Below are 576716 nucleotides of genomic sequence, written 5' to 3'. Positions count from 1 at the left end.
ATAACATAGTGCAGGGATATGGCAGCTTTCATTCACAACGCACACGTTAATGTGCACTGTGTGATGTGATTGAGCCCCAAAACACACAAATATATCTGTAGTTACTGATTATTAGTAAATGTTATAGTGGGGTATTGAGGTCGTTCTATGCTCTTATAAGAGTGTTTTGCCTTGCCAAGCTTAACAAAACCAGCTCAGCAGTAAAGTGTACTTTGATATGAATTTAAAATGTTGGCAGTGAGCAGATGAGGTGTCCCAGAAAAAGACTTTGCTGGAATCCTAAGTAGACAGAGGCATCACTTACAAGGAAATATGTGTATATAAAAGGATAATGCCGCTTTCACGAAGGAAGGCAAGCTTGTAAAAAAAAAAAAAAATGCCATGTGTTTTTTATTTGCTGGGGAGCGTTACATTATCACCCTACTTGCACCTGAAGTGACTCTGTCATTAACCACTTCTGGACCAGGCCTTTTTCTGACACTTGTTGTTTACAAGTTCAAATCGGTTTCTTTGCTAGAAAATTACTTAGAACCCCCAAACATATATTTTTTTTTTAGCAGAGACCCTAGAGAATAAAATGGAGATCGTTGCAATATTTTTATCACACCATATTTGCGCAGTGGTCTTACAAACGCAATTTTTTGGGAAAAAAATACACTTTTTTTAAATTAAAAAATAGGAAAACAGTAGTTAGCCCAATTCTTTTCTATAATGTGTGAAAGGTAATATTACGCTGAGTAAATAGATACCCAACACATCATGCTTCAAAATTGCGCACGCTCGTGGAATGGCGACAAACATTGTTACTTAAAAATTCCCATAAGAGACACTTTAAAATGTTTTATGGTTACCAGTTTAGAGTTACAGTGGAGTTCTAGGGCTCCAATGATTGCATTCGTTCTAACGATCGCAGCGATACCTCACACCTGTGGTTTGAACACCGTTTACATATGGGGGTGCGACTTGCGTATGCATTCGCTTCTGCGTGCGAGCTAACAGAAAAGGGGCGCTTTCATTTTTTCTATTTATTTTATCTTTTATTTTTTATTTTTACACAGTTTTTTTTTATTTTTTTTATTACTTTTATTCCTATTACAAGGAATGTAAACATCCCTTGTAATATAAATAAGCATCACAGGACCTCTTTAATGTGAGATCTGCGGTCAAAAAGACCTCAGATCTCGCACCTACACAAAAAAAAAAAGAAAAGTCCTTTTTTTATGATGAAAACAAATGGGCTCTTTAAATCTGTTGCTAGGAAGTGACGTATGATGTAGCTCCGGTCCTCCAAGGCCATAGAGTCGAGTGAGGGCCATCTTGCCCTCAATCAGCTTCCTGCCTGAGGGGACAGCAGACCAAATCGTTTTCCCATGGGTTTGGTAAGCAGGGAAAAATGAGCGGGAAGTTGCGGGAGGGGAGGGGCACCTCTCCCGCCGCCCATAAAGGTGATCCCGCAGCGAATCCACCGCTGGGCCACCCTTATGTTAAAGCGGACCGCCCACTGTTTGCAAAAAATAACTGGGTTATGGCAGCTATCTGCTGCCATAACCCCGGTATTTAATGTCAAAGTACCGATGTAAATACAAGGTGGGCGGTCCGTAAGTGGTTAAAAATAAAAACCTATAAAAAGGTATAAAGTCAAGGAATCTAAAGGTACATATCATCAGCAGTGTGCAAGTCCCCACCATTATACCACAATGACTCACTGATCTCATGTCCAAAACATGTCTGTGAAGGTTCAGGTTGCCATTTATCCAGGTCTTGGTGTAGCTAGTAGTATTAAGTCACATTCAAGTGAACTAGTTGTGTAATGGAGAAGACATTTCGTAGCTTATCCAAGCCACATATTGAGTTCTAATTTAGACTTGGAGAAACATCTTCAATATTACAGAACAAGTCCAATTGAATGTCACCAGGGCTTTTTTTCAGCGGTAATGCGGGGGAACGCGGTTTCCGGCATCTCCAGCACTGAATTTATGTAATAGGAAGGGGTTCTGGGGTGTGCTGCAGGGTCTATTGATTGAGGGATCTATTCTAGCTGGAGGGGATCTAGTTTTGCAGGGGGGGTCTATTGTTGCTGGTAGGGGACCTACTGTTGCTGGGGGTCAGTTGTTGCTGGGAGAGTTCTACTGTTGAGGGAGGGGTCTATTGTTGGCTGACAGAGAATCTATTGATGCTGGCTGTGGGGGGATCTGTTGTTGCTGCCGGGAGTCTATTGTTTCTAGGGGAGAAATTTTGCTGCGGGTGGTCCATTGTTGTTAGGGGGATCTGTTGTTGCAAGCGGGGGGGGGGGGGTATTATTACTGGCTGCAGGGGATCTATTTTAATCTTTTTCTTGTTATCAATACCCAATTCCATACAAATTACTCAGCATCACAAAATGATGTGTGGTTCTGTATTCTCCTCTAAAAGGGCAGTACTGGGAGGTGGGTAGGGGGTGGAACCAAGGAATGGTGCTCGGAGGAGGATGGGGGCGGTAAAAGGGGTGACCCGGAAAGGGGGAGTTCCTGCACCCATTTTCTGAGAAAAAAAGTCCTGAATGTCACGAACTACTTCCAACTTCACTTTCTGATAGTGCTTCCTGTTCCCTATGGCCTTACTATTTACTATTGTCCCAATCATGTGATGGGCTTCCTCACTGGGCCATTCCGATCACTTCCTGCTAATGTTGAAGCTTGTCATTTCACCATACACACTTTACTTTTGGCTCCTTAGAGTGATGTAATGAGGAATCATAAAGCGTGGAGATAAAAGCACTAGGGCTGTTTGGTTCATATTTCAACCACGGCACTACCTGCTTGGAGTTTGCATGTTTTCTCTCTGTCTGCGTGGGTTTCATCTGAGTCCTCTGGTTTCCTCCAACACTCCAAAGACACAGTGGTAGGTTCATTGGCTCCTGTCGAATTTGGCCCTAGTATGGGTATGTATGAATTTGAGACTTTAGATTGTAAGCTCCTTGGGGGCAGAGACTGATACAATGTACAATATATTCAGTCTATTATGAATGCTGCTGCTAGATTAATACACCTTCCTAACCAATCGGTGACTACTGGTCCTCTTTGCCAATCCCTTCACTGGCTACCCCACTGTAAAAAAAAAAAAATTCAAAATACTAACCACAACATGAAAGGCCATCCATAACATCGTCCCCAGCTACATCAAGAACTTCATCTGCAGATATTGCCCCAAATCTTCCTCTCCGCTCCTCCCAAGACCTCCTGCTCTCTAGCTCCCTTGTTACCTCCTCCGACACTCGCCTCCAGGACTTCTCCAGAGCCTCTCCCATCCTCTAAATCTCCCTGCCTGAGTATGTCCGGTCAGCCCTACCCTGTCCACTTTTAGGTGATCCCGGAAAACTCACTGATTCAAGGAAGCCTATCCCACCTCCACCCAAGAACTGTACCCGAGTCACCTCCATCAGATCATCCCTACAGCTATTACCTTTTGTACCAACTCCCTCTCTCTTTAGATTGTAAGCTCCATGAGCAGGGACCTCTTATTCCTACTGTATTGAACCGTATTGTAATTGTATTGTCCCCCCTCTACATTGAAAACGCTGCGCAAACTGTTGGCGATATATAAATCCTGTATAATAATAATTATATATATCTAAAGCACTGCGTAAATTGATGGTGCTATATAAGTATATGTAATCTATAAATAATAATGGCCAGGTAACAGCACATACATTTGCTGCTATAGGCAGCATATGAAGCACACCTCCATTTTTTTTTGTCACAGGAAAGTGTCCTTCCAATTTTTGGGGGGATTTGTATCCATCCTAAGGAAAGAGGTTGGGGGAATAGCCCCTCTACTGTTTGGGCTGCATGGCCTGAATACTGTATAAAAATAGGTGTACACAACTCTTAGGGTCCATTCACACTAGCGCGACTTGTCAGGGGACTTGGTCGCCTGACAAGTCGCGGTGGGTTGCTCGCCATTGAATAGTACAGGACTCGTTCTAATAGGAGCGACACAAGTCGCTCCGACTTAGAAAAAGGGTCCTGTACTACTTTGGGGCGACTTGGAGGCGACTTGCAAGTCGCGCCGAGGTCGCGGTGCACCGCGACTTCACAGGTCGCCCCACCAAGTTGTGTCGCCGCAGTCTGAACGGGGTCTAAGACGACCTTCTTAAACGAGCATTGGTTTTGCATTTTTTAGTTTCTGTCTGTGCTAGTAACAATGATATTGAGAAGATGATTGGTTAATATGCGTAGCACTGGCAGTTCTTTTTCAGGCACTTTCAGTCCCCACACTACTTGACTTGTATAAATTGGCTTTTAACGTGTCTTTTTCCATGTCTCCCTGGCTTTGGCCTTTGTCTGGTGACCTGGAATCATGCCCTGTCTCTCCTGTGACTTTATGGTGTGGAAGAAGTCCTCCTCTGCTACTCTCTGTGTATAGGGATTACAAGGAATCTGGCCAGGTCTGGAATGTGTCGGAGGGTAAGGGGCACTGGGAGAGAGGTCTGGCTGCTCTTCGTTGTTGAAATAACCCATTTTGTGTCATTCCTCCCCAACCCCTGGCTTCCTCTTTAATCTCCAGCCAGGGGGAGGAGGATGTTGGGAGTCTGCATTCTGTCACTGGGGAAGGGGAGGGGGGGGGGTACATTCTTAACCCATTAACCCCCATCACATCCTTATGTATACATTTCTTCCTATATATTCATTCCAAAGTCCATGAATATCTCCAAGATAACATTTTAACTTAAAAAGACACTTTTTGGTCATTGTGTACTCTACAATTACACATTTTAGAACTAATTTAAAAAGGTGTTCTGAGATTCCGCGATAAAACATAATTTGCGGCAATTGATTGTGTGCATTTACTTTTATGGATTGTTAGATGTGTAGTCACAATTGTCTGCAGTAAAACCCATACAACATACAAGTTTAGTCAGATTTGTCCAAAGATTGGCAGTAATCAATCAGTGGAGATTTTGGTGTTACATTAGTCCAGACTATTGGTAATTGCTTGCGTAGTTTGGCCAAAGGCAACAGGGTAACCCCTGTTAATGGTTGTTTATATATGTTTGATGGACGAGGAGCTCATATGCATATTTAAAAACTTGTGCTTCACTTCTTGTTTGCATACATTTTTCTTCCTTTTTGCACAGATGTTTTGGTTTTATTCTGGTTTGGTGGGTGTTAAGGGTTCTGAGTAGACTTCCTGTGGTTTACTGCCAATGACCATTCAGTCCAGGCCCCCAGTTACAGTCAGCCACAGTACCTCAAATCTCTTTGGTCAACAATCACAGCCAGCCACAGCCTTCTGAGTGATTCCCTTTTCCAATCGTATCTGACCACAGTGTCCAAGATCCCCCTCAGTCTCTGTCAGGAGCGTCTAGTGCTCCTTCTCCATCACAGATGCCTGGCCACCTGCAAGGTGATTGATGTGGCCAGTCCCTGGGTGGAGACCAAACCTGATTTAAGCCAGCCAAGCCTGCAGTCCCATGCTTGTGATATTATGTTTGTTAAATGTGCTCCAAGCTCCTTGCTTGCCTTCCCTGCTTTGCTAGATTAGATTCCCTCGTTGACAACCTTAGATCAGATAAAGACTACTCTCTGAACTCTGCCTACCTTTTGACTACGGACTTGACCCTGACTACTCTAAACCTTGCCTGCCTTGTACCTGGACTGTCATTGAACTAACCTCCCTGTTTGCCAACCGCAAGGACCTGTTTGCTGTGCTCAGTTCGCCTCAACCCTGACGTGGTGCCCAGGCACTATAGCTGGCTTCTGTGTTCTTCACCTATAGCAGCCCCCTTTCCTATAAGGCAAGCAGGCCTACCAGTACTCGGTTGAACCCAAGACTTATGCACAATGCTATAGATCCTGGCCACCATGCCGGCCAGACGTGAACAGAGCACAGCAAACAGATACTTACAGTTGGCAGACAGGCAGAGTTGTTCAATAGCAGTCCAGGTACAAGGCAGGCAAGGTTCAGAGTAGTCAGGGTCAAATCAGAATTTAAAAAGCAGGCAGAGTTTAGAGGGTAGTCAATATCTGATCGAAGGTCGTCAACGAAGGAAATAATCTAGCAGAGCAGGGAAGACAAACAGGGAGTTTGGAGCATATGTAACAAACGCAATATCACAAACATGGGAATGCAGGCTTGGCTGGCCTAAATCTGGTTTGGTCTCCTCCCAGAGGCTGGCCACATCAATTACCATGCAGGTGGACAGACAGACAGGGAGAATGTAACAGAACCAAAACCAGGATGCTGGAATGAGACCGGTATTTGTGATGGCCTCCAATCAATGTCTGTCACAGTTCCCGGATCACCTCAGACTCTAATCGTAGCTGACCACAGTGTCCAAGATCTCCTCAGTCTCCATTAACAGCCTGCCACAATACCCCGGATCTCCTTGCGTTTCCAGTTACAGTCAGAAACAGTGCCCCTAATCTTCTCAGTCTTCAATCAAAGCCTGTCACAGTGTCCCTAATCTCCTCGGTCTCCAGTCACAACCAGCCACAGTGCCCAAGATCTCCTCAGTCTCCAGTAACAGCCTGCCACTAAACCCCGGATCTCCTCTAGTCTCCAATAACAGTCAGAAACATTGCCCCAATTCTTCTTGGTCTCTAGTCATAGCCTGCCATAATATCTCTTTTGTATTTAATCACAGACAGCCACAGTGCCCCCAAATCTCTTCAGTCTCCAATCTTTAGCCAGAAAAAGTGCCCCCGATCTCTTTGGTCCTAAATTATTTCCATTCATAATGCCCTTGATCTCTTTGTTCTTGAATCACAGCCAACTACAGTGCCCCCAATGTCTTCTGTCTTTAAACAAAGCAAGCCATAGTACCCAAATCTCGTTACTCTCCAATCATACACAACCACAGTGTTTCGAAATTCTCTGGTCTCTAATCAAAACTGGCCAAAGTGTCCTCAATCTCTTAAATCTCATATTGAAGCAGCCATATCGCCACCAATCTCTTCGACCTCCAACTAAAGCCATATTGCTCCCAAGCTCTTTGATCTCCATTCATAGCTGGCATTACAGTAAAACAAACACCCAGAAAAAATGGACCGCAGGGAGGCTGAGTTTATTAAAAGATGAAGCTAACGAAGAGGGCTAGACTGAATTGAAGAAGAAGCTTTAATACATCCCTTTTCCAAGATACATTTGAATAGCAGTAAACTGCCAATGCTGCTACTGACGAGGAAATGCTATAAGATCCCATTGGTTTATATTTATGCCACAATGTAAAGTCTTCTAATCACCTATGTTATGTTATGTTACTATCCCTTGCTGTCCTACCATGTAATAAGTCTCTGGGTTGTCTTTGGAGCACTGACCAAGATGCCGGATATCTGCCTTCTGTGAACGGGCACATAATGTTAAGGCAAAGGTTTTACTTGGCTGCCTGAGCCCCGCCTGCAGCCACCGGTGTGCTCTAGTGCTGGAAAGCATACAAAAATAAGTACAAACTGTCAGCACTTGAGTGATATGAGGATACAATCCTGCTGTAGAGGACACCTATTTAAATCTATTCAAATCTCTCTTTATAGTCAGCCCTGATATCCACGGCTTTGCAGCTCTCTCTGGACTGGGAAACTTTTCACTTTTCTAAGGAAAAAATAGAACATGCTCCAGCATCATGTTGTATCGTCAATGCAACTTTATTAAATAGCAATCTATGAGGGTTGTATTGAAAGTAATGCAAAAGCAGGAATAACTTTTTCATTAACTTACATTGGTTGTTCAAATTTCACGTTGCTAGAGTCATTCTTCCTCTATGGTAACTCTTCTTCTTCTGCAGATAAATAATGGATCCCGGGCAGAAGCAACATGCCGTCATTGAGTTTTTGATGAAGGAGGAGAGTGCGCAGGTTGTCTGACATCCACAGAACGCTACACAATGTTTACAGAGATTACACCATTTACAAGAGTCACCAATACCATTGCTCTTGTCAATAGTGTCATTTCCAAAAACATTTTGTAGTCTTCTCTGGATGTCGGATAGCCTGCACCCCTCCTTCGATAAGAACTCAATGATGGCACGTTGCTTCTGCTCAGAATGCATTATTTAGCTACAATGAAAAAGAAGAAGAGTTAGTATAAAGAAAGAGTTACTCTACCAACCTTTACTTTTGAAAGTTTTTTTTAAGAAAAAAGGTATGCTCACTTTTGCATTACTTTTAGCTCAACCCTCGTATTATACTCAAGGAAGCTTCACAAATCAGTATATCACATAAATCAGTCCAAGGTGAGTTCTGCTCAGCCAACTAGATACAGGAGATCTTTAACCATTCATTTCATTAGGCAGCATGTAATCACTGCTTGGAATGTGCATCCTAGCTGACACGTTTCAAGGGCAAACTGTCTTCCTCAGGGCTCTCTACCTCTGAGGAAGACAGTTCACCCTTGAAACATGTCAAGTAAGGACACACACTTCAAGCAGTGACTATATGCTGCTTAATGGAATCAACGGTTGATGTTCTTCTGTATCCAGTTGGTTGGGCATGACTCACCTTGGTCGGAATTATGCAATATGCTGATTTGTGAAGTTCCAATATTACTTTTATTATTTTATATTATATATATATATATAAAAAATTGATTGAAGATATCACATGATGCTGGTGCACTTTATGTTTCTTCCTTAGTGTTCCAGTGCTGGAGTTTAAAGTGGAGAGGGATCAGATTATCTGTCAGGTTTGTATTGCTATACAAAAAAGAGGGGATTTCTGCGCTAAAAATAATATTATACGTGAAAATTGTTAAAGAATAAAGCTGCTGACACTGATCTATAGACAATGATCCAATACCTATATAAACAAAATGTGCAGCGCTAAAACAACAAGTGACATAAATTGCAAAGGTGACAGCAATACAAATGTGATAATAATGTGATGACAATGTGATGAAAATATAATCAAAAAAATTCAGGTTTATAAAATAGAAGTCCATACAGGAAGAAAAAAATGAACTGATATTAGAGTGCTGAACCCAGGAGAGCACCACAAGTCCCAGCAAGTATAGGATGTTCCAAAGATTCCTTCTCTCATGAAAGCAGCAGGAAACAAGAGGGGACACCCATGTGCAAAGGGGTAAGAAGGCTGCTTACCAGAAATCCATGGCCATTCAAACTAATGAAGTGGCCCCAAGAACACAAAGCATATCACTTAGACCAGGGTCTCGGGTTAGCGTGGATCACCTCCCAGATAAATAATCCTTCAGGCAGGTGGATCTATCCTGACTGGCCCAGTGGCGGCAGGGTTGATACGTCGGGAAGCGGCACTGTGGTAGAAGAACCTCACCCGTACGCCGCCGCAGAGCGAGTGAACGAGCGCGTCACCTGATCCTCCAGTTACAGCCCGACCTTTTGTTGCTGCCTGTGCCCCCGTTATAGGGGGATTCACCTTCTCTATGGGGTTGATTTGCTAAAACTGGAGAGTACAAATTTGGTGTAGCTGTGCATGATAGCCAATCAGCTTCTAACTTCAGGTTGTTTAATTAAGCTTTGAGAAAAAAACATAAAAGCTTATTGATTTCTATGCAGAGCTGCACTAGATTTTGCAATCTTCAGTTTTAGTAAATCTCCCCCTATTTGTCCTACCAATGTCACAATAAAAGTGAAATAAAATCCCAAATTTTGGGTTGTCCCCAGAAATCTTCCAATGGGGATACTAGTTCTGGTAACAAAAAGGGATTACCGCAGTTTGGAGGGATTTCCTATCACTTCCTATTTTGTCTACGGGACAGGAAATGAAGGAAAATATCCCCAATGGGGCACAGATGGCAAAAATATGCCAATTGCAATTGCACCATATGGGGTGATGGTGCAGGACCTGATTGACTGGACGTACATTTCTTGTTTATGGCAAAAATATGACTGACAGGGGTTACAACTCTGCCCTAATCTATCCAAAATGAAAAAAAAAAAATGTTTTGCCTTTAGTGATAATTAATGATTGTGAAGCAGAGAGGTTGTAAAATAGCTTTTAGGTTTTCTAGAAGCATTAACTTCACTTTCAATACTGTCTTAAATGACGGCATAACACCTGATATATGATTTTCAAATTGACGTTGATTGAAAATGTGACTTGTTCAAAATCTAATCTAGTTTCTCATCAAGTTTCTATTTAACTAAACATTTCATGAGCTTTATTGCCCAGCAACATCTTCTTAAAAATCCTAAACTTTGTCAGCTTTAATAAGACAACAAAGACACCATTGACTTCCAAAATCGTATTCGTTACAGTCCAAATTTTTCTCTTGTGATTACAAGTAAAGCCTTGAATATTTTGTTGTTGAGGAGAATGTCAGCCATCCAGGAGATGTCCATGGTCCCTCCTGACCTTGGTTCCTCCCTCGGGGCTGGAAGGAGGGGAACCGCTCTTCTGGAAGGAGGTGCAGCGCTAACCAGAGTGGGTTACAAATGTTTATTTATAGAGAAAATGAATTCCATATATGGGGAAGGGATGTACAGGAGAGGGGTGTAGAGGGAGAAGATGACAGCGAGACTTGGAAAGAGTGAGTCAAGTGTCACTCGTACAGGAGGAAATGTGGATTTTGGAATAAGTGCGTAGAGTTGGAGTAAACTGTAATCATGCTGCAATGGACAACATGTATTTCTTAGCATAACACATGTTCTGACCATAAAACTTAAAGTGGACCTTTCATTTTAAAAATCCGGACATGTAACAATATGCAGCAACAGAATCATTTGTTTGGAAAAGCTGTTTTTATCATTAATACCTACGTTTTATTTTTTAAATGAGCACAAGGGATGGTACGTAACTACATTCAATGTGAAGTGTCCCTTGTGCTGCTCAGTGGTTTCCTGAAATCTGAAGTCCTTTGCTCCTCTTCCAGAAGCTGCGGGGATTAATACAGCCGCTGGACCTGGACCTGTCTTAGGCCGACTATGCTTGCCCTTTCCGCCCCCTCCTCTATTCATATATAGCGCTACCCCTGAAGGAGCGGCTTGGTAATTTTGGGTTCTCTGTTCTGCTACTCAACTCAATAATGTAAACAAACGTTGAATGCCATATGAGTAATACTACTACTACTTTGGTTCAGAGTGCTCTGAGGGATTAACTGGGGTATGGGTAACTCCTAACTAAGCAAAGTGGGGGGAAGGTCTCTGGGTATCTAACATTAAGGGGCAGTCTTTAGTCCTGACTTTTCAGAAGTTGGGGCCCAATTACAGCTGGCGTGCTTAAGTGTAGTCAACAAGGCCTGCAGGCAGTAATATGGTTATAGGGATGTTGGCTGTGTAGTTCCTAAAGGCTCAGTCTCATGGGGAGGTATCAAGCAATGGCTGCAAGGCTTTCTCACCGAACCCAGCAACACGGCAGCAGTGATCCTTCTGACTAGACATCCACTTGTAAAGCAGTTGGGGCCCAATTACAGCTGGCATGCTTAAGTGTAGTCAACAAGGCCTGCAGGCAGTAATATGGTTATAGGGATGTTGGCTGTGTAGTTCCTAAAGGCTCAGTCTCTAGGGGAGGTATCAAGGAGTGGCTGCAATGCTTTCTCACCCAGTGCCATCTTAAGAGCCCTTATAGGCCCCTGGGCAATTCAGTGCACTGGGGCCCCCTGCCTACACAATCAGCCACAATATTTTTATTGGTACCTCAAACAAAATCAGTGTTTAGATATACCTTACTATATACATATTACAGGGACTAATATATACTACAAGAGAGTACAACTACCTGGAGTATATACCTTACTATATACATATTACAGGGACCAATATATACTACAAGAGAGTACAACTACCTGGAGTATATACCTTACTATATACATATTACAGGGACCAATATATACTACATGAGAGTACAACTACCTGGAGTATATACCTTACTATATACATATTACAGGGACCAATATATACTACAAGAGAGTACAACTACCTGGAGTATATACCTTACTATATACATACAGGGACCAATATATACTATAGGGCAGGAAAAGGATGGCACAGTCTGACAGTCGATGATCGACTGTCAGACTGTGCCATCCTTTTCCTGCCCTATAGTATATATTGGTCTCTGTAGTATGTATATAGTAAGGTATATACTCCAGGTAGTTGTACTCTCTTGTAGTATATAGTGTTCCCTATAATATGTATATAGTAAGGTATATCCTCCAGGTAGTTGTACTCTCTTGTAGTATATAGTGGTCCCTGACCCTTTAATATGTATATAGTAAGGTATATACTCCAGGTGTTGTACTCTCTTGTAGTATATATTGGTCCCTGTAATATGTATATAGTAAGGTATATCCAACCTCACGGTAGTTGTACTCTCTTGTGTCGATGGAGAGAGAGTGAAAAAAAAAAAAAAGAAAATCAAGCAGCCTGGCAGCTGGGCTGGCTGCCTTACCTTTCACAACGGATCCTCCTCCGCTGTGCATGATGGGTCTGCTCTCCAACGTCACTGGTTGCTAGATGCCAATCGGCTGGCCTTCCTAGCAGTGGCGACACTAGGGGGGGACCAGAGGGGGCCATGGCCCCTCCAAAATTGGTCTGTGCCCCCCATGGGCCCCCCCCATTAATTATGTGCACACATTTAACATTAGAATGGATTCATGATCATCTTCTGAAACCGAGAGACGCCTCGCGCTGTGCATTGGGCATGCCCAATGGAAAAGACGGCACTGTTCTCACCAGACCCAGCAACACGGCAGCAGTGATCCTTCTGACTAGACATCCACTTGTTCTGGGTTACTTATTGCCTGGTAGGCAGCACATGAATAGTGATCTATAAATGGAGAAGGATGACCTTTCATTCATCTGCCCATCCTCCATTCATAGAAACTATACTATACCTTCCATCAATGAAAGATGCTCTATTAATAGAGGAAGGGCAGATTAATGAAAGTTTTATCTCTTCCATTCATAGATTATTTTTGATCGATGGAAGCTATAGTACAGCTGCTATTAATGGAGGGGGAATGGAAAAGACGGGCCTAGTCAGCACTCTTGGTGAGTGGTTATGAAAGGTCCAGCCGCAGCACCAGAAGCTTACTGCTGCAGGGGTATGGGGGATGGGGGGCAGCAGAGGACTTTGCATTTCCGCTAAGAATGCAGCCAGCAGCACAAGGGACACTTCTCATTGATTGTAATTTTCGTCCTTTGTAAGAGCTCATTTTTACAAAAAATCTATTTTTTCAGCATGATTTCTTAAAGCGGTAGTAAGGCCCACTTTGTTATTTTTACCTACAGGTAAGCCCATAATAAAGCTATAAACGTGCACCATTTAGGAGATATTCCCCCTTAATGCAGCCACTGACATCAGCAGTGTATGCCCTCTGAAGGTCTGGCATACCGTACTGGATCTTCAGAGTTTCTTGCCGGAACCGAGGGCTCCCACGTCACGAACCTGAAAAAAAGGCCGGGGGAAGATGTCAGCACTTTCAGCAGTGACCGGGCGCCGCTAGGAGGGCTTCACTCTAAGGTAAGTATTTAATATTGTACTAGTATGCGATGCATACTAGCACATTATGCCATTGTCTTGCAGGTTTTTTTTCCCACCGCTTTAAAAAAGAAGTATGGACTTTTTGCACATTTATACTTCCCTAGGTGGATGCAGTATCGGTCCCATGCTGCATCTGTCCCCCCGCCGGCTCTAAGACTGCTGATCACTCGGTTCTCAGAGCTCCCTGAGCTGAGAGCTGCTGACTGTCAGTTAGGAGCTCTCTGCTCTGCTTACTCCTCGCTCACTGGAGCGCTGGGCTGTGGAGGGGACGTGAGCGGCCAGCTCAGGCTCTCAGCGGCTCACTGAGAGGCTGAGCCAGGCGCCACGTCAGACATGTGGACAGATCCCGACTTCATTGTCGCGATTTTGCCTGAGCCTGGACCAGCTCTGTGACGTCAGCCGACAGCAGTCTTCAGCCCGGCGTCTGCTGAAAATGGGTCACAGGTGTACAGAACCGTCTGCACTCCTGTGATCCACAGGAGAAGTACAACCAAATGAGCTTTGGCTGTACTTCTCCTTTAATCTTGTTCCAACTGGAAGCTTGCCAGGGGTGTCTCCTTTCCCCACTTAGTTTTTCTAAAAACTATCCCCTCTTTCCAATCTCATAATGTAGAGTGGGCATAATGTGTCAGCTGGCTAACCATAACACTTCGATGACCCAGAAGAAGTTGCAGATAGGTTCTGGCATTCCTCTGACTTTAGTTGTTGCATTTTTCTTCCAGTTCAGTAACTCAGAAAGTCAGTAAAGTCAGCCAGGCAATTAGCATTTTCAGAAGGAGCTGAGCAATAGCAGCCTAAAACATAACATTTTTCTGCAAATATGGGAACCCTGCATTGTTCTGTGGACAGGTCACATGACATGGGCCTTGGCAATGGGAATTAGGAGAATGTTCAGCTAGAGCGGCTCATAGGACAGTTCTGCCTTTACAGTCTCATGACATCATTTCCCCTGGACCCAGGACTGGCTACCTGACAACTGTGATCTAGCAAAAGATTGCTAAGGGGAAGCAAGCTGATTGGTGGGCCATCAAGGTTTTCCCAAGAAGGGACCCAATAAATAAGTACAAATAGTCTGCAGGCGCCATCTGGTGTACCAACCATGGTAATGCGCCCTTTATTAAAACGACTTCACATATTGAACTGTCTGCTTGGAGTTCAGCATTACCAGCACAATTCATCCAGCTTGTATATAGCTCTGTGTATAAGGCTGTGTCTGTGCCATAAACCAGCCATTCCCTCTTATCTAATGAGACATAATGGAAAGATTTGCGTGGAACCAACATTTTCCCTAAATGAATAAGTCCCTTGATTTTTGGATTTGTGTTGGAAGTGACAAAATATAAATTCTATCTGTTTAACCACTTCTGGACCGGAAGGATTTGCCCCCTTAACTCCTTTACGACCGCCTGCTGCATATATACTGCGGCAGGCAGTTGCTCCTGGGCGATTTGCCGTACATGTACGGCGCTCGCTCTCGGAAGTTCTAGGGGGCGAGCGCACGCTGCTGGTGGCGTGTGCCCACCCCTCAGCGGGAAAGCCAATGCCTGTGTCAGGCGGCTCCGATTGCCGTCTGACACCCACGATCGTTCCCCCGCTGAGAGAGAAGGATGGTCAGCTGTTGTAAACACAGCCGACCGTTCTTCTCCCTGAAATGATCACAGAGCTCATGTGATCCTTCTATATAGGCTCACAGGTCTCTATGGTCATTTCATAAGCTCAACCCCCATACAGTTAGAATCACTCCCCTAGGGTCACATATAACCCCTTGATCACCTATACTGTTAACCCCTTCCCTGCCAGTGTCATTACTACAGTAACCAGTGCATATTTTTAGCACTGATTACTGTAGTAATGTCACTGGTCCCCCCAAAAGTGTCAAAAATGTCAGTTAGGGGTCTGATCTGTCCACCGCAATATCGCAGTCCCGCTAAAAATCGCAGATCGCCGCCATTACTAGTAAAAAAAAAAAAAACAATAAAAATAACATAAATCTTTCCCGTAGTTAGTAGACGCGATAACTTTTGCGCAAACCAATCAAAATACGCTTATTGCGATTTTTTTTTTACCAAAAATATGTAGCAGAAAACAAATTGGCCTAAAATGTTAAAAAACTTTGATTTTTAAATTTTATTTTTGGGTATAAAAAGAAGGACGTAAATTTTGTTTGGGTACAGCGTTGCACGACCGTGCAATTGTCCGTTAAAGTAACACAGTGCCGAATCTCAAAATAGGGCCTCGTCAGGAAGGGGGTAAAATCTTCCGGGGCTGAAGTGGTTAATGACCAGGTAATTTTTTTGTGATTCAGCACTGAGTTACTTTAACGGAAGATTGCGCAGTCGTGCGACACTGTACCGAAATAAAATTGATGTCCTTTTTTTCCCACAAATAGAGCTTTCTTTTGGTGGTATTTGATCACCTCTGCGATTTTTTGCGCTATAAACAAAAAAAGAGCGACAATTCTGAAAAAAAAAACAACAACAATATTTTTCACATTCTGCTATATAACATTCCCCCCCCAAAAAAAAAAAAATTTAAAAATCTAAATTTTTCATCCTATCATATCATATTGGTCACTGGAAGAACAACATGGCACCTCATGGCAAAGAACTCTCTGAGGATCTGAAAAAAAAGAATTGTTGCTCTACTTTACATTGTAGCAAAGTGTCATTTCTTCAGTGTTGTCACATGAAAAGATATAATAAAATAATTACAAAAATGTGAGGGGTGTACTCACTTTTGTGAGATACTGTGTATATATTAGGGATCGACCAATTATTGGCAATGCCAATATATCAGGGGCTGATATGCACTTTCCCCGATATATCGGAATCGGCCCCAGACGTTACCAATATTGCCGATATTTTGGGAAAGTGCTGTACTGGAGTGATACCTGCAGCTAGAGGCATCACCCGGTACCGGCATCCATAGCCGATGGTCGGCTGTCTTGTAATGACAACCAATGTGGCTGAGAAGCCGCTCGGCTGTCATTACAAGGAGCGGGAGGGGACGTCCCCCCCCCCTCCCACCGCCTTCCGCGGCTCGCCCAGGTCTCCTGTCCCACCGGGAGACCCGGAAACCAGCCTGCATGGCCGCCGAAGAGAAGACCCAATCAAAGTCGCATTCGGCTCTGATTGGGTCTCCATGTAAAAAACCTGGAAGTGATGTCATGACATCACTTCCGGGTACTCTGTGCCAAATTAAAAAAAATGTGAGCATTCAAAACAGCCAAACTTGGCGTTTTGAATGCTTTTAAGTGCAGAGGAGGGGTTTGGGGTCTTTTAGACCCCCAGATCCCTCCACAACAGTGCCTGTGAAAAATAAAAAAATAAAACATTTTTTTTAAATGTCCGAAAATATCAGCCAATATTGGCTGATACCGATATCCGATCACCATAATACGGTATCGGCACTAAAAAAACAATATTGGTCGATCACTAATATATATATATATATATATATATATATATATATACTTTTAAATATCATCCGCTATGCAGCACCCCCTATATTCAGACACAACTGAATTTGCACATCACTGTGTCCATTATGATTCCAATATATGAAATGAGTGACATGATTTTATTCCTCCCCGCTGACACATTGGAATGTGTAAATAAAGGGGGATTTACAGTGTGGTCTTCTCTTTGTATATATGACACGGTGGTTACAGAGATAAGGAGAGTATATGGTGCCTAATAATAGCATTGCATTCTGTATATGGTGCCTAATAATAGCATTGCATTCTGTATATGGTGCCTAATAATAGCATTGCATTCTGTATATGGTGCCTAATAATAGCATTGCATTCTGTATATGGTGCCTAATAATAGCATTGCATTCTGTATATGGTGCCTAATAATAGCATTGCATTCTGTATATGGTGCCTAATAATAGCATTGCATTCTGTATATGGTGCCTAATAATAGCATTGCGTTCTGTATATGGTGCCTAATAATAGCATTGCATTCTGTATATGTTGCCTAATAATAGCATTGCATTCTGTATATGGTGCCTAATAATAGCATTGCATTCTGTATATGGTGCCTAATAATAGCATTGCGTTCTGTATATGGTGCCTAATAATAGCATTGCGTTCTGTATATGGTGCCTAATAATAGCATTGCATTCTGTATATGGTGCCTAATAATAGCATTGCGTTCTATACACTGTGCAGACAACAGAAGAGACTGTTTGCAGAAGATATAGAGTATAATTCAGAATAAAAATGATAAATGATGACATATAGAATATATGCAAGCCACAGAATTCTCCTCTTTATGTTCACGTATGTTCAATATGGAGAAAGGCACCCATAAAGGCGCTGTCCTCATCTGCCATACCCAACTCAAGAGAACAAATAAACCACAATGGTGCCGCGCTGCTAATACAAAGAAACACACTTACCGGCCACTTTATTAGGTACACCACCTGTTCAATTGCTTGGTAACATAAATTGCTAATCAGCCAATCACATGGCAGCAACTCAATACATTTAGGCACCCAGACGTGGTGAAGATGACTTGCTGAAGTTCAAACTGAGCATCAGAATGGGGAACAAAGGGGATTTATGTAAGTGACATTGAATGGTTGTCGGTGCCGGAAGTGCTGGTCTGATCTACTGGGATTTTCACGCACAACCATCTCTCGGGTTTACAAAGAATGATCAGAAAAAGAGAAAATATCCAATGAGCGGCGGTTGTGTGAACGAAAATGCCTTGTTGGTGTCAGAGGAGAATGGGCAGACGATGATAGAAAGGCAACAGTAACTCAAACAAACACTCATTACAACCAAGGTATGCAGAATACCACCTCTGAACGCACAACACATCGAACCTTGAAGCAGATGGGCTAGAGCAGCAGAAGATCACACCGGGTGCCACTCCTGTCAGCTAAGGACAGGAAACTGAGACTACAATTGGCACAGGCTCATCAACATTGGACAATAGAAGATTCAAAAAATGTTTCCTGGTCTGATAAGTTTCGATTTCAGCTGAAACATTCAGATGGTAGGGTTAGAACTTGCCGTAAACAACATGAAAGCATGGATCCATCCTGCCTTGTATCCAAGGTTCAGGCTGGTGGTGGTGAATTGGTGTGGTGGATATTTTCTTGGCATACTTTGGGTCCCTTAATACCAATTAAGCATTGTTTAAATGCCACGGCCTACCTGAGTATCGTTGCTGACTATGTCCATCCCTTTATGACTACAGTGTACCCATCTTCTGATGGCTCCTTCCAGCAGGATAATGTACCATGTCACAAAGCTCCAATCATCTCACCACTGGTTTCTTCACCATGACAATGAGGTCACTGTACTCCAATGGCCTCCACACTCACCACATCTCATCCAATAGAGCACCTTTGGGATGTGGTGGAATGGGAGAATCGCTTCATGGATGTGCAGCCGACAAATCTGCAGCAACTGCGTGATGCTATCATGTCACTATGGACCACAATCTCTGAGGAATGTTTCCAACACCTTGTTGAATCTATGCCACAAAGAATGAAAGCAGTTCTGAAGGCAAAAGGGGGTCCAACCCGAGGTGTACCTAATAAAGTGGCCGGTGAGGATATATCTCAACCTTCATTGTATTAAAACATATTATAATATAACTAATATCACACAGATAAATAATATCCTTATGTGAAAGTAGCCCCTCAATTACAGTGCTACAGCAATCAGCAATCACTAAACATAAATGGTGAACCCTCCCCTCCAGTGCTCAAATAGAGTCCAAAAATTGTGATTATAATCTTGGATTATTCCCTTCTTTGTCAGCTGTGTAACCACAACTCCAGTGCTGCACTCCAATCAGGGCCATCTTACCCAATGGGCACGCTGGGCAGTTACCTGGGGGCCCCACTTGCCCGGGGGGGTGGGGGGGCCACACCTGCTCAGCGACCCAGCCAAGCATTAGTCCCCGATTCCTGTGTTCATCCCGCCCCCGAACACTAACTATTGCGCAGTCATGCGACGCTGTAGCCAAATACAATTGAAGTCCTTTTTTCCCCACAAATAGCGCTTTCTTTTGGTGGTATTTGATCACCTGTGCGATTTTTAGATTTTGCGCTATCAACAAAAAAAAGAGCAACAATTTTGAAAAAAAACTATATTTTTTACTTTCTGCTATAAAACATTCCCAATTAAACTTTTTAAAAAAAATCAATTTTTTTTATCAGTTTAGGCCAATTTGTATTCTGCTACATGTTTTTGGTTAAAAAAATCCCAAAAAGCGTATAATAATTGGTTTGCGCAAACGTTATAGCGTTTGCAAACTACGGGATACATTTGTGGGCTTTTTACTTTTTTTGTTGTTTTTATTAGTATTGGCAGCGATCAGCGATTTTTAGTGGGACTGCGACATTGCGGCGGACAAATCTGACACTCAGTGACACTTTTTGGGGACCAGTGACACCAATACAGTAATCGGTGTTAAATAATATGCACTGTTACTGTATAAATGACACTGGCAAGGAAGGGGTTAATTCTGGGGGTGATCAAGGGTTTAAGTGTGAGCCTATTTGTGCTTACTAACTGTGGGGGGGGAGGGCTCTGTGACAGGCACACAGAGATCGGTGTTTCAGCTTAGCTGAGACACACGATCTCAGTGTGCCTGTGTGACAGGAGAGCCGTCTGCTTTGTTTACACAGGCAGGCGGCTCTCCTGTCAGTTTCCCTGAAGATTGCGGAAGGCCGGCGCCCGCTCCTCCCACGGTCTGGCTCCCGCTGTATCTAATCACAGTGGTGGCTCTGGCGGCGCGTGCCGCTGAGACCACGTGCACATAGATCTACTTGATTATGCGCAGCCGAGCCGCCCTGCCGCAGTAAATCTGCGTGGGGGGGGGGGGGGGGGTCGGCATGTGGTTAGAAAAACTTTCACACTCCAGTTATAGTTTTGAGTGTAAATTTGATAGCAGTGTTTGACCACCCTGCCCAGTACGCTCTCTAATCTAACAGACCTGGTCAGACACACGCCCCCTTCTTTTCCTCAACACTACAAGTCTGCGGCAGGCATGTACTAAGGCAGGGGTGTCAAATACTATTTCATTGTGGGCCGAATCAGCATTATGGTCGCCCTCAAAGGGACGCTTGTATCTGTAAGACTACATGTCCAGAGCAGGGCCGGGACAAGGGGCGCAATGGTTTATTGCAAGGATGGGGGGGGGAGCATTGACCCTAACCCTAAGGGAAGGGGGGGAGCAGTTTGACATCCTTACCCTGGGCGCTGGATGACCTTGTCCTGGCACTGGTCCAGAGCACCCCCCTTTACATCAGATGTCAAATGCCCCCTCACCCTTCCTTACATCACAGTGCGCCCCCTTACCTTGTCCTGCCTCTGGGAAGAAGATGGGGGCGGAGCTGGGAAGCAGAAAGTGCAGGGTCTGGAGGAGAAGTTCTGACCTCCCCATGGGCCCTGACACATTTGTACTAAGGGGTGTGACTGTTACTCAGCTATACCAGCATAGAGCACTGGAGTGTGTAGGCAGGAATCACATTTATATTATAAGAAAAAGCTATTTTCAGGGATTTCCAAACAAAATGAGTTCTTTACTTTAAAGTAGTAGAGTACAATGAAGACTAAAATCATATGGAAAACATCAATTGAGTGTTAACTTATTTTTTTCTTCTTCTTTGAGTTTGGCGTTTACTACTTGTAGGTTCTGCCAGTGGGTCAGATATTTTTCCACTCCTAGTAACAGATTAAGCTGCCCAGCAAAAGTGGCAATTAGAGGCTTAGGAAAAACTATAAAATGCTGCTTACAATGGTCAGCTTTTATTCATATGGCTTAAATGTTTTTTTTTCCCGAAAGAAAATAAAAAAATGTTGCTGTAATTGCTTAAAAAGTGTTAGCTGGAGTTGAGCTTTAATTTGTTTGTCTTTTAATTAAAGTGTATGTTTAGCTTTACAATAAGGCACACTATGCTACCCCATATGTGTATATCAGTATAGTGTGCTAAACCTACCTACAAGCCAGGGCTCCCTTCCTTTAAAATGTAGTCCACAACCCTAGAAGCTTCTTCAAATGAAACCTGTAATGGCACCATTTCGAGGTATTGTAGGGATAGAGCAGCTGTTTAGGCTAGTGCCCCCTAGTGCCATAGGAGGGAGTGGCATCCTGTTCTTTTGGGCCACACATGTGTAATGTGTACACTCTCCTGTCGCCTATGATGTGCTCAGTGGCTGCATCAGGAGAGAGTACGCACTGCGCATGTGTGGCCTGACAGAACAGGATGGCACTCCCTCCTGTGGTTTTTAATTTTTGTGGGTTAGGGGTGAAGTGTAACTTAATGTTTAGGGTTTACACTGGAAGTTAAGTTGTGGTATAGGATCATATGTTAGGAAAAATACTTTTTAGGGGTATGAATATTGCTGCAGCCAAAAGCATCAATGCAAGTTACACAATATTACCAAAAGTATTGGGACGCCTGCCTTTACACGCACATGAACTTCAATGGCATCTCAGTCTCAGTCCGTAGGGTTTAATATTGAGTTGGCCCACCATTTGCAGCTATAACAGCTTCAGCTCTTCTGGGAAGGCTGTCCACAAGGTTTAGTAGTGAGTCTATGGGAATGTTTGACCATTCTTCCAGAAGCGCATTTGTGAGGTCAGGCACTGATGTTGGATGAGAGGACCTGGCTCGCAGTCTCCGCTTGAATTCATCCCAAAGGTGTTCTATTGGGTTGAGGTCAGGACTCTGTGCAGTGCAGTCAAGTTCCCCCCCCCCCCAAACTCGCTCATTCATGTCTTTATGGACCTTGCTTTGTGCACTGGTGCGCAGTCATGTTGGAACAGGAAGGGAGTCATCCCCTAACTGTTCCCACAAAGTTGGGAACATGAAATTGTCCAAAACATCTTAGTATGCTGACGCCTTCAGAGTTCCCTTCACTGGAACTAAGGGGCCAACCCCAACCCCTGAAAAACAACCCCACACCATAATCCCCCCTCCACCAAATGATTTGGACTAGTGCACAAAGCAAGGTCCATAAAGACACGGATGAGAGAGTTCAACTCAATCTTTAACCCTACGGACTAATGCCTCGTTTCCACTGAGTGGTACGGTACGGTTCGGTTCAGTACGGTACGGTTCGGAACGGTACACATTGCGTTTCCACTGCCAATAGTACCCTTTTATGATAGGCGTGGTGTAGCAGGAAAGCTGTGATAGACGATTCTCTGTCAACCAATCAAAGTTCTGCAGAGTGTAGCTCCACTCTGTTGGTACGGTACTAATGTGCTTGGTACCCCAACAAAAGGGTACCAAAAAGTGGTACGGTACGGTTCGGAATTAGGGTACCATTCATAATGGAAACGGCATAAATAGCGTACCGTACCGAACCGAACCGTACCAGAAAGCTCAGTGGAAACGAGCCATAAAACTGGAATGTCATTGAAGTTCATGTGCGTGTAAAGGCAGGTGTCCCGAAACCTTTGACAATATAGTGAAGATATTAGCAACAAATACTTATTGGTGTGCAGTTTATTGGTCCCATCATTTGTGACAAATTTTGAAGCCAATAATCAACCTTTGACCCACCAGATGTATACGGGGGTGCCACATTGGTGCCAGGCAGTGATAATGAAAGTAGATCCACTGCTGATCTCTGGAGTCTCTCAAAAGTAGAACTAGACCTCAACAGAGAAACAGGCAAATCCCCAATGGGATCACAGATGGGGTTTTAACAGTAAATTACACTATCCAAAAAAATAAATAAAAGTTAGGATATACCGTAATACAAATCTGCAAAGTCACAGTGCCATCATTTAGCTCTGTAATGGTTATGGTGGTGCTAGTGGAAAACTGGGAGCTAGTGAGAGAAATGTATTTGACTTGCCGGTAACCATCCAAAACCTAAACTCCAGGAAAATAGCTGAATATACATTTGGACAAAGTGGAGTTAGTATAGCTTTCAAATGATGTTTAATTCTGCCCACCCAGCCCTGAGATTTGTAAATACCTGTCTGACAACACAGCAAAGCTGGTGACCTGACTTTTCTATGCTGCAATTAGGCAATTTAGTCTGGTCACCTCCCTACCGCCACCTTGTGACTAGAAAGTGAAAGAGCAGCGGAATACTGATGAGCCTTCCCTCTGCTCTCTCCTTCTGTGGGCTTTTTTTTTGTCTGCAAATATGTCTCTTTTACGTCTGATTGGCTCAAAGCGCTGCCCTTCCCTCCCCCCAGTCTGAGTGCAGCTGTACCAAGATAAATACCAGCGCTAATAAGGACAAATGCTAACTTACACTTGCTGCATTTAAATATGCATTTTGTTTAAAAAAATACATTACAGCACTGGATGGTGTTTCTTTATGTCTGCCTATATCTGTCTGGAAGAATCAGTTGTAACTTTTTGATTTCTGTGGCACCGATGCTGACCGGCACAATAATGTTGAAGTACTTTGTGAGAATTAGCACACGTAGTTCATGGAGTAACTGTGAGGGGTCACAAAGTGTTCTGTACATGGTGGTGGGGGGATTGCTAATTCTTCTTCACAACTGACTGATTGTATAATATGGAGCAAAAAACTTTTTTAAAAGCACATTTTCTTATAATATTTCCGATGTATGCAGAAATAAATGTGGAAATTATGGTAAGTGTGCCATGCCCTAGAAATCTGCAGAGGAGATAATGAAGACTGGGAGAGGGGAAAGAAGGCGACGGTCTGTGCGGGAGATGTTCCAGTTTGCAGCAGTTCAGGCAGAAAAATTCCATCCATTTTGTTTGTGAAATAACCGGAGATGAGAAAGAGCAGTCAGGCAGAGTGTGTGAGAAAAGGGCACTTTCTATAAATAAATTCCTCATTCTATCTCAGATGAGCTGTGCTGCAAGATACTCCATCGTGGAATAGCAAGGCGGTGTAGAGGATGGAGGACAGATACATAGTAATGTCTGTGGAGGTATTGCAGGAGTAGTAGTGGGGTGCAGAGTGTGGAGGATAGAGGACAGATACATAGTAATGTCTGTGGAGGTATTGCAGGAGTAGTAGAGGGGTGCAGAGTGTAGAGGATGGAGGACAGATACATAGTAATGTCTGTGGAGGTATTGCAGGAGTAGTAGAGGGGTGCAGAGTGTAGAGGATGGAGGACAGCCATATAGTAATGAATTATGGAGATATTACTGGAATAGTAGAGGAGAAGAGGATGGAGGACAGTCATATAGTAATGAATATGGAGATATTACTGGAATAGTAGAGGATGGAGGATGGAGGATGGTTATATAGTAGTGAATATAATAGAGATATTACTGGAATAGTAGAGGGGTGCATAGTGTAGAAAATGGAGGACAGCCATATAGTAATGAATATGGAGATATTACTGGAATAGTAGAGGAGTAGAGGATGGAGGATGGTTATATAGTAGTGAATATAATAGAGATATTACTGGAATAGTAGAGGAGTAGAGGATGGAGGATGGTCATATAGTAGGGAATATAATAGAGATATTACTGGAATAGTAGAGGGGTGCATAGTGTAGAAAATGGAGGACAGCAATATAGTAATGAATATGGAGATATTACTGGGATAGTAGAGGAGTAGAGGATGGAGGATGGTCATATAGTAGTGAATATAATAGAGATATTACTGGAATAGTAGAGGAGTAGAGGATGGAGGATGGTCATATAGTAGTGAATATAATAGAGATATTACTGGAATAGTAGAGTGGTGCATAGTGTAGAGAATGGAGGACAGCCATATAGTAATGAATATGGCGACATTACTGGAACTCTAGAGGAGTAGAGGATGGAGGACGTTCATAAAGTAGTGAATATGGAGTTATTACTGGAATAGTAGAGGGGTACAGAGTGTAGAGGATGGAGGACAGTTATATAGTATTAAATATAAAGATATTACTGGAATAGTGGAGGGGTGCAGAGTGTAAAGGGTGGAGGACAGCCATGTAGTAGTATTTATGGAGGTATTATGAGAAATGTAGAGGGGTGTAGAGTGTAGAGGATGGAGGACAGTCATTTGGTAGTGCATACGGAGATATTACTGTAATAGTAGAGGGGTGCAGAGTGTAGAGGATGGAGGACAATCATATAGTAGTGAATATAATAGAGATATTACTGTAATAGTAGAGGGGTGCATAGTGTAGAGAATGGAGGACAGCCATATAGTAATGAATATGGCGATATTACTGGAATTCTAGAGGAGTAGAGGATGGAGGACATTCATATAGTAGTGAATATAAAGATATTACTGGAATAGTGGAGGGGTGCAGAGTGTAGAGGATGGAGGACAGCCATGTAGTAGTATTTATGGGTGTATTATGGGAAATGTAGAGGGGTGCAGAGTGTAGAGGATGGATGACAGACATATAGTATTATTTATGGAGGTATTATGGGAAATGTAGAGGGGTGCAGGGTTGAGAGAATGGAGGACAGCCATATAGTAGTGAATTTAATAGAGATATTACAGGAATAGTAGAGTGGTGCATAGTGTAGAGCAGGGATCCTTAAACTATGGCCCTCCAGCTGTTGTGAAACTACACATACCATGAGGCATTGTAAAACTCTTGACATTCACAGACATAACTATGCATGGTGGGAATTGTAGTTCTTGAACAACTGGAGGGCCATAGTTTGAAGACCTCTGGTGCAGAGAATGGAGGACAGTTAAATAGTAGTGAATATAAAGATATTATGGGAATAGTGGAGAGGTGCACTATGTAGAGGATGGAAGACAGTCATATGGTAGTATTTACAGGGGTAATATGGGAATAGTAGAGGAGTGCAAATTGTAGAGAAGGTAGAACAGACATACAGTAATGTATATGGATGCTTTATATTAGTATGTAGAGGATAGAGGAAAGATATAAAGTAATCAGCCATAACTTTATGATCACCCACCTAATATTGGGTAGGTCCCCTTTTTGCCACCAAACCAGCTCTGACCTGTTGGCTAGCTGAAGATGCTTTCACATGTTTACTACTGGCTTTGCTATGAGTGCAGTGTCTGGTACCTTTCTGTATGCATATCCCACAGATTTGATGAAAATCTGGAGAATTTGGAGGCCAAACACCTCAAACTCATTGTTGTGTTCCTCAAACCATCCTTGAACCATTTTTGCAGTGTGGCAGGGTGCATTATCCTACTGAAAGGGGCCACTGCCATCAGGGAATACCGTACATAGTGACCAACACTGTTTAGGTAGGTGGTACCTGCCAAAGTAACATCTGCATTAATGGCAGGTCCCAAGGTTTCCCAGCAGAACATTACCCAAAGCATCTTAATGCCACTGCCAGGAGGAAAGTAAAATGGTATTATATATGTAGATAGTAGTGGAATAGTAGAGGTGTGCAGAGTGAAGAGGATGGAGGGCAGTCATATAATAGTTTAAATAGAAATACAGTGCATCCGGAAAGTATTCACAGCGCTTCACTTTTTCCACATTTTGTTATGTTACAGCCTTATTCTAAAATGGATTAAATTCATTATTTTCCTCAAAATTCTACAAACAATACCCCATAATGACAACGTAAAAGAAGTTCGTTCTGAAATATTTGCAAATTTATTAAAAATAAAAAACAAAAACAATACTATGTACACAAGTATTCACAGCCTTTGCTCAATACTTTTAAGTATGAGGCTACAAGCTTGGCACACCTATTTTTGGGCAGTTTCCCCCATTTTCCTTTGCAGGACCTCTCAAGCTCCATCAGGGTGGATGGGGGAGCATCAATGCACAGCAATTTTCAGATAATCTGGTTCAAGTCTGGGCTTTGGCTGGGCCACTCATGGACATTCACAGAGTTGTCCCGTAACCCTTCCTTTGATATCTTCGCTGTGTGCTTAGGGTCATTGATCTATTGAAAGATGAACCTTTGCCCCAGTCTGAGCTCCAGAGTGCTCTGGAGCAGGTTTTCATCAAGGATGTCTCTGTACATTGCTGCATTTATCTTTCACTCGATCCTGACTAGTCTCCCATCAATTCCTGATGGTATTGGCCAGGTGATGAGCGGTGCCTGGTTTCCTTCAGACATAACGCTTGCCATTCAGGCCAATAATGTCAATCTTTGTTTTATCAGACCAGAGAATTTTGTTTCTCATGGTCTGAGAGTCCTTCAGGTGTCTTTTGGCAAACTCCAGGTGGGCTGTCATGTGCCTTTTACTAAGTAGTGGCTTCCGTCTGGCCACTCTACCATACAGGCCTGATTGGTGGATTGCTGCAGAGATGGTTGTTCTTCTGGAAGGTTCTCCTCTCTCCACAGAGAAATGCTGGAGCTCTGTCAGAGTGGCAATCGGGTTCTTGGTCACCTGCCTGACTAAGGCCCTTCTCTCCCGATCACTCAGTGTGGCTGGGCAGCCTGCTCCTAGGAAGAGTCCCGGTGGTTCCAAACTTCTTCTATTATGGATGACGGAGGCCATTGTGCTCATTGGGACCTTCAATGCTACAGAATTGTTTCTGTACCCTTCCCCGGATTTGTGCCTCGATACAATCCAGTCTCGGAGGTCTACAGACAATTCCTTGGACTTCATGGCTTGGTTTGTGCTCTGACATGCACTATTAACTGTGGGAGCTTATATAGAGAGTTGTGTGCTTTTCCAGATCATGTCCAATCAATTGATTTTAATACAGGTGGACTCCAGTTGTAGAAACATCTCAAGGATGATCAGTGGTAACAGGATGCACCTGAACTCAATTTTGAGTGTCATGGCAAAGGCTGTGAATACCTTTGTACACATGATTTTTTTCGTTTTTAATAAATTTGCAAAGATTTCAAACAAACTTCTTTCACGTTGTCATAATGGGGTATTGTTTGTAGAATTTTAAAGAAAATAATGAATTTATTCCATTTTGGAATAAGGCTGTAACATAGCAAAATGTGAAAAAAGTGAAGTGCTGTGAATACTTTCCGGATGCACTGTATTATGGAAATAGTAGAGGGGTGCAAAGTGAGGCCCTACAGAATGGAGGACAATCATAAAAAAGTGCAACCACTTCACGTAAAATCACGTACCTGTATGTCATTTTGTTGAAGTGGTTTTACCGGAGTGATGTCTGCAGCTAGAGGCATCACCCCAGTACCGATTTTTAGAGTCAGCGGACGGCTTTTATCTTATAACAACCAATGCAGCTAAATATCCGCTCGGCCGTTATCACAAGCAGCAGGAGGGTACGTTCCCCCCTCCCGCTGCCCTCCGCCGCTCCATTCGTGTCTCCCGTCCCACCGGGAGACCCGAGCAACCAGCCGGCATGTCCGCCGGTTGGTCGGAGACCCAAACAAAGCTGGAATCAGCTTTGATCGGGTCTCTGATGTAGTAACGCTAAAGCTACGTCATTTCCGGTTTACTTAGCAGCCAAAGCCGCCAATTTTAAAAAATCCTCAGTATTCAAAAATGCAGATTTTGTCATTTTGAATACTTTGTAGTGCATTGGAGGGGGTTGAGGTCTTTTAGACCCCAGATTCCTCCATATAAAGTACCTGTCACTGCCTATTATTGTTACAAGGGATGTTTACATTCCTTGTGACAGCAATAAAAGTGATCAGAATTTTTTTTTTTTAAAGGAACAGTGTAAAAAAAAAAAAGTAAAACAATAAAATAAATAAGGAAAAAAAATGTTTTTAAAGCAACCCCCATCCCCACGCGCTCGTGCACCAAAGAAAATGCATACGTAAGTTGCGGTTGCAAATGTAAACAGTGTTCAAATCACACATGTGAGGTATCGCCTTGATTGTTAGAGCAAGAGAAAAAATTCTAGCAAAAGACATTCTCTGTAACTCTAAACTGGTAACAATGAAAATTTTTTAAAACGTCGCCTATGGAGATTTTTAAGTACCGTAGTTTGTCGCCATTCCCTGAGTGCGTGCAATTTTAAAGCGTAACATGTTAGGTATCTTTTTACTCGGCATAACATTCTCTTTAACAATATACAAAAAATTGGGGTAACTTTATTGGTTAGCTTTTTAATTCAGTGAAGTGTATTTTGTCCAAAAAAATTGTGTTTGAAAAACTGCTGCGCAATAACCGTGTAAAATAAAATATTGCAACGACCCGCATTTTATTCTCTAGGGTCTTTGCTAAAAAATTATAAATAATGTTTAGGGGTTCTAGGTATTTTTCTAGCAAAAAAATACTGATTTTAACTTGATAAAAACAAGTGTCAGAAATAGGCTTTGCCTTGAAGTGGGTATATGGAGATATTACTAGAATAGCAGAGGATGGAGGACAGATATCTATGGAGGAATTATGGGAAAAGAAAAAGGAAGCAAAATGTGTAGAGGATGGAAAACAGTCATTTCATAGTGTATATGGAAACAGTAGAGGGGGTAGAGTGTGGGCTCTAGAGAATGGAGGACAATCACATAGCACTGCATATGGAGATATTACTAGAATAGCAGAGGATGGAGGACAGATATATAGTAGTATCTATGGAAGTATTATGGGAATAGTACAGGGGTGAGGAGTGTAGAGGATGGAGGAAAGTCATATAGTATTGAAAATGTAGATATAAGTGGAACAGTAGAGGTGTTAAGAGGACGGAGGACAGACATATAGTAGCATAAATGGAAATATTATGGAAATAGTAGAGGGGTGCAAAGTGTTGGCCCTAGAGAATGGAGAACAGTCAATTACATAGCAGTGTATATGGAAATATTACTAGAAAAACAGAGGATGGAGGACACATATGTAGTAATATCTATGGAGGTATTAGGGTAATAGTACAGGGATGAGGAGGGTAAAGAATGGAGGACAGATACAGTATGTAGTAGTGTCTATGGGGGTATTATGGAGCAGTCATTTAATAGTGTATATGGACACATTATGGGAATAGTAGAGGGGTGTAGGGTGTGGGCTCTAGAGAATGGAGGACGATCGCATAGAAGTGTATATGAAGATATTACTAGAATAGCAGAGGATGGAGTACAGATATATAGTAGTATCTATGGAAGTATAATGGGAATAGCACAGGGGTGAGGAGTGTAGACGATGGAGGACAGGTCTATAGTATTATCTATGGAGGTATTATGGGAATAGTAGAAGGGAGCAGGGTGTGTAGAGGAAAGAGAACTGTCATTTAGTAATGTATATGGACACATTATGAGAATAGTAGAGGGGTGCAGAGTGTAAACTCTAGAGCGAGGATTCCCAAACTACGGCCCTGCAGTTGTTCAGGAACTACAATTCCCATCATGCCTAGTCATGTCTGTTAATGTCAGAGTTTTACAATGCCTCATGGGATGTGTAGTTCTGCAACAGCTGGAGGGCCGTAGTTTGGGAATCCCTGCTCTAGAGGATGGAGGACAATAATACAGTAGTGTACAGGGGGATATTCCTGGAAAGGTAGGGGATGAAGGACCAATGAATAGTAGTATCTACAGAGGTATTGTGGGAATAATGGAGAGGTGAAAAATGTAGAGAACGGAGGACAGTCATATAGAAGTGTAAAGTATTTCTAGAATTGAAGAGGGATGTAGAGCATAGGGATGCACCGACCCGGCTTTTTTGGAGCCGATACCGATATCTGGCGAGGTGAAATCGCCGATACCGATACGGAACCGATCCGGAGCTACACACAAAGCAAGCGGCTGCAAAGCCGCTGCTTCATGTGTGTGGCTCCTCCATTCACAGGGGGAGTGCATCTGATATCACTCCGCCTGTGAGCCGGACCTATACAGGAAGTAGCGGCTCCCATCCCATACTACTACTGCACCTAGTAAGGGATGGCTGAGCCATTACTCAGCAAAAACCGGATCGGCCCGTGGGGCGGCTGAACTTTACTGATCTCCGATCCAGCTGTTTTGTCCGGATCGGGGCCGATTTCCGATCCGAATATCGGTGCATCCCTAGTAGAGCATGAAGGAGAGATATACAATAGTGTATATGGAGATATTATGGGAAGTGTATAGGGTTGTACAATGCAAAAGGTGGAGGACAGCCATGCAGTAGTGTTTGTGTATTCATGATTTAACTACAATTGCATTATCAGTAGATGATGTGTAGAATGGGTGAGCAAAGAGCATTATAATATTAGAAAATGCTATTCATATAATTTACAAGTCAGAGCTTGTTGTGTTCTCACTTATAGTCTCACCACGGTTATATTTAGGAGCCGAGTCTGAAGATGCATTCGAAAATAAGCTCCAGCACACTTTCATCCATATTATGCATATAATTAAGTTCTAAGTGATAATCTGCATATCTTCTACAGCATTGAAACTCTAAATATATATTTTTTGGGTTTTCTGGTTTTATGAGCATTGATTATATTGCAGTTTGTCTGAATATGACAATGGTGTGATGTTAGGGTGCTATTTTCTCTATAAATGGCGTCTTGTAAAGTTATTGTTTTTTAGACAACAATAATGTGCATTATACAGTTACAAAGAGCAGGAAAATTCCATCTTTAGTCTCAGAGTAGTTTTGAATAACACTGAATGTTGTTTTCTAACAGCTTGTATTAGGTTTCTTGGATCTGCATACGGATCTGTTGCTTTATTAAATAGGGGTCATGAAGGAAGTCATACAGCGGTCCCAGAGAACCTACCCCGGTCTGTTTCGAGGGTGGTAGGGGGGCCCTTGGTTCCAGCTGTACATGGAGGGGAATGTTGTGGCTCGGAGCTAGTAAACAGAGAGCCTGCTGTCATTGCGATCTGGAAAACCTCTGTGACAGGGACAGGCAAGACACAATAAGTGTGTGTCTCAGGGAGCAGAACAGCATGAAGAACGCCTGGGGGTGAACGAGGGATAGGGGGGAGAGAGGAGGACAGCAAAGAAATAAAAATGAAGGATAAAAGAGAAAGAAGGAAGAATAGCAAAAAACAGTAGAGAATAAGACATGGGAGCTGCAGAGAGGAACGAGAAAGAAGGAAAGAGAATAGAGGAACATGGAACAATAAATATAAAAAAAAAAGGATGAAGTGAAAAGAGACAAGATGAGAAAAGTATGTAATGATATAAAACAGGAGTGGAAGAGGTTCAAGAGAAAGCTAAATAGTGACCAAGGGGGGCCAGGACAAAAAAGATTAATGGGAATAGAGAGAGCTAGGGATAGGAGAAGGACTGGAGGACACAGGAGGACAGCAAAGCAAAAAGAGAGGAAGAGACATGAGTATAGAGAGTGAAGGGTGCAGGCAGAAGAGAGAAAGAGGGTGCCAGGAATCAACAGCAAGGATGGCCAGATCTGCGTGGCTACACTTAGAAACTGAGACCAGACTATCTATAGTAAATTTATTAATAGTAAAACAAAATACATCCACACACCAGCATCAGGAAACAAGAAAACATGAAGACACAAGTGAACAACAACCAAATAACCAAAATACCTAACTAAGTAACTGGAAGCCTAACTATAATACGATATGTACATATATAGAAAATGATCCAACATCCACTAGTGAAAAACAAATCCAACGCTTATAAATAAAGCAATATTGTGACAAATATCTTATAAACTATCATACATAAAATAATAAAGCAATGCCCATGACTTCTTCAGGGATTCTTCTTGGGTTACCCTGAAGAAGTCACATGACGTAACGTGTGGGGCATCCTGCAACACGGCACAGACCGGGAGTCATGTGAGAGGTCTTTTTTTACTGTGTTTCCTGACAGTATTTTGGTGAGTTTTAAAATATTTGATGTACGCACAATTTTAATATGAATAAAGAAGGTATTTCTGTATAATACACCATGAGAGGCACTTTATATGTTACTTTTTATCAACAGCAAGGATAGCCAGATCTGTGTGGCTACACTTATAGTAAATTTATTAATAGTGAAACAAAATACATCCACACACCAGCATCAGGAAACAAGAAAACATGAAGACACAAGTGAACATCAACCATATAACCAAAATACCTAACTAAGTAACTGGAAGCCTAACTATAATACGATATGTACATACTGTATATAGAAAATGATGTTGCACATCCACTAGTGAAAAACAAATCCAACGCTTATAAATAAACCAATATTGTGACAAATATCTTATAAACTATCATACATAAAATAATAAAGCAGTGCCCATGACTTCTTCAGGGGATCTTCTTGGGTTTCCCTGAAGAAGTCACATGACGTAACGTGTGGGGCATCCTGCAACACGGCACAGACCGGAAGTCATGTGAGAGGTCTTTTTTTACTGTGTTTCCTGACAGTATTTTGGTGAGTTTTAAAATATTTGATGTACGCACAATTTTAATATGAATAAAGAAGGTATTTCTGTATAATACACCATGAGAGGCACTTTATATGTTACTTTTTATCATGTCTCATGAAATACTTTAATCACCTTAAGGGACCAGTACCCTATTTTTGTAATAACATCTGTGATGACATCTAGCAGAGTTGGAAGGAAATAGGAGACCTGGATATCTGCTTTGACTGCTAATAATGTGCATATAGATATAGCAAGGTGAGAATTCTGGGAGCACAGTGGTGTCACATGGAGGTTGGATTCACAGCACTGTTTGATATGCCGTGAGGTGTGGGATTTTGAAGATTATTTGGAAGCACTTCAGATCACTTATTGTGAACTATTTGTTTTATATATTGCACATTTACAGGACACTGCTTTGTTATTTTATGTGTGTTATTTTATAAGATATTTGTCACAATATTGGTTTCTTTATAAGCGTTGGGTTTGTTTTTCACTAGTGGATATGCAACACCATTTTCTATATATATTCATTTTGCACGGTGGGAACACTGTTAGGTGTTGCAGCAACCACACAATTGCACAGATTTAAGTATTTACAGTATCATTTATTGACTAGCAACACACAGTATATATAGAGTGTATTACACAGGTAACGCAGGGGTTTCTATTCACATTATCATCCAGTTTACAATACGTATAGTATAAACAAGATGAAGAACACAGGTCACAAGAAATATTCGACATGAAAGGAAGGGGGGAACCAAGACTGGGATCTGGAACAAGGGGAGCAGATATAAGGCAGCAGGTGCAGGTTACATGATGCAGGGAAAGGTCAAGAGCAAGAGCTTGATAGCTGGCAGCAGTATCTGACTTAGCACAGCAACGCAAAACACTGACGCAAGGTTCATCAGCAGAAGAGGGACATAAGTAACCTCCCAGCAGCCAGCATCAGGTGGAAACTGATTACTAGCTGGGAGACACCCGCTGGTGGACACTGGAACTACAATTTTCCACTATGGGAAGCACAGTGCCACCAGCAGATGAACCAGGTCCTGACAGAGGGACAGGAGTATAGATAGAGGAAGACAGTTATGGAGACCGAGGAAAGCAAGAATATGAAGAGAGATAGAGGCAGGAGCACAAGAAGGGAAAGGGAGGAAGCAGTAAAGGTAAAGGGAAGAAAGGAATAAATAGAAAGATAGAGGCAGAAGTAGTGAGAGGAGGTGTAAGCAGGAGTAGAGAGAAAGGAGGCAGTAGTACTGAGAGAAAGGGAGGCGGCAGTAGAAGCAGAGGAAGGCATGAGTATTTTTACAGAGGTAAACAATGAGCACCTTAGTATTTATTGAAAACTGTTTCCCTAATGCCCATCTCCAGGACATTTTAATAATAATCTATTAGATTGTAAGCTCTAACGAGCAGGGCCCACTAGTTCCTCTTGTATTAAATTGTATTGGAACTGTACTGTCTGCCCTTGTAAAGGGCTGCACAAACTGTTGGTGCTATAAAAATCCTGTATAATAATTATAATAATAATATTTGCAGTGGGGCTGTGTACTGCAAGGATTAACTGTTTGTTTAGATTAGGGAAAAAGAGAAGCACTTATACTTACCTGGTTCTCCCCTGGCAGATGGCGCCCCCCCCCCCCCCACGCTTCGGCATCATCATCCATTCTAGGGCTATGGAACCCACATTGGTCATGATGACGTCAGTAAGTTAGACCAGTGGTCCTCAACTCCAGTCCTCAGGGCCCACTAATAGGCCAGATTTTAAGTATCACCTTGAGGAGATGCAGACTAGAGTACTGCAATCACTGAGCAGCAAATGATATCACCTGGGATGTATTTCAGTTATCTTGCAAATCTGGCCTGTTAGTGGGCCCTGTAGGCCAGGGTTGAGGACCACTGCGTTAGACCACTCGGCATGGGGTGGGGACGCTGCGGGGACTGGTCTAGCAGCATGGAAGATTGGGTAAGTAAATCTTCTGTTAGATTTTCCTTAGACCTAAACGATTAATTAACCATGGAACTGCAGATCAAGCCGCACTGCAGTGGATAAATTAAACATTTCCTGGAGCTGGACTTCAAATATAAAAATAGGGTTTTTATTGAAATTATGTTTTTGTGTTTATTTACAGGGAAATTGTAGACATGATGATGTAGATGACATATAGACAACCCCAACAATGTTGCAGCTACCTCAGATACCTCTGTATCTATAAATGTATTATGGCAATATTTACATAATCACCATGAAAAAAGTGTCTGATTTCTAATATATCTCTTTACTTTCTTTTCAGACCTATTAATACAGTAAACATTTCCTGTTTGGATTTGGCCCAGATAGTTGGAGACATGATGGCACAGGTCCTTCATATGGAATCACATTTTCCAGGTATAGTGAGAGTACGATAATATGCATTATGGAGAAGCTATAAATAGTGCTGGCAATGGTATATTTACTGTCCCTATACACGGTAATGAAGCTCTGTGCTTAGAATTGTCATTATATAGAATAGCTGTAATACATGACCACTTTTAGTTGAAATATTGTTCCTTTGTGTGGCTACTTCAGGACATAGCTGAATTGGCCTTAGCTAGACAAATGGCGCTTTTCCACTGCATGGAACCGAACGGTTCGGCTCGCTTTTGTGCTTTTCCACTGCTGGTACCGCATGGTATGGTGTAGGAACGGTTCGGTACGGAACGGCGGCGCTTTTCCACTGCATGGAACCGAATGGTACGGCTCTCAAAAACAGTACCACCTCGATTGTGGTTCCAAGAGGTACCATACCCGGTAACATATCCCACAATCCTTTGCATGCAGTCACTTCTAGCCACTGATTGGTCAGAGAATCCCACCCACCACGTTGTTATCCCACCCACTTAACTTTAGTACTACTTTAGTGGAAAAGCAAACCATACCGTACCGTTCCGAACCGTTCCAACACCGTACCATGCGGTACCAGCAGTGGAAAAGCAAACCGGGCCAAGCAGGGCCAAGCAGGGCCGAGTAGAGCCGAGCCAGTACTTGCAGTGGAAAAGTGCCAAAAGAAAGGTCATCTTTCATGGATTGATTCACCCTCCATGCTAATAAAGCGGATGTGGTGGAGAGATCTCCACTGCCGGCTATTGTATTCAAGCAGCTGCAGCACCAACTGAACAGTCACTGCAGCTGATTGGATGCAGTCACTGTTCAGGTGATAACACTGTTCAGGTGATAACAACAAACAAAATAAAAAAATGAATCTTGCACGGACCCAGAAGATAGACAACTGGTTCTTTTCATGCTTACCAACAAAGGTCACCTTACTTTTATAAATAGATTTTCGTTTTTTTTTTTCAATAATACCGAGCCTATTAATGGTTGTCTTTATTTTCTGGTGCTGACTATTTCAATGAGACAGAATTCATATTTGCTTGCCATTTGTCTGTCCAGGAAAATCCATCCCGCCTTCTTTATCTGCTATAAAAGACCCTGATGCGTCCTATTCTGTGGAGACACCTTATGGTTATCGGCTGGATTTGGACTTCCTGAAATACGTTGATGATATAGAGAAAGGACATACCATTAAACGAGTGCCTGTCAGCCGCAGGCCTCGATTTGGATCATTACCCCGAGGCCCTGGATACACTGGATCTTGGTGGACATCTACAGAGTCTCTCTGCTCCAATGCAAGCAATGACAGGTAATGATAATGAGCACAATGAGCAAGCGTCTGCAATCACTTGATTTATTCTCCCTGGAGAAGAGACGCCTGAGGGGGGACATGATAGCAATTTTTAAATATCTCAATGGGGAATTCAGCTTAGAAAAAAAGCTGTTCAGTCGAAGGGATTGCATGAGGACTCGAGGGCATACAATGCGATTAGAGGAGAAGCGTTTTAACCTCAGGCAACGTGGGGGGTTCTTTACTGTTAGGGCTACAAGATTGTGGAATTCTCTACCACAAGAGGTGGTTTCTGCGGGTAGTATGTTTGGCTTTCAAAAGACTCTTAGACGTACATCTCAAGGATCAGAACATTCAGGGCTATGTGAGATGATTACAGCCACACACACCTACACAGGTTGAACTGGATGGACTATAGTCTTTATTCAACCTCACCTACTATGTAACTATGTAACATAAAGCCTTAATGGTAAATATCAATGAACTCAAACCTTTGATGTGCAACTACTACATATCCATAAAAGTTGTAAATATAATGGAAAATCATATCTCAGCAATGCATAACATTTCTTCTATTTAATATTGCATGGTAAAGCCATTATAGTATACCTATATAGAGTCATTAGAAAATAGCTAGTAACTATCCACACTAATTATTAAACCAATAAATGGACTTCCAATAAATATATGGATACATTTAGAATTATAGAAGGGAAAACAGAAAAGAGATTATCATTTTGGTTCCTCTTGTTTGGTCCCTGTTGCCCTACTCCTTTATCCATGAGTGATATGTCCCAAAAGTCTAACTTACTTTCTTTTATTTCAGTCGCCATTCATCCTACTCATATTGTGGAAGAGGCTTTTACCCAGCGTATGAGGTCAGGAGTGGTTCTCAAGCCTCGAACAGCTTCAATCCCAGGGTGGAGAGAACACTGCTGGATGCCAGCAAGAAGCTGGAGGCTGGACAGTCTCGCCCACTTAGCCTGGGATGCAGGTCCACCACCTCTATCTCTACACCATCCCTATCTCGTCTTCCATCCTCATCTTCATGTCAACAACTCTCTTCTTTCACTCCGCTAAGTTCTGGGATGTCCACTCCAGTATCTCCGACCCCAGTCCATCTTCAGCATGTAAGGGAGCAGATGGCTGTGGCACTAAAGAGGTTACGCCAACTGGAAGAGCAAGTGAAAATGATCCCTGTTCTTCAGGTAAAGATTTCGGTGCTCCAAGAAGAAAAACGTCAACTTAGCGTCCAGCTTAAGAGCCAAAAATATTTAGGACACCCTGGGGTCAACACAAAAAGCAAGACTAGAGGAGAACTTTACATAGAAATTCCAGAAGAAGAGATAAAAGATGGTAGAGTAGGAGGAAAACATGCATTTGATGGAATGGAAGTAGAAGAAAGGAAAGAAAAAGAAGACGCCAGAGAAGATGTCAAGAAAGGAAGTTTGTTGTCTATTGAAAAACCGGCTAAAAAGTTATGCAGTGTTGGTGTTTGGGTGAGAGAAGTGGACTTCCTTCCGGTTCCAGGCAAACAGCTAGAGGCCGACAAACAGAAGTTTCTGATTCAGGCACTCTCCGCCAAAATAGCAGTACTGGAGAGGCAGCTTGCCCGAGCCTTAACCGAGGTACAGAATGCTAACCTAAAACTAGAGGAAGCTGAGAAAATGGCAAGAGGAGAGGATACATTGAAGAAGGAAAAGAAGGAGGAACTGAGAGCAGATGCAGTGAAGGTTGCTAGGGTGGAGAGAGGAAGTGAAGTGGTCTCCAGCACTGAAGTAGGGCCTACGCTTCAGCCACAAAGGGCACGGAACTTGGAAACTAGAGGCGGAGGAACAGTTAAAGTAAGAGATGGAGATGCAGATAGAGTCTTCAAAAGCAGAGAAGTGATGGAGAAACCACTCCTTACTACACCTGGGCCTGCTGTCCATGTACATTTGGTCAAGAAAATCAGCATTACTGGACAAAGCACCAAGGACACAGAAAGCAAAGGTAAAATATGAGAAACCACAATTCCAGTTATATGAAAACATTAATAATGTTAAAAACTGAGCAGGATGAAAGATAGGCTGTCTTCTTATATCTCTTGGGGACTCCATTGGCAAGAGATCCCACCAGAATTCCAATGTCAGACTAACCTCCATGACTATTACTAAGCCAAATGATGTTGCCATGTTCTTTTGATGGCTTCTCCAAAATCTAAAATAAATTACTAATTGGAAATATCCAGCTTAAAAAGTTACACCTTTATTACACCACTGGAGACTTGGAGAGATATGAAAAGTCGACCAATGGTTCAACCCACTTTTTGTTGATCACTACAATGAGCAATCTATTGCTTTCTATTTTATATTACTATGTGCTACTACTAATCTGTATTGTACTGCTGTGTGCTAATACTTCTCTATGTGTTATACTACTGTGTGCTGCTCCTTATCTATTGCTGTTTGTTTTATACCACTATGAATTGCCACTGCTCTCTGTGTTGTACAATTATATGCAACTATACAATTATATGCAACTACAGTTTTCTCTGTTGTACTATTGTGTGCTACTGCTGTTTTTTGTTTTGTACTACTGTTTACCTCTACCACCCTCTATGTTGCTCTACTATGGGCTACTACTGTTCAGTGTTGTTCTTCTATGTGCTACTACTGCTCTGTGAGGGACTACTGTATGCCATTACTAGTCTCTGTGTTGTGCTGCTATGCATTATCACTGCTCTTTGTGTTGTACTATTATGCTTTACCACTGCTCTCTGTGTTGTACTGCTATGCATTACCACTGCTCTCTGCGTTGTACTACTATGCATTACCACTGCTCTCTGTGTTGTACTACTATGCATTACCACTGCTCTCTGTGTTGTACTACTATGTATTACCACTGCTCTCTGTGTTGTACTACTATGCATTACCACTGCTCTCTGTGTTGTACTATTACGCATTACCACTGCTCTATGTGTTGTACTACTATGCATTACCACTGCTCTCTGCGTTGTACTACTATGCATTACCACTGCTCTATGTGTTGTACTATTATGCATTACCACTGCTCTATGTGTTGTACTATTATTCATTACCACTGTTCTCTGTGTTGTACTATTATTCATTACCACTGTTCTCTGTGTTGTACTACTATGCATTACCACTGCTCTCTGTGTTGTACTTCTATGTGTTACTACTGTTCTTTCCGTTGTACTACTGTGTGCTACTATTGTTTTTGTAGTACTTTGTGCTTCTACTGTTAAATTATATATATGCCATTTTTGCTACAAGAAGAATGGACGCTTTTAGGCTGCAACAATAGATTATAAGTAATGGTTTATTTTTTATCTCTAGGGCCTGATACCAACAGTAAAACTGATGAGCAGCCACAAAACATTCCAAGGGAAGAAACCAACATGGAACATGGCAGTGCAAGGAGAGAAGAAGACGACACAGGTAAGAACTGCATGGTAAGGAAGCACTGTCGATCTGTGGACAGCATTCAAGCCAATGCATATATTGTTAGCACACCATGGATCGTCAAGACAATGTCCAAAGATTTATTATTGATACATGGGAAACACGACCTCCATTAAATGGCACTATTTAGGCAAATTTAACTGTATAAAAAGTTACAAAATATTCTTTATTGTAATTATATCATAGAGGTAATAAAATTGTTAAAAAATATAAATTTTAATATACCAATACAAAATGTTACAATAGTGACTACAGTACAAATTTGTTGTAATACAATAACAGTTAATTTGCAGAGGCTCTGTATGAGTAAAATACATGTTTCAGAGACAGTGGCTCCTTCCTCAAGGGTAACTCTGCAGGCAATACAATATAATCTGTAGTGAGATTGAAAATAAATATTTTAGAACATACAAAGCATAGCATATATGTAAAGATATTGGAAGTTTAAGGTCATGTGGTACTCACACAACAGACAAATAACAGGAGTTGGACTATGCTCGAAATCCATAACTACGGTGCCACCATATCTGTGTGACCCTCCAACATAGAGGGAATAAGGGACAAACAAATGGCCACTGCCCCCAACTTTAACTGGCCTTCATGGCAAGGAGCACATGGAAGGGCAACGCATGCAAAGCAAAACCAAAGAAAATTCCCAGCTCAACCAACTGAATTGTCCTGTCTAACAGTTAGCATTAAAAAAGGGGTTTAGTTTGCACACATTTGCAAATAAATGCGTAAGCTGCAGAGGCCACAACAAGGCACCCCATTATTATCCACAGTCCTAACTCTATACATTTTGGAGAGCCTCCGTAGTAGAAGCAATAAGAGGGAATAGAGGGGACACAGGGTCTCCACAATCCACAACAGGCAGACACTGGGACAGCCTAACGCCAACAGAAAAAGAGGGGGAGAGTGATGTATGCATATCACAGTCAGTGAATGTGTATGATAAACACCACATTAATATCTATATTAAGGCAAGAAAAATGAGCCACCTAAAAACGAGGTAGAGGAATAACTTGTTTTCCAAAACTACAGCAACCCTCATAAAGCATCAGTTATTCATATATTCCAGAAATAGGGAAAACTGTAATAAATAAAAAAAAGTAGCAGTTTTTAACCATTTATTATTGTGTCCTTGGTGGTGGGACCATGTATAATATTCCATCGCACAAGTTCCTGGAAAGAAGTAAGCAGGTGCTGCGGCAACTACCAGCTTGGGAGTGGTAACATCATAAGCCAAAGCATTTATCGGCAGCACATCACCAATCTTCCAGATAACCTCCAAACATTTATTAAACACTTGCCAACCACGTAACGTATATTTAATGCGCCTGGTCGGCTCTATTGCGGGAAATCCTGTACCTGTACGTCATTTTGTGCAAAAGGCTCTAGGTGGCATGTGCGCGCCGCCGGAGACCCGATTGTGTGCTGATTGGAGAGAGGGGGAGTCAATTAGCAGGTCCAGTGGACCCAATGTCCGCCTCCCACCCGCCATCATTCCCAAGAGAGGCAGAACGCCGTTCTGCCAGGGGAGGAGATGGGGATTTTGTGTTTCTGCTAAGCAGGAACACGGATCTCTGTCTTCCCCCAGTCAGAGCAACCCTACCATAGTTGGCAAGCACCCCTTAGGGGCACATTTAACCCTTTGATCGCCCCCTAATGTTAACCCTTTCCCTGCCAGTGTCATTAGTACAGTAACAGTGCATATTTATAGCACTGATTACTGTATTGGTGTCACTGGTCCCCAAAAAGTGTCAGTTAGGTGTCTGATTTGTCCACTGCAATGTCGCAGTCCCGCTAGAAGTCGCTGATCGCCACCATTACTAGTAAAAAAATAAATAAAAATTCCACAAAAATATCCCATCGTTTGTAGATGCTATAAATTTTGTGCAAACCAATCAATATACACTTATTGGGATTTTTTTTTTACCAAAAATATGTAGCAGAATACATATTAGCTTAAATTGATGAGGAAATTAGATTTTTTTTTACATTTTTTATATTGAATGTGTTTTATAGCAGAAAGCAAAATATATTGGTTTTTTTTTTCAAAATTGTTGCTTTTTTTTTGTTTATAGCGCAAAAATAAAAACCGCAGAGGTGATGAAATACCATTAAAAGAAAGCTCTATTTGTGAGAAAAAAAAGAACATCAATTTTATTTGGGCGCAATTGTCAGTTAAAGTAACGCAGTGCCGTATCGTAAAAATTAGCCTGGTCATTAAGGGAGGTAAAACCTTTCCGGGGTTGAAGTGGTAAAAGTGAACGCATCAAAGCAGTAAAGGTGCAACATTTCAGGGCCACACATGACCCCTTCATCAGGTATGTGATGTCATCACAAACGCCTGCACATTATCCTGAAGATCCCTGGTGTTCTGCTAATATATATTCCTTGGCTTATGATGTTACCGGTCTTCAGCTTGATAGTTGCTGCAGCAACTGCTTTCTTCTTTCCAGAAACATGTGCAATGGAAATACTGTATGTGGTCAACACTCAGGTCCCACCACAAGGGAAGCAAAACTTGCGTGGTGTTTGCTGCTCTGTTGGTTGGAGCTTCCCACCGTTGAACTGTTTTCCACCCATAATCCCAAACCTGACTTGTAGGGTAATTGGCTTCCACCAAGCTGGCAATAGAGTTTATCTGAGTGTGGCTGTATCAGGTACATTAGCAGTGGCGGCTGGTGCTCCATGGGCCGAGGGGCAGTGGTGTATTTAGGTTTTGTGCTGCCCTAGGCCTGACAAAACTTGTGCACCCCCTAATTTAAATATGACCCACCCCTTCCTGTAAAGGTCACACCCCTTCCTGTTTAGGACCCACCTTGTCATCTGTAAACCACAGACCACAACCACAGTCTATCAGTGCCCATCAGCATAGCTTCATCAGTTCCCATACGTTCAGCCTCATCAGTGCCACCTCTTTACTGCCCGTCAGTGCAGCATATCAGTGTGGCCTCATCAGTGTGGCCTCATCAGCCTTATGTCACGGGTTTAGTAAGATTACTCTTTTAAAATATTTGACTTGTGTTTGCTGCCACTAATTGTAATTATAGGATTATTTCACTTATTTGTATAATAAATAGGAAGTCCATAGTCATTATACAAATAATGAAATATTTTTTTGCTGCCCCCCTGCAAAGTGCCGCCCTAGGCCTGGGCCTTGTTGGCCTAGGCCAGGATACAGCACTGCCGAGGGGGTGGCAGACGGATCACACCATACCCTCCCCGAAACCACACCAGCTTCAGCCCGCACACCTAAACCCCCCCCCGGGACGCCGGCTCATTCAGGGCAGGCTGCGGCTTCCCCCTCAGTCTCCTCCGTGGGCTTCCCCTGCGTTTCCTCCCTCCTCCTCCTCAGCCAATAGCATGGCCTCTCCTTTCGGCCAATCGGGAAAGGGGTCTCCCTCTTCCTGATTGGCCAGGAAGTGAATCAGTGTGGCAATAGCAAATATTCATTCGCTATTGTCACAAAACTGGGTGGGCTCAGGGTGCAGTGCTCTGCGCCCCAAGCCCACCCTTTCTTTGAAGCCTATTAGAGCCTCTGGTTCTAATCGCGTGCATCAAAAAAAAAAACAAAAAAAAACATTGGAATCCATGCGTCCGGCGCCCTGCATGTAGATTAGGGGGCCGGATGCATGGATATGGGGGCGGCTCCCCTGCGCCCCCAATGGACGGGCCGCCACTGGACATTAGATAGTTAGAGTCTGATAGAAACGGTTCTCTGTGATCTGTAAAGTTATGATGTTGCTATGTAAACACAGGAAACAATAGATGAGTAAAAATAGGAAAGTACAAGAATTTCACTTTTTCATGACATTTTTAGGCTCATCTACTGGAATGCCAGAGAGATTATTAAAGTGTTGCTATTTTTAGGCTAGTACATTTGTTTTTGTCATTTAAAACCCGGCTTGACAAAAAAGCTTTTTATTTCATGCACCCAATACTTGCACCCAATGCATTAAAGCTGTACTCCATCCTTGCTTTCAGTCTTGCACAGCTGTAGTGAAATTGCTTATTCTGATTTCCCTGCACACTGCAAGCTTATCACAGTGTGCATTAGAAGCTACAGAAAGTCAGAAAGAGCCTGCTCCAGCACAGTCGGCATCATCTAACTCTTTCCTCCCTAGCTAAAATGTCCCTGGCTTTCCTCTTTAATTCATTAGATTTCTATTCTGTCAATCATTGAGGCACAACATCATGAGGGTGTTCCCTAAAGCAGTCTGCCTAGAAATGCCCACTCCTCCAGACCAACATCCACTCATCAACGCATTTTTATATTTGCATAAATCCTCCCAAAAAACAGCCCATTGCTTGCATCAGAGCAGAGGACTCTTGAGAACAGGACTGAGGCAAGGTGTTGTGATGGTTTCAGCACCCTGCTGCCCTTCCACCAGCCATGATCTGCCTGCATTGCATAGAAAAGCTCAGAAACCCATTAATGACATTCCTGGGACTAAAAATAGGGAAGGAAATTGAAACAGGTTTTATTTAAAAATGTAATTTGCATATTCATGGGAGGGACCAAGCAGGTTAAAGTGTAACTAAACCCTCCTATTGTTTTCAACCAAGGAAGCTGCCATCTTGGCCTCTGTTTGACACCAGCCATTGGATGGTTTGGCAGTTTGGTTGAGAGCACAACCAATGTGACAGTTACATTTCCAGCACATCCCAGAAATGTAACTGTCTTTCTAAACTGTTAAATCAGTGGGTTTACTTCTGCTTTAAATGTCAATCTTAAAGAGGTTGTAAACCGATAATTTTTTTTTTTATTTTCTTTACATCCTGAAAGATAAAGACATAATGAGCTAGTATGCATCGCATACTAGCTCATTATCAAATGCTTACCTTAGAACGAGCCCTCGCCGCGCCGCGTCTTACCTCTATGACGGGCGACATGTACATGTCGCCCGTCTTCCGGGATCGCGGCATCCGGCCATCTGATTGGCTGGAGCCGCGGTGACGTCACTCCCGCGCACGCGCGCGGGAGCCGACGGTCACGGCACAGGGCTCTGAAGGAACGGCACGATCTGCCGTTCCTTCAGAGCGCATGCGCCAGTGACGTCACTGGCTGCATCAAATGTAAATATCTCCTAAACGGTACATGTTTAGGAGATATTTACAGTACCTATAGGTAAGCCTTAACATAGGCTTACCTATAGGTACAACTTCCTGAGGAGGGTTTACTTCCTCTTTAAAGCGGAGTTCCACCCAAAAGTGGAAATTCCACTCCTGACATGCCACATTTTGAATGTCATTTTTTTTTGGGGGGGGGGAGCGGGTACCTAGTTTTGACAGGTACCCGCTCCCACTTCCACTCGGAGTGCGGCGGCACCCTGAGCGGAAGTTCTCCTCTCCCCCACCCTCCCTGCAATCTTCTGGGACATGTCAGAGGTCCCAGAAGATTGCCTGCCAATCAAGACACGCAGCGTAACTCGCGCATGCGCAGTGCGTACCCAGCTGTGAAGCCGCAAGTTGTCACACCCGGGTGCCCACACCAGTGATGCCGGCGCCGCCGAGACCCGAGGGAGAGGATGGAGGCTTCGGACGGCCGCATCGCTGGACCGTGGGACAGGGACAGAGCGCCTGTGATCCTTCTATATAGGATCACATGTCTCTGTGATCATTTCACAAGTCCCTCCCCCCACAGTTAGAATCACTCCCCTAGGCTCACACTTAACCCTTTGATCACCCCCTAGGTTAACCCCTTCCCTGCCAGTGTCATTATTACAGTAACAGTGCATATTTTTAGCACTGATTACTGTAAAAATGTCACTGGTCCCCCAAAAAGTTTAAGCTAGGGGTCCGATCTGTCTGCCACAATGTTGCAGTCCTGCTAAGAGCCGGTTCACACTGGGGCGACTTGTCAGGTGACCTGGTCGCCTGACAGGTCGCCTGCCATAGATTAGCACAGGACTCGTTCTAATAGGAGCGACACAAGTCGCTCCGACTTAGAAAAAGGGTCCTGTACTACTTTGGGGCGACCTGCATTGACTTCAATGATATGAAGTCCGTGCATGTCGCTCCGAAGTCGCGGTGCGCGCTGTGCACCGCGACTTCACAGGTCGCCCCGGCAAGTTGGGTCGCCCCTATGTGAACCGGCTCTAAAAATCACGGATTGCCGCCATTGCTAGTACAAAAATAAATAAATAAATAGAAATGACATAAATCTTTCCTGTAGTTAGTAGACGCGATAACTTTTGCGCAAACCAATCAAAATACGCTTATTGCGATTTTTTTTTTTACCAGAAAATATGTAGCAGAAAACAAATTGGCCTAAAAGGAAGAAAAATTTTGATTTTTACATTTTTTTTTAATTTTTTGGGAATGTTATATAGTAGAATGTGAAAAATATTTTTCAGAATTGTCGCTCTTTCTTTGTTTATAGTGCAAAAAAGTAAAAGCGCAGAGGTGATCAAATACCAACAAAAGAAAGCTCTGTTTGTGGGAAAAAAAGGACATCGATTTTATTTATGTACATTGTCGCACGACCGTGCAATTGTCCATTAAATTAAGGCAGTGCCAAATCGCAAAAAATGGCCTGGTCATTAAGGGGGCAAATCCTTCCGGTCCAAAACTGGTTAAAGTCCAACTTCAGTGGAGCGGTGGCTGCCTTAGTTTTTATTTTTAGGTTCAAAACCCCAAATACAGAAAATACTTTTTAAGGCAGAACTCCATTTTTTATAGTTGTAATCCATAGTTGCAATCCTACCTTCTGTATTAAATTTTTTTTTTTGGCAAGTTCTACTAACCCTCATCATGCTCCAGTGATGACTCTGGTTTTCTGCCTCATCCAGCACTGCTGGTCCTCCTTGGGCACAGTGACACCCATGTCTTTCTGCCCACTTCTTTTGACCCCAGCCTTTCATTTATACACGCCCTGGGGAAGGTGGGGAGGGGCGGGGAGTCCTCATCAAGTAGGTTTAGCTAACAGTACTCAAGGACATTTTGATAGATCAACTTCTGATGAGCAGGGTCGACCACACACGGATCAAAACTCGTCTGGTCTCTGCCAAATTAATCTATGGCAAGCTTAAATTGGAACTTCACTCTCCCGATCAGCATTGATTATTTGTAATCCTCATTCTGCTAGCATTGGTAAATTGATAGGAAAGTATATCATATTTATTTATTTAAAACTTTTTTTTTTACATTTCTTCGGCTACTTCCTGGTTTCTTGCCTAGGCAAATGATGTAATACATCCCAGGAGTCTTCAGGAGGAGAGGAGGAGGGGTTTTCTCAGCTAAGCACACCTTCCTGCATGCATGCCTGAGCTGAGGGCAGGTGGATTCCAGGAATTATATGCTACATGAATCATCTGCCCTTACTCAGGATGGCCAGAAATGCTAGGGGGTTGTTTTCAAAGTGATTTCTTAACCAAATAAAGCATGGAGACAAGAATGGAAGGGGGAGTTTGCTTTGAATATTAAAATGCATGAAATAGTGTTTTTGGTATGTTGGCCTGAGATGCAGTGAAGATCCGCTTTAGGCAATGCTATTGCTTACATGTCATTATGAGAGTGCTGTGCAGTCCACGAGGAATACCATTTATGAAAGATAGCTGTGCTTCCCCCAGTGGTCCTAAGTGGTACTGCAGCGTTTATCCTTTTTTGCTGCTTTTGGATTTTTTGTGCTTTAGGAACATTTGACTCATGAGTACTTTGCGATTTTGCTATCCGTACTAATTTTCTGGTTTGCGTTGCTTTTACAGACTTGGCCAGGCATCTCAGTCATAGGCTGACACAGGATGAACAAGAAGCTAAATCATCACCGTTTTCTGGCGTAAATGGAGAGTGAGTTTCTCTTCAATGAATGCACATTTTTTGTGTTTCCATTTATACACCAGTTACCTTATTTCTGACATGACTGTCTACTATAACATGGCTACCTTTCTTTACTGTGTAGAATGGACGCTGGCTCTTCAGAGGATTCCGGGACTATGGAGAACCCTTCAGATAGCGAGAGCACTGAGAGTGAATACCATGAGGCCAGCGAGGGCCTGGCAATCAGCCCAACGGATCCCAAGCCTGGAAGTAGCAGCCAACCGAGGGAGGCAGAGAGACAAAAAACTCCAGAGGCCGCTACTGTCAGCTCACCCCCTACCAGCCCGACCCCCAGGTATGACCCACTGCCTACCTAAGACCCAAAACGTAGGGTATATCATTCATATATATATATATAAACTGGGAATAACTTGGTCGTCAAGACAAAAAAAAAAATCAAAATCCCTCCACAACCCCACCATACAGTATATTGGCCTGTTATCCTTTCCTACCATACCTTCCTAATTTCTGACCTACCTGCTGTTGCAAGGTGTTTTTTATTTAGACACCATGATTAGTAAGGTTCTAAAAACATTAACACACGCCGATAACATTACTTACACTAGTTCGACCCCAATGCTGCGGCCATCTAGGTGAACATGTATGTTTTTTTTATTTACTTTTTTATTCACGCACTCTTTTAAGTTCCACTTTAGGTACTGACAAAGTTAGGGTCCAAAAAACAGGCCCATGGTGGAAATTGCTCTGGTCCAAAAGCTGTATACAAGTATGAGAACTGATGTGGTTAAAGACTGATGTTGTGTCACTGACTAGTCTCATTTGATCCACACGTGGTGATTGCTTTAGGTGGTCAGATATGGGGGTATAGATTGTGATATAGAGGTTAAGGCCTCATAATTCAATCCCTGAAGAACACAATGACCATGCAGTTGAACAGCAAACCCCCTTGTCAGTATCAGTGAGTGAGTCAGTGAGTGTCTCTGTATGGTAGCCACAAGCAAGAAAAGGACCCATGCTGCTATTAGGTGTAACATTTTTGTAGTCCGACACTGCTGCTCTTTATATATATATATATATATATATATATATATATACATACATACATATACATATACACACACACACACACACACACAATATTTTACCAAAATGATTGGGACCCCTGCCTTTACACGCTCATGAACTTTAATGGCATCCCAGTCTTAGTCCATAGGGTTCAATATTAAGTTGGCCCACTCTTTGCATCTATAACAGCTTCAACTCTTCTGGGAAGGCTGTCCACAAGGTTTAGGAGTGTCTATGGGAATGTTTCACCATTCTTCTAGAAGCGCATTTGTGAGGTCAGACACTAATATGGACAAGAAGGCCTGGCTCGCAGTCTCTGCTCTAATTCCTATCGGGTTGAGGTCAGGACTCTGTGCAGGCCAGTCAAGTTCCTCCAGCCCAAATGCGCCCATCCATGTCTTTATAGACCTTGCTTTGTGCACATCATTTGGTGGAGGGGGGTTATGGTGTGGGGTTGTTTTTCAGGGTTTGGGCTTAGCCTCTTAGTTCCAGTGAAGGGAACTCTTAAGGCGTCAGCATACCAAGATATTTTGGACAATTTTATGCTCCCAACTTTGGGGGAACAGTTTGGGGATGGCCTCTTCCCATTCCAATATGACTGCACACCAGTGCACAAAGCAAGGTCCATAAAGACATGGATGAGCGAGTTTGGGGTGGAGGAACTTGACTGGCCTGCACAGAGTCCTGACCTCAACCCGATAGAACACCTTAGGGATGATTTCGAGCAGAGACTGCAAGCCAGGCCTTTTCATCCACATCAGTGCCTGGCATCACAAATGTGCTTCTGGAATAATTGTCATACATTCCCATAGACACTCCTAAACCTTGTGGACAGCCTTCCCAGAATAATTGAAGGCGTTATAGCTACAAAGGGTGGGCCTACTCAATATTGAACCCTATGGACTAAGATTGGAATGTCATTAAGGTTCATGTGCGTGTAAAGAGACTTTACAATACTTTTGGTAATATAGTGTATATATATATATAAAATATGATGATGATTCTGTACTCTGATAGGTACTGTTCTTGTTCTATGTTTACAGGGTTGAGCTCAGTAACATTCTGATCTCTGGCTGCGTGGCTCTGCAGAAGTCCCTTGATGACCCCACTGCTCTCAATGAGGCGGAGAAGGTAAGGGGAGCTTTTCAAGTAAAAGGCCAATTTACCTGTGACTGTGAAGCTGCTGGAGGACCACAAGCCCCAGCATTCAATTCCATCTGGACATGCCCATAGCTAATCAAACTCATCACAATATTGATTTAGTGTTCAAAATGGCTGCCTGTCTTGTTTGAGGGCAACAGATTCCCAGTGCTTTCTGTAAGGGCTCGTTCATATGTGCTTTGGTCTCTGAAGAGCGTTCAGATCGCATTTTTTTTTCTGTTTGGATAAAGTGGGGAAGGTTTAGGCCCCTCATTGCAGTCTGTGTTCCCACTGGGAAAATTCAACCCTCACTCTGTCCTAGTGATCATTGTCACCAAAAAAATAAATGGAGAGAAAAATCCAAAATTTTAGGACTGTCCCTAAAACAAGAGATAAGAGAAAATCTTTCAGTGGGGTCACCTGGGGACAGCTGTCTAAAAGGGGGATTCCTCTATCTGTGTGTGGGATTTCCTCTGACTTCCTGTTTTGTCTCTGGGACAGGAAGTGAAGAGAATTTTCCCTAATGGTACACAGACAGCAAAAAAAAAAACAACAAAAAAGAAAACTGACAGGGGTTTACTCTTCCCTACTTCCTCCAGAACTACAAGAAAATGTTTGGCTGTACATATACTTTAAGGCCCCGTGCACACTGGGTGTTTAGCCCCAATGCATGGGGCTCCGGTGTTTAGCTGTGGCCGAAAGGGCATGAATTCACTGTCCAGCTCCACTGCCAGCAGCCTGTAAAACTGTATGAGAGTCTGTCAGCTGCTGCAGGAGGGGTGGGCAAGAGGGACGGCTGCCCTGGGTGCAATGAGTTATTGCAGGGATGGGGACGCCCTAACTCTAAGGTAAGGAGGGGGGGTTGCAATTTGGCATATTTGCCCTGGGCTCTGGATGACCTTGTCCCGGCACTGCCTAGCAGTATGAACATATAGGGCAGTATGCGCCCTGGGATGGCCAGAACAGAAGAACTCTTAGGCCTAGTTCACACCTATGCATTTTTTTGTGCATTTTCAGTTTTGCAGTAGCACATTACAGTCTGTTTAGCATGGTTTCATATTGGCCACGTTGATATTTCTGCATTTTATGGAAAGAGCCAGTGACATTTTTCTGGTTTTTGGTTCCATAGACTTCAATGGATCAAAAACGAGTATTGAAAAACCCAAAATGCACCCAGAATTTGCAACCTGCATAGGTATGAACCAGGCCTTATAGAGTTGACAGGCTGCCCGCAGAAGGGATGTACAGTACACTTGCCTGCACTTTTGTGACATTTGTATCCATTTAGTCTTTTTCCCCCATCACAAAGTACGAAGCTGAACGGACCCATGTTAGGTTTTTGGGGAGACAGATGTACACAGACATTCAACTGTTTACCTCCTTTTTTCCTCTAAGCCATCAGATTTAGGGCCACAAATAAGTGGAAAAGGATGCAAACTTTTTCCATTTTTTTTTTTGTTTGGACCTAGATGAACTCGGTGGTAATCGGATGTAAACAGACACTGCCTTTTACATCCGCCTGCCCATAGAATAACATTAAAGTCATTTTAATTTTTTTTTTTTTTCAATAAAAATAACAAATATGGTAAACTTGCCTCCTCTGTGCAGTTGGTTTTGCACAGGGCAGCCTGGATCCTCCTCTTCTCGGGTCCCTCTTCGGCTCTCCTGGCCCCTCCCTCTCTTTGAGTGCCCCCACAGCAAGCAGCTTGCTATGGGGGCACCCGAGCTGAGTCACAGCTCCGTGTATCCATTCAGACACGGAGCTGCTGTTCGGCCCCGCCCTCTCTCTTTCCTCATTGGCTGACTGATTTTGATTGACAGCAGAAGGAGCCAATGGCACCACTGCTGTGTCTTAGCCAATGAGGAGGGGAGTCCAAGATGGCCGAGACAGTCGCGGACATCACTGGATCTAGAGGGGGTTCAGGTAAGTATTAGGATGTGCTAGGGAGGCTGCTGCACACAGAAGGATTTTTTTTATCTTAATGCATAGAATGCATTAAGCTAAAAAAAACCTTCTGACTTTACAACCGCTTTAAGCTTCCACTCAGACCCGCCTGGCAGATCTGATCAGAATGACCATGTGAAAGGGACCTTAACATCATTGAAACGCAGAGACATTTACCTATGGTGACAGGCATGTTGTATTTAGGCAGCAGCACACACGGCGGTTATGCAGGAATGGATGAAGATCCTGCGGCAGAAGGAGGTGGATCCAGCCATCATTCGTCATCATCTAAACGTTTTCCGCGCAATGTCACTGCGGCTACTTGAAGTCATCGTCAACATGGCCGACCCCAAGGGAAACACAGCTGTGCACTACGCAGTGTCCCAGTCCAATTTTACTGTGGTCAGGCAGCTCCTGGAGACTGGTAAGATGGAAATAATAATATATATAAATTTATAATAATATATTTAAAATACATTTATATATATATATACACACACACACAAACATTTACTGTACACACACATACAGGTGCATCTCATAAAATTAGAATATCATCAAAAAGTTAATTTATTTCAGTAATTCAATGCAAAAAGTGAAACTCATATTTTATATAGATCCATTGCAGAGTGACACATTTCAAGCATTTCTTTTTTTTTTAAATTTTGATGATTATGGCTTACAGCTAGTGAAAACCCCAAATTTCAGTATTTCTGAAAATTAGAATATTACATAAGACCAATAAAAAAAAAAAAAAAAAGGTTTTTAATACAGAAATGTTGGCTAACTGCAAAGTATGTCCATGTACAGTATAGTATGCACTCAGTACTTGGTCAGGGCTCTTTTTGCATGAATTACTGTAACAATGCTGCGTGGCATGGAGGCACCAAGCTCTGCTGGAAAAGGAAATCAGCATCTCCATCTCTGACTGGGGAAAAATTTTGCATTTCATTTGGAAATCAAGGTTCCAGAGTCTGGAGGAAGAGTGGAGGGGCACAGAATCCAAGTTGTATGAGGTCCAGTGTGAAGTTTCCACAGTCAGTGATGATTTGGGGAGCCGTGTCATCTGCTGGTATTGGTCCACTGTGTTTTATCAAATCCAAAGTCAGCACAGCCCTCTACCAGGAAATTCTAGAGCACTTCATGCTTTCCTCTGCTGACCAACTTTATGGAGATGCTGATTTCATTTTCCAGCAGGACTTGGCACCCCCACACTGCCAAACGTACCAATACCTGGTTTAATGATCATGGTATCACTGTGCTTGTTTGGCCAGCAAACTTGCCTGACCTAAACCCAATAGAAAATCTGTGGGGTATTGTCAAGAGGAAGATGAGAGACACCAGACCGAACTATGCAGATGAACTGAAGGCCGCTATCAAAGCAACCTGGGCTTCCATAACACCTCAGCAGTGCCACAGGCTGATCACCTCCATGCCACACCGCATTGATGCCGTAATTCATGCAAAAGGACCCCCGACCAAGAATTGAGTGCATTCTATACTGTACATGGACATACTTTTCAGTAAGCCAACATTTCTGTATTTAAAATCCTTTTTTTTATTGGTCTTATGTGATATTCTAATTTTCTTAGATACTGAATTTTGAGTTTTCACTAGCTGTAAGCCATAATCATTAAAATTAAAAGAAAGAAATACTTGAAATATATCACTCTGTGTGTAACGCATCTATATAAAATATGAGTTTCACTTTTTGAATTGAATTACTGAAATACATTTACTTTTTGATGATATTCTAATTTTTTTAGATGTACCTGTATACACACTTCTTGTCTCCACCCCTACTCACCTCCAAGCATCATCCATTGGTTACTTCCCCAACCCACCTCCCAGCACCTCCTCATTTAGAGAATACAGAACCAAGTATAATTTTGTAGTGCTAAGAAATTTGTGTAGAAATGTGTTAATGATAGCAAGAAAAACAGTAATATAGATCTCCCCGCAGCCAGCAACAATATGCCCCTCCCCAGCAACAATAGATTCCCCAGCAACAATTGACCATTGCAACAAAATATTGACCCAGAAACAATAGACCCTGTGCAGCAACAACAGATCTCCCAGCAGCCAACATCAATATACTATCCAGCAGCCAGGAACAACAGACCCCACCCTCAAAAGTAGATCCCTTATAGCAACAATTGACCTCCCCAACAACACAAGGCACCCCTAGTAACAATATATCCTCCACCAGTAACAATAGACCTCCCCAGCAACAATAGACCGCCGTGAAAAAAATAGGTTTTTCTCCAGCAACAATAGATCCCCCAATAGCCAGCATCATTAGACCCTCCAGGAGACCCCAGCATTCCTTGCCATTACATACATTTAGTGCTGGAGGTGCAGGAACTGCGTTCCCCCATGTTCTTGCTATATATATTAGTAAAGTGGGGACCCAGGGGGTAGGGTGTTAGTTCATCTTTTAATTGTTTGTAAAAATGTGAACTTAAACTTTATGGAAGGCCTTAGCTCTACGTATTGTTTCCAGTCACAGAGAGGAGTTTTAAGTAATTCCTAAACATAATCTTTTTTACTCACTAGGGAATCGACCGATTATTGGCAATGCCGATATATTGGAGGCCGATATGCACTTTCCCCGATATATCGGAATCGGCCCCTGAGGTTACTGATATTACTGATATTTCAGGAAAGTGCTGTACTGGAGTGATGCTTGCAGGTAGAGGCATCACCCGGTATCGGCGTCCATAGCCAACGGTCAGCTGTCTTGTAAAGATAATCGATGTGGCTGAGAAGCCGCTCGGCTGTCATTACAAGGAGCGGGAGGGGACGTCTCCCCCCTCCCGCCACCTTCTGCGGCTCGCCTGGGTCTCCTGTCCCACCGGGAGACCCGGGCATCCTACCTGCACGGCCGCCGAAGAGAAGACACGATCAAAGCCTCATTCGGCTCTGATCGGGTCTCCATGTAAAAAACCCGGAAGTGGTGCCATGACATCACTTCCGGATACTCGGCAGCAAATTCAAAAAAATGCGAGCATTCAAAACAGCCAAACTTGCCATTTTGAATGCTTTTAAGTGCAGAGGAGGGGTTTGGGGTATTTTAGACCCCCAGATCCCTCCTCCAGAGTACCTGTGAAATTTTTTTTTTTTTTAAATGTCCGAAAATATCAGCCGATACCGATATCCGATAACCAAAATATCGGTATCAGTATCGGCACTAAAAAAATGATATCGGTCGATAACTACTACTCACCTAGAAAAATGTTGTCTCCACCCCACTTTGAAACCAGGAGGAGTCAACAGGGGTCATGCTGCCCCTATGTCTGCCCCCTACTGTAAACAGCTCCTCGGGGGAGTGGCCACATACAGCTCCTAATTTTTTTGTATTCTTCCTCATCATGCCTGACTGTTAAAGCCATTAAACAGTGTTAGGTTTTTTTTTGTACTGTAATTATTTTTTTTTACAGAAAGTTAAAGTTTGTTTCTGAATATAAACTGGAATTATGTTACATGTTTAGCTGTAAATATTTCTTTACAGTTTTTGTCATTGAAATGATTCAGCGCACAGGAATCTTCCTCTGGTTTATTAGCGGGGCCAGACCCAAAAACTATTTTCCAAAACAGCAGAAAATACAGATGTTATTTTATTCCGCTGCCTGGAAAATGTGATGACATTAGTCACTACACAGGGCCCTCTGGTGTTGTCTTTTACATACGCTGGTATATAACATTTTAAACGGAGCCGGATTAAGGCCAATTGGGGCCTGCGGCAGAATGAAATTGTTTAAGTTCCCTCCATCATCTCCATTTATCGTCATTAAAGTTCATCTGTGGTCTCCACATCTCATCTACTATTTTAGCCATCTCGGCCCTCTCCAGGTAATCCACTTTTTTAAAATGCCATAAAAATCTGTTATTTACCTATTTGACTTTTTTTCGTGGTGAGAACGGTGGATTGGCCTTAAAACTCCGGGCTGCCACATATTTGCATCCATTGGGCTTGGCTGTTCTGTGCTGAGAACGCACTCACTGCACGCTCCCAGCACACTGATCAAACTGTCACCAGCAGCTCCCGCTCACCATGGACTCTCAATCACGTGACTGCTTTGACAGCCAATCTCTGTGATCACATGATCAGTGACACTGCCTCCCAACATTAGGATCCATTTAAAGGGCCAGGAACAAGGGGTTAAAGTGATTGTAAAGTCTTTTTTTTTTTTTTTTTTAAATAAACATGTTATACACACCTGCTCTGTGTAATGTTTTTTCACAGAGTGACCCGGATCCTCCTCTTCTTAGGTCCCCCTTTGGTGCTCCTTGCCCGTCCCTCCTTTTGAGTGCCCCCCACAGCAAGTAGTTTGCTATGGGGGCACCTGAGCCAAGTCACAGCTCCCTGTCTCCATTCAGACATGGGGCCACGACCTGGCCCCGCCCCTCTCTCTCCTGATTGGCTGACTGACTTTGATTGACAGCAGCAAGAGCCAATCGCGCCACACTGCTGTCTCAGCTAATGAGTCCCGGGCAGCTGAGACACTCCTACAACATCGCTGGATCAAGATGGGCTCAAGTAAGTATGAGGGGGGCTACTGTACACAGAAGGTTTTTTTTTTATCTTAATGCAAAGAATGCATTTGGATAAAAAAAACTTCTGCCTTTACAACCCCTTTAACCATTTGCCGACCGCTCACAGTAATACTACTGCGGCAGATCGGCTCCCCTGGGTCCAGCGACGTAGACCTACGTCGCTGGACTCCTAGTGATCTCGGCGGCGCGCGCACGCCGCCGGAGGCTTGCTCCCACTGTGTTTAGACACAGCGGGAGTCGGGCCGGAAGAGGAGAGGCGGCGAATGTGAGAAGATCCGCCCACTTGTGTAAACAAAGCAGGCGGATCTTCTCTGTGACAGACAGGGAGAGATCACAGGATTCAGCTTAGCTGAACCTGCGATCTGTGTCTGTGTCACACAACCCCCCCTCCCCCCATACACATCAGTAAGCATGAGGCATACATTTAACCCCTTGATCACCTACAATGTTAATCCCTTCCCTGCCAGTGTCATTATTACAGTAACAGTGCATATTTATAGCACTGATTACTGTAGTAATGTCACTGGTCCCCCCAAAAGTGTCAAAAATGTCAGTTAGGGGTCCGATCTGTCCGCCGCAATGTCGCAGTTCTGCAAAAAATCGCAAATCGCCGCCATTACTAGTAAAAAAAAAAACCAAACAATAAAAATGACATAAATCTTTCCCGTAGTTAGTAGACGCGATAACTTTTGCGCAAACCAATCAAAATACACTTATTGCGATTTTTTTTACCAAAAATATGTAGCAGAAAACAAATTGGCCTAAAATGTTAAAAAATGTTAAAAAAATTTGATTTTTAAATTTTTTTGGGAATGTTATATAGCAGAATGTAAAAAATATTGTTTTTTTTTTTTTTTTTTTTCAAAATTGTCGCTATTTTTTTGTTTATAGCGCAAAAAGTAAAAATCGCACAGGTGATCAAATAACACCAAAAGAAAGCTCTATTTGTGGGGAAAAAAGGACATCAATTTCATTTGGGTACAGCGTCGCAGGACCGCACAATTGTCAGTTAACATAACACAGTGCCGAACCGCAAAATAGGGCCTGCTCATTAAGGGGGAAAATCTTCCGCTCCAGAAGTGGTTAAAGTGTTACTAAACCCAGGAGCCTGCATGCACTATATCTGGTCTCCCACAGTACACAGAACATGGAAATGTTTTAGTAAATGTAAACTGCTAAATACCTTTTCTCATCAGCAGTATCAGTGCCTGGTTAAAGCTTGTAGGAGGAGTTTTCGTTCTCCTCTGACTGTCCCATGAGGCTGCATGATCCCTGACCCTCTGTCTGGACAGTGCTGATTGGCCCTGTGCTGATCACACGCACCCTCCCAAAAAAAAAAAAAACTCTCTAGCAATACACTCCAAACTGAGCATGTCTCCACGTCTCTGAGCATGTCCCCACGTCTCTGTACTATCAGGAGGTGGTTTGGGGACTGTGAAAAAAGGGGAGGAGGGGACTCCTAGAGCTCTGTTCTAGCAGGAGATGGATTGGGGACAGTGTACGAAAGCGAGGATCAGAGAAGAAAGGTTAAAGCAGCCTTTTTACACAATGCAGAGGATTGATCTCTTAGGTTCCACAGTGAGTATAACAAGCATGTGCTCCTGCATATACAGACTGATTTTACTGTTGTAAAATTAGTCTGTATATCTTCTTCCTCTTCCTGGAAGGTTGGCTGTATTGCTAAGCCTGGGGAATCCGCTGAGCTGGAGCCACCCCTGAAGTGCCTGATACCTCTCTGGCTAGAGAGGGTTGAATAGTTAGGCTTAGAGCTGGTGCAGGGCCCTCATTCTGTACATCCGCCTCTGTCCCTGGTTGTCCGAGACGACCAGAAAATTCCACCAGGGAGTCGTGAACTATTTTTTTGAGCAGGGTTGACACCTGCTGACTCTCATACTCCTGGTCTCTGGCAAGCTGCCTGAAGCAGTGGCTGCAAACTAGCTTTCCTGGCATTGGGTCATCTCCACATGACCAACCAGTGGTGTATTTAGGTTTTGTGCTGCCCTAGGCCTGACTAAACTTGTGCACCCCCTAATTTAAACACGACCCACCCCTTCCTGTAAAGGCCACACCCCTTCCTGTTTATGACAAGTCCTGTCATCTGTAAACCACAGACCATAACCACAGTCTATCAGAGCCCACCGGGCCAGCCTCATCAGTTCCCATAAGTTCAGGCTCATTAGTGCCCATCAGTGCAGCATATCAGTGCTGCCTTATCAGTGCAGCCTCATTAGTGCCCATCAGTGCAGTTTATCAGTACCCACCATTGCTGCCTCATCAGTGGCCATCAGAGCAGCATATTAGCGCCCATTAGTGCAGCCTATTAGCGCCCATCACTGCAGCATATCAGTGCCCATCAGTGCAGCCTATTAGCACCCATCAGTGCAGCATATCAGTGCAGCCTTATGTCACTGGATTAGTAAGATTACTCCTTTCTTTCAAGATATTTGGACTTGTGTTTGCTGTCACTGATTGTAATCATAGGATTATTTTACGTATTTGTATAATGAATAGGAAGTCCAGAGTCATTATACAAATAAGTGAAATAATCAGTGGTAGCAAACACAAATCCAAATATCTTATAAGATTGGAGTAATCCTACTAATCCAGTGACATATTATGATAGCACGTATGAGGTGAACAAGTCCAAAATATTATTGAAATTGTATACAATTAAAAGTGTTCATTGTATATGATGCAATTCAGTATGCTCGTTCAAGGACAAGGATGTTTAAAGAAATGAAATTATATTTTCTCTTACGTCCTCTGACAGATGCAGCTCTGGAAGGTTTCTTCACTAATGGGTTATGTGCGCCCTCTTCAGGAGTAGCTGGGCAGTGAAAGCTTTCACTAGGCACGCCTTTAGGGGCCATCCTATCCACATGACCCCAGACACACCTGCTCATAGAATCAGTTTCTTGCTGCCTAGCTTAGGAGTAGGACCTAGAAATGAAATTATTGACATGATGCCTGCCATACCTGGGGGCGGTGGAGGGTAGGTGGAGCATTAGGATGCAGTGTCACACTTATTAGCATTGGCGGCCGTCGGGCCAGTTGTATTAAGTGTGGTCGGCGGCCTGGGGTCTGCCTGAATGTCCTCACCGGACGGTAATATCATACTGACAGGTAGCAGTGTGACCGCTTTATGGGGATGCCAGACTAATTTGCCTCCTGGACCCTGCCCTCCAGCCCAATTCGCCCCATAAGTCTGGCACTATACTAAAAGTGTAGCGCAAGCCGGCGGGGACCCTTTTCGTGAGGGAGGCGGGAGGAGGCTGTTTTTTTTTTCCTGCCCCCCCCTGCAAAGTGCTGCCCTAGGCCTGGGCCTTGTTGGCCTAGGCCAAGATACAGCATTGTCTCCAGGTAGCCATATTGTATTGCAATTTCAGGAAATTACAGCAGCTGCAGATTGAAAAGGAAAGGTCATTTTTAATAACACTCAATTACAATATGACTTGTGTCGCAATTGTATAATATATATTATTTTTGCTTTTTTTTTTTCTCCACAAAAGTGGAATTATCCTATAATAAATTTAATAATTTGAGTGTTGATGAAGCGGGGAAGAGGAAAAACCAGGGAAGCTAAAACATAAGCGGATTAAACTTTCGCATAATTTTTGCCCTCTATACCGATTCTGAAGCATTTTGCTAAAATGGCAAAACTTCTGTAAAATTTCCTGATTTTCACCTACACCTCATCCCTACAATTCCCATATTGCACAATCGGGATAAACAGGTAAAAGGTATTTGTCATCAGGTTTAGTATTTCCTTATATAAGACATCTGTCTCTGTATTTGTGTGTGTGTGTATATATTGTATATATATATATATATACTGTATATATATGGTATACAGTATACTGTATATTGTCCTGTGTTCCTTCTGCTTATATTTCTTTTTGATTTTCTGTTCCTGACTTGTGCGGTGCATCTTCTATATATAACATGCTGGTATTTTAGGTTCTTCTTTCAGGCTCCATCTGTGTTCACTTTCCTTTATTCCTGAAGACAAGCCCCATCGGCCCCCCTCTTCTCCTCTGCACACCCTCCTGACTGACCAGCTCCTCTTCTTCTCCCCCCCCAGGCCTGTGTGATGTGAACAGACAGAATAAGGCCGGATTTACTCCGCTCATGCTCACGGCACTCGCAGCCTTCCGCTCCCACGAAGACATCGAAACTGTCACACAGATGCTGCGCCTAGGAGACGTCAACTGCCGGGCCAGCCAGGTGCTCAGCTCCCTTCTGTAACTTTATACGCAGGGGTTAAAGTACATTATGAACCCTAACATAATCATCCATGTGCATAAAAGTCCATTGCATTTAAAAAAAAAAAAAAAATAATATTTTTTGTTTTTGTTGTATCTTAGTGATGCTGATCGCCTGCAAGCTCCTTGCAGCCACTTCTGCCTACAGGCACCCAAAGAATGGCTGCATGGCATTTCTTCTAACTGGTGCAACAGTGCATCACCATGGCCATATCTAGTCTTCATTAGGAGAGCATGTGATAGGGTGACAATGCAGCTTTATAATTGGGAGATTGGGGAAAAGTGTTGTCACCCTATAACAGGAAGTGCCTAAGTAAGGGCATTCATTGCAGGATCGCCAGGGATTCATTTTAAATAAAAGCTGCAGAGTTAAAAAAATTAAATTTAAAATTAATTGAATGAGTTAAAGCGGACTTTGCCAGCAAATATAAGGTCTGTTTATCATGTCCTCCTTCTGTAAAAAATATAAGGTTATAATATGTTCAAAAATGTACCTGTAAAAAAAAAAAAACATGTTTAAAAGAGTGATCTCCTGCTCTATCCGGGCAGTCCAAATCTTGCATCTTCTGATGAGATTTTGTCTGCTCTGCATTCCTGGGAATCTCACCAGAAAATGGCGATGTAATACCCAGCGACATGGAAGCCAGGATCCTAAACATTATTTATTAATATTTTGTTGTTGTTTAAATTAGTATTTATTTTCATTATTTTTTTTAAATAATAATTATTATTACTGTCATAATTATTATTTTTATTCAATAATATTAACAACAACAATAATTATTATTATTATTTTTAAATAAGTATTGATTATCACTATTTTTTGATGAGGATTATTATTATTTTAAAACAGTTTTGCAGTTTAGCATCCATGATGATGAAAAATATTATCATCATTATTTTATTCTATTATAATCTAATAATTTATTTATTATTATTTATTTTATGATTTGTATTATGTATTATTTGTAAAGCAATTATTGTTTATTATTATTAGTATTATTATTATCGTTATTATTAATATTGTACTGCTTTTTCTACTTTAAAGCTGAGCTCTGGGAATTACACAAAAAACATCCTTGCAGTGGGCTCACCAGCACTGCAAAGGTTAAACGCTAGTTACATCTAGGAGTATAAGGTTTAATACACGTTAGTGACAAAAAACCCCCTTTAGGAATGGTTGGGACTTTAAAGGTAACTATATTTGACTCTCATGACAGAAATTATGAATAAAACGTGTCTTTTATTTAGAGGAAGTGAAATATTTGAAAAACCATCAAAACAAAAAGAACATATGTTGGACAGTATGAATGGACATTCTTATACAATACAGTCACAGGTTACAGCAGAATCCAACGCGTTTCAAAATGTAGTATAATACATGAATCTTCCTCAGGGAATCTGCATATATTCCTGAAAAAGTAACCACATACAAAATAAGTCCCAAAAGAGGGGCATAATTCAATATATACAGTTCACAAATATATGAATAATCTTGCAGTTGCGACCATGTATTCTCAAGATAACCACAAAAAAAAAAAAAAAAGGGGGGGGGGAGAAGAAGAACTTCCAGTTGGAATACCACTGATTAGGAGGTCACGTACCTGCAAAAAATGGGAGCCCAGCAACCCTGTCCCAATAGGGATATGTTCAATTACCACAAGGTGAGAGCTAGAGTCAGGTGTGTGTATTGTTGGCCTTAACCTAGAAACAATGGTAAATGATCAGAAAACCATAAATGTAGAGTGCAAAAACTGCCCTATACAAAAAAGTATTCCAAACAATTCACCTGGTTCGATGATTTATCACAAGTGAATGTATGAAGATGTGAAAAAAGGGGTAAAAAGTTTTTCCATGAGATAAAAAGGGATAATGTTCCTGGAAAGTTCCAATTGGTTATCCTATAATATAAGTATCTCCAGAATTTGATAGATCCTATATTAGGAAAAGAAAAAGGAAGACTGAGCCATACATAGATATTAATGACCGTCATATAAGACATGGCGGACATATTTCATTTGGGGTACCTTACCTCAGTGGCGGTGAATCATTTATGGTGTCTCCAGCAGTTCAATACATATACAGTCCCTCGGGATATATATAAAAATATATTCCAAAATCCTTGGTGAGAAATGCACCATTACTTGCCTAAGATGAATGTAAAGAAAATACATACATCTATAACAATGTATATAGAGATATAAACTGGAATAAATAATAAATGTCTCCAGTAAGGTAGAAGAAAATACCATTAAATGTAGGGAAGGCAGTAAACCATGGAGTCACGCTATCCACCCGGGCTGACAGAATCCAATTCTATGGTGACTTGATAGAGCCGCAATGGCGTCCACCACGTGTATCCTAATAAACTGGAGGGAGGGAAGAAAGAACCTCCTTAACTAGGATCGGGTATAAATGTAACAATAAAGGTCCTTAGAAAGGTACTTACTATCGTGTAAAAGGCTTCGAGGAACACCAGTCCTGAGGTGACTTCGGAGAGATAACTCTCCGGACTGACTCTCGGCGTGTCCTTAAATAACCCAAGAGGGGCCCGTGATTTCGCGGTAAACATCGCGAGATCTGCATATTGTGATGTCGTCATTTCCGTCTGTTTCTACCGCGGGATATCCTGCGGGTTTTTGTGGATGACATCACTTCCGTTCTAGATGTCCAAGTTGCGGAGCGTTGTATGAAGCCAACGCTAGTGACTACTTCCGCCCTTACTTGGTGTTGGACATTATTGTCCCACTCTGCTCGTGGATCCACCTAGTGGATCCATTTCTCTTCCCTCCACTAGGTGGATCCACGAGCAGAGTGGGATCGCTATATCCTGATCCCTGTGGGGGGATCATCCACAAGTGAGAGCCCGGCATGGGTGAGACATCTCCAAGGGTGTCCTCAACTTCGGTTGTGGCCCCTGAACATCTGGAGAAAGAAGCGTTTTTCGGAATGGTAAATCCCTGGAGACATTTGTTTCCGGAGATTCCAGGCCTGAACACCTGGTAATTTCCAGGGGTCCAACGCCACTACCCGTGCCGGGGCTATATCTGATAATGATTGTCCTATTTCCCCAAATGGTGCCTTTCCAAAGTTTTCTCTACTTAGTTGAACCTGTATAACAATTGGATTCTATGTGGGATATAACTATTGATTTATATCTCTATATTTTTATAATTCCCTCTTCAACTCAATCAGGTTTCACATTTGTGATAAACTTATCCTTTTGCTCATCTTGCTGTGCCTATGAACCGCCGGGATCTCGGGTGGACATACAATAATGTCCAACACCAAGTAAGGGCGGAAGTAGTCACTAGCGTTGGCTTCATACAACGCTCCGCAACTTGGGCATCTAGAACGGAAGTGATGTCATCCACAAAAACCCGCAGGATATCCCGCGGTAGAAACAGACGGAAATGACGACATCACAATATGCAGATCTCGCAATGTTTACCGCGAAATCACGGGCCCCTCTTGGGTTATTTAAGGACACGCCGAGAGTCAGTCCGGAGAGTTATCTCTCCGAAGTCACCTCAGGACTGGTGTTCCTCGAAGCCTTTTACACGATAGTAAGTACCTTTCTAAGGACCTTTATTGTTACATTTATACCCGATCCTAGTTAAGGAGGTTCTTTCTTCCCTCCCTCCAGTTTATTAGGATACACGTGGTGGACGCCATTGCGGCTCTATCAAGTCACCATAGAATTGGATTCTGTCAGCCCAGGTGGATAGCGTGACTCCATGGTTTACTGCCTTCCCTACATTTAATGGTATTTTCTTCTACCTTACTGGAGACATTTATTTATATATTGCAGTTTATATCTCTATATACATTGTTATAGATGTATGTATTTTCTTTACATTCATCTTAGGCAAGTAATGGTGCATTTCTCACCAAGGATTTTGGAATATATTTTTATATATATCCCAAGGGACTGTATATGTATTGAACTGCTGGAGACACCATAAATGATTCACCGCCACTGAGGTAAGGTACCCCAAATGAAATATGTCCGCCATGTCTTATATGACGGTCATTAATATCTATGTATGGCTCAGTCTTCCTTTTTCTTTTCCTAATATAGGATCTATCAAATTCTGGAGATACTTATATTATAGGATAACCAAGTGGAACTTTCCAGGAACATTATCCCTTTTTATCTCATGGAAAAACTTTTTACCCCTTTTTTCACATCTTCATACATTCACTTGTGATAAATCATCGAACCAGGTGAATTGTTTGGAATACTTTTTTGTATAGGGCAGTTTTTGCACTCTACATTTATGGTTTTCTGATCATTTACCATTGTTTCTAGGTTAAGGCCAACAATACACACACCTGACTCTAGCTCTCACCTTGTGGTAATTGAACATATCCCTATTGGGACAGGGTTGCTGGGCTCCCATTTTTTGCAGGTACGTGACCTCCTAATCAGTGGTATTCCAACTGGAAGTTCTTCTTCTCCCCCCCCCCCTTTTTTTTTTTTTTTTTGTGGTTATCTTGAGAATACATGGTCGCAACTGCAAGATTATTCATATATTTGTGAACTGTATATATTGAATTATGCCCCTCTTTTGGGACTTATTTTGTATGTGCAATATATGCAGATTCCCTGAGGAAGATTCATGTATTATACTACATTTTGAAACGCGTTGGATTCTGCTGTAACCTGTGACTGTATTGTATAAGAATGTCCATTCATACTGTCCAACATATGTTCTTTTTGTTTTGATGGTTTTTCAAATATTTCACTTCCTCTAAATAAAAGACACGTTTTATTCATAATTTCTGTCATGAGAGTCAAATATAGTTACCTTTAAAGTCCCAACCATTCCTAAAGGGGGTTTTTTGTCACTAACTCTATAGGGATTATGGTAAAACAGTACTTGGAAACTACCTACATATATTTACAGTTAAGGTTTAATACACTGCTCAAAAAAAATTAAAGGAGCACTTTAAAAATGCATCAGATCTCAATGCGGAAAAATATCATGCTGGATATCTATACTGGTATGGACTGGGTAATGTGTTAGGATCTATACTGATATGGAGTGGGTAATGTGTTAGGATCTATACTGATATGGACTGGGTAATGTGTTAGGATCTATACTGGTATGGACTGGGTAATGTGTTAGGATCTATACTGGTATGGACTGGGTAATGTGTTAGGATCTATACTGGTATGGACTGGGTAATGTGTTAGGATCTATACTGGTATGGACTGGGTAATGTGTTAGGACGCAAAGGATGCCACATCGTTTGATGGAAATAAAAATGATCACCCTACAGAGGGCTGGATTCAAAGACACCCCGAAAATCAAAGTGAAAAAATGATGCAGCAGGTTAATCCATTTTGCTGAAATTTCATTGCAGCAACTCAAAATGGTCCTCAGAAGTTTGTATGGCCCCCACGTGCTTGTATGCATGCCTGACAACAACGAATGAGACGACGGATGGTGTCCTGGGGTATTTTCTCCCAGATCTGGACCAGGGCATTTCTGAGCTTCTCAACAGACTGAGGTACAACATGACGGCGTCGGATGGACCAAAACATAATGTCCCAGAGGTGTTCTATTGGATTTAGGTCAGGCCAGCGTGGGGGCCATTCAATGGTATCAATTCCTTCATCCTCCAGGAACTGGCTCCATACTCTCACCCCATGAGGCCAGGCATTATCATGCACCAGGAGGAACCCAGGACCCACTGCACCAGCATAGGGTCTGACAATGGGTCCAAGGATTTCATCCCGATATCTAATGGCAGTCAGGGTGCCATTGTCTAGCCTGTAGAGGTCTGTGTGTCCCTCCATGGATATGCCTCCCCAGACCATCACTGACCCACCACCAAACCGGTCATGCTGAACGATGTTACAGGCAGCATAACGTTCTCCATGGCTTCTCCAGACCCTTTCACGTCTGTCACATGTGCTCAGGGTGAACCTGCTCTCATCTGTGAAAAGCACAGGGTGCCAGGGGTGGACCTGCCAATTCTGGTGTTCAATGGCAAATGGCAATCAAGCTTCCCAATGTCGGACACTGGGCACAGGGCCCACTAGAGGACGTCGGGCCCTCAGGCCACCCTCATGAAATCTGTTTCTGATTGTTTGGTCAGAGACATTCACACCAGTGGCCTGCTGAAGGTCATTTTGTAGGGCTCTGGCAGGGCTCATCCTGTTCCCCCTCGCACAAAGGAGCAGATACCGGTCCTGCTGATGGGTTAAGGACCTTCTACAGCCCTGTCTAGTTCTTCTAGAGTAACTGCCTGTCTCCTGCAATCTCCTCCATGCTCTTGAGAAAATGGCACATATCGATGTGCCATCCTGGAGGAGTTGGACTGCCTGTGCAACCTCTATAGGGTCCAGGTATCTCCTCATGCTACCAGTAGTGACACTGACCCTAGCCAAATGCAAAATAAGTGAAAAACAGTCTGCAAAGATGAGTAGGGAAAAAAATGTCAGTGGCCTCCACCTGCAAAACCATTCCTGTTTTTGGAGGTCATCTCATTGTTGCCCATCTAGTGCACCTGTTAATTTCATTAACACCAAAGCAGCTGAAACTGAATAACAACCCCCTCTGCTACTTAACTGACCAGATCAATATCTCAGGAGTTTGATTGACTTGATGCTATAATCTGATTAATAAGCGTTCCTTTAATTTTTTTGAGCAGTGTATTTACCTTTTTCATCTCTTGGTAGGCTTCGAATGCTCACTTTTGCTCTCTGATGCTTTAGGTTGTGGGCAAGTCCTTGGCTTCCTCACGTACATACAAAGGCTGTCCATACAAAAGAAAAATTAAAGGACTCCTGTGATGAAAGGAATATGATGGCTGATCCTTTTAAAAGTTCCAGTTGCTTGGTTGTCTCTGGTTTCAGTTCACTGAAGAATTAAAATAATAATAATATTAAATATTGATTGAAAATAATGATGATAATAATCATGATAAAATATAATGATAATAAACAATAATTAAAAAAATAATAACAATAAATAATGTTTAGGATCCTTCCCATGCTTGCTCGGAAAGCTTGCAGCAAGCAGAGTATAAGTAGTCAGAACTCCTGGTTTGTATACTTCTTCCAGGTAAATAATTCAGAAAGTATCAAAGCCACTAGATTTTTGTGACAGCCAGGCAACTGGCATTTTCAAAGTGTGGAGTCAGTGGTGACTGTGTATTTCACATGGCAGGACTTCTTTAACGGCATTAACCACTTACCGCATACTAACGTATATTTATGTCGGCAGACTTTGCGGTAGTATACCGGGATGATGCCTCTAGTTAGAGGCACCATCCCGGTACCGTGGTTTAGTGCCAACGGTCGGCTTTCCGTCGATAACGACCGATGCGGCTGCTCGATCGTTACCCGGGTGAGCGGGAGGGGACGCCCCCCCCCTCCCGCCGCCTTCCGTGACTTTGCTCGGGGCTCCCGTCCCACTGGGAGCCCCGAGCACCCAGCCGGCACGTCCGCCGGCTGGATGGAGTCCCGATCAAAGCCGGAAACGGCTTCGATCGGGTCTCCGATGACGTAACACGGAGGTGGCGTCCATGACGTCACTTCCGGGTTACTGTGCTGCAAAAGGCGGCAAATTTAAAAAACGGCTGTATGCAAAAACGCCGTTTTCGGCGTTTTGCATACATGGAAGTGTAGTGGAGGAGTCTGGGGTCTTTTAGACCCTCGATCCCTCCATAAAGAGTACCTGTCACTGCATATTGGTGTCACAAGGGATGTTTACATTGCTTGTGACAGCAATAAAAGTGATCAGATTTTTTTTTTTAAAAAACCTGTAATAAAGTTAACCACTTTACGACCGCTCACTGTGCCTCTACTGCGGCATAGTGGCTCGTTATCGTCCAGCGACGTAGACCTACGTCACTGGACTCCTCCCCCTGTAGGTGGCGCTCGCGCCGCCGGAGGCGCGCTCCCGCTGTGAATCTCCCGATCGTCGGGGAATCTAGTTTGGAGATCCACCCGCCTGTGTAAACAGAGCGGGCGGATCTCCTAAGTGACAGGGAGTGACAAATCGGAGTGTTCAGCATAGCTGAACATCCGATCTGTCCCTAACTCACTCAGTCACCTCCCCCCCCCACACGTCAGTAAGCACCAGGCATACATTAACCCCTCCCTCTCCAATAAAATTAACCCCTTCCCTGCCAGTGTCATTTTTACAGTAACAGTGCATATATATAGCACTGATTACTGCAGTAATGTCACTGGTACCCCCAAAAGTGTCAAAAATGTCAATCAAGGGTCCGATCTGTCCGCCGCAATGTCGCAGTCCCACAAAAAAAATCGCAGATTGCCGCCATTACTCGTTAAAAAAAAACACCAAAAATGACAGAAATCTTTCCCTTAGTTAGTAAACGCAATAACTTTTGCGCAAACCAATCAAAATACGTGTATTGTGATTTTTTTTTTACCAAACATAGGTAGCAGAAAACAAATTGGCCAAAAATTTAAAAAAAATTAGATTTTTACATATTTTTTGGGGGGAATTTCATATAAAAAAATGTTAAAAATATTGTTATTTTTTCAAAATAAACGCTCTTTTTTTGTTTATAGCGCAAAAAGTAAAAATCGCACAGGTGATCAAATACCACCAAAAGAAAGCTCTGTTTGTGGGGAAAAAAGGACGTACATTTCGTTTGGGTACGGCGTCGCGCGACAGCGCCGAATTGCAAAAAGTGGCCTGGACGTAAGACAGCAAAATCCTCCGGGGGTAAAGTGGTTAAAAAAAAATAAAAAATAAATAGGAAAAAAAAATAAAAAATTTTAGCCGCCCCCGTCACCGTTAGCTCGCGCACAAAAAAAAAACGTATACGGAAGTCGAGCCGCGAATGAAATCGCTGTTCAAACCACACATGTGAGGAATCGCCAGAGCGTGGGCAATAATTAAAAAAAAAGAGCTACACTCTAACTCTAAACTGGTAACCGTTAAAAAAATTTAAAGCGTCACCTATTGAGATCTCTATTGAACGTAGTTTGTCGCCATCCCACGGGGGGGCGCAAGTTTAAACCGTAACATGTTGGGTATCTATTTACTCGGCGTGACATCATCTTTCACAATATACAAAAAAAAATGGGCTAACTTTACTGTTTAGTATTTTTTAAATGCAGTGAAATGTGATTTTTCAAAATTTTTCCAAAAAAAGACCGCTGCGCAAATACCGCTTGACAAAAAAATATTGCAATGACCGACATTTTATTCTCCAGAGTCTTTGATAAAAAAAAATATATAATGTTTGGGGGTTCTAAGTAGTTTTCTAGGAAAAAATACTGGTTTTATCTTGTAAACAAAAAGTGTCCGAAATAGGGCTGGGGCTTAAGTGGTTAAAAAAAAATAATGATAATTTTTTCTGCATTTACAGCTGAGCTCCAGGCACATGATAATTGGATAATTTGATGCATTCTTGCATATTTATGTTTTAGTTTGGCCTGAAGATAGGAGCGCTTTCAGTGTGCAGTGCAGAGGATTGTGGGAGATCATTTAATGGCAGAATTCAGGCCGTTCTGCTAGCAATATTTTAAAATAGATTTCATTACTTTTCAACAGAATACATAACAATTAAAGGGTCAATCCAACCAATCCTGATAGTTTAGTTATAGGTGGAGCCTGGTGGTCTGAGTCAGATCCTGGCTTCATATAAGTCTTGGCTGTTCCAACAGCGAGACCTCCCGTCCCTACAATAGTTCCCAACTCTGTTCCTGTTGACGGGGGCTTGTGGGTGCTCCAAATCATGTCTCAGTGTTTCAGCTCTACCTGGTAAATTCTCAATAATATTAAAGAGATAGTGGGTATGGCTGTGCTCTTTCATGTGGTGGGTGTGTGTTTCAAAGTGCTTAGTACTTTTTTGCTATTCCATATACCAATACGTCAAGTAATGACTTCTCGGCCTTTTGGCTAAGATCAAGTGTAGTATCTGTTCTTATCAGTGTTGGAATGGAGCCTGAAGGTTAGTATCGGTGGTGGCCGAAGTTAACCGGGGCGCTCTGGGCGTAACTGGAGGACCGGAGTAGGCCAAACCAGAGAAAGCCGGATGGTTCCAATGCCTTCCTGATTTGAATGGGTCCGCCCCTGTCAGTTTGAAGGGAGTGGGAAAGCCGGGCGACCATGGTTAGTACTGCTCCTGGATGTAATTGGTGGGAGTGCGGATGGTGAGGGGAAGGGCCTTTCCTCTTGGGTGAATTTGGCTAGAAGGGGGCCATTTTCTATACCCTCGAGGTTGGGCTCTCCCTGAGCTGTCTGCATTCCTGGCCTCCTGACAGGAAGGGCTACACTGGGTCTGGCCAGGGGCTGAGACCGAAAGAGCCCGTGGTGTACGTGCCCCTGGGGTGGCAGCCCAGGGGTGCCTCAATCTCACTGGTGAGGGGCAGCTCACCTGAGTTTTTGTGGCACCTTGGTCACTGCACCATCACACTTTTTCAAGCACCTGCCTCTTGTGGTGGGCCTTTTGGCCAACACCAGAGGAATTTTTTATTCCTGGCCGGGGGGCCTGCCGAGGTCTTGCACTTAGGCACTACCCAGCACTTCTCCACTTCCCTTTTCCCCACTCTGTTTTTCTTTGTTGTGTGTCACGTTTGTCCCTTTTGGTTGAGCACTTTTGCACGACTTTGATGGCGTAGGTCCTCGGGCCTGCCCTGTAAGTCTTGGGAGGAGGTGGATATGGCCTTTTGGCTTAGTTCGCCCTCTCCCATGGGGTCTCCCTTCGGGGGAGCCCCACCTAGTACTCGGGGTGGGCTGTTTCGGCAGTCCCCCTGAAGAATGGGGTCTGCCCGGCTTCGGCTGGGTGGACCTAAGTGAGTACCTCAGTCCCTGTCAGGAGCTTCGCGCCCCGGGGGATCAGGGTCAGGGCCCTTCCTCTTCGGAGGAGGGCCATGTGTACGCCTTGTGCACTTTTTGTGTGTCCACGTTTGCGTGTGTGCACTTTTTTATGCACCGGGTGTAAGTCTTTTGAGTGTGTTTCACACACCACGGGCTTTAAAAAAAAAAAAAAAAAATACGTCAAGTAAAATAAATAATAAGTTGATGTGGCGACTATTAAACCAAAAAAATGAGCAAACACTGGCTTCATAATACACTGCACAAAAAAAAAAAAAGAACATTTTTTTTTTTTTTTTTGAAAATTCGTATTATTACAAAACAGAGCCGCTGGGCATTCCCTGGCTCAACAACAAAAAATAAAAGAAAACACACAATAACAAAAAAAATAGAAAAAACAACCCCAAACAAGGCTGCACCCAGCTGCTACAAAAATATTTGCATCACTCTCAAGGATCGTGCGAACAGTAACAATCCATTCACCGTGGGACAGTCCAGGGAGGATGGCAAAAGTCCTGACTCCACTGCACATAGAGGGAACAGATATCAATACCAATCAAGGTCCCGAGGTCATCCCATCAGAGCCCTCAGCATCATTAGTTGTTTCACAAGATTCCAACCAGATGTCCCAAACCTTCGCAAACTTCTGTGGGCAGCCTCTGTTGACATAAGTTGCCTTGTGAAGCGGAATCACCGAGTTCACCAGGGATTTCCGCGAGGAAAGGGTGGGCGCATCAGGCTTCCGCCATCTGAGAACCACCAATTTCCTTGCGTAAAACAGCAAAAGGCCCAGAAGAGTGCGAGTCGCCACAGAATGAGCTAAATCATTCACAAGTCCCAGAATACAATATTCAAGCTTGAGAGGCACGCGGATGGTGGTCACTCGAGCCACAAAGTCCAGAATCTTGGTCCAGTATGCAACCAAGGGCACACAATGGCAGAGCATGTGTGTATAGGCAGGGTCCACTGCACTACAGCGCCAGCAGGATAATCAGAGTATAGCATCAAGTCAATTAAACTCCTGGGATATTGATCTGGTCAGTTAAGTAGCAGAGGGGGTTGTTAATCAGTTTCAGCTGCTTTGGTGTTCATGAAATTAACAACAGGTGCACTAGATAGGCAACAGAGATGACTTCCAAAACAGGAATGGTTTTATAGGTAAAGGCAACTGATATTTTTTCCCTACTCATGTATTCTGACTGTTTTCCACTAGTTTTGTATTTGGCTAGGGTCAGTGTCACTACTGGTAACATGAGGTGATACCTGGACCCTATAGAGGTTGCACAGGCATTCCAACTCCTCCAGGATGGCACATCAACAGGTGCCATTTCCAGAAGGTTTGCTGTGTCTCCCAGCACAGTTTCAAAAGCATGGAGGAGATTCCAGGAGACAGGTAGTGACTCTAGGAGAGCTGGACAGGGCCGTAGAAGATCCTTAACCCATCAGCAGGACCAGGATCTGCTCCTTTGTGCAAGGAGGAACAGGATGAGCCCTGCCAGAGCCCTACAAAATGACCTCCAGCAGGCCACTGGTGTGAATGTCTCTGACCAAACAATCAGAAACAGACTTCATGAGGGTGGTCTGAGGGCCCAATGCCCTCTAGTGGACCCTGTGCTCACTGCCCAGCACCTTGGAGCTCAATTGACATTTGCCATTGAACACCAGAATTGGCAGGCCCGTCACTGGCACCCTGTGCTTTTCACAGATGAGAGCAGGTTCACCCTGAGCACATGTGACTGACATGAAAGGGTCTGGAGAATCCATGGAGAACGTTATGCTGCCTGTAACATTGTTCAGCATGACCGGTTTGGTGGTGGGTCAGTGATGGTCTGGGGAGGCATCTCCATGGAGGGACGCACAGAACTCTACAGGCTAGACAATGGCACCCTGACTGGCATTAGGTATCGGGATGAAATCCTTGGACCCATTGTCAGATTCTACGCAGGTGCAGTGGGTGCTGAGTTCCTCCTGGTGCACAACAATGCCGGCCTCATGTGGCGAGAGTATGCAGTCAGTTCCTGGAGGATGAAGGAATTGATACCAATGAATGACCCCCACGCTCACCTAACCTAAATCCAATAAAACACCTCTGGGACATTATGCTTCGGTACATCCGACGCTGACAGGTTGCACCTCAGTCTGTTCAGGAGCTCAGTGATGCCCTGGTCCAGATCTGGGAGGAAATACCCCAGGACACCATCTGTCATCTTATTAAGGAGCATGCCCCAACATTGTCAGGTATGCATACAAGCACGTGGGGGCCATACAAATTACTGAGTACCATTTTGAGTTGCTACAATGAAATTTCAGCAAAATGGACTAACCTGCTGCATTATTTTTTTCACTTTGATTTTCGGGGTGTGCCTTTGTATTCAGTCCTCTGTAGATTGTTTTATTTTCATTTCCATTAAATGATGTGGCATCCTTTTGTTTCTAACACATTACCCAGTCCATATCAGTATAGATATCTAGCATGATATTTTTCCCCATTGAGATCTGATGTGTTTCAAAGTGTTCCTTTAACTAATGTGCCACCTGGCACACCCCCTGCGCACGCCTATGACTTGATTGCTTATAGATTTGTCACCTATAGATCAATGTTTACTATATTTAGTCCAAACAAGTTCAGGGCTTGGTGCAGGTCGGATCCATCATCCAAACGCAGAAAAAGTCCAAAAATTGAGACCGCACTCAAGGTAGTAAGATGAAAGCAAATGAACTCCTTTATTCCTCATAAATGAAGCAAACAGACAGTGCACAAACAGACGTGTCGGGTTGACGCGTTTCACGATGCTGTAGATCGCTTACTCATAACCACACACACCTATATTTAGTCCACAAAAGCACGTCACTTTATTAACTTTATTATTAATATATAATACATTTTTTGCACATATTATGAAGCCAATGTTTGCTAATTTTTTTTTTTTAATTAGCCACCACATCAACCTATTATTTATTTTATTTGTCGTATTGGTATATGGAATAGCACTAAGCACTTTGAAACACACACCCACCACATAAAGAGAGCAGCACCATACCCAGTATCTCTTTAGTATTTTTTACATAGACTCTACCTAAGTAGTTGTCTTAGTGGAGGCAGCAGCTCTCACTACGGCACACAATTAAATATCTGCGTGGAACACCCCCAAATTTTTCTATAAATTCTTAATAATAGTGGTCACAACAGAGGTTGAGGGGTGATAAAACCCAGTGGTTGAGCCAAATATTTACTGGCCCCCAATGGCTCCCACTTTAGCTGCACAGGCAGTGGCCACAGGAACAATAACCCCATGTCGCTTTTGACGGACGTTACCCATGTGGCTGCTCTGCAAGCTTCCTGAAGCCATGTGCAATGCTTGCAGTGGCGGTGTGTTAGTGTGGGGTTTCAGGGGGGTTAAAGCAGTAAAGCAGACAGTGAGGAGATGATACAATGCCTAGTCACTGCCTGTCAAATGCTCTCTGAAGAGCGATCCACATTTGATCAAAGCATGTGTGAACAAGCCCGTAAATACCGATCAACCAGGCCAAGTGGTGGACACTGACTCAGGAACCCACCAATAGCGTTGGGGGCATATGTATGTGCGGCTACAGAGCGAGGAATGCCTACGTTGCTTATAATTGGCTGTCTGCTGTGACAGCTTTTTGGCAGGGTAGCTCAGGTGGATTTGGACAGTGGATCACACTTCAGAGGGCGATTGCTGTGAAGAAGCATTACGTTGCCTCCTTACTGCCTGTTTTAATCGCTAAAAGCCTAAACCACCGTGCCACAACCACTTACATTGCACAGGGTTGCAGGGCAGTTGTAGTCTGGCCCCATTCAGGTTATTGGGCCACTTTCAGATGGCAGTACTGTTACCGACAGCAAGTATTGACAAGGGTGGAAACCCTTATCCACTGTCTTTACAACTTAAGGCTCAGTTTTTACCAACTCTAGTGTAAATGAGGCCTAAAGTTTTTTTTATGTTTTCCTGCAGTTTTGCTTTATTTTATATAGAGGTAGCACACTTAATGTCTTATATGTAGCATATCTGCTGACCAAGGGCAGCTTTACACTTGAGGGTGTATTCATAAAAAAGCCTCTGGACAAATGACAAAAGCATTCACCCAGCTGTAATTTTTACCCTATATTTTGTCTATTAGGTTTATTTTTCAATGATCATCAGCTCCATCTAGAGGCCATAATGGCATACCTCAATAAGTAAAATACCACCTTATGAACACTAGATGGAGCTGATGATCAGAGGAAGTAATCCTATTAGGCAAAATACAGTAAACATTTGTTACAGTGTTCTGTCAGAATACTGCTACCTATCAGATTCTGCAACCGGAAGTGACGTACGGACTAGAACAACTTACTGCGCATGCGCCATGCGTTCCAACATGGCCGCTATGCGTTCCAATAGGTTTCCTAATGTGATAGAACACGAAGCAGAGGCGGACATCTTCTTACACCCACTCAAGTCTTGAATTTTACATTTATTTTAGCAGTAAACTCACTTTATAGACTGAAATAGACTATTTCATCGTGACCGAGGGAAATAGTCTATTTCACTAGATAATCAGTTTGTCGATGAGCAGTGCGGGGTGTACCAAGATGGCCGTCGCCACCTTCTGCCTGCAGGTTACTCGCTATACTTACTAGAATACAATAATAATACAAATGTTATACTGTGATTCAGTATATAAGGTGAGTTTACTGGTTAAATACATGTAAAATTCAGGACTTGCGTGGATGTAAGATGTCCGCCTCTGCTTTGTGTTCTATCACATTAGGAAACCTATTGGAACGCATAGTGGCCATGTTGGAACTATGTCCGTACGTCACGTCCGGTTGCAGAATCTGATAGGTAGCAGTATTCTGATAGAAAACCAAATTTTTACTGTTTTTTGCCTAATAGGATTACTCCCTCTGATCATCAGCTCCATCTAGTGGTCATAAGGTGGTATTTAACTTATTAAAGTATTCCTGGAAAATATCACATTAGAAAACCTATTGGAACGCATAGCGGCCATGTTGTTCTAGTCCGTACGTCACTTCCGGTTGCAGAATCTGATAGGTAGAGGTATTCTAATAGAACAACGGCTGGGGAAATGCTTGTGACATTTTGTATAAACAGGCCTGTTACTAAAAAATGTTGCACTGTAATGAATACACATATAGAATGCATCATCTAGTAGTAGTTAGTCACATTCAACTGGACTTCTGTAACGCTAGAGATGTTTCATAGCAAAGCCAAGCCACTTCTTCAGTTCTATTGATTGTCCACCTGTAAACTTTGGGATTTATTCCTGACACGCATTGGAACTGAAAAAGTGCCTTGGATGAACTATGAAACGTCTTCAACATTCCAGAACAAGTCCAGCTGACAGTGATCACTATGAGATATACCATGACATGGATCAATGAGAACCTTCACCGACATAGAATGCATCAGAACTAATTCCCCTCTCTTTCTCTTTCATCCCAGGCTGGGCAGACCGCTCTTATGTTGGCAGTAAGTCATGGACGTCTGGATGTGGTACGGGCTTTGCTGCAGTGTGGGGCAGATATCAACGTGCAGGATCATGATGGGTCTACTGCGCTCATGTGTGCGTGTGAACATGGCCATGCTGATATAGTCAGCCTGCTTCTGACAGAACCAGCTTGTGATGTGTCTCTTACAGACAATGTAAGTCATGACATAACACTACTACCTATTCAATTCACAAGAGGAGTCTGTAGTAATAGAGGAGCTGTATAATACAAAGATATTGTAAGTGTAGCGCTCACCTCGCAAGGGCCGCTGATTTGTGTCCCAGGTTATTTTTTCCACAAGTGCAGCGGCAGCCAGGCAAACAGCAATGCTCACTCCTCTATCTCAGCAAACAGTCTAGGGCAGGGATGCCCAACTGCTGGCCCACAGGCCATATGAGCCCTCTGATGTGGCCTGCGACCTCTAGCTCTTGGATGGCGGATCGGCAAGCCCAGATCGCGGGTTCCCGATCCACCATCCTAGAGCATACATGTTGAGAATGAAGCCAGGGGCAGAGGTAGAGAAAGCGCCCACTCCTATAGCGCTGGCTTCTGTCACAGGCGAAGTGATACCAAATGCACTCTGCCTGGGACAACAACAGCCATCGATACCCGCAGGGTGATTCCTGAACTGAAGATTCTGTTTAAAGGTGAGTTTTTTTAACAATAAAATCACATAGCAATGGGCTATGGTTACTCTGGGCTGCTTTAAAATTGATCTGTAGGTGAAGAGCAGTGCACCTGCGGGTTACCTGCACTGAGGCATAGACATCTGTTATTACCTGTAGGTTTGGTGCCCTTTCTGAAAGTGCGCCAAAACTCCTGAATGCACTTTCAGAAACTGATAATAATGATAATGATAATAAGGAAGACAGTCTATAGCTTAAAGTGATGCAAGAGAGAAAGGTAAAGTCCACTTGTGGTCTGGTGAAAAAAACAATTAGTGTGACTTCCGTGCTCGCAGTTTCCCACCACCAAGCATTATCTGCCTCTCACCTTAATAATGCGACCCTGCAGGGTCAAATCGCATAAATCTCTCAACTATTCAAGGAACACAGCTCCAAGCACTCAACCATCAGATATTGCAAAGCAGTCCTTCACCGCAGAATATATGTCTGTTATAAGCGAAACTCCAGGATACATCCCCCAGGATATGAAATGAAAGAAAAGGGGATCTAGTGCTCTCTGTATGTATTGCCAAATTTATTAGCCTAAAGATAAGAATCACTCTTACATGGTATCCAAAGAGTAAAAGCATATAAAAGTTTGCAGAGCCTGCAGCGTGCTGTGCCGTGCTTTGTTACTTCCTGATTGTGGCCGTGGATCAATGGACCAATCCCCCGTACGCGTTACGTCCGTGGTGGGCGTGGACTTCTTCAGCGGGGATAACGATGTGTCTCTAATCCGGCTCTTTATAGTTATAAACTCCGCCCTCGTCCTACCTCCGGCGTTCACCGTCGCCATGGGGACTCAAGCCTCCTCTAACAGGAAGTGGACAGGCAGGGACAGAGTGTATGGTGCCTCCTCATCCTTCTAAGTACAACCTCCGGTTTCAGCCATCACTATGAGAACTTGCATTCGACCCGGAAGTGGATGGATATTATTTAGTGAGAATGAGGAAGCATTGCCTAAGCAATAAAGATTTTAAAATAACCTTTTTGCGAATTCAATTTGAATCAGGGCAATTTAAACTGTATTTGACTTTATAATAAATAATGCAATATAAATGCAAAATTCTAATATATGAATCAATCAACGATTCTTGCTGTTGATCCCATAAGACCCTGGTCATATCAGCAATTGAACACAAGATGGCAGCACACTGCTCACTCTGTTAAAATCACATTAAACACAATAGGATACATAACAATAAAAATGTACATGCTAAACATAAAAACACATTGTGTACACATAAATACAAGTTTGTTTTAAAAATCACTAAAATATATATATAATTATATAAACATTTATATATAAAAGATATAGAAGAATATATTAAATGACCGTAAATTAACCTTTTATCTATCAGATATAAAACAATTGAGGTCAAAGTCGACGTTAAGTCCTAAAGGTGTTAAAACTTTGGCCTCATAAATCCAGAAAGATTTACGACGGCTAAGTTGTCGGATAAAGTTACCGCCTCTCCAATGGTAACTAACTTTTTCAATCTCCCAGAATTTCAGACCACTGGGATTTCTCTGATGGTGGTTTCTAAAATGCCTTGATACGTTATAAGTTATTAGACCTTTGCGGATGTTATTAACATGCTCTCCAACCCGTACATGCAAAGCTCTCGATGTGCGTCCAATATATTGCAACCCACAGTCACACTCTAACATGTAAACCACACCCTTGTGTGGTACATGTTATCAAGTTCTTAATTTTGTAATTATTTTGTGTGACTGTGGATGTAAAATCTTTCCGCCTTTTTAAATTTCCCTTACAACTCTTGCAAGTGGCACACTTGCCACATGCATAAAAGCCTGCTAAAAAGGGGAATAACCCATTGTTTTTCATATGAGGAGGATCTACAACTCCTGGGGCAACTTTATCTCTGAGGGATGGGGCTTTTCTATAAACAAATTTGGGTTGTTCAGACAAAACTGGACCCAAAACCCTATCCTCTTTCGAAATGGCCCAATGTTTGCAGATAATTTGTTCGACTTTTTATGTTGAATATTAAAATCCAAGACCATCCTAAAATCATTATCCAACTCTTTGGATCTGGAATTATCCAATAAACTTTCCCTACTTGTATTTTTAACCCATTCCAATTCTTTTTTCACATCTTTTTGTGCATATCCCTTCTCTAAAAACCTTTCTGCTAAAACATCAGAAACATCATGTGAAATAAAATCCTCCTCAGTGGTACAATTCCGCCTTAAACGTGTGAATTGTCCACGGGGGATGTTGCACAGCCACTGTCTGTGATGGCAGCTATCTAAAGGAATAAAAGAATTTAGATCCGTAGGTTTAAAATAGTTGCATGTTTTAACCACTTAAGCCCCGGAAGATTTTTCCCCCTTCCTGACCAGGGGGTATTTTGCGATTCGGCACTGCGTGATTTTAACGGACAATTGCGCGGTCGTGCGACGCTGTATCCAAATGAATTTGGCGTCCTTTTTTTCCCACAAACAGAGCTTTCTTTTGGTGGTATTTGATCACCTGTGCGATTTTTTGATCATGCGCTATAAACAAAAAAAAAGCGTAAATTTTGCAAAAATAGCAATATTTTTCACATTTTTTTTATATGAAATTCCCCCCCAAAAAAATGTAAAAATCTAAATTTTTTAACATTTTCGGCCAATTTGTTTTATGCTACCTATGTTTGGTAAAAAAAAATCGCAAAAAGCGTATTTTGATTGGTTTGCGCAAAAGTTATCGCGTTTACTAACAAAGGGAAAGATTTTTGTCATTTTTGTTGTTTTTTTTTAACGCGTAATGGCGGCGATCTGCGATTTTTTTTGCGGCACTGCGACATTGCGGCGGACAGATCGGACCCTTGACTGACATTTTTGACACTTTTGGGGTTACCAGTGACATTTCTACAGTAATCAGTGCTATACATATGCACTGTTACTGTAAAAATACACTGGCAGTGAAGGGGTTAACTTTTTTTGAAAGGGAGGGGCTATGTGTGTCCCTAGGGGCGTGCTTTCTACTGTGATTGGCTGTGGCTTCAGATGTATGAGGAGTGATCAACGGTTCTACATAGTAGAACCGTATGATCATCCTTCATACACAGGGGAGAATGACAGGCAGCTTGTTTACACAAGCTGCCTGACTTTCTCCCTCTCCCCCGCCGATCGCAGAGTGACCGGCGGACATCGGGTCCGCCGGTCACACGCGCGGGGGGGTCCGTGACCACGTGGGAGCGGGAGTGCGCCTCCGGGGGCGCGCGCTCGCTCCCTAGGCCCTCACAAGCTAGTGACGTAGCCCTACGTCACTTTGCCTGTGAGGGGCTGACTGCCGACGTAGATCGGCGTTAGGCAGTCGGCAAGTGGTTAAATACACCATCAGCCTTATACACTTCTAAATCTAGAAAAATAATATGTTCATTTTGTAAATTCCAAGTTAAGATGATATTTTTATCATTACTACTTAATTTGTTCATGAAAATTTCAAGGCTGTCCCTGTCACCTTCCCATATCATGAACACATCATCTATGTAACGTCGATAGCATTTGAGTTGTGGGAGTGGATTCTCAAAAACTACGTCCTCCTCCCAGTGGGCCATGAACAAGTTGGCCACACTGGGAGCGAACTTAGCCCTCATCGCAACTCCTTTAACTTGTAAATAAAAGCAATGGTCGTACCAGAAATAGTTTTTCTTAAGGCAAAATTTCAAACTCCTCTGGAGAAACTTTCTTTGTTTTCTAGATAACTCTAAGTTGGACAAAGCCCATTTTACTGCACTTAACACGTCTGAGTGATCTATAATGGTATACAATGATCCCACATCAGCTGTTATCATTATACACTCTAGAAACTAGACAGCGTGTTCAGTATTTGTATAATTTGCTTTGTATCTTTGTATGAGAAAAGATTTTGTCTTTTGCACAACAGGCTGGAGAAAGAAATCTATATACTCTCCCAGCCTGGCCGTAATGGAATCAATCCCATTCACTATGGGACGGCCAGGGGGATTTTCTAATTGTTTGTGAATTTTTGGCAAACAGTAGATTATAGGCGTCCTGCAGAAAAGGGGAACCAAGTAAAGGGCCTCTTTATGGCTAAGTACACCACTTGATTCACCCTTAGTGACCAACCAACGTAGTTCTTTCTTGAACTCAAACATAGGGTCTTTAGATAGAATCTGGTAAGTAGAGCCGTCACTTAGGAGTCTCAACATTTCGTTCTTATAATAACTATAAAGAGCCGGATCAGAGACACATCGTTATCCCCGCTGAAGAAGTCCACGCCCACCATGGACGTAACGTGTACGGGGGATTGGTCCATTGATCCACGGCCACAATCAAGAAGTAACACAGCACGGCACAGCACGCTGCAGGCTCTGCAAACTTTTATATGCTTTTACTCTTCGGATACCATGTAAGTGTGATTCTTATCTTTGGGCTAATAAATTTGGCAATACATACAGAGAGCACTAGATCCCCTTTTCTTTCATTTCATATCCTGGGGGATTTATCCTGGAGTGTCGCTTATAACAGACATATATTCTGCGGTGAAGGACTGCTTTGCAATATCTGATGGTTGAGTGCTTGGAGCTGTGTTCCTTGAATAGTTGAGAGATTTATGCGATTTGACCCTGCAGGGTCGCGTTATTAAGGGGAGAGGTAGATAATGCTTGGTGGTGGGAAGCTGCGAGCACAGAAGTCACACTAATTGTTTTTTTCACCAGACCACAAGTGGACTTTACCTTTCTCTTGCATCACTTCAAGCTATGGACTGTCTCCCTTATTATCATTATCATTATTATCAATTTCATTGTTGACTCTGCATTTTGGGTAATTTAATTTATTATAAGAGGGTTTTTTTATGACTGCGCTGAACTATGTTTTACGTATTATGTTGAAGGTGTTCAGATTGCCCTTGAAGTGTTAGCTGCTGGTTTATATATTGTTCAAAAATTCAGCGCTGAATCTTTATTACATATAACTTTCAGAAACTGCACCACACCTGCAGGATATAATAGAATTCTATGGCAAAGTGTAGCTAACCCGCAGGAAGCCACAGGTGTACTGTGCTGCACCCGTGATGCAGGTAAACTGCAGGGCTTCAGTGTGAAAGCAGTCATTGTGGCCCACGACCGGTTACCAAGTCACTTAAGTGGCCCTTCCCTTTTTACAAAAGGTTGGGCACCCCTGGTCTAGAGGTTGCCTTTTTAAAGTTTATTGCAGAATAACTTGGATGGGGCTTAGGGAAGCTGTGGGCTATTCCAAACACTGAACAAGAATGTGAGGACACTCTTCAGTTTGCAGCTACTTCTTAGAACAGCCACTTTAACAATAGAACAATAGGACATAGAATGGACAGCACTGGGACACCACAAGGAATGGTCCAGGCCAGGCAAGCCTTAATGTTAGAGCACCAGGGGTTAACATTAGAATTTTCAGCTGAGCTACCTAGAAGGACAGCAGCCCTTTTGGTTGGGAACCTTTCCTCTAGGAAAAGAACCCCGCTGCCTCAGGCTCTAAACTATTTATGCACTCTCCTGGCCACCTTTTGGGCATTCTCCCCTAGGGATTAGCTGGAACTACTGTACATAAATATTAAAGCTGCTCATCTGAAGCTCCCACCCACTCCATTTTGGAAACCTCAAGAAGACAGGGGGAAGCAATGAAACATGAAGAGCCCAGAGCAGCTCAAAGCAATCACAAGCTGCTCTACTGATTACAGGAGAGCAACAAGAACTACATTTGCCTCACCTAACTAGCAGCCTATCTAGGCGGGAGCTACATAAGGAACATATGCTGTCTGTATAATGCAATAAAGGAACCGTATAATATACATAAATGACCAAGATCTCTTAGAGGAGATGCATACACCAATCTGCCATAATATTAAGAATACTGACAGGTTAAGCGAACAACATTGATTATCCTATTACATTGGCATCTGAAAGTTGGTGGAATACGTATATTAGGAAGCAAGTAAACATGTTGTTCATGTATTTGATGTATTGAAAGCATAAAAAAGGAACATTGCAGTTTTCTGTGTATGGGACTGTGTAGTCGCCGACTGGTCATAGTGCCCATGCTAATCTGTGTCTACAGTTAAAAGTGCCTACAATGGGCATGTGAGTGTCAGAACTGGAGCATGGATAATAGAAGAAGGTGGCCTGCTCTGATGATTCACACGTTCTTTTACATCATGTAGATGGCCGGGTGTGTGTATTGCTTACCTGGGGAAGAGATGGCACCAGGATGCAGTATGGGAAGAAGACGAGCTGGTGGAGGCAGTGTAATTCTTTGGGCAATGTTTTGCTAGGAAACCTTGGCTCCTGCCATTCATGTGGATGTTACTTGACACGTACCACCTACCTAAACATTGTTGGTGACCAAGTACACCCCTTCATGGAAACGGTATTCCCTGATGGCAGTGGCCTCTTTCAGCAGAATAATGCACCTTGCCACACCGCAAAAAGGGTTCAAGATTGGTTTGAGGAGCACAACAAAGAGTTTGATTTGCTGACTTGGCTTCCACATTCTCCAGATCTCAATCCAATTGAGCTTCTGTGGTATGTGCTGGAAAAACAAGCCAGATCCATGGAGGCCTCACCTCATAACTTACAGGACTTAAAGGATCTGCTACTGATGACTTGGTGCCAGATATCACAGCATACCTTCAGAGGTCTAGTGGAGTCCATGCCGCGATGGGTCAGGGCGGTTTTGCTGGCAAAAGATGTACATACCCAATATTAAGTGGTCCAGTCATCAGAATGTTATGGCTGATCAGTCTATATAACTAGAAACTCTCTCCAGAGGGGTCTGCCCTGTGTATAAGGTAATAAAGAAGCTGTATAATACACAGATATGACTGGGATCTTTCTCCAAAAGAGTCTTCACTGTATATTATATAAAAAAGGAGCTGAATAATACACAGATATTACTAGGATTTTACCTCAGAAATGTGTGTGCTGTGTATATACTACATTGTGTATAAGAGATTAAACTGCTATATTTAATTGTATTTATCTTTCTAATAGGATGGGAGTACTGCTCTGTCTATTGCGCTGGAAGCTGGGCAGAATGATATAGCAATGCTTCTATATGCTTATAATGCCAAAACATCTAGTTCAGTAAGTACATTCTCTCTCATCACCGGGTGACACAGATAAGGGAAACTCTGGGACATGAAGTCTGTCCCTCCCACCACAGGGTGACACTGATAGTAGGAGTTATATGACATGGAGTCTGTCCCTCCCACTATAGGGAGACATAGACAGAGGGAACTATGTGACATGGGGTCTGCCCCTATTATCACAGGGACTGACTAAAGGAGTTATATGACATGAAGTCTGTCCTTCCCACCACACGGTGACACATAAAGAAAAATAGGTGATATGGATTTAGTCCCTCCCACTACAGGGTGAAACCACCCAAGAGAAGCTATATGACATTATGTCCATCCATCCATCCCCTGGGTGATACCACCCAGGAGGAGCTATATGACATGAAGTCTGTCCCTCCCACCACAGGGTGACACCACCCAGGAGGAGCTTTAAGACATGAAGTCCGTCCCTCCCTCCACAGGGTGACACCGCCCAGGAGGAGCTTTTTGACAGGGAGTCCGTCCCTCCCATCACAGGGTGACACCACCCAGGAGGAGCTATATGACATGAAGTCTGTCCCTCCCTCCACAGGGTGACACCACCCAGGAGGAGCTATATGACATGAAGTCTGTCCCTCCCTCCACAGGGTGACACCACCCAGGAGGAGCTATATGACATGAAGTCTGTCCCTCCCTCCACAGGGTGACACCACCCAGGGGGAGCTTCGTGAAATGGTGTCTGTCCCTCCCACCACAGGATGATACAGACAGGATCATACTGGTAGATATTGTTTTTTTTTTTTTCCTCCCATCACATTATTATTAGGTATTATTTTTATTATAGGTATTATTTAGGACAGTCCTGTCCATAGCACCACAGCTCTTACTACTGTGTAACATTACTTATAGTAGCCCATGTGATACTGTTGTTTGATTTAGTTTGAAATACTATATCAGGATAGTTGGGAAAACCTTTGACCAAGTATTGATAACACATTATGTATATTTTCTTTCAGAGTGGTGGTGAACAAGCAAACACGCAGCATGTGAACCCAACAGATGAATCCCAATAAGAGGAGGATTTTGGGTTTGGAGGTTCCACCCATCATCATCTACGTCCTGTGTCTACCCAATCAGGGGGCTGAGGTGGATGGGTACCAATGTCTGCCGTCCAGAGACACTGCACTGCAAGAACCACTATGCACCCAGCTTCAGCACCATGGAGAGAGGGAAACCAGGGGGTGGGACAGGTGGATGGGGTTGTCTACCAGAGGTGAGCAGTGAAGGACAGGACAGGAGTCGGAGGTTTAGGGAGAGTTGAGGAAGAATGTGTATCTTTGAGACACCCGAAGGAGAGGAACTGAAGATAAAAACATACAGACAGAGGGAGCAGAAGAAACATCGACCAATCAGATTCCAGCTTTAATTTTTTGCTGCAGGCCAGAAAATGACAACAGACTTCTGATTGACTGCTATAGGCAAGATTTCCTATTTTCAATGCTCATGACATAAAAGAAACGATGTACTGAAAAAAAACTTAGACTGCCGTAGCTGAACTCTTCTTTTCGAAATCCTGGTTGAGGAGTACAATGTGGATCTAAAGGCTCCATTACTGTCTGAGTCACTAACCAGCAACAAGTATGCAGATCAGGTCAGCGATCCGGAAAGTATTGGAGCCAGAGACAGTCAAGCAAGTAGCATTTTCAGATATTCACCAATAGCAGCCTTCGTGTTTCCCTCAAGACAGTTTTCTTTTAACCACTTCAGCTCTGGGGGGGTTTTACCCCCTTCCTGACCAGGCCATTTTTTGCGATACGGCACCGCGTTGCTTTAGCTGACAATTGCGCGGTCTTGCGACTCTGTCTGCTAAAAAACATTCCCAATAAAAAAATGTAAAAAATCGAATTTCTTAATCAATTTTGGCCAATATGTATTCTGCTACATATTTTTGGTAAAAAAAAAAAAAAATGAGTGTATATCGATTGGTTTGTGCAAATATCATCTAAAACTATGGGATAGATTTATTGACTTTTTATTTTTTTATTGTTTTTACTAGTAATGGCGGGGATCAGCGATTTTTAGCGGGACTGTGACATTGCGGTGGACAAATCTGACAATAAGTGACACATTATTGGGGACCAGCCACACCAATACAGTGATCAGTACAAAAAAAAAAAAAAAAAGCACTGTTACTGTATAAATGACACTGGCAGTGAATGGGTTAACACCAGGGGCGATCAAGGGGTTAGGTATGCTCCTAGGGAGTGCTTTCTAACTGTGGGAGGAGTGGATGCACTAGAGGAAAAGAGAGATCTGTGTTTCAGCTTAGCTGAAGCACAATATCTCTCTTTTACTCCCTGACAGAACAGCGGTCTGCCTTGTTTACATAGGGCAGACCGCCATTTTGCCTTTCCTCTGAACGACCAGCGGGTCCGGGCGCCCATCACAGCCGCCGGACCCGCTAATTGGCTCCTGCTGTGTCCAATCACAGCAGAAGCATCGCTCTGGTGGGGCGCGCGTGCACCCCCTACATCGCGTGCACATAATCACATACATCTACGTCATTTTGCGCAGCCAGGCCGCCCTGTCGCAGCATAAATGCGGTAGGCGGTCTGGAACTGGTTAAGGACTGACCTCTTAAAATATCTGAAATAAGACCTGTCTGGATTTGCTCTCAACAGCCAAATCCAGACTTGTAGCTTCCAGATGTCTTTTTCAGGTGCAGTTTTGAAAATGAAGGGCCCATTCACACTATTGCGTTGGTACAATGCGGTGCCATCCTAAATGGCTCCCCAGTGCAGCAAGCCAACAAATGTACATTACGGTGCAACACAACACTTGACAACGCTTGTGCAGTACAGTGCACTGCTGAAAATGTTGCATGCAGTTTTTTTGGTCCATTGTGGTGCATTGGGTATCCTGTTAAAACGAATAGGCTCTCCCAACACAATGCATGGTAATTCACATGCACCTAATGCACCACAGTGGATCCTGCTGGTGTGAATAGGTCCAGATTGTCCTGGGATAGCACAGATCTCATTACAAACACATGGAGGAATGGAGGCACATGTGTTCTTTTTTGGCCTTAGCAACCAACATTCAACAACCAAATAGTCACATTGGTTGTTGAATGCAACCAAGACAGTTTTAGGGTACTTTGATTAATAAGGGAACTTCAGGGGGACCTCCTATTTAATCAGTTAGTTGGAAGCAAGAACTTACCAAGGATAATAATAAAAAAATGATTAATCAATGAAGTGATATCAGACAGGGCAAGAGCCGAACAGCAATTTACTATACTGAACTACTCAAGGCAGGCACTGCTTGCAGGTTATTATTGCTATACCTATATCTCCAAATTTAGTGAACATCCCTCAAAATCTTTGAATTCATTTGCACAAAGCCAGGTCCATGAAGACATGGTTTAAGAAATTTGGTGTTGAGGAACTGGAGTGGCCTGCACCTGACCTCAACCTTAAGCCCCGTACACACGTACCGATCGTCGGCCGAACGATCGGCCGTCTTTTGTCCAGGGCTGTCCTGTCTGTTGAAAACTGCAAAAGACTGCACACGAATTTTGTCGGCCAACAACAGCCGACTGCAGAATTGATGTCATGTGATGGTTAACTTTCCTTGCCTTTTTGCTTTTCTGAGCATGCCCAGTCTTGCTAATCTGCTGTCTGTCGGCCGAAATCTGTACTGACTGGCGAACAATCGGCCGTTCTGGTGTTGGCCAACAAAAATTTTAATGCCTGCACAACAGATTCTGTTCGGCCGAAAATGCGCTGTCGACTGTCGGCAGCATCATACTAACAAGCCTACAATCGGCCGATCGGTCGTCGGCCGAATATTTACGGCCGACAATCGGTACGTGTACGGGGCTTTACTGAACACCTTTGGGTTAAAATATGAGCCAGTCTGCCAGCCAACATCAGCATCTCACCTTAAAAAATGCTCTTTTGGCCAAATAGGCAAAAGTTCCCACGATACATTCCAGATTATTGTGGAAAGCCTTCCTAGAAAAGTGGAGGCTGATATACAGGGAAGATTTGACTCCATCTTAATGTCCATTAAGATATATCCAACAAATTCATACAGGTGTGGTTGTCAAGTGTCCAGAAACTATGACCTGATGGTGCAAAATGGCCTGGTGGTGCCCAGAGAGCCTCAAAACTTGGCTCAAGCTTCTAGTAATCTTACTTCAGAGCTCTGTCTTTGCAATGTGGGCATCTTGGTGACCAACAGAGAAACACCAGTGGTGCCAGGTGTCCTCACGAGCTCCATGTAGCAGCAAAGTTAAGGGTTACAGGAAGCATGAGGTCTATACAGATCTATACTGTATGTACAATCTACCGTATTTTCCGGCGTGTAAGACGACTGGGCATATAAGACGACCCCCTTAATTTTCAAGTTAAAACATAGGTTTTGGGCTATACTTGCGGTATAAGACTACCCCCCTTCCGAAGCAAGGCAACACCATTGAAAAACATCAGATTTTTCATAGATCTCCAAGGTACCCCAAGTACTGTTATACATGTAATCTCTCATAATATCTCCAAGGTACCCTAAGTATAAGTATTACCAGTAGATGTAATCTCTCAAGACGCTGGCTGTGCGGGAATCCTGTACCGGTATACCGTATGTACCGTAGCTTCGGCTACATACAGTATACCGCGCTGAGCAAATCACAGTGAGCGATGTATTCTATTATCGAATGCAAACCCTGCTCGGATTGGCAGAGTCAGAGAGGCGGGCTGATGTTACTCCGCCAATCCGAGCAGGCTTTGCATTCAATAATAGAATACATCGCTCTCCCTGGCTCAGCGTGGTATACTGTATGTAGCCTGAGCTACGGTACATACGGTATACCGGTACAGGATTCCCGCACAGCCAGCGTCTTGAGAGATTACATCTACCGGTAATACTTATACTTAGGGAACCTTGGAGATATTATACTCGGCGTATAAGATGACCCCCCATTTTTATACGCCAGAAAATACAGTATGTGGTGCCCGCTTTTCTGGGATTGGGTTAGTTCAGTATGATTTTGTAACATCTTCACTTTCAAGCCTGTAAAAAATGTCTTTGCTAGGAGGAAATGATGGAAGTTATAAAAATGTAGTTGTAGAACTGAGGTATGTTGGAGAGATGTGGAAATGAGGACAACATAGGCCTGATTCGCTTTCCTGTAGGAGGAGGTTGCTCCGAAATAATTTCTGGCAAATAATTTATATAAAAATGCCATAACCTTGATTTAGTTGACTGCCAAATGGCCTATTTTAGGAAAAAAGGGACTTATTTAAAGTGATCATCTACAGACTATGCAAAGACCAGAGGAAGAAGCAGGTGATAAAATGGAAACAGGAAGATGTAGGAAGAATAAAGAAAATCTGTCAATTTTTTCTATTTAGGGCAAGGTGAAAGGTTCACTTGATAGGTCATGCCCCTATCAGCTACCCCCTTTCTCTTAGTTCACCCATTACTCCTTCCACCTATTGGATGCCTTGGAAATATATGGTGCTTTAAAATCTGGGGGGTTTCCCGACCTTCTCGCCTTCCCCCCTAGAATGGAGCCAATCAAGCTTATGTAAGGATTGGTTTCAGCACTGCAGGCAAATAGGGCAGCAGGGAAGTGTGGGGAAGATAGGTATCGGTTGTGTGGAGGGTGGTAAATCAAGAGAACCCTATTACTTTGCCCCAAATGGACAAAGTCACATATTTTCTTTGATGCAAGGATTAGACCTTTAGACCCGGTTCACACTAGCGCGACTTGTCAGGCGACTTGGTCGCCTGACAAGTCGCGGTGGGTCGTCTGCCATAGATTAGCACAGGACCCGTTCTAATAGGAGCGACACAAGTCGCTCGCACTTAGAAAAAGAGTCCTGTACTACTTTGTGGTTGGGGCAACCTGGAGGCGACCTGCATAGACTTCAATGATATGAAGTCCGTGCATGTCGCGCCGAGGTGGCGGTGCACGCTGTGCACCGCGACGTCGCCCCAGCAAGTAGCGTCGCCCCTATGTGAACGGGGTCTTAGATGGATACAACACGGGTTTTTAACAGGGTGGCTGGAAAGTGGTAGGTTATGGACACAACTGGACAAAGGGAATGTACAGTTTCAGTTTAAGTAGGGCGTATGGTATGTTAAAAAGTAGGTCTGCTCAAAGATGACATTTCAAGATATGAAGTCACTCACTGGCTTTTTAAAATCTCTAAAGGACACTATACTGAGATCCCATGCTTGTTACCAATAGTGTTTTCATTTTTGCTACAATATTGATAATGCAGGGGAAGAATTGCTGCACCAGGAGCATTCAGACTCCCTGCTGTCATGAGTCAAGTGTCATGGATCTTTCTGCTGGAAATCCCAAAAAGTAGACGCCAATTGGAGATATAACCCAGCTGCATTTACACATTACTGGAATATCAGTTATTGGTGGACTGGCCTGTTGATTAAACAATAAAAATGATGGAAATAATGAATTCAGATACAAGATGGGCCCTCTCCCACAATGCTCCTCTCTCGTTTGCTTCCGTACACCACACCAGCCAGTTAAGCTCATTCCATACAATTCAGCAATAATATTTCTGTGTATTGGTTGTAATAGAGGCACTGCAATATATATATTTTTGTTATCCATACTTATATGTGAAATGGTTTCTTCGACTACCTGTATTTTATGAAGTGTATCACTATATAAATATATGTATATAATCAACAGATTAAGTGTGTCTTGTGGGAAAAGCTCCAGTAAAAACTTCCACTATTTCCCCATCAAGGGGTATACCAACATGCCTGAAGCATACAAAAAATTCTAAATGGTACAAATAATGTTAACACAAATTTTGTTGTTAAAACATTACATCATTTTATTAAAGAATTGTTTAAAACTATAAGAATTGATTTAATTTTGATTTGTTTCAAATTTTTATACATAAGAAGATCCTCTGTGTCTACCCATCCCATAGCTAATTTAAAATATTTTAAATACTTAATACAATACATGGTAATCAATCACATTGATGGGGACATGATGACTTTTCAACACGTTTCATGAATCGAGGGTCACTTCCTCAGCAGGATAAAGGAGGTAAGTATTTGCATTAAACACATCATACCAGCCAATAGATTATAGAGAAACTTCACCTCTTCCCCTTTGTTATTTATCCTCTCCTAAGTCTAATACACATGGGCTGAACGTCAGCTGTCATCAGCCGGTTCAATAGAAACCGGCCGACGTTTGGCCCATGTCTATGGTAGCCGTTCGGACAGCATCTGTCCAAGGCTCATGACGAAAAAAGGTCTGCCGACTGACTCCCGATCAGCGCTCCCAGCCAATGGCTGAGAGTGCTGAACGGAGTGTGGCGGGGGGGCAATCCCCCTGTCAGAACACGATAGAAAAACAGGGGAAATCACTGTACTAACATCAGATTGTTAGTACAGCAGTACCCACCTGAGCTGTCAACCTGCTGGGTTGAATGAAAAAAAGCTAGTGGTGTGTACGAGGCGTTACTATTTTTTGGCTGGGTTTTCCACAAAAGACATCAGCGCAAGACAATCAGAGCTCAAAATTTCAAGTCCTGAGCTACTGGCCAGGCCTTAAGAGTTACTCACCACTAGTTGCCCCACCCAGCCCCTACCCTGCCCTGCCTCTAATTCCACACCTAAGCACGCCCATGTAAATTATCTCATGAAATGACACTGTTAAATGTTTTATGCAGAATTAGGTTACAAAAATAAATATTAACAACAACAACAACTTTAACAATATTAACATAAAGCATATCATTACCTATCAGTGCAGCCTCATTAGTGCCCATCAATGCAGCCTATCACTGCTTGGGGATCACGGGGAGGAATCGGGGGAGAGCCGGCCAGATTACACAGAGAGAGGATCTCCCACTGTGACACAGCTTGGATCTGAAATGCTGGCATCTGTCAAACAAAGGCCTGCCTCCTGGACCGGCTCCTATGATAGAAAGCATACTGATTCAATTTCCCGGCATTGGACCAATGTGCTGTCTATCATAAGAGCTGGCCCAGGAGGCGGGACTTTGTTTGACAGCCATCGGCGTTTCACATCCAAGCTGTGTCACAGTGGGAGATCCTCTCTCTGTGTGATCCAGCCGGTTCTCCTCCCAACAGTTTCCTGGCTCACTGCTTCTGGCAGAAGCAATAACGCCTTTTTTACAAGACATCAGAGTGGCCTCCCTGCCCCCCGACCCAATCCACCCCTGCTCCACACTCGCCCTTAGCATATTTCCCCTCGGCTAATGCGAGCAGGTGAGTGGAAATTTTGAATGCTGACATAATCATAAAGAACACATACTCAGCAAATCCAGTGGTGTTCTGTAGTGACTATACAAGAAAGTGGCAATCAACCCCCGCTTAAAACTAGCCTTTGTAGTAAGGTGCACATAGATGGGTAACGCACATAACAAACAAACAAAAGATTTCCCAGCACACTTACCAGCTACAAAACAACCAAATTGACCCTGTCTAACAATTCACGTTAAAAAAACAGAAGGTTTTGATTGCACACATTTGTAAATAAATGCATAAGCCGCAGTTCCTACATCAGGCTCCTCTGTGTGCTGTGATTCTAAAGCCCCGTACACACGATCAGATTATCGAACGATCTGTCGTCCGTTTTTTGTGGCATGCTATTCTGATGTGGAAAGTGAAGAGGTTATTTTCATACGAATTTTCCCGTACGACAGAATTCTACTTCAGAAGTGATGTCATGTGTTGGATTGTTTTGTATGTGTTCTTTCATCTCTGAGCATGCCTAGTCTTGCTCTTAAGATTTTTTTCCGTCGAAATCTGTACTAATGAGACGAAAATCGGACGTTGTTTTGACGGACGACAAAAATTATAGCCTACACATCAGGATTTAGTCGGCCGAAAAGTCGGCTGTCGAAAGCACCATACTAACAATCCGAAAATCGGCAGATCGGTCGTCGGACGAATTTTCCCTACAGATTTTCTTATCGTGTGTACGGGCCTTAACTCTATAATTTTCAGGGTGTCCCAAGTTGGAACACAGATGCAGTGGACATTTAAGGATAAGTTCACCTTTTGCAACATGTTACACTCATGTTCAGGGTGTAACATGTTAACAATGTACCAGCCCCCACCCCTCGATCCCCTGTTTTGGCAGCTAGCGGGGGAGGACACGCTCGGCCGTGTCATTCATTCACAGTTCTCGATGAATGAATGGACTACATCTACCAATAGTCTTTACGCAGGGCCGATCCTGGGGTCACAGACACCTAGGTGCAGAAATATTTATGGCGCCCCCCACATGGGCATGGTCATCATACTAACTCCTCCCCTTTACAAATGTTTCTATGGTTAGGACTCAACCTCTCCATCTATAAGCCCCACCACTTTTTATAATCTGAATGCTTTGCCAAAAACGTAATCAACAGCTTTGACAAGTCAAAATAAAATGTTTTATTTATTGACAATTCAGTAAAGTGCATGTAAGGCCCCGTTCACATTGGGGCGATCCGACTTCCCGGGGGGCGACCTCCGAGGTCACGGTGCGAGCAGCGCGCCGCGACCTCGGAGCGGCCGGCACGGACTTCATAACATTGAAGTCTATGACGGTCGCTCCGGGTCGCCCCAAAGAAGCTCCGGACCCTTTTTCTAAGTCGGAGCGACTTGTGTCGCTCCTATTAGAACGGGTCCGCAGCTTCCCTATGGAAGGCGACCTGTGAGGCGACCAGGTCGCCTCACAGGTCGCCCCAGTGTGAACGGGGACTTAATCAAATAGTTGTAGCAGAAAACAAATCTTGGAATATAAATATGAACTGAACAATATTAAACTTTTGAACAGAAAATGAGGTAGCAAAAAATCTATAAGATAGATCAATAAGAAAGATAGATTGATTCTGGACTTTTTGCAATTTCAATAAAAACAATCACTAAAGTGCAAATAACAGATTTCCATAATAAATACAATCACAAAACAGTGCAAATATCAGTTAACCACTTCTGGACCAGAAGATTTTCCCTCTTAATGACCAGGCCATATTTTGCCTTTCGGCACTGCATTATTTTAAAGGACAATTGCGCAGTCGTGCGACGCTGTACCCAAATAAAATTGATGTCCTTTTTTCCCACAAATAGAGCTTTCTTTTGGTGGTATTTGATCACCTCTGCGGTATTTATTTTTTGCTCTATAAACAAAAAAATAACTGAAAAAAAAAAAAAACAATATTTTTTACTTTTTGCTATATAACATTCACAAAAAAAATTAAAATCAAAATTTTTTAACATTCTAAGCCAATTTGTTTTCTGCTACATATTCTTGGTAAAAAAAATCACAATAAGCGTATTTTGATTGGTTTGCACAAAATTTATCGCGTCTACTAGCAACGGGAAAGATTTATGTCATTTTTATTGGTTTTTTTTTTGTTTTTTTCACTAGTAATGGCGGTGATCTGCGATTTTTAGCGAGATTGTGACATTGCGGTAGACAGATCGGACCCCTAACTTACATTTTTGACACTTTTTGGGAGACCAGTGATATTACTACAGTAATCAGTGCTCAAAATATGCACTGTTACTGTAATATTGACACTGGCAGGGAAGGGGTTAACATTGTGGGTGATCGAGGGGTTAAATGTGTACCTAGGGGCGTGTTTCTAACTGTATGGGGGCAGGGGTTATGAAATTACCATAGAGACCTGTGTTCCTATATAGAAGGATCACATGGGGCTCTGTAATCATTCCAGGGAGAAGAATGGTCAGCTGTGTTTACAACAGCTGACTGTTCTTCTCTCTCAAAGGGGAACGATCGCGGGTGTCAGGCGACAATCGGAGCCGCCTGCCCCGTGCATGGGAGTCCCCACTGCCAAAAGGGGAGGGAGCGCGCCGCTGGTGGTCCGCGTGCGCCCTTTAGCTGCAGGCGCACGACCGACGACCGACGTAGCCCTAGTTTGAGTAGGAGGGCCGCCCTGCCACAGTATATATCCGGTGGGTGGTCAGGAACCGGTTAAACTTTTAAACAGAAAATGAGGTAGCAGAAAATCTATAGGATAGATCAATAAGAAAGATACATTTTTTTTATTGAAATTGTAAAAAATCTAGAATCAATCAATAAAGTGCAAATTTCATAATAAATACAATCACAAAACAGTGCAGATATCAATTAAACAAAGTGAGAAACATGTAAACGTATGGTGTGCATCAGTAGCCTATACCGCACATTTTTTTTTTTTTATCTTATATGAAGTTATATTCTATCAGGGATAGACCCATAGATGAAAATGGCAAAATAAAAAAAGAAAAGTGTCTGCTTTATTGAACAGAGTGTTGTTGTTATTTTTAATGAGTGCTCCTCTTAACTTTCCTGTTTTTGGTCCATTATCTTCCAGTTGTGAGACACCAGGGAAGGATGCGGTGTGCACACATTGATTATTAAATCAAACAAAACAAACTTTTCAAGCCTTGGAAACAGCAACATTTCTTATCACGTCATGTATATTCGAATCTTCGTAGAAGGATTTTTCAATGGATGTTATGGGACATTGTGGAACAGAGATCATTTTTTATCAACTTTAGTTTTGAAAAGGAACGTTCCCCAGCAGCTACTCAGGAAGTGTCATCAATATTCTGAGTAAAATAGAAATGTTTGGGAATGTGTTGGTCAAGTTATTCTCCACTAGATACTGCAAGATGTTGGTGACTGCCATCTCCTAAATTAGAAAATGTCTAATGGTGACCAGTTCATCACAAAGATCCATCCCATCAATGTCAGAGTGGGATAACTGGCTGTCAGTTCACTTATTTTGCAGATCCATGCAACACTTCAATATATAATTTCTGTCCATTTCAACTTTTGGAATTTTATATAAAAACGCAAATGTGTCACAATGGCTCTCCAGTAACGTGAATCTCTCATTTATAAACGGGATGAATGTGTCCGAAACGGCAAAGAAAAATTGCCTTTAAAATTTTGTGTTGGGTTTGCAAGAGACTCATCTTCATGTCCATAGTCAAAAATCCTCTTTCTCCACCGAGGTCTGATTCTAACGACATCAGGAAATTGCGCTTCACAATCAAGCTTTTCAGCTATTTCTTTGGGATCAGCTAGTACAGGGGTGGGAAACCTATGGCCCGCGGCATGCAAAAATAATTTGGTCCGTCCCCCCGTGCCGCTGAGTCTGTGTCTCTCAGCTGAGCTTTCAGAACGGAGCCGATATTTCCTGTATAGTTCCGATTCCGTTCTGACAGCCTGAGTGATTCACAGACAGAGTGATATCAAATGCACTCCGCCTGTGACCAATACAGGAAGCATTGCCTCTAACTTCCTCCAGCGTGGCGCCGCTCCTAGCCAGCATATCCCGCCAGCAGTACTCACAGCAGTACCCAAAGCAATACCAGCCTGAGCCAGCAGTACCCACAGCAGTACCAGCCTGAGCCAGCAGTTCCCATCAGCCTGAGCCAGTAGTACCCACAGCAGTACCAGCCTGAGCCAGCAGTTCCATCCAGTAGTACCCACAGCAGTACAAGCCAGCAGTACCAACCTGAGCCAACAGTAGCAGCCAGCAGTATCCACAGCAGTACCAGTCTGCAGTACTCACAGCAGGACCAGCCAGCAGTACCAGCCTGAGCCAGCGGTACCAGCCAGCAGTACCCACAGCAGTACCAGCCAGCATTTCTCACCAGCAGTACCAGCCAGCATTTCCCACCAGCAGTACCCACCAGAATTGTACAATAAAAAAAACTGGTTAAACCCACAAGTTCTTTTTTATCACTATTCCTTTAAATTGGCTTTTAGAATTTACAAATACAGTAATTTAGAGATTGGATGAAAGGTTTAGCACTGTAAAACACTTTTTGATAGATAAGTAGTGCAGCCCTCAAATTTTCCACTCGCCTGCTCGCATTTTGCGAGTGGAAAATGATTGAAGGCGGAAGAGGAGAGGAAGAGACAGAACGCTGTCAGTACGTGCAGGGGTGGGCAGTGTCCATATCTGTGATGGGGGGGCGCACTAGGAGCTTCTGCCTTCCAGGTAAAACGCACATACAAGCACACTGTTGTTATTAATATTTATTTGTGCAACTTCTGCATTCATGCAAAAACATTTAACAGTGTCATTTTATAAAATCATTTCTTGAGGGCGCATTTAAGGGCGGGGCAGGGTAGGGGTTGGGTGGGGCAACTGGTGGTGAGTAACCCTTAAGGCCTTGCTAGTAGCTCAGGACTTTAAATTTTGAGCCCTGAAGTAATGCATTTTATATACAACCATAAACCGCATATACTCGAGTATAAGCCGAGTTTTTCAGTACATTTTTGTGTGCTGAAAACGTCCCCCTCAGCTTATACTCGAGTCATAAAAAAAAAAGAATGTCGCTGGCCGGCCCGACATGCTTCTGAGGCGCCTTAGATTTAAAAGTGGCACTGCCCGGCGCCAACATGTCACCGCACATGCGCCGCTGCCGTTCGGGAAAGGCTGTACACGTTTGGCTATTCCCGGGAATAGCCGAACGTATACAAGCTTTCCCGAGCGGCAGCGGCGCATGCGCGGTGACGTGATGGTGTCGGGCTGCGCCATTTTTAAATATAACGCGCCTCAGGAACAGGTGAGACTTCACAGCCGCACTACCTGCAATAATGGGGGGATGCAGGCATACTACAAGAGATGCAGTGCTGCGGGCATGGTATACCTGTACTATGCCCGCAGCACTGCATCTACTGTAGTATGCCCGCAGCCCTGCATTCTCCTGTACAATTACCATGCCCACAGCCCTGCATTCTCCTGTACTATTACCATGCCCACAGCCCTGCATTCTCCTGTACCTTTACTATGCCCACAGCCCTGCATTCTCCTGTACCATGCCCACAGCCCTGTATTGTCCTGTACCATGCCCGCAGCCCTGCATTCCCCTGTACCACACCTGCAGTCCTGCATTCTCCTGTACCATGCCCACAGCCCTGCATTCCCCTGTACCATGTCCGCAGCCCTGCATTCTCCAATACAATGCCCACAGCCCTGCATTGTCCTGTACCATGCCCGCAGCCCTGCATTCTCCTGTACCATGTCCACAGCCCTGCATTCTCCCCTGTACCATGCCCGCAGCACTGCATTCTCCTGTACCATGCCCACAGCCCTGCTTCTCCTGTTCCTATGCCCACAGCCCTGCATTCTCCTGTACCATGCCCGCAGCCCTTCATTCTCTTGTTCCATGTCCATAGCCCTGCATTCTCCTGTACCATGCCCACAGCCCTGCATTCTCCTGTACCATGTCCACAGCCGTGCATTCTCCTGTACCATGTCCGCAGCCCTGCATTCTCCCCTGTACCATGCCCGCAGCACTGCATTCTCCTGTACCATGCCCACAGCCCTGCATCTCCTGTACCATGCCCACAGCCCTGCATCTCCTGTACCATGCCCATAGCCCTGCATTCTCCTGTACCATGCCCACAGCCCTGCATTCTCCTGTACCATGCCCACAGCCCTGCATTCTCCTGTACCATGCCCACAGCCCTGCATTCTTCTGTACCATGCTCGAGTCAATAATTTTTCCTATTTTTTTGTGGTAAAATAAGGTGCCTCGGCTTATATTCAGGTCGGCTTATATTCGAGTATATACGGTAGATAAGACCGGGGACAGAGGGGCATTGTTATAAATGAGGGACAGTCCCTTAAAATCAGGGACAGTTGGAAGTTATGTTCTTCCTTTGCCATGAAAGTATTTTGTTTGGTTTAACTTTTTGGCTGAAAGATAATATCAGCAATCACAGGATGGGGCTCTGCAGGCGATGGACAGACTAGATAGACAGACAGACAGAATGGATAGACAGAATAGACAGACAGAATCTGCGCCACCCCGAGTGATTAGGGTGTGCCCAGGCACACCTGGCACACCCTGTGCGCACGCCTATGAAATAGACAGACAGACAGAATAGATAGACAGATATATAGAATAGATAGATAGATAGACAGACAGACAGACAGAATAGACAGGCAGACAGAACGAATAGACAGACAGACAGAATAAATAGACAGACAGACAGAATAGACAGGCAGACAGAACGAATAGATAGACAGACAGAATAAATAGACAGACAGACAGAGACAGTTCTATAATGTGATGAAAATCTAGCTTGCCGTGGGCCGTGGCAATTGCCCTTTGTTCCCTGTGAACAAGACATCTCTGATAGTCCCTACATGTGTGTGTTTTACAGATATATCTTTTAGGCTTTGGAACAAGAAAACATGCCTAAACCAATATTGTTTATTATTTAAAGAAACTTGAAACTCCTTTTCTAAGTGTATGTTAAGAAGTAAAAGTACCTCTTGAAGTTGTCAGAAGTGCTTGGTAAGGTACATGTGATACAGGTTGAGGGCCTCTCCTCCTGGCAGACATATTACACACCTTGTTTTTAATCACTTTGCAACTTTCTATCCAGAACATTCAAGTGGTTTTGGATGATGCAGAGAGTGGATTACACAGCAGAGGTTTCCATCCTGTACGGAGGTTCAGGAGTGGAGTGCCTGGAGCTCAGGCAAGGTGCACAGCAGGACCCACTCCACTCCTGGGGAAAAGTTGTGGAAAAGCTGGACAGGTGGTTGTGGACAAGGCTCAGCATGTCCCTCCTAAATACAGGTTACTGAGAAAGTGTACATTGTCACAGGGACCCGAGAGGTAACTGAAGAACCATTATGGTGCAAGTGTACATGGTGTCTGTTCCCCCATGGTGGATAAAAATAAGACAAAGAAAAGGTACCCCATGTGTAGTAAAGTGACCCTGTACAAGGTGCCTAGTGTGGCCTGAAAAACCCACCCTGGGGTAGGCCTCTAATGTGACCCTGGCTTAGCACCCAACGAGGAGGAAAACATGGAGGACAAAATGACATCTCTGTCACCTGGAATCGCTCCTATTCTACACACTGCTGTACATTTATTTGTACAAAAAAAATGTCTAAAGTGTAAATGCTGCAGTTTCTCATAACACCCAGAGGGGGGCAGTGTCTACATTGGGAAGAAAAAGTAAATGACTATTTCAGAATGGATTCAACTGCAATATGGTATACAATGTTTATCCTTCACAGACTTGTGTTCTGAAATCTATGTTATTATATTGAATTATATACTACCAGTATAATAAAATGATACCGAGTATACTGTATATACACCGATAATGATCACACCGTATAATGATACGGAATATATATACACCGATAATGATCACACTGTATAATAATACCGAATATATATACACCGATAATGATCACACCGTATAATGATACCGAGTATATATACACCGATAATGATCACACCGTATAATGATACCGAGTATATATACACCGATAATGATCACACCATATAATGATACCGAGTATATATACACCGATAATGATCACACCGTATAATGATACAGAGTATATATACACCGGTAATGATTACACCGTATAATGATACCGAGTATATATACACCGATAATGATCACACCGTATAATGATATCGAGTATATATACACTGATAATGATCACATCGTATAATGATACCGAGTATATATACACCGATAATGATCACACCGTATAATGATACCGAGTATATATACACCGATAATGATTACACCGTATAATGATACCGAGTATATATACACTGATAATTATCACACTGTATAATGATACCGAGTATATACACCGATAATGATCACACCATATAATGATACCGAGTATATGTACACCGATAATGATCACACCGTATAATGATACCGAGTATATATACACCGATAATGATCACACCGTATAATGATACCGAGTATATATACACCGATAATGATCACACTGTATAATGATACCGAGTATATATACACCGATAATGATCACATCGTATAATGATACAGAGTATATATACACCGATAATGATCACACCGTATAATGATACCGAGTATATATACACCGATAATGATCACACCGTATAATGATACCGAGTATATATACACTGATAATGATCACACCATATAATGATACAGAGTATATATACACCGATAATGATCACACCGTATAATGATACCGAGTATATATACACTGATAATGATCACACCGTATAATGATACCGGGTATATATACACCGATAATGATCACACCGTATAATGATACCGAGTATATATACACCGATAATGATCACACTGTATAATGATACCGAGTATATATACACCGATAATGATCACATCGTATAATGATACAGAGTATATATACACCGATAATGATCACACCGTATAATGATACCGAGTATATATACACCGATAATGATTACACCGTATAATGATACCGAGTATATATACACTGATAATTATCACACTGTATAATGATACCGAGTATATATACACCGATAATGATCACATCGTATAATGATACCGAGTATATATACACCGATAATGATCACACCGTATAATGATACCGAGTATATATACACCGATAATGATTACACCATATAATGATACCGAGTATATATACACCGATAATGATTACACCATATAATGATACAGAGTATATATACACCGATAATGATCACACCGTATAATGATACTGAGTATATATACACCGATAATGATCACACCATATAATGATACAGAGTATATATACACCGATAATGATCACACCGTATAATGATACCGAGTATATATACACCGATAATGATCACACTGTATAATGATACCGAGTATATATACACCGATAATGATCACACTGTATAATGATACCGAGTATATATACACCGATAATGATCACACTGTATAATGATACCGAGTATATATACACTGATAATGATCACACTGTATAATGATACCGAGTATATATACACCGATAATGATCACACCGTATAATGATACCGAGTATATATACACCGATAATGATCACACCGTATAATGATACTGAGTATATATACACCGATAATGATCACACTGTATAATGATACCGAGTATATATACACCGATAATGATCACACCATATAATGATACAGAGTATATATACACCGATAATGATCACACTGTATAATGATACCAAGTATATATACACCGATAATGATCACACCGTATAATGATACCGAGTATATATACACCGATAATGATCACACTGTATAATGATACTGAGTATATATACACCGATAATGATCACACCGTATAATGATACAAAGTATATATACACCGATAATGATCACACTGTATAATGATACAGAGTATATATACACCGATAATGATTACACCGTATAATGATACCGAGTATATATACACCGATAATGATCACACTGTATAATGATACTGAGTATATATACACCGATAATGATCACACCGTATAATGATACCGAGTATACATACACCGATAATGATCACACCGTATAATGATACCGAGTATATATACACTGATAATTATCACACCGTATAATGATACCGAGTATATATACACCGATAATGATCACACCGTATAATGATACCGAGTATACATACACCGATAATGATCACACCGTATAATGATACCGAGTATATATACACTGATAATTATCACACCGTATAATGATACCGAGTATATATACACCGATAATGATCACACCGTATAATGATACCGAGTATATATACACCGATAATGATCACACTGTATAATGATACCGAGTATATATACACCGATAATGATCACACCGTATAATGATACCGAGTATATATACACCGATAATGATCACACTGTATAATGATACCGAGTATATATACACCGATAATGATCACACCGTATAATGATACCGAGTATATATACACTGATAATTATCACACCGTATAATGATACCGAGTATATATACACCGATAATGATCACACCGTATAATGATACCGAGTATATATACACCGATAATGATCACACCGTATAATGATACCGAGTATATATACACCGATAATGATCACACCGTATAATGATACCGAGTATATATACACCGATAATGATCACACTGTATAATGATACCGAGTATATATACACCGATAATGATCACACCGTATAATGATACCGAGTATATATACACCGATAATGATCACACTGTATAATGATACCGAGTATATATACACCGATAATGATCACACCGTATAATGATACCGAGTATATATACACTGATAATGATCACACCGTATAATGATACAGAGTATATATACACCGATAATGATCACACAGTTTAATGACACTGAGTATATATACACCGATAATGATTACACCGTATAATGATACCGAGTATATATACACCGATAATGATCACACTGTATAATGATACCGAGTATATATACACCGATAATGATCACACAGTTTAATGACACTGAGTATATATACACCGATAATGATTACACCGTATAATGATACCGAGTATATATACACCGATAATGATCACACCGTATAATGATACCGAGTATATATACACCGATAATGATCACACCGTATAATGATACCGAGTATATATACACCGATAATGATCACACCGTATAATGATACCGAGTATATATACACCGATAATGATCACACTGTATAATGATACCGAGTATATATACACCGATAATGATCACACCGTATAATGATACCGAGTATATATACACCGATAATGATCACACTGTATAATGATACCAAGTATATATACACCGATAATGATCACACCGTATAATGATACCGAGTATATATACACCGATAATGATCACACTGTATAATGATACTGAGTATATATACACCGATAATGATCACACCGTATAATGATACAGAGTATATATACACCGATAATGATCACACTGTATAATGATACAGAGTATATATACACCGATAATGATTACACCGTATAATGATACCGAGTATATATACACCGATAATGATCACACTGTATAATGATACTGAGTATATATACACCGATAATGATCACACCGTATAATGATACCGAGTATACATACACCGATAATGATCACACCGTATAATGATACCGAGTATATATACACTGATAATTATCACACCGTATAATGATACCGAGTATATATACACCGATAATGATCACACCGTATAATGATACCGAGTATATATACACCGATAATAATCACACCGTATAATGATACCGAGTATATATACACCGATAATGATCACACCATATAATGATACCGAGTATATATACACCGATAATGATCACACTGTATAATGATACCGAGTATATATACACCGATAATGATCACACCGTATAATGATACCGAGTATATATACACCGATAATGATCACACTGTATAATGATACCGAGTATATATACACCGATAATGATCACACCGTATAATGATACCGAGTATATATACACCGATAATGATCACACTGTATAATGATACCGAGTATATATACACCGATAATGATCACACCGTATAATGATACCGAGTATATATACACTGATAAAGATCACACCGTATAATGATACAGAGTATATATACACCGATAATGATCACACAGTTTAATGACACTGAGTATATATACACCGATAATGATCACACCGTATAATGATACCGAGTATACATACACCGATAATGATCACACCGTATAATGATACCGAGTATATATACACTGATAATTATCACACCGTATAATGATACCGAGTATATATACACCGATAATGATCACACCGTATAATGATACCGAGTATATATACACCGATAATAATCACACCGTATAATGATACCGAGTATATATACACCGATAATGATCACACCGTATAATGATACCGAGTATATATACACCGATAATGATCACACTGTATAATGATACCGAGTATATATACACCGATAATGATCACACCGTATAATGATACCGAGTATATATACACCGATAATGATCACACTGTATAATGATACCGAGTATATATACACCGATAATGATCACACCGTATAATGATACCGAGTATATATACACCGATAATGATCACACTGTATAATGATACCGAGTATATATACACCGATAATGATCACACCGTATAATGATACCGAGTATATATACACTGATAAAGATCACACCGTATAATGATACAGAGTATATATACACCGATAATGATCACACAGTTTAATGACACTGAGTATATATACACCGATAATGATTACACCGTATAATGATACCGAGTATATATACACCGATAATGATCACACTGTATAATGATACCGAGTATATATACACCGATAATGATCACACAGTTTAATGACACTGAGTATATATACACCGATAATGATTACACCGTATAATGATACCGAGTATATATACACCGATAATGATCACACCGTATAATGATACCGAGTATATATACACCGATAATGATCACACAGTTTAATGACACTGAGTATATATACACCGATAATGATCACACCGTATAATGATACCGAGTATATATACACTGATAATGATCACACCGTATAATGATACCGAGTATATATACACCGATAATGATCACACAGTTTAATGACACTGAGTATATATACACCGATAATGATCACACCGTATAATGATACCGAGTATATATACACCGATAATGATCACACTGTATAATGATACCGAGTATATATACACCGATAATGATCACACAGTTTAATGACACTGAGTATATATACACCGATAATGATCACACCGTATAATGATACCGAGTATATATACACCGATAATGATCACACCGTATAATGATACCGAGTATATATACACCGATAATGATCACACTGTATAATGATACCGAGTATATATACACTGATAATGATCACACAGTTTAATGACACTGAGTATATATACACTGATAATGATCACACAGTTTAATGACACTGAGTATATATACACCGATAATGATAAATATGAAGTGTATAGTTAAATGCAAACTCTGTGGGGGTCATCGACAAATTTCAGAGCAAAAGAAATCTAGAGCAAATGTGGATCATCAGCTTATAGATCCCACTCATGTTTAATGTCGTATTGATTGCTTTAGGTAATCTGTATTTTCTCTGGTGTGTGGGATTCGTATTGCATTCCTATGGTGTGAGGACATGACGTCCTGGGGCTGGCACACCTCTGCCAGGTAACATAGGTGTCTATGGGGTGGTGTCTCCTCCTCTCCTCAGTGGTGTGATATGGAACCCTCCTCCTGGCCTGTATCTCTCCCAGGTGACTCCCAGCATGGGGCAGGCGTGGATGTTGTGAGTCGTTGCCAGCTGGCACCGGTGTATGATAGTACACAACCTGTGTTTGCTGTATCAGGGCCACCAAGACTGAACTCGTTCTACTCTGCACAGGGGAGAGCCGGCTAAGGAGCAAGTACACACACCTTGTCTAACCTGATCCCATAATGAGCTCTGCAGCCAGGAACAACACTAGAATTATGCAGAGTTCAGTAATAATACACACAATCCTATTTATCAGAGATTTGTAGACCAGTAACCGAAAACCCTTCATCATTGTAGTAAAGAGTCAGTCCACCCAGGACGTCATATTTTAATTATAGGTGGACTGAGCCAACTCCTAGCTTATGACAAGGCCTCCTCCATAGGTGATTACTCTTTCCTTGCCCACCTTGGTTTCTCACTCCAAGGGCAAAATCAAAGGCAAAACCACTTCTTTAACCACTTAAGCCCCGGAGGATTTGGCTGCTAAAGGACCAGGGGTTTTTTTGCGTTTTTTTACTGCGTGACTTTAACGGACAATTGCGCGGTCGTGCGACGCTGTACCTAAACGAATTTGACGTCCTTTTTTTCCCACAAACAGAGCTTTCTTTTGGTGGTATTTGATCACCTGTGCGATTTTTTTGATCACGCGCTATAAACAAAAAAAGAGCGTAAATTTTGCAAAAATAACAATATTTTTCACATTTTTTTATATGAAATTCCCCAAAAAAAAATGTAAAAATCAAAATTTTTTAACATTTTTCAGCCAATTTGTTTTATGCTACCTATGTTTGGTAAAAAAAATCGCAAAAAGCGTATTTTGATTGGTTTGCGCAAAAGTTATCACGTTTACTAACAAAGGGAAAGATTTTTGTCATTTTTGGTGTTTTTTTTTTTAACGCGTAATGGCGGCGATCTGCGATTTTTTTTTCAGTACTGCGACATTGCGGCGGACAGATCGGACCCTTGACTGACATTTTTGACACTTTTGGGGGTACCAGTGACATTACTGCAGTAATCAGTGCTATACATATGCACTGTTACTGTAAAAATGACACTGGCAGGGAAGGGGTTAACTTTATTGGACAGGGAGGGGTTAAGTGTGTCCTAGGGGCGTGATTCTAACTGTGCAGGGACATTCCTATTGGTGTAAAAGCAAAGATCAACCGTTCTACATAGTAGAACGGACAGATCTTCACTTTTACACAGGGAGAACTGACAGGCAGCTTGTTTACACAAGCCCCTCTGTCTTTCTCCCTTCACAGGAGCGATCGCAGTGTGACTGGCGGACATCGAGTCCGCCGCTCACACGCACTGACTTGTCTGTGAACGAGCCGCGGCGGGCGCGCGCCCGCCCGCAATAGGCTCGCAAGTCAGTGACAGGCGAGTGACGTACCGATACGTCACTCTGCCTGGCCGGGGCTGACCGCCGCAGTATATAGTCGTGCGGCGGTCGGCAACCGGTTAAAGTCTTACTTGGCTTTACTAAAAAAAAAAAAATGCCTATGCAAGATGTAGCACTACTCCCATGGGAGCTGCTGGTTACGGATTCCCCTGGGTTACCCATAGCAACAACTTGACAAAATAGCATATTTTAAGTGCTTGGCTCAGTGAGAAATCAGTCCAGGGGTTTTGGGTTTTTGTCGAGATTTGAGAACTGGGATAGGAGAAGGGATGAGTGGGATTCTCCAACTGAACAAACTATGCACAATTGCTGGGACTTTCTGATTAGCTGAATGCGGCAAGGTCGTTGGTTCCCCTTGCCAATATAGTGAATAAGAATTAAATGAACTGCACTGTATTGTGAATCACTCTTCAGGGTCCTACTTGGCACCCCCTTTGTCCCTATTCTTCAGGGTTCTACACAGCACCCCCTTTACTCTGACACTCTGTGTGAGCTAGCCCCTTGATCCTCTGACTTCACTGGAGTGGTCCCCCTTCCTGGGCAGACCCTTTGGCAAGTCTCCTGGTACTCACGGACACTGTTTTTCCCAGAAGACTCTGCCAGCAGCTCCACTGTCAGCTCTACTGGATCTTCTGCTCTACACCTGGTTCACTAGGCCGACTGCCTAAGACCTTTACATACAGCAGGAGGTGAGAAAGCCGTCAGCCTCCTCCTGGGACTCTGCTTACCACAAAAGACGCCTTGTCACATGTCCCCCCGGCTTTTATGGGCAATCCCAGGATGCACTGCAAGAGTGCCCTTGCACTGGGACTCTCGCAAAAGCCAATGTGTCAATGGCTAGGTTTCCTCCACTTTCCAACAGGCTCCCCTATTGGATGCAGTAGTGACACTCCCTTAGATCCAGTGAATCACATTTGGAAACATGCAACAGGCAACCTAATAGATCAGTCTCCCCTGATAAGCAGAAGGAGCATAAATGGTTTTACCTAGCACCTACCTAGGAGGGTGCTACACAGATAAGGGGCTTCTGTAGAGAAAATCAAACTGTGCAGCTTTGACTAAAGCTGAATGATGCCCTTGCTGTAGATGTAGGCCATATACGTACCTTATACGCCACTGTTCACCCCTACCATCACAGGAGTGAGTTCTCGATCCCCACTACTATTTTCAGCATTGCTGAGCTCAGAGCTGCTGCGACAGGGGAGTGAGAACACGTGGAAGCGGTTTGTAATGGGGATAGCTGGGAGTGTCTTAGCAACGTCCTAGCAACAAGGCAGGATAGGATGATGCCATCTCTGGGAGTTCTCTGGCCAGGCTTCGGCATACTTCCCAACTGTCCCGTATTCGCCTGGGACTGTCCCAGGACTTGATGCAAGTCCCGGCGAATGAAGGCTTTGTCCCAGAGTGGAGCCAAGTGCTGGAACAAGTTCCAGCACTTTGCTCCAGTGGCTTGCCCGCAAGCATCCACTAGCGCAGGCACCAGTAACACCTGAAGACAAACAAATCGGTTAAATCCAAGGGGAAGTAAAGCTCCCCCAGGGATAACCAAACAGTTACTAAGCAGTTACTAGACTTACTGGTGGTGTATAAAACATATATTTATTAACAAAATATAATAAAAGTGTCAAGCACTCATAATTGTCATATTCAGTTCAATCAACTTCCCTGGGGCTAAAAATATTGCATAATGACCGATCGCCAAGCACTATAGAGTCCACCAATGGATGAGATGCCTAAATCTGAGGTTTTCACTTCATGTAGAATATCAAGAAGCGGAGTCAACTATTGATAAATAAATTCTTAGTAATAGGTAGAAGCGTCCCCCGTCCCCGGAAGGTGCAGTGGAATCACCTCAATGATAAATAGAGATGAGCTGGGTCTTGGGGGTTCATTTCTACTCTAGCTTCCGTCCACAGTATGTCAAATAAGCGTCTATATATGCTAGGTGTTCACTTGTGCTGCACTTATGCGTGACTACAAGCCGTGCTCGTGGGCCGCTTATCCGGCTAATCAACCCGCGTACAGCGGGAATTCCAAAGCTCCACTGAAAACAGTGCGTCGTTAGCGTTGTTCTTCTGGGTACCCGGCTTGGGTGGTTCTCCAAGGGGCTTGTCTGTTCAGCATGTCTGATGACAAAACTGTGACGTCAACGCGTTTCACTACGTCATGCGTAGCTTTGTCAGGAAAGAGTGCTAGACAGTCTTACCCAGGAGAGGGCCGTCCTTGTTATCATTTGACAGTGTACTAATCCATAATTATTTTTCAAAAGCGTCCATCTTTTGCAAAGAGGTCGGCCACCTATCCTCACTATCACCTCTCATTGGTATAAATTAAAACAAAACAAATACACCTTTTGCCCCTCACCATAACTTTTACTCATCGTTAGGAATTTTTCCCATGATAGGTAAAATAGTGCTAGTAAATAAAAATAAGTATAAAATAAAAAACACAAAATGGGAAACAAAATAGGGGACACAATTAAGTAAGGAACAAAACAGATCGGGAGACACAGAACCTCACCACGTATTTAAATGCAGCAAGTTAACTATACAGACCCCTTATTTCACTAGAACATCATGTACGTATATTCTAAATTAATACTGTAGAAAAATCTGGCAACTTAATTCTGTGTTTAACCCTAGGGGCACCAAAGCCCAAAGCTTATAGATCGACGATTTTTCTTTTTTAATGATCAAATTATCAAAGTTGCATCTTCTAGATGGCAATTTAGGGCAAAAAATTCCCTTAATCCTCATCCCCTCCAGGCTCCCACCATGAACATGTTGAAAATATTTTGCTAGGGGGTTTTCCGAGTCCTTTTCTTTGATGCCCCTCATATGCTCACCTATCCTTATCCGCAACTGTCTTTTGTTCTTACCAATATAGAATTTGTTGCATGAACAAGTGAACATATAGATGACCCTTGCCGTAGAACAGTTTATCAAATCCTTAAAGCGGTGTTCCAGCCTCCCCCTCCAAAAATTAAAAGTCAGCAGCTACACATACTGTAGCTGCTGACTTTTAATATTAGGACACTTACCTGTCCTTTGCCGGTAAGGGAACCCAGCAGTGAAGCCTTGCGGCTACACGGGCGGGTTACTACTGCTCATGCGGATTGGCTCGGCGGCGGGGGAAGGAGGAGGGGGCCAAACATCCGAGGGACAGTGCCGCGGTGTCGTCTCCCAGAAGTGGGGAAGGGTACCTGTCAAAAACAGGTACCCGTTCCCCCTTTCCCCCTGAAAAGTGCCAAATGTAGCACCAGAGGGGGGGGGGAGCAAATGAGCGGAAGTTCCACTTTTGGATGGAACTCCGCTTTACTGACGTACTCTTTTTTTTATTTTCTGAATCCATAAATTTGGTAGTACGGTCAACAAATGGACACATTGGAAGTCTACCTTAACAGGAACATCCCTTTGGTCCTTGGGTACGTTGGGAGCCAATGTTCAGTCTGGGTTTTCACAAATTCTGATCCAATCAACTTATCACCCAAATTTGATGCTCTAGGGGGCTGTCATCTTGGGAGTGGACAAGCTTGTGGTCTTGCTGCCCCTTCAGGATCAAGGGTATCCGAAACCAACTAGGAAACAACAACAAAAAAGAAAAGGGGCGCACCGACCTAGTGCATTACCACTAAAAATGTATTAAAAATATTAAAAAGTATACATTATACTCACAAAGCAGGTGTGTATACACACATCAACATAATACACATATAGTCTCCAAGGTAGCCAAGGAACCGCACTGTGCTGAATGGTATGCAGTGTGCCGCATGAGGCTGCTGTGTCTAGGCTGACGCGTTTCAGGGGCGAACCCCCTTCCTCAGAGCCAAAAAGAGTTGCTGCTGAACCACACTCTGGAGAGTCATACTAATTTTTGTCTGGATGTAATAATTTGTGACATTGTATTTTATGGGTGGGGAAGGGAAGTTGTTTGAACTAAATATGGCAATTATGAGTGCTTGACACTTTTACTATATTTTGTTAAAAAATATATGTTTTATACACAACCAGTAAGTCTAGAGTCTGCTTAGTAAACGCTTGGTTATCCCTGGGGGAGCTTTACTTCCCCTTGGATTTAACCAATTTTTTTGTCTTTTGGAATTTTTGGGTTGAATGAGCAGAACAGAAGGGCAGAATATAGAATATTTGACACAGTCCTGACCTCAGTATCTGAGGAAAGGGATTTAGGAGTAATTATTTCAGAAGACTTAAAGGTGGGAAGGCAATGTAATAGAGCAGCACGAAATGCCAGCAGAATGCTTGGATGTATAGGGAGAGGTATAAGCAGTAGAAAGAGAGAAGTGCTTATGCCGCTGTACAGAACACTGGTGAGACCTCACTTGGAGTATTGTGCGCAGTACTGGAGGCCATATCTCCAGAAGGATATAGATACTCTAGAGAGAGTTCAGAGAAGAGCTACTAAACTAGTACATGGATTGCAGGAAAAAACTTACCAGGAAAGGTTAAAGGACCTTAACATGTATAGCTTGGAAGAAAGAAGAGACAGAGGGGATATGATAGAAACTTTTAAAATACATAAAGGGAATCAACTCGGTAAAGGAGGAGAGCATATTTAAAAGAAGAAAAACTACCACAAGAGGACACAGTTTTAAATTAGAGGGGCAAAGGTTTAAAAGTAATATGAGGAAGTATTACTTTAATGAGAGAGTAGTGGATGCATGGAATAACCTTCCTGCAGAAGTGGTAGCTGCAAATACAGTGAAGGAGTTTAAGCATGCATGGGATAGGCATAAGGCTATCCTTCATATAAGATAGGGCCAGGGACTATTCATAGGATTCAGATATATTGGGCAGACTAGATGGGCCAAATGGTTCTTATCTGCCGACACATTCTATGTTTCTATGTTTCTATGTTTAACACCAACACGGTGCTATAGACCATGGTTTTGGGATTAATAAGGTGAATCCCCAATTTTTTGTTCACCAGTAACACCCGCCCTGTGGCTTGTGCGGGGTATCTGGTGTTCCGCATGCCGCAAGCATAGCTGTGTAAATTGCTGCCGGCTGCCTCACACATACACAGCTCACAGCGGCTTGCGGCTTAACCTGCCTCCTCCTCCTCCTTGGCTGTGATGCTTTCCTGAACACAGACAGGAGGGTAAGGTGGGGAGCAGTCATGGCAGGGGAGGACTGGACCAGGGTGGCAATTGGCCCCTGGCCACTCTGATGCCCGAAAGAGGCTGCAGATATGCCCCCATACACCTGTGTAGTTATGGCCGGGCTCATGTGATCAGCCAGCTCCCTTGTTCTCTTTCCTCTCACCTCCATGTCCATGAGCCCCACCCGTTAATCACTGGAGCTACCTGCTATCAGGCTAACGGTACCTGGATGGGGGGGGGGTCTCATGTGACGGGGGAGGGAGGCAGTCATTGGGGAGCGTACAGAGTAAAGGGGGGAAAGATTGGGGGGGGGTGTAAGAGTAAAGGGGGAATTTTTTGCTAGGAGGAGGATTGGAGGGGAGGGGGGATTTGTGCTAGGAGGGGGGTGGAGGGATTTTAGTTAAGAGGAGGAATGGGGGGCTGATTTGACCCCCTGTACCCTGCCCAGTCTTCTGTCCTGCTAAACCCTGTGCCCTGCCCTACTGACCCCATCTTCCATCCTGCTGACCCCTGTACTATGCCCTACTGACTCCTGTCCTCTGTCCTGCTGACCCCTGTACCCTGCCCTACTGACCCCCTGTCATCCACCCTCTTGACTCCTTTACACTGCCCTACTGACCCCCTATCCTCTGCCCTTGTGACCCCCGTAAAATGCCCTGCAGACTCTTCTCCTCTGCGATGCTGATTCCTGTCCTCCACCCTGCTGACCCCTGTCTTCCGCCCTGATGGTAACCCCTGCTCTCCACCCAGCTGACCCCTCTCCGGGTTTTGTTAAACCACACTACTTAATCCCCTACCACTGTTAAGAGTTTGGCCACACCAACATTTTGCTGTGCCACAAATCACTTCCTCCCTCAAGTGTCCCTCATTCTGAAGTTCAAAGGTCGGGAGCTACAGTGCACCCAGAAAGTATTCACAGCGCTTCTCTTTTTGCACATTTTATGTTACAGCCTTATTCCAAAATTGATTAAATTCATTATTTTCCTAAAAATTCTACAAACAATACCCCATAATGATGTGAAAAAGTTTTTTTTTAATTTTTTGCAAATTTATTAAAAATAAAAAAACAAGAAAAATCACATGTACATAAGTATTCACAGCCTTTGCCATGAAATTCAAAATTGAGTTCATGTGCATCCTGTTTCCACTGATCATCCTTGAGATGTTTCTACAACTTGATTGGTGTCCACCTGTGGTAAATGCAGTTGATTGGACATAATTTGGAAAGGTGCACACCTTTCTATATAAGGCCCCACAGTTAACACTGCATGTCAGAGCACAAACCAAGTCCTGAAGTCCAAAGAATTGTCTGTAGACCTCCAAGACAGGATTGCATGGAGGCACAGATTTGAGGAAAAGTACAGAACAATTATTGCAGCATTGAAGGTCCCAATGGGCACAGTGGCCTTCATCATCTTGGAAGAAGTTTGGGGGAGAAGGGTCTTAGTCAGGGAGGTGACCAAGAACCCGATGGTCACTCTGACAGAGCTCCAGCATTTCTCTGTGGAGAGAGGAGAACCTTCCAGAAGAACAATCATCTCTGCAGCACTCCACCAATTAGGCCTGAATTGTAGAGTGGCCAGACAAAAGCCACTCCTTAGTAAAAGGCACATGGCAGCCCACCTGGAATTTGCCAAAAGACACCTGAAGGCCTCTCAGACCATGAGAAACGAAATTCTCTGGTCTGATGAAACAAAGATTGAACTCTTTGGCCTGAATGGCAAGGGTCATGTCTGGAGGAAACCAGGCACCGCTCATCACCTTGCCAATACCATCCCTACAGTGAAGCATGGTGGTGGTAGTATCATGTTGTGGGGATATTTTTCAGCGACAGGAACTGGGAGACTAGTCAGAATCGATGGAAAGATGAATGCAGCAATGTTCAGAGACATCCTTGATGAAAATCTGCTCCAGAGTGCTCTAGATTTCAGACTGGGGCCAAGGTTCATCTTCCAACAGGACAACAACCCTAAGCACACAGCCAAGATAACAAAGGAACGGCTACAGGACAACTCTGTGAATGTCCTAGAGTGGCCCAGCCAGAGCCCAAAGTTGAACCTGACTGAACATATCTGGAGAGATCTGAAAATGGCTGTGCACTGACGCCCCCCATCCAATCTGATGGAGCTTTAGAGGTCCTGCAAAGAAGAATGGGAGAAACTGCCCAAAAATAGGTGTGCCAAGCTTGTAGCATCATACTCAAAAAGACTGGAGGCTGTAATTGGTGCCAAAGGTACTTCACCAAAGTATTGAGCAAAGGCTGTGAATACTTATGGGATTTTTGTTTTATTTTTTATAAATTTGCAAAGATTTCAAACAAACTTCTTTCACATTGTCATCATGGGGTATTATTTGTAGAATTTAGAAGAAAATAATGAATTTAGTCCATTTTGGAATAAGGCTGTAACAAAACAGAATGTGGAAAAGTGAAGCGCTGTGAATACTTTCCTGATGCACTGTCAGAAGGTACGTAAGTGACCTGAATTTAAAGGAATGCATAAAAAGGGCATCATGTAAGTTTGGTCAAAGCTGCACGTTTTTTTTTTTTTTTTCTTATCACAGGGCACACCTTATCTGCAGATGGAACACCAGAAGTCGTATGTCCTAAAGACACACCCACTTTTTGGCAATGCTGCATTTTTTGTTTGCATACTTGACATGTTCTACCTCTTAATTATTTTCTAATGTTGGCAAATATGCACACACAGCACTGATATGGTGAGGCTAATAGCAGCCAATCATATGCTAACTTTCCACAATTTAGTACAGTCAAAATAAAGAAAGCTAATTTTTTTATTGATTGTTGCCAGTGTTCATTTCATCGACTAAAATATTTTTGTTGACTAAATTAACACTATTTTAGTCGACTAAAATACTACTAAAACAATTCAGATGACTAAAATAAACTAAAAATGTCATTTTAGTCATAAGACTATGACTAAAACTAAATAGACATTTTCTGCCAAAGTTAACACTGGTTGTTGCTGAAGATGAGGCCCTGTAGTTGTGACAAACAAGAAAAAAAAGGGAAGAGAAGTTGGTTTATGAACCATCATATCAGAAACTTCATGGTCCTCCACATTGTTTTCCTGTTATATATTCTGGTCACTGGGGAGATATGTGAATGTTGACTTGTACCATGGTGCTCAATGACACGGCAGATCTTATGTAATGGAGTTACCGGTTACCTGGTATTCTTCTGGCAATAACACTGGTTAACTATTTCACTACTGGCTAAGACCAAGGCTGCATGAAGCCAGTTTAAGGTCCACTATCTATAAAAAAATCTACAAATTTAATATAAGCAAAAAAATAAATTTGTATGTATTTACCATACAGCTTAAACACTAGCTCCGTTCTTATAGACAGATAGTTGTGCAAAGAGCCCATGTTTTAAAAGTTTGGTTCTCTTTACTTGTAGTCTCCCTAGGACTCCTGGAATTAACGTAGAATCCAGCTGCTGTACTCACCGAAATCTGCAATCCCCAACCTGCTCCCAGCTGGAGGGTTTGAGGCATCACAAACGGATCTCTGTCCCTGTCCGCAACACACTTCCCACTACAGGGTGCCTTCTGTGACACAGGTCAAGGTATTTATAGCAGCTTGCACCCCGAAAAGGCCACCAAAATCTCTTGGTAACGCCCACATCATTATGCAACACAGGCTTCCCCAAGATGGTGCCTAAAGCCCATGATAGAGGACAGATAAGTCTCTCTGGACCCAGCACCTGTAGTAAACAACAGTCATGTAACCACTTTGTTAACAACTGTGTAGCACCCTGTCCAAAGTTAGGCTAAATGACAGTGATAGACTACTCGAATTGTGAGCAAATGTGCATCAACTACCCTCATGGACTAGAACGACAGACCCGTATGAGTAAAAAATATATTTAATTTAAGAAATATTCTTGATAAAAAATAGATAAAAATGTAGAGACATACAAGATTTGATTAATCCAAAACATGTAATGATAAGTACTCGTTAGATCAATGAACAATAATATTAGCATGTGACCACTTCAGCCCTGGCAGGTTTTATTCCCTTAATGACCCGGCCATTTTTAGCGACGCTGTAACGCAAATAAAATTGATGTCCTTTTTTCCCCACAAATAGCGCTTTCTTTTGGTGTCATAAAACATTCCAAATAAAAAAATTTAGGAAATCAAATTTTTTTTTATCAGTTTAGGCCAATTTGTATTCTGCTACATATTTTTGGTAAGGGCTCTTTCACACGGTCCGCCTCCGTAGGCGGATCCGTGCTGCTCAGCGGGGATCGATCCGCCGATCCCCGCTGAGCCGGCGGATGACAGCTCCGTCTCCGCTTGCATTGCGGAGAGGGAGGTGTCACAGCTCCCGCTGCTCTCTATGGGGGATCGGATGAGAGCAGACCGCCTGTCCTCTCTCATCCGATCCGATCCCTGGACGGATGGAAAAATAGGGTTTCCATCAGTCCGGATTTCACGGACAGGATCGGATACGGATGGCAGCGGGTGTCAGCGGAGGTGTGCTTTCAATATTAAAAATGAATGTAATAGTGTTTTTGGTTTGTGGTGCTTAGATGCAGTGAAGATCCAAAAAAACAAAAATCACTGCGCCACACCCAATTTAATACCAGCACCAAAAGAATCAATAAATTAATAAATGACATCTGAAAATTTGTGAAAGGTTGCCGCCAATCACTGATGTGTTCTCACAGTATTATGTGCTAAATTCAATGACGCAAGTGCATCATGCGCACGTTTGATGAACTTTTATCATCAAATTTAGCACATAATACTGGTGGACTTTTTTATGATTTGCAAAATATTAATAACAGAGTTTAATTACACATTAGTGGTGTTTGTGTATATATATATATTATTGATCGACCAATATCGTTTTTTTAACGCCGAAACCGATATTTTGGTCATCGGATATCAGCTGATATTTTCAGACATCAAAAATGTATTTTTTTTTTTCTTAATGTCTACAGGTACTGTGGTGGAGGAATCTGGAGGTCTAAAATACCCCAAACCCCTCCTCTGCACTTAAAAGCATTCAAAACGCCAAGTTTGGCTGTTTTGAATGCAGTAAGTTTTTTGAATTCGGCGCCGCCAGTACTCGGTAGTGATGTCATGTCATGACATCACTTCCGGGTACTCAGCACCAAATTTAAAAAATGGAGACCTGGTCAGAGCCGAATGCGGCTCTGATCGGGTCTTCTCTTCGGTGGCCTTGCAGGTAGGATGCCCGGGTCTCCAGGTGGGACGGGAGACCCAGGCAAGCTGCGGAAGGCGGCAGGAGGGGGGGACGCCCCCTCCCGCTCCTTTGAATGACAGCCGAGCGGCTTCTCAGCCGCATCAGTTGTCATTACAAGACAGCCGACCATCGGCTATGGTACGCGGGTGATGCCTCTAGCTGCAGGCATCACTCCAGTACAGCACTTTCCCGAAATATCGGCAATATTGGTAAATCAAAAGGCCGATTCCGATATATCGGGGAAAGTGCATATCGGCCACCGATATATCGGCGTTGCCAATAATCGGTTGATCACTAATATACAGTATATATATATATATATATATATATATATATATACACACAGTATCTCACAAAAGTGAGTACACCCCTCACATTTTTGTAAATATTTTATTATATCTTTTCATGTGACAACACTGAAGAAATAAGTGTACAGCTTGTATAACAGTGCATATTTGCTGTCCCCTCAAAATAACTCAACACACAGCTATTAATGTCTAAACCGCTGGCAACAAAAATGAATACACCCCTAATACACCCCAAATTGGGCCCAATTAGCCATTTTCACTCCTCGGTGTCATGTGACCTGTTAATGTTACAAGGTCTCAGGTGTGAATGGGAAGCAGGTGTGTTCAATTTGGTGTTATCGCTCTCACTCTCTCATACTAGTCACTGGAAGTTCAACATGGCACCCCATGGCAAAGAACTCTCTGAGGATCTGAAAAAAATAATTGTTACTCTACATATCGATGGCCTAGGCTATAAGAAGATTGCCAAGACCCTGAAACTGAGCTGAAGCACGGTGGCCAAGACCACACAGCGGTTAAGCAGGACAGGTTCAACTCTGAACAGGCCTTCTTTGGTCGACCAAAGAAGTTGAGGGCACGTGCTCAGCGTCATATCCAGAGGTTGTCTTTGGGAAATAGACGTATGAGTGCTGCCAGCATTGCTGCAGAGGTTGAAGGGGTGGGGGGGGGTCAGCCTGTCACTGCTCAGATCGCTGCATCGAATTGGTCTACATGGCTGTCGTCCCAAAAGGAAGACTCTTATAAAGATGATGCACAAGAAAGCCCGCAAACAGTTTGATGAAGACAAGCAGACTAAAGACATGGATTACTGGAACCATGTTCTGTATATTTATATATTCTTCTTTAAACACCATTCATCTGGACTCCTTATACTAGGTGAGCCTCTTTTGCTCAGTTGGCTGGTTCTTTCCCTTAGTCAATGTAATGCCTCTCTTGACCCCCTTTAGAGGATCACTGTATTAGTTTTCTGATATGCTCACTGTTTTAGGAAAAGGAAACAAGAACCATTCATACTTGGCTCTAGCTTTCGATCTGAGAATATAGGATACATTCCAAAGGAGGAATATAGCGGGGTGTCAGGTATGTGGTGGGATGAGGGGGGTTGGGGTGGTGAGTGGGTGGGGGAGGGATTTCCTGACTACACCCAGGGGAGAAGTAGTCGCAGGCGCATATTGAATATATGTATTATATGCATATCCTTTGATTTGTATGAAACTTACATCATGTTGTACTCTTTCAGGAGTGGAATCAAAATCCCTGATGAAGATTCATATGCTATTAGTCACATTATCGAAACGCGTTGGATTATGTACCACTCCCTAAGTAGCACCACGTTTGCTTTGTTTTTATGTATCTGATGGACCAATTTGTGTATGGCCAAAAATGTTGTACTATCATATTGAATTTTGGAAAATGAATTATTGATTCATAAGGATTAGAATTTACCTTCAATAAACTATTTTAGAGAAATATATCTTCTATATGTAATTAATTGTTACCTTTAAAGTCCCATTCTAAGAAGGGGGGTTTTTCCTCAAAACAGGGTAAGGGGCCTGTCCCCAGCATAGCAAACAACCCTTCCTGCATGGGTAACAATCATCCAATAATCAGGATGAAATAAAGGGAATCCACTGGCTCCTTGCAGATATTTATTGAATCGAATTATTGAATGCAAATATCCTGTGGGATTCCTAAGTGCTAGGTTGAATCCTTCTGGTCTTCATTCTGTTCCCCCTATGGCTGATAAATACCAATGGGGTTGGCTCCTTGCATTTTGGATTGTTATTCATTAATTTTAAAAGTCTGTCTAATTACTTCTTGGAATATTGATATTGTGAAAATATATATATAATGCTTTGCTAGCTCCTGAAAAAGCTGATCAGGCGAAACATGTCGATATTTCACTTTAATATGTAATTACAATAACATTTTAATATTGGTTTATAATAAAATTTGTGTTTTTACAAATATTCGTGTTTTGACACCTTTAAACTTAAGCATTGCTGTTGTCTCTAAAAATGATCTATTCCTGGGATATAGGTTAAGTGGTACCCTTAAAATGTGGTTATATTAAAGTTTATATATGCAGTGAAGATCTGCTTTAAGTTGGCCATACACTGAAACGAACAGATCCTTCCATCCATGCTATATAGCGGAGTGGACAAACATCCTGCTGGGACCCCGCTGAATGTCAAAATGCCTCAACAGTGGCTGCATCTAAATGAATGCAGCCACAATTTGGCTAAAAAAATTCCAGCAGGCTCCTTTGAAAAAAGTCTGTTGAAAGATTGACTTTAGTCGAACAGGCCAGAAGAGCCATCCACTGAGCACATTTCAGCAGGTTCCTCAAGAACTAGCCGAAATTTACACAATATATCACCAGCTTTGGGCCTCATTCACACAGGCCCATACATCATAAATTTCATGTTTGTTTATGCGTCTGGAGCCACCAGGTGCCCATGTAAGTATATAGAGACATGGCCACTGGTCCTAATTTGACAGGCATCCAGATATGAGTGAGTGGTCCTGAACACAGCCATCCACATTTGGCACGACTGTCAAATTAGGACGAAAACTTGTGTTCGCATGGGCTGGCCATACAATATACTATTTTCTTGTATAATTTTCCTTTAAATTTACCAAAACCATATAATATGAAGTCAAACCTAAACACATTTTAAATTTGTATGCAGGTAGGCAGGCCCTTGCACTACATAGTTGAAGGCAAATCTAAAGGAAATTGAACAAGAAAATTGAATAATGTATGGCCAGCTTGACATGAACTGCCTGCACATAGCACCTAGCAGCTCCAGCCACAGAGACTTAAGGTCTATTCCTGGTGTATAGGCCTCAGCACCCACTGCATAAACTGAGCGGACATGGATATGTCATCCACCCAGAGGCGTAACTTAAACCTTCAGGGCTCCGGTGCAAGAAACCATGAAGGGCCCCCCGGACCCCTGACTGGGGCCCTTCCCTTCAAGCCTGGGGCTCTTCCCACTGATCCTGGGGCCTTTTTACTCTCGTTGCGGGGCCCTTTATTAGGGTCGCGCAGTGGGACCCTTTCACAAGTTCTTCAGTGGGACCCCTTCCTGCCATCTTGGGGCCTCCCCACGGTGGTGGAATGCCAGGGCCCGGTCGCAAGTATGACCTTTGCGATCCTGGAAGTTTCTCCCACTGGTGTCAGTAGTTTTTATTTTTTTGGTATTTTAATTGTATCATTTTTTATCATTTTATTTGATTTTTTTTTTGCAATGTCACTGACTATGACTCTGTCCATTCAGAAAAGGAAGGAGCTGGTAAATTATATATTTACCGACCCCCTTTCTGGTTCTCTATTGTGACACATCCCCTGCAGCAGCCGGCAGGAGAGGGAAGGGAGCACAGTTGGGGGGGGGGGGGGCAGCACAGTAGGGGGGGAGGGACCAGGGGAGCACAAAGGGGCCCAGAGACAGCAGAACACAAGTAAACTGGATAGGAGGAGTAGTGGGGGCAGCATACAGAGGAACCAATCTCCTCCATTTTCCTGCTACACCTACAGGAGGAAAAAGGAGCACAGTGATTTCTCTACATGCTGCCCCCACCTCCCCTCCTATCCAGATGTACAGGGAAGCCACACAGGCCCCCTGGAGCATGGGGCACGGTTGCAATTGCAACCCCTGTAGTTACGCCCCTGCATCCACCCACTCTGCTCCAATCATCAGGGGATTTGTGAATGGATCCTCTACTGATCGGGACTGAGTCTGCCCCATTTGAAATGGGCCTAATACTGCATAAAACAGGATGCCCACCAAGCTCATATAGGTGTGATGGTTGGGGGTCCACAAACTTTTGGCCATATAGTGTCTTTTGTTGCATATGAAGGCTTCCAAACCTACCCATAAAATAAAAACACAAGACTCAAAGGATTTGAAGAAATAAATAAATTATATATTAAACTTTTCCCAGTTGTGACATAATCAGTACAGCTATATACAGCAAAACTGTAAGCAATATGACAATATGTACATATATTAATATTTACACCCTTCACAAAAAAAAAAAAAAAATCTCTTTACAGGTTCAGGCAGAAAGTTTTGATTTCAATACTGTAATAAAAGATTGGCTAATTTCTACAGACAGAGAAATAGAGAGAGGTAAGCAAAGATAAGATAAGGCCTTGGTGTGGTGGCAATATCGCGTGCAGCCATGAAAGCGATTTCAAGTATAGAAGAGAAATATTTTTGCGCCACTTGCAAATTAAGGCAGATTGGTTGCCAAAGAGCAGGCTGAACGTCTTGTTTCACAGTTCTCTTATAGGTAGCACCACTTTCAACAGTTTCTGTTTTCATGTAACCGATACAAACAAAATGATTTTTAAAGCTTAAGAAACAGCCAAACTTTTCCAGGTTCCATACTTCAAAACTTTTTTGTTTTCTTCGTCTGCCATCATACCCCGTTGGATACAGGCAGTTGGCCAAGCGTGACGTTTGAACAATATAAAGCTGTGCAAATAAAAGCCACAATATAAAATAAAATAAAAAAATGCTTCAAAATAATATACAGAACACTTGAGACGAAGAACAAAGAAAGTGCAAATGGAGGTACGTGGATTTTTTTTTTTTTTAGAGAAATGGGATCAAAAGCAAAGGGTGGTGGTAGATGAGGCACTTTTGGGTGATTGGCGGCCTGTTGCGATTTGCTACATTGTAGCGGGAATGCTGAGCCTGGATAAAAATGGCTTTACTCCGACCCCGAGAGTTAAACCTCAAGGCAGTAAACACATCGACGCCCTGAGGAGATCTCCATATAAACTATTCTCTACAAAGCTTTGTGCATTATTCCTCTTTTTCCCTCCAGTTTGAATATTTTTTTCCACGTTTTAGTGTTTTTTTTTTTTAAGAACGGTTTTGTGCTTTTAAAACAAAACAAACAAAAATATACCCCAGCAGGTAGGTCACATTCAGTCCTTCATAGTCCCCCAGTGCTTTTATTATTATTTTTTAATGTAACTTCCAGTCTCGTCCCGTCCCTTCAGACACCTCGTCAAGTTTTCTCCTTTCCTGACTCGAAGAACTCTTCACATCGCAGAAAGAGGCACCAGGGTGGGACATAGTTGGCACAACTTCATAAATAACCCAAAAATATGTAACTAAGGTTTATGTACATAGTGAACCGTTTGGTTTGTAAAAAAAAAAAAAATAATAATAATAGTTCTGGAAAATCTCTGGGCTGTGCCAGCTGGCGCAGTGGTTTGGACGGGTATCATTTGGTTGCTTAGCAGTCATTGCCCCTGATACATATTTGAGCAGCAGAGTTTTGGTGTTAGGCACAGTGGTCAAGGGTTGTTCAAGCAGCGTCGTCTTCCAAACTCACCATCTGTCTCTAAAAAAGTAACAGGAATCACTGAATTAGCAGTTGGCAAAATACTCAGCATAGAATAAGTAAAACATTATAGGAGGAAAAACAATCGATACTCGACTTTGCTTAGGGAGCTGAGCTCAAGCAACCTCAACTGGCATAAACAGGGGCCCTAAAAGCGGACCTGTCATTTCAGAAAAACAAAATTCTACAAAGAATGGGGTATGAAAGCTAAGCCAATTTTGGAAGTAACAGGAATCACTGAATTAGCAGTTGGCAAAATACTCAGCATAGTTACATAGTAGGTGAGGTTGAATAAAGACAATAGTCCATCCAGTTCAACCTGTGTAGGTGTGTGTGGCTGTAATCATCTCACATACCCCTGAATGTTCTGATCCTTGAGATGTACGTCTAAGAGTCTTTTGAAAGCCACCATACTACCCGCAGAAACCACCTCTTGTGGTAGAGAATTCCACAATCTTGTAGCCCTAACAGTAAAGAACCCCCCACGTTGCCTGAGGTTAAAACGCTTCTCCTCTAATCGCATTGTATGCCCTCAAGTCCTCATGCAATCCCTTCGACTGAACAGCTTTTTTTCTAAGCTGAGATCCCCATTGAGATATTTAAAAATTGCTATCATGTCCCCCCTCAGGCGTCTCTTCTCCAGGGAGAATAAATCAAGTGATTGCAGACGCTCTTCATAATTAAGGTCCTCCAATCCCCTAATTAGTTTAGTTGCCCTTCTCTGGACTCTCTCCAGCTCCAACACATCCCATCCCTCCAGCATAGAATAAGTAAAACATTATAGGAAGAAAAACAATCGATAATCGACTTTGCTTAGGGAGCTGAGCTCAAGCAACCTCAACTGGCATAAACAGGGGCCCTAAAAGTGGACCTGTCATTTGAGAAAAACTAAATTCTACAAAGAATGGGGTATGAAAGCTAAGCCAATTTTGGAAGGGTGATCAAAAGCACAAGCTCCAATATTTTTAATACCTGTCTGTCATGTCACGTTATTCCACCCTGTTGTATATGGATGATATTAGCACTAGCACAGCTTTTATCAACTTTTTTACCCCTGCTAAAATTCTCAAGGAACCCCAGATAAAATGAATTTGTCATTCAAGGGGGAAGAATATCCTCTCTACAATGGTGGTCAGAATGCTGACCTTATAAACAGCTAAAAAGAGATTTGATGTCATGCTGCTGGCTCTGCCAAATGGCATAGGAGCCAGGATTATGCAGGCTCCATCAGATGGGAAGTCAATCGGACACAGCTCAGGAAACCCCTACCAACCTTTGGAGGAACCTAATGGGCCGTACACACTATAAGATTTTCTGAAGACTTTTTCCTTTAGATTTACCAAAACCATATAATATGAGGTCAAACCTAAACACTTTCAATTTGTATGCAATCTGGCAGGCCCTTGCACTACATAGAAAGGTAAATCTGAAGGAAAAGGTCTTCAGAAAATCTTATAGTGTGTATGGCCCTTTAGTTAAAGCGTTACTAAACCCAGGAGCCTGCAGTCACTATATCTGGTCTCCCACAGTACACAGAACATGGAAGTGCAATTATTTTAGTAAATATAAACTGCTAAATATCTTTTCCTATCAGCAGTATATAGCAGTCTTATAACTTCTATCAGTTCCTGGTGAAGCTTGTAGGAAGAGTTTTCATACTGCACTGAGCCGTTCTATCTGGATGCAGGACCCCTGACCCTCTGACCCCTGACCAAACTGAGCATGTGCAGCCTGACTCCAAAGGCTCTGTCTTATGTTCTGGAGTCAGTGGAATAAGGGGAGGATCTGTGCATACAGGATCAAGCAGCCTTTTTACACAATGCAGAATATTAACCCCTTAGGTTCCACAGTGAGTATAACAAGCATACTTTACTGCATATACAGACTGATTTTAGTGTGGTGGGTTTAGTAACACTTTAAGAATGGATACTCTAGGACAGTCATTCTCCACCAGGGTTCCTCCAGAAGTTGCTAGAGGCTCCTTGAGCTGTGGTTGAATGACCTCCTATTTGATGATGCATATTTTCTTGAACAAGACCACTTAGCAAAGCAAGCAGCAGGACACCAATGATTGTTTCTAGTTGTCTGTAAGGGTGTCATTCTGACCACCACTGTAAGGGTTGCATTCTTCCTACTTTCGACCAATGTGATGGGGATTTTCCATTGACCCCAGATTATTTGGTTTTGATAAGGGTTCCCCAAGGCTTGAAAATTATTTTAGGGATTCTTCTGGGGTAGACAGATTGAGAAAGGCTGCTCTAGAATGTTAAGTTGTAGGATAATAGTTCTCAAGAGCAAACTCCATACAGAAGACAGTAAGGAGAAACCAAAATCCAAAATCTTACCGATGGGTATGTGTATCCACCATCCTGACTTCTGCATATATGGATCTCATCATCTTCTGTGGTTTTCTGGTACACAGGATTGTCAAAGTGGATAGTGTTGGTGTTCTTTAACCTCCAGTTTCTCCATACCAGGAAGCCTCCAAAAGCGAGCAGGCAGACTATGACTGGAAATAAAGAAGGAGGTGTTAGCTTGTTACAGACAGTAAGAACTCTATTTTCTAAAATACCAACAAACCAGAAAGCTCTATATAGGAAATACTCTAAGAGGAATGCATTGTTAATAGATTACCATACATAACATAAGGACAATTGTAGAAGATGGGGCGATATTTGACACTAAGGCCCCTTTCACACAGGCGGACCGTTCAGATCCGCCTGTTAGTTTTTTGGCGGATCTGAACGATCCCCCCATGCATTCCTATGGGGCATCGGATGGCAGCGGAGACATGTCCGCTGACATCCGACCCGATCCGATACGTCAAATCTGGACAGATGGAAACCCTATTTTCCATCCGTCCAGCGGATCGGATCGGATGGCATCGGATGAGAACGGTCAGACGGTCCGTTCCCATCCGATTTACCCCATAGAGATGCATGGGGAACTGACAGCTGTGTCTCTGCACACAGCGCGGAGACACAGCTGTCCTCCTGCTGCTCAGCGGGGGATCGGCGGCTCGATCCCCCGCTGAGAAAAACGGACTCCATCCAACGGACGGAGTGTGTGAAAGGAGCCTTAGACTAAATGAACACTAATTAACACCTGGTCTAACTTGGGCTCCAACACAGATAAGCAAACGTTTTCCATACGTGGATGTTTTCTATGCAAGCCATACATTCAGTCTGTGCAGGAAAAAATTAATGCAGTCAAACGTTGACCACATACATGACACCCCTGGTCATGATATGATCATGTATCCAGTCTGGATTGTTCTATAACCGATAATGAAGAAATATTTATCATTGGCCAACATGCTGCCAGATTATAATCTTAAATCAGCCTAATCTTGCTGATAATCAATCCACAAAATGGCGCATTAGGAAATCCAATGTCTTGGCTGATGATAAACAAATTATTTTCACCACAGCTGCTGCTAACTAAGCTACAACGCAGGTATTAGAAAAGACCGGAGACTTTGGCTGAGAATGTACACAGATAAATTATGAACACCCAGCAGGCAGGGCGGATCAGCTTTTTAGAGATGGTGTGTTGCCCATCTGTTGGGTTAGTTTAATAAAGCTCCACTAATACAAACATGATCGTGCTGCTCTATAGTATAGAGTATATTGAACCAAAAAAGTAGAGGGGAAACTTACCAACAGGAATGACAGCGTAAATAGCGTTGGACTGGGAATGGGAATTTGTAGTCTCCATCTTAACCTCATTGTTCTTTTCAGCTGCAAGTAAAGACATGGCAGAGGTCAGTGGTATGTCATACATTTGCCTTCAGTGATTTGCAGCTTAGTGTCTGTAATGTTTCATGTACCACCCATTGTTGGCTTTCATATGGTGTTCGCACAACCTGTCCCTAAAATCCACTATCATTCCCAGCACATAACTCAGGTTCTTAAAAAGGTGACTTTTTTAGGAGTTCTTTTGAGAATGATTCAGAACTGTAGTGGCCTTATTTACAACTAGTCAAAGGTATGAAATGTCATCGCAACCTCCTGTGAGTTTAATAAATTGATTAATACACTTTTCCCAGATTTGAACTGAAGAAAAAGGGGTAGCGATTAGTTGGAACAGACTACTACTACTAGTACTACTAGTCCTGCAGATCTATGAGATATTGCTCAATATACTATGTGCCGTCAGTAGCATGGATCTAAAATACAGCCAGTGGCTACTAAAGCGAAGTTACAAAGAAAAACTGAAATCAAGTTATTCTTATCTTTCAGGTCAGGCCGAAACATTTAAAGTCCAAGTCAAAAGACCCAACTTTTTCACAGATGAGGGCCTACAACCTGGATTTCATCTGCTACTAAATTAACAAGTTCTGATTTGTACCACACAAGAGATACAGGAGGAGTCTGGTACCTGGATGTGACACTGTAGAAAGTTCTGGTGTAGAGAGTTCAGGATTTGCTTTAGCATTCTGAGGCCTTTCTGTTTTAGTGACTGGTCGGCTTGTGGTAGATGAAGCAGTGGTCTTAGGCCTTGTTGTTGGCTGTTCAGGCTTGACAGTAATGGACTTCCTTGGTGTAGAGGTGATCTTGGCAAGGAGAGTACTTCTGGGTGTGGTGATCAGAGAAGGCGTAGTCGTAACCGGAGGGGAGGTGACCTTAGTGGCATGTGGAGTAACGGGTTCTGAAGGGACAACCAATACACTTGTTACAATCCTACACACGCCTACACAAGCATTCACAGAGAAGGCTTTCGCTAACTTATGTGCACACATCATATTAATGACTTACCTTTCACACAGCTCCTCATATCTGGTCCGAGGTGTTCTCCGTCAGGGCAAGCACATGTGTACTTAGGTGGGTGTTTGCCGATTTGTGGAGCGGGCAGACACAAGTATTCGCAGCCTCCATTGCCAAGGTGGTGAGAAGCACACCAGTTATCACCTGAAGGTCACAGAAGAAAGAAAAAAAAAAGGCAATTTAATATAATTATTCTTTGCAAAGCACTACACCAGTTTCTTGGGGCATTCCCTATAATGTGCTTCTAAAGTCATAACTATTTTATTTTAAGGTTTAGATAGGGGGGTTAGAGATTAGACCCACTGCTGAGTTTTGATTGCTGTCTGTGTCTTTGCTAAGGAGATTCCCGGGAGTAAAAGTTAGGAAAAATCCAAATTTTAAGCTCTCAGCAGAAAGGGAACAGATGGAAATTTGTTCCAGTAACAATTGTCTAATAGTGGGGTTCCCTCACTATTTCCTGTTGTGTCTATAGGACAAGGGAAAGAACATTTCCCCAACGGAACTCACAAAAAAAGATGACAGTGGTTTTCACCATTCTATAATTTTAGCTTTAGATACACTTTAACATTAGGATCTTGTCATACATTACAACATGTGCTATGTTTTTGGCAACCCAGTCAGGACAACCAATACTCCCCAGAAGGATATGCCACCTTTTTTTCATATGGTGCAATGTAAGTTCTGCAAAATGATGTGTTTTTGTTTGCCTTTTCCAACTTAAGCCAGCCATAGATGGATCGAATGTTGGCTGGTTCAGCAGGGACCGGCTGCAATTTGATCAATCTATGAGCAGGCTAATTGTACCCAAGTCAATTCATTGATCTACCAGGGTACAACCAGCATGTTCGATTTGTTAGCATGTAATTATTGCCAGCGGCTATAGCTGTGTTCTCCTGGCAGGGGGGGACTCCCTGTGCCCCCCCCGCTAAGAGAAAACAATAGCTCCACGACAGAGATCCGCAACAGGAATCGCTTGATCCCCCTCATCAACACAGTCAATCAACCCTAGGTTGCAAGAAAATACATTTACATAATTTATGGTCAGCTTTATAGTCACAATGCAGAAGCTAAATTTCTTCTTACCATCAGGTTGTCCATGGTTGTGATACAGGACAATGTCTTCTGGGGATAAAAGGTCTTTAGCCACCTTTGTTATATGCTCTCCAGTCAGCCTGTTGGCACTGAATATAGCTTCATTGTCAGTATCAGTCCAGAACACAAGATCCTATAGGAAATAAAAACGAAGCAAGTTATTGAGAAGTCAAATCAAAGAAAATGACCAAAAATAGCTAAAATCTGTTTGAGAACAGTGCAACCTGTGACCCAGGGTGATACCAGACAAAGATAAACATGCAAATATTGACAGAGACAGGAAAATGCTGAATAGGTATTTAGATTGGCTACAACTGTTCACTAATGTGATAAGACTTCGATGTGGGATGCTTTTTTTATATCTAGCGGTAGGCTGCTGATGCTCCTGTAGACCCATCTGCCTGAGACTTTACCTTTACAACATTTAACTGCCCAGGTATGACTGCCCATACCTCAACAAAGGTTAAGGCATAGAAAGCCCACCAAACAAGTAGTCTTGAAAAAGGACAAGTGCGGTATAGCCCAAAAACTCACTCAATAACAAATTTAATGATACAAAAATAACTGAAAAAGAATAACTTACACCAATAAAAAATGAAAACGTTGTCATTTCAAATACTGTATGTAGTCCGGGCTCCCAGCCACTGTCCACACCTGGATAACCAAATCTGATTTGTGGTCCAGGCAAGTGGGGAGACAATACAAAAGGTTTCAACCTTTGAACGCTAGAACCTTTCAACCAGACCAAAAAGCCTGATAGCTTTTTGGCTTATGTCTGTTCCCATCTAACCAATTTGTTAGAGAAAAAAAAAACGAAAAACTTCCTGGATCTGACGGGACAAGAAGCAAAATATCAATAGGGATTTAAACTCACTCACCTCAAAGATTGTGAGACCGAATGGATGAGCTAAGTGTTCTTCATTGCATATGACTATCCTCCTGTTTCCACCAGCAACATCGATGCTAGATAGCGTATGCAGCTTGGAATCCACCCAGTACAACCGCTGATTAATCATATCTAAAATGAAAACAGAAATATTGACATATATTTAAGTATCGGGGCACTATAAAGCACCCATTAAACATCCATGTACTATGAAAAACAGGTAGCTAAAGACATATAGCTTACTCACCCAGAGTAATGCCATTGGGCCACTCAATGCTTTCGCTAACAAGAGTCTGCCTGGCAGCACCGTTAAGGCCTCCCTTCTCAATCTTTGCAGGAAAACCCCAGTCAGTCCAGTACATGAAGCTGAAATACATAAATACAAGAAGGATTAGTGCTACAGCCAATGTGCACAACAAAAGTATTACAGTTAGATGTGGCGGCACTTGTGTCAGGGTAGTGAGTGTATTAAACCTTCAAGTGCCCTTAAAGCGGAGTTCCACCCAAAAGTGGAACTTCTGCTTTAGGTAGTTCTAACCCCCTGACATGGCACATTTGGCATGTCATTTTTTTTGGGGGGGGAGCGGGTACCAAGTTTTGACATGTACCCGCTCCTACTTCTGCTCGGAAGCGCCGCGGCGCCCTGAGCGGAAGTTCTCCTCTCCCCCTCCCTCCCTGCAATCTTCTGGGACATGTCAGAGGTCCCAGAAGATTGCCGGCCAATCACGACGCGTAGCGCAACTCGCAGATGCGCAGTGCGTACCCGGCTGTGAATCCGCAAACTGTCACAGCCAGGTGCCCACACCCAGAAAATAAAAGCAATGTACTATGGAAACTAGAAGCTGAGCTTTTCTACAGAAAAAAGGTGAAAAAAAAAACTCACCCTTTGGTAGGATCCACGACAATGTCACGTGGCTTAGCCAGACCTTCCCTCAGGAGAGTTTTACGCTTAGTTCCAAGTGTGTTGGCCACAGAAATGGTGCCATAGGTAGAGTCTGTCCAGTAGATGTTGGCATGGATCCAATCCACAGCAATACCGTCCGGGGATTGGATCTCGTTTTCAACCACAGTCTCATGGTGAGAATAGTTATGAGCTTTGTCCATAAAAGCACTACAGAGGAAGAGAAAGAGGAAATAAATTATTTATAGTCTTTGTTGTACAACGCTTTTTTTTAGTTAAATGTATATTGGTCTCTCCTGCCTTACCTGTAAATTTTCCTCTGTGTTGCGTCAGACCAATAGATTCTTTTGTTGGCTATCTCCATATCTAAAGCCACCACATTCTTCAGACGAGGGATGAAACTGGTGTACTCGCTTCTGTCCAGCGTCATCTTCCTCACTTCATGACGGTTGGTAAAGAACAGGTATGCCACTGTACCTAGAAAAGAAACAATACGGCATCCTCAGAAAGACATCTTCACAATCTCATGTCTGTGCAGTCAGAGATACAACAGCTCAGCATCTAAAAACAATGAATTGTGTCCTTTAAGAGTACTTACCGATGCCCTTGCAGGAGCCGGTTGCTGGATCTATTTGGTAGCCTTCATTGCATTCACATTTGTAACTTCCTTCAAGGTTAGTGCAAATCTGACTACAAATGTCAGGATGTTCACATTCATTGATATCTATATGAAACAAAGCAAAATTATCTTTTAGAAATGTACAAAATGTAAGTACTATGCACAATAAATAGCCCAACTTCAGCCTGTTTTTGCTAAGTCTCCATCACTTCCAATCCTGATGGCACCTTGGATACTCTAACACCAGAACAAGGGAGGGAAGATCTCCCCAGACAAGAATTTAGGCAATATCTCTAGAAAAAGCAAGATATTTCCAAAGCCAAGCTAACTAGAACAATATGTAAGTGCTACAAATATAACTAGGAAGACTAGAAGGGCAGAGAGTAGGTATATGAGGACAGATTGTAATAACTCGTTAACCACATAACGTCTGCTCATGTTGCTGCTACTGCAGCAGTGTGGCTCGTTATCGTCCAGCGATGTAGTACTACGTCGCTAGACTCCTCCCCCTGTAGGCGGCACTCGCTGGAGGCGCGCTCCCGCTGTCTTCAGTCACAGCGGAGTCGAGCCAGGGGAGGAGCGGCGGCCATCGCCGCTGCTCTTCCCCGATTGTCGGGAAATCTAGTTTGGAGATCCGCCCGCTTGTGTAAACAGAGCGGGCGGATCTCCTAAGTGACAGGGAGTGACAGATCGGAGTGTTCAGCATAGCTGAACATCCGATCTGTCCCTGACTCACTCAGTCACCTCCCCCCACACACGTCAGTAAGCACCAGGCATACATTAACCCCTCCCTCTCCAATAAAATTAACCCCTTCCCTGCTAGTGTCATTTTTACAGTAACAGTGCATATGTATAGCACTGATTACTGCAGTAATGTCACTGGTAGCCCCAAAAGTGTCAAAAATGTCAGTCAAGGGTCCGATCTGTCCGCCGCAATGTCGCAGTCCCGCAAAAAAAAAAACGCAGATCGCTGCCATTACTCGTTAAAAAAAAAACCACCAAAAATGACAAAAATCTTTCCCTTAGTTAGTAAACGCAATATCTTTTGCGCAAACCAATCAAAATACACTTATTGTGATTTTTTTTTTACCAAACATAGGTAGCAGAAAACAAATTGGCCAAAAATTTAAAAAAATTTTGATTTTTACATTTTTTTTGGGGGGAATTTCATATAAAAAATGTTAAAAATATTTTTATTTTTTCAAAATAAACGCTCTTTTTTTGTTTATAGCGCAAAAAGTAAAAATCGCACAGGTGATCAAATACCACCAAAAGAAAGCTCTGTTTGTGGGAAAAAAAGGACGTAAATTTTGTTTGTGTACAGCGTCGTACGACCGCGCAATTGTCCGTTAAATTCGCACAGTGCCGAATCGCAAAAAGTGGCCCAGACGTAAGACAGCAAAATCCTCCAGTGGTAAAGTGGTTAAGGAGCTGAATTTCCTGGATCCCAATTATGGGATAAAGTATCTATAAAATCAGATGAACAGAGCTCCACTTTAACAAGTCACGCCTCTTTAGGTTCAGCTTAAAAAAAAACTGCTATTTTGAGTACAGGTGTAATGGAATGATGACAACTAATGATCACAGAAAGCTTTAATTACCTTCACATTTCTTTCCATCCAGGAGTTGATAGCCCTCTGGACATAAGCACTCATAACCGATCTTAAGGTCTTTGCAGGTATGAGAACACCCCCCATTGTTTTTCAAACACTCGTTTTCACCTTCAGAAGAAAATTATGATATTTGTGTCAGTAGGTCCAAATGAAAGTTTCTTAAGAAACTACAAAGGTGTTAAAATACTGATCTACTGTACAAATCAGAGACTCACCACATTCCTTCAGGGGCTCATCACTCCAGTCTTTGCAGTCTCGCCTACTATTACAAACTTGGTCCATGCTGATACACTCTCCGCTGAGACACTTAAACTTGTTTGGACCCTCACATTTTGTCTCTTTAAGAATAAAGAAAACAGTTTATAGCCATATAGAATAGGTAGGTTAAAATCAGATGAGCATAATGGATGCTATGAAGTCCTAGGGCTATGGTGAAGTCAACATTCACTGAAGAAGAACCTCCCTGGTGTATGTGATTTAAATGAGAGTGATTGATTCACGAACAGTGAATGTTTAGTAAAAGTTATATTCATTGCTTTATAAATAGGCCCCTATGTTTGTGGCATTTGTATGTGGCCTGCATATGTGACTGTGTATTCTGGGAGCTATGGTCTTCTCTAAAAATCCTGAACCATACAACTGGCCCACACCTTCTATTGGCACTAATATGTGTCTGTATGTCCCCTGTTACACTGAAGGACTGATCGGGTCCTCCTGTCAGTTTTTTAGGCGGACCCGATTGGACCATCTATTGCTCTCTTTGAAGCAGCAGACACCCGCCGATATCCGATCCGATCCACTAAAGACAGACGGATGGTTCCCCATCCGTCCAGCGGATTGGATGACAGTCGGGTGGAGACGAACAGGCGGTCCGTTTCCATTCGAAAGCCCATAGAGGACAGGCTGTGTCAGTGTCTGCTCTGCATCAGCAGAGCGGACACAGACCTGTTATCTGCCTGCTTAGCGGGGTCAGCAGAAAGGCTGGCTGACCCCGCCAGTGTTAAAGAGGCCTAAAACCGTGGTAGGGACCCTATACTGAGAACTCATTAAGTGTGTTTATGTGGTAGGAATTCTCTTTCAGAAGCACTGTGGAATATGCAAGCACTTTAAAAATGATTTAGGTAAAGTCAAAAACAGATTGGATGCTTACCATTTATACATTCTAATTCGTCACTATGATCATCACAGTCATATTCTCGGTTGCACTGCAGACTGCCATGAATACACTTGCCGTCATTGCATTGAAACTGATCTGGGCTGCAGGTTGGCTTTTCTGTAGGTACATAGGATGCATAAAATTAGTTAACCACATATTACTTTTTTGTCCCTCAGCAGCATGCTGGCCAAAGTAGTTGCATTGACCTCCAGTACATACCACAGTCCTTTTCATCTGACTTGTCCCTGCAGTCAAACCCTCCATCGCACTTCCATCTCATGTGTATGCATTCTCCGCTGCCGCAGTGGAACTCCAGGTTGGAGCAGGGTTTGTCAGTCTTAATCGGTTCTTTCCCTTCACAGTTCTCTTCATCTGAGCCATCTTTACAGTCTGGATCTCCATCACAGGTCCACAGCTTAGGGATACATTCGGTGGAGTTCTTGCAATTGAAGAAGTTTGGGCTACAGGTTGGGGCTGGGCAATCTTCTTCATCACTACCATCATCACAGTCATGGTCATCATCACATACGTATTCCAGAGAGATACACATTCCGCTCTTGCACTGAAATTGCTCATCTGAGGCACATGGCTTGACAGCTACAATAAATGAGACAGGCCAATTAGACACACCGCACATAAACCATCACAAGACCTTGATTACTAGGTTGAACTTGGTTAAAGGACCTAACATAGTCAGTGCTACTCTTTAACATGTTACACATGTTTAACAGTTGGCAATGTATTTTTTCAGTTATTTAGAAAGCAGATGTTATTAAAGCTGAACTCCAGGCAGGTATAGGAGACACAAATGAATGCCACCCTGTTAATACTTCCTTTTTTTTAAATGCAAGCAGTGTGCATGCATGAATTTGACCCTCTATCAGCCTTTTGACCTCCCCTGTACAGCCAAGGACAGAGTGAGAAGTAGCCAGCCAATTGTGCTGTAGTACTCATGTACAAAAAAGGAGCACGCTGATAGCATAAGAGCGCAGAGCGACAGAGAGATTAGCTCATCAGACTGCTGCTTCTGTTTTCACTGTCCAGTCACAGGCTGGGGAAAAGACAAGACCTGTAAGTGGTATATAACTTTAGCAGAGAAAAATCAGGTCTCCTGCTGTGCTAGATGGGGGCAGTGCTGTGTGTCAGAGCTTTGTGAATCTCAAGACAGAAAAACAAATCGTTTGCTAGGTAAATCAATTCCCATATAAGTATTGCAACTGTTTTATTAAACTCTCTGCAATTCTATGGGCCTCAATTATCAATACTTATGTGGCGCTCTCTAAAATATATGACCTATGTCTATATTGAGACATTGTTAGGAAATCACATTATATATTTATCATTTATTATATTTATATATTATATTTATATTATATTATATGTATTCATTTTATAAATAGGTAGCACGGACGTTTCACTGGTTTTCATAATTCTTTGGGCCAGCTTTCTGGGTACCATGTCGGATATGCTTGAAAAACATTTTTTTTATGAGGTAGGTCATCAGGTCCATCTCCAACGCTCCCCAATAGCTCAAGCTTGGGACGGGCATGCAGAATGTTATAACACATGTGCATAGTCAATATGTACACACATACTATACTAGGGCCAATTCAGACACGAGCCAATTAGCCTACCAGCATGTGTTTTGAGTTTGGGAGAAAACTTGAGTACCAAGAAAACCAATGAGAATACTGGAAGAACATGCAAACTCCATGCAGTAGCAGAGGTTTACTATGCTTTTTCATCACAAGACCTACATACCGCAGTCCCTCTCATCTGAGCCATTCTCACAGTCTTCTTGATGATCGCATTTCCATGATAGGGGAATACATCGGTTCATCCTCCCGCCGCAGCTGAACTGTTCAGGGCTGCAAGTTACAGGTCCTGAGAAGAGACCCACAAGGTATAAAAAGTCAATTCGTAATTATTTAAAAAAAATTATTGTCATCTTTCCCTATTGCCTTTATCCCACCCTGCATCGTAGTGTCCCAGAACTTACGACATGTCTCGGAGGACTCATCAGATCCGTCCCTGCACTCCTCATTGCCATCACAGATCCACTTGTATGGAATGCATTTGCCATCTCCACACTGGAACTCGTTTCTTTCACATTTTGAAACCCCTAGAATGAAAAAATAAAATAAAATAATAAGGAATGAAGAGCTACAAATGAACGTTAAGAAGGCAAAAATGACTATCGACCAAATCTACAAAAGCTTTCTCTGCAATACAAAAGAAAAAAAAAAAAAGATGACAGGTGATTAAAACTGGTATTATCTACCCAAAACAAAACCTTGCACTCAATTCAGTTTATCATGCAATAATTCTTTCGTTTTTTTTTTGGATATGGCTTGTCATTCTGGATCTACAGCAATTTTTCTACAAGGAAGTTAGAAAGATAATCAGAGAGGTGAAACGAGTTGTAAAAAAAACAGCACATGCCTAAACGCAATACAGAAGCACAACTACCAGGAAGCCAGTGATGTTATATATCTTAGATACGAACTGTCCCTGATTACAAGGGGAAGTCCAAGGCTTTGAAGACCCGTCTTAGCAAACGTTTGATCATCTATTTAAGTGAGCCCGTATTGAAAGAAATGTCTGGACGTCTGGTGTTGCCTTCATTCTAAAATCCTATTTTCCTGACTTTTATGCTGACCCTCCGGCTTCAATGCCGCATGAATTAATGACCAGGAACAAATATGCATGCCTGTAAAGTCCACACAACAATAAGTCCAATTGATGTCTCACACCTTCTGTAGGCCCTTTTTACCAAGGCACCATCCATTCTGTCTCAGCAGGGGTTACTAGACTGAACCCCTGGCAAGTTTTATCTGAATGGAGACATATGTGACATCCATGTCCGTTCCAATTTTTCTTTTATCTTGTGATGGAGCTAAAACAGACTCATCTGTTCCTCTAATGGGAAAAAGATGAGTCTGATATAGGCAAACTGGTGTCCGCCTATAGACACCCACAGCCATTCAGGTCCGTAAAAGCAGACCTGGCCATAAACAATTTTGCATTTGGTCCAACATGCCCAAATGCATACAGATGTGGAGAGATATAGGTGGACGCAAGTTCCCTCACATCTGGCCAGCCAAAAGGATGCTCAGTGTAATCACAGATCAAAATGGACTGAACATCCATGTGAAAATGGCTTTATAGTCCTGTTATGACATGTGACTGATTTTTGGTTGGAAATACTTTAAAATACCCTTTTCACCCAGAGATAATGCCGATTTCTGTTCTCACCCTGCGGTGGCCTGTGCTGGCAGAGCTGAGTAACAGCCACACCCATCAGCACAAGTGTCCACAAACAGACAAGCATTGCAGAGGAGGGGAGAGAGTGTATCCAACTAGGTCTGTGTGAGTTATTGAGATCACAGAGTCTAAGCCCCCGTTCACACTGGGGCGACCTGTCAGGCGACCTGGTCGCCTGACAGGTCGCCGTAGGTCGCCTTCCATTGAGAAGCTGTGGACCTGTTCTAATAGGAGCGACACAAGTCGCTCCGACTTAGAAAAAGGGTCCGGAGCTTCTTTGGGGCGACCCAGAGCGACCTGCATAGACTTCAATGTTATGAAGTCCGTGCCGGCCGCTCCGAGGTCGTGGTACGAGCAGCGCGCCCTGACCTGTGAAGTCTGAAACAGCCCTGGTCACATAAGTCTGAAACAGCCCTTCCAAAATCACCTTACTAAGCAAACTTTGATTAGGAAGTGGAAGGAGGGGGGCATTAAAAAAGTCAGCCAAATAATGACTGCAGCCAATCAGCTATAGTCATTGTTTAGGTATTCCGATAGCCATGGGTGCAGGCTGTCATAATACAATAGCCAGAAGCAGTAGATTTGTTCATCTGCACTATTTAGCGCAAGTGAGGAAACCTATGGATTCGTCCAATTTGGCTTTACTGTATCGATGCAAGAGGATCAGCATGAAAGCAAGGCAATTGCCATGTTTAAAAGGAAAAGTTAGCAGTGACCGTCTGGTAAAAGATTTCTTATAATGTTCATTGTGTTTGTTGTAGTAAGGGATCATGTCAAGGAGGCAAATAAAAAGGAAACTGCAACCAAGCCTAGGTTCACTTCACACCTTCGCATTTTTGCGGCCTGCGTTTGCGCGGGCTCGGCAGCTTATTCATTTTCAAAACGCAGCCCGCAGGGAAATTGCATCTTTTAGCGGGGCTGGACTGTGGCCGGTAGGAGTAAATAATACTTCATTTTTGCTAGAAAGAAATGGTGCCCCAGGAACAGTGCCTCAAGCGTCGGGCCGCACACAGCCCCTGGGCTCCAGTTTAGAGACCACTGCTCTTATCCATGACTATAAGACCCCGATACCTAAACATATAACATATGCTCACTAAACAGACACGTTTGTCTTTCCACAGGTCAATGAAATATGTTTCATGTCAGGACGTCAAGTGTAGATTATATTTCCTGAACATGAAACTGCCTGCTGGGTGTAGTTATGTGTTATTTCTGTACAGTTCATTCACAGGAAGGGCAGATGTAGTTTTCCAGTAACATATACAATAATAAAAAAATAAATTTTTGTAGGCAAATTTCCTGTATGTCACTCACTACATTTATCAGACCATGGAGGCGGGGAGTGCACTGAAAGGAACAGGATGAATCATACTGATTACCTATTAAAAGCTTCAGAATACTTTACCGGCAAAACTGAACACCTTTACAGTTGTGATCCAGGTGTTTTCGGCCAAAATCAGTACCTGATCTCACAAATGTTCTTTTAGCTCAATAGGCACAGTTACCTCAGACACACCCTAAAACATTTCCTAGGTGTACATAATATAATGGGTACTAATATTTATAGGTAAAGTTGAACCAGGGAATATCCGATTGCCTCTCGGGGGATCAGGAAGGAATTTTTTCCCCTGCTGTAGCAAATTGGATCATGCTTTGCTGGGGTTTTTTCGCCTTCCTCTGGATCAACTGCGGGTATAGGATTGTATATATGGGATTGTATGGTTGGGTTCTCTTTACTGTTTTTTGTTTTTTATTGGTTGAGCCAGATGGACTTGTGTCTTTTTTCAACCTGACTAACTATGTAACCTTGTAGAAAACCTTGTTAGAAGAATGGAGGCCAATATAGCCACAAAGAATTGGGGACAGCTCCATCTTAATGCCCACGTGCACCAAGTCAGGTTCATATATGGCTCGTTTCCACTGAGCTTTCTGGTACGGTTCGGTTCGGTGCGGTGCGCTATTAATGCCGTTTCCATTGTGAATGGTACCCTAATTCTGAACCATACCGTACCACTTTTTGGTACCCTTTCGTTGGGGTACCAAGCACATTAGTACCGTACCAACAGGGTGGAGCTACACTCTGCAGAACTTTGATTGGTTTACAGAGAATCGTCTATCACAGCTTTCCTGCTACACCACGCCTATCATGAAAGGGTACTATTGGCAGTGGAAATGCAATGTGTACCGTTCCGAACCGTACCCTACTGAACCGAACCGTACCACTCAGTGGAAACGAGGCAATAATAGCTATGCTTTGATGGGTTTGGCATAGAGGAGCCTCAGTGGTCTGCTAAGAAGCCTGACCTCACCGCTACGGAACAACTTTTTGGATGAGTTGAAACACTGATTAAAAGTGGGAATTAATGGTTTATTAAAAAACGAAACTTCTTTACGATTGTGAGCCAGGTCTTCCTAGCCAACATCAGTACCGGATCTCACAAATGTTCTTTTAGCTGAATAGGCACAGTTCCCTCAGACACACCCCAAAATCTTGTAGAAAGCCTTGTCAGAAGAGTGGCGGCCAATATAACAAAAAAGAATTAGGGACGTCTTCATCTTAATGCCCCTGTGCACCAAGCCAAGTTCATATAGATTTGCTTTGATGAGTTTGTCATAGAGAAGCCTCAGTGGTCTGCCAAGAGGCCTGACCTCACCGCTACTGAACAACTTTTTGGATGAGTTGGAACACCGATCATGAGCCAGGTCTTGTGGTCTGTCATCAGTACCTGGCCTGACAAATGCATGTTTGGCTGAATGGGCACAAACTCCCACAAACACACTTCAAGCTGTTGTGGCAAATCTTTCCAAAAGAGTGGAAGCTCTTTAAGCCACAAAGAGAGGAGGGATGCCACCTCATATTAGTGGCCTTGGATTTGGAATGGGATGTCCAAAAGCTCATATAGGAGTGATGATCGGGCAATATAGTGCATTTAGCATAGGGAATACAATCACTTTTACAGTAATCTTTTTTTTTGGTGAAAAATTTGTTGCTTATATTCTCCAATCAGAAAAGAGACAAGGACAGGGAAAACTGAGCAGAATGATACGCTTGATTTTTTTTTTTTTTTAAAGCAGGTGTTAAATTGAGCGTGCGGGAAGCAGGTGTAGCAAATATTTCCCATTCCGACAGAAAGTCAGCCTGGTCTATATCCAGTCACTCACGCACTGCAGCATTTTCATGTAAGAGGGAGAAAGACATTCGAGATGCTCGGTATCTGCCAGCTTTTCCTTGACTGAAGAACCAGCTCTTTATCTGCATGCCCAACTATTCCTTCTCATGTTCTGGGCGGCTGACAGGGTGCATCGGCCCTGTGGGACAAGTTGGCACAATTTGTAGCAGCATCTGAAAATTTACACATAATATTTTTCACCTTCCAACAAGCTCAGTCAGAAAATGTCCCTACGTTTCAAACTCTGACTAAATCCAAACCTACACTTCGGTGGTTTCCCTTTTACATCCCACTTTCAGAATATCTCTTCTACTGGTGAGATCATGCTCTGAGGCGTGCTGCATTAAGGCAACCTGTCCAGCGCACATCTTCGTATTTTAAGCTATTAAAAAGTGTATCCACATAAAACACGAGACGTGCTAAAATACGAGGAAGGGAAAAAAAAAAAAAAAAAAGAGACACAACTGGCGATCTGTGGTTAGCAGGAAGAAGGAAACTTGGCAATGACTTCAGTGCATGAGTGACAGAACAGCCGCGTCTACGATGCCGATGCTTTGCTATCTCTCAAGAAGCATTTGCTTCACGTTCACCAGGGTGTGGCCCCAGTTTTCAAGGCTTTTAAATTTCAAAAAGAAAAAAGCATACATCAGCAACCAAAACCGAAGCAAGCCACACAGACACTGACAAAATCTGCAGCTCTTTTCTCAATGAAGCTGACTAAAGTAGATCTTTTCTCATTAGTCTGACCAGGCAAATTATATAAATTGACCGTGCCAGTTAATAAAGGGCATAGGGAGACATTTTTTTTAAAAAAGTATGCTTTTACAGTATAAAGTTTCATCATCTACTTGGTAGCATGTGCTAAGAGAGTCACATTTGGCTTACACATTAACAGAGTGGTACATTAAACACCCACGCCTGAACTTTACCCCGATTTTATATTCACTAGAAGGAAGATATCATATAACATTAAAAGCTGCCAAACGGATAAACTAGAGTGGTAGAATAAATAGATATGGTTGCAGTAATTTGATATTTTGGGGTACTTTTATAGAACGAAAGGCAAGTTATAGGTAACAAGGTTCCGAAAATCAGTGTCCTATCTGATTTTAGTGTACAGATAGATAGTCATTGTATATTTATAGTGATTTGGGGATTATTCAGTATATTATCTCTCCAGTTGAGGAGAAAAGTCCATGTAGCCTTACAAAAGGCTACAACATTTATGGGCGAATAGACGTCCATCTAATGCAGCCATTTAAACCTTTTACCCCAGAGGAACCCCTAAAATAATTTTTAGGTCTTGGAGAACCCTTACTAAAACCAATTAATTGAGGTTGAATAGGAAACATGTCCATTATATTTGTGGTAAGTAGAAAGAATGGAATTTGTACAGTGGTGGTCAAAATGCCACCCTTAACCGCTTGCCGACCGCCGCAAGTAAATTTACTGCGGCGGTCAGCCCCTCACAGGCAAAGTGACGTTAATTAACGTCACTAGCCTGGGAGGGTCTGGGGAGCGAGCGCGGTCACGGACTCCCCCGCTCGTGTGACCGGCGGACCCGATGTCCGCCGGTCACTCGGCGATCGTCGGGGGAGAGGGAGAAAGTCAGGCAGTGTAAACAAGCTGCCTGTCATTCTTCTAGGTGTAAAAACACTGATCACACGGTTCTATTGTGTATCAGTGTCCTTACACCTCAAGCCACAAATAAAGTTAACCCCTTCACTACCAGTGTATTTTTACAGTAACAGTGCATATTTATAGCACTGATTACTGTAGAAATGTCACTGGTAACCCCAAAAGTGTCAAAAATGTCAGTCAAGGGTCCGATCTGCCCGCCGCAATGTCGCAGTACCGCAAATAAAATCGCAGATAGCCGCCATTACGCGTTAAAAAAAAAAACAACAAAAATTACAAAAATCTTTCCCTTTGTTAGTAAACGCGATAACTTTTGCGCAAACCAATAAAAATACGCTTTTTTGCGATTTTCTTTACCAAACATATGTACCATAAAATAAATTGGCCGAAAATGTTAAAAAATTTTGATTTTTACATTTTTTTTGGGGAATTTCATATAAAAAAAATGTGAAAAATATTGTTATTTTTGCAAAATTTACGCTCTTTTTTTGTTTATAGCACAAAAAGTAAAAAGCGCACAGGTGATCAAATACCACCAAAAGAAAGTTCTGTTTGTGGGAAAAAAAGGACGTCAAATTTGTTTAGGTACAGTGTCGCACGACCGCGCAATTGTCCGTTAAAGTCACGCAGTGCCGAAATGCAAAATAGCCCCTGGATGTTTAGCAGCCAAATCCTCCATGGCTTAAGTGGTTAAAGCGGAGTTCCACCCAAAAATGGAACTTCCGCTTTAGGTATTCTAACCCCCTGACATGCCACATTTGGCATGTCATTTTTTTTTGGGGGGGGGGGGGGAGCGGGTACCTAGTTTTGACAGGTACCCGCTCCCACTTCTGCTCGGAGTGTCGCGGCGCCCTGAACGGAAGTTCTCCTCTCCCCCTCCCTCCCTGCAATCTTCTGGGACATGTCAGAGGTCCCAGAAGATTGCCGGCCAATCAAGACGCGCAGCGCGACTTGCGCATGCGCAGTGGGTACCCGGCTGTGAAGCCGTAAACTGTCACAGCCGAGTGCCCACAGCAGTGATGCCGGCGCCGAGGGAGAGGATCGAGGCTTCGGGCGGCCGCATCGCTGGACCGTTGGACAGGTGAGTGAAATGGCTGAAACTCCGCTTTAAATACGGATAAACAGATCATTGGTGTCTTGCTGCTGTCTTTGCTAAGGCCAGACACAGACAGTTCGAATTTTCAGCAGGAACGGGCCAAGATCGAACCGTGTGTGGGCAGGCTGAATGTAGCAAGTTGATCGATCAACTTGGGTACAACAAGCCTGCCGGATTCAGTCATTTAGTGGCTTCTAGCAATAATCACTGTTTTCTCCCGGCGGGGTGGCTTCCTCCGCCGGCCGGGAGCAGACAATTGTTCTGCAGGAGTGATTCCCTTGTCAGCACTGTCTGTGTTGATGGGGGGGAATCGTCCAAATTTCAAACCATGGGTGGCAGGAAAGAAAATTGCACTGTCTATGGCCTGCCCAAATGGTTTTGGTCTCAAAACTATGCAGGCTTCACAAAGTTCAAGGAACCCCTAGCAGCCTTTGGAGGAACCCTGGTTGAGAATGGCTGATCTTTTGACTTGCAGTGGAAATTTGTATTCGGAAATGAAAATCCAATGTGATAATAAAAAGGTCAAAACAATTAATTTCTGTTGACTGCTAAAAATAAAAAAAATAAAAAACTTGTCCCTAATTATAGGGCTGTTTGGCCACATTGATTCGTTTCCTCACCACTTGCTGAATTAAAGAATGATCTCACTCGAAGCACAGTTTTACCTCAACAAGTTAATCTGCCGTAACAAAAGGAAAAAGAATAGGAAGAATGTGTTTAATTATTATAACAGATATAATATCTCTGAGGGCATTTCCCAACATACAGTTCCAACAATCAATCCAGTCACACAGAAAATTTACTGTAAGTTGAAAAATGAATTCCGGAACTAGTGCCGTGTGTAACTGTTATTGAAAAAAAAAAAAGAAAAAGAGAAAGATAATTTGTGATTTTCCATTATAAAACATTCTCTGTCTTTTTATTCTGTTCATTATTAGCCTAACACCATTCTCCGAGCCAAAATAAAAGGTTGATAAAAACGTGTAATCATTTATCGTTCAACACAAATAAGTGGCAGAAAAGGTCAAATAATTAAAATTGGAATAAACAATTTATTCTGCTCAAAAAAGAATAATTATGTACTGCATTTATATAATGGAAGACACTAAGGGGCCTATTTATAATTGTTTTCACACAAAATGCACACATTTTTTACAATTGAATCCCATTAAAAATGTGTGGATCCTAGGTGAAAGTTGTGTGAACACATTTATAAATAGACCCCAAGTTATAGGCTTCTTGGTAAAATAAATACGGGAGCTCAAGCAACACAGGGCGTGGCCCTCATGAGTGTCAGCCTGGCCGGCGCTCCCGGAGACGGTTGTTGCAGTGTTGGATGCCAGAACACAACTGTTCTGTATTACTGAATATGGCCGACACATAGGAATGTGAAATCAGAACAGCAAGGGGAACAATGTTCTCAGAAATTTTATGATTGCTTCATTTCCCAAAGCTCCGAGCTGCAAATAGGTTTACTGAAAAAAAATGTAAAAATATATATTTGATCCAACAAAAAAAAGTGAACTAGTGTAAATAAAAACACAGCACTGCAAATGAAGACATAAAATGGAGGAACATAGTCAAAAGAGAGACAATTTTTTTCTACAAATATCGTATGACTGCCTAGCATATAAATTGGGTGTCAAGGGATTTTTCTGTAATATGGTTTGTGACAAAACTTGTTATAAGAAATTTTACGAAATTTATTTTTATACATAAGAAAGTTAATAGGGGCTTCCCCAGTACAATATATGCGCTCTGCTTGCTTGAAATTGCGAGTTTAGTGATCCACCCTGCGGCCTCGTTCAGGGCGTAAAAAACGTCATTTGCCTTGCGTTATTAAGCCCCCGTTCACACTGGGGCGACCTGTGAGGCGACCTGGTCGCCTCACAGGTCGCCGTAGGTCGCTTGCCATACAGAAGCTATGGACCCGTTCTAATAGGAGCGACACAAGTCGCTCCGACTTAGAAAAAGGGTCCGGAGCTTCTTTGGGGCGACCCGGAGCGACCTGCATAGACTTCAATGTTATGAAGTCCGTGCCGGCCGCTCCGAGGTCGCGGGGCGAGAAGCGCGCCGCGACACGTGAGGTCGCCCGGCAAAGTCGGGTCGCTGCAATGTGAACGGGCCTAAAGGTTTTCAAATGCTTTGGAATGGTCTACTACACACATAGAATTCATAGTTTGTTTGCATTGCTTTGTTTTTTTATCTCGCAAGCAATGTTTGCAAGGAGTTGGAAACTTGCAAAGCTTACCAGACTCCTCAATTCAATGATGGCGCACTCCAAGTGCACTTTAAACCCCTGATGTTCAACCTGTGCTGCATTGTGGCCCCTTGGTAGTTGTTGTTTGGCCCTCAGCAGTCAGTAGTAGTAGTCTCTTGTAATATGCTCCCAGACTCTTCCTGTGTCCTACACCATTTCTCCAGTCTCCAACCACACCTAGATGTCCACTGTCTATGACCATGTCCTGTAGTATGTCCACAGACAGTCTTCTGTGGTATTCCATAGACTGAAAATGATGTGCAGCCCACTGGTGATGTCAAGGACCACAGCTGGGCCCCTATATCTCATAACTTGACAACCACTGCCTTAGAAGCTTGTAAGGGTTTGGCGAAATATTTGCTTTGCATGAATTTCTTGGTACCAGCACTTTGGATCTGTAGGAGCTGCAAAGATAAGTGTAGATTACATCCTTGCACCTTCTACTTCCCATTAAGGGATCGGTATTTCTCCATGGGTCTTTTAAATGCCACAATACAATGTTCCAATGACCTACCAGTAAACTTGGTAATTTCCGGCCTGGTAACATGACATATTCACGTCATGTAGGCCAAAATAAACCAAGGGCTGTCAAGTTATTTAAAGACGAAGACGTTAGTAATAAACATGTGCTATCTCTAAATAAACCAGGGTCTCTGGGAAAGGGATGGGATATTGGCATGTTAAGGCACCATTAATGCCTTGAACCTTTGTTTCACTCAGCAGACATGTTTGCCTGCCCGCAAAGTTATAGGCCAGATTTATTCTGGTTCTGAAAGCACATGCAGTTTTTGAGTGTTTTAGTCATGTGCTCAGATACATACTTCTGTGCATTCTTAAAGAGACCTATTTTTTGGTAAACTTCGACTAGTTTAAGCAAGGAGTGGCTCTAGGGCTCTCAAGGAATCCGACCGTGCAAGTTCTTTGCCAGTCATTGTGGCAATTAATAACATGATTCCCGCAGGCTGGACACTAATGCTGCCCATCACTGCAATGGATGCCCTCTCTAACTGATGATATGGTCACTGATGGTAAGGCAGAGCCCGCCACCGGAATGTTGGTCAGCTCTTTCTAGGGTGCCATTGAGGGGATTACATGCAACGAGAAGACACCTAGAGGTGCCTGGTGTTCTTAGTATGGGAGAGCATCCACAGGTACAAGGTAAGGCAACACGGTCATCCACCTTTATCCCCTTCCTGTCCAGGCCTGGCGACCCTCTAACTGGGCTTTGACGCCCAGGGATGGGAAGGTCTGCCTGATTACGTGGCCACTGCGATTGGCTGTCACAGTGGTCACATGATCAGCAGCCAGTCTCCTCAGGAGCCAGTCTGGTCTTTGACAGCTCAGTAACTGTGCTGAGAGTGCAATCTCAGCACAGAAACCTTGCCCCCCGATGGATACATATGTGCAGCACATGGGCATTAAAGCCCACTCTCTTGGCTGTTGCGCATATGCGTTACATGGGTGGAAAGAGATTAAACAGCTCCCCACTGCTCTGAAATGTCCTAATAAATCTCAATGTGATTACCTTTCTTCTAAAAAAAAAAAAACATTTTCTAATCGGCCACGTGACCGCAAAGCTTCAGCGGCGGGCAGACAACACTGCCAAATCTTTAGAGCAGTGGCGTCATCCCACTGGTGTCCAAGGCAATGTTGGCCTAGGGGGAATTCACACCCACCAGCCACAAAGATATACGCACACGCTAAAGCCTTGCGGCCATGTGACCACTTAAAAAAGGATATTTACAATGAGTTTGTTAGTAACTATTTGCAAGGAATTAACGGTGGGGAAGCAACATTTAGGCCTCATTCACAAAAATCCAGTATATCCCGCGGCTGGATTCATAGGTGGACGTGGATAGTTGCGGCCGGTCAACCTGTACAAAGCAATGACAGGCGGACGCAGCTGTTTGGATATAATCGCACATGGAGATTTTACCTGCAGCTAGAGACAGAAGACTACCTCTGGATGCAAAAAGCTTGCGTCCAAGAGCGCGCGTCTGTCCCTAACTGCGCCGTGTGAATGAGGCCTTAAAGGAAGGGTTATTGTATTGCCTTTCCTTCTACTTGAAGCACCGTCCATTGACAATAACCCCCCTCTAATCTCCAGACGATCAGCAGGCATGACCGCACCTACGCAAAGAAACCAATGGGTGTGACAGGGCAGGCTATGATGTCCGAGCAGCGTTGCTAAGCGTTGGTAACCTCAGAGTTGCTTGGGAGAGATAGTAAAAAACAGCCAAGGGGTTCTGTGTGGACATCCCTGCAAAACAAGAATAGCGATATAATGCATAGATGTCCACCAACGTGGAGGAATGCAACGCGTTCCCATCCGGGAGTGCCCTTCACCCATGCCTTTTAACAACACTGTTGCAAAATCTGTTGCCCATAGCAACTCCTTTGGCACACTTGTTGGTTGCTATTGGCAACAACTCCACTTTTGCAGCAGTTTTTACAGATCGGCACCTCCATTTAACTTTTCCCTTTACACTTTCTTGGCAGGCCAAGGATAACAATGGCGTTTAACACTTGTAGAGGTGAAATTCAGCCAGGTCCTACACTTATCTGCCATCCATCGCCCTCTACTAATGTTTTATTACTAAGTTACAGGTGTTCTTGGAAAACTACAAAGTCGTGAAGCAATCATGCCTGTATGACTACGCTGGTAAGCAGCCGCTCTTATCGGCACGCCACGCCCTGGGTTCACTCGCTGCAGGAGTCATGACACACTTGTGAGGAGAGAGTGACGCACTCCCTTAAAGAGGCCCAGTTTCAATAGAAAAACCCTTGCAATGGGGAAAGTGAGCCATTTGCCTAAACAGGACCTGTCACCACATTTCCGTTAAATAAAACCCTTACAATGGGGGAAAATTTAGTCATTTCTTAAAGGTAACCTGTGTCAACACACTTCCATTTTATCGAAAACCCTTGCTGTGAGGAGAGTGACGCACTCCTTAAGGAGGCCCTGTTTATTATTTAAAGCCCTTGCAATGGGGAAAGTGAGCAATTTGCCTAAAGAGGACCTGTCACCACACCTCAGACTTTTTTTTAATAAAACCCTTGCAGTGAGGTGAGGGAGCCATTTCCTAAAGGGAACCCATCAACATACTTCCATTTTATATAATACCCTTGCTGTGAGGAGAGCGACACACTCCTTAAAGAGGCCCTGTTTATTATTTATAGCCCTTGCAATGGGGAAAGTGAGCAATTTACCTAAAGAGGACCTGTCACCACACTTCTATTTTTTATAAAACCCCTCGCCATGAGGTGAGGGAGCCATTTCCTAATTAGACCCTATCACCAGAGGATGCTAAACACCTCAGACTTTTTTTTTTTAATAAAACCCTTGCAGTGAGGTGAGAGAGCCATTTCCTAAAGGGAACCCATCAACATACTTCCATTTTATATAATACCCTTGCTGTGAGGAGAGCGACGCACCCCTTAAAGAGTGACGCAGCCATTTCTTAAAGGGGATCTGCCAACATACTTCCATTTTAAATAATACCCTTGCTGTGAGAAGAATAATGAGACCCTGTTTATTATTAAAAGCCCTTGCAATGGGGAAATGGAGCCATTTCTTAAAGAGGACCTGTCACCACACTTCTATTTTTTATAAAAAACCCTCGCCTTGAGGTGAGGGCGCCATTTTCTAATGAGACCCTATCACCAGAGGATGCCAAATGCATAAAAATATGCGGTTTTGAATTTTATTTCATGTTATGATCAATGCAACTTTTTTTTTAGAAATTAAACACTTCTACGACTATTGTCTTGATGCGTCCCTTGCACCTCCTTGTTGTCGTGAAACACAGAAACAAGTAATGCGAGCAGCAGCAGCCCCCCATTGCTTTATTCTACGTCGCAGGACAGGTTACAGGGATATCAGGGATACCATATTTCATTTAACCATTGCTCAAGCAGAAAGAATTGCAACCTCTACTTTATTATTGTATCATCAATTCTCCTTTATTGTACTATTTTAACTTCTCCTTTATTTTACGTCAGGACCATGCTCTACTGCTGCAAGACCTTCCATTGAAAAGGGAAGTCAGGGTCCCTTTAAGACCAAGGGCGGGAAATTCCTCTCACAGGGGGCTGAGGCTGCCAAGCCTAAGCTACGCCCCCTCCGTGTCCACGCCGGCTCGAGGGGCGGGAGCTCACATCGGCAGATATGACGTCGTCCAATCAGAATAGAGGAGCGGCCGGACCATTCATCCTGTGTGTGGAGTTGGGGCGTGGCTGCAGAGGGAATGCCGGGTGGTTGTAACTGTCACTGACATGTCCCAATGTAAAGCGCCCCTCTCTATGGAATCACCTCAATCTAATGATAACAATGATAATACATATCAGTCAGATAATACGTCCATAAACGTGTGCTCCCTGTATCACGCCACGCCCTCCTCTTTACCTCAGTTCTGCGGTCATCTGAGGTAAAGCTGCTCCCCAACAGCAGCAGGGGACCCTCATTAATGGCTGACAGCATGGCAGAACCTACACAGCCACTGTATGCATAGTGTGCTACTACAAGTCCCACACAGTGTACAAGGAAGCACCCTTTCTCTATAAATAAAAATATATAATATAAAAAATGTATTAATAAATACAGTATAATAATATTAAAGGTGGCACCAGCAGACCCAGGCATGCTTGACTCCTTTGGTTCTGTTCCCTGCAACTACACCCATTGACAATAATAGCAGGAGTCATCTTTGTAGCACTACAAATCCCAGAATGCCCCACAGGAAACCACCCTTGCTTTATAAAAAAAAAAAAAATGACAAATAATAATATTGGAAGGACCAGAAGACCCAGCATTGCCTTACACCTTAGCTTCTGTCCCCAGCTACACCCATATGGGCAGGAGGCCATCTTTGTAGCACTACAAATCCCAGAATGCCCTGCAGGGAACCACCCAGGGTCCATAGTAATAATAATAGTAATAATATTAATAAATGAAGAATTAGAAGAACAATGTTGTCTCCCCCCTCGCCAGTGATATCTACAAGTAATCTACTGAGCCTCCCATGGGTAGAACCACAAGGCCCAGCAAGCCCCTAAACCTTCTAGATTCATAATAAAACAGATACATTGTAGGTTAAATTGGACTACAAGTCCCACCCAGTAATGAGGGAGCCACATTTGCCCTGTCTGTTATCTTCAGGTAGGACTACAAGTCCCAGAATGTCCAGGGTAACACCTAGTAATGAAGGAGCCACCTCTGCCCTTTCTGCTGTCCTCAGGAAGGACTACAAGTCCCAGAATGGCAAGGGTGACACCTAGTAATGAAGGAGCCACCTGTTTCCTGTCTGCTGTCCTCAGAAAGGACTACAAGTCCCAGAATGTCCAGGGTGACACCTAGTAATGAAGGAGCCACCTCTGCCCTTTCTGCTGACTTTAGGTAGGACTACAAGTCCCAGAATGTCAAGGGTGACACCTAGTAATGAAGGAGCCACCTCAGTCCTGTCTGCTGTCTTTAGGTAGGACTACAAGTCCCAGGATGACACCTGGTAATGAAGGAGCCACCTCTATTCTGTCCGCTGTCCTCAGGAAGGACTACAAGTCCCAGAATGACCAGGGTGACACCTAGTAATGAAGGAGCCACATCTGCTGTATAAAATAAAAGTTACAGTACAGCCATAGCATGGCACAGGTATGCTACACCTGTCCTCAAGTAGGACTACAAGTCCCAGAGTGACACCTAGTAATGAAGGAGCCACCTCTGCCCTTCCTGCTGTCTTTAGGTAGGACTACAAATCCTAGAATGACCAGGGTGTCACCTAGTAATGAAGGAGCCACCTCTGCCCTTCCTGCTGTCTTTAGGTAGGACTACAAGTCCTAGAATGACCAGGGTGTCACCTAGTAATGAAGGACTCAGTCCTATAGCCATGCACAGGTATGCTGCACCTGTCCCCTGCCCCCAGGTCATAGTCAGATAACGGTCCCCTGTCACTCCACTAATCCCTACTTTGCAGAAATATCCATGAATGCAAATCCAAAGCCCAGCACTATACAGACACAACACACAGGTATCATATATTTTTAAAGAACCATCCACTGGACACACCCAGATGTGCAGAGTGCAGACTTACCTGAGATAGCAGATGTCAGATGGAATAAAAGCAGCAAGAATGCCAGAGATGTCCTGGAAGGGTCCATCCTTAGATCCTTATTCCTGATCCCTATGTATAGAGAATTAAAGGCAGATCCCCCCTCTGTGTGAGTGTAATGTGGGCTTCCCCCTGTATGATGGAGGAGAGCAGCTTCTGATTGCACTGTGTTTGGGGTAGTCACCAGTCAATTGCAATTAATTTTCTTTTTTTGCACACTAGTAGTAGAGGAGGAGGGGCAAAAAAGTGGTGTGATTTTTTAAAGATGGTATTGTTCCTACCCATAGGGGAGGAGTGTACAACACATGATGTGACATAGGCAGAGCAGCCCTATGCTAGGCAATGGAGGAGAGCACACACCCTGGGGCTGAGTCATTTCCTATAGGCAGCACAGACCCTCCTACATGCATACCTCAAATGCCTGCGTATACGCTATGCTGGGAGGATATAGGAATAATGGGGACAGATCTGACCGATTATACGGGAGATCCAACATTCTGCGCTAAATATAGAAAATAATTATTTTATATCAGCAAAGCCAGCCAATGTTTTATTCCCATCGCTTAACCCAACATGGATACATTGGTGCCAGGGTGTACATTGGTGCCAGGGTAAACATAAACACTGAGGTTGCCCGTAGCAACCCGAAAGATGCCAAATGTCATTTGTTTGTAAATCTTAATCAAATCTTAGAATTCGATTTCTAATTGCATTAAAAAATTATAAGGAAAAAAAAAAGCAAAAGAGTGCGCTGAATGGATCTGAAGCATGTGCTCAGAATGAAACAGTTTATTATTATTATTGGGCCTCATTCACGCTGAGCTCTGTAATCTGTGAATGGGCCGCTTGTTTATGCGGCTAAAGCCAGTAAGTCTTTGGGGATGCAGCGGCTGCACGGCCGCAGCCATCGATCCCAATTTCACAGGATTGCGGGTGCACAATGTCTGCGTTTGGGGCAGCTTATCCCCATCTGCACACCTGTACGGCCGGGTGTTTTCCTGCGTTTGACATGCGTTTAGAATGCACATATGCCATCAATATGTCATTGACCTTAAGGCGCTGTTCACACCTGAGCGTTTTTCAGCTCATAAAACGCTCCTCTCTGAAGTCTCACCCAGCAAGCAAAATCCCATTCATTTCTTTCCCCCAGTTCACATATGAGCGTTTTGTCGCCTGAAGCAAAACGTCTGAAGCTCAAAAAAGTATGGGAGCTTCTTATTTGGCAGATTATAAGAGTTTTTGTTAGATGTCAATGCCTACCTCCAAACAACTCCAAAAAACGCCTAAAAAAAGCCAGAAAAATGCCTGAAAATAAGCCCGAAACAACGCCTGAAAAAAGCCAAAAAAATGCCTGAAAATAAGCCCGAAACAACGCCTGAAAAAAGCCAGAAAAATGCCTGAAAAAAAGCCCGAAACAATGCCTGAAAAAAAGCCAGAAAAATGCCTGAAAAAAAGCCCGAAACAACGCCTGAAAAAAGCCAGAAAAATGCCTGGAAAAAAAGCCTGAAACAACGCCTGAAAAAAAGACAGAAAAATGCCTGAAAATAAGCCCGAAACAACGCCTGAAAAAAGCCAGAAAAATGCCTGAAAATAAGCCCGAAACAACGCCTGAAAAAAGGCAGAAAAATGCCTGAAAATAAGCCCAAAACAATGCCTGAAAAAAGGCAGAAAAATGCCTGGAAAAAAAGCCCGAAACAACGCCTGAAAAAAAGCCAGAAAAATGCCTGAAAATAAGCCAGAAACAACGCCTGAAAAACGGCAGAAAAATGCCTGGAAAAAAAGCCCGAAACAACGCCTGAAAAAAAGCCAGAAAAATGCCTGAAAATAAGCCCAAAACAATGCCTGAAAAAAGGCAGAAAAATGCCTGGAAAATAAGCCAGAAACAACGCCTGAAAAAAGCCAGAAAAATGCCTGAAAATAAGCCCGAAACAACGCCTGAAAAAAGCCAGAAAAATGCCTGAAAATAAGCCCAAAACAAAGCCTGAAAAAAGCCAGAAAAATACCTGAAAATAAGCCCGAAACAACGCCTGAAAAAAGGCAGAAAAATGCCTGGAAAAAAAGCCTGAAAAAACGCCTGAAAAAAGCCAGAAAAATGCCTGAAAATAAGCCAGAAACCACGCCTGAAAAAAGGCAGAAAAATGCCTGGAAAAAAATCCCGAAACAACGCCTGAAAAAAAGCCAGAAAAATGCCTGAAAATAAGCCAGAAACAACGCCTGAAAAAAAGCCAGAAAAATGCCTGAAAATAAGCCCGAAACAACGCCTGAAAAAAGGCAGAAAAATGCCTGGAAAAAAATCCCGAAACAACGCCTGAAAAAAAGCCAGAAAAATGCCTGAAAAAAGCCCGAAACAATGCCTGAAAAAAGCCAGAAAAATGCCTGGAAAAAAAGCCCGAAACAACGCCTGAAAAAAGGCAGAAAAATGCCTGAAAATAAGCCAGAAACAACGCCTGAAAAAAAGCCAGAAAAATGCTTGAAAATAAGCCAGAAACAACGCCTAAAAAAAAGCCAGAAAAATGCCTGAAAATAAGCTCGAAGCAACGCCTGAAAAAAAGCCAGAAAAATGACTGAAAATAAGCCCGAAACAATGCCTGGAAAAAAAGCCCGAAACAACGCCTGAAAAAAAGGCAGAAAAATGACTGAAAATAAGCCAGAAACAACGCCTGAAAAAAAGGCAGAAAAATGCCTGGAAAAAAAGCCCGAAACAACGCCTGAAAAAAGCCAGAAAAATGCCTGAAAAAAGCCAGAAACAATGCCTGAAAAAAGCCAGAAAAATGCCTGGAAAAAAAGCCTGAAACAACGCCTGAAAAAAAGCCAGAAAAATGCCTGAAAATAAGCCCGAAACAACGCCTGAAAAAAGGCAGAAAAATGCCTGAAAATAAGCCCGAAACAACGCCTGAAAAAAGCCAGAAAAATGCCTGAAAATAAGCCAGAAACAACGCCTGAAAAAAAGCCAGAAAAATGCCTGAAAATAAGCCCGAAACAACGCCTAAAAAAAAGCCAGAAAAATGCCTGAAAATAAGCTCGAAACAACGCCTGAAAAAAAGCCAGAAAAATGACTGAAAATAAGCCAGAAACAATGCCTGGAAAAAAGCCAGAAAAATGACTGAAAATAAGCCAGAAACAACACCTGAAAAAAGCCAGAAAAATGCCAGAAAAAAAACCCCTAAAAAACGCCTGGAAACAATACACTCAGGTGTGAATGGAGCCTAAGGCATTTTTTTCAGGCGTTTTTTGCAGGTGCTTGGAGGCAACTAACAAAAACGCTTGTAATCCGCCAAAAAAAGAAGCTCATATACTTTTTTGAGCTTCAGGCGTTTTGCTTGAGGTAACAAAATGCTCATATGTGAACAGGAGTAATTGAAATGAATGGGATTTTATTTGTAGGGCGTTTTGAGACTTAAGAGATGAGTGTTTTACGAGCTGAAAAACACTCAGGTGTGAACAGGGCCTTAGGGCTCATTCATGCGGGCAGAATAAATCCTGCATTTAGATGTGCACAACGTATAGTTTTGAGCGCAGCAAAACGCAGCTCTATAATGATCAATAAGCCCATGCACACAGCTGCGATTACATGCATAAACGCAAACAAAGGCGTACATGTGTGGCCATTCATTGGAAGGACAGAAGAAATGCATATGTCTAAACACGCATAAATGCAAATTCTTTAGGTGCGCATTTTACAGATCTTCAGCAAGAGCCTGCGTTCCGTGCAGAAAATACATATATGTCCACATGAATGATCCCCGATTGCGCAGTACAGAGGCTGCAGGTGACCCACTTTGCACTTCATTTGTACACAGGATGTCCTACGCATGGGCTGCCTGCACATCCCCTTGAATGAGCTTCCTGCACGCAGCGACTGGCGTCTCAAGACACATAAACGCATGACCCAACACAAGCCCTAAGGGATAGGATATAGGTCTTATGTTGATGGCTGTTGATTCATATATGAAATGCGTTTGAATGTATGACCAATGCAGGTCACCTAAACCCTATGGACTTTCATTGGGCAGTACACCTGCTTTGCTTTGCAAATGTTTGAATGCAGCATGCCCTATTGAATATATACAGCATATGTATATCTATATATACAGTACCGTGTTTCCCCCGAAAATAAGACCTACCCTAAAAATAAGACCTACTGTTATTTTGGGGGAGGGCTGCAATATAAGCCCTAACCCGAAAATAAACCCTAGTTTAGTGTATGTAAAATCTTAGCATCCACTCTATTACTGTTTTATATAATGTCCAGTGTGTGTTTCTGTATTATAATTTTGTGAAATACCTTCAGTAGAGCACCGCTCGGCGCTCAGCTGATCTCCCGCTGCTCTCCTTCTCCTCTCATAGCTGTCAGCCGGGGATCTCAGCCGCTCCCCTCTGCAGTGTTCAGAGCAGGACATGGAAGCGCCGATTATTATATTATAAATACCTTCGGGACAGCGCCGCTCAGCTGATCTCCCGCTCTGCTCTCCTTCTCCTCTCATAGCTGTCAGTGGGGGATCTCAGCCCCTCCCCTCTGCAGTGTTCAGAGCGGGACATGGAAGCGCCGATTATTATATTATAATTGTGTGAAATACCTTCGGGACAGCGCCGCTCAGCTGATCTCCCGCTCTGCTCTCCTTCTCCTCTTATAGCTGTCAGTGGGGGATCTCAGCCCCTCCCCTCTGCAGTGTTCAGAGCGGGTCACAGAAGCGCAGAGTATTATATTATAATAGTGGGAAATATCGTCAGTACAGCGCCGCTCAGCTGATCTCACGCTCTGCTCTCCTTTTTCTCTCATAGCTGTCAGCCCGGGATCTCAGCCCCTCCCCTCTACAGTGTTCAGAACGGGACATGGAAGCGCCGAGTATTATATTATAATAGTGTGAAATATCGTCGGTACAGTGCCGCTCAGCGCTCAGCTGATCTCCTGCTGCTCTCCTTCTCCTCTCATAGCTGTCAGCGGGGGATCTCAGCCCCTCCCCTCTGCAGTGTTCAGAGCGGGACACGGAAGCGCTGAGTATTATTTATAATTGTGTGAAATACCTTCGGTACAGCGCTGCTCGACGCTTCTGTGACCCCCAGCTGTCAGCGGGGGAAAAGAGAAGGAAGGGCAGCGGGAAATCAGCTGAGCACCGAGTGGCGCTATACCGAAGGTATTTCACACTATTAGATTACAGAAACACACACTGGACATTATATAAAACAGTAATATAGTAGACCCTACTGTATCTTTTGGTGCCAAAATTATTATAAAACCCCGGCTTATTTTTGGGGAAACACGGTATATATATATATCTATATATACAGTATCTTACAAAAGTGAGTACACCCCTCCCATTTTTGTAAATATTTTATTATATCTTTTCACGAGACAACGCTGAAGAAATGACACTTTGCTACAATGTAAAGTAGTGAGTATACAGCTTGTATAACAGTGAAATTATTTTTGTCCCCTCAAAATAACTCAACACACAGCCATTAATGTCTAAATCGCTGGCAACAAAAGTGAGTACACCCTTAAGTAAAAATGTCCAAAAAGGGCCCAATTAGCCATTTCCCTCCCCGGTGTCATGTGACTCATTAATGTTACAAAGTCTCAGGTGTGAATGGGGAGCAGGTGTGTTAAATTTGGTGTTATCACTCTCACTCTCTCATACTGGACACTGGAAGTTCAACATGGCACCTCATGGCAAAGAACTCTCTGAGGATCTGAAAAAAAAAAAATGTTGCTCTACATAAAGATGGCCTAGGCTATACGAAGATTGCCAAGACACTGAAACTGAGCTGCAGCACGGTGGCCAAGACCATACAGGGTTTTAAAAAGACAGGTTTCACTCAGAACAGGCCTCGCCATGGTTGACCAAAGAAGTTGAGTGCATGTGTTCAGCGTCATATCCAGAGGTTGTCCTTGGGAAATAGACGTATGAGTGCTACCAGCATTGCTGCAGAGGTTGAAGGGGTGGGGGGTCAGCATATCAGTGCTCAGACCATACGCTGCACACTGCATCAAATTGGTATGCATGGCTGTTACTCCAGAAGGAAGCCTTTTCTAAAGATGATGCACAAGAAAGCCCACAAACAGTTTGCTGAAGACAAGCAGACTAAGGACATGAATTACTGGAACCATGTCATGTGGTCTGATGAGCCCAAGATAAACGTATTTGATTCAGATGGTGTCAAGTGTGTGTGGCGGCAACCAGGTGAGGAGTGCAAAGACAAGTGTGTCTTGCCTACCGTCAAGCATTGTGGTGGGAGTGTCATGGTCTGGGGCTGCATGAGTGATGCCCGCACGGGAGAGCTACAGTTCATTGAGGGAACCATGAATGCCAACATTTACTGTGACATAATGAAGCAGAGCATGATCCCCTCCCTTCAGAGACTGGGCCGCAGGGCAGTATTCCAATATGATAACGACCCCAAACACACCTCCAAGACGACCACTGCCTTGCTAAGAAGCTGGGGGGGGGGGTAAAGGTGATGGACTGGCCAAGCATGTCTCCAGACCTAAACCCTATTGAGCATCTGTGGGGCACTTCAAATGCAAGCTGGAGGAGCGCAAGGTCGCTAACATCCACCATCTCTGTAATGTCATCATGGAGAAGTGGAAGAGGACTCCAGCGGCAATCTGTGAATCTCTGGTGAACTCCATGCCCAAGAGGGTTAAGGCAGTGCTGGAAAATAATGGCGGCCACACAAAATATTGAGACTTTGGGCTCAATTTGGACATTCTAACTTAGGGGTGTACTCACTTTTGTTGTCAGTGGTTCAGACATTATTGGCTGTCTGTTGAATTATTTTGAGGGGACAGCAAATGTACACTGTTATACAAGCTGTACACTCACTACTTTACATTGTAGCAAAGTGTCATTTCTTCAGTGTTGTCACATGAAAAGATATAATAAAATATTTACAAAAATGTGAGGGCCGTACTCACTTTTGTGAGATAGGGTTTATTTCTATATACACAAACTGTGTATTATTACTATATACTGTATATATATATTATATATCACATATAAATCTGGCCATCATGTGCATTTAAAAAAGTACAGCATGCTGCATTTTTTCACATCTAGGCCCCATTCACACGATCGGACCGATCGGGTCCACCTGTCCGTTTTTCAGGCAGACCTGATCGGGCCACCCATGTGTCCGCTGACATCCGATCCGACAAAATCCGATGAAAACAGCGGGTCGGATCGGATGAAAACAGACAGGCATTCGATCTCCCCATAGAGGAGAGAGGGACTCGTCTGTCTCTGCACAGTGAGCGGAGACGGACCTGTCATCTACCTGCTCAGCGGGGATCAGCGGAGCAATCCCTACTGAGCAAGCGGAGTTCGTCAAAAGGGATCCGCCGCATGGGAAAGAGGCCTTAAAGGTACTGGAATGAGTGTAAACGCACATGAACACACACCGTGAACACGTTAATGCATCTAAAAAAAAAAGGCAAAAATTCACCACAAACATGACAAAAACACACTACAAAAGCACTGCAAATGCATGTAAATATGCGCATGCAAAACTGCACACAACGCAAAAATTGTGGTGTAAACAAGCCCTAAGCCTAGGTTCACACTAGTACTTCCACATAATCATGAGTTTTTTTGTGCATGGAGTTCACCAGAACTTTACAGGTTGCCATTGGAGTCCTCTTCCACTCCTCCATGACAACATCACGGAGCTGGTGGATGTTAGAGACCTTGCACTCTTACACCTTCCGTTTGAGGATGCTCAATAGGGTTTAGGTGTGGAGACATGCTTGGCCAGTCCATCACCTTTACCCTCAGCTTCTTTAGCAAGGCAGTGGTCGTCTTGGAGGTGTGTTTGGGGTCGTTATCATATTGGAATACTGCCCTGCAGCCCAGTCTCCGAAGGGAGGGGATCATGCTCTGCTTCAGTATGTCACAGTACATGTTGGCATTCATGGTTCCCTCAATGAACTGTAGCTCCCCAGTGCTGGCAACACTCATGTAGCCCCAAACCATGACACCCCCACCACCATGCATGACTGTAGGTAGGACACACTTGTCTTTGTACTCCTCACCTGGTTGCCGCCACACATGCTTGACACCATCTGAACCAAATACGTTTATCTCTTGTAAATATGTGAAAAGTGTGGCGTGGATTTGTATTCAGCCCCCCTGAGTCAATACTTTGTAGAACCGCCTTTCCCTGCAATTACAGCTGCAAGTCTTTTTGGGTATGGGCTTTGCACATCTAGAGAGTGACATTTTTTACCATTCTTCTTTGCAAAATATCTCAAGCTCTGTCAGATTGGATGGAGAGCGTCTGTGAACAGCAATTTTCAAGTTTTGTCACAGATTCTCAACTGGATTTTGGTCTGGACTTTGACTGGGCCATTCTAACACATGAATATGCTTTGATCTAAACCATTCCATTGTAGCTCTGGCTGTATGTTTAGGGTCGTTGTCCTGCTGGAAGGTGAACCTCCGCCCCAGTCTCAAGTCTTTTGCAGACTCTAACAGGTTTTTTTCTAAGATTGCCCTGTATTTGGCTCCATCCATCTTCCCATTAACTCTGACAGCTTCCCTTTCCCTGCTGAAGAAAAGCATCTCCACAACATGATGCTGCCACCACCATGTTTCACAGTGGGGATGGTGTGTTCAGGGTGTTGTGCAGTGTTAGTTTTCTGTCACACATAGCGTTTATCTTTTAGGCCAAAAAGTTTAATTTTGGTCTCATCTGACCAGAGCACCTTCTTCCACATGTTTGCTGTGTCCCCATATGGCTTCTCACAAATTGCAAATGGGGCATCTTATGGCTTTTTTCAACAATGACTTTCTTCTTGCCACTCTTCCATAAAGGCCAGCTTTTTGGAGTGCAGGACTTATAGTTGTCCTGTGGAAAGATTCTCTCACCGGAGCTGTGGATCTCTGCAACTACTCCAGAGTTACCTTGGCTGCTTCTCTGATTAATGATCTCCTTGCCCCGCCTGTCAGGTTAGGTGGACAGCCATGTCTTGGTAGGTTTGCAGTTGTGCCATACTCTTTCCATTTTCAGATGATGGATTGAACAGCGCTCTGTGAGATGTTCAAAGCTTGGGAGATATTTTTTATAACCTAACCCTGCTTTAGCCACTTGCCGTCTGCTCACTCGAGCACTACTGCGGCAAAGTGGCTCGTTATCGTCTAGCGACGTAGACCTACGTCGCCAGAAACTCCCCTTTCTCTGCGCCGCCGGAGGCTCGCTCCCGCTGTGTTCAGTCACAGCGGGAGTCGGGCCAGGGGAGGAGCAGCGGCGATCGCCGCTGCTCTTCCCCGATCGTCGGGGAATCGAGTGTGGAGATCTGCCCGCTTGTGTTAACAAAGCGGTCGGATCTCCTAAGTGACAGGCAGAGTCAGATTGCAGGGTTCAGCATAGCTGAACATGCGATCTGTCCTTGTGTCACTCAGTCCCCTCCCCCCACATAAGTTAGTAAGCACCAGGCATACATTAACCCCTCCCTCTCCAATAAAATTAACCCCTTCCCTGCCAGTGTCATTTTTACAGTAACAGTGCATATTTATAGCACTGATTACTGCAGTAATGTCACTGGTACCCCCAAAAGTGTCAAAAATGTCAGTCAAGGGTCCGATCTGTGCGCCGCAATGTCGCAGTCCCGCAAAAAAAATCGCAGATCGCCGCCATTACTCATTAAAAAAAAACACCAAAAATGACATAAATCTTTCCCTTAGTTAGTAAACGCAATAACTTTTGCGCAAACCAATCAAAATACGCTTATTGTGATTTTTTTTTACCAAACATAGGTAGCAGAAAACAAATTGGCCAAAAATTTAAAAAAATTTTGATTTTTACATTTTTTGGGGGGAATTTCATATAAAAAAATGTGAAAAATATTGTTATTTTTTCAAAATTTACTCTCTTTTTTTGTTTATAGCACAAAATGTAAAAATTGCACAGATGATCAAATACAACAAAAAGAAAGCTCTGTTTGTGGGAAAAAAGGACATAAATTTTGTTTGGGTATGGCGTCGCACGACCGCGCAATTGTCAGTTAAAGTCGCACAGCGCCGAATCGCAAAAAGTGGCCCAGACGTAAGACAGCAAAATCCTCTAGTGGTAAAGTGGTTAAACTTCTCCACAACTTTATCCCTGACCTGTTTGGTGTGTTCCTTGGCCTTCATGATGCTGTTTGTTCACTAAGGTTCTCTAACATACCTTTGAGGGTTTCACAGAACAGCTGTATTTATACTGAGATTCAGTTACACACAGGTGGAATCTATTTACTATCTAGGTGACTTCTGAAGGCAATTGGTTCCACTAGATTTTAGTTAGGGGTATCAGAGTAAAGGGGCTGAATACAAATGCACGCCACACTTTTCACATATTTATTTGTAAAAAAAAAATTTGAAAACCATTTATCATTTTCATTACACTTCACAATTATTTGCCACTTTGTTTTGGTCTAAAAATACATTTAGGTTTTTGGTTGTAACATGACAAAATGTGAAAAATTTCAAGGGGTATGAATACTTTTTCAAGGCACTGTATATACTGTAGTTGAGCCCTGACCTGAACAAGCATGCATTATAGTCAGCACTCCCAATCTAGACACTTGTTCTGAGTCAGTGAAGCCATAGACAGCCAGGCAACTAGCATTTTCAGAAGGAGGAGAGCTCAGCAATAGCAGTCTCTGTACATATCACTATCTCATACAATACCTCACACATTTCTTGTGATGATTATGTAATTCTTTCCTGGTGAGGTGCATTTTATCGGCAATGTCACGGGGCTGTATTTTTGCTCTGTAACCTCAGTTATCAAATCTCCATCTTTATTATTATTACTGAAACATGACATGTGACGAATGTATTGCTCCAGGCCTCGGCCTTCCTTTCACACCACCTCCTCCCGCCACTCACAGAGAAATATGGAAAGTTCTCTGCGCTGACGTCTTCACAGGGCGATTTCATAACTCCGAGTGGCTGTATCTGAGCGATGACCCCTTTTATCTGACTACTGGACTGTTTTCAAACACAAAATAGGACTTTGACATCTGGAACCTATATACATACAGAGGTTCAGCACAAGAGCCGCACAGGGATTGGCTGCAATACCAAACCACAAATGCCGTTAGACACCACATAATAAGTAAGGGGTTATTATTATTATTATCATACTGTATTATTATCATATTTCATTAATTTATTTTTTTCATATTATCATATTACAGGATTTTTTCCCAAATGCAGTTAGAAAGATGAAGGTAAATCTCTGACTAGTGATAATAGTAACACCATCATACTGCTATGCATCAGTTCATGTAAATCCTCAGTGTGCAATCTGCGGCCTACAGGCCACATGTGGCCCTTTGATACTTTGAATGCTGGCCCTTCAGACGGTAGTCTGTGTTTCTCTATTCCAAGTATCTCTAGAAGCCTTGTATAATGTGCTTGTGACTGTCTTTTGAAGCATGTCTGCAGCCTTTAACAACTCCTATAGCATGTTCACAGTCTCTGACCATCTTCTGACGCATTTCTGCACTCTCTGACCATCTCTTGTAACATTCCTGTAGTGTTTAAACATCTGTGGCATGTCTTCACTCTCTGACCATATCTTGTAGCTTGCCCATAGTCATTGAGCATCTCCTGCAGCATGTCTGCACACTCTGACCATCTCTTGTAGCATGCCCATAGTCATTCACCATCTCCTGCAGCATGTTTGCACTCTCTGACCATCTCTTTCAGCATGCCCATAGTCATTGACCATCTCCTGCAGCATGTGTGCACTCTCTGACCATCTCTTGTAGTGCGCCTATACTTTTTGACCATCTCCTTCAGGATGTCAGCACTCTGACCATCTCTTGCAGCATGCTCATAGTCATTGCCCATCTCCTGCAGCATGTCTGCAATCTCTGACCATCCCTTGTAGCATGCCCATAGTCATTGACAATCTCCTGCAACATGTCTGCACTCTATGACCATCTCTTATAGCATGTCCATAGTCATTGACTATCTCCTGCAGCATGTCTGCAATCTCAGACCATCTCTTGTAGCATGCCCATAGTCATTGACCATCTCCTGCAGCATGTCTGCACTCTATGACTATCTCTTGTAGCATGTCCATAGGCATTGACCATCTCCTGCAGCATGTCTGCACTCTCTGACCATATCTTGCAGCATGCTTATAGTCATTGACCATCTCCTGCAGCATGTCTGCACTCTCTGACCATCTCTTGTAGCATGCCCATAGTCATTGACCATCTCCTGCAGCATGTCTGCATTCTCTGACCATATCTTGCAGCATGTCCATAGTCATTGACCATCTCCTGCAGCATGTCTTCACTCTCTGACCATATCTTGTAGCTTGCCCATAGTCATTGAGCATCTCCTGCAGCATGTCTGCACTCTCTGACTATCTCTTGTAGCATGCCCATAGTCATTGACTATCTCCTGCAGCATGTCTGCAATCTCTGACCATCTCTTTCAGCATGCCCATAGTCATTGACAATCTCCTGCAGCATGTCTGCAATCTCTGACCACCTCTTTCAGCATGCCCATAGTCATTGAAAATCTCCTGCAGCATGTCTGCACGCTCTGACCATCTCTTGTAGCATGCCCATAGCCGTTCACCATCTCCTGCAGCATGTCTGCACTCTCTGACCATATTTTATAGCATGCCCATAGTCAATGACAATCTCCTGCAGAATGTCTGCACTCTCTGACTATCTCTTGTAGCTTGCCCATAGTCTTTGACCATATCCTGATGGATGTCACAGGAAGACATGTGGGATTAAACCTTTTTGGCAGGATCATCATTTTTCTTGGATGGATGGATTGAAATTGAGCCTGTAAAACCAGACTGTTGGGTTTTTTGTACGATCACTGCAAATATAGCAATGATCACTGTATGTTGCCGGTGGGGAAGGCTCCTTGCTGGCAGAGCACAATAGTGCTGCGGGAGGGATTCCCCCATCAACACTGACTATGTTGATGGAGGAATCAAACAGTTTTCATGGTTGAAGGAAAGAAAACTGTATAATGTATGGCTAGCCTAACTCCGTGTTTACTTTCAGAATATCTACCTTAGCCAATCACAGGAACCCTTGTATTCAATAAATACAAAGCTTCCTGTGAACGGCTGAGCAGCGCTTAGCTCAACTAAATTTTTTTTTCAGGCAGCAGACGGGAAATCCCCATCTCGCTGCCAGAATACAGCACTGATGCTACATACTATTTATACAGAGCTGACAGTGGGCGCATCTATAAGTAATGCAAATAATTTGTTTGGGCCAGCTTGAGCCAATCAAACTATATGATATAAAAGTAAATATGGGGTTTGGCTTTAAATATCTATACTTGATCTTTAACCACTTGCCTACAGTGCACTTTCACCCCCTTCCTGCCCAGACTGATTTTCAGCTTTCAGCGCTCTCACACTTTGAATGACAATTACTCAGTCATGCAACACTGTACCCATAAAAAATTTGTGTCCTTTTTTTCACACAAATAGAGCTTTCTTTTGATGGTATTTAATCACTACTGGATTTTTTATTTTTTGTGCTATAAATAAAAAAAGACTGAAAATATTGTGAAAAAACGCATTTTTCTTTGTTTCTGTCATAAAATTTAGCAAATGAGTAATTTTTCTTCACAATTTTTGGCCAAAATTTATACTGCTACTTATCTTTGGTAAAAATAACCCAAATAAGTGTATATTATTTGGTCTTTGTGAAAGTTATAGAGTCCACAAGTTATGGTGCTAATCATTGAAAATTGATCACACTTGACCACACCTGATGTACTGAAGGCCTATGGCTTCTTTCACACGGTCCGCCTCCGCAGGCGGATCCGTGTTGCTCAGCGGGGATCGATCCGCGATCCCCGCTGAGCCGGGCGGATGACAGCTCCGTCTCCGCTTGCAGAACTGAGAGGGAGGTGTCTCAGCACCCGCTGCCCTCTATGGGGGATCGGAGGAGAGCGGACCGCTTGACCGCTCTCATCAGATCCGCTCCGCTCCGATTACTGAACGGATGGAAAAATAGGGTTTCCATCCGTCCAGATTTCAGCACAGGATCGGATGCGGATGGCACCTATCTGCCCCACAGAGCTGCATGGAGGATCCGATCAGATCCGCCTAAAAAACTGACAGGCGGATCTGATCGGACCACCCGTGTGAAAGAGCCCTATCTCATTTCTTGAGACACTAAAAAGCCAGGAAAGTACAAATACCCCCCAAATGACCCCTTTTTGGAAAGTAGACATTCCAAGGTATTTAATAGGGGGCATGGTGAGTTTTTTTAAGTTGTCATTTTTTCCCACAACTCTTTGCAAAATGAAGATTTTTTTTTTTTTTTTTTACAAATTGACGTATTAACAGGTTATTTCTCTCACACAGCATATGTATACTTGCAACTACACCCCAAAACACATTCTACTACTGCTCCTGAGTATGGCGATACCACATGTGTGAGACTTTTTCACAGCCTGGCCTCATACAGAGGCCTAATATCCAAGTAGCACCGTCCGGCATTCTAGGAGCACAAATTACACATATCATTTCCTGACAACCTATCGTACTTTTGAAGGCCCTGGAGCACCAGGACAATGGAAACCCCCATAAAATGACCCCATTTTGGAAAGCAAACAGCCCAGCGTATAATTTTTGAGGCATAATGAGTCTTTTGAATATGTCATTTTTTTCCACAAGTTTTTGGAAATTGTGGAAAGAAAATGAAAACACATTTTTTTTACACAAAGCTGTCCATTTATGCAATATTTCTAACACATAGCATGTACATAGCAAAAATTGCACCCCAAAATACATTCTGCTATTCCTCCTGAGTATGGCGATACCACATGTGTAACACTTTTTCACAGCCTGGCCACATACATAGGCCTAACATCCAAGTAGCGCTTTACACAAAGTTGTCCATTTATCCACTTTAAGACTAGGCCTATTTTTGACACTTGGTGTTTACAAGCTAAAATAATTTTTTTGCTAGAAAACTACTTGGAACCCCCAAACATTATATATTTTTTTTTAGCAGAGACCCTAGAGAATAAAATAGAGAGCGTTGCAATATTTTTTATCACACCATATTTGCGCAGCAGTCTTCCAAATGCGATTTTTTTGAAAAAAATTTACTTTTTTGAACTAAAAAATAAGAAAACAGTAAATTTAGCCCAATTTTTTTCCATAATGTGAAAGATAATGTTACGCCGAGTAATTAGATACCCAACATGTCATGCTTCAAAATTGCGCATGCTCACAGAATGGCGCCAAACCTTGGTACTTAAAAATCCCCATAGGCAACATTTTAAAAATTTCTGCAGGTTACTAGCTTAGAGTTACAGAGGAGGTCTAGGGCTCAAATTATTGCTCTTGCTCTAACGATAGCGGCGATACCTCACATGTATGGTTTGAACACCGTTTACATATGTGGGCGGGACTTGCGTATGCGTTTGCTTCTGCGCGCGAGCTAACGGGGACAGGGCGCTTTAATTTTTTTTTTTTTTCCTATTTATTTTATTTATTATTTTTTTATTTTTACACAGTTTAAAAAAAAAAATGTTTTGATCATTTTTATTCCTATTGCAAGGAATGTAAACATCCCTTGTAATAGAAATAGGCATGACAGGTCCTCTTTATTGTGAGATCTGGGGTCAAAAAGACCTCACACCTCACAACTACACTAAAAAAGAAAAAAAAAAAAATTGTTTAAAGAGGAAAAAAAAAAAGAAAAAAAAAAGTGGCCCTTTAAACCGGTTGCTAGGCAACGTCTTTTGACGTAGCTCCGGTCCTCCAAGACCATAGAGTCGAGTGAGGGCCATCTTGCCCTCACTCGACTTCCTGTCTCTGAGGATCCGGGACCGGATAGTTTTCCCCGCTGCCGGCGGGTCCGGTAAGCTGGGAAAACGTCTGGGATGCGGCGGGAGGGGGGGGGCACCTCTTCCCCTGCACCGTAAGGGTAATTCCGCGGCGAATCCGCCACTGGGACCACCCTTATCTGAAAGCCGACCGCCCGCCGTTTCAAAAAATACCGGGGTTATGGGGGCTATCTGCTGCCATAACCCCAGTATTTAGCTTTTAATGGCCGACGCATATAGTCGTTAGGCGGTCAGTAAGTGATTGCATGTATATGGCAAACAGGTGACGATGACTGATGGGGTGACAGGTGACGATGACTGATGGGGTGACAGGTGACAATGACTGATGGGGTGACAGGTGACGATGACTGATGGGGTGACAGGTGACGATGACTGATGGGGTGACAGGTGACGATGATTGATGAGGTGACAGGTGATGATGATTTATGAGGTGACAGGTGACGATGATTGATGAGGTGACAAGTGACGATGATTGATGGGGTGACAGATGACAATCACTGACGGGGTGACATGTGACGATGATTGATGGGGTGACAAGTGACGATCACTGATGGGGTGACAAGTGACGATGATTGATAGGGTGACAGATGACTGATGGGGTGACAGGTGACGGTGATTGATGGGGTGACAGGTGACGGGCGATGGTCACTGATGGGTGACAGGTGACGGGCGATGGTGCACGGTGGTACTGATGGCAGTCTCTGATGACCGGTGAACTTTAGGCTACGTTCACATGTGAGCGTAGCGATCAAGGGCAGAATCACTGCGATTCTGCCCGCGATCCAGAAATCATTGCAAATTGCGGGACGCCTGTGCGTTGCCCGTGATTTGCAATAGCACCCCAAACGCTGTGCGATGTTGCTGCGATTTCCGCCTGCTGAATCGAGGTAACATCACGCAAACAACGCATGACGCCCCAAAGAAGCTCTTGTACCTTTTTTAGGCGTCATGCGTTGTTTGCGCGATGTTACCGCGATTCGGCAGGCGGAAATGGCGGCAACATCGCACAGCGTTTGGGGTGCTATTGCAAAAAACGGGCAACGCACAGGCGTCCCGCAATTTGCAATGATTTCCGGATCGCGGGCAGAATCGCTGTGATTCTGCCCGTGATCGCTGCGCTCACATGTGAACGTAGCCTTATGGGTGTCAATTTCTGGGCACTGATGAGGTGACTGTTGGGTGACAGGTGACATTGGGGGGGGGCTGAGGACTGTGTGGGGGGACCTTTATTAGTGTGATTTTAGTGTGCTTCTACTTTTACAGGTACACAGAGCACTAACTCACTATTTCTAGCTCTTCTCCCCTCACACTGGAAACTGTGTGAGGGGAGAAGAGCTAGTAACAGTGAGTTACTGCTCTTTGTTTACAATTTCTGATCGGCTGTGAATGGATTCATCGCCGATCACATAGTAAACAGTCACTGTCAGTGACTGTTTACTACTGCCGGTGACAGCTGTGTTCCTACGGAACACAGTGCCACCGACATGACCGCGCTGCGCGCTCCCGATCGCGCATGCGCGGTCATCTCCCGGGCTCCTCTATTGTGATCGGCTGTGTCATTGGAACACAGCCGATCACGTGGGAAACAGCCATGCCCATTGGCTGTTTCCCCCCTGCCGGTGACGGGCTGTGTCCCGGGGACACACCGACACTGGCAGTGCAGGGCGGCGCGCACACGATCGCGCGCCTGCCCTGCTTGAATGGGCGGACGTCATATGACGTCCACCCAGAACAATGGCCGCACCGTCCCGCCGTCATTTGACGGTGGGCGGGCGGCAAGTGGTTAAGCTGATCAAAGCCATTAAACACTCAGGTCTATTTTATCGTTATGCTGGCAAGGGGTTGTGATTATCAGTAAACCTGAATTAATCTTACGGTTTATTATGCTTGTTCTTCTTGCTTTAATATATATATATATATATATATATATATATATACATACACTGTATATATATATTTTTCTCTTTTTCTGTTTGGTTTCTTCTCTTTTACTGTCTATGTACCCATGCAATACACAGTTAATTATTACTTTGTGGATATGTCTCTTGCCAATACTCAACTTACAGTATTGTTACATTTCCATGTATATTGTAAGATTGTTTTGCACAATATTTTTGAATAAAAACGAGTTTAAAAAAAAAGATTTAATCATCAAGTGTAATCCTTGGTATCCAAACTCTCTAAAAAAAAAAATAATAATAATAATAAAAGGAGATCCAACGGAGGCCTTTCTGTTTCCTTTACGCGTTTACCCTTCTCCCAATCCCGGGATGAATGGAGTATCTCCAGAACAGTCATTCCTAGTGCATGCTGTGCATGCCATTACAGGTTTATAACCTACCCTGTTGTGCTAATCTGCATGCAGGGGTGCCGGACGCATGGAGTTCAATGGAGCTTTTTTTTTGGCATCACCTGATTAGAGCCAGAGGCTCTAATAGGGCGATGCAAAGGGTGGACCTGGGGCGCAGAGCAGTGCGTCCCGAGCCCACCCATTGTGTGACAATAGCGAATTAAAATTCGCTATTGTCACACGGATCCTCCTTCTGGCCAATCAGGGAGCGCGTCCGATACGCCCTTCCTGATTGACAAAATGTGCTTAAAGCAACAGAATAAGATACCATAATAAGATACCATAGAAATGATGAAAGGAGAGAGTCTATTTCTTTGAAGATCTTATTGGTGATGAATACAGGACTGTTAGCTAGGATAAATAAGAATTTAGGTAGCATGACCATTTTGAAAAGGTTCCCCCTCCCAGTCAGGATTAAAGGTATATTTTCCCTGCTATCAATTTTAGCTTTGAACAGGGATTTACAAGGAAGAAGATAGTTTGAGACATACAGGGACAAGGGTTGCTGCACCTGGACTCCTAAGTACTGAAATTAGGTGGTAACCTGCAATCAACAATCTATAGGGTGAGAGATGGGCAGTGTTGGGGTAGTTACTGAAAAAATGTAACTAGTTACTTCTGTAAATTGTAATGAGATTACTTTACTAGTGGCATTTGAAAAGTAACTTCACTACTCATTACTTTACTTTCCTCTTTCTTAATTGATCGTGTAGAAGAAGATACATGACACTCTTTCTGCATAGAGTTTATTGTATAAACACAGGCTTTGGGAAACATGAGAACAAAACCTGAAAAAACTGAATAAAACATAAAGTGCAGCAAAAAGTAATAAACTTCATCCCTCTCTATTCTTCGAAATAACAATTGTATCGCACGGCTTGGGTAACGGAGGAAAGTGCGCTCCTATAGCCTAGTAAAGTAGTGTAGTTACTTCCTATAGCCTAGTAAAGTAGTGTAGTTACCAATATTAGTATTGTAACTAGTTACATTACTTAGTTACCAAAAAAAGTAATGTAGTTACTGTAATCAGTTACTTTGTAACTAGTTACCCCCAACACTGGAGATGGGGAGTCCCAAGTCTACCGAATACACTCAACTTGAGGCAGTTAACCTTAAAGCCTGAGAAAGTCCTGAAATCTGGAATAATTTTAAGTAACTTCATAATTGTGTTTTAGGGATCTGATAAGTAAAGCAACATGTCATCTACATAAAGGGAGGCAGGTTCTTCCAAAGTACCAATCCACATACCTAGTAAATTTATGGAGTACCTGAGAATTTGCGCGAGGGGTTCTATGGCAATGGAGAATAATAAAGGAAATAATGGACAACCTTGTCGAGTACCTCGATAAATACGGAGGGGTTTGGATACTCTTCCATTGATAAGCAAACGAGCCAATGGTTGGTCATACAAGATCTGAATCCAGGTGAGAAAGACCTTACCAAAGCCAAATCTCACGTAAAATAAGTAGGGCCACTCGACTGAGTCAAAGGCCTTTTGTGTGTTGAGTGTCACCGCTGCTCTAGGCAATGAAAGAGCATTCGGAGCCTGGAGGTTAGTAAACAGTCTATGGATATTAATATATGTAGAACGGCCTGGAATAAAACCGGTTTGGTTTGCACTATTAATGGCAGTGATTACCTTATTGAGCTTTAAAGCTAGAATTTTGGAAAGGATTTTAGGGTCTACATTAATTAATAATTATATCGGCCTGTACGAGCCTTGAGGAGCCGACTGTGACTCCTCGAGGCTTCACAGCCGGCTGCCCACTTCCCATGCATGAGCCGCACTGCGTTCTGTAAATAGTCCTGCAGCCTTCATGGACCTATGACATGTCCCAGAAGGTTGCAAGCAAGTGGTGGGGAGGAGGAGAACTTCTGGGGATGCGCCACAGCAATCCAATTGGAAATGGGTGTGGGTATCTGCCAAATCCAGGTACCCGCTTCACCCCCCCCCCCCCCAATAAAAAGTGCCAAAAATAGTAGAGGAGAGCATACAATGGAACGTGAAGTGAAGTCCTGCTTTAAGTATGATGGGGTGGGGGCCAAGCTTTAAAAACAACCCAGGACCCCCCTTCAATATAGTCACAGTAGGATAGCAGGTACAACATTAGTGTCATGTGTGGTACAAAACTGACCCCCCATATATGGGCCACAGCTGTGTATTCGTCTTCGTCAATTACATAGTTAATATAGGAAAATCAGTAAGACCTAAAATGAATAATTTACATTTCTCCACTTTAGCACATTACACACACTGGCGGTATTTCCAATAGCATTAGAGACGGAAGTGACAAATAATGTAGTAGGAGTAATTATACAGACAGTATATCCTGTAATGATAAGAATAAAGATTACACGGTTATAAAGAAGAAAGCTGGAGGTAACATCTAGTAAAATATAGAGATAATATGACACGCAGAGACACAAGGCCATGCAGTATATGTGATCTTGAACCTGACACGGTTATAGGTATCTGATCCCTTTTATCTGATGCCGGCGTGCTGTTTGCAAACAGAAAACTGGAATTTGACATCTAGGCTTGTTCGATAGAATCCTCAACAAAACACGACATTGGCCATCTGGTAAAATTAATTTAAATATTTTACATGTATATACATTAAGCCTTAGTAGTGGGAGCAGTTTTAAATTTAAAAACAAAACGCAAAATAGCATAATATTCTCCAGGCATTAAATATAAAATCAAATAAAATATCATGATTTAAAAAAAACATTTCTGTATGTACATTTAGATATTACGGAGCTTTTGTCCAATCAACAATGGTGCATTTTTTGACCAGATTATTAAAGTTTTACTAAATCAACAACAGTAAAATCGGTCTGTATATGCAAGTCGGTTCAGGCACCGCAAATTCACAGCAATGGAAGTTGGGATCCATCAGGTCCCTGGACTGACACCCGGCTCAGCCTCTCAGCCACCGAGACCCTGAGCCGGCAGCTTCCACCCCCTCCACAGCCCAGCACTGCAGTGAGCAAGGAGGGGGCAGAGCAGAGAGCGGTGGCTGACAGTCAGCAGCTCTCTCTTCGGGGAGCTGTCAGAACCGAGCAATCAGTGGTGTTTGATCGCTCGGTTCTCAGTGTAGAGGTGCCAGGAGACAGATGCAGCATTGGATCGATGCTACATCCACCTAGAGTACAAATCTAAAAAAAAAAAAAGAATCCCATACATCTCTTTTAACCAGACATTGATAGAAGTCACAAGACAACTGTATACTGCTGATGAGAAAAGGTATTTAGCAGTTTATATTCACTAAAACTATTGCACTTTAATGTCTATGGACACATTACAGCAAACCGGAGTGTTGCTCATTCAGGGCGGAGCAACAGGTTTGCTTTAAAGAATATGTAAATCCAACATTTTATATTCCTGATATGTGCCTGCTGTACCAGGTACTTGTATGATAAAGTATTCTGTTCTCTTTGTATTGCTTCCTTCATGTGAAATCTCTGGTGTTCCGGCCTATCCCTCTGCTTTGCTATCAAAAACTGACTACAGTAAGCATGAGAGCACAACCTGGTCAGTTTTCTGGTTTTGGCTGGGAACTCAGCCTGCTCTCCCCAATGAGCAGACGTGTCCTGACACCCCCCCCCTTCTGCACAGCCATTCACTGGGAAGACTAGCGTACTGCTGGTTCTCTTCCTCTAGCTCTCGAACCATGCAGCTGAGAACAGAGGGAATGTGATCACTTATATAAAAAAGAAAGGGGGGAAAAGGGTATTTATAATGTTTTTCATATTTATACACAGGCATTTTCTGACACAGTATTTCTTAGAGCCCCCAAACATATTTTTAAAAGTGGAGGCCCCAGAGAATGAAGTGGTGCATTTTGCAAATTTTTATGTCACACGATATTTACGCAGCAGTTTTTTAAACGCAATTATTTTGGAAGAAAACACACTTTTTTGAATTTTTAAACACAACATATAATCCAATTTTTTGCCAAAATATAAAAGATGATGTTGTGCCGAGTAAATAGATACCAAACATGTCATGCTTTAAAATTGCACTTGCCTGTGTAATGGCGACAAAAGACAAATTTTACTATGCATAGGCGATGTTTCAAAAGCCTTTACAGGCTAGATTTACACGAGGTCAAGTGGTAGAATTACTTCCCATGATCTGACGCTTACAGTGATATCTCACATGTGTGGGATGATCACTGTTTGTGTGCCTGCGGGACCGCCTTTGCACGGAGGACAGGGGTACTTTACTTTTTTTTTTTTTTAATTATTTATTTATTTTTTATTTTTACACCGTCGCTTTAAAATATATATATTTTTTATCACTTTTTTTGCTGTCACAAGGAATGTAAACATCCCTTGTGACAGCAATAGGCATGTGACAGGTACTCTTTATGGAGAGATCTGGGGTCTATAAGCCCCCAGATCCCTCCTCTGCCCTTAAAAAGCATTTGATCACACCAAGATTGGTGTGATCAAATGCTTTTAATTTTTTTTTAAATGGCGCTGTTTACATCCGGGCAAACCAGAAGTGATGTAAGGTCATTGCTTCCAGTTCACTATATTATAGACGTCGTTCCAGTCTTTGTTTCTCTCTATGACTAGCCAACGCAAGCACCGGCTTGTCGATTGGGTCTCCCGTTGAGACGGGACAGCCCGATGAAGGCGCAGAAGGGCATCCCTTCCCGCTGCTTGTAAAAGCATTCCAACGACTAGTTAGCTGCTATGATTGCTTTAACAAGGGAGCCGACCATCAGCCCAAGAGTACTGGGATGATGCCTGCATCCTGGTATAACCACTTGAAGTCCAGCAACGAATAGGTACGTCAATGGTCTTCAAGTTTATCCAGTTTATACTGCGGCGGGGCGGCCCTTTTGAGCGAAATCATTTGCCCCTACGTGATATTGTGCATTGGGTCTGGGGCGTACGCTTCTGCTGTGATTGAACACAGCGGGTGCCAATCAGTGGGTCCAGCGGACGCGATGTCCGCCGATTGTTCTCAGGATAGGCAGAATGGCGGTCTGCCTATGTACACAAGGCAGACCACCGTTATGTGAGAGGGGAAGACAGAGATCTTGTGTTTCTGCTGAGCAGGAACACGGATCTCTTTCTTCCTGCATTCAAAGCACCCCCCACACAGTTGGAAAACACACCCTAGGCCAGTGATGGCACACCTTGGCACTCTGCACTCTGCAGTGTAGATGAGCATCATGGGAAATGTAGTTCCAAAACATCTGGGGTGCCAAGGTTCGCCATCACTGCCCTAGGCACACACCCCTTTGGTTGCCCCTGATGTTAACCCCCTCCCTGCCAGTGTCATTAGTACAATGACTGTGCATTTTTTTTAGCACTGATCGCTGTAATAATGTCACTGGTCTCCAAAAGAAGTCAAAAGTGTTAGGTGTCTGATTTGCCTGCCGCACAGTCACAGTCCCGCTAAAAATTGCTGATCACCCCCATTACTAATAAAAATATATGCTTATTGGGATTTTTATTTTTGTTAACCAAAAACATGTAGCAGAATACATATTGGCCTAAATTGATGAATACATTTGATTTTTTACATGTTTTTTATTGGGAATGTTTCATAGCATAAAGTAAAAAAATATTGTTTTTTTTTTCAAAATTGTTGGTTCTTTTTTTGTTTATAGCGCAAAAATAGAAATCCCAGAGATTATCAAATACCATCAAAAGAAAGCTCTATTTGTGGGGAAAAAAGAACATCAGTTTTATTTGGGTACAGCATCGCACAACCGCGCAATTGTCAGTTAAAGTAATGCAGTGCCGTATCGCAAAAAATGGCCCTGTCATGAAGGGGGGTAAACCTTCTGGGGCTGAAGCAGAACAAAAAAAAAAAAACTGTGAGCAGGCAGGCTTTTCTGCAAAAAAAAAAAAAGAGAAACCCACTTGCGATGCTTGCAGTTATCTTTGGGATCTGCGCACGGGCAGCTCAGCATACATTTACGGCACATTGTCTGCCATGATGATGTGACATGACATCATCGCAGCCTAGCCAATCAAGCAGTCAAACAGACCGAACCCGGAAAGAAGACCGGGAGAAGATGAAAATGCCCGTGAACAGCGTGAGCGCTGACAGCGCAGCCCTGGAGGGCATCATTTAGCAAGTAAGTGTGCTATAATGCGCATATACTGTATGTGGTAGCTACACTAGTACATTATGGCAAACACCTCCTGGGAGCCCATTTATAAAAAAAAAAAAAAAATTAGCAAAGTTTAATTCCGCTTTAATGCTCTCGCCACGGTCACATGACCAGGAGCGCGCCACACTAACTCCCAATAAGAAGCCATGACTGAGAGCTCTTTGTGAGTGTGCTGGGTGCGCGCTTTCAGCATACAACCCTCTGCCACCATGAACGCTGATGTGAGGCTGCTGGGCATTAAAGCCAAACGCATATATGCGTCACGCGGTCTGCAATCGGTTAAAGATTTTTTATGAAAGGAACCAGCAACTGGTGAAATGTTTGTTGTTTTCACCAACAGGGGAGACAATACAGTTGTACAGCTGATATTTATATAGGGGCGGTGGGCAGGGTGTTTTTTATCAAAAACAGACTTTTCGGCCAATTGCAGCACATTCCCTACACTCCTTCATACCCTGGAAGACAAAGGAAGGAGTGTGCTGGAAGGAATTCCATCTCTGAGCCAAAAAAGCCATGCTTCCCCCAGAATGTACAACACAGTGTAAAGCACTGGGGATTCCAGATTCTTCCCTCCGTGTGTTTTCTAGGAAAAAATTCGGAACGCTTCGCCAATCTCATCATATCTTCTCTCCGCCTATTGAACACAGATTTCCTGCTTCACCATCCGACATTCCTTCCTTTCCACTTTGTGGGCCTCCATGCTGTTAGTTAGGAGACATTTGCAATAAACGAGTTTAACCACTTGCCTACAGGGCACTTTCACCCCCTTCCTGCCCAGGCCAATTTTCAGCTTTCAGCGCTCTCTCACTTTGAATGACAATTGCGCGGTCATGCTACACTGTACCCATATGACATTTTTAGCATGTTTTTCCACACAAATGGAGCTTTCTTTTGGTGGTATTTAATAACCGCTGGGTTTTTTTTTTTCTTGCAAAAAAAAAAGAAAAAAGACAGAAAATTTTGAAAATAAATAAATGTTTCTCCTTCACTGATGTGCGCTGATGAGGCGGCACTGATGGGCACTGATAGGCTGCACTGATGGGCACTGATGAGGTGGCACTTATGGGCACTGATGAGGGGGCACTTATGGGCACTGATGAGGAGGTACTAATATGCCGCACTGATGGGCACTGATAGGGGGCACTGATAGGCGGCACTGATGAGCACTGATAGGCGGCACTGATGAGCACTGATGGGCACTGAGAGGTTGCACTGATGGGCACTGATAGGGGGCACTGATAGGCGGCACTGATGAGCACTGATAGGCGGCACTGAGAGGTTGCACTGATGGGCACTGAGAGGCGGCACTGATGGGCACTGAGAGGCGGCACTGACGGGTGGCACTGGTGGGCACTGACAGGCGGCACTGATGGACACTGACAGGTGGCACTGATGGGCACTGACAGGTGGCACTGATGAGCACTGATGGGCAGCACTGATGGACACTGATAGGCAGCACCATCAGGGCCCACAATCAGTGCCCATAGTGCTTCCAGTCAGTGCCCATCAGTGCCTAGATGAGCAGGCACTGATGGGCACTGACTGACAGCACTATGGGCACTGATGGCGGGCACTGTGGGCACTGATGGTGGGCAGTAATTGGCAGTTTATTTACATTTTGTGTAATCAGGGCACTGATGATCAGTGCCCTGATTACTTTTACTTGTCTCCCCTATGAGGAGGAGCCGCTGATCGTGTGAGGCGAGGAGAGCCGAATAACAGCACTTCCTCATTTACATGTGACCGGCTGTGATTGGACACAGGGGGGCGCGCGAGAGAGGCTGTTCTGGTGCGCCGTCATATGACGGCGTCCCAAGATAATAGCTACACCGCTCCGCCGTCATTTGACGGCAGGTGGGTAGTAAGTGGTTAAACTTGAAACTCCATCTCTGGTGAAAGGAGCAATCCTCCCCCCATTTGGTGGGGATGCCCCACACACTGCAAGGGTTAAATGCTCATTTATGTCTAGTGAGCTGCAAAAAGCAGTTTATTTTTTTGCGATTCGCCGCTGCGTTACTTTAACCGACAATTGCGCGGTCGTGCGATGCTGTATCTAAATAAAATTGATGTCCTTTTTCCCCGCAAATAGAGCTTTCTTTTGGTGGTATTTGATCACCTCTGTGCTTTTTATTTTTTGCGCTATAAGCCCCGGTTCACACTTGTGCGTGTGCGGGGTTCGCATGTAATGTCGGAGCGCACTGCTCCGACATTACATGCGATCGGCTGTGCGGTGCGGGTTTAGCCATACACTTTGTATGGCTAAATTCGCACCGCAGCCGCAGCAAACACGCACAGGGACCCTTTTTGGCAGCCGCATCAGGATCGGATTGCACAGCGGTTCACACTTGTGCGATCTGATCCTGTGTGAACTGCACGATCGCACTGCGATATGCGATCAAACTGGGGGTGTCGTTAAGATTACATTGACACCCCCAGCGTATCGCATATGGCAGTGTGAACTGCCGGGGGTGCGTGTGCGATGCGGGAACAGGCTGCGGATTCGCAGCCTTCCCGCATCGCATAAATGTGAACCGGACCTAAACCAAAAAAGACCGACAATTTTGAAAAAGAAATAAAATATATTTTTTACTTTCTGCTATATAACAAACCAAACCCAATAAAAAAATGTAAAAAATTACATTTTATCAGTTTAGGCCAATATGTATTCTGCTACATGTTTTTGGTAATAAAGACCCAATAAGCATACAGTATATTTATTGGTTAGTAATGGTGGCGATCGGCAATTTTTAGCGGGACTGCCACATTGTGGCGGACAAAAGTGACACTTTTTGGGGACCAGTGACACCAATACAATGATCAATGCTAAAAAAAATGCACTATCACTGTACTAATGACACTGGCAGGTAAGAGGCTAACATCAGAGGCGATCAAAGGGCTAAATGTGTTCCCTGGGAGAGCTTGCTAACAGTGTGGGGATGCTTTGACTGGGGGAAGACAGAGATCCATGTTCCTGCTTAGCAGAAACACAGGATCTTCATCTTCCCCTTTGACAGAATGACGATCTGCCTTGTTTACATAGGTAGACCACCGTTCTGCCTCTCTCGGGAACAGATTCTGCCCAGGTGCCAGCGAACATTGGAAGAGAAAGAGGGGGTGGGTGAGAGAGAGGGGGTGGAAGAGATAGAGGGGGGTGAGTGAAAGAGAGAGGGGGGGGTGAAAGAGGGAGGAGGGGTGGGTGAGAGGGGGGTGAAAGAAAGGGAGGGGTGGGTGAGAGGGAGGAGGGGTGGGCGAGAGAGAGGGGGGTAGGTAAGAGGCACCCTCTAGCCCTGCCTGCAGTCCCTCCTGTGCCCCTTGTCCCTGCCCTTGTCTGTGGGTAGGTGTGTGTGTGATACACCTACCTCGCCCCCCGTCCTCGTCCTATCTGCCTTCTTGTTGATGATAGTGACAACTGGGAGTGGGTGAAAGAGAGAGAGGGGGGTGGGTGAAAGAGAGAGAGGGGGGTGGGTGAGAGAGAGGGGGGTGGAAGAGAGAGAGAGAGGGGGTTTAAAGAGAGAGAGGGCAGTGGGTGAGAGATTAAAAAAAGTGATTTTTTTCCAAAAAAAATTGCGTTTGTAAAACAGCTGCGCAAATACAGTGTGATAAAAAATATTGCAACAATCTCCATTTTATTCTCTATGGTCTCTGCTAAAAAATATATATATATGTATACCGTATATATTAGTTAAAATAAAAATAAAATGTGTATATATATATATATATATATATATATATATATATATATATATATATATATACAAGTTAAAATAATTTTTATAATATATGTTAAAATAATTTTTTTTTTTTTGCTAGAAAATTACCCCCAAACATTATATATATATAGATATAGATATATATCTATATATATATATATATATATATATATATATAGATATATATATATATATCTATATATATATATAGATATATATATCTATATATATATATATATATATAATGTTTGGGGGTTCAAAGTAATTTTATAGCAAAAAAAAATGATTTTAACTTGTAAACAACAAGTGTCAGAAAAAGGCCTGGTCCAGAAGTGGTTAACTACAAAGAGTAAGAATGAGAATTGGAGAAGCAAAAGGAGTGTCCTCTATGATGTCATCAGGAGGTGGCTGTCTCTTCTGGGTTTATGAAGCCGCCTCCTGAGGCCCACCCTATCATGAATGGGAGCCAACACCATCTAGGTCTAGGATATGTGATGTGCATATCCCAGGAGGCTCAGGGAGCCCAGCATGTCATTCTGGCCTAGAAAAGTTACATTTTAGTGTAAAGTCGGCCATAGATGGTTCAAACCATCTATGGGAAGGCTGTTTATACCCAAATCGATCCATCGATCAACTTGGGTACAACCAGTATGTCGGATTTTCACATGCGATTATTGCCAGCGTATATAGTCGCCAACAATAATCACTCCTGGAAGGGACGGTCCCCCCCCCCCCACCAGGAGAACACAATAGCTAAGTGGGAGGGATTCCCCCAAGTTCTGCTTCAACTGCTCTTACTGGAAGGAATCCTTTTCAGATCAAATCTCCTTGGACAGTTACTGCCTCTGTTCTGTATTTTTGTGATCCGGTAGCTGATTCCGCGTTCCTTTCAGCCCACATTTACCCTTGCAGTACTGTTTATTTTCCCTCTCTTGTGATGTTCCTAACAATTGATTTTTCGAACACAAAGGCCTCCCCGCCAAGGGCATGGGCAGAATCCACATGTGAGCCAACCTTTAGAATGATGCTGCAGCCTTGCCCCGAAGGTCATTGACTGACTGTAGAGACAACTGTGAAGATTAATCTGATGACATTTAATCAGTGGCGGGACTTGGCTGAGACAACGTCTCTTACATCACATCAGAACACTGCCAAGTAAAGTTATTGTCTGCTCTGGGACCCATAGACTACGCTTGTCTGACTCTCCTATCAAACCCCATTTTATTTTATATGCTGTGCTTCAAAAACAGTTTAAACACTTCTGGACCGGAAGGATTTGCCCCCTTAATGACCAGGTAATTTTTTGTGATTCGGCACTTCATTACTCTAACGGACAATTGCGGGGTCATGCAACACTGTGCCCAAATAAAATTGATGTTCTTTTTTTCTCCACAAATAGTGCTTTATTTTGGTAGTATTTGATCACCTGTGCAATTTTTATTTTTTGCGCTATAAAAAAAAGAAAAAAAAACAATTCTAAAAAAAACAATATTTTTCACTTTCTGCTATATAATATAATATATGTTGTAAAAAAATATACTATGTATATTAGCGCGCCAGAGAGGTGGTTTCTAGAACCTGGTATAGGTAAATATTTTATGTAGAAAATAGTATAAATAAATAAATAAATTTCGTGATAATAATTTAATTAATGCAGCTGCTAGTAAAGTGCGGGTGCCAATGATGAAAGAAAAGTATTCACAATAGTGATACCTCTAGCGCTTGCTATTCCCTAGTGGAAATACATATAATTACATAAGTGCTAAAAATACATGGTAGAAAAATAAAATAGTTCAAATATATTATTAGTAATAGACCACTCCAATATGATTGTCCATTCAGTGTATGGTGATAAATTAATCAATAAATAAATCAATGAAAATTAATAAAGTCCAAATCCAATATATGTGACTAAAGTGCTGGTGCTTCTTCCTTAATTGCTTAATGGTGCTTCCTTTCCCGTGAAAAATAAATAAATTGCCCACTCACCAGATGCTGTGGGCTCTATATGTCTTATGACATTAGAACCAATCGTGCTTCAAAGGAGGAGATCCTTTCCAGGTTCGGATTCCCTCTCCCTGGCTATGGACAGCCGCTGCGGTTAATCTTCCACCATGGGATGAATCTCCTCCAACCACGGTCCACTGTATGAGATGTGCTTCCCTGTAAATCACCTCCAATCACAAGTCGTGATGGGGGAATAAAAGGATAGTGTGGTATTGTTTTTCCAAAATTTTATTTCACACACTCCGCACACTCAACGGTACAAATCCGTAAAAATCCAATAGGTGAGTAAAAATCAGGTGTCATACACATCCACAGTTCAGATAAAATTGCAGCAAGGTGAGGAAAACCGTGTTCAATCCAAAATAGTGACAAACAAAACAGAACAGGATCGTCATACACGTGTGCTCGGGGAGTGGAGAGCGGTAGTTCCGGTTTGCGCTCCACTCGAACAACGTATGACGTCACGGCGTGCGTTCCACCTAACGCGTTTCGTCATTTGTTAGACGTCTTCAGAGCTAATAATATAATATATAGCTAATATTCCCCCCCCCCCAAAAAAAAAAAAGTAAAAGCGTAAATTTTCATCCTTTTAGGCCAATTTGTATTCGGCTACATATTTTTCATAAAAAAAATCCCAATAAACGTATTTTGATTGATTTGCGCAAAAGTTATCACATCTACAAACTAGGGGAAAGATTTGTCATTTTTATTTCTTTATTTTTACTAGTAATGGCGGCGATCTGCGATTTTTAGAGGGACTGCGACATTGCGGCGGACAGATCGGACACCTAACTGACATTTTTGACACTTTTGGGGGGACCAGTGACATTACTACAGTAATCAGAGCTAAAAATATGCACTGTTACTGTAATAATGACACTGGCAGGGAAGGGGATAACACCAGGGGTGATCAATCACTAGTAAAGACAGGATACAGGTGGTGGTGATCAGAGGATACAGACAGGATACAGGTGGCGATCAGAGGATACAGACAGGATACAGGTTTGCCCCCAATGATTATTGCAGAGTGCCACAGCAATGCCCCCAATGATTATTGCAGAGTGCCACAGCAATGCCCCCAATGATTATTGCCGAGTGCCACAGCCTTGCCCCCAATGATTATTGCAGAGTGCCACAGCCTTGCCCCCAATGATTATTGCAGAGTGCCACAGCAATGCCCCCAATGATTATTGCAGAGTGCCACAGCCTTGCCCCCAATGATTATTGCAGAGTGCCACAGCAATGCCCCCAATGATTATTGCAGAGTGCCACAGCCTTGCCCCCAATGATTATTGCAGAGTGCCACAGCCTTGCCCCCAATGATTATTGCAGAGTGCCACAGCCTTGCCCCCAATGATTATTGCAGAGTGCCACAGCCTTGCCCCCAATGATTATTGCAGAATTCCACAGCCTTGCCCCCAATGATTATTGCAGAGTGCCACAGTAATGCCCCCAATTATTATTTCAGAGTGCCGCAGTAATGCCCCCAATTATTATTGCAGAGTGAGACAGCAATGCCCCCAATGATTATTGCAGAGTGCCACAGCAATGCCCCCAATGATTATTGCAGAGTGCCACAGCAATGCCCCCAATGATTATTGCAGAGTGCCACAGTAATGCCCCCAATTATTATTGCAGAGTGAGACAGCAATGCCCCCAATGATTATTGCAGAGTGAGACAGCAATGCCCCCAATGATTATTGCAGAGTGCCACAGCCACAGCATTTGCCCGCAATCATTGCAGAGTGCCAGCGTCCGTCCCCCCCTGTGAGACCGGCTTACTTACCTCACGGACGGATGGTCATCACACCAGCTTCTCATCGGTCCGCGACTCCCTGCATCTTCTCAGTCCTCCCACCGGCGCCTCCTCGACCAATGGCACGGTGTTTGCCATTCGGCCAATCAGGAAGCGGGAGGACCCGCTCCCTGATTGGCCGGAGGAGGATCCATGTGACAATAGCGAATTTTCATTCACTATTGTCACAGAATGGGCGGGCTCGGCCTCGGGACGCACTGCTCTGCTGCTCCCTGACCCTGGCCGCCAGCTTAGATGGATCAGCCGGTTCTGCGAACCGGCTGATCCCACCACTGCCTGTGATTCCTCCGCTGCCAGCCATGCACCTGTCCAGGATCGGGGTGGCAACAGGGGTGGCAGGGACTTTTTCTGGGGTGTCAATTGCCACCCCAGCTAACCCTCTGGCTCCGCCACTGGACAGAGCCGATCTGCCATGGTAAAACTATGACGGCTGGTTGGCAAGCGGTTAAACAAGTTGTATTGGCTGCAGTGCAGGGTGATGCGTTTGATTGCATCGCGCCCTGCTGAAAAAAGTATGACATGCTGTAACTTCTGCATCATGCACGCTGGTAATACTACCGCAATGGGGTGCTTGGAACTGGCTTGATAGGGGACAAGGCCTTGACTTGCAGTGGGACTAATCTAAGCAGCACAGTCCCACTGCACATGGTGTAAAGGAGCCCCTAAGAGCTTTACCCTATAGCTGCACCCAGACGCCCCTACACCTAATACATGGGTGCTAAACTCAATTTCATTGCGGGGCATCAGCATTATGGTTGCCCTCAAAGAGCCGGTTATGTCTATAAGACTAAAAAAATGTGTCTTCTCTTTATCATAAGTCTTTGCCTCTGCATTCGATTATTACTGGTTTTAGTAATAACCTAAAGTGGTTTTCCACCCCAGACAAAAAATATGGAAAAAATAATGTCCTTCTATAGTGTGTACTTGTCTCAATTAAAAGCACTAAAGGTCATTTCTGTCTGCTAACCCATTCTTCTGCTATCAGCATGAATCACTTCTGACAAGTTTTCCTGACACCAAGAGAAAAAAGGTGACAGGGGAGGGAGCTCCAGCACACAGCCTGCTGTGATTGACATCCTCAGCTCTGTTCCTGTGTGCTGTGTGAAGGGGGGTGTGTCTCTTCCCTCCAGTCAGCTCTCAGAGCTCTCCTCACTGAGCTTTGCAGAGTGTAATTTCAGCTCTCCACCCCTTTTTTTATGACAGCTCAGACAAGCTTAAGGCCCCTTTCACGTGAGCGGACTAATCGGATCTGTCTGTCAGTTTTTCAGGTCCACCCAATCGGTCCATTGTGCTTCTGAGGAGCTGCGGGTGAAAACGGACATCTGATCTGATCTGCTAAAAACAGGTTGGGGATCCATTCCCCTTCTGTATAGTGGATCTGATTGGATGGCAGTCTGGTGTAAATGGGCAGGCGGTCCGTTTATATCCAGCCACCCATAGAGGAGAGGTTGTGTCTGTGTCCGCTCCGCCATTCACCTACTCAGCGGGGATCAGCGGACAGATTCCCCCCTGAGCAGGTGGACCCCTAGTGGAGCAAGCCCCATGTGGAAGGGGCCTTATAAATTCTGGACTTTGAATGGCTGCAGAAAAGAGAAGACAGCAGATAATCAGGTACAACTTATGTAGGAGGATTTGTTTAATCTCCGTGTGTCATCTGAGGATACTGGGTCTATGTAAGGATTTACAACCACTTTAAGACTAAAACTCTGAAGGGCAAGTGCAGACTGGCATGGAGCCCTTTCCTGTAGCAGATGATGCAAGTCTAAAAAGGAGGATGGCACACTGCTGGTATCATCCACAAGAAACGTTATTGGGGACTGCTCAGACAGAACATGATTCTGCCATGGTGTTCTCTCTGAGTAGTCTCTAATAAAGTTTCTAGCAGTGTGTGACCCTTCTTTTCAGCTGGCATAGAATTGTATTATTCTCATAATAATTATAAGCAGATGTTCAGAGCACCCCAGTCCCCTTACACTAGATGTTACCTCCCCCTACCATCAGAAGTCAAGAGTCCCCCACTCTCTATTACACCACAGTGCACCCCCATTACCTTGTGCTGCTGCTGGAGGTGGAGCTGGAAAGCAGAAAGTGCAGGGTTTGGAGGAGCACCAGAGGAGGGCTGGAGTCATCTGAATGCCGAGATCAGGGGAGGTGGAGACAAAGGGGTACTGTGGCTACACAGAGAGGGGCAGGATCTGTAGGAGGAGTTTTGACCTCCCCTCTGCTGCAGACTGTGGAGACGGATGAAGAAGTCAGAGATGAGCCTCTCCGAGGCTGCATGGGGAAGTGAAGGATCTGGCGGAGGAGTTCTGTCCTCCTCTCTGCTGCCGAATGCTAAGACGGAGAGAGGGGGCAGATATAAGGTTCTCTGAGGCTGCATGGAGAAGTGCAGGATCTGGAGGAGGAGTTCTGTCCTTCTCTCCACTGGCGACGGCTGAGACTGAGGGAGGGGGCAGAGATGAGCCTCTCGGAGGCTGCATGGAGCAGTGCAGGATCTGGCGGAGGAGTTCTGTCCTCCTCTCCACTGGCGACTGCTGAGACTGAGGGAGGGGACAGAGTTCTGTCCTCCTCTCTGCTCTCAACAGTTGAGGTGGGGGTGGAGATTAGGGGGGTGCTTGGGTGTTTGACACATGTGACCTAATCACTAAAGCCCCATACACACGATCAGAATATCGTACAAAAAATACCTTTAAATAGCTTTATCAAGCATTCAGCTTCTTTTATTTTGACCATAGATATGCTTCAATAACAACGCAAAAACAAATGCTGTTGAATACACAAACTGAAATAAATAGATGTTTACTGTATTACTTGCCTGAGGATTTGTAAATTTGGCCTTCAGTACTCGTGATAGTCACACCTGTGCCAGTCATTAGGATCACCTGAAGAATCTGCCTTATTAGGACACAAAAAAGCATTCAATGTACTTATTGTGAAAATTTAAAATCCTATTTTCATTTCCACCTTGTGTGTCAATTATTTCAAGCCGACTCCTATTAATCTGTGACATGTAGTCACTTTTCCCTGTGGGTAGGCACTGCTGTGTCACACATTTCACAGAGAATGCATTCTGAACTACAGAGGTGCTGAGAGGAGGAGTTTCAGGAGGCGGAGTCAGTACGGGAATCACTGTTTGAAGGAAGCAAGGTACCATGGGATTTGTAGTCCTTAGAAGTTGAGATGACGCTGCAAAGCATGCTGGGAATCCAGGAGGTTGTGGAAAGAGACTGCCAGCAGACAGGCAGAACTCACAATATTATTGGTAAGTTTATATTGGATTATCATATATAACTATTTATCAGAAACCTAAGGTCAGCTGGGCTCATGTTTGTGTGCATGCTTATACTTGTGAGCATAGATATGCATGGGCATGCACACAGATTCAGTGGCCGATTTAACCACTTCTGGACCGGAAGGATTTGCCCCCTTAATGACCAGGCCATATTTTGCAATTCGTCACTGCGTTACTTTAAAGGACAATTGTGCAGTCATCCGACGCTGTACCCAAATAAAATTGATGTACTTTTTTTTCCCACAAATAGATCTTTCTTTTGGTGGTATTTGATTACCTGTGCCATTTTTACTTTTTGCGCTATAAACAAAAAAATCGACAATTTGAAAAAAAACAAACAATATTTTTCACATTCTGCTATATAACATTCCCCAAAAAAAAAAATGTAAAATCAAAATTTTTTAACATTTTAGGTTAATTTGTTTTCTGCTACATATTTTTGGTAAAAAAAATCGCAATAAGTGTATTTTGATTGGTTTGCGCAAAAGTTATCTACTAACTATGGGAAAGATTTTTTTTTGTCATTTTTTATTGTCATTTTTATTGTTTTTTTTTTTTTTTTTTACTAGTTATGGCGTCGATCAGCGATTTTTTCGGGACTGCGACATTGCAGCGCACAGATCAAACCCCTGACTGACATTTTTGACACTTTCGGGGGTACCAGTGACATTACTACAGTAATCAGTGCTAAAAATATGCACTGTTACTGCAATAATGACATTGGCAGGGAAGGGGTTAACACTGTGGATGATCAAGGGGTTAAATGTGTACCTAGGGGCATGTTTCTAACTGTGGGGGGGGGGTGTGGCTTGTGAAATGATCACAGAGACCTGTGTTCCTATATAGAAGGATCACAGGAGCTCTGTGATCATTCCAGGGAGAAGAAAGGTCGGCTGTGTTTACAACAGCTGATCGTTCTTCTCTCTCAGCGGGGAACGATCGCGGGTGTCAGACGGTAATCGGAGCCGCTTTCCCCGTGCATCGGAGTCCCCGCTGACGAGCGGGGGCTGGAGCACGCCGCCGGCGGCGCGCACTCGCCCCCTAGCTTCAGGCGCGCAACCGTGTATACCTACGTCGCTTTGCGCAGGAGCGGCTGCCTGCCGCAGTATAACCGGTAGGCAACCTGTTAAACAAGAGTCCAGCCTATTATCGTTGCTTGATGGTCTTCAGCTGTACCTCGTGACTTGTGTTCCTAAAAGCCTATGGACCCAGCTCCTTCTTCGGATTCCCCTTGCTAGTCTAGACTAAGCCTCCGTTCACATTAGATCGCTCCGACTTCGGGGGCGACCTGTGAAGTCATGTGCAGCGCGACTTCGGCGCGACTTGCACGGACTTCATAACATGAATGTCTATGCAAGTCGCCTCCAGGTCGCCCCGAAGTAGTACAGGACCCTTTTTCTAAGTCGGAGCGACTTGTGTCGCTCCTATTAGAACGGCTCCTGTGCTACACAGTGGGAGCGTGAGGACCGCGACTTGTCAGGCTGACAAGTCGCCTGACAAGTCGGATCAATGTGAATGGACCCTTATAGCTAAGATTCTGCCAGCACCTCACTAACCCCAGCCAGTCTCTGACGTAGATTTTGGTCCCGTTTATGTACCTATGTGCCTGGCTGTGACTGAACTTGACTTGTGACCTGACTCCTCACTTCTGTTTATCTCTCGTCAGCATCTCCAAGTCCAAGTTCGCTGAACCAACTTCTTAGCACCTGCGCCCTTCCGCTGCCCTTGCAGTCCCTGTCTCCACCACCAAGGTTGGATGGGAAGAAACCACCCTTGTCATTGCCAACTCCACTAATAGATACGTGGCACTATTGCTTGTATTGTTAATACAATGGTGATATTTTAAAATGAAAGCTTTTGAATTTTCTTTCTGAAAATTGTGCTGAAATTTCCATGCAATGTTTTTTAGCCACCCATGAGGTTATACAAGTTTACTTTTTTACTTTAGGCTTGGTATAATTCGTAACTCTGAAAAAGCCCCATAGTAATGTGTAGGCAGGTGGCTACAAGAGGGTTACCATGTCTTCCTGTGAGAGTTCTTATTCTTCCTGTCTGTGCTTGTGCCTTCATGTCAAATGAGCCAGCAGGTGCAAAAAGTTACAAGGTCCTGAGGTTGCACTGGAGCTGGAGGAAAGGGTTACAATTTCTCCCACCATTTTCAGCAAAGTTACTGCCCCCTATAGGTCAACCCTTATAAAAGAGGCTGACTTCAAACCCCGGGGAAATACCGCCAAGATGTAGCTGGTTACTCTACTAGAGTGATCACCCCCTTCGGGGGGGGGGGGTGATAGAAGACTAATTGGGGGTTCCTGGTGGGGGGGGGGGTGGGGGGGGGGGTCCTAAGCCTTGTACCTGCTATTCATGGACTTACTGCCTTCATGGATTACTGCCAATCATGGACTCGCCTATCAGTTTTTTATTGCTGTCTGTGCCTCCGCTAGGGAGATTTACCCTCTCCCCTCACCCTCTGTCCTGGTAATTATTATCACAGAGAGTAAAAGAGAATCTCAGTCTCATAAAGCTACAACTACAAGAGGCTAATACCAGATCACATTTAGGCACATACACTGCTTGCACATGAAACTTAAAGCGGAGTTCCGCCCAAAAGTGGAACTTTCTCTTTAGGTAGTCCTAACCCCCTGACATGCCCCATTTGGCATGTCATTTTTTTTTTGGGGGGGGGGGCTACCTAGTTTTGACAGGTACCCACTGCCACTTCTGCTCGGAGCGCCGTGGCGCCCTGAGCGGTAGTTCTCCTCTCCCCCTCCCTCCATGCAATCTTCTGGGACATGTCAGAAGTCCCAGAAGATTGCCGGCCAATCAAGACGCGCAGCCACAAGCTGTCACAGCCGGGTGCCCACACCAGTGATCCCGGCGCCGCCGAGACCAGAGGAAGAGGATCGAGGCTGCGGGCGGCCGCATCCCTGGACCGTGGGACAGGTGAGTGTGTGTTTATTAAAAGTCAGCAGCTACACTTTTTGTAGCTGCTGACTTTTAATAAACAGAAAAGGCTGGAACTCCGCTTTAATGCATTAATTACAGTACATGTACGTTAATGTGTCTTTTATATTTGCCTGGCGTTCATCTTTAAGGATTTCGACTTTTAAGACTGTCCATCTGCAGCTGTGTCTTGATGAGTCTGCACTTCTCTTTAAATATTTATTCATATTTTATATGACCTGTAGAATACGATGGCGCGCCTCCGGCGTTATTTCGAGATGGTAGCATGAAATGCAGCCAGTCATCTCGGTTTCATAATTAGAGGTAATCCTCGGCTTTTCCCAGTAATCAGGGTAAGCCAGTTTAGGTTTGTAATATATATTATGATGGAATTTCTGTAATTTCTGGTATTTGCAGAGTCCAGCCAAGAACCAGTGCTTGTTTGTGGCCTGTAAATCACAGAGCAAAAAATGACTAAAATAAATATATAAAAAGCACCGCGGTCAGGCGCTCTGCATTCCGAAACATAAAATGGCCCGAAAGGGAAAGTATAAGCGAAAGATCGGTGATGGAACCGTAAACCATGGCTGTAATAATATAATAACTTGATGGGTAAGGGAGGTGCTTAGTTCTTTAACCCCTTGTCTACCAAGGCTGGTTTATAAATGAAATATACGTTTACACAGCTAGCTCCCAGATAAAAGTGATGTTGGCAGCTCTAGGGCCCCCTGATTACTTTTACAGGGCTCCAAATGTGATGCCTCCCACACCCATTCTCCAATCTCTGCTGTGACTAATGAACCTGGAAGCAACATATATTACGTCATTTCTGGGTTCGGAGCTGTAGCCAGAAAAGCAGCTAAACAAGCATAATCTGTGCTTGATCAGCTGCAGTGGAGGGCAGGGGATACAAAAAAGAAGAACATCCCACGGCAGTTGTGTGATACACAGTGATTTAAGAAGCAACTGTTGTCCAGTAAGGGTTTATATCCATTTTTAATGATACAGCTAGCCAGGCTACTGCTGCCTTTAGAAACGCCTTAACAGTGGACAGTGTATTCTACAGTCAGTCTGTTAGCTTGGAGAAGGGAGAGGGGAAGAGGAAGGAGGAGCAGGGGTGCGCCTTGCCATCCTTGATGATGGGGCTGTGTGTTTCTATTGATGCACGCACTGTAGGGGGAGCAGCTCTAGTACCTGTATGCCAAGATGGCTCTATAGGATGCTGCAAGAGGAAGGAGTCACCCTGAAACAGGAAACCTGGCTCAGGGGTCATGGTACCAGCTTATACAGGAACATAGGCAAGGATGAAAAGATGAAGATTCCGCATACTCAGTGATTAAATCACCTACTGAAAATGCCTAAAAACGAAGGGTTTAATATTACTTTAAGGGCATTGCAGCATAAAGAACTAATTCAACAAAGTTATCAGGATCAAATAAATATCAAAGCAGAAAAGAAAAATGTGCAATATGCTGGGAAAAGGACACATGTTAACCTTGATAATATGTTCTGCCAAATTTTCTTCTCTTAGTGACGATCCCAGGAACATATCCAAGTATATTCTGAGTATGAATATTATCACAGAATCCTAACAGACATGAACTGAAGTGGCAATATGCCAGCTGGATAAACTTTGGGCCATCAATAAACATCTGGCACTGATGAGTACTGATAAGCTTTAAACGGCTGTAAGCAATCTGTGTATATACAGGTCAACTTACATCCATCACCAAAGTCTCAGACTGGCCATAGATTATTAGCTTTTTGTTTATTTTTTTTTTTGATCGGTCAGTAGGCTGCTCAAAAAAAAGACAAAAGGATTCCCCCATCCACACAAGCAAGGTGGATGGAGAAATCCTCCCCACTAAGTTACTGTATTCTGACAGCAGAATTCTCCTCTATCAGAATAAACTGATCAGCAGCTGCAGCCCGCTGATCATAAACATTTTAAACAGTCCTGTTCGGCAGAAGTCGATTGTTAGATCAACTTCTGTTGAGCAGAAAGAGCCGTAGACGGATCACAATTTGGCTGGTCTCTGCTGAACTAGCCAAATTTGGATCCATATATAGCCAGCTTTACACTACAGTGGTTTTGGAAAGTGTAGGAAAAGGATTATAGAAATTGATTTTACATTTTTTTTTTGTCTTTAAGTTTAAAAAAAATAGTGTAACGAATAAACAAAAGCCCCCACGCCTACACAGAAACTGAAATATACATCATTTGAGCCACTTTGCAGGACAGCTGCCATTTAAAGTAAAACTCGGGGATAAGTATTGTAAATATCATCCAAATATAAGAGCTACATGTATTCTTCCTTAAATCTTGGTGGACTTTATGTATTTTTTTCCATATTCTGTTTTCTACTTCCATATGAAGCAGGCTAAATATAACTGAAAGACATTGAGAAATTGATAGTTGTCATTATTTGTAATTTGGCTTAGAGAAAAGTTGGCTGTGCAGTCTAAAATGCCCAGGTCTATTTGTTTTCCCAGTCTGGGCCTGCGTTGCGCATTGTCCTTTATGATGTGATCATTCTTCCTTAAATCTTTCGGAGGATGTTAGATGATCTCTGGTGTGCTAGCAAATATATGCATTGACTAATAAACAATTCTGTCACCCCGTCCTGAAAAGGCAAAGGGCCCATTCGCCATTTTTATTAGTAGCAGTAGCCTGAAGTCTGTGCATTATGTCCATTTTTAGAAAATGAGCTTTTCTAAAAGTGGCAAAAGATATGAGGCAGTGAGTGGAAGATCTAAAGTATCACACTTAAAACATGTCTAAACCCAAAAGTAAAAATGTGGTGGCCCCATTTGTACAGATAAAAAGGTGTAAGACCTGGTGCTGCATAGAAGGAACCCATGTGCCTGAGTGTACCTCAGTTATTAGAACAATCTTCTCTAACAGCAATAGAGACCCCCAAAATATTCCAACTCATGAGATATTGGGAGAGTAGGCACATCTCCAAGTGGCAAAGCTCAACACCTAAGTGATTTATCTTTAGGCCCAAGCAGTGTTACGTGTGTAAGCCTTTGGAGATGTTGACTATCAGAAGATCTTTATTTACACAGGAACGTCTAGGTCATCACTATACAGGGGAACAGGGGGGACTGGTTCACAAAGAGCCACCAATCATTGCCACATCCCTAAATACATGTGAAAGGAAATTGGGTAAGGGAGTAGTCCCACATTTTGTCAAGCCAAAGGCTACAGAAAAAATGTCCGGACACTACCCCACCAGGAGGATGGGACTTTGAGGCAAGGATTAAATGGTGGATACAAAATTGAATATGGACCAAAAGTAGATAAAAATATTCACATTTTATTACAGCCAGATAAAAAATAGTGACAAAACATGATATAAAATCAAGGATGACCCTTGTGATTCCTTTTTTCCACATTATTTGGTTCCTTTATGTATTGTTTGCCCTATTGATGTACATGTTGCATCCTTGATTTTATATCATGTTTTGTCACTATTTTTTATCTGGCTGTAATAAAATTTGAATATTTTTATTTACTTTTGGTCCATATTCAATTTTGTATCCACCATCTAATCCTTGCCACAAAGTCCCATCCTCCTGGTGGGGTAGTGTCCGGACATTTTTTCTGTAGCCTTTGGCTTGACAAAATGCGGGACTACTCCCTTACCCAATTTCCTTTCACGTCTAGGTCATCACTGTTATTGGAAATATTTTGACAACAAAGGTAATTTTATTGCATCCTATGACTTTGAACCGAACCAAATTATTCTTGTTGCACTTGTTACTGGCCATTAAATGTGCCTAGCAAGTACTTAATCTTTAACAAATTTTGTACCCTAATAAGGTAATAACAGGTTCTTTGAATTACAGTTACGCAGAGGTGTGAAAAAACCTAAATGTCACCTGATTTCAAGGTCCATAAATCTTACAGTTATTTGTCAAAGTTCTGTTTTCACTTAGAAAGACATAGCTTGAGGTGACATTCCAGTAAACTAGCCCTTGCATCTCAACCAAGGACTACTTAGGAGGCTGAATTCAAAATTTGATAACAGCTGCTCCATTATTTCATAATCAGCATACCTTCAGTTGATTTCCATTCACAACTCACTCTCACAGAATGTTGATCTCTTGGTAGAAAGCAGACCAATCTCCACGAAGATCTAGCCAAGTGGCAGCAGGAACTTTCATTATCAGATGCAAAACTTGTGTACTGAAAAGCTAAATGTCCTGAAATATTGGTCCTCAGTACCTCAGTTTTCAATTCCAATTGTTAGAAAGAGGTCAATGGGTCTTTTAAGGTTCTTGCATTATTATTAAAGATTCAAAAAGATACAAAAAGATACAATTATCTAAAAAAAAATTTTAATTGGTAAAATTTACATATATTCACTATCCTAGCAGACAAATATCACAGATTAAAAAAAGAAACAATTCCCTCCTTGGGGAAACTTCCCCGTAGATAGCCAGCACTATATGCAAAACATGTGTCAAATAGTCCCGAGGTACATTTTGTTAGGCTTAAATGAAGGTCCTTTTCTCAACGCAATTCACATATCAAGCCTTATCAGGAGACCAAGGAGAGGAATTTGTCATGATCTAGCCTGCAGATTTCTGATTGTTAAATTCTTACCTACTTGCTGCTTGGTTCTGTTAGATATGTGACTCCATTTCACGTGTTGTTTGGCTTTTCTGTTCACCTATGGGTGTCGCCTGCTCTACTGTGGGTTTATATCTTTTCCCCTTCTATTACTTCCTGGGTCACCTCCCTGTGTTTGCATCCTTTTTTATATAAGTGCTAAGTGCAGCGCTCCTTCCCTGAGCAACTTCACAGTTCTCTGAACTCCCATTCGCTTGTTACTTGTGTTCCCTGTGCCTGGTTACACGTGTCCCGACCCCGGCTTGGCTCATGGTCTGTGCTTATTTACTGCCCATGCTGACCTCAGCTTGTCTCCTGGAATTTCTGTTGTATCCTGCTGTTTGTACTCTGTACACGTGAGTGGTCTCCACATCCTCAGCTGGGTGTACCTGGGGGCCTGCGACCTGGTTCCAGCTTGCTGCAAGTCTATGCCCACCATCAGGGGCTCTGGTGAAGGAGCAGGCTGGGGCTTGCAAATGAATGCAACTAAACCCCTGTTTTTAACGCATACTGTTGGACAGGTTAATTCGGTTGGTTGAAGACTGGTCGGTAAGGAGAGCTTGGAATCTTTTTGTGTCTTGTTATATGCATTGCCCTTCCAATGCTCCTCACTGCAGAGACCAGTTACAGGTGTGGGCAATAACCATTTGTTTGTGCTATGGGAGTACCTGGGGGCCTGTGACCTGGTTTCCAGCTTGCTGCAAATCTATCCCCACCATCAGGGGCTCTGGTGAAGAAGCAGGCTGGGGCTTGCAAATGTGTGCAACTAAACCTCTGTTTTTAACGCATACTGTTGGACAGGTTAATTCAGTTGGTTGCAGACTGGTCGGTAAGGAGAGCTTGGAATCTTTTTGTGTCTTGTTATATGCGTTGCCCTTCCAATGCTCCTCGCTGCACAGACCAGTTACAGGTGTAGGCAGTAACCATTTGTTTGTTTTATGGGAGTACCTGGGGGCCTGTGACCTGGTTTCAGCTTGCTGTAAATCTATCCCCACCATCAGGGGTTCTGGTGAAGAAGCAGGCTGGGGCTTAGACTCTGCGCCTAAGGAACCCAAAGTTGGAAACTACAATGTCTCACTGCCACTGAATCTGACAGAAGTTTTTCAATATTCTTGTCATCCATCCAAACCACAAACGAAATAGGTAGCTCTGAGTATCCCTCGGATCCTAAACATGCAGAAGGGGAGAAAGCAAACCCTCTGGGAAAACTTGGTAGAGAATGTAATTAGCACCCATGTGGTCACAAGCCCTGTCAATTTTTAGCCTTTAGTTAACTCATCCCAAGGCTTCTTCTGTCACAATGTTAAATTGACTTATTATAGACAGCACTCATTGATTTTATATCCCACTTCGCTCATTGGGATCTATTCATCCAATATGTAAATTAACCAAAGTGGACCTATGTACGCTAATGCTGTCAGACTTCTGCAGCTCCCCACATGCAATAGGGGGAGGAAATTACCACTGTCTCAAAATGACCATGGAGTAGTTTTATAATGTCCTCATTAATTCATTTAGGAAAATAACTACTGGTTCTGGTTCAGAACTGGTAGTTAAATCGCTTCTCGGCCTTTTGGCTAAGATCAAGTGTAGTATCTGTTCTTATCAGTTGGTATGGAACCTGATGGTTAGTATTGGTGGGGGCCGAAATGAACCAGGGCACTCCGGAACAACCGGGGGACTGGGAAGTAAGCCACATCAGAGAAAGCCGGAGGGGTCCATTGCCTTCTGATTTGAATGGGTCCGCCCCTACCAGTTTGAAGGGAGCAAGAAAGCTGGGGAATGACGGTTAGTATTGCTCCTGGATGTAATTGGTGAGGAATTGGGATGGCGGTGGGAGGGCCTTTCCTCCTGGGTTGAATCTGGCCTTGCAAAAGGCTTGTCCCCAGTTGAAGGCAGGCTCTCTCTAAGCTGTCCACGTTCTAAACCTCCTGGTAGGTAAGGGCTACACTCGGTCTGGCCATTGGGCCGGGGTAGAAAAAGCCCGTAGTGTATGTGCCCCTGGGGTGGCAGCCCAGGGGTGCCTTAATTCTCACTGGTGAGGGGCAGCTCGCCTTGAGTTTTTCGGCACCATGGTCACTGCACCTACACACTTTTTTAAGCACCTGCCTCTTGGGCAAGGCCTTTTGGCTTCGACCAGAGGAATTATTATTCCGGCCGGAAGGCCTGCCTTTGTTTTTCACTTAGGCACTAATTCACTCCTCCACTTCCCCTTCCCCACCTTTTTGTTTGTGTGTATTTTTCTTTGTGGTGTGTCACTTCACTTTTACTCTTCTCTTCCTGCACGACGAGTACGGTGTGGGTCTCTGGGCCTACCTTGAAAGTCTTGGGAGGGGGTGGACATGGCCTTTTGGCTTAGTTCGCCCTCTCTCATGGGGGTCTCCCTTCGGGGGAGCCCCACCCAGTACTTGGGGTGGGCTGTTTCGGCAGTCCCCCTGGAGAACGGGGTTTGCCAGGTTTCGGCCAGGCAAACCATAGGAAGTACCTCAGTCCCTGTCAGGAGTCTTGCGCCCCGGGGGATCAAGGTATAGGTCCAACCTCTTCGGAGGCCAGATCATTTCGCACACCCTGTGCATTTTTTGTGTGTTCACGTTTGCGTGTGTGCACTTTTTTATGCACCGGGTGCTAAGTCTTTTTTTGAGTGTGATTCACACGCTTCGGGCTTAAAAAAAAAAAAAACTGGTAGTTAAAGTGTTCAATGATGGACATTCACAGTAGTCATTCTTCTCAATGGTTTCATGAAGAGAAGTTGTAGTTTATTATGATCTGTATCTGATTCTGAAGTAACCCTCAAAAAATAGTAAAATAGTAAAATTCTAAAATTTATTCTCAAAATGGTTGACTTAAAATCATTCTAAATCTTCCACCTGCTCTTTAGGATTCTCTAAAGGAGATTTGTCTGTAGCGAATTGTCCTAATCTGTGACCTTGATTCATCATTGGATAACATTTTTTAGTGCTCAGCAATGTTCAGTCATTTCCTAGGGTCTCTAGTTAATTATCATAAACTATCAAATTACATTAAACCTCGTTGGCTGAGTTACTTAATCACTAAAGTCCCTGATTCAACCTCAAGAACACCCCGTACAAGGAAGGATTTATTCAGCTAACTGTGTCTATAATTTAACATCGCCAGAAAGTTTTAATCCCTAATGATAACATAACATGAAAATGTAGAAACTTCAGTATAAAATCTTCTTGGTGTTTGCTCTGCATTTACTATGGGACATTAAACAACTATAGCTGACTACAGAGATCACTTTGCATTGGCTAGACATGCATGATCCATATTGGAGCATGGTCTTTCACAAGAAAGCAAGGCCCGGAGTAAAGGAAAAAGAAAACCTAGACGGAGGGCCGACAAGACAGGGTTAAAAAGGGGGTTTGGAGCAGAAATTTAATAGGGGTTTAAAGCAACTAGTATAAGGACACTTACTGGATTGGTGGAGTGTAGGGAACAGGTGGGGCTTTAGGGGTCAAACAGTAGGAGGTTCCTGTTGAGGTCTTCAATCAGGAGAGAGACGACATCGGAACAACTTCCCACACTCCCTCCCCTGTTATGTGGTGGTTACGATCTTGTGTAATTTTGGGGCTGTTCCCTTGGTGGTATGTCATGGCAGCTGGCGGGGTACAAGGTCCTTGTATGTGCTTTATTTGATAAATGAAAATTGGTAGGGACCCGTCTTGGGTACGGCTCCCTGTGGTTTGTCTGGGTTGTATCTGCTAATAGTGGCGTTGTCTCCGAGTCGGTGTTTTGCGGCTGGAGGCCTAAGTTTGGTGAAGCAGGTACGTGAAGTAGTGGTGCCTACAAGGACCTTGGGGGCTCCAGATTTCAGAATGTACTGACTGTTGCTGGTATGATTTATATATGTTATTTATACAATTTTGGTTTAATAAAAGGCTGCTTTGGCCATTAAAACTCCAATTATGGTGTCTGGTGTTTTACTTGGGTAAAGAAATAAGGGAGAGTGTTGGTCAAGCAATTATAGAGACAAAATCATCTTTTATACCCTAGTCAAGATTTTCCTGCAAACATTCACATTTGTTACAGATGTAATTGCTTGTATTGATATAGAAGAAGGCAGGAGCTCTGGATTATCTTGGTGGAAATCCAACAGTAGTGCTCTGTAAATTCTAGCCTTCTTTTTACCACAATCAACAACAACAAAATCAGGGGCGTAACTACAGGGGTTGCAATTGCTACCAGGCCTCATGCTCCAGGGGGCCCGGTAGCAAACCAGTGGGTGAACTTCCAGGATCGCAAAGGTCACACTTGCGACCGGGCCCTGGCATTGCACCACTGTGGGGAGTCCCCAAAATTGCAGGAAGGGGGCCCACTGCAGAACTTTTGAAAGGATCCTGCTGCGGGACCATAATAAAAGGCCATGCAACGAGAGTAAAGAGCCCCAGGATTAGTGGGAAGAGCCCTGGGCTTGAAGGGAAGGGCCCCGGCCAGGGGTCTGGGGGGCCCTTCATGGTTTCTTGCATCAGGGCCCTGAAGGTTCTAGTTACGCCTCTGAACAAAATACTTTATTTGAAAAGCGACACAACCAACACAACCAATGAGTTGCCACACAGTAATATACTGACGGTCCCGATCTTTTAGAGTGCTGACTGAGGCCTGCCACCTGGTGCTCCCGAAGGCTGGGAAAAGGGACAGCAGTACATCGGAAGTATGTATGATTATGCCCAACCCCTTAAAGAGTTTTGATAGGCAGACTGTGCTAAATCTGGAGTTTTGACCCCCCCTAGGGCCTAGGTGCTCCATGTATTGGTGTGCATGAGGTGGCAGCCCAAGAACGGTCCTCAAGAAAAGGTCCTCAAAAAAAAAAAAAAGAGCTTTCCAAGGCTACAACAGGACTGTGATTCTGAGAATGTCAGCTCTTCCAAAGAGTCTGGCTTATTTCTGTATCAGTGGAAAGAGAATTGCTGGAAAGTGCTTGTTAGGCATAGGTGGGACACGAGGACCCAGTGATGAAGCTAAAGAGCCAACATTTACAAGGATATAATTTTGAATACCAGAGAAAGTTCCTGATTAAAACAACTGTGTTAGTAAACTGAGCTGCCCTCAGTAATGTTCATGCTTGTTGTCTTTGTAAATCTCTAGGTTTATTGCCTGCTCTGTGTATCTCACCACTCATGTACCAAATAAAGTGCTCTACTACATTTGGCTTAGCAATTTTAGGGCTATTTATCAGGCTCCAGTCAATGCTCTTGTTTTTTTTTTTTTTTGATTCTTTATAGTGTTAAAAGTAATTTACGGGTCACTGACTAACCTCCTGTCCTGCGGAATAGATTTATAGATTTTTACCAGAGATAAAATGAACCTATACCTAAAAGGTGCTATTAATGGCCTGGAACAAGAATGGGGCAACAGGCTATAGTCAAAGCCAAAAACTGGTTCAAGCACCAGTTTGTGCTGGACCTAAGGAAAATGTGACATGCTGACAGGTCATAATCAACACCAATAAGTGCTTGAAGAACCTGTTGTGCTAAGACTCCATGTGCAAAAGGCATTGGGGTGGCACTTCTGATTTCTTCCTCTTCCAGACTTCAAGGGACAGCCCTAATGTTGAACTAAGAGAAAGAGTTAGCCGAAGCAGTGATCATTCTGCAGGCCATCAGATGTCATGAAGGTGGCTTCACAGGTCATTACTTTGCAAGGCTTTATAATAGTGACATAAAAAAGTTGGGAAAAGCATTGATATAGATCCAGGAAGCTTTGAGTGAGTTGATGAGTATGAGGTCAAAAAGTGTTAACAGAGTTAACTGGTTGTGTCAAAAAGTCCCACCAGGACAAAGTGGTTGGCCAGTGTCCTGTTTTGGGACGCACAACAGATGGCTGTTGGGTAAACTTGTAGGAAGCTACGCTAGGCACGGTAGACTGGATCCCTCGCCTTGCACATGGGGTACCTTTACCTGTGTCATGGGTGCTAATCAATGCCCTGGGAAACGACGGAGGCCACTCTTGGGGATAATTCAATTTTAAGGCGGACCTGCAACTTAGAGATGTCTGTACACCGAATACACTTGAAAAAATAAATTGAACTCCAATCAATCACTCAGTTAACTTCATCTTCCGTACCTGTGCACAGGCTGGGGACCTCTGTGGCGTTGATCTGCTCCCGTTGCTATTGGAGATGGACCTACTTACAAAGAGAGTGCTGATAACAACCCATCCTGCAAGAGTCTATCCCACCTGCCACATGAACACACTTGAGACAGACTGCTGCAGAAACCTTCATTACCCTTGGTAACCACTTGTATCTTCACACCATATTAACTGAACCATGCTGTAAACTATGTGTGCTGCTTTCTTGCATTCCACCCCTTAAGTAACTTCAAACCAGGCAAGGACAAAGTTTCAAAAACCTTACTGGAAACTCTCAGCATAACAGTCCTTAAACAAAGTGCTTAGCATAAATTAATACACCCTTTTTGAGAAGTAAGATTTAAATCAATATCTCAATGAACACAAGAACAATTTCCAAAATGTAGTCAAAACTGAGTTTTATTGAACATTTGCTTTGCTCCATTACATTAAATTAATCTTCAGTTTTACTCAAATTAGTTGATGCAAAAATGAATACACCCAACAACAAAAACTACTACATCTAGTATTTTGTATGACCTCCATGATTTGTAAGGACAGCACAAAGTCTTCTAGGCATGGAATTAAAAGGTTGGCGGCATATTGCAACATTTATCTTTTTCCATTCTTCAAGAACAATTTCTTTTAGAGCCTGGATGCTGGATGGAGATCGATACTCAACTTGTCTCTGTAGAATTCCCCATAGTGTTTGATTGGGTTTAGATCAGGAGACATACTTGGCCACTGAACCACTTTTACCCTATTCTACATCAGAAATGCAACAGTGGCCTTAGATGTGTGTTTTGGATCAGTCATGTTGCAAAGTGCATGACGACCAAGGACACAGAGTGATGGTAGCATCTTCTCTTTAAATATAGAGCAATACATCTGTGAATTCATGATACCATCAATGAAATGCAGCTTCCCGACACCAGAAGAACTCATGCAGCCCCACAGAAGGACACTGCCACCACCATGTTTCCCTGTAGGCATGCATTTTACTTTGTATTCCTCACCTTTGCGATGCCATACAGTTTTGGAGCCATCAGTTCCAAAAACATTTATCTTGGTCCCATCACTCCAGAGTACAGAATACCAGTAGTCTTCTTCTTTCTTGGCATAGACCCTGGCAAATTTTAGAAGGGATTTTTTGTGCATGGGGTCCAGGAGAGGCTTCCTTAATGGGTGGCACCCATGCATGGCATTCCTCTGCAGTGTACGCCGCACAGCATGCATGTTTAAAGCCCAACTCTGGGTATTGCCTCCCTGTTTGTGTGTTTAAAGTTACATTTTTTAGATGTCCTTAAAGTGTTACTAAACTCACAATGGTAAAATCAGTTTGTATATCCAGTAACGCATGCTTGTGATACTCACTATGGAACCTAAGGGTTAAATCCCCTGCATTGTGTAAAAAGGCTGTCTGATCCTGTCTTATCTGATCCTCCCCTTCTTCCGCTGTCCCCTATCTCCAGATAAGACAGAGCTTTTGGAGTCATGCTGCACATGTTCAGTTTGGTGTGTTTTGCTAGAGAGTTTTTTTTTTCTTGGGAGAGTGCATGTGATCAGCACAGGGCCAATTAGCACTGTCCAGACAGAGGGTCAGTGGACATGTTGCCTCATCAGACAGTCAGAGGAGAATGAAAACTCCTCCCACAAGCTTTAACCAATTGCTGATAGAAGTCACAAAACTGCTATATACTGCTGATGAGAAAAGGTATTTAGCATTTTTATATTTACTAAATTATTTCATTTCCATGTTCTGTGTACCGTAGGAGACCAGGTATGCAGGGTCCTGGGTTTAGTAACACTTTAAGCTGTTCATGTGATGAAACAGTTTCTTCTTCAACTCTTCTCTGGGTAGCGTAGTCCTCAATGATGTGGAGAGCAGCACTGATGTGATCATGTCAGCACTGCTCTCTACATCATTACACTGTGAGTGCAGATGTCATGGTGATGCCCCCTTGGGGCAGGTTCATGATGCCCTGAAGTCGCAGTAGGTCCTTAGTCTGAGCGTTATTCAACCGGGAAGACTAAGGACATCTTGTGGTGAAGAACGGGAGAAGGTTAATATTTCGGCAAGAGCTGCTTTTTTATTTCTTTTAGTGAACCTGAACTGAAAAAAGTAAGGAATAAAAGGCACATTTAGAACTGGTAATCGTGCCTTAGCAGTACCCTGTCCTGGATTCCTCCTGAAAATAGTAGTTTGCTTTGTGGCATATGACAGTGCCTAGACACTCCATTTCTTTAGCCTGAAAGCTTTATATCTGTAGTGCGGTACATTATGTTCTGCTGTCTTGGGCTATTAGTCTCAAAAGATTTGTAGTGGGATATGATGATGTCAATATTTTTCTTTTTGCTGGAAGCTATGACATTGGAAAGCAAAGCCCTGCCTCTATCAAGGTGGCCACCTCTACACAGAGGCAGAGTGCACAACAAGGCATGGTAGGGCAGTAATAGGGCAAAGAACAGTTTCCTGGAGACCACAGACAATGCTAAAGACTAGTCCTTTCCCTCTGTCTGACTTGTTTTGTGTACAGCTTCCTGGGTTCAGTTCCTTTTTAACACCTTCTGGGGGATATATAAAAAAAATTTTTTGACTCTAAAGCTAAATTTCAGACAAAACGTGACATTTGTGAACCCTCCTATTTGCTGAGTGATTAGATAATGAAGGAATAGCAACAAACTGATAAGTCATAAACTCGGCTCTCCCCTCCTGTCAGCATGTTTCCTGTCAGCACATGTGCACACAGCAGATTCTGATTGGCTCCCAGCACTGCCTCCCATGCTGATTTCTTCCGAGCCAGGGATGACTGATTACAAGACAGGTCTAAGTACTGTGAGGGTTAGCTCGGTAGCGGGTGTGGGTGACCCCTTGGGGGGGTTCGTTACACAGAGAGACAGCCGAGGAGTGGTTGAAAACAACAGTCTATGGTTTATTCTTCCAATTTGCTGGAAACAAGTGCAAGCATCCAAACAGCATAAATCAAAACAAACATAAAATAAATCCTGTTCACTTGGGGCGTCTACCTTCACACACAGGAACCTACCTATGGTGTCTGTCCCAACCTACTGCTGGGCAGACACTGCTGGTCATACAGCAGAAAACCAATAGTCCATTTGTTTTCTTTTCACACAGAAAAAGTCCAACTCCACCTCACCTTCAGAAGTCTCTCAGGCAGCAATCAGTAGTCATCCTCTGGATAACTTATGGAGGCCTTAATTGCCTCATCCTGAATAGCGGAAGCCTTTTCAACGTCCTAACACCTTTCTGGCTACCTCTCGCTGCCGACACCCTATAGTAATTGGTGAATTGTCTAAACAAGGCGGAAATGTATCTCCCGTCTGTGACAACACCCACAGATTTACCTGACTTCCTGTCACAGTACTTACAAAAATATTTCATTATTTTTAAAGGGATTTACACTTGCACTAAATAGTACCTTTTATATTTGCTTGGAGTTCAGCTTTAAAAAATAAAAAAATAAAAAACGGCTAGCAATGGCGGATAGCATTTTTTTTCTTCTGACAGGTTCTCTTTAATGTCAACATTATTCTCTTGGCTCCAATCATACTGTAAATGTTCATTTTCTCATAGAACAGGCAACGGGAATCCAGATCTTTGACCTGGGCACATATCCCTTCAGGCCAGCCTCTGTGATGAATTATTCACCAATGAGGTGATATGCTAAAAACCAAGACTTTGGCTGTTGACTGATCCAAGTGCGAGAAAACAAATCCCTGTAGAAAAAAATTCAGCTTAACTGGACCTTGACTCCGTGACCTCTCAGACGTCATCAAACAGAGGCAACAAGGACGATGGCTAGATCAACTTTACTCCACTATCTGCAGTTTCACATTTCACACTTCAGCAGACTGAACAGACCACCCTGACGTATCTGCTTATCAGATGATAAACACACAGCAATGTATATACACATACTGTATAATGCAGTGCAAGGAAATTATGTCCATTTTCATGCCGCCAACAAATAAAATAATTCCATGACGTGTTTTTGTTTATTTTATTTTTTCCCATGTCTCTCTTTTTCTCTCCACTTCTTTTTTTTCTTTTTTTTTTACTTTCTCTTTGACCTCTATTGCCCCTCCTATGCCTATACTATCTTTTTCTGTATCTGCTTCTTTTTTCTGCTGTATCTTCTCTTTAAAGAGATTCTAAGCCAACCAAAATGTAATATAGGCTTTAATATATTAATTTCATTTTAAAACTTTTATTTTTAAATCTGCAACCTTCAATAAAAGCATATCATGAAGGTCCTTGTTAAAGGGTTTTTCCCCTTAATGGAAAAAAAAAAAATAGCAAACAAAATGTGGCTTTTGTAGCAATTGTAGATGCTTAACCGCTTGCCGACTGCCTAACGACGATTCACGTCGGCAGTCAGCCCCTCACAGGCAAAGCGACGTAGGTCTACGTCGCTAGCCTGTGAGGCTCTGGGGAGCGAGCAAGCGCCGCCAGATGCGCGCCCCCACTCCCGCTCGGTCACGGACCCCCCCCCGCGCGTTTGGGTCCGCCGGGCACTCGCGATCGTCCATTAAACCGGGAGAAAGGCAGGCGGCTAGTGTAAACAAAGCCACTTGTCATTCTCCCCTGTGTAAGAATAGTGATCATACGGTTCTACTATGTAAGACCGTTAATCCCTGTTCTTACACACACACAGCCACAACCAATCACAGTTAGACGCACGCCCCTGGGGACACACTTAACCCCTCCCTCTCAAAAAAAGTTAACCCCTTCACTGCCAGTGTCATTTTTACAGTAACAGTGCATATGTATAGCACTGATTACTGTAGTAATGTCATTGGTAACCCCAAAAGTGTCAAAAATGTCAGTCAAAGGTCCGATCTGTCCGTCGCAATGTCGCAGTCCCGCAAAAAAAAACGCAGATCGCCGCCATTACGCGTTAAAAAAAAATAAAAATGACAAAAATCTTTCCCTTAGTTAGTAAACGCAATAACTTTTGCGCAAACCAATCAAAATACGCTTTTTGCGATTTTTTTACCAAACATACAGTGGGTACGGAAAGTATTCAGACCCCCTTAAATTTTTCACTCTTTGTTATATTGCAGCCATTTGCTAAAATCATTAAGGTTTATTCTTCTTCCTCATGAATGTACACATAGCACCCCATACTGACAGAAAAACACAGAATTGTTGACATTGTTGCAGATTTATTAAAAAAGAAAAACTGAAATATCACATGGTCCTAAGTATTCAGACCCTTTGCTGTGACACTCATATATTTAACTCAGGTGCTTTCCATTTTTTCTGATCATCCTTGAGATGGTTCTACACCTTCATTTGAGTCCAGCTGTGTTTGATTATACTGATTGGACTTGATTAGGAAAGCCACACACCTGTCTATATAAGACCTTCCAGATCACAATGCATGCCAGAGCAAATGAGAATCATGAGGTCAAAGGAACTGCCTGAAGAGCTCAGAGACAGAATTGTGGCAAGGCACAGATCTGGCCAAGGTTACAAAAATATTTCTGCTGCACTTAAGGTTCCTAAGAGCACAGTGGCCTCCATAATCCTCAAATGGAAGACGCTTGGGACGACCAGAACCCTTCCTAGAGCTGGCCGTCTGGCCAAACTGAGCTATCGGGGGAGAAGAGCCTTGGTGAGAGAGGTAAAGAAGAACCCAAAGATCACTGTGGCTGAGCTCCAGAGATGCAGTCAGGAGATGGGAGAAAGTTGTAGAAAGTCAACCATCACTGCAGCCCTCCACCAGTCGGGGCTTTATGGCAGAGTGGCCCGACGGAAGCCTCTCCTCAGTGTAAGACACATGAAACCCCGCATGGAGTTTGCTAAAAAAACACCTGAAGGACTCCAAGATGGTGAGAAATAAGATTCTCTGGTCTGATGAAACCAAAATAGAACTTTTTGGCCTTAATTCTAAGCGGTATGTGTGGAGAAAACCAGGCACTGCTCATCACCTGTCCAATACAGTCCCAACAGTGAAGCATGGTGGTGGCAGCATCATGCTGTGGGGGTGTTTTTCAGCTGCAGGGACAGGACGACTGGTTGCAATCGAGGGAAAGATGAATGCGGCCAAGTACAGGGATATCCTGGACAAAAACCTTCTCCAGAGTGCTCTGGACCTCAGACTGGGCCGAAGGTTTACCTTCCAACAAGACAATGACCCTAAGCACACAGCTAAAATAACGAAGGAGTGGCTTCACAACAACTCCGTGACTGTTCTTGAATGGCCCAGCCAGAGCCCTGACTTAAACCCAATTGAGCATCTCTGGAGAGACCTAAAAATGGCTGTCCACCAACGTTTACCATCCAATCTGACAGAACTGGAGAGGATCTGCAAGGAGGAATGGCAGAGGATCCCCAAATCCAGGTGTGAAAGACTTGTTGCATCTTTCCCAAAAAGACTCCTGGCTGTATTAGATCAAAAGGGGGCTTCTACTAAATACTGAGCAAAGGGTCTGAATACTTAGGACCATGTGATATTTCAGTTTGTCTTTTTTAATAAATCTGCAACAATGTCAACAATTCTGTGTTTTTCTGTCAGTATGGGGTGCTATGTGTACATTCATGAGGAAGAAGAATGAACTTAAATGATTTTAGCAAATGGCTGCAATATAACAAAGAGTGAAAAATTTAAGGGGGTCTGAATACTTTCCGTACCCACTGTATGTAGCATAAAACAAATTGGCCAAAAATGTTAAAAAATTTTGATTTTTAAATTTTTTTGTGGGGAATTTCATATAAAAAAATGTGAAAAATATTGTTATTTTTGCAAAATTGACGCTCTTTTTTTGTTTATAGCGCATGATCAAAAAATTGCACAGGTGATCAAATACCACCAAAAGAAAGCTCTGTTTGTGGGAAAAAAAAGGACGTCAAATTCATTTAGATACAGCGTCGCACGACCGCGCAATTGTCAGTTAAAGTCACGCAGTGCCGAATCGCAAAATAGACCCTGGTCAGGAAGAGGGTAAAATCTTTCGGGGCTTAAGTGGTTAACAAGGAGCAAAAAATTTACCCCATTCACATGGGCTTTCCGATCCAGTCCTTCTGTCAGTTTTTCAGGGGGACCTGATCGGGTGCAGCCCTATGGAGCAGCAGATGTCAGCAGAGACATCTCTACTAACACCCGCCACTATCCGTCCGGATCCTGTCTGTGAAATCCAGAGGGATGGAAACCCTATTTTTCATCCGTCTGGAGGATCGGATAAGATTGGATGAAAACGGACAGGCGGTCTGTTTTCATCCGATCTCCCATAGAGGAGATCAGGACTCTGACAGGTTTGTCTCTGCAAAGTAAGTGGAGACGGAGCTGTCATCTGCCTGCTCAGCGGGGATCGGCGAATTGATCCCCGCTGAGCAAAACGGAGTCCATCGGGCGCACCGCCCCTGTGAAAGGGGCCTTAGTGTGAGTACATAAGCTGTCTTGCAATCATCCTCCGTCATCCTTTGTTCAGCAGAACTCAGCATGGGAAGTTGCACTAGGTGCCAATCAGGCTCTGCTGCATGCACATGTGCTGACAGGGAACGTGCTGATAGGAAACATGCTGACAGGAGGGCAGAGCCATTATGTACAGCCGTGGTCAAATGTTTTGAGAATGACAGAAATATTAATTTTCACAAAGTCTGCTGATTCTGTGTTTTTAGATCTTTTTGTCAGATGTTACTATGGTATACTGAAGTATAATTACAAGCATTTCATAAGCGTCAAAGGCTTCTATTGACAATTACATTAAGTTTATGCAAAGAGTCAATATTTGCAGTGTTGACCCTTCTTTTTCAAGACCTCTGAAATTCTCCCTGGCATGCTGTCAATCAACTTCTGGGCCACATCCTGACTGATGGCCGCCCATTCTCATAATCAATGCTTGGAGTTTGTCAGAATTTGCGGGGGGTTTTTTTGTTTACCCGCCTCTTGAGGATTGACCAAAAGTTCTCAATGGGATAAAGGTCTGGGGAGTTTTCTGGCCTCAGACCCAAAATTTCCATGTTTTGTTCACCAAGCCACTTAGTTATCACTTTTTCCTCATGGCAAGGTGCTCCATCATGCATGAAAAGGCATTGTTCCTCACCAAACAGATGGTTGGGAGAAGTTGCTCTCGGAGGATGTTTTTGTACCATTCTTTATTCATGGCTGTGTTATTAGGCAAAACTGTGAGTGAGAAGCAACTCCGCGCATGAATGGTTACAGGATGCTTAACTGTTGGCATGACACAGGACTGATGGTGGAGATCACCTTTTCTTCTCCAGACAAGGTTTTTCCGGATGCCCCAAACAATCAGAAATGGGATTCATCAGAGAAAATGACTTTACCCCAGTCCTCAGCAGTCCAATCCCTGTACCTTTTGCAGAATATCAGTCTGTCCCTGTTGTTTTTCCTGGGGAGAAGTGGCTTCCTTGCTGCCCTTCTTGACACCAGGCCATCCTCCAAAAGTCTTTGCATCCTTGTGTGTGCAGATGCTCTCACATCTACCTACTGTCATTCCTGGTGGTGCCCCAATCCCGCAGCTAAATCAACTGTAGAAGACGGTCCTGGCGCTTGCTGGACTTTCTTGGGCGCCCTGAAGCCTTCTTCACAAATGCAGTGGAAATGTTTTTAATGGAATTAAGTTCATATTCATGGCAAAGAGGGACTTTGCAATTAATTGTAATTCATCTGATCACTCTTCATATCATTCTGGAGTATATGCAAATTACCATCATAAAAACTTAGGCAGCAGACTTTGTGAAAAATAATATTTATGTCATTCTCAAACTTTTGGCCACGCCTCTGCCCTCCTGTTAGCATGTTCCCTGTCAGCACGTGCATGCACCAGAGCCTGATTGGCCCCTAGTGCTACTTCCCGCTGTGCTGTGTTTTGCTGAACAAAGGATGACAGAGGATCATTGCAAGACAGCTTTATGTACTCACACTAACTGGATATAAAAATTAACTTTTTGCTCCTTGTGGAGCACCTACAATTGCTACACAAGCCACATTGTATTTTTTTTGGTATTTAAGATGACCTTTCTTTTTCTGTAGCTCTGTAATTTTCTGTGAGATTTTTTGCACTATGGCAAACTGGAAGTCTTATGTTCACAGTTAATGTACAGAATTCCTTCAAAAAAATGTCATTTCCTGTTTGTGTGATTGGCTCGCTGATTTTCCTGAAGTCTGCACTAAGATATAAGTCAGATTTTAACCCCTTGGAGCCTAAGCCTTTTTCTTACATATGTTGTATACAAGTTAAAATCAGTATTTTTTGCTAGAAAATTACTTAGAACCCCCAAACATTATATATATTTTTTAAGCAGAGACCCTAGAGAATAAAATGACAATCTTTTCAATACAGTGGGGATCGAAATAAACAGTACTTAGGGCTTTGGAGAGAGATAAGTAAACACTACAGATATACGGTATATTATGTCACACAGTATTTGCACAGCAGTCTTTCAAATGCAATTTTTGTGAAGAAATACACTTTCATGAATTAAAAAAAATAAAAAAAAACAGTTATCCCAATTTTTTTGTGTAATGTGAAAGATGATGTCAGGCCGAGTAAATAGATACTTAACATGTCATGCTTTAAAAATTCACACACTCATGGAATGGTGACAAACTTTGGGACTTGAAAATCTCCATAGACGACAATTTAAAAATGTTTATTGGTTACCTGTTTAGAGTTACAAAGGAGGTCTTTTGCTAGAATTATTGCTCTCGCTCTAACGATCGCGATGATACCTCACATGTGTGGTGTAAACACAGTTTACATATGTGGGCACGATTTGCGTATGCGCTCATTTTTGCGCGCGAACACAGAGGAATAGGGGGGCTTTAACATTTTTTTTATTAATTATTTTATTTATTTTTTTACACTATCTATTTAAAAAAAATGTTTTTATCACTTTTATTGCTGTCACAAGAAATGTAAACATCCTTTGTGACAGTAATAGGCAGTGACAGGTGCTCTTTATGGAGGGTCTAAATGACCCCAAATCCCTCCTTTTGGACCTAAAAGCATTGAAAACGCCAAGTTGGGCTGTTTTGAATGCTTTAATTTTTTTAAAATCTATCGCCTATAAGACTCTAGTACCCCGAAGTGATGTCATGACATTGCTTCCAGGTTTTTACATCGGAGACCTGATCAGAGCCAACTGCGGCTTTATTTTGGTCTTCAGCCAGTCTGCGAATGTGCCGGTTGGTCGCTTGGGTCTCCCAGGGGGGCGGGAGACCTGGGCGAGCCGCGAAAGACGGCAGGAGGGGGGGCGTCCCCTCCCACTCCTTGTAATGACAGCCGAGCGGCTTTCTCAGTTGCACAGTTGTCTATAGAGGAAAGCTGAACGTCGGCTCTAAACAATGGTACCAGGGTGATGCCTCTAGCTGCAGGCATCACCCTGGTACAACCCCCTGAAACCGATGCCCCATATTTTCGTTCCGTCGGCACGAAGGGATTAAGCATCCTTTGCAACTAAAATTTTGTTTTTGGTGAGTTACTCCATAAAGGTTAATTGCTTGTAAGGGATGGAGGCCTCGCAACTTTTCTCATTGGAACACTGGGAATGCACCAGGTGATTATAATGATCCACACCCTCCCATTCAGAATCAGCACAGGATATGGTCAAACAAACAGCTAATTTCTCAGAGCAGAAACAGATAGAAATCTGCCACAAAGTTTGTTAAAATCCTGGCAATATACATTGATCACCCATAGGAAATTTATTTTTGTAAAAAAAATTGCATTTACTTTTAGGTCACCTACAGGTATAGGGTGGCAACTGTCTACTGAGTACCACAACACGTGCATGCATAGTGCGATACCATGCATTTACTCAACAAAATAGTGTGATCCTAGCCTTACTGTTTCTGTCCTGTCATCTAGCTGACCTAGGGAGGCCTCTCAGTTTAAGAGTATGTTTCAAAAAAGTAAGTAAAGTTATGAAGGCTGTACTGGATGTAATCCAAAAGCGGGCACAACATTTTCATTAACTTACATAGGTTGTTCAGATTTCACATATTGGTAGAGTAACTCTTTATTGTAACTCCTCTTCTTCTTCATGCAGGTAAATAATGGAATCCAAGTAGAAGCAACATGGCATCAAGCAATGTCTTGTCATGGGTGACTCTTGTCAATGGTGTCATCACAGTACACATTCTGTAGCCTTCTGTGGATGTTGGACAGACTGCACCCCTACTTCATCAACAACTCAATGATGGCATGTTGCTTCTGCTTGGAATCCATTACTTACCTGAAATGAAAAAGAAGAGATATTATAGAGTGAAAAATTACTCTACCAGCATGTGAAATTTGAAGTACCTACAGTCATGGGCAAAAATATTGCCTGGAATGTGTCAGATTTGCCTTTTTGTGTCTCCACTTTTGTGTGTCATACCAATACAAACAAAAGAAATAAACATGACAATGCCTAAACATTTGTAATTGCAACAATTTTCGGGGCACAGTGCATATTTTTAGCACTGATTACTGTAGTAATGTCACTGGTCCCCCCAAAAGTGTCAAAAATGTCAGTTAGGGGTCCGATCTGTCCGCCGCAATGTTGCATTCCCGCAAAAAATCACAGATCGCCGCCATTACTAGTAAAAAAAAATGACATAAATCTTTCCCGTAGTTAGTAAACGTGATAACTTTTGCGCAAACCAATCAAAATACGCTTATTGCGGTTTTTTTTACCAAAAATATGTAGCAGAAAACAAATTGGCCTAAAATGTTAAAAAATGTAGATTTTTGAATTTTTTTTTTTTTTTGAGAATGTCATATAGCAGAATGTGAAAAATATTGTTTTTTTTTTTTCAATATTGTCGCTCTTTTTTTGTTTATAGTGCAAAAAATAAAAATCGCACAGGTGATCAAATACCACTAAAAGAAAGCTCTATTTGTGGAGAAAGAAAGGACATCAATTTTATTTGGGTACAGCGTTGCACGACCATGCAATTGTCCGTTAAATTAACGCAGTGCCGAATCGCAAAATATGGCCTGGTCAGGAAGGGGGTAAAATCTTCCGGTCTTAAAGTGGTTAAAAATACGCTCATTGGGAATTTTTTTGTCAAAGACATGCAGCTAAATACATTTTGGCCTAAATATATGACAAAAATGTAATATATTGGATATTTTTTAACAGTCAAAGTAGAAAATGTCAATTTTCCGCAAAATTTTTGCTCTTTTTTTATTATTATAGCAAAAATAAAAAGCACAGAGGTGATCAAATACCCCCAAAAGAAAGCTCTGTTTGTGGGAAAAAAAAGGACATAAGGTTCGTTTGGGTACAGCATCGCATTACCACGCAATTGTCAGTTAAAGTCACACAGTGCCAAGTTGGCCTGGTCATTGAGCAGCAAAATCTTCCGGTCTTAAAGCGGAGTTCTGGCCTCGGAAATGTTTTTTCAATAAAAATACCCCCGGGATAGTCAGGGCTAGTACATTCCACAATGGATAGCCTCTGAACTGTCCCGGGTCGCACTTACCTTTTAGAAGAAATACTTACCTTGAAAATTTCTTCTCCAGCGCGTCCTTTTCTGCGTCCTCTTCCGTGTCCTCTTCTTCCCAGAATGCCCTGCACCGGCCCCGCTCGTCACCTCCGGGGCAGGAGCATCATCCCTGCACAGCTTCTGGGCATGCCCAGAAGCTGTTTAGCAGGAAATGATGTGCCTGCACCGAAACTGACAAGCGGGGCCGGTGCAGGCGCATTGACTCCTGGGAGCGATGACGTTCAGCTCCCAGGAGTCATTGCAAGCAGAAAGTGACGGCGCGGGCCGCATCCAAAGAGGGAGGAAGTAGAAGGAAGGTAAGTATACTTTCTTCAAAAACAAGGTAAGTAAAGAAAAAAAAATCAGGAGTATCCATTTGTTTTTTAGGGGATTTACAGCAAGCGGATGGCCCAAAGTTGTTTTTGAGCTTGGAACTCTGCTTTAAAGTGGTTAAAAAGAAAAAAACGAGTGCGCTCAACAACAAATTACATTCGCATCAATGGTGCATATGTAAAATAAATGAAGATAAGCCTACTTCGCTGTGAAGCTTCCACCATGTTGTGCAATGTTGTGTTGTGATGATATCGGAGTGAGCTTCAGAAGGCCGGTTGCATAACATGGTGGAAGCTTTCTGGATTAAGGAATAAATAAGCCTAGCTTGTTGAGTATCCATCTCATGGAATCCAGCATTTATCACAGGGAAGTAGGCTTATCTTCACGGTATATTTGCTGAAAGCCAAGTTTGAGGAGTACCTACCTTGGGAGTCTCTGCATGGATTATACTGTTAGAAGCTTACCTCCATTTTACATCTGGTAAGAAGTAATCCATCCACTTTTTGTCACATGGTGACGCACGTAGTGTGGGGATGTTGCTTTTACCGCGACACTCTCCCCAGCCAGTTAACCTGGTGAGGGTTATTCAATAAGCCAAGTGGTAGTGGGAATCTGGTAAGGAGCCACCTTGCTTTTGTGTTTGAGTCACGTGGTGTTGCATGGAAAGTTGGTTTTTGCTGGCTAATCTGAAGGAACCATCTACCACATCACCTTTATTTTCAGAGACTTTATATTTAGAGACTTTATTCACTGCTTTATTTGCACATATTTTGTCATTGTCACTTTGGGGACCTTGTTTATGTTTATTATTGGTCCTTTGTCACATATGAATTTTCACTATTGATCTTAATTCTTATATTTATTTTACATATGCACCATTGATGCAAATGTAATTTGTTTTTGAGCGCGCTTGTTTTTTTCTTTTAACACAATTTTTCACTCCTAAGTTCTAGGTGCTGCCACATTTACATATTTGGTTAGCACACCACACTTTATTATCTTCCTGTTATGTGACAACTGTCGTGCTCCTGTGTTGTCTCTCTGTAACCCGTGCACCTAAGTGTAGACTACAAGTGGCTGTGCTGACTACATTGTCACCATCAGGAATCCAGTCCAAGTGCAAGGAGGCAGCAAGTGGCTGAAAAAGGCTGTAGCAGGGAAAATAGGTAACAACTATATTTTATGGGAAAAAACACTGCCATTGTTTAAAATACTCAGTGCCTTAGCAAACTAAATGTCATCCAATTAGGATTTAGGTCTACTTTCACAAAGACACATTGGGGCTGATTTACCAAACTGGAGAAAGCAAAATCTGGTGAAGCTGTGCATGGTAGCCAACCCGTTTCTAACTTCAGCTTGTTCAATTACACTTTGACAAAAACCTTTTTGCACTTTTCAGGTTTAGTAAACCAACCCCCATTGACAAGTATGTTTTCCCCTGCTGTACAATGTATAAGGGCTCTGTCACACATGGAGTCCATCGGACGGGATCGATCCGCCGATTCCCAGCTGAGCAGTAGGATGACAGCTGTTCTCCGTGCTGTGTGCGGAGACACAGCTGTCAGGTCCCCATACATCTTTATGGGGGAATCGGATGGGAACGGACCGTCTGTCCATTCTCATCTGATCTCATCCGATCCGTTGGACGGATGGAAAATAGGGTTTCCATCCATCCAGATTTGACGGATCGGATCGGATGTCAGCGGACATGTCTCCGCTGACATCCGATGCCCCATAGAGATGCATTGGATGACCGTTCAGATCCGCCAAAAAAACTGACAGGCGGATCTGAACGGTCCACCTGTGTGAAAGGGGCCTTAGTGGTTGGTTAATTTGGAATGGGTTTTTGTATATACAATCCAGCAAAAATAAGGACAGGACACAAATGGCAGCTTACACATGAATAAACAATAACACACACGTTGTTGATTTAGTCTTTGTATTCTCATGATAACGCGCTCCTTTGGCTGAACCCTCAACCACAGTACAGTGGAAACTCCTATACTTCCCCATCTTGAAAGACAGGTACAACATTGTAGTAATAAAACAATATTACCACATAATTAATGTGAGTCATTATCTTAAATATTACTGTACCAGGGTAATTGTTGGTTGTACCAGGGAGAGATATATTGTATTGCCTCTGCAATATAGACTGCAGCAGAAGGCTCTGAATGTCTAGATGTCCTGGGGAGCCCATGGGACTCATGGAGCTTGTGTTCACGTCTTGCCAAAATTCCCCTCTATTGCTGCTCAACCAGCCTTTCGTAAGTTAATAGGACCAGATCAGGGATTGTTACTGTTCAGAGCCCACTCAATTAGGTTAGCACTCAACATCACTAGACAAGTAGTTAACAAGTGCAAAGATATGACCAAGTACTTCCGGGGTAGTGGTTGTTCAAACAAGAACTAAACAGTTTGCATCTACCAAGGGGGAATTCCCATTTCTGTAATTAGCATTTTTCGAGGGTCCCAAAATGTATTTCTCCAAATAAATATTTAGTATAGAGCGCACCCAGAACACAGGACTTATGTTTTTTTTTAAAGTAGTTCTAAAGTCAGAAGTTTTTTTTAGCTTAATGCATTCTATAATGCTCGGTTCAGGTGCCCCCATAGCAAGCTGCTTGCTATGGGGAGCACTCGACAGGAGGAAGAGGCCAAGGGCGCCGGTGAAAGACCCGAGAAGAGGAGGATCTGGGTATAACATGTTTAGACCGCCCGCCGAAGTTATACTGAGGCGGGCAGCCCCTCCTGCGCAAACTGACGTAGGTATACGTCAGTTGCCCGCCTGCAGCTAGGGGACGAGCAGGGACACCGATGCATGGGGCAGGTGGCTCCGATTGCCGTCTGGCACTCACGATCGTTCCCCGCTGAGAGAGAAGGACGGGCAGCTGTTGTAAACACAGCCGACCGTTCTTCTCTCTGGAATGATCACAGAGCGCCTGTGATCCTTCTATATAGGATCACAGGTCTCTATAATCATTTCACAAGCCCCGCCCCCTTATAGTAACAATCACTCCCCTAGGCTCACATTTAAACCCTTGATCACCCACAATGTTAACCCCTTCCCTGCCAGTGTCATTATTACAGTAACAGTGCATATTTTTAGCACTGATTACTGTAGTAATGTCACTGGTCCCCCCAAAAGTGTAAAAAAAAAAAGTGTCAAAAATGTCAGTAAGGGGTTCGATCTGTCCGCCGCAATGTCGCATTCCCGCTAAAAATCGCAGATCGCTGCCATTAATGGTAAAAACAAAATCCAATAAAAATGACATAAATCTTTCCCCTAGTTTGTAGATGCAATAACTTTTGTGCAAACCAATCAAAATACACTTATTGCCATTTTTTTTTACCAAAAATATGTAGCAGAAAACAAATTGGCCTAAAAATTTAGATTTTTCTTTTTTTCTTTTTGGGAATGTTATATAGCAGAAAGTGAAAAATATTGTTTTTTTTTCAGAATTGTCGCATTTTTATGTTTATAGCGCAAAAAATAAAAATCGCAGAGGTGATCAAATACCACCAGAAGAAAGCTCTATTTGTGGGGAAAAAAAGGACATCAATTTTATTTGGGTACAGTGTCGCACTACCGCGCAATTGTCCGTTAAAGTAATGCAGTGCCGAATCGCAAAAAAATTGCCTGGTCATTAAGGGGGGCAAATCCTACCAGTCTAGAAGTGGTTAAATGAAAAGAAAAAACAAGACTTTAGTATCACTTTAGGAGATATCACAGCAGGAGCTGTTCATTTTCAGACTCTCTCTCTCTGCAGTCAAGCTTTGTATTGAGCTTGTGTTTGTAAATTTTAGATTGACTTGTAGAACTCTGTAAACAATGGCTTTTTTTTCAACAAAGTAGATAAAGACATTTGTTTTTTTCCATTTAAACCCAGCAGGTTGAATGAAAAAAATGATCCAACGTTAGTACAGTGATCCCCCCCACTGAGCTGTTGTGTTCTAACAAAGGGGACACGGGGACACGGGGACACGGGGACACCCCCCCCCCCGAAAATTACAGTCAGTGTTCTAAGTCATTGGCTGAGAGCGCTGATCGGGAGCCAGTCGACTGCTGGTTTTCCAGCATGCACATCCGACAGAAGCCAGCCAAACAGCCGGCTTTTGTCAGCAGTGGCGTCACTGGGTTGGTGTCACCCAGCGCGGTAACTCACGGTGTCACCCCAACCCGCTTAATAATGTTTTGTTTTTTTACTAATGTAAGTCGTAAATCATAACTCTCACATAACACTAAATGTAATGGCAATAGTGACATTAACAGCTAGGAAAATAAAATGACCTCTAAATTACAATATCATATGAAAATAATAGAATTCAAAATTAACATTTTAACAAAATTATGTTTATTTTAACATAACAACATTTTTTAACATTATTGAATAAAAAAGGTATGTATGAACTAGGGATGCACCGATCCGATTTTTTTTTAACCCGATACCGATATCTGGCGTTGTGAAATTGCCGATACCGATCCGGAGCTACACACAAAGCAAGTGGCTACAGTACAGAGCAAAGCCGCTGCTTCATGTGTACGACTCCTCCATTCACAGGCGGAGTGCATCTGATATCATTCCGCCTATGAGCCGGACCTATACAGGAAGTAGCGGTTCCCATCCCATACTACTACTGCACCTAGTAAGGGATGGCTGAGCCGTTACCAAGCAAAAACCGGAACGGCCCGTGGATCGTTCAATGTTACCGATCCCCCGATCCATCTAAAATGGTCATATCGGCGGCGATATCCGATCCGAATATCGGATAGGTGCATCCCTAGTATGAACAAGTGTTGCTAGATAGATACGTGTGAGCATTACAAATATATATATTCACACACACACACATAAAGGTGGATTGCAGCGCCAAGACTGGGCCTAGACTAGCGCAACCAGAAATCTAAATATATTACCGATGCAAAGGTGAGGCATTGTACGCCAAAACATTCCCTAATTATTTGAATGTTAGCAGTAATGACTGCAAGTACTGACCTAGAGCACTAAATGTACTGATGTGCTACATGCAAATTTGTTCAATCCTGCAAATTGGAAAATAATAGAATTATTTCCAGACTCTTTGAGCACAAGCCAAACAAGAAGCATATTGCTCAATACATTGCAAATCGCTGGTACACAACATTTTGTAACACCCCCTGTATTGTATCTCCGTAAGCCTTTACCTTTCAAACTTTATTCTAATTATTTTCTCCCCAGTCCTTCCTCTATTCAACTCCTCTAACATCCCCAACCCACAAGATAACTCAAGAGAAAACAAATTCTGCAACTACTTCCATAGTAGAAAACAATTCTAAAGGGTTTATTTGATAAACTCTAAATGAGATGCACAGTCATAAATGTATTAGCCCTCCCTTTTTCCGGTGAATTACTGGAAATACTTACAGTTCTCTAACAGGCTCAGCAGGCAGAGGCTCAAGGATCAGCAGTGTTCTGGGCTCAGGCACTCAGGGTTCAGGGCGGATTCTTCATGGAAGGAGTGTGAGTGTGAGGCTGCTCTGTAATTCTTGGAGCTGGAGGAGACCGCACTGCGCTGACCCGGGTTTTACCCTAGCATTTCCATGACTCCGCCTCCACGTGATGTCACGGAACGCGGGTACACAAAGGCAGGGCTGGTGCAAGGATTTTTGACACCCTAGGCAAAACCACATTTTGCCGCCCTCTTGGCTCTGCCCCTGACTCCACTCCCTTTCCCCTGCCCATGCATACGGTGGAGGTGGCAGGAGGGAAGGAGTGTGTAATGCAAAGAATGCAGGGGTCAGGAGTGTGTAATTCACAGAATGCAGGGGTCAGGAGTGTGTAATGCCCAGAATGCAGGGGTCAGGAGTGTGTAATGCACAGAATGCAGGGGTCTGCAATTTTTTTCAACTACATTCTTTTACTACATAAAGAGTGCAGGTTTGCCGGGTGTGCTACATAAAGAGTGCAGGGTTACGGAGTGCGCTATGTACTGCGTGCAAGGTTGAGGGGTGAGCTGTGTACTGCGTGCAGGGTTGAGGGGTACGCTATGTACTGCATGCAGGGTTGAGGGGTGTGCTATGTATTGCGTGCAGGGTTGAGGGGTGCGTTACATACTGCATGCAGGGTTGAGGAGTGCGCTGCATACAGAGTGCAGGGTTGAGGGGTGTGCTACATACTGAGTGCAGAGTAGAGGGGTGTGCTAGGTACTGAGTGCAGGATTGAGGGATGCACTCTGTACTGTGTGCAGAGTTGAAGGGTGCGCTACGTACTGCGTGTAGGGTTGGGAAATGCGCTGGGTACTGAGGGGGGGGGAGGGGAGAAAAGGGGGAGGGGAAAGAAGGGGGAGGGGATAGAAGGGAGGTGAGGGGAGAGAAGGGGGAGAGGGGCGAGGGAGGAGAAGGGGGGGAGAGGTGGGAAGTGAGAAAGACCCCTAGCCCTGTCTGCAGCCCCTGTCTGTGGGAAGGTGTGTGTGACACAGACAGTACAGTACCTTCCATGCCAGCAGTGGGCAGGTCCCGTTCTCATAGCTGGGTGAAGACAGGTCACAGAGCTGCTCTTTCCAGGGGATTTGTTTGCAGGCAGATGCAGCTGTCCCTGGCTGCTTGAACCTGCTGCCTGTCCTCGTTCTCCAGCCCGGTCAGCCTGTCCATCGGTCCTGGGAGGATTTCAGAGCTCTTCTCACTCCAGCCTGGAGGCCTTCAGGGCAATCGGTCCTGGCCGCCCTAGCTGCTCTTTGTTCCTGGCCGCCCTCACTGCCTTTTGTCCCCTTGCCGCCCCCTGGAGCCTGGTCCTGTCCTGCTTCCTGCATCTGCTGCCACCTGACTCAGTCTCCATGCCCGCCCACGGCAGCACCTGATTAGACGGTCTGCCCTGGGCCACAGAGTACCAGTGGGTGGAGGCGGAGTCCTCAGGCGCCGACAGGGAGCTGCCTCAGAACTCGGGAGGAGGAGCAAGTAAGTCTTTCGCAATGCCGCTCACATAGTAAAGGATTGGATTGGAGGGCAAAGAGGCAGCCCCGGATGGACACTCTGGTGCGGTCCGCACCCCCCTTCTCATGCCCCTGTCTGTCGAACCGGCTGCATATCAGCCTTTTTTTGTATGTGTAGCAGGATTCCCAGCCGTTTTGCTGGATATGGGTCCCCCTGGGTCACTGGGTGCAACAAAAGTACCTTTGTGCATGTTTCTCCAAGTGTGAGCACTGAGACAATGACCAGTCCAGTTTTTTTTTTTTATTATTTATTGAGAACTTGGATGGGAGAAGGGAATGAGTGGGATACTCCTTTGGCTCAACTTGCTGGGGACAACTGAAAAATGCTGATTGCCGGTCAACACCGGTTAACGCTGGCTTGCTGCCTGTTAACTTCAAACTGACTTGAGACTGCTTTCTTGCATAAAGAAGTCCTCTTTGAGCTCCCTTAAGCACTCCTTGCTGAGGTAGCTACTTGTATGACTGCTGCACTGCTAAACACTTCAGGGCCCACACCGGCGCCCCCTTTTACTCACTTATCTTCAGGGCTTAGACACTGGCACCCCCTTTCTAAGCCTTCTGTACTGGTTAGCTGGCTCCTGGATCCCTCTGACCTTCTAGAGTGGTCCCCTCTCCTAGGTAGAACCCTGGGCGGTTTTGAGTACTCACGACACTGTTTTTCCCCCAAACTTCTGCCCAGCAGCTCCACTTGGTCCACAGAACTCTGGATCCCTCTCTGCAGCTCAGCTCAACCTTCCTCCTCTAGGCCGACTGGTTTGAAATTCAGCCGGTTAATTTTAAAACAACTCAATTTCTCCATACTCTCTCTCAGGTATCTTATGGTCTAAAAACATTCCAATAAAGATTTTATCCTCACTTAATCAATTCGTTTCTCAATCTCTATATTTAGGGAGACAATATAAATTAATTTTCGAAAACACCACCTAATTTTCGGGGGGATGCCTTATATTTCAGCGAGAGGCAAAACTATTAGTAGGTCTTATTTTCGGGGGATGTCTTACTTTCGCGGAAACACGGTAGGAGGTATCCTATGGTTTATAAAAGATAGCTATTAAGGCTGGTAACATTGATATATACACCGATCAGCCATAACATTATGACCCCCCCACCTAATATTGAGTATGGCTCCCTTTTGCTAAAACAGCCCTAACCCATTGAGGCATGGACACCAAAGTAACATCCACATGAATGGCAGGACCCAAGGTTTCCCATTAGAGCATTGCCCAAAGCATCACACTGCCTCTGCCGACTTGTCTTCTTATACCGCATCCTGGTACCATTTCTTCCCCAGGTAAGTGACGCACATGCACCCGGCCATCCACATGATGTAAAAGAAATCGTGATTGATCAGGCCAGGCCACCTTCTTCCATTTGCTCCGTAGTCCAGTTCTGATGTTCATGTGACCATTGTAGAAGCTTTTGGCTGTGGACATCGGTCACCATGAGCTTCACAGCCCCATACACAAAAAAACTGCGATGCCCATTTTTTTCTTATTTCACCACATCAACTTCATGGACAACATGTTCACTTGCTGCCTAATATATCCCACCAATTTTCAGATGCCATTGTAACGAGATATTACCTGTCAGTGGTCATAATGTTATGGCTGATCGTGTGAAGAACGTGGCATTTCTGGCAAGATCACTGGGTATTTCCTGTACTTGCAGAAAATGCAGCCACCACATTTAAGGTCTGGTAAACCGCATTAAAATTGTGTTCTTTGATATAGATACACTTTATGTATACAGAAATTCAGCTCTCAAGCAATCTTCCATCCTGATTTCTCAATACTACGTTTTTGTTGGCCTGAAAGAGGAACTCGACCCCCTCTATTGTTCCCCCTTCCCTATTTACCTGTATATTGGGGTTGTTCCCCAAAAGCATACTCTCAAGCCTGGCAGTCCAGCAGTGTTGTCTTGGGGTCTGCCCCTTCGCTGCAGTATACCTGGTCCCATGCCGCCATATTCTTTTTACAATATCAGGCAGGACAGCTGCCTATTCCTGGATGTGCAGTCGCCCTGTGATGACTGGCATGAGCTGCACCATGAGGGGGGGCGGTTGCAAAAATGACTTGGTGCATCACAAGTTCATAATGTACCGGTGGCCCCCAGTCACCCATGACATGGATTGTACCGGTGGCCCCCAGTCACCCATGACATGGATATCTCAGAAGGATGCAGACAACTGTTCTCGTCATTCTGGCCTAATGTAGAAAAAAGCAAGTGCTGGGATAAAGGTATTTCTGTCTCCCCCCCCGCCCGCAAAAAAGGAGAGGGGCTTGTGGAATATTATGTAAAATTGTTAGGGAGGGTAAAGTTCCACTTTACTCTGTTAGGTTTTCTTTTAATTCAGCCAAATTGATGGATGAAGGAGACCCTCACCAGGACATGTTATTGTGACAGTGTCAGAATAGACTAATCAGCAGCTGCAGCTGACTGGCTGCAGCTGCTGATCAAAGAAAAATGTTCAACATGTCCCTTCGATCAAACAATTGACTTCAGTTGAGAAGGGACAGCCATAGTGCCCTTTCACACAGGCTTACCGATCAGCTCCGCCTGTCAGTTTTTCAGGTGGACCTGATCGGATGCTCCATGTACCTCTATGGAGCAGCGGATGTCAGCGGTGACACCCGCTGCTATCCGATCTGATCCTGTCCGTGAAATCCAGATGGATGGAACCTCTATTTTCCATCTGTCTAGACTCTAGAGGATCGGATAGGATAGAATCAGATGAAAACGGACAGGTGATCCATTATCATCCGATCTCCCATAGAGGAGAGCCGGGATCTGACAGGTCTGTATCTGCAAAGTAAGCGGAGACAGACCTGTCAACCGTCTGCTCAGAGGGAATTGGTGGATTGATCTCGCTGAGCAAAATGGAGTCCGCTGGGTGGAAAGCCCGTGTGAAAATACAGTGATCGGAATTCAGATGGTCCCTGCTGTAGCAGATGAATTTCCATCAGTGTATGGCTAGCTTTAGCCCAGGGCCCATATACAGGGCAGTTATCAAGAGACGAGATCTAACATAGAAATTTCTTTGCTGACATTTTGCACATGTGTGGGCTGAGTAAGGTAAATAAAATGGTGAATACTTTATTGTCTGCAGGGAGAGTTTTTCGAAAGCAGCGATATTTCATATTTACAAAGCATATGATAGAAAAAGACTTCCTTTTGTTAAGGGCATAGGATACAGGTGTGTGTTTATTGAAGACTCTCCCTGCAGATAAGAACATAAAACGTGACGCTATTAACTGAAAGTCACATTAGATGTGAGGCTAGGCAGCAAAGTCCAGATTAGGAACACAGCCCTGCAGCTTGCACCTTTAACCACTTGCCGACCGCTCACTGGAGCTCTACTGAGGCAAAGTGGTTAGTTCCCGTCCAGCGACGTAGACCTACGTCGCTGGACTCCTCCCCTTGTGGGCGGCGCGTGCGCGCCGCCGGAGGCTCGCTCCCGCTGTATTCAGTCACAGCGGGAGTCGGGCCAGGGGAGGAGCGACGGCGATCGCCGCTGTCTTCCCCGATCGCCTGGGATTCGAGTGTGGGGATCCGCCCGCTTGTGTAAACAGAGCGGGCGGATCTCCTAAGTGACAGACAGTGACAGATTGCAGGGTTCATAGTCCCCCCCCCCCCCACACGTTAGTAAGCACCAGGCATACATTAACCCCTTCCTCTCCAATAAAATTAACCCCTTCCCTGCCAGTGTCATTTTTACAGTAACAGTGCATATTTATAGCACTGATTACTGTAGTAATGTCACTGGTACCCCCAAAAGTGTCAAAAATGTCAGTCAAGGGTCCGATCTGTCCGCCGCAATGTCACAGTCCCGCGAAAAAAAATTGCAGATCGCCGCCATTACAAAAATTACAGAAATCGTTCCCTTAGTTAGTAAACGCAATAACTTTTTCTAACCAAAAATACGCTTATTGTGATTTTTTTTACCAAACATAGGTAGCAGAAAACAAATTGGCCAAAAATTTTAAAAAAATTTGTTTTTTACATTTTTTGGGGGGGGGAATTTCATATAAAAAAAAGTGAAAAATATTGTTATTTTTTCAAAATTTACACTTTTTTTTGTTTATAACGCAAAAAGTAAAAATCGCACAGGTGATCAAATACCACCAAAAGAAAGCTCTGTTTGTGGGAAAAAATGGACGTAAATTTTGTTTGGGTACGACATCGCACAACCACGCAATTGTCAGTTAAAGTCGCACAGTGCCGAATCGCAAAACATGGCCTGGACGTAAGACAGCAAAATCCTCCGGTGGTAAAGTGGTTAAACATCAATAAAGCAATGGCAGCTACCATAGTAGATTCCTTTTAAAGTGGGTTTAAAATTAAGGTATAACGAAAGGCAAAACTTTTTTTTTAGTTTTGGTTAAAGTGGAGAGGGATTCAAATCCCTGTCATTTTTCATTACTGTCTGTGTCCCTGTTAGGGAGACTCACCTTCTCTATTTGTTCTGTTTACCATTATCATTGAAAGTGAAAATAAAAGAAAATCCCAAATTTTCATTTGTTCCCAGAAAAGTAATAAAGGGGAAATCTTCCAATGGGGACACTAGTTCTGATGAGCTGGGAGTCCCCAAGGAATTCCCCTAATTTGTAGGGTTTTGCTTTCACTTCCTGTTTAACTATGGGCAGGGCTGCTGTTTGAAATCGCGGGGCCCCGTACAGACTACCTGACAGGGCCCCCCCAAGAAAATATTAAAGATATATTTAGCTTAAATTACAACAAAATCACTATTATCAGAGACAAATATAACATAACTCGCATAATTCCTGCTAAATCTAAAAAAAACTATGTTAAATAAAAAAGAAGATGAGATGAGAAAAATATACAGGCTGGGCAGTTGGAGCTCAGTGATCAGAGAGACAGAGAGAGAGAAACAAAGTTACAATTTACAAATAAACTCCTGAGCAGAGATAAGTGCTGGGAGGGGGGCCCACACAAGGGAGGGGGATTAGTGAGGTACAACTGTCTCTTTTTTAACAGATACAAGCTGATAGCAGGGAGAGGGACAGATCAGATTCAGGTGCTGGAGGAAGATTTCTGTATTTGTTGTCCATCACTAAACCCCCTCTCTGTGTGGGCCCCCCCTGTGTGCTCGGGTCCCCTACAAGAGGGCTGGTGGTCCCCACCCTATCAGCGGCCATGACTATGGAACAGAAAGTGAAGGGAAATCTCTGCAATGGGAAACGGCAGAAAAAAATCTGACAGGGGTTATAGCCCCCCCCCCCTTACTCTATCCAAAATGGAAAAAAAAATAGTTTTTCCTATAGTTCTACTTTAAATCCACCTTTTGCAAAAAAAAAAAAAATAGATGCACATTTTTTGCAAATGAATCTGCAAAAAAAAAAAACAACTGTGATCAGTGAATGGAGGATGGAATCAGTGGCGCCACAAGGGGGGTGCGGGGGGGGGGGCGGACCGCACCAGGGTGTCCGCCGGGTGGAGGGTGACACCGTGACACCGCTCTGCCTCTCTTCCTTCCTCATCTAACTGTGCGGGCAGGCATCGCATCGCTGCTGCGCCGCATACTAGTATTGTGTCAGTGATGTCAGTGTCAGACTGCTGCTAGCCAGTGCCTAGGCTGGACTTCTTTGCTCCTCCTCTCTCGGGGCCGGGCCGCGCGCCCTGAGCCTCCCCTCCCTCACTCCCTGCCCTCACGTTCAGGCAGGCGGGCGGGGGCGGGGCCAGTCACGGTGATGGCAACGCTAGGGAGAGGAGACAGGTGAGTAGTGAGGAGCGGGCGGCCGGGCCGGGTGAACATCAGATAGTGCAATTAAATTGTCAGAGTGTCCCCTAATGCACAGTACAACTGCTCAGCAAACGCTTCTCTCTGCAGCCTACTTTTGGCAATGGTCCCCAGAAGTCCAGCCTGGACTTGGCCCACCAAAGACTGATTTTTTTCAGTGGGCTCTGCACACAGCTCTCTCCATCCAGGAATGTAGTCAAGTAGTAGTGGCTGCAGTCCTTCCTCTTGTCAAGAGCAGTTTCACAGTACAGCTGCCAATGCAGCCAGTTGCAGTCCTCCTTCATCCCTGGTCTCCCCCAAAATGCTTGTTGCTCCTCCTCTGTTGGAGAAGCTTTCCAGTTCAGCACTGTCTCCGCTGCAAAAAGAGAGTAACAAACTGCAACAAGGGGGAAAAAGAGCAGGCTATATAGTCTATATAGTAGTCCAAACAAAAAACACATCAACCAGTCTGGCAGGCTCCAGCCACTGCTGAACACATAATCAAAAGCAAATAAAGACCAGTAATGAAGTGCAATACTTCAGAAAGTTTTAATCAGAGTGTTTAAAATCAGGAAACTATGAAACATAGGAAGGACATTTTCAGGTGTCCCTGCCCATCCTTAAGTTCAGGTGTGTGTGTGTAATTCTCCTAGTTATTAATGTCGCTATTGCCATTACATTTAGGGCTCTTTCACACGGGCGGTCCGATCAGATCCGCCTGTCAGTTTTTTAGGCGGATCTGATCGGATGCCCCATTCATCCCTATGGAGCAGCGGATGTCAGCGGTGACATGTCCGCTGACACCCGCATCTGGTCCTGTCCGTGAAATCCGGACGGATGGAAACCCTATTTTCCATCCATCCTGGGGATCGGATCAGATGAGAGCGGACAGGCGGTCCGCTCTCATCCGATTCCCCATAGAGAGCAGAGGGGGCTGTGACACCTCCCTCTCCGCACTGCAAGCGGAGACGGAGCTGTCATCCGCCGGCTCAGCGGGGATCGAGGATCGATCCCCGCTGAGCAGCACGGATCCGCCTGCGGAGGCGAACCGTGTGAAAGAGCCCTTAGTGTTATATGGGAGCTATGATTTACAAGTTACATTAGTTAAAAAAAAAAAAACACATTACTAAAAGGGGTTGGGGTGACACCGTGAGTTACCGCACCGGGTGACACCAACCCTAGTGACGCCACTGGATGGAATGCAAGGCTCCTGCAGACTCATCCTTTAGCTCCCTGCCCATACTAAGGTACGGACTTTCAGAGGTGCTGGAGGAAGTGATCACAGGACTTATATTCCATTGAGACCTAGTACAGTGGAAGATGGGACTTGTAGTTTATTCATTCACAGATCTCTGTGAATGAATGATGCGGCTGTACAGGCAGAGCCCAGATAGCCTCGCAGATTTCAAATGTGAAAGCTGCTGTGGAGGGGAAGAGAAGAACCCTTGCATGCTGTCTGGGGAAGTTGGGTCTTTTTGGAGGTGGGAGTGGGGAGGGGTCTACTTGGTACCATGTTACACCCTAAAAAGTCTTAAAGTGGAGTAACACGGTCTTAAAGGTTGAGTTAGCCTTTAACTACTGTATGTTCTAAAGGAGGGGTCTCCAAAGGTTCTAAACAAAGAACCAGTTTACTGTTCCTCAGACATTAGGAGTACCAGACTGTAGCCAGTGAGAGTAGAAAATGCCCCAGCATTAGAGGTATTAGACAGGGTCTCTAGCTTGGTGGTCAGTGGGAATGAAAAAAATTACATAGTGCCTGTGGTCAGTAGGAGGAGAAATAGTGCCCCATCATTGGTATTTTTTGGAGGAATAGTGCTCCATCGTTGGTGTCAGCGGGAGGAACAGTGCCCCATTGTCTATATCAGTGGGAGGAAGTACTTTATGTCCCATTTTTGGTGTCAGTAGAAAGAAATTTGCTTCATTGTTTGGTGTCAGTGGAAGGAACACTGTCCAATAGTTTATATTAGTGGGAACAATTTTCCTCATTATTGATGCCCAATCATTTATATTAATGGGAGGAATTTTGCCTCATTGTTGGTGTCAGTGGGATGAATAGTGCCATATTATCAATGGGAGTAATAGTGCCTTGTATCAGTGATAGGAACAGTGTCCTAAAGGCTATAAAAAGGCAAGCATAGAGTGGCATCTGGATCGCTAGCTGCAGTTTGGAGACCATTGTTCTAAAGCACGTGTAAAACACAAGGCCCGTGGGCCAAATCCGACCCTCCATGCCATTTCATGTGGCCCTCACACACAAGGGAAGGGGTGGAAATTAGATTTAAACAGCTTGTGAAAGAGCGCCGATTCCTACACACTGTGAACAGCAACCCCGTATACACTGCACTCTGGCACTCTGTATGTAAAGCACTCAACACCACTCTGTACACAGAGCACCTCTGAACTCCGCACAAAACGCTCTCCTGGTATTTATTGCCCTTTAAGATCCTCCTACTGCAATTTGACCCCACCCATTGTTCGATGCGGTTCTGTGGGGGGCGTGGTTGAGTTCCTGCACCTAGAAAACAAAGCCCTGCATATAAATGTATATAGTATGACAGATACGACTGGCACTTTGAGGACAACCATAATGCTGATGTGGCCTACAATGAAATTGTGTGTGACATCCCTGTTCTAAAGGATCAGAGCCTGCATACCATTTGGGGTAACTCCTATTGTGTCTCCAGGAGAGAAAGCAAAGAGAAACATTGTCAAGGGGAAACTTACAAGGGGGACATTGTCAAGGTTTTTTTTGTTCATTCCCTGCTTTATCAAAAACGAAATAATAAAAATAAATAAAAGTTTTAACTTCAGATATAGTTTAGGGTAAGAATAAATATTACATGAGCTTCAGACAGGGATGTTTCTGGAACCCTTCACATTTACCGTCAGCCTCTTTAGCAAGGCAGTGGTCAACTTGGAGGTGTGTTTGGGATCGTTATCATGTTGGAATACTGCCCTACGACCCAGTCTCCGAAGGGAGGGGATCATGTTCTGCTTCAGTATGTCACAGTACATGTTTGCATTCATGGTTTCCTCAATGAACTGTAGTTTCCCAGTGCCGGCAGCACTCATGCAGCCCCAGACCATGACACTCCCACCACCATGCTTGACTGTAGGCAAGACACACGTATCTTTGTACTCCTCACCTGATTGCCGCCACACAGACTTGACACCATCTGAACCAAATGAGTTTATCTTGGTCTCATCAGACCACAGGACATGGTTCCAGTAATCCATGTCCTTAGTCTGCTTGTCATCAGCAAACTGTTTGCAGGCTTTCTTGTGCATCATCTTTAGAAGAGGTTTTCTTCTGGGATGACAGCCACACAGACCAATTTGATGCAGTGCGTGGCGTATGGTCTGAGCACCGACAGGCTGACCCCCACCCCTTCAACCTCTGTAGCAATGCTGGCAGCACTCATACATCTATTTCCCAAAGACAACCTCTGGATATGACACTGAGCACGTGCACTCAACTTCTTTGGTCGACCATGGCCAGGCCTGTTCTGAGTGGAACCTGTCCTATTTAACCGCTGTATGGCCTTGTTTCATGGTCATGGCAATCTTCTTATAGCCCAGGCCATCTTTATGTAGAGCAACACATATTTTTTCAGATCCTCAGAAAGTTCTTTGTCATGAGGTGCCATGTTGAACTTCCAGTGACCAGTATGAGAGAGTGAGAGCGATAACACCAAATTTAACACACCTGCTCCCCATTCAAACCTGAGACTGGGGAAGGAAAATGGCTAATTGGGCCCAATTTGGACATTTTCACTTAGGGCTGTACTCACTTTGTTGCCAGCGGTTTAGACATTAACCACTTGCCGACCGCCCGCCGCCTTTTTATTGCAGCAGGACAGCTCGGCTGCGTCCAGTCACTGGAGTGACTACTCCCGGGGGTAGATAACCCTCAATGTTTAAAGCAGAACTAAATGTTCTCTTTACACCCATGTAAGCTTTTCAATGTTTTTAAGGAGAAGGTGTCATGGCTGATTCTAAGAATTTTTGCACAGTCTCACAGTGTCTTTGTCCCCACACATAGTGAACTATACCTCATTAACATGTGGGGAGGTGCAGCGTGGTGCAGTGGCAGTAATTACACAGACTCTGGTTTTAGAGAAAAGAGTATGTAATAATGCAGAATTTCAGTAATTCACAAAAAAAACCCATCAGAAAGGCACCCAAATGGGAACGTTCATGGGACATAACAGCAATGTGTAGCAGAGCAGGTCTTGGATGTTCCGACAGCGTCCAAATGGTGAGGTCTCCAGGTAGGATGGCGTGTCCCTATCCTTTCCATACACGTCTGTGTGATGGATGCAGATATCAGACCCCTGCCTGCCTCACCAACTCATGACAAAGGACTGGGCAATCTCACACCACACTGTCACTTGCGTGACAATGCCACTCTCAGCTGCACCCTACACAAAGATTTTCCAGTTTGTGGAACCCAACCCAGGTGGCAACAGTCTGAGAGTGATTGTCACTGGGCTATGTTAAACAATTAAGCCTTTAGCTACCACCACTGCCTTTTGACAGAATGATGGAAACTCATTTTCTTAGCAATACCAATTATGATTTTAGAATACACGTCCGTTAACACGCACTGTCACCACGGACAGGTATATTCAGCAATTTATTTTATATTGTAGCACTCTTTAAGAAACAGGGATTTATTTAGTTTGCTTCAAAAGCTTAGGGACAAGGTTAACACTTCAAAATAAAGTTTAATAATGAAAAGGTCAAATGGTGGAAATAAAATATTTTCAAAAAAAGGGTGTTACAAAGAAACAAAGAAAAAAAGAAATAATTCAGCAACAGAGAAATAAAACAGAGCTGAGAAGGAAGAATAATTGCAGTGTCCTTGGTTTTATCAGAGTTCTGTCAATGAGCCAGGTATTAACAGTTCTCAAACTTGACAGATGTTCCTGATTTGATGATACATGAGAACTGTCAACTGTCTTGGCATCTCCCTTTTCTCTGGTATCAAAAGGGTGTTGACAGAGGCCATCTGACCAATTAATCTTCTGAGAAGGGGTTATGGGGTGTCCTGGGTTTATGACAGTATAATAGCCTTCCCTTACACACAGTTTTATACTACTATATATATCTTCCAAAATGTAGTGGCTGCATTCTTGAAACTGATAGATTATTGTTCAACATTGAATTTCGTGTCCAGGGATACTAAACACAGGGTATCTCAGATAAGCCTGTCACGCTGGAAATAGGAAACTGCTATCTTCTCTTCTGTATGTGCTATCTTAGTCATGTACAACCTTGATTTGTTCAGTATGATATTCCCCATTCAAATATATACTTAAAGTAATTGTAAAGGCAGAAGGTTTTTTTTTATCCTAATGCATTCAATGCATTAAGATAAAAAGCTTTCTGTGTGCAGCAGCCCCCTTCAGCCCCCTAATACTTACCTGATCCCCATCTCTATTTAGCGATGTTGCAGGACAGATATGGCTGCCCAGGACTCATCTACTCATTGGCTGAGACAGCAGGGGAGCGCTATTGGCTCCTGCTGCTGTCAATCAAAGTATGTGAGCCGAAAGAAGAGAGGGGGGGGCGGGGCCCAGCCTGGGCTCCATCTCTGAACGGTCACACGGAGCTGCGGCTCGGCTCGGTGCCCCCATTGCAAGCTGTTTGCTGTGGGGGGCACTCATCAGGAGGGAGGGGCCAAGAGAGCTGAAGAGGGATCCAAGAAGAGGAGGGTCTGGACTGCTTTGTGCAAAACGACTGTGCAGAGCAGGTAACATGTTTGTTATGTTTAGGCAAAAAAAACAAAAAAAAAATGAGAATTTAGTATTACTTTAATATTATTATGTTTTGTTCCTGTCTGTTTTTATGAATTGTGGGTGGATTTTGTTAAGTTGTGAATTGGCAGAGGTCTCACAGAGGTCGCATAGAGCTTGACTGCTTTTTACAATCCCCAATAATTCTGAATAGGCTTTTTATGACATGCTCTGTATTCTTAATTGATTTGGTCATAGTTTTACGATAGGTCTGTTCAGCAGGAATTACCAGACATCCTGCCAGAACTTAATTAGCTGTTTACAGCTCTGCCAAGGCCAATTGTTTGAAGCCCCAAGCCCTTGTGTACTCAAGACCCCTTTAAACCATAGCTATGTTCTGGGAGGGGGGAGGGGATCTGAGCTGTTGGATCTCTGGTTTTAAAACAGAGAAGCAAATGACAAATAAGATGTAATGGCTGAATGGGAACAAAATAGCTGCTACAACCATAGCTATTTGCGAGCCCAGTACGCATGACCATTGCAGTCTGGAACCTCTCCCTGCCGCTCATCACTGTCCCTGTGAGATGGGTGACCTGTCCTTACATTACCCACACATGAAAAGCAGGCTAAGCCTGGGAGACAGGGCCTTAACTAGGCTCTGCCTGACCCAAGATGGCTCCTAGAGTCACATAGGGTGGCAGCATCCAATCAGATCCAAGTGACCCTGGAAACCATAGAGGAACTTTTTTCCTCTTGACTTCCTTCCCCCCTGCAATGCCACTGCGATTGAGCACCACCTGCAGTGGAGAAAGTAGACTGCACCTGCCTTCAAACATACTGCACCATGCAGGAGGGTGGTTTCTACATTTTCAATCCTTTGATAAGACAAACTGTGTTCAAATCTAGTTTACAACTGATAATGAAGAAAACATTATACCATGACCCCCTCTTAACCATTACAAAGCAGGGATTGCCATGTATTTAAGCAAGTAAAAAGGACTTAAAAAGATAACCAGCAATTTTTTTAATATTTTATAAGTATGGCTATGGTAAAGGGAACATGTAACAAATATAAAGTAGGTATTATCCCAATTTGGTTGCAAAAGTGGACACACATTTTAAGCACCTCTGACAGTTTTATAGTATATCCCAGCCCCAGTCGCAGCCATTTTTGGTGGACAGCTTGGTCTATATGTACATGTGGAGAAAAATTAAAAGAAAAGCATGAAATTAAAAAGAAAGGAATTAATTTACATACATTTCCTGGCCAGCAATAGAAAATTTGCATAGAAGCAGGCAGAACGTTAATTTTCCAGTTCCTATGTAGAAGCCCTGCTGTACAGATCCTCTTTAGACCTGTCTGTTGGATTTCTGACAAAGTCTGGCACTAGTTGTGCTGGAAAGAGGATATCCGTGTGTGCATGCTCTGAAAAGAGAGGTTATTGGCTTAAGGCAGCGCCATGTTTACCTTTTACACCTCTGTACACTGCGCTGTTCAGCTAATCCAAGCCTATTATAAAATAAGGTCAAATACCTGAGATGGGAGAAACTCTAGACATCTCCTATTGAAATGTATACATTATTTGGTTTCAGCTGAACAGTCACATGCTGAGATTGTCAGTCACAGTCTGTTCTTCCGCCTTTGAACCTCTTAGTAGTTAAAAGGTGAAAATGCACTTTTCTTCAAGGTGTAACCACGTGAGTACCAGCCTGTAATACCCCCTCATTACTAGGCCATTTTTCAGTCTTCAGCACTAAGAGTTTGCCCAACAACTACTCATGCAAAGCTGTAAGTTTTTTTTTAATCATTTTGTTTAGATAGGTAGAGCTTTCTTTTGGTAGTATTTGAAAACCACTGAGTTTTATTTATTTATTTTTTACTATAAAAAGAGGAAAACAATCAAGCATTTTGCAAGAGAACTGTTTCCCTACTCTCTGTTAAAATACAAATGCCAGAATAGAACAAAACTCCCCAAATGTACCCTTTTTTGGAAAGCAGGACCCCAGGGTGATATCATTTTTGGCCACAAATTTTTACGGAAGGAAGAAACATGCGTATACTGGGAGGGGAGGTTAAGTAAAGTCTCCTTTTGTTTTTTTAAATAACAAACAATGTTATACTTACCTGTCATGTGAAGTCGTTTTGCACAGAGCAGCCTGGATCCTTCTCTTCTCTGGTCCCTCTTTGCTGCTCCTAGCCCCTCCCTCCTGTCAAGTGCCCACACAGCAATCAGCTTGCTATGGGGGCACCCGAGCCGAGCTGCAGCTCTGTGTGTCCATTCAGACACGGAGCTGCCATTCGGCCACACCCCCTCTCTCTCCTGATTGGCTAACTGACTTTGATTGAGAGCTGCGGGAGCCAATGGTGCCACTGCTGTATCTCAGCCAATCAGGAGGGAGAGTCCCAGACGGCCCAGGGACTCGTGGACATCGCTGGTTTGAGATGGGGCTCAGGTAAATATTAGGGGTGCTGCTGCACACAGAAGGCTTTTTATCCTAAAGCATAGAATGCATTAAGATAAAAAAACCTTCTGCCTTTACAACGCCTTTAAACATGGAGTTAAACATGGAGCTTGAGAATGCAGCTGCAGCTTCTTTCATTCTGTGGCCATTCATAAGTACTGTTCTCTCTCCTTTGCCTGTTGTAGGGGGAAAGAGAGGGATCAGCACTATAAACAATATCATGTGATTGCTGTGATGACCAATCACAGCGATCACGTTGTGCCCAGTCGCTCGGATCGGCTGGGTACAATGTCTCTGTGCACTAGGTAAATAAGGGCTGCTAATTCACTGTTGATAGATGTACATTGGTACATAAGTGGTTAAAGGATCACTAAACCCAAAAACAGAAATATAATATATTGCAGACTACTGTCCTTAGATGAGGTGGCTGCATTAGTTTTATTTTTTATTTTCAAGCTAAGAACATTTAAAGCATATACAGAAAATACCTGTTGATTTTGCCAGAAATCCAGCGTCTAAAAAAGATCTTCCTTCCTAGATATCTTCTGCAAACTACCAATTGCCCTGCCCTTCATGTAATACAGATGAAGAGATATGGACATGTTTGTAGTCCATTTTAGGAGAGCAGCCTGGGTTGACAACAATGGTTCCCTCCATAGATACAATGGAGGAGTGACGTAGCCACCCAGGGGCAGGAAGTGTATTATTTCCTGGATTACTAGATGAAAATAGAGGAAAATAATCTTGAAAAAAGAAAATGAATGCAGCCACCACACAAGGACTTTTAGGCTGATATGTGTTCCATTGTTCGCTTTTGGTTTAGATACATTTCAAGCTGCTAATAACCATGGATCCATCATGTAGGCCTTACTGCTGACTTCTATTGCTTTTTCATTATAATGGATGGCAGTTGTTCTCTGACTGCTGTTGATCGCAGACAGTTGCGGCATTGTGACCACCTGACTGCCACCTGAAATTGTCAGTGGCAACACTAAAAGCCAATGGTGAAGAAGATTGGTCAACTGACTGAGTCACACAACCTCTCCAGTTCAAGACCATGATATCACAGAACCTAAATCCTTTCATTGATTGGGCGTTCAAGGGTTTTAAAAATTCTTGGTCACATCTGAGAAAGAGGCATTCTATGGCACTTTTCCACTGCAAGTAGCGGCTCGGCTCTACTCGGCCCTGCTTGGCCCGGTTTGCTTTTCCACTGCTGGTACCGCATGGTACGGTGTTGGAACGGTTCGGTACGGTACGGTATGGTTTGCTTTTCCACTAAAGTAGTACTAAAGTTAAGTGGGTGGGATAACAACGGGGTGGGTGGGATTCTCTGACCAATCAGTGGCTAGTAGTGACTGCATGCAAAGGATTGTGGGATATGGTACCGGGTATGGTACCTCTTGGAACCACAATCGAGGTGGTACTGTTTTTGAGAGCCGTACCATTCGGTTCCATGCAGTGGAAAAGCGCCGCTGTACTGTACCGTACCAAACTGTTCCTACACTATACCATGCGGTACCAGCAGTGGAAAAGCACAAAAGCGAGCCGAACCGTTTGGTTCCATACAGTGGAAAAGCGCCATTAGCATCCTTTGATAAGCGGAAACAGCAATTTGGACTCTGTAGTAACTCCCATTGTTTCAGGTACCTGCAACTCCACAACACATACCACTCCTTATTCGGGGCCTCTCAGTTGGGTCTTACCCACTCTGAGTTAGAATCCCTACTGAGAGATAATTCCATGGTTAAACCCCTGTCCCACATCTTTAAGACTCATGCCCTCTGTTATGCCCTCTGTTCATAATGGCCTGGAAGGTCTTCATTCCAAATGGCGGGTGGATGTGGCGCATATGGATGTGGAAGACTGGGAAGACATATGGGAATACCCCTTCCTTCAACTAGTAGTTGTCAGAGATTGATTGATCCAATTAAAATTATAGCACAGAGCCTACTTGACGCCACAAAGACTAAGTAAAATCTACACTGGGGTTTATCCGCACGGAGATGTGCGGGTGAAACAATGCCAATCCCAGTGAAAATAGAATTTTGTTTGTTAGGATTGTTTAGCTCCCTGCCCTTTCACCAAGCAACCAAGACCCTCCTCGACCTGCTATTATTTTATGCCAGGAAGGCCATAGTATTAAAATGGAAATCAGCCATGACTCCTACCCTAAATTTCTGGAAAGCTCCTATAAACTATGTTATACCACTCTACAAAGCTAACTACATCTCCCATGGATGCCCCAGTAAATTTAACAAGGTGTGGGACCTGCGGCTGAATTTTTCTGCCACCAATGAGACAGACATACTCACAGTCCCTCTAGGACAGCGTTTTTCAACCTGTTTGCCGCGGCACACTGGTGTGCCGGGAAGAGTCCCCAGGTGTGCCGTGGCAAAATTACCCCATCTGATCTACAAACTGTGTTGGCCACTAAGTTAAGCCTTGTTGTTACAGCGGTTCTGGTCCGCTGTCTAAAGCTCACTTCCCGCTGCCACAGGCATTTGGGAAGCTGTGCGGGCCGTCCGATCGCATCTTGCCAACCGATGAGGTCATCGGTTGCCAGGGGCGGGTCAAGCGTACGCACAGCTTTCTTGGATGTGCGAGACGCAGGTCCCAGGAGACGCTGGCTGGCACGCTTTTCCCCAAGGGGAGGTGAAGCAGAGCATGAGGAGAGGAGGAAGAACAGGGAGGAGGCTTTTCAGTGGCTGCATATGAGCTCCTCTGAGCTCCATGAGGTACAGCAATTGTACCTGTAATTTACCTGCATGTTTTTGTTTTAGGTATAATTGCAGGCATGGTGATTGTTTTTTTTTTTTTTTAATGCAATATAAATATACATAAGATATGTTGGTTATTATTATTATTGGTAATAGTAACTATATTTATTTAATGGTAACTGCACTTCTTTTTATTTTGTCTTCCGCTTGCACATTGCTCTGCTGCAGTTTGGCCGCAGTGCAAGTGTAGCGCAGGGTACCCGCGGTTTTCATGTGCATTACCTGCAGTTTCCTATAGACTTCTATTATGTCCCTCATTTTTGGTGTGCTTTCATAAAATGTAGGACATAATAGAAGTTGATGAGAACGGCAGGTAACGCACATGAAAAGTGCAGGTACCCTGCGCTACACCTGCACTTCAGCGAGTCATAGTTAAATATACGTTCCGGCTGAAATGGTTTATCGGGGTTATGGCTGAAGATATCAGCCATAACCTCAGTATTGTTTTTTACAGCCCGCGGCTGGCTTTCTAATGAAAGGGTTCCAAGCAGCACATGAGCCACTGGAATGCTTTCAGAAGCAGCGGGAGGGGATGTCCCCCCCTCCCACCGGCTCACCTGAGAAGCAATCCAATAGTGCAGCCGGCTAGTCCCAGGGGGCGATGAAAGAGTATATCCTCTTTAATAGCCTCTATGGCCTTGGAGGGCCAGAGCGACGTCATGTTGTTCCGTCCAGTCCAGGCTGCATTTTTGGTTGGTGTGCCTTGAGATTGTTCCAGATTTTAAAGTGTGCCTTGGGTGAAAAAAGGTTGAAAAACAATCCTGTAGAGCAGTGGTCACCAAACTGTGGCCTTTTGCTCACCTGTAAGGGGCCCGTTGTGCACTGTTTCTAACACTGCTATAAGGCTCTATTCCTCCCACAGACACCAATGATAGGGCTCATTTCTTAAACTGCCACCAAATGGGGCTCATTCTTTCCACCAACACCAATAATGGAGCCCTATTCCTTCCACTGACACCAATAATGGGGCTCATTCTTTCCTCCAACACCAATAACGGGGCCCTATTCCTTCCACTGACACCAATAATGGGGCTCATTCTTTCCTCCAACACCAATAACGGGGCCCTATTCCTTCCACTGACACCAATAATGGGGCTCATTCTTTCTACCAACACCAATAATGGAGCCCTATTACTTCCACTGACACCAATGATGGGGCACTGTTCCTTACACTGACACCAAAGATGGGTCACTATTACTCTAACTAATACCAATGATGGGGCACTATTTTTCCCACTGACGCCAACGATGGGGCACTAGTCCTCCCACTGATACCAATGATGGGGCACTTTTCCTCCCACTGACACCAACGATGGGGCACTATTCCTCCCACTGACACCAATGATAGGGCACTATTTTTCCCACTGACGCCAACGATGGGGCACTATTCCTCCCACTGATACCAATGATGGGGCACTATTCCTCCCACTGACACCAACGATGGTGCACTATTCCTCCCACTGACACCAATGATAGGGCACTTTTCCTCCCACTGACACCAATGATGGGGCACTATTCCTCCCACTGACACCAATGATGGGGCACTATTCCTCCCACTGACACCAATGATGGGGCACTATTGCTCACACTGACAGCAATGACGGGGCACTATTCCTTCCACTGATACCAATGATGGGGCACTATTCCTCCCACTGACACCAACGATGGGGCACTATTCCTCCCACACACACTAACGATGGGGCACTATTCCTCCTACTGACACCAATAATAGGGCACTATTCCTCCTACTGACACCAATAATAGGGCACTATTCCTCCTATAGACACCAATGATGGGGAACTATTCCTCTCACTAACACAAATGATGGGGCACAATTCCTTCCACTAACACCATTGATTGTCACTATTCTTCCCACAGATACCAAGGATGGGGCACTATTCCTTCCACTGACACCAATGATGAGCATTTTTCCTTCCTGAGCACACATTGTGAGCACACATTTTTTGGCCCGTTTTTTTCCACAACACGCATAGCGCAGCCCATCGATTTCGATGGGCTGCCCTACACGTGGCAAAGTAGCTCATGGGACATTGTGTCGTGTTCCAGTTTGCACACTTGCTACTGTACATTTTGCTGCATTCGTCGCCTATTTCTTTGCACGGTAAAATGTGTGTTTGCTTCTGTGTTTGGGGTGCCTTTAACAATTAATGGCACTGAGAGCGCAACTAGTTCATTTTAGGTGTATAAAGGTATCCATACACTAGACAATCCGATTGTACAATCTCTGTACGATCTCCTTTCATCACGAGTAAATAAAGTAAATGTGGCTTTAAGTGAATATATACACTGTATATCAGATTCATGCAAAAAAAAAAAAAACTTTTACATTAGAACTGGTACATTTGCAGGAATAGTATGGAAAACTCGAAACACAGGTTTCAACCAGACCAGTCAAGCCCATATGATCAACTGTAAGTGACATGTTGTGGCTACCGTGATTTTTCATGAGTGTTAAGAAATATCATAGAAAGGAGTAAAAAAGTAAAGAAATAGAAAACATAGACAAATAGAGAAAAGAAGAAGGAAGGTAGGGTAGAAATGGGTTCAAACATAAAATTATACCGGAATGAGTGGGGAGGGACGTGCCAGGATAAGGAAGGGGGTGGGTAAGATATTATGGGATGCCAGGCAGGCAAAAGTGCAGTCAAAGGCTTGAGTATATGTGCTATGAGTGGGTTTGGTCAAGTGTAAGTGGTATGAAATTTGAATAATAACCATGTGGTCCAGGTATGACTCTAGTGGTCAAGGGTATTATTTGCAATAGTTTGCTTTTCCTCCATATACGCTATTTAATTCATTATACCATGCCATTCAGTAATAGTAGGAGGTGTCATGCTCTTTCAATGTCTGGGGATGAGAGTTTTAGTTGTATTGAGAGGGTGGACTGTTAGAAAGCTTTGTATAGGCCTTCTGGGGTCTCTGTGTCATGTAGTAGATAGGTTTGGGGTGGCAAGGGGAAAGCTTGGCCTGTCAGACTATCCATAATGTTATGGATTTCCATCCAATAGGAAGTGATAAAGGGGTATTCCTACTAAATGTGGAGAATGGAACCAGAGGCACCACATCTTCTCCAACAAACAGAGGTTCCTGGGGACATTTTTGTAGATTTTGTGGGGTCCTACCTGTAACCTGAAAGGTTTGGGAGGACCCAGGCGGTAGGCACCCAAAGGAAAGACTCTGCACACACATTGGTTGAGAATGCAGAATATATTGTTAACAGTTTCAGTTACAATATTTGAGTCTATTCAACAGTAATAACTGAGCAGAAACACTTACACAGGAGATGGAACTCTAGCAAGAGAGCGGAAGACCGAGGCCAGCAGCACCTGGCTTAGAGGTGAAAGGCAGGCAGAGGCAATAGGTTCAATAGTGGATAAGTCCCCAAAGTAGTGTGCGTCAATCCCTATACTGTCCCTCCTCCTCTGGAACCTGTCCCTGCGCTAGGTTCACTCTCCCCGACCAGTGGGTACTTTTCCCTAACCACCACATGCAGAATGTAAACTAACTGCCCACCTGACCACCTTAAACGCATCTTGAAGATTCTGAGGCCACATGGAAAAATGCATTATGGTCAGAAGAGACTAAAATTTAATTATTTGGCCTCAACAACAAACAATATGTCTGGCGGGAATCCAATACAGCTCACCATCCAAATAACACCATTCCTACAGTAAAGCATGGAGGGGGTAATATCCTGTTATGGGGTTGTTTCTCTGCAGCAGAGACTGGAGCACTTCTCAGGATAGAAGGAAAAATTGATGGAGCAAAATACCATCAAATTCTTGAGAAAAATCTGCTGCCCTCTGCCAGAAAATCGTCAATGAGAAGACGGTTTACCTTCCAACATAACCCAAAGCACACATCAAAAATGAGCATATAGTGGTTGAAGGAGAAAAAGGTGAATGTCCTTGCATGACCTAGTCAGAGCCCAGACTTAAACCCCATTGAAAATCTGTGGAATGACTTGAAGACTGCAGTCCACAAACAGTCACCATTAAATTTAACTGAACTTGAGCAGTTCTGCAAAGAAGAGTGGGCAAATATTGCAAAGTCTAGATGTGCAAAGTTAGTAGAGACATATCCCAACAGAATAAAGACTGTAATTAAAGCAAAAAGTGGTTCAACAAGATACTTACATAAGGGGGTGATCCTCTTTCCAACCCAGTGATTCTGTTTTTGATTTTTTTTTCTTTTTTTTTCTAACATGTTGGTGTTATATCTTTCACTTGGATGTTATAAGTAAATACAACTGGATACAACAAAAATGTTACCTGTCATCATTTCAGGCCCAAAAGCAACAGAATGTAATTTTTTAGAGGGGGATGATTCTATACCTACTATACTTGTGTAAATGCGCTATACTCGGTTCTTGCATAAGAAATTTCTTCCTGGAAGATCTGGTGTACACACATCAAGGACAGTGAAGGTGATTTTTTTTTTTTAAAGGGATAGGTAGTCAGAAAATATGAAAAGGTAAACTAAACCCACGATCACCGCTGCAGTTACCTTTGTGGGTGATGAGGTGCCACCATCCATGTAACCTGGTGCAGCGTTCTTAGGGTTTGCAAACAGGCACTGTTCTTCCTTTTCTTTCCCTGGAGATGCCAGGACAGATCAGAGCGGTTCTGATCAGGTCCATCTTACTGAATGGGCATGCTGGGAAGTTGCCTGGGCGCCCCACTTGCCCAGGGGGCCCCACCTGCCCAGCTACCCAGCCCCAGCCAAGCATTAGCCCCGATTCCTGTGTGCATCCCTCCGCCGAACTTAGCAGGTGGCAAGCGTCTGTGGGACCTGCGTTGCTGTCAGGCCACTTGGGCTGTGGAGGGGGGAGCCCACAACTGCAGGAATGCCTGTCCGCCTCCACGGGAACAGGCACTCACAGGACAGTCGAGTCTGACTCCCGTCCGTGTGTGTTCACCGGACCCAGCCGCCGAACTTGGAAGCTGTCATTAGCCTGGCACTGCTGTACCAATAAATATCGCCTTATCAACAATTTGCATTTTTATTCTCGTGGGTGATTATGTAGGCAGGGCCCCAGTGCACTGCATTGCCCGGGGCCCTTTAATACTCTTAAGATGGCACTGGTTCTGATTGGTCAGTGCTTGCTCCAATCCTTCCCGACATCCATAGAAAAAGAAGAGAAAGAACAGCATTGTTTCAAACCCCAGGACTGTTGCGCCAGGCTATGTGGACAGAGAAACTCTATCACCCACAGAGGTAAGGTCAGCAGGGACTGAGGGGTGAGAAGGGTGTAAGGTGTAAGTTCACCTTTCTTTTTTTCTGAAGATGTGAACCAATCCATTACAGGAAACGCACCAAGATGGCATCAATTTTTGTATAAAAGCTGCACAATAATAATAATGATGTCAGTATTGCAGGTCACATAACACAAATGCTATGCGATTTATTTCTGGGTTTACAAACATGGTTTCCTTAGCATCCGGATTTTACTTTTGTTCGGAGGTTTGTGTACTTGCCACTGCTTCTATACCTAAACAGACGCAAGTGCGAGCGGTTGCCAGGAGGTGAGGGAAGCACGTCTGTCTCAGAATCACACCACTTTGTAGCTCGGCCCCTTTCCTGTACGAGGAAGAGATAGGAAGGAAATATTTATAGTATGACAAGAATCTGGAAACTCTCTGTACTTGCTACACCTTCCTTGAACAATGCAGCCAAGAGCTGCTGACCCACCCGGGCTGTAAACCTTATGACAGCGGCTTTGTGTCAAAGAACAGCAAGGAGTCCTGGGTTGTCACCTGACCACTGACCGATAGGTCACACCATACCATACACAGATTTCAGGTGAAAGAAACACACTGATAGCTTATAACATAATCTCCATCGACTGCTCTTCACCAAAACTTGGCCTCCAGACCACAAATCCAGATCACAATAAAAAAAACAGCTGTTTCCCTGGGTATGGGATTTGTTTTTGCCAGAGATTTTGGAGCTATAAATCAGTTCCAAACTTTAAGGAGCTTCAGCGTATGTTTAGGTTCTATCTAGCCATTGCAGGCTGTGTGATCTGAGCCTAAAGTAGGCCCAATGAACTTTAGTGATGTTGACTATAGCCTCGTACACACGCAACGAATTTCCGCCGACCGGTCATCCGTCTTTTGTCCAGAGAGGTGTCTGTTGGTTGGAATGTGCTCTAGACTGCACACGAATTTTCCCGCACGACAGAATTCTATTTTAGAAGTGATGTCATGTGTTGGATTGCTTTCTATGTGTTCTTTCATCTCTGAGCATGCCTAGTCTTGCTCATAAGATTTTTCCCCGTCTAAATCTGTACTAATGATGCGAAAATCGGACGTGTGTTGACGGAGGACAAAAATTTTAATGCGTGCACATCAGGATTTTGTCAGCCGAAAAGTCGGAGTCAGCTGTCAAAAGCACCATACTAACAATCCGAAAATCGGCAGATCGGTCGTCGGACGAAATTTCCCGGCCGAATCTCTTATCATGTGTACGGGGCTTTGGCCTGACTTTCCGCCCCTCCCCTGCTTCATTAATACAGCCCGTACTATAATTCCCAAGTATCCCTCTTTTAGGTTCAATGTACTAATCAGTATAAATAAAATTACCTTAACTATGGTATTAAAGCAGAGTTCCACCCATATTTGCAAGTTGCTTATACTCACATGCCCATCCGCAGTGCAGCCCTAAATGGGTATTCATTTTTTTTTTTTAACCACTTAAGCCCTGGAGGATTTGGCTGCTCAATGACCAGGCCCTATTTTGCGATTCGGCACTGCGTTACTTTAACTGACAATTGCGCAGTCATGCGACGCTGTACCCAAACTAAATTGACGTCCTTTTTTCCCACAAATAGAGCTTTCTTTTGGTGGTATTTGATCACCTGTGCGATTTTTATTTTTTGCGTTATAAACAAAAAAAGAGCGACAATTTTGAAAAAATAACAATATTTTTCACATTCTTTTATATGAAATTCTCAAAAAAAAAAAAGTAAAAATCAAAGTTTTTTAACATTTTAGGCCAATTTGTTTTCTGCTACATATTTTTGGTAAAAAAAAATCACAATACGCGTATTTTGATTGGTTTGCGTTTACTAACTACGGGAAAGATTTATGTAATCTTTATTGTTTTTTTTTTAACTAGTAATGGTGGCGATCTGTGATTTTTTTTGCGGGACTGCGACATTGCGGCGGACAGATCGGATCCCTAACTGACATTTTTGACACTTTTGGGGGTACCAGTGACATTACTACATTAATCAGTGCTAAAAATGTGCACTGTTACTGTAAAAATGACACTGGCAGTGAAGGGGTTAATTTTATTGGAGAGGGAGGGGTTAATGTATGCCTGGTGCTTACTGACGTGTGTGGGGGGAGGTGACTGAGTGACACAAGGACAGATCGCATGTTCAGCTATGCTGAATCCTGCAATCTGACCCTGCCTGTCACTTTGGAGATCCGCCCGCTTGTGTTTACACAGGCGGGCGGATCTCCACACTCGATTCCCCGACGATCGGGGAAGAGCAGCGGCGATCGCCGCTGCTCCTCCCCTGGCCCGATTCCCGATGTGACTGAATACAGCGGGAGCGCACGCGCCGCCTAGAAGGGGGAGGGTCTGCCGACGTAGGTCTACGTCGTCAGACCTACAAGAGCCACTTTGCCGCAGTACTATCAACGTGAGCAGCGGTAAAGTGGTTAATGATCAGGCCATTTTTTGCGATTCAGCACTGCATTACTTTAAAGGACAATTGCGCAATTGTGCGACGCTGTACCCAAATAAAATTGATGTCCTTTTTTTCCCACAAATAGAGCTTTCTTTTGGCAGTTTTTGATCACCATTGCGTATTTTATTTTTGGCGCTATAAACAAAAATAGAGCGACAATTCTGAAAAAAAAAAAATATTTTTTTTTCACATTCTGCTATATAACATTCCCAAAAAAAAAATGTTTTAACATTTTAAGCCAATTTGTTGTCTGCTACATATTTTTGGTAAAAAAAAAATCGCAATCAGCGTGATTTGATTGGTTTGCGCAAAAGTTATCGCATCTACTAACTACGGGAAAGATTTATGTCATTTTTCTTGTTTTTTTTTTTTTAATAGTAATTACTCGTTAAAAAAAAAAAAAAACACCAAAAATGACATAAATCTTCCTCAGTTAGTAAACGCAATAACTTTTGCGCAAACCAATCAAAATACGCTTATTGTGATTTTTTTTTTACCAAACATAGGTAGCAGAAAACAAATTGGCCAAAAATTTAAAAAAATTTTGATTTTTACATTTTTTTTGGGGGGGGGGGGGAATTTCATATAAAAAAATGTGAAAAATATTGTTATTTTTTCGAAATTTACGCTCTTTTTTTGTTTATAGCGCAAAAAGTAAAAATCGCACAGGTGATCAAATACCACCAAAAGAAAGCTCTGTTTGTGGGAAAAAAAGGACGTCAATTTAATTTGGGTACGGCGTTGCACGGCCGTGCAATTGTCAGTTAAAGTCGCACAGTGCCGAATCGCAAAAAGTGGCCTGGACGTAAGACAGCAAAATCCTCCGGTGGTAAAGTGGTTAAGGGGGCAAATCCTTCCGGTCCAGAAGTGGATAGCAAGGGCATGATTTAACTTTGGTCAAAGCTGCATAGGTTGTTTTTAAATACAGATGCCCCTTATCTGCATTGGACGTTTTTCGCTAAAGCTGAATTAACCTTTTAAAGCCTAAGTTTAGTACAAAAAAAAAGGTGAAATAAGCACAAAGGACAGAACTTACTAATAATGTGAATTGTCCCATGTGCTGCTGGCTTCTACATTCATTGAAAGCCTTCCTCCTCTGAATCCCCCCCTCTACACTTGACAAGTGTATCTTCTGGTGCAGTGGGGGTTTATAATCCTCCTGATAAACCTGAGACAGGCACTCGTGCTCTATGAATGAAGGACAGGTTCACATCTTCCATTCATTGATCAGTGGGTGACTGAGGGGCAGTTAAACAGAGGCTCAGCCTCCTATTTTTACTGCTGCCCATGTGAAAGAGTCCTAACACCTCTGTATTTTTTTTTGCCAATGTTATTTCTGATTTAAGACAAAGCCTCTTTTCTCAAATGCCATGGAGGAACAGATTTTCCAACAATTCATTTTGTAAAGCGCTTTGTAAACTGTTGGCGCTGTATAAATCCTGCCTAATAATAATTCATGCCATATCAGTCACATATCAGTACAAGAATAGAACTTCCTCTAGATTCAGTCTCAGCCTTGTGGAGGTCACACATGAATGACTTCATCTACTGGAAGTCTCATGTCCATAGCAGGAATGTGTTTCAAAACTCATCAGCGGCAGATTGTTCCCTGTTATTTTTTGGTTTCTTAACAGAGAAGTGTGCGTCATAGGACAGTATGGAGAAATAAGCCGTGTGCCAATCACGGGCCTCTTCACCAAAAAGACACATTATTGTCACGGACCTAAAGTTCAGTTTTTCCCTTTAGGCCCCTTTCACGCGAGGCCAATCCGCTCGGCGAACTCCACTAGCTCAGCGGGAATCGCTCCATTGAGCAGGAGGATGACAGGTCCGTCTCCGCTCACTGTGCAGAGACGGACCTGTCAGAGTCCCGCTCTCCTCTATGGGGATGAAAACGGAAAGCGTGTCTGTTTTCATCCAATCCCATTCGATCTGACCCGCTGGTCAGATCGCCATCCGTCTGTTTTTAGCGGATCTTGTTGGATCAGATGACAGACAGGTGTCAGCGGACACATCGTCGCTGACATCCGCCTCCCCATAGAGGAGAATAGGTGGCCCGATCAGGTCTGCCTGAAAAAAGGACAGGCACACCTGATCAGTCCGATTGTGTGAAAGGGACCTAAATCAGAATGAATATGTGAAAAGCTAGTTAGGGTCTATCCAATCACAGGGGCATTTACATGACTTTTAGATATGTTTTAAAAAGAGCGCGATGAATGACACCTGCATTGCACCGTGCATAGAGCTTTGCCTTGTATTGTTGCCACAGTGTACAAGTGTGAATAGGCCCCTAAAATAAACCTGTGCTATTGCCGTTTCATTTATTCGCACCCCCTTAAAATAAGACGACCAGATTTTTAAAATTAATCTGAGGACATATTTTTTTTTTTGGCAAATGTTAAACTATTTTATAAGCATATTTTTATATATGCAGTGTATGTGGTATGTGTTTATGGAATGATTGTATGATATATATGTTATTTATCACATTTTGTCCATGAGTTAAAAAAAATATATACTTTTATAATTTTTTGGGATATGACTACTAAATGTTAAGATAAGATAAAAAAAAAAAAAACGTTTCAATGCATATTTTGTATTTATAACAATATAAATGAACAATTCAGAACAGTAAAAGATTGGATGGTAACAACACATAGGATACCTTCCAACAGAAATAATCAAATAATAATAGCTAACTGTTATAAGACTACAAATGTTAAAGGAACAGTTAGGCACTGTAACTAAATCAAAATTAAGTTTTTATGGTGTCAGGAGGTCCATGAGTGCCGTCTTACCTTACGGGATTAACCACTTAAGGACCAGGCCTATTTCTGACACATGTTGTTTACAAAAAAAAATTTATTTTGTGCTAGAAAATTACTAGCAACCCCCCAAACATTATCTATATATATACACAGTGCCTTGCGAAAGTATTCCGCCCCCTTGAACTTTTCGACCTTTTGTCACATTTCAGGCTTCAAACATAAAGATATAAAACTGTAATTTTTTGTGAAGAATCAACAACAAGTGGGACACAACCATGAAGTGGAACGAAATTTATTGGATATTTCAAACTTTGTTAACAAATAAAAAACTGAAAAATTGGGCGTGCAAAATTATTCAGCCCCTTTACTTTTAGTGCAGCAAACTCTCTCCAGAAGTTCAGTGAGGATCTCTGAATAATCCAATGTTGACCTAAATGACTAATGATGATGAATAGAATCCACCTGTATGTAATCAAGTCTCCGTATAAATGCACCTGCACTGTGATAGTCTCAGAGGTCCGTTTAAAGTGCAGAGAGCATCATGAAGAACAAGGAACACACCAGGCAGGTCCGAGATACTGTTGTGGAGAAGTTTAAAGCCGGATTTGGATACAAAAAGATTTCCCAAGCTTTAAACATCCCAAGGAGCACTGTGCAAGCGATAATATTGAAATGGAAGGAGCATCAGACCACTGCAAATCTACGAAGACCTGGCCGTCCCTCTAAACTTTCAGCTCATACAAGGAGAAGACTGATCAGAGATGCAGCCAAGAGGCCCATGATCACTCTGGATGAACTGCAGAGATCTACAGCTGAGGTGGGAGACTCTGTCCATAGGACAACAATCAGTCGTATACTGCACAAATCTGGCCTTTATGGAAGAGTGGCAAGAAGAAAGCCATTTCTTAAAGATATCCATAAAAAGTGTTGTTTAAAGTTTGCCACAAGCCACCTGGGAGACACCAAACATGTGGAAGAAGGTGCTCTGGTCAGATGAAACCAAAATCAAACTTTTTGGCAACAATGCAAAACGTTATGTTTGACGTAAAAGCAGCACAGCTCATCACCCTGAACACACCATCCCCACTGTCAAACATGGTGGTGGCAGCATCTTGGTTTGGGCCTGCTTTTCTTCAGCAGGGACAGGGAAGATGGTTAAAATTGATGGGAAGATGGATGGAGCCAAATAGAGGACCATTCTGGAAGAAAACCTGATGGAGTCTGCAAAAGACCTGAGACTGGGACGGAGATTTGTCTTCCAACAAGACAATGATCCAAAACATAAAGCACAATCTACAATGGAATGGTTCACAAATAAACATATCCAGGTGTTAGAATGGCCAAGTCAAAGTCCAGACCTGAATCCAATCGAGAATCTGTGGAAAGAACTGAAAACTGCTGTTCACAAACGCTCTCCTTCCAACCTCACTGAGCTTGAGCTGTTTTGCAAGGAGGAATGGGCAAAAATTTCAGTCTCTCGATGTGCAAAACTGATAGAGACATACCCCAAGCGACTTACAGCTGTAATCGCAGCAAAAGGTGGCGCTACAAAGTATTAACTTAAGGGGGCTGAATAATTTTGCATGCCCAATTTTTCTGTTTTTTATTTGTTAAAAAAGTTTGAAATATCCAATAAATGTTGTTCCACTTCATGATTGTGTCCCACTTGTTGTTGATTCTTCAAAAATATTACAGTTTTATATCTTTATGTTTGAAGCCTGAAATGTGGCAAAAGGTCGCAAAGTTCAAGGGGGCCGAATACTTTCGCAAGGCACTGTATATATATATATATATATATATATTATATATATATATATATATATATATATATATATATATATATAATATATATGTGTGTGTGTGTATGTATATATATATATATTTTTTTTTTTAGCAAAGACTGTGGAGAAAACCTAACAGTAAAGTTAGCCCAATTTTTTTTGTATACTGTGAAAGTAGATGTTACGCCGAGTAAATAGATACCCAACATGTTACGGTTTAACATTGCACACACTTGTGGAATGGCAACAAACTACGGTACTTAAGAACCTCCATAGGCAACATTTTAAAAAACTTTAACGGTTACCAGTTTAGAGTTACAGAGGAGGTATTTTGCTAGAATTTTTGCTCTCTCGCTGACGATCGCGACGTGTTATTTGAACACCGTTTACATTTGCGAGCGCGACTTACGTATGTGTTTTCTTTGGTGCGCGAGCTCACGAGGACGTGCTTTAAAAAAAAAAAATTCCTATTTTATTTTATTTTTTATTTTTAACACAGTTTTTAAAATAAAATAAAAAATCTGATCACTTTTATTGCTGTCACAAGCAATGTAAACATCCCTTGTGACAGTAATAGGCAGTGACAGGTACTCTTTATGAAGGGATCTGATGTATAAAGGACCCCAAACCCCTCCTCTGCACTTCAAAGTATTGAAAACGCTGAAATCTGCATTTTTGAATACTGACAGTTTTTTAAATCGACGTCATTGGCAGCCGAGTAAACCGGAAGCAACGTCTTGCAGCTGAGTAAACCGGAAGAGACGTCGTGACTCCCAACCAGGGACTCCCATTCATAAAACTGGCTTGAAAAAGGCTCCCTGGAGGAGCCTTCCAATTTAAAGAGTTTTCTAAACCGGAAGAGTCAGGATGCTGGGAGATTGGGGCTGGAACACAGACTTTGGAGTTAAACTCTTTGAGAAAGGTGAGCCAGTGCCAGGGACATCCTGGCACCATAACAACTTCATTTAGATGAAGTTGTTTTAGTGCCTGGAGTGTTCCTTTAATATGTTATGGGACCGGTTAAAGCTAAAAGCTGAAGATCTATTTGTGATTAGATCATAGGATTAATACATATAGAACTTAGAGTGGAGCAGTGTGGTTATACACAATGGGTCATATGACTAAAGAGCAGTTCTGGAGCAAAGTGTTTTGCATCAGAAGTTCTCTTCTTACATATCCCCAATATACAGCATAGTGTTTAGGCACTCATGTCATAAGCAACACTTAAAAGACACATTGAATCCTTGTAAGATGGTTAAAAAAAAAAAGGAAAAAATGTGGCAATGATGGGCATTGATAGGTGACAATGATGGGCACTGATAGGCAGCAATGATATGCACTGAAAGGCAGCACTAATATGCGGCAATGATGGGCAATGATGGGCTCTGATAGGCGGCAGTGATATGCGGCAATGATGGGCTCTGATAGGCACCACTGATATGCAGCAATGATGGGCACTGATAGGCGGCAGTGATGGGCACTGATATCTATGTGGCAATGAAGAGCACTGATAAGCGGCCATGATGGGCACTGATAGGCAGGACAAATGGGCACTGATAGGTGGCAATGATGCGCACTGATAGGCGGCAATGATGGGCACTAAAAGGTGGCACTGACAGGCGTTACTGATAAGGAGGGGAGGCACTGATATAAGGGGACTGTGAGCAAATTAGGGTCTCTAAGGGAGATCACCAACCATTAGATCAGCAGTCAGTACTCTTAGAGACCCTCATTAGCTCACAGTCCCCTTATATCAGTGCCCCACATTCTTCCTTAGAGACCTCCAGAGATTAAAGAGACCCCCCACTTATATCATTGCCCCCTGCCTTCTTTAACACATCCATTCAGATTGCCTTACCAGCGGGACCCAGGAGCTACTGCAACCATGGAGGGAAGTGTAAGAGCTGAGTTGGGGGGCGGAGCTGGGAGGTGGAGCCACTCTAGGGCTATTTACCTCCCACTATGCAGTGTGAACAGCAGAAAAAACATGTCATTGGTTGCTGGGACAGCAGCTAATGACTGCAAAGGAGATCATCGAGGCAGCAGCAGTGGCGGCGGGGGGTGAGAGAGGCAGAGAGGCGCAGCCAACAGGAATTTAATTTAGTGGAGCGCAGTGCTGGCACTAGCTCTATCCCCAGGACATACTTACTGGATGGATAGATGGATGGGACTGGAAGTATGTTATGCCCAAGTCACAGGTGGACAGAGACCCGGGCACAAGTGTCTAAACCTGGACTGTCCGGGGCAATACCAGACAGGTGTTGCTGGACAAAGCATAGACTTGAATTAAAGTATAACTAAAAGCATAACTTTTTTTTTTAGTTTTGGCTATGTAGCACCCTCCTAGGTAGGTTCTAGAGAGAGAAAGTGTAGTTTTGAATCCTGTCTGCTTACCAGTGGGATTGCAGGTAAATCTATAATGTTATCTGCCTATCAGAGAGCAGGACCTGTAAGTGAGGTCTGCTCAATGTGCTCAGGTGTAACTCATTCTGTCTGCAGAGTGTTTCACACTGGTCCAGTAAGGAGGCATGTTGGACAGTGGGAGGAAACCTGACAAATGAGTGCACAGGTGTTTGATACAGCCCCGGTGATTTGACAGAGGAAAGTGCCTCGTTGCATGCTGGGATACTTAATAAATGCCAGAAGCACATGTGCTCGGGGTCTTTCGACTGGATAGCGGAGTCCTGGAGGGAGGGGGCGGCTGCCTCCTCCTCTGTAGAGATGCCATGCGGCCTCAGGGGTTTGACCTGAGGGCCTGGAGAGTGCTAGTGAGGAACTGAACCCAGAGGTCCTGTGAAGCTGACAAAGGGGAGACGCTGGAGGATCTGATTCTACAGTACAGTGAGTACAGATCTGTGTCAAGGGGCCTGAACTGAGGAGGGGGGGGCACCCCTGCAGCTAAAAGAGTCCATGGACAGGTGTCAGTAAGGGGGATGCTAGTGAGTGTCCTGAAGAGAATGTAGATTCACCAAGTCTATTGCTGGAGAGAAAAGAGCAAGGAGACTTAACCCTTTCTATACATGTGGCAGTATAGATTAAGCAGTGGAGCTGCTTCCACAAGCAACCTGGTGAGGCCAAGTGAGAGTTGTCCTTATCCATTGTGAATAGTTACAGTTGGAGTATCCTACTATTCCCTTCTCCCATTCAAGTTCCAAAATAAACATTAAAAACCAATACCCCATGGACTGTTTATTGAGTGACGAGCCATCGGCAGTAAGGAGGGATGTGTGAACTGTACCCTAAGTGACTGTGTGCTGGTAATCAGAAGAGGCCCAACAAGTCATCATACAGCAAGCCCTATGGGAACAGTGCTACATATAGATTGGAGAGGGACTAGAATGGTTGTCAGTTTTTATTGTTATCAGTGCCCCCATTAAAGCGGATGTAAACCGCTGGCCATTTTTTTTTTCTGTGAACCTGCAAGGTTAAGCCATTAAAGTGGTTGTAAACGCTTACATATACCAGTGAAGTAACTGGCCTCAGGTGATACAAAGAGATGAAACAAATCATCCTACACAAGTTTTAAATGTTTATTTACAGTCTATTCTTCTCTAAATCCATTCAAAGTCCAGAATTTGTAAAGCTTGTCTGAGCTGTCAGAAAAACAGGGATGGGGAGTGATAATTACTCTCTGCAGAGCTCAGTGAGGAGAGCTCTGAGAACTGATTGGAGGGAAAGGACATACCCCTTTCACACAGCACACAGGAACAGAGCTTAGGCTGTCAATCAGCTGGAGGTCCCTCCCCTGTCACTATTTTTTACTTGGTGTCAGGAAAACTTGTCAGAAGTGATTAATGCTGATTGCAGAGGAACAAAGCAGAAGACTGAAATGACACTTAACACTCCTAATTGAGACAAGTACACACTATAGAGGGACATGCTGTGTTCATATTTCATGTCTGAAGATTAACAACCACTTTAAACCCAATGAGCCTTAAAACATAACTTTTATTACAAAAATAAAATAAAATTCAAAAAGATTGGTGAAACAAACTTTTTATTTATAAGCTACATCTCCTGCAGATGCAGGCTGGGAAAGCAGAAGTAGAGATTGGACTAAAACCTATTTCTTAAGAGATAACTAGCTCTATCTAATCTAAACTCAGTCCACATGTACTATATCCTGCCTCCAAAACTCAATAAACATTAAAACTCAAATTTCTGCACATTTCGATAAATCTTCAATAAACACCTAAGTGAAACAAAAATCAATCCCCAAAATACCCAAATAATAATATAATAATATTGTGCTCAAATAAACACACTTGCGTTTGGCACACCATAATTTTTTTTTTTTTTTTTTTTTAATGTGTGACACTAATTCACCCCTGACGAAGTCCTGGTATTTGGCCTAAACATGTTGGGTATTTTGGGCTTTAATGGTGAGTGAAATGCATGGTGAGATACATGCATTGCTCTTGTGCCAAAAGTGTATTATTTATTTTTATTATGTGAAACGTATTCACCCCTGATGAAGTTCTGTTATGGAATGGCAGGAAGGAGTGCCTTGCTTATTTCATTTAAAACCAAATACTTAACTATAAATAAGGCAACACAGACTGTTAATTTTGGAATAATAAGGCCGCGGCCATTTATTACTGGTTTACCAATTTAATAATAAATAACCAATATACATAATATTACAAACCACAACCCAGTCATGAACAACTCAGGTTGTACAATAAATATAACCAAATAAATAAAACCATCCATATATTACATCCAAATTCTCGTCCCCCTCTGCAAAGCAGAGGTGACCCAACCAGATAATAATTATGGCCGCGACAAACCAAAAGGGAGGGGGGGGGGAACGCTGAGTTGAGATGTCCTGAAGATTGAGCCTTTTCCAGACCAGAGCCGTTCTTAAATAGCCCCTAAGACCACTTTTGGCGGGCACTTTGAGCGGGAATAAAGAGAGGGAAGGTACCCCATTTGCTGCTAAAAATAGAGGTGACCAGAAACTCCCCAGATACCCAGCCTAAACTCCCCAGATACTCAAAAGAGTGGGCTTTTTTGAGCGGGAAAGGGGAGCCAGAAGGCTTAGGAGTCAAAAGTTCAAAACCCCTAGTAAAGAAGGGGACAAAATGGCTGAAAAAATGTTGGGTATTTTGGGGTTTAATGGTGAGTGAAATGCATGGTGAAATACGTGCATTGCTCTTGTGCCAAAAGTAAATTATTTATTTTTATTATGTGAAACTTATTCACCCCTGACGAAGTCCTGTTATTTGACCTACACATGTTTGGTATTTGGGGGTTTAATGGTGAGTGAAATGCATGGTGAAATACGTGCATGGCTCTTGTGCCAAAAGTCCATTGTTTATTCCCCACATAGTGATCCATTTATAATGATATTTTGTAAATTCAGGCAAAGTGTTAGAGTGTTCCTATCTGCTATAACCATTGGGTCCAATAGATCGTAACAAATTTCAGTACCCTATAGCAGCCAATCAAATTTCCTTTTTACAAAAATCCTCTTAAGAAAGAAAAGAATTCTGATTGGTTGATATGGGTGGCTTGTTCTTCGCCTTGCTGCAATTTCAGAATGGTTTCTGTTTATATAAGGGAAGTGTCACTCCCACCTATCTCTAGTAATCTGACAATCGCCAGAGGCAGACACGAAATCTATCTCTAAATTAAGTAAACTGTGCAAGGAAAGAGGCTTCCCAGCTGTTCTTCCCCGGTACGCCCAGCCTTGTTTCCTAGAATTATGAACACTCTTTTACAGAAGACTTCCATCTGTACAACAGGATTCTGAAGAATCAAAACTAAGCCTGGAGCAAAAAAACGATCAGCTCTCACAACCACATGTGTAAAAGGATCTCCATTCTGTGGATGAACAGATTTGACAATTATTTAAGTAATTGGTGCTGTCATAACTGTGCTGTGATTTCTTTACTGGTCTACATGTTGTACATTCCTGACATGTCCAAATATACATCAACAGTAGAATTTTTCAAAACAGCCTTATTATTATCTTTCATCTCCATTCAGTGACTTTGCCTAGGCTGGGGTGATGTCATCAGTCTGCTGCAAGTAGGAGGATGCATATCCTTAGTCTCCTCTTGTCCGGTGATAAAGCCACAGGATTGTAATTTTGTAGTAAGCCACGAAGTGAGAGGCCGCAGCAGTAGACTTATATGTGTCAGACATGTGTGAACCCAGCCAAGAACAGCTTGTTACATTTAAGGCAGTGGTGGGATTCAGCCGGTTCGCACCGGTTCTAGAGAACCTGTTACTAAAAATTGACAAGTTCGCAGAACCCGCTGACTTACTGCTTGTAGTCAGACTTACTGCTCAGTGACCCGTTGCACCATCTAGAATGGATCATCCGCATCCGATCCGACTCCGCTGGCTCTGGCTGTGGCCGCTCTCTCTCTGCTGTGGGAGGCGGGCGGGAGCCCACACACAGCACTGGTTGCTAGAGCCGCTTGGCGTCTAGCAACCAGTGACGTCACATCTTCCTCCTCCACGCCGCCGCCCCGCCTACTCCAATTTGGCTCTGCCTCCATTCCATCCACTTCTTTCAGAGCGATTAGCACTGCAGGCTGCCTGCAGGTGCATGCAGCATGTGAGGAGAAACGGCAAGGTGGAAACAAGAGGATTCTGGAGGAGCTCAAATAAATGTTCTTCACTCTTCAGCCTTCAGGTATGAGTCACTGATTGTCAGACCTTAAATGTTTTTATTAAAAAGGAGTGAATTAAGATAGATAGGCAACAAAGACTCCTATACCATGTGTGGTACACTTCCCAGGTGTCAGGAACAAATCCTCCTGAAGAGCGAACACATTAATGGTGCTGCTAATGTGGTCGCTCTTCAGAAGGATTTGTTCCTGACACCTGGGAAGTGTAACACACATGGTATAGGAATCATGGTAAATGTTTTACAAAGAGATATCATTTTTAAATACCTAGGCCCCCTTGACCTTGACCCTTAAGAAGTGACTGTACTTAACCACTTCTGGACCGGAAGATTTTCCCCCATTCATGACCAGGCCATTTTTTTTTGCGATTCGGCGCTGCGTTACTTTAACTGACAATTGCGCGGTCGTGTGGTGGTCAGTGAGAAGAATGCTCCTTACATTGGTGGTCAGTGAGAAGAATGCTTCTTACATTGGTGGTCAGTGAGAAGAATGCTTCTTACATTGGTGGTCAGTGAGAAGAATGCTTCTTACATTGGTGGTCAGTGAGAAGAATGCTCCTTACATTGGTGGTCAGTGAGAAGAATGCTCCTTACATTGGTGGTCAGTAGGAAGAATGCTCCTTACATTGGTGGTCAGTAGGAAGAATGCTCCTTACATTGGTGGTCAGTAGGAAGAATGCTCCTTACATTGGTGGTCAGTGAGAAGAATGCTCCTTACATTGGTGGTCAGTAGGAAGAATGCCCCTTACATTGGTGGTCAGTGGGAAGAATGCCCCTTACATTGGTGGTCAGTGGGAAGAATGCTCCTTACATTGGTGGTCAGTGGGAAGAATGCTCTTTACATTGGAGGTCAGTGGGAAGAATGCTCCTTACATTGGAGGTCAGTGGGAAGAATGCTCCTTACAAAGGAGGTCAGTGGGAAGAATGCTCCTTACATTGGTGGTCAGTGGGAAGAATGCTCCTTACAAAGGAGGTCAGTGAGAAGAATGCTTCTTACATTGGTGGTCAGTGAGAAGAATGCTTCTTACATTGGTGGTCAGTGAGAAGAATGCTCCTTACATTGGTGGCCAGTGAGAAGAATGCTCCTTACATTGGTGGTCAGTAGGAAGAATGCTCCCTAAATTGGTGGTCAGTGGGAAGAATGCCCCTTACATTGGTGATCAGTGGGAAGAATGCTCCCTACATTGGTGGTCAGTGAGAAGAATGCCCCTTACATTGATGGTCAGTGGGAAGAATGCTCCTTACATTGGCGGTCAGTGGGAAGAAGGAGGAGGACACACCCAAGGAGCTCTCTGTGAGATCCAGCCTTTTTTCAAGCCTTGGCTTGAGGTGGGTGGGGGATGGAACTCCACCAGTAAGGGGGAGGGTGGCTGAGTTGATTTTGGAAATGGGGTTTAAAGTCTGTGATATTTTTGCTTTAATTTGCCCGGTGGGGAGTTATGAATTTGATTTGTCGTTTGTAAAACCTGAAAGTTTGGATCTCTTCTGGGAGAGATTTAGGAGGTGCAAGGGCCTTCAGCAGTGGAGTGGTTTGGTGCCAAAAGTGATTTCAAGACAGCCTCTGATAAAATCAGTGACCATTTTGGTGCGTAACGAATCCATACCAGAGGCTGATTTATTAGTATGGCTACGCCGATATGGCGAGGTCCTCACTCCACTGCGGAAGGTCCTTGATGAGCATGGGATATGGACAGGGGCCTGGACAGTGTCACTAAAATTGGGGGTGCTGGGCGATGTAGTTCAGCACCTTCCCTGCTCAGCCTTTCTGGGTAGGGATAGGCTGACCATTTTCTACCAAGGTCAGCCTAAGGTGTGCAATAAATGTGGTGATAAAGGCCACTTTGCATCGTCCTGCACCCACAAGAAGTGCTCACTGTGCCAGGATTTAGGCCATTTGGCCAGAGAATGCACCCAGATTCGGTGCAATTTGTGCCAGCAGCTGGGTCATCCATATAGCCAGTGCCCAGAGGCACTGCATAACTTGCCAGGATTGGAGACTGAGCTGCAGAGGCTTGATAAAGAAGATGAAGCAGCTGAAGTTAGAGAGGAAATTGTTGCTGCCCCTCCTGTGTCTGTTGTGTCAGATTCTGTTTCCCCTGGTGATGTGGTCCCTGAGTCTGTCCTTCCTGTGTCTGTTGTGTCAGATTTTGTTTCCCCTGGTGATGTGGTCCCTGAGTCTGTCCCTCCTGTGGTTGTTCCTACATCTACTGTGCGTAGATCCTCCAGACTAGCGGAAGCTGCTGGGGGGGCGGGTATAGTGGATCTTCCCCCTCGGCCTACTCCACCTCCAGTCCCTGTCTCTCGACACCGCAAACGCGGCCAAGAGGGTGCAGGGGTGCTGGATGGTGGTGGGGTCGATGGGGTTGAGGGAGGGGTGTCCATGTCCCATGTCTCACCCTCTGTTGTGGAGGATTCGGATGAGGAGGGGTGGGAGAGGACAAAGAGGAAGAAAAAGAAGAAGAGGAAGACCAGTAAAGCGGTCATTTCTTCCTTACAGTTAGAGCCAGGAGGGGTTCCTCTTGGCAACACATTTTCGGTTTTATCAGGGGAGGAGTTGGTGTCGGATTTATCTATTTGTTTATCATCTATGGATGAGGGGGAGTCACATAGTGTAAAGAGAGCTGTTTCGGGTGATGAGAGTGTGGTGGAGGTTAAGAAACGACTACCCCAATCATCCTGATGGCAGTGCCCGCTCTGATAAAGGTGGCGACCATTAATGTCGCCAGCGTGAAATCTGCAAGAGCTCGTGATATTGCCTTATTTTTGCTCAGTGAGTTTGATGCTGAGATTTTATTTTTGCAAGAGACCTGGCTCAATACTTTGGCCGATGTCCATCTAGCAAAAAGGGAGTGGAGATGCGGTCCCTCCTTTTGGTCTCTTGCGGCTGAGCCTTGCAGCGGAGTAGCGGTTCTTTTTAAAACCGATATGGTAACGTGCCGGCGGATAATTGAGGTAGAAATGGGGAGATGCATGGTCTTAGACGTCTCTGTTAGGGGGCAGGACCTGCGCCTGATCAATATCTATGGACCGCAGTCAAAATGGGACAGGAAATGCCTCCTCACAAAGATCAAGCCCTTCCTTTTTACATCCCAGCAGGTTGTCTTTGGAGGTGACTTTAACACCATAATTAGGCCTGAAGACAGGAGGGTCTCCATAGACAGGCTGGGTTATGATAGCGTTTTTCTTAGAGATATGGTTAGACAAGCAGGCCTGGTAGATGTGCACATTAAGCACTGCCCTGGCAGCACGGGATTCACATTTCAGAGAGGGAATAGTCAGAGTAGGATAGATAGGTTTCTTTTAAAGGAGAACTCTGCTTTCTCGGCTCCTGAGTTGAGGGCGGTGGAGTTCTCTGACCACTGTATGCTGTCTGTGACTCTGAATGCCTCGGACACTCCACCCAGGGGAAGGGGTACCTGGAAACTGAATTCGGCTCTCCTGGAAGATGTAGAGGTAAGACAATCCTTTGAGGATTTTTTTCAGGCACAGGTTTCTATTCTGGACTTTTGCAGCAGTAAGTCAGAGTGGTGGGAGCTTGTGAAACAAAGGGCGATTGGACTTTTCAAGGCCATAAGTAAGAAGAAGCAGCTTGGTATGTATATTGCCTACCAGCATTTGCGGAGGAAGCTTGATCGTCTTGTCTCGTATGGAGGAGATCCAGGGGAGATCTCGGAGGTAAAGCTTCTTCTTAGGAAGTGTCAATACGACCGGCATGCCTCTTTGGTTCTGGAGAGAGATTATGGGAAATATCACTCGCCTGATCCTTACCAGAACTGTAAGCAAGGCATAGCAGTTAAGACGGTCATAGGTCTGAGAGATAGTACGGGTTCCCTGGTGAAGTCCAGATCAGGGATCCTGGAGATCTTCAGGTCATATTACGCAGACCTTCTGGGAAGAAAGGACCTTAGTCGGGACAGGATGGAAAGCTTTCTGGATTCTACTCCAGGATTGGGAAATGATACATTGCCTTTGATGGATTTGACGGAACCAATTTCAGCGGATGAGGTAGTTCGTGCTATAGAGAAGCTGGCTACCAAAAAGTCGCCTGGGCCAGATGGGTTGACAGCTGAATTTTACAAGTGTTTTAAGTCCATTCTGGCTCCCTTTTTAGCGGAGGTTTATAACAGCTGTTTAGAAGAGGGTTCTCTCCCTCCCTCCATGAGGCAATCCGCTGTGATTCTTCTGTCAAAAGGTAAAGACCCCTCAATAATTGAGAACTGGCGCCCCATCAGTCTTCTCAATGTTGATAGAAAGATCTTGGCGAAGATTCTTTTTTGGCGCTTGTCGTCAGTAGCAGGCGATTTGTTGTCCAATCATCAGCACTGCTCGGTCCAGGGCAGAAGTACCTTTTCAGCAATTTTAGCTGTCCGGGAGGCTTTGGAGCGATGCAGGGCTGCTGAATGGAGAAAGTACTTGCTGGCATTGGATCAGGCGAAGGCTTTTGATCGAGTCAATCATGAGTACCTGTATTTGCTACTTGGTAGATACGGCCTGCAGGGGAGGTTTATTGATTGGCTGAAAACATTGTATAAAGGGGCTGAGAGCTTCCCACTTGTTAATGGTTGGGTTGGACGGCCTTTTGAGGTTGGCTCTGGTGTGCGCCAGGGGTGTCCTTTGAGCCCCCTGCTATATGTATTCGCAATCGACCCCTTCATAAGAAGGTTAGAGAGTGGATCGTTGTGTGGGGTGCCTTTGGGCATTGCTGGTGTGCCACCTTTGAAGGTCGTGGCCTATGCCGATGATGTGTCTGTTATTATCTCTGGGATGGAGGAGGCGCAGGAGGTGGTCTCTGTGATAGAGCAGTACACTGAGGCTTCTGGCTCTAAAATCAATCATGAAAAGAGTGAAGTTTTCTGGATGGGTGAGGAGGGTGAAAGCTTCGAACTTCCGGATGCCTTCCCAGAGCCCCAGCAGGAAATTAAAGTGTTGGGCATCAAATTTGGTCCTGGTGACTATGGTCATCGAAATTGGGAAAGCAGGTTGTTGAATGCCAATGCCAAGGTGGCAAGCTGGAAGAAATGGAAACTTTCCTTGAGGGAAAGGGTTGACTTGATTAAAACTTACCTGATCCCAATCTTTTTATATGTCAGCTTTGTCTGTATCTTGCCAGAATCTCTCTATGCAAGGGTGTACAGCTGCTTTTTCCAACTGTTATGGGGAAATAGGCTGAACCTGATCAAACGCAATGTAACTTACCTGTCCAGGCGGGAGGGTGGTCTAGGAATGGTCAACCCTATAGTTTTCTTTTCTCTGCTTTTTTTAAAGTATAATCTTGGTAATATGTTAGCAGAGACCCCGCCGGGATGGGTGGGTATTTTTCAATCTTGGTTTAGGCCTTTTCTGCGATGCTGGGAAGATGGCGGGCCAGTGAAAAGTCTGAGAGTCCGACATGGCAAGCTTCCGGCTTATGTTGCCCCGTGTCTGAAAATACTTAGGCAGTGGCAGGTGACAGTGGGGGATATCAAGTCCCTCCCCAGAAAGCTTCTGGAGAAGAGGATTTTGGGCTCTGCTTTCAGTGTGTCGCTGACCTTAAGGGATTGCCCAGGCCCCGTAATGAGGGAGGGGTTGCGTTTAATTAACTTAGGAAGAATCCCTTTGAAGTTTAGGGATCAAGCCTGGCTCGCTTTCCATGGAAGGCTCTATGTGAGAGGGAACCTGAAGCATCGCCCTGTGGATGATCGGGATTGTCCTAGAGCGGAGTGTGTTGGTAAAGTGGAGTCTATGGACCACTTTTTGCTCCAGTGTCCCTTTAACATAGAGGTGTATAAAAGGGTGGGGAGGGCTCTAGGCATCCCCTTTCTCTATCGCATGAGTTATGCGGAGTGGGTGTACGGGGCATTCCCGACTCGCTGGGATTTTGATTTGGATACACTTTTTCTAGTTAGTATAGTTGTCCGTTACTTCACGTGGAATGCACGGTGCCAGATTACCCTGCGGAAGAAAGTCCTCCCTGTCGAGGTGGTGGTGTACGATATTCTGGGTGAGGTTGGGAAGATTCGGGGTCTTGAGAAGGGCAGGGAGCCTCGAGCGGTCTGGATAAGGGCGTGGAGGAATATCAGACCTGCTTTTGGTGAACTGTCCATCTCTGGGTGAAAAGCTTTTTTCCTATGCTATTTCTTTCACGCCCTTAGCTTTTGTTAGTTAATATCTTCATTTTTGAAGAAGGGCTGCATGCATAATGGGAGTGGTTTTGTTTCTTGACCTCGCAGGTTTGATGTCTGGTGTGGTGGTGTGAGTCTTATTAAGATTATTTTTTCCGGTAATGATGTGTTTCATGATGTGAGTTTTGTTTTTGCTGTAAAGGCAGTCTTTATTTGAGAGCAGAATTTGCTATGTATTTTTTTTTCCCCCCTTTTCATGTAAATATGTATATATTTATTTATGTATATTGATTTTATGCTTATTGATTGCAAGACTTTTAATAAACAAAATTGGGAAGAATGCTCCTTACATTGGAGGTCAGTGGGAAGAATGCTCCTTACAAAGGAGGTCAGTGGGAAGAATGCTCCTTACATTGGTGGTCAGTGGGAATAATGCTCCTTACAAAGGAGGTCAGTGGGAAGAATACTTCTTACATTGGTGGTCAGTGGTAATAATGCTCCTTACAAAGGAGGTCAGTGGGAAGAATGCTCCTTACATTGGTGGTCAGTGGGAAGAATGCTCCTTACAAAGGAGGTCAGTGGGAAGAATGCTCCTTACATTGGTGGTCAGTGGGAATAATGCTCCTTACAAAGGAGGTCAGTGGGAAGAATGCTCCTTACATTGGTGGTCAGTGGGAAGAATGCTCCTTACAAAGGAGGTCAGTGGGAAGAATACTTCTTACATTGGTGGTCAGTGGGAAGAATGCTTCTTATATTGGTGGTCAGTGGAAAGAATACTTCTTACATTGGAGGTCAGTGAAAAGAATACTTCTTACATTGATGGTCAAATGGATGAATACTTACATTGGTGGTCAGTAGGAAGAATGCTTCTTATATTGATGGTCAATGGGAAGAATATTTCTTACATTGGTGGTCAGTGAGAAGAATGCTCCTTTCATTAGTGGTGGTCAATGGAAAGCATGCCCCCTACATTGGAGGTCATTGGGAGGAATACATCCTACATTGGTGGCCAGTGGGAAGCATGCTTCCAGAATAACACTTCTTACATTGGTGGTAAGTTGGAAGAATGCCCCCCAACAGATAGGTAAAAAGATCATTGGTGTCAGTGGTTACTTTTTGGAGAGGCAGAATTAGCTTGTTGCTTAAGGCAGCTTTTTCATCCAGAGTGCATTCTGGGTTCTTCAGGGGGTCAGCATTACAACCTTGGGCATGGTACTGACATCACTGGTTGAAATGGAGTACATTGGGCACTGGGACACCATCCTTGTTTGAACCCCCCAATGCTCCTCTATGTCAGCACTAGTGTCATGCTAGCTGTGTGGGGCAGAAAAAATAAGAAGAAATAAAAGCTGGAATACTAGTCAGTACAAGTGTGCAAAAGTGTATTTGCTTTCAAGGAATACATCACCTCTAATATTGGGTGTCTTATGTGTATGGATGCTGTTGCAATACGTAAAAATATTACTTTCATTTTTTTTAGAATGAGGTGCCTCGGGATGACTGGAAAAAGTTTTGACTGGAAAAGTTTTGGAATTGACTGGAAAAAGGTTGAGAAGCCCTGGCCTAAGGAACCCGTAGTAACTTCTGGAGGAACCCTGGGGGTCCAGTGAGCCCTAGTTGAGAAAGGCTGCATATAGAGCATACAGTGACCGTTGCTTCTGCCATGGCATTCGAAGAAGAAAAGTACAGCTTTTTGCTCTCACAATAGCCAAGTTTGCAGACAGGCTAGTAGATATCTTAGGACCTGTGACAAACTATAAGCAGAGTGGCTGGATCAACCCTCAGTAGGACTTTTCTAGTCCATTGTCACAATGTGAGTGCTAGGAACATTGTCCTCAAAGCAGTGTGGTTATACTGCCATCTGCAGGTTGTCAGCAGTCAATGAAGCGCTTGTAATAATATACAGTATGAATGCAATACAGAATACAGAGTAATTGGTATTTCTATAATCTATGCAGTAAGCAAAAGAACTACCAATAGTAAGCGATTCTGTAAAGATTGACATCCATACACATTCACTACTTAATAGCCCTGTAATTTATTCTTCATGATTTTGTTTCTGTGTTTTTCTGCTTCCTTGTAACATCCTCAGTGAGCTCCCAATCTTTCCTTTTCCCCTTCACTTCTGTTTGTTATGAACAAGCAGTGTACGTTACTTGTGTATGCATGCTACAAATCCCATAACCCATCTCAGGAGCAAGCAATAGAGGGTGGCTACGTTCTTACATACAGTGGGAGTATGAAGAACAAACATAGCCACCCTCTAGGAAGTCAGATCACAGCAACAAAATAAAAGAAATTTGGAGTTGACTGACAAAAATAGAAGGTCCTTTTTTTTTTTTTTTTGTTAATAAGACGGACTTGAATCAATTTTTTTAAGCCAGTGTGCTGTTACACCAATATGTAAGATATAATATAATGCATAGTTGTGATATTTTATTTATATTTGGGTATTATACCACCATCTTGTGGTTGTTTTCAGTTGTTGCACTTGCTTTCTGTCTTTCCCTTTTGTGTTCCCTCCTGTCCCCTCCCATTTATGATGTATTTCCTGTTCCTGCTTGTGGGGATAAAGATGGCCACATCTGTCTAAGCCTTTCATACAATCTGGACAGTAAGGAGTGATAAATATATGAAAATTAAAATCCTATAAATACACTCACCCTGCGCTAAAATGAATAAGAAGGCACAAGAATAAAATCAATAATAACGACTTGACGTCAAAGCAGCTGCTATAAAGGATAAGATCAACTACAAAAAGGTGTCCGATAATATTAAGAAGCAAAATAATATATTCAAACACTAGCAGCGCTAAATAAACAAACTAAGGAATAAAATCCAAAGTCCTTAAATGGGTATTTCCAGGTCATGTGGTGAGTTGGTTAGACACAATCCTTTTATCCCAGGGAGGGTGTGAGGGGTCCTGGCCGTAGCACCTGATTTCCACCACCACTTTGTGCTCCCCCCCCTATTCTTAAAACTCACCAGAGAATGGTGAATCAAGATCCTTCAAGGAATTCCGCCACTAGATTCCAACATTGGACACTGGACCACTTTTCCTCTATTAGCTGTACAATCTCCTCCGTTGCCAACAAACCATGTAAGTGAACAAGAGTGGGGCGACAATAGTGTAATTCCGCCAATAACGTTTATTAAACACTAAAAACAACCAAATGTAGCCCCGCTCCCCTCAGGATGTCTACTTACAGGAAATAATAAATAGTGAAGGCATTGAGTAAAAATGTAATGTAAATTCCGCTGGATCCCTCTGTACCAAACCTTGTGCAATCTGGAGAGGGCTCCGGCGTGTATGTAGATGTCCTTATGCGACCGCGCACGACGGCTCTGACGCGTTTCGTCCTCCGACTTCCACAGAGAGCCCGTGTGCGCGGCGCGGTCGTAAGCTATTTATAAATGTGCCGGCAAAGGCGCACTCGCGCCAAAACCAGCGTCACCCGGAAGTGAATGCCCATTACATACTTCCGGTAATGATCACTTCCGGCGTATAGACCCGCTCCGCCCCGCGTCACAGCGCGGGACTTGCGGCACGCCGGAAGTGCATCATTGATGTAAACATCCGGTCGGCTTTGATGACGATGCTAAAGGAAGATACCTCCCTGTGCTGAATGTCAAATCTCGCGTCTCACAGACACGAAATTCAACCCATCCCCGCTAAAGGGGGGTTGTCATCTAGCCGCATCCTTATACCAAATCACAGGAAATCCAGGATCTTTTGGCCTGAGGTGTTAGTTATTTAGAGACATGAATGCAAACATAAATTTCACTGAATGCCATTCACCTCACACAAAATATATGTCATTGTTAAAACCACACATATAAAACTCATAAATAATCACATAAAAAAGAAAGTTGATTGCAAGTATGTAATAGATAAGGAAAACTTCACATCCCTAATAAAAAACAGTTGGAATTAAATTGTCTCATTTATCTAAAATATAAAGTAATAAATCAAGATTAAAATTTACAATTAAAGAATTATAATTAAAAGTCACATACGGATATAACATAATAATCACCAAAGGTACCTAATTTTACGGTGATCTCATACACTCTCAACAAAAGAAAGTTAATAATACAGCACTAGTCAAGTATTACTTTAAATAAATGTGCAAAGCGAGACCTCATATCAACTACTGTCACGTGTTTTTTTACTGTTCCAAGTGAATAGATATATTCTCCCAGGACATCAGTAGTTGCTTATAAAGCAGTTAATGTCTAGGTCGACATTAAGTCCATTTGGGTGCAGACTATCAGTCTGGTAGATCCAATTGGTCCAGTGTCCAATGTTGGAATCTAGTGGCGGAATTCCTTGAAGGATCTTGATTCACCATTCTCTGGTGAGTTTTAAGAATAGGGGGGGGAGCACAAAGTGGTGGTGGAAATCAGGTGCTACGGCCAGGACCCCTCACACCCTCCCTGGGATAAAAGGATTGTGTCTAACCAACTCACCACATGACCTGGAAATACCCATTTAAGGACTTTGGATTTTATTCCTTAGTTTGTTTATTTAGCGCTGCTAGTGTTTGAATATATTATTTTGCTTCTTAATATTATCGGACACCTTTTTGTACTTTCATACAATCTGCTTGCATTCGGGAACACATTACCATGTTTTCACCTGCAGATACCATCCTTCAATCATCTGCCACATTTTGTTGTCTGCTATACCTATTGCTTGCAATAAAACCTACGTGGATGGAAAGAAAGGGTGTCTGGTGAGTTCAGCTATCTGATAACGATTGTCCGCGGTGATTGTATCTGCTTATACAGGCCAGGAATAGGTCTCAGCAAGGGATAAGTCACTATGACAACAATTGGAGTCAAAATAGCCAGAATTTTCAAAAATGTACAAAGATCAGAAAAAAAAATCTTATGGTTACAAGTACTTTTCAATTACCATTTAATTGACTTGATGCAGAAATTAAAAAAAAAGAAAGCCTCAAGTAAAAGTGGTATTAAACCAGAGAGCAAATGTTTATTATATTGTAGCTTATCAATTCTTTTTTAAATAATTATTTTTTGTAAAATCTTGTATACAAAAAAAGGAAAAAGAAAAAAAATCTTAGATGTGACGGCTACAGTCATTTCCTTTTTTAGATTTTATTTCTTCCATTTTACCATGAGATCTGGCTAGTAAGTCTGTTGTTTTTCAAAATAACAAGCTCCCAAGCAGATTTAACAGTTAACTGAGATTAGACAAACCATTTACAATAGACAGGGGTGCTTATAATTATCAGCTTTTATTTATACTAAAACTTTTATCCCAAAAGGAAAAAAAGCACTTTGCTTTGCTATAACTGATTATAAAATGTAATCTCAAGTTTGGCTTAAATTTGGTAATGTATCTAAATCTGCTAGTACAACTAACACTCCCCTCCCCTGAGATTGACAATGCTGCTGTCCAAAGTTGCCTCCTGTGCTCCTTCATCCAGAGTGGGTGCATTGTAATACAGGCGGTGTGTTACTGGGCAGATCACCAGGTGAAAACAGGAGAGAAAAGCCTAAAAAAAGAAAACTGATACAGTCACCATCTAATGATTGGTAAACTACAAGATGTTACATTTTTGGTTTTGGGTTTATTACGGCTTTAAAACCCCCACTAAAATGGTGAATATAATAATGGAAGGTTAGCAGAGAAATTAATTAGCAAAAAAAAAAAGTTTGCTAAAATCTCTTGCAAGTTATATAGTTCACTTTAAGCACTTCAAGTTTGCAGCTTTAAAGTGGTTTACCAGTAAACCGGAGACGACCCCCCCCCCCCCCCTGTTGCGGCCGGCTAATCCCAGAGATGATCAAAGACTTGATTGTCTTTGATCACCTCTATGGCCTTGGAGGACTGAAGCAACACCATGACGTCACTTCCGGTCCAGGGAAGTGAACAATTTTTTTTTTTAAAGCAAAACATCAAAAAACATTTTTTTTCTTCGATCTTTTACTTTTAAAGGTAAATGAGAGATTTTGGGTCTTTTTGACCCCAGATCTCTCCATAAAGAGGACCTCTCATCCCTATTTCTATTACAAGGGATGTTTACATTCCTTGTAATAGGAATAAAAGTGATTAAAAAAAAAAAGGGACAGTGTAAAAAATAAAAAGTAAAATAAATTAAGGGAAAAAAAAAGGAAAGCGCCCTCCTCCCTCCATACTCGCGTGCAGAAGCAAACGCATACGTAAGTCGTGCATGCAAACGTAAACGGTATTTGCACACATGTGAGATATCGCCACAACCATTGGAGGGAGAGCAATAATTCTAGTGCTAGACCTCCTCTGTAACTCCAAACAGATTAACCTGTAAAAAGTTTTTAAGCTTCCCCTATGGAGACTTTTTTAATCCCGTAGTTTGTCAGCATTCCATGAGCGTGTGCACTTTTAGCGTTACATGTAAGGTATCTATTTACTCGATGTAACATCATCTTTCACATTTAAAAAAATGGGGTATATATTGTTTTTTTTTTTTTTTTTATTAGCCACTTCTGGGCCGCCCACCGCATATATACTGCAGCAGGGCGGCCCGGCTGCGCAAAATCACATACATGTACGTGATTTTGTGCATGGGTTTTCGGGGGGGGGAGGGGCATACGCTCACCGCCAGAGCGCCACTGCCACTGTGGTTGGACACAGTGGGAGCCAATCAGCGGGTTTCTGAGGAAAAGGGTCCTCCCTCGGAATGCGTAAGCCACATCAGGTTTTGAGGACGCCATCACGCTATCCAGCAGTAGAGAAGTGTCCTGGAAGCGAGCGGTGCCCATTTCCTATATGCTTGTTCATATGCTAGGTTTGTGAGTATATTGTACGCTACCCTTCTTTGATTTTAATAAACTTTTAAGTGGTAATGCACAAGGTCGGTGCGCCCTTCTCTTGTTGTTTTTTTGTAGTGCCTTTTGGATACCCTTGGTCCTGAGGGGGGCAGCAAGACCACTTCATTTGTGTCATAAAACCGCCTAGAACATTCACCTTCCCGCATACCACTCGAGCGCAGGAGAGATATTGTTGTTTTTAGGGAAGGGGTTAACACCAGTGGCGATCAAAGGGTTAAATGTGTCCCTAGGGGGTGCTTTCTAACTGTGGGGGGATGGGCTAGCTGCATGAACACAGAGACCTGTGTTCCTAAATAAGAGGAACACGGAATCCCTGTGTTCATCACTGACAGAACAGCGGTCTGCTGTGTTTACAACGGCAGACCGCTGTTCTCTCGCCACGGGGAGCGATCACGGGTGCCGGACCCGCTGATTGGCCCACCCTGTGCCCAAATGCGCCCCTACTAGTAGTCCCGCAAAAGGATGTACAGGTACGTCGTTTCGCGGGACAGAGCCGACCTACCGCGGTAAAACTACCTGGTCGGCAAGCGGTTGAAGAAGTAAAGGAATGCAGCTACCGCATCCAAGGACTTGTAGGCTGCAAAATATGACATTTTTGTTTTTGGATTTATATATATATTTGAAGTCACCCGTATCTTATTAGTAAAGAATATAAAACAAGTGCTGTCTCTTGTTAGTGTCCATTCATATCAAAGAACATTTGCAGCTCACAAGGCTGTCAGGAAGCCGTTACAACAAAGACTACAGTGTGTGTAACTCTGTGCTATGTGATGGAGGAAGCAGCTGACCTTCATGGAAATAGATACGTAACAGTCACATTCTGAGCAAACGTGGACTTGTATGGACGCATCTATTGGAGGACTATACAATGAGCCCCTATCTGGTCCAGCCTTTCTCAACCTTTTTACCCCCGAAGAACCCTTGAAATAACTTTCTGGTCTTAAAGTATAACCAAAGTCAAAACTTTTTTTCTAGTTTTGGATAGAGTGCAGCCGGATTAGAACCCCTGTCAGTTTTTATTGCTGTCTGTGCCCCCATTAACCACTTGTCGACCGTATAACTTATATATACGGTGGCAAAATGGCACGGCTGCGCCGGATCATGTACCTAATTAGTAATCCTACACTTATGGGTCTGGGGCATGCACACGCGCTGCCAGCGGCCCGCTTCTGCTGTTATTACTTGGCCAACGCCAAGTGGTGTTGGCCCCAGGACTAGGCAAGCCTCATCAGATGGAAGGTCAATCAGCGACAGCTCAAGGAACCCCTAGCTACCTCTGGAGGGACCCTGGTTTAGCAGGGCTGATCTAGTCCATGTATAGCCATGAGACAGTGGGTGCATAGAGACATGTACATAACCAATTAAACTACTCACCAGAACTATATGTGGAACGATTGGCCAAGATATTGGAAACCAGACAGCCCATCTCAGGGTTAGTTGTCAGGTTTTAACTCATCTAACCACTTGTTGACCGTATACAGTATATATACGTCGGCAAGCTGGCTCTCCCAGGCAAAACCACGTATCGGTACGTCATTTGCCTGGGGGGAGCTAGGGGACGAGCGCGCGCCGCCGGCGATGCGTTTATGCCCCTGCTCATCAGTGGGGAAGCTGGCTCGTGTGTCAGGCGGCTCCGATTGCCGTCTGACACTCTCGATCTCTCCCTGCTGAGAGAGAAGGATGGTCGGCTGATGTAAACACAGCCATCCGTCCTTGTCCCACGGGTGATCTCAGAGCCCATGTGATCCTGCTATATAGGATCGCATGTCTCTGTGTTCATCTCACAAGCCCAACCCCCCCACAGTTAGAATCACTCCCCTAGGCTTACATTTAACCCCTTGATCACCAACAATGTTAACCCCTTACCTGCCAGTGTCATTATTACAGTAACAGTGCATATTTTTAGCACTGATTACTGTAGTAATGTCACTGGCCCAAGCCCCACCCCCCCCCCCCCAAAAAAAAGTGTCAAAAATGTCAGTTAAGGGTCTGATCTCTCCGCCGCAATGTCGCAGTCCCGCAAAACATTGCAGATTGCCGCCATTACTAGTAGAAAAAAAAAAAAACAATAAAAATGACAAATCTTTTCCGTAGTTCGTAAACACAATAACTTTTGCGCAAACCAAACAAAATAGGCTTATTGCGATTTTTTTTGCCAAAAATATGTAGCAAAAAACAAATTGGCCTAAAATGTTAAATAATTTTGATTTTTCATTTTTTTTTTTTGGGAATGTTATATAGCAGAATGTGAAAAATATTGTTTTTTTGCTAAATTGTCGGTCTTTTTTTGTTTATAGCGCAAAAAAATAAAAAATCGCACAGGTGATCAAATACCACCAAAAGAAAGCTCTATTTGTGGGGAAAAAAAGGACGTCAATTTTATTTAGGTACAGCGTTGCACGACCATGCAATTATCCGTTAAATTAACGCAGTGCCAAATCGCAAAATCGGGCCTGGTCATTAAGGGGGAAAATCCTCTGGTCTGAAAGTGGCTAATGGTGGCCATTAGACATATGTGATTATGAATCAAAATTTGAGAAAATGTTCGTGATTCAGATGTATCCGAATCTCTGAATCACAATATTAATGGATGTTCAACAAATCCAAAATAAATTTCAACAATAATAACGTAATGACATAATCAATTCGGATCCATTTAGTTTTTAGATTGCATTAACATTTTTCATAATTTTTTTCGTTTAAAGCACTTTCAGACTGCCCCACGCACTTTATCATGTACAGGTACGTTGCGGCTTCTGGGTCTGGAACACGCATGTGTGTTGCTGGCCTTCTCTCGCTGTGATTGGACACATCAGGAGCCAATCAGCGGGTCCGGCGGACCTGATGTTCGCCCGTACGCTTGACAGAGAGGAGAGAAAGAAAGAGAGAGAGAGACAGAATGCTATGTAAACAAGGCAGACCACTGTTTTGTCAGAGGGAAAGCGGGAGCACGGATCTCTGTCTTCTCACAGTTAAAGCACTCCCTACACAGTTAGAAAGCACTCCCAGGGAACACATTTAACCCTTTGATCGCCCCTGATGTTAACCCCTTCCCAGCCAGTGTCACTGGTCCCCAAAAAAGTGTCAAAAGTGTCAGTGTCCAATTTGTCCGCAGCAATGTCACAGTCCCAATATAAGTGGCTGATCACTGCCATTACTAGTAAAAAAAATAATAAATAAATAAATGCCATAAAAATAATCAAAAGTTTGTAGACCCGATAACTTTTGCGCAAACCAATAAATATACGCTTATTGTGATTTTCTTTTCTTTTTTTTACCAAAAACATGTAGCAGAATGCAGATTAGTCTAAATTATTGAAGAAATAACTTTTTTTAAAAAAATTTTATTGGATATGTTTTATAGTGGAAAGTAAAAAATATTGTTTTTTTGTTTTTTTCAAAATTGTCGGTCTTTTTTTGTTTAAAGCGCAAAAAATAAAAAACACAGAGGTGATCAAATACCACCAAACGAAAGCTCTATTTGTGGGAAAAAAATAGGTTTTGTTTGGGTACTGCGTTGCATGAACGTACAATTACCAGTTAAATTAGCACAGTGCCAATTTGCAAAAAATGCTCTGGTCAGAAAGGGGGAAAAACCTTCTGGGGCTGAAGTGGTTAAATCCTTTTTATTCATTCAGTTGTAAAATGACAGCAACAATACAACACAGTAGAAAACACAGACAGCATTCATAAAACAATCAAAATGAAATACAAAAAAAAGCAGAGCCCCATTCTGCCAAAGGCGGACTTTACTGCCATTAGCATGAGACCAATACACTTTTAGTAAAAAAGGATCACATATTTTATTTTAACAAAGAGTAATAAAAAAAAAAACAGGATGTTGGCATAACACCCAAACAACAAAAACACAGTAAAATCAATAGAAAAACATGTGAGTATAGGATGATGCCCTAGTACAGCACCTCCCTATCTCACACATCTAAGGTGTAATTTCCCAGAGGGGGGTGTATCATGCACTGGGTTGCCTTCGCTGGTCGACGCGTTTCGCTATAAAGCATAGCTTCCTCAAAACAACTTTGGGAGGAAATCCGATTCTGTTAAATATAATGAATATATGTTACACATAGATACAAATCCATTGATTCTTTTATAGCCAAACATATATTGCATATCAGTATCAATAAGATAGCAAACCCCAGGAATAGAGCAAATTACAGCAAACATCAGGTGAATCCATAGCCTGCCATAATATGCATGTCTCATGGGCGGACACAGGGACCATGAAGTATCCCTTCTATGGATGCACCACTGCACACAGGTAACTAAAAATTCCAAAATCGCCTTGAATCAATATGGAAGGGACAGAGAAAAAGGGAGAAAGAAACAAATCTGTAAAGCAGTATTTCAGGGGAATCTATAACTTTTATATATTCATCTTCTTGTATTCTCTATTATTAGATTAAATTTCCACTTGTCTCACAAGGCGTCTGTCCTTCAGGTTTCAAATAGAGTGTATACCTTCACCATTGATACTTTAGGCGGACGTTGCAAAATAAAGAAGTGCGAGACCCACTGTTTTAATGCCCTTTATAAGGGTCAGGGGGACATCATTTGATAAAGTCTGCTGGCCAGTGTCCTAGAGAAGGGCCCCCAAGCTGGAAACAAGAAATAACACAGCATCAGCTCTATCGTTTGTCTGTGTGTCATAGTTCCATTCCAAATCCAGGTCTCATACAGCCAGGGTATCTTACCTAGATATTTCTGCCTCACCACCAGGTCCTCATCCACTTGGACAGATGGATGGAGTTCTATCAAGGGATCCTTTTATGCCCCCACGGCGCCGCACATCTACCCGGAATTTACGGGTTGTGACGTCACGGCGTTGCGTGCGTTCCACCCGCGGCGCATGCACAAAATAGTGCTTAGCGCAGCGGAGTTCAAGCCTTGTTCCTATCTCCCGAGTGGGAGAAGGCTCCACCCCGCCCTAGTAGAGAGGAACAAGCAGGGGACGACAGAGAAAGAAGAGGGAGGAACACATCAGCCGTTCACCTGACTAGGGCCAGGGACGGCCATGCAGAACACTAATGAGACAGCAACCAAGCAGGATCCACCGATTCACTGAAGCCACAGATCTTTCCCAGGGGTTTCAACATGAGTCAGCAACATTACCAAACATATGAAAAATCAAAAATAACATATCTCATACCCATAGAAAATATGTGGAGGGAGCTGAAGGTTCGAGTTACCAATTATCAGCCTCGAAACCTTAATGACTTGGAGAGGATCTGCAAAGAGGAGTGGGACAAAATCCCTCCTGAGATGTGTGCAAACCTGGTGGCCAACTACAAGAAACGTCTGACCTCTGAGATTGGTGTATTGCCACCAAGTACTAAGTCATGTTTTGCGAAGGGGTCAAATACTTATTTCACTCATTAAAATGCAAATAAATGTATAACTTTTTTCAAATGCATTTTTTCTGGATATTTTTGTTGTTATTCTGTCTCTCACTGTTAAACAAACCTACCATTAAAAATATAGACTGATCATTTATTCGTCAGTGGACAAACATACAAAATCAGCAGGGGATCAAATACTTTTTCCCCTCACTGTGTGTGCTAAAATGGCCATTGGAAGTGTCTGTCCAAACACAAGAACAGATGGGGAACTCAATTCAAATTTTCAAAAGGCACACTGGCTCCAGTTCAGCACAAAACGGGGATTCTCATCAGGAACAGGGAAATAACCCAGAGTTGAGAATCTACATACATACATACATGATACATACAATCCAATGAGAGCTCCAAACAAACATCCAAGAGTCCAATATTTCTAATGATAAATTGTATTTATATCAGGGAAAAAAAGCGTGTTTCGGGGGCCAAACACAGTCCCCCTTCATCAGGGCTACAAAAGAAGTACAAATACAAAAACAAAATACAAAAACTTTGTATCTCTGCTTGTTTTATAGCCCTGGTGACTGGGAAATTGGAAGTAAGTTTGATCCCCGAAAGGCATTGTTTTTTTTTTCCTTTCTCAATTTTATTGAAACCTTTGCCTATTGGGTGCTTTCATTGGATTGTTTGTTTTTAAATCCTTTGTGACAGAATGCAGAAGCACAACTTGGAGACAAGGTCAGATATTACAATACTGAAAGTGCCTGAACAAGAACCTATATAGCAGAATAACAAGGTATTATTTTTTTATATTTTTTATATTGAAAATATTTTTAAAAAATATATAATTTTGAAAACACACTGGCATATTAAAGCTTATAGGATATGTAAGAATTCAGGTTTACGTTTACTTTACAGTTGTTAAATAAGCACCATATCTTAGCAGAGTTCTCTACAGTCCGAGTATTTCAATATCCTTCCATTTTAAAGACCTGATGAAGGGGGTCCCCTCTAAACCCCAAAACATGTTGGCTTGTTAACTGATTTTTTCTTATCAATAAACTGATTTGTGGATATTACCATGGTTATGGCATTCTCTTTTATTTTCTTTAAACGCCACCTAGTGGACGTTTGCTTTGAGTATTGCCTCAACAAACTTACTGCACAATGAGACGTGAAACCCAAGCCTAGGACCATATAGAAAGAGAATGAGCATTTTGAATGCAATTATCAAGCACTAACAAGCGATACCTTGTAATTAATTTTTATCAAAATTGATTGAAACTTCTACTTCACCCCTGTGATAAATCGGTTGAATGTGCTGCCTGATATTATTATTATTATTGTAATACAGAGTTTATATAGCGCCAACAGTCTGCACAGCGCTTTACAACATAAGGGCAAACAGTACAATTACAATACAATGTAAAGTGGTTGTAAAGGCAGAAGGTTTTTTATCTTAACGCATTCTATGCATTAAAGTGATTGTAAAGTCTCATTATATTTTTCCTATAAAAATAACAATCATGTTATATATACCTCCTCTGTGTAGTTGGTATTGCATAGAGCAGCCCCGATCCACTTCTTCTCAGTTCCCTCGTCAGTGCTTCTGGCCCCACCCTCCTGCTGAGTGCACCCACCACAAGCAGCTTGCTATGGGGGCACCTGAGCTGAGCCACAGCTCCATGTGTCCATTCAGACATGGAGCCGCAGTTCAGGCCCACCCCCTCTCTCTCCTCATTGGCGAACTTGATTGACAGCAGCGTGAGCCAATTGTGCCACTGCTGTGCCTCAGCCAATCAGGAAAGAGAGTCCTGGACGACTGAGGCACTCGTGGACATTGCTGGATCGAGATGGGGCTCAGGAAAGGATTAAGGGGGCTGCTGCACACAGAAGGCTTTTATCCTAATGCATAGAATGCATTAAGATGAAAAAAAACCTTTTGACTTTACAATCCCTTTACGATAAAAAGCCTTATGTGTGCAGCGCCCCCCCCCCCTCAGCCACAATAATGCTTACCTGAGCTCCCTCTTGATCCAGCAATGTCCACGAGTGCCTCAGCTGTCCGGGAATCTCCCTCCTGATTGGTTGAGACACAGCAGTGGCACTTTTGGCTCCCACTGCTGTCAATCAAAGTCAGTGAGGCAATGAGGGGAGAGAGGGGGTGGGGTGGGTCTGTGCTCCCATAACAAGCTGCGTGAATGGACACAGGGAGCTGCGGCTCAGCTTGGTTCCCCCATAGCAAGCTGTGTGCTGTGGGGGCACTCAACAGGAGGAGGGGCCAGGAAAGCTGGAGAGGGACCCGAGAAGAGGAGGATCTGGGCTGCTCTGTGCAAAACCACTGCACAGAGGAGGTAAGTATAACATGTTTGTTATTTTTATAGAAAAAAAAACTGAACTTTACAATCACTTTAATATAGTAGGAATCAGAGAGCCCTGCTCCTTAGTGCTAGTAATCTAGGATTAAACTGTCAGGCTTATTTGGGGAGGTTAAATTTAAAAAAAAAAAAGAAATGAAATGTTATATTTTGTTCTATATAGAAATATGAAGCAATGACATCCATTTTTGTTAGGTTACTGAAAGGTTAAATATCCTTTAACAAAAAGTGTCTATTCAACAGGTTTACCCCAAACATGCTGTGTTGACCTAAGGTAATAAATACATAGTCTGTTGACTTTCCTTAGATATAAGTCTAAGGCTGGCCATACACTATACAATTTTCCTATTCAATTTCCTTTAGATTTACCTTAAACTATGTAGTGCAAGGGCCTGCCTGACTGCATATAAATTGAAAGTGTTTAGGTTTGACCCTATATTACATGGTTTTGGTAAATCTAAAGGAAAGTTGAACAAGAAAATTGTATAGTGTATGGCCAGCCTAAGACGCTATACCAAGGTATCTTATCTGTGTGTGGGACCATAAAACACTGGTTAAATATTCTGTGATTAAACCCATGTAAAAATAAGATTTAAAGATATATTACAATCTTATATGTAACAGAATATTAACAATGAAATATATATATAACTAACATACATAGATATGTAGAAAACCGTTGTATATTATAATTGTTTCATTCTTTATAACGGATATTGATGACTCATCTCTGTATGTCAAGAGAGGCTTCAGTAAACATTTGTAAATTGTAAGTTGTAGAAAGCATCATAAAATTTTGTTTAACCTTGCTAGACTCTAGGAAGTCTGAGATGGTAAGCTCTTTGTCAATATAAGGTGCAAAGTTTATTTGAAGGTAAATAATGCTGCTATATTGCTATATGCTGAAGTTAAGAGCAACACAATACTGCCATCTCTGGTGACTGACTACTACTAATTGAAGTCTTAGGTTAAAAAGTAAAATCCAATATATCTTAATAAGATATATTAAATATTAAAATGGTGTTGCCAGATTTAATCTTTATTTAGATACATGGTGGATATTAAATGGACATGTAATAGATGAGAGTATGGATAAATTATTATGTTGTTTTATGATAGTCTTAAATGGAGAAATCCTATAGTTTTAATATCCATATGAGGTTGACCAAGAGGTGTCACCCAATGACATCACCAGTTAATGGATAAGTTATCCCAACCAATGGGGATAATGTCACTCCTTCTGGGTTTAACTTATGGTAATTTTAATAGTCCTTTGTTCTATACCATATAAAAAGGCAAACCCAGATGAGAGGGGGACACATCACACATGACATTTGCCCAGCATACATCACACATACAACACACAAGCTACTACAGCCATGCATAGACTCATCTACACAGACTCAATTTTGCTCCATCTTGTATCTGAAACTTTGAGGGACGCCAAACGAAACTCCTCCCTAATTGGTCACCATCTTGGAAAGGCAGCCATCTTAAGGACTCTGGTAATGACCATTTTAAGCTAGCAGCCATTTTAAATATGGTAAATATGCCTTGCTGTTTATTTGATTATTATTCAATATTGTTTATGTACTTCCTTAAATGTTTTACATTTCATGCTAAAGGGTAACGAGAGTACAATCCCAGCCGTATAAACCATATGTAGATTTTTCTCTAAAAAGCTGATTTTTTGTTTTTATAACATTTTTATTAATATCAGATTTAGCGCATATTGGCATATTAGTTTCACGTTTTGCATAGCCTATTCTCGCTTCATCTGCAGTGGAGTGACTATCAGACTGTGCATTGCGCAGACAATTGTGGTCTGATTATATAGAACATTCATTTATGGTTTATACTATACCTGGAGAAAACGTAATCTTGCTTTATTGTTACTTTCATTATTGAGCTACACATCCCATTGCATTTATTGTTTGAAGTTCATATTTTATGTAAAGTTCTCTTTTTGTGTCATCTCAAGTTTGATCATTTATCGTGAATACATTGTCTCGTGAATAAATATTCTTATATATTCCATACTGTAGACTGTTTTCACTAAGATTGGTATATGCTTTTAAAAAGAAATTAATCAATAAAAATAATTCGCTACATATTGATTTGTGGAAATAAGTTAAGATTCTCCTTCCGCACAGATCTTTGCTTATTGACATAAATAGACACTGTTATATTCAGAGCAGTATAAGCATTCTGACAGAACTGCCCCGGGTTCTTTTTGAGATGTTGGATTGGTGTTAGTTGCACAATGTACAATGAAAGTACTGTATTGCCTTTATATTTCCCTCTGTCACTGGGTAGTTTAGCAGTTACCTCAGAACTGTTATCTGAGCTAACTCTACTGGAGTGGAAGACTGGCTAAGACATTGCCTACAAAATATACTTGTGCCTGCATCTTCTTTAGTCACTTCTATTCCTGATTACAGGGGTATTTTTACTGTTCCTCTTTGTGCTGACCCTCATTTGCCTACAGCTGTCACCCTATTTTTTCAGCTGTTTCCTTCAGATCAACATTCACTTTCCACTCTACCTTCTGGAGTACTTGAGGCTGCATCAAGACTCACTGCAGCCCCCTGTGCAGATGTTATTGCTGCGGATATCTATTCTTCCTAGGTACCAGCAGGATGCAGTTCTGCTGATACTGGATCACTGCTTATCTTAGGACTATTAGGTGTCTATTGAGGATCATTAGCCACAATTCATAGAGCCATGAGGAGCGCATCACTGCCAGGCCCTTGGATCTCACTGCTGTGGACCAAAGGTATTGGACCAGAAGCTGGACATGATAAAACTAGGACCAGAAAGTGACGGGATGCTGGCCAGAAGAAGAAAAGCTTACTCATAAGCAAGTGCGTATGCCCAGAAGTCCGTACTCACCATCAGATGTGCAGCCACAACTCACCCTCCTCCTGCAAACAGCAGGGTAGGTGTTAGAAAACTGCTGCCCCAGTCCAGCTTGCTGAGCAACAACGAGATAGTGCTCCTGCTGAGGAACTCAAAGGGATGGGTGGTCAAAGAGGGTGTATCAAGTGCTGTCATTGTTGTTGGCTGCTTTGACTTAGCCCACCACTTTTTTTTTGTTTCCTCCTCTGTATTGTCTTTGTATTGCTTCTGCTTTTGCATTTATAATAGCAGTTTGGAAAAAAAAAAAAAAAACTGAATTTGCTTGTGGGATTATTCCATTTAAATTATGTTTTAGAAGTGTCAAAAAACTTTGGCGGTTTATCTTGGTTCCTTTATGATAAGGCGTGTCAAAAGCTGCCAGTATACTCACAAAGTCACAAAATGTGAAGCATCTGTGGTAGAAAACCCTTGTAGTTCGCCAATTTGGGGTTCCCCAGGGCACAGAATTTAAGCCCCAGCCTGGTTCTTCACCAGAACCTCTGATTGGGGGATGGACTTGCAGCAAGCCGTAACCAGTTTGCGGCCCCAAGGGAACCTTAGGGAGAAAAGTCTAATGGCATTGTGACCCCTATGACAACACTTGGCCAGAATTGCAATCCACTAGGGTGAGTGTTTCTGCAACCACGGAAGTCCACGTTATGGAGGTAGTTCGGAACCATGGGGGGTCCTAAGGCTAAGGTAGAGCCATCAATTGCAGATACTGATAGAGGCGTTGCCAAGGAAATGAGAGGAATGCCAAATTCAGGGGCCAAGGACTGCTCAATGAAGTTTCCAGCTGCCCTAGATTCCACATATGCAGAAACTTGATACGAGTTCAGGGCCCACTGAATGGAGACAGGTATGATAAACCGAGAGAAAGTTTTGGAATTCAGGTTCTAGTCTGGATCACCTCCCTCTGAGCGACCTAGACCGGAGAGCTTTCCAGACAGACAGGGCAGGATTTTATTATATGACTGTCAGCCCCGCAGTCAAGATATAGGCCAAGTCTCAGGCAACGTGACCACTCTCGTGGAGTGAGGCGTATTTGCATAGTTTCTCCAGATGCCAACATGGCTGCTGAGATGGGTTGTTCTGGAGCTTTCTGGACAACAGGAGCCATATGACCCACTGGGTGGGGGGACATGGACCATCCCTTTTCAGATCTCGCTCCTGGAAGGGGACATCCAATTTCTATGCTAAAGGCGATCAATTCATCCGTGGTGGTGGGTATGGTTCTGCTAGCTAGTTCATCCTTTAATATGATCTGCTAGACCCTGCCAGTTCCAAAGCTAAGGTGCAAAACTGAACTGCATATTGACCAACAGTAATGTTTCCTTGATGAAGCCAAAGAAGGGCTCCAGAAGCGGATGAGGCTCTGCCAGGCACATTAAAGGTTTTGTGGAAAGCTTGCACGAAGACAGAGAGACTGGAAACAGTAGGAACTTGAAGCTCCCACAGTGACGAGGCCCAAGCCAGAGCATCTCCAAAAAAGGAGTGATATCATGTTCATCACCTCAAAAGGATCAGTAGGAAATTGATGGCCCGCTAGCTTGAAATTAAACGAGCACTAATTGATGAAGACCCAACAAGCTTTAGGATCACCAGAAAAGTGAGGTGTCGGAGGCAGCTGGAGTTTTCAAAGGACTGCCCTCCACTGGAGGGACAGCAGGAGCTGGTGCAACTAGAACAGAAGCCAGAACAGAGAGGGGGGGAAGTGGACACAACCTGCAGCTGATGCAAACAGGAGAAAGGTTCCTGCAGACACTGCATAATCTGTTCTTGATAGGCCTGCAGGACATCAACTCTCTGTGCCAAACACTGAAGTTGTTCCAGAAGAGGCTGCAGTGTCTTCGAGGCGCTCATGGCCTGAGCAAACTGTCAAGTGTCTGTGGTAGTGAGCTCTTGTAGATCACCAAATCAGGGGTTCCCAAGGGCACGGAGTCTAAGCCCCAGCCTGCTTCTTTACCAGAGCCCATGATGGTGGGGATGGACTTGCAGCAAGCTGAAACCAGGTCGTGGCCCCAGGTAAGTCCAATTAAGGATGCAGAGACTACTTGTGTGTGCAGAGTATAAACAGCAGGAAACAACAGGAAATCCAGGAGACAAGCTAAAGGGTCAGGATGGCCAGCAAACAAGTACAAACAGGGTCAGTACACGGGTAGTCAGGCACAAGATACACAACTAACAAGCAAACAGGAGCTCAGGGAACTGTGAAGTTGCTCAGGCAATGTAGGCTACACTAAGCATGCCTTATATAGGCAAGCAAACTAGGAGGGCCAGGAAGTGATGAAAGGGAAGAAAATAAAAGCCCACAGAAAAGCATTTGACACCCATAAGTGAACACAGCCAAACCACACATGTGCAAAAAATTAAGGTAGAGAAAGTAGTGCAGCAAAGAGGTTCAGAATACACAAGCAGAAAATGGCAGGCTAACTTGTTACACAAAGGCCTTCTTCCAATAGCACTTTCTTTTGCAGGTTAGGAGCCATGGTTTTCTCCCTGCGATTCACTATTTTAAAAAAAATCTACTTTACAACCCACATTATCTGCAATTAGGTTTTTCTCCTCAAGAGTGCCAGTGAGCCTTGAAAAGAATGCTACATACTTGACCAAACCGGCTAATCAGCCAGCTAATCATCATTGGTTTTTTGCAGGGTTTACCTCCTTTTATTCAGCAGGGATGGCAATGGGTTGATAATTGAACTGAAAAACATAGAAGAGTGTATCTTGCTTTTGCCTAGCAAAGCACCTTGTCCCCATTTTGATGAAGACAGGGGCCCCTTCCCCACAACCCGGGCCTAGTGGCCATGGGAGTTGTCCCCCTAAAAATAAGGGGGCACCCAGATACCAGCCCCCTCATGTGAATGATTAAGGAGTATATAGTACCCCCTACTCAATGACAAAAGTCAATAGTAAATAAACACACAGAGATTTTGTTCCTTAGTTATATAAAAAAAAAAATGTCCTGCAGCGATGGAGATCTAAACCAATCATAATGCTGTATTGTGAGTGCTGCCTGTCTGCTGCCCATCTCTTTCCACAATTTACTGGATTCCCTGCATGCTTTGTGGTTTCTCCTCTCTTCATTCCTTTGGTTTACGTTCAAATTCTAAGGACTACTTATCCCATGGCTACCTGCGAGTAATTATGATGTGTTGTGCTTCCTGTACATACTGACTATGTCCATTGTAGTTCAGAAGACAGGCTCTGTGAAATGTGTGACACAAGCAGTGAATAGTCACATGACACATTGATGTAGCAAAATAGAAAGAATAAACCGCGCTAGTGTATGAATCAAAAATTATAAAAAAGTGAGCTACAACTATTTTGTGAGAGATGCACAATTCAAATTACAATATATATATATGAGTTGCACTAAAAGTGAATGTCCATAATGAATCAATATCAAATCAGTCCACAAGTGATGAAAAAAAGGGTTCCTTGATAGAGAAAAACACTGCTGTCTGTCACCCTAAAGTGAACTCTGGTAACACCACTACCACCAAAGGCTGAAATACTCACTTACCAGCTCTTATTGACCTCGTATTAGGAGGTCAATGGCGCTTTTGGCTTAATACCCAGCCAGGGCCTTTATGTAGTCCAGGATCCTCTCATAGCTCCACACACCGATATCTCAAACAGTACCATCATAAAGACACCCCCAAAGTACAAAGAGCTCCACATAGTGTAAAAACGTTAAAACTTTTTATTAAATATCTTTAAAATTGCACTTACATGGCTTCTTGCAATTGCCACTGGCTCCCACTGCTGTCAAAGTCAGTGAGCCAATGCAGAGAGATGTGCAGGGGCAGGGCTGAGCCACGGCTCCATGTCTAAATGGACACACAGAGCACTGGCTCAGCTCAGGTACCCCCACAGCAAGCTGCTTGCTGCGGGGAGCACTTGACAGAAAGGAGGGGCCAGGAGTGCAGGCGAGGGACCCGAGAAGAGGAGGACCTGGGCTGCTCTGTGCAAAACCCCTGCACACAGCAGGTAAATATACCATGTTTGTTATTTTTAAACTAAAAAAACAAGATTTAAATATCACTTTGGGATCCATGGTTTGAATCCAAATAAGGCTCGGGTCACACTATTGCGATGCGGGAAGGCTGCGAATTCGCAGCCTGTTCCCGCATCGCACACGCACCCCCGGCAGTTCACACTGCCATATGCGATACGCTGGGGGTGTCAATGTAATCTTAACGACACCCCCAGTTTGATCGCATATCGCAGTGCGATCGTGCAGTTCGCACAGGATGGGATCGCACAAGTGTGAACCGCTGTGCGATCCGATCCTGATGCGGCTGCAAAAATGCCTCCTGTGCGTGTTTGCACCGGGTGCGATGCGAATTTAGCCATACAAACTGTATGGCTAAACTCGCACCGCACAGCTGATCGCATGTAATGTCGGAGCAGTGCGCTCCGACATTACATGCGAACCCGGCACTCGCATCAGTGTGAACCGGGTCTTAGGCCACTATCTGGAATTTGCATGTTCTCCCTGTGATTGCGTGGGTTTCATAGTTACATAGTCAGGTTGAAAAAAGACACAAGTCCATCTGGCTCAACCAATAAAAGAAAAAAAAAAAACAGTAAAGAAAACCCAACCATACAATCCCATTTACACAATCCTATACCCGCTGTTGATCCAGACGAAGGCGAAAAAACCCCGCAAAGGATGATCCAATTTGCTACAGCAGGGGAAAAATTGTTTTCTGATCCCCCGGGAGGCTATCGGATATTTCCTGGATCAACTTTACCTATAAATATATTAGTACCCATTTAAATTATGTACACCCAGGAAAGAATCCAGGCCTTTTTTAACCACTTAAGCCCCAGCCCTATTTCGGACACTTTTTGTTTACAAGTTAAAACCAGTATTTTTTCCTAGAAAACTACTTAGAACCCCCAAACATTATGTATATTTTTTTAGCAAAGACTCTGGAGAATAAAATGTCGGTCATTGCAAAACTTTTTGTCAAGCGGTATTTGCGCAGCGGTCTTTAAAACGCCATTTTTTTGGAAAAAAATTGAAAAATCACATTTCACTGCATTTAAAAAATACTAAACAGTAAAGTTAGCCCATTTTTTTTGTATATTGTGAAAGATGATGTCACGCCGAGTAAATAGATACCCAACATGTTACGGTTTAAAATTGCGCCCCCCCCCCCCGTGGGATGGCGACAAACTACGGTCAATAGAGATCTCAATCTGCGACGCTTTAAATTTATTTAACGGTTACCAGTTTAGAGGTAGAGTGTAGCTCTTTTTTTTAAATTATTGCGCACGCTCTGGCGATCGCGGCGATACCTCACATGTGGGGTTTGAACAGCGATTTCATTCGCGGCTCGACATGCGTATACGTTTTTTTTTGTGCGCGAGCTAACGGTGACGGGGGCGGCGAATTTTTTTTTTTTTTTTTCCTATTTATTTTTTATTTTTTTTAAACTTTATTACAGGTTTTTAAAAAAAAAAAAAAATCTGATCACTTTTATTGCTGTCACAAGCAATGTAAACATCCCTTGTGACAGCAATATGTGTGACAGGTACACTTTATGGAGGGATCGAGGGTCTAAAAGACCCTAGACCCCTCCACTACACTTCCCTGTATGCAAAACGCCGAAAACGGCATTTTTGCATACAGCCGTTTTTTAAATTTGCCGCCTTTTGCAGCACAGTAACCCGGAAGTGACGTCATGGACGCCGCCTCCGGGTTACGTCATCGGAGCCCCGATCGATGCCGTTTCCGGCATTCATCGGGACTCCATCCAGCCGGCGGACGTGCCGGCTGGGTGCTCGGGGCTCCCGGTGGGACGGGAGCCCCGGGCAAAGCCACGGAAGGCGGCGGGAGGGGGGGGACGTCCCCTCCCGCCCCCCCGGGTAACGATCGAGCGGCTCCCGAGCCGCATCGGTCGTTACCGACGGAAAGCCGACCGTCGGCTTCAAACCACGGTACCGGGATGATGCCTCTAGCTAGAGGCATCATCCCGGTATAAACCCGCAAAGTGTACTGACGTATCGGTACGTTACTATGCGGTAAGTGGTTAAAGCAATCTAGTGAGCTGGCCAGAACCACCTCTGGAGGGAATCTATTCCACATTTTCACAGCTCTTATGGTGAAGAAACCTTTCCATATTTGGAAACGAAATCTGTTTTCCTCTAGATGTAAAGAGTGCCCCCTTGTCCTCTGTGTTGACCTTAAAGTGAATAACTCAACACCAAGTTCACTATATGGACCCCTTATGTCTTTATACATCTTGATCATATCCCCCCTTAATCTCCTCTTCTCAAGAAACAATACATTTAGTTCCTTTAATCTGTCCTCATAGCTGAGCTCCTTCATGCCTCCCTGATATCCTTTTTAAGATATGGTGCCCAAAGCTGAACTGGTTTCCTCCCACACTTGAAAAAAATGCTGATAGGTTAATGGGCCCTGGTCTGTGCATGTATGCATGAGATAGAGACATTAGATTGTAAGCTCCTTGAGGGCAGGCACTGATGTGAATTTGCAGAAGTAAAGTACTGCATAAATTGTTGCGCACATTCCTAGTTCTCGTAAATGTATCTCCTAGTCAGGGGCGTAACTACAGGGGTTGCAGGGGTTGCAATCGCAACCGGGCCCCATGCTCCAGGGGGCCCATGCAGCTCCCCTGTACACCTGGATAGGAGGGGCGGCAGGGGCAGCATGTAGAGGAATCACTGTCCTCCTTTTTCCTCCTGTAGCTGCAGGAGGAAAATGGAGGAGATTGGTTACTCTGTATGCTGCCCCCACCACTCCTCCTATCCACTTCACTTGTGTTCTGCTGTCTTTGGGCCCCTGTGTGCTTCCCTGGTCCCCCCGCCCCTACTGTGCTCCCTCTCCTGCTGGGTGCTGAAGGGGATGGTTCACAATAGATAACCAGGAAGGGGTCGGTAAATATGTCATTTATCAGCTCCTTCCTTTTCTGAATGGACAGAGTCATAGTCAGTGACATTGTAAAAAAATAAAATAAAATGATAAAAAATAATACAATGAAAATACCAAAAAATAAAAACGACTGACACCAGTGGGTGAACTTCCAGGATCGCAAAGATCAAATCTGCGACCGGGGCCCTGGCATTCCACCACCATTGGGAGGCCCCAAGATGGCAGGAAGGGGGCCCAGTGCAGAACTTGTGAAAGGGCCCCGAAATGAGAGTAAAGGGTCCCAGGATCAGTGGGAAGAGCCACAGGCTTAAAGGGAAGGGCCCCGGCCAGGGGTCCGGGGGGCCCTTCATGGTTTCTTGCACCAGGGCCCTGAAGGTTCTAGTTACGCCTCTGCTCCTAGTCATTCTACAGGGCACGGTAATATGGCAGGTACTCCATTCAGGCGAAAGACTATACATTTTACTCTTCCCCTCAAAAAACATATTACTGCATAGATTATTTCTTCATTCCTCATAGCCAGCTGCATTCGCTTGTTGATGCCTCCATTGTGTCAGATAATGCATTAATTCTTTTGCAATACAACATCTTAGACTCACAGCGCTCCAGAACCGCAACGTGGAAACTCAACATGAGTCGTCTTCAAGACCCTGCTTTTCTTGCAGACTTCCTTAAGGAGATAAAGCTGTACTTCCAAACACCTATGATTGTATTTTCAGGATACTCTGGGAGGCCCAAAAAACAGTAATTCGGGGAGTCCTGATCCAACATGGAGACCATCGTAGGCGGGAGAGGTAGGCGACGTTGACAACCCTGCTTGCCGACATTCCTCATTTAGAGGCTCTCCACAAATATGCCCCCTTTTCTGACATTGAACGGGAGCTTTTGAGCCTCTGTAGACAAGTCTCCGACCTCCTTCTTTATAAGGCCAAAGCAGCATTACAAGCAGGTTGGAAACATGTTTACGAAATTGGCAATAGGTTTGGCAGGCTTCTGGCCAGATCTCTATGGGATCATCATTCAGTGACATATGTCTCACACATCTCTTGTTTGGACAGAGGAAAAGCCACCCTTCTCAAACAAATAGCACAATCGTTTAGTGACTTTTACTCTTCCATTTACAATCTGAATTCGGTACCTTCCTCACAACCTCAGATAGATGACTATTTGGTAGCATCTGGGATGCTGCAAATTTCATCCCCTGTACTGCAAGACCTAAAAGCACCTTTTACGCCACAGGAGTTGCAGATGGTGGTGGGTTTGGCCAAGACAGGCAACGCCGGGCCCTGATGGCTTCCTGATTCAATATTACAAACTCCTATTGCCGCACTGGGTCCCTACCTGGTCAACATGTTAAACACGCTTGGTGGCTCTGTGTCCTTCCATTCAAAGTCCCTTTAGGCCCTTATCACGGTCCCCCCTAAGGAAGGTAAAGATCCCATGTTGTGTGGAAGCTACAGGCCGATATCTCTATTAAACGCTGACCTGAAACTATTTGCCAAGATACTAGCCTCACAAATCCAGCAACACTTGCCATCTCTGAACCATTTAACTTAAGTGGGGTTTATCCTGATGCTGAAGGCGAGGGATAACATTATTAAAGTTTTAAATCTGATTCATGTCCCCAGCCAGTCCCGCACTCCATGCGTGTTCCTAGGAACAGACGCACATAAACCATTTGACTGGGTTAAATGGCAATTTATTCTTACTATTCTATGACACATTTGCTTAGGAGACTTATGCTCTGTTGGATCTCCAGTGTTTACACCTTGCCAACGCCACAGGTTAAGGTAATCTTGTTGCCTTCCTTTTCCATTACTAATGGGACTATTAAACAAAAATGTGCTGCGCTAAAGTATAGTGAATAATAAAATCACCAAAAATACAAAAATTTTCACGTTGTGTGTATATAAAGGAGGATAACCTGAAATTAATCAGTGATCCTTAATGTGTTATTCCTATAAATATAAATCAATAATCACGTGTATCATAAATCATCCAGTGCAAATTACATAAAGACAATAAAGGTGCAGAAGGATATTTTAAATCCCAGTTAGATCCCAATAAAGTCCATACATAAAAACATAGGGGAAATTGCCACAGAGTCCCAGAAAGTGCATCCACACAATTCCTTGTGAAATAGGGAAGACACCGGTGTGCGAATCACCCAAAGAAATCAAATGGCTGCTTACCAGAGGTCTCTCAAGCTAATGAGTAGACCACAGAAAGCTTGTGTGTAATGCCAAGGATGGCCACAGGATGTCTCCTTTACAGGCTCAATAGCGATATCCACATGATGGGAAACAAGTTATGACAGGGACATAGTGTAACTCCGTATAAAAATCATTTATTATCAGTAAAAGGCAGATAAAACACTCACATTTCGTCACACCCCTGATGACGTCAAGCGTGTGACGAAACCGGTCGGGTGACCCAGACGTGACGTGACCACGCCCCCAACAAGCCGGCTACCATAGACACCAACAGCGTGGGAGATGTTCGTTCGTTCCCAGTGTGGCAATATATAACCGCTAGATGCTTTGAATTTACATCTTAAATGTGAGTGTTTTATCTGCCTTTTACTGATAATAAATTATTTTTATACGGAGTTACACTATGTCCCTGTCATAACTTGTTTCCCATCATGTGGATATCGCTATTGAGCCTGTAAAGGAGACATCCTGTGGCCATCCTTGGCATTACACACAAGCTTTCTGTGGTCTACTCATTAGCTTGAGAGACCAACTCCCTCTGGTAAGCAGCCATTTGATTTCTTTGGGTGATTCGCACACCGGTGTCTTCCCTATTTCACAAGGAATTGTGTAGATGCACTTTCTGGGACTCTGTGGCAGACCCTCTTGGAATTTCCCCTATGTTTTTATGTATGGACTTTATTGGGATCTAACTGGGATTTAAAATATCCTTCTGCACCTTTATTGTCTTTATGTAATTTGCACTGGATGATTTATGATACACGTGATTATTGATTTATATTTATAGGAATAACACATTAAGGATCACTGATTAATTTCAGGTTATCCTCCTTTATATACACACGTGAACATTTTTGTATTTTTGGTGATTTTATTATTCACTATACTTTAGCGCAGCACATTTTTGTTTAATATCTGTTTGGTTTTTTTCTGTGATTCCTTTGTGCAGCAGCTTCACTTTATAATACTAATTTTGTATAATATTAATTGAATTAGCGCAGAAAAATTCACTTTTTTATACTAATGGGACTAGACAGGGGTGCCCCCTATCTTCCCTTCATTTCGTTTTTACTTTAGAGCCCTTCCTAAACCCTGACATAAAAGGCCTTAGTATCGGGGATCCCAACACAAGGTTTCAGTATACACCGATGATATGCCTTTCTGCTTGACCAACCCTTCGGTGTCTCTACCTAATCTATTTTGTGAATTTGAAACCAATGGGTCGCTCTCATATCTCATGATTAAGGTCACTAAATCAGAAGCAATGGGGGTGGCAGTCCCCTCTTCCTTACTTCAGACTCTGAAGCTCAGCTTTAAATTTAAATGGATGGACCCGGCTTTGAAACATTTGGCGACCTATATTCCAGCTAATCTCTCTCACAACTTTGACCTTTATTTCCCCCCCCTCATGTGCAAAGTTAGCAGCCTCTTGGAAGCTTGGCACTTGGGCCTGCATTCTTGGTTTGATGCTGCAATATCATTAAAATGAGCATCCTGCCGAAGTTCCTTTACCTTTTTGAGCCTCTACCCATTGTTATACCTGCCAGCTATTTTAGGCCAGTCCACTCTCTTTTCACTGGTTTTATCTGGCACACAAATGCCTGAGGACTAACCGATCCCTGCTGACTCTCCCTAAACAATTTGAGGGCCTTGCTGTCCTGGACCCTCATAAATATTACCAGGCAGCCATTTAGGGCGCCAGATCGACCGGTGTAGTCAAGGGGACATTAAGCTCTGGCCGAATTTAGAACAAGCCCAGTGCCAGACCCTGCTATGCTGGTCTCTGTGCTTTGGTGATCTACCTTCCCCCCTAAAAAAACATCCACTTATTGGGCCTATGACACGCTTGTGCTTTTGGCTCTTTTCTATTTTTACGTTGTCCTCGGTGGAGTCTCCATTGTTTCCCATTTTGGGTAATCCGCTTTTTGCCCTGAGTCTCCGGGAAGGTGCTTTCCGCTCACTAATTGAGTCAGGGCATTATTCAGCCTCCCATTTCTTGCTGTCAGGGGCCTGGCTTACATTGCAGGCCTTGTTGGACGCTGGTGACCCCTTCCATCTTGACTTCTGGAGAGCGGAGCAAGTACACCATTTCCTTCACTTATTATCATACCCCCGTAAGTTTTAGCCGTTGTCTGCCTACGCTTGAAGAACATTGTACTGAGAAAGGTCTGCTACCCCATACCCTCTCGACAATTTATTCTTTACTGGTCTCACCCCCCTTTTCAACTTTCAGGACTTTCAACTGCCCTTTCTTGCAAAATGGAAGTCGGACCTGGGTAAGAAATTCACGAAAGTACAACAAACTAATATAATTCTTTTCGCCTTAAAGAGGTTGTAAACCTTAGAAAAACCTGAAAGACAAAGGCATAATGAGCTAGCATGCATCGCATACTAGCTCATTTTGAAATACTTACCTTAGAACAAAGCCCCCGCAGCGCCATCCGCTTACCAGTGACATGGTTGACATGTTCAGCAGTCTTACTTCTGGGTTTGTGTCCTCCAGCCATCTGATTGGCCGAAGCTGCGATGACATCACTCCCACGCATGCACAGGCATGCCCTACAGAGGGCATTCGCCATTGATGTCACTGGCTTCATGCAAAGTAAATATCTACTAAACGGTGCATGTTTAGGAGATATTTACAGTACCTATAGGTAAGCCTTATCATAGGCATACCTATAGGCAGGGCCAGGGCTTCCGCTAGGTGAACTAGGCAGCGGCCTAGGGTGCACTGCTGCCTAGCCTAGTCGGGAGGGTGCAAGCCGGCCCAGATGGATCACCATGTCAACCATGTATGGTCATGGTCATGGATATTGGATACTGGATTGATGATCTAGATGAGAGAAGAAATCGGGATGGATGGTGGACCAGTGTGCGATATCAGAAGTAAATTATATAAGCAGTAGTCTTGTGTGCCATTCCCCAAAATTATATCAGAAGGAAAATACAATATATACAAAAGCAGCAGTCTTATAATATAATTGTGTTATAATACTATATTTTATATAATATAAGATTATTATTATAATAAAAGACTTCTGCTTTTGTATATATCGGCTTCTGAACTGCCCAACGCACATATACTGCAGCAGGGCGGCCTTTCCGGGGGGGGGGGGGGCGCAAGTAGCTGCCTAGGGTGCAGAATAGTCTAGCACTGACCCTGCCTATAGGTACAAATTACCGAGGAAACTCAACTTCCTTTTTAAAGTCCTCGATCTGCACAAAAGTGCAGGAAACAAATTTCAAAATCCTCTCTCGGTAGTACTGTACCCCGTTCGATCGATGCTGGCATTGTCAGGAGGAGCGTGGGATGCTGCTGCATGTCTTTTGGTCCTATCCCAACCATTGGGTGTTTTTAGAAAGAGGTCAGGAAAATTTCCAAAAATTTACCGATTATAAGGTTCCTGAGGACCCGGCCTTCTTTTTATTATATGTGTCCAAAATCCCAGCCAGAGTTTACAAGAAATCTATACTATGTCATCTCTTTAACGCTGCCAAATCTTGCATCCCTCTAACATGGAAGCAGACGTGGCCCCGTCACTTGGGCAGTGGCTAAGGAAGGTAGAGGAGTTGAACCGGTTGGAGGATCTGGTGTTGATGGCACAGCAAAAACTATAGGTGTACACGAAAACCTGGACTCTAAGGAACATGTTTATCTACTGGTGTAACTGTTCGCTTATCACTTTAAACCTTTGTTCAGTACTTACTGCCAGGTGGAACCTTTCTGCCTTCCTCTTGTTTCCCTGGCGAGTGTTTAATCGGCAGAACCACCAGAACCACTCCTTCTTCCTGCTTTAGAGGGAAGGCCTTTCTTGTGACTCAGATTTCACATTTAGATGCATGTCAGCAGCACCTCATGGAAGATGATTGCTATGGAGGATTTCTAAGGTTTAAGGTTGCACCCCTTGGCAAGCGGAGCGAGGTATCCAGTAAAAGTGCATTATATATAAAGTATATATGTTGTTAGACATAAATTGTGTCCATGCTGTTAGTTTAAAATATACTATAGATAACCCAAATCATTTTACATGTAGTCATGTTTCCTTAGATGTTAATGTCATTTAGATATGTGTGCAGACAACTGTAATCCACCTTGTAATTTCACATTTGTAATTAACCTTGTAACCCCCTTTTTGGTGATCACTGTAAACAAATGTATTGTATGTCATTTACAGTTTTCACGGTGCTACGGTACTCATGGTTTACGGTGCTCAAGGTGTTAATGAGATTAACGTTGGTGGTGTTCAACCCTCCTGCACACCTTTGATGCAAAAGAATAAAAGTACTGCACCCGTCAGAAGCTCTCCTCTTGTTATTTACTCGATGCCAAAGGGGCCGCTACAACTGGTAAGGCTCTCTTGGATGTGGGATCCAATAGTTGATGGAGATAACACACTCCGTCCTCTGTAGCTAACTGACTCTCCAAATCCCCCTCCCCCTTTTCTTCTCTTTCTCTCCTCATTCGCTCTTTCCCTCCTTATTCGCTCTTTACCTCTTTAGTCCTTCTCTTCCTTCTTTACTTGCTTACCGCTCCGATGGAAAAAAATTGTTAGCTTTCTAACATGTATGGGTTCACTGACTAAATATGGTAATGTCCAAATTGGGTTGGTGACATCACACAGGAGACCCTGACCGTTTGTTTAAATTCTTTGGTGGGGTGGGGACCGAGAGCTGTTATTTGACAGGAGTGACATGATTAGACATTTCGGGGTGATGTATTTTTTTCGTTTAGTGAGTCAGTGGGAGTTGTTCATCATGATAGATGAGGATTTGCATTGCGGACGATGGAAAAGCTCCCCATCCTCAGGCCCCCACCCAGAGTTGGCAGAAAGTCCCTTGTCCTCATTAACATGGATTCAAGGTGGTTTGTCAGGCAGCTCCCCCCTGGCAAGTTACTCTTCCCATGTTGAAAGCATGTGGCCTTGTATGGATCAGGATTGGGGGGGGGGGTAATAACTCACCCTCTGTTACCTAGGCTGCAAGGCTGCATGCTTGGATAAGGTTCTGGTATGTGCAGCACCCTCCCTCCTAGGTAGGTGCTAGTGAGAGAGTATAGTTTATGGCTAGGTCTGCCTATCAGAGCAGAAGACAAATCTATATTGTTTTCTGCCTACCAGAGAGCAGGATCTGTGGATTAGGTCTGCTCATGGTGCTCAGTGTGTGATTCATCTGGTCTAGGAAATGTTTCACACTGTTTCAATAGGGAGGCATATTGGACAGTGGAGGAAACCTGATAAATGGGTACACAGGCTTTGATAAAGTCCCGGTGATTGGCACAGACAGGCTGTCTCGGTGCATTCTGGGGTGTGGTATAAAAGCCAGAAGCACATGTGCTGGGGGGTCTTTGGCTGGTGAGCAGAGTCCCGGAGGGAGGGTGGCGGCTGTCTCCTCTTCTACAGCAGTGGCACGTGGTCGCAGGCGGTCAGCCTAGGGACCAGAAGGAAGGAGCTGAAACCAGAGGTCCAGGAGAGCTGACTGGAGGGGGTGAGACACTGGAGACCCTCGAAAAACAGTATGGTGAGTACAGGGGATCGTGCAGTGGCGGCCGGTGTGTTGGAGTTCAATGGGCTTTTTTTTTTTTTTTTGCATCACCTGATTAGAGCCAGAGGCTCTAATAGGCTTCAGCAAAGGGTGGACCCGGGGCGCAGAGCAGTGCGCCCCGAGCCCACCCATTGTGTGACAATAGCGAATGGAAATTCGCTATTGTCACAGGGATCCTCCTCCTGGCCAATCAGGAAGCGGGTCTGATACGCGTTTCCTGATTGGCTGAAAGGCAAACCCCATGCCATTGGCTGGGGAGGAGGCGGGAGCTGGGAGGACTGAGGACTCGAGGAGACGCAACCACGCCAGAGAAGCCGCGAGCCGCCGCTGCCGGGGAGGGAGGTGAGCTGCAGAGAGGACTGGCCGGGCTGGGACTGCAGGCAAAGCGGAGCAGGGAGAGGGGGTTCCAAGGTGTTCCGAGCTCAAGTCACAGTCCACTGCTGCATCAGGAAGGTAGGAGATTTTTTTTTATTGCAAAGCATCTTCAGTCATGTTACACCTATAGTGATGATTATGATGATGGGGATCGTTGTAGGTGGTGGGTGGGGGGGCACCCTTCATTTCTCCAAGGGCAGATGAGCAGCATTATGGCAGAAGATGTAGGATCGGGTGTGTGTGTCTGTGTGATGGAGGAGATCAGTGCTGTCTGTGCCCTGTATAGAGGAGTGGAGGAGCTCTCACATTCATCAGCTGTGACCAGCATTTTAATGCGCACCTTGTGACCATGGCTCCCATGTCAGCTCTGCTCCTTCCTATGGCATAGAAAATAAAAAGGTTTGCTTATTGAGATCACCTCCCTAATAATGATCATGGCATCAGTTCTAGGGCTGGATGATCATTTCATAAGCCTCAGATGGCTCCAGGCATCACTTGACAGCTGTCAAATTGACATAATTGGAATCTTTTTTTTTTTTTTTTAATATATATCTATGTGAATACTTACTAGTCAAATGTCATGTGTTGCCCCTACTCCGCCATTGCACACCTATGCAGATCAGTCCTCCATACCAGACCAGTTTAAATAGCAATGCCTGTGATTTATTCCTGGGACGGTAAGTGCACTGGTCTCGCGCGAGGGGACGCATGCTTACGCTGGTCACTCTGCATTGAAAGGGGGCATGCTGGCATCTCTGCATTGAAAGGGGGCACAATGGTATCTCTGCATTGAAAGGGGGCACGATGGCATCTCTGCATTGAAAGGGGGCACGATGGTCTCTGTGCATTGAAAGGGGGCACGCTGGTCTCTGTGCATTGAAAGGGGGCACGCTGGTCTCTGTGCATTGAAAGGGGGCACGCTGGTCTCTGTGCATTGAAAGGGGGCACGCTGGTCTCTGTGCATTGAAAGGGGGCACACTGGTATCTCTGCATTGAAAAGGGGCATGCTGGCATCTCTGCATTGAAAGGGGGCACGATGATCTCTGCTTTGAAGGGGGCACGCTGATCTCTCTGCATTGAAAGGGGGCACGCTATACCTTAATTACTGAAGGCCCCTTTCACACTTTTGTAACCTCAAAGTCACGCAATTTTTTACCGCGTTTTTTGCCACAAAGCAATGCCTATTACATTTTTCTGTTTGCGCCCCCCCCCCCCCAAAAAAAATATTTTGAGCACCAGCCGCCACTGGGATCGTGTCTACGGGCCTGACCTGAGGGGGACCACCCTGTTGTGGGACAGTCAGAGGACAGGTGTCAGTTGGTGGAAAGAAAGAGGATACTAGTTGGGTATCCTGAAGATAGTTGTTAAATCAAGTCATCTATACAGAGACTTAACCTAAATTTCACCTAGTGGCAAGGTGAATCTGCAGCCTGGCTGCATTATCAGCAATAAGTCTTCATCCATTGTGAATACAGTAATCCCCCGCTCCATCGCGGTTCAGTTTTTGCGGTCCCGGTAATTCACGTTTTTTTTTTGTAATGTTATTTTACTATATAAATCATTAAAAATGAAATATTTTTGTGTTTTCCATAGCTCTTGCTCTGTCTCTCAGTATCTTTTATGTGTTTAAATGAGTTTCTATTGTTTTAAAAGTGTGTTTAAAGACCTTAAAATGCTTTTACACGTACAGTGACAGTAAAAAAACATGCCTACAATGCATTTTAATAGGGTTTTTCTATTTCGCGGAATTTCACTTTTCGCGGCTGGGTCCGGAACGTAACCCCCGCAATGGAGGGGGGTTTACTGTAGTTCAATTTTGGAGTATCCTACTCTTCCCTTCTCCCATCCCTAATTTAAATAAAACATAAAAAACAACTACATACCCCTAGACTGTTCACTGACTGAGCCAATGACTAAAGTGTTAAATTGTGCATGCTGCAGTTGCTAACGGTAACCCAGGGGGATCCGAAGGTAAAGAATTCAGCAGTTCTCAAGGGGGCAGTGCTACATATGGATTTTTAAGGGATCCCAAACTTTTTTGTTTTATTTGCATAGGGTTCCCAATTAAAATCAATACCAGAACTGATCGTTTGGTATGAATTTATGAAGGAACCCAATGCCTTTTTCTTTTCACTATCCCGCTATTTTGTGTAGCACCCTCCTAGATAGGTGCTAGGCAGTAAGAATAGTTTGCTCTGCCTGCTTAACAGGGGAGTAGCAGGTAAATCATAGCCTGCTCCCATCTGCTTATCAGGGGTGCCTGATCAGTAGCTAGGCCTGTTACATGTGCTCAGGGTGTGATTCATTTGGACTAAGGGAGTGTCCCCACTGTATCAAATAGGGGAGCCTGTCAGGCTTTTATGACTATTCCAGTGGGTTGGCACAAACAGTGGTGCATCCTGGGATATGTTATAAAAGCCAAGAGCACATGTGACAGGGTGTCTTTGGACGGAAAGCCAGGTCCCAGGAGGAGGGTGATGGCTGTCTCTCCTCCTGTCTGTTGTGGAAGGTGGTCACAGGCGGTTGGCCTAGTGAGCCAAGAGTGTGGTGCTGAGCCAGGAGGTCCAGGAAGCTGACAAGTGGAGTTGGAGGCAGAACAACCTTGGGAAAAACAGTGTCCGTGAGTACCGGGAAGCTTGCCAGGGGTCTGCCCAGGAAAGGGGACCGCTCCAGTGGAGAGTCAGTGGACAGGTGTCAGTGCACACAGCAAGTGAGAAAGGGGGTGCCAAGTTAGAATCCTGAAGAGTAACTCAAAAAGGATCAGATTATCTATCTTCACTTCTGTGACATGGTGAAGCAGCGGCCTTGCCGCACACTACAGCTAGTTGTCCTTAAGATTGTGAATAGTTCATAGTTGGAGTATCCCACTCATCCCTTCTCCCATCCCAGTTTTAAATAAAATACAAAAAATCCCCTGGATTGATTATTGACTGAGCCAAGGACTTTCAATGCTATTTGTCTGCTATCCGTTGCTAAGAGTAACCCAGGGGAAAACAGAAAGTGCAATTCTCAGTAGTCCTCTAGGGGGCAGTGCTACATTTGTTTACATTGACCTGTCTGCCAGGAATGGGCTAGGTAGGGATACAGCACTGGTTGCAGTTTTTCAGTCTGGAGAGGGTTCCGATAGCGATAGCCTGCTACAACATGTTTTAGTACAAGCAAAGTTAATGTTCTGCTCTATACATGCTCCAGGCACAGTAAGGGGTGTCAGGAGATGTTGTGGTTTTGATTCTGTATTATTGCCTAGCAGAGGTTATCCACACCTCTTCATCACAAGAGATACATACCGCAGTCCTTCTCATCTGAGCCATCCGCACAGTCTTGGTCATGATCGCACTTCCATATCAGGGGAATACATCGATTTCTTCTCCCACCACAGCTGAACTCGGTAGATCTGCAAGCCTTGAATTCTGAGAAGAGACCAACAGTATATAAGAAGGTGACCAATGATTATGCTTAATTAAATGTCTTAATGGAAATAACAGAAGTGCAGTGCTTGTAATTGTTGTTCCTGAGCCCAACATGTGCAGGCATGTTGGAATCAGATGCCACAATAATCCAGTTTGTATGGAGTCTGTATTTAATTTCGGTGTTAATGTGGCTTTGCTTCGGGTTCTCTAGATCCTTTTAACCACTTGATCTCTGGGAGGTTTTACCCCCTTCATAACCAGAGCATTTTTTTTCTATTAGGCTCTGCACTACTTTAACTGGTAATTGCTTGGTCATGCAACACTGTACTGTTATAATATAAACTGTAAAGTTTATATTATTTTTGTTCACACAAATAGAGCTTTCTTTTGGTGGTATTATATAAACAATAAAAGACCAAAAATTTAAAAAAGAAATCTTACCGGAAGTAGTTAATGGAGTCTGGGGCATCGGGAGTTCGGGGACGGGGGGGGGGGGGGGGTGCTGGGCGGGGTCCTGCTAAATTTTCTTTCTATTACCTTCTTTCTTTCTTCTCTCTTGCTATTCCTTCTTTCTTATTCCTATCTCTTTAGCCTTACGGGCATGTACCGTTCGCTCAGTTACACCTTCCAATGTTTTTACCCTATGGGCAGTTATATGGGCGGCACTGGGGTCAGATTGTGGCAGTGGGCTGAATGACCTATATTGTTTTTTGTGTCTTTTTTTTTTTCTCTATCTGCTGCATTGGGTGATTCGTGACCCCGATGCCGGTCCTGCTTGGGTATTGCCAGGTACCCGGTTACACTGCGTATCCATATGTCAATTTTTCACGATGTATGGCATATGCTATGCAAAGACTGCCTATACTACCAGAACTTTCTTCTTCAACATTCATGCATTGTAATTGTACTAGGATACTTGAAGCTGTTATGTTCATGTTGACGGTACTCTTTTCTGTACCTTTGAAATTTCTGTTTGTCAATCTCTCATGAAAACCTTTAATAAAAATTATTGTTAAAAAAAAAAAAAAAATTTTAAAAAGAAAACGATATTTTCTAATTTCTGTTATAAAACATATTCAATAAAATAAAATGTCTTCATAAATTTAGGCCATAATTCTTGCTAAATTATTCTGCTTCATTCATGTCTTTGGTCAAAAAGAAAAAAAAACAATAAGTGTATATTAATTGTTTTGTGTGAAAGTTATAGCATCTACAAACTATGGGATGTAGCACCCTCCTAGGTAGGTGCTAGGAAAAAGCATATGGGTGGCCATGTCTGCATATCAGGAGGGCCTGATCATTTAAGTAGACTGTCACATGCTTCCAGGTGTGACCTGTTGTGCCTAGGGAGTATCCCCACTGTTTCCAATGAGGGCTCTTATTGGACAGTGGAGGAAACCAAGCCAATAGCACACCAGGGCTTATGGCTATCTCAGTGGGCAGAGTTTGCTGCAATGCACCCTGGGATGAGTTATAAGTCTGAGGGGAGCATGTGACAGGGAGACTTTGGTGGGAAGCAGAGTCCCAGGAGGAGGGTGACGGCTGTCTCTCCTCCTGTCAGCTTTAGTGAAAGTGTCCTGGGCAGTCGGCCTAGAGGATGAAGGTTGAGCTGGGCTGCAGAGAGGGATCCAGAGTGCTGTGGACTAAGTGGAGCTGCTGGGCAGAAGTTTTGGGGAAAAACAGAGTCGTGAGTACTCGAAACCGCCCAGGGGTCTGCCCATGAGAGGGGACCACTCCAGAAGGTCAGAGGGATCTGGGAGCCAGCTAACCTGTGGAGAAGGCTTAGAGAAAGGAGGTGCCAGTGTCTAAGCCCTGAAGATAAGTGAGGGAAAGAGGGTGCCGGTGTGGGCCCTGAAGTGTTTAGCAGCACAGCAGTAGTACAAGTAGCTACCTCAGCAAGGAGTGCTTAAGGGAGCTCAAAGAGGATTTCTTTATGTAAGAAAGCAGTCCAAAGTCAGTTTGGAGTCAACAGGCAGCAAGCCAGCGTTAACTAATGTCAACCGGCGTTGACCGGCATCTAGCCAGCGTCAAGTCACCGCCAATCTCCATTTTTCAGTTGTCACTAGCAAATTGTGCATAGTTGAGCCAAAGGAGTATCCCACTCATCCCCTTCTCCCATCCAAGTTCTGAATAAATACAAAAAACCCAAAGATACTGGACTGGTCATTGTCTCAGTGCTCACACTTGGAGAAACATGCACCCGGGGACCCATATCCAGCAAAACGGCTGGGAATCCTGCTACATTTGGGGGCTTATCCGGGATTTCACCCTGGGTTACCAGGCTGGTTGCTAAAGGCAACGGCTGCAACAGAAAGTCAAAATCTCTATTTTTGTGCCCGGGACTTTACTCCAAAACCCTAGACAAGTGTGAGGTCAGCTCTGCTGGAGACAGGGAGAGTGGGATGAAGATTGATGTGCACATGGAATGTAGCCTGTGGCAACGGAAATGTTCCAGGCAATACTGCAAATTGGTGGGAACCTTCCACTTCAGTTATGAGATGTACTCTGCTATCAAGTATTGGAGAGCAGGGAAGAGATGTATGTCAGTGAATAAAAGCTGCAGCTGCTTAACAGAGAAAGGTCCAGGAGTGGACAAAGAAAATGGCGGCCAGTGGCACGAGGAGCAAGGTGCCAGGGGCCAGGTGTGTGTGCAGGCTATATGGACTGATGTTGACCGTGCTTATGACAGTGGGACATTTGTTCTATACAGCAATTGCAGTAAACTGTGAAGATTGCAGTCGGCCATGCCGGAAAGGGGCAGTGGGACTATCTTCGGATACAGTATGGTGGGCCTTACTTGAACATGTGTCGGGGAGAGGACTGTTGACCGTGCATGTGACAGCGGGACAATTCTCTTGCCTGGCAAAGAGGGACAGCTGGCTCCAGGAGAGGGAGGTGCAGCTGGGGCCCTGTTGCAAGTAAGAAGAGTGGATGCATGTCTGGTGAGGGACATGGTCCGCTTTGCAACAACTTCCCTGCGGGCTAGAGAGAGAGAGCATGGCATGGGAGGAGTTGTTGCACCGCGAGGGAAAGCGCGATCCAGAAGGCACTGCCTAGCAGGAGGAGCCACCGCCAAACAAGGAGTATGGGTGGAGACATCGGTCGCGCCCAGCCAATCAGGAGTGACTAGGGGAGCCCATATAATACTCACCCCTTCGGGTGTGGCTGAGAGGGAGACACGTGTGAGGAGAAGCACCATGGAGTAGTTTGGAGAAGAAAAGTGCGCAGCCATGATCACTTCACCCACTGGCGGAGAACCTGCTGCGCAGATCCTGGAGCAGACCGGGAAGCCGAGCCCCACTTTCGTGTGGGACACAGGCATACGGATGTTGCCTGAAGGAAGACTGGCGCTGTGCACAGGAGGAGGTCAGGAGTACCTTGGCACGGTATGTCCTTAGCATGAGAGAGTCACTATGAAGGTGCAAGCGTGAAGTCAGTATGGGCATTGCGGCTACCTGCTGCTGCGGGCAGAGAAGAGTGAAGGTCGGCCCAGACAGATGTGTGTGGCTTGGGTGTCAGGGCTCACTCGGGAAATGACAGGCACGCAGTCCAGGTTCCTCCGCGTAGGCGGGAGGGGCTTGATCAGAGTGCTGATGAGGTTGGAGACCATGCAGACTGACAGTGGTTCAGCTTTGTCGGTACAGGGGACTCAGTCACTGGGAAGAGGGTGCATGCTAGCTCAGCAGGCCGGGAGGTGGCCAGAGGATGCACCGGAATCCACCGCAGCAGAAAGAAGGTCTGCCCCTGTTCCTATATCTCAGCAAAAATGGCCAGCGGCCATCAAGGCCTCACCGACCAGTCGGAGTAGTGAGGAAGAAGCTGGGGTCATTAATGTGGGGTCTCCCTCCTTTCAGTATAAGTACGGATCCGTTGAGGAAGGGATTGATGATTGGAGATCCGAGGATGAAACGGAATGGGATTGGGGTTCTGAAGCTGGGAGCAGCTCACCAGGCCCTATAACCAGTAATGTGCCTGATAAAAAGACTCAGGAGTCCATTGAAAGAGGGGAGCTGGCAGAAAAGTTGGGGTTTTGTGAGGCCTACACTAAAAGGGTCCTAGACTTCAACCCACCTACAAATAATAATAGATAAAAATTCAGCGCAACTGTATAAAATAATATAATAGAAAGCTGCTATGCACTAAAGGATCAATAAACCAAAAGTCCCAATAACAAATATATAACAAAAAGTGCAGCGCTATCAAATATGGATTATGAAGAAGATATCGAGGAGAGCAGTCCACAGGTGAAAATTATGGTGAAGCATGCACAAGATATAAACATTCAGTGCTCTTCAATGTGCTGGTAATCCTCCACCCAGTCTCATTAGCCTCTCACCTCACACTTAGCCCCTGTGTCACCAGACGGGCTAGTAAGACAAACTTTCTCCAAGGATATCACCAATATAGATCAAATCAGTATTCCTCTTCATCAGAAGATAAGGATCACAGGTAACAGATCACAGGTCCATAAAGCGGGTCACAGGTCCATAGGAAAACAAAGGTCCGGACATAGTGCATTACCGCAATAAATTACTTTATTGAACATAGCATAAAATCATAAAAATTACCTTGTAAAGCACTATACAAGTGCATGTGATGAGCAGATTGTATTACACACAGCGGTCTCGACCGCAATGGATGGCGGGTGACGTCACCGACCCCTCCCCCTTCACACGCGTTACGTCCCACTGCACGGGACTTCCTCAGCTATGGAAGTCCCGTGCAGTGGGACGTAACGCGTGTGAAGGGGGAGGGGCCGGTGACGTCACCCGCCATCCATTGCGGTCGAGACCGCTGTGTGTAATACAATCTGCTCATCACATGCACTTGTATAGTGCTTTACAAGGTAATTTTTATGATTTTATGCTATGTTCAATAAAGTAATTTATTGCGGTAATGCACTATGTCCGGACCTTTGTTTTCCTATGGACCTGTGACCCGCTTTATGGACCTGTGATCTGTTACCTGTGAGCCTTATCTTCTGATGAAGAGGAATACTGATTTGATCTATATTGGTGATATCCTTGGAGAAAGTTTGTCTTACTAGCCCGTCTGGTGACACAGGGTCTAAGTGTGAGGTGAGAGCCACCTACAAACTATGCCCAAGCTCGGGACCAAAATTAAGCCTATAGCTCCCTGATCAAAAGAGGGGAGACCCCCTTTTCATTGCCTGGGAGAGGTAACAGGAAGACCCTCCCCAGGCTCTCAAGAATGCAGCGATGGATGCAACGCAAGGTAGCTATGGAGTATGGCTACGATTATCCATACGCTCCTAGGGGGGTCATGTTGAACATAGAGGCCAAAAGAAACTGCTGGTTTGATGAGGCCATTTGGGATTTTCGCTTTGTCCCTAAACCTTTTCAGGATTCACCCAGCACTGACCTTAAAGAGAAAATTGACCCAGTAAAGACTCAGTGGCTGTATGGACGGTCCATATACATCGACCAGGTGGAAGTTCATAGCCCGGACGGGTCGGGCCAGGCTTGGTCCATCCCAGTGCGGGACAGCCAGGGAGCCCTTGTCAGGGTCCCTCACCCAGAGTATTATATTTGAAAAGAATTAAAAAAATAAAATAAATTGAAAGAGAAAAGAAAGGGTAATGCTGAAGTTCACAGTTATGGTTGCTGTTCAAGCATGGTTGGAAAAATTGTTGTTCTACAGACCCCTTGGGCCATCTGGCCAGGGTCCTAAAGAGGAACTTCAACTTCACAAGATCCCTTGGGCCAACGGGCCAAGATCTCATGGATTACAAATGCTGTTTTGAAAGACCACAGAAATTTCAGTTAGAAGGAAAGAAGTGGGTGGCTGTCGCAGTAATGGGCGGTGCAACCAGGAAGTCTGGTGGGGGTGTTCTGAAAGACCCCTTATGTTTCCCTGACTCAGCAGGACTGCAGGCCACTCAGGCTCCAGTGGTTTGCCCTGTTTCCAAAAAGGAGAAGTACTGTGAGAGGCTGCAGGAAGATGCTGCAGTGGACTTCTTCAGGACTCTGCATAGGTAGTCAGTTATAGGGCATAAATTCCCCCAGGAGGAGGGGGAAGAATTGGACCGGGCGTGTCAAGCACTGAATAGCAGGAGAGTCAGGGAATGGAGTGAGAAGGCTGCCCCTGCGGGGAGGGTCTTCTCATTCAACTGTTCAGGTAGTTAGTTCTATAATGGTTGTATATGAAATGTGACTAACTTTTCATTTCTCTACAGGTGGGCTCACGGTAGAGGTAGACAGTCAGGATGTGTATAGTTGTTTAATCCTCACCAAGCAGATTTTTGTTTGGTGGGGGGTGCATCCTTTCATGCACCTTAAATAATTTGTATATGTGTGTACAGTACAAAGATGTCTATATATTTTTTCACATAAATTATTTGTACATCCGTTTCTTCCCTTTTCAAGTTTGTAGGATTTTTTGTAGGAGGCGGCTGCCTCAGAGCTAATGGGGGGGGGGGGTGGATGTAGCACCCTCCTAGGTAGGTGCTAGGAAAAAGCAGGAAAAAGCATATAGGTGGCCCTGTCTGCATATCAGGGGGGCCTGATCATTTAATTAGGCTGTCACAAGCTTCCAGGTGTGACCTGTTGTGCCTGGGGAGTCTCCCCACTGTTTCCAATGAGGGCTCTTATTGGACAGTGGAGGAAACCTAGCCAATAGCACACCAGGGTTTAAAGGAATTATTTGCAAACAGGACCCTAATAATTGCTTATAAAGCACTTGATATCTAACTCGACATTCAACCCATTCGGATGGAGTGCATTAGTCTGGTAGATCCAGTAGGTCTCCCTCTTGGATAGTTCTCTCACCAAGTTAGAGCCCCTCCATACTGGGTCTCCTTTTTCAATGCCCCAGAAACCCCATGCCCCTTTTTCATATGCCGCTGGATTGAAGAAGAGACACGTTCTTTTATATCGGTGGATGATTATTTCGTATTATGTGAATATTTACATTTGATCCCCCAGCAGTGGTGGTGACTATCATACTCCCTTGTTAGTTTCCGGTGTCACCGCCGGCCAGGGAGGAGAGCACCGCCCATATGGGAGGATGATAAAAGGAGGTGACCGTGCCGCGTGCCCACGTCCTCAGTTGAAGTCCTTGATGACGAAACGCGTCAGGGCGTGAGCACGCGGTCACCTAGACAACCTGGAGCGTCTGACGTCACGCACAGGAACCCAGAAATCCGTGAACTGGTACCGAGCCGCAGACGGTACGAGCAACTTAAGTGGCGGTAGATCGTGCAGCCGCGAGGGTGTCTTGACATACAAAAAGCTGCGAATACATGCAAAAATGTGAGTTCGTTTTTTACGGATACTTTTATGCAATAAAGCCTATTTTTAAACGGTTTACACTATGAGTTCCCCCTTATGATTTTATGGTGCCATTGGTGTTGAGAGACATCTGGAGGAGTGCTGGCGGCCCGTGACAAGAGGTCATTGGTTGGAGTATATGAGAGCGGACCGGTGTGGGGAGCCTTGCTGGAGTAATTCCAAAACAGCGCCATATACAAGATTTAAGGGTTCGTGTTTACTACATGGGGGGCTCACAGAGGTGCGGTGGAGGTGTACACCATCCTGTATTTATCTGAACACTGAAGAGGATTTCACCGCATTTACTGAGGACTAGTATATTGAACTTTATTATGCGAATTGGCTAGTTTTTGGTCATTCTTAGGACTTTAGACATTTGGTCCTGATGTGCTGCTATACATATTACCTTCTAGTCTTTATCTATACACCTTTTCTAATATTAATCATTTGTATAGCAGCTGCTGTAGATCTATTAGTGAGATACCACTTTTCTGGTAGTATACAACACTAATTTTTCGTTCTTTGTCCCAAAAGCGCTGAGTGAGTAAGTTATAGGTTCCCTTTGGCTCTCTTTACTTGCTCCCTTTCTTTTGAGATTTATGTTTAACTCAGCTGCTATGGATGCCATCCTGTTTTTAAAAAACAAGCAACTGGATGTGAAAAATATTTTTTCAGATGAAAATGAAAAATGAAATGAAAAAGTAATTTAAAGGGCTGCAATATTTTTTGGTATTGGTGTGCAGTGCACTATATGGGGGGGGGAGGGGGGTTATCCATGGTATAATATACTTTGTAGAAAGCATATTATAGTGGATTAGTATTGTGCACTGTGCAGCATTGTGACAGGTGTGGTGACTGAGCGTTGCTTCAGCAATACTACAAACAGTGACAAAAGCACTTTAAATGTATTATAACTGGTGTGATAGACCAGTGCCCCCCCCAATACCACATAGTGAAGTGGGGTGTTATCTGAGTATACTTTCATAAGTGTATTTGTGTCCTTCAACAATATTGCCTCTTTTGCTGCGTTAACTCTGCTACACACAGTGCCAAACTCACTGGCCAATTTTTTGAACAACTGGTGTGATAGACCAGTGGCCCCCAATACCACATATTGAAGTGGGGTGTTATCTGAGTATACTTTTACAAGTGTATTTGTGTCCTGCAACAATATTGCCTCTTTTGCTGCGTTAACTCTGATACACACAGTGCCAAACTCCCTGGCCAATTTTTTGAACAACTGGTGTGATAGACCAGTGGCCCCCCAATACCACATATTGAAGTGGGGTGTTATCTGAGTATACTTTTACAAGTGTATTTGTGTCCTGCAACAATATTGCCTCTTTTGCTGCGTTAACTCTGATACACACAGTTCCAAACTCACTGGCCAATTTTTTGAACAACTGGTGTGATAGACCAGTGGCCCCCCAATACCACATATTGAAGTAGAAAGGAAATTGGTGTCACCACAGGATGACGCTGTGGACACTGGGGTAATTCTGTGCTGCGTCCTAATTTATTCACATATAGAGGGGATAGAACTAAATGGACTTTGTTAGCACCATAACAGGATAATTAAGTCATAAAAAATTGTATTTTTATTTTGAAAATGTTAAAAGCAATATATATATATATATATATGTACAAAACAAACGTAAGACAAAAAGCAAAACAAGACTAAAGACAAAATCCTAAAAACACGCGTAGGTGCTGATATAATAATCAATGTAACCATAGCCCCTATAACCACCTCATTGGAGAAAATATGCCATCTAAAACCTAGTAGAAGACAAAAAAACGGACAACCCGTGGTTGTTATCAATAAACTTAATTGGCAAATAGTACGGTTCCAACGATGATGGTGGTTTTAAGGGCTCAATATTCAGTAGCAGTATTTTCTTTCACAAACATTCTCTACATGTTTCGCGCCAGGTGCGCTTCTTCAGGAGAAAATCGTTATATGAAGACTGTAGTTGTTCAAAATGAGAATATTGATAGCAGAGTGCAATAACACTGTTTTTCCTTGTATAATATCAGCGTTTGTGGCTACATGACAGATAGTGAGCAGAGGTACAGAAAATCCAGCACCACTACCAACATATTGAAGTAGGGTGTTATCTGAGTATACTTTCATAAGTGTATTTGTGTCCTGTAACAATATTGCCTCTTTTGCTGTGTTAACTCTGCTACACGCAGTGACAACAGTTACTGGCCAATTATTTGTAGAAATGGTGTGATAAAACTGTGGCCCCCCAATATCACATATTGAAGTGGGGTGTTATTTACCAGTATACTTTTCTAAGATTGTATTTTAGTCCTGCAACAATGTGGCCTCTTTTGCTGTGTTAACTGTGCTACACACAGTGACAACAGTTACTGGCCAATTATCTGTAGAACTTGTGTGATAAAACGGTGCCCCCCCCCCCCCCCCCAATATCACATATTGAAGTGGGGTGTTATTTAACAGTATACTTTTCTAAGATTGTATTTTAGTCCTGCAAAAATTTGGCCTCTTTTGCTGTGTTAACTTTGCTACACACAATGACAACAGTTACTGTCCAATTATTTGTAGAACTGGCGTGATAAACCTGTGGCCCCCCAATACCACAGATTGAAGCGGGGTGTTATATACCTTTTTCCAGATATACTGCGATTCTCTAGAGACTTTTGTCACAGGGTAATTTAAAAACATGACAGGCAGAGGAAGAGGCAGACACTTACGCAGGGGTGGTAGGGGTAGGGCAGGAGCAGTAGGCCGGAGCCAAAGTGTGAAGTTTCAGAAGGCACGTTCGATTACATCAAAGGACGCACCAGACTTGGTTAAGTGGCTCACTCAGCCTTCCTCTTCTGCACCCTCCTCATCCTCTCTATCTGCACCCTCTTCACTCTCTGCTGTGTGCACCCCCAAAGACACCACCACAAACACCACCACCACATACCCTTCCGCTTGAGTCACTGGAATTATTTTCCGGTCCATCACAAGACATTTGCGATGCGCAGCCATTGTTGGCATCAGATCAGGAAGAGGAGGTAGCAACAGCCGCCACTCAGCAGTCTGACGACAGTACCCAGATCAGTCCAAGGAGGTTGGTCCCCGCTGTGGCTGCCTACTCCGAGATCTCGATTTTTAGTGGTGGGGAAGGTGACGTGGATGATGACGTGTCTATGGACGTCACGTGGGTGCCCACAAGAGAGGAAGAGGAGGGGAGTTCAGAGGGAGAGACGGACCGGCAGATAGGGAGGAGAGGCAGGCAGAACTTGCATTGCACAAGAGGTACAAAGCAGACTGCAAATGTATCAGGAGTGAGCAATCAACCATGTACAGTCACATCTGGAGCTCCCAGAACGCCGCCACATGGCTCCGCAGTGTGGGCTTTTTAATGTGTCCGTTGCTGACAACAGTGTTGCCATCTGCAGCCTTTGCAGTCAATGCATAAGTCGCGGTAAGCCCAACACTCACCTAGGGACAACCACCTTAAGAAGGCACCTGAACTCCCATCACCGAGCCCAGTGGGAGCAACACCGTCAGAACCCACAAAGCCACACTCCAGGCTCTCACCGTCCAGCCTCTTCTCCTTCTCCTCACAATTGTCCTCCACTCCACCCTCCATTATGCCGTCGTCACGTTGTTTTGGAAAAAGGCAGGCTTCTGTGGCCCAAATGTTGGAGCGGAAAAAAATGATGACGCCGGATAACCCTCTTGCCCAACATTTGACTGCTGGCTTGCTGGAACTGATAGCCCGCCAACTACTGCCATATCAACTGGTGGACTCGGAGGCCTTTCGTAAATTTGTGGCCATTGGAACACCACAATGGAAGGTCCCAGGCAGGAAATACTTCTCCCAGAAGGGCATTCCCGAGCTGTATGGCCATGTTCAGCGGCAAGTGAATATATCTCTGGCACACAGTGTTGGTGCCAAGATACATCTGACCACAGACACATGGTCTAGCAAACACGGGCAGGGAAGGTATATCACTTTTACTGCCCACTGGGTGAACCTTCTGATGGCCGTCAAGCATGTAACCCGTGGCACCCGTGTAGATTTGGTTGTACCGCCACGGATTGCATGCAGGCCTGCCTCTTCTTCTCCTCCTCCTCCTCCTCCATCCTCCCTCTCCTCCTCGGCTGACTCCTCCTTTTCCGCTGCTACCGTCTCTTCTGCTGCGCCGCCCAAGATCCCCAGAACCTATTCCACATGCCAGGTGAGACGTTGCCATGCTGTGCTGCATCTGTTGTGCCTGGAAGCCAAGAGCCACACTGGTCCTGCACTCCTTTCCGCTTTGCGTTCACAGGCGGATCAGTGGCTGACACCGCTCAATTTGACAGTTGGTAAAGTGGTGTGCGACAACGGTGCCAATCTGCTACGCGCGCTGAAACAGGGCAAAATAATACACGTGCCATGCATGGCACACGTCCTGAACTTGGTCGTGCAGCGATTCGTTGCCAAATACCCTGGGGTCCAGGATGTCTTGCGGCAGGCCAGGAAAATCTCGGGCCATTTCAGAAGATCTTACACAGCCATGGCTCGCCAGGCATCTTATTTGTGACTGCCCGACGCGATGAAACTCAACGTTGCATATGCTTGATAGGCTGCTCCAGCAGAAACGTGCAGTTAACGACTACCTGTACGAAATCTGTGGCAGGACAGGTTCTGGGGAGCTTGGGTTTTTTTCACCTCGCCAGTGGCTGCTCATGCGCGACGCATGCAGACTTCTGTGGCCATTCAATGAGATCACCAAACTGGTCAGTCACGGCCAGGGCGCCATCAGTGACATCATACCTTACACCTTCTTTCTGGAGCGTGCATTGCATTGTGTCATTGATCAAGCCATCGAGGAGCAGGAAGATGAGTAAGTCGCAATGTTGGATGAATTCCCAGGGGGTGCAACTCCATCTGAGACAAGTCAACAACAGGAGTCTGAAGAGGAGTCAGAGGAGGATGGTTCCGGGGCAGATGAGGAGGAGCAGGAAGAGCATGCTTTAAACCTTTCTGGGATCCCTGGTGTTATCCATGGATGGCAGGAGGAGAACGAGGACGACATTATCCTGGATGATGAGCTGGAGCCAGGTAACTACACCGCTTCCAGTTTAGTGCGAATGGGGGCCTTCATGTGCCAATGTTTTAAGGGGGACCCCGTATAAAAGCATAAAGGGCAAGGATCAGTACTGGGTGGCAACGTACTTAGACCCCCAGTACAAACAAAAAATGGCGGAAATGTTACCACCATCACAGAGGGCGGTCATAATGCAGCACTTCCAGGCCTTGCTGCGAGAAATTCTGCATTCTGCTTCTGCGTGCGCTGGCAGAGGAATTTCCAGTCACAGAGAAACAGTTGCGGGTAACAATCCAACAGCGCCTGCAAGAAGAGGGCGGTTTGAAGATGTCTTGGTCACTTCAGATATGAGATCCTTCTTTCAGCCGACCCATCGACAGCTGTACTCCGGATCCAGCATCAGGGAACGCCTAGACCGATAGGTGTCCGACTACATCGGGTTAACGGCCGATGTGGACGCTCTGAGCAGTGATGAACCCCTGGACTACTGGGTGGGCAGGCTTGACCTCTGGCCAGAGCTTGTACAATTTGCAATGGAACTGTTGGCTTGCCCCCCGTCCAGTGTCCGGTCCGAAATGATGTTCAGCACAGCAGGGGGGATCGTGACCGATAAGCGCACTCGCCTAGCTCATGACAGTGTAGACTACCTCACATTTGTAAAAATGAATGAGGCATGGATCTCTGAGGAAATCAACACGTGACCAGTAGACCATGTTTCATTTAAATTCCTCATGACAGGCCACAAATATCCGCCAGACCGCCATCCACCCACAACAATTCCTGGTCCTTGTCTTCGCTAAATACAGCGGCATAAAAGGCATTTCATGTCCATTGAATGCCTAATTTTTGGGGCCTTTCATGGCCGATAATTATTTTTTCTGTCAATGCCTAATGTACATCCAGCCACAGAATATTACGTTCTTAGCTGTCAGGTAAACCCATGTGGTCTAATTTTTAGGGCCTATACTGGCCGACACTTTCTTCTGTATCCTGTGAATGCCTAATGTACCTCCAGCCACCAAATCCTAAGTTCTTAGCTGTCAGGTAAACCCATGTGGGCTAATTTGTGGGCCCTATACTGGCCGACACTTACTTCTTTATCCTGTGAATGCCTAATGTACCGCCAGCCACCAAATACTACGTTCTTAGCTGTCAGGTAAACGCATGTGGGCTAATTTTTGGGGCCTATACTGGCTGACACTTACTTCTTTATCCTGTGAATGCCTAATGTACCTCCAGCCACCAAATAATACGTTCTTAGCTGTCAGGTAAACCCATGTGGGCTAATTTTTGGGGCCTTTACTGGCCGACGCTTCCTTCTGTATCCTGTGAATGCCTAATGTACCTCCAGCCACCAAATACTATGTTCTTTGCTGTCAGGTAAACCCATGTGGTCTAATTTTTGGGGCTTATACTGGTCGACACTTTCTTTTGTATCCTGTGAATGCCTAATGTACCTCCAACCACCAAATACTACGTTCTCAGCTGTCAGGTAAACGCATGTGGGCTAATTTTTGGGGCCTATACTGGCAGACACTTACTTCTGTATCCTGTGAATGCCTAATGTACCTCCAGCCACCAAATACTACGTTCTTAGCTGTCAGGTAAACCCATTTGGTCTAATTTTTGGGGCCTATACTGGCCGACGCTTCCTTCTGTATCCTGTGAATGCCTAATGTACCTCCAGCCACCAAATACTACATTCTTAGCTGTCAGGTAAACCCATGTGGGCTAATTTTTGGGCCCTATACTGGCCGACGCTTCCTTCTGTATCCTGTGAATGCCTAATGTACCTCCAGCCACCAAATACTACATTCTTAGCTGTCAGGTAAACCCATGTGGGCTAATTTTTGGGGCCTATACTGGCCGACACCTACTTCTTTATCCTGTGAATGCCTAATGTACCTCCAGCCACCAAATACTACATTCTTAGCTGTCAGGTAAACCCATGTGGGCTAATTTTTGGGGCCTATACTGGCTGACATTTACTTCTTTAGCCTGCGAATGCCTAATGTACCTCCAGCCACCAAATACTACATTTTTAGCTGTCAGGTAAACCCATGTGGGCTATATTTTGGGGCCTATACTGGCTGACGCTTACTTCTTTAGCCTGTGAATGCCTAATGTACCTCCAGCCACCAAATACTATGTTCTTAGCTGTCAGGTCAACCCATGTGGGCTAATTTTTGGGGCCTATACTGGCCGCCGACACTTACTTCTTCATCCTCTGAATGCCTAATGTACCTCCAGCCACCAAATACTATGTTCTTTGCTGTCAGGTAAACCCATGTGGTCTAATTTTTGGGGCTTATACTGGTCGACACTTTCTTCTGTATCCTGTGAATGCCTAATGTACCTCCAACCACCAAATACTACGTTCTCAGCTGTCAGGTAAACGCATGTGGGCTAATTTTTGGGGCCTATACTGGCAGACACTTACTTCTGTATCCTGTGAATGCCTAATGTACCTCCAGCCACCAAATACTACGTTCTTAGCTGACAGGTAAACCCATGTGGTCTAATTTTTGGGGCCTATACTGGCCGACACTTACTTCTGTATCCTGTGAATGCCTAATATACCTCCAGCCACCAAATACTACGTTCTTAGCTGTCAGGTAAACCCATGTGGGCTAATTTTTGGGACCTATACTGGCTGACACTTACTTCTGTATCCTGTGAATGCCTAATGTACCTACAGCCAACAAATACTACGTTCTTAGCTGTCAGGTAAACACATGTGGGCTCATTTTTGGGGACTAAAATGGCTGACACTTTAAACAAGCAAGTGTCAGCCATTTTAGGCCCCAAAAATGAGCCCACATGTGTTTACCTGTGAATGCCTAATTTTTCAGACTGGAATTGAAAATCAATGGGTATGTAAAGGTTCCGCCAAATTGTGGAATGGATGCGGACCCATTTTACAGATGTGTGAATGGACCCTATATGTATTTGACATGTATTTACCGGCTGCTGTCAGTTCTGTCTGATTTATGAAAAAAAAAAATAAGAATTTTTAGGGCAACTTTTCTAATTGCAATACTTCTGTTATGACATTGTCCATGTGCTGGGACTATTTGTGCACAGCTAGTAAGTCTTTTGTGGCTGTAAATATGACCTAAAGGTTTTTAAAGTTCGCCTCCCATTAAAGTCAGTGGGGCCTGCCGCAAACTTGCAGTTTGCGGACTTTTGAGAAAATTTGCGGATGACGTTCACGAACCGCCCCGGCCGATGTTCGTCCATCACTAATCTTTATTCAAATAAAAAAAATTGCACTTCCATTTGTAGGTGCACCATCTCTGGTGCACATAGGTGGCTTGCTATGTACAATTGGGGTATATGCTCCTCTTCAGGTAACTTAAACTTTCACAGATACTCAGCCCTGTCGTCCCCAGTGGCTGGCTGTCTGCTTCCTGAGCAGTGCGTGATGATGTCACAGGCTCCGCCCGACGTGTTTTGTCACTAATCACGTGACTTTTTCAAAAGGTGAGGGTCCAGGGTCATCACTACTATATTTATAGATCATAAGAGCCAATTTAAACACACAGCGGTGGCCATTTTGTGGTAGCCTGCTGCGACCATTTTGCTGGTGATCATCCTTTCACATTTCAGTATAGAACCTGGCTAAAGATTGGTGGCCATTTTATTGTGGATCAGTGACTGACTATAGGAGGATATTTTCAATTCGCTAATAATGATTTTAGTGTATTTTTTGTGAAAATATTGTCTTGATATATTCGGGGGAGCCCTGCCAGGTAGGCTGTATGGGGCCCTGTGATTTCTAACAGCAGCCTTGACTCCAATCAACCCCCAAGCTCTCAGCCCCAGTCAGTGGTGGCGAGGGAGTCCATTCTCTCTTCAGTCCTTGGCTTGTCACATGACTTGCTTTAGCATCCCATGAGGGGTATCCCGGGTGAGCCCCCAAACGTAGTGCTACCCCTGTGAGGGCCACTTAAAGGATTTGTACCCCACTGGTTTCCCTGACCTTGCCAGTCTTCCAACACCTCTGACAACCGGGGTTCAGACATCTTTGTTGTGACCAAACACACTTAAGTGAAACAGTTGAATCTTGTTTACTTAGATTTCAAGAGCATTAGAATTCAATAACAAACTTGCCACTTGCAGAATATTTACAATGACCAATAACTCTCAGACAGAACAATCAAAAGAAACAAGAACTGATTGCAATATATTGGTCATGAGTACTTACACAAGTTTAGCAGAATCTGCTTAAGATGGGCTTTGTGGGTCCAGGCAGGTGGAGGGCAGGGGACTGACTGCTCGTGTCAAACCACTCCCTTCTGTACCCCAACACCACAGGTCGAGAAAATGTATAACACTGTATTTATTACAATGCAACAATTTAACCTTGAAGTCTTAAACCCGCTCACTTAGTAAATAGAGTCCTGGGTGAAAGTAGGGCTTTTATGGCACCAGAGGCGGTAATCCCTTGTGGGAGGGAATATGTTGAAGTCTCTTAGAAGACAAGAAAAAGGCCTTGCATCTTCAGCTAGCTCTTGAGTGATATACTAAAGATATCCTGATAAGCAGAGTGAAGTGAATTAGGCTGGTGTGTCCCGGCAAGCAGGGCGATATAAAGTATGCTTGTGGTGTTCTAAAGCAGGATGAACACTGTCACTGCTCGGCAGGGACTGTGTGTAGCACAAGGTCCTACAGATTTAGGCAAAAGAACAAGACAGTGTTGTCTGCATGCAGTGTCCCTTGTTATAAGAGTGAGCAGTCCCAGAATTCTTTCGTGATGAGAAGTGGTTTGAACAATCCACAGCAGGCCTCTGCAGAGCCTGGCTCAAGGGATGGCACTCTACCTTGTGTCGCTCTGTGCTGCTGCCCAGCAGGATCTGGCGTAGATGTGATGAGACCCTGGTTCCTTGGACTACAGGTCCCAAGATGCTTTGTTTCACTCTCTAGTATTACTTACCCTGCTGGCAAGATGTGATGACATAGAGTCGCAAGCTGAGCACTAGAGAGGAACAGTCTCACTACAGTAAGTGCTGCAAAGTGTCTCCTGATATGGCAGGCAATACCAGCCAGCTACTGGCTACAGCAAGATTGGTAGATAGTAAGATAGGGTGCTTACCGTTTACACATCCAATCTCATCAGTAAGATCATCACAGTCATGTTCTTGGTTGCACCGCAGACTTCCATTAATACACTTGCCATCATTGCACTGGAACTGATCTGAGCTGCAGGTTGTTTGACCTATAAATGCAAAAGATGCAAAAATTAGTCAGCCACGTATCACTTTGTGGTCACTCATTAAAGAGGTTGTAAACCGCTGGTTGTTTTTTTTTTTTTTTATTCGGACCTGCAAGGTAGAGATTTAATGTGCTAGTATGCATCACACACTAGCACATTATGTGAAACTTACCTGAAAACAAAGCCCTCCAGCAATGCAATGTAATCGCTGGAGGCAGCGTCCATCTTCACCCGGTCTGCCTTCCGAGTCTGCGGACACCGGCTGTGTGACAGGCCAGAGTGGCGATGACGTCACTCCCGTGCATGCATGGGGGAGCCGTCATTTACGGCACAGGTATCTGAAGGAACAGCACGGGTGAGCGTTCCTTCAGAGCGCATGCGCCGATGAAGTCATCGGCTGCATGTAAAGAAAGTGTAGGAGCATCATAGTCCTGCATGCTGCATCTTGCTTGCATTGCTAACCTCCGAAAGGGTCGCTGATTTGGTAACATTCACTCCTCTGGCTCAGTAAACAGTCTTGGGGTTGCAGAAAAACTTGGATGGGTCTTAGGGAAGATGTGGGATACTCCAGAACAGGAAACAGGAATGTGAGGATACTTTTCCCTTTACAGCTACTTGTTAGAACAGTCCTTTCAGCAGTAAGACGTAAAGTGGACAGTATTGGGACACCATCAGCAATATCCCAAGCCAGGCAAAGCTTAATGTTAGAGCACCAGGGGCAGCAACAACCAATAGGAACCTCTCTCAGGTCTGTACTTCGTGTCCCTGGAATTTGGATGCTTCCCTCCAAACTCAGGCAGGCAGTCTCCTCAAAGGAATTTGTAGCAGAATAGGCCCCCCAGCTATGAACAGCTAGGACCTCGATGAGGCAATCAAAGATTATAGCTGGCCGGCAAGGAGGGGTCAGCAGCCCTACCAGCTGGGAACCTCTTCTCCTGGAGAAGAACACTTCTCTCCCAGGATTATGACTATTTCTGCCCCTTCCCAGCCACCATCTGGGCACCTTCACCTAGGGATTGGCTGGAGCTGCTCACATTTTTAGGTGGTTTATGTAACTCTTCCATCCACTATATTCTGGCAGTCTCCAGAAGAGAGAGGAGAGCAATCAAATGCTGCATGGCTAAATACAGCAAAGCCAAGGAACAAAATTTAGCTAACCTCTCTAGCAGCCTATCTGGGAGGATGCTTGTAATCTTCCACTCTACAGCACTTCTTCTTTAATCTTCTAAAACAGAGGTCTCCAAATTAGGTTCTGCTAAAAGATTTTATTTGACCCTCTGCAGCAAGAGAGGTCTTTGATAGGAACTCATATACGGGGGAGGGGGCAGATACACCTGGAAACGCATTCATTAACTGTGCATGCTCCTTGAGTGACATTGGCACCAGGCGGAGAAAGTCGTTTCCGGTCATTGCGGACACTTTCTAATTGGAGGGATGAGTCCTGGCTTCTTTACAGTGAAACCAGGTGCCCTACACCATCTCTTTGGCTGTCACCTGTTGGCTTTCACAAAGCTCCACTGCTGCGAATCTTGTCACTTCCGCCTGTCTCCTATTTGCTTTTGTGAGTGCAACTTGTAAAACCAAGTTTGTAAAAACACTTTATTTTAATAAAGTGTTGGTTTTTAATACTACACTATGGTGGCCTTTGCACCCGTTTCTCTCTCCGCTAGTGGACATTGATGAAGACTCTGATGTAAGGGGGTATTTTCTGGATACCTTTGCTTTGTTTTCCGTTTTTATAAATCGTATAATTCTGATTACAAAAAAAAATCATTTATCTAAATTTAATTTGCTCATTTATAAATCATATTTTTTTTTTTTTGGGGGGGGGGGGGGCGTGAATATTTGTAAATATACTGTGTGGCCCTCATTCTGAAAGGTTTGGAGAACCCTGTTCTAACCTGACTCCCTACCACATTAAATAGTCTTTGTTTTAGGTGAAAGCTAATAAATAGAACCACATTTTTGTTTTTTACTTGTAAGGTTGTTTTAACCACTTTACCACCGGAGGATTTTGCTGTCTTACGTCCAGGCCACTTTTTGTGATTCGGCACTGTGCAACTTTAACTAACAATTCCGCGGTCATGCAACGCTGTACCCAAAAAAAATTTACGTTCTTTTTTCCCCCACAAATAGAGCTTTCTTTTGGTGGTATTTGATCACCTGTGCGATTTTTACTTTTTGCGCTATAAACAAAAAAAGAGCGACAATTTTGAAAAAATAATATTTTTCAAATTTTTTTTTTATATGAAATTCCCCCCTGGCACCACGCGGAAAACAAACTTTGGGTACAAATAGAGCAAGCGCAAACAGAGGTGGACTTGAAGAGAGCGATTTGGTGCTTTCAGGCATTACCTAAAGATATGAAAAATCATTTAATAATTGGAAATACACTACAGGTATGTAGGCAACCAAATATTTACACTAAACTGACAACGAGCGAGTCCCCTTTGTTTCCAATCTTGGGGAACCCCCAGTTCACACCAGGCTTAGATAGGAGACAGTGCACGGTTTTGAGGGAGAAGAATTTTGAACAGGCTTCGTCCTTTTTGATACAAAGAAAATGGCCCTCAATTAATCAATTGATTGATAGAGAGGGAACATATAATGTCCCCTTCTGGCAAGCAATTCAAATATATCATTATTTAGTCTCAATACCAAAACCGGAAAGTTTTGTAGAGCATTAACGAGGTTTGAACAATACTGTGTGAAGCCGGGAATTTTACCACATACATTGTCAATCGCTTATGGGTTATTAACAAATCCGGAAGAACAGCCGGAATTAACATGGCCGGAAAAATGGGGGAGGGATCTGGGATGTAATCTGACAAGCGAACAGATACAAAAGATATTAAGATTTGCTTTTAAACCAGCTGGATGCGTCAAAATTCAAGAGCTGAATTATAAGATCATAACGAGATGGTATATTACACCTAAGAAAATACATAGATGGATCCATCACGTTGTGTGTATATAAAGGAGGATAACCTGAAATTAATCAGTGATCCTTAATGTGTTATTCCTATAAATATAAATCAATAATCACGTGTATCATAAATCATCCAGTGCAAATTACATAAAGACAATAAAGGTGCAGAAGGATATTTTAAATCCCAGTTAGATCCCAATAAAGTCCATACATAAAAACATAGGGGAAATTGCCACAGAGTCCCAGAAAGTGCATCCACACAATTCCTTGTGAAATAGGGAAGACACCGGTGTGCGAATCACCCAAAGAAATCAAATGGCTGCTTACCAGAGGTCTCTCAAGCTAATGAGTAGACCACAGAAAGCTTGTGTGTAATGCCAAGGATGGCCACAGGATGTCTCCTTTACAGGCTCAATAGCGATATCCACATGATGGGAAACAAGTTATGACAGGGACATAGTGTAACTCCGTATAAAAATCATTTATTATCAGTAAAAGGCAGATAAAACACTCACATTTCGTCACACCCCTGATGACGTCAAGCGTGTGACGAAACCGGTCGGGTGACCCAGACGTGACGTGACCACGCCCCCAACAAGCCGGCTACCATAGACACCAACAGCGTGGGAGATGTTCGTTCGTTCCCAGTGTGGCAATATATAACCGCTAGATGCTTTGAATTTACATCTTAAATGTGAGTGTTTTATCTGCCTTTTACTGATAATAAATTATTTTTATACGGAGTTACACTATGTCCCTGTCATAACTTGTTTCCCATCATGTGGATATCGCTATTGAGCCTGTAAAGGAGACATCCTGTGGCCATCCTTGGCATTACACACAAGCTTTCTGTGGTCTACTCATTAGCTTGAGAGACCAACTCCCTCTGGTAAGCAGCCATTTGATTTCTTTGGGTGATTCGCACACCGGTGTCTTCCCTATTTCACAAGGAATTGTGTAGATGCACTTTCTGGGACTCTGTGGCAGACCCTCTTGGAATTTCCCCTATGTTTTTATGTATGGACTTTATTGGGATCTAACTGGGATTTAAAATATCCTTCTGCACCTTTATTGTCTTTATGTAATTTGCACTGGATGATTTATGATACACGTGATTATTGATTTATATTTATAGGAATAACACATTAAGGATCACTGATTAATTTCAGGTTATCCTCCTTTATATACACACGTGAACATTTTTGTATTTTTGGTGATTTTATTATTCACTATACTTTAGCGCAGCACATTTTTGTTTAATATCTGTTTGGTTTTTTTCTGTGATTCCTTTGTGCAGCAGCTTCACTTTATAATACTAATTTTGTATAATATTAATTGAATTAGCGCAGAAAAATTCACTTTTTTATACTAATGGGACTAGACAGGGGTGCCCCCTATCTTCCCTTCATTTCGTTTTTACTTTAGAGCCCTTCCTAAACCCTGACATAAAAGGCCTTAGTATCGGGGATCCCAACACAAGGTTTCAGTATACACCGATGATATGCCTTTCTGCTTGACCAACCCTTCGGTGTCTCTACCTAATCTATTTTGTGAATTTGAAACCAATGGGTCGCTCTCATATCTCATGATTAAGGTCACTAAATCAGAAGCAATGGGGGTGGCAGTCCCCTCTTCCTTACTTCAGACTCTGAAGCTCAGCTTTAAATTTAAATGGATGGACCCGGCTTTGAAACATTTGGCGACCTATATTCCAGCTAATCTCTCTCACAACTTTGACCTTTATTTCCCCCCCCTCATGTGCAAAGTTAGCAGCCTCTTGGAAGCTTGGCACTTGGGCCTGCATTCTTGGTTTGATGCTGCAATATCATTAAAATGAGCATCCTGCCGAAGTTCCTTTACCTTTTTGAGCCTCTACCCATTGTTATACCTGCCAGCTATTTTAGGCCAGTCCACTCTCTTTTCACTGGTTTTATCTGGCACACAAATGCCTGAGGACTAACCGATCCCTGCTGACTCTCCCTAAACAATTTGAGGGCCTTGCTGTCCTGGACCCTCATAAATATTACCAGGCAGCCATTTAGGGCGCCAGATCGACCGGTGTAGTCAAGGGGACATTAAGCTCTGGCCGAATTTAGAACAAGCCCAGTGCCAGACCCTGCTATGCTGGTCTCTGTGCTTTGGTGATCTACCTTCCCCCCTAAAAAAACATCCACTTATTGGGCCTATGACACGCTTGTGCTTTTGGCTCTTTTCTATTTTTACGTTGTCCTCGGTGGAGTCTCCATTGTTTCCCATTTTGGGTAATCCGCTTTTTGCCCTGAGTCTCCGGGAAGGTGCTTTCCGCTCACTAATTGAGTCAGGGCATTATTCAGCCTCCCATTTCTTGCTGTCAGGGGCCTGGCTTACATTGCAGGCCTTGTTGGACGCTGGTGACCCCTTCCATCTTGACTTCTGGAGAGCGGAGCAAGTACACCATTTCCTTCACTTATTATCATACCCCCGTAAGTTTTAGCCGTTGTCTGCCTACGCTTGAAGAACATTGTACTGAGAAAGGTCTGCTACCCCATACCCTCTCGACAATTTATTCTTTACTGGTCTCACCCCCCTTTTCAACTTTCAGGACTTTCAACTGCCCTTTCTTGCAAAATGGAAGTCGGACCTGGGTAAGAAATTCACGAAAGTACAACAAACTAATATAATTCTTTTCGCCTTAAAGAGGTTGTAAACCTTAGAAAAACCTGAAAGACAAAGGCATAATGAGCTAGCATGCATCGCATACTAGCTCATTTTGAAATACTTACCTTAGAACAAAGCCCCCGCAGCGCCATCCGCTTACCAGTGACATGGTTGACATGTTCAGCAGTCTTACTTCTGGGTTTGTGTCCTCCAGCCATCTGATTGGCCGAAGCTGCGATGACATCACTCCCACGCATGCACAGGCATGCCCTACAGAGGGCATTCGCCATTGATGTCACTGGCTTCATGCAAAGTAAATATCTACTAAACGGTGCATGTTTAGGAGATATTTACAGTACCTATAGGTAAGCCTTATCATAGGCATACCTATAGGCAGGGCCAGGGCTTCCGCTAGGTGAACTAGGCAGCGGCCTAGGGTGCACTGCTGCCTAGCCTAGTCGGGAGGGTGCAAGCCGGCCCAGATGGATCACCATGTCAACCATGTATGGTCATGGTCATGGATATTGGATACTGGATTGATGATCTAGATGAGAGAAGAAATCGGGATGGATGGTGGACCAGTGTGCGATATCAGAAGTAAATTATATAAGCAGTAGTCTTGTGTGCCATTCCCCAAAATTATATCAGAAGGAAAATACAATATATACAAAAGCAGCAGTCTTATAATATAATTGTGTTATAATACTATATTTTATATAATATAAGATTATTATTATAATAAAAGACTTCTGCTTTTGTATATATCGGCTTCTGAACTGCCCAACGCACATATACTGCAGCAGGGCGGCCTTTCCGGGGGGGGGGGGGGCGCAAGTAGCTGCCTAGGGTGCAGAATAGTCTAGCACTGACCCTGCCTATAGGTACAAATTACCGAGGAAACTCAACTTCCTTTTTAAAGTCCTCGATCTGCACAAAAGTGCAGGAAACAAATTTCAAAATCCTCTCTCGGTAGTACTGTACCCCGTTCGATCGATGCTGGCATTGTCAGGAGGAGCGTGGGATGCTGCTGCATGTCTTTTGGTCCTATCCCAACCATTGGGTGTTTTTAGAAAGAGGTCAGGAAAATTTCCAAAAATTTACCGATTATAAGGTTCCTGAGGACCCGGCCTTCTTTTTATTATATGTGTCCAAAATCCCAGCCAGAGTTTACAAGAAATCTATACTATGTCATCTCTTTAACGCTGCCAAATCTTGCATCCCTCTAACATGGAAGCAGACGTGGCCCCGTCACTTGGGCAGTGGCTAAGGAAGGTAGAGGAGTTGAACCGGTTGGAGGATCTGGTGTTGATGGCACAGCAAAAACTATAGGTGTACACGAAAACCTGGACTCTAAGGAACATGTTTATCTACTGGTGTAACTGTTCGCTTATCACTTTAAACCTTTGTTCAGTACTTACTGCCAGGTGGAACCTTTCTGCCTTCCTCTTGTTTCCCTGGCGAGTGTTTAATCGGCAGAACCACCAGAACCACTCCTTCTTCCTGCTTTAGAGGGAAGGCCTTTCTTGTGACTCAGATTTCACATTTAGATGCATGTCAGCAGCACCTCATGGAAGATGATTGCTATGGAGGATTTCTAAGGTTTAAGGTTGCACCCCTTGGCAAGCGGAGCGAGGTATCCAGTAAAAGTGCATTATATATAAAGTATATATGTTGTTAGACATAAATTGTGTCCATGCTGTTAGTTTAAAATATACTATAGATAACCCAAATCATTTTACATGTAGTCATGTTTCCTTAGATGTTAATGTCATTTAGATATGTGTGCAGACAACTGTAATCCACCTTGTAATTTCACATTTGTAATTAACCTTGTAACCCCCTTTTTGGTGATCACTGTAAACAAATGTATTGTATGTCATTTACAGTTTTCACGGTGCTACGGTACTCATGGTTTACGGTGCTCAAGGTGTTAATGAGATTAACGTTGGTGGTGTTCAACCCTCCTGCACACCTTTGATGCAAAAGAATAAAAGTACTGCACCCGTCAGAAGCTCTCCTCTTGTTATTTACTCGATGCCAAAGGGGCCGCTACAACTGGTAAGGCTCTCTTGGATGTGGGATCCAATAGTTGATGGAGATAACACACTCCGTCCTCTGTAGCTAACTGACTCTCCAAATCCCCCTCCCCCTTTTCTTCTCTTTCTCTCCTCATTCGCTCTTTCCCTCCTTATTCGCTCTTTACCTCTTTAGTCCTTCTCTTCCTTCTTTACTTGCTTACCGCTCCGATGGAAAAAAATTGTTAGCTTTCTAACATGTATGGGTTCACTGACTAAATATGGTAATGTCCAAATTGGGTTGGTGACATCACACAGGAGACCCTGACCGTTTGTTTAAATTCTTTGGTGGGGTGGGGACCGAGAGCTGTTATTTGACAGGAGTGACATGATTAGACATTTCGGGGTGATGTATTTTTTTCGTTTAGTGAGTCAGTGGGAGTTGTTCATCATGATAGATGAGGATTTGCATTGCGGACGATGGAAAAGCTCCCCATCCTCAGGCCCCCACCCAGAGTTGGCAGAAAGTCCCTTGTCCTCATTAACATGGATTCAAGGTGGTTTGTCAGGCAGCTCCCCCCTGGCAAGTTACTCTTCCCATGTTGAAAGCATGTGGCCTTGTATGGATCAGGATTGGGGGGGGGGGGGGTAATAACTCACCCTCTGTTACCTAGGCTGCAAGGCTGCATGCTTGGATAAGGTTCTGGTATGTGCAGCACCCTCCCTCCTAGGTAGGTGCTAGTGAGAGAGTATAGTTTATGGCTAGGTCTGCCTATCAGAGCAGAAGACAAATCTATATTGTTTTCTGCCTACCAGAGAGCAGGATCTGTGGATTAGGTCTGCTCATGGTGCTCAGTGTGTGATTCATCTGGTCTAGGAAATGTTTCACACTGTTTCAATAGGGAGGCATATTGGACAGTGGAGGAAACCTGATAAATGGGTACACAGGCTTTGATAAAGTCCCGGTGATTGGCACAGACAGGCTGTCTCGGTGCATTCTGGGGTGTGGTATAAAAGCCAGAAGCACATGTGCTGGGGGGTCTTTGGCTGGTGAGCAGAGTCCCGGAGGGAGGGTGGCGGCTGTCTCCTCTTCTACAGCAGTGGCACGTGGTCGCAGGCGGTCAGCCTAGGGACCAGAAGGAAGGAGCTGAAACCAGAGGTCCAGGAGAGCTGACTGGAGGGGGTGAGACACTGGAGACCCTCGAAAAACAGTATGGTAAGTACAGGGGATCGTGCAGTGGCGGCCGGTGTGTTGGAGTTCAATGGGCTTTTTTTTTTTTTTTTGCATCACCTGATTAGAGCCAGAGGCTCTAATAGGCTTCAGCAAAGGGTGGACCCGGGGCGCAGAGCAGTGCGCCCCGAGCCCACCCATTGTGTGACAATAGCGAATGGAAATTCGCTATTGTCACAGGGATCCTCCTCCTGGCCAATCAGGAAGCGGGTCTGATACGCGTTTCCTGATTGGCTGAAAGGCAAACCCCATGCCATTGGCTGGGGAGGAGGCGGGAGCTGGGAGGACTGAGGACTCGAGGAGACGCAACCACGCCAGAGAAGCCGCGAGCCGCCGCTGCCGGGGAGGGAGGTGAGCTGCAGAGAGGACTGGCCGGGCTGGGACTGCAGGCAAAGCGGAGCAGGGAGAGGGGGTTCCAAGGTGTTCCGAGCTCAAGTCACAGTCCACTGCTGCATCAGGAAGGTAGGAGATTTTTTTTTTATTGCAAAGCATCTTCAGTCATGTTACACCTATAGTGATGATTATGATGATGGGGATCGTTGTAGGTGGTGGGTGGGGGGGCACCCTTCATTTCTCCAAGGGCAGATGAGCAGCATTATGGCAGAAGATGTAGGATCGGGTGTGTGTGTCTGTGTGATGGAGGAGATCAGTGCTGTCTGTGCCCTGTATAGAGGAGTGGAGGAGCTCTCACATTCATCAGCTGTGACCAGCATTTTAATGCGCACCTTGTGACCATGGCTCCCATGTCAGCTCTGCTCCTTCCTATGGCATAGAAAATAAAAAGGTTTGCTTATTGAGATCACCTCCCTAATAATGATCATGGCATCAGTTCTAGGGCTGGATGATCATTTCATAAGCCTCAGATGGCTCCAGGCATCACTTGACAGCTGTCAAATTGACATAATTGGAATCTTTTTTTTTTTTTTTTAATATATATCTATGTGAATACTTACTAGTCAAATGTCATGTGTTGCCCCTACTCCGCCATTGCACACCTATGCAGATCAGTCCTCCATACCAGACCAGTTTAAATAGCAATGCCTGTGATTTATTCCTGGGACGGTAAGTGCACTGGTCTCGCGCGAGGGGACGCATGCTTACGCTGGTCACTCTGCATTGAAAGGGGGCATGCTGGCATCTCTGCATTGAAAGGGGGCACAATGGTATCTCTGCATTGAAAGGGGGCACGATGGCATCTCTGCATTGAAAGGGGGCACGATGGTCTCTGTGCATTGAAAGGGGGCACGCTGGTCTCTGTGCATTGAAAGGGGGCACGCTGGTCTCTGTGCATTGAAAGGGGGCACGCTGGTCTCTGTGCATTGAAAGGGGGCACGCTGGTCTCTGTGCATTGAAAGGGGGCACACTGGTATCTCTGCATTGAAAAGGGGCATGCTGGCATCTCTGCATTGAAAGGGGGCACGATGATCTCTGCTTTGAAGGGGGCACGCTGATCTCTCTGCATTGAAAGGGGGCACGCTATACCTTAATTACTGAAGGCCCCTTTCACACTTTTGTAACCTCAAAGTCACGCAATTTTTTACCGCGTTTTTTGCCACAAAGCAATGCCTATTACATTTTTCTGTTTGCGCCCCCCCCCCCCCCCAAAAAAAATATTTTGAGCACCAGCCGCCACTGGGATCGTGTCTACGGGCCTGACCTGAGGGGGACCACCCTGTTGTGGGACAGTCAGAGGACAGGTGTCAGTTGGTGGAAAGAAAGAGGATACTAGTTGGGTATCCTGAAGATAGTTGTTAAATCAAGTCATCTATACAGAGACTTAACCTAAATTTCACCTAGTGGCAAGGTGAATCTGCAGCCTGGCTGCATTATCAGCAATAAGTCTTCATCCATTGTGAATACAGTAATCCCCCGCTCCATCGCGGTTCAGTTTTTGCGGTCCCGGTAATTCACGTTTTTTTTTGTAATGTTATTTTACTATATAAATCATTAAAAATGAAATATTTTTGTGTTTTCCATAGCTCTTGCTCTGTCTCTCAGTATCTTTTATGTGTTTAAATGAGTTTCTATTGTTTTAAAAGTGTGTTTAAAGACCTTAAAATGCTTTTACACGTACAGTGACAGTAAAAAAACATGCCTACAATGCATTTTAATAGGGTTTTTCTATTTCGCGGAATTTCACTTTTCGCGGCTGGGTCCAGAACGTAACCCCCGCAATGGAGGGGGGTTTACTGTAGTTCAATTTTGGAGTATCCTACTCTTCCCTTCTCCCATCCCTAATTTAAATAAAACATAAAAAACAACTACATACCCCTAGACTGTTCACTGACTGAGCCAATGACTAAAGTGTTAAATTGTGCATGCTGCAGTTGCTAACGGTAACCCAGGGGGATCCGAAGGTAAAGAATTCAGCAGTTCTCAAGGGGGCAGTGCTACATATGGATTTTTAAGGGATCCCAAACTTTTTTGTTTTATTTGCATAGGGTTCCCAATTAAAATCAATACCAGAACTGATCGTTTGGTATGAATTTATGAAGGAACCCAATGCCTTTTTCTTTTCACTATCCCGCTATTTTGTGTAGCACCCTCCTAGATAGGTGCTAGGCAGTAAGAATAGTTTGCTCTGCCTGCTTAACAGGGGAGTAGCAGGTAAATCATAGCCTGCTCCCATCTGCTTATCAGGGGTGCCTGATCAGTAGCTAGGCCTGTTACATGTGCTCAGGGTGTGATTCATTTGGACTAAGGGAGTGTCCCCACTGTATCAAATAGGGGAGCCTGTCAGGCTTTTATGACTATTCCAGTGGGTTGGCACAAACAGTGGTGCATCCTGGGATATGTTATAAAAGCCAAGAGCACATGTGACAGGGTGTCTTTGGACGGAAAGCCAGGTCCCAGGAGGAGGGTGATGGCTGTCTCTCCTCCTGTCTGTTGTGGAAGGTGGTCACAGGCGGTTGGCCTAGTGAGCCAAGAGTGTGGTGCTGAGCCAGGAGGTCCAGGAAGCTGACAAGTGGAGTTGGAGGCAGAACAACCTTGGGAAAAACAGTGTCCGTGAGTACCGGGAAGCTTGCCAGGGGTCTGCCCAGGAAAGGGGACCGCTCCAGTGGAGAGTCAGTGGACAGGTGTCAGTGCACACAGCAAGTGAGAAAGGGGGTGCCAAGTTAGAATCCTGAAGAGTAACTCAAAAAGGATCAGATTATCTATCTTCACTTCTGTGACATGGTGAAGCAGCGGCCTTGCCGCACACTACAGCTAGTTGTCCTTAAGATTGTGAATAGTTCATAGTTGGAGTATCCCACTCATCCCTTCTCCCATCCCAGTTTTAAATAAAATACAAAAAATCCCCTGGATTGATTATTGACTGAGCCAAGGACTTTCAATGCTATTTGTCTGCTATCCGTTGCTAAGAGTAACCCAGGGGAAAACAGAAAGTGCAATTCTCAGTAGTCCTCTAGGGGGCAGTGCTACATTTGTTTACATTGACCTGTCTGCCAGGAATGGGCTAGGTAGGGATACAGCACTGGTTGCAGTTTTTCAGTCTGGAGAGGGTTCCGATAGCGATAGCCTGCTACAACATGTTTTAGTACAAGCAAAGTTAATGTTCTGCTCTATACATGCTCCAGGCACAGTAAGGGGTGTCAGGAGATGTTGTGGTTTTGATTCTGTATTATTGCCTAGCAGAGGTTATCCACACCTCTTCATCACAAGAGATACATACCGCAGTCCTTCTCATCTGAGCCATCCGCACAGTCTTGGTCATGATCGCACTTCCATATCAGGGGAATACATCGATTTCTTCTCCCACCACAGCTGAACTCGGTAGATCTGCAAGCCTTGAATTCTGAGAAGAGACCAACAGTATATAAGAAGGTGACCAATGATTATGCTTAATTAAATGTCTTAATGGAAATAACAGAAGTGCAGTGCTTGTAATTGTTGTTCCTGAGCCCAACATGTGCAGGCATGTTGGAATCAGATGCCACAATAATCCAGTTTGTATGGAGTCTGTATTTAATTTCGGTGTTAATGTGGCTTTGCTTCGGGTTCTCTAGATCCTTTTAACCACTTGATCTCTGGGAGGTTTTACCCCCTTCATAACCAGAGCATTTTTTTTCTATTAGGCTCTGCACTACTTTAACTGGTAATTGCTTGGTCATGCAACACTGTACTGTTATAATATAAACTGTAAAGTTTATATTATTTTTGTTCACACAAATAGAGCTTTCTTTTGGTGGTATTATATAAACAATAAAAGACCAAAAATTTAAAAAAGAAATCTTACCGGAAGTAGTTAATGGAGTCTGGGGCATCGGGAGTTCGGGGACGGGGGGGGGGGGGGGGTGCTGGGCGGGGTCCTGCTAAATTTTCTTTCTATTACCTTCTTTCTTTCTTCTCTCTTGCTATTCCTTCTTTCTTATTCCTATCTCTTTAGCCTTACGGGCATGTACCGTTCGCTCAGTTACACCTTCCAATGTTTTTACCCTATGGGCAGTTATATGGGCGGCACTGGGGTCAGATTGTGGCAGTGGGCTGAATGACCTATATTGTTTTTTGTGTCTTTTTTTTTTTCTCTATCTGCTGCATTGGGTGATTCGTGACCCCGATGCCGGTCCTGCTTGGGTATTGCCAGGTACCCGGTTACACTGCGTATCCATATGTCAATTTTTCACGATGTATGGCATATGCTATGCAAAGACTGCCTATACTACCAGAACTTTCTTCTTCAACATTCATGCATTGTAATTGTACTAGGATACTTGAAGCTGTTATGTTCATGTTGACGGTACTCTTTTCTGTACCTTTGAAATTTCTGTTTGTCAATCTCTCATGAAAACCTTTAATAAAAATTATTGTTAAAAAAAAAAAAAAAATTTTAAAAAGAAAACGATATTTTCTAATTTCTGTTATAAAACATATTCAATAAAATAAAATGTCTTCATAAATTTAGGCCATAATTCTTGCTAAATTATTCTGCTTCATTCATGTCTTTGGTCAAAAAGAAAAAAAAACAATAAGTGTATATTAATTGTTTTGTGTGAAAGTTATAGCATCTACAAACTATGGGATGTAGCACCCTCCTAGGTAGGTGCTAGGAAAAAGCATATGGGTGGCCATGTCTGCATATCAGGAGGGCCTGATCATTTAAGTAGACTGTCACATGCTTCCAGGTGTGACCTGTTGTGCCTAGGGAGTATCCCCACTGTTTCCAATGAGGGCTCTTATTGGACAGTGGAGGAAACCAAGCCAATAGCACACCAGGGCTTATGGCTATCTCAGTGGGCAGAGTTTGCTGCAATGCACCCTGGGATGAGTTATAAGTCTGAGGGGAGCATGTGACAGGGAGACTTTGGTGGGAAGCAGAGTCCCAGGAGGAGGGTGACGGCTGTCTCTCCTCCTGTCAGCTTTAGTGAAAGTGTCCTGGGCAGTCGGCCTAGAGGATGAAGGTTGAGCTGGGCTGCAGAGAGGGATCCAGAGTGCTGTGGACTAAGTGGAGCTGCTGGGCAGAAGTTTTGGGGAAAAACAGAGTCGTGAGTACTCGAAACCGCCCAGGGGTCTGCCCATGAGAGGGGACCACTCCAGAAGGTCAGAGGGATCTGGGAGCCAGCTAACCTGTGGAGAAGGCTTAGAGAAAGGAGGTGCCAGTGTCTAAGCCCTGAAGATAAGTGAGGGAAAGAGGGTGCCGGTGTGGGCCCTGAAGTGTTTAGCAGCACAGCAGTAGTACAAGTAGCTACCTCAGCAAGGAGTGCTTAAGGGAGCTCAAAGAGGATTTCTTTATGTAAGAAAGCAGTCCAAAGTCAGTTTGGAGTCAACAGGCAGCAAGCCAGCGTTAACTAATGTCAACCGGCGTTGACCGGCATCTAGCCAGCGTCAAGTCACCGCCAATCTCCATTTTTCAGTTGTCACTAGCAAATTGTGCATAGTTGAGCCAAAGGAGTATCCCACTCATCCCCTTCTCCCATCCAAGTTCTGAATAAATACAAAAAACCCAAAGATACTGGACTGGTCATTGTCTCAGTGCTCACACTTGGAGAAACATGCACCCGGGGACCCATATCCAGCAAAACGGCTGGGAATCCTGCTACATTTGGGGGCTTATCCGGGATTTCACCCTGGGTTACCAGGCTGGTTGCTAAAGGCAACGGCTGCAACAGAAAGTCAAAATCTCTATTTTTGTGCCCGGGACTTTACTCCAAAACCCTAGACAAGTGTGAGGTCAGCTCTGCTGGAGACAGGGAGAGTGGGATGAAGATTGATGTGCACATGGAATGTAGCCTGTGGCAACGGAAATGTTCCAGGCAATACTGCAAATTGGTGGGAACCTTCCACTTCAGTTATGAGATGTACTCTGCTATCAAGTATTGGAGAGCAGGGAAGAGATGTATGTCAGTGAATAAAAGCTGCAGCTGCTTAACAGAGAAAGGTCCAGGAGTGGACAAAGAAAATGGCGGCCAGTGGCACGAGGAGCAAGGTGCCAGGGGCCAGGTGTGTGTGCAGGCTATATGGACTGATGTTGACCGTGCTTATGACAGTGGGACATTTGTTCTATACAGCAATTGCAGTAAACTGTGAAGATTGCAGTCGGCCATGCCGGAAAGGGGCAGTGGGACTATCTTCGGATACAGTATGGTGGGCCTTACTTGAACATGTGTCGGGGAGAGGACTGTTGACCGTGCATGTGACAGCGGGACAATTCTCTTGCCTGGCAAAGAGGGACAGCTGGCTCCAGGAGAGGGAGGCGCAGCTGGGGCCCTGTTGCAAGTAAGAAGAGTGGATGCATGTCTGGTGAGGGACATGGTCCGCTTTGCAACAACTTCCCTGCGGGCTAGAGAGAGAGAGCATGGCATGGGAGGAGTTGTTGCACCGCGAGGGAAAGCGCGATCCAGAAGGCACTGCCTAGCAGGAGGAGCCACCGCCAAACAAGGAGTATGGGTGGAGACATCGGTCGCGCCCAGCCAATCAGGAGTGACTAGGGGAGCCCATATAATACTCACCCCTTCGGGTGTGGCTGAGAGGGAGACACGTGTGAGGAGAAGCACCATGGAGTAGTTTGGAGAAGAAAAGTGCGCAGCCATGATCACTTCACCCACTGGCGGAGAACCTGCTGCGCAGATCCTGGAGCAGACCGGGAAGCCGAGCCCCACTTTCGTATGGGACACAGGCATACGGATGTTGCCTGAAGGAAGACTGGCGCTGTGCACAGGAGGAGGTCGGGAGTACCTTGGCATGGTATGTCCTTAGCATGAGAGAGTCACTATGAAGGTGCAAGCGTGAAGTCAGTATGGGCATTGCGGCTACCTGCTGCTGCGGGCAGAGAAGAGTGAAGGTCGGCCCAGACAGATGTGTGTGGCTTGGGTGTCAGGGCTCACTCGGGAAATGACAGGCACGCAGTCCAGGTTCCTCCGCGTAGGCGGGAGGGGCTTGATCAGAGTGCTGATGAGGTTGGAGACCATGCAGACTGACAGTGGTTCAGCTTTGTCGGTACAGGGGACTCAGTCACTGGGAAGAGGGTGCATGCTAGCTCAGCAGGCCGGGAGGTGGCCAGAGGATGCACCGGAATCCACCGCAGCAGAAAGAAGGTCTGCCCCTGTTCCTATATCTCAGCAAAAATGGCCAGCGGCCATCAAGGCCTCACCGACCAGTCGGAGTAGTGAGGAAGAAGCTGGGGTCATTAATGTGGGGTCTCCCTCCTTTCAGTATAAGTACGGATCCGTTGAGGAAGGGATTGATGATTGGAGATCCGAGGATGAAACGGAATGGGATTGGGGTTCTGAAGCTGGGAGCAGCTCACCAGGCCCTATAACCAGTAATGTGCCTGATAAAAAGACTCAGGAGTCCATTGAAAGAGGGGAGCTGGCAGAAAAGTTGGGGTTTTGTGAGGCCTACACTAAAAGGGTCCTAGACTTCAACCCACCTACAAATAATAATAGATAAAAATTCAGCGCAACTGTATAAAATAATATAATAGAAAGCTGCTATGCACTAAAGGATCAATAAACCAAAAGTCCCAATAACAAATATATAACAAAAAGTGCAGCGCTATCAAATATGGATTATGAAGAAGATATCGAGGAGAGCAGTCCACAGGTGAAAATTATGGTGAAGCATGCACAAGATATAAACATTCAGTGCTCTTCAATGTGCTGGTAATCCTCCACCCAGTCTCATTAGCCTCTCACCTCACACTTAGCCCCTGTGTCACCAGACGGGCTAGTAAGACAAACTTTCTCCAAGGATATCACCAATATAGATCAAATCAGTATTCCTCTTCATCAGAAGATAAGGATCACAGGTAACAGATCACAGGTCCATAAAGCGGGTCACAGGTCCATAGGAAAACAAAGGTCCGGACATAGTGCATTACCGCAATAAATTACTTTATTGAACATAGCATAAAATCATAAAAATTACCTTGTAAAGCACTATACAAGTGCATGTGATGAGCAGATTGTATTACACACAGCGGTCTCGACCGCAATGGATGGCGGGTGACGTCACCGACCCCTCCCCCTTCACACGCGTTACGTCCCACTGCACGGGACTTCCTCAGCTATGGAAGTCCCGTGCAGTGGGACGTAACGCGTGTGAAGGGGGAGGGGCCGGTGACGTCACCCGCCATCCATTGCGGTCGAGACCGCTGTGTGTAATACAATCTGCTCATCACATGCACTTGTATAGTGCTTTACAAGGTAATTTTTATGATTTTATGCTATGTTCAATAAAGTAATTTATTGCGGTAATGCACTATGTCCGGACCTTTGTTTTCCTATGGACCTGTGACCCGCTTTATGGACCTGTGATCTGTTACCTGTGAGCCTTATCTTCTGATGAAGAGGAATACTGATTTGATCTATATTGGTGATATCCTTGGAGAAAGTTTGTCTTACTAGCCCGTCTGGTGACACAGGGTCTAAGTGTGAGGTGAGAGCCACCTACAAACTATGCCCAAGCTCGGGACCAAAATTAAGCCTATAGCTCCCTGATCAAAAGAGGGGAGACCCCCTTTTCATTGCCTGGGAGAGGTAACAGGAAGACCCTCCCCAGGCTCTCAAGAATGCAGCGATGGATGCAACGCAAGGTAGCTATGGAGTATGGCTACGATTATCCATACGCTCCTAGGGGGGTCATGTTGAACATAGAGGCCAAAAGAAACTGCTGGTTTGATGAGGCCATTTGGGATTTTCGCTTTGTCCCTAAACCTTTTCAGGATTCACCCAGCACTGACCTTAAAGAGAAAATTGACCCAGTAAAGACTCAGTGGCTGTATGGACGGTCCATATACATCGACCAGGTGGAAGTTCATAGCCCGGACGGGTCGGGCCAGGCTTGGTCCATCCCAGTGCGGGACAGCCAGGGAGCCCTTGTCAGGGTCCCTCACCCAGAGTATTATATTTGAAAAGAATTAAAAAAATAAAATAAATTGAAAGAGAAAAGAAAGGGTAATGCTGAAGTTCACAGTTATGGTTGCTGTTCAAGCATGGTTGGAAAAATTGTTGTTCTACAGACCCCTTGGGCCATCTGGCCAGGGTCCTAAAGAGGAACTTCAACTTCACAAGATCCCTTGGGCCAACGGGCCAAGATCTCATGGATTACAAATGCTGTTTTGAAAGACCACAGAAATTTCAGTTAGAAGGAAAGAAGTGGGTGGCTGTCGCAGTAATGGGCGGTGCAACCAGGAAGTCTGGTGGGGGTGTTCTGAAAGACCCCTTATGTTTCCCTGACTCAGCAGGACTGCAGGCCACTCAGGCTCCAGTGGTTTGCCCTGTTTCCAAAAAGGAGAAGTACTGTGAGAGGCTGCAGGAAGATGCTGCAGTGGACTTCTTCAGGACTCTGCATAGGTAGTCAGTTATAGGGCATAAATTCCCCCAGGAGGAGGGGGAAGAATTGGACCGGGCGTGTCAAGCACTGAATAGCAGGAGAGTCAGGGAATGGAGTGAGAAGGCTGCCCCTGCGGGGAGGGTCTTCTCATTCAACTGTTCAGGTAGTTCGTTCTATAATGGTTGTATATGAAATGTGACTAACTTTTCATTTCTCTACAGGTGGGCTCACGGTAGAGGTAGACAGTCAGGATGTGTATAGTTGTTTAATCCTCACCAAGCAGATTTTTGTTTGGTGGGGGGTGCATCCTTTCATGCACCTTAAATAATTTGTATATGTGTGTACAGTACAAAGATGTCTATATATTTTTTCACATAAATTATTTGTACATCCGTTTCTTCCCTTTTCAAGTTTGTAGGATTTTTTGTAGGAGGCGGCTGCCTCAGAGCTAATGGGGGGGGGGGGTGGATGTAGCACCCTCCTAGGTAGGTGCTAGGAAAAAGCAGGAAAAAGCATATAGGTGGCCCTGTCTGCATATCAGGGGGGCCTGATCATTTAATTAGGCTGTCACAAGCTTCCAGGTGTGACCTGTTGTGCCTGGGGAGTCTCCCCACTGTTTCCAATGAGGGCTCTTATTGGACAGTGGAGGAAACCTAGCCAATAGCACACCAGGGTTTAAAGGAATTATTTGCAAACAGGACCCTAATAATTGCTTATAAAGCACTTGATATCTAACTCGACATTCAACCCATTCGGATGGAGTGCATTAGTCTGGTAGATCCAGTAGGTCTCCCTCTTGGATAGTTCTCTCACCAAGTTAGAGCCCCTCCATACTGGGTCTCCTTTTTCAATGCCCCAGAAACCCCATGCCCCTTTTTCATATGCCGCTGGATTGAAGAAGAGACACGTTCTTTTATATCGGTGGATGATTATTTCGTATTATGTGAATATTTACATTTGATCCCCCAGCAGTGGTGGTGACTATCATACTCCCTTGTTAGTTTCCGGTGTCACCGCCGGCCAGGGAGGAGAGCACCGCCCATATGGGAGGATGATAAAAGGAGGTGACCGTGCCGCGTGCCCACGTCCTCAGTTGAAGTCCTTGATGACGAAACGCGTCAGGGCGTGAGCACGCGGTCACCTAGACAACCTGGAGCGTCTGACGTCACGCACAGGAACCCAGAAATCCGTGAACTGGTACCGAGCCGCAGACGGTACGAGCAACTTAAGTGGCGGTAGATCGTGCAGCCGCGAGGGTGTCTTGACATACAAAAAGCTGCGAATACATGCAAAAATGTGAGTTCGTTTTTTACGGATACTTTTATGCAATAAAGCCTATTTTTAAACGGTTTACACTATGAGTTCCCCCTTATGATTTTATGGTGCCATTGGTGTTGAGAGACATCTGGAGGAGTGCTGGCGGCCCGTGACAAGAGGTCATTGGTTGGAGTATATGAGAGCGGACCGGTGTGGGGAGCCTTGCTGGAGTAATTCCAAAACAGCGCCATATACAAGATTTAAGGGTTCGTGTTTACTACATGGGGGGCTCACAGAGGTGCGGTGGAGGTGTACACCATCCTGTATTTATCTGAACACTGAAGAGGATTTCACCGCATTTACTGAGGACTAGTATATTGAACTTTATTATGCGAATTGGCTAGTTTTTGGTCATTCTTAGGACTTTAGACATTTGGTCCTGATGTGCTGCTATACATATTACCTTCTAGTCTTTATCTATACACCTTTTCTAATATTAATCATTTGTATAGCAGCTGCTGTAGATCTATTAGTGAGATACCACTTTTCTGGTAGTATACAACACTAATTTTTCGTTCTTTGTCCCAAAAGCGCTGAGTGAGTAAGTTATAGGTTCCCTTTGGCTCTCTTTACTTGCTCCCTTTCTTTTGAGATTTATGTTTAACTCAGCTGCTATGGATGCCATCCTGTTTTTAAAAAACAAGCAACTGGATGTGAAAAATATTTTTTCAGATGAAAATGAAAAATGAAATGAAAAAGTAATTTAAAGGGCTGCAATATTTTTTGGTATTGGTGTGCAGTGCACTATATGGGGGGGGGGAGGGGGGTTATCCATGGTATAATATACTTTGTAGAAAGCATATTATAGTGGATTAGTATTGTGCACTGTGCAGCATTGTGACAGGTGTGGTGACTGAGCGTTGCTTCAGCAATACTACAAACAGTGACAAAAGCACTTTAAATGTATTATAACTGGTGTGATAGACCAGTGCCCCCCCCAATACCACATAGTGAAGTGGGGTGTTATCTGAGTATACTTTCATAAGTGTATTTGTGTCCTTCAACAATATTGCCTCTTTTGCTGCGTTAACTCTGCTACACACAGTGCCAAACTCACTGGCCAATTTTTTGAACAACTGGTGTGATAGACCAGTGGCCCCCAATACCACATATTGAAGTGGGGTGTTATCTGAGTATACTTTTACAAGTGTATTTGTGTCCTGCAACAATATTGCCTCTTTTGCTGCGTTAACTCTGATACACACAGTGCCAAACTCCCTGGCCAATTTTTTGAACAACTGGTGTGATAGACCAGTGGCCCCCCAATACCACATATTGAAGTGGGGTGTTATCTGAGTATACTTTTACAAGTGTATTTGTGTCCTGCAACAATATTGCCTCTTTTGCTGCGTTAACTCTGATACACACAGTTCCAAACTCACTGGCCAATTTTTTGAACAACTGGTGTGATAGACCAGTGGCCCCCCAATACCACATATTGAAGTAGAAAGGAAATTGGTGTCACCACAGGATGACGCTGTGGACACTGGGGTAATTCTGTGCTGCGTCCTAATTTATTCACATATAGAGGGGATAGAACTAAATGGACTTTGTTAGCACCATAACAGGATAATTAAGTCATAAAAAATTGTATTTTTATTTTGAAAATGTTAAAAGCAATATATATATATATATATATATGTACAAAACAAACGTAAGACAAAAAGCAAAACAAGACTAAAGACAAAATCTTAAAAACAAGCGTAGGTGCTGATATAATAATCAATGTAACCATAGCCCCTATAACCACCTCATTGGAGAAAATATGCCATCTAAAACCTAGTAGAAGACAAAAAAACGGACAACCCGTGGTTGTTATCAATAAACTTAATTGGCAAATAGTACGGTTCCAACGATGATGGTGGTTTTAAGGGCTCAATATTCAGTAGCAGTATTTTCTTTCACAAACATTCTCTACATGTTTCGCGCCAGGTGCGCTTCTTCAGGAGAAAATCGTTATATGAAGACTGTAGTTGTTCAAAATGAGAATATTGATAGCAGAGTGCAATAACACTGTTTTTCCTTGTATAATATCAGCGTTTGTGGCTACATGACAGATAGTGAGCAGAGGTACAGAAAATCCAGCACCACTACCAACATATTGAAGTAGGGTGTTATCTGAGTATACTTTCATAAGTGTATTTGTGTCCTGTAACAATATTGCCTCTTTTGCTGTGTTAACTCTGCTACACACAGTGACAACAGTTACTGGCCAATTATTTGTAGAAATGGTGTGATAAAACTGTGGCCCCCCAATATCACATATTGAAGTGGGGTGTTATTTACCAGTATACTTTTCTAAGATTGTATTTTAGTCCTGCAACAATGTGGCCTCTTTTGCTGTGTTAACTGTGCTACACACAGTGACAACAGTTACTGGCCAATTATCTGTAGAACTTGTGTGATAAAACGGTGCCCCCCCCCCCCCCCAATATCACATATTGAAGTGGGGTGTTATTTAACAGTATACTTTTCTAAGATTGTATTTTAGTCCTGCAAAAATTTGGCCTCTTTTGCTGTGTTAACTTTGCTACACACAATGACAACAGTTACTGTCCAATTATTTGTAGAACTGGCGTGATAAACCTGTGGCCCCCCAATACCACAGATTGAAGCGGGGTGTTATATACCTTTTTCCAGATATACTGCGATTCTCTAGAGACTTTTGTCACAGGGTAATTTAAAAACATGACAGGCAGAGGAAGAGGCAGACACTTACGCAGGGGTGGTAGGGGTAGGGCAGGAGCAGTAGGCCGGAGCCAAAGTGTGAAGTTTCAGAAGGCACGTTCGATTACATCAAAGGACGCACCAGACTTGGTTAAGTGGCTCACTCAGCCTTCCTCTTCTGCACCCTCCTCATCCTCTCTATCTGCACCCTCTTCACTCTCTGCTGTGTGCACCCCCAAAGACACCACCACAAACACCACCACCACATACCCTTCCGCTTGAGTCACTGGAATTATTTTCCGGTCCATCACAAGACATTTGCGATGCGCAGCCATTGTTGGCATCAGATCAGGAAGAGGAGGTAGCAACAGCCGCCACTCAGCAGTCTGACGACAGTACCCAGATCAGTCCAAGGAGGTTGGTCCCCGCTGTGGCTGCCTACTCCGAGATCTCGATTTTTAGTGGTGGGGAAGGTGACGTGGATGATGACGTGTCTATGGACGTCACGTGGGTGCCCACAAGAGAGGAAGAGGAGGGGAGTTCAGAGGGAGAGACGGACCGGCAGATAGGGAGGAGAGGCAGGCAGAACTTGCATTGCACAAGAGGTACAAAGCAGACTGCAAATGTATCAGGAGTGAGCAATCAACCATGTACAGTCACATCTGGAGCTCCCAGAACGCCGCCACATGGCTCCGCAGTGTGGGCTTTTTAATGTGTCCGTTGCTGACAACAGTGTTGCCATCTGCAGCCTTTGCAGTCAATGCATAAGTCGCGGTAAGCCCAACACTCACCTAGGGACAACCACCTTAAGAAGGCACCTGAACTCCCATCACCGAGCCCAGTGGGAGCAACACCGTCAGAACCCACAAAGCCACACTCCAGGCTCTCACCGTCCAGCCTCTTCTCCTTCTCCTCACAATTGTCCTCCACTCCACCCTCCATTATGCCGTCGTCACGTTGTTTTGGAAAAAGGCAGGCTTCTGTGGCCCAAATGTTGGAGCGGAAAAAAATGATGACGCCGGATAACCCTCTTGCCCAACATTTGACTGCTGGCTTGCTGGAACTGATAGCCCGCCAACTACTGCCATATCAACTGGTGGACTCGGAGGCCTTTCGTAAATTTGTGGCCATTGGAACACCACAATGGAAGGTCCCAGGCAGGAAATACTTCTCCCAGAAGGGCATTCCCGAGCTGTATGGCCATGTTCAGCGGCAAGTGAATATATCTCTGGCACACAGTGTTGGTGCCAAGATACATCTGACCACAGACACATGGTCTAGCAAACACGGGCAGGGAAGGTATATCACTTTTACTGCCCACTGGGTGAACCTTCTGATGGCCGTCAAGCATGTAACCCGTGGCACCCGTGTAGATTTGGTTGTACCGCCACGGATTGCATGCAGGCCTGCCTCTTCTTCTCCTCCTCCTCCTCCTCCATCCTCCCTCTCCTCCTCGGCTGACTCCTCCTTTTCCGCTGCTACCGTCTCTTCTGCTGCGCCGCCCAAGATCCCCAGAACCTATTCCACATGCCAGGTGAGACGTTGCCATGCTGTGCTGCATCTGTTGTGCCTGGAAGCCAAGAGCCACACTGGTCCTGCACTCCTTTCCGCTTTGCGTTCACAGGCGGATCAGTGGCTGACACCGCTCAATTTGACAGTTGGTAAAGTGGTGTGCGACAACGGTGCCAATCTGCTACGCGCGCTGAAACAGGGCAAAATAATACACGTGCCATGCATGGCACACGTCCTGAACTTGGTCGTGCAGCGATTCGTTGCCAAATACCCTGGGGTCCAGGATGTCTTGCGGCAGGCCAGGAAAATCTCGGGCCATTTCAGAAGATCTTACACAGCCATGGCTCGCCAGGCATCTTATTTGTGACTGCCCGACGCGATGAAACTCAACGTTGCATATGCTTGATAGGCTGCTCCAGCAGAAACGTGCAGTTAACGACTACCTGTACGAAATCTGTGGCAGGACAGGTTCTGGGGAGCTTGGGTTTTTTTCACCTCGCCAGTGGCTGCTCATGCGCGACGCATGCAGACTTCTGTGGCCATTCAATGAGATCACCAAACTGGTCAGTCACGGCCAGGGCGCCATCAGTGACATCATACCTTACACCTTCTTTCTGGAGCGTGCATTGCATTGTGTCATTGATCAAGCCATCGAGGAGCAGGAAGATGAGTAAGTCGCAATGTTGGATGAATTCCCAGGGGGTGCAACTCCATCTGAGACAAGTCAACAACAGGAGTCTGAAGAGGAGTCAGAGGAGGATGGTTCCGGGGCAGATGAGGAGGAGCAGGAAGAGCATGCTTTAAACCTTTCTGGGATCCCTGGTGTTATCCATGGATGGCAGGAGGAGAACGAGGACGACATTATCCTGGATGATGAGCTGGAGCCAGGTAACTACACCGCTTCCAGTTTAGTGCGAATGGGGGGCCTTCATGTGCCAATGTTTTAAGGGGGACCCCGTATAAAAGCATAAAGGGCAAGGATCAGTACTGGGTGGCAACGTACTTAGACCCCCAGTACAAACAAAAAATGGCGGAAATGTTACCACCATCACAGAGGGCGGTCATAATGCAGCACTTCCAGGCCTTGCTGCGAGAAATTCTGCATTCTGCTTCTGCGTGCGCTGGCAGAGGAATTTCCAGTCACAGAGAAACAGTTGCGGGTAACAATCCAACAGCGCCTGCAAGAAGAGGGCGGTTTGAAGATGTCTTGGTCACTTCAGATATGAGATCCTTCTTTCAGCCGACCCATCGACAGCTGTACTCCGGATCCAGCATCAGGGAACGCCTAGACCGATAGGTGTCCGACTACATCGGGTTAACGGCCGATGTGGACGCTCTGAGCAGTGATGAACCCCTGGACTACTGGGTGGGCAGGCTTGACCTCTGGCCAGAGCTTGTACAATTTGCAATGGAACTGTTGGCTTGCCCCCCGTCCAGTGTCCGGTCCGAAATGATGTTCAGCACAGCAGGGGGGATCGTGACCGATAAGCGCACTCGCCTAGCTCATGACAGTGTAGACTACCTCACATTTGTAAAAATGAATGAGGCATGGATCTCTGAGGAAATCAACACGTGACCAGTAGACCATGTTTCATTTAAATTCCTCATGACAGGCCACAAATATCCGCCAGACCGCCATCCACCCACAACAATTCCTGGTCCTTGTCTTCGCTAAATACAGCGGCATAAAAGGCATTTCATGTCCATTGAATGCCTAATTTTTGGGGCCTTTCATGGCCGATAATTATTTTTTCTGTCAATGCCTAATGTACATCCAGCCACAGAATATTACGTTCTTAGCTGTCAGGTAAACCCATGTGGTCTAATTTTTGGGGCCTATACTGGCCGACACTTTCTTCTGTATCCTGTGAATGCCTAATGTACCTCCAGCCACCAAATCCTAAGTTCTTAGCTGTCAGGTAAACCCATGTGGGCTAATTTGTGGGCCCTATACTGGCCGACACTTACTTCTTTATCCTGTGAATGCCTAATGTACCGCCAGCCACCAAATACTACGTTCTTAGCTGTCAGGTAAACGCATGTGGGCTAATTTTTGGGGCCTATACTGGCTGACACTTACTTCTTTATCCTGTGAATGCCTAATGTACCTCCAGCCACCAAATAATAGGTTCTTAGCTGTCAGGTAAACCCATGTGGGCTAATTTTTGGGGCCTTTACTGGCCGACGCTTCCTTCTGTATCCTGTGAATGCCTAATGTACCTCCAGCCACCAAATACTATGTTCTTTGCTGTCAGGTAAACCCATGTGGTCTAATTTTTGGGGCTTATACTGGTCGACACTTTCTTTTGTATCCTGTGAATGCCTAATGTACCTCCAACCACCAAATACTACGTTCTCAGCTGTCAGGTAAACGCATGTGGGCTAATTTTTGGGGCCTATACTGGCAGACACTTACTTCTGTATCCTGTGAATGCCTAATGTACCTCCAGCCACCAAATACTACGTTCTTAGCTGTCAGGTAAACCCATTTGGTCTAATTTTTGGGGCCTATACTGGCCGACGCTTCCTTCTGTATCCTGTGAATGCCTAATGTACCTCCAGCCACCAAATACTACATTCTTAGCTGTCAGGTAAACCCATGTGGGCTAATTTTTGGGCCCTATACTGGCCGACGCTTCCTTCTGTATCCTGTGAATGCCTAATGTACCTCCAGCCACCAAATACTACATTCTTAGCTGTCAGGTAAACCCATGTGGGCTAATTTTTGGGGCCTATACTGGCCGACACCTACTTCTTTATCCTGTGAATGCCTAATGTACCTCCAGCCACCAAATACTACATTCTTAGCTGTCAGGTAAACCCATGTGGGCTAATTTTTGGGGCCTATACTGGCTGACATTTACTTCTTTAGCCTGCGAATGCCTAATGTACCTCCAGCCACCAAATACTACATTTTTAGCTGTCAGGTAAACCCATGTGGGCTATATTTTGGGGCCTATACTGGCTGACGCTTACTTCTTTAGCCTGTGAATGCCTAATGTACCTCCAGCCACCAAATACTATGTTCTTAGCTGTCAGGTCAACCCATGTGGGCTAATTTTTGGGGCCTATACTGGCCGCCGACACTTACTTCTTCATCCTCTGAATGCCTAATGTACCTCCAGCCACCAAATACTATGTTCTTTGCTGTCAGGTAAACCCATGTGGTCTAATTTTTGGGGCTTATACTGGTCGACACTTTCTTCTGTATCCTGTGAATGCCTAATGTACCTCCAACCACCAAATACTACGTTCTCAGCTGTCAGGTAAACGCATGTGGGCTAATTTTTGGGGCCTATACTGGCAGACACTTACTTCTGTATCCTGTGAATGCCTAATGTACCTCCAGCCACCAAATACTACGTTCTTAGCTGACAGGTAAACCCATGTGGTCTAATTTTTGGGGCCTATACTGGCCGACACTTACTTCTGTATCCTGTGAATGCCTAATATACCTCCAGCCACCAAATACTACGTTCTTAGCTGTCAGGTAAACCCATGTGGGCTAATTTTTGGGACCTATACTGGCTGACACTTACTTCTGTATCCTGTGAATGCCTAATGTACCTACAGCCAACAAATACTACGTTCTTAGCTGTCAGGTAAACACATGTGGGCTCATTTTTGGGGACTAAAATGGCTGACACTTTAAACAAGCAAGTGTCAGCCATTTTAGGCCCCAAAAATGAGCCCACATGTGTTTACCTGTGAATGCCTAATTTTTCAGACTGGAATTGAAAATCAATGGGTATGTAAAGGTTCCGCCAAATTGTGGAATGGATGCGGACCCATTTTACAGATGTGTGAATGGACCCTATATGTATTTGACATGTATTTACCGGCTGCTGTCAGTTCTGTCTGATTTATGAAAAAAAAAAATAAGAATTTTTAGGGCAACTTTTCTAATTGCAATACTTCTGTTATGACATTGTCCATGTGCTGGGACTATTTGTGCACAGCTAGTAAGTCTTTTGTGGCTGTAAATATGACCTAAAGGTTTTTAAAGTTCGCCTCCCATTAAAGTCAATGGGGCCTGCCGCAAACTTGCAGTTTGCGGACTTTTGAGAAAATTTGCGGATGACGTTCACGAACCGCCCCGGCCGATGTTCGTCCATCACTAATCTTTATTCAAATAAAAAAAATTGCACTTCCATTTGTAGGTGCACCATCTCTGGTGCACATAGGTGGCTTGCTATGTACAATTGGGGTATATGCTCCTCTTCAGGTAACTTAAACTTTCACAGATACTCAGCCCTGTAGTCCCCAGTGGCTGGCTGTCTGCTTCCTGAGCAGTGCGTGATGATGTCACAGGCTCCGCCCGACGTGTTTTGTCACTAATCACGTGACTTTTTCAAAAGGTGAGGGTCCAGGGTCATCACTACTATATTTATAGATCATAAGAGCCAATTTAAACACACAGCGGTGGCCATTTTGTGGTAGCCTGCTGCGACCATTTTGCTGGTGATCATCCTTTCACATTTCAGTATAGAACCTGGCTAAAGATTGGTGGCCATTTTATTGTGGATCAGTGACTGACTATAGGAGGATATTTTCAATTCGCTAATAATGATTTTAGTGTATTTTTTGTGAAAATATTGTCTTGATATATTCGGGGGAGCCCTGCCAGGTAGGCTGTATGGGGCCCTGTGATTTCTAACAGCAGCCTTGACTCCAATCAACCCCCAAGCTCTCAGCCCCAGTCAGTGGTGGCGAGGGAGTCCATTCTCTCTTCAGTCCTTGGCTTGTCACATGACTTGCTTTAGCATCCCATGAGGGGTATCCCGGGTGAGCCCCCAAACGTAGTGCTACCCCTGTGAGGGCCACTTAAAGGATTTGTACCCCACTGGTTTCCCTGACCTTGCCAGTCTTCCAACACCTCTGACAACCGGGGTTCAGACATCTTTGTTGTGACCAAACACACTTAAGTGAAACAGTTGAATCTTGTTTACTTAGATTTCAAGAGCATTAGAATTCAATAACAAACTTGCCACTTGCAGAATATTTACAATGACCAATAACTCTCAGACAGAACAATCAAAAGAAACAAGAACTGATTGCAATATATTGGTCATGAGTACTTACACAAGTTTAGCAGAATCTGCTTAAGATGGGCTTTGTGGGTCCAGGCAGGTGGAGGGCAGGGGACTGACTGCTCGTGTCAAACCACTCCCTTCTGTACCCCAACACCACAGGTCGAGAAAATGTATAACACTGTATTTATTACAATGCAACAATTTAACCTTGAAGTCTTAAACCCGCTCACTTAGTAAATAGAGTCCTGGGTGAAAGTAGGGCTTTTATGGCACCAGAGGCGGTAATCCCTTGTGGGAGGGAATATGTTGAAGTCTCTTAGAAGACAAGAAAAAGGCCTTGCATCTTCAGCTAGCTCTTGAGTGATATACTAAAGATATCCTGATAAGCAGAGTGAAGTGAATTAGGCTGGTGTGTCCCGGCAAGCAGGGCGATATAAAGTATGCTTGTGGTGTTCTAAAGCAGGATGAACACTGTCACTGCTCGGCAGGGACTGTGTGTAGCACAAGGTCCTACAGATTTAGGCAAAAGAACAAGACAGTGTTGTCTGCATGCAGTGTCCCTTGTTATAAGAGTGAGCAGTCCCAGAATTCTTTCGTGATGAGAAGTGGTTTGAACAATCCACAGCAGGCCTCTGCAGAGCCTGGCTCAAGGGATGGCACTCTACCTTGTGTCGCTCTGTGCTGCTGCCCAGCAGGATCTGGCGTAGATGTGATGAGACCCTGGTTCCTTGGACTACAGGTCCCAAGATGCTTTGTTTCACTCTCTAGTATTACTTACCCTGCTGGCAAGATGTGATGACATAGAGTCGCAAGCTGAGCACTAGAGAGGAACAGTCTCACTACAGTAAGTGCTGCAAAGTGTCTCCTGATATGGCAGGCAATACTAGCCAGCTACTGGCTACAGCAAGATTGGTAGATAGTAAGATACGGTGCTTACCGTTTACACATCCAATCTCATCAGTAAGATCATCACAGTCATGTTCTTGGTTGCACCGCAGACTTCCATTAATACACTTGCCATCATTGCACTGGAACTGATCTGAGCTGCAGGTTGTTTGACCTATAAATGCAAAAGATGCAAAAATTAGTCAGCCACGTATCACTTTGTGGTCACTCATTAAAGAGGTTGTAAACCGCTGGTTGTTTTTTTTTTTTTTTATTCGGACCTGCAAGGTAGAGATTTAATGTGCTAGTATGCATCACACACTAGCACATTATGTGAAACTTACCTGAAAACAAAGCCCTCCAGCAATGCAATGTAATCGCTGGAGGCAGCGTCCATCTTCACCCGGTCTGCCTTCCGAGTCTGCGGACACCGGCTGTGTGACAGGCCAGAGTGGCGATGACGTCACTCCCGTGCATGCATGGGGGAGCCGTCATTTACGGCACAGGTATCTGAAGGAACAGCACGGGTGAGCGTTCCTTCAGAGCGCATGCGCCGATGAAGTCATCGGCTGCATGTAAAGAAAGTGTAGGAGCATCATAGTCCTGCATGCTGCATCTTGCTTGCATTGCTAACCTCCGAAAGGGTCGCTGATTTGGTAACATTCACTCCTCTGGCTCAGTAAACAGTCTTGGGGTTGCAGAAAAACTTGGATGGGTCTTAGGGAAGATGTGGGATACTCCAGAACAGGAAACAGGAATGTGAGGATACTTTTCCCTTTACAGCTACTTGTTAGAACAGTCCTTTCAGCAGTAAGACGTAAAGTGGACAGTATTGGGACACCATCAGCAATATCCCAAGCCAGGCAAAGCTTAATGTTAGAGCACCAGGGGCAGCAACAACCAATAGGAACCTCTCTCAGGTCTGTACTTCGTGTCCCTGGAATTTGGATGCTTCCCTCCAAACTCAGGCAGGCAGTCTCCTCAAAGGAATTTGTAGCAGAATAGGCCCCCCAGCTATGAACAGCTAGGACCTCGATGAGGCAATCAAAGATTATAGCTGGCCGGCAAGGAGGGGTCAGCAGCCCTACCAGCTGGGAACCTCTTCTCCTGGAGAAGAACACTTCTCTCCCAGGATTATGACTATTTCTGCCCCTTCCCAGCCACCATCTGGGCACCTTCACCTAGGGATTGGCTGGAGCTGCTCACATTTTTAGGTGGTTTATGTAACTCTTCCATCCACTATATTCTGGCAGTCTCCAGAAGAGAGAGGAGAGCAATCAAATGCTGCATGGCTAAATACAGCAAAGCCAAGGAACAAAATTTAGCTAACCTCTCTAGCAGCCTATCTGGGAGGATGCTTGTAATCTTCCACTCTACAGCACTTCTTCTTTAATCTTCTAAAACAGAGGTCTCCAAATTAGGTTCTGCTAAAAGATTTTATTTGACCCTCTGCAGCAAGAGAGGTCTTTGATAGGAACTCATATACGGGGGAGGGGGCAGATACACCTGGAAACGCATTCATTAACTGTGCATGCTCCTTGAGTGACATTGGCACCAGGCGGAGAAAGTCGTTTCCGGTCATTGCGGACACTTTCTAATTGGAGGGATGAGTCCTGGCTTCTTTACAGTGAAACCAGGTGCCCTACACCATCTCTTTGGCTGTCACCTGTTGGCTTTCACAAAGCTCCACTGCTGCGAATCTTGTCACTTCCGCCTGTCTCCTATTTGCTTTTGTGAGTGCAACTTGTAAAACCAAGTTTGTAAAAACACTTTATTTTAATAAAGTGTTGGTTTTTAATACTACACTATGGTGGCCTTTGCACCCGTTTCTCTCTCCGCTAGTGGACGTTGATGAAGACTCTGATGTAAGGGGGTATTTTCTGGATACCTTTGCTTTGTTTTCCGTTTTTATAAATCGTATAATTCTGATTACAAAAAAAAAATCATTTATCTAAATTTAATTTGCTCATTTATAAATCATATTTTTTTTTTTTTGGGGGGGGGGGGGCGTGAATATTTGTAAATATACTGTGTGGCCCTCATTCTGAAAGGTTTGGAGAACCCTGTTCTAACCTGACTCCCTACCACATTAAATAGTCTTTGTTTTAGGTGAAAGCTAATAAATAGAACCACATTTTTGTTTTTTACTTGTAAGGTTGTTTTAACCACTTTACCACCGGAGGATTTTGCTGTCTTACGTCCAGGCCACTTTTTGTGATTCGGCACTGTGCAACTTTAACTAACAATTCCGCGGTCATGCAACGCTGTACCCAAAAAAAATTTACGTTCTTTTTTCCCCCACAAATAGAGCTTTCTTTTGGTGGTATTTGATCACCTGTGCGATTTTTACTTTTTGCGCTATAAACAAAAAAAGAGCGACAATTTTGAAAAAATAATATTTTTCAAATTTTTTTTTTATATGAAATTCCCCCCTGGCACCACGCGGAAAACAAACTTTGGGTACAAATAGAGCAAGCGCAAACAGAGGTGGACTTGAAGAGAGCGATTTGGTGCTTTCAGGCATTACCTAAAGATATGAAAAATCATTTAATAATCGGAAATACACTACAGGTATGTAGGCAACCAAATATTTACACTAAACTGACAACGAGCGAGTCCCCTTTGTTTCCAATCTTGGGGAACCCCCAGTTCACACCAGGCTTAGATAGGAGACAGTGCACGGTTTTGAGGGAGAAGAATTTTGAACAGGCTTCGTCCTTTTTGATACAAAGAAAATGGCCCTCAATTAATCAATTGATTGATAGAGAGGGAACATATAATGTCCCCTTCTGGCAAGCAATTCAAATATATCATTATTTAGTCTCAATACCAAAACCGGAAAGTTTTGTAGAGCATTAACGAGGTTTGAACAATACTGTGTGAAGCCGGGAATTTTACCACATACATTGTCAATCGCTTATGGGTTATTAACAAATCCGGAAGAACAGCCGGAATTAACATGGCCGGAAAAATGGGGGAGGGATCTGGGATGTAATCTGACAAGCGAACAGATACAAAAGATATTAAGATTTGCTTTTAAACCAGCTGGATGCGTCAAAATTCAAGAGCTGAATTATAAGATCATAACGAGATGGTATATTACACCTAAGAAAATACATAGATGGATCCCGAGGGAATCAGATTTATGCTGGAGGTGCAAAAAAGAGGTGGGTACATTGTATCATATCTTTTGGTCCTGTGCAGACATAAAACCATTCTGGGTGGGAGTAAAAAATACTATTCAAAAATTTACGGAATATAAAATAGAAGAAAACCCGCTTTTCTTCCTGTTGCAGGGGACAGAGATACCAATCGGGAGATATGAAAATTCTATCATCCCGTACTTGGTAAATGCGGCGAAGGCATGTATACCGGGCAACTGGAAAAAAACACAACCCCCCTCAAAGGTGGAATGGATACACAGAGTGGAGGATATTAGAAGAATGGAAGAGCTGATTGCTTTTGCCCAAAATAGTCAGGGGAAACATAAAAAGATATGGGAATTATGGAACCATTTTATTGTCTCCGAGGAAGGGAAACAATTTACAAGAGGATAAGCGGAAGGAAATAGAGAGGAGAGGTATTAGGTCCCCCATACCGCCGGTGGTGGGAGGATAAATTCCCTTTTTTTTTTTTTTGGGGGGGGGGATGGATAGGGAGGGGGGAGGGGGATCCGAAAGGGATTAAAAAGGGGAAAATAATGAAGGAATATATGTCAAGCAAATAGTGGAAGCATGAGAATAATGAATATTAAAATGACATTGTACTATATGCGGAACTGTGAATGTATATGTATTTGAATTCCTGAATAAAAAATTTATATTTGAAAAGAAAAAAAAAAAAAAGAAATTCCCCCCCAAACAAATGTAAAAATCTAAATGTTTTATCATTTTAGGCCAATTTGTTTTCTGCTACATATTTTTGGTAAAAAAAAAAAATTTGCAATAAGCGTATTTTGATTGGTTTGCGCAAAAGTTATTGCGTTTACTAACTAAGGGAAAGATTTCTGTCGTTTTTGGTGTTTTTTTTTTTTTAACGAGTAATGGCGGCGATCTGCGATTGTTTTTTGCGGGACTACGACATTGCGGCAGACAGATCGGACCCTTGACTGACATTTTTGGGGGTACCAATGACATTACTACAGTAATCAGTGCTATAAATGTGCACTGTTACTGTAAAAATGACACTGGCAGGGAAGGGGTTCAATTTTATTGGAGAGGGAGGGGTTAATGTATGCCTGGTGCTTACTGACGTGTGTGGGGGGAGGTGACTGAGTGACACAAGGACAGATCGCAGGTTCAGCTATGCTGAATCCTGTAATCTGACCCTGTCTGTCACTTAGGAGATCCGCCGCTTTGTTTACACAAGCGGGCGGATCTCCAAACTCGATTCCCCGACGATCGGGGAAGAGCAGCGGCGATCGCCGCTGCTCCTCCCCTGGCCCGACTCCCGCTGTGACTGAACACAGCGGGAGCGAGCCTCCGGCGGCGCGTGCACGCCGTCGAGAGAGGGGAATGTCTGGCAACGTAGGTCTACGTCGCCAGAAGTTATCGAGTCACTTTGCCGCAGTAAAGCTCTAGTAAGCAGCGGTAAAGTGGTTAAAGCAGTAATAAAGTTTGCTTTTTATTTATACCTTGTATAGGTAAGCCTATAATAAGGTTTACCTGTAGGTACAGTAAATATCGCCTAAATGTACACCGTTTAGGAGATATTTACTTGTAGAAGCCAGTGCCTTCCATTCAGAGCTCTGTGCCACAGGCCGTGACTCCCGTGTGCATGCACAAGAGGGATGTCACCATAGCTTGGCCATTCATAGGGCCGAAGCTCACAAACCTGGAAGGGAGACCGGGTGATAATAGAAGCCCCAGCAGCGATGACTGGGTGCTGCTTGAGGGCTTCATTTTAACTTCTTCCGGACCACCCGTCGCAGATATACAGCGGCAGGCAGCCCCTCCTGCGCAAACCAACATAGCCTTACGTCGGTCGAGCGCCTGCTGTTAGGGGGTGAACGCACACCGCCGCCTTCACACTCCCGCCCCCACTCGGCAGCGGGGACTCCAATGCACGGGGCCACCCGCGATCGCTCCCTACTAAGAGAGAAGGACGGTCAGCTGCTGTAAACATAGCTGGCCGTTCTTTTCTCTGGAATGATCACAGAACACCGGTGATCCTTCTATATAGGATCACAGGTCTCTGTGATCATTTCAAAAGCCTATTACCCCCCCCCCCCCCACAGAAACACTCCCATAGGCTCACAATTAACGCTTTGATCACCCACTGTGTTAACCCCTTCCCTGCCGGGGTCATTATTACAGTAACAGTGCATATTTTTAACACGGATTACTGTAGTAATGTCACTGGTCCCCCCGAAAGTGTCAGTTAGGGGTTGGATCTGTCCGCCGCAGTCCTGCTAAAAATCGCAGATCGCCGCCATTACTAGTAAAAAAATAAATAAATAAAAATGACAAATCTTTCCCGTAGTTCATAGACGCGATAACTTTTGCGCAAACCAATCAAAATACGATTAGTGATTTTTTTTTTTTTTTACCAGACATATGTAGTAGCAGAATACAAATTGGCCTAAAATGTATAAAAAAATTTGATTTTTAAATTTTTTATTTTTTTTGGGGAATGTTCTATAGCAGAATGTGAAAAATATATATGTTTTTTTTTCAGCATTGTCGCGCTTTTTTTTTTTTTTAACCACTTGCCTTCTGTGCACTTAAACACCCTTCCCATCCAGGCCAATTTTCAGCTTTCAGTGCTCTCACACTTTGACTGACAATTGCGCGGTCATGCTACACTGTACCCATATGAAATTTTTATCATTTTTTTCACACAAATAGAGCTTTCTTTTGGTGGTATGTAATCACCTCTGGGTTTTTTATTTTTTACAAAAAAAAAAAGAATAAAGACAGAAAATTTTGAAAAAAAAAAAAAGTTTTTCTTATTTTCTGCGAGTAAATTTTGAAAATACATTTTTCTCCTTCACTGATGTGCGCTGATGAGGCGGCACTGATGGGCACTGATGAGGTGGCACTTATGGGCACTGATGAGGTGGCACTTATGGGCACTGATGAGGAGGTACTAATATGCCGCACTGATGAGCGCTGCTAGGCGGCACTGAGAGGCGGCACTGATGAGCACTGATAGGCGGCACTGATGAGCACTGAGAGGTGGCACTGCTGGGCACTGAGAGGTGGCACTGCTGGGCACTGACGGGCACTGATAGGCAGCACTGATGGGCACTGGCGGATGGCACTGGACACTGACGGGTGGCACTGATGAGCGGCACTGATGGGCAGCACCATCAGTGCCCACACAGTGCCCATAGTGCTGCCAGTCAGTGCTCATCAGTGCCTAGATGAGCAGGCACTGACTAGCAGCACTATGGGCACTGATTGTGGGCATTGATGGGGGGCACTGATGGCGGGCACTGTGGGCACTGATGGGGGGGCACTGTGTGTGTATTTTTACCTTTAGTAATCAGGGCACTGGTGATCGGTGCCCTGATTACATTCTCCTGTGTCCCGTCGCTGTGAGGCTCCCCCTCCTTCCTCACACTGCAGGCTCCGTGTGAGGAAGGAGCGCCGGCGATGAGAGATGATCTCATATGTTTACATATGAGATCATCGCTCATTGGACGGCCCGATCACGTGGTAAATGGCTGCTGTGATTGGCCATTCACCACGATCTGTGATCGGCCGTGTCCAAGGGACACGGCCGACACAGATTTTCCCTGCAGCGCGCTCGCGGGAGCGCGATGGGGGCGTGTCACTGGGAGGCCGTTTAGAAACGGCCTCCCGAAAATTCAAGTCCACGCTGCAGCCGTATATAGGCTGTAGCGCGGATGGGGGGTGGTTAAAGTGCAAAAAATAAAAATCGCGCAGGTGATCAAATACCACCAAAAGAAAGCTCTATTTGTGGGGGAAAAAGGACATTTTATTTATTTGCTCTAACTGCCATCATTTATAGATCAAAGACTTTTGATCTATATATGAATGAAACAGAATGTAACAATTTTTACAATGTAGTTTCTTATTGACACTTTGATTATATACAAGTTTCTTTTTTTACAGGAGCGGATGCATTTTGACAGTTTCTCCTGTTATGTAATACATAGAAAATCCCTGTTGTCAATTTGACAGCAGGGAATTGGCAATGGTGGTGGGTGCGGCAGCCAGGGGAAAGAAGCAGGTCAAAGAAGAGATGCCCTAGACTCAGAGGCTTTGTTTTTTAGAACAAAAGTCCTCAAATTCTTACAATGTCTAGGACAATCATATACACATGTAGCACTCTCCCCCGAAAGGGCCTACTGATTTACCAAAGGTTCTTTTTCTCGTGTTCGTTCAATAGCAGCCAGGCACACAGCAACTGTCACTCTTCTGGCTCAATTAACAGTCTAGGGGTGGCCTTTTTTTTTTTATTGTTGAGTAATTTGGATAGAGCAGGAGTCCTGGGATACTCCATGAAAGCTGAACAGAGGACATTCTCCCCTTTGTCACTACTTCCAAGGAAGTTCCTTTAGCAATGACTCAGAAAACCACTCTTTAGCCATCAACCGAAATATACCAGGTTAGGGAAGCACTAGGACTGATGCACAAAGGATAGCAGCTGCAACAGTCACCAGGATCTAGGGAACTCCAAGGAACCCTTCAGACCAGATCATCAGAGCAATCCCTTTAATAGTTCCAGAGATTGTTTTCTGTAAAAGGCCCCTCCAGTTGTAGTAAAGCTGGGACCTCGAAGAACAGAAGTAGAATCTCAATTGGGCTGCTCAGACTGGCAGCAACCCTTCCATGTGGGAACTTCTCTTTCTAGACAAGAACCCTGACTGCCTCAGGCCCCAGACTATTTATGTACTCCTCAGCCACCTACTGGACATTGACCAAGGCCACATACATATTTAGGACGTGGGTCTGACTTTTTCAGTTCACTACATTCTAGAATCCTCCAGAAGGTGAGGGGAAACAGTTGAGTCTGCAGCCGGAAAAGCCTAGAACAGTCCAAAGCAATGACAAACTGCTCCGCTGATTTTTCCTTTTGCATGTTCACTTGTCATTTTGGAATTTGATGATTTGCGGAAACTCATGATTTAGGTTTGGTGAACCAGTGACAAGAAGTGGTCTTTTATAACATCCAAACATCCTCTTATGATAACTTTTTGATGAACTTGCAATCACAAGATGTTTAACTCTCTGCTTTCTGAAACCATATCACAAATTAGTATATTTTATATCTTGGCACAACCTACATTATATTCATCAAGCTGTATACCTAATCTGAGAGCATGGCAAAAAACAGAACAGCCTACTCATCATTCTTCAGTCTGTCTTTTCGCTACATAACACTATATTACCAAAGGTATTGGGACACCTCCCTTTACATCCACATGAACTTTAATGGCATCCCAGTCTAAAAGGGCCATACACACTATAAAATTTTCTGAAGACTTTTTCCTTCAGATTTACCTTTTCTATGTAGTGCAGGGGCCTGCCAGATTGCATACAAATTGAAAGTGTTTAGGTTTGACCTCATATTATATGGTTCTGGTAAATCTAAAGGAAAAAGTCTTCAGAAAATCTTATAGTGTGTATGGCCCATTAGTCTGTAGGGCTCAATATTGAGTTGGCCCACCCTTTGCAGCTATAACAGCTTCAACTCTTCTGGGAAGGCTGTCCACAAGGTTTAGGAGTGTGTCTATGGGAATGTTTGACCATTCTTTCAGAAGCTCATTGTGCAAGCATTGATGTTGGACGAGAAGGCCTGGCCCCAACCCCTGGAAAATAACCCCACACCATGATCCCCCCTCCACCAAATTATTTGGAAAGGTGCACAAAGCAAGGTCCATAAAGACATGGATGAGCAAGTTTGGGGTGGAGAAACTTGACTGGACTGCACAGAGTCCTGACCTCAACCCGAAAGAACACCTTTGGGATGAATTAGAGCAGAGACTGAGCCAGGCCTTCTCGTCCACATCAGTGCCTGACCTCACAAATGTGCTTCTGGAAGAATGGTCAAACCTTCCCATAGACACTCCTAAACCTTGTGCACAGCCTTCCCTGAAGAGTTGAAGCTGTTATAGCTGCAAAAGGGTGGGCCAGCTCAATATTGAACCCTACTGACTAAATCCTCGTACACACGCACCGATTGTTGGCCGTCTTTTGTCCAGTGTTGTTGTGTTGGTTGAAATGTGCTCTAGACTGCACACAAATTTTTTCGGCCAACAAAAACCAACTTCAGAAGTGATGTCATGTGATGGTTAACTTTCCGTGTCCTTTTTCTTCTCTGAGCATGCCCAGTCTTGCTCATCAGATTTTTGTCTGCCGAAATCTGTACTGACTGACGAACAATCGGCTGTTCTGTTGACGGTCAACAAAAATTTTATAGCATGAACACCAGATTTTGTTCGGCCGAAAAGTCGGAGTCTGTTGTCGGAAGCATCATACTAACAAGCCGACAATCGGCCGATCGGACGTTGGCCGAAAATTTACAGCCAACAATCGGTGCGTGTGTAAGACGCCTTTAAAGTTCATGTGCGTGTAAAGTCAGGCATCCCAATACTTTTGCTAATCTAGTGTATCTTGAATTGGGTATCACTAGAACAGAGGTCGGGTATCTGGAGTTGGAAAATCCCACAACATTTTCTAACAGATAGAAAAGTTATTTTCATAAATCCATTTTTGTTTCCCAATCAAAAGCCTAAAGAGGCCTTCACATTATACAACTTTCTTGTTCAATTTCCTTCAGATTTACCTTTTCTATGTAGTGCAAGGGCCTGTCAGATTGCATACAATTTGAAAGTGTTTAGATTTGACCTCATATTATATAGTTTTGGTAAATCTAAAGAAAAATTGTACAAGAAAATTGTATAATTGTTTAGCCAGCTTAAGAGCCCCTTTTGGACAATATGAACTGTAATTAGGAGAAAATAGGTGTGAAGGTGATTACAGGAAACCCGAGAGCCTTTTTATCGGATTGAAAGAACTTCAATTGGCAAAGTCCAATTGGAAACAAAAGGTAAGCTTGCCATTTAAGTCAAACATAGAATTTCTTCAACCTGCCATCAAGTTCCAGTAACATTTCTTGTTATATGAATATCCACGCAAGTAAGAGAAACCACATATGAATTAAATAATAATGCTAATTCCTTGGCAGCCATAATGATCCTCTGACTTTGATTACTTTGGGGTCACCGATATAGATAAGGAGTTTGTGACTTCAGATGTTGCATTCTAATTTTGGAGGCATATTGAAACAAAAGCCTGGCAGATTGTAATTTTAGGAGCAAACCAGAATAGAACGCTACATGTTTCTCCTAGAAGAGGTTCCCTTTAAACCACTATGGCTGTTAATGATGACTGCAGCTGAGCATACGTATTATCCAGGGTAAGGCAATAGGTTTGCTTTAATTCCATTCAAATAAATATACAGTGCATTCATAAAGTATTCAGACCCCCCTTCACTTTTTTCCAGTTTTAATGTTGCAGCCTGATACTGCAGTTGTTTAAATGTAATATTTTCCCCTCATTATGCACTTGGCAACCGTAAAACTTGCATATACGGCAGCAAGGCAGCTCTACTGCGCTGGATCGCGTACCTAGTATGCGATCCAGCATTTCCGGGGTTGGGGGCGCGCAGGAGCGCTGCTGGTGGCCCGCTTCCATTGTGATTATTTACAGCGGAACGGCGGATTCGATGTCCGGCGGCACCCACTGATTAGCAGTCTGACTATGTAAACAAGGCAGATTGCTGTGCTGTTCTGTCAGTGGAGAAGGCATTGATCCTGTGTGTCCTGTGCGTCTTTTGGTCCGTATTCAGCCAAAAATTCGGACTGAAATCAGACGAAGCGGTGAACAGGGACGCACCGGACCCCTGATGTGAGCTGCAGTGTGAACCCAGCCTTTACGTCCATCTAAACTGCCCACAAGGCGACAGTACTACTATGCAATTTCAATAGCGAATAGTGTTGTCAAATATTTTCACATCTGGAGATTAAAGCAGCACTCCAGACGAGGGATATCATGTAAAGGGCACTGCAAAGACCCAAACACAAAATTACCAGTGTGTGTACTTTTTTTTTCTTGCCATCTACAGTCAAAACTTAATATATTTGGACACTTACCTGGAGGAGCAGCTGTAAGGTGGAATAGAAGCACCAACATTATAACTGGGAGCCCAGGAGAACCCATGCTGTAGAGTACTGTCAGGAGCTGCAATCTATGCACTCAGCTAGGTCAGGCTGCAAAGTGTTCAGAATTTTCTTGGTACTCTGTTGGGCTGGGGTATTGCTCAACAAGGGAGAGAGATTAGAAAACATTTGCAACAGTTCATTGGAGGAATTGGTCCAAGGAAACCCCTTTCTGGAAATGACTTCTTTCTTGGAAGTAACCCAAACACTCCTCCTTGGCTAGCTTAGATGTAATGCAGTCATGTGTTGATTTGGGTCTAAACTGCTGAAGACTGAAAAACGTGGGAGTAAACAGGCTTTTTTTCTAAAAACATAGAAGAGTGACAGCAGAGAAAAAAAAAAAAAAAAAACGTGGTCCATTGAGTCTGCCCACTTTTTTTAGTTTGTTCAAGCATAGATTTTTGTTTGTCCCAAGCACATTTGAATCCACTGGCTGTTGAAGGACTCACTGCCTCTGCTGAAAGTCTATTCCAAGCATCAACTACTCTTGACCTCCTTGAGGTCATTTCCTTGTGTTCTTGCTTCATATTGATAATACGGTCCCCCTAAACTTTAATTACGTCCTTGATGTGTTTATAGATTTCAGCCATGTCTCCCCTTTACCTTTTTTTCCCCTTCAGGTGATGCATATTAAAGGGTTAGTAAACCCAGGACCCTGCATTCACCATATCTGGTCTTCTAAAGTACACAGAACATGGAGATGCAATTGTTTTATTAAATATAAACTGCTACATACCTAATCAGCAGTATATAGCAGTCTTGTGACTTCTATCAGTGTCTGGTTAAAGCTTGTAGGGGAAGTTTTCATTCTCCCGATTGTCCTATGAGGCTGCAGGACCCCTGATCACATGCACTCTCCCAAGGAAAAAAAAAAAAACCAACACTCTAGCAATACACACCAAACTGAGCATGTGCAGCTTGCCCCCAGACTCTTATCAGGAGATGGTTTGGGGACTGTAGGAGAGGATCAGAGAAGACAGGATCAAAAAGCCTTTTTACACAATGCAGACGATTAACCCCTTAAGTTCCACAGTGAGTATAACATGCTTTATTGCATATACAGACTGATTATACTGTTACAGGTTTAGTAACACCAAGTTCCCGAAGTCTCTCCGGATAGGTTTAATCCCCCAGACCTTTCATCATTTTTGTTACTCTTCTCTAGACTTGTTCTATCTAATCAATATCTTTTTTTTTTTTTTTTTTAGGTGAGGTCCCCGGAGCTGAACTTTGTAGGTCTAACTGAAGATGTATTTAGGGGAATCAGGACTTCCTTCCTCCTGCTGGTGATCCCTCTATTGATACATCCTAGAATTTGCTCTCCCCACTGCCTGGTCACACTGCTTGTTCTATTTGCAATCATTTGAAATAGGTACCCCCAAATCTTTTTTTTCTTTGTAGTGATGGCCAACTCTACCCCCACCCCTGAGGTTGATATTGCACTCAAGGGATTATTTTTCCCTAGGTGTATTCTTTTGTCATTTTAAACCTTGAACTGTATTTTCCACTGCTTTGACCAATCTTACAGCAATGTCAAATTATGTTCCATGTTACAGACATCTCCAGGGATATTAACCCTATTGCACAACGTTGTGTCATCAGCAAAAAAAAGACATACCTTCCCAAACTTTTCCTGGGTTTCTGAGCACATATGTTCACTTTAGTAAAGTTCCTTCTCCCGGATAATGAAGGAACTGATACCATTGAATGGCCCCCACGCTGGCCTGACCTAAATCCAATAGAACACCTCTGGGACATTGTGTTTCGGTCCTTTGGACGCCGCCAGGTTGCACCTCAGTCTGTTTAGGAGCTCAGTGATGCCCAATTCCAGATCTGGGAGGAAATACCCCAGGACACCATCCTTCATCTCATTAGGAGCATGCCCCGACATTGTCAGGCGTGCATACAAGCACGTGGGGGCCATACAAACTACTGAGTACCATTTTGAGTAGCTGCAATGAATGGTCAATAAAATGGACTAGCCCGCTGCATCATTTTTTCACGATTTTTGGGGTTTCTTTGAATTCAGCCCTCTGTAGGTTGATAACAGCCCTCTGTAGGTTGATAATTTTAATTTCCATCAAACATGTGACATCCTTTGTTTCCCAACACATTACCCAGTCCATATCAGTATAGATATCCGGATTTGGCATGAGATTTTTTTCCCCATTGAGATCTGATGTGTTTTCAAAGTGTTCCTTTAATTTTTGAGCAGTATCTATCTACACACACACACACACACACACGATTGCCAAATTGTGCAATCTGAATAACAATTTTGCATTGACAGCAAAAGTCTTTTACGCTAGATAGCAGAGGAATCCGCAGAAGCAATAATATTTTGATGCAAGACCAGAAGTGGCAGAAGAACGTGGAGGTGTTATTCATGGCATGTTGTAGTAGTAGTAGTAGTCCCTGTAACTAGAGAATTTCCCATCACCGACACAAACCGTAAAACAAGTGGAGACAACGCACTTAGGTTCTAGCCCCCCCCCCCCCCCAATTCTCAATTACAAAGCATAAATCCAAATTAAGACAGACCGATTCATCTCTCCCCTCATTTTGAGGACTTCAGAATTTTATTTATATTTTTCTCCCACAACATAAAAAAAAAAGAAATGTATATAAAAAGATACACATCTGGTCGAGGTATTTCATCTTGTTTTAATTTATAACGGTTTGAAATCCAGTGACACTGACACACATACATACAGCTACCACGGCCTGCCCGCTCCCCGTGCAGTGAGAGGGGGCATGGCTTATTTTTGACCTGTCTTTTGTAAAATACAGTACTAATGAGTGGATTGCTACTTGCATGCATCCACAGCTGACACTACAGTGATTTCCATACTGTAACTCAAACAGTACAGCCATAAAAAGAAAAAAAATATATTTATATATAATCAAAAGTCATAATCCTTTGAACCTATCCTGAGAGGCCTAGTGGTGCGGCCAGATAGTTAATGCTTTTTTTCAAAGATGCTACAGGCGGTACGTCCCTAGAACTCCTCAGTTATATAAATATGGAAGAATTTTTATTTTGTACAGTTCACTACATTTCTGGCTACCCGTTAGCGTCCTACGGAAAGAGAAGGGCGTAATGCTGGGAGGGAAGGAGGGGGTGGAATGGGCGTTCCGGTGGCACGCAGTGGAATGAGTTGGTATGGTCATGGGAATGTTCCAGTAGGTGGGCGTCAGTCTTCTTCAGTGCCGCTTCCTGAGCGTTCCTATGGAGAGTAGAACAAGTACATTAAACCTTCAGGCAAATGTAAGCAAGCAAAGTTACAAAACTAAAATAGGAGGAATCCGAGGGGAGGAGATAATGACCTTTTTTTGGTAATCTTTATTTTAATGCAAAAAACAATACAGGTAAAAGAGAAATAATAAAGCAAAAGCCGTAATGCGGTACAGATTGGCTTAATAAGCATGTGGAGTATATCAACAGTCTATAACTACAGAATATCTTTCAACTTGCAGAAGTGGTGCTCCAGCAAATGCTTGTCACAGCCACTAGGTGGGCTAACAGTAAAAGAAGCATTATAGGCATAAGAAGGAAAGTAGGAAGGCAGAGAGAGAGCGAGAGGGATAGTAGAAGAAAGATGATCGAGAATAGACATTAGAGAAACAGGGAAGAGACCAAAGCAAAGAAAAGGGTGCAATGACTCCTCATTAAACAATATAATAAACGAAGCAAAACGTGCCAGCTGGAGAGCGATGAGTGGTCAAGCTAGGTAACAAAGGGTGGTGGCTCCATGGGGGAGTACTCACACAGCGGTATTGACTCACATGCAGAGTGCACAAAATGGGTAATTAACAGTGGGCTGAGTTACCACAAGCGTCAGGAAGGACAGTGGGTAAGCACAACCTGGGGTTTCTGACAGATGGCAGGTCTGGAGGTAGTAGGAAAACTAGAGCAGCAAGGAAGGAGCCGCTGTACCGAGATCAAGATTGCCCAGTAGTTCCCGATATGTAATGCATCCAAGTCGCCCATTTGTCATAGAATTTACTATAGCAATCCCTGCATCTGGCCATCCACTCCCCTGCATCCATAATGTTATTAACCATTTTTATCCAAGCGGCCCGATCAGGGGTTTGTTGTCTCTTCCAATAAAATAGGAATCAAGCGGCAGGCAGCATTCAGGAGATGTGGAAGGACACTCTTTTTGTAATGGCTGAGAGGAATGGAGGGCACATGACGCAGGAAATGCACTGGCATATTGGGTATGTCTACGTCAAGGATCATTAAAATCTGGGCGCGGACATCCTGCCAGAAGGGTTGTATCGAGGGACATTCCCACCACACATGTAAGTAGGTGCCACGCTGTCCACAAGCCCTCCAACACTCATCCGACAGGCCAGGGTAAATTTGCACCAAAGTGTGGGGACTACCATCGAGTCATCAATTTATACCCGTTTTCCTGCATCCTCGTGTTCACTGTACTAGAGTGTGTCAGCTGAAACAGGTGGTCCAACTGGGGCTCTGAAAAGCTGTTCTGTAGGTCTCTCTCCCACTCCCTCACAAACAGGGGTTTAGGCGCAGGGTCCCCGGACTGCAGGAGCTGATAATAGAGTGCTTGATTGGATCCCTCAATATACAGAGTTTTTCAAAGGGGGTCATCAAGAGCGGGGAGCGTACCCCGGAGGGCAGGAGGTGCAGAAAGTGGTGGAGTGGACGAGATCTCTAAAAATCCATCGGAAATCTTCCATACCGTTCCCGCGAAACCTCCAGGGTAAAGAGCTCCTTACCCTGAACGCATCTACCACAGCGAACCACCCCATCCAGTGCCCAGGTTCCAAAGAAGGAAAGGTCGAACCAAGGGAACCCCCCTAGCGGGGCCAGGGGCGAGGTGGGAGTAGACAATTGAACTCCATCATTGACCTTGTCCCACGTTCTCAAGGTGTGGATAGTGGTAGGGGATACCAGAGGAGAGAGCCCCCTGTAAGAACTAGGAAGCCAGGGGGCATGGAACAAGTTACAACCTGATATGGACTTCTCAACTCTCACCCAGAGCTTATCCGATAATGACCTTTTAAGCGAGCACATTAGGAGAAAATGACCCTTTGGGGCTCTCTCTGCGTCTTCCTTCTTTATTGTCTCCTCTTTTATTCTGTCCTTTTTAGCAAAGACTTGACTCCTTTGTTACTATTCCACTCAACTCAATGTATTTTTCTGTAGAAAGGTCTCCCCTATTGCAAACTCTTATGAATAGATCTTAACTATAGTAAATATGACTTGCCCCATCTGACAGATCCAAGTTTGCTTCTTTATTAAATAGCTACTATAATCAAATTAGTTTACTTTCAAGAGTTTGTATAACTAAAATTCCTAAGATGTATACTTTTAACCATTTAACTCAGGCCAATTTTCGCACTTTCCCAAACAAAATTTTTAGCTTTCTCCACGCAAATAGAGCTTTCTTTTGGTGGTATTTAATCACCACTGGGTTCTTTTTTTTCTAAATAAAGACCAAAAACTTTGAAAAAAAACAAAAACAAAAAAAAAAAAAAAAAAAAAGATAAAAACAAAGTTTATATTTTTCAGTTTGTTAAAAAAAAAAATATGTGCAAACAGGTAATTTTTCTCCTTCACTGATGAGGCACAGATTGGCAGCACTGGTGCGCACTGTTGTGACTGCACTGATAATCAGGGCCTTGATTATCAGTGTACATATTCCTTTTAGGCTCAGTTCACACTGGAACGACTTGTCAGGCGTCTTCGTTGCAAGCAGTCCAAGCATCCACAAAGGTTAACAGGTGCTCCTCCAATCCCCCTCCTAAAAGATGGGTCACACCTTTACGTAGGAGGAAGACTTGGTTGAGAATTTTTTTTTTTTTAATCAGATAGTTTGACATTTTTTTAATTTTAACAAAGAGAATTTGGCAGACTACGTGCAAGATCTTACAGGGGGATGGAAGGCCAAGCATGGAGTCTCGACATGGAGCTCAAAATAGTGGAGAAACAAGAGGGATGTGATAAGGAGAGAGAGTAGACTTGGCAGTGTGTTCCTTACATTTCTTGGGTGCTCTTGTCATTAGTGGCATTCTTGATGAAGTTGTCGAAAGAGCTGGTCTGAATAAATGCTGTCCTCTGAAGGCCATACGGATTAAATGCCATTTGCACAAGGATTCGGCAGTCCAGCACATTAGCCAAAGTGCCCTATGCATATGAACAGACCTGAGACGTTATCAGTTATTGGTTGGGAACTTAAAAGACCGGCATGACACTGCTGGATCCACAGTGGAAAAAGCGACCAACTCTGCACAAATTTCTCAATAAATTGATGGGCAAGTACTTTGGGAAAGCAAATCGCTTGTCAAGCGGTTTCTAATCTCCATACAGAAATTGTTAGAAGACCAAATGGCTATAGGACTATTAAGCGACCCAGGGATGGAAACAGCGTTGATGGAAGCAACAAGCTGATCCTCTAGTTTCAGATTGGTCCATATCCTTTAATTAAGGGAAAGTAGCAGCAGAGTGCAACTCCTCAGGGGGAAAGCCCATCAGTAAAGCACTAAAGCAACTCACAATCTGACAGCCTATGTGGCCAGTAGCTTAGATCGTCATGGGCAAATCAGATCTAGAATCTGCTACAGAGGGTACAGATTCTTGCTTGTGGACTCTGCGATAATAGTCCGCAAACAATGCGGTATTTTGTGTCATAACTGGCAAGACTGATAAAACCCTTAGCCAAGGCAAGGGGGGAGGAGGCCCAACCAAACCTGACAAGAGGACTCTGGGGATGTAAGATACTAGAGGATCAGAGGATAACACCATTCCAGGTTTTAGATGTTGGCAGAGTCAGAAGGTATGCCCCAGACTTAGTAGAATATGAGCTGGAGGCACGCAGCACAGTTGAACTATCCCCTCTGTGTCTAGAATCAAACATGTGCAAACCATGTGGCAGTAGGGCAACATATAGGCTTGGGCTAAGGGTCCTCACAAAACCTAGACGGCTGGTAGCAGGTGAGGATCAGGTGGCCAGAAGTCGCCAAAGTCACTGTACAGTAGATGGGCAGAAGGAAGAGACTGAATTTTAAAATTCCAGAAGGCTCATAGAGAGCAGGAGCATCAGTGGGGAAATACTTTCAGGATGCTGTATATGGGGGGGGGGGGTGAATGTGGAGAGCACAACACTTCACTTAGCAGATGTCAGTGCTCAGTCCCACAGCATTAACCCATTCAATAGAAAAACCCCATTGAGAAAGGGGGGGGGGGAGGTGCCCAGCAAGCAATTGGCTACCTCCCAGTGCTTGGTCCACCTGGCCTTTCTCTACATTCTCTACACAAGTCTTTAGAGACAGTATGAGTGCTAAAGCAATGCCAGTCAATGGCTCTGGACCTGGAAAGCACTCTGCAACCTTTTACCAAAGTACAGTCTGGAAAGCACCCTATACAGAACTCAAGTGTCCAGATGTAAGGACCTCCAAAGCCCAGGCTGAGGACGACCACAGTGGAAATCCGCAATCCATGAGACAAAGTTCCAGCAGCAATGTAGTAAGGAGTCTTAAATGAAGAAAAAAAAATAAAAAATGGGATCGTAAAATTAATTTCTCTGATGTTTATTGATGGACACAGCCCCTGATATTCATAATCATTGGGTTATACTGCCCCCTACAGAAGTAGGACACTAGGCAGAAAAAAAAAAAAGTCTGGCTACGCCTATGGTCAGTCCCAGGGGGTATACTCCCTCTTTCTGCTATAGGTACTCAGTTTTGTCAATGAACATCAGAGAAATGGATTTTATGGTAAGTCAAAAATCTCAAGTTCATTGACAGACAGCTCCTGATCTTCTTAACCATTGGGACGTCCCAAAGCTATGTTAAACATGAGGGGTGGGAACAGTGAAAAAGAAATTCCCAAGGCTAAACTATAGCCAACCAGGTAAACAGGAGGTCAACTAAAACAACTGGAGCCCACCGGAAAACAACATTACACCCTCAAAGAGGACCAGGTCCTCTAAACAGGAGCCTGCAAAACTTGCGGCCAAAGGAAGCATCCGCAGATGGCAACACATCCACTTTATAGAACTTTGTGAAAGTTTGCACCGACTACCAGAAGGCCGCCTTGCAAACCTGCGTCACTGACGCCTGATAGCGAAAGGCCCAGGAGGCACTGAGCCCCCTAGTAGAATGCGCCTTGACAGGGAAAGGAGGAACCTGACCCTTGATACAATAGGCCTGAACCACCGTCTGTCTGATCCATCTTTAAATGGTCGCAGAGGAATTGGACAACCCTTTCCGAGGCCCATCCGCGAGCCCAAATAGTGTGACGGATTTCCTAAAAGACTCCGTAGCTGCCAGGTACACCCTAATCATCCGGGCCACATCCAAGGCATGCAAAGCAATTTCCTTCGGATGTTTTGGCCTGGGACACAGGGAAGGCAACACGATGTCTTCATTCAAAATGAAAATCAGAGACAACCTGAGGAAGGAATGACGGACAGGGGCAAAGAACCACCTTATCTCTGTGAACCAAGTAAGGTGAACAACAGGATAACGCCACCAATTCCGACACCCTGCCTGCAGAGGTGATGGACACGAAAAAGGCCACCTTCTGGGACAGCGTAAGCAGGGCTCCCGAAGATTCTCAAAGGTTAAGAAAAGGATCGAGGATAAGCGCCAAACGACTCACACCAAGAAATGTACACTTCTACGTACGATGGTAAATCTTGCTGGAAGACTACTTCCTCGCCGTCACCATAGTAGGAATTACTGATCCAGACAAACCTCTATCCCTCAGTACCTGGCTTTCAATAGCGAAGCCATTAAAACCAGTGACTGTAAAGCAAGATGGTAGATCAGCCCTTGGGACAACTTGTCTTCTCTGAGAGGAATCCCCCAAGGAATGTATGGCCACCAGACTGATTGGAAGATCCTCGCCCTTGATTTCTCGCAGGAATTGCGTTAGCCACTTGAGTCGAGGATGATCCTGGCCTTACCGTGGCCCATGGACGCCTGCGGCGTCTGCCAGAAGAACCAGTGATCTTGCTACGAACCTCGGTATCCTCCTGCGGAGCCAAACCTGCTAAAGGAGCTGGATGTAGGACTGTAAAAACAGAAATGTCTTAAAGGTGGATACCACCAGACTAAGAATCTGTATGCAAAATGGGAGAGAGAACTATTTGTTTGATAGCAGCTGGTGAATCACAGCCTGTGGTTACTGAAGTTTGTCCAGAGGAAGGACCAACCTGGTCAGAATTAGAATCCGACCTAGGTAAATCAATTCTCTGGACAGGGTTTGGGGGGACTTTAGGTAGTTTGGACATCACCTGAACCTTTGCAGGAATTAAATCTGCACAAGGAGACTCAGGACCTAAAAAACCTGAAAAGGACAAGCATTGTCCCCCTTTCTGGGTACCCCCAAAAGAATCATTTTGTGGATCCCCTTGATGCTCATGAAGGAGGTCCACGAGGCTGGAAACCAGTGAAGCTGTTCCCCCACCCTAATGATGAGGGCAGACCTTCATGCTAAAGGGATCTTGTCCGCGGGTCTGGAGTAGCTGGCTCTAGGCTTGGAACCTCCCGGGGAAGATTTAGATCTATTTGTCTTATTCTCCGTCCCAGAAGCACAAAATAATTTTCTATGTGCTGAGTAGGAGGGTCCCAGTCTGCGACGAGGCTCCTTCCCTTTCCTAGACTATGGCAGAAAGGTACTCTTTCCCCCCCATGATAACTTTAATGAGGTCATCCAGAGTAGCCCCAAACAGGCGATCGCCTTAAAAGGGCTGATCAATGAGAGCTTTCTTAGAGGCTTGGTTTGCGGACAAATTCTTAAGCCACATCATGCGCCTAATCACCAACGCTGAAACAGAAAGTTTGGACAGCACAGGAGCTTTATCCAAAGCTGCATCACAAATAAACTGCAGCCATGAACCAACTGGTCTGCTAAATCAATGTAAGAAGCGGGGACCTGCTCACCCCCCCAGGCCCTGGCGCAAAAGCTTGGCCCATTCAGTTAGGGTCTGAGACACCAAGGATGAGGCAAAGACTGGCCGCAATGCCAAACCAGCCATTAAAAAGATGCTGCGTGCCACAGCCTCCGCTTTCTTGTCAGCCGGGTCCTTAAAGGACGGGGATTCCTCTACTGGGATCATGGTTGCATTATTCAACCTGGAAACAGGAGGGGCCACTACTAGTGGAGTAGCCCACTTTTTTTAAAAGTGAGTCCTCAAAAGGGTAACGTACAGCAAAACGTTTGGGGACCACAAAGGGTAAATTTTGGTTGTTCCCATTCCTTACAGGAAAACCTGTCAAAATAAGGCACATAAGGAAACACCATTAGAGTGCGAGGTGACTTATGCGTACCAAAAACGACATAGCCACGTCTGTGGCTACATCAGCCGCATCATCCATTTTTAAAGTCTCAAGCAGTGCAGTAATAAGTGCCCCTACCAGTGCTTTTTAATATGCTGCTGCGACCATGGAGGAATCATCCTCGCTATCGGATGGATCTGGGCGGTGTGATATTAAGCCTCCCTGGATGGGGCATCCACGGCAGACTCAGATGAGACAGACTGAGCAGGAAAAGGCGGGGGTACAATCCTCCTGGGCCTTTGCCCACATGCCACTTCCACCTGGGACACTAAGGACTGCAGGACCCTTGTCAGTGCATCCATGGAAGCTGGGGTCCTGAGGGACCTGCCACCTTCATGAGGGGGGTCAGTGGGGGGGAGATGTGACCCTGAGGCTCCATAAGGAAAGGAAGCCTTTGCAGTACAAAATCGATCTTTTGGCACCACTGAAGGATCCCCCCCAAGGCTCAGGGTACCTATCAGAGAGAGACAACAGGGACCCCAAAGGACTCATCCTACCGATCAGAGGAGCACCGAGAATTCTGACCCAGCATCACCATGGAGGCCATCCTTGTTCATATGTCCCGGGCACAGGAAGAAGAAACTGAGGAGGAAGGAGGAGGAGCTTTGGCATCCCCACAAGGCTTTGGTCGTCTGTCTCCAGCATCTCCCGGACTAAGGGAAAATGGCCCCTGTGACATCATCGGTCTACACAAACATGGCCACCAACCGGAGACCAGCCAGACTAAGGGAAAATTACTGCCATCAGCTACAGTATGATGGATCTTCCCTGTGCCCTCTGCAAGGGGACCCCCTCCTGAAGGTAGGGCACAGGTTAGGGGAGACTCCGCACTGGGACCCCCCTGCACTATACCCACACTGCAAACAGTGGGGCATGCACCTAGGGGTCTCCTACACTGGCACCCATCATTGATCAAGGGATGTGGTGTGTTTATTCACTTGACACCAGGCAACATACTCTTTGTATATAGCGTAATAGTAGGGGATGATGGGCTGTGGGAAAGCAGTAACCGGTCTACCTTTGACACAAGGCCAAAAAGAAAATACAACTAAAACCGTGGAAAGAAAAAAAAAAAAAATATATATATATCTTTCTTCATCAAGTCTGCAGTGTTACAATATTTTATGATAGATTTAAATCCTTACATAAAGCAAACAGGCTCTCCAAGGAAGGGTGTCTAATAGGAATATCAATGTGAGCTCTTATATGAAAATAGACAGTAATAAATAGATGCTGGACCTCACGGCAAGGAGGAGTACCAAAATCAGACGCCAAAGGGAGAAGGGAAGTGAAACTAAGCCAACATTTAAGTATCAATCTTAACAGGTACAGATGGCAAATTGCAAGTGCATAAGGTGGTGGCTTACACACAAGCATGCAAAAATAAAACTGGAGGTATTTAGATACACAGAGTATACATACATAGCCTTTTAAACCACTAGCATAATTCTAATCTGAAGTGCCTCCTAGTGGGTATGCATGGTACTGGAGAGAATTGGATCCAAATCTCATTATCCAACTCACCTCCTCCTGCTCCTCCTCGGTGTCATCATCGCTGACCACAGGCTTGGCCCTGCAACCCCTGCTGGTGCGCCTGCGCCCCTTCATTCGTTCCTGCATTTTCTCCTTACGACCCAGCTTAATCTTCACTTTAACTGAGCGAGCTACAAGACAGATTGAAATGAGAAGGACACTTAATATAAAAACAGAAGCCAGGATGGTTTGGAGTTGAGAGAAATGGAGGAAGATTTGCACGAATACTGGAATTCTATACAAAATTCCTAAAGTATAACTGAAAGACAAAAACTTTTTATTAAGTTTTGGATAGAGTAGAGGGGGATTAAAATGCATGTCAGTTTGTTTTTTTTTTGCGCTGTCTGTGTCCCCGTTGGGAAGATTCACCCTGTCTTATTTATCCTGTTTACCATTATCATTGAAAGTAAAGGAAAAATCACAAATTTTGGCTTGTCCCTGAAAAAGGAATAGAGGGGAAATCTTCATATGTGGACCCTTATATTGCAGGGATTTTCTCTCACTTCCTGTTTGGCTATGGGACAGGAAATGAAGGGAAATATTAGCAATGGGATACAGATAAAAAAAAATAAAAAAATCTGACAGGGGCTAAAACCCTTCCTTACTCTATCTAAAATGAAAAAAAGTTTGCCTATAGTTCTACTTTAAACAACGCAGCAGAACCGGGTTATTGGCAAATGTTTCCAGGCTAATGCTACAAACGCAAATCCCAAATACATTTACTGCATTCTTACACTCAGATTCTGAGCCTTCTTCCTCTCCTTCCTCCTCCTCTTCACTTTCATCTCCTTCACTATCCTCCTCCTTCTCGATCTTCTGCCTTACACTGGTGAAGACCGACTGCAGCACAATGGAGTCTTCATATATCTAAAGAACAGAGAAAGAGTTTAATAGGAGTTATTAACCAAGGTGTGCCAAACTAATGTTAAACAATATTACAAGAAATAAATATGAAAGCATCATTAAGATGGTAGTAAATGGACATCAGAAAGGACTGGAAAGGCAATGTTCAAATACAAAACACAGAGTTAAACCAGGTAAAGAGTACCTGTGCTGCTCAAGTTAACACACACACATTTGAGGTTATGGGAGGAGGACACTTTACTTCTTTCCCAGGGCAATGTTCTGGATTTATGCTTGAAGTCTCAAACACCACTAGCCTACTGTCAGTCCATACTGTTTGCGTATCACAATAACACTACGGGGCTAGGCTGTGGTAGAGATAGGTGTGACAGGCACATTACCAACGCTTTTTTTCCCCGCTTACAATTAAAGCTTATACTCTTTACAATGGACATATGCCATGGAAAGACCATGCTCATCACCCTTCCAAAATATCCTAAACCTTTTTAGCTAATGGTCGGATCTTCCTTTCAGATCCTTTTTTGTACCATATTGTTGGATACAAAATAATCAGACGTTGGTAAAAAAAATTGTACCAAGCCATTCAGCTCAATGCACCTCTTCCTTCCCAGCATCTACATTGCACACGCCAGGCTCCTCCTTCTGGCAGCTCTACATACAGGGCCACATTGTCACAGCAGATCACTGGACCATTATACCAGAACTTACCAGAGACCCTTCAAGGTTGAAGGTCTGAGCGTTCTGACATAGCAGCATGACGTCTTTTTCCAGGTCGTTCAGACTACGGTACTTGTGATTCCTGATCCTCTCCTGGAGAACAAAGTGGGTCACATTAGCCACATCGAAGTTTATTCAGAAGTCAATGACAACATCTAAAAGGCTCTTCCATTTACCTTGATCTTCCTGAAGTCCACAGGTTTGCGAATCAGCTCGTAATACTCTGGCAGTTCTTTTCGGGAAGGGAGCTGAATGAAGACCTCGCTAAGTTGACGTCCTGTGGCGCTAATTTAGGAAAGAAAAAAAGACAACCCCTTTAAAGTGTACGTCAAGTAAAAAAAAAGCGAAAATCCAGCTTTCAGAATTTAAAAGCATTTTTACTGAGTGAAGTGCTTTTGAATTAGGCCCTAGCATTCTTGGTACAGACACTTGCTGATCCTACCAGTTTATAGGTGCAAACATTGGTTCCTGTTGCAGTGTGATGCCGTCCTCACATTTCTAAGATTGCACTCAGCTCTTGATTTTGTTCGGTATGTGACATCAGATCCCCATCCCCTGCCTTTAGAACAGGGGTCTCCAAACGCTCTAAACAAAGGACCAGTTTTCGGTCCTTCAAACTTTAGGGGGGCTGAATTTTGGCTAGCAGGAGTAAAAAAAATTACATAAATTGGTGTCAGTGGGAGGAATAGGGCCCCATTACTGGTGTCAGTGGGAGAATTAGTTCTCCATCTCTGGTGTCAGTGGAAGAATTAGTGCTCAATTATTGGTGTCAGTAGAAGGAATAGTGCTCAATTATTGGTGTCAGTAGGATTAGTGCTTTGTATCAATGGAAGGACTAGTGCTCAATTATTGGTGTCAGTGGAAGGATTAGTGCCCCAAGGAAAAATGCAAGCAAAGAGCCAAATCCAGCCCGCGGGCCACAGTTTAGAGATCCCCGTTTCAGAAGCTCAGAAATGCTGTGTAAAATGTGTGCTTTAGGAGGCAGTAAAGGAAAGTATGGGGCAGATAAACAGGTACAACTTATGAAGGTGTATTTGTTTAATCTCTGTGTATTACCTGAGGCTAGTCACTTCAGTGGAGTATATGTAAGGATTTACAACAACTTTAAGAAACTATGTCAAGAGTAATTGCCCAGTGCTTTATTACAAATTTACATTTATTTTAACCATCACCCGTTCCATCGTTCTTAAAGTGGTTGTAAAGTCCGAAGGTTTTTTCATCTCAATGCATTCTATGCATTGAGATAAAAAGTCTTCTGTGTGCAGCAGCCCTCGAATTCTTACCGGAGCCCCATCTCAATCCAACATTGTTGCACAAGAGTCTTGGCTTCCTGGAACTCTCCCTCATTGGCTGAGACAGCAGCGTAGTGCAATTGGCTCCCGCTGCTGTCAGTCTGTGAGCCAATGAGGAGAGATCGGGGACAGGGCCGAACAGCGACTCCCTGTTTTAATGGGGAGACACAGCAGTGGCTCCGCTTGGGTTCCCCCATATCAAGCTGCTTGCTGTGGGGGCACTCAGCAGGAGCCATGAGATCCGGCGAGGGACATGAGAAGAGGAGGATCCGGGCTGCTCTGTGCAAAAACCACTGCACAGAGCATGTATGTATAACATTTGTTAATTTTAATGGAAAAAAAAAAAAAAAACGAGACTTTTCTATCACTTTAATACCCCAAAGATCACTTTATTGACCACTCACCTGTCCTTATACTTGATGACTGCATCCACAGTTTTCTTCATCTTCTTGGTAAGGTTTGGAGGGTTGGGGGAAAGCTTCTCAGCTGGTGGTCTTCCTCTCTTCTTCTTCTTGCCGTCGTCCTCTCTTTCCCTATTCCGAGTGCTAGTGGTAGGAGTAGACATTCCCGGATCTATATCTCGCTTCCGCTTGCGAGTGGTCTTCTTCTGGCGTACCTCCTCCTCAATTTCCTCCAATGTACCCTCTTCTATGGCCTGATCAGAGACAACAACCACATTTATTACAACTGTACCTGAGAGGCAAACAAATCCTGTAAAAGGGGAGTGCAGGGGAGGGGGGGGGGGGTGATGAATTACTGCATCAAGGAAGTAGATGTCAATCCTACTCTGGCCTTAGCCGTCTCCAATTGGTTTAATTGTTACATGGCAAATCAATAAGCATTGTGTTAAAGGAGCAATAAGGGTCATCAGCTCAAGACCTTCGAGCATTCCATAAAATTGCGTCATGCGTCACATGCTCTAAAGGAAAGCGGTCATAAGAGCAACATGGAGGTTGCCAATTTCGGCATTTTCGAAAATTAGTGCCAGGCTCTCATGCTGATCTGCTGCCTTTGACAGTCTGAGTCACTGACCAAAACCTAGGACTATCCTTATCCTGCATAGTTGTTCCAGGTAAGTAATCAAGCAACAAGCCAGGCAAGTAGCATTTTCAGGAGGTGAGTGATAGCAGCCCATATGTATTGCTTGACAGATTTTCTTTAATCGCTCACCCATCAACATTACCAAACCACATCTGAGTAGGAGGCTAACAGTTTCTAGGCCCAATTAAAATGTCCTATCATATTAACTATATTCTAGATCAGGGTTTTTCAACCGGGGTGCTGCGACAAAATAACACAGGTGTCAAACTGAAAGCTGTGTGAAGCCGCCTGTGTCCTACCAACGGATTACATCATCAGTTGCTAAGGGAAGGTCGGGCAGCCTTCACAGCTTTCAGTTTTGCCAGCAAAATACAGATAACAGCTTAGAGGGGGAGAGAGCCCATAAGAGGAACGGGATGTGCCCTCTCCCCCTCTACACAGAGCTCAACACAGTAATCTTTTCATGGTCAGACTGCACACAGGACTTTGCTGTAACAAGGGCAAAGAGGGTGTTCTTTTTTCTTTTAGTGGGTTGTTTTAGGACGGGGGAATTAAAACCGACTGTCCACTTAACTCTGCCTTACAAACTGCATTTTGCGGCTTTTTCAAACCACGGTAAAATGGTTTTACCGCGGTAAAATCACGCGTTTTCCCCACACCACAAAAAAATGCCTTGCCTTTACAGTTGCGCACGGATGCCATTAATTCTTAATGGCACCCAAACGCATCCACCAATTGCATGTTTGCACCCACTAAAACGCACACAGTACCATGTATTTTGGTGGGGCTCAAATTAAAAATAATGCCAGCATCTTTTTTTGCGTGTTTAACAAGCATAGAACAGCCGAATAATAAACATAACACGCAAAAAAGAGGGGCACACCATCTTGTATGCACGAGCACTCAGACTGGTGTGACCCAAGGTTGTGCGTAATTCTAAAGGGTGCCTTGACTACAAAAAGGTTGAAAAACACTGGTCGAAATCACACGGTCTCTAGCGATCTTGAGCACTGTGGACCTTTCACGCTGCTAGTTAACCTTTACATTTTTTTCTGTAAAGGTGAACTAACCCTTTATCACACCACCTGCTGGAAAGTATATCACACCACCTGCTGGAAAGTATATCACACCACCTGCTGGAAAGTACCACATTTCTTCTAACAGGGTCTCTTTCCACATCTCCATACACACAGGTTCTAAAACTGGCCATGCACCGATTGTAATTTGGCGGTTCGAAAGCTGCAGGTCCTGCTGTCAGAATACACTGTCTGGGAGGTGATAAGGGAGGGGAAGGGGGATGTAAGGATTTCTTGATCCATCTTGTATGTATGGCAAAATCTATTTTTTTTTTTGTTTAGCCTGCTGTCTGAACAAGAAAAAAAATAAAAATAAAAAAGCCAAAAATGGTGTATAGCCAACTAAATCTAGCCAAAAGCTTGAATGACAGATTACCCCTACTGGTGGGCTGTGGAAGTACAGCTGTGGCCCAAAGTTTTGAGAATTACATTAAGATTATTTTCACAAAGTTTGCTGCTTCTGTGGTTTTAGATCTTTTTGTCAGATGGTACTATGGTATACTGAAGTAGAATTACAAGCATTTCATAAGCGTCAAAGGCTTTGATTGACAATTAAATTAAGTTTATGCAAACAGCCAATCTTTGCAGTGCTGACCCTACTTCTTCAAGGCCTCTGCAGTTAATCCTGGAATGCTGTCAATCAACTTCTGGGGCACATCCTGACTGATTGCAGTCCATTCTTGCCTAATCAATGCTTGGAGTTTTTTAGAATGTGTTTTTTTTTTTTTTTTTCTTTTGTTCACCCGCCTCTTAAGGATTTACTACAAGTTCTCAATGGGATTAAGGCCTGGTGAGTTTCCTGGCCATGGACCCAAAATTTCGATGTTTTGTTTCCCAAGCCACATTAATGATAATCTTTGCCTTATGGCAAGGTGCTCCATCATGCTGGAAAAGGCATTGTTCCTCACCAAACTGTTCTTGGATGGTTGGGAGAAGTTGCTCTCGGAGGATGTTTTTGTACCATTCTTTATTCATGGCTGTGCTCTTAGGGAAAATTGTGAGCCCACTCCCTTGGCTGAGAAGCAACCCAGGCCACCCCACAAACGAATGGTCTCATGGTCTCAGGATCCTTTACTGTTGGCATGACACAGGACTGATGGTAGCACTCACCTTTTCGTCTCTGAAAGGTTATTCCGCATGCCCCAAACAATGAGAAAGAGGATTCATCAGAGAAAATGACTTTACCCCAGTCCTCAGCAGTCCAATCCATGTACCTTTGCAGAATATCAGTCTGTCCCTGATGTTTTTCCTGGAGAGAAGTGGCTTCTTTGCGGCCCTTCTTGACACCAGGCCATCCTCCAAAAGTCTTCTCCTCAGTGTGTGTGCAGATGGACTCACACCTGCCTGCTGCCATTCCTGAGCAAGCTCTGCACTGGTGGTGCCCCGATCTTACAGCTGAATCAACTGTAGGAGACGGTCCTGGCGCTTGCTGCACTTTCTTGGGTCCCCTAAAGCCTTCTTAAAAAATGCAGTGGAAATGTTTTTTATGGGATTAAGTTCATTTTAATGGCAAAGAGGGATTTTGCAATTCATCTGATCACTCTTCATAACATTCTGGAGTATATGCAAATTACCCTTATGAAAACTGAAGCAGCAGACTTTGTGAAAATAAATATAGTTGTGCCATTCCCAAAACTTTTGGTCACGGCTGTACAGGAAGTCCAATACTTAGAAAAGAGTTCAGTTTCAGGAGCTTGCATTTGCAAGTTCAGCAAAAATCAGTGCTTGCAGACAAAGGCTGCTAGCGCTGATCAGTGTGTGTTTTGGCACAGAAGGGGACCAACATTGCTTGTGTTTGAACGGTGATCTGTCTTTTTTTTCGTTCAGCACGCTGGGTTGAACAAAAAAACGAAGTGTATGTATCCAGCTTTACAGGATTGGTCATGTGAACACATGTAAACAGCTTTGAAAGTTCGCTGGTTGAATGTTCGTATGTAGGGGACTTGTACAAGTATTTAGTCTGAATGGCAGTTCTATTTACACTAAAAACAACTCTTTTAAAGCTTAACTAAAAGCAAAACGTTTTTTTTTTTTTTCCATTTTGGGTAGTGCCTGTTTTTTTTTTTATTTATTTTTTTTTTTTTTTAGCCATCTGTGTCTCAATATGGAGATTTACCCTTAATTCCTGTCACATAGCAAACACAGAGACAAAGGAGACAAAACACAATCCCTCCAAAGTCAGGGAATTGGGGGGGTTTGACATAGGGTCACCAGGACTAGTGTATCCATTGGAAGATTTACCCTTTATTGCTTTTCTGATGTCAAACCAAAAATTTTAGATTTTCTTTTACTGTGCCTTTCAATGAGAACAGTCACCAGGACAAAGAGAGGGTGCATCTGCTCAATGGGGGCTACAGACCGCAATAAAAACTGACAGTAGTTCTAATCTCTCTCCACTCTATCAAAAAAAAAAAAATAATAATTTTGCTTTTAGTTACACTTTATACATTTGCTTTATGCATGATCATCATATAAAAAGTATAACTATACCGAACAGAAATGCACCTTCAGCCACTGTTTCTCGGTCAGAGAGTCGCTGTAATCGACCTCCTTCCGACTACGGGAACCCCGACCAAACATTTTCTCCTCCTCCTCTTCACAGGTAAGACGCTCCACCTCGGCATCATCTTTAATGATCCAAGATGGCAGCTCATCCTCTTCCATCAAACGAGGCTTGCGCTTGGGATTGCGAGCTTCCTCTCGCCGCCTGTCCAAATCCATTCGCTGAAAAAGGAGACCGCAGCCATGAGAGCAGCATTAAGTCCAGGTGACACAGTTGTCACAAAAATGTCAGCCTTCATCTAAGTCACAGGAAGTATTATATAAAAATCCAGGCATGTGACTTACCATGAACAAATCAAACTCCTCTTCATGTCTTGCAATCATTTGATTCACAGTCTCATCATCAGGAACCTCATCTTCCTCCTGCAAAAGCAAGTCTTTACTGAATGATGTGATCTGCCAAAGAACCATGAAAAAGAAGACAGGAAAACAAATTTTTATTCCAATTCTCCCAGCTAAGAATGATACCATATGTAATCTTTGGATATAAGACCCTAAGTAAGACACGCTTTTATAAGACTGGTACTTTGAGATTTTTCTTGGGCCTAGAAATTTGGTGCTGTCTAACAGAGAGATATCTCTCTCTTTCCCTTATACCTGTATGCAGTGGTGTATTTTGGCTTTGTCCTGCCCCCCCCCCCCCAATCTTTATTTTGAGGGAACAGCAAATTTAGACTGTAAACTCACTACTTTACATTGTAGCAAAGTGTCATTTCTTCAGTGCTGTCACATGAAAAGATATAATAAAATACTTACAAAAATGAGAGGGGTGTACTCACTTTTGTGAGATACTGTAGAGCATTGCAATTATGGTTGGACAACAAAATATGACACTACATGGTCCTGATGATGCAAGGGATCCCACAAAACCCATAGACCAATTCTTGTCATGTTGATCTATCCTACATCCCACCTATAAGATTTTACATGTTCTTAATTGTATTGTTGTCAGCAGTGCCATCTTTAATATTGATTTGACCCTGGGCAAACATGTTCTTGGGCACTCCCAAATCCACTTAACTATTTTCGGGCAGTGTGGGCTCAAGGGGCAGCTACTTTGGGCCCCACAACAATGACTGGGCCCGGGGGAACCGGCCCCGTTTGCCCTGCCTTAAAGACAGCCCTGGTTGTCCGTATGATTTTTATGAGTATTGTAATGAAGAATGTTTCTATGAACCCATTATAGTTATTTGACTCCCAGTGGCATATTCAAAGTGAAACTACACTGCATCTGAGCACCACAAACTATAAACACAATTTAGTTCATTTTTATATATTTAAAGCAAACTCCCCCATCTGTCCATGTCTTTATGCTTTTCTTTTTGCAGAGAAATCACTTTGAAAAACACCCCCTAGAATTTCTGGCTGTGGCCATCTTGAGTAAGGGCAGATGATTCGTGTAGCATTTACTTCCTGGAATGCATTTGCCCTTAGCTCAGTAATGAAGGCAGGTGGGTGTGCTTAGAAAACCCCTCCTAAAGACTCCTGGGATGTAATTTGACTAGGCATGGAAAGCAGAAAGTAACTGAAGAAATGTGAAAAAAAGGTTTAAAACAAGCAAATACCGTATATATATATTCCTATCTATTTACTAATGCTAGCAGCATAAGGATTAAAAACTGTCAATGTTGATTGAGAGAGTGAAGTTCTGCTTTAAAGTCCCATGTTGTTTCCAATTTTGCTTTGGAAAGGAAAAATAAGGGAAAAAAGACAGAAGGAATACAATAGATAAAGACAAAGGAAAGGAATAGGAAAAGAAAATCTGGAAATCAAAGGAGGAAAAAAAAAAAAGGGACAAATAAAGAGGAAAGAAATTGGAAAGGAAAAAAGACAAAAAAAGGGGAAGGTAAAAGGACAAAAGACAGAGGGAACATAATGTAAAAGACAGAAAAGGAAAGTGAGGAACGGAAAACAAAAAAAACAAGGAAAGCAAAGGAAAAGAAAGAGAAAGAAAAAAAAGAGGAAGGAAAAAAAAGAAAAAACAAAAACTAAAAAAAAAGAAAAAAAAAAAAAAAAAGGTAGGTACATGGAAAAGAAGATGCATGGGGAAGAAAAATCAGAGGGTGGATAAGTAGCAAGGATAAAAAAAAAAAAAAATAGCACAGAAGGCAAAGGAAGGAATAGGGTGTCCTGACCTCATCCTGCTCCTCATGCTCCAGAATGGCCTGCAGAAAAGCCTTCCGCTCATGGCTGGAGGATTTCTGATCAAACATTCCAGCTTGGATGACCTTCTGATCCACATTCAGCTTGTATTTGGCTGCTGCCAGGATCTTCTCTTCCACACTGTTTACTGTGCACAGACGCAGAACACGCACCTCGTTCTGCTGACCAATGCGGTGAGCTCGATCCTGAGCCTGCAAATCCTGCAAAAAAAAAAATTAAAAATAAAAATTGGGATTTTAGACTTACAGTAAAATCATTTTCTCTGATGTTCATTGATGGACACAGCTCCTGATCTTCTTAACCATTGGGTTATAGTGCCACCTACAGGAGTGGGACACTAGGCAGAAAAAAAAAGTGGGACACTGGGCAATCCCAGGGGATACACTCCCTCTCTCTGCCATAGGTACTCAGTTTTGTTACAAGTAGTGTCAGAAGAATTAAATTTGCACAGAGGGGTGGGTGCTGTGTCTGTCCATGCACATCAGTGAAATGGATTTTGCAGCAAATTAAAAAATCCCATTTTCTCTTTCGTTCATTGATGGACAATTTTCTGATATTCATAACCGTTGGGACGTCTCAAACCAGTTTTCAGCATGAGGGGTGGGAATGGCAAAAATGAAATTCCCAAGGCTAAATATAGTTAACCAGGAGGTCAACCAAAACACCTGGAGCTCACCTGAAAAAAAAAAAAAATACACCCTCAAAGAGGACCAGATCCTGTAAACAGCAGCCTGCAAAAAAACCTTGCGGCCAAAGGAAGCATCCGCAGACGCCAACACATCCACTTTATAGAACTTTGTGAAAGTGTGCACCAAGGACCAGGAGGCCGCCTTGCAAACCTGCGTTACTGACGCCTGTTGACGGAAAGCCCAGTAGGCACTGTGCGCCCAAGTAGACTGTGCCTTGACAGGGAAAGGAGGAACTTGACCCTGGATGGAATAGACCTGAACCACCGTCTGTCTGATCCATCAGGAAATGGTCGCAGAGGAAATTGACAACCCTTTAAAAGGCCCATTCGTTAGCACAAAGTGGGAGTTTAAAAGGCATGCAATGCAATTTCCTTCAGATGTGTTGGCCTGGGACACAGGGAAGGCAACACGTCTTCATTCAAATGAAAATTAGAGACAACCCGAGGAAGGAACAACAGACAAGGGTGAAGAACTACCTAATCACTGTGAACCACCAGTAAGGTGAATAACAGGATAACGCTGCCAATTCTGACACCCTGCGCGCAGAGGTAAAAGCCACTAAAAAGGCCACCTTCTGGGACAGCGTAAGCAGGGGAATCGCTCAAAGATTCTCAAAAAGAGGCTTCTGGAAGACAGAGCACCAAATCGAGGTCCCAAGGTGGCAACAGAGACCGCACTGGAGGTGTCAAGTGCCTAACTGCTTGAAGAAAAGTACACACCAGGGAGTATGTTGCCAAGAGCCGTTGAAATAAGACCACTAAGGCCAACACCTTACCCTTGATAGTACTCAAGGCCAGTTTCTGCTCAACCCCCCGTTGAAGCAAGGTCAAGATCCGAGCCACCGAACAACAGTTTGTCTTTGTACGTCTTCCACATAGGATAGTAGATCTTCCTATAAGTAGGTTTCCTAGCTTTTAGCAGCATTGGAAACAGACTCAGAAAAACCTCTATCCATCAGCACCTGGGGTTCAACAGCCAAGCCGTCAAAGCCAGTGACTGTAAAGCAGGATGAAAGATTGGTCCTTGGGACAGCAGATCCTCTCTGAGAGGAAGCTTCCAAGGAACGTAGGCGACCAGCCGCACCAGATCGGCGTACCAAGCCTGGTGAGGCCAGTCCAGGGGCACCAAGATGACTGGAATCCCTTCTGCCTCGATCCTGCGTAGAAGTCTTGGCAGAAGCTTGAGAGAAGGGAAGGCGTAAATCAAGATGATACTGACCCCACGGGGCCACTGATAAAACACCTTGCTCCCAACGCCTGCCGACTGAAGTAATCCTCCTGCTCCGCGGTGTTTGATTGTCCAGAGACTGCGGATTCTTGTCCCATTTGACCAGAATCTCCCTTGCAGGGACCTTGTATGGAACTGTGCAAACTAACCCGCCTTGAAGGTAGACACCATCAGGCCCAGCCCTCGCATGCAAGTCCGTAGGGATGCCCATCTGCTGGACAGCAGGAGACAAATTGCAGCCTGCAGTTTATGGAGTTTGTCCAGAGTAAGGACCACTCTGGCTAAGGCCGAGTCCAGAGTCAGACCCATAGTCCAACTTTGTGGACAGAACCAGGGCAGACTTCTGAAAATTCATTATTCAGCCATTATTCAGCCAAACTCCCTCAAACTCTTATGGTGATTTCCACTGGTTTTCCACCAGAGCAGAAGACTCCGCTCACAGAAGACTGACATCCAAGTAGCCCAGTACCGCAATCCCCCAGCGGCATAACATTGCTGGCACCAGGGCCAACACTTTCATGAAGACCCGAGGAGCAGAGGCGAAACCAAAGGGTAACGCCACAAACTGATAAATGCACCTCTCCCACGGCAAAGTGGAGGAAGCACTGGAGACCGACACATATTGAGATTTGAAGGTAAGCGTCCTTGATGTTGATGGAGGCAAGAAAATCCCCCTGATGCAGGGAAGCCACCACCGTGCGATTGGACTCCATTCTGAACTTATGCACTAAGCAGTTCAGTGCCTTGAGGTCCACAATTGGACGCACCTTGCCTTCCTTCCTGGGGACTGTAAACCAGTTTGAGTAAAACCCCTGAAAACTTTCCGAAGTCGGAAATGGGACCATCACAAAATAAAAGGTCTTGCACTGCCCCAAAAAGATCCTGTAAGTGGACCGGGGACAGTCGCGCGTCTGAAGGAAGAACCTTACCGGAGGATAAGAACTAGGGATAGACCGATATGTTTTTTTCAGGGCCAATATTTTGTACATTTAAAGTTTTGAAAAATAAAGACAATTTTTGACACAAATCTGGTACTGAACATGTTAATTTTTGTTTATTGCTTAATGGCTGGCTTTCTGGGACCCTGTGGGTAGGTGGCTGGCTTGCTGGCACCCTGTGGTGGGTGGCTGGTACAGGGCCTGCCTTTGGGTGGCTGGCTGTCAGGCACCCTGTGGTGGGTGGCTGGCTGTCAGGCTGGTACAGGGCCTGTGGGTGGCTGGTTGGTACAGGGCCTGTGGGTGGCTGGTTGGTACAGGGCCTGTGGGTGTGGGTGGCTGGTTGGCACCTGGCTGCTGTGGGTGGGTGTATGGCTGTGATAAACTCCTGCGAGACTAGTGCTGACTCCAGACGAGACTGTTCCAGACAAGGGAGGCGACCTAAGAAGGCAGAATGACGTCACAAAAATAATTGGCAATATCGGCCAGTTCCGGGGTCGATACATCGGGGAAAGTGCATATCGGCCCCCGATAATCGGTCTATCCCTAGTAAGAACGAGCCTCGTTCTTGTAGTCGGACTAAATGACCTCGTGAACTACCAGGGGAGTCTACGGGTCTGGGAAACAGCAAAGATGTCCCCTCACCCCCACATACAGCTGAGGGCGCACCTTCCTGCTGAAGGGGCCTTGTCCACGGGTCTGGAGAAGCCCGCACTTAACTTGCCAGACCAAGTTTGTTTGGATCCTCCAGAGGAGGCCACGAAGGGCTCTGATCCCTTGTCAGTCGACCCTGAGGGACAAAACATCTTATGAGCCAAGCAGGACCCACGTCTACAACAAGGGTCCGGGCCCTTAGTAGCCTGCGGAAGAAAAGTATTCTCCCCCCACCCTGTGAGACCTTTAATGATGTCATCCAGGGTAGCACCAAAACAGGCGATCTCCTTGAAAGGAAAGATCAGTCAAGGCCTTTTTAGAAGTCTGGTCCGCAGACCAGCATTTGAGCCAAAAGACACACCGAAGGACCACTGCTGAAACAGAGCTGAGCCAATAGGGGATCCGCATCCCAAGAGGCATGACAGATAAACTGCAGCCCCTGGAGCAGCTGGTCCACCAGCTCAGCAAAAGCAGGGGGGAGCTACTCCACCTCCAGGTCACGCGTCAAAGCTTAGCCCACTCGGTCAGAGTCTGTGACACTAGGGCAAAAGTGAAAATGGGCCTCAGTGCCGAATTAGCCAGGGTGTACAGATTGCGGGCCACAGCCTCCGCCTTCCAGTCAGCCGGGTCCTTAAAGGCCTGGAACTCTTCAACCAGAATCAGGATTGCCTTGTTTAATCTGGAAACCGGAGGGTCCACCACTGGTGAAGCAGTCCACTTTTTTATAAGGGACTCCTCAGAGATGTCGCCTAGCAACTTGCTTAGGGACTCCAAGGAGACGCTTGGTCGTCCCCCACTCTACAGTGACAATTCTGCCAAAATAGAAAGGGAAAGGGAACTCCTTTGCCGCTCTGGATGGCTTGTGAGTGCAAAAGGGAGCCTGCGCCTCCCTCGCAGCTGAGTCCTCAAAAACTTTAAGGCTCAGGCACAGATAATCAGTGCATCCACCAGCTCCTTTTCGTGTGCGGTTGCAGAAGCGGAGTCGTCATCAGCATTGAGGATTCAGGGCACGTGGTCGCAGACACAGCAGGGTGACCCATGTCCGCGGCAGCCAAATAAGATTCAGGATCTGAGGAGACAGATGAGGCAGGGGAAGGCGGGGGGGGGGGGGGGCTTTATGCCAGCCCGTCGCCCAAAAGCCACCTCCACCCGGAACACAAGGGACTCCAGGACCACCTACTGTGCATTGATGGATGGGATCAAGAGGGCCCCACAGCCCCAGATAGGGGATCAGGTGGGAAGATGTGCCCCAAGACTCCATGAGTCATCAGGGGAACACCACCGAAAAAAAAAAAGTGCAAAACCGCTTAGGGACAACCCCCACCGCTCTGGCAGCACCACCCGGTTGCCAGTAACAGAGCACCAATCGATCCTCAGCAGAGAGGGAGAGGACCCCACCAGACTCACCACCCTGCAGAAACCAGGCACCTGGGGAATCTGCACTGCACGAGCGGCGATCAGGAAATAAAAAATATCGAGGAGTCTGCACCCGGGGATAAGGAGGGGCTCCCACTGCCAAAATCACCGCCCAGAGGGCTCTACTGTCATGGCTGTCGCTATTTTCAATGGCAAAATGGCCACCGTGCATGGCGCACACAGGCTACAAGAAAATGGCGGCACCACGAGGCTCTCAGGAGGGATCCCTGGGCCTCAAGGGCAGGCCCAGGCAGGACGGGGGGGCCCTGTTAGGAGCATAGCGCCCTGCCCCCACCCAGGAGGTGGACCAGACCAACCACACAGCCCCAGCATAAGTGAAGGGGCGGGGGGTAGGATGGCGAGACAGATGACGGAGGGGAACCCAGGGGCCTGCGGGTGGCTGGCTGGCTGGTACAGGGCCTGCGGGTGGCTGGCTTGATGGTACAGGGCCTGTGGCTGGCTGGTACAGGGCCTGTGGATATGGGTGGCTGGCTGGCACCGGGCTGCTGTGGGTGGGTGTATGGCTGTGATACACTCCTGCGAGACTAGTCCCGACTTCAGACGAGGCTGCCCAAGGCGAGGGAGGCGGCCTAAGAAGGCAGTATGACATCACGAAAAAATTGGCAATATCGGTAACTTCCAGGGCCGATACCGATATATCGGGGAAAGTACATATCAGCCTTACCGATAAGCGGTCCATCCCTAGGAGGGAATGGCCAAAATTTGATCCCTCTATGGGCAGGCTGATTGTACTGAAGTCAATCCATCGATCAACTTCAGTACAACTAGCCTGAAAGATTTTTTTGCAAGCGATCGCTGCTGGCAGCAGTGATCATTGTATGTTCTGCCATCAAGTAAGGCTCCTCGCCGGTAGAACACACTAGCGCTAAAGGAGGGATTGTCCCATCAACACTGACTCTGTTGATGGGGGAAATCAAGCTTTTTCTTTCCTTCCACCCGTGGTGGAAAGAAAGAAAATTGTATAATCTATGGGCTGCTTTATTCACACAGAGATCAATATATTTTTGCACATCTGATTGTCTCGACATTCTATAATTTCCAGAAGATTAAAAAAACCTGAATGGCCTATAAACTCTTAACACCGATTTGGTCTCGCCTGCATACCTGATGTGGGTTCCAGTCACTGTCAAAGATGACGACGGTGTCCGCAGATTGCAAATTGAGGCCCAAGCCTCCAGCACGAGTACTGAGCAGGAAGACGAAGTAGTCTGATCCAGGCTCATTGAAGGTCTTCAATAACATTCCACGGTCTTCTGCTTTAGTTGTTCCTAAAGGACAAGAAATATGTTGAGGATTTGTGACTGTTACCAGAAGCATTTAAGGCATTATTTAAAAGGAAAGGCCTTGTTCAAACAGCCAACAAGGCACCCCTGCTATACAATGTGGCCAGGTTCCCAACCTAGCATTAAGAACATTATTACCATCCAATCTGAGGTATTTAAAGCCACGATAAGCAAAATAATCCTCCATGATGGTCATGAGGGTGGTCATCTGACAGAAGAGCAGAACTTTGTGGTTGGTGGCTCGTAATTTAGGGAGAATGCGGTCAAGGACCTCAAACTTTCCAGAGGCACGGTAGAGGTCCTGCCTATAAAAACACAGAAGGGGAAGCCTTAGTGGAATTTGTCAGCTCCTCATTATGTACAGTCACTTCCATGTTAATGTATTCTTTGTTATCACTGGAAATTAAGAGGGAATACTCACCCCTGCACAATGCCTCCCGTGAAACCTAAGTGTTCAGAAAATGATTCCTGTAAAGAAAAAATGCCACAAAGTTTAGGGCTCACCATGGAAGAAAAGGAACTAGATTTTTTTAAAGGAAATTATTTTTAATCGCTTACCAGGCCTATTCTGGAAATTTGTGTATACAAGTTTAAATTAGGATTTGAAAAAAGGGGGGAAGAGATCTGCCACAAAAAAGTTTAGATGTATGTCTGGTTGCCTCCATCCCTAAATTTGTATTGTAAAAGAAGAAGAAATGTTGGTCGGAAAAAAAAGAAGAAGACCGGATGTTGGTCGGAAAGAGCCACCACAGACGCAGATGGAAAGAACGTTACCATGGCAATATGACGCCAGATGGCGCCATCTCCATGGTAAGCAGATTATGGCGTCGATGGTTGTAGCACTGTGGCGGCTCTTTCCGACCAACATCCGGTCTGCTGACCGGATGTGGGAGGCTTGATTTCCGCCTATTTAGATCAGACGCCATTATGGCGTTGGCGTGGACTAATTTCTGCCCATCGGGATATGCAGCCTGGTTACTATTCCAGTTTACTTTGCTATCAGATCGTTTTTGATATTCTTTATACTGTGGAGGTGGGAATTGTGGTATGTATCCTCTTGTCACTGTTTAATACACTCTATATTATCTTTATGCACCCCTTTGTCAATCACTTTCATTATGGGATGGATATGTATACCACTTTGGTTCCTATAATTCACTGCCTCCTCACTTTCTCTTCCATTCTATTCCTCCTCATGGGTTATGTCACTCTTCCTATCACTATTCCTTTTTCATCGGTCTCCCCATTCTGAGACACTCAGTGCGGTTTCACCACTCTCTTTGCACCCTTCATAATCTGGATGCTCACATTTCCTGGCAATTCTCTAGATTCTCTGGTTCTTATTTATTCTTCAATAGATCTGGTGGTGGTTTTAAATTAATTAGTTTCCTTACTTTGAAAGGAATACATAATAAAATTAAGCAATATATATTTATAGATCCTATTGATCCCAGTACATCTGCCATATCATCAACCACCTACCGGTTCTCCACTTCTTTGCTGCTTTTCCCCCCCATGTGCTGGATGATGTCTATGCCTCAGCCCCGGGTCAGGCATTTCTCGGATCAGCCTTCGTTTCCTTTTTCCCTAATTGGAATATTTCTGGATATGTGACACTATCTCAGGTAGTGCCCATTCCATTGATTATCAATTTATTCCCCTTTTTTCCCCTTCTCCCCTTTTTTCCTTAAACATTACTTTGGTATAATTGAGATTCTTTATTTATTTTTAGATATCCTGTTTTTCTCTAAGCTCCTGATGAGTGGACAGAGGTCCACGAAACGCGTAGAGCCTATATTTACTCAGCTATATTCAAGTGTTTTTATGTTTCCAGACCATGTATCTATAGAGAAATTGATGTCATATGTAACCTACTATTTTTACAGATTTTATTGTATATGAAATAAGTGTATTTATCCTTATTTGCAATAATTGTATATGTGATTAATAAATATGGTTTAATAAATTTGTACAATTATGTCAGCTCTTTATGGGTCCCCCTCCTTGTGTGGGGGTTTTCTACATGATACTCATTTGGAAACACATATGCCTGGTTGCAAACTCATTTAAAGTCCCGCATTTCTTCTTCTTTTTAAATTAGGATTTGTTTTCTAGAAAATTACTTAGAACCCCCAATTACATATACACAAACATATATATATATATATATATATATATATATATATATATATATATATATATATATATATATATATATATATATATATATATTCTAGATTTATTTTATTTTTTTTATTTTAGCAGATACCCTAGAGAATAAAATGACCATTGTTCCAATATTTTATGCAATACTGCATTTGTGCAGTGGTCTTACAATAAAAAAAAGTTACCTTTTTTTTTTCTATAACGTCATGCTTTAAAAAATTGTGCACGCTCGTGGAGACAAACTACGGTACTTCATCTCCATAGGTGACGCTTTAAATAATTTTAAGCTTCAGGGCTTTACCGACGGCTCCGAATGCGCCCGCAGGACCACTTTTATCCAACGCGGAATTGCCCATAGTAAATAAATTATACCGGGGCGGGGTCATCACAGCTAGCTCCTGCCATATTACCAGTATAAAACATCAAAGTAATGACGATATTTTACTATAGGCCGGTCGGCAAGTGGTTCAGATGCTCTCTAGAAAACACCATGCAAATAGGACCTTGACAGAAACAGAACCCTGGGCCTCAGAGCTACAAGGCATTAGTGCTGATCACCAAGTTTAAGCGGCCTTTTTTTTACCTGCAAGGTAAAATCATAATGTGCTAGTATGCATGGCATACTAGCACATAATGTAAAACTTAAGAAAAATGAAGCTGTTCCAGCACCGCGATGTCAGTGCTGCAGCCGCTTCCATCTTCACCAGTCTTGCAGCAGGGTTTGCGGGCTCTGTGAATGGCCAGAGCCGCGATCACGTCACTCCGCGCGGGAGCCACCCATCACAGCACAGGGCTCTGAAGGAACGGCACGGGTGGCCGTTCCTTCAGAGAGCATGCGCCAGTGATGTCACTGGCTGCATGTACAGTAAATATCTCCTAAAAGGGCATTTACAATACCTATAGTTAAGCCTTATTTTAGGGTTACCTATAGGTAAAATTTAATGTTGGAATGCCGGCAGGGGACCTGAGAAGAGGAGGATCTGGGCTGCTCTGTAGAAAACCACTACACAGAGCAGGCAAGTATAAAAAGGTTTGTTATTTTTAAAGCGGTTGTAAACCTCTGGAATTTTTTTTCTTCTTCTTACCTGCAAGGTAAAGTCATAATTTGCTAGTATGCATCACAAACTAGCACATTATGTGAAACTTGCCTAAAAAGGAAGCATTCCAGTGATGCGATGTTCTAGCTGGAGGTCGTTTCCATCTTGACCCATTTCGCTTCCAGGTTTGTGGACTCTGGCTCTGCGACTGGCTGGGGCCGCAATGACATCACGTTTGTGGCACAGACCTCAGGAGGAATGGCACGGGTGGCCGTTCCTTCAGAGTGCATGCGCCAGTGAGGTCACTGGCTGCATGTAAATGTAAATATCTCCTAAACACTGCAGGTTTAGGAGATATTTACACTACATATAGGCAAGCCTTATTATAGGCTTACCTACAGAAAAAAGTCAGGAAAGGCAGTTTACTTCCTCTTTAAGAGTAGCATGAGTATATCTCACCTCTATATGCTGGAACATGTATGGGTGGTTGCAAATCTTCCTAAGCTGCATAATAGTGTTCATCAGGGTCTTCGTACCACCTTTACCCTGCAGAAAAATAAATATACACATTTCATTAATCTATGGTACACATCACCATAGGACGCAGCGAAAGTGACATCCAAAAACCTTACCTTTTTATCCTTCTCTGAACCGTCTGTAAGGAGAACTCCCTTGGCCTGCATATGTCTGTACAGAACCCTTTGTAATGCAGACATGTCACATTTAATGACATACTCAACCTAGAAGATACAAAAAAAGTGAATCTTATAAAGGAAAAATGGCATTACACATAGTAAGAATAACAGCCCTTTAATCACTTGCCTGACCTAAACCACATAGAGAATCTGTGGGATATTGTCAAGAGGAAGATGAGACACCAGATCCAAAAATGCAGAAGAGCTGAAGGCTGCTTTTAAAGCAACCTGGGCTTCTATAACACCTCAGCAGTGCCACAGGCTGATCACCTCCATGCCACGCCACATTAATGCAGTAATTCATGCAAAAGGAGCCCCGACCAAGTACTGAGTGCATACTATACTGTACATGGACATACTTTTCAGTAAACCAACATTTCTGTATTAATTTTTTTTTTTTTTTTATTGGTCATATGTAATATTCTAATTTTCCAAGATACTGAATTGTAAGTTTTCACTAGCTGTAAGCCATAATCACCAACATTAAAAAGAAAGAATTGCTTGAAATAGATCACTCTGCGTGTATCACATATATAAAATATGGGTTTCACTTTTTGAATTGAATTCCTGAAATAAATTAACTTTTTGATGATATTCTAATTTTATAAAATGCACATATATATATATATATATATATATACAGACACATATATATATATACATATATATATATATATATATATATATACACACACACACACACACATATATATACACACACACATATATATATATATCACATGAACTAATTAGGTCTCAGCTGTGATTTTCTCAATTTATAAAGAAAAAAAGTCACTTTCTGAAGAAGACACGTGGGAGAACGTAAAGGGGGGAGCCAGGCGGCGTGTATCAATACTGGATCTGGAAGCCGTGAGATCCTGTTACTCTATTATATCATATTGCTTGTTTTTAACTGAATAAGGTCCAGTTCACACCATATGCAGTCCAGTCCAGTGCTTTTTTTTTCTGCATCACAAAATAGTTGGAAAGTAGGTTATATGGTTTCCAATTGCATAGTTTACACCAGAGCTTGCCGTTCCAGTAAAAAAAGTAGAACATGCTGCATTTTTCCTGCACTGGAATTCTGTAAAACACATCAATAATGCACAGGAAAGCACTGGAACACACATGTCCTTATTTAAAGAGAAAAAAATACACTGGAACGCATCAAAAACACGTATGCAGAAAAACATCTGGAACACATCCCGAGTGCATTTCTATGATGTGAACTGGCCCTAAAATGTGAGTGCATTCCCTAAAGCTTGGCTGGTATTCTCTTATGCATTTTAACTACAATACTGCACTATTGGAGATTGTTTTCTTTATTCTGAGAGTTTTGTGAAGTCATCCCAGCTGGGGAAGTTCCATCACAAGAGGAGGAAGTGAGCAGAGGACCCACTATCTGGTGTACTGGATTGATTACCATTATGCTGTGTTGGCGCTTTTGAGGGTCTTGTCCCAGGGTTGAGGGAGTATTTCACCTGGTGACGGTGCACTCTTGTTATATGGTGGAGCACATATTGAAATATGAAGATGCACTAGAGCACTTTATGTGTGGAATGTTCGGACTTTATTTACCCAATATCGGTTTATGTATTTTTCAATGTATCAATGTTTAAAAGGCAGGCGTTTGTTGCCCAATATTTATGGAAGTCACTATTTTTTTTTTTTTTTTTAATTGATTGAATAATTGTTCACTATTGGGCAGCACTATCACAACTTCTTTTCTTTAATGATTGCAGTGTATGTGGGAACACATTTAGTGATAGCAGCAGCCTCATGTTATATATAGAAATAAGTGGCAGTGCACAACATCTTTATCATTTTTTTTCTCAATTTATAAACATCCTACCTTTTCTGGCAGCTGAGCTTCCACTTCTTTCTTAAGTCTTCGAAGTAAGAAAGGGCGGAGGACTTTATGAAGACGACGAATAATTAGAATCGTTTCTTCTTCATTTAAATCCACCTAAAAAATTAAAGAGAATTCAAAACAGCAATTACAGCAAACAGCTGAGGTCTGACCATCAAAATAGAGCGTTTGTACTTACTGGAAATGTGTACGGTACTTATGACTGGTAGATTCTCTACACCAAACTAGGTTTTGGTTTTATGACATTGATTCTTTTTTACCTTTATCTTATTATGCATTTTTTTTCTATACTGTTCTGTTACTGAAGTCTTCAGGCTTTATCACTTAGGCTCCATGTACACGGGACGCTGGAAATGGCCGTTTAGGAGCAGTTGGGCGTTTTTTTTAGAAGCCCCTGAACGCAGCTCCATGTTATCTTATCTGTCCATGTACACAGGGTCGTTTACAGTCATTTGCAGGCAGTTGAGTTCAGAGACGTTTTTTAGAACGCAATTATTTGCGTTCGAACGTGTGTTTCCCAGCGTTTCAAACGCAAAAACGCGTCCCAACACGACCCAACACGGCCGAATGCAATGACCCGCGTTTCGCATTCGCGTTTTTCCCTTTTAAAGGGGAATGATTATTTTTACCTCTAGGAACGGTTCTAAACGCAAACGCCCGCTAAACGCGGGTGCAAACGCGTCCTAACGGATGTTTTAAACGTCCTAAAAATTCCAGCATTCAAAAGGGACTTTTAACAACGTCCCGTGTACATGGAGCCTTATTCTGTGCTGTATTTTGCATTTGGAAATAAAGAGTTTATAAATGAAAATTCTTCTGGACATAGCCGATAACTGAAGATCAACCCTACCATGTCCAAGTGGGTTATAGTATCATCTACAATAGTAAGATACTCGATACACAAAAATAAATAGGTAGCTGAGGAAGAGGCTTCAGGAGCTGCTGAGACCAGGTGTCATTTTAAAGCAACGCTGGGACATACAGCAGCTATATGGTGAAAGCAAAAAAAAAAAAAATGGGCAAGCATAAGGATTTGCACGACTGATCAAATTGTTTAAGCCTGGGTGAAGGCATCTCCAAAACTGCAACTCCTCTTGCAATGTTCCCGGTCTGCAGTAGTGAGGACTGACCAAAAGTGGTCCAAGGAAAAAAAAAAAAAGAAAAGCCACCTGACAATAGTATCTTGGGCGGCCAAGGCTTATTGATGCATGTGGGGAGTGAAGGCTGGCCTGTGCAGTTTGATCCAACAGAAGAGCTGAAATTGCAGGAAAAGTTCATGGTGGTTCCGATAGAAAGGTGTCAAGAGATATAGATATATATATATATATATATATATATATATATATATATCTATATCTATATCTATATACATATACTGGATGGCACATATTTGCCAGCACATAATGGATCATTCAATGTCATCCAAAACGTATTGCAAAAAGAGCACATCGCAAAGGACCAAGTGCAACATTTCAGGACTGCACAGGAACCCTTCATCAGGCATGTGAGGTATTGTCCATACTCCCATCACACGTTCCTGGACATACGGTGGATATAAAAAGTCTACACACCCCTGTTAAATGTCAGGTTTCTGTGATGTTAAAAAAAAAAAAAAGACAAAAAAAAGACAGAAAAATAATTTCAGAACCTTTTCCACCTTTAATGTGACCTATAAACTGTACAACTCAGTTGAACAACAATCTGAAATCTTTTAGGTGGAGGGAAGTAAAAATAAAAAGCTAAAATAATATGGTTGTAAAAGTGTGCACACCCTTAAACTAATACTTTGTTGATGCACCTTCTGATTTGATTACAGCACTCCCGTCTATCAGCATGGAGCATCTTGACTTGACAATATTTGTCCACTCTTCTTTGCAAAAACACTCCAAATCCGTCAGATTGCGAGGGCATCTCCTGTGCACAACCCTCTTCAGATCTCCCCACAGATTTTTAATCGGATTCAGGTTTGAACTCTGGTTGGGCGATTCCAAAACTTTAATCTTCTGGTGAAGCCATTCCTTTGTTGATTTGGATGAATGCTTTGGGTTGTTTTCATGCTGAAAGATTAAATTCCTCCTCGTGTTCAGCTTTCTAGCAGAGGCCTGAAGGTTTTGTGCCAATATTGACTGGTATTTGGAACTGTTCATAATTCCCTCTACCTTGACTAAGGCCCAGCTGAAGAAAAACAGCCCCAAAGCATGATGCTGCCACCACCATGGTTCACTGTGGGTATGGTGCTCTTTTGGTGATGTGCAGTGTTTTTGCCCCAAACATATCTTTTGGAAAAATGGCCAAAAAGTTCAACCTTGGTTTCATCAGACCATACCACATTTTCCCATATTCTTTTTGGAGACTTCAGATGTGTTTTTGCAAAATTTAGCAGGGCTTGGATGTTTTTCTTACTAAGAAAAAGCTTCCGTCTTGCCCCTCTACCCCATAGCCCAGACATATGGACAATACGGGGAATTGTTGTCACATGTAGCACACAGCCAATACTTGCCAGATATTCCTGCAGCTTCCTTAATGTTGTTGTAGGCCTCTTGGCAGCCTCCCTGACCAGTTTTCTTCTCGTCTTTTCATGGAGGGACGTCCAGTTCTTGGTAATGTCACTGTTGTGACCCATTTTCTTCACTTGATAATGCCTGTGTTCACTGTTTTCCATGGTATATCTAATGCTTTGCAAATTCTTGAGTTCTACAGTTTATAGGTCACATTAGAGGTGGAAAACTTTCTTAATTTATCTTGGTCTCATTTTTCCACATTACAGAAACCTGACATTTTAACAGGGGTGTGCAGACTTTTTTATATTCACTTTAGGCTCATCAGTAGCGGGAGCTTTAGCAACTACCAACTGGAGAATGGACTGGTTATGAAACAATGCACATATCTGCCAGCACACCATGCATTATCAGAGGTTGTCCAAAACCTTTATTGCAGAAAGATCACATCACAAAGTACCAAGTGCAACGCACACAAGGAATCACAGTTTGCTGCAAATGGGGCTGTGGAGTTGGAGACCAGTCAGAGTGCCCAATGCTGACCCATGTCCACAGCCAAATGGGCCTTTAATGAGTAAAAAGCATTCTCTGATGGAGAGACAGGGCAGTGATGTCACAATCCCCATAGAGAGGGCATCTTCAAAAAGAGGGCAGAGCTATGATCTTAAACTCTGCTCTAAGTATCAATGAAACCAAGGTACTATATGGTAAAGTGGTTGTAAACTGCTGCCTTTTTTTTTTTTTTCTTACCTGCAAGGCAAAGGCATAACAAAGGCATAATGTGCTAGAAACTTACCCGAAAATGAAGCCTTCCAGCGATGTCATCGCTTGAGACCGCTTCTATCTTCACCTGTCTTTGTTCTGGGTTTGCGGACTCCGGCTCTGTGATTGGCCAAAGCCGTGATGACATCACTCAGCACATGCACGCAGGAGCCGCCAGTCACGGCACAGGGCTCTGAAGGAACAAGATGGGTGGCTGTTCCTTTAGAGCGCATGCGCCAGTGATGTCACCGGCTGCATGTACAATAAAAATCTCCTAAACGGTGCAAGTTTGGGAGATAGTTACACTACTTATAGGCTTACCTATAGATAAAAATATAAAGATGGAAGTTTACTTCCTCTTTAAACATGAAAGAAGCAAGGATCTAGGATCCCAGCCTGTCTGCCAACCAGCTGCCTTTTTGACAGATTCAAGAAAAAAAAAAAAAAAAAAAAAACAGTTGTAAGGTAGGGCACTCAGATACACTAATTCACAGTAAAAAGTCAAAAATAGTTGTTGCAGCTGTCACACACAGGCTAAATAACCCACTCATTACTAGAAAAGCATAGGCAGGTGAGAGTTAGGCTACATTCACATGGCAGTATAGGGGTGGCTGCCGGTGAGAATCAGATTCTTGCCTGCGGTACTAAACACTGCCAATACAAGCTCAGTTTTGTACTCTGTTGTTGGTTAGACCGGAGAACTATGAGGATTGAAATTCAATCTCTGTCAGTAAGCTGTTTGATAGTGTTAGAAAAAAGTAATTTTAGGAGCTGGAAGAAACAGGTCCTTTAACTCTCAAAGTTGGGTAAGAAAACTAAAAGTCAGGGGGTTAAGCCACCTAAAGTCCTGTCCGAACGTCGTACTCCTGCAGATGATGCTATAACCCATACGTATAGAACTATGTCTGAAGGACCTCATTTATCAGATCAATTTTATTAGGTTTTTTGTTTTAAACACACAGCCGCATTAGCAGCACTTTAGAGACAACAAAATAAGAAAGGTAATTAAGCCCCGTACACACGTACCGATCGTCGGCGAACGATCGGCCGTCTTTTGTCCAGGGCTGTCGGTGTCTGTTGAAAAGTGCAAAAGACTGCACAAGAATTTTGTCCGCCGACTACAGCCGACTGCAGAAGTGATGTCATGTAATGGTTAACTTTCCCTGTGTTTTTCCTTTTCTGAGCATGCCCAGTCTTGCAAATCTGCGGTCTGTCGGCCGAAATCTGTACTGACTGGCGAACAATCGGCCGCTCTGGTGTCGGCATACAAAAATTTTAATGCTTGCATGACAGATTCTTTTCGGCCGAATGTGCGCTGTCGGCTGTCGGAGGCAACATACTAACAAGCCTACAATTGGCAGATCGATCGTCGGCCGAAGCTTTACGGCCGACGATCGGTACGTGTGTACGGGGCTTAATACCTACAGGGGGGAGATTTACTAAAACTGGAGCACTCAGAATCTGGTGCAGCTGTGCATGGTAGCCAATAAGCTTCTAACATCAGCTTGTTCAAGAAAGCTTTGACATTAAAACCTGGATGCTGATTGGTTTCTATGCAGAGTTGCACCTGATTTTTCACACTCCAGTTTTAGTAGATCAACCCCATAGTGACAGTTCAAGTAATTCAAACAAAGCCAGTAATAGCTTCCATAAACATACGGACACCAGTAATCAGCAGACAATAGCTCGTTTGGGAACAAGATAGATATAATTTAGGTTATTGCAATGTCCTCCATTAATGCACCTAAATGTTTCAAGTAAAGAAGGTACACTCAGTGTGGCTTACAGTTCTGTTTCCTCTTCCTTTCTCAGTCAGGGTTCCCCAAGGTTCTGTTCTTGGACCTCTCCTATTCTCAATCTGCACCTCCTCCCTGGGTCAGCCGATTGCCTCCCATGGCTTTTAATACCATTTCTATACGGATGACACCGAAATCTATCTCTCTACCCCTCAGCTCACATCAGTCTCCTCAAGCGTCACCAATTTTCTAACAGACATATCAGTCTGGTTGTCACATCACTTCCTCAAACTCAATCTCTCCCAAACCAAGTTCATATATTTCCTCCCACACGTTCCACTGACTGCTCTGTCAAGATTAATGGTACAACTATCAGTCCGCCCCCGCATGCCAAGGTTCTAGGTGTAATCCTGTACTTTCGGCCCCGCATCCAATCACTGTCCAAAGCTTGCTGCCTCATCCTCCGCAACATCTCCAGAATACGCCCCTTCCTAACCAATGACACCAGAAAGCTTCTAGTTCATTCCCTGGTTATCTCTCGCTGACTACTGCAACTTCCTTCTCATTGGCTTACTTTTATATAGGCTATTCCCAATTCAGTCCGTCACGAATGCTGCTGCCAGACTCATCTACCTTATCAAACCGATTAATGTCTGCTACTCCTCTGCCAATCCCTCCACTGGCTTCCATTCAGCCAACGAATTAAATTCAAAATACTAACAAGAACTTACAAAGCCATCCACAATTTTGCCCCCACCTACACAAGTAACCTTGTCTCAAAATACCAACCAAATCATTCTCTTTGTTCCTCCCAAGGCCTTCCCTGCTCTCTAGTTCCCTTGTCATCTTCTCCCATGCTCACCTCCAGGATTTCTCCAGGGCCTTTCTAATCTGGAACTCCCTACCCCCATCTGTTTGACTATCTCCTACTCTGTCCACTTTTAGACAATCTCCAAAAACTCTCCTCTTCAGAGAAGCCTATCCTGTCCCCACCTAACAACTGTACATTTTTTATTCTCCATCAGCCTATTCCCCACAGTTATTACCTCTTTCTATCTCTTGACCCTCCCTCCTAGATTATGAGCTGTAAATGAGCAGGGCCCTCTGATTCCTACTGTATTAAACTGTATTGTAAATGTACTGTATACACTTATGTTGTAAAGTGCAACGTATACTCTTGGAGCTATATAAAATTATTATAGAGGATTTATATAGCGCCAGTAGTTACGGTGAAATCCTGTATAATAATCATCATCAGTATGAACAAGAAAGTGATCCATTTATTAACCTAAACCTAACTTGCACAAATAGACCAAAGTACTTTTCAGTGACATATGGCTTGAATATCAACAAGACCCCTCTAAGAAAGGAATATCAAGACTAAAAAGTGCACATAGTGATCTCACACTCAAAAGGGACAGTAGCCTGTCTGGAATCAGGTGGAATGGGGCTAAACCAGGCACTGGCAGCAAAGAGTTCTAGATTCTATCAAACTTTCGGATACAATTCCTTTTCTGGTATTTCATCTTTTCTTGGGAGATAACCATGTTAACTTGGTTTTTCCACTCCACGGTAGTTGGGAGGGCTAGAGGACATACATTTTTGGCCAACCACTTTCTATGTAAAGCAATGTAATTATAGAATCTACTGCCTTGTCAGGTGCGAAAGTCATCAAAAATATTGAGAAGACACCATTTAGAATCTAGTGGTAGAGTAGTTTGATATATGGAAGATATTAGAGACACAACCTCTTGCCAATACCAATAGTTTTTAGCAGCGCCATATCATATGAATACAATCTGCCGGACTATGGCACATCTAGGACAGACATTGGTATAGGTTATGGTATATCTAGTAGTAGATTGTCAGATTCAATTGGACTTGTTCTGTAATGCTAAAGACGTTTCATCACTTATCCAAGCCACTTCTTCAGCTGAACCGAAGAAGTGGCTTGGACAAACTATGAAGAGTCTTCAACTTTATAGCACAAGTCCAGTTGAATGTAACCAACTACTACCAGAGACACCACTTATATTTAAGTTGATCTTCAAGCAACAGCTGTGTCCCACAATGAGCAAAAGAAAAAAAAGAAAAAATTCTTAGCCCCCGTTCACATTGAAAGCGTGCAATGTCAACAGAAATTGCACAATTTCAAAGCCGCATGTCTGTGCAATTTGGAAGTCATCTATGCAGCTTCATGCACAGACGTATATGCATGTCACACCCGAAATACCCAAAAATCGTGCAGAAACTATTTTTCAAATCGGTGCGGCACGGCAAAGTCGCGGCGCATGGATCTGAACAATTGCCCGCAATAAGCTGCAACTTGTCATGCGATTTGACCTGTCAAATTGCATTACAAGTCGCTGCAAAGTGAATGGGGGGGCTTATTTATCAATATCAGATTATCTTTAAAGAAACCTGATTGAAGCTTTACATTCTATCTAAAATCTAGAACACAGAATATTTCAGAAAATACCCCCTTTGACAGTTATCAGAGCAGATGTCCTTATTAGAATGATTTCCTATCTTTTCATGTCTTGGTAAACAACCAAAATGTTCCATTTTTTATCACATTCTATCCCTGTGACAATGACCATAAGAATAGGAAGGGTGAATCTCCCCAGCAGGGATACAGGCATTGTAGTAAAGCCAAGTACACACTACTACTGTTTTTTTTTTTCGTTCAACCCAGCGGGCTGGGAAAAAAAAAAAAAAAAAGACCGCTCAGGAGACACTTCATTATCAGAGGTTAGTACAGCAATACTGTCCTACTGTGCTCTGACAGGGGAACGCTCAGAGCAGTGATCGGGAGCCGGTCGGCAGACCTTCTTAGGTCATGCCCCTTCAACAGAAGGCTGCAGTACACACGGGCCTATGGTCGGCCAGTTTCTATTGAGTCGGCCAAAATTCGGCCCGTGTGTACTTCAGCCGATTCAACAGGCTTCTGTCGAAGGGGCATGACCAAGAAAGGGCTGCCGTCCGGCTCCCAATCAGTGCTCTCAGCCAACCGATATTTGGCCCGCGTGTACTAGGCTTAATATTTAGATTGTTTTCTGTAACAACCAGTCTCCAACGTTTCCATAGGTCAGGCTCAGTGTCTTAGACAGTGTTAGCGTACCTTCTCTCCAGTCATTGCAAAGGGTGCATTGAACCACTGCTCAAACGTGCTGCAGCTCTTGAAGATAGTTGGCAGCAGGAAGTTCAGAAGAGCCCACAGCTCGGGAAGCTTGTTCTGTAGAGGGGTACCAGTGAGGAGCAGGCGACGAGGGGCCACATAGTGAGTATTAAGGACTTGTGTTAGCTTGCAGTGATGGTTCTTCATGCGATGACCTTCATCTACAATCATATATTTCCAACGGATCTAGAAGGCAGAAGCCAAATGCTGAGAAGCAGCCTTGTGAAAAGTCATAGATCTTTTCAGATATAGTAATGAGAGTTTGTTCTTACCTTGGCCAGGATGTGCTTGTCTTTGATGATATATTCATATGTAGTAAGCAGAACATTAAATTTTCCACTACGGAGGGTAGGGACGAACGCACGGCGAGCAGCAGGGGATCCCTATAGAAGATAAAGATTACACAGAGCACTGCAATGTGGGTGCAAAAATTATGTCGTACACTATACATTTCAGCAACCTACCTTATATGATACTTTTACCACAGATGGTCCCCACTTGTCAAACTCATAAACCCAGTTAGATAGTGTGCTGAAATGCAAAGTTGCAAAGTTAAAATTAGAGCAGCCCATAAAGGATTTCATCTGATCTTAGAATGTTTGGGTGCAACATAAGGGAATATTTGTGAGGAAAGAATAGTTTGAGCGCCTGGTAGCCAACCTGCTTCAAAGACCACATAATCCCCTTAGGTAAATGTTGGGTGGCCCTGGTACATCAGCAGTCTGTTTTGGTATGATAGCATTGGTTTGTATGCGGAAAACAACAGTAATCTTTACTAGCTTCAAGTAAATGGTCCCCAGGCCCTCACTGTATTTGTTAGAATGTCTTCAGTCTCTAACCAAACCTGTAGCATATCCACTGACTATCATTTCCTCTAGTATAGCTGCAGCCTCATGGTACTCTCTAGCATTACTTCTTATAGTAAACATTATATATGGTCCATTGGCCACAGTCCCCCTAAACCTAGTAAATTGCCAATCACTGCTTTAGGCGAAGGTTTAGAAAGCTTGAAGTCACTATATGTCAAGCCTTGCCATGTAGTACCACCACCCAGAGCAAATAGTACACTAAGTCAGTAGCCATTTGTATGTGAAAGAGGCAATATTCATGTGGGATAAAGTCTCTCTCGAGTGGAACGGAGGGGATTCTCTATTCTAAAGCCAACAGAAGACCTCTTTCTTTGGGAAAAGCTGTATATTGGTACTTACGACAGTGGCACTATGATGAGGAACGGCCCATTGATGCGCTTATGTTCCATGAGGTATGTGATCAGAGCAATCGTCTGTATAGTCTTTCCGAGACCCATCTCATCAGCCAAGATCCCATTCAGATTATTGTTATAGAGCGACACGAGCCACTCCAGGCCTTTGATCTGACAATCATAAGTACATGGTGTGAGAAGAAACAGTGATACAAATACAACAATATCACAGTTTTGCTCCTGAAGGTCTAATAAATAGATCATTAATTGTGTAGACTGGTCAGCAATGTTAATCAAAATAGCTTTGAAAATGTACCAATCCACAAAAGCCCTTTAACCCCTTAACGACCGCCTAACATGTGCTGTGGCAAAATGTGTGGCCATGGGATGGCTGATGTTTGTTTGCCGAGAATGTGCTGAGTGCATGCTCCCAGAACAAAGACAACTCTCAGTCTGAACTAAAGATCGACAGCCGGTGTGACTGGCTCCCAATTATGTGACCAATGCCAATCCTTCCTGCTCCAGAACAGTTTAAATAGAAGCCAGGATGGGGTTAAAAGAGCATTTTCCCAAAAAAAGAATTCCCTAGTCCAAGCCCAAACAAACAATGCCCCCCCTATAATAGGCCTCACACAGGAGTGAAATGCTGGTAACAGTGCCTTGCAATAGGCCTTGCCTGTCAGCTCCACGTGAAAGTGAATTTGAGGTGTATACCATGTCATTTACTTTCCCTGAGGAGAGTGAAGAAGTGGAATATGGAAAGCACAGTGCTTAACCTCCCTGGTGGTATGATTCTTTTGGATTTTAGGTGCTGAAAGCGGTACCATTATTTTGCATGTAATTCTTGTGAATGAGCAGCCCAAACCAACTGTATACACATATACATATATATATATATATATATATATATATATATATATATATATATATATATATATATATATACACATATACATATATATATATATACATATACACACACACACACACACATATATATATATATATATATATATATATATATATATATATATATATATATATATATATATATATATATATATATATACATATACACACACACACATATACACATACATACATATATATTTACATAAAAAGTACAGTAAAACTGCAGGAAAGGGCACTGGGGGTTAATGTAATGTGATTTTTTTTTTTATTTTGAACGGTATCAGTGTGTTTTACATTGGAATTTGCCGCCGGTTCCACCCCCCGGCGGACGTCACGTCGCCGGAGACGGAAGCCGGGGCTCGCAGACGATCGGGAGAGAGCTCCGCCGCCGCATACCGCTCGCAGTCTTCGCTGGATCCTGGAGAAAAGGTAAGTAAAACCTCTTCCAGCATCCAGCGATCTTCCTAGCGCTACCCCGAGTGTGACTCGGGGTTACCGCTTTTGGCTCTAAAAATCTTACCCCGAGTCACACTCGGGAATACCGCTAGGAAGGTTAAACCAGGGGTGTCCGACCTGCAGGTGGCCCAAGAGGAGTTCAGCATAAGGCCTGGGCATGTCAGGAGGGATGCTGTGAAAGCATTGAAGCCACGGTGACCGAAAAGGACAAGCTAGGCACAAACAGGTATGAAGGGACACCAGGGATGCCGTGCAAGCATAGCAGCCACTGTGGCTGGCAATGAGAATCTGGGCACAGACTTGTCTGGAGGGATGCTGGGGCTGCCGTTTTTGTAAATGCACCGGCATCAGCAAATACAGGGACTCCCGAAAACACCAGGCAAGTAAATGCCATATGGCTGTATCTAGGGGGGTGCAGAGGTGGGCTTCACCCCCCCCCCCAAATTTCAGTTGCACTCAACGCCCACAACCCCCAGCACTGTGTTACTCAGATAGGTACATTATCTATATCAGTGATCTGCCCAACTTATTCTGCTCATCAGCTATCCTTACTGTTGGTGTATTTTGTGTGTGACCAAAGACAATTCCTCTTCTACCAATGTGGCCCAAGGTGGTCAAAAAATTGGACACCCCTGGCCTTAACCTTTCTAGATAGCAGTATAACAGTCCAGTCAAAAAGGTGATTAGCTTGTATTAGGCTGGCCATACATGGTGAGAATTTCACAAGTACTTGCAGGAAAGAAATTTGCACAATTCCCCCCATCAACACAGACAGGGGGGTGCCACCTGTTGAGCAATTGTCTGCTCCCCGGCAGGAGAATCCGGCAGGCTGGTTGCACCCAAGTTGATCCATCAACTTGGTATATTCAGCCTGCCCATTATCGTTCGAATCTCGGCCGGTTCAGCAGGAATTTGAACCGTGTGTGGCCGGCCTCATAGCTGGCAGATCTTGTAAGAGAAAAGGCTATACGATTTTTAAATGTTACAAAGTTATAAGTATGGTGATCTGATGAAAAAGTCCCTGTCAATTAACCACTTGCCGACCGCCGCGCGACTATGTACGGCGGCGGTCAGCCCCTCCTGGGCAAAGTGATGTAGGGGTACGTCATTCACCCACGAGCCTCTAGGGGGCAAGCGCCCGCCGCTGGAGGCGCGCTCCCGCCCCCGCTCGTTCCCTGACATCCCCTCGCGAGTTACCGACAGCTCTGATGTCCACCGACCACTCGCGATCTCCCGCAGGAGAGGAAGAAAGGCAGGCGGCTGATGTAAACACAGCCGTCTGTCATTCTCCCTTAAGCCCAGTACACACGTACCGATCGTCGGCCGAAAAGCTTCGGCCGACGACCGATCTGCCGATTGTAGGCTTGTTAGTATGATGCCTCCGACAGCGCACATTCGGCCGAAAAGAATCTGTCATGCAAGCATTAAAATTTTTGTATGCCGACACCAGAGCGGCCGATTGTTCGCCAGTCAGTACAGATTTCGGCCGACAGACCGCAGATTTGCAAGACTGGGCATGCTCAGAAAAGGAAAAACACAGGGAAAGTTAACCATTACATGACATCACTTCTGCAGTCGGCGGACAAAATTCTTGTGCAGTCTTTTGCACTTTTCAACAGACACCGACAGCCCTGGACAAAAGACGGCCGAACGTTTGCCGACGATCGGTACGTGTGTACGGGGCTTTAGATCATGACAGAGGCTATGCGATCCTGCTATGTAGGATCATGTGTCTCTGTTATGATCTAACAAGCCACGCCCCTTGACAGTTAGAATCACGCCCCTAGGGACACACTTAACCCCTTGATCACTAATAAAGTTAACCCCTTCCCTGCCAGTGTCATTTTTACAGTAACAGTGCATTTTGATTTCTGTAGTAATGTCACTGGTACTCCCAAAAGTGTCAAGGGTCCAATCTGTCCGCCGCAATCCCGCAAAATCGCAGATCGCCGCCATTACTAGTTGAAAAAAAAAAAAAACAATAAAAAAATGACATAAATCTTTCCCGCAGTTAGTAAACGCAATAACTTTTGCGCAAACCAATCAAAATACGCTTATTGCAATTTTTTTTACCAAAAATATGTAGCAGAAAACAAATTGGCCTAAAATGTTAAAAAATTTTGATTTTTACATTTATTTTTTTTTGAGAATTTCATATAAAAAAAAAAAAAAATGAAAGATATTGTTATTTTTTCAAAATTGTCGCTTTTTGTTTATAGTGCAAAAAGTAAAAAATCGCACAGGTGGTAATACCACCAAAAGAAAGCTCTCTTTGTGGGAAAAAAAAAAAGGACGTCAATTTCATTTGGGTACGGCGTCGCACGACCGTGCAATTGTCCGTTAAAGTCACACAGTGCCGAATCGCAAAATAGGGCCTGGTCTTTGAGCAGCCAAATCCTCCGGGGCTTAAGTGGTTAAGGAACATGTACTGTATGTAAATGTAGAACTGTATTGGCTCACAGAGCGACATGTCTTCCCCTCCTCCTTACCTGGTACTGTTTGAGAACACCATTCACCAAAAGGCTGGACTGCTTCTCTACTTGCTCACTAACAGCATGTGCTACCGCATAGTAGGACTGTAACTGCGGGCCTGTAGGTTCAGCATGAGATATACTGTACTCGTCATCCACATCCTGACGTGCGCTCCTAGGGGTAGGAAGAGAATCATCCCATAGCATTATTAACATTTGTAAATATTAATTCTCAAGCAGTAATCCTCAAACCACAACTACTTATTCGTCACAGAGCTGAATAAGCATAGAGGACCTAACTGGCTTGTCTGTACCTTCTAGTCAAGACATTGTTGGTACTCAGTTACTTCAACACTCTCCAGATCATTGACCCAGAACAAGTACACCCATCAGGAAAGTCAAAGAAGCTTTAAAAGCCCCTTTTGGGTGACTCACAATTTTCAATGCAAAAAAAGAGCATCCCAACCAAGAAGCCTCCATTTTGGTTTCCTTACAATAGGTTTATTTGAAGAGTAAAAGGAGAAGTTTCCTTTAGAATGGGCTACTCATGTCTTCTAGACATTTCTGCTATACACATGAGCTCCAGGAGGTCCCTTTATAGAAAAGTAAAACTCCAAAGCACTAAACAGAACATATTTTTTCAGACCACCATAGGAGAGTGTAGATAAGCATACACAGGAAGACCTAATTAATGGCTAATTACTAAATTTTGTGATTTTGGTTCTTGGGTTGCTGGGTAGAACACTCACTCGATAATCTCCCGAGCGCATGATTCCGAAACATCGTCGCTGTCTGGATCAGTGATTTTCTTCTCTTCCACCGCAGGCTGAGTGGTGACGGGGGTTGAAGACTGGTCCTCCTCCTCTTCCTAGGTATAAAGACAGATCATGGGTAGGATGAAGCTATCACGACCACTCAGTACTAGCGACGAATCCATCAATGTATAATAAGCACCACCTGGATTCTTCAGTCAAAAAGCAACCAAGACTTGGAAGATCAACTCTTCATTTCGTGCCCTTTTCACATGGGGCGGACCTCGTTTAGAGCAGCAGGGAATCGGTCCGCTGGTCAGTGCAGAGTGGGCAGATGACAATTGGGTCCGCTCAGTTTCTGGTCAGAGCCTGCTCTGCTCTGTGGGCGGTTGGGTGTAAATGGACTCCGCTGTCAGTGAACACCTGACTGCCTTCGGAGCCGATCCACCTGGATAAAGAGGGATGGATTCTATTTCGTTTTTTTTTAATGGACCGGATCAGATTGGACGTAGACTTGTGTCTGTTTACACCCACCGGTCCATAGGCTTAGATGAAGATGGGGGGGGGGGGGGGGGGGACTACCCACCCAGCCAGCAGAACACAATGATTACTGCTAGCAGCTATAGCCGCTGGCCGTAATCGCATGTAAAAAAATCAGACAGGCTGGTTGTACCCAAGTCGATTGATGGAGTGACTTGAGTACAATCAGCCTGCCCATACATGGATCCAAATTCAGCTGAACCGGTTCGAAATTTGATCCATGTATGGCCGGCTTAAACATGGTATAATTGCAAAAGATGCAGTAACTGCAAATCGAGATTTAATTAGATAAACATATTGAGAGTCATCTTAAAGTGGACTTTAATTTCATCCAATCATTTTCTTGAGAAAGAAATGATTGTTCTCTTTGGACCGATCAGAGATTCCTCAACGATAAATGGAAGGAACGTGTATAAGAATAGCAGAAAAAGGGATACTGAGAAGGCTTGACTGGAGGATAGAGGACTTGGGAGACTGGATGGACAGACACCTGGGACCCTTGTAAGTCAGGCTCAGAGATGGGGGCCTTAGAGAGACTTCATCTATTGTTAATCTTCTGGGAGTGGTAATATTGGCAATCTACCCAGTTTGTGAAGATTTAAACAGATTTGGTTCTATAGATTTTCCTCTATCATGGTACAGAGGTTGTATGGCATGATAGTATTGGGTATTATTGCTCTTAATCTTTGTCTGTAATGTTTGCGCCACTACAATATTGTTTTATGTAATATATTATTATCAGTAACTGAGCTGTTCATGATTAATTCTGTGTACAATATAATATTTTTACCTATAGTTTATGATGTGCGTTTCAGTGCAGTAATTTACATTGCTAAAAGTAAAACTGAGTTCCAGCTGAATTTGGCCAGTTGGTTTTTACTTACTGTCCTGTATATGTATTGCTATATGCCCCATCCTGTGGGTGGGTACTGCGTACCTCCTACTCCATTGTCATTTATTGATAGAAATGTATTGGCTGAAATTTTAAATTTAAAAAACACTCAATTATTGCTGTTCTTAATATTACAAATTGCTATTCGGTTATTTAGGTTTCCTATGGAACTGCAGTTCATGATTGTGTCATCTCACCTCCTCTTCCTCCTCAGAACCGCTCTCCTCACTGTCTGATCTTGGAGCAACTTCGTAACTGTTGAAGATAATTGAAAAATTGAAAAGTAAGAGGTTTCAACTTGTTAAGTCTAAGCAGAGTTTTGCAACTTTTAAACATAAGGCACTGCAGCTATGGTCTGCACAATGTCACATCACCTGGAGGTAGGCCATGCAGCCTGGGAACCAAATCACACTGTCAGCAACAGTTGCTAAAATTCATCTTACATCCTATGGCTCTAGTGGCTCCCTCGCCGCCTGAAATAGGGATGTTGTTCATGACTGCTGATGCTAGTGGTCAATATTAAGCTACCTTAAGGGACACCAACTAGGCATAATAGAAAATGTATTTTAGCAATTCAACCACTGCCAAAATGTCACCAGCAACAGAATCTTTTTTGACATGGCCCTAAAAAAAATAAGGAAGGATGGTAGGGAAGCAGAAAAAAAAAAAAAAATAACCTGAACACAAAAACGGGTCTAATTATACAAAAAAAGAAAACAATTGATAACTATAGGTCCAGCGAAACTGCATGTACCAGGGGCGTAACTACAGGGGTTGCAATTGCAACCAGGCTCCATGCTCCAGGGGGCCTGTGCAGCTCCCCTGTACACCTGCATAGGAGGAGCGGCGGGGGCAGCATGTAGAGAAATCACGGTCCTCCGTTTTCCTCCTGTAGCTGAAGGAGGAAAATGGAGGAGATTGGTTCCTCTGTATGCTGCCCCCGCCACTCCTCCTATCCAGTTCACTTGTGTTCTGCTGTCTCTGGACCCTGGTCTCCCCCCCACTGTGCTCCCTTCCCTCTCCTGCCAGCTGCTGCAGGTGATGGGTCACAATAGAGAACTAGGAGGGGGGGGGGGGGTCAGTAAATATGCAATTTACCAGCTACTTCCTTTTCTGAATGGACAGTCTTAGTCAGTGACATTGCAAAAAATAAAAAATAAATAAAAAGGATAAAAAAAAAATACAATTAAAGTATCATAAAATGAAAACTACTGACACCAGAGGGTGAACCTCCAAGATCGCAAAGGCCACACTTGCGACGAGGCCCTGGCATTCCACCACCGTGGGGAGACCCCAAGATGGCAGGAAGGGGGCCCACTGCAGAACTTGTGAAAGGGTCCCTTTGCAGGAGCATAATAAAGGGCCCCACAACGAGGGTGAAAAGGGCCCCAGGCTTGAAGGGAAGGGCCCCAGCCAGGGGTCCGGGGGGCCCTTCATGGTTTCTTGCACCAGAGACCTGAAGGTTCTAGTTACGCCTCTGGCATGTACACTTGTTCTATGCAAACTAACTAGCTGTTGTGAGAATAAAGCAAAATTGAATGGGCTTATGCAATTTTCTCTTCTGGTCAACTTATTTAAATATTATGGGCAATAGAAAAAAGTTCACTCAATTTACAGAGTAAATCGGGGAAAATGCCACATCATGGGCACTAGATGGAGCGGAGGGTCCTACAAAATACATACATCTTCGTAAGAAGAGCTGCAATGTAACAATTGTAAACAACGTTGGAATGGAATTCCATTGCCGCGCGCACAGAGTGCATGATTTAGTGTTGTGCTATGCACAGTGCGCAGGGTTCAGCTCTCTCTTTCATAGGCTGTCCACATCAAGCTTCCACCCCATCCACCTCGGGTCTGACCCCTGCACCACTTTCCCCCATCCCCCCCGCATACATCTCCCTCCACAGCCCCCATCTCTACTCTGCACAAAAAACTTCCTTGTATCTCACCTGCCCTGCTCTAGTACCTCCCGGAAATGAAGGCGGCTCCACCTTTTACACTTGTAGGGAGATCATTGGTCAGCATCTGTCACAGTCATGCCTGTGTGCAAGCTGCCGAGAGGCACACTGTCCTCGTAAACATGGCTTTTGTGTTTATAATTGACAGTAGTGAGTGGGGAGCAGAGGGCAAGAGCTGGAGGAACAGCGTTCCACCACATTCTGGCTGGGAGGGTCACATGAAACAGCCTGGCGGCACAGATTCGGCCCGCAAGCCTTATGTTTGACACATGTGCTATAGGTGGATTTCCCAGCTCATCATACCTGTAAATGTATTTGCCATCAAGAAAGATAGCTAGCCAAAAATAAACTAGTTGATTTACAAATCTCCTGTTTTATCAGACGTTGAGGAGCTAAAAAAAAAAAAAAGACCGCAACTGATTGATATGATCATGTAGTTGGCTCTGTATTACAGACGACTGACAAAAACAAAGAAGAAAGAGACATCAGCCCTGATATCAAACCCTCCAATAATAAAGGTTCAGGCAAATGGGACAAGACCTCTGAGATCAGAGATAATTAGAAGGTCATTTTTTTTTTTTTTTTTTTTTTTTTAAGGATAAAAACGTCTCACTTTAAAGATGTAGACCTCAGACACAAACATCCTTTTACATACGATTTTCAATGAGGTCCAACTATCAGTTTCATGTAGGTCTATGGGCAGGCGAATGTAAACAGACTTGCGTTCGTTTTCTTTCGCCTACCTTCAAATGCGTCTGGGTTCCAGACCTAAAAACATGACGGATCAGAGGTAACCTGATGTAAACGGATACCCAGTCTGCCCATTGAGCCATCATGGTCTACCACAAAATGCTGTCAAAAACTAAACGGCATTGATGGCACAAAACTGACATCCATTATGTTCTGCTCTGATTCAGTAGAGAATTTGCTCATGGTTTCCTGATTGAAGAGAGCGGAGTGCCGGCATGTGAAAGGACCCCCAATTGTTTTCAGCTCTCACTTACCCAGGATTCATTTCCAGCCAGGCATCCAGCTGCCCAGCCTTTGGAGCATCTGTACCAGTCAAGATCTTTCCACTCTCAACATGGATCACCTTGACTAGAAGGTCACTCATCTGGCTAGTCTCATCCAGAGGCTGCAGAGAAAATAATAAGTCAGAACAAGTCAGCTTCGGCAACAAAACTTCATGGCCGTTCATACTGCGTCTAAAACTCAGCGTTCATGTGAGTGCATTCGTTAAATCTTTAATTGATATTATGTAAGATCTCCTCTTTGTTTTTCTTGTTTTGTCCTAAAGTTGTATGGTTATACCTGGGCACTTATTCAGGATAAACCAGGTTCACTTTCATACACAAACAAATGCTAGCTTTACTTAAAAGGGATATTAAGTCTTTTTTTTTTTCTTTAAAATAACAAACATGGTATGCTTACCTGCTCTGTGCAGTTTTGCACAGAACAGCCGAATCCTCCTCTTTTAGGCTCATACGTTGGCGTTCTTGGCCCCTCCCTCCTGTTGGGTGCCCCTACAGCAAGCAGCTTGCTGTGAGGGCACCCAAGCATGCACGGCCCCGACCTGCAGCTCTGTGTATCCATACACACATGAAGCTGTGACTCGGCCCCGGCCCCATCCCCCCCCCCCCCGTCTCCTGATTGGCTCACTGGCTATGATTATTGGCTCCCGCTGCTGCCAAAAGCCAATCAGGAGTGCGAGTCCCCAGAGAGACAAGGCTATAATGGACATCGCTGGATCGAAAGGGGGCTCAGGTAAGCAAAGGGGGGGATGCCACACACAGGTTTTTTAGTTTCATGCATAGAATGCATGAAGGTAAAAAAAACATAGTGCCTTTACAACCACTTTAAATGGTTAAGTTCGCCTTTGGAACATGTTAGACGTTCCACATGTTTTTAGGGTGGAACATGTAAAATGTCCCAGCGTCTGCTACCTCTCCTTCCCAACCCCCCTTCCCTGTGAGACAGTGGGTCAGGGATCTTCTTTGCCCGCACCCGCTGTCACAATTTAAAAACAGTGTGGCCATGTGGGGCCCTTCCCACATGGCTGCATCATTCATTGACAGTTTCCTGTGAATGAATGATTACAAGTACTGTCTTTATTTAAATTCAATCCAAATGTCACTATTGGTGGTCATAAAGGCAAATTGGAATGCTACACATTCAGCAATGAAGCTACAGATTTCTTTGCCTTACACTCCATGTCTCACCTCGCCATCTGGTCCAAGCGCAGGCTGTTGGCCTTCTGCATTCTCTTGAAGCTGAAACAACAAGGACAGTTAAACCAAACCCTACAAGAAAGACTTCACTTGCAGACACATCAATTGGATAAACTCACCTTTTTCTTTTTCCTTCTCTTCTTCTCCTTTAGTACCTGGGCAGCTTTGTGCTGCATCACCAACTCGGTCAGGTTGGCCACATACTCGTCTGTCTGCTGCAGGAGGTAGGCCAGGCGTTTGTCCTTCTTCTGATCAATCAGCTTCCTGTAACCCTCTTCATCCTCAGCCTAGGGATTAGGAGATAAACCCATTTATTGCCAGCACATACACAATGCACAAAAAAGACAGGACAAAGTTTATTGTAAAAATGGATGGAGAAAAAAGGATTATCTAAAAATTTTGCTTATTGTCATTACAACCAACGCTGCCAAGTACAGGGGGCTCTTAATTTTACACCATAATTTTTTTTTAACCCTACGAGCATGCAATTCAAATTTCACATACACATTTTTCATTAAAAATAATGGAAACAGCTTTAGCTGTGTTCTAGGTTTACACTTTTTTTCCCCATGCCCACATTACTATAGATTTGAATTATGGGACGTACGATACAATAATTACCTCCAACATCTAATCAAATTGACAATGCAGTGGGATGTCTATGCGGGTCTGTACTGTAGAATGTGCTGACATGTGGAACAGATCTATTGGGCCTCGCACAGCCACATGCCTCCATGGTTTAAGAATCCAAATGGGAACAAGACCCAACATGACATACGCTACACCGCCTTACGTAAATGCATCTGCTTACAGTGGTCCTTTAGTCACCCTGTAGAGTGTCAAAAGTACCTGTTGATCCTGCCAGTGAAGTCATGAAGCTTCCTGTAATGGGGTGACAACACTGCTGCACTGCATCTGAATTCAGAGCAGCATGGTCACCCGTATTTTACATTGTGTCTGCTCGCACTACATTGGGAGAAGACTCTGTAGGGGGCATGGCTATCTTGATCATTGCGAATTCACAAACCTGAGCTGGTCAGCCAGTAGATGGCCAAACCTAGTTTTCTGGAATAGCAGCACTGTTTATTCTGCAGAAACTCTCCCACTGTGAGCTGCAGTGTCTGGGAGGGACAGATTTGGCTCACCCTGGGGAGGTAAAGGAAGTTTATTTTCACAGATCTACTGGAAATTGTATTTGGGACCCATCCTTCTACCATTATGGAAGACTGCAATTACCCCGTTTACATTTTACACATTTTATAATATATATATATATATATATATATATACACACACACATACACACACACACACACACACACACACACACACACACACACACGTAGTATGCACTCAATACTTGGTCAGGGCTCCTTTTACATTAATGCGGCATGGGATGGAGGCGCTCAGCCTGTGACACTGCTGAGGTGTTATGGAAACCAAGGTACCCCAGGTATTGACAATACCCCACAGATTCTCTATTGGGTTTAGGCCAGGCGTGTTTGCTGGCCAATCAAGCACAGTGATGCCATGATCATTAAACCAGGTATTGGTACTGTTGGCAGTGTGGGGGTGCCAAGTCCTGCTGAAAAATGAAATCAGCATCTCCATAAAGCTGGTCAGCCGAGGGAAGCATGAAGTGCTCTAGAATTTCCTGCTAGAGGGCTGCGCTGACTTTGAACTTGATAAAACAGTGGACCAACACCAGCAGGTGACATGGCTCCCCAAATCATCACTGACTGTGGAAGCTTTATGGAGATGCAGTTTTTTTTTCCAGCAGGACTTGGCACCTGCCCACACTGCCAAAAGTACCAATACCTGGTTTAATGATCATCATGGTATCACTGTGCTTGATTGGCCAACAAACTAGCCTGACCTAAGTGTGTGTGTGTGTGTGTGTGTGTGTGTGTGTGTGTGTGTGTGTGTGTGTGTGTGTGTGTGTGTGTGTGTGTGTGTGTGTGTGTGTGTGTGTGTGTGTGTGTGTGTGTGTGTGTGTGTGTGTGTGTGTGTGTGTGTGTGTGTGTGTGTGTGTGTGTGTGTGTGTGTGTGTGTGTGTGTGTGTGTGTGTGTGTGTGTGTGTGTGTGTGTGTGTGTGTGTGTGTGTGTGTGTGTGTGTGTGTGTGTGTGTGTGTGTGTGTGTCGCATCTATATAAAATATATGAGTTTCACTTTTTGATGATATTCAAATTTTATGAGATGTTTGAGATCACTTTTTTTGGCCCGTGCATTCAAAAGCCACTGAACCTCCACTTCCCAGCCACAGCAAGTATTGTACATTTCCAGGTGACTAGAACACCTGCCCCCTCTGGTTGCTGTGCTTCATCCTGCAGGCACGCAAGTTAAGAAAGCAAATATGAACTGTCAGGAGGAAACACAGCGGCCGTCGGTGCAGAGCAAATATTCAGCTTTCGATACACAGGCCACCACAAGTTAGGTATATAACCAATCTTTTACAGGTGACCTCTTTGGTAAAGTAAAAGTTTCTCTCTGGTGACATGGGTCACTTTAAATTGGGCCGTCTAATTCACATTTCAGATCGCACCATTTTAAAAGAACAAGTTCACCTTTTGTAAAAAAAATAAAAAAAACGCACATCTTTTTGCAGGTAAAAAAATGAAAAAAATGTGCATTTATTTATTTTTTATTTTACACTGCATCCTGTATAGAATTGCACCCATAATCAGATCGCGGGTGCAATGCCTGAATCCTGCAGACTCTCAGAACACTGTTTCTCCATACCTCCGAAACAAGCCGGCAGTTAATGCATGGCAAGGAGAAATCAATGGACAATGCGCACGCTCACCAGCTCTTTTGCAGTTCACTGAAAACTGCAAACCATCAGCCGCAATGGATGACGGTACTTGTAGTCTATTCATTCACAGGAAACTGAATGAATGACGCGGCCATGTGGGTGGAGCCCTGCACTGTCTAACTGTTTTCAAATTGTGACAGCGGGTCCGGGAAGAAGATCCCCATCCGCTGTCACAGAGCGAGGGAATGCTGGCGGTGGGTGTATAGGAGTTAGGGCTGGGCGATAATGCGATATCGATATATATCGCGATAGTACCGTTTTCGATAGCAATAACGATAACCGGCTCGATATTAGCATATTAGAAATTGAAAGCCCTGGGGGTCCAGCCAGTTCGTAGGCCGCCGCACAGTAACCACCTAACTCCCCACTCAGTAACGGAACACCGCCTCGCGCTGCGCCTGGATGTGACGTCAGCTGCGGGCGCGCTGTGATGATCGGTACAGAGAACTCCCCCGGCCTGGATGTGACGTCAGTCAGCTGCCGGGAGAGGAAGCGGGCGGTGCGTCTGTACAGGCCAGGGGCTGTGATAGGATAGTACCTGTCCTATCACAGCCCCTGGCCTGTACAGACGCACCGCCCGCTTCCTCTCCCGGCAGCTGACTGACGTCACATCCAGGCCGGGGGAGTTCTCTGTACCGATCATCACAGCGCGCCCGCAGCTGACGTCACATCCAGGCGCAGCGCGAGGCGGTGTTCCGTTACTGAGTGGGGAGTTAGGTGGTTACTGTGCGGCGGCCTACGAACTGGCTGGACCCCCAGGGCATAAACTGGCTAGACCCCCAGGGCATAAATAAACTGGCTGGACCCCCAGGGCATAAATAAACTGGCTGGACCCCCAGGGCATAAATAAACTGGCTGGACCCCCAGGGCATAAATAAACTGGCTGGAGTGGACCCCCAGGGCATAAACTGGCTAGACCCCCAGGGCATAAACTGGCTGGACCCCCAGGGCATAAATAAACTGGCTGGACCCCCAGGGCATAAAAAGTACTTTCAAGTTGTAATATGCTAATATCAGGGTGTGGGGGCTGGCTGCATTAGCATAAAACATTTAAAGAACTGTTCTAATAAGAACTGGCTGGACCCCCAGGGTGTGGGGGCTGGCTGCACAAGCATAAAAAGTACTTTTTCAAGAACTGTTCTAATAAGAATAGCAGGAGAAAAAAAAATTGTACATGTACAACAAAAAGTAAAACTGAAAAAAATAGTACTTGTCTTTCATTCAAGTTTCTTTCAACTAAAAAAGGTGGCCGGTTATTACTGGGGAGTTCTTCTTCTCTCTCTGTACCTATCACAGCGCAGCCCCTGGGGGTGGTCCGTCAGGTCAGAGTCAGTGTCAGAGTCACTGTCAGACACACATATACAGCAGCGTTTCTCCGGACTCCTCCTCAGTCCTCCCTCCACACAGTGAGCTCTCCTCCCTCCCCACCCAGCCCTAGTTGCTAGGTTACCAAAAGTGTGAGAGTGCCTTTGTTAATGCAACCAATGCAAAAAATGAGTGCCGCAGCGAGTGAGGAAATTGTAAATAAAAGAGGAAAAGTCAGCTCGCCAGTATGGCAGTTTTTTGGATATTATAAGTCTGACCGTACTCAGACCAATGTCGTCTGCAGGTTATGCAAGACCGTCGTACCTACCAAGACTGGTAATACCACAAACTTGTTTTACCACCTTAGCCGCGCTCATCCTTTGGAGCACAGCCGTATTATCCGTATTCAACCAACAACATCTGCAACACCGCACAAGCAGCAGACCACCATGGAGAGGTACTCTGCATCAGTGCCTTATGACAAAGAATCTAAACGGTACAAAGATATAACGGAGGCAGTGGCGTATCATATAGCCAAAGACATGCTTCCGCTTAGCACTGTCGAGAAGCCAGGTTATAAAAAGCTCATACACGTGCTTGACCCACGCTATGTTATTCCTGGCCGAAAGTACTTTTCTAAGACTGCCATTCCTAAGCTGTATGTAATGTGCAAAGAATCTGTGCAGCAAGAAATATTGTCAGCCAAGTACTTTGCAACAACCTCTGACCTGTGGTCAAGCCGTACCTCTGAGCCATACATTAGCTTGACCATTCACTTCATCGACAATGAATGGGGTTTGAAAACCAGATGTCTTGAGACTGCATATTTCCCCGAAGATCACACAGGAGAAGTGATAGCAGAAGGCTTGAAGGAGGCACTGTTGTCCTGGAGTCTGAATGAAGACAAAATGGTGTGCATCACCACAGACAGCGGGGCAAATGTAGTGAAGGCGACTTCACTGAACAACTGGACACGGCTGCAGTGTTTTGGCCATCGTTTGCACTCTGCTATTGGTGAGTAGCTTTGTCATTTTAATGCTCGTCATCAATGTTGTACACGATCTATTCTATTATCAGTTATTTACACTGGCATTGTTTTTCTGCAGGTGCTGCAGGAAAAGATAAAAGAGTGGAGAGGGCTGTAGGTGTGTGCAAGAAAGTGGTATCTGCCTTTTCTTACTCGTGGAAGAAAAAGAGTGCGCTCTCTAAAGCACAGGAACGTCTCCATCTTCCCACACACCAGCTGGTCACAGAGTCACTAACCAGGTGGGGCTCAAGACAAAAGATGGTGGCAAGGGTCCTAGAGCAACAAAAGGCCATCATTGAAGTTCTGTCTTCTGACAAAAACAACAGGCACCTGATCCCAACGTGGCAGGATATTGATGTCCTTGAGTCAATGCATGCGGCCTTAACTCCTCTCCTGGAGTTCACAGACTCCCTTTCTGGGGAGTCATATGTGACGGTCTCGTACGTGAAGCCTGTGCTCCACCTTTTCCGCTCCAGTTTTCTGAAAGTTAATGAGGGGGACACTGAGCTCACAAAAGAGCTGAAGACAAAGATAATGACTTATCTCGACGAGAAATATGCTGACCCTGACACAGATGATCTTCTTGACATGGCTACCTTCGTCGACCCTAGATTTAAAGGCCAATACATCAGACCAGAGAAGGTAGGGGCCATTCACATGAGAGCTGTGTCTGAGATCATGGATGAAGACCAGGGCCAACAATCACAGGCAGGGCCTTCTGAAGGAGCAGCAGACCAAGGTGCAGAAGGAGGAGCTGCAAGTGGACCACCTCTGCCACTGGGCGTGAAGAAGCAACGCAAGTCATTGGGGAGCTTTTTCAAAAAACAGTGCCAAGATGATGATGCTTTGCCTCTCACTGAAAAACAAAAAGTGGAGAGCGAGCTGGAAAGTTACCTGAGGTGCCCTGATGCAGACAGTGAGTCTAACCCTCTGGACTGGTGGAGGCTACATGAACACAACTTCCCCAGATTGTCTCAGCTGGCGAAAAAGTACTTGTGCATTCCAGCCACCAGCACCCCCTCAGAAAGAATTTTTAGTACTGGGGGTAATATTGTTACATGCACCAGGGCAGCTTTAGACCCAGAGAAGGTCAACCAGCTGGTGTTCCTAGCACAAAACCTGGACTAAAATATACTTGATTCTTGAATAGTTCAACTAAGTATGATGATTAGAGTAAGAATAGCTTGAAGACTGAGTTACTTTTTCATATTTCTGCAGGTTTTATATTTCAAGCAATGTTACTACTGTAGGTTTGTTTTTTATGTTACACAGATGTACTGTACTGTACCTCTACCTCAGTTTTATTTGTTTACAAAAAACACTGCACATACAGTACATAGCAGCTGCTACTACTACAGTGCATTACAGCATACCCAGCAGCAGCCACATTCACACTGGCAATCTGAATCCTGACACAGCTGTGAGCGGCTAGATGTGACTGCCGCCCCTGTTAACTGGAATGATAGGTCGCAGCTATTCGCGGCTAGCTAGCCTTAAAGTGGTTTGTTAGAGCCAGCTTGGCCCAAATTACAGGCCAAGTTCACCTTATGGAACATGTTAGTTTCAACTTACAGCCTATGCAGGTTGCAGTTGGTTGGTGCGTTTTTTTTTGTTTTTACACATATTTGATGCAATGTGTGTTTTTGGGATGGGTCTGTTCTGTCATGCGGTAGAAACTAAACACTTTATTCACCAGAAGGTGAACAGCTAGTGAACCAGGCTCCTAGCACTAAACTTGCACTAAATTCTCAGGTTTCTCTGTAACAGTTTGCACTATTTTATTACACTTTATTAAGCATTTCTTACATTTTCTTTCATTTTGCACCTAAATGTAAGATAATTGTTAAGTGTTCATTGTGACTTATGTTTACATTTTAATTATTTGAGTTTTACATGGTTGTGTTGACATTTTATTGTCTTAAGAACTGAGGGGATTATTATGATCAGACTCAGAGGAAGGTTAAGTTTAAAATAAAAATGTTTAAATGTAACATTTTTCTCCTGGTCCTTATTTTAAATGGGTAATAAAAAAATATCAATAATTATCGATATCGACCGATATGAAACACTGATATCGTGATATAGTTTTCAGCCATATCGCCCAGCCCTAATAGGAGTATATTACAGTTTACACCCCAACAATGGGTGTAACCTCTACCATGCTTCTAAAGGTGAACTTATCCTTTAAACATGCAGAAAATGATTAACACTTGTATGTAGACCGCACCATATAAAGACCCATTTCCATAACAAACCCAGGTGAACTGTGCAATCTAATGCCCCTATCACATACATACAGAAACTAAGGTTTACTTAGGCAGGCCATACACAATGCAAATTTCTTTCCTGGAAGCTATCCCCACCGGGAGAAGACAGTGATTATCGCTAGTAGCTACAGCAGCCACTAGCAATAAGCGTAAGAAAATCCGGCAGGCTGTGCCAAAAATAATCGCTCGATCAACTTGGAACATCCAGCCTGCCCATTAACGGTTCAAATCTTGGCCAGTTCCTTCTGAACCAGGCGAGATTGAAACAGTATATGGCCGCCATTAGACTGGAGCATTAACAATTAGGACCAAAATGAAAATGGAGGATGTCCAAGATTAAAGCATGTCTCAGTCAAGTCTACTACCAGCTCCTGCACTGCCCATAAATGTTGTGATGCTACACATCTTAAACCGGTATCGGTGAAACCCTACTAATGGGTACCAATTCTAAGCATTTGCACGAGTATCGGTACTCATGCAAATGCATCGAAACTAGAAACCAATACCGTCAGGTTCAGTTCTTTCATAGGTCAGCAGGATTCTCAAAAAGAATATAAAAGTATACAAAAGAATGCCGGCAATTATCGCTTGTTAAAGAGCGGGGCCGCCGTGTCCTTAACAGCCGATGACGTTTCAGCTGTCGGTGGGATTTCCCTTCCCCCGCCTCCTCATTTCCCTCCCACCAGCTCTACTGGGTACCTTCTCCACCGCCTTTCTCTACCTCCAGAGTGTTCTCCTAGCGGCAGGGGTGGACTGACTGGTCTGTCAGTTCGGGCATGGTCTGAAGGCCCGGCAGGGAAAGGGGGCCCGCCGGCAGTGCCATAATAGGGGGGGGCAGAATTATTACTGTGCCCTGCTGAGTCTCTTGACAGTGCCATCCCAAGTGTGCTGTGTGCAAGTGCCTCCCCCAGCCCCTACCCCTTCCGATGAGGCATTGCTCCGCAGCACTCTACCTCCACTCAGAGACTCCTGTGGTCCAGCCTGTTCCCCGTGAATCCCCCTGGTGTGGCCGGCCTGTGCATTTGAGAAAGGCGGAGGGGGAGGGGTGGTGTCCTCAGTGCAGAGCATACAGAGGCTGTTGATGGAGCTCTCAGCGGCCGGGGATACCGAGGAGCTGCTGGGTGGCGGGACTCCAGAACCATGCCCCGTGCTGGGGAGAGACCGGACCCAAGATTTCTCCATAAAAAGTGGACCCGTCACAGCCCATGCTATGACAAGGGATGTTGTTCAACCTTTGTAATAGCAATAACACTGATCAAAAAAATAAATAAAATTTGAGTTTAAAAAAAAAAAAATGGAAATAAAAATAAAAAAAAAAAATAAAAAAAAAGAGAAAAAAAAAAAAAGTAAATAGGTAAATCGGTAATTTGCATCAGCGAGTACTTGAGGAAAAATATTGGTACTTGTACTCAGTCCTAAAATAACTGGTATCAGCGCAACCCTACTTATAAGCAATCTTATAATGCTCAAAAATCTTAGAAGCAATCATTGAGGATTTGAAAAAGAACAGAGGAGACCACGAGCCACCAAAGCTCACCATCAGACGGCGCATTCTCTCCTTCTCAATCCTCTCATTCTCCTTCTTCTGTTCTCTTTCTGTGTTGGCATGGTACGTGGCCACAGCCTTTGTCAGTTTCTGGATCTTCCCTGTGACAGATCGGTGGAATTCCTTGAAGTCCTTGGCATGTTGGAGAATACTGTTCAGATATTCCTAAAGGGGAAGAGAGGAGAATCAGGAGAAGAAATTATCATCAGGCCAGTGAGGCTACATTATACTAAATAATGAGACTATTGCTAACTAAAAAAAATAAAAAATAAAGGGAAAATCGCTCTATTGATCTCGGCAAAGACAACAGATCTTCTCTTTTGGTTTTTATTACTACTAACCTGCATACAAAAACCATTTACCCAATATTCTGCAGGAAACATTGTAAACTGCAGATAACAGGAAAAAAATACAACTACAAGAAAAGGCTGAACGATTCTCATAATGGCTGATCATGCAGACAAGTTCTACCAAAATATAACTTATGTACACGCTATATCAGATTATTACTTTTAGAATAGGATTTCTGTAAAAAGTAGGAGTCAACCTTTATTTCACAATTAGGACAACTTAAAGAGGTTGTAAACCTGAAGAAAAAAAAATTAAATTCTCTTCTTTTTGCAACCTGTAAGAGAAGAGAAACACATAATGAGCTAGTATGCATCACATACTAGCTCATTATGAAATACTTCCCTTAGAACGAGCCCCCGCCGTGCCATCCGCTTACCTCTATGACGGGCGACATGTCCAGTCGCCCGTCTTCCGGGATCGCGGCATCCGGCCATCTGATTGGCCGGAGCCGCGGTGACGTCGAGAACGAGCACGCGCGCGGGAGCCGATGGTCACGGCACGGGGCTCTGAAGGAACGGCACGAGCGGCCGTTCCTTCAGAGAGCATGCGCCAGTGACGTCACTGGCTGCATGCAAGGTAAATATCTCCTAAACGGTACATGTTTAGGAGATATTTACAGTACCTATAGGTAAGCCTCATCATAGGCTTACCTATAGGTAAAAATGTCAGAGGAGGGTTTACTTCCTCTTTAATGATCATAATATTCTATAGCGGTCTATCTCACTGTGCTCCTTGTAGGATTTTAAAAGCAAAGTAATGTAAAAACCACTGCATTACCAGATCACCACCAGCTTAGAGGTTTAAACTATATCATCCTGAACAAGCCTGTCCATACCATCCTTGACACAGCAAAGACACGTATTCCATCACTCACAAACCCAATGTACACGGCTACTTGACCGGCAGTTAATTCAGAGCTCAGGGTTCACACTGATGACTAAAGACCAGTTCATCACAGTGCAGGTTTCTCCTAATAACGTTCATCACTCCCTCACCTGATGTTTCTGCCGTCTCTTGCGCTCTTGCTCAATCTTCTGCTGCTTCTCCAGTTTCTCTGTGATCCGAGCCTCACGCAGCGATTGCCGTTTACTGCGTTTGTAAGCCTTGGCATTCAGCGCAGTCTCCAGAGCAGTGTCCCTTCTCATACAGACCACGACTTCTTGCCGCAACTGGAAAAAGATTACACATATGGCTGATTAATTAAAGGTCATCTCAAGATAAATAGCTCAAAATCAAAAAGTTTCCTTAACACACGTATACAACAGCAAGCACACCCACCTGTCTCTGAAAGTTTAAGAGACGCAAGGCTTTCAGCTCTATTGTAGCTTTGGTCCTAAGGTCACCAGCTAATGACCCTGGAAGGTTCTCCAGCTCTTGGATCCTGTGTGCAATGCGTGCCTGGAGTCTGCTCAGAAAAATGCATATTAAAAATGAAATGGAGTTGCAAGTTAAACATTCCTTAAAGTAAAACTGGATATAGACATGGACATAGAGATTATTTATATATATATAGAATATCTATCTCTACATATCTACAACACCATGGTCCCCTGCACGTTAATGCCATATTTTGCTGGTATGCACGTTATGGCAGACTTCCATTTAAACTGAGCCCTCCAGGGCTACACGGTCGGTGCTGCTGGTGCTCCATCCAATCTTGCCCAGTCTTCCTTCCAGCCATGTGATTGGCTGAGCCACGATGTTGTCGACTCCCATGTGGGATTCATCACGACATGGCCCTCTACATTGACAGCACAGTGTTCCCTGAATGCAGAATGTCACTCTGCATGCGCAGTAACGTCATTGGCCAGAGCAGATGTGAATATCGAATACTAGGTTCACACCTATGCAGATTGCATTCGTTGCGTTTTCCCAGAGCGTTTTGCAGAGTGGTTTGTGTTTTTTCACACACATTGACACGTTTTTAATTTTTTTTTATGGATGTGTTCTTGTTGCTAGGTGGCGGTTTTTTGTCATACAGGAAAATGCACCAAAAATGAAAGTACCAAAAAAAGTACATGTGTTTTTCATATATTTTTGGATGCTATGCTATGGAAGTCTATGGAGCCAAAAATGCACCGTGCATTAAAAAAAAAAAAAAAAAAAAAAAAAAAAAAAAAAAAAAAAGTCCCTACACCTTTCCAAAAAAAAGCACCAGTAGAATCTGCATAGATGTGAATATGAGCAATAGGAACGAACGTTAAATGGACTGTAGCACATTTCTGCAAATGCACTGCAAAACGCATAGATGTGAACCTAGCCTTTTAAAGGCACAAGTTTAGGAGATATTCACTGTACCTGCAGGTAAGCCCTATGAGCTTTTCTGCGAGTACAAATTAGTTTCATACGGCTTAAGAGCATACATTTGTTTTTCAGTAAGCCCTTACTGATCCCTGTAGCTGTAGTCACCATGGAGTAATTCTTCCCCAAAATTTAGAGTAAAGAGCATGCTCGCCTACATTTCAGAAGCTCAGCTTCCCTTGTTGCCATCTCAAGTAACTCCGGTCCCCCTCTCGGCAAGGACTCTCTTTGTGAACACCAAGGAGAAGGAGCAGTGCAGAGGGGAGTGCTAAGAACCATCTTGAAAGACGCATACATATTCGCCAGCACACCAAGGATCTTGTACAGCAGTCTGAAGAAACGATTGCAATAAAACGTTTCTCCGGACTGCTGTGCATGATCCTTGGTGTGCTGGCAAATATGTATCTGTGATCGATCCAGTGTGCAGCTGGTGATCGCTGCAGCACCCACAACTGATGTGCCTATATTCAGGACGGTGTGCGATGGGAATATGAACTATTCTATTTTGAAAGACCTCATTTCTTCTGTAGAAACGGAGGAGGAATTGCTCCAAATGGGAAAGAAAACTAAAATCTCTAATTGGGAGAGGAGAGAACATCTTTGCACACCAACAAAAAAAGAAGGACAGCATGACCTAAGCAAACCCCAGAAATGGAGGGTGCAGATGCTCAAGTGTACTTCGTGAAACAAAGTAAGGTCTAAGGCACATTGATCTGAGAAATTGGAGACAGGCCAAGACTAAAGGGTGCCTGAAAGCTGAAGAGAGAATTATTACAAAGAAAGGTAGAGCCCCTTCTACAAGAATGTTGGAAAATTTAGATTGGTTGAAGCATTTTGTGCCCCGGTAGGAAAAGGCCCAGGCGCTACCCAAAGCATAGCCCTCTCCTGGTGGTAATCAGACCCCTTCATAGAAAAGAGAAGTTCTGTTCACATCATGCAAGGCATAAAGGAGCATGCACACGTTTTCGTCCCACCGAACTGCAGTTTTGGCACATGCAAAGACGACCATGTTAGCAGATGCATGGGTGTGCGATCAGGAATGGAACCACTTCCTCTTCATGTCCAAAAAGACCCCTAAAGGTCTTTGTGTCCCGTTATATGATGAGAAATACATTTATAGAGGACTGAGGATTTTTAAAACAAATACAGAAAACTACACTTTCATACTTGCTTGAAGTCTGCTTTAACCACTTCAGTACCGGGCACTCTTACCCCCTTCCTGCCCAGGCCAATTTTCAGCTTTCGGCGCTGTCACACTTTGAATGACAATTGCGCGGTCATGCAACACTGTAACCATATGAAATTTTTATCTTTTTTGGAGACAAATAGAGCTTTCTTTTGGTGTTATTTAATCAGCACTTGGCTCTTTATTTTTTTTGTTATTATATCACTCGCGCCACTGGGATATGAAATGGTTATTTTAGAGAGGGTAAGCCGCTAGTTCAAATAATAAATATGGATATTGCAAAAATCAAACCACCAAATATCTATTAATTTTTGCATTTTAGTATTGTCACACAGATACAAATCACGGGTAGGACGTTAATGCCCTCCACCATTGGGTTTAGCGCAGTTTTTACACTCTTGCAACATCTTTATTTTTTTTTTGCTGAACAAAAAGGACTAAACATTTTGAAAAAAAAACAAACATCTTTCTGATTTGCAAAATTTTATAACCCAAAAGTAATTTTTCTTCTTCGCTGATGTGCGCTGGTGAGGCTGCACTGATCATTGCCCTGATTATCAGTATATATTTGTCCTGTCAGCCTTGACAGCTATCAGCTCTCACACACAGAGGAAAAGAATGCCGATAACTGGCAAGTTTGTTTACATGTGATCAGCTGTGATTGGACCCCGCTGATCACATGGTAAAGGGCCGCAGTGTTTGGCCCTTTACCTCGATCTGTGATCACAGAGCGTGTGTGGAAGCAGTGTTCTGGGGAGGACATCCAAAGATGCCCTCCCAGAACAAGAGAGACCCGCTGTAGCAGTCTATCAACTATGGCGCAGTACTAAGGTGGTTGAAGCCTATTTATGGTCACCTTTACTATGGCACTATACACCTTGTTTTTTAAAGTTTCAAACAAACAATCTTTTTCCGTGTACCATTACATACAAATGGACTGAAACCTGCACAAATTGGAACTTACCGATATTCCCTCTCCTGCAGCACTTCCACTGGATCCAGGCCCCGGGGTTTCTGAATAGGAGTGATGCGGTTGGCTTTGGAGTGAAACTGGACCATCGGAGGAGGCTGAGCTGGCTGACCTGGTGACTGCGTCTGGGGTGGCATGACGGGTGAAGCGGCAGGAGGCACGGCAGGGGGTGCAGGTGAAGGCCGGCCAGTTGGCTGTGGGGGAATCAACTTCTGAGGTGCAGTGGCTGGGGCCGCAGCATTGGCCATGGGACCTGCAACACCACACAAAGCCCGAGCTATAAGGTAGCACAAAAATGCCATTTATCTAGCTGTTCGCCCAGCAGGACTAAATCAATATATCCAGCTGACATACCAACTATTTGGACATAAGAATTAATGCTGATACATAACATTATTTACTCCCAAACCAAAGTAACTGACCACTTTTTTTTTTTCCAACCCCCTTTAAGCTCTGTGCAGCAGAAGCCATAATGTTTTCTCTTTTTTTGTGTTGGCTGGGGAAAAGAAAAAACAAAGTGAAAACCTTACAATGCCCGTAAATGGTCCCATTACACGATGTTCTATATTTTGTAAAATGCAGGGAGACATTACTGACCTCCCGGGGGTGACAAGGAGCTTCTCTGGTGATCAATGCTGTCTGTTTAATACAGAGGCTATTTTTTAAAACCCGGATCATAAGGAAAATATGTCAGGATGACCTGCCCATGAATTCATCTCCACTCTGGCCCAGCAATCCAGTTTTCCTTTAGCACAGTGGTTCTCAACCCACTGCCCTCAGGACCCACTAACAGGCCAGGTTTGCAAGATGACTGAATTACATCACAGGTGATATTTTGCTGCTCAGCTCCCCAAGGTGATACTTAAAATCTGGCCTGTTAGTGGGTCCTGAGGACCGGAGTTGAGAACCACTGCTTTAGCAGATCCAATCAAAAGAAATGCAATAGGCTATTTACCATTTTGGAATAACCCACAGAGTAAAATAATGACCCATTGACTATTACCTGTGGTCCTGCAGTACTTCAAGCAACCTGCTCATGCATATCTGATCTCACACCAACACTCCACAGAGTATGCCCAGCCAGATCATTTCAAAACAGATCACAGGAGGTGATACATGCCAGTTTCCTTTTAGTAGGGATCAAGCTTTCACAACTACTTTAAATTGTCATTAGGGGAACTCTTTTTGGACAAGGTGTCAGGAAATGGATTGCGTTTATCCTGAGGTCCCAATTGAAAGTGGGACACTAACTCAGAGAGGCACAGAGGTTTTTGGACCATCTAAGGCAGGGGTCTTCAAACTATGGCCCTCCAGTTGTTCATGAACTACAATTCCCATCATGCCTAGTCACCTCTGTGAATGTCAGAGTTTTACAATGCCTCATGGGATGTGTAGTTCCACAACACCTTGAGGGCCGTAGTGAGGATCCCTGGGCTAAAAGCATTTCACTGCAACTACAGCAGGATCACCCTCCAATGCCAGACACAGCTGTGTGATCAGAAGGCTAGATGGACAGAAACAGAAATCCTTTGGTAAGTAGAAGTGTTACCATATATGTATTTCAACTGTCTGTCTACTTAGCAGATCTGCTCATCTGCAAGCATTAAAAATACCCCTCTAAAAACTTTAGAGCAATAGCCTTGCTTTTGTCTGATTCTTGTGACACACACAAAATTGAGGGACTCTGTCTATACTGCTGTATGGGTATAAATAAAAATGCCTGAAACCAAAAATGTATTCATTCATTTATTTTTCTTTTTAACAAATCCATAGCTGCATTGCTAAGATTTTACACTGCCTTGGGTTTGACTTTTCAAAGTGCCCCTATCAAGTGCTGTCCATGTTACCTTCAGGCCAGGGTTTAGGAGGAGCCCCTGGGGGGTGCCCTGGCATCCCAGGAGGAGCTCCAGAGGGTCCTGGGGGTGGCATGGCAGGTCCTGCCATTCCTGTAAAAGATAACAGAATACTTTAGTGAAAAAGCACATAGACACACATAAGGAAAGCAAAGGAGACAATGGTTCCAACCAAAAGGAGGTTTCCCGATTTGCTAACCAGCGCTAGAAATAGATCTGACAGGAAGCAAGTATTGGACAACAGTCCTATTACCCTAGATTACAGTGCTTCCGGAAAGTATTCACAGCGCTTCACTTTTTCCACATTTTGTTAAAATTACAGCCTTATTCCAAAATGGATTCAATTCATTATTTTCCTCAAAATTCTACAACCAATACCCCATAATGACAACATGAATGAAGTTGGTTTGAAATCTTTGCAAATTTATAAAAAAAAAAAAAAATTACGTACCTTAGTATTTACAGCCAGAGACAGTACAAAAAATCTGGCGACGGATGCCCTGGGCGGCACCATTTAGTAGAGGAAGGGGGGCGCAGCGCAGCACAGGTGAAATGTGTGTGAATACTAACACACCGGGCGGTCAAGCGAGCGGCCGCTAATTGCTCTAACGAAGTGAGACCTTCACTTCCCTGTCAGGCGGGTATCTCCACTGACAGGGAAGTGAAGGGCTCACTTTGTTACAGGCAGCCATTAGCGGCCGCTCACCAGCCCGCCTCGTGTGTTAGTTCATACCAGGGGCGGACTGACCCATCTGACTGAGTGCCCGGGACCAGTGGGGGGCCCCATGAGAGGCTCCTGGGGATGAAGTCAGTGCCGGATCAACGTCCGGCATTGTGCTCCACTCAGTGAAGATTCCTGTCAGGCTGCCTTCAGTTCTCCGAATTCCCTGCCTGCCTCCTCTCTCCCTGCCCGCCTCGATGACCCTCTTGCTTGCTAGGACCGGCACTGCTCACGAGTACGGACACAGCTTGGTCGGCTTGGAATGGCACTACTCCCGGTTTTGAACATTGGCGTCTATAGGAAATCTTGGTCAACTTGACATAGCACTGCTGCCGGTTTTTAACATTGGCGTCAATGGGAAATCTCAGTCAGCTTGGCATGGCACTGCTCCCTGTCTAACATTGGCATCTATAGGAAATCTTGGTCAGCTTGACATGGCACTGCTCCTTGTTTTTAACATTGGCATCTATGGGAAATATTGGTTTTGAAATGACACTGACTTTTTCTTTATACCACGGGGGCGGTTTGCCATCTTCGCCCTGGGCACCAGATGACCTTGTCCCGGCACGGTTTACAGCCTTTGCCATGACACTCAAAATTGAGCTCAGGTACATCCCATTTCCACTGATCATCCTTGAGATGTTTCTACAACTTGACTGGAGTCCACCTGTGGTAAATTCAGTTGATTGGAAATAATTTGGAAAGGCACATACCGGTCTATGTAAGGTCCCACAGTTAACAGTGGATGTCAGAGCACAAACCAAACCATGATGTCTAAGGAATGGTCTGTAGACAGACCCCCAAGACAGGATTGTATCGAGGCACAGATCTGGGGAAGGGTACAGAACAATTTCTGCAGCGCTGAAGGTCCCAATGAGCACAGTGGCCTCCATCATCCGTAAAAGGAAGAAGTTTGGAATCACCAGGACTCTTCCTAGAGCGGACCACCTGGCCAAACAGAGATCAGAGGAGAGGGGCCTTAGTCAAGGATGTGACCAAGAACCCGATGGTCACTGACAGAGCTTCAGCGTTTCTCTGTGGAGAGAGGAGAACCTTCCAGAAGAAGAATCATCTCTGCAGAACTCCACCAATCAGACCTGTATGGTAGAGTAGCCAGACGGAAGCCACTACTCAGCAAAAGGCACATGACAGTTTGCCAAAAGGCACCTAAAGGACTCTCAGACCATGAGAAAAAAAATGAATTTGGTCTGATAAACAAAGATTGAACTCTTTGGCCTGAATGGCAAGTGTCATGTTTGGAGGAAACCAGGCACTGCTCATCACCTGGCCAATACTATCCCTACAGTGAAGCATGGTGGTGGCAATATCATTCTGGGGGATGTTTTTCAGTGGCAGCAACTGGGAGACTAGTCAGGATCGAGGGAAAGATAAATGCAGCAATGTACAGAGACATCCTTGATGAAAATCTGCTCCAGAGCACTGTGTACCTCAGAATGGGGCAAAGGGTCATCTTTCAATAGAACAATGACCCTAAGCACACAGCTAAGATAACAACGAAGTGGCTACCGGACAACTCTGTGAATGTCCTTCAGTGGCCCAGCCAGAGCCCAGACTTAATCCTGATTGAACATCTTTGGAGAGATCTGAAAATGGCTGTGGATTGACGCTCCCCATCCAACCTGATGGAGCTTAAAGAGGTCCTGCCAAGAAGCATGGGAGAAAATGCCCAAAAATAGATGTGCCAAGCTTGTAGCATCATACTCAAAAAGACTTGAGGCTGCAATTGGTGCCAAATGTGCTTCACCAAAGTGTTGAGCAAAGGCTGTGAATATTTACAGTATGTACATGGGATCTTTTTCGTTTTTTACTTTTATTAAATTTGCAAAGATTTCAAACAAACTTCTTTCATGTTGTCATTATGGGGTATTGTTTGTAGAATTTTGAAGAAAATAATGAAATGAATCCATTTTGGAATAAGGCTGTAAAATAATGCGGAAAAAGTGAAGCGATGTGAATACTGTATAGAAGAATTGTGTCCTTACCATGAGGTCTGTTGTAGCTGGGTGGCACAGGTCCCGAGGCAGGTACTGGGCCAGTCCCAGAGGCTGCAGGTGGAGGTAGTGTTGGCATCTGTTGTTGCATGCCCGGCATGGGCCTTTTGCCTTGCACAGCCATCTGTAAGTGGTCAGGTAATGGTTGACCCCTGGCCAGCATCTTGTATGCCATTATCTGTGCTCGTAACTGATGCAACTGATTCTGGTTAAAAGGGGTCGGACTGCGGGTCGCCTGCTGCTGTTGTTGCTGCTGCTGCTGCTGCTGCTGCTGTTGTTGCTGCTGCTGTTGCTGCTGAGGGTCTGGGTTCTCCATGTTCACCCCTCCTGAGTTAGAGGGGATTGGAGGTCCAGGTGGTGGGCCATTCGAGGGCACTGGGCTTGGGACATGCTCCGAGCTGCCCAATGGAGACGGGTAACCTAAAAAGACAACAATGAATATTTGCCAAAAAAAAATACCAAAACATAATAACAGTCTGACAGTCTAATAAAAGGATTCTCGCTGTAGAAAGCATAGTTCACCTGGCCGCACTCTTGTCAGTAAGGTGATGTAAGAGCATTTCCAATAAGACTTGCATCTTATTGGTCAACATATACCCCTAACCTCACCCATTGAATGTATTGAAAAAATAGCATCACTACTATAAGGAGGTGCAAAGTCTTTGGGCTTGAAGTAAAACCATACTCACCTTCAGTCCCAAGATGTGGTGTCCCACTGTACACGGGGCAGACAGATGGGTAAGTAACTAATGCAGAGGAGACAACGCCTGTCTCTTCTGCCTATTCACCCATTTTTGTGTTTTAGCATAAAGTTCCACTCTAAGCTGGCCATAGTCCGTTTGTTTCTTTTTGTTCAGCCAATGGGCTGAACGGAATATAATAAAGGCACAAATTCCCTTATCCATAGCGAGGCGGACGTACACGTAGATTGAAATTCAGCAAGATCCTGTTGAAGTGGGCAAATTTCAATCCAATTATGGCCATCTTTACTATATAGAATATCTGTAATCACCTTAGTGTGCTCCTGGGCCTCCAAATGAAGAGGAGTCAGATGAGATGGTTGAGGATTCTCAAATCCAGCAAGTCTGGCATCTTAGCACTACATACAGCATTGTTGGCGATTGGTGCAGAGGTGAACAACTGCAGCAGAATAGGGCCCAGGGCTTAGTTTAGCAGTTATCTTAAAGGGGAATTAAAGCGTAAATGTGAGCAGGTATGATATTTAGCACAGAAAAAGACATCCTATGTCTCTTCTGCAACAGCTTACCGGTCTTCTTTAACAGCACAGGCTGGAACAGCTCACCTGTCTTCTTTACAGTAATCACTGGCCGGCACAACTTACTGGTCTTCTTTGCAATGTACACTGGTCTGCATATGTGCATCACAGGGTACATTTTTGGCATGGTGCTGGGATGAATGACGTCTTCCCAGAAAAGAGAATACCACTTGTCGAAGTACAGTCTATACACTTGCCGACTGCGGCTTGTACATATACTGTGACAGTGCAGTGCGGGCCGACTGTGCAGAATCACGCACATATGCGATTCTGCATTTCCAGGTAGGGGGTGCACACACCTGCCCGCCTGCTCTGCGATTGGTCACAGCACATGCTGATCACCGGGTCCTGGCCAGTGATTGGCAATCAGCTCTGGGCTTAACAGAACAAAGTCCAGTGACAGGTGATCTCGTTTTTTCATTCCCTGCTAAGCAGGAAACAAACACAACTAGCCCCCCAGTAAAAGCAGCACACCATTCACACATAAAAATGTATTAGGCACATATTGAACCCCTTTATCACCCTACCTGTTAACCCCTTCCTACTCAGTGTCATTGGTACAGTGACTGTGCATATTAGGAGCACTAATCCCTGTACACCACAAAGTGTCAGATTGCGCGCCTTCCGACTATAAGTCGCTGAGCACTATTACTCGACATTACTAGTAGAAATAAAAATTCCAGTATAGATCCCATAGTTTGTAGACGCTATAACTTTCATGCAAACCAATCAGTATACACTTAATGGGATTTTTTTTTTCTTACCAAAGACATGTAGCAGAATACATTTTGGCCAAAATTTATGAAGAAATTTTTTTTTTTTTTTAATTTTTTTAAGGGATATGTTTTATAAAGGAAAGGAATTGGCAGCACTCCAGGTTGAGTCAAAGTCCAGATTTATTGACTGGACATCCAAATATGACAATCGTGACAAGGTAGACGCGTTTCACACACTGACTTTGTGCTTAATCATTACCATAGGCAACAGTCACGATTGTCATATTTGGATGTCCAATCAATAAATCTGGATTTTGACTCAACCTGGAGTGCTGCCAATTCCTTTTCCTTTATCAAGTTTTCACGGAGGCGAGCCGGGACATGCACCGGTGTGAGTCTTTAGGCAATTACACCACCTTGAGCAGTGAGTTCTTGTCTCTTCAATAGGATATGTTTTATAGCGGAAAATAAAAAAAAAAAATAGTAAGTTTTCTAAATTGTCTGTCTTTTTTTCGTTTATAGACCAAAAATTAAAAAAAAACCCAGTGGTGATCAAAATATCACCAAAAAAGAAAAAAAAAATGCTCCATTTGTGGGGAAAAAAATTACATACATTTTGTTTGGGTACAGCGCTGCATGACCATGCAATTATCAGTTAAAATAACAGTGCCAAAAAGCAAAAAATGACCTGGTCATGAGGAGGGGTAAATCTCCCACCTTCTCTCCACCACTAGGTTGTACCTGGAGCATAAAGCTGCTCTTCAACGACACACAGAGTATGAGAACTCCTTCCCACCCACATAACATTAGGTATACCTTGAGAGTGCTGATCCATTGGACTTGGTGGGGGTCCCATACCAGAATGTCCTCCAGGCCTCATTGTCATCCCTTTCATCTGGCTATACCGTGGGTCTTCTGGCATTGTCTTCTCGTGTATGGAATCCATCGGCTAAGAAAAAAAAAAAAAAAACAGGTTGACCTAAGACAATGAGGAACCTGCAGGCTCCCTCTATTAAGCACAGTAAGGGGTCGGGTAGATTAAAATCAGTGGGGGGGGGGGGGGGGGGTTACTGGTGTGGCACGGGCTGTGAAAAAGGAAAGGAGAAGTTAGTAGAAAAAGGGGATAGCGGGGGGTTGAGAGGTAATAGAGTGTGAGGGGGGGGGGGGGCTAGAGCAGGAGGTATCTGATCACAGGAATGAACAATATTCTTGGGTAAGTCTAAAGTCCACCTAGAAGAATCGGATTTGTGGAAATTTTCCTTCATGGTTGTAAAGGAGAGAGGTAAGGTCCTGCATATGCATGGTGTCCTCAATTCTGTAGAACCATTAAAGTCTGCTTCCTTTAATAGGGTGACAACGCAGCTTCCCTCTTTATATAAATCACTGCTCTGCCACCATTACGTAGCTCCCATCAGCCTATATTGAGAAGCAATGACGTCGGGGGGGGGGTTATGTCAATCGACATGTAGGGCACACTACTCTGATCTTGTTAAACATGCCAAAACACGACTCCTTTCAGCAGGCATGACTACCAAAATCATGGAAATGTACAGTAGCACCCTATGGGACAAGCAGTAGCTACCACAGGTATTGGACACGACAAGCTACATTAGGAGTAAGGAGCATATTAATGCTAAAAATGTATTTCAAGTGGGACTTTAATGGGGTTTAAAAAGGTATTAAACTCAAAACCAAAAATGTATACCAATCATTAGATGTGGTGGCTGCATTTGTTTTTATTTTTGGGTTTGCAAATCTTTACTTCACAGGTTTAGTTGTACTTTAGAAATGAACAATGCAAAATTAAACTTGCATACACAGAAGTTTATTATTTTAAAAAATTTCCAAAAGATTGATATAATAAAAAAGGCTCTACAAATGCCACGAGAGATTCTCACCTTGTGCATCTGATGCATGTTCTCTGCCGGATATCCGCTAGGACCCTGGGGAGGGATAGGAGGCCCGGGGCTTGGTCCCATCATACTGTGCGCTGATCCAGGAGATGGCCCAGGGCTAGGGCCTAGCATAGCACCAGGAGAAGGCCCTGGCCCGGGGGACTGCACAGGCCTAGGGGTGCCCCCCACAGGCGGATCGGGGGTGGACATTGCTTTTTGGAAGAGATTCAGTCAGTTCCAATCTGTGAAAGAAGAAAAATACTCATCAGTGCTAAAGGAAAAAAAAGAAAGAAGGAACTACAGTATAACTGTTTTAATGCAACATCTAAGTAAAATAGATCCTTCTGAGCTAAAATTTGCCCTTTTTTCTGAACTTGGTGTTTACAGGAGTTGGATTTCATAAAATAAAGTAGGCCATAGACAGTCAATGTTGATTGAGAAAGCCCTCCCGCAGCACTACTGTGTTCTGCCGACAGAACACAATGGTTACCAATAGTGGCTATAGGTGCCGGCAGTATCAGCATGCAAAAAAATCCAACAGGCTGGTTGTAATAAAGTAGATTGAAGGATTGATATCAGTACAACCAGCCTGCCCATAGATGAATCAAATCTCAGCTGTTCCCTGCTGAACCATCCGAGATTCAATCCATCTATGACCGGCCTAAAGTGGATGTAAACCCTCACATATACCAGTGAAGTGAACAGCCTCAGATGATACACAGGGATGAGACAAATCTCCCTATGTAAGTTTCACATGTATATCTGCTGTCTTCAGCTTTCTATATTCTTTAGAAAGTGCACATCCTTTTAGAGATTTTTCTTCCAGTTTTTAGCAGTGGGAGGGGAGTCTGGGCATACACTGTGTGTGAGCTGATTGGAGGAAAGGGACAACCCCCCCCCCACATAGGAACAAAGAAACTTGCAGAGCTGTGCTGTGAATAGACAAGCTCTCTGCTTAAAATGTCTCTAAGCTACCTCCCCGACACGAATTTCCAGCTGCTTTTATCTCCTGAGTTGAAGAGCTTATCGGAAGTTATCATGCTGATAACTGAGGAACAGAGTAGCTGAAAGAAACAGTACTTAGGGCTTTGGAGAGAGATAAGTAAACACTACAGATAGATGTGCCCAGGTCAGATTTCATGAATCAGGTTTACATCCACTTTAGTATTTAAAGTGTTATGGTTTTGCACAGAGCAGCCCCCATGCGCTTTCTCTGGTCCTTCGCTGGCCCCTCCCTCCTGCCAGGTTCCCCCACAGCAAACAGGGAACACCCAAGCTGAGCCGCCGCTCTGTGTGTCCATTTACACACAAAGCCACGACTCGGTCCCACCCCTCTGTCAGATTGGCTCTGATTGACAGCAGCAGGAACCAATGGCTCCCACTGCTGCCAAAAGCCAATCAGGAGTGCGAGTGCCCATAAATTCAAAAGGCTCTCCTGGACATCTCTGGACTGAGAAGGGGCTTAGGTAAGTATAAGGGGGGGGGGCAGGTGAATTCAGAGGGTTTTTTTACCTTCTTGCATAAAAACCTTGTGTATTTACAACCTCTTTAAGAGATCACCCACAGAGTGCTTTGTTTTCATGGAGTCGGCCAACTTCAAGATTTGCAGCATGAGAAGGAGCAGTAAAGCATAACCATTGCAAAGCAAGACGCAGAGCCTGACTATGTACATGTGCATGGTAGAATTATTAAATAAAAATAAATAAATCCATCAAAAACACACTGACATCAGCCGGTTTAAACCACAACAGATCATTGAAAAGACCATACTTTCCGTTCAAGTATCAGAAATCAGAAAGTTCCTCTAAAACACAAAATGTGTGGTTTGTGCCGTAACCACAACAGAGAAGAGGAGGGTAAGCCACATCCCAGCGGCAGACTTCTCCATTTCACCCCGGTCACAGCCGACAAGAATGGTGGTCGGATTTGGGTTTACATAACGTCACTCCATCAGCACCTGACTGTCACTTTACTTTGCAATGGACTAAAATGTGCAGAATTACATTTTTTATATATTATTTTTCAAAAAACATATAAGCCTTTTGATATACAGTTTTCATTTTTAAAAAACTGGTATGTTTTTATTATAGACTGAAATGTGCGCAAATATACAAAAAAATAAATAAATTATATATCACATTTAATAAATCCATTTTAGTAACTGATTCTGACAGTTACCCTACTAACTAAAGCGTCACCACTCTCTCAATCAACTATTTTTAATCCTTATGCTGCTAGTATTTGTGAACTTGCTTTAAACTTTTTTTTTTTTTTTTTACACATTTCTTTAATTCCTTCCTAGCCAAATAAAAAAAAAAAAAAAAAAAAAAAAAATTTAAAATAGCATTTTTTGGTTTGTGATGCTAAGATGGGGTGTAGTTCTGCTTTGGAGCCTGAAGGTGGTAGTGTTTACCCGTAGGCTTTCATTTTTGTCAAAGCCTTCAGTTTGCATGAGAAGACTCCATCAGTTGTGGTTGTATGCTCTAGAGCAGTGCTCCCCAACCTTACCGCCGCAGACCGGTCAACGTTTGATAATTTTTCCGTGGCCCGCTGAGGGGGGGGGGGGGGGGACGTCAATGCAGAGTGCCACAGCGTGCCCCCAGTCAATGCAGAGTGCCACAGTGTGCCCCCAGTCAACGCAGAGTGACACAGCGTGCCCCCAGTCAACGCAGAGTGACACAGCGTGCCCCCAGTCAACGCAGAGTGACACAGCGTGCCCCCAGTCAACGCAGAGTGACACAGCGCACTTACCTGATTTGCAGCGGCGACTTCTCCTCAGTCTCCCCTCGTCTCCTCACTCCTCCTCCTTGGCCAATGGCATGGGTTCACCTTTCGCCCAATCAGGAAACGGGTCTCGGACCCGCTTCCTGATTGACCAGGAGGAGGATCCGTGTGACTATAGCAAATATTCATTCGCTATTGTCACACAAATGGGTGGGCTCAGGGCGCACTGCTCTGCGCCCCGGGTTCACCCTTTTCTGAAAACATTTTTTTTTTCTAAAATGGAAATAATGTAATGTTCTTTGGGCGGACCGGTACCGGTCAGCGGCCCGGGGGTTGGGGATCACTGCTCTAGAGAACCACTTTAATTTGATCCAGAACATCAGGGGACACCTGTCATCAGCGACAGCCAGGACGGAGAGCAGACATGCAAAATATTCGCAGCTTGCCCTTACATAGGAGGATGTTTTATATCCTCAAGTACAATGCTGGGGAACATTATTGAACAAGGGTCAGCTGTCATTAAAGTACTTTAGTCACCTCGCGTCCTTGTCCAAGAATCTCCTGTTCTTGGGAAACAACTGTCCAGCTTTTTCTGAGGAGTAGGGAGCCTTCAGTCATCCTGATTGGCTGGGCTGGGATGAAGCAAGACTGTACATTTCGTTGCACATATAAAGAGAGTAGGGTTCCTCCAGAGGTAGCAAGGGGTTCCCTGAGCTTTGGCTGAGGGTCAACACCATTTCGGCAAAGCCAGCCATATGGCACCAATGATCGTTCTAGCGGTCTAGAAAGGTGTGAATCTGGCCACTACTATAGTGGGAAATTCTCCTCACTGAAGCACCAATGTACAGAGCATTTTTTTCACTGACCAATTATGAATTCGTTTTAGCATGGGTTCCCAAAGACCTGCAAATTACTTCAAGGGGTAAAAACTTGGGGAAAAGGATGATCTAGGGCAGTGGTCTCTAAAGTGTGGTCTGGGGGCCAGATGCAGCCCTTTGCTTGTTTTTATCCGGCCCTTGGGGAACTATTTTCATCCACTCATACCAACAATAGGGCCCAATTCCTTCCAATGGCACAAACGATGGGGCCCAAAGACACAGACGGATGGGGCCCAAAGACACAGACGGATGGGGCCCAAAGACACAAACCGATGGGGCCCAAAGACACAAACCGATGGGGCCCAAAGACACAAACCGATGGGGCCCAAAGACACAAACCGATGGGGCCCAAAGACACAAACCGATGGGGCCCAAAGACACAAACCGATGGGGCCCAAAGACACAAACCGATGGGGCCCAAAGACACAAACCGATGGGGCCCAAAGACACAAACCGATGGGGCCCAAAGACACAAACCGATGGGGCCCAAAGACACAAACGATGGGGCCCAATTCCTCCCACTGACAATGATGGAGCCCAAAGACAAAACTATGGGGTCCAATTTCTCCCACTGACAATAATGGGGCACTGGTCACTCCACTGATCCCAAAGATGGTGCATTGTTTATTCCCACTAACGTTGGGATGTTTTCTACTCCTAATAGCTACAGTCTGGCTCCCCCTTAGGTCTGAAGGACAGGAAACTGGCCTTTTGTTTAGAAAGTACGGAGACCCCAGAACTAGGGCATACACTTGGTTAAAAATGCTAACAGGTGACTTTTCCAACAAACATCTTGTATTCTGGGGAAAATATTAAAATGTGAAATGTAAATTTAGCACAGTATTCGTTATTTTATTTTCCTAAATTTAAGTGCAAGCAGTGCGAGTACCACTGCCCCAGAAGAACAACAAGCTACTGAATCCTGCTTACAAAGCCAGATTCTCCATTGCCAAATCCATCACATTACAACAGAACTTAAGTCAAAGTTCCCCCTTAAAACAGGGAGATGAAGCGTGCTGTGAGGCGACTGCAGGGACCGCGGAGAGAAATGTGCGAGATTCGTGCTCCACATATTGCAGATACATATTTATCCTGACAAATGCCTTCCTCTATCAGGAGACGCGGACTATGAATGTGCACCCTGCAGTTCTAGAATAATAACGGCTAGAATTAGTCCTTCAAGTCTGGCGTACAGTGAGGAAGACAATAAGAAGAATGATGATCAGCGGCATAATCACACGCAGGATCAAGACTGCGCTCCACGCACGCTCTCCTAACGAGGCACAGCATAGTGCAAAGACTAAAGGGGGACTGTCAGGACAGAACCGGGGGGCACTGCCAACGCCAACCTGTCCTTAAAGGGCAGAAAGCTCTGGGGCCACCATCCTTCATTCTCTACCTAGTCCCCCCCCACCCGACACAGAACAAGCGGCCAGTAAAGTCGAACGTTGCCGCTTCTCCCCAAATGCAGATAAAATGGAAAGCCTCTGTGTGCCCTTTGCTTTAAAGCAATATTAAACCCAACAATGTATTCCATTGCAGATTATCAATCACTGGATGTGGTGGCTGCATTACTTTTTTTTTTTAGGCTTCTTTCCTCAGTTTTCACCTGATGATCTGGCCAGCAACACACCTCCTGCAGGAGAGTGCTTTGTTCTGGATGAGAGAGCACAGGAGGCACGGCAGCATTGTCTCTGATTAGATGCGAGAACATGCAAATGCGGTGTTCCTGTGATTAGCTTACATGAGAAAGCCCCATTGGAAGCAATGGGAGGCTGCCACGCTCTCATGACCACTCGCATTGCATCCAGGGCCAATCACTCGCATGTGGCCCCTGCATAAGCAATTACATGAGAGTGGCTGTGATTAGCTTAAATGAGAAAGCCCCAATGAAAGCAATGGGAGGTTGCCAGGCTCTTGCGGCCACTCGCATTGCATCCAGGCCAATCACTTGCATAAGCAATTACATGAGAGTGGCTGGGATTGGCTGCAAGAGCCAGAAGCTTCCAATTGCTTTCAGTGGGGCTCGCCCATGTAGCTAATCGCAGGAACCCACGTTGGGGTTCTGACATTAATCGGAGGCAGGGGGCACTTGCAGTTGTGAATGCACCCTTACACAAGCATATTCCATTGTTGTCACCATCAGGACAATCAGCTTGAAAAATGCCATGCAATACTTCCTGCCAGACTTTTAATGGGATGCTGATTAAACACCCCCCCTCCCCCCCTTTGCGTGTTGGTGTCACCATTTTTATATATACTGACTATGATGGAAGTTACTTATTGTCAGGGCTTTTTTTCAGCTGGAACTTGGAGGAACTCAGTTCCATCGCTTTTGGCTCAGACCCTCTGTTCCTTGCTCACCACTATCACTTGTAAACACAGGGTCGTGGGTGAGTTCCTGCACCTTTTTTCTGAGAAAAAAAGCCCTGCTTATTGTACTTGATATAGCCATTTTATATTGTTTTCGTTTTTACTTGACAACTCAATAAAATAGAATGAAAAACAGAAAAATACCATGCAGATACACTAGATTGCCAAAAGTATTGGGACACCGGCCTTTACAAGCAACTTTAATGGCCTCCCAGTCTTAGTATGTAGGTTCAATATTGAGTTGGCCAACCCTTTGCACTCTTCTGGGAAGGAGGAGATGAAGGGGTTAATGTACAGGTCACAGACACTGGGAGGATGCAGATGATTGGGGGGGGTGTAACTAAGGGTGTTAAGATACATGTCTAATACAGGACAGGATGGAGATCAGTAATGTAAGGAAGGAGGGGAGGTCAAAGGATTAAAAAAACAATCCCGCAATCAAACCCCTCTACTTAAATCTGTTGCTGATACAGGGTAAATGAATGACATATTTCAATAACATGGTACAGAGCCGCTCGGTTTGGCTCTGTACACTGAGTCTGTGAACCAAGACATGGAGGTCTCCTTGGTTCACTGCCACCAATGGGCTTGTTGGCCTCCCAAGAGTGATTTCTGAAGTGTGTATCTAATCTAACCAGCACTCCAAAAATAAGACATCCAACACTCTGTTTAATGGGACAATAGGGAGGTGGTTAAAGAGGATCTAGATTCTGAAAGAGAACAAAGGACTAGTCACCAAAATTTATTTTGATCTTCCTCCAGCTGATCTTTTCCTTGTTAATGACTTACCATGCCCTGTTCTGCACAGTTTCTCTGTGATGGCTGCAACCTTGGTAGAGGCAGAGCTTTGCTTCCTTTTTTCCACAGTTGTGGCTTCACCAAATCTTCACTCCAAACCTAGTAAGACTATCAGTCAAAGGCAGCAGTGCCTTATGTGATCTCACACAGCTATGAAGCCGAGAGCACACTCACATGCCAAGAACCATACTGCTAATTTTCAGGAGGAATATCAGACAAAAGATATGTTTTCCAGGGTTAATATTTATGATGAGTGTTCCCTATAACAGCAAATCCTCACTTTTTGAATTTAATACTAATTTAGATACATACAACCATATACGCTGGTTTAAACCCTGCCAACCTGTAGCCCTCCGCACCGCCCCCTCAGGGGGCCCTCCCACCACATACACCTGTTTTAGATCAGTCAATCCATCCTCATAAACTCAGATATAAAAAGCCATCCCTCCCACAACCATTTAGGCATTCCTCACTCACAGGAGGAGAGGGACACACACTCTGCAATCGGCCTGACATTTCCCAAGAGGTAATTTTTGAAATATAAAAACTTTTGAAGATACTTATAGATAGATGCATTCTCTGGTCTGACTTTCTTTTCTAGAAGTACAGACTATAATCATGCACCAAATTTGTTGTATGAACAAATATATACTTACCTACTGACATATAACTTTATATTTAAAATAGATGTCTCCTCTGTCTCTTTGGAAACTATATGGCCATTGAAAATATCTTGCAAGTGTGATTATTTGATCTGTCCTACCCTCCAAAGCCTCCTTTCTTGACAACACACCTGTATAAGGTAGGCATCCCTTTGAGAGCATGAATGTATTTTGCAAAGGGAACAACTTATATCTTGCAAGATGATATATATCTGGTTTTATTTTTTATTTATTTAATTTTTATTTTTTAATCCACATTCCTATTACAATGCTTAAATGAATACTCAATACCTAGGAATATGTAAATTTAAAATCCTACAAACCTGATTTAAACTTCAAATAAGTTAAGAGATACATCTCTTCATACTGTTATTCTCTAACTAAGAAAGTATGTTACCAATAAATAAGAATACAACATTTATATTTTCTAACTCAATTTTTCTAGAATGGCGGACTGAATAAGCTGGTGTTCTTCTTTTGGGTATGGACCCCTTGTAGTGACTCAGTGCTTCCGTCCCACGTCTCTGTCCCTATCTCGGCTTCCTATCCAGTACTGACTCACCCATCTCTCTCTTTCCCTATCTTGGATTGAGTAGGAATGGTTTGAATCCTCAGTACAAACCCCCATATACATCTCCCGGCATGTGATTCTGGGGAAGGCTAAAACGATCAAGTTTTTAAATACGACTCTTTACAGATCGAATGACCAAAAAAAAGACATGGTATGTATATGATGAGATATGGTGAATAATATACAACTAAAAACAAATGATACATAACTTTAAGTTGTACCATGACATAAAATTAACATTTTTGTTTCTGTCTTTGTAGAACAATGTAAAATAGTTATAAAACAATCAATTGGAACCAAGGTCTAAAAATACCCCTGAAGAAGAGTATAATTGAAACGCGTAGGGTCTTCAAAACCACATTACAGGTTCCTCCATGTCTAAATAATCATTGGATCTACCAATATAAAGAGTCGCTCAATTTTTAACGTTGTCTTTCTAAATTGTGCAATTGTGTAATATTTTTGGCCCTTTTGCCAATTAATGTATATATATATTTTTTATTGTGTTTACAACAAATAAACCTTTTTCTTTGGTTATACCAACCTGTGTCGTTACCCGTCATAGTCCCAATCTGGGGGATATTATCCATATTTATGCTTTATATTAGCAATCAGCAAGGTGTCCTATTCTCTGCCCTTTTTGTGTAGTTGAGGTACGTAAAATACAGGGTCTATGACGTACAGCACATCACAGTCCTCCCACAGTCCCAAGAACAGGCAAGGATGGAACAGCAGCCTACAAAGTGCTAAGGCTAAGGATTTCAAAGGCTGGCCAAATCCTGTGCACTGTGTACCCACAGCTCTATACAGCAGGGGTGATCATTCTGTGGCCCGCCATCTTAAACCAGAGATGTGTATGCCCATGCTCTGGGATGGTGGGTCAGTAAGTCCATATTGCAATCAAGGGGTTGCTGAGCCACCATCCCAGGGCATCAGAGTGCATGGAGCCGGCAGCAGATGGAGCCGCATAAGTTGATGCTTCCTCTGTAGGGCCGGCTCCTGTCCTAGGTGGAGTGATACCAAGTGCACTTCGCCTGGGACCTTTCTAGCTACCTAGAGATTGATGCCAGCAGAAGCTGGAAGAGGAAAAGGCCGGTGTATTAAACATCACATACACTGCACTTTTGCAATGGGCATATTAGCCCTTTAAGAAGGTTGAGCACCCCTTCTATACAGGATCTGGACGGCTCGGTTCACACTGGGGCGACTTGTCAGACAAGTCGCACCCCATTCAGTGCGATAGAATGGTTCTAATCAGAGCAACTCAAATCGCTCAGACTTGGAAAAAGGTTCCTGCACTACTTGGGGGCGACTTCAGGGTGGCTGGCATTGGCTTCTAATAAAAAAGTTGTTTTTAAGATGCGCTGTACGGGGCGGCTTCAGAGTCAAGACACTTTGAAGCCGCCCCAATGTGAACAGAGACGAAAGCACTAGAAGAGTAAAGCCCCGTACACATGCACTGATTGTCGGCCGAACGATCGGCCGTCTTTTGTCCAGTGCTGTCGTGTTGGTTGAAAAGTGCTCAAGACTGCACACGAATTTTGTCGGCCAACAACAACCAACTTCAGAAGTGATTTCATGTGCTGGTTAACTTTCGTGTGTTTTTTCTTCTCTGAGCATGCCCAGTCTTGCTCATCTGACTTGTCAGCCGAAATCTGTACCGACTGACGAACAATCGGCCGTTCTGGTGTTGGCCAACAAAAATGTTATAGCATGCAGACCAGATTTTGTTCGGCCGAAAAGTCGCAGTCGGTTGTCGGAAGCATCATACTAACAAGCCGACAATCGGCCGATCGGACGTTGGCCGAATATTTACGGCCGACAAGCGGTACGTGTGTTCGGGCCTTAACACCTGATTTTCTGACTCTCTCCCTCTGCAGTTCTAATCACATTTAATGAGAGGAAGCATACAATTTTTACAATTTTCATTTACCCAGTACAGTATTTGTCCGAAAAAAAAGAAAAAAACACACCAAAGGCCAAGACCACACGCATGCTCAGAAAAAGAAATGCATTACATCACTTCCAAATATGTATTCTGTCACATGAGAATTTTCGTAACATCTACATTTTTGATGAGACTAGCATGCAAAAAAAAAAAAAACAGAATAATTTGTCCAATACTCTCATCGAGTGTACATGGGGGAATCCCTCCCGCAGAGCCATTGTGTTCTCCCAGCAGGGAGGAGCCGTCCCTGCAGGGAGAACACAGTAATTACTGCTAGCAGCGATAACAGCCGCTGGCTATAATCGTATGTAAAATCCGACAGACTGGTTATACCCAACTTCATTGATCGATCAATCAACTTGGGTACATTTAGCTTGCCCATACATGGTTCGAATCTCGGCTGGTCCCTGCTGAACTGAATGGAGATTCGAACCATCTATGGCAATCTTTAGAGGTTGGTCACTGCTCAAGGAACCCCTACAAACTTTTTGGAGGAACCCTGCTTAAGAAACTCTAATCTAGAGTAAGCTGAATTTGTCTAAGCTGGCCCTTGACTGCACAGTACATTTAATTAGAAAAGTTAAACTTGGTCTTTAAAAGACTAAAAGAGTGGTGTGGTCTAGGGCAGTGGTCCTCAACCCTGGCCTACAGGGCCCACTAACAGGCCAGATTTTAAGTATTACCTTGGGGAGATGCAGACTAGAGTACTGCAATCAATGATCAGCAAATGATATCACCTGGGATGTATTTCAGTTATCTTGAAAATCTGGCCTGTTAGTGGACCCTGTAGGCCAGGGTTGAGGACCACTGGTCTAGGGTACCACCGCAATGTTTGGTGGAACACGGTACCGCTCAGCATGCATGCTCCCCGCAAGGTCTAAATTCCTAATTCTGACTGCAGCGTAAGGAATGTCATTGAGTAAATCAGGTGCCGTCCTCTAACCAGTACAGCCAGTCACTTTCCCCAGTAGCAGCTGGTTTTTTATGGTCCAAAGAAGGACGGGCTACAAAAAGCTCCTACTTAACAGGACCAAAAGATTTAATTAAAGCAAAAAGAGAAGCCGATTACCGCCTGGCTACACTTGTAACGAGAAATTACTTCCACTTTGATGTCTTGCTAGGCCTGCTCAGTCCAGGTACCGCACCAAATAAATTAAATTAAGACGGGGGAAGAAGATAAAACACAATCTGTTCTTTTCAGGCGTTTTCTAGAACAAGCTGCTTGTTACTCTGATGCCTGATGAAAAAAGCACAAGGGAGAAAAGAGAATAGAAAAAAAAAAAAAAGCATAAGCGCAGCTTCAAAAGAGAAACGCATGAATTATTGATGGGTTTTATTGATGCCCTGGCAGACGCACAGCGGCGGGCGGCAGCTCGGCAAACAAGGGAGAACTCAGACGCTTAACATCCTCGTCAGCCTGACTGCCGAACACTTCCTAGTACAGGACAGGCCTCCAGTGTCTCCCGTCGACCCGAACCAAGGACGTGCTGATGAGAGAACGTGTACAATCCAAGCCTGAATAGCCTGGAATATTAATCAGAGGAGCTGCAACAGTCATTGCCTTTCAAATAGCGTTCCAGGGGCGCAGAGTAATGTGAAAAATACAGTGCAGAACACAAAAGGAAACCTCTTAAAGGGAAACTCAGAGCAGATCACAGATGCAGGTGGAGGGCAGGTGTGACGTGCAAAACGCCATTTTATTTTTAAACCAATTTAAACAATCTGTTGTAAGTAGTCTTACATGTCTGAGACACAACTTTAAGTATATTGGTAGGCATGCATTTTTTTTCCCTTTGTTTAAATATCATGAAGGGGTTTGAATCCCTGCCAACTTTTTATTGTTGTCTGTGTCCCCCACTAGGAAGAATCACTATATTTTTCTTGGGTGACCTATGTCATCAGAGCCAGGACATACAATCAAAAAAGAAAACTATTTGTGGGGGGAAAAAAAACAAAATTTAATTTGGGTATAGCGTCGCAGGAATGTGCAATTGTCAGTTAAAGTAACGCAGTGCCGAAACGCAAAAAATTGCCTGGTCATTAAGGGGCTAAAACCTTCCGATCCAGAAGTGGTTAATACAATATTTTTTTAACACTTTTTTTTGTACTAACTTTATTGCTATCACAAGGGATGAACAATATCCCTTGTGACAGCATGGGCCAAGACAGGTCCCCTTTATGGAGAGATTTGGAGTCTATTAGACCCCAAATCTCTCCTCTGGCCCCCCCATGCAGCTGATCAGACTGAGATCAGTCAGATTGGCTGCTTCTCTGGCCGCTGGTGGCCAGGTAAACGCGTTGCTCCCGCTTTCCAGAGAGATGGGAACATCATCAGTTCCTCACTCTGTACAGGGCAGCCACTGCCGCCAGGTGATGCGCTCCTGGCACCGCAATCCTACCATAGAGCCTGGGAGAGGCGGCGGCGCGAGGGACTCTTTCGCCAGCTCCCGAAGTGATCGAGTGGCTAATTAACCACTCCGATCATTTCTACCTGAAAGAGAAATCGCCAGCTGCATAGAATGATACCGGGGTAATGCCTGTAGGTGCCGGCACAATCCCGGTATAACCACTGAAACCAAGGACGTACAGGAACCTCTATTTGGGGAGTGGATAAAAATGCTATTGGATGGAATACAGTGCAGATTTTTAGGTGCGTGTTCACAAACAATTTAACCACTTCAATACAGGGCACTTTTACCCCCTTCCTGCCGAGGCCAATTTTCAGCTTTCAGCGCTGTCACACTTTGAATGACAATTGCGTGGTCATGCTACACTGTACCCATATAAAAATTTGTATCATTTTTTCACACAAATAGAGCTTTCTTTTGGTTGTATTTAATCACTGCTGGGTTTTTTTTAATTTCTTACAAAAAAAAAAAAGTTCCCTATTTTCTGTGAATAAATTTTGAAAATAAATAATTTTTCTCCTTCACTGATGTGCGCTGATGAGGCGGCACTGATAGGCTGCACTGATGAGGTACTAATATGCCGCACTGATGAGCAGGCACTGACTGGCACTGTTTTTTACTATTTTGTAATCGGGGCACCGATGATCAGTGCCCTGATTACCTGTCCTAGACTCCCCTTTGAGGAAGAGCAGCTGATCGGCTCTCCTCGCCACACACTCGACAGTGTGAGATGAGGAGAGCCGATAAACATCACTTCCTCATTTACATGTAACCAGCTGTGATTGGACACAGCCGATCACATGGGTAAAGAGCCAGGTCATTGGCTCTTTACCAAGATCGGGCTTGCTAGGGCACGGCGCGGCCACGATCGCCGGACTGTGAGCCCCCGGGTGCGCGCGAGAGGCCGCTCTGGTGCGTCGTCATAGGACGGCGTCCCAGAACAATAGCTGCACCACTCCGCCGTCAATTGACGGTGGGCGGGCAGTAAGCAGTTAAAGTGGTTGTAAACCTCAGACATGAAATATGAACAAAGCATATCCCTCTATAGTGTATACTCACCTCAATCCAAAGCACTAAGTGTCGTTTCTGTCTGCTTCTTTGTTATTCTGCTATCAGCAAGAAGCACTTTGTGATTTATCATAAAGTCTTCAATCACTAAGTTTTCCTGACACCAAGAGAAAAATGTCAGGGGGGGACCTCCAGCAGATTGACAGCCTCAGCTCTGTTCCTGTGTGAAGGGGGGGGGGGGGTGTCCCTTCCTTCCAATCAGCTCTCCTCACTGAGCTCTGCAGAGTGTAAATTAAGATTCCCCCCAAGGGAAGATGTTTCTTTTCGTTCGTGACCAGGTTTGCACACATCTCAGGAGGGATTTTGGTCTACTTTCTTTAAATATCTTCTCTAAATCCTTAAGGTTTCTTGGCTGTCGCTGGGCACCTCGAAGTTTCAGCTCCCTCCATACATTTTCTATAGGATTAAGGTCTGGAGACTGGCTAGGCCACTCCATGACCTTAATGTGCTTCTTCTTGAGCCACTCCTTTGTTTCCTTGGCAGTATGTTTTGGGTCATTGTCATACTGAAAGACCCATCTATGACCCATCCTTGAGTGTTCTTGGCTGAAGGAAGAAGGTTCTCATCCAATATGTGGCCTGTCCATTGGCCCCCCAATGCAGCAGAGTCAGTCTATACCTTTAGCAGAGAAACAGCCACAAAGCACAATGTTTCCAACCCCGTGCTCGACTGTAGGGATGGTGTCCTTAGGGCAGGGGTTGACAAATTTTCTTTGAATCTAGGAGCCAGCTGAAAAAGTTAGGAGCCAGTTTTTTTTAAAAAAAGCTGCCCCACGCCCAGAAAAAAAAAATAAAGAAAAAGGCAAAGAAATGGAAAGAAGGGGAGGGGGGGTGAGAGAGAGAAGGAAAGAGAGGGGAGTGGGAGAGAGTGAATGTCTCAGGCAGATGTGTATACGTACAGCTCTATGGTGTGTACAGAAGAATTCTCCAGACGTGTGACACTCCCCCACCTCCACCTTCCTCCTATACACTCAGAAAATGGCCTGCTCTGCTCCCCCACACACATGTCTATGGGGGAGGGCTCCCACACCTGGCCAATAAGAGGTAAACTGTGCCCCCCAACTAATTGTAGGTGGTTCCCTTCCCTTAGCCATGGCCGGATGGGCTCAGTCTGCATTCCCACCTCCCCCAGGGGCTGAGGATGCAGTGAAGCACAGGCAGGCTGGAGCAGTGGGATGGGGAGCGGCTGACACATGAAATTCAGTGCAGAGCCATGACCTGGTGCACCATTTCCCCACCTCACACACAGGGCGGACTTTGTAAAATGCAGCATGAAGGGGGTTAATGTATTGCCACTGGTCACTAATGCATTAGTGACCAGTGTCAGAAAATTAACCCCTTTGTGCTGCATTAGTGGTAGTGTTCATAAACCCCTACATGCTGCAGCATAAATGAACACTGATACTAATGAACACTGATACTAATGCCACTAATGCAGCACAAAGGGGTTCATTTTCTGACACTGGTCACTAATGCATTAGTGACCAGTGGCAATACATTAACCCCCTCATGCTGCATATTACCATTGGTAATTATATAACCTCTGCCCCCACCACCACCCAGAGTATGCCAATTCAACTGTATTGAATCTGCTTACTTTTTGGATGCACTGGCTGGCTGGATGATTCCTTCCCGGCGGCTCTCTATGGTCCTCTCCGGTCCCGCCTCCCGGTGACGTCGCGCCTTGCCGGGACTCGTAAGCGTCTGTCAGGCGGAGATTACCCTGTGGCTCTGCCTGACAGCGAAGTGAAGAACGGGTCCTAGGCTTGTGCCGAGTGCAGGAGTGCACTCGGCACATCCTCCTTATGGCTCTGCAGTGTTGTAGCGCGACCGGCGCCTGGCGGAAGTCACTTGTTGCCCAGAAAATAGTTAACACACTGTCAGCACTTCACCTGCTCTGCGCCCCCCCCCCTTTCTACAATAAAATGATCCGCCCTCCCCTTGTACCGAGCGGCCCTGGCTGCAGCAGCCCATAGTGGCCCCAAGTCCGGCCCTGCTCACACACCGCTCAGCCGCGTACCCAGCACTCTTACCTGATGTCAGATGGATGTGTGCTGGGTGACCGCAACGAGGAGGGCTGACAGAGTCGAGCAGTGCGTCCTATGGATGTGCTGAAAGTGGAGAAGAGGCAGCCGGTTCTGATTGGTTAGCGCCGTCCATGTGACGGTGCTGACCAATTAAAATGCCTCTTGTAAGTACACAGAGAATTATGGATAGGAGCCGCGGGGATTTCAAATCTCTGCATCAGAGCGGCAGCAGATGCTGAAATCTTAGGCGCCCGGACTCGGTTTCTAGTCGCCAATGCGACCTGGCGCCCGGGAATTGTCGAGCCCTGCCTTAGGGTCATAGTCAGCATTTTACTTCCCTCAAACACAGCGAATCAAGTTAATGCCAAAGACTTCAATTTTGGCCTCCTCTGACCACAACACTTTGTCCCAATCCTTCTCTGAATCATTTAGATGTTCATTGGCATGACTGTACATGTGCCTTCTTCAGTAGGGGGACTCTCCAGGTTTGGAGGAAGAAAAATGCAGACTATGACCCTAGGAACACCAGCCCTACAGTCAAGCACAGAAGTAGAAACATTATGCTTTGGGGCGGATTCTCTGCTAAAGGGACAGGCCGACTTTTCTGCATTGAAGGGCCAATGGATGAGGCCATGTATTGTAAAATATTGGATAACAACCTTCTTCCCTCAGCCAGAACACTGAAGATGGGTCATGGGTGGGTCTTCCAGCATGACAATGACCCAAAACTTACCACCAAGGCAACAAAAGAGTGGCTCAAGAAGAAGCACATTAAGGTCATTTAGTGGCCTAGCCAGTCTCCAAACCTTAATCCTACTAAAAATTTGCGGAGGGAGCTGAAACTTCGAGTTGCCAAGCGACAGCCAATAAACCAAGATTTTTTAGATGATCTGTAAAAAAAAGGAGTAGACCAAAATTCCTCCTGAGATGTGTGCAAACCTGGTCACCAACTACAAGAAACGTCTTACCTCTGTGCTTTCAAACAAGGGTGTCTCCACCAAGTACTAAGTCATGTTTTGTTTGGGGATCAAATACTTATTTCACTCACTGAACTGCAACTTAAATTTATAGCATTTGCTTTATGATGTGTTTTTTTTTCTGGATTTTTGGTCGATATTCTGTTTCTATCATTTAAAATACACCTATGAAAAAAAAATTATAGACGTTTCATTTCTTTGCAAGTGGGCAAACTTACAAAATCTGCAGGGGATCAAATACTTATTCTATCCGCTGTAGGTTCACTTTAAGTCCATAGAGAAATGGGATTGTCTGCTGCTCTGACCAATTCAGGTACTTCGGTTGGCACTGGCTGAAGGAACAGCCGGCCAACATCGGATTCACGTGCACAAAAAGTGCTTTGCCAAAAGCAGCACAGGGAGCTGTATATCCATTCCGTCAGATGGAGGAGCCCCGAGCCATCTACAAGTTGGGCCGACTGCATGCACAGGGGTCACTGAACTAGCAGAAGGCCAGACAGCCAGGAAACGTGTCCTTACGTTACTCTCTCTTCAGGAAATCCGATATTATGCCTGCCAGGGACAATGTAAAAAAAAAAAAAAAAAAATCTCACCACAGTCTCTTTCTCAACTGTATGATTCACCGCGGACTGCAGCGCTCTAATTATTAGAAATCATCACATTTCTCCGCTGTGAGTCAGTGAGGACGGGGAGAGGGGCTGTGCGTGCGATAGGCATTGTAGAAGAAATCACAAACAAGCTGTCTAGTGCTAAGTATCTGCATTGCAGTAGCAGCCCTTCTACGCACAGTGCTGCCCACACACAGCAGATCCGGTCGGCACAGGCAGGTGAATCGGAAATTTAAAAGATGAAACAACTTCCTGGTATAGGGCACGTGCACGCAGACGTAAAATTTGCTGCATTCAGATCGGTTATTAATATGGATCTGAACGCAGCAGTATTGTATGCTATGGGCCCATGCACGTTGGCGTTTTGCTGTGCAAACCAAAACTATTCCCGCTCCTGCGTTTGGACTCGATTTTATGGAGCATGGTGGTACAAATGAAGCCTATTGACTACTGCAATTAGGAATCATCAATGTGAAGGAAGTTCCACCGCTGATTACTCTCTATTGGCGTATAGGAAGGAGTAATTGATGCAGCGGTGGTGCATGCACAGAATGAACCCAGCTTTTAAAGCAGTAATAAAGGAGGCATGGCAGCACCATCCTGCAGAGATCCTTCCCTCCCGCACTAACCGGCAACACACCGCCCATGGCCGCTGCCCTGCGTCTTGGGAAGCCTCAGACAGGGTCTCCAGCTCTTTGCCAGCAGAATGATGACCTGCAAAGGCGGGGAGGAAGCCGCGGCCACAGACAGCCAAGATGGCACCCAGCAGCCTCTACAGCAGCAGCTCCTACGTGAAAGAGATAAGGCCAAAGGGAACAGGAGTGGCACTCCTAAACCTCCCAAACATTTGGATGAAGGATCCCCCGTGGGACATGCTGTACTATACACAGAAATGGTCCACCTCTGTGGGTCAGTCAGCTCAGAAGGAATAGATGCTCTCAACCTCCCCTGATCCTGCACAACACACTGGGGCAGTCATCTGTGGGGAGGATGACATGCAAGGGGGAATGCATGATATGGCCGCTGACCCAGAGAAGGTAGGCGCTGAGGATCCTCCACAACCCTGCAGGTAGTGCAGAAATGCAAAGCATCAGTGGATGATTTAAAGGAGTGGTTTGGCAGAATGTGTGAGGAGGTATCCCTCCCCTGCCAGGACTTGCAAAAAATAAGAATGCGCAACCGCGGCTGAAGGCAGAATAGTGACACAGAAGACAAAAATTCCACCCCTCACCCGAGGTGCCGCCAACAAAGCCGAGGACATCGAAAACCGCCTCAGCAGAAATAACATGCGCACCGTGGGGCTGCCAGAGGAAGTCGGGATCCCACTGCCTTTGTGGAGAAATGGCTGCTGGAGCTCTTTGGCAAGGAGGCCTTCACCCCTATCTTAGAAGTGGAGCAGGCTTACTGTACACCACCAAGGCCTTTACCCCCTTGAAATCAACCTAGCTCCATGCTGGCATGCATGTTGAACTACAGGGACCGCAGAATAATTCCACGGCTAGCCAGAGAAAAAGCAAACATCCAATAAATGAAGTGAGGGTTTCCTTCTATCCGGATTTCTCGGCAGAGATACAGCGTAAGAGTGAAATTTCAGGCTGTAAAAAAGCGGCTCTTATACCTCCAACCTCTTCCATACTCTATGTTGTACCCTGCCAGGCTGAGATTTGCTGCTAGGGGCCAGACCCATTTCTTCTAACCTGCTTTGGGCGCTACCTCCAGGTTGGAGCACAATGAACAAAGCTTGCGGAACCATCATGCAGGGGGGATGAAGGCTGACATACTCTACTCTGATCCCTGCTAAGCGTAATGTGGCTGCCACCCTTTTTCCTTTTGGATATCTACCTTCTACTTTCTTCCTGTTGGGAGGGTTGTTTCCTAGTCCAAAAAAGGCGAGCTAGTCCTATAAAGTTTTTTGCTACGCAGTGTTTTTAAAGGGGGCTGCTGCCTCTGACGACAAGTTTCTCCACTTGATTCGGTTTGTCTCAGACCTTGGCGTGGTTGGCTGGGTCCCGAGTTTGCTATTAGGACATGGTTCTACACTGGCTCTCTTGACCATGTTTAGCTGCTATCTTTTTTCTTTATCTGTCCGGTGAATTACCACTCAAAGCATACACCTGTTGCTATTTAAGCCCCCAGATGGGAGTGTGTGTTCCCAAGGGGCCGCTCGGAGACTACAATGTCAATATGCGCCAACCCTGGCCACTGCATTGACCAGAACATATGGATGGAGACCTACCCACATACATGTTCATAAGAGAATACCTTTGCTTTACCACAATTGATGTACCTCTGGTATCATGGAATGTCCCTTTGAAAAGAGCTATGATTTCAGCCTGTAAAAGACGTTTTTAGCCTGCCATAGTGCGTTTCCAGGTGACTCACCTTACTTCTGAATCGGTTTTGCTTAGCTCCTAAGAAGGACTTCATGCACTCCATGCATACAGCGTAATCCCAGGGGGTAGGGTCTTGATTCATAGGGCCCTGGCCTTTCGGTATTTAGGCTCTAAAGTAGGATGTGCATCATTTGATTTTCACCACAGCTTGTGAATAAACATGAATGTAACGTCATGTGTGATGTTCCAGTAAAGTTAAAAAAAAAGGAACGCAAGAAGTAAACAGGGCAACGCGCCCTATTTGGCCACGCAGCTGGTGTGAAAAAGCCCTGAAGGCCATGGTCATTCAGCACCTGCACCACCACCAGCATAAAAGTAAGGGGGGGGGGGTGTAAACGTTAGCAGCGATTAATCAGCGACACTGCCGCCTAAACATTGACATTTGCACACTGGCAGCGGCCTAAAGGCTCCATTTATGCTGTACGTATTTATATAAAACGCATCATCAGCAAGATCCTACAACCATGTACACGAGGCCTATTCTAAACATCCCACATGCTCCACCAGTTGAGATTAGACTCTGTTCTCCGTAATAACATTTCAGATGCCGGCTTGGCTTCACCGAAGTAATAATTTCTCCAGCAACAGAAATGCTGCACACTGAGATGAAAAATGATATTCTTCCTTCAATAAAAATAGCCAGCAGGGGCAAGTTCTGTTCTGTGCGTTTAATGGGAGGTAGAGTTTTTAGGACTTGCAGATCGTCACACATGCATAGAAATTATTTAAAGTCCATGTACTATAGATACAATTTTATTTTAAGGCTTACCATACACAGATTTTTTTTATTTTTCCCTGGTCGGCCTGCAGTACAACAGAAGGACGAACCTCCTATTGCGGCTATTGCTTTTTGACAGTTGAAATGACAGGTGGGTCCTACGTCCTGCATGGGGGTAAGGTGACGATGTCCCCTTAAAAACCAGATGGGGGCATATTCTTCGAGCTGCATGGGGGAGGAACGGCTCAACCCGCCGACATTGCTCTTCATCTGCCAATCAAATTTAGCCTTTTATTCGACAACTGTAACACTGCAGTGCGGGTTAGAATCCGGCTGGTTGCTAGGCAGCAAAACCGACTGTCTGATACAATTCTTTTCCTCCTACACGGATCAAAAAGTCCCGCTGTGATATTCTCCATAAAATCACAATGATGAATAATGGGCTTCTACAATATCACAGGACAGCACAGCTAAACAGTTTAGTACCCTTCATGTGATAAAACTAGGATCATGCCGGTCCATCCTTATGATATATAAGCCGTATTAAACCCAAAAGCAAACATTTCTTATATTGCAGCTTACCAATTCTTAGATATGATGCCTGCAATCATTTTCGTTTTTAGGCTTTTTTCACCTAGTGGTCCAGCCAGAAATTCATCTTTTTTTTTCACAAGCACAAGCTCTCCAGCAGAATGTATCAGTTTACACGGATGAGACAAATTGGGGGTGATTACAATGATCAGCTTTTAAGTAAAACCTTAATTCCAAAAAGGAAAAACACGGTAACTGCTGTAGCTGATTATAAAGTGTTTGCTGGAGTTTGGCTTCAATGTATTCCTGCATTGAATTCTGCTAATACTATCCTGAGAGCGGACGACTTTCTGGAGCTATCTGGACCCCTCTCTCGCGGACCTGGACACCAACCTCTTACCGCTTCTGTCCCTTACTCCTTCCTTCCCAATCCCTACCTATTCTTTTTTCCCCTCTTTTCTTTACTCCCCTCTCCTTTCTACACACACTCGCTTTCTTTTTACTGCACAGGAATTCTGCAGACGTGGTCCTCCTTGGATCATTATAGACCTGTCAGTGCCACCTAAAGCGGCTCTTATGCCGTAATTTGCCATGTCTGTTGCCTTGGTATACCAATGCTGATGGTTCGGCTCCCCGGGGCCGGCGGTGTTACGGTGGACTGGGATTTGGGCGACCGCTCTCCTCCTTGGGGCGCAGTGTGTTCCCGTGGGGGCAGCGTGCCCGGGCCTGGTTGGCGTCGCCCCGGTCCAGGGGACAACCGGAAGGAGGCTATGTCGACTGTTTAGCATTGTTCTGTGTTATCTTTCATTGCAGATGTTAAACTCTATGCATTCTTGTGTATTTTCTTTGCACATAAAATTAATAAAAATTATTGAAATCTAAATCTGCCAATACAGGGCTTGACAAATTTGCTTTGAATCTGGGAGCCAGCTAAAATAAGTAAGACACTCGTTTTTTTCAACTAACAGTTTTATTTAGCATTAGGAAGGTCTGGTGCTAGAATTATTGCTCTCATTCCATCATGCGTGGCAAGATGTAACATGTGTATCGCAACCGACGTTATCAAGTGCCCCAACATGTATATATGGGGGGCCTCAAAGTTGTTTTTGGGGGAGGGGGGGTATGTGCTTGGGTGCAACTTTATTTTTTACAATTACTTTTTTTTTTTTTTTAAATCACATAGGGAACAAAAAAGTCCCCCATGTGATGATTTTTTTGGGTGACAGGTTCTCTTTAATAAGACATCCGGGGGTCTAAAAAGACCCTGCATGTCTCCTCTAAATGTAATGCAATGTACATTGCACTGCAATACATACTTTCCTGGCCTTGACGGCCAGCGAAACAGTCAACGGGGACCTGGAAGGGACATCATACACGTCACTCCCAAGTCAGCAACAAGAAGGGAAGGAGAGCGGACATGTGTCAACCATCCTCCTTCCCCTCGACCCAACAGCACCCGCTATGCAGGGGTGTGTGGAACAGCCGCTGTGTCCATGGCGCTCACTGTGCAGCCCATAGCGGCAATGCTTCTTCCTCCTCCCTCCCAATCACTGATAACCTGGAGAGCAGAGCACTGACAGCCTGCTACACCCTGCACTGCCGGACTGACACAGGGAGCCGCCCACCTCTGCACAAAACCCACCCCGACATCCGATCCGTCCCCCTTGGACAGAGGACACACCCAATCCAGAACAATCAGCTTCACAGCTCGTCCCAGAACACGCCCCAGGACATGGAAAGCCCAGCCCCTTTAGAACGGGGACCACCTCCGAGATCCACCCAGCAAGTAGAACTCTATTGCCTGACTCTCAGACTGAGAACCCTCCTTCCCAGCATCAGCGCCAGGCATGGAGCATACAAAGCGGTGTCAGCAGTGAATGGACTGACAAAAGCCCAGGCGTCTGGACGCAATTTCTATTTGCGTTGGAAACCTGGCGCCTGGGATTTGTCGAGCCCTGTGCCAATACACTGAAGACTCCCCTCCTCCCAGACTGACGATGCTGCTGTCTGCTGTGCTCATTTATCCAGAGTTGTCTCTCACTAACACAGGTGGTGTGTTACTAGCCAAAGAAAAGAAAACCAATGCAGCCACCACATCTACATATAATAAATTTTTGGCTTCGGCTTTAAAGTGATAATACAGGCTCCAACTTTTTTTTTTTTTTTCTCTAAAATAACACGTTATACGTACTTGTTGCTTGCAGTGGTTTTGAACAGAGTAGCCCCAATCCTCCTCTTTTCGGGTCCCCCACCAGTGCTCCTGGCACCTCTCCCTTGTTGAGTGCCCCCATGGCAAGGCATTTGACCCAAATCTCAGCTGAACTGGCCGAGATTCGAACCATCTATGGCCAGCCTAAAATGTTCATTTCCAGAGCAGATTTGAATCTGATCAGCTATGGGAAGATAAAAACAGAAGATTCATTTAAGGGATGAATGTTAACCTGTTGCCAACCTGTGTCAGCTACTGTGTGCCCAATCACGTACAGGTACACCACTCTGCTTTTCCAGGTCTGGGGCGCACACGCGTGCCGTCTAGCGACCTGTTGCTGCTGTGGTTGGACACAGTGGGAGCTAATCAGTGGGTCCGGCAGACTCAATGTCCCCCCGACACCCGGTGATTGTTCGGAATACAGGCAGAGCAGCGGTCTGCCTATGTAAACAAGGCAGATCGATGGTCTGGGACAAGGAAAGTCTGTGATCCTGTGTTCCTATAAAAGCAGGAACACGGATCTCTGCCTTCCCACAGTAAAAGTTAGAAAGCACTCTCTAGGAACAAATATAACCCTTTGATTGTCCCTGATGGTAACCCCTTCCCTGGCATTGTCATTAATTGCATATTGCTAGCATATTTTTAGTACCGATCACTGTAATAATGTCACTGGTCCCCAAAAAGTGTCAGTTCGTGTCCGATTTGTACGACGCAAAGTCGCAGTACCGCTATAAGTCGCCGATCACCGCCATTACTAATAAAAAAAATAAAAATTCCATTAATCTATCCCATAGTTTGTAGACGCTATAACTTTTGTGCAAACTAATATATTATATTGGGATTTTTGGGGCTTATTGGGATTAGTTTTTACCAAAAATATGTAGCAGAATACATATTGGCCTAAACTGATGATGAAATTTGATTTTACATTTTTTTATTGGATTTTTTATAGTAGAAAAGACATTTTTCTTTTTCTCAAAATGGTCGGTCTTTTTTTGTCTATAGCGCAAAAAAAAAAAAAAAAAAAAAAAAAAAAAAAAAAACATACCACAGAGGAAATCAAATATCACCAAAAGAAAGCTCCATTTGTGCAGGAAAAAAAAAAAAAAAAAAAAAAAAAGGACATACATTTTATTTGGGTACAGCGTCGCACGACCACGCAATTGTCAGTTAAAGTAACGTAATGCCGTATCGCTAAAAATGGCTTGGTCATGAAGGGGGGGGTAAATCTTCTGGAGCTGAAGTAGTTAAAGACAGAATATATCCTCATCTGACAGCAGGATCAGTCTTGTGCTGAAACACGAGAAACGTTAGCACCGTGTCGCATCCATCAAAGAGAAGAAAAGAAGCAGCGCTATTGTACCATATCACACAGCAAAGCACGGCCATACAAAACAAATTGTCTACATTAAAGATTAGCACAATCATGAATAATATACTCCCCCTCCTCTATTTCAGATCATTGACTTGCACCTCCATAGTTTTTTTTTCAAGACTATAAAGTATATGATTGTTGACAGTAGCAGTCCCTGTGTGTGGGTGATGAATAAAGACAGGCAAGCATTTCGGCACAGTAAAAACCAGTAGTACCAGTCCTGGATCGTACCGGCGGATGTTGTTACACGGGCCTTGTCTGCTTTTCTGTATTCTGTGCATTGCAAGTACAGCAAGACATTATAAAAGCCAATTCGCTATATCCGCTCTAGCCTGAACATAAGCATGTTCCATTTTTCTGCTCTAAAATTGTATTTAACTCAAAGCAGACATCATACTGCAGCCTACTAGAGCTGCACGATTATGGAGAAAATTATAATCACCATTTTTTGCTTAGAATAAAGATCACGATTGTTGACGTAACATCTTTCACATTACAAAAAATAAATAAAAAATTCGGGCTAACTTTACTGTTTTTTTTTTCATTCAAGGAGTATATTTTTTTTCCCAAAAAATTGCTTTTAAAAAGACCACTGCACAAATCCAGTGTGACTGTGTAAAATATTGCAACAACCACCATTTTATTCTCTAGGGTCTCTGCAAAAAAAAATATTTATATATATAATATTTGGGGGTTCTAAGTAATTTTCTAGCAAAAAATACTGATTTTAATTTCTGAGCAACAAGTGTCGGAAAAATGCTTAGTCTTTAAAGTGGTTGCATACACCCCCCCCCCCCCCCCCCGTAATGTTCGTTACCATAGGTACACCTATAAGAAGGCTCATCTATAGGTACTGTAAATATCTCCTAAACTTGCACAGTTTAGGAGATATTTACTGTATACTGTGCCGACGACGTCATCGGCGCATGCACTCTGAAGGAACGGCCGCCTGTGCCATTACCGGCGGCTCCTGCGCGGGAGTGACGTCACGCGGCTCCAGCCAGTAGCACAGCCGAAGTCCGCAAACCCGGAAGGAAGATGGAGGTGGCCTCCAGCGGGGATGACAAGGGTTTCAGTTGGAGGCAAGTTTCCCATAACGTGCTGGTATGCGATGCATACTAGCACATTATGCCTTTACTTTCCTGGTAATAAGGAAAAAAAAAAAAAATACTGACTTTACTTCCTCTTTAAGTGGTTAAACTGACCTCAGTTACAGACCGAAGTTCATTCCTTCGATCTAAAAGAACCAAATGATACAATGTTTCCATTTATCTCTCAGCACTGTTGTGAAACTTTGCCGGTGTCCTGTCGAATAATGCCTCTCATCGAAAAATGCATCTGACGAACTGTGCATGCGCAGTACGTAACATCACTCCAGCTGATATCCCGATCAGCTGGCTTGACAATGACACTGCGCATGTGCAGATTCTCAGAGGCATTATCCGACAAGAGGCAAACCGTGGACCTTATTGGTCGGGTGGAAATTGTGGGAATATGTTCGTGAGTACAGTACATGTACACACAGCTCTGATGGGGACAAATACAAGTATATCTGGACCCGGGTGTAAAGGGGCGCTCGGATAGGGACATCTGATGTAAATTGGCACTTTAATGAGGACATCTGATGTAAAGGGGCGCTCTGATGAGGACACCAGATGTAAACACCCTGTGTGATATTTAACACACTGTGCTGTATACAATGTGCTGTGTGTGTTCTTTTAAAGCTTAGTGTGTTATATTCAGTACAATGAATGTGTGTGTGTATATATATATATATATATATATATATATATATATATATATATATATATATATATATATATATAAAAAATCAGTGTGTTATACATTGTACCATACATAACACAGAACACATGGAGGTCTGTAGAACACACTGTGCCTTTGCAGTGACCGCAACTGGACATAGCGAGAGGTTGGTGGAATGTCCAACTGATGTCACTGCGGTGGCGTGCCGGCTCGCTTCAATTATTTATAGAATTATAGAAGTAAAAAAATGACAGTCAAATTTACGTTCTGCTAAGTGTTTATTAAAAAAATCCTTTTAATTTGCGATCTAGATCATGAATCTGCACCAGCAGACTGACGACATTTAATTTGAATGAAATGTATTTTTCCCTTACGTCTACAAGGATGATTGGGGTTGGAGCTTGGGGTTTAGGTAGCTGTACATCCTGTCAGGAACCTGCTGAGAGTTGTAGTCCAGGTAAATATGGAGATTCTTGTTTATTTAAACTTTCAATTTTCATTTTTTATTTTGTTTCCATGCATTGATTAGCAATCTTACACATTCATTTCTTTTGCAGGATCCACTGTGGGGATTATGAGGAATCTTGGTGATCATCTCAGGCCTAAGAAGGAATCTGCATTAGCCCCTGGAACCTGGCTACAATATTGTAAAGATAAGGATCCAACTCCTATCACTGTCCCTCCATCACACTCTCTCACATTGTCACTTATTCTCTCACTCTGTGTCTCCCCCCCCCCCCCTTTCTCTCTCTCAATCTCTGGGTGACAGAGATGGAGACAGTGGAGTCCCACACTGTGACAGTGCATAACACTGTGCCTCCATTTCTCTCACACTGTGTGTCAGTGAAATGACACTGTGCGTGATGCAGAGTGCCTCTGTTTCCCTTCCTTGTAATCTCGCGCTCCATCATAATGTCTAAGCCACTCACTCTCACCCTCTGTGACACAGAGAGAGGGACACACACCCTTTGTACTACTCACCCTCCCATAATCTCTGTCACTCCATCATACACTCCCAGTAAGACACACACTGTCTGTGACCCTCATCTACACTGTCACCCATTCCTATACCCTTTGTGTCACTCGACCTGCCTCGCACTGAGATAGAGAGAAAGACGCACACTGACTCACACTATGTGAGAGATTGTATTTCACAGAGACAGTGAGATGGAGAGTGACACCCCATGTCACAGACAGTGTGAATCCTCCCCATTAATAAAGGGTACTACTGGGAAGAAAGGAGAGGGGGATCCTTTAGTGTGGGAAACATGTATTGGTTGCCGGGGGCATTTCAGTTGCCACGGCCAGTTGTCCCAGTTCCTGGTTTGAGCCCCACAACCACTGCTGGGAACCCGTACATGGTTCCCACTCCCCCAATGAGCATCTTTAAAAACGGAATAGAACCAAAATGTTTAATTTGGTAAGAGTAAAGGTACACCCCATGGTGCATTTACAATCCTGTGGTTGTGGTGCTCAAACCAGGAACTGGGACAACTGGCTGTGGCAAATGAAATGCCGCTGACAACCAAATACATATTTTCCACACAAAAGGATCCCCCTCTCCTTTCTTCCCAGTAGTACCTTTCATACAATGGAGAGGATTCACACTGTGTGACATAGAGAGGGTGACACTCCATCTCTGTGAAAGACAATCTCTCACATAGCACGAGGCAGGTCGAGTGACATAAGGGGTATAAAAATGGGTGACAGTGTGGATGAATGTCACAGACAGTGTCTGTGTCTTACTGGGAGTATATGATGGAGTGACACTGAGATTATGGGAAGGGTGAGTAGTACAAAGAGTGTGTCCCTCTCTGTGTCACAGAGGGTGAGAGTGAGTGGCTTAGACATTATGATGGAGCGCGAGTTACGCAGAGATTATGAGGAAGGGAAACGGAGGCACCATGCGTCACGCACAGTGTCATTTCACTGACACTCTCTCTGTGATACACAGTGTGAGAGAAATGGAGGCACAGTGTTCTGCACTTACTGCCACAGAGAGTGACTGCACTGTCTTATCTCTGTCACCATCTCTCCCACTCTGTCACCCAGAGATTGAGAGAAAGAGAGAGGGGGGGGGGACACACAGTGTGAGAGAATAAGTGACAGCGTGAGAGAGTGAGTGTAATAGAGGGACATCGATAGGGAATTGGATCCTTATCTTTACGATATTGTAGCCAGGTTCCAGGGGCTAATGCAGATTCCTTCTTAGGCCTGAGATGATCACCAAGATTCCTCATAATCCCCACAGTGGATCCTGCAAAAGAAATTCATGTGCAAGACTGCTAATCAATGCATGGAAACAAAATAGAAAAATGAAAATTGAAAGTTTAAATAAACAAGAATCTCCATATTTACCAGGACTACAACTCTCAGCGGGTTCCTGACAGGATGTACGGCTGCCTGAGCCCCCAGCTCCAGTCCCCATTATCCTTGTAGATGTAAAAGAAAAATAACGGAATTTTTGTAAAATCTTACCTGTAAAATTCCTTTCTCTGAGTCCTCCGACAGTCGCCGCCTCTTCATATTCGTCACATATGGGGTATTAGACTTTGCTCCGAAGGAGTAGCTAGGCAACAGAATATGTTAACAATAAAGCTTTAACATATCCCACCCTCAAGGGGTGGTCCCCTCAGTCAATACCCTCCTACTTCCTGCAACCATATCTCAGTTTTAGTGGAATAGCAGTAGAGTATACATTCAACCCCAAAAGAGGGGCGGGGGCGGCGACTGTCGGAGGACTCAGAGAAAGGAATTTTACAGGTAAGATTTTACAAAAATTCCGTTTTCTCTTACGTCCTCCGACAGTCGCCGCCTCTTCATATTCGTCACATATGGGGACGTCCCAAAGCAGTGCAAACATGAGGGGTGGGAAACGCATCCGCGCCGAAAGGCAACGCAGTCTCCACATCAAAGAAAGGAACCTTACCAAAGGAAGGAAACCAGCTGGGCAACAGCAAAAATAAGTGCTCAACAGGAGCAACAACCCAGGAAAAGACAAAAAAACCAGGGAATACAAAGATATCCCAACAGCCAGGAGTCCCCAACAAGGGACCCTATGGAACAGCCGCACTAAGAACCTTGCGGCCAAAGGAAGCATCCGCCGATGCCTGAACATCTACTTTGTAGAATTTTGTGAAAGTGTGCACGGTCGACCAGGTCGCCGCCTTACACACCTGGGCTACAGAAGCCCCATGACGGCAGGCCCAGGACGTACTCAGTGATCTAGTAGAGTGCGCCTTCACAGGCACAGGGGGAACCTTCCCCTGCAAGGCATAGGCCTGTTCAATGGTCTGCCTGATCCATTTGGCGATGGTAGAGGCCGAAGCCGCCATGCCCTTCCGAGGACCCTCTGGAAGAACAAACAAGGAGTCCGTCTTTCGAAAAGACTCAGTCGATTTAAGGTAAACCCTAATCGCCCGAACAACATCCAGAGAGTGCAATCTCACCTCCTTTGGATGTTTAGGCTTCGTGCACAACGAAGGCAAAACAATATCCTCGTTAAGATGGAATTCCGAAACTCGTTTCGGCAGAAAAGAAGGATTAGGTCGCAAGACCACCTTATCCAAATGAACAACCAGGTACGGAGACTTGCAGGACAAAGCCGCCAGTTCCGACACTCTGCGAGCCGAAGTGATCGCCACCAAAAAGGCGACCTTTTTGGACAACAGAGACAACGAAATCTCCCTGATCTGTTCAAAAGGAGCACGTTGTAACACAGAAAGAACTAGATTCAAGTCCCAGGGGGGCAAAGGATCCCTCCTAGGAGGAACCAGATGTCGCACACCCTGAATAAAAGTGCCAACCAAGGAGTTGGAAGCCACGGGACGTTGAAACAGAACGGCCAGCGCAGACACCTGACCCTTTATCGTGGCCAGCGCCAAACGCTGATCGACACCCGTCTGAAGGAAAGACAGCACACGGGAAACCGAGTACGTGCGGGGTGAAAACCCCCTGGACTCACACCAGGCAAAATAGGCCTTCCAAGTACGGTAATAAACCTTTCCCGAGGAAGACTTCCTCGCGTTGATCAAGGTATGAACGACCTCTGGAGAGAGACCCTTCTCCTTCAGGACCTCGGTCTCAACAGCCAGGCCGTCAAAGCCAGCGACTGTAAAGCAGGATGGTAAATCGGTCCTTGAGACAGTAGATAGTCTCGAAGAGGCAGACGCCAGGGGGCGTCGACCGCCAGATTCACGAGGTCTGCGTACCAGGACCGGCGAGGCCAGTCCGGTGCCACAAGAATCACCGTGCTGCGTTCCGAGTGTAACCTGCGAAGGAACCTGGACAGCAACTGAATCGGTGGAAAAGCGTACATCAGCCTGTACTGATGCCACGGGGCCACTAACGCGTCCGACGCGTCTGCCCGAGGGTCGCGCGTCCTTGCCACGAACCTCTGCACCTTGTAGTTGAGGCGAGACGCGAACAGGTCCACATCTGGAAGACCCCACTTCGCGCACAACATCTGGAAGACAGCCGGATGGAGAGACCATTCCCCCTGATCCAGGGTCTGGCGACTCAGATAGTCCGCCTGCCAGTTCTCCACTCCCGGAATGTGAACCGCCGTTATCGCCGGGACATGAGTCTCGGCCCAAGACAGAATGTCGGCCACTTCTCGAGCCGCTCGGGCACTCCTGGTGCCCCCTTGGTGGTTGATGTATGCCACCGCCGTGGCATTGTCCATCTGCACCCGAACCGGGCAGCCCTGCAGCCGGTCCGTCCAGCGATGAAGACAGAGCCTTATCGCACGTAATTCCAGAATGTTGATCGGGAGGGAAGACTCCCCCTCCGACCAGGTCCCCTGGGCGGACAGAACGCCCAGAACACCACCCCAGCCCGACAGGCTGGCATCCGTAGTGATTATCGTCCACGAGATCGGACGAAACGACTTGCCCCCGGACACCAACGGGGACTGGAGCCACCACAGAAGGTTTTCCCTGGTGCGATGACTCAACGAGATCTGAAGATCCAGAGATTGAGGTCGCCCGTCCCACTTGGACAGGATCTCCGCCTGGAGACCCCGCGTGTGAAACTGAGCGAAAGGAATCGCCTCGAAGGCCGAGACCATCAATCCCAGACATCTCATACACGTCCGCAGAGACGAGTGTGGAACGTCCCTGAGGGACCTGACTTCCTCCTGAAGAGTCCTGAGCTTGTCTTCCGGCAGGAAGACCTTCGCCTGCACCGAGTCCAGTATCATTCCCAGATAGGGAAGACGAACCGACGGACTCAGTGTCGACTTTGGAACATTTATCGTCCAACCGAACTCCTGCAGAGTTTGCATTGTGACAGACAGGTCCTTCTCCAGACCCTGACTGGTCGCAGACCGAATCAGAATGTCGTCCAGATACCCCAGGACAGAAATGCCCTGGGCCCTCAATAATGCCAGAACCGGTGCAAGCACCTTGGTGAAGACCCGCGGAGCCGAGGCGAGCCCAAAGGGCAACGCCACGAACTGGTAGTGATCCTCCGCAATGGCAAATCGAAGGTATCTCTGATGCCCCTCGAATATGGGGATGTGAAGGTACGCATCCTTCAAATCGATGGAGGCCATGAATTCCCCCGGAACCAGGGCAGCACCCACCGAGCGCAGGGACTCCATGCGGAACTTGCGAACCCGCACAGAGCGGTTCAGAGCTTTCAAGTCCAGAATCGGACGAACCTTGCCCTCCTTTCTGGGCACGGTGAACAGATTGGAATAAAACCCCCGAAATCTGTCCCGATGAGGCACCGGAACCACCACTCCCTGAGCCCTCAGGTCCCGCACCGCCAGGTGCAGATCCCGCAGGCGCTCTGGAGACAGTTGTAGATTTGAGGGAAAAAATCTGCTCTCCGGCCGAGAGAGAAACTCGATCTTGTAACCAGATCGAACGATTTCCAGAACCCATCTGTCCCGCACACGGGCCAACCAGGGCTGAAGAAAACCGAGCAAGCGTCCCCCCACCCCAAAACTGGGTGAGGGCGCCCCTTCAGGCCGAACTGTTATGGGCCGCAGGTCCGGACTGGGGAACCCGCACAGGCGAACAAGCCGCTGCACATGAGGCAGGGAGAGTCGCAATTCAAGACGCACACAATGGCGGTTAAGAAACCGCACAGCGTCCGGTGAGGTAGCCACCTCACCAAACATCCCTGCACCGAACAGGGATGGGTCGTTCACTGTGCCAGGAGCGTTACCTGGCTGAACGCTCGATGGCAGACTGGGAAGCCACTGACCCACGACCTGCGATCAGGGGGATCAGCCCGAGACCCAGTCCGCATGATCCTCTTCGTCCGAAGAACTAACTAATGCTGACCAAAATAACAGCTAAGTAAAGGTAGAGAAAAAAACTCAAACAAAATATTAAAAAGAAGAAAGAGTCTGGGACAAAAAGTCCCAGCACAGAGAGAGCCAGCCACTCCTGACAAGCTAGACATTAAAACTGAGATATGGTTGCAGGAAGTAGGAGGGTATTGACTGAGGGGACCACCCCTTGAGGGTGGGATATGTTAAAGCTTTATTGTTAACATATTCTGTTGCCTAGCTACTCCTTCGGAGCAAAGTCTAATACCCCATATGTGACGAATATGAAGAGGCGGCGACTGTCGGAGGACGTAAGAGAAAATTAAATTTCATTCAAATTAAATGTCATCAGTCTGTTGGTGCAGATTTATGGTCTAGATCACAAAAATAAGAACATAAATTTTTGACTGTCACCTTTTTTTACTTCTAGAATTCTATAAGTAATTGGAGCCAGCCGTCACGCTGCCACAGTGACATCAGTTGGACATTCCACCAACCCCTCGCTATGTCCAGTTGCGGTCACTGCAAACGCACAGCGTGTTCTACAGACCTCAATGTGTACTGTGTGGTATGTATGATACAATGTATAACACACTGTGCTATATATAACACACGCTTTAAAAAGAACACACACAGCACATTGTATACAGCACAGTGTGTCCCCATCAGAGTGCCCCTTTACATCAGGGGACACTGATGTAAAGGGGCACTCTGATGGGGACACTGATGTAAAGGGGCACTCTGATGGGGACACACTGTGCTGTATACAATGTGCTATGTGTGTTCTTTTTAAAGCCTAGTGTGTTATATTCAGTACAATGTTATATATAGCACAGTGCGTTATACATTGTATCATACATAACACAGTACACATTGAGGTCTGTAGAACACGCTGTGCATTTGCAGTGACCACAACTGGACATAGCAAGGGGTTGGTGGAATGTCCAACTGATGTCACTGCGGCGGCGGTGCTGGCTGACTCCAATTACTTATAGAATTCTAGAAGTAAAAAAGGTGACAGTCAAAAGTTTACGTTCTGCTAAGTGTTTAATAACAAAAATCTTATTAGACCATAAATCTGCACCAGCAGACTAATGACATTTAATTTGAATTACATTATATTTTTATTTTTTTTTGCATCTGCAAGGATGATGGGGATTAGAGCTGGGGGCTCAGGCAGCTGACCCCATCAGAGTGCCCCTTTACATCAGTTTCCCCATCAGAGCGCCCCTTTACATCAGTTTCCCCATCAGAGCGCCCCTTTACATCAGGTGTCCAGATATACTTCTATTTGTCCCCATCAGAGCTGTGTGTACATGTACTGTACTCACGACCATATTCTGCAATTTCCACCGGCCCAATAAGAATATCAAATAAGAATAATCCGCCTAATAAGAATAGATTTCCGTCGCGCGCATGAGCAGAGAGCGAGGCAGAATCTGACACTTAGATCCTCCGCGATCTGTCTCTCGTTGGATAATGCCTCCGATAAACTGCGCGTGTGCAGTGTCATCGTCACACCAGCTGATCGGGATATCAGCTGGACTGACCTTTACGTACTGTGCATGCGCAGTTTGTCGGATGCATTTTTCGATAGAACATCGGCTGCTTTTTTTTTTTTTGGCTGTGAGCAGAGAACGGCTCTGCACTGAATCATGGCAATGACGGATTAAAGTGGTTGTAAAGTCTTGTTTTTTAACCACTTCTGGACCAGGCCTTTTTTTGCAATACGGGACTGCGTTACTTTAACTGACAATTAAGCGGCCGTGCGACACTATACCCAAAAACAACTGATGTTCTTTTTTCCCCCCACAAATAGAGATTTATTTTTGTGATATTTGATCATCTGTGCGGTTTTTATTTTTTGTGCTATAAAAAAAAAATAATGATATAATATATATATATATATTTTTTTTTTTCCCCTGCTATAAAACATTTACAATAAAAAAAAAATCTAATTTTTATCATTTTAGGCCAATATGTGTATTCTGCTACATATTTTTGTTTAGAAAAATCCCATTAAGTGTACATTGATTGGTTTGTGCAAAAGTGCCCCAGGTCACTTGACATAAAAGCAATGTTAATCAATCAGTGCCATCTTAATTGGCACTACTGAAGTCGCTCCGACTTCAGAAAAGGGTCCTGTACTACTTTGAGGCGACCTGTGATCCACCTGTGATCAGACTGTCCCATATACTTCAATGGGAGTTGCCTCCTTATCTTAATTGACACAACTTGTTATCAGACTTTCCAGGAAGAAGAAAGATTAGCCAGGCATTCCCCACAGACCAAGTCGCCTGTCTCTTCAAAGTAGTGCACAAGTCTCTTCCCAAGCCTCTTCCCAAGCCTCTAAACAAGTCACGGGGCGACTTTCTGGTCGTGGTAGTGTGAACCGGCTCTGAGGTCCTTTATTTTTATTTTTTTTACTAGTAATGGCGGCGATCTCCGATTTTTAGTGGGACTGCGACATTGCGGGGGACAGATCGGACACCTGATATTTGACACTTTTGGGGGGACCAGTGACATTACTACAGTAATCAGTGCTAAAAATATGCACTGTTACTGTACTAAGGACACTGGCAGTGAAGGGGTTAACACCAGAGGCGATCAAAGGGTTAGATGTGTCCCTAGGGGGTGCTTTCTAACTGTGTGGGAGATGGGCTTGCTGCATGAACAGAGAGACCTGTGTTCTAAATAAGAGCAACACAGGATCCCTGTGTTCATCACTGACAGAACAGCGGTCTGCCGTGTTTACTTTGACAGACCACCGTTCTGTCTCCATGGGGAGTTATCGCGGGTACCTGGCGGACATTGCGTCTGCTGGACCCGCTGACTGGCGCCTCCTCTAGCCAATCGGCGCGTGCGCGCGCCCCCACTAACTTGTGCACAAAATGACGTACAGGTACGTCGTTTCGCGTAACAGGGCCGACCTGCCGCCGTATAACTACGGCGGCTAGTCGGCAAGTGGTTAAAAAAAAACACAAACATGTTATACTTGCCTGCTGTGTGTTGTGGTTTTCCATAGAGCAGCCCAGATCCTCCTCTTCTTTTGTCCTCCTTCGCTGCTTCTGGCCCCTCCCTCCTGTTGAGTGCCCCCACAGCAAGCAGCTCCCTGTGTCCACTCAAACACGGAGCCGCAAACCGGCCCCACCCACTTTCTCTCCAGATTGGCTGACTGATTTTCATTGACAGCAGTGGGAGCCAATCGCACCGTGCTGCTGTCTAAACCAATGAGAAATGGAGTCCTGGGCAGCTGGGCACCTACAACATCGCTGTATAAAGACGGGCTCAGGTAAGTGTTAGGGGGGCTGCTGCACATAGAAGGTTTTTTTTTTATTTTTTATCTTAATGCATAGAATGCATCAAGATAAAAAAAACCTTCTGCCTTTACAATCCTTTTAAGATTGCGAGTGGGGGGGGGGGGGGGGGGGATTGAATCGAGGTTGCAATTGAACGATTAATCATGCAGCTTTACCGCTTACAAATTCTTACATATGATGGCTGCATTCATTTTCCTTCTTAGGCTTTCTTTCCTTTATTTTCACCTGGAGAGCCGGCCAGTAAGTCTGGCCATTTTTCCAAAAAAATCATAAATTATAATATAACTATAAATAAGTTAAAGTGTATATATATATATATATATATATATATATATATATATATATATATATATATATATATATATATATATATATATATATATATATATATATATATATATATATATATATATATATATATATATATATATATACACACACATATACATACACACATACTTTAAACTTATTTATAGTTTTTTATTATATTATAATTTATGATTTTGTGTTTCAAACTTTATCATACCCGAGATGTTATAAAGAAGAACGCACAGTAAAACAAGAATCATATATAAATAACGGAATTTTGTAAAATCTTACCTGTAAAATTCCTTTCTCTGAGTCCTCCGACAGTCGCCGCCCACTTCATATTCATCACCAATGGGGTTATGTCCTCTATTCCGTAGGAGTAGCTAGGCAATAGAATACGTTAGTACAAAGACTTTTAACATATCCCACCCCCAGGGGGTGGTCCCCTCAGTACATAACCCTCCACTTCCTGTATCCAACTCAGTTTCAGTGGAATAGCAGTAGAGAGTACATCAAAACCCCAAAAGAGGGGCGGGGGCGGCGACTGTCGGAGGACTCAGAGAAAGGAATTTTACAGGTAAGATTTTACAAAAATTCCGTTTTCTCTTACGTCCTCCGACAGTCGCCGCCCACTTCATATTCATCACCAATGGGGATGTCCCAAAGCAGTGTAAACATGAGGGGTGGGAAGAACGCAGCCGCGCCCAAGGCAACGCCGTCTCCCCATCAGAGAAAGGAACCTTACCAAAGGAAGGAAACCAGTAGGGCATAAGAACAAAAACACTCGCTCAACAGGAGCAAGAAAACCCAGGGAAAAAACAAATATCCCAAAAAGCCAAAGAACCCGTAACAAGGGCTCTAGGGAACTGCCGCACTAAGAACCTTGCGGCCAAAGGAAGCATCAGCCGATGCCTGAACATCTACTCTGTAGAATATCGTGAAAGTGTGTACGGTCGACCAAGTCGCCGCCTTACACACCTGGGCCACAAAGGCCCCATGACGACAGGCCCAAGACGTACTCAGAGATCTGGTAGAGTGCACCTTCACAGGTACAGGGGGAACTTTCCCCTTCAAAGCATAGGCCTGATCAATGGTCTGTCTGATCCATTTGGCGATTGTAGAAGCCGACGCCGCCATGCCCTTCCGAGGACCTTCCGGAAGGACAAACAAGGCATCCGACTTGCGAAAAGACTCAGTCGATTTGAGATAGACTCTAATCGCCCGGACAACATCCAAGGAGTGAAGCAACACCTCCGTCGGATGCTTCGGTTTCGCGCAAAGCGAAGGTAGGACAATGTCCTCATTGAGATGAAAGTCCGAAACCCTTCTTGGAAGAAAAGAAGGGTTAGGTCGCAAGACCACCTTGTCCAAATGCACAACCAGATACGGAGACTTGCAGGACAAGGCTGCCAGCCCCGACACTCGACGAGCCGAGGTGATAACCACCAAAAAGGCGACCTTCTTGGATAACAAAGAGATCTCCCTGATCCTTTCAAAAAGGAGCACGCTGCAATACTGATAGAACTAGATTCAAGTCCCAAGGGGGAAGAGGGTCCCTCCTAGGAGGGATCAGATGACGTACCCCCTGCACAAAAGTGCTAACCAAAGAATCAGATGCCACAGGCCGTTGAAAAAGAACGGCCAAAGCAGACACCTGACCCTTGATCGTGGCCAGCGCCAGACGCTGGTCAACACCCGTCTGAAGGAAGGGCAACACCCTAGACACCGAATAAGTGTCAGGAGAGAAACCCCTGGATTCGCACCAGGCAAAATATGCCTTCCAAGTACGGTAATAAACCTTCCCCGAGGAAGACTTCCTCGCATTTATTAAGGTGTGAATGACCTCAGGGGAAAGACCCCTGTTCTTCAGGACCTCGGTTTCAACAGCCAGGCCGTCAAAGCCAGCGACTGTAAAGCAGGATGGAAGATCGGTCCTTGCGACAGAAGATCTTCTCAAAGAGGCAGACGCCACGGGGCGTCGATTGCCAGATTTACGAGGTCTGCGTACCAGGACCGGCGAGGCCAGTCCGGTGCCACAAGAATCACCGTGGTCGGTTCCGCGAAGGAACCTGGACAGCAATTGAATCGGTGGGAACGCATACATCAGTTGGTACTGATGCCACGGGGCAACCAACGCGTCCGACGCGTCTGCCCGAGGATCGCGCGTCCTTGCCACGAACCGTGGTACTTTGTTGTTCAGACGAGACGCGAACAGGTCTACCTCCGGAAGACCCCACCTCGCGCACAACATCTGGAAGACAGCAGGGTGAAGGGACCATTCCCCCTGGTCCAGGGTCTGGCGGCTCAGATAAACCGCCTGCCAAATTTCCACCCCCGGAATGTGAACTGCCGATATTGCCGGGACATGCGTCTCGGCCCAAGACAGAATCGCGGCCACTTCTCGAGCCGCCCGGGCACTCCTGGTGCCCCCTTGGTGATTGATGTAAGCCACCGCCGTGGCATTGTCCGTCTGCACCCGAACCGGGTAGCCATGAAGATTGTCCGTCCAACGACGAAGACAGAGGAGTATCGCTCGCAGTTCCAGAACGTTGATCGGAAGGGAGGATTCCTCCGTCGACCAAACACCCTGAGCGGACAGAACGCCCAGAACACCACCCCAGCCCGACGGGCTGGCGTCCGTGGTGATCACCGTCCACGAAAGGGGACGAAAAGACTTGCCCCCCGATACTGAGGGGGATTGAAGCCACCACAGAAGATCCCTTCTGGTCTGAGAACTCAATGACATCTGGAGATCCAGAGACCGCGGACGCCCGTCCCACTTGGACAATATCTCCGCTTGGAGATCCCGTGTGTGAAACTGGGCGAAGGGAATCGCCTCGAAAGCCGAGACCATCAATCCCAGACACCGCATGCACGTCCGAATGGACGAAGATGGAACGTCCCTGAGGGACCTGACTGCCTCCTGAAGAGCTGCGAGTTTTTCTTCCGGCAGGAAGACCTTCGCCTGGACAGAGTCCAGAATCATACCCAGGTAAGAAATCCGAACCGATGGGCACAATGTCGACTTTGGAAAATTGATCGTCCAACCAAACTCCTGCAGAGTCTGCAACGTGACGGACAGATCCTTCTCCAGACTCTGGCTGGTCGCAGACCGAACCAGAATATCGTCCAGATACCCCAGAACCGAAATGCCCTGGGCCCTCAACAAAGCCAGAACCGGTGCCAGCACTTTGGTGAACACCCTCGGAGCCGAGGCGAGACCAAAAGGCAACGCCACAAATTGGTAATGATCTTCCGCTATGGCGAATCGAAGGTACCTCTGGTGACCCTCGAAAATCGGGATGTGAAGGTGAAGATACGCATCCTTCAAGTCGATGGAAGCCATAAACTCACCCGGAACCAGGGCAGCCACCACCGACCGCAGGGATTCCATGCGGAACTTGCGCACCCGCACAAAGCGGTTCAGCGCCTTCAAGTCCAGAATCGGACGCACCTTGCCCTCCTTCCTGGGCACGGCGAGCAGATTGGAATAGAACCCTCGAAATCTGTCCCGATGAGGCACCGGGACCACCACTCCCTGAGCCCTCAGGTCCTGCACCGCTAGATGCAGGTCCCGCAAACGCTCCGGGGATAACAGAAGACTTGAGGGAAAAAATCTGCTCTCCGGCCGAGAGAGAAACTCGATCTAGTAGCCAGATCGAACGATTTCCTGTGAATTGGGTGAGGGCGCCCCTTCAGGCCGCACTGTTGTGGGCCGCAGAACCGGATTGGCCGGACTTTTGCTTACCTGCCCACGGCTCCTTGCGGGAGCCTTGACCCTTGGACGGCTTGCCCCAAAGTGTGACCGAAAGGCACGAAAGGACCCCTGAGGGGGCCGAAAGAAAGCATTCTTTTTTCCGTCTCAGTCTTGTGGGATTGAGGTAAGAGCTTGCTCTTACCCCCCGTGACCCCTTTAATTAGGGCATCCAGGGATTCGCCAAAAAGGCGAGAACCATCAAAAGGCAGATTGGCCAAGGTCTTACGTGAAGATTGATCCACAGACCAACACTTCAACCAAACCAGGCGGCGAGATAACACCGCCACACTGTGTACACGTGCAGCCAACGGAACCATATCCAGGTCCGCATCACACAAATACATGACACCCTGGTGGATTTGATCCACCATATCCAAAGTCGCCTGGGGGGCAGAATCAGCCACCAGGACACGCCTAAGCACCTGCGTCCAGCTCGCGACCGCCTGGGCCGCCATAAGTGAAGCAAATAAAGCTTTCAACATAGAACCCATAATAGAATAGGGACGACGGGCAAGGGACTCCATCCTCTTGTCCGTGGCATCCCGGAACACCGGGGTGTCTTCAGCAGGAATCGCAGTGGACTTGTTCAAAACTGCTAACGCATGGTCCACCGGAGGTGGGACACACCAACGCCCATCAGTAGCGGGCGTAAAAGGATAGCGCAGCTTAAACCTACTTGGTACAGCAAAAGGTTTGCGTATATTACGCCATCGTTCTTTCACAGCGCGCTGAAAATCATCAGTGCATGGAAACATCTGCGATGATTTGCACCTTTTCTGCGTCCCATAAGCCGCCAAGGCAGCTGGAGGACATGTTTCCTCCTCCAAACGCAGAGATTGCTTGATAGAAGCAACCAATTCATCCATGAGTGCAAGCTCTTCAGACGAGCCAGGGGGAGAATTATCAACCCCCTCTACCTCAGCCTCCATTCCTGACCCTATAAGGTCCAGGGAGGAACGAGACCCCGATAAGGAGATCTCTGCCACAGCAGCCCCAGTACCATCACCCTCTGAATCAGAGGAAATTGAAACTCTGGGCCTTTTAGAGGATTGAGCAGCCACCAGCATTTGCACCTGAGTCGCAAGGCTAGCCACAATCGCAGCCAAAACCCCCCCGGGGGGGGGAAAACGCAGTCCCCTGGCTTCCCACTAAATTGGCAGGAAACTAGCATTCCTGAGAATCCATGCCCCTGTAGTAGCAAAAATAAATGGGTGACCGCCCCTTTAAGAGAGCGCAGCGATCGTAGCCCACTCACACTAAGCACCCCACACAAGGGACCCCCACAGGGACAAGTATACCAAGGCAGGATACAGGGAATAGAGAGAAATGAACCTGGAGAGATCGGTGCTGCTGCTGCTGCCTGCGGTGCTCCTGAAGGAAAGGAAGTGCTGGCATACAGGGCGCTCTACTAAAGCCTATGGAGGCTACAAGAAAATGGCCGCCATGCATGTAAAACATGCGGCCGGAGCGATCGCAGCCAAAATGGCGCCGAAACCGCTGCTCCCACACCCCATGAGGGTGAAGTAAAACACACCATCTGCCCAAAAAAGGAACATGGTAAACCGCCGCAGCGGCGCTGTAATGTGCCCCAAGCATGAGAAACTCAAGCCCCACAGCACACAGCCGTTCACACAGACAGAAAACTGACACAGAGTGCAGCCAGCCCCCCCCTCCTGCAGCCCACAGCATGCAATGTGAGAGATAGGGAAACAGTAATAGTGTGAACACAGGGCAAGGTACACAGTCCCAGACTGACACCCCCCAGACAGACAGGTCCCCACATAAATGCACTTACCTCTTACATGGCGTGGGGGACCCGCACAGGCGAACAAACCGCTGCACATGAGGCAGGGAGAGTCGCATCCAGGACGCATCAGAAGGTGGGTTGAGAAACCGCACAGCGTCCGGTGAGGTAGCCACCTCACCTAGCATCCCTGCACGGAACAGGGATGGGTCGTTCAGATAACTCAGGAGCGATACCTGACTGAACGCTCGATGGCGGGCTGAGAAACCACTGACCCACAGCCTGCTACCAGGGGGGTCAGCCCGAGACGCAGCCCGCATGATCCTCTTCTTCCGAAGAACTAAACTAATGCTGGTAAAATAACAGCTAACAAGAAAGAGAGAAAAAACTCAAATAAAATCCAAAGAAAGGAAAGAGAGCTGAGACAAGGTGCCCCAGCACAGAAACTTCCAGCTACTCCTGACAGCTAGACAAATGAAACTGAGTTGGATACAGGAAGTGGAGGGTTATGTACTGAGGGGACCACCCCCTGGGGGTGGGATATGTTAAAAGTCTTTGTACTAACATATTCTATTGCCTAGCTACTCCTACGGAATAGAGGACATAACCCCATTGGTGATGAATATGAAGTGGGCGGCGACTGTCGGAGGACGTAAGAGAAAGTTGGTTTGGGCTGCTCATTCTTAAGAATTACATGCAAAATAATGGTACCGCTTTCAGCACCTAAAATCCGAAAGAATCATACCGCCAGGGAGGTTAACCAATTCACACCAGTGTGAACCCAGCCTAAGTCTTACTTTTCAACAGAACAAGCTCTCCTGCAAATTCAGCAGTTCGAGGGATAAGACAAACCATTTACCATTGACTGCTTGCAATGATCCGCTTTTAGTTATTCATGTAGAACCTTTATCTCAAACTGATAAAAAAATGTTTACTGCAACTGCTTGTACCCCTGGACCCACCGATGTCCTCACTTCTTCAATCAGCACATTCACAAAGAAACTGGCATTGAAGCCTTGTGGCTTTGCAGCTGGCTTCCAAACTTGCTTTCTGATTGGTCCTGCAGTCTTCTGGGACCTGTGGAGTCCCTAGAAGGCTGTGGGGGGAAAGGAGGGGGTGAACTTCAAAAAAACCAGGTACTCGTGCCCCCCCCCCGGCCAGGAAACAAAAGATCCAAATGTACGGTGGGGGGGGGGGGGGGGGGAGGATGAAGAGTGAAACTTCCCCTTTCGGGTGAAATTGGCTCTTTCCCTGGCAGGGTCCCCTGGAGGCACCCTTACAAGCAAGCTCACTCCCAAGCACTGCAGCTGGACATGCTGTGCCAAGAACACACAAGCAGCTCGGGAACCCATGAATAGCTCCTCTCCCAGGAATCAACTTGCAGCTGTGAGCACAGAGACCAGAAAATTCAATGGTGGTAAGGACACCTATGGCACTTTTCCACTGCAAGTACCGGCTCGGCTCCACTCCACACTGCTTGGACCTGCTCGGCTCAGTTGGCTTTTCCACTGCGTGGTACGAGTCTGCACATTTTTAGCACTGTATAGGCTCTACTCAGCTCGGTTTGCTTTTCCACTAAAGTGGGTGGGATTACAACGATTTTCTGACCAATTGGTGGCTATTAGTAACAAACAATCAAGGCTGCATGCAAAGGATTGGGAGATATGGTATAGGTACGGCCCGCTTGGAACCTCAACTGAGGTGGTACCGTTTAAGCGAGCTATACCATGTAGTGGAAAAGCGCCGCTGTATCAAACTGTTCTAACATGTACCATGCGGTACCATGCAGTGGAAAAGCACCAAACCAAGCCGTACCATGCAGTGGAAAACCTAGGTTCAGGGACGCTGTTTAAAGTCCAGTAATACACCATCTCACCCTGTTCTGCACATGCTCAGCTGCTCTCCATTTTTGGCATGGTGATGAAAATCAGAGCCACTACTGTAGAGGCTGATCTGCTGACAGTGTAAAGATTTACTGCTGCTCAGGGGCTCTGGGCTTCAGCAAGAAGATACAGGAGAAATGCTGGAGACAATTTACAGCACACACTCAATTTGGTAGCATCATTATTAAGGTGGAATGTATGTTTACTTGCAAAGGAACATTATTTTTGATTAAGTTCTGCTTTAAGTAGAAGTGGGTGAAGGTCAGTTTGAATATTACTACGATAATGTTGGTCAACACTGATGGGTGTCCGGACAAAGAAGACATCTTGTTCAGAACAATAGGCAGCAAGATATCGGACCTTCCCAAATGCACTGGGGCCTGCCAAAATCTCCTGTCTCCATAGGAAAAGAAACATTCGGTGTTACTGGCGGAGAGAGTTTACAACAAGCCTGTGAATCATTCAGCATTTGTTATCGCAGTCTCACACTGACCAATCCTGGAAAACAATCAGCTCAGTGACATTGCCTGCAAAGATCTGCCCTCACCTGACAAACACAAATGCTACTTTATGTATTTTTTTTGTTTGATACAGCTTTAAAATTTTGCTACTTTGCACAGCTCCCTGGATCGCCACAAAGAGGTCATTTGTGAAATTTGTATTCTCTGAAGAAATGGATACAGACCGTACCCTTCCACAACAAGAAAAGTATTATATATCTATCTATCTATCTATCACATATATATATATATACATACATACATACATACATACATACATACATATATATACACACACACACACACACACACACACACACACACAACAAGCAAAACTAAACCCACCGATTTAATGGTTACAGAAAACAGTTATATTCCTGGCAAGCTGGTAATGCCAACGGTCACATTACATTTCCTAATGAAAGGGAAACAAAAGAAACGCTTAGACCATCACTGTGTCCTAGCCATCCAAGGATTTGGTTACAACAGTCTCTCAACCTGTTTAACATGGAGAAACTGTTAAAATAATTTTCGGGTCTTGAAGAACTCCTACTACTAATTTGTATATGTACAGCTTATGGTACAGGAGTGTTGCGGTCAGTGGGAAGAAACGCCCCTCACGCTGCCCCACAGTGGAAAGAAACACCCCCCCCCCATGCTTCCTCTTAGTGGAAAGAAACGCCCCCCCCCTCACGCTGACCCTCAGTGGGAAGAAACCCCCCCCTCACGCTGCCCCTCAGTGGGAAGAAACGCTCCTCTCCTCACGCTGCACCTCAGTGGGAACGCTGCCCCTCAGTGGGAAGAAACGCCCCCCCCCCCTCACGCTGCCCCTCAGTGGGAAGAAACGCCCCCCCCCCTCACGCTGCCCCTCAGTGGGAAGAAACACCCCCCCCCCTCACGCTGCCCCTCCTCAGTGGGAAGAAACGCCCCCCCTCACGCTGCCCCTCAGTGGGAAGGAAAGCCCCCCCCTCACGCTGGCCCTCAGCCTCAGTGGGAAGAAATGCACCCTCATGCTGGCCCTCAGTGGGAAGAAATGCCCCCCCCTCACGCTGGCCCTCAGTGGGAAGAAACGCGCCCCCCCCTCACGCTGACCCTCAGTGGGAAGAAACGCCCCCCCTCACGCTGCCCCTCAGTGGGAAGGAAAGCCCCCCCCTCACGCTGGCCCTCAGCCTCAGTGGGAAGAAATGCACCCTCATGCTGGCCCTCAGTGGGAAGAAATGCCCCCCCCTCACGCTGGCCCTCAGCGGGAAGAAACGTCCCACCCTCACGCTGCCCCTCAGTGGGAAGAAACGCCCCCTCACGCTGACCCTCAGTGGGAAGAAACGCCCCCTCACGCTGACCCTCAGTGGGAAGAAACGCCCCCCCCCCCCTCAGTGGGAAGAAATGGCCCCCCCCTCACGCTGGCCCTCAGCGGGAAGAAACGTCCCCCCCCTCACGCTGGCCCTCAGCGGGAAGAAACGTCCCACCCTCACGCTGCCCCTCAGTGGGAAGAAACGCCCCCTCACGCTGACCCTCAGTGGGAAGAAACGCCCCCTCACGCTGACCCTCAGTGGGAAGAAACGCCCCCTCACGCTGACCCTCAGTGGGAAGAAACGCCCCCCCCCCCCTCAGTGGGAAGAAACGCCCCCCCCCCCTCAGTGGGAAGAAACGCCCCCCCCCTCAGTGGGAAGAAACGCCCCCCCCCTCAGTGGGAAGAAACGCCCCCACCCTCAGTGGGAAGAAACGCCCCCACCCTCAGTGGGAAGAAACGCCCCCACCCTCAGTGGGAAGAAACGCCCCCACCCTCAGTGGGAAGAAACGCCCCCACCCTCAGTGGGAAGAAACGCCCCCCTTATAGTTCCCAAAAAAAAACATCAATAGTGTCAGGGATTACATATCTGAGTGGCAAATGACTCATTACTCAAGGAACCTCTAGCAACTATTGGAGGAACCCTGTCTAAGGAAGGTTGGGTTACAGTCTACCCTACATTGAGATTACTCTGAAACTGGTTTAGTTACATCTTGGGTTGTATTCTCCCCCCTGTCCATCAAGACCGCGTCCCAGATAATACCAATGGATCTTTACAGACTTTTGTGCACAAACAGGTGAGACAATGGATTTCAGAGCCACCAAACAAATAACAGAATAAGATAATCACACCTTTTGTGGCATTGGATTAAAGGTTTTTTTTTTTTGGGGGGGGGGGGTTGGTCTTCACCCTGAATATTTTATCACTCACACTTCTGGCCTGGGATTGACCACAAACATCACAGACTGCTGACATTCCATCAATGTGAACACAGAATGACAGCAAAGGGCTAGTGGTTCAAACTTAAAGCCCAAAAAACCTAGAGTTTATTTTTTATTTTATCAGCAAACTAGATGTTCTATTTACCATTCCCTATTTTCCTCTGCCCAAAATTGAACCACTTTCTTCAGTCATACTTCATGAAGAGTTTCAATGTATTCAGTTAAGGAGAACCTCTTGGACAACAAAAAAAACCACCACATGAAGTATATCTGAAACGCAATTGTAAACCAAACTGCACACTAATCCTGAAATCCCAACACTGATTTTAGCGTATGGCTTTCTCCACCCAGCTGCCCACACATGGGCTCCAACCACATATCTTCTGACCAGCATCAATCTGGCCTAGAAATCACCAACACTGCACAAGAAAGGCAACCACATTTTATTGTACCAGATGCACTGCATGAAAAATCTGCCGATGTACAGACAACCTGAACACAGTGTCCTAGTTTGCAAAGAAACATCCATTAACAAAACTAATTACATATCTCAGAAGCGCGATTGTACCCACCACCAGGGCCGCTGATAGGGGGGGGCCACCAGCCTTCTTGTAGGGGGCCCGAGCACACAGGGGGGCCCACACAGAGAGGGGGGGGATTTGTGATGGACAATAAATACAGAAATAAATCTTCCTCCAGCATCTGAATCTGATTTGTCCCTCTCCCTGCTATCAGCTTTTATCTGCTGAGAAAGAGAAAGTTGTCCCTCACTAATCCCCCTCCCTGTGCGGGCCCCCCTCCCAGCACTGGCTCTAATGTTATCTCTGCTCAGGAGTTTATTTGTAACTTTGTTTTTCTCCCTCTGTCTCTGATCACTGACCTCCCAACTGCCCAGCCTGTATATTTTTTTAATCTCAGCTTTATTTTTATTTAACATAGTTTTTTTTTTAGATTTAGCAGGAATTATGTGAGTTATGTTATATTTGTGTCTGCTAATAGTGATTTTGTTGTTATTTTAGCTAAATATATCTTTAATATTTTCTTGGGGGGGCCCTGCTAGGTAGTCTGTACGGGGCCCCGCGATTTCTAACAGCAGCCCTGCCCACCACCATGTCAGATATTCCCTGTAAAGAGGGCATTGTAGACTTCAGGGGCAGTTTCTGACTCGTTCTAACAAGCCAATTAAAAGCATGGGCTCCAGCCAACGCCACTGAAGACCACATGCCCACAAACCACCAGGACTCCATCAGTGCTCCATGAGAAACACCACTCACAGTTCTTCACACTAGAAGAAAACTCTGCTCAATTACAGCCAACTAGAACATATTGTCCTGGTTTGCTCAGTAATATCCCATCACAAAACCAATTACAGATCCCTCAATCATGAGTATACCCACCACCAGGTCAGATCTTCCATGTGAAGAGGGTAATGTAGACTTGGAGGGCATTTTCTGACTTGTTATACCCAACTGCCCAATTAAAAGCCCAGGATTCAAGAAGCGCCACTTATCCACCAACCACCGAGATCCCATCAGTTCTCCAGGAGAAACCCTGGTCACTTTTTTTTTTTTTTTAATTGTACTGGATGAAAAAATCTGATCAACTGCAGCCAACCTGAACATAACGTCCTAGTTTGCTTAGGAACATTCAATCACACATCCCTTAACCATGAGCGTCCCTACTCTGTGTGACCATCTTACCCATGAAGAGGGCAATGTAAATTTGGGGGGCATTTGCTTACCTGCTGTGCCCAATTAAAATCACAGGGTCCAACCAATGTCACTGTGCCCACCGCATGTCCAACAACCACTGGGACCCCACCAGTGCTCCGTGTGAAATGCCACTTATGCTTTGAATGAAACTAAATGAAAAATATGCTCATTAACAGCCAACCTGAACACAATGTCCTGGTTTGCATGGGAACATTCAATCACAAAACATAGTACATATCTCAGAAGCGTGATTGTACCCACCACCATGTCAGATTTTCCCCATGAAGAGGGTAGTTTCTTACCTGCTCTATTTAACAGCCCGATTAGAAGCACAGGCTCCAACCAAAACCACTGATCACCAACCACCACAACATCATCAGTGCTCCTTGAGAAACGTTGCCCACATTTTTTTAATGCACTACATGAAAACTCTGCACATTTATTGCCAATCAGAACATACCATCCTGGTTTGCTCAGGAACGTCCCATTACAAAACCAATAACAGATTCCTCAACCATGAGTGTACCCACCACCATGTTCCCTGTCAATCGGGTAATGTAGACTTGGAGGGCATTTTCTGACCTGATCTACCCAACTGCCCAATTAGAAGCCCAGGCTCCAAAAAATGCCACTCAAACTAACACATGCCTGCCAACCACAGAGAGCCCCATCAGAACACTCCACAAGAATCACCCCCCAGGTTTTGTTATTGTACTGGATGAAAAATCTGATCAACTGCAGTCAACTTGACCATAACATCCTAGTTTGCGTAGGAATGTCCAATAACAAAACCAATCACACATCCTTTAACCATAAGTGTGCCCACCACCACCATATCCGATCTTACCCATGAAGAGAGCAATGTATATTTGGGGGACCTGCGCTGCTCAACCGCCCAATTAGAAGCGCAGGGTTCAACCAGCGTCACTGTAACCACTACATGTCCACCAACCACCAGAACTCTATTAGAGATCTGGAAGAAACACCACTCTTTATCGTACTTGATGAAAAATCAGATAAACAACAGCCAACCTGAACAGAATACCCTAGTTTGCTTAGGAACGTCCAATCACACATCCCTTAATCCACATTTGGTACCCATCACCATGTCCGATCTTACCCATGAAGAGGGCAATGTAGATTTAGGGGACATTTTCTGACCTGTTCTACACAACCACCCACTTAGAAGCACAGGGTCCAACCAACATCACTGTAACCACTACATGTCCACCAACCACCAGAACCTCAGAGATCCGCAAGAAACCCCACTCATGATTTCTTATCATACTGGATGAAACATCTGATCAACTTCAGCCAACAAAAACATATTGCACTAGTTTGCTTAGGAACCTCCAATCACAAAACCAATCACGCATCCCTTAACCATGAGTGTCCCCACATTGTGTGCCCATCACCACGTCTGATCTTACCCATAAAGCGGGCAACTTGGATTTGAGAGGTATTTTCTGACCCGTTCTACCCAACCACCCAAATAGAAGCACAGGGTCCAACCAACATGACTGGGACCACCACATGTCCCCCAACCCCCAGGGACCCCACCAGTGCTCCATGTGAAGCGCTTCTTATGTATTTTATCGTACTGGAAGAAAATCAGATAAACAACAGCCAACCTGAACAGAATACCCTAGTTTGCTTAGGAACGTCCAATCACACATCCCTTAACCCACATTTGGTACCCATCACCACATCCAATCTTACCCATAAAGAGGGAAACTTAGATTTGGGGGACACATTCTGACCTGTTCTACTAAATTGCCCAATTAGAAATACAGGGTCCAACCAACGTCCCTGTGGCCACTACATGTTCACCAACCACCATAATCACCAGGACCCCATCAGAGATCCGCAAGAAACCCCACTCATGATTTTGGATAAAAAATCTGATCAACTACAAACAACCTGAACATAATGCCCTAATTTGCTTAGGAATGTCCAATCACACATCCCTTAACCCACATTTGGTACCCATCACCATGTCCGATCTTACCCATGAAGAGGGCAATGTAGATTTAGGGGACATTTTCTGACCTGTTCTACTCAACTGCCCAATTAGAAGCACAGGGTCCAACCAACGTCCCTGTAACCACTAAATGCCCACCAACCACCAGATTATCGTTAGAGATCCGCAAGAAACCCCACTCATGATTTCTTATCATACTGGACGAAACATCTGATCAACTTCAGCCAACAAGAACATATTGCCCTAGTTTGCTTAGGAACTTCCAATCACAAAACCAATCACGCATCCCTTAACCATGAGTGTCCCCACATTGTGTGCCCATCACCACGTCTGATCTTACCCATAAAGCGGGCAACTTGGATTTGAGAGGCATTTTCTGACCCGTTCTACCCAACCACCCAATTAGAAGCACAGGGTCCAACCAACATGACTGGGACCACCACATGTCCCCCAACCCCCAGGACCCCACCAGTGCTCCATGTGAAGCCCTTCTTATGCATTTTATCGTACTGGATGAGAACAATTGCTCTTTTACAGCCAACCTGAACACAATGTCCTGGTTTGCTCCAGAAAGTCCCATCACAAAACTAAAGCATCCCCCACCATGAGTGTCCCCATCATCAGCAGGTCCCATCTGTCCCATAGAGAGGGGAGATCCAGACTAATGATGTCCAATCCAGCACCTGTCCCTACCAGCCCATGACCCCGGTCACAGGCACAGAGGATGCCCTGCCACCCCAGGCTGGCACTGATTGGCCCCCGCACCCCATTACCTGGAGCTCCTCGCTGCTATCAGGCCCCTTTGTCCCTTCTGCGCCTCCCACAGCCCGCCCACTTCATTCAATGACTGCCCAGTCTCCCCCACTGCTCACACACTTGCTCCCCCTGCCGGCCGCCCTGCCGATCCACCACCGTGCATTACCTGCTAAAGTCCTCCTCCTCTCCTCCCGCAATCTCAGCTCTGTGCTCTCCACCACACCCGCAGCCCTTCCCGGCCGCCTCCAATGCTCAACTAACCCGTTCACCCCTCCCCCCTCCACATTATATATGGCGAACGCGGCTTCTAGCAACGCGACGTCATCACGCCATCGCCGCAAAAGCGGCTTCTATTGAGAAGAAGGAGTCAGGGAACGGTTACCATGGGGACAGGGCTGAAAGGAGCAGCCATGTTGGAAAAGGGCAAAATGCCCGGCTTGGTGGGCAGCCAACCATGAATGGCAGGTTCACTAGGCGGGCTGATTTATAAATAAAACAGAGCTGAGGACAAGAGGTGCTTGATGATGATTGGCTGCAGAGGATGAGCTAATGTGACAGGATAATATTCAGGATAATGAGATGTCTTTATTTACAGAGCTATGTATCAAGTCACCGCAGCCGGGAGATGACAGATAATTGGCTGGCCATACGTTATACACTGCTCACAAAAAATTATAGGAACAATATGAAAACACATCAGATCTCAATGGGGAAAATATCATGCTGGATATCTATACTGGTATGGACTGGGTAATGTGTTAGGATCTGTACTGGTATGGACTGGGTAATGTGTTAGGATCTATACTGGTATGGACTGGGTAATGCCTTAGGATCTATACTGGTATGGACTGGGTAATGTGTTAGGATCTATACTGGTATGGACTGGGTAATGTGTTAGGATCTATACTGGTATGGACTGAGTAATGTGTTAGGATTTATACTGGTATGGACTGGGTAATGTGTTAGGATCTATACTGGTATGGGCTGGGTAATGTGTTAGGATCTGTACTGGTATGGACTGGGTAATGTGTTAGGATCTATACTGGTATGGACTGGGTAATGCGTTAGGATCTATACTGGTATGGGCTGGGTAATGTGTTAGGATCTGTACTGGTATGGACTGGGTAATGTGTTAGGATCTATACTGGTATGGACTGGGTAATGTGTTAGGATCTATGCTGGTATGGACTGGGTAATGTGTTAGGATCTGTACTGGTATGGACTGGGTAATGCGTTAGGATCTATACTGGTATGGACTGGGTAATGTGTTAGGATCTATACTGGTATGGGCTGGGTAATGTGTTAGGATCTGTACTGGTATGGACTGGGTAATGTGTTAGGATCTATACTGGTATGGACTGGGTAATGTGTTAGGATCTATACTGGTATGGGCTGGGTAATGTGTTAGGATCTGTACTGGTATGGACTGGGTAATGTGTTAGGATCTGTACTGGTATGGACTGGGTAATGCGTTAGGATCTATACTGGTATGGACTGGGTAATGTGTTAGGATCTATACTGGTATGGGCTGGGTAATGTGTTAGGATCTGTACTGGTATGGACTGGGTAATGCGTTAGGATCTATACTGGTATGGACTGGGTAATGTGTTAGGATCTATACTGGTATGGGCTGGGTAATGTGTTAGGATCTGTACTGGTATGGACTGGGTAATGTGTTAGGATCTGTACTGGTATGGACTGGGTAATGTGTTAGGATCTATACTGGTATGGACTGGGTAATGTGATAGGATCTATACTGGTATGGACTCGGTAATGTGTTAGGATCTGTACTGGTATGGACTGGGTAATGTGTTAGGATCTATATTGGTATGGACTGGGTAATGTGTTAGGATCTATACTGGTATGGACTGGGTAATGTGTTAGGATCTATACTGGTATGGACTGGGTAATGTGTTAGGATCTGTACTGGTATGGACTGGGTAATGTGTTAGGATCTATACTGGTATGGACTGGGTAATGTGTTAGGATCTATACTGGTATGGACTGGGTAATGTGTTAGGATCTATACTGGTATGGACTGAGTAATGTGTTAGGATCTATACTGGTATGGACTGAGTAATGTGTTAGGATCTATACTGGTATGGACTGAGTAATGTGTTAGGATCTATACTGGTATGGACTGGGTAATGTGTTAGGATCTATACTGGTATGGGCTGGGTAATGTGTTAGGATCTGTACTGGTATGGACTGGGTAATGTGTTAGGATCTGTACTGGTATGGACTGGGTAATGTGTTAGGATCTATACTGGTATGGACTGGGTAATGTGATAGGATCTATACTGGTATGGACTCGGTAATGTGTTAGGATCTGTACTGGTATGGACTGGGTAATGTGTTAGGATCTATATTGGTATGGACTGGGTAATGTGTTAGGATCTATACTGGTATGGACTGGGTAATGTGTTAGGATCTATACTGGTATGGACTGGGTAATGTGTTAGGATCTGTACTGGTATGGACTGGGTAATGTGTTAGGATCTATACTGGTATGGACTGGGTAATGTGTTAGGATCTATACTGGTATGGACTGGGTAATGTGTTAGGATCTATACTGGTATGGACTGAGTAATGTGTTAGGATCTATACTGGTATGGACTGAGTAATGTGTTAGGATCTATACTGGTATGGACTGGGTAATGTGTTAGGATCTATACCGGTATGGACTGGGTAATGTGTTAGGATTTGTACTGGTATGGACTGGGTAATGCGTTAGGATCTATACTGGTATGGACTGGGTAATGTGATAGGATCTATACTGGTATGGACTCGGTAATGTGTTAGGATCTGTACTGGTATGGACTGGGTAATGTGTTAGGATCTATATTGGTATGGACTGGGTAATGTGTTAGGATCTATACTGGTATGGACTGGGTAATGTGTTAGGATCTATACTGGTATGGACTGGGTAATGTGTTAGGATCTGTACTGGTATGGACTGGGTAATGTGTTAGGATCTATACTGGTATGGACTGGGTAATGTGTTAGGATCTATACTGGTATGGACTGGGTAATGTGTTAGGATCTATACTGGTATGGACTGAGTAATGTGTTAGGATCTATACTGGTATGGACTGAGTAATGTGTTAGGATCTATACTGGTATGGACTGGGTAATGTGTTAGGATCTATACCGGTATGGACTGGGTAATGTGTTAGGATTTGTACTGGTATGGACTGGGTAATGCGTTAGGATCTATACTGGTATGGACTGGGTAATGTGATAGGATCTATACTGGTATGGACTCGGTAATGTGTTAGGATCTGTACTGGTATGGACTGGGTAATGTGTTAGGATCTATATTGGTATGGACTGGGTAATGTGTTAGGATCTATACTGGTATGGACTGGGTAATGTGTTAGGATCTATACTGGTATGGACTGGGTAATGTGTTAGGATCTGTACTGGTATGGACTGGGTAATGTGTTAGGATCTATACTGGTATGGACTGGGTAATGTGTTAGGATCTATACTGGTATGGACTGGGTAATGTGTTAGGATCTATACTGGTATGGACTGAGTAATGTGTTAGGATCTATACTGGTATGGACTGAGTAATGTGTTAGGATCTATACTGGTATGGACTGGGTAATGTGTTAGGATCTATACCGGTATGGACTGGGTAATGTGTTAGGATCTATACTGGTATGGACTGGGTGATGTGTTAGGATCTATACTGGTATGGACTGGGTAATGTGTTAGGATCTATACTGGTATGGGCTGGGTAATGTGTTAGGATCTATACTGGTATGGACTGGGTAATGTGTTAGGATCTATACTGGTATGGGCTGGGTAATGTGTTAGGATCTATACTGGTATGGACTGGGTAATGTGTTAGGATCTATACTGGTATGGACTGGGTAATGTGTTAGGATCTATAGTGGTATGGACTGGGTAATGTGTTAGGATCTATACTGGTATGGGCTGGGTAATGTGTTAGGATCTATACTGGTATGGACTGGTAATGTGTTAGGAAGGAAAGGATGCCACATCGTTTGATGGAAATAAAAATTATCATCCTACAGAGGGCTGAATTCAAAGACACCCCAAAAATCTAAGTGAGAAAATGATGCAGCAGGTTAGTCCATTTTCCTGAAATTTCATTGCAGCAACTCAAAATGGCCCTCAGTAGTTTGTATGGCCCCCACGTGCTTGTATGCATGCCTGACAATGTTGGGGCATACTCCTAATGAGATGACGGATGGTGTCCTGGGTTATTTCCTCCCAGATCTGGACCAGGGCATCACTGAGCTCCTGAACAGACTGAGGTGCAACCTGGTGGCGCTGGATGGACTGAAACAATGTCCCAGAGGTGTTCTATTGGATTTAGGTCAGGGGAGCGTGGGGGTCATTCAACGGTATAAATTCCTTCATCCTCCAGGAAGTGGCTGCCCATGAGGGCGGGCATTGTCGTGCACCAGGGGGAACCCAGGACCCACTGCACCAGCATAGGGTCTGACAATGGGTCCAAGGATTTCATCCAAATACTTAATGGCAGTCAGGGTGCCATTGTCTATCCTGTAAAGGTCTGTGTGTCCCTCCATGGATATGCCTCCCCAGACCATCACTGACCCACCACCAAACCGGTCATGCTGAACGATGTTACAGGCAGCATAACGTTCTCCATGGCTTCTCCAGACCCTTTCATGTCTGTCACATGTGCTCAGGGTGAACCTCCTCTCATCTGTGAAAAGCACAGGGGGCCGGAGGTGGACCTACAAATTCTGGTGTTCAATGGCAAATGATATTTAAGCTCCACAGTGCCGGGCAGTGAGCACAGGGCCCACTAGAGGATGTGGGGCCCTCAGACCACCCTCATGTTTGGTCAGAGACATTTACACCAGTGGCCTGCTGGAGGTCATTTTGCAGAGCTCTGGCAGTGCTCATTCTGTTCCTCCTTGCACATAGGAGCAGATACCGGTCCTGCTGAAGGGTTAACAACCTTCTACCGTCCTGCCCAGCTCTCCTAGAGTCACTACCTGTCTCCTGGAATCTCCTCCATGCTCTTGAGACTGTGCTGGGAGACACAGCAAACCTTCTTGCAATGACACGTATTGATGTGTCTTCCTGAAGGAGTTGGACTGCCTGTGCAACCTCTATATGGCCCAGGTATCGCCTCATGCTACCAGTAGTGACACTGACCCTAGCCAAATGCAAAACTAGTGAGAAACAGTCAGAAAAGATGAGTAGGAAAAAAAATGTCAGTGACTGTTTTGGAGGTCATCTCATTGTTGCCCATCTAGTGCACCTGTTAATTTCATTAACACCAAAGCAGCTGAAACTGATTACCAACCCCCTCTGCTACTTAACTCACAAGATCAATATCCCAGGAGTTTAATTGACTTGATGCTATACTCTAAATAAAAAGTGTTCCTTTTAATTTTTTGAGCCGTGTACAATTCCCTTATTCAATTTCCTTTAGATTCACCTTCAACTATGTATTGCACGGGCTTGCCTGATTGCATACACATTGAAAGTGTTTAGGTGTGACCTCATATTATATGGATTTGGTAAATCTAAAGAAAATTTCTACAAGAGAAACCCCACTCATGATTTTTTTAAAAATCGTATTTTGTATGGCCAGCCTAAAGCTGCTGGCTGTGAGACATTAAGGGGCTATTTACAATCAATAACACCACAATGCGCCGGCCGTGTGTTAATGGACAACAATACATGTTACATGCCTGGTGCATTATGGTGTCATTCATGATAAATAGACCTTCAGTGCATTAAGGCAGTGGTCTCCAAAGTGTGCCGGATGCAGTCCTTTGCTTGCCTTTACCGGCCCTTGGGGCACTATACCTATCACTGACACTAACTATAAGGCACCATTCAGTCAACTGACAGCAATGATGGGGCATTATTACTCCCACTGACACCAACAATGAGGCAAGGTTCCTTTTACTGACACCAACAATGGGGCACTATTTCTCCCACTGACACCAATGCTTTTATCTAGCCCTTGGGGAACTATTTCTTCCACTGATTCAAGTCCCAATTCTTTCCACTGACACCAAAATTCCATCACATGCCTAATGAAGGGGTCCTGCGTGGCTCGGAAATGTTGCAATCTTCTGTAACGATGTGATCGCTGATTAAAGCTTGGGACCCACTCAGGGGAGATCCTTGGTGTGCTGGTGACATTCTTTTGCTCTGACTTGACACAGTTCCAGCTGGAGGTTGCTTCAGCATCCACTTATAAGCACAGCCGTTTTTACAGGAACGTGTGCGTTGGGAATAGTGCATTGGAACTATTCCTCTCATTGGCACCAGAGATGAGGAACTAATTCTCCCACTGACACCAGTGATGTGGGACTATTCCTCCGATGGACACCAATGATGGGGCACTATTCCTCCCACTGACACCAATGATGGGGCACTATTCCTCCGATTGGCATCAATGATGGGGCACTATTCCTCCGATTGACACCAATGATGGGGCACTATTCCTCCCACTGACACCAATGTTGGGGCACTATTCCTCCCACTGATACCAATGTTGGGGCACTATTCCTCCCACTGATACAAATGTTGGGGCACTATTCCTCCCACTGATACCAATGTTGGGGCACTATTCCTCCCACTGATACCAATGTTGGGGCACTATTCCTCCCACTGATACAAATGTTGGGGCACTATTCCTCCCACTGATACAAATGTTGGGGCACTATTCCTCCCACTGTTACCAATGTTGAGGCACTATTCCTCCCACTGATACCAATGTTGGGGCACTATTCCTCCCACTGTTACCAATGTTGAGGCACTATTCCTCCCACTGATACAAATGTTGGGGCACTATTCCTCCCACTGACACTAATGATGGGGCACTATTCTTCCCACTGACAACAATGATATCATTTTTTACTCCCACTGACCATCAAGCCTATGGCATTGCTTACTGCCAATGATGCCAGGTGCCCTGTGCACTGCAGTAACGCGTGCTGCAGCCGCGCCAAGATGTGGGCTTCTCACAGTGTGCATTAGAAGTTGCAGCAAGTCACATAGAGCCCAACTCATTTCCTGCTGGAAGACATCTGGCATCATCTAGCTCATTTCTTCTCAGCCTGACTATCTCCAGCTGCCTCTTTCAGTCATTGGATTTCAGTTGTTTCAATCATGGAAGCTCATTAACACATATAATGTGGATATTACCTAGGGTAGTCTGCATGCGAAAATAGCCTGCCTAGGAATGCCTACTCCTCCAGACGGACCTCCACCCGTCAAGGCTTTTTGAAATTTGCATAACTCCTCCCAAGAGCCAGCCCACTGTTTGCATCAGGGCCGAGAGCTATTGAGAGGAGTACTGAGGGAGGATGCTGTGATATTTTCAGGAAGCTAATGTACAGCACCCTGCTAACCCCTCCCAACAACCATGATCTGCTTGCATTGAATAGAGAACAACAGAGACCCAGTGATGATATCACTGTGTTTAAAATAAGGTATGTAATGAAAACAGAAACAGAGAAGTAGTCATGAGCACACTTGGCTATAAATGTGTATAAAAGTACAACAGATTTATTTTTAAAAGCAAAGTACAATTGATTAAATGATAAACTAATGTTGCATTATGGTCATCTATTGATTATTGATGGACACTTTAATAATTCATCCATTTTGTTTTTATTTTTGTATTGAGTTGGATATATATATATATCATCCCAGTCTTTGTCCGTAGGGTTCAATATTGAGTTGGCCCACCCTTTGCAGCTATAACAAGTTCAACTCTTTTGGAAGCGAGTTTGGGGTGGAGAAACTTTACTGGCCTGTACAGAGTCCTGACCTCAACCCAATAGAACACCTTTGGGATGAATTAGAGTGGAGACTGCGAGCCAGGCCTTCTAGTCCAACATCAGTGTTTGACCTTATAAATGCGCTTCTAGAAGAATGGTCAAACATTCCCATAGACACACTCCTAAACCTTGTGGACAGCCTAACCAGAAAATTGGAAGCTGTTATAGCTGCAAAGGGTGGGCCAACTCAATATTGAACCCTACGGGCTACGACTGGAACAGCTAGTGAAAACTCAAAATTCAGTATCTCAGAAAATTTGAATATTACATAAGACCAAAAAAAAAAAAAAGGATTTTTTTTACAGAAATGTTGGCTTACGGAAAAGTATGTCCATGTATATTACTGCATCAATGCGGCGTGGCATGGAGGCGATAAGCCTGTGGCACTGCTGAGGTGTTATGGATGCCCAGGTTGCTTTAATAGCGGCCTTCAGCTCATCTGCATTGTTGGGTCTGGTGTCTCTCATCTTCCTCTTGACAATACCCCGCAGATTCTCTATGGGGTTTAGGTCAGGCGAGTTTGTTGGCCAATCAAGCACAGTGATACCATGATCATTTAACCAGGTATTAACTTTTGGCAGTGTGGGAAGGTGCCAAGTCCTGCTGGAAAATGAAATAAGCATCTCCATAAAATTGGTCAGCAGAAGGAAGCATGAAGAGCTCCAGAATTTCCTGGTAGAGGGCTGTGCTGACTTTGGACTTGAGAAAAAACAGTGGACCAACACCAGCAGATGAGATGGCTCCTCAAATCATCACTGACTGTGGAAACTTCACACTTGACCTCATACAACTTGGATTCTGTGCCTCTCCACCAGGGCTGGTGCTAGACTATTTAACGCCCTAGGCAAGACCAGCTACTTGCGCCCCCCCCCCCCCCCCAAAAAAAAAAAAAAAAAGGGAAGGGATTAAAAATCCCTCTATGTCATACCCAGTAACCGTGATCCATGTCACACCTGGGGACCCTGATGTTCCTCCATGGCACACCTGGTGACCCCAAACCCCTGTTACACCCGGTGACCCCTATACCCCATGTCAAACCTGGTGACTCTAATTCCCCATGGCACACCTGGTGACCCCGATTCCCTTTCATACCAGGGATGCTCAATATAACACCCAGGGACCCCGACCCCCTGTTCTGGGGACACTCACTGGGCGATATGAAGAGAGTGGCCTGCACTCTGCCCTCCTTCACAGTGAGCCTGCTGATTCCTTCTCCCAGGACGCTCCTCTTCTAGACCACAGTGCTCACCTCAGCCCCAACCGGCTCCTGGTGGAGGGAAAAGCAGCAGTCAGAGAGCTCCGCATGTCCTTCATCACCAACCTCCTTAGACCATTCTGGTGCCTCGTTGCTTCTGCCCCAGTAAAAGTTCCGCCCTCCAGTGCTGAGCTTCGGCTCAGGTTCAGCTCTTCTCCGCTCCCTGCTTAATACCGACCCAGGGAAATGAACGGCTGCCTACCAGCTCAGTGCAGAGAGTCACTTCCTGCCCAGGGTTAAGGCCGCTCAGCTCCAGCCGAAGAGGATCATCATGCAGGCGGCACTCTGGTGGGCTCCCTTCCTGCCTCTTGGGGCCCTTCCAACAGTGGTGGAAAGCCAGGGCCTGGTAGTTCTGCCACTGCCCCAGACACCTGGCATCTTCCTCTGTCCCTTCTTCCTCCCCCACCACCACCCCTCAGCTCACAATAATATTCATGATGGAGAGAGAGTGCCGACTCCTGGCTGCGCCCCTAGGTGGCAATGCGCCCTAGGTGGCTGCCTAGTTTGCCTAGTGGAAGCACCGGCCCTGCTCTCCACTCTTCTTCCAGTCTCTGGAGCCTTGATTTCCAAATGAAATGCAAAATTAACTTATATCCAAAAAGAAGACTTTGGACCACTGAGCAACAGTCCAGTCCATTTTCTCCTTAGCCCGGGTAAGACGTTTCTGAAGTTGTCTTGGTTCAGGAGTGGCCTGACACAAGGAATGTGACAGTTGTAGCCCATGTCCTGGATATGTCTGTGTGTGGTGGCTCGGGAAGCACTGACACCAGCCGTAGTCCACTCCTTGTGAATCTCCCCCAAATTCTTGAATGGCCTTTACTTCACAATCCTCTCAAGGCTGTGGTTATCCATGTTTCTTGTGCACCTTTTTCTACCACACTTTTTCCTTCCACTCAACTTTCCATTAATAAGCTTGGATAAAGACCTCTGTGAACAGCCAGCTTTTTAGCAATGACCTTTTGCAACTTACCCTCCTTGTGGAGGGTTTCAGTGACTGTCTTCTGGACAACTGTCAAGTCAGCAGTGTTTTCCATAATTGTGTAACCTACTGAACCAGACTGAGAGACTAAAGGCTCAGGAAATCTATACAGGTGTTTTGAGTTAATTAGCCAATTAAAGTGTGACATCATGAGTCTACAATACTGAACTTTCACAATATTCTTATTTTCTGAGATACCGAATTTTTGGTTGTCACTAGCTGAAAGCCTTAATCGTCAAAATCAAAAGAAATGCTTGAAATATATTACTCTGTGTTTAATGAATCTATATAAAACATGAGTTGTACCTTTTGAATTGAATTACTGAAATAAATTAACTTTTGATGATATTTAATTTTTTTTTTTTTTTTTTTTGAGATGCACCTGTAATTCTAACTATTTTTTTTTTTTTTTTATTGTCCTTGTGCTGCACTATATAATATATATGAAATAAAACACTTGTAGGGGTGTCACCAACTTTTTAGCCAAGGGGCCACCTCAAGAAGCATTTATATACAAAATTGAAAAGCCCCAATTTCTCCAATCCCCAGCTGCTACAAGTATTTGCCCATTGAAAGAGTCAAATAATTGCTCCTCCTTGCCAACCACTGTGGTTCCTCCGGCCAGCTCCTGCATCCTGTAGAAATAAAGACGTTGTGGGAGAAACCCCAGCTGCCAGAGCGGGAACAAGTATTCTACAAATGAAAAAGTGTAGAATACATGCAGCAGCTGGGGAATAAAGGTGCAGTACTTATCAATATGAGACAGAAAGGTAAGTGTATAAATGCTTCCTTTATAGATGACTCCTTGATGAAAAGTGGTGGTGACAGGGTCACTCTGAGGCCTGATCCAGAAGAATATTTGCATTTGTTCTTGGGTGTCTATTATATGAGTTTCATTGCAATCCATATAACAGACATCCCCGATCCCTGGTTATCTGCACCTCCCAACCTTAGAAATTTGGGAATGGACACTTCTTGGTGGGGGATATTAGTGGTACATGCAGAACCCTAAAATGAAAGTTGGAGTGGCTGAAGCCAGGGCACAGTCATTTCTTACCATGCACATTTATATGCTACAAAACGATAACATATTGCAGTTCTGTAATGGCATAGTCCTTCATCCTCCATCTTCATTCTCTCTTGCCAACATGGTAGCACACATATGGTAGGAGCATTGCCTCCTAATGACCCACAGGACCAGTGATACCTATAAATTTACTTTTGACAGAGATGCAGCCTTGTCCCTTTGTCATTCTGCAAGTATTTAACCCCCCTTTAGATGGCAGTGACTTACACAACTTAGGGGTCTTGGGATCCCATGCCTAAAAATCATTCAGAGAAGCTCTTCACTTTCCCATCCAGAAGTAGAAGTGGCAAAGAGGCTTCCAAGGCAGCCATATCTTCCTGGATAATCAAGCTATACTAAAGGGTATACCAGGCTAATAGGTGACCTCACCCCCTATGTGGTGACTGTGCATTGGACCAGAGGAATCTCGGTGTCCCGGGCAGCCATCACAATAGTGTCTCCAGAAAAGTGACCAGCTGCTCTCCATTCAACACCTTTATGTTGCATTTCAATTTAGATCCTACAGTCCCAACCTCTATTTCCTTCTTTATTTATTTTACATGTACTGTAGAACCCTCTTAAGTAGGTGCTCGAAGAGAGTATAGTTTTTGGGTCTTTCTGCTTACCAGGAAGATTGTCAGGTAAATTTAGAGTGCTCTCTGCCTACCAGGGAGTGGGATTGATTGATAGGGTCTGCTCATGGTGCTCAGGTCCAGCTCAGCTTGTTTGAATGTTTCACACTGGTCCAATAGGGAGGCATATTGGACAGTAAGAGGCAGTGGCGGCCAGTCTATTTAGGGCGCAAGGGCGCCGCCCCCCCCCCCCCATCCATGCGTCCTGCCCCCTAATCTGCATGCAGGGGCCCTGGATGCATGGAGTTCAATTGGGATTTTTTTTTTTTGGCATCACCTGATTAGGAGGAGGCGGGAGCGGAAGACTGGAGGAGACGCGCCGCCGGGGCCAAGGAGAAGCCGACGCCGAGAGACTGATCAGAAGCCGCTCGCCGCCACTGCTGCTCCAGGTAAGTAAAGGGGCACGCACGCTTATCTCTGCATTGGGGGAATGGTACGCTGGTCACTGCATTGGGGGCACGCACGCTGATCTCTGCATTGGGGGAATGGTACGCTGGTCACTGCATTGGGGGCACGCACGCTGATCTCTGCATTGGGGACATGTATGCTGGTCACTACATTGGGGGCACGCACGCTGATCTCTGCATTGGGGACATGTATGCTGGTTACTGCATTGGGGGCATGCACGCTGATCTCTGCATTGGGGGCATGTATGCTGGTCACTGCATTGGGGGCATGTATGCTGGTCACTACATTGGGGGCACCCACGCTGATCTCTGCATTGGGGGCATGTATGCTGGTCACTGCACTGGGGGCACGCACGCTGATCTCTGCATTGGGGGAATGGTATGCTGGTGACTGCATTGGGGGCACGCACGCTGATCTCTGCATTGGGGGAATGGTATGCTGGTCACTGCATTGGAGGTACGCACGCTGATCTCTGCATTGGGGGCATGTATGCTGGTCACTACATTGGGGGCACGCACGCTGATCTCTGCATTGGGGGCATGAATGCTGGTCACTACATTGGGGGCACGCACGCTGATCTCTGCATTGGGGGCATGTATGCTGGTCACTGCATTGGGGGCATGTACGCTGGTCACTGCATTGGGGGCATGTACGCTGATCTCTGCATTGGGGGAATGGTATGCTGGTCACTGCATTGAAGGGGGCATGTATGCTGGTCACTACATTGGGGGCATGTACGCTGATCTCTGCATTGAAGGGGGCATGTACACTGGTCACTGCATTGAAAGGGGGCACGCTGGTCACTGTGCATTGAAAGGGGGCACGCTGGTCACTGTGCATTGAAAGGGGGCACGCTGGTCTCTCTGCATTGAAAGGGGGCACGCTGGTCTCTCTGCATTGAAAGGGGGCACGCTGGTCACTCTGCATTGAAAGGGGGCACGCTGATCTCTCTGCATTGAAAGGGGGCACGCTGGTCTCTCTGCATTGAAAGGGGGCACGCTGGTCACTGTGCATTGAAAGGGGGCACACTGGTCACTGTGCATTGAAAGGGGGCACGCTGGTCCCTCTGCATTGAAAGGGGGCACGCTGGTCACTCTGCATTGAAAGGGGGCACGCTGGTCTCTCTGCATTGAAAGAGGGCACGCTGGTCACTCTGCATTGAAAGGGGGCACACTGGTCTCTCTGCATTGAAAGGGGGCACGCTGGTCACTGTGCATTAATAGGGGGCACGCTGGTCGCTGTGCATTGAAAGGGGGCACCTTGATCATTGTGCATTGAAAGGGGGCACGCTGGTCACTCTGCATTGAAAGGGGGCACGCTGGTCTCTCTGCATTGAAAGGGGGCATGCTGGTCTCTCTGCATTAAAAGGGGGCACACTATACCTTAATTACTGAAGGCCCCTTTCACACTTTTGCGACCTCAAAGTCACGCAATTTTTTACAGTGTTTTTTGCCGCAAAGCAATGCCTATTACATTTTTCTGTTTGCGCCCCCCCCCCCCCCCAAAAAAAAATTTGAGCACCAGCCGCCACTGGTGAGAGGAAACCTGACAAGTGAGGGCACAGGCATTGTTACAGCCCTGGCGATTGGCAGAGGAAAGGGCCTTGTTGAATGCTGGGGGACTGTATAAATGCACAGGGTCTTTGGCTGGAGTGCGGGGTCCCGGAGGGAGGGGGCGGCTGCACCTCCTCTGTAGAAGTTGCCATGCAGTCTTCGGTGGTTGACCTGCAGGCCTGAAAGTCAGAGAAGCTGAACCTAGAGGTCCTGCAGAGCTGACTAGAAGGGAGACACCAGGAAGGATGTGATTTTGCCTACAGTGAGTACAGATCTGTGTCATGGTGCCTGTCATGTGAGGCCAATTCCTTCAAGTAGAAGACTCAGTGGATGGGTATCAGTCAAGGGGATGCTAGAGAATGCCCTAAAGATAAAGTAGTTGCATCAAGTCTGCTACTAACAAGAGGACTTAATTCTTCTATACAAGTGGCAGTATGGTAAAAGCAGTGTGTCTGCTTCCACAAGTAATCTGGTGAGGCCAAGTGAGAGATGTCCTTATTTACTGTGAATAGTTTAGTTGGAGTATCCCACTATTCCCTTCTCCCATCCAAGTTCCACAATAAATATAAAATCCAAATACTTTGTACCCTGGACTGTTTATTGAGTAACGAGCAAACGGGAGTAAGTAGGGATATGTGAAAAATCCCCAGTAACTGTCTGCAGGTAATCAGGGGGGGAGGGGGCCTTAAGAAGTCAACTCACAGCAAGCTCTACGGGTACAGTGCTACATACAAAAAAAAAAAATTGTTATGCAATCCAACATGTGTAGTGAGGTTTTTTTACATTATGTATGCTGCCTTGATGGCACCAGGAAACCAACATTTTTTTTTTTTTTAATTTTCCCTAATTTTCCTTTCTGGGTACCTATGAACGGCAAGAGCTATGTGCATGTTAGCAACAAAAAGCACTAGGCGGCAGGAGCCTGCGTCCTAGCAACGAAGGACACTTGGCAGCAGGAGCCAGCCAGTGCCCTAGCAACCGTTAGGGTACATGTGTGTACTCATAAATGTTACATGTGTACAGTGTACAGGCAAAGTCTTACATAGGATTTTGCTGCCAGCAAGACCCTTTATGAAATCATACACGCATGTGCATGAGCCCTAAGGCCTTGTCCACACTGGTTTCTTGTAAATAGTGTTTCTCCTTACAGGAGAAAATCAGCGTTATAAACTCACCTAGGCTGAATTTTTTAAAAACAGTTTAGGCGAGTTTAGCAGAGTTTGGCAGTGTTTGTGTTTGGAGCAAATATTTTGGGTGCATATTTCTTTCATTGGCCAGAATTTTAATTTATTTTGGCCATTGAAATAAATAAATAGTGAAGTTCTAAACATGCCCAGCATGTCGGCGAATTTAACAGCGTTTACACCTGTTTAACAGCATTTAGCATTTTTTGCGGTCAAAATTCCCTCTCCTGAATGTGATTTTTGGACGTTTGGAAAAATACATCCTCTAAACTTCCCTGCTACTAAACTGCAAAAAACCTCCAAGTGTGCATGGACACATAGGATAACATTAGAAGAGCTCAAGAGCAGAAACACCTAAACCCACAAAAACGTGGGTTTAACAGCAGCAGTGTGCATGAGGCCTTATTAGTGCCTGGATTGCTCAAATCGCTCTGAATCAAACAGGTGCAGGCAGCTTCTTTTTTTTATTGGCACTGGAACCAGGATGCATGGGTATTTATACCCATACGACCCAGTTCAGGCAAAAGAACTGCTTTTGAAAACTGCTTTTTCGTTACCTTTCCATTGACACGTGCAGCGGATCGCAGAACACAGTGTGATTGCTATGCAGTGCGGGATACACACAGGAATCGTTGTGTTTCCCACACTGCATTAATGTGTGTACTGGGGCTAAAGGTTTGAACAATATAGAGAACAAGAGGGTATCATGATGGTCAACTAACAACAGGTTGATTGGCTTCCACCCAACTGCATAGCTGCCAACTGTCCCGTTTTTGCCGGGACAATCCCGGCAAATAGGACCCTGTCCCGGGTAATTTTCTCTGCCGGGACTTGTCCCGGCCAGTGGCGTAGCGTGGGGGGGCCGTCAGACCTTTAATACATTTCCTGTGTCACACTCGCATCTTGGCACTTGGATAATGGTATGACTGTAGTGGTAACATTAATTAGCCGAGTCTTTCAAGGACTGATGATTACGTTTCCTGTAAAGAAGTAACATGTGGTCCCATGTTCCCTATTTATTTTCTTTCATCATATGTGTCACCACTGAACTGAATCCTCAAGGTTTATGTGTGCCCCGTGACTTCTCTGTCTGCCCCTTTATTATTTGTACCACAATGAGCCTAAATCATCAGGGTTTATTTTTGCCCCTATGTTCTCTCTGTTTTTCGCTCCTTTCATATGTGTCACCATGCTCCTCAGTTCTTCAATTTTTTTTTACACCCCTTGGTCTTCTTGTTTATCATTCGTACCACCATGCCCCTAAAATCCTCTGGATATATATGTGCCCCAATGCCTTCTTTGTTTTCCCCTTGATCATTTGTACCACCTTAATCCTGAATTATCAGGGTTTATTTTTTCCCCCTTTGTCCTCTCTATTGTTATCTCCTATCATTTGTACCACCATGTTCCTTGGTTCCTCAGTATTTATATACACCCCCATACTCCTTTTGTTTTCTCTTTTATTATTTGTACCACCATTATCCTGAATTATCAGGGTCTATTTTTAGCCCCATGTCCTCTCTATTTTTATCTCCTATCACAGTGATGGTGAACCTTGGCACCCCAGATGTTTTAGAACTACATTTTCCATGTTGCTCATGCACTCTGCAGTGTAGTTGAGCATCATGGGAAATGTTGTTCCAAAACATCTGGGGTGCCAATGTTCGCCATCACTGTCCTATCATATTGCCATCATGCTCTTTGGTTCCATAATATTTTTATACACCCCCATACTCCTTTTTTTTCTATTTTATCATTTGTACCACCATGATCCTAAATCCTCAGGGTTTATTTTTACCTCTATGTCCTCTCTATGTTTATCTCCTATTATATGTGCCACCATGCTCTTTGGTTCCATATTATTTATATACACCCCCATACTCCTTTGTTTTCTCTAATAATCATTTGTACCACCATGATCCTGAATCCTCAAGGTTTATTTTTACCTCTATGTCCTCTCTATTTTTTATCTCCTATCATATGTGCCACCATGCTCTTTGGTTCCATAATATTTATATACCCCCCCCCATACTCCTTTGTTTTCTCTTTTATCATTTGTACCAACATGCCCCTAAAATCCTCATTGTTTATATGTTCCCCATGCCCCTCTGTCTTCTTCTTTACAGCCCATTCAGACTGGCGCGACACGACTTTGTGGGGGGACCTGTGAAGTCGCGGTGCACAGCTTCATATAATTGATTCATATATAACAGCTTCATATAATTGAAGTCAATGCAAGTCGCCTCCAGGTCGCCCCAAAGTAGTACAGGACCCTTTTTCTAAGTCGGAGCGACTTGTGTCGCTTCTATTAGAACGGGTCCTGTACTACTCAATGGCGAGCGACCGGCCGCAACTTGTCAGGCGACCAAGTCGCCTGACAAGTCGCGCTAGTCTGAATGGACTCTTATCAAATGTGCCACCATATGCCTTAGATCCTCTATTTCTATTTGCACTGCCATGGCCTGTCTCTCTTTCCCTTTATAATTTGTACCAATATGCCCCTGAATCACCACGGTCCCCTATGTTCCCCTTTCATCATGTGCCCCAATGCCAGTCTTCTTATTTATGCTGTCCCTGGTGTAAGTCGCAGATGCTTACTTAAAGCGTTTCTTACCCCAACACTTCATATTCCTGATAAGTGGTTGCTGTACCATGCACGTGTATGAGAAACTATACTGTTCTTTATGTATTGCTTCCTTTGTGTAAAATACCTGGTGTTACTGCCAGTCCCTCTGCTTTCCTATTAAAAACTGACCACACTAAGCAGAACACATTGTGGTCAGTTCTCTAGCTGTGCTTGGAACACAGTGTACTCTTTTCCAATGATCAGACTTGTGCTGACACCCCACACTGCACAGCCATTTACTGAGGAACTTATTGTACTGCTGCTTCTCCTCCCCCAGCTCTTATGCAGCTGAGAACAGAGGGAATGTGACCACTTATAAAAAAGGGGAAAAAAAAGTATTTATAATGTTTTTTTTTTCATATCTTTTCAAAAAGGTTTTGTCTTTCAATTCTATTTTTAACTAAATAGTTTGTTTTTCAAGGTGATCGTTTACAATCACTTTAAGTCTAAGTTGTGGACTCTGTCAAACTTCTGCCAATGTATGGCATCACCAGTTGTTCTATTGTCACTCTCATTAACGCATTCTTATTTCGTGCCCGTCAACTCTTCTCTACCTTTAACTCTGAACTCTGTTCTCCACTCCCTCCACCCACTAACTCACTCACTGCCCAGGGGAACGCCAATCACTTCAAAAATTAGATCAATACAATTCCCAAGGAGATCTCTAATGTGCAGAAAGCTCCCCCACTTAACACCCCATGTCCACAGGTACAATCATTACTTTCCTCGTTCAACCCTGCTAGTATTAACGAGGTTGCTGGACATTTTACTAACACCCATCTAACCCCCTGCCCCCTGGATTCTGCTCCCTCGCAAATGCTACGCTCACCCTCTGACTATTCTACACTCTCTTACTCACATCTTTAACATCTCCCTCTCTTCTGGCATCTTTCCCAACTCTCTAAAACACGCGCTAGTCACCCCATCCTTAAAAAACCCGCACTGGACCCCACCAATCTTCACAACCTACGCCCCATCTCCTTACTCCCCTTCTCCTCCAAACTCCTTGAACGACTAGTCTACAACCGACTGAGTGACCATCTGACTAAGAAAAAACTTCCCAATCCCCTTCAGTCTGGATTTCGCCCTCAACACTCTACGGAAAAACTGCTCTCCTTAAATTCACAAACAACCTACTAAAGGCTAATACCAATGGACACTATTCTGTACTACTCCTCCTGGACCTCTCTGCTGCCTTTGACACAGTGGACCTCCTCCTAAAAAAACTCTACTCCCTTGGTCTCTGTGACCGTGCTTTTCACTGGTTTTCATCCTACCTATTCCAACGTACCTTCAGTGCAACTTACAACTCTACTACCTCCTCTCCTCTTCCTTTCTCCATCAGGGTACCCCAAGGTTCTGTTCTTGGGCCTCTCCTTTTCTCAAGCTACATCTCCTCCCTAGGTCAGTTGATTGCCTCCCATGGTTTTCAATTTCAACTCTACGCCGACGAAACCCAAATCTATCTCTCCACCACTCAAGCCACATCATCAGTCTCCTCACACATCACCAACTTACTAACAGACATATCAGCCTGGATGTCACATCACTTCCTCAAACTCAACCTATCCAAAACTGAGCTCATAAGAGTTCCTCCCCCTACACTCCTATTTCCCTGATTTCTCTGTCAAAATCAATGGCTCAACTATCAACCCATCCTCCCATGCCAAGGTTCTAGGTGTAATCTTGGACTTTGAACTATCTTTTCAGCCCCACATCCAGTCGCTTGTCAACCACCGCAACGTCTCCAAGATACGCCCCTTCCTAACCAACGACACCACAAAGCTTCTAATCCACTCCCTGGTCATCTCTTGTCCCGATTACTGCAACTCCCTCCCCATTGGCTTACCTTTAAATAGGCTGTCCCCTAATTCAGTCCATCATGAACGCTGCTTCTACGTCATTTGACTTCAAGTGGTTGTACCGGGGTGATGCCTGCAGCTGCAGGCATCATCTTGATACTGTTTTTTAGAGCCAACGGTCAGCTCTCTTGTGATAACAATGGGAGCGGCTAACCAGCCACTCAGTTGTTATTACAACCAGTGGGAGGGGACGTCCCCCCCCCTTTCTCCCACCGCCTTCTGCGGCTTGTAGGAAAAGAAATAGCCGCACATCCAGGGATTCCAATAGGAATCATCAGTAATGATTAAGCACAAGATGTATGTGTGAAACGCGTCTACGAGACTTCATGCTGGTGTCTTTGGTGTCATCACTTGCAACTTTTTGGAAATAAAGGTATTTGAAACCTATTGGAATCCCTGGATGTGCGGCTATTTCTTTTCCTACTAGTGTTCCCACGGAGGCGGGCCGGGGCCAGCACTCTATTGGATATCCTATCTCCTGGCAATCACCACACACTATACACCTGGAGCAGTGTCTTTCCTTTCTTCAGTAGCCTTCTGCGGCTTGCTCTGGATCTCCCGTCCCACCAGGAGACCTGAGCAACTAACCAGCACTTCCGCTGGCTAGTCAGAGACTTTGATCGCCTTTGATCAAGTCTCTGCCATGGTAACCTGGAAGCGATGACATGACATCACTTCCGGTTTACCGTCATGTTAACGGCGCCATTTTTTGAAAGTCGAAACGCATTCAAAAACGCCGATCTTGACGTTATGAATACTTTAAAAACGGGGTTCCACTCATTTTTGTGTTTATTAAAAGTCAGCAGCTACAAAAAGTGTAGCTGTTGACTTTTAAAAAAACACACACTCACCTGTCCCACGATCTAGCGATGTGGCCGCCTGAAGCCTCGATCCTCTCCTCTCTGTGGCGCCGACATCTCTAGTGTGGGCACCCGGTTGTGACAGTTTGCGGCTTCACAGCCGGGTGTGCACTGCACATACACAAGTCGCGCTACACGTTGTGAATGGCCAGGCAATCTTCTGGGACCTGTAACGTGTCCAAGAAGATTGCAAGGAGGGAGCTGGAGAGAACTTCCGCTCGAGCCACCTAGGCGGCCCGAGTGGAAGTGGGAGCGGGTACCTGTCAAATATAGGTACCCGCTCTCTCTCCCAAAAAAATGACATGCCAAATGTGGCATGTCAGGGGGTCAGCAGTATTTAAAGCGGAAGTTCCACTTTTGGGTGGAACTCCACTTTAAGTGCAGAGGAGGAATTTGGGGTCTTATAGACCCCAGATCCCTCCATAAAGAGTACTTGTCACATGCCTTTTGCTGTCACAAGGATGTTTACATTCCTTGTGACTGCAATAAAAAATTTAAAGCAACAATGTAAAAATAAAAATGTAAAATGTTAAGTGCCCCTGTGCTAGTGCGCGTCAGTCCCGCATGCACGCAAACAGCCATTGTCCCACACGTGAGGTATCGTGGCGAATGTGGAATCATGGGCAGTCTTTCTAGCACTAGGTCTCCTCTGTAAATCCAAAGTGGTAACCTGCAAAGGCTTTAACCACTTTGCCGCTGCTCACTAGAGCTCTACTGCGGCAAAGTGGTTCCTGTAGGTCTGACGACGTAGACCTACGTCGGCAGACACTCCCCCTTCTCGGCGGCGCGGGCGCGCCACCGGAGGCTCGCTCCCGCTGTATTCAGTCACAGCGGGAGTCGGGCCAGGGGAGGAGCAGCGGCGATCGCCGCTGCTCTTCCCCGATCGTCGGGGAATCAAGTCTGGAGATCCGCCCGCTTGTGTAAACAGAGCGGGCGGATCTCCGAAGTGACAGGCAGGGACAGATTATAGGGTTCAGCATAGCTGAACATGCGATCTGTCCCTGTGTCACTCAGTCACCTCCCCCCACACACGTCAGTAAGCACCAGGCATACATTAACCCCTCCCTCTCCAATAAAATTAACCCCTTCCCTGCCAGTGTCCTTTTTACAGTAACAGTGCATATTTATAGCACTGATTACTGCAGTAATGTCACTGGTAGCCCCAAAAGTGTCAAAAATGTCAGTCAAGGGTCCGATCTGTCCGCCGCAATGTCGCAGTACCGCAAAAAAAATTGCAGATCGCCGCCATTACGCGTTAACACCAAAAATGACAAAAATCTTTCCCTTTGTTAGTAAACGCGATAACTTTTGCGCAAACCAATCAAAATACGCTTTTTGCGATTTTTTTTTTACCAAACATAGGTAGCATAAAACAAATTGGCCGAAAATGTTAAAAAATTTAGATTTTTACATTTTTTTTGGGGAATTTCATATAAAAAAATGTGAAAAATATTGTTATTTTTGCAAAATTGACGCTCTTTTTTTGTTTATAGCGCATGATCAAAAAATCGCACAGGGGATCAAATACCACCAAAAGAAAGCTGTCTGTGGGAAAAAAAGGACGTCAAATTCGTTTAGGTACAGCGTCGCACGACTGCGCAATTGTCCGTTAAAGTCAAGCAGTGCCGAATCGCAAAATACCCCCTGGTCTTTTAGCCGCCAAATCCTCCGGGGCTTAAGTGGTCAAAGTGTCACATATGGGTAGTAAAAGTTTTGTCTTTTGTCGCCATTGTGCGGGCATGCAAAATCTTAAAGCGCGACATGTTTGGTATCTATTTATTTGGTGTGACATCTTTTATGTTTTACAAAAAATATGGGTTATGTATTGTTTTTTGCATTCCATTTTTTTTCCCAAAAAAAATTGCGCTAGAAAAACTGCAAATACCACATGACATAAAAAATTGCAAAACCCACCAATTTATTCTCTATGGCCTCTGCTTAAAAAATAATGATATTTAATGTATGGGGGTTCTAATTAATTTTCTAGCATAAAAAAATGATTTTCACATGGAAACAAAAAGTGCCAGAAATGTCCGGTCTTCCAGTGGTTAAATCTAACTGGCAGCACCAACTCTGCACTTGTTTCTGTTTTTATCCATTCATCAAAAACTGGACAACAGAACAAAGGGTGCAAGGAGTGGACAGATGGCAAGCTGGTAAGACTGCTCCCCCTGAACCCATGGGCTACATCCTGCAACATCTCCAGCTAAATGTAGCTTTCTTTACCGGCTGTTCTTTCACATATAATAAGGTGTGTGCATTTTATTCCTCCCTTGCACTTGTTTCACTCGCTTCAGACCAAGAAATAATCTCTCCTCTCCCCCCAGCCATTCAACTGCCCTAAGCAAGATGGCGGCCTCAGCCTCGCCGGTCAATCACGTGGGGGAGAGTAGGACAACAGCCAGTGTGAAAATCTGGCTAGAGGCGAGCGGGAGGTGGGCGTGGTTTCTCATTCATTCACACCTGCCAATCAGCGCTTGGGGGTTTTGAGGGCGGGGTCTGCGACTCGGCGAGGCTTGAGCCGCAATAGAATAGGGAGGCGCGTGCGCACTGAGTGCTCCACTGCGGCGGAATGGGGGAGCACGTGACTGAGACGCCCGCTTGGCGGCAGGTGCAATTGTCCTCCAAAGAATGAATAAAGCTGTGCTGTGTATGGAGGGATGAGGTGTGTGATGTCACCTTGTGCCCATAGAAACCAGCCCTCCAGACTTTTCCTCACATAACTGAATAGGTGGAAATCATTGATATTGACCTGTTACTGTCCACTTAGTGCTCTCTTACATTTGCAGCCCCCCTAAATTCATGGTGGATCACTTTTCAGAGGGTGGTTGACAGTGAGTGCTGGAGGGGCAGAGAGCGGTGCGGTCAGCGAGGTGGTGACATCATAATCTCCATCTTGTCCAAAAGAATCAATTCATGAATTGTGACATTGCCCTGTGGGCATTGTGCACCTTTCATAGTAGTAGTGGCCCTGGTTTCACCCTTAGGGCCCCCCGCTCAGGCCCACAAAGTCCTGTAGAATGGATGTTGTTGGTTAGTGAGGGCGGGGGAAGGGTTCGTCCAGATATGGAGCACACAGTGAGCCCTCGTTCACACTGAACGCCGCTTTGAAATCGTGCGACTTCATCTGAACCCACACAATTTCAAAGCCGCATTTCAGTCCGACTTCGTTGGGTGACTTCAAAGACATCTATGAACCTTCATGCACAGATGTCTATTAAAATCGCCCCCAAAGTCGCCAAAAGTAGTGCAGGAACTAGTTATGGAAATCGGAGCGGTGCCGCAAAGTCGGCATCTCGCCGATTGGGACTCTCCCATTGCTGACAATAGCATAGCTCCCAACTGTCCCTGATTTTGAAGGACTGTCCCTGATTTTGAAGGACTGTTTCAGATTTTGAAGGACTGTCCCTGATTTTGAAGGTCTGTCCCTGATTTAGAGGGACTGTTTCTGATTTTGAAGGTCTGTCCCTGATTTTGAAGGTCTGTCTGATTTACAGGGACTGTTTCTGATTTTAAAGGATTGTCCCTGATTTTGAAGGTCTGTCCCTGATTTTGAAGGACTGTCCCTGATTTAGAAGGTCTGTCTCTGATTTAGAGGGACTGTTTCTGATTTAGAAGGACTGTCCCTGATTTTGAAGGACTGTCCCTGATTTTGAAGGACTGTCCCTGATTTTGAAGGTCTGTCCCTGATTTAGAGGGACTGTCCCTGATTTTGAAAGAATGTTTCTGATTTTGAAGGACTGTCCCTGATTTTGAAGGTATGTCCCTGATTTAGAGGGACTGTCCCTGATTTTGAAGGTCTGTCCTTGATTTTGAAGGACTGTCCCTGATTTTGAAGGTCTGTCCCTGATTTAGAGGGACTGTCCCTGATTTTGAAGGACTGTTTCTGATTTTGAAGGTCTGTCCCTGATTTTGAAGGTCTGTCCCTAATTTTGAAGGACTGTTTCAGATTTTGAAGGTCTGTCCCTGATTTAGAGGGACTGTTTTTGATTTTGAAGGACTGTTTTTGATTTTGAAGGTCTGTCCCTGATTTTGAAGGTCTGTCCCTGATTTACAGGGACTGTTTCTGATTTTGAAGGATTGTCCCTGATTTTGAAGGTCTGTCCCTGATTTAGAAGGACTGTCCCTGATTTAGAAGGTCTGTCCCTGATTTAGAGGGACTGTTTCTGATTTAGAAGGACTGTCCCTGATTTTGAAGGACTGTCCCTGATTTTGAAGGTCTGTCCCTGATTTAGAGGGACTGTCCCTGATTTTGAAAGAATGTTTCTGATTTTGAAGGACTGTCCCTGATTTTGAAGGTCTGTCCTTGATTTTGAAGGACTGTCCCTGATTTTGAAGGTCTGTCCCTGATTTTGAAGGACCGTCCCTGATTTTGAGGGTCTGTCCCTGATTTGGAACAAAGTCCCTCTCTCCCTCCTTATTTGTCCCTCATTTTAGTCTGATCTATATAGTTGTATATAGAAAAAAATGCACTTTTTAGTTTTCAAAAAGTTTCCCAATGCTAATTAGAAGATTGTCTGATGCTAATTTAGAAGGACTGTCCCTGATTTTGAAGGACTGACCCTGATTTTGAAGGTCTGTCTCTGATGTAGAGGGGACTGTCCCTGATTTTGAAGGTCTGTCCCTGATTTTGAAGGACTGTCCCTGATTTTGAAGGTCTGTCCCTGATTTTGAAGGACTGTCCCTGATTTTGAAGGACTGTCCCTGATTTTGAAGGTCTGTCCCTGATTTTGAAGGACTGTCCCTGATTTTGAAGGACTGTCCCTGATTTTGAAGGAATGTTTCTGATTTTGAAGGACTGTCCCTGATTTTGAAGGTCTGTCCCTGATTTAGAGGGACTGTCCCTGATTTTGAAGGAATGTTTCTGATTTTATAGGTCTGTCCCTGATTTTGAAGGACTGTCCCTGATTTAGAGGGACTGTCCCTGATTTTGAAGGACTGTCCCTGATTTTGAGGGACTGTCCCTGATTTTGAAGGAATGTTTCTGATTTTATAGGTCTGTCCCTGATTTTGAAGGACTGTCCCTGATTTAGAGGGACTGTCCCTGATTTTGAAGGACTGTCCCTGATTTTGAGGGACTGTCCCTGATTTGGAACAAAGTCCCTCTCTCTCTCCTTATTTGTCCCTCATTTTAGTCTGATCTATATAGTTGTATATAGAAAAAAATGCACTTTTTAGTTTTCAAAAAGTCTCCCAATGCTAAACTTTTCATCCAATTTCTAAGTTGCTGCATTTGTAAATGTCAAAAGCCAGTATTAAGGAATAGCAGTAGTAGTAAAATAAAGCACTTGTGGTTTTAACCAATCATTTTTTTTGTATATTTCTTCTTTAAGGGGGCGTGACATGGGGCGTGTCCTATGGCTTCATACTTTTGCTAATAGGTGTTCCTCATGCCCATCTCAAAAAGTTGGGAGGTATGCAACAGGCTGCGATTTGACATGCAACTTGACCTGTCCATGAAGTTGCCCATAAAGACATGGATATGAATAAAGAAGCAGAGCGCCTCTAAGTGCAGTATTGGTTTATTCCAGGGAAGCACACAATAATATAAACTCATAGGCTCTGTATAAGTCCGGTGGTCCGCGGGGGTGGCTGTGGGATGAAGCGTCCGGAAATGTGATGGTGGTTGTATCCAAGGAGATGAAGCCAGGAGACGGAGAGGCCGGCTATGCATCTTCCAGGTTCGGCTGTTTCCGGGAACCAAGCTGGATAGCAGCGTGCGCCGTGTGACGTCACCGGGGCCGGAAAAATGACATGACGCGTTTCAGAGCACGCACCAAGCTCACAGCTTAGCGTAGGTACCTACACTTGAGAAAAGAGTGCGCATGCCCGCTGTGAGCTTGGCGCATGCTCTGAAACAGGACAGCCTTCCCAGAAGAGTTGAAGCTGTTATAGCTGCAAAGGGTGGGCCAACTCAATGTTGATCCTTACAGACTAAGACTGGGATGCCATTAAAGTTCATGTGTGTAAAGGCAGGTGTCCCAATACTTTTGGTAATATAGTGTACTTCACCTCGCCCTTACCCATGGAGATAGTGCTGACTAGGGATGATCGAACGGTTCGGGTTGACCATCGGTTCGGCCCGAACATTGGGTGTTCGAGGTTCGGCCGAATTTAGAACTTTTTGCCCAAAAAGTTCGGAATTCGGCAACCAGAACCGCCCAAAATGCAATGGTTCAGGAAATGGGCTTTAAAAGCCCGTGATTGGACCAGAACCATTAGCAAAAGCCAATTGAGGGGGCAGGAGAATGCTAGGAATGTGATTGGAGTGACTAGGGGGTCCCTAGACCAATCATTAGTGAATACGCCCCCCAGTATATAAGATCGCCCCCGCCATATTCCTAGCATTGTTATACTGGACATGGAAGAGAGTGGAAGCAGTTCTGTTAATTTTACTTTAAAAGTGTCATTTAGCATTTATTAGTGTGAGGAAAGGGATATCTAGTGTAGTTAGAGTGCTCCTTTACACTTAAGTTAGCTTCAAAAATTTAGTTTCTGTAGGGAAAGTGTTAAGTGTCAGGGGACCGTAGTGTAGAGTTAACTGACAGTGACTGCTATGGAAGGGTGACAAAACCCTTCCATAGCAGGGTGACCGCTATAGAGAAATGATCATTTCTCTGAATTGCTTCAGCACACCCATATGGCTTCTCACCAGCCAAGCATTTTTTATGCTGCAGGGGCTGCCACTGCCAGTGCTTTTTTGAGGACATGTTTGATGTCAGACATGACATCTGAACATGTGTATAGGGGGTATATATAGACATATATGTCTGTATATATACCCCTAGACATATATAGGTGTGATAGTAGCAGAAATATATGCTTGCGCTAATGAAATCATTTACATATTTAATATATTTCTGCTACTATCACACCTATATAAGTCTAGGTGTGTATATAAATATATGTATGTGTGTATATATACCACTATACACAAGTTCAGATGTTTTGCCTGCCTCAAAAGAACCCAAAAAAATGCCAAAAAAAACGCTAGCGTCAAAAAAAAAAATGCCCAGGTGTGTTTTTGCTGGCATTTTTTGGGGGTTTTGGAGGCAGACAAAACATCTGAACTTATGCACAGTACCACTATACACAAATTCAGATGTTTTTCCTGACTGCAAAGAACCCAAAAAAATGCCTGCTTTGAAACCGGCAAGGCGTGGAGAGAAGCTAACCCCCTGAGCTGAAAGTTTTCTAATACATACAATCCTTTTTTTTTTTATGGTTCTGGACATGCTACAGAGCTGAAACTTCACAGGTACACATTTTAGACCCCCCCCAGACACAAAATCACACAAAAAAAGTTCTTAAAAATTGTCATTTTTGATAAAAAAGCCAATTATCGAAAAAATTAAAAAAAAAAAGAGATTTTTTTGATTTTTACTTTGGATTTCAGATCTGGGGGGTCTAAAAGGTGTGCATGTGAAGTTTCAGCTCTGTAGCATGTCCAGAACCAGAAAAAAAAAGATTGTTTGTATTAGAAAACTTTCAGACAGGGAGTTGGCTTCGCTGCTGTAACACCTTGCCGGTTTAAAAGAAGGCATTTTTTTTGGTTCTTTGCAGTCAGGAAAAACATCTGAACTTGTGTATAGTGGTACTGTGCACAAGTTCTGATGTTTTGCCTGCCTCCAAAAACCCCCCAAAAATGCCAGCAAAAACACACCTGGGCATTTTTTTTGTTGACGCTAGCGTTTTTTTGGGCATTTTTTGGGGTTCTTTTGAGGCTGGCAAAACATCTGAACTTGTCTATAGTGGTGTATATACACACATACATATATTTATATACACACCTAGACATATATAGGTGTGATAGTAGCAGAAATATATTACTGTAAATGATTTCATTAGCGCAAGCATATATTTCTGCTACTATCACACCTATATATGTCTAGGTGTGTATATAAATATATGGATGTGTGTATATATACCACTATACACAAGTTCAGATGTTTTGCCTGCCTCAAAAGAACCCCAAAAAATGCCAAAAAAACCGCTAGCGTCAAAAAAAAAATGCCCAGGTGTGTTTTTGCTGGCATTTTTTGGGGGTTTTTGGAGGCAGGCAAAACATCAGAACTTGTGCACAGTACCACTATACACAAGTTCAGATGTTTTTCCTGACTGCAAAGAACCCAAAAAAATGCCTTCTATTAAACTGGCAAGGTGTTACAGGAGCGGAGCCAACCTCCTGTGCTGAAAGTTTTCTAATACAAACGATCTTTTTTTTCATGGTTCTGGACATGCTACAGAGCTGAAACTTCACAGGTACACTTTTTAGACCCCCCAGATACTAAAGTAAAAATCAAAAAATCTCTTTTTTTTTTTTTTTTTAATTTTTCAATAATAGGCTTTTTTTTATCAAAAATGACAATTTTTAAGAACTTTTTTTTGTGTGATTTTGTGTCTGGGGGGTCTAAAAGGTGTACCTGTGAAGTTTCAGCTCTGTAGCATGTCCAGAACCAGAAAAAAAGATCATATAGGTGTTAAAGTTAAAGGAGGGTCCCGACCCACATCCCACATCCCTGTTCTACTGAAAAATTATCTTTTTTTTTTCATGGTTCTGGACATGCTACAGAGCTGAAACTTCACATGCACACCTTTTAGACCCCCCAGATACTAAATCCAAAGTAAAAATCAAAAAATCTCTCTTTTTTTTTTTTTTAATTTTTTCAATAATTGGCTTTTTTATCAAAAATGACAATTTTTAAGAACTTTTTTTGTGTGATTAATAGTTAATGGGGCATGACCCAGAACCCTAGGCACTTTTTAAGGGCATTTATTGGGTTTTAGGGCTTCAAAATTGTGTTTTTTGATTACCAAAGTTCGGGTCCCATTGATTTCAATGGGGTTCTGAAATCCTAACCAAACCTTTGGGAAATTCGGGTGTTCTGGTTGAACCGAACTTTTCAAAAGTTCGATCATCCCTAGTGCTGACTACTACAGTGATTGTCAGCTTCCCTAGTGGTCCCTCAGGTAAGAGATATGCATACATACATTGTGCCAAGCTGGAATAAAGATCAAACCTCAGCTTTATTTGAATTGTTAGATTGTCTGCTCTAAAGGCCAAATCCAGAAAACAGGAAAATATTTCCTTGCAGTGGGGCTCCACCTGTACTGCAAAGGTTAACAGCTCAGTCCAGGGGGCATGGAAAAGTATATTTACTTACTTGATCCTCTGCACTGTTACACCAGTCCCTGCAATGTCTTCTCACTAATGGTCCAGCAAAGATCCTCATGTCATCAAGACTAAAGGCCCAACACACCAAAAGAAAATCGGAAGCAAAAATTTAGTCCGACAAACGATCTGCCGATTTTCGGGTTGTTAGTATGGTGCTTTCAACTAGTGATAGACCGATATGTTTCTTTCAGGGCCCATACCGATACCAATATTTTGGTCACAACGTATCGGTATCGGCCGATATGAGCCGATATTTTGTACATTTAAAGTTCTGAAAAATAAAGACAATTTTTGACACAAATCTGGAACTGAACATGTTAATTTTTGTTTAATTCTTAATGGCTGGCTTGCTGGCACCCTGTGGTGGGTGGATGGCTGTCTGGCACCCTGTGGGGGGTGGCTGGCTGTCTGGCACCCTGAGGTGGGTGGCTGGCTGTCTGGCACCCTGTGGGGGTGGCTGGCTGTCTGGCACCCTGTGGGGGGTGGCTGGCTGTCTGGCACCCTGTGGGGGGTGGCTGGCTGTCTGGCACCCTGTGGTGGGTGGCTGGCTGGCACCCTGTGGTAGGTGGGTGGCTGGCACAGAGGCTGTGGGTGGCTGGTACATGGGTGTGGGCGGCTGGCTGGTACAGTGCCTGTGGCTGGCTGGTACAGGGCCTGTGGGTGGCTGGCTGTCTGGCACCCTGTCTGTGGGTGGCTGGCTGTCTCGCACCCTGTGGTGGGTGGGTGGCTGGCTGGCACCCTGTGGTGGGTGGCTGGCTGGCACCCTGTGGTGGGTGGCTGGCTGGCACCCTGTGGTAGGTGGGTGGCTGGCACAGGGGCTGTGTGTGGCTAGCTTGTACATGGCCTGTGGGCGGCTGGCTGGTACAGTGCCTTTGGCTGGCTGGTACAGGGCCTTTGGGTGGCTGGCTGTCTGGCATCCTGTCTGTGGGTGGCTGGCTGGCTGGCATCCTGTCTGTGGGTGGCTGGCTGTCTGGCATCCTGTGGTGGGTGGCTGGCTGGCAACCTGTGGTAGGTGGGTGGCTGGCACAGGGGCTGTGGGTGGCTGGCTGATACATGACCTGTGGGCAGCTGGCTGGTACAGTGCCTCTGGCTGGCTGGTACAGGGCCTGTGGGTGGCTGGCTGGCACCCTGTCTGTGGGTAATTGGCTGGCTGGCATCCTGTCTGTGGGTTGCTGGCAGTCTGGCATCCTGTCGTGGGTGGCTGGCTGTCTGGCACCCTGTGGTGGGTGGGTGGCTGGCTGGCACAGGGGCTGTGGGTGGCTGGCTGGCACAGGGGCTGTGGGTGGCTGGCTGGCACAGGGGCTGTGGGTGGCTGGCTGGTACAGTGCCTGTGGGTGGCTGGCTGGCTGGTACAAGTTTCCTGGAGTTGGGCTTTAATGGCTTATCCAACCACACATTACAGTCAGACACAAGGAAAATACAGTATGCTTTCAGTTACTTTAAGTTGGTTTATGAGGGTTTTGTCAAGTTGCTTTACAATTGCTGAGTTGCATTCACATTAACTTGTATTGATAAGTGCAGCTTATATGAAAACAATCGCCAGTGTACATGAGCCCGTACAGTTAGCCATTACAGGTGTATAACCCTTCATTACTTTTGTTATTTTGGTCAAAAGCAAGTTTTAATTCACAGTATAGTAATTCATTTTATAGTACAGATGATTTACTCAACTCAATTTAAAAAGACTAAAGTAAGGAAAGTAACAGTAACGTGGTTGCAAACACCAAAAGATGCCCCTACCTTTTCAGTACTCCACATCTGGAGGATTTAGAGATCCCCCTGTAGCTAGGACTTTTCTCTAACATACTCAGAGCTAGCTATGCTGACTGTGGTACTGTAGGTAGGGGGACTGCCATGTGTTCCTACTTCCTGGGACTTTTACAGGGTTCTGGAAGCATATTGGGTAATAGATAAGGACAGTCACCTTATCCACTTGAAGATCACTTTAACATTGGTACTTCCGGGATGATGCATACAGGCATAATCCAATATTGTTTTTTCCAGGAGGTAACCAGCTTTTTTTTTAAAAGCCAACCCGAGCGATTAATTCGATTTGATTGCTTTTACAGGCGGCAAAGAGGTTGCCGCCCGCATGTGCCTCTCTGGGCTCTCTGTCCCACCAGAGAACCCAGGAGTGAAACAAGCAGTTCTGCCAGCTTACCATAGAGCTTTTCGAGGACTGGAAGGTCCAAGTTCAGCTCTATAGTATGGGACAGGGATCTCCAAACTTTTTAAACAAAGGGCCAGTTTACTGACCTTCAGACTTTAGGAGGACCACTGGCCCACTATTGTCAGCGGATGTAGAAAATGCTTCAGGCTTGGTGTGTCAGTAGGAGTAAAAAAAATACATAGCATCTGTGGTCAGTGGGGGGAGGAATAGTGCGCCATTGTTGGTATTTGTGGGAGGAAAAGAACCCTAATATTCATGTCATTGGAAGGAATTGTGCCCCGTCATTGGTGGCAGGAATAGTGCCCCATGGAATTAGTGGGAGGAATATTGCTCCATCTTTGATGTCGTGGGAAGAATAGTGTTCCAACTTTGATATCAGAGGAAGGAAGTATGGCCTGTCATTGGTGTCAGTGGAAGGAATAGTGCCCCACTGTTGTCGTCAATAAGATGAATTATGCCCCACTGTTGGTGTTGATGGAAAGAATGGCGCCCCATCAATGGTCTCAGTAAGAGGAAATAATGCCTTGTATCAATGAGAGGAATTTTGCCCAAAAGGCCTCACAAAGAGAAGCAAAGGGCTACATCCAGCCCTTGGGCCACAGTTTGGAGACCACTGGTATAGAAGACCAGAAGCGACAAGCATTTTCGTCACTCCTGGCTTCTTGAGAAGTAAACAGCATCATTTTTAAAAATTGAAAGCATCTGACCACATTGATCTTGGTGGAATCAAATGCTTTTAAGGGCAGGAGAAAGAACTGGGGTCTAATAGACCCTAGATCTCTCCATAAAGAGTACCTGTCACTGCCAATTGCTGTCACCAGGGATGTTTACATTCCTTGTGACAACAATAAAAGTTATTAAAAAATGTAAAGAAATAGTGCAAAAATAAAAAAAGAAACAAAATAATATAGATAATAACATTTACATTTTTTTTTTTTTTAAAGCACCCTAGCCCCCTGTGCTTGCATGCCAAGGTGAATGCACGCATTGGCCCCACGCACATACGTAAACAGCAATTGCAGCACACATATGAGGTATTGCCGTGAACATCAGAGCGAGAGCAATACTTTTAGCACCAGACCTTCTGTGTAACTCTCCACTGGTAACCTATAAAGGCCTTTAAAATGTCACCTATGGAGATTTTACATACCATAGTTTGGCGGCATTCCGTGAGTGTGCGCAATTTTGAAGCATGACATGTTAGGTACCTATTTGCTTGGACTTTTATAGTTTACCAAAAATTGGTTATTATATTGTGTTTGTTTTCATGTGCATTCGAAAAACCGCTGTGCAGCGTGACATAAAAAATTGAAAAACCCGCCATTTTATTCTTTAGGACCTCTGCTAAAAAAAAAAAAAAAAAAATGTTTGGGGGTTCTATGTAATTTTCTAACAAAAAAAAGCTGATTTTTACATGTAAACAAAAAGTGTCAGAAAAGGCCTGGTCTTAAAGTAGCTAAGATTCCTCCCACCACACTCCAGTCACTTTGGAAGTTGGTTGTTGATACTTTATGCCAGCCTTTCTCAACTAGGGTTCCTTCAGAGGCTTCTAAGGGTTTCTTAAGCAATGAGCAATTTTTGCCTCTTAGATATGTAGCACCCTACAAGGTAAGTGCTAGGTAAAGTGTAGTAGGCCTTGTCTGCTTATCAGCAGGGCCATGATTTTCAGCTGGGCTGTCATAGTTTCCAGGTGTAGCTGTTGAGACTGGGGAGTCTCCCCACTGTGCTCAATGAGGGCTCTCATTGGGCAGTGAAGGAAACCCAGCCAATGGCACATCCGGGCTTGTATCTACCCCAAAAAGGCAGATTCTGCCGCACAGCATTCTGGCAGGGGGTATAAGTTTGAGGGGAGCACATGACGCAGCGTCTTTGGCGGGAAGCAGAGTCCCGGAGGGAAAATACGGCTGTCTCTCCTCCTGTCAAGAGGAATTGGGTGTCCCAGGCGGCTTGCCTGAGGGGACAGAGGGCTGAGCTGAGCTGCAGAGAGAATCCGGTGCAGAGGACCAGCGGAGCTGAGAGGGGACGAGTTTCAGGAAAGCATTCCCAGTTGTGAGTACTGCAAACTTCCCCTGGGGGTCTGCCTAGTGAGAGGGGACCACTCCGGTGAAGGTCAGAGGGATCCAGGAGCTAGCTAGCCGGGCAGGAGCAAAGTAAAGGGGGTGCCAGTGTTGACCCTGAAGAGTAAAGGGGTGCCAGTGAGTAGGCCCTGAAGTATTTAGTGTACAGCATGCAGTGTACAGTGTTGAGAGATGCAGCAGCAGTGTTAAAAAGGCTACCTCAGTCAGGAAGGACTGGAGGGAGCAGTGTCAGAGACTTTTTGAGCTAACCAGAGCGTCTTCAGCTACCTACTGTATATACGATGTATAAGTTCCACTTTAGGTACTCTTTCCCTGCCACTTTGGGCATGTCATTTTTTTAGGGGGGGGGGGATTAGTAGCAGGTATCTAGTTTTGACAGGTACCCACTTCCACTTCCGTTTGGACCACCTAGGTAATCCAAGCGGACGTTCTCCTCTCCCCCTCTCTCCCTGCAGTCATCTAGGATATGTCACAGGTCCCAGATGACTGCTGGACCATTCAAGACACAGTGCAATTCCCACATGTTGTCACAGCCGGGTGCCCACAGTTGAAATGCCGGCACCGGGGAGACAATAGGGAGAGAAGCAATGGCTCGGGTGAGCACATCGCTGGATCATGGGACAGGTGAATGTGTGTTTATTAAAAGTCAGCAACTACACTTTTTGTAGGTGCTGACTTTTAATAAACATAAAAACCACTGAAGCTCCTCTGTAAGCCCCTGTTCACATTGGGCCGATTTGACATGCAATTTGACATGTCAAATCACATGCCAAATCGGATCCTATTGCCGACAACAGCACCATCCAAATCGGTGCAACGACAACTTTATGGCGCTGCGCCGATTCCCAAAAGTAGTTCTTGCACTACTTTTGGTGACTTCGGGGGTGATTTCAATAGACATCTGTGCATGAACCCACGCAGATGTCTTTCAAATGGGCACTGAAGTCGGACTGAAGTGCGGGTTTCAGCTGAACTCGCAGGCTTTCAAACCCGCCCTCAGTGTGAATGAGGACTTAGTGGAACTTCACTCTCTCAATCAACATGGACTTTTAATAATCCTTATGCTGCTAGCATTAGTAAATACATAGGAAGGTATATTATGTTTACTTGTTTTAAACTTTTTTTATCAATTTCTTCAGTTACTTCCTGGTTTCTATGCCTAGGCGAATGATGTCATACAATTCCAATATTCTTCAGGAGGGGAGGAGGGGCTTTCTCTGTTAAGCAGATCATCCTGCTTGCATGCCTGAGCTGGATTATAGGAAGTAAATGCTACATGAATCATCTGCCCTCAATCAAGATGGTAGTGGCCAGAAAATGCAGGGTGGGTTTTTCATAGTGATTGCTCAGTAAAATAAAGCATGAAGACATGGATGGATGGATGGATGGATGGGGGAGTTTGCTTTAAATATTAAAATAATGAAATACAGTTTTTGTTTTGTGGTGTTCAGATACAGTGTAGATCCTCAAGAAAGGCTTGGTAAATCCATCTTGGTCTTGCAGGACTCTGAAGTTTTGTAGGAAAACAGAGGTGACAGATTGTCTTTGGATTTACAGAAGGGTTACATACAACTTTCTGGTGGACAGTCAGAATGTAAGGGGCTCCTGTACTCAATAAGGCAGAGTCATTCACAGAATACAGTGTACACAGCTACCACACAGTAGATAGTGGAATTCTCATAGACGTGGGCCACATAGTTGTCAGCATGGGGGTCCCAGAGGCAGCGGCTAACTATGGCGATGTCCTCCTGGGCCCTCTCCCCCATTGTCACCACGCATAGCATCTTGTATCGTGCGGGTAAGACCTTCTTCACCTGAGTTCTGACTTCCTCGCTGATCACTTTCACTAGGGAAGGGACCTTGGTATGGTCATACTTCATTTCCCCGATTCGCTCTGGGAGGTAGCTCTCCAGAATTTGCTTGATGGATGACAACTGGACCTTCTCAGGGGGCCGAGAGGCGAATGATGGAGGCTGAGAGTATAATAGATTTAAAAAAAAGTCAAACATGACAAAATAACTTCAGAACTTGTTGAAAGCACAAGAACAATTGCTAAGCACAGTAGATCCTTCTTAAAACCATAGGAATCCTCACATCTCACTTTCATCAACAAGTCTAAATCTGGATTATACATAAAACATCATTATCTCCCACACTCCAAATACATGCTGGTAGGTTAATTGGCTCCTGCCTAAATTGGCCCTAGGTCCTAGGATGTGTATAAATGTGAGGTAGGGACCTTAGATTGTAAGCTCCTTGATGCCAGGGACTGATGTGAATGTACAAAATATATGTGTAAAGCACTACATAAATTGATGGTGCTATATATATCCCTGAAATAAATAAATACATAAATAATCTCAATATTTCAAAGTAGATTTGGGACACTCAACAGAAGACCTGGAACATGTGTCCTGGGTGCAGGTGTCTGGCAATGCTCTTGCCCAAATCATCTTTGTACTCGGTGTCTTATACAAAATGACTTTACCTGCATTTAGTCAGCAAGACTATTTAGAGGCGGGTGTGAAGCGTGGCTCCGTCCCAGCTGACGAAGTCCCACTTCTGGGACGTAAACGCGTATGGGAAGGAGTCACGTGACGTCACCCCCGGCCATCTCCCTGTGATTGTTTGTAACAAGCACTCGTTTACTTGTACTTAATGGAAGTGCCACCTTTGTAAGTGCTTTACTTTTATCGTAATAAACGTAGTTTTAGCAGAGAGGACTATATTTTTCGTATTATTTTCAAAACCCTGGAACACCAAACACTGGTGACCAGCTTCATGCTAGCTTCAAGGAAAGTCAGTTTATTTGATGTGATACCTAAACATGGCTATACCTATTTGGATCGTGCCCTGACACCAGGATGTTATCCCTGACTGCACCTTTAGGATTTATACGCTATCTGGGCAAGCTTATTTGACCCATCTGTTAATTCAGGGGTCCTGTTTCTGGGGTGAGCGGCTAGATGTGTCTGTGGTGGAGGCTGCGCACTGTGTGTTCCACTGAGTGATTTTAGAATCGCATCTTCAAAGTTTTAGGCTTGGTTCACACTGGTGTGTTGCGGGAACCAGCGAGATTCCTGTGCGGGTTCTTGCATCGCATCTCACTCCCAGGCAGTTCACACTGCTCTCTGCGAACCGCTGCAGGTATCAATGTAAACCAGGGATGTCCAAACTATGGCCATCCAGCTGTTCAGGAACTAAAATTCCCATGAGGCATTGTAGATCTCTGACATTCAGAGACATAACTAGGCATGATGGGAATTATAGTTCCTGAACAGCTGGAGGCCCAAAGTTTGGACATAGCTGATGTAAACTAAATGACACTCCCAAATCAGTTTGCAGAACGCACTGCAAACTGTGGAATCGGACAGGAATCGGATCGCATGGGTCTCAACACCCATGCAATCTGATTCCAGTGCGGATCAAAAAAAGGGTCCTACAACATTTTGATCCGAATGCAATGCAAATTCAGCCAAACAAACTGTATGGCTGAATTCACATTTCATAGACATCGCATGTGATGTGCATAGCAATGCGGTGCAAATCACATTCGATGCCTGGCATTACACAAGTGTGAACCCAGCCTGAGGGTGCATTCACACTTGCGAAAGCACCTGTACTGTGATTACATGTGAGAAGCCCAGCAGGGGTTTCCACGATTAGCTCCAAGAGGCAGCCTAATTGAAAGCAAGGGGAGACTGCCGACTCCTGCAGTTGACTGTGCCCACTCACATGTAATTATTCATGCAGTGATCAGACTGCATCCAGGGCTGATCACGCATGTGATCACTGCATGAGAGTTTTGAGGTGTTGACTTGGCCTCCAAATTCTCCAGATCTCAATCCAATCAAGCATCTGTGGGTAGGGTTGCCACCTTATACCTTTAAACCCCAACACATATGAATTATACAGGTTCTTAGGCTAATTTAATGAAGACAAGGCACGAACCCTAACTGTGGGATGTGCTGGAAAACCAAATCAGATCCATGGAGGCCCCACCTCGCAATTTACAGGACTTAAAGAATCTGCTACTGAAGGCTCGATGCCAGCTATCACAGCATACCTTCAGAGGTCTAGTGGAGTGCATGCTTCAGTGGGTTATGGTGGGTAGTTATAATGTTAAGGTGTATATACACTGATCAAAAAAATTAAAGGAAACACATCAGATCTCAATGGTGAAAAATATCATGCTGGATATCTATACTGGTACGGACTGGGTAATGTGTTAGGAAGGAAAGGATGCCACATTGTTTGATGGAAATGAAAATGATCACCCTACAGAGGGCTGAATTCCATGGAAATGCTTCCCCAGATCATTACTGACCCACCACCAAACCGGTAATCCTGAACGATGTTACAGGCAGCATAATGTTCTCTCTGGCTTCTCCAGACCCTTTCACGTGAACCTGTGTAAAGCACAGGACGCCAGTGGTGGATCTGCCAATTCTGGTGTTCAATGGCAAATTCCAATCCTGCTCCACAGTGTCGGGCAGTGAGCACAGGGCCCACTAGAGGACGTCGGGCCCTCAGGCCACCCTCATGAAGTCTGTTTCTGATTGTATGGTCAGAGACATTCACACCTGTGGCCTGCTGGAGGTCATTTTGTAGGGCTCTGGCAGTGCTCATCCTGTTCCTCCTTGCACAAAGGAGCAGATACCGGTCCTGCTGATGGGTTAAGGACCTTCTACGGCCCTGTCCAGCTCTCTTAGGGCTCTTTCACACGGGCGGTCCGATCAGATCCGCCTGTCAGTTTTTTAGGCGGATCTGATCGGATCCTCCATGTATCCCTATGGGGCAGCGGATGTCAGCGGAGACACCTCCGCTGACACCCGCTGCCATCCGTCCTGGGGATCGAATGAGAGCAGACAGGCGGTCCGCTCTCATCCGATCCCCCATAGAGAGCAGCGGGGGCTGTGACACCTTCCTCTCTGCTCTGCAAGCGGAGACGGAGCTGTCATCCGCCGGCTCAGCAGGGATCGCGGATCGATCCCCGCTGAGCAACACGGATCCGCCTACGGAGGCGGACCGTGTGAAAGAGGCCTTAGAGTAACTGCCTGTCTCCTGAAATCTCCTCCATGTTCTTGAGACTGTGCTGGGAGACACAGCAAACCTTCTGGCAGTGTCACATATTGATGTGCCATCCTGGAGGATTTGGACTGCCTGTGCAACCTCTATAGGGTCCAGGTATCGCCTCATAATACCAGTAGTTACACTGACCCTAGCCAAATGCAAAACTAGTGAGAAACAGAAAAGTTGAGTAGGGAAAAAAAAATGTCATTGGCCTCCACTTTGAAAACCATTCCTGTTTTGGAGGTTGTCTCATTGTTGCCCATCTAGTGCACCTGTTATTAATTTCATTAACACCAAAGCAGCTAAAACTGATTAACAACCCCCTCTCCTACTTAACTGACCAGATCAATATCCCAGGAGTTTAATTGACTTGCGATACTCTGATTAAAAAGCGTTCCTTTAATTTTTTTGAGCAGTGTATACAGTATGCACGCACACATATAGACTTAAACAGGATCACTAGGGGGAGACACAACACCAGAACAGTGATTTCCATTGCATAAAGAGCGTGATATCAGAAACCTTAATTACAGAGTATTAAGCTGCCCAAAGACTTAATTGGTGGTCAGATTATGTGTGCACAATCCAACAACCTAAGGAAATTTTCTAACAGCTCCTAGAAACAGGTGAATGAAAGGGATCCCAGGTCACCAGGTAACCAACAAAAGGGAGATGGTTAGCCTAACACACTGATGCCCGGGTGAAAAACTTAAAGGAGAAGTACAGCCAATGCTTGTTTGGCTGTACATCTCCTATGGATCACAGGAGTGCAGTTCGTTCTACACTCCTGTGTCCCGTTTTCAGCAGACAGCGGGCTGAAACCCGTTGTTTGTTGACGGCACAGAGCCGGTCCAGGCTGGAGCAAGATCGGCATTATGGTCGGTATCCGCCCACAACCCTGGACCGGCACTTGGCTCAGACCCACACCTGGCCCAGCACTCCAGTGAGCACAGGGGGGCAGATTAGAGTTGTGGTGACTGACAGTCATCAGCTCTCTGCTCACCAGGGCCGGATTAAGAGCATCATGGGCTTGGTGCTGAGGATTTTGAAGGGCCTTAAGGGCCGTGCCTTGGCATGCACCCAGAGGAGGAAGGGTGCAGCCATGCATGCCTAATTCCACATGGAATGCTGTCTCTGAAGCCCATAAACACATCCATGCATCGGCAACTGTCCCTCCTTGTCCGGCCTTCGTGCTGTGTGGGGAGGTTCTGAGGGAGCTGCCTGGGGAAGCGAGCATAGAAGCCAGACTTCTGTGTTTACAAGTGACAGAAGAGCGGTAACAGTGAATATGGCCAACCCGGGGCCTATATAAAGGTAGTCCCTACGTTAATCTGGCCTTGCTGCTCACAGAGCTCTGAGAACCGAGCGATCAGCGGCCTTTGAGCGCTCAGTTCTCACAGCCGATCATCCTTCTCCCTGGGATGATCATAGAGATCATGTGATCCTTCTATAAAGGATCACATGTCTCTATGGTCGTTTCACAAGCCACGCCCCCCCCCCCACAGTTAGAAGAATCACTCGCCTAGGTTCACATTTAACCCATTGATCACCCATAGGGTTAACCCCTTCCCTGCCAGTGTCATTATTACAGTAACAGTGCATATTTTTAGCACTGATTACTGTAGTAATATCACTGGCACCCCCAAAACTGTCAAAAATGTCAGTCAAGCGTCTGATCTGTCCGCCGCAATGTCGCAGTCCCAAAAAAAAAATCGCAGATCGCCGCCATTACTAGTGGAAAAAATAAATAAATAAAAAATAAAATTGACATAAATCTTTCCCGTAGTTAGTAGATGCGATAACTTTGCGCAAACCAATCAAAATACGCTTATTGCGATTTTTATTTACCAAAAATATGTAGCAGAAAACAAATTGGCCTAAAATGTTATAAAAATTTTGATTTTTTAATTTTTTTGGGAATGTTATGTAGCGGAATGTGAAAAATATTGTTTTTTTTTTTTTCAAAATTGTCGCTCTTTTTTTGTTTATAGCGCAAAAAATTAAAATCGCACAGGTGATCAAATACCACCAAAAGAAAGCTCTGTTTGTGGGAAAAAAGGACATCAATTATTTATTATTTGGGTACAGCGTCGCACGACCACGCAATTGTCCGTTAAAGTAATGCAGTGCTGAATCACAAAATATGGCCTGGTCACTAAGGGGGCAAATCCTTCCAGTCTTAAAGTGGCTAATAAATTATTTCCAGCTCCATCTAGTGGCTATAATGTGGTATTTTCTCATTCAATTTTTTCTGTATAAAGAATAACATTTGACCTGGAGAGGAAATAGCATAGTAACCTTCATTTGTGCCCCCATTTGCCCAGAACGAATGTTCATGCAGTTTCACAGGATGAATAGCTCTGTGATTTTTTTTTTTCTTAAATACCCCCCTTTATATTGTAAGTCAGATTTTTATTTGCTGTCTGTGTCCTCATTAGGGAGAGTTTCCTTTTCTTCCTTTTGGAGCCATGGAAAATCTCTACAATTAAACACTTTTATTTCAGTAAACCAGGAAGGAGTTAGAAAATCTGACATGTTATTATTAATTGTGTCTTCCTGCCCCCCGGTGACAACCGCTCCCCTCATTTCTTGTTCTGCTGACCAAGCAGGGTTACAGACAGCAATGAGGGTTAACACAGCTATTTACTTTTCCAAAGTTCATCCAAAACTAAAAAAAAAGTTTTGATTGAAGTTGGGGTTTAACCTGTTGCCAACCGCCCCACGTACATTTACTGCGGGACGGCGACTCCTCTGTGCAGAATCACGCGATTTTGCACTTCCGGGTCTGGGGCGCGCATGCGTGCCACCGGCGATCCGCTCCTGCTGTCCTGCTCTTGCCAATCAGTAAGTCCGGTGGACTTGATGTCTGCTGGCACCCAACGATCATTCAGGAGAGAAGCAGAACGGCGATCTCCCTATGTAAACAAGGCAGATCGCCGTTCTGTCAGTAGGGAAGGTAGTGATCCTGTGTTTCTGCTAAGCAGGAACACAAATCTTTGCCTTCCCACAGTACAAGCACCTCCCCTACAGTTAGTAAACACTCCCAAGGCACAGATTTAACCCTTTGATTGCCCCTGATGTAAACCCCTTCCCTGCCAGTGTCATTAGTACAGTGACTGCATATTTTTTAGCACTGATCACTGTTTTAGTGTCACTGGTCCCCAAAAAAGTGTCAAAAGTGTCCAATTTGTCTGCCGCAATATCGCAGTCCTGATATAAGTCGCTGATCATCGCCATTAGTAAAAAAAAAAAAAAAAATTCCATTAAAATATCCCATAATTTGTGGAAGCTATAACTTTTGCGCACACCAATCAATGTACGTTTATTGGGATTTTTTTTAACAAAAATATGTAGCAGATTACATACTGACCTAAACTGATGAAGAAATTAGATTTTTTTACATTTTGTGGGGAAAAAAGGACATAAATTGTGTTTGGGTACAGCGTGTCAGTTAAAGTAATGCAGGCCTGGTCATGAAGAGGGGGGTAAACCTTTCCGGAGCTGAAGGGGTTAATGACTCCCATACCTCTCATACGGTCTCAGATTGCACAAGCTTCTACCACATTTTCAACCAAATCCCGGGGTCCCTATTGAACCTATTACAAGCTGACCTATGATAGGGAATGGGATTGTGATATCATGGTGTGTTCTACTTACCTGCGGCAATATAATTTCAGTCTTCTTTGCCACTTTCTGAGCCCTCCTCTCCTAGAGGAAACATACAAGACAGATTATACACAGTATGTACCCACATGTGTAGGTGCCATGAAGTTCATACATGAGAAACTGTGGCAGGAACAGAGAGCAAAACCACTCCAACACTTGAGTGCTGCTTCACACATATGCGGTGTCAGACATTGCATGTGATTCGGAGCGCACTGCTTTGCAAATACCATGCGATGTCTGTGCGTGTGAATTTAGCCATACAGATTGTATGGCTGAACTCGCATCGTATTCACACCAAAGTCACACAGGACCCTTTTTTTGGTCCACACCAGAATCGGATTGCATAGTGAACACCTATGCGATTCTATTAACCACTTGCCGACCGCCGCACGACTATTTACTGCGGCGGTCAACCCCTCACAGGCAAAGCGACGTAGGACTAGGGAGCGACTAGGGAGCGAGCGGGCGCTCCCGTTCGCTCACGGACCCCCCCCCCCCCCGGCGGTCCCCCGATGTCCGCCGGGCACTCGCGATCGTCGGTTACACCGGGAGAAAGGCAGGCGGCTAATGTAAACAAAGCCGCCTGTCATTCTTCCCTGTGTAAGAATGGAGATCATACGGTTCTACTATGTAGGACCGTTAATCTCTGTTCTTACACCAGTAGCCACATCCAATCACAGTAAGAAACACGCCCCTAGGGACACACTTAACCCCTCCCTCTCAAATAAAGTTAACCCCTTCCCTGCCAGTGTCATCTTTACAGTAACAGTGCATATGTATAGCACTGATTACTGTGGTAATGTCACTGGTAACCCCAAAAGTGTCAAAAATGTCAGTCAAGGGTCCGATCTGTCCGCTGCAATGTCGCAGTCCCGCAAAAAAAATCGCAAATCGCCGCCATTACTCGTTAAAATAAAACAACAAAAATGACAAAAATCTTTTCCTTAGTTAGTAAACGCAATAACTTTTGCGCAAACCAATCAAAATACGCTTTTTGCGATTTTTTTTTTACCAAACATATGTAGCATAAAACAAATTGGCCTAAAATGTTAAAAAAATTTGATTTTTACATTTTTTTGGGGGAATTTCATATAAAAAAATATGAAAAATATTGTTATTTTTGCAAAATTGACGCTCTTTTTTTGTTTATAGCGCATGATCAAAAAATCGCACAGGTGATCAAATACCACCAAAAGAAAGCTCTGTTTGTGGGAAAAAAAGGACGTCAAATTTGTTTAAGTACAGCGCCGCACGACCGCGCAATTGTCTGTTAAAGTCACGCAATGCCGAATCGCAAAATAGGGCCTGGTCAGGAAGGGGGTAAAATCTTCCGGGGCTTAAGTGGTTAATGTCTGAATTGACAGTTCACACTGCGATATGCGAACTGATCTGGGGGTGTCATTAACTTTGTATTGACACCCCCAGTGGTTGCCATACGGCAGTGTGAACTGCCTGCGAGTCGAGTGGATTTGCAGGGTTCCCACATCGCATATGTGTGATCCAGCACTCAAGCTGCATCAGATCTTCAGGTCTCCAATCAGAGATGAGAAGATCAAACGCTGCTGATCGGAGACCCGTAGGTTTGATTTGTCAGACCACTGCTTTTACACAGGGCTTAGCGGTTATCGCCAGGGCTGCTGATAAGGCAGTAGAGCCGGCCCTCCTGTACTGGGCCCAGGCCACATCAGTTCAAAAGGGGAGCCCAGCAACCTGCTGGGCAGGAGGGCCGACTGTACTGTCTTATTGCAGACACCAATCTTCTTCTGCCTCCCCCAGCAGCACTGCCAGCTTCTCCTCCTCATTCTTCATTTGCCTTAACTGCAGGGGGAATAGTTCTAGCATATGTGCCCCTTCCATCTGCTGTCCGGGCCCATCTATGTGCCCCTTTCCCCTGCAACGCTGCAGGCTTCCCTCCTCTCCTGCCAGCAGCTGCTGCGGGCACACAGGGGGGTGATAAATAATAATAAATCATTTATTGGTTTCCTTTCCTGAATAAACACAGTAAGTGATCTGTACCAATCACTCCTGTGTCCATTCATTGTTAAAGCATTGTAAACTGTGAATGAGCAGAGTGCTTCCAACGCATTCATCTATGCTGCTGCGGCTGCAGAGAAAAGGACTGATAAATCTATGTCCTCAGTCACTTCCGGCCGGGAGGGGGCCTGTCAGGTAGGCTGTATGGGGCTCCATGATTTCTAACAGCCCTGGTTATCGCTGGGGCATACAAAAAAATAGGAAAGAAAAAAAAATGTAAAGCTGTCCGAAGTTTCCTTTTTTCTTTTTTTGATCAGCCAATGGGCTATAAGGCCTCATGTACACAGGACGTTTTTTACAGCTGCTTTTAGAAGCGTCAGACATTTTTTTTTGCAACTTAACCGCTTGGCGACCGCCGCACGACTATTTACGTCGGCAGTCAGCCCCTCACAGGCAAAGCGATGTAGGGCTACGTCGCTAGCCTGTGAGGGTCTAGGGAGCGAGCGCGCGCCGCCGGAGGTGCGCTCCCGCTTACGCGCGGTCACGGACCCCCCCCCGCGCGTGTGCCTGGCGGACCCAATGTCCGCCGGTCATTCGCGATCGTCCGTGACAGCGGGAGAGAGGCAGGCGGCTAATGTAAACAAGCCGCCTGTCATTCTCCCCTGTGTATGAATGGTGATCATACGGTTCTACTATGTAGGACCGTTGATCACTGTTCCTACACCTCAAGCCACAGCCAATCACAGTTAGAATCACGCCCCTAGGGACACACTTAGCCCCTCCCTCTCAAAAAAAGTTAACCCCTTCACTGCCAGTATCATTTTACAGTAACAGTGAATATGTATAGCACTGATTACTGCAGTAATGTCACTGGTAACCCCAAAAGTGTAAAAAATGTCAATCAAGGGTCCGATCTGTCCGCCGCAATGTCGCAGTCCCGCAAAAAAAAAAATCGCAGATCGCCGCCATTACGCGTTAAAAGAAAAAACAACAAAAATGACAAAAATCTTTCCCTTTGTTAGTAAAACGCAATATCTTTTGCGCAAACAATCAAAATACGCTTTTTGCGATTTTTTTTAACCAAACATATGGTAAAAAAAAAAAAAATAGGCCCAAAATGTTAAAAATTTTGATTTTTACTTTTTTTTGGGGGGGGGGGGAATTTCATATAAAAAAATGTGAAAAATATTGCTATTTTTGCAAAATTAACGCTCTTTTTTTGTTTATAGCGCAAAAAGTAAAAATCGCACAGGCGATCAAATACCACCAAAAGAAAGCTCTGTTTGTGGGAAAAAAAGGACGTCAAATTCATTTAGGTACAGCGTCGCAATTGTCCGTTAAAGTCACGCAGTCCCGAATCGCAAAATAGGCCCTGGTCAGGAAGGGGGTAAAATCTTCCGGGGCTTAAGTGGTTAAAAACACCCTCTATGTTATTCCATGACCTCATGCACACACAGGCTTTTAGGAGCTGTAAGTGGCATAGGCCTTTTCAAGCTGTAAAAAAACCCAGGGCCTCTGCGTTTTGGAGCAGCAGTGTTAGGCTGTAAAAACACCTGATGCGGCTAAAGGCTGCTAAAGGCCGCATACAGCGTTAGGCCATGTCAGACGTTTTTAAGCTGTAATAGTTGGATTTGAGGTTGGAAAATAGAAGAGGGCAGAGAAAGGCTGCTAAACGCGAACGCTGATAAACGTGGCTAAAACGTGCAATAACACCAATACAAAACGCTTCTATGAGCACGTTTTTACAGCTGCTTTTCCCTGCCATTAGAACTGGCTTTGCAGCTCGTTTTTTCAAACGCCCCGTGTGCATGAGGCCTAAAAAGGAATTTTAGGCCGAAACTTCAATTGGATGTAGTCCACCAGACATTACCAGGACCACAACATACACTCTCTATTGGGTTAGTCAGTTTAGGAAGATTTCAGGTGACTGTAAACGGCATGTTTCCATGAGAAGCAACCAATCAAGCAACGGTTATGATAATTTGGCTCCTTAGGGGATGACTAGAAAGAGATAATAAATGCTTCTAAACACTGGAAAAGCTAATTAATGTCTAAATAGAGTTTCTGACATGTCGGAGATTCTCAGTGACTGATCACCATAGTTCCCTTTTCTGCACAAAAAAATAATCATTACAGCAAATGCAAAACAATGGAGCATTTTTAACCACTTCAATACCGGGCCTATTCTGGCACTCCTCTTCTACATGTAAAAATCATCATTTTTTTGCTAGAAAATAACTCAGGACTCCCAAATATTATATATGTTTTTTTTTAGTAGAGACCCTAGGGAATAAAATGGCGGTCGTTGCAACATTTTATGTCACACAGTATTTGCGCAGCAATTTTTCAAAAGCGTTTTTTTGGTGGAAAAAAAAGGTTTCATGAAATTAAAAAAAAAAACTCTAAAGGTAGCCCAGTTTTTTTAAGTATAATGTGAAAAATGATGTTATGCTGAGTAGATAGATACATAACATGTCACGCTTTAAAATTGCACACACTTGATGAAGCAGGTTAATAACCCGTCTCGTGGCATCTGGAGCTTGCCTGGCTCATCTGGCTTCAAGTTCCATACTTTAAACCAGTTTAGGGTGCTATGTTTATTGGACCCAGGTTTTTCACATGTATTACCTTCTCTGTATCTACTGATAATGTTTTCGATGTTCCTCGTTTGACAACGAAGTTTTCGGCACTTGCTCATGTTCTGTAAAATGCTTTACTACCATACTTTATATCCTGTTTGATATATTCATTTATATTTCCTGTTTTGTATATTTTTTTTTTTCTGTACTGTTGGAAATTCTAATAAAAACTATTGCAACTAAAATTGCACACACTCGTGGAATGGTGCCAAACTTCGATACTTTAAAATCTCCATAGGCGACACTTTAAAATTCTTTACAGGTTACCAGTTTAGCGTTACAGAGGAGGTCTTTGGCTGGAATTATTGCTCTTGCTCTAACATTTCGGGCGATACCTCACATGTGTGGTTTTAACGGCCTTTACATATGTGGGCACGACATACGTATGTGTTCGCTTCTGCGTGCGAGCACGCTGTGACAGTGGCGCTTTACATTTTTTTTTTTATTATTGTTTATTTTATATTTATTTCAATATTTTTACACTTTCCCTTTAAATTTTTTTTTGATCACTTTTATTTTTATTACAAGGAATGTAAACATCCCCTGTAATAGGAATAGGGTATGACAGGTCCTCTTTATAGAGAGATCTGGGGTCTATAAGTCCCCACATCTCCCCTCTAGCTTGGAAAGCCTGAGATAAAAATAAATAAATAAACTATCTCAGCCTTTCCAGTCCACAGCAGTATTTACAACTGCCAGGCCGGACGTGACGTCATAACATTCGGCCTTCGAGAGTCATAGAGACTGCCGGGGACCATCTGGTCCTTGGTATCCTCTATGGTGAACTTCCGCTAATGGTGGATTCCTTTTCCGACTCGCCAATAGCACGGGCGAGCGAGTAAAAGCACTGGAGGGCGGCAGGAGGGGGGGAAATGTCCCCTCCCACTACCTGTAAGAACGATCATGCGGTTGAACTGCCGCTATGATTGTTCTTATGGTGCAGGGAATCGCCGGCATCTTTCAGATATCTCCACTCAAAGTCCAGGATGACATATGACATCCTTGGGCTGGAAGTGGTTAAAGTGACACTAAACAATCTACAAGCCCGATTCTAAAAAAGTTGGGACACTGTACAAATGTGAATAAAAACTGAATGCAATGATGTGGAAGTTTCAAATTTCAATATTTTATTCAGAATACAACATAGGTGACATATCAAATGTTTAAACTGAGAAAATGTATAATTTTAAGAGAAAAATAAGTTTATTTTAAATTTCATGGCATCAACACATCTCAAAAAAGTTGGGACAAGGCCATGTTTACCACTGTGTGGCATCCCCTCTTCTTTTTATAACAGTCTGCAAACGTCTGGGGACTGAGGAGACAAGTTGCTGAAGTTTAGGAATAGAAATGTTGTCCCATTCTTGTCTAATACAGGCTCCTAGTTGCTCAACTGTCTTTTTCTTCTTTGTCGCATCTTCCTCTTTATGATGCGCCAAATGTTTTCTATGGATGAAAGATCTGGACTGCAGGCTGGCCATTTCAGTACCCGGATCCTTCTTCTATGCAGCCATGATGTTGTAATTGATGCAGTATGTGGTCTGCCATTGTCATGTTGGAAAATGCAAGGTCTTCCCTGAAAGAGACGACGTCTGGATGGGAGCATATGATGTTCTAGAACTTGGATATACCTTTCAGCATTGATGGTGCCTTTCCAGATGTGTAAGCTGCCCATGCCACACGCACTCATGCCACCCCATACCATCAGAGATGCAGGCTTCTGTACTGTGCGCTGATAACAACTTGGGTTGTCCTTGTCCTCTTTAGTCCGTATGACATGGCGTCCCATTTTTCTAAAAAGAACTTCAAATGTTGATTCGTCTGACCACAGAAGTTTTCCACTTTGCCACAGTCCATTTTAAATGAGCCTTGGACCAGAGAAAACATCTGCGCTTCTGGATCATGTTTAGATTTGGCTTCTTTTTTGGCCTATAGAGTTTTAGCCGGCAACGGTGAATGGCACGGTGGATTGTGTTCACCGACAATGTTTTCTGGAAGTATTCCTGAGCCCATGTTGTGATTTCCATTACAGTAGCATTCCTGTATGTGATGCAGTGCCGTCTAAGGGCCCGAAGATCACCGCCATCCAGTATGGTTTTCCGGCCTTGACCCTTACGCACAAAGATTGTTCCAGATTCTCTGAATCTTTGGATGATATTATGCACTGTAGATGATGATAACTCCAAACTCTTTGCAATTTTTCTCTGAGAAACTCCTTTCTGATATTGCTCCGCTATTTTTCACCGCAGCATTGGGGGAATTGGTGATCCTCGGCCCATCTTGACTTCTGAGAGACACTGCCCCTCTGAGAGGCTCTTTTTATACCCAATCATGTTGCCAATTGACCTAATAAGTTGCAAATTGGTCCTCCAGCTGTTCCTTATATGTATATTTAACTTTTCTTGCCTCCTATTGCTACCTGTCCCAACTTTTTTGGAATGTGTAGCTCTCATGAAATCCAAAATGAGCCAATATTTGGCATGATATTTCAAAATGTCTCACTTTCAACATTTGATATGTTATCTATATTATATTCTGAATAAAATATAAGTTTATGAGATTTGTAAATTAGTCCATTCCTTTTTTACTCACAATTTGTACAGTGTTCCAACTCTTTTGGGTTGTATACACCAGTGTTTATTTTCACCATAGTTTTCATCAGCTGCATGTTTTCAGTGACAAAAACTAAACGAAAATAAAATTTGAATTAAGTCAATTGACGAAAACTATAATGAAAATCAATTCCAATTTTTGTCAACGAACGAAAACAAAACGAAAATGTGAGGGAGGTTTACCCACCTGAACCTCTACTGTTCTCAGAGCTCCGCCTCTTTGTTAAAGCTCCAGCCCCCTGACTCTATTGGCAAGCTATTTTGGCTGGGAGACGCACGCTTTCCTCAATCCTTTCCCTTTCCTATGCAGTTCCACACATTGCACTCATTCATACTATCTCTGGTTCCCTTTGCTGGCCTTTTCTAAATCAGCAACACAATTGCATACCCAGCCTATAATAATAGCACATTAAAGTTTAAACATGTTTAAACTTTAAACCACCGCATAAGAACAAATGAGGGCATAGGAGTGTGCATGCAGCCCATCGGGTTAGGTTGTGCACCCCAAGCACGTCTGTTTGTGTGTATGTATGTATGTATATATATATATATATATATATATATATATATATATACACTATATTGTCAAAAGTATTGGGACTCCTGCCTTTACAGCTTCAACTCTTCTGGGAAGGCTGTCCCCAAGGTTTCGGAGTGTGTCTATGGTTATGTTTGACCATCAGGGCTGGCCCAAGACATTGTGCTGCCTGGGTCCGAGAATGAAATGCTGCCCCCCCGCAAAAAAAAAAAATTCACGCCCTCCAAGATGCCCCCACATTCTATAGGACTATGAAAGCAGTCAGAGGAGTGTGAGTGTGTACGGAGTGACAGCAAGAGCAGGACAGAGCAGTAGACACTGGGCAGATGAGCGCACCAGACTTTCTACTGTCTATAGTGCCACAGTGCCCTGCAGGGCTGCGGGCATGGTACAGGAGAATGCAGTGCTGCGGGCATGGTACAGGAGAATGCAGGGCTGCGGGCATGGTACAGGAGAATGCGGGGCTACAGGCATGGTACAGGAGAATGCGGGGCTGCGGGCATGGTACAGGAGAATGCGGGGCTGCGGGCATGGTACAGGAGAATGCGGGGCTGCGGGCATGGTACAGGAGAATGCGGGGCTGCAGACATGGTACAGGAGAATGCGGGGCTGCAGACATGGTACAGGAGAATGCAGGGCTGCGGACATGGTACAGGAGAATGTGGGGCTGCAGACATGGTACAGGAGAATGCGGGGCTGTGGACATGGTACATGAGAATGCGGGGCTGCGGACATGGTACGGGAGAATGCGGGGCTGCGGGCATGGTATAGGAGAATGCGGGGCTGCGGGCATGGTACAGGAGAATGAAAGGCTGCGGGCATGGTACAGGAGAATGTGGGGCTGTGGGCATGGTACAGGAGAATGCGGGGCTGCAGGCATGGTACAGGAGAATGCGGGGCTGTCGGCATGGTACAGGAGAAAGCGGGGCTGTGGGCATGGTACAGGAGAATGCAAGGCTGCATGCATGGTACAGGAGAATGTGGGGCTGCGGGCATGGTACGGGAGAATGCGGGCTGTGGGCATGGTACGGAAGAATAGGGGATAATTTGGGAAAGGAAAGCCGCTCAGGTGTGTTAGTCCAACCTGGTGCTGGTAAGACCCGTCATCCGGATTGATGCAAGAGAAGTAGTTGAACCGCACTCAGGTAAATGAAAGCAATGAAATCTCTTTATTCTTCAAAATCATAGGCAGACAGACAGTGTAGGGAACAGGTAATCCAAGGTTGACGCGTTTCACGGCACACACGGCCGCTTACTCATAACCAACGGAAGAATAGGGGTCTGCGGGCATGGTACAAGAGAATGCGGGGCTGCGGGCATGGTACGGAAGAATGCGGGTCTGCGGGCATGGTGCAGGAGAATGCGGGGCTGCGGGCATTGTGCAGGAGAATGCGGGGCTGCGGGCATGGTACGGGAGAATGCGGGGCTGTGGGCATGGTACGGAAGAATGCGGGTCTGCGGGCATGGTGCAGGAGAATGCGGGGCTGCGGGCATTGTGCAGGAGAATGCGGAAATGCAGGCATGGTGCAGGAGAATGCGGGGCTGTGGACATGGTGTATGAGAATGCAGGGCTGTGTGGGCATGGTGTATGAGAATGCAGGGCTGTGTGGGCATGGTACAGGAGACGGATATGGTACAAGAGAATGCGGGGCTGTGGGCATACTACAGGAGATGCAGTGCTGTGAGCATGTACCATGCCCGCAGCACTGCATCTTCTGTAGTATGCCTGCAGCCCCGCATAATGACAGGTAGTTTGCAGTCTCACTTACCTGTTCCTAAAGGGCGCTTTAGAATTTAAAAATGGCGCCACCCGGCGCCACACATCAACACGTCCGCGGCCGGCCTGACATGCACACTGCGCATGCACTGCCGCCGCCGCTCGGGAAAGCTAATACATGTTCGGCTATTCCCGGAAATAGCCGAACATTTACGGGCTTTGCCGAGCGGCGGCGGCGGCGCATTCGCAGTGTGCATGTCGGGCAAGCTGCGGACCTTTTTCTTTTTTTTTGCGATAGGCTAGAAGAGAAGAGGCGGCCGGGGGCCGCCCCCTCTAAGTGCCGCCTGGGACCCATGGTCCCACCGGGACCCATGGTAGGGCCGGCCCTGTTGACCATTCTTCCAAAAGTGCATTTGTGAGGTCAAGGTCCATCAAGACATGAATGAGCGAATTTGGGGTGGAGGAATGGCCTAAACTCAACGCAACAGAACACCTTTGGGATGAATTAGCATACACTTAAACCTTGTGGACAGCCTTCCCAGAAGAGTTGAAGCTGGTATAGCTGCAAAGGGTGGGCCAACTCAATATTGAACCCTACGCACTAGAACTGGGATGCCCTTAAAGTTCATGTGTGGCTAAAGGCAGGCATCCCAATACTTTTGGTAATATAGTGTATTTCACCCCACCCTAAACCATGGAGGTAGTGCTGACTACTACAGTGATTGTCAGCTTCCCTAGTGGTCTTTAAGGTATGAGGTATGCATGCATACATTGTGCCAAGCTGGAATAAAGATCAAACCTCAGCTTTATTTGAATTTTTAGATTGTCTGCTCTGAAGACCAAATCCAACAAACAGAAAAATATTTCCTCGCAGTGAGGTTGCACCTGTACTACCAGGGTTAACTGCTTGTTAAGGTCAAGGGGGCATGGAAAAGTATATTTACTTAATTGATCCTCTGCACTGCTACACCATTCCCTGAAATGTCTTCTCACTAATGGTCCAGTAAAGGTCCTCATGTCATCAAGACTAAGGCTCCATTCACACTTGTGACGCAACTTTGGATGGGTGCAACTTGGATGCAGCTTAAACTCTTCTGGGAAGGCTGTCTACAAGGTTTAGGAGTGTGTCTTTGGGAATCTTTGACCATTCTTCCAAAAGCGCATTTGTGAGGTCAAGGTCCATAAAGACATGGATGAGCGAGTTTGGGGTGGATGAACTTGACTGGCCTACACAGAGTCCTGACCTCAACCCGACAGAACACCTTTGGGATGAATTAGAGGGGAGACTGCAAGCCAGGCCTTCTTGTCCAAAATCAGTGCCTGCCCTCACAAATGCGCTTATGAAAGAATGGTCAAACATTCCCATAGACACACTCCTAAACCTTGTGGACAGCCTTCCCAGAAGAGTTGAGGCTGTTATAGCTGCAAATGGTGGGCCAACTCAATATTGAACCCTATGGACTAAGACTGGGATGCCATTAACATTTATGTGTGTGTAAAGGCAGGGTGTCCCAATACTTTTGGTAATATAATGTATGTTTGCTGTGCTGAAACCTGAGGGTGAAATGGGACTAGTATCCTGGGTGAAAATGGGGAGAATGGGCCCCCAACCTTTACCCTATACTGAACCGGTCTCTAAAATAGGGACATTATATATTACTTTGTACGAATAACTGATCAACAATAGCAGGCTGGTCTCCTTCTAGTAAATCTTCCAATAGTCAGAGAATGTAAAAGACTGAAGTCGTGATTTAGTGATCTTTTATATATACACATCTGCACTGTTCTGTAGGGTACTATTTCTGTACACTCTATATATATATATATATATACAGTATATATATAGCTCTCTGCTCCTGATCCCCCCCCCCACCGTGCTGCTGATACGGACAATTGTTAGGTATGTACCTTTAGGTTCTTTGTCATCCTCTGGGCAAGCAGGAGTCCCGCTATATTCCAGGAGGTCTGGTTAGTGATGGACACATTGCCCAGGGTGGCCTTCCGTAACAAAGCCTGCAAACACAAACAGACTGTCAATTATACAGATGATAAATAGAAGTATACAGATCATTAAAGTGTACCCCCCCCCCCCCCACACACACACACACACACCTTTTTTTTTATAGATCAGGGTTAGATCCTCTGTCTGTTTTTTATTTTAGGCTTTTTTACTTTTAATACAGACAAGAAAACCTCTGACTGTATTTGATTGCTGTCTATGTCCCTGGTGGGGATATTCACCCTTCCAATTTGTCCCTGTGATCATTATTACCTGGACATAAATTGATAGAAATACAAAATTATATGGATGTCACCTTGGACAATGGTCTCCAAACTGCAGCCCTTTGCTTACTATTCCTCCCACTGATACCAATGATGGGGCACTATTACTCCCACTGACACCAATGATGGGGCACTATTCCTCCCACTGACACCAATAATGGGGCAATATTCCTCCCACTGATACCAATGATGGGGCACTATTCCTCCCACTGATACCAATGATGGGGCACAATTCCTCCTACTGACACCAATGATGGGGCACTATTCCTCCCACTGATACCAATAAAGGGGCACTATTCCTCCCACTGATACCAATGATGGCGCACTATTCCTCCCACTGATACCAATGATGGGGCACTATTCCTCCCACTGATACCAATGATGGGGCACTAGTCCTCCCACTAATACCAATGATGGGGCAATATTCCTCCCACTGATACCAATAATGGGGCACTATTCCTCCCACTGACATCAGTGATGGGGCACTATTCCTCCCACTGATAACAATGATGGGGTACTAATCTTCCCACTGACACCAATGATGGAGCACTATTCTTTCCACTGACACCAATGATGGAGCACTATTCCTCCCACTGATACCAATGATGGAGCACTATTCCTCCCACTGACACCAATGATGGGGCACTATTCCTCCCACTGACACCAATGATGGGGCACTATTCCTCCCACTGATACCAATGATGGAGCACTATTCCTCCCACTGATACCAATGATGGGGCACTATTCCTCCCACTGACACCAATAATGGGGCACTATAACTCCCACTGACACCAACAAAGGAGCACTATTTCTCCCACTGATACCAATGATGGGGCACTACTCTGATAGGTCCACTCACATGACAAGGTGCACCCTATTGTCCACATTGGAACTGTTTAAAATAGTGTGAAAAAGGCCCCTGCACTATTTTTTGAGAATTCAGTTGTGATTTGCATAGACATCTGTGCATGAAGTCGCACAGATGTCAGCCAAGTTGCCCCTGAAGTTGAACTGACCTGTGGCTTTGAAATCACGCGACTTCAAGTGAAGTGCCACTATTTCAAAGTCGGATTTAGTGTGAACTTGGGCTAAAACTAAAACAATTCAGGTGACTAAAATGTGACTAAAACTAAAATGGCATTTTAGTGAAAAGTCTATAACTAAAACTAAATCGAAATTTGGCGTCAAAATTAACATTGGCTCCACTCGTTCTGGGTGGCTAGGTTTATTCTCCATGTTCCCACTCTTTATAGAAACGTAGTCACCCTCTCTAGCTCGCTCCTCAGATGGACTATGGACTATAGCAGGGGTCTCCAAACTTTCTAAACAAAAAGCTGGTTTACTGTCCTTCAGAGTTTATGGGGGTCGAAGTGGCCAGTGGAGGTAGAAAATGCCCCAGTGTCAGTGGAAGTAAAAAAATTACATAGTGTCTGTAGTCAGTAGAGGAATAGTGCCCTATCATTGGTATTCCTGAGAGGAATAGTGCCCCATCATTGGTATTCCTGAGAGGAATAGTGCCCCATCATTGGTATTCCTGAGAGGAATAGTGCCTCATCATTGGTATTCCTGAGAGGAATAGTGCCCCATCATTGGTATTCCTGAGAGGAATAGTGCCTCATCATTGGTATTCCTGAGAGGAATAGTGCCTCATCATTGGTATTCCTGAGAGGAATAGTGCCCTATCATTGGTATTCCTGAGAGGAATAGTGCCTCATCATTGGTATTCCTGAGAGGAATAGTGCCCTATCATTGGTATTCCTGAGAGGAATAGTGCCCTATCATTGGTATTCCTGAGAGGAATAGTGCCCAATCATTGGTATTCCTGAGAGGAATAGTGCCCACTCATTGGTATTCCTGAGAGGAATAGTGCCCTATCATTGGTATTCCTGAGAGGAATAGTGCCCTATCATTGGTATTCCTGAGAGGAATAGTGCCCAATCATTGGTATTCCTGAGAGGAATAGTGCCCTATCATTGGTATTCCTGAGAGGAATAGTGCCCCATCATTGGTATTCCTGAGAGGAATAGTGCCCTATCATTGGTATTCCTGAGAGGAATAGTGCCTCATCATTGGTATTCCTGAGAGGAATAGTGCCCTATCATTGGTATTCCTGAGAGGAATAGTGCCCTATCATTGGTATTCCTGAGAGGAATAGTGCCCGATCATTGGTATTCCTGAGAGGAATAGTGCCCACTCATTGGTATTCCTGAGAGGAATAGTGCCCAATCATTGGTATTCCTGAGAGGAATAGTGCCCTATCATTGGTATTCCTGAGAGGAATAGTGCCCTATCATTGGTATTCCTGAGAGGAATAGTGCCCAATCATTGGTATTCCTGAGAGGAATAGTGCCCTATCATTGGTATTCCTGAGAGGAATAGTGCCCCATCATTGGTATTCCTGAGAGGAATAGTTCCCTATCATTGGTATTCCTGAGAGGAATAGTGCCCTATCATTGGTATTCCTGAGAGGAATAATGCCCCATCATTGGTATTCCTGAGAGGAATAGTGCCCTATCATTGGTATTCCTGACAGGAATAGTGCCAAATCATTGGTATTCCTGAGAGGAATAGTGCCCGATCATTGGTATTCCTGAGAGGAATAGTGCCAAATCATTGGTATTCCTGCGAGGAATAGTGCCCTATCATTGGTATTCCTGAGAGGAATAGTGCCCCATCATTGGTATTCCTGAGAGAAATAGTGCCCTATCATTGGTATTCCTGAGAGGAATAGTGCCCCATCATTGGTATTCCTGAGAGGAATAGTGCCCCATCATTGGTATTCCTAAGAGGAATAGTGCCCGATCATTGGTATTCCTGGAAGGAATAGTGCCCCATCATTGGTATCAGTGGGAGGAATAGTGCCCCATCATTGGTATCAGTGGGAGGAATAGTGCCCCATCATTGGTATTCCTGAGAGGAATAGTGCCCTATCATTGGTATTCCTGAGAGGAATAGTGCCCTATCATTGGTATTCCTGAGAGGAATAGTGCCCTATCATTGGTATTCCTGAGAGGAATAGTGCCCTATCATTGGTATTCCTGAGAGGAATAGTGCCCTATCATTGGTATTCCTGAGAGGAATAGTGCCCTATCATTGGTATTCCTGAGAGGAATAGTGCCCTATCATTGGTATTTCTGAGAGGAATAGTGCCCTATCATTGGTATTCCTGAGAGGAATAGTGCCCCATCATTGGTATTCCTGGGAGGATTAGTGCCCCATCGTCGGTATTAATTGAAGGAATAGTGCCCCATCATTGGTATTCCTGAGAGGAATAGTGCCCCATCATTGGTATTCCTGAGAGGAATAGTGCCTCATCATTGGTATTCCTGAGAGGAATAGTGCCCCATCATTGGTATTCCTGAGAGGAATAGTGCCTCATCATTGGTATTCCTGAGAGGAATAGTGCCTCATCATTGGTATTCCTGAGAGGAATAGTGCCCTATCATTGGTATTCCTGAGAGGAATAGTGCCTCATCATTGGTATTCCTGAGAGGAATAGTGCCCTATCATTGGTATTCCTGAGAGGAATAGTGCCCTATCATTGGTATTCCTGAGAGGAATAGTGCCCAATCATTGGTATTCCTGAGAGGAATAGTGCCCACTCATTGGTATTCCTGAGAGGAATAGTGCCCTATCATTGGTATTCCTGAGAGGAATAGTGCCCTATCATTGGTATTCCTGAGAGGAATAGTGCCCAATCATTGGTATTCCTGAGAGGAATAGTGCCCTATCATTGGTATTCCTGAGAGGAATAGTGCCCTATCATTGGTATTCCTGAGAGGAATAGTGCCCTATCATTGGTATTCCTGAGAGGAATAGTGCCTCATCATTGGTATTCCTGAGAGGAATAGTGCCCTATCATTGGTATTCCTGAGAGGAATAGTGCCCTATCATTGGTATTCCTGAGAGGAATAGTGCCCGATCATTGGTATTCCTGAGAGGAATAGTGCCCACTCATTGGTATTCCTGAGAGGAATAGTGCCCAATCATTGGTATTCCTGAGAGGAATAGTGCCCTATCATTGGTATTCCTGAGAGGAATAGTGCCCTATCATTGGTATTCCTGAGAGGAATAGTGCCCAATCATTGGTATTCCTGAGAGGAATAGTGCCCAATCATTGGTATTCCTGAGAGGAATAGTGCCCTATCATTGGTATTCCTGAGAGGAATAGTGCCCCATCATTGGTATTCCTGAGAGGAATAGTGCCCTATCATTGGTATTCCTGAGAGGAATAGTGCCCTATCATTGGTATTCCTGAGAGGAATAATGCCCCATCATTGGTATTCCTGAGAGGAATAGTGCCCTATCATTGGTATTCCTGACAGGAATAGTGCCAAATCATTGGTATTCCTGAGAGGAATAGTGCCCGATCATTGGTATTCCTGAGAGGAATAGTGCCCGATCATTGGTATTCCTGAGAGGAATAGTGCCAAATCATTGGTATTCCTGCGAGGAATAGTGCCCTATCATTGGTATTCCTGAGAGGAATAGTGCCCCATCATTGGTATTCCTGAGAGAAATAGTGCCCTATCATTGGTATTCCTGAGAGGAATAGTGCCCCATCATTGGTATTCCTGAGAGGAATAGTGCCCCATCATTGGTATTCCTAAGAGGAATAGTGCCCGATCATTGGTATTCCTGGAAGGAATAGTGCCCCATCATTGGTATCAGTGGGAGGAATAGTGCCCCATCATTGGTATCAGTGGGAGGAATAGTGCCCCATCATTGGTATTCCTGAGAGGAATAGTGCCCTATCATTGGTATTCCTGAGAGGAATAGTGCCCTATCATTGGTATTCCTGAGAGGAATAGTGCCCTATCATTGGTATTCCTGAGAGGAATAGTGCCCTATCATTGGTATTCCTGAGAGGAATAGTGCCCTATCATTGGTATTCCTGAGAGGAATAGTGCCCTATCATTGGTATTTCTGAGAGGAATAGTGCCCTATCATTGGTATTCCTGAGAGGAATAGTGCCCCATCATTGGTATTCCTGGGAGGATTAGTGCCCCATCGTCGGTATTAATTGAAGGAATAGTGCCCCATCATTGGTATTCCTGGGAGGAATACCAATGACCCATCATTGGTATTAATTGGAGGAATAATCCCACATCATTGGCATTCCTGGGAGGAATAGTGCCCTATCATTGGTATTCCTGAGAGGAATAGTGCCCTATCATTGGTATTCCTGAGAGGAATAATGCCCCATCATTGGTATTCCTGAGAGGAATAGTGCCCTATCATTGGTATTCCTGACAGGAATAGTGCCAAATCATTGGTATTCCTGAGAGGAATAGTGCCCGATCATTGGTATTCCTGAGAGGAATAGTGCCCGATCATTGGTATTCCTGAGAGGAATAGTGCCAAATCATTGGTATTCCTGCGAGGAATAGTGCCCTATCATTGGTATTCCTGAGAGGAATAGTGCCCCATCATTGGTATTCCTGAGAGAAATAGTGCCCTATCATTGGTATTCCTGAGAGGAATAGTGCCCCATCATTGGTATTCCTGAGAGGAATAGTGCCCCATCATTGGTATTCCTAAGAGGAATAGTGCCCGATCATTGGTATTCCTGGAAGGAATAGTGCCCCATCATTGGTATCAGTGGGAGGAATAGTGCCCCATCATTGGTATCAGTGGGAGGAATAGTGCCCCATCATTGGTATTCCTGAGAGGAATAGTGCCCTATCATTGGTATTCCTGAGAGGAATAGTGCCCTATCATTGGTATTCCTGAGAGGAATAGTGCCCTATCATTGGTATTCCTGAGAGGAATAGTGCCCTATCATTGGTATTCCTGAGAGGAATAGTGCCCTATCATTGGTATTCCTGAGAGGAATAGTGCCCTATCATTGGTATTTCTGAGAGGAATAGTGCCCTATCATTGGTATTCCTGAGAGGAATAGTGCCCCATCATTGGTATTCCTGGGAGGATTAGTGCCCCATCGTCGGTATTAATTGAAGGAATAGTGCCCCATCATTGGTATTCCTGGGAGGAATACCAATGACCCATCATTGGTATTAATTGGAGGAATAATCCCACATCATTGGCATTCCTGGGAGGAATAGTGCCCCATCATTGGTAATAATTGGAGGAATAGTCCCCCATCTTTGGTTTTCCTGGGAGGAATAGGTCCTAATTGTTTATATCAGTGGGAGGAATAGTGCCCCATTACTAGTGTCAGTGGAAGGAATGGTTACCCACTCTTGGTGTCAGTTGAAGGAATAGTGCCACAAGGGCCAGGTAATGGCAAGCAAAGAGCCGCATTCGGCCTAGTGGCCACAGTTTGGAGACCACTGGACTATAGTATTTGTAGTGTTCATGCACAGCTCCACAAAGTCAGGGTTGCACCAATTTGGACAGTGACGTTGCCAGCAATAGGCTCTGCTTTGGCATGCGATTTTGATGCGGGGGGAAAAAGGGTTCACATTTGCACCAAAATGTTGTAGGACCCTTTTTTCCCACACCTAAATCTTATTGCATGGGTGTGAACACACATACGATGCAATTCTGGCAAGCATTGCATTGTGGGAAAGTCGGAGTTACTAAAATAGCAGAGAGGTGATTTTTTGCTAAAAACGCCAAAAAAGCTAAAAAATGCTGAAAAACTCACTACAAAGCTAATGGTGTTTTGATAACATCCAGTGTGCATGAGGCCCGGTTCACATATATGTGATGCGGGAACCCTGCGAATACACTGCGGGTTCTCGCATCGCATTCCACTCTGAGGCAGTTCCATATTGACACCCCCAGTGATTTGCCATATGCAAATCGCTGGGGGTGTCAATATGATTTTAACGACACCCCCAGATCAGTTTGCATATCGCAGTGTGAACTGTCAGTTCAGACATGAATCGGATCGCATAGGTGTGAACACCCATGTGATCCGATTCTGGTGCAGACCCAAAAAAGGGTCCTGTGCGTGTCCGAATGCGATACAAATTCAGCCATACAATCTGTGTGGCTGAATTCGCATCGCACAGACATCGCATGTGATTTGCAGAGCAGTGCGCTGCAAATCACATGTGATGTCTGTCATCGCATATATGTGAACTGGCACTAAATCCCATGTGACTCCTCACACCACTGCGCTGCAGGCACGGTGCATTTTGAAAAGTCCTGCGTGCTTCATCTTTGGTCAGGTTTTCAAAACCGCACCAAAAAGGCAGATCCCTATTGAAATGAAGAGAAAACGCAGCAAAAGCACACCTTCTTTGCCTTTTTGGTGTGTTTTTTCTTTTTTTTTTTTGAGCCACGTGTCCACGTTTTACAGGTGCATGCTGGGTAATAGCTACCCAGAAAACAAACTGGAAATGCATCAAAAACACAGATGGGATTTTGATGCGTTTTTATTTTTGCATCAGAGCAGTGTGATACCAGCGAGGAGGTTGTCAGCACTGCTGTCAGTCACGTCTCTGATAAAGGAATCGTCTTACCATTTTCTGGAGCGGTTTTTCCCCAGGGTCTCCATTGGCCCCCAATCTAACGCTGGCCACGGAGGGCCTCTTCCCTTCAGGCTTGGAGGTCATGGTGGTCGCTGGCTCCGGAGGGGGTCGCTGCGCACTGGTGGGGACCGATTCCTCGTCTGGTGGCGCCGGCTGTTAGGATATAAGCGTCTCAACGGCTCCAGCGACTGATCTTTGTTTATACCTGAAGGAGGCACATTTGTCATGTGTCACTTTGTACTGTGACAACTAATCCTTTCTGTCAATAAATACAGCGCAGAGCCGCGGCACCCACATAGGTGTGTTCAGTACACAGGGGAAATCCCAGCAGCAAACACGGGCGCCTTGGCAGGGTGAGCGATGCTTTTCATCAGCACAAGGAGCTTAGGAAATCGCCTGCTTTCTGTCCAAGGGAAAAAGGTGTCAATATAAAGATTGTGTCCATCCAAAACTCATATAATATTAATGCAATTATTACCCATTCTGGACCTAAAGGTTTTACCCCCTTAATGACCGCGCCATTTTTTACGTTACTTTAACTGACAATTGCGCGGTTGTGCGACACTGCACCCTAAAAAATATTTATGTTTTTTTTTCCCCCCCCCCACAAATAGAGCTTTCTTTTGGTGGTATTTGATCACCTCTGCGCTTTTTTATTTTTTGCGCTATAAACAAAAAAGAGTGACGATTTTGAAAAAAATATAAATATATATTTTTTACTTTCTGCTATAAAACACATCCAATAAAATTTTTTTTTTAAAAAAACGGTAAATTTTCTGGAGCTGAAGTGGTTAAATAAACAAAAAAGACAGAAAATTTTGACCCCCCCCCCCCGATTTTTTTCTACTTTCTGTTATTAAACATATCCAATAAAAAGATAAAGAAATCTAATTTCTTCATAAATTTAGGCCAATATGTATTCTGCTACATGTTTTGGTAATAAAAAAAATCCCAATAAGTCTATATTGATTGGTTTGTACAAAAGTTATAGTGTCTGCCAACTAGGGGATGTTTTAATGGAATTTTTTGTTACTCTCAATGGCGGCAATCAGCGACAAATTGGACATCTAACTGACACTTTTTTTTACAGTGATAAGTGCTAAAAAAAAATGCACTGTCACTGTAATAATGACACTGGCAGGGAAGGGGTTAACATCGGGGGTGATCAAAGAGTTAAATGTGTCCCTAGGCAGGGCCATCTTACCAAATGGGCAGTTGCCCAGGGGCCCCACCTGCCCAGTGACACAGCCCTAGCCAAGCATTAGCCCGATTCCCGTGTGCATCCCGCCGCCGATCTTATCAGGTGGCAAGTGCCTGTCGGCCCTGCGCTGCTGTCACTGTCAGGCCACTTGGAGCATGGAGGGGGAGCTCACAACTGCAGGAATGCCTGTCCACCACGGGAACAGGCACACACAGGACAGTCGGCTCTGGCTCCCGTCCATGTGTGTGTTCACCGGACCCAGCCGCCCAACTTGGAAGCTGTCGCACTGCTGTACCAATAAATATCGCCTTATCGATAATTTGCATTTTTATTCTTGTGGGTGATTGTGTAGGTAGGGCCCCAGTGCATTGCATTACCCGGGGCCCTATAATGCTCTTAAGATGGCACTGTCCCTAGGGGGTGCTTTCTAACAGTGGGGGGGGGGGGATTGCACTGATTGGTGGAAGATAGAGATCCAGGTTCCCGCTCTATCTTGTCCCCTTGTAGAATGGCGACCTGTTTTGTTTACATAGGTAGATCGATGTTCTGCCTCTCCTGGGGATGATCACGGGCTCATGATCGGGCTCTTCCGGGTAGGGGGCAGATATGGGTGCCACCTCCGGCTCGCTTCTGCTGTGATCACACACAGCTGGAGCCCAAAGGTGGGTACTGCGGACTCCATGTCCTCCGGCACCCGCCGATCATCCAGCAGAGAGGTAGAAAGGGTGGTCCACTTAAACAAGGCAGATCGCAGTTCTGACAGGGAAGGCATGGATCCTGTGTTCTGCAAAGCATGGAATAAAATCCATCTCTTCCCTTAGTAAAATCACCTCCCGCACTGTTTAGAAAAAGACAGGCAAGGAATACAGTTAACCCTTAACCCAAGCCAGTGTTATTAGTACAGTGACAGTGCATATTTCTTAGCGCTGATCACTGTATTAGTGTCACTGGTCCCCCAAAAGTGTCAGTTAGTGTCAGATGGTCGCAATATCGCAGTTCCGCTATAAGTCGCTTAGGCCCTGTTCACACCTGAGCGTATTTCAGCTTGTAAAACGTTCATCTCTGAAGTCTCAAAACGCCCAACAAGCAAAATCCCATTCATTTCAATGGCCCCTGTTCACATCTGAGCATTTTATTTCCAGAAGAAAAACGCCTGAAGCTCAAAAAAAGTACATGAGCGTCTTTTTTGGCCGATTACAAGTGTTTTTGTTAGATGTCAATGCCTACAAACACCTGCAAAAAAACGCCTGTAAAAAGCCCAAAAAAAACCACCTGAAATCAATACGCTCAGGTGTGAATGGAGCCTAATCGCCACCATTACTAGTAAACAAAAAAAAAAAAATTAATAAATAAACATAAATAAATATAACCCATAGTTTGTAGACGCTATAACTTTTAGGAATGCCAATCAATATACACTTATTGGGATTTTTTTTTTTTTTTTTTTACCAAAAACATGTAGCAGAATACATACAGTGGGTACGGAAAGTATTCAGACCCCCTTAAATTTTTCACTCTTTGTTATATTGCAGCCATTTGCTAAAATCATTTAAGTTCATTCTTCTTCCTCATGAATGTACACATAGCACCCCATACTGACAGAAAAACACAGAATTGTTGACATTGTTGCAGATTTATTAAAAAAGAAAAACTGAAATATCACATGGTCCTAAGTATTCAGACCCTTTGCTCAGTATTTAGTAGAAGCCCCCTTTTGATCTAATACAGCCAGGAGTCTTTTTGGGAAAGATGCAACAAGTCTTTCACACCTGGATTTGGGGATCCTCTGCCATTCCTCCTTGCAGATCCTCTCCAGTTCTGTCAGGTTGGATGGTAAACGTTGGTGGACAGCCATTTTTAGGTCTCTCCAGAGATGCTCAATTGGATTTAAGTCAGGGCTCTGGCTGGGCCATTCAAGAACAGTCACGGAGTTGTTGTGAAGCCACTCCTTCGTTATTTTAGCTGTGTGCTTAGGGTCATTGTCTTGTTGGAAGGTAAACCTTCGGCCCAGTCTGAGGTCCAGAGCACTCTGGAGAAGGTTTTTGTCCAGGATATCCCTGTACTTGGCCGCATTCATCTTTCCCTCGATTGCAACCAGTCGTCCTGTCCCTGCAGCTGAAAAACACCCCCACAGCATGATGCTGCCACCACCATGCTTCACTGTTGGGACTGTATTGGACAGGTGATGAGCAGTGCCTGGTTTTCTCCACACATACCGCTTAGAATTAAGGCCAAAAAGTTCTATTTTGGTCTCATCAGACCAGAGAATCTTATTTCTCACCATCTTGGAGTCCTTCAGGTGTTTTTTTAGCAAACTCCATGCGGGCTTTCATGTGTCTTACACTGAGGAAAGGCTTCCGTCGGGCCACTCTGCCATAAAGCCCCGACTGGTGGAGGGCTGCAGTGATGGTTGACTTTCTACAACTTTCTCCCATCTCCTGACTGCATCTCTGGAGCTCAGCCACAGTGATCTTTGGGTTCTTCTTTACCTCTCTCACCAAGGCTCTTCTCCCCCGATAGCTCAGTTTGGCCGGACGGCCAGCTCTAGGAAGGGTTCTGGTCGCCCCAAACGTCTTCCATTTGAGGATTATGGAGGCCACTGTGCTCTTAGGAACCTTAAGTGCAGCAGAAATCTTTTTGTAACCTTGGCCAGATCTGTGCCTTGCCACAATTCTGTCTCTGAGCTCTTCAGGCAGTTCCTTTGACCTCATGATTCTCATTTGCTCTGACATGCATTGTGATCTGGAAGTTCTTATATAGACAGGTGTGTGGCTTTCCTAATCAAGTCCAATCAGTATAATCAAACACAGCTGGACTCAAATGAAGGTGTAGAACCATCTCAAGGATGATCAGAAGAAATGGAAAGCACCTGAATTAAATATATGAGTGTCACAGCAAAGGGTCTGAATACTTAGGACCATGTGATATTTCAGTTTTTCTTTTTTAATAAATCTGCAACAATGTCAACAATTCTGTGTTTTTCTGTCAGTATGGGGTGCTATGTGTACATTCATGAGGAAGAAGAAAGAACCTAAATGATTTTAGCAAATGGCTGCAATATAACAAAGAGTGAAAAATTTAAGGGGGTCTGAATACTTTCCGTACCCACTGTATTGGGCTAAACTTATGAAGAAATTCGATTTTTTACATTTTTTAATTGGATGTGTTTTGTAGCAGAAATATTTTTCAAAATTGTCTTTTTTTGTTTATAGTGCAAAAAATAAAAGCCGCAGAGGTGATCAAATACCACCAAAAAAAGCTCTATTTGTGGGAAAAAAGGACATAAATTTTATTTAGGTACAGCGTTGCATGACCGCGCAATTGTCAGTTAAAGTAACGCCGTGCCGTATTGCAAATAAAAGCCTGGTCATGAAGGGAGGTAAATCTTCCGAAGCTGAAATGGTTAAATAAATGAAAAAAGACAGACAATTTTGAATACCCCCCCCCCCCCTCGATATTTTCTACATTCTGTTATTAAACATATCCAATAAAAAAATAAAGAAATCTAATTTCTTCAGAAATTTAGGCCAAAATGTATTCTACTACATGTTTTTATTTTTTATTAAAAGCAAATTTCCGATAAGTGTTATATTAATTAGTTTGTGTGAAAGTTAGAGTGCCTACAAACTATGGTGTATATACTAGATCACAGGTGTCAAACACAAGGCCCGCGGGCCGAATCCGGCCCTCCAGGCCATTTTATGTGGCCCTCGCACCTCTCCTGTAGCTGCAGGAGAGCTCCAGTCCTCCTCTAGACCTTATACTTTCCAGCAATGCCTCCAGCTTCTTCCCAGCAGCATCACAAGGTAATGGAGATGCACTGTGATGTAAGGGCGGGTGGGGGACTCAACTTTTGATGGCGGAGAGGCTCTTGACGTCTTATGTAAGGGTAGAGGATGCTCTTGACATCTAGTCTTACAGATACAACCAGCCCTTTTGAGGGCAATCATAATGCGGCCCGCTATTAAATTGAGTTTGACACCCCTGTACTAGATAATTGCAGCCATAGGTGCTATACTATAATAGTGGTGATCAGCAACTTAAAGCATAATTCCACTTTTGTTGAGAAAAAAACATTCCCCTCTGGGTGATTTATGTACATTACAAGGATTATAACAAACTTTTGTTGCAGATTTCTACCTTTTGTTATTCTGAAGAAATCATTGTTTGTTTCTCTGTGCTGAGTGGGTCTAATGGGAGTGGTCTCATCATTATCTATCAGCTGTGGCAGCTGCAGGGCTCTAATGAGGAAAGCTGCTGGGCCTGCAGCCCTTTAGAAGTGTTCCTATTGGGAGTATCTCACCAAAAATGACATTTTTATTGCAGGGGATGCCAGAAATTTGACTTGTATTTTAGGCAGACTTTTGGTGTAGGACCCTTTTTCCCCGCACCAATCACACAAGCAGGAAATTATGTTTCTGGAGGTGTGGTCAGTATACATTCTGTGTACAGAACACCTCCAGGTAGCCATACTGCATTACATTTTCAGAAAATTACAACAGCTGCAGATTGAAAAGGAAAGGTCATTTTAATAACATTAAATTACAATATGATTTGTGCTGCAATTGTATACACTATATTGTTTTTTCTTCATTTGCTATTCTTTTCCCCCACAAAAGTGGAGTTACCCTTTAAAGCTCCTTTCACACTATCCGCCCGTCGGACGGACTTCGTTTATCTCAGCGGGGGGATCGATCCGCCGATCCCCCACTGAGCAGGAGAATGACAGCTGTTCTCCCCACTGTGTGCGGAGACACAGCTGTCAGTTCCCCATACATCTCTATGGGGGAATCAGATGGGAACGGACCATCGGTCCGTTCTCATCCCATCTGATCCGCTGGATGGATGGAAAATAGGGTTTCCATCCGTCCAGATTTGACGGATCGGATGTCAGCAGACATGTATCCGCTGACATCCGATGCCCCATAGGGATGCATGGGGGGACCGTTCAGATCCGCTAAAAAAAGGTACAGGCGGATCTGAATGGTCTGCCTGTGTGAAAGAGCCCTAAGTGTTACTGTGATAGGGTGGCGGACGGTCTGGCACTAACAGACACTGGCTGGGAGGGTCACTAACTGACAGTGATGTCACTAGTGACACTAAAGTACCCACGATCAGAATATGGTACAAAGAATATCACTTTCGAAGCAATCGTACGATAATCTGATCGTTAGTACACAGCTTTTCGTTCAAAATTTTCTGAAGGGACAAATTTTTCTCGTACAAAACCAGATTGTACGATTTTTGCTCAATCAGCACAGTTTTCAAAAATACAATACAAATACATTAAATCATTCCGAATTTTTATTCTGTCGTATGGGAATTTTCATACTTTAGTAACCTATTCCTTTTCGATATGAAGACTAGCATCCAAAAAAACTAAACGGACGATCATTTTTCAGATAATCTCATTGTGTGTACTCGGCTTATCACAGTGATCAGTGATTTTATTGTACACTGATGCTGTACTAACGACACTGGCTGGGAAGGGGTTAACATCTAGGGGCAATCAATGGGGTTAACGGTGTGCCCAACAAAGGGTAATTTGTGTAATTTGCGCTGCTTTTATTTACTAAACTGGCTGTTTGTTCGCCCTAAAGAAACAGCCAGATCACTGTTCCTACATCCACAGAGTTCTGTGTGTTTGTAAACACAGACCTCTGTGTGTGATTGAAATCAGCTGGTTTTAGCCAAAATCTTTGGCTGAGATCTGCTGCCAAACTCGTGCTGTGATTGGACACAGCCCAGGTCAGCAAAGGGCGCGCACATGCGAGGGCCAAACCCAGAAGTAGACCGATGACGTACATGTACACGACTGTGCCTGTACCCAGTGGTGTATTTAGGTTTTGTGCTGCCCTAGGCCTGACTAAGTTTGCCCACCCCCTAATTTAAATATGACCCAACCCTTCCTGTAAATACCACACCCCTTCCTGTTTATGTCTCGCCCTGTCATCTGTACACCACAGACCCCAACCACAGTCTGTATGTGCCCATCAGCATAGCCTTATCAGCTCCCATAAGTTCAGCCTCATCAGTGTCCATCAGTGCCGCCTCATTACTGCCTATCAGTGCAGCCTCATTACTGCCTATCAGTGCAGCCTCATCAGTGCAGCATATCAGTGTGGCCTCATCAGTGTCCATCAGTGCCGCCTCATTACTTCCCATCAGTGCAGCCTCATCAGTGCAGCATATCAGTGTGGCCTCCTCAGTGGCCATAAGTACAGCCCAATCAGTGGCCACCAGTGTAGCCTATCAGTGCCCATTAGTGCAGTCTACCATTCCAGCAGGTAGCAGTGTGACTGCTTTATGGGGATGCCAGACTGATTTGTCTCCTGAACCCTACCCTCTGGCCCAATTCGCCCCATAATACTGGCACTAAACTAAAAGTGCAGCCCAAGCCGGCGAGGACACTTTTCGTGCGGGAGCCGGGAGGAGGCTGTTTTTTTTCATGCGGTGTGCAGATTTTTTGCTGCCCCCCTGCAAAGTGCCGCCCTAGGCCTGGACCTTGTTGGCCTAGGCCAAGATACAGCACTGCCTGTACCTGCCATGCGCTAGCAGTATATTTACTATATTTAATGGTCAGCAGGTGGTTAAGGTGGACATACATTAATAGATTTCCAAAGGGAACATTCAAAGGAAAATTCTGATTGGTAAATTGGATGACTTGACATTGACATTGAGTTGGGCAGTACAGTCAAGGTAAGACGTTTCCTTTACAGCAGGGATTCTCAACGAGGGTTTCTCCAGACATTTCTGAGAGATCTTTTATCTGTTGCTGATTGACCTCCCATCTCATGGTGTCTCCATGATTCCAAGTCCAGAAGCAGTGGTGTGGCACCAATGAACATTTAGCTGTCTATGGCATTCTGACCACCGCTGTAAGAATTTATTTCCTCCTACTGACCACCAATGTAACGGGCATTCTTCCCACTGACCCCCAATTAATTCATTTTTGCAGGGGTTTCCTGAAACCTGAAATTATTTTAAGTGTTCCTCTGGGGTGAATAGGTTTAAACGGGGTGCTTTAGCGCAGGGGTCTCCAAACTGTAGCCCAATTTGCTAGCCTTTTTCTAACCCTTGTGGCACTATTATTCCAATTATTCCCACTGACCCCAATGATGGGGCACTCTTCCTCCCATTGATACCAATGATGGGGCACAATTCCTCCCATTGACACAAATATTGGGGCACCATTCCTCCCACTGACACCAATAATGGGTCACTCTTCCTCCCATTGATACCAATGATGGGGCACAATTCCTCCCATTGACACCAATATTGGGGCACCATTCCTCCCACTGACACCAATGATGGGGCACTATGCCTCCCACTGACACCAATAATGGGGCGTTCTTCCTCCCATTGCTACCAATGATGGGGCACAATTCCTCCCATTGACACCAATGTTGGGGCACTATTCCTTCCACTGACACCAATGATGGGGCACAATTCCTCCCACTGGCACCAATGATGGGGCACAATTCCTCCCACTGGCACCAATAATGGGGCACTATTTCTCCCACTGATACCAATGATGGGGCACAATTCCTCCCATTGACACCAATGTTGGGGCACTATTCCTTCCACTGACACCAATAATGGGGCACTATTCCTCCCACTGGCACCAATGATGGGGCACAATTCCTCCCACTGGCACCAATAATGGGGCACTATTTCTCCCACTGATACCAATGATGGGGCACTATTGATCTTTTATTGAAAAGAATCAAGCAACATATTTTATACAAAAGTAAAAAACAGAACTATAGTACAATATTCCAACAGAAAAAAACAAAGGAATTCACATCCATGTGCAGAATATATACAATATATACATAATCCACTTCCAACATTCTTAGAAAACTATTTACATAAAGCAGCAGAGAGGGCCTAAGAGGCACAACCCATCACCTATGTATGCAGCCATTTATCAAAAACTGAACATTAAGAAAAAATCTAGGGTGATAAGAGACAGAAAGCCACACCCGGGAAAGAGACTCCTGGCAGTCAGGGAGGCTTGAAACCCCTCCACGCCTTCAGCCAAGCCCTGTGACCCCACTTGTCTCTCTCAAGCGCCCGAATCTTCCCCACCTCATGCAGAATGTCACACACCACCACCTGAACAGGAAGGATTTTACGCCGAAGGGTGACCTGACACCGTGCGTTCCATGTGTAATAACGGACTACTAAACTAACTAAAAAAAGTGTATCTAAACAAAAGCCCCCACCAGTATTGAATGCTCCGTACACCCACTCAGCATAACCCAGCCTGGAGAGGAAAGGAACACAGAGGGCCCGCCCAACCTGTTTGTATACCTCTATGTTAAAAGGGCAACGAAGCAGAAAATGGTCCATAGTCTCCTCCTCACCTGCACATTCCTCCCGAGGACAACCACGATCCATCCCACTGCGGAATTTCAAATTGCCCCGAACATAGAGCCTCCCGTGGAAGCACAACCAGGCCAGATCCCTGAATTTAAGGGGGACTCTAGCCAAATTAATCAATCTTAACCCTTCCCTCAAAATTGGGCCTGGGCAATCCCTTAAGGCCAGTGGGTCATGAAAGACTTCACTCAAGACTCGGCTCATAAGGACTTTCCTCGGAGCGGATCTGAGATCTTCAGCCGACAGTCGCCACTGCCGCAGCAACTTCAGACACGGAGCGACATAGGCTGGGAGCTGACCACGATGACCCCTGAGATTCTTCACTTGGCCACCTTCTCCCCAAAGTCGCAGAAAAGGCCTAAACCAAGATCTAAACATGCCTGCCCATCCAGGAGGTTCCACTGCAAGCATACTACCAATGTTAAACTTGAGAAATAGCAGTGAAAAGAAAAGAACGGGGTTGACCATACCTAAGCCACCCTCCCTCCTGGATAGATAGGTGACATTCCTCTTGATGGGGTTCAGTCTGTTCCCCCACAGCATCTGGAAGAACACACTATAGATCCTAGCATAGAGAGACACTGGCAAGATGCAGACAGGGCTGACATACAAGAAGATCGGTATCAGGTAAGTCTTAATCAGATCAACCCTTTCCCTCAGAGATAACTTCCATCTCTTCCAGCTGACCACCTTAGTATTGGCAACTTCCAGCCTGCCTTCCCAGTTTTTGAGGCCATAATCGCCAGGTCCAAATTCAATGCCTAATATCTTAATTTTTTCCTGGGGCACTGGAAAGGTGTCCGGGAGATCAAACCCCTCACCTTCCTTTCCCATCCAAAAAACTTCACTCTTTTGCTGATTGATCTTGGAGCCTGATGCTTCAGAGTACCGTGATGTCAGAGAGACCACCTCCTCCGCTTCATCTGTCCCAGTGACAATCACTGACACATCATCCGCATAGGCAACAACCCTCAAAGGCGGCTCACCCGGGATTCCCACTGGTACCCCACACAACATGCTGCTCTCTAGCCTCCTGATGAAGGGGTCGATTGCAAACACATAGAGCAGGGGACTCAGCGGACAACCCTGGCGCACCCCAGAACCAACCTCAAAGGACTGTCCAACCCAACCATTAACAAGAGGGAAGCTTTCTGCCCCCTTATACAAAACTTTTAACCAACCGACAAAACCACCCGGCAGACCGTACTTACTAAAGAGCAACCACAGGTACTCATGGTTGACACGATCGAAAGCCTTTGCCTGATCCAATGCCAGTAGATACTTTCCCCAGCCTGCAGCCCTGCACTGCTCCAAGGCCTCCCGGACAGCTAAAACCGCTGTGAAGGTGCTCCTACCCTGGATCGAACAGTGCTGATGGCGAGAAAGCAAAGACTCTGCTACTGCCGATAGGCGCCAGAAAAGTATCTTCGCCAGCACCTTTCTATCGACATTGAGAAGGCTGATGGGGCGCCAATTCTCAATCATCGAAGGATCTTTACCTTTTGAAAGAAGAATCACAGCTGAGTGTCTCATGGAAGGGGGAAGCACCCCCTCCGCAAGACAACTGTTAAAAACCTCTACCAAATGTGGGGCCAGAATAGACTTAAAGGCTTTGTAAAACTCAGCCGTCAGACCATCCGGTCCAGGTGACTTTTTGATGGCAAGCTGTTCAATTGCCCTCGTCACCTCTTCAACTGTGATCTCTTCTGTCAAATTCATCAAAGGGACATCTCCACCATTTAGACCTGGAGTAGAGTCCAAAAAGCTTTCCATCTTGTCTCGGTCAAGCTCTTTCCTCCCAAGAAGTTCAGCATAAAAAGACCTCACGACCTCCAGGATCCCTGACCTGGACTTTGTCAAGGAACCTGTACTATCCTTAAGGCCAACGACCATCTTAACAGCTGCACCCTGTTTGCAGTTCTGGTAAGGGTCAGGCGAGTGGTATTTCCCATAGTCCCGCTCCAGAACCAAAGAGGTATGCCGGTCATATTGACACTTCCTGAGGAGGATTTTCACTTCAGAGATTGCCCCAGGATCTCCTCCTCTCGAGACAAGAATATCCAGCTTCCTCCGCAAACGTTGGTAGGTCATGTATCTATTAAACTGTTTTTTATTGGCTAGGCCCCTGAAGAATCCAGCAATCCTCTTTTTGGTCAGCTCCCACCACTCAGCCTTGCTGCTACAAAAGTCCAGGATGGTTACCTGTGCCTGAAAGAATTCCTCAAAGGATTGTCTAACATGTTCTTCCTCAAGGAGAGTCGAATTTAATCTCCAGATGCCTTTGCCCCTCTGAGGGAAGTCTGAAGCATTCAAGACCACAGATAGCATACAGTGATCAGAGAACTCCACTGCCTGCACCACTGGGGGTGAGAAAGCAGAGGCCTCCTTCAAAAAAAACCTATCTATTCTACTCTGACTATTACCTCGATGAAATGTGAACCCTGTGTCATCCGGAAGGTGCTTAATGTGCACATCCACAAGACCAGCATCCCTAACCATACTATTTAAAAAAACGCTATCATATCCCAGCCGGTCATTGAAGTCCTTCCTGTCCTTGGGCCTAGTCACAGTATTAAAGTCACCTCCAAAAACCACTTGCCGGGATGTAAAAAGAAATGGCTTGATCCTTGTAAAAAGGCATTTCCTGTCCCACTTTGTGTGCGGCCCATAAATATTAATTAGGCGCAGGTCCTGCCCTCCCACAAGAACGTCTAAGACCATACATCTCCCAATCTCCACCTCAATAACCCGCCGGACAGTTACCATGCCGGTTTTAAACAACACCGCCACCCCGCCGTAAGGCTCGGCCGCAAGAGACCAGTAAGATGGACCATACCTCCACTCTCTCTTGGCCATATGAATATCTGCCAAGGAGGTGAGCCTAGTCTCCTGCAAAAATAAAATTTCAGCATCTAATTGGCTGAACAAAAAGAAGGCCATAGAACGAGCTCTTACTGACTTAATACTGGCGACATTTATTGTCACCACTTTTAACGGAGGGGGAACCGCCATTTGGGTTATTGAGTGGATTGCTTCTTAGCTCCCCTCTGCTGCTCATCACCAGAAGCCTCTCTCTTTCTTGAAGCCTCCTCCAACTCCATTTCAATTTCTGAATTCTGCTCAGAAGAATCCCCAGATGAGGAGATATCCCAAGCAGAAGCCCTAGAACGGTTGGGGACAGACACTGGGGCATCCTGTCCCTGTTCCGTCCTCACCGTCTGTCTCTTCCGCCTCACAACCTTCCTTCTCTCCTCCAGGTACTGCAGGTCAGATTCAGAGATGCTTCCATCTCTTGTTTTCTTCTTCTTCTTTGAAGTATTCACAGAAGACTTCTTTACAGAGGAAGCCGCAGCAGCACCCTTTTTGGTACCCTCTACCACTCCTGGTGGGTGGGGGGCTTCTTTAAGGTCACACTTAGGAAGGGAAGATTTATCGGGAATAACTGACTTGGGGGGCACAGACTTGGAAGGTTCTGACACAAGAGGAGCAGGGACAGTAGGCTGGGGGGACACAGGGACAGACACAGAAGGAATACTTACAGATACAGGAGGGGTGGGCACAGGGACTGGGGAGGGATCCTGAACAAGACCAGGGGGGTCAGTCACCGCAGAGGAGGGTGGTACAACAGGGGCCTCATCCTCCATCCTGTCCAGCCTTAACAGATCATCTATCACCTCTCTATCCATATTATGCAAGGCTTCAGGACATCGGCTGTAGGGGTGGCCAAGGCGCAGGCACAGGTTGCACCTTATCGCCTGGGTGCAGTCCCTGGCCACATGACCCTGCCCCCGACACACTGAACAGATCAGAGCTGAACAAGAGGAGCTAAAATGCCCCTTTTCTCCACAGCGGTGACACAGTTTTGGCTGACCGGGATAAAAAATGGTCATCCTATCCCTCCCTATAAAGGCAGAGGAGGGCAGGTGACGGACAACATTCCCATCCCTAGCCAACCTGACCGTTACCGACCAACCCCCGGTCCAGATGCCACGCTCATCATAAATTTTATCTGGCCTGGTCAAAACATCCCCATAATTTCTCAACCAGACCTCTAAGTCCCGAGCAGGAACACTCTCATTTGTGAGGATAATAGTGATTTTCTTTACTGTTGACCTTTGGGAAACTGCCACTGGCACCAGACCTTCCCATTCGGGTCTTGACCTGCACCGAGCCATATAGCGTTCCCAGAACAGGTCAAGACCCTCTGGTCTGGTGAAACTAACCGTGTACTCCCGACTTCCAGCCACATGTATCAAGGCATATAGGTCATTAGCCCCAAAACCCATATCCAAGATCAGGTCCACAACCATACGCCGTGCTACAGGGACTGCACCACCTTCCCATTTAAGGAGGACTACGTTCCGCCTTGGACCCCCAGCAGGAGCCATAGACCCAAGACCAGATCCAATGGTGCTCATAGTGGCAGCCTGCAAGGGAAAACCCCGATTGGAAGCGGAGCTCCTCCTTGATTGTATTCCTGGCTTGATGATATTGCCAGGAGCACAGCTTACCACCTGTGCAAATGTAGGCTTATTAGGGCCAAGACCCCACACTGATGTCACATTATCAGGTACATTTCTATTATTATTTCCAGCTTGGCCTAAATCAGCAGCATTATCAGTTAAACATACAATGGTGGGTCCCACCACACCTGCAATGTTATTAGGTGTAGTTACTGTTTCTAATGCAGTACCAAATGCTTCCTGCTGCTGCGCTGTAGAGTCCTGGTTAGTTATTACTGAGACAGTTTTGGGCTCAGCAGAAGCAGGGTTAATCGGCTCTTCTGGGTTTTGTAGTTCCTGAGCAGAAATGTCATTTTTTAAACGTAACATTTTCTCAGCAGGCAAAGCATTGCTGAGCACAGGGGTATCATCCTGGGTGTCACTGGGAAAACCCTCATTATTAGGCAAGGTGCTAAAAGGCACAAAAACAGTTTTGTCTATTACCTGAGACTTGATAGCCTTTATCTTATCAGGTACATGATCCGGCAAGTCCTCCACACCACCAAACACCAGCTTATCTCCCTGTACTGGAGACTCCATTACCTGGATTACCTTTAGCATGCCTCCTGAGCCCTGAGATGGCAATGGGCTGCTTACCTCACCTTGAGGGGGAAGGGGGTCAGAACATGGGGTCTCCTCCTCCACCTCCATCTTTGCAAACCTTCGGTCGTTGCTAAACTTCTCCCTGAAGGGACCATCCCTGCCTTCCATCATGGCCACGATGGTTTCCTGATGTTCCACACGGACCTTAGCTAATTGGACCTCTGAATCCATGGATCCGCGGTTCTTGCTGAACAAGCCTTCACGCTGCTTTCTCAGGCGCTTTAAATCCGCTCTAAGCTTGTAGAGCTTGTCTCTTTCCTTATTGAGGACTTTGATCCCGGCCACCACTCGCTCCCGAATGGATCCAGCATCTTCATCCTCACCAGGTGCAGAGAGATCACCAACCACGGCTTGTCCAGGAGCAGGGGTGCCATCCATCCGACCAGGGGATGGCTGAGAGCCTCCAGCAGGAGAGGCCCCGCTGGCCTGCATGGCCTCCCCAGGAAGGAGCCAGCAGGGCTGGGAGGGATTTCACCTCACTCCCCTCTCAAACAGATCACCTGGAGCAGCAACAGACACACAGCCAGAGAACCTTGCAGCAGCCACACCCGAAGCTGAATGATGAGAAACGACTCCTCCCACTGACAGCAATGATGGGGCACTATTCATTCCACTGGTGCCAATGATAGGGTACTATTCCTCCCAGTGATACCAATGATGGGGCACTATTCCTCCCACTGACACCAATGATGGGGCACTATTCATTCCACTGGTGCCAATGATGGGGTACTATTCCTCCCATTGACACCAATATTGGGGCACCATTCCTCCCACTGACACCAATGATGGGGCACTATGCCTCCCACTGATACCAATGATGGGGCACTATTCATTCCACTGGTGCCAATGATAGGGTACTATTCCTCCCAGTGATACCAATGATGGGGCACTATTCCTCCCACTGACACCAATGATGGGGCACTATTCATTCCACTGGTGCCAATGATGGGGTACTATTCCTCCCATTGACACCAATATTGGGGCACCATTACTCCCACTGACACCAATGATGGGGCACTATGCCTCCCACTGATACCAATAATGGGGCGTTTTTCCTCCCATTGATACCAATGATGGGGCACAATTCCTCCCATTGACACCAATGTTGGGGTACTATTCCTCCCACTGACACCAATGATGGGGCACTATTTCTCCCACTGATACCAATGATGGGGCACTATTCCTCCCACTGGTGCCAATGATGGGGTACTATTCCTCCCAGTGATACCAATGATGGGGTACTATTCCTCCCACTGACACCAATGATGGGGCGCTATTCCTCCCACTGACACCAATGATGGGGCACTATTCCTCCCACTGACACCAATGATGGGGCACTATTCTTCCAACTGACATCAATAATAGGGCACTATTCCTCCCATTCATACCAATGATGGGGCACTATTCTTCCCAGTGATACCAATGATGGGGCACTATTCTTCTCAGTGATACCAATGATAGGGCACTATTCTTCCCAGTGATACCAATGATAGGGCACTATTCCTCCTCTGGACCACCAACCCAGAGGTCATGTTTATCTTCACCAATGAGGCCCAGGACATTTTCTACCCCCAATTGTCACAATCCCGCCCCCTAAAGTCTGAAGGACAGAAAACTGGCCCTTTGTTTGAAAAGTTTGGAGACACTTGCTTCAGACTGTTACTTAGCATAGTAGGTACCTATGACTGGGTGCACTCACAATTCATCTTATATACAGTACATTTTTGGTTAAGTTACCATTATACCTGGGAACTTGCAGAATCTCTGCTGGTAATGCTGGCTTTTAGACTTGGTTACCAGCTCTCCAGTTTTCATAGTAAAATCTGCAGCCTAAATGTTTGTTAACAAATTCATATGTGGCTGTCACTGCCTGAGAGGGCTTTAAGTTACATAGTTAGTCTGGTTGAAAAAAGACACAAGTCCATCTATTTTAACCAATAAAAGGGAAAATATTAAAATAAAATAAAATATCCTATAAAAAAATCATACAATCCCATATACAGTATCTCACAAAAGTTAGTACACATTTTTGTAAATATTTTATTATATCTTTTCATGTGACAACACTGAAGAAATGACACATTTCGCTACAATGTAAAGTAGTGAGTATACAGCTTGTATAACAGTGTAAATTTGCTGTCCCCTCAAAATAACTCACAGCCAATAATGTCTAAACTGCTGGCAACATGAGTGAGTACACCCCTAAGTGAAAATGTCCAAATTGGACCCAATTAGCCATTTTCCCTCCCCGGTATCATGTGACCTGTTAATGTTACAAGGTCTCAGGTGTGAATGGGGAGGAGGTGTGTTAAATTTGATGTTATCGCTCTCACTCTCTCATACTGGTCACTGGAAGTTTAACATGGCACCTCATGGCAAAGAACTCTCTGAGGATCTGAAAAAAAGAATTGTTGCTCTACATAAAGATGGCCTAGGCTATAAGAAGATTGCAAAGACCCTGAAACTGAGCTGCAGCACGGTGGCCAAGACTATACAGCGATTTAACAGGACAGGTTCCACTCAGAACAGGCCTCGCCATGGTCAACCAAAGAAGTTGAGTGCACGTGCTCAGCGTCATATCCTGAGGTTGTCTTTGGGAAATAGACGTATGAGTGCTGCCAGCATTGCTGCAGAGGTTGAAGGGGTGGGGGAGCCAGCCTGGTAGTGCTCAGACCTTACGCCGCAGACTGCATCAAATTGGTCTGCATGGCTGTCGTCCCAGAAGGAAGCCTCTTCTAAAGATGATGCACAAGAAAGCCTGCAGTTTGTTGAAGACATGCAGACTAAGGACATGGATTACTGGAACCATGTCCTGTGGTCTGATGAGCCCAAGATAAACGTATTTGGTTCAGATGGTGTCAAGCGTGTGTGGTGGCAACCAGGTGAGGAGTACAAAGACAAGTTTGTCTTGCCTACAGTCAAGCATGGTGGTGGGAGTGTCATGGTCTGGGGCTGCAGGAGTGCTGCTGGCACTGGGAAGCTACAGTTCATTGAGGGAACCATGGATGCCAACATGTACTGTGACATACTGAAGCAGAGCATGATCCCCTCCCTTCGGAGACTGGGCCGCAGGGCAGTATTCCAACATGATAATGACCCCAAACACACCTCCATAACGACCACTGCCTTGCTAAAGAAGCTGAGGGTAAAAGTAATGGACTGGCCAAGCATGTCTCCAGACCTAAACCCTATTGAGCATCTGTGGGGCATCCTCAAACGGAAGGTGGAGGAGCGCAAGGTCTCTAACATCCACCAGCTCTGTGATGTCATCATGGAGGAGTGGAAGAGGACTCCAGGGGCAACCTGTGAAGCTCTGGTGAACTCCATGCCCAAGAGGGTTAAGGCAGTGCTGGAAAATAATGGTGGCCACACAAAATATTGACACTTTGGGCCCAATTTGGACATTTTCACTTAGGGGTGTACTCATCTTTGTTGTGAGCGGTTCAGACATTAATGGCTGAGTTATTTTGAGGGGAGAGCAAATTTACACTGTTATACAAGCTGTACACTCACTACTTTACATTGTAGCAAAGTCTCATTTCTTCAGTGTTGTCACATGAAAAGATAAATAAAATATTTACAAAAATGTGAGAGGAGTGCTAACTTTTGTGAGATACTGTGTATATATATATGTACAGCTTATTATGTATCATTAACATGAGTTTGGAAAGTGGACCTTGCCTTGTAAGCATAAAGCTTTGTATAATACTGCTTAAATCAATGTAAAACATGAATGGCCTTTGGCAGGGCACATGATAAACTGTGCGCAGAGCAAACAGTCCTGTCCAGACTTGACCTGGATAATCAGCAACAGATCATAGCAGAGATAGAGCACCACTCCTGACCAAGAACTCAGCTCTGTTAATCGGGAGCTGCCACTGTTTATGTAATGTGGGCTTAGAACTTTCCAAACTAAAGTGTACCTGTTGTTTTATAGGAAACAATATGCTGCTATGGTGGCTCTTGCACCATAATGCCCCAAGGCAGTCGTAGAATGTTAAACTGTGTAAACGATTGGTGCAAGCCATAGGAAAGAATCATTTTCTATATTTGTTTTATAAATATCCCCCACGGTATTACATGATCCATTTTCTTTCATTCATTCAGTGGTTTGAAGGAAAGAAAATAAATTAATTGCCCCCTCTCATGGAGCTATTGTATTCTGACAGTGGGGAGGCTTCCCTGCCATCAGAATACACTCATTAGCGCCACTATAGCCGGTGGCACTGATCGAGTAAAACGTTTCCAACAGGCTGGTTGTGCAGATGTCGACGGAAAGATCGACTTCTGTACAACCAGCTGAATCGCAATTCATTCAGTCCCTGCTGAACCGGCTGAATTTGGATCCATCCGTGGCCAGATTTAGGGAGGAAAAATTAGGTTACTGTGACAGTTAGGCTAGCCATAGATCATGCAAATTTCTTTTCTTCAACCATGAGTTGAAGGAAAGAAAATCGATCGATGCCCCCATCAACACAATCAGTGTAGATGGGGGAATCCCTCCCGCTGTGCTTTTGTGCTCTGACAGTAGGAGGTCCCCCTGCCATCAGAATACAATGATCACTGCTGTGATCATACGGAAAAAAAACAACAGGTTAGTCATCTTTTCCAGTTCATGATTGGAAATCCATGATGCTTTTCTTCTGAAATAAAATGCAAGCTATCTCAGTTTCTGTCCAGGTGCTATTTCCTTTCCGTATTTTTAAATGTTTTAGTAGATCTTTCACACATTTCAGGGTATCCTGTTGTATGTCAAGTATAGTTCATGATGGTCAGATTGTCAGTTTGACCTGAATGACCTCTGAACTCTGCATCATTTACTTCTGACCCCTCCAGTCTGCGTTACTTACTCTTGAACCCTGAACTCTGTGTTACTTACTCTGATCCTTGAACACTGCGTTTCTTACTACTGACCCCTGAACTCTGTGCGTTACCTATTACTGGCCCTGAACTCTGCATTATTTACTCCTGACCCCTGCACTCTGCATTACTTACTCCTGACCCCTGCACTACTTACTCCTGACCCCTGAACTCTGTGTTACTTACACTGATCCTTGAAGTCTGCTTTTCTTACTGCTGACCCCTGAACACTGTGCATTACTTATTACTCTCCCTGCACTCTGTTTTACTTACTCCTGACCCTTGTGCTCTGCTCTACATACTCATGACCCTAAACTGTTTTTTACTCTCATCTTTGAGCTCTGCTTTACTTACTACTGTTTTAGGTATTTACTGATTTACGTTTCTTAGGGCGCTTTCACACTGCCCTGCTGCGCTTTGGCTGCAGCGCAGTCACTTTATGAAAGTGCACCAAAAGTGCTGCATAAAAAGCTAATAAGGGGGCTGGAGGACCTCAGTCATGAGCAACAACTACGAACATTAAACTTATTCTCCCTGGAGAACAGATGCTTAAGAGAGAATATGATCACTATATACAAATATTTAAATGATGACTCTAGCATTGGGAGAAAATTATTTAATCTAAGGCAGGGTTCACTAAATGGTGGACCACGGTCCAGACCCGGACTGAGAGACAGTCCTGTCCAGACCACGGTTGTGCCACTTATCAGCCTGAGTTTTCTCTCTCTGTCTGATCTCCTGCCTGGCCCCCACTATCATCCTGACAGCAGGAGGGGTGGGAGGTGCTGCATATTGGGACAGAGGGCAGGATTTGGTAATCACCCTCTGGTTAATGTAATAAGTTGGGCAGCTCCTGTCCTCTGTCCCGAGATGCAGACTTGTATAAAGTACTCAAAATTTCTACTTGAGTAAAAGTACAAGTGCTCGATCAAAAAGTGACTTGAGTAGAAGTGGAAGTGTTCGCAGAAAAAGTTACTTAAGTGGAAGTACTAAAGTATTCAACATTTTTTTTACTTAAGTATTGCAAGTAGTTTTTTCAAAAAAATTGCTACTTAAGTACTAAAAGTAAAAAGTACCAGTAGTTTTGAAAAACAAATTCTACTCAAGTACTGAAAGTAGAAGTAGAAGTACTGTGTTATGTAGTTATTAACCACTTCCATACCGCGTCATGTAAAATGACGTCGGCAAAGTGGTTGTGAGGATCCGGGCCGCCGTCATATGACGTCGCCCGGATCTCCCCTCTACTGCGCGCCCCCGGGGGAGCGCAGCGCGGCGATCGGGGGTGAGGCTCGTCCCTCGGACATAGCCCATCCCTGATCAAGGTAAACAGCCAATAGAAATTGGCTGTTTACCACGTGATCGGCTGTGTCAATCACAGCCGATCACATGAGCGGCTCCAGCACGAGCCGCTCGTTCTCTCTGCAATGCGCGCCCCCGGGGGCGCGCAGAGCAGCGATCGGGGACGAGGCTCGTCCCTCGGACAGAGTCGATCCCCGATCTAGGTAAAGAGCCAATGAAATTGGCTCTTTACCACGTGACCGGCTGTGTCCAATCACAGCCTGTCACAAATGTCAACAGAGAACACGGTAACAAGCTGTCACCGTGTTCTCCTCCTCACACACTGATCCTGTGTGAGGAAGAGAGTGTGGTAACAGCTAGTTACCAATCATAGTGCACCCCAAACACACTGATTGCCCCCCCCCCACCCAATAAAGAGCACCTGTCACTAGCCCATCAAAGTACCAGAGTACCTGTCACCAGCCCATCAGGTACTCAGATGACAGGTACTCGGGTACTCTGATGGGCTGGTGACAGGTACTCGGGTACTCTGATGACAGGTACTCGGGTACTCTGATGACAGGTACTCGGGTACTCTGATGACGGGTACTCGGGTACTCTGATGACGGGTACTCGGGTACTCTGATGACGGGTACTCGGATACTCTGATGACGGGTACTCGGGTACTCTGATGACGGGTACTCGGGTACTCTGATGACGGGTACTCGAGTACTCTGATGACAGGTACTCGGGTACTCTGATGACGGGTACTCGGGTACTCTGATGACAGGTACTCGGGTACTCTGATGACGGGTACTCGGGTACTCTGATGACGGGTACTCGGGTACTCTGATGACAGGTACTCGGGTACTCTGATGACAGGTACTCGGGTACTTTGGGTACCTGTCAACGGAGTACCCGTCATCAGAGTACCTGAGTACCTGTCACCTACCCATCAGAGTACCCGAGTACCTTCCACCTGCTCATCAGAGTACCTGACGCCTGAAGTACCCGAGTACTTGCCGCCTGCTCATCAGTACCCATCACTACTCATCAGTACTCATCAGTACCTATCACGTATCAGTACTGATCATCAGTACCCATCAGTACAGTATCACCTATCAGTATCAGTACTACTCATCAGTACTTATCACCTGCCTGTCACCTGCCCATCAGAGTATCCGAGTACCTGTCACCTGCCTATCGGAGTACCCGAGTACCTGCCACCTGCTCATCAGTACCAGAGTACCTGTCACCTGCCCAACAAAGTACCCGAGTACCTATCACCCTTCATACAGCCACCATGTCCAAGTCCAAAAAGGTTTATATACGTCCTCCGTTTAAACCTAAATACCGGTGTTATGGCAGCAGATAGCTGCCATAACCCTGGTATTTTTTTAAACGGTGGACGGTTGGCTTTCCGATAAGGGTGGTCCCAGCGGCGGATTCGGGGATGGCGGAAGAGGCGCCCCCCCCCCTCCCGCCACGTTCCGGTCCTTTTCCCCGCTTACCGGACCCGCCGGCAGCGGGGAAAACGATCCGGTCCCAGATCCTCACAGACAGGATGTCGAGTGAGGGCAAGCTTGCCCTCACTTGACTCTATGGTCTTGGAGGACCGGAGCTACGGAAAATGTTGTTGCCTAGCAACCGGTTTAAAGGTCCTTTTTTTTTTTTTTTTCATTTTATATAATAATTTTTTTTTTTTTTTCTATCTTTTAGTGTACTTGTGAGATCTGAGGACTTTTTGACCCCAGATCTCACAAAAAAGAGGTCCTGTCGTGCCTATTTCTATTACGAGGAATGTTTACATTCCTTTAAATAAAAATAAAAAATGATCAATTTATTTTTTTTTTTTTTAAACGGTGTAAAAATAAAAAATAATAAATAAAATAAATAGTAAAAAAAAAAAAAATTAAAGCGCCCTGTCCCCGTGAGCTCGCGCGCAGAAGCGAACGCATACAGAAACCCCGCCCACATATGTAAACGGTGTTCAAACCACACATGTGAGGTATCGCCGCGATTGTTAGAGCAAGGGGAATAATTTGAGCTCTAGACCGCCTCTGTAACTCAAAGATGGCAATTTTTAAATTGTCGCCTATGGGGATTTTTAAGTACCAAAGTTTGTCGCCATTCCGTGAGCGTGCGCAATTTTGAAACATGACATGTTGGGTATCTATTTACTCGGCGTAACATTATCTTTCACATTATGGAAAAAATTGGGCTAACTTTACTGGTTTCTTATTTTTTAATTAAAAAAAGTGAATTTTTTCCAAAAAAATTGCGTTTGGAAGACCGCTGCGCAAATACGGTGTGATAAAAAATATTGCAATAATCTCCATTTTACTCTCTAGGGTCTCTGCTAAAAAAAATATATAATGTTTGGGGGTTCTAAGCAGTTTTCTAGCAAAACAACTGATTTTAGCTTGTAAACACCAAATGTCAAAAATAGGCCTAGGCAAGTGGCTAGGATGCATGATGGTGCGCCTTGGATGATGGGCCCCTCTATATGGCTAGGCTGTGAAAAAGTCTCACACATGTGGTATTGCCATACTCAGGAGGAGTGGCAGAATGTATTTTGGGGTGTCATTTTTGCTGTGTACATGCTATGTGTTAGGAATATCCTATAAATTGACAACTTTGTGTAAAAAAAAAAAGTTTTCATTTTTTTCCCACATTTTCCAAAAACCTGTGGAAAAAAATGATATGTTCAAACGACCCATAATGCCTCATAGAATATACGTTGGAGTGTTTGCTTTCCAAAATGGGGTAATTTTGTGGACTTTTCCATTGTATTGGTGCTCTAGGGCCTTGAAAAGTGTGATAGGTAGTAAGAAAGTTTTATGTGTATTTATGCTCCTAGAACGCCTGAAGGTGCTTCTTGGACGTGGAGTCTCTTTTTGTGGCCAGGCTGTGTAAAAGTCTCACACATGTGGTATCGCCATACTTGGAAGGAGTAGCAGAATGTATTTTTGGGTGTAATTTTTGCTGTGTACATGCTATGTGTTAGAAATAGCTTATAAATTGACAACTTTGTGGGAAAAAAAAGAAAAAAAAATTTTTTTCTTCATTTTCCCAAGAATTGTGGGAAAAAATTACAACTTCAAAAAACCCACCAAGCCTCTTACTAAATACCCTGGACTGTCTACTTTACAAAAAGGGGTCATTTGGGCGGTATTTGTACTGTCCTGACATTTCAGGGCCTCAAGAAAGGAGATAGGCCGTCAGTACATCTGGTGTGATCGATTTTCAGTAATTGGTACCATAGCTTCTAGACTCAATAACTTTCACACAGACTAAATAATATACACTAATTTGGGTTAATTTTACCAGAGACATGTAGCAGTATACATTTTGGCCCAAATGTATGAAGAAAAATTAATTTTTTGCAAAATTTTATAATTGAAACTAAAAAAAAGTGTTTTTTTTTTCAAAATTGTTGCTCTTTTTTTGCATATATCACGAAAAAAAAAAAATCCCAGTTGTGATCAAATACCACCAAAAGAAAGCTCTATTTGTGTGAAAAAAATGATAAAAATTTTGTTTGGTTACAGTGTAGCATGACTGAGCAATTGTCATTCAAAGTGTGAGAGTGCTGAAAGCTGAAAATTGGTCTGGGCAGGAAGGGTGTCTAACTGCTCTGTATGGAAGTGGTTAAAGAAAGAAGTCAAAAGTTTGAACATCATATTGTTTTTTATTATTTCAAATGATTTATTCAAATGATTAACCTAAAGGACAATCACAATTCCTTAGGCTGTAACTTTTTGTAAACAAAAAACAGATAAGTATGTCCCTCCCTTCCCCTTTTAAAGCATCCCTCCTTCTCTTCCCTGCATGTTTTTTTTTTTCTCCACAGCTTATTGGTGCGCAAAATCATATATAAACCAATGTGATATACAACAATATATTCCAATAATGAAATAAAGGAAGAGTGTATGAAATCTAAGTCAATAAAAATGTTCAAAATATTGTGAATCTTCAAATATATATATGTGACAAAACAAGATGAATATAATTTCATATCTGCTGTTAATGGGAAAGAACCTCCCAACCAGGGCCGGCCTTAGGTGTTCAAGCGCCCTGTGCGAGCTGATCCTGTGGCGCCCCCACCAGCGCCCTGCACATTTTTTCTTGCACTTTTTTTGCACTTCATTTGACTTTTCTTTTTTATGATCACTACAAACTTAGCCCCCCTTACATTAGAGACCCCCCTTACATTAGAGAGCCCCCAACGGAGCCCCCCTTACAACAGAAACCCCCCAACGGAGCCCCCTTACAACAGAAACCCCCCACAGAGGCCCCACTTACATCAGAGACCCCCCACACAGAGCACCCTTACAGCAGAGACCCCCCAGCCCCCACAAAGAGCCCCCTTTACATCAGAGACCCCCAACACAGAGCCCCCTTACATCAAAGACCCCCCACACAGAGCCCCCTTACATCAGAGACCCCCATACAGAGCCCCCTTTACATCAGAGACCCCCCCACACACAGAGCTCCCCTTACATCAGAGACCCCCCCCACAGAGCCCCCTTACATCAGAGCCCCCCACACAAAGCCCCCCTTACATCAGAGACCCCAACACAGAGCCCCCTTACATCAGAGACCATCCCCACACAAAGCCCCCTTACTTTGGAGACCCCTCACACAAAGCCCCCCTTACATCAGAGACCCCAACACAGAGCCCCCTTACATCAGAGACCATCCCCACACAAAGCCCCCTTACTTTAGAGACCCCTCACACAAAGCCCCCCTTACATCAGAGACCCCAACACTGAGCCCCCTTACATCAGAGACCATCCCCACAGAGCTCCCCTTACACCAGAGCCCCCCCCCAGAGCTCCCCTTACATCAGAGCCCCTCCACACAGAGCCCCCCTTACATCAGAGACCATCCCCACACAAAGCCCCCTTACTTTAGAGACCCCTCACACAAAGCCCCCCTTACATCAGAGACCCCAACACTGAGCCCCCTTACATCAGAGACCATCCCCACAGAGCTCCCCTTACACCAGAGCCCCCCCCAGAGCTCCCCTTACATCAGAGCCCCTCCACACAGAGCTCCCCTTACATCAGAGCCTCCCACATCAGAGCCCTCCCACACAGAGTCCCCCTTACATCAGAGACTCCCCCACACAGAGCCCCCTTACATCAGAGACCCCCACACATCAGAGACCCCCCACACAGAGACCCCTTACATCAGAGACCCCCACACAGAGCCCCCTTACATCAGAGACCCCACACACAGAGCCCCCTTACACCAGAGACCCCCCACACAGAGCCCCCTTAAATCAAAAACCCCCCACACAGCGCCCCCTTACATCAGAGACCCCCCACACAGAGCCCCCTTACATCAAAGACCCCCCACACAAAGCCCCCTTTACATCAGAGACCCCCCACACAGAGCCCCCCTTACATCAGAGACCCCCCACACAAAGCCCCCTTACTTTAGAGACCCCTCACACAAAGCCCCCCTTACATCCACAGACCCCAACATAGAGCCCCCTTACATCAGAGACCATCCCCACAGAGCCCCCCTTACATCAGAGCCCCCCCATAGAGCCCCCCACAGAGCTCCCCCTACATCAGAGCCCCTCCACACAGAGCTCCCCTTACATCAGAGCCCTCCCACACAGAGCCCCCCTTACATCAGAGACCCCCCACACAGAGCCCCCTTACATCAGAGACCGCCCACACAAAGCCCCCCCTTACATCAGAGACCCCCCCATGTTTCCCTTAACCAAGATGGCCTCCAGTGCCTCGATCGCACTGCGCATGCACACGTGCCTCTACTGCGCGGCCGCCGGAATCCCCGCCTCCCAGCACTGAGACGTCAGCGAATCGAGACAAGGAGGGGAGGAGCGGAGTGGCCGAAGGCCGCCACACATGTCAGAGCGCCGAGAGGCGCATGTGGGAGCACTCCACGCCGGGCCAGCGGAAGCCTGGAGCGGAACAACGCTATCCAAATGGCCAGAGACCAGGTACCCATGAAAAAGGGGGGTATCTTTACCTTTGCCTTCCTATAGAAAAGGGGAGGGGAGGGGGGAAGGCAGAATAGGGAGGATAATTGAAAGAGTAGGAGAGAGCAGTAAGGAGGGAAACCAAACAAAAAAGAAAAAGGGAAAGGCAGAGAAAAGTAACGAGTAACGATGCAGCACAAAAAAAAAATATCGGAGTAGAAGTATCGAAATCATCGAAAAAATGTAGTGAAGTAAAAGTAGAAGTAGGAAAAAAAAATTCTACTCTAGGAAAGTACAGATACCGCATTTCGGTACTTAAGTACAGTACTTAAGTAGTTCTACTTCGTTACTATACATCTCTGCCAAGATGCAACACTTCACTCACTCTGAGGATGATAGCGATGGCTGGGTGGGAGACCAGAGAGAGAGAACACCCAGCTGCTGTGCCTCTGCCCTGGTAGGGCTGTGCAGGGGAGACTGAATGATGAAAGGGGGACTAGGAGGAGAGAGGGGCTATGACTGCAAGGGGCACTGTGATGTGTAAAGGGGGCACTGTGTAAAGGGGACACTGTGATGTGTAAAGGAGGCACTGTGTAAAGGGGACACTGTGATGTGTAAAGGGGCACTGAGATGTGAAAAGGGGGCACAGTGATGTGTAAAGGGGTATTGTGATGTGTAAAAGGGGCACGTGATGTGTAAAGGGGGCATTGTGATGTGTAAACAGGGCTGGTGCAAGGATTTTTGACACCCTAGACGAAACCTAACTTTTCCATCCTGCCCCTGAGTTCACCCCTTTTGTGCCTGCCAATGTATATGCATACCAACTTTTGAACTTGAGAATGAGGGACACATCAGGGAGACAGCATAGCATTTTGCAGCAAAATGTGGATGTGGCTAAACATGGTTGTGAGAGAGGCTTAAGGGCCATTTATTGCTGTCAGTGCCCCCGTTGAGGAGATTCACCCTCTCTATTTGTCCTGTTTACCATTATCATTGAAAGTGAAAGTGAAAGAAAATCCCAAATTTCGGGTTTTCCAAGTAAAAGTAATTAAGGGGAAATCTTTCAATGGAGACACTAGTTCTGCTGACCTGGGGGTCCCCAAGGAATTCCCTTAATTTGCAGGGATTTCCTCCCATTTCCTCTTTGGCTATAGGACAGGAAGTGATAGGAAATCTCCGCAATTGGACACAGATGGCAAAATAAAATCTGACAGAGGTTGTGACCCTCTCTTACTCTATCCGAACTAAACAAAAATATATTGCCTATACAGTGTATTGCAAAAGTATTTGGCTCCCTTAAACTTTTCGACCTTTTGCCACATTTCAGGCTTAAAAAATAAAGATATAAAACTGTAATTTTTTCTGAAGAATCAACAAGTGGGACACAATCATGAAGTGGAACGAAATTTATTGGATATTTCAAACTTTTTTAACAAATAAAAACTGAAAAATTGGGCGTGCAAAATAATTTAGCCCCCTTAAGTTAATACTTCGTAGCGCCATCTTTTGCTGCGATTAAAGCTGTAAGTCGTTTGGGGTATGTCTCTATCAGTTTTGCACATCGAAATTTTTGCCCATTCCTCCTTGCAAAACAGCTCGAGCTTAGTGAGGTTGGATGGAGAGCGTTTGTGAACAGCAGTTTTCAGTTCTTTCCACAGATTCTCGATTGGATTCAGGTCTGGACTTTGACTTGGCCATTCTAACACCTGGATATGTTTATTTGTGAACCATTCCATTGTAGATTTTGCTTTATGTTTTGGATCATTGTCTTGTTGGAAGACAAAACTCCGTCCCAGTCTCAGGTCTTTTGCAGACTCCATCAGGTTTTCTTCCAGAATGGTCCTGTATTTGGCTCCATCCATCTTCCCATCAATTGTAACCATCTTCCCTGTCCCTGCTGAAGAAAAGCAGGCCCAAACCATGATGCTTCCACCACCATGTTTGACAGTGGGGATGGTATGTTCAGGGTGATGAGCTGTGTTGCTTTTCCGCCAAACATAACGTTTTGCATCGTTGCCAAAAAGTTCGATTTTGGTTTCATCTGACCAGAGCACCTTCTTCCACATGTTTGGTGTGTCTTCCAGGTGGCTTGTGGCAAACTTTAAACAACACTTTTTATGGATATCTTTAAAAAATGGCTTTCTTCTTGCCACTCTTCCATAAAGGCCAGATTTGTGCAGTATACAACTGATTGTTGTCCTATGGACAGAGTCTCCCACCTCAGCTGTAGATCTCTGCAGTTCATCCAGAGTGATCATGGGCCTCTTGGCTGCATCTCTGATCAGTCTTCTCCTTGTATGAGCTGAAAGTTTAGAGGGACGGCCAGGTCTTCGTAGATTTGCAGTGGTCTGATAATCCCTCCATTTCAATATTATCGCTTGCACAGTGCTCCTTGGGATTTTTAAAGCTTGGGAAATCTTTTTGTATCCAAATCCGGTTTTAAACTTCTCCACAACAGTATCTCGGACCTGCCTGGTGTGTTCCTTGTTCTTCATGATGCTCTCTGCGCTTTAAACGGACCTCTGAGACTATCACAGTGCAGGTGCATTTATACGGAGACTTGATTACACACAGGTGGATTCTATTTATCATCATTAGTCATTTAGGTCAACATTGGTTCATTCAGAGATCCTCACTGAACTTCTGGAGAGAGTTTGCTGCACTGAAAGTAAAGGGGCTGAATAATTTTGCACGCCCAATTTTTCAGTTTTTTATTTGTTAACAAAGTTTGAAATATCCAATAAATTTCGTTCCACTTCATGATTGTGTCCCACTTGTTGTTGATTCTTCACAAAAAAATTGTTTTATATCTTTATGTTTGAAGCCTGAAATGTGGCAAAAGGTCAAAAAGTTCAAGGGGGCCGAATACTTTCGCAATGCACTGTAGTTCTACTTTATTCTCTGCTTACTGTGCCAATAGAGCACTGCCCTCTTTGTATATGGAAGGAGATTAACATCTGATCCTAAGTTTCAGCATAGGTGCCAGATCACACTTGACTTTTCCAGGCAGGATTTTTCTGCCTGCAGCGGGGATACTCTTAGAAGTTTGGAATCTATGAAGTATTTATGTTTTGTTTGATCTATCATTGTATTTGTCATACAAAACTATTTTTATAGATTTTGATGCAAGGATTTTATTACCAAAAATGGTGTTCTCTCACTTATCTCTGACAATCAACCTTAAAGCAGAACTATATTCATCTCCACTCCGGCGCTCTGGTATCCCAGAGGTTCCCCACCGGCCGGTCTTCTTCTGGGTACTGATCTTTGGCCGTTTTGATCCTAAGCAGTGCCCTACGCTCTGATCCAGTCTGAAATCAGCTGAAGACTTCAGTCAATGCCATGTCACTAAAGTATCCTGAGCTCAGAAAAGTAATGAAAGAGGAAGAAGCCCTGTTTGGTGACAAGGAGGCTGTAACCAGGTCAGTATCAGCGCTTCTAGTTGACGCTGGGTCGGTGGGAGAAATCAAGCCCAGTTTCTGAAGTGGAAAATGTCCCAACTGATGGAAATGATGAATCTGCTGGCAGATAGAATCACGAAATTGCCTGGCAAGATTGCCCCAGAATCCAAGCAGACTTTGACTTCTACAGTCGTTCCTTCAGAGAAGTCTATGAATCAAGTGGCCTGTCTCAACTGCGGAGGCGTGGGTCATTACCGACACATCTGCACGAGTCCACTAAAACATACCAGCCAGCTCCGAGAAGCCAGCAGGAAACATCAAAGAGTTCTTGTAATTGTCTCTTTCTGCTACCTTTGACGTGGGATACCCAATATGGGAAAGTCAGTGCATACCAACACCCTAGAACTCAACGGAGACTCAGAATTCCCGCAAGAAAGGCATGAGGATACAGGCCACAGAACAGGCCAAGGCAAAT

The 576716-nt window shown here is 44.4% G+C and overlaps 4 protein-coding genes across 6 annotated transcripts; 1 reads left to right on the top strand and 3 right to left on the bottom strand.

Annotated features, from left to right (window-relative positions):
* Positions 1 to 35860: 35860 nt before the first annotated feature.
* KANK2 (KN motif and ankyrin repeat domains 2) lies at positions 35861 to 87119 on the top strand. The gene is made up of 12 exons (XM_082257271.1): positions 35861 to 35930; positions 36975 to 37224; positions 38033 to 39198; positions 40545 to 40646; positions 48383 to 48464; positions 48577 to 48789; positions 50564 to 50651; positions 52810 to 53029; positions 61244 to 61386; positions 77707 to 77907; positions 85420 to 85512; positions 86501 to 87119. The coding sequence occupies exons 1-12, from the start codon at positions 35891 to 35893 to the stop codon at positions 86555 to 86557; spliced, it is 2655 nt and encodes an 884-aa protein (XP_082113397.1). The 5' UTR covers positions 35861 to 35890; the 3' UTR covers positions 86558 to 87119.
* Positions 87120 to 123919: 36800 nt separating this feature from the next.
* Positions 123920 to 358662, bottom strand: LDLR (low density lipoprotein receptor). Of its 2 annotated transcripts, XM_082257269.1 has the most exons (19): positions 358510 to 358662; positions 347437 to 347559; positions 329873 to 329995; positions 299706 to 299828; positions 136316 to 136693; positions 136091 to 136213; positions 135156 to 135278; positions 134929 to 135048; positions 133307 to 133432; positions 133014 to 133185; positions 132691 to 132918; positions 132055 to 132173; positions 131800 to 131939; positions 130913 to 131054; positions 129821 to 129973; positions 129444 to 129713; positions 128723 to 128803; positions 127409 to 127572; positions 123920 to 125063 (listed from the first exon to the last, which is right to left on the bottom strand). In XM_082257269.1, exons 1-19 carry the CDS (start codon positions 358574 to 358576, stop codon positions 125028 to 125030), a joined length of 2811 nt encoding a protein of 936 aa, XP_082113395.1. In that variant the 5' UTR covers positions 358577 to 358662; the 3' UTR covers positions 123920 to 125027. The 2 variants fall into 2 exon arrangements, with proteins under 2 accessions (XP_082113395.1, XP_082113396.1); XM_082257270.1 differs by lacking the exons at positions 299706 to 299828; positions 329873 to 329995; positions 347437 to 347559; positions 358510 to 358662 and adding exons at positions 137858 to 137980; positions 138096 to 138218; positions 153611 to 153801.
* A 2557-nt stretch (positions 358663 to 361219) lies between these two features.
* SMARCA4 (SWI/SNF related BAF chromatin remodeling complex subunit ATPase 4) lies at positions 361220 to 484763 on the bottom strand. Of its 2 annotated transcripts, none has more exons than XM_082257267.1 (34): positions 484622 to 484763; positions 433956 to 434194; positions 432874 to 433006; positions 430057 to 430485; positions 427327 to 427425; positions 425474 to 425732; positions 422301 to 422427; positions 422018 to 422191; positions 420663 to 420836; positions 411834 to 412001; positions 411706 to 411756; positions 410491 to 410621; positions 407726 to 407783; positions 406094 to 406212; positions 405363 to 405519; positions 401513 to 401676; positions 400769 to 400835; positions 400577 to 400687; positions 400248 to 400490; positions 392113 to 392226; positions 390198 to 390305; positions 390025 to 390111; positions 386784 to 386830; positions 386501 to 386667; positions 386184 to 386347; positions 380110 to 380337; positions 378260 to 378337; positions 377918 to 378136; positions 373700 to 373950; positions 372180 to 372288; positions 371995 to 372096; positions 371157 to 371289; positions 370414 to 370553; positions 361220 to 361802 (listed from the first exon to the last, which is right to left on the bottom strand). In XM_082257267.1, the coding sequence occupies exons 2-34, from the start codon at positions 434160 to 434162 to the stop codon at positions 361770 to 361772; spliced, it is 4851 nt and encodes a 1616-aa protein (XP_082113393.1). In that variant the 5' UTR covers positions 434163 to 434194; positions 484622 to 484763; the 3' UTR covers positions 361220 to 361769. The 2 variants fall into 2 exon arrangements, with proteins under 2 accessions (XP_082113393.1, XP_082113394.1); XM_082257268.1 differs by lacking the exon at positions 484622 to 484763 and adding an exon at positions 484473 to 484549.
* A 34747-nt stretch (positions 484764 to 519510) lies between these two features.
* Positions 519511 to 546148, bottom strand: LOC309554832 (dynein light chain Tctex-type protein 2B-like). Its single transcript, XM_082256550.1, has 4 exons — positions 546047 to 546148; positions 538239 to 538343; positions 526842 to 526892; positions 519511 to 520084 (listed from the first exon to the last, which is right to left on the bottom strand). The coding sequence occupies exons 1-4, from the start codon at positions 546137 to 546139 to the stop codon at positions 519737 to 519739; spliced, it is 597 nt and encodes a 198-aa protein (XP_082112676.1). The 5' UTR covers positions 546140 to 546148; the 3' UTR covers positions 519511 to 519736.
* Between the last annotated feature and the right edge of the window lie 30568 nt (positions 546149 to 576716).

Source organism: Pelophylax lessonae (genome assembly GCF_965119305.1).
Source record: "Pelophylax lessonae genome assembly, chromosome: 4".
Lineage (NCBI taxonomy): Eukaryota > Metazoa > Chordata > Amphibia > Anura > Ranidae > Pelophylax > Pelophylax lessonae.
The sequence above is the reverse complement of the archived record's forward strand: the minus strand, read 5'-3'. Positions and strand labels throughout refer to the sequence as shown.

What these genes read in the sequence shown, in the direction of transcription:
- LDLR (XM_082257269.1), bottom strand. Translation starts at nt 358,576, where the DNA reads ATGGGTTCTCCTGGGCTCCCAGTTATAATGTTGGTGCTTCTATTCCAC. An exon ending in TATGAGGAGCTGTGTGAAAG is followed by an intron (nt 129,714 to 129,820) that starts GTAAGTCATTAA and finishes TTGTCCCTTCAG; the next exon opens with AACCCGTTACTCCACATGCC. An exon ending in TTACGCTGTCATTCCTGTTG is followed by an intron (nt 127,573 to 128,722) that starts GTAAGTTTCCCC and finishes CTTTATTTCCAG; the next exon opens with TCATAGTCTGCCTGCTCGCT.
- SMARCA4 (XM_082257267.1), bottom strand. Translation starts at nt 434,162, where the DNA reads ATGTCCACCCCCGATCCGCCTGTGGGGGGCACCCCTAGGCCTGTGCAG. An exon ending in CAGCTACAACAGACCTCATG is followed by an intron (nt 427,426 to 430,056) that starts GTAAGGACACAA and finishes TATCTTTTACAG; the next exon opens with GAATGGCAGGACCTGCCATG. An exon ending in GTGTTCTCAAACAGTACCAG is followed by an intron (nt 401,677 to 405,362) that starts GTAAGGAGGAGG and finishes TATGATTGTCAG; the next exon opens with ATCAAAGGCCTGGAGTGGCT.
- KANK2 (XM_082257271.1), top strand. Translation starts at nt 35,891, where the DNA reads ATGATGGCACAGGTCCTTCATATGGAATCACATTTTCCAG. An exon ending in TTTTCTGGCGTAAATGGAGA is followed by an intron (nt 48,465 to 48,576) that starts GTGAGTTTCTCT and finishes TTTACTGTGTAG; the next exon opens with AATGGACGCTGGCTCTTCAG. An exon ending in CTCTCAATGAGGCGGAGAAG is followed by an intron (nt 50,652 to 52,809) that starts GTAAGGGGAGCT and finishes TGTTGTATTTAG; the next exon opens with GCAGCAGCACACACGGCGGT.
- LOC309554832 (XM_082256550.1), bottom strand. Translation starts at nt 546,139, where the DNA reads ATGACCTCCAAGCCTGAAGGGAAGAGGCCCTCCGTGGCCAGCGTTAGA. An exon ending in AAAAACCGCTCCAGAAAATG is followed by an intron (nt 538,344 to 546,046) that starts GTAAGACGATTC and finishes TTGTGTTTGCAG; the next exon opens with GCTTTGTTACGGAAGGCCAC. An exon ending in GGATGACAAAGAACCTAAAG is followed by an intron (nt 526,893 to 538,238) that starts GTACATACCTAA and finishes TGTTTCCTCTAG; the next exon opens with GAGAGGAGGGCTCAGAAAGT.